At 37.6% G+C, this 576,716-nt stretch overlaps 30 protein-coding genes, 1 long non-coding RNA gene and 3 pseudogenes across 70 annotated transcripts; 2 read left to right on the top strand and 32 right to left on the bottom strand.

Annotated features, from left to right (window-relative positions):
* Nucleotides 1–2,522: 2,522 nt before the first annotated feature.
* Nucleotides 2,523–38,529, bottom strand: LOC119794358 (protocadherin beta-15-like). The gene is made up of 2 exons (XM_038301881.1): nucleotides 36,023–38,529; nucleotides 2,523–2,546 (listed from the first exon to the last, which is right to left on the bottom strand). Exons 1-2 carry the CDS (start codon nucleotides 38,402–38,404, stop codon nucleotides 2,538–2,540), a joined length of 2,391 nt encoding a protein of 796 aa, XP_038157809.1. The 5' UTR covers nucleotides 38,405–38,529; the 3' UTR covers nucleotides 2,523–2,537.
* On the bottom strand, nucleotides 7,971–12,215 carry LOC119794355 (protocadherin gamma-A6). Its single transcript, XM_038301880.1, has one exon. The coding sequence runs from the start codon at nucleotides 11,781–11,783 to the stop codon at nucleotides 9,354–9,356; it is 2,430 nt and encodes an 809-aa protein (XP_038157808.1). The 5' UTR covers nucleotides 11,784–12,215; the 3' UTR covers nucleotides 7,971–9,353.
* LOC119794362 (protocadherin gamma-A12-like) lies at nucleotides 14,353–16,937 on the bottom strand. The gene has a single exon (XM_038301886.1). The coding sequence runs from the start codon at nucleotides 16,810–16,812 to the stop codon at nucleotides 14,425–14,427; it is 2,388 nt and encodes a 795-aa protein (XP_038157814.1). The 5' UTR covers nucleotides 16,813–16,937; the 3' UTR covers nucleotides 14,353–14,424.
* LOC119794360 (protocadherin beta-15-like) lies at nucleotides 21,758–24,942 on the bottom strand. Its single transcript, XM_038301883.1, has 2 exons — nucleotides 24,189–24,942; nucleotides 21,758–23,612 (listed from the first exon to the last, which is right to left on the bottom strand). The coding sequence occupies exons 1-2, from the start codon at nucleotides 24,814–24,816 to the stop codon at nucleotides 21,853–21,855; spliced, it is 2,388 nt and encodes a 795-aa protein (XP_038157811.1). The 5' UTR covers nucleotides 24,817–24,942; the 3' UTR covers nucleotides 21,758–21,852.
* LOC119794361 (protocadherin gamma-A12-like) lies at nucleotides 28,741–31,950 on the bottom strand. Its single transcript, XM_038301885.1, has one exon. The coding sequence runs from the start codon at nucleotides 31,803–31,805 to the stop codon at nucleotides 29,418–29,420; it is 2,388 nt and encodes a 795-aa protein (XP_038157813.1). The 5' UTR covers nucleotides 31,806–31,950; the 3' UTR covers nucleotides 28,741–29,417.
* A 2,855-nt stretch (nucleotides 38,530–41,384) lies between the features above and the next one.
* LOC119794343 lies at nucleotides 41,385–45,330 on the bottom strand (annotated as a pseudogene).
* A 5,350-nt stretch (nucleotides 45,331–50,680) lies between these two features.
* Nucleotides 50,681–53,231, bottom strand: LOC119794359 (protocadherin beta-15-like). The gene is given in 2 exon segments (XM_038301882.1): nucleotides 50,681–53,048; nucleotides 53,050–53,231. Coding segments are annotated over 2 exon segments (2,391 nt in total). The 5' UTR covers nucleotides 53,107–53,231; the 3' UTR covers nucleotides 50,681–50,714.
* A 3,249-nt stretch (nucleotides 53,232–56,480) lies between these two features.
* LOC119794316 (protocadherin gamma-A12-like) lies at nucleotides 56,481–58,906 on the bottom strand. Its single transcript, XM_038301805.1, has one exon. It carries the CDS (start codon nucleotides 58,830–58,832, stop codon nucleotides 56,550–56,552), a length of 2,283 nt encoding a protein of 760 aa, XP_038157733.1. The 5' UTR covers nucleotides 58,833–58,906; the 3' UTR covers nucleotides 56,481–56,549.
* A 7,211-nt stretch (nucleotides 58,907–66,117) lies between these two features.
* LOC119794317 (protocadherin beta-15-like) lies at nucleotides 66,118–68,714 on the bottom strand. The gene has a single exon (XM_038301806.1). It carries the CDS (start codon nucleotides 68,563–68,565, stop codon nucleotides 66,124–66,126), a length of 2,442 nt encoding a protein of 813 aa, XP_038157734.1. The 5' UTR covers nucleotides 68,566–68,714; the 3' UTR covers nucleotides 66,118–66,123.
* A 6,664-nt stretch (nucleotides 68,715–75,378) lies between these two features.
* On the bottom strand, nucleotides 75,379–77,888 carry LOC119794341 (protocadherin gamma-A11-like). Its single transcript, XM_038301863.1, has one exon. The coding sequence runs from the start codon at nucleotides 77,770–77,772 to the stop codon at nucleotides 75,379–75,381; it is 2,394 nt and encodes a 797-aa protein (XP_038157791.1). The 5' UTR covers nucleotides 77,773–77,888.
* Nucleotides 77,889–86,383: 8,495 nt separating this feature from the next.
* LOC119794353 (protocadherin gamma-A9-like) lies at nucleotides 86,384–88,931 on the bottom strand. The gene is given in 1 exon segment (XM_038301879.1): nucleotides 86,384–88,931. A coding segment is annotated over 1 exon segment (2,394 nt). The 5' UTR covers nucleotides 88,789–88,931; the 3' UTR covers nucleotides 86,384–86,394.
* A 16,422-nt stretch (nucleotides 88,932–105,353) lies between these two features.
* On the bottom strand, nucleotides 105,354–107,897 carry LOC119794340 (protocadherin beta-15-like). Its single transcript, XM_038301862.1, has one exon. The coding sequence runs from the start codon at nucleotides 107,790–107,792 to the stop codon at nucleotides 105,354–105,356; it is 2,439 nt and encodes an 812-aa protein (XP_038157790.1). The 5' UTR covers nucleotides 107,793–107,897.
* A 4,457-nt stretch (nucleotides 107,898–112,354) lies between these two features.
* Nucleotides 112,355–114,887, bottom strand: LOC119794339 (protocadherin beta-15-like). Its single transcript, XM_038301861.1, has one exon. It carries the CDS (start codon nucleotides 114,794–114,796, stop codon nucleotides 112,355–112,357), a length of 2,442 nt encoding a protein of 813 aa, XP_038157789.1. The 5' UTR covers nucleotides 114,797–114,887.
* A 964-nt stretch (nucleotides 114,888–115,851) lies between these two features.
* Nucleotides 115,852–117,626, bottom strand: LOC119794338 (annotated as a pseudogene).
* A 1,985-nt stretch (nucleotides 117,627–119,611) lies between these two features.
* Nucleotides 119,612–122,174, bottom strand: LOC119794337 (protocadherin gamma-A12-like). The gene has a single exon (XM_038301860.1). It carries the CDS (start codon nucleotides 122,042–122,044, stop codon nucleotides 119,612–119,614), a length of 2,433 nt encoding a protein of 810 aa, XP_038157788.1. The 5' UTR covers nucleotides 122,045–122,174.
* On the bottom strand, nucleotides 122,142–125,426 carry LOC119794336 (protocadherin gamma-A11-like). Its single transcript, XM_038301859.1, has 2 exons — nucleotides 122,897–125,426; nucleotides 122,142–122,183 (listed from the first exon to the last, which is right to left on the bottom strand). The coding sequence occupies exons 1-2, from the start codon at nucleotides 125,270–125,272 to the stop codon at nucleotides 122,142–122,144; spliced, it is 2,418 nt and encodes an 805-aa protein (XP_038157787.1). The 5' UTR covers nucleotides 125,273–125,426.
* Nucleotides 125,427–127,926: 2,500 nt separating this feature from the next.
* Nucleotides 127,927–130,464, bottom strand: LOC119794335 (protocadherin gamma-A12-like). Its single transcript, XM_038301858.1, has one exon. The coding sequence runs from the start codon at nucleotides 130,354–130,356 to the stop codon at nucleotides 127,927–127,929; it is 2,430 nt and encodes an 809-aa protein (XP_038157786.1). The 5' UTR covers nucleotides 130,357–130,464.
* Nucleotides 130,465–131,594: 1,130 nt separating this feature from the next.
* On the bottom strand, nucleotides 131,595–134,360 carry LOC119794334 (protocadherin gamma-A12-like). The gene is made up of 2 exons (XM_038301856.1): nucleotides 131,800–134,360; nucleotides 131,595–131,646 (listed from the first exon to the last, which is right to left on the bottom strand). The coding sequence occupies exons 1-2, from the start codon at nucleotides 134,187–134,189 to the stop codon at nucleotides 131,595–131,597; spliced, it is 2,442 nt and encodes an 813-aa protein (XP_038157784.1). The 5' UTR covers nucleotides 134,190–134,360.
* A 1,340-nt stretch (nucleotides 134,361–135,700) lies between these two features.
* On the bottom strand, nucleotides 135,701–138,427 carry LOC119794333 (putative protocadherin beta-18). The gene is made up of 2 exons (XM_038301855.1): nucleotides 135,908–138,427; nucleotides 135,701–135,751 (listed from the first exon to the last, which is right to left on the bottom strand). Exons 1-2 carry the CDS (start codon nucleotides 138,290–138,292, stop codon nucleotides 135,701–135,703), a joined length of 2,436 nt encoding a protein of 811 aa, XP_038157783.1. The 5' UTR covers nucleotides 138,293–138,427.
* A 16,768-nt stretch (nucleotides 138,428–155,195) lies between these two features.
* Nucleotides 155,196–365,972, bottom strand: LOC119794321 (protocadherin alpha-C2-like). Of its 32 annotated transcripts, none has more exons than XM_038301824.1 (4): nucleotides 363,465–365,972; nucleotides 170,252–170,316; nucleotides 166,904–166,989; nucleotides 155,196–157,997 (listed from the first exon to the last, which is right to left on the bottom strand). In XM_038301824.1, the coding sequence occupies exons 1-4, from the start codon at nucleotides 365,823–365,825 to the stop codon at nucleotides 157,684–157,686; spliced, it is 2,826 nt and encodes a 941-aa protein (XP_038157752.1). In that variant the 5' UTR covers nucleotides 365,826–365,972; the 3' UTR covers nucleotides 155,196–157,683. The 32 variants fall into 32 exon arrangements, with proteins under 32 accessions (XP_038157752.1, XP_038157759.1, XP_038157755.1 ...); XM_038301831.1 differs by lacking the exon at nucleotides 363,465–365,972 and adding an exon at nucleotides 354,543–357,044; XM_038301827.1 differs by lacking the exon at nucleotides 363,465–365,972 and adding an exon at nucleotides 350,728–353,176.
* On the bottom strand, nucleotides 241,527–244,120 carry LOC119794324 (protocadherin alpha-10-like). The gene has a single exon (XM_038301845.1). It carries the CDS (start codon nucleotides 243,909–243,911, stop codon nucleotides 241,527–241,529), a length of 2,385 nt encoding a protein of 794 aa, XP_038157773.1. The 5' UTR covers nucleotides 243,912–244,120.
* Nucleotides 253,000–255,596, bottom strand: LOC119794323 (protocadherin alpha-3-like). Its single transcript, XM_038301844.1, is given in 2 exon segments — nucleotides 253,000–254,922; nucleotides 254,924–255,596. Coding segments are annotated over 2 exon segments (2,391 nt in total). The 5' UTR covers nucleotides 255,392–255,596.
* On the bottom strand, nucleotides 273,912–283,159 carry LOC119794327 (protocadherin alpha-7-like). The gene is made up of 2 exons (XM_038301847.1): nucleotides 280,779–283,159; nucleotides 273,912–274,045 (listed from the first exon to the last, which is right to left on the bottom strand). Exons 1-2 carry the CDS (start codon nucleotides 283,128–283,130, stop codon nucleotides 274,034–274,036), a joined length of 2,364 nt encoding a protein of 787 aa, XP_038157775.1. The 5' UTR covers nucleotides 283,131–283,159; the 3' UTR covers nucleotides 273,912–274,033.
* LOC119794325 (protocadherin alpha-7-like) lies at nucleotides 287,678–290,309 on the bottom strand. The gene has a single exon (XM_038301846.1). It carries the CDS (start codon nucleotides 290,119–290,121, stop codon nucleotides 287,743–287,745), a length of 2,379 nt encoding a protein of 792 aa, XP_038157774.1. The 5' UTR covers nucleotides 290,122–290,309; the 3' UTR covers nucleotides 287,678–287,742.
* Nucleotides 360,222–361,794, bottom strand: LOC119794328 (protocadherin alpha-13-like). The gene has a single exon (XM_038301848.1). The coding sequence runs from the start codon at nucleotides 361,608–361,610 to the stop codon at nucleotides 360,366–360,368; it is 1,245 nt and encodes a 414-aa protein (XP_038157776.1). The 5' UTR covers nucleotides 361,611–361,794; the 3' UTR covers nucleotides 360,222–360,365.
* Nucleotides 365,973–376,733: 10,761 nt separating the features above from the next.
* On the bottom strand, nucleotides 376,734–408,872 carry LOC119794332 (protocadherin Fat 4-like). Its single transcript, XM_038301854.1, is given in 7 exon segments — nucleotides 376,734–378,265; nucleotides 382,230–384,677; nucleotides 394,217–395,415; nucleotides 395,418–396,603; nucleotides 398,580–399,809; nucleotides 402,289–404,167; nucleotides 408,292–408,872. Coding segments are annotated over 7 exon segments (8,424 nt in total). The 5' UTR covers nucleotides 408,741–408,872; the 3' UTR covers nucleotides 376,734–378,232.
* On the bottom strand, nucleotides 398,574–401,235 carry LOC119794352 (protocadherin alpha-C2-like). Its single transcript, XM_038301878.1, has one exon. It carries the CDS (start codon nucleotides 400,998–401,000, stop codon nucleotides 398,574–398,576), a length of 2,427 nt encoding a protein of 808 aa, XP_038157806.1. The 5' UTR covers nucleotides 401,001–401,235.
* Nucleotides 408,873–414,933: 6,061 nt separating the features above from the next.
* Nucleotides 414,934–417,568, bottom strand: LOC119794351 (protocadherin alpha-C2-like). The gene has a single exon (XM_038301877.1). The coding sequence runs from the start codon at nucleotides 417,406–417,408 to the stop codon at nucleotides 414,949–414,951; it is 2,460 nt and encodes an 819-aa protein (XP_038157805.1). The 5' UTR covers nucleotides 417,409–417,568; the 3' UTR covers nucleotides 414,934–414,948.
* A 1,325-nt stretch (nucleotides 417,569–418,893) lies between these two features.
* LOC119794331 lies at nucleotides 418,894–421,477 on the bottom strand (annotated as a pseudogene).
* A 9,665-nt stretch (nucleotides 421,478–431,142) lies between these two features.
* si:ch73-233f7.1 (uncharacterized protein LOC100537710 homolog) lies at nucleotides 431,143–437,648 on the bottom strand. 5 transcript variants are annotated; one of them, XM_038301874.1, is made up of 5 exons: nucleotides 435,009–437,646; nucleotides 434,805–434,918; nucleotides 432,478–432,557; nucleotides 432,219–432,346; nucleotides 431,143–431,973 (listed from the first exon to the last, which is right to left on the bottom strand). In XM_038301874.1, exons 1-5 carry the CDS (start codon nucleotides 437,325–437,327, stop codon nucleotides 431,657–431,659), a joined length of 2,958 nt encoding a protein of 985 aa, XP_038157802.1. In that variant the 5' UTR covers nucleotides 437,328–437,646; the 3' UTR covers nucleotides 431,143–431,656. The 5 variants fall into 5 exon arrangements, with proteins under 5 accessions (XP_038157802.1, XP_038157803.1, XP_038157799.1 ...); XM_038301875.1 differs by having other exon boundaries at nucleotides 432,499–432,557; nucleotides 435,009–437,644; XM_038301871.1 differs by having other exon boundaries at nucleotides 434,805–437,645.
* Nucleotides 437,649–439,647: 1,999 nt separating this feature from the next.
* Nucleotides 439,648–444,578, top strand: LOC119794354. The gene is made up of 3 exons (XR_005282211.1): nucleotides 439,648–439,740; nucleotides 444,293–444,361; nucleotides 444,507–444,578. It is a non-coding gene; the product is annotated as an uncharacterized LOC119794354 (long non-coding RNA).
* A 72,375-nt stretch (nucleotides 444,579–516,953) lies between these two features.
* On the top strand, nucleotides 516,954–528,574 carry fgf18a (fibroblast growth factor 18a). Of its 3 annotated transcripts, none has more exons than XM_038301869.1 (5): nucleotides 516,954–518,485; nucleotides 521,683–521,722; nucleotides 521,857–522,037; nucleotides 526,717–526,823; nucleotides 527,004–528,574. In XM_038301869.1, exons 1-5 carry the CDS (start codon nucleotides 518,454–518,456, stop codon nucleotides 527,271–527,273), a joined length of 630 nt encoding a protein of 209 aa, XP_038157797.1. In that variant the 5' UTR covers nucleotides 516,954–518,453; the 3' UTR covers nucleotides 527,274–528,574. The 3 variants fall into 3 exon arrangements, with proteins under 3 accessions (XP_038157797.1, XP_038157798.1, XP_038157796.1); XM_038301870.1 differs by having other exon boundaries at nucleotides 516,955–518,485; nucleotides 521,860–522,037; nucleotides 527,001–528,574; XM_038301868.1 differs by having other exon boundaries at nucleotides 516,956–518,485; nucleotides 527,001–528,574.
* A 4,939-nt stretch (nucleotides 528,575–533,513) lies between these two features.
* On the bottom strand, nucleotides 533,514–553,541 carry LOC119794329 (F-box/WD repeat-containing protein 11). 3 transcript variants are annotated; one of them, XM_038301849.1, is made up of 14 exons: nucleotides 553,383–553,529; nucleotides 551,113–551,217; nucleotides 548,155–548,220; nucleotides 546,177–546,393; nucleotides 545,796–545,982; nucleotides 545,519–545,609; nucleotides 543,766–543,903; nucleotides 542,569–542,687; nucleotides 537,728–537,977; nucleotides 537,471–537,589; nucleotides 536,554–536,664; nucleotides 536,394–536,472; nucleotides 535,939–536,103; nucleotides 533,514–534,806 (listed from the first exon to the last, which is right to left on the bottom strand). In XM_038301849.1, exons 1-13 carry the CDS (start codon nucleotides 553,500–553,502, stop codon nucleotides 535,942–535,944), a joined length of 1,764 nt encoding a protein of 587 aa, XP_038157777.1. In that variant the 5' UTR covers nucleotides 553,503–553,529; the 3' UTR covers nucleotides 533,514–534,806; nucleotides 535,939–535,941. The 3 variants fall into 3 exon arrangements, with proteins under 3 accessions (XP_038157777.1, XP_038157779.1, XP_038157780.1); XM_038301851.1 differs by lacking the exon at nucleotides 551,113–551,217 and having other exon boundaries at nucleotides 553,383–553,541; XM_038301852.1 differs by lacking the exons at nucleotides 551,113–551,217; nucleotides 553,383–553,529 and adding an exon at nucleotides 553,045–553,135.
* Nucleotides 553,542–554,174: 633 nt separating this feature from the next.
* Nucleotides 554,175–560,899, bottom strand: LOC119794330 (eukaryotic peptide chain release factor subunit 1). The gene is made up of 11 exons (XM_038301853.1): nucleotides 560,740–560,899; nucleotides 560,261–560,371; nucleotides 558,824–558,999; nucleotides 557,602–557,741; nucleotides 557,375–557,513; nucleotides 557,078–557,268; nucleotides 556,819–556,948; nucleotides 556,562–556,735; nucleotides 556,398–556,462; nucleotides 556,156–556,303; nucleotides 554,175–555,439 (listed from the first exon to the last, which is right to left on the bottom strand). The coding sequence occupies exons 2-11, from the start codon at nucleotides 560,344–560,346 to the stop codon at nucleotides 555,357–555,359; spliced, it is 1,332 nt and encodes a 443-aa protein (XP_038157781.1). The 5' UTR covers nucleotides 560,347–560,371; nucleotides 560,740–560,899; the 3' UTR covers nucleotides 554,175–555,356.
* Nucleotides 560,900–576,716: the final 15,817 nt, after the last annotated feature.

Below are 576,716 nucleotides of genomic sequence, written 5' to 3'. Positions count from 1 at the left end.
CAAACCCAATGACATCCGTTCCTAGTGAACATGACTATGTCAAGAAAATCATATATACAGGTATAAAATAGGTAACTACTCGCATTATACATAGATATTACCACTCTACACATTTTTATTCTAATACCAGCGATATAAGAGGAAATACCACAAGGTAAGTGTGACACATAATGCATGCATCAATATCCATGTGACCAGATAATTTATTTGTAATTTCACTTCATAAATAGTTGAGACCTAGAAAAAAGAAATATGTTGTATAATTACCGGTCTAAAAATAAACAAAAACAACAATATAGGTAAATAAAGGTAAATATGAAAACAAGTAATAAAGGAAAGGTGTATTAAGCAATTAAAACTCTGAAATATTGCTTTATATTAATGAAAGAAAGAATTTAATAAGATACAATTTTAACATATTTAAATAATGGGAAATATTGTTTGTACTTTCTGTGATTTTGATTATGTTTGTAATATTACAGTTTTCTCAATCTGTTTGGTGCAATTCTCAGACCGAAATTAATATTCACTCAACTAGTTGTTCAATCTTATAATTTGGATACAATAATATATATATATATATATATATATATATATATATATATATATATATATATATATATATATATATATACAGCTGCAGCATCTAATTTTTTCTTTTAGCATTTATAATCTTGAACTAAATATATTAAACTATAATATATTTAATATATAATAACAACTTCAGAGTATTTTATCTTTCTGATATGCTTTTCTTTTCTGCTTTGTGTTTTTCCTTTCTGCTGTAAAAAGTAACAAAAATGTAGTTCTATTTAAATGAGCTTTTCCTGTATGCTGTATTTTGTCTTCTTCTCTTCACCACTTGCACCTAAATTCTACCGATGTGGGACAATGAAGGATTTTCTATTCTATTCTATTCTATTCTAATCAATTATATTCTATTATATTCTATTCCATTTTGACTTTTTATAGCACTTTATTTACACAATTCAAAACATATAAACAATTGACGTAAAACAAGTGTCAGTTAAAAATCCCTATTAATGTAAAAACAAATGTCAGCTAAAAATTAGTAAATGAGGAGCTTGACAGAAAAGGATGGAATCCTAACAGGATAAAATCCTCCATGTTCTGTTATTCTATTTTAAAAGAGGGTCTAAATCCTAATTCTTAGAAGCATAGTCTGAAAACTTATTTTTTATTTAATTCACAGTAAATTATCCAAACTAACACAAATTCTTCAGCAACAGCATGACAGGAGTGAACCATTTATACCAGCCCGATTTAAAAATAAAACATAAATAGAGAGATTCAACACTTTCCTCCTAAATGCTTGCCTTGACCAAAAAAAATTTTTAGGAATTAAATATCTTCTGAGAAAGGTAAAAAAAATGTAGTTTTGAGGGACAAAAAAAAAAAGGTTGGGAAAATTTTATCAAACAAATTAATATCATACAAAAATTAGAGAAAGAAATAGAGCCATATAAGAAAATAGTACTAAGATAAATTATATGACTAACCAATGAAATCAATTAAGTTTTGGTATTTCAGTACTTTATTGCATTCAGTTGAGCCTTAGTTATCTGTTACACTTCATACTGGGTTTAATTTCTAAATTTCTTTTAATTTATGTAGGGATTTGTTTGCTCTGTACAAAAAAGAAAATTATATAAGTGCTTAATTAGATCAAAATGTAAAAAATATTGTATTTCATAAAACACGTGTAGGGGGGACTTTTATATATGAACAGAACACTGTTCATATATATAAACACTGTTCCTGTCAGTGATGAGTCCAGTGACCTACATTTGAGTGAAAAATCAACATCCACATTGCACCACACTTACAAATACATCAACCACAGCACGTAAGTTTAAATGCTGCACATTTTGTACTAGCCTGTGGGTGGAGGTACATGTTTAAGTTCTAAATGCCTTAAACAATTTAAAGGCTTTCAATTTAAAACACGATTCGAAAAACAGAATATGTGCCTCACAGTGATGCATAATTCAGGGAAAGACTGCACAGCAGAAAGATGGATAATAGATGTGGTGCAACGATAGGAAAGAAAAAGATTGCACCCAGGATTGGGTTTCTGAAGCAGTGCAATGCAGCACCTAAGCATTTTTAGTGTTACCAGAAAAAAAGTAAACAAAAAAGGAAAGAAATGGACAAAAAAACAAATGGAAGAGACATGTTGTAATGCGATGAGAAGTGTGTGTCTGTGTGTGGTCTTGTTTTTGTGACAGTGTGGGGCTTTAATCTGTTTACACAGTCACGTCATGGGGACCTATGTCTTTATGGGGACTACTATCCTGGTCCCCATATGGTAAAGCTTTTTGTCTTTGAGCCTGAGTTAGGTTGAGGACTAAGACGTGAATTCAGTTCAGGTAAGGGTTAAGGTCAGGTATATGTTGGGGTTAGTGTAAGGGTCCAGATTAGGCCATATAAAATGAATGCATCAAAGAAATTTCCCCATAAGTCACAAAAAACAAGCGTGTGTGTGTGTTTGTGGGGGCATTTAAGAACAAAGAAAGTCATCTTACCTATAAGTATATAGAGAGAAGATATTTCATCCATGATGATGACCATAAAAAGAAAAGAGAAAACACAAGAGATTAGTTTTATACAACCTGCAAAACATATTTTTAATAGGTCCTGAAAAATGAAAAAATGTGTAAAACATCAATGTCATGGATTTGTAAAAGTTCATTAATAAAAAGTCAGGTCCTATACAACACAATAGGAAAATGACAGTTAAATGCTTCTAGGTGGAGGTAATAGGTGAAAGTCATGTGAGACCTGGTGTTGCTAGATAGTAATATGACAGTGCTGAGAAATTGATTGTCCCTGGCATCACATATCCAGATTTATGCAAACCAAAAAAGACTAAAACCAGAAACACATCTGTCAAGGTTTAGAGCACTGCTTTGGACTTAACGAAGCCAAGGAGCTCAGAAACCTTGTAGAAGTTGTCAAAAAGATCCACTTAAGATACAATTCAGCTAATCCTCACAATGAAGCCGGCAAAAGTTGGAATACGTTTTTGTTTTTACAATCTGATGACTCATCTTCTATATTTTAATTCTTTGGGCCTAATCAAATGTTTTGCATTTGGTAATCATGTTTTATCAATAAAGCAACAAGGCTCAAGTGTCAAAAGCAAATTTTACAGGCTATTGATGAACAAAATACATATATAAAATAAACGATTATTATTTTAAGCTTCTATTTGATCAAGGACAGAACTTATAACAATACTGTATATTAAATACAATATGATGCGTTTGTAGTTGTTTTTCAAACATTTTATACATGAATAAACACAATAAAAGAACTCCCTTTAAGGAAGAAATAAGCAAAGAAACACATATTATTCCAAAATGGCTACAAAGAAAGCTACAGGGAAACACAATGTTCTAAAGTTTGCAGATCTTCTTAGAGCTCTTTACTGTATACTAAATAACTTTTAGTAACTCCGTTAACATGACAAGGCAATATGGACTTATTATTCATATTATCTGGGGGATTGTTTGCTTAGAGGTTTGAGCAGTGTGCTTGTCTTTTAAGAAGGTTGCAAGTATGCGGTTCGATCCTCACAGCCTCCACTCTCTGTGTGCCTGAGCAAGACTCTCAACCCCACACACCTCCCTGGGTGGCACACAATGGCAGCCCACTGCTCCCAAAGGGGACTGGTTAAATGCAGAGGTTTCTCCAGTGTGAGACCCAAAAACTTAATTTTTTTAACTATATTATGGTGATATTAATCTTTGGAATCCAGGACATCAGAGCCTGTTAGAGAATAATCATTACCAACCCACTTTGTAGAAATGGTAAAAAACTGATCAAGCTGTTTAGCTGCTGTGCAATTTGTTTAAATGCTTACCTTTGTATGTTTTATACCATTTCTTCCTCTATCTACTTTTGCTACTTTTGCACCAACAAAGATAACTTTGGTTTTGCTATATTTACCTCTATACAAACACAAAATAGTCATAAATCAACAGAAAACTATGGTATGTTGGGCCTCATGTAAGAAGCGTTTGTATAAACAAATTTGTTCTTAAAGGGTTTGTATGAGTGATTTAGGAGAAAATCCCTCAGTCACATTTTTTCCCTCATATTTCTAATCTTCTCTCAGGTAGGACAAATGTTATAAGTGCTCCAGACTTGAGGGAGGAGTCAGCTGTTATACAGATCTAGTTTTCCACTTAATGACTATTTGTTAACTAAAAGCCTCTGTCCATTATTATTGGGTTACATTTTTATATACTACGCACCTTCAAACCAAAATCAATTTTTAATCACTGAAAACAGAACTATCAGGCACTACACTGGCAGCTGGCACGTCAATATCCAAGGGGATTCTGGTTTAAATTTTGGTAATTTTGTTGAAAGAACAAACAGTCAACAAGCTGTGTGTGAGAACAAGCTACTGTTAAAAAAAAACATTTCAAACAAAAATTAGATACAAAGTACAGAATGAAGGATTGGTGATGTGTTGCTTCTTGAAACTTTTTCTAAGGTATGCATTAAGTTCACTTCATATCGCCGCCTCGGCTTTGTTATTTGTGGAAAGTTTGGGTCTGTCTGAATTCACCAAATTAGAATTTTTACCCATTACATTTTGTTTTACAATAATGTAATGTACAGTACAATGAAGGGTTGTCGGACAAGGTCTATTTAGAGATCTAGGTTTAGTAGCTACATGTAAGTGTATGTATTAAAAGGAATTTTTGCCGAACTGTGTGTTGTGTTGGTTGACGGTGAACTGATATGAAGTATTTACATCAAATGTTGCACCTCTTACCTCTACCAGTAGATTTCATCAACTATAATCCTTTTATTAGGCATGTTTTGGACACAAAATTCACATCAAATTTTTTTTTCTATTATTATTATTATTATTGTAACTATTATTATTTGTTTGGTCTTTTAATTCTGCTGCTCAGCTCTCAGCAAGCAAAGCCTAGAGTTCTAAATTGGTAAAGTCTCTCTTTTTGTCTCCATTTCCACTTTTTTGAATGAAAATGGTCTGACAAGCGCTGGAACTCATAGCCTTATATGGGATTATCAGGCAGTAATTATGTAGTTTTGCAATTCCTATAAATGCCTACTCACTTACACACAGGTGGAATGTATTACATTAACAAGGATAATTTATGCATTTATCTGAAGCCAAGCACGTTTGTTTAATCTGATATGGCGCACTGTACAATTCATAGAAATTAAAGGTGGACATGCTAATCTTAACTAGTCTGGTTTTGGGATTCTCATGAGTACGGTATTAAACTATACATCTTTGAAATATCTTCATTTAATATGACATTTAATGCTTGTTTTGATACTTAGACGGATGTATTTTTCGGTTATATTAAAACTGTAAATGCATGTGAATGTTAAACCCTAGAATTTATTAAATACAAAACATGTTATAAATACTTTCATTTAATGATAAAAGGGGAGCGTGAGTAAATATATTGTAAAAAGTGAGAAGAAGAATATGACACATGATTAATAAAGCATATTTTATGTTGTTTTTGTGAATGTAATGACTAGAATAGCTTAAAGAAGCTCTGGCCATGATATTTTGATTCTGGGCTTTTTTTTTGGACTGTCGCATAACTAGTCAATATAGACATTTAGATAACTAAATTAATAGATTACTAAAAGTCTAATAAATCCTCTCTTTGGGAAGTTCTCATCAGCTCAACACCTGTGCTGTGTTATGGTGTCCTATATGGCCTCTGAGCTGAGTCTTGGAGGAGCATCACATGCTGTTTTCCTTTCTGCTACTAGCATCCATTTTGAATGGATATATTTCCAATACAAAACGCCTTTTATAAACCTTTGGTGTGATAAAAAAAAAGAGTGAAAATCTAATAAAAGATGTGTTGTACCATATTTAAAGTCATTTGTTCAATTCAAGTGTGCTTAACTCCTGAAAACTCCATAAATCAATGCATTATGACAAATATAACATGTCAGGTTTTTGAAAACATAATAGCCTTTTTTATGTGCATTTAAATTTTAAAAATACTCCATGATGCGTCAATTCCACCCCTTTAAGTTATTTGTTTTCAGGATTTATAGAAAAGAGATCATTATATATAGTTTTGTTGACATTTGCAACATACTTTTATGGAGAATGTGAGAAAATATACTAATAGTTTTCTTAGAATTCAAAATGTAGAGCAATGAAATATTTACAAACAGATATAACTTGCAGAAAAATTGTTAAGTTAAAAATGTATGAATATGGTGAACCTTAATATTCAGAGAAGATAGTTTCTTACCCAATTAGATTTTTATGTAAAATACATTTTCTGTGGTTATTTATGTTGCAATTTAAAACCAGAAACCTAGGAAAGCTTGCTTGGAAAATGATCAGAGAGTCTTGGTCCTGAATTGCTTCAGCAATGTTTAAGTTATATTCCTTGTCTCAGAAGCTGTAGATTTGTGTTTTATAATTTGACCCACAATATGTTCAATAAATAACATAGGTCAATGAGCTTTTATTTGTATAAAACTAAATGGCAAGGTGTAAAGCACAGTGAAGATCCTACTTTAAAATTCTGTTAGGAAATTTTCTAGAGCAGTGCTACCGTGACCTAGATAGAAGTACAGAGAAATTAAGCACAGCTTGTCCTCCTACCATGGCTGAAATTAGAAGCGTAAATCTTCCTGCAGCAATGCAACAGCAAAAATGCAGATGAATGTAAAAGGTTAGTTGTTTTATGACTAAAGTAAGTAGCTTCACCACATTGAAAAAGCCTGCAAAATGCAGGAATGGCAAAGCAAAGATTCTTAAAAGACAAAAAACTGTTTTTTGTTTGTTTTTTTTTATAAAACTGTAAGCAACAACCTGATAAAGGTTTAGACTCATTTTGATATGATATGTGGATTCCGGCTGATACTGTAAGTGCTGCTATTTGTTGTGGATATAAGCTCAATGCTGGTTACTTTCTCATAGTTTACTGCTGTGTGTTAAATGGAAATGAAAGAAGAAAGAGTAAGGATGAAATTAATGTATATATATCCTGGAGGCAATCATACTCAAAATACAACATTCAATTAATTATTTAATGTATCATTGTTGCAATATTTTAACATTACATCAATATATAATAAAAATTATATATATATATATATATATATATATATATATATATATATATATATATATATACATTCACATAACATTAACTAATACAACTTATTTTTATGTTTGGTGATAAACAAACTGAGGAAAAAAATACAGTAATCTATATCACTTTTTTTTTCTATGTTTTCAGAAAGTAGACCTTTTACTCAAATCATGCTCTGAATATATAACATATGACATTATTTTGTGTCACACAAGAACTCAAATTTTACTCTATGAAAAGAAAACATGTTACATAACTAAACCTATAACTGACAAACATAAAAATGTAATTGAGTTAATGCAAAATTTATGAAATAAATACATACTTAAGTAGTTACTAACAGATAGGTACTGTAATCTCACACATTAATCATGCTCCCTTCAAAAAGCAAAGAAGATAAAACAAATACAAAACATTGCAAAATTATTCATGCATTATCTTGATAGTAGGTAATAAGTGTTTTGCCGAGGTTGACACACAGTAGGCAGTAAAAAGCTGTATCCAACACTAATAGACATAAATTATATATTCACTTATTTATTTGGTTCTTTTTTTATTTTTTAGATAAACTATTTCATTGGTACGCTCTAAAATGGTCTGAAAATACAGAAAAAAGCAAATGTATCTACATCATATGCTGTTATAAAACCTTGGATAGGTATGCACTAAATGTAGAACAACCTTTTCACTGTACTGGTGAATATTTTCAGTCATCCAGGTCATAGTCATTCCAAAAAAAGTAAAACAAAAAAAAAAATACTTCTGGCGTTGGTTTCCAGGTTTGAAGATGTTTAGCTTCCCATCCAGGAAGCTTTTTCAATTCCAAAACATTTTTTTTTAATTGAAAAAGCTTCCTGAATGGGAAGCGAAACATCTTCAAACTTGGAAACTAAGTCCAGCCGACTGGTTTTTAGCTTATTTGGAAAAACCTTCTCAAAACCATTGAAACCACTGATGGTGTTCACTCTACCAGGATTTAAAAAAGCAATGCTACAGTAGGTGTTGCTGATTCTAATGATACAATATAAAGCATATCCAATTCTACTGCAAGTCAAACAAGTCAAAGTTTTACTATGCCTCGAAACATGTTTCTAAAATGTTTTACAATAAATGTGTGAATGATACTCCTCATGTCCATGCAGACATGAACTGTAGAATTAAATATTTTTATATTTGTTAATGAAATAATATCTACCAGAAATAGTGTAATTATGTTTCTTTTTTTTATAATAAGTCCATAGTATAGTTTTTTCTCAATGCCATTGTGTTATTGTATTACCTGTAGTTGACAGTCGTGCATTATTTTGGAAATACACATTAGTTTCTTTTTGCAGATTTTACATCTGCATTTTTTTAATAAACACAAAATACACATTTAACTCAAATATGACATAAATCCACTGTTTTCTTTAAGAATACCAGGACAATCCACCAAGTAATCTTGTTACTAAGAGTCCTATATAGGAATGTGTAAAATATGCCTGCATAATACAAAATGATTAATTTATAAATTAAATTGAACATTTTAAAGCTGTGCAACAGTTAGCGCTTATGAGAATGTTTTATTAGTACATATTCTTGAAAGACCATGCCATACAGAATACCAGCATAAGCAAATTGCAAAATTGCAAAAATATTTTGTCTTTGAGAAATGCAGTCTTTTAAGCATCCTTTTAATTGGAAAAAAATGTGATTAAAAACTGAAATATATAACATCACAGTACATTACATTGCATTATTGACAAACTCTTATCCTTTATGGTTTAAGAAATATATTATTGCAAAATTACCACATTGTTAGGTAATATTATACTTCTGGATGCCAACATTTCAAGTATTTTGCTAACAAATGTCAAAAAATGTTAACTACATCTATATTAGAATAGCAGCATTTCTCAGAGAAAACGTAACCTTTTTACAAGATGAACTCATCATATATTATTTTAAATAAGCAAGCATAGACAGATTTAGAAAATACTCTTAATGTAAATCATATACTTTCCAATAACTCCAGTTAAAATCTACAATGAGTGAACAAGTATCCTTTACTTGCAAGTTTTTATAACAAATTTAAAGTCATGAGTGCAAATCTTATGTATCAATTTAAGCACTCAAATGATTAAATCCACCTCTGCAGAAGTTGATAAAAAAATCTGAGGAAGGATAAATTTGCCCCAAAGTTTTTCCTGACCTACTATTTGATGCTCATTTTATCACATAACACGGGTGTGTTGGTCCTGCTCTAATCTTCAGACTGGGCCTCTCTGTGCTCAGACGCCTCAGCGTATTTTTTTGATAAGCTGCACTTCTCTTTTTAAGTATGTCAGTGTCTGTGTTTGATCCAAAACGAAAATCGCCTCTCCACGACCCTGTGGTCATGAAAGGGTCATATCGATCTTCTCTTAGTAAGGTTCCACACCGGCTAAAATCAGTAAGTGTTGAGGTGCAGTATGTTGTGGGGAAAACAGGTAGACTGCTTGTATTTGAACGGTAAACATAGCTGTGGTCACAGAAATTGAAATAAAACACACCACTGATTAACAAGACAAAAAGGAATGAAACAGTAGATAGAGCAATTATTAAATAAAACATTAAATTATCATTGTTCTCTGACTTATCTGCAAACTCATAAAATTCACTTAACACTGGCATCCCGTCACTCAGTGATATGCTGACTGTTGCAGTGGCAGACAGAGATTCACGACCGTTATCAGTTACCAAAACCACCAGAGTGTGTTTGGGTTCGTCTTCCTCCATGAATGTCCGCAGAGTTCTGATTTCTCCTGTATGCAGGTCTGCCATAAAAAGATTGGACCTTGTTGCTTTGATTATCCTGTAGGACAGCCAGGCATTATGGCCACTATCAGCATCAACAGCCACCACCTTGGTAACCAGATAACCTCCAGGTGCTTCAATTGGAACCACATCTTCAGCAATGAATCCTGATGTTTGAACAGGGTACAGAATAACAGGTCCATTGTCATTCTGATCCTGAATGAAAATGTTTACAGTACAGGTGGAGGAAAATTGAGGATCACCTCCATCTTGTGCCGTAATCTTCAGTTGGAAGTATGCAGACTGTTCATAATCAAATGTATAGGATGTAAAGAGCTCTCCTGTATTTTGGTTAATAGTGAAAAATGATGATAATTCTGAATTTGTATCCTGTGATATGTGATAAAGGATTTTAGCATTAGTTCCATCATCACTGTCCTGTGCTTCAAGTTTTATGACCAATGTGCCCACTGGTAGGTTTTCCAAAATATTGGCATTGTATACGTAGTGCGTAAATGTTGGTGGATTATCATTTACATCACTAACTAAAAGTGTTATGACTTTTACGCTCGAAAGTGAGGGTGAACCTGAATCAGTAGCGGTGACTGTGATGTTGTACTCTGGTTGGAATTCTCTGTCTAGTATTCCGTCAGTTACTAACATGTGATAGTTTTTTACTTCTGAGACTAGCTTAAATGGAACATTGTCTGGGATTGAACATATGACATGCCCGCTGTTGCCAGTATCCATGTCATAAATATTTATCAGGGCAACCATAGTTCCTGGCCTTGCATCCTCTGCGATGTTAGAAGATGCAGATTTTATTTCTATTACAGGTTTGTTATCATTTAAATCAATTATATCAATTACAAGTTTACAGTGTGAAGCCTGACCACCCCCATCTTTTGCTTGGACGCCCAGCTCATGTGAGCTTGCTTCCTCATAGTCTATAACACCTGCCACTCGAACCTCTCCAGTCAGAGGGTTGACTTCAATAACACCTCCCATCTTGTCAGACAGGTGGCTAAAGGAGTAAGTTATCTCTCCGTAGACACCCTCATCAAAGTCGGTGGCATTCAAAGTTGTTATAAGAGTCCCTTTGGCTGCATTCTCTGGAACAGATGCTTTGTAAAGTCTTCGGCTAAAGATAGGAACATTGTCATTAGCATCCAGAACACGGATGTGGATAAAAGCAGTTCCTGATCTGACTGGATATCCCCCATCAATTCCATTGATTTCCAGAAGATGTTCCGTTTCTGTTTCCCGGTCCAATTGCTTTTTAAGAACTAATTCCGGATAACTATTACCATTTATTTGGGAGCTCATTTCCAGAGCAAAGTGATCATTGTGGCTCAGTTTGTATTCCCGGATAGAGTTGGTGCCCAAATCGGGGTCATGTGCACACTCCAAAGGAAAGCGCCTCCCCAGAACTGTGGATTCAACTAAATCTAGTTTTATTTCCCTTGTAGCAAATTCTGGGTTGTTGTCATTTATGTCTGCGATATCTAGGACTAAGCTGCTTGCTTGTAGTGGATCTTCAAGTAAAAGCTGAAATTGGAGAATACAGCTGTTGGCTTGTGCACACAGCTCCTCTCTGTCTATTCGCTGGCTGATCAGAAGATTACCAGAGGCAGTGTCCAGTTCACAGAGCTGGCTGGTTCCTTCTGCAACAACACGGGCTCGACGTGCTTGAAGTTCAGACACCTGAAGACCAAGATCCAACGCAACATTACCAATAACTGAGCCCCTATTCATCTCTTCTGGAAGAACATAACGGAGTTCTCCATATGACACACCAAAAAGTGGAGCGCAGAGCAAAAAATATATCCACCATTTTAGGCTTCTGTGAAGATCCATCATACAGCTTGCTTTTGGAATGGATGCACAGTCAAAATCAGTCAAAATCCTTTAAATGTTACAGCGCTGCAAACACTTCTGCTACCCTACAGCCCTCTTCTTCTCTTGCCGACTTAATCATGCTCTATTAGGGATGCTGCCAGCTTATATTCTGCCCTATCTTTTTCTATTCTGCAACCTCTCTCTGTCTTTCTCTCTCTCCCTCTCTCTCTGACTCACTCTCTGCACTGGCACACTCTCCTCCTCTTTATCATGCACACAGACACAAATGCGCATCCATGCATAGCTCCCCTCCACTCAGTGCTCTAGTTCCACTGACACAGATTGGAAGAGACACAAACATCCATGACTTAGGTATTATAGAGGAGCGCCACCAAGAGACTGAAAAACTTGTTGCAAGTCATTATTCATCTTTTTATATCATGTTCGAAAAAAATCTGTCGTTGATATAGTAGATAATGTAAAATAGCATTTTATGGTTAAATAAATGAAATCAACATATCTGAAGCAGCTCAGGATGGTTAAAAGAAATGTGAACCTAAACACTGAGATGGGCAACATTTGTCACCATGACAAAACGATTACATATGAATCTCGTCATAGAAAATCTCTAGAGCACTGTTCCCTGGACTTACGTTTATAATAAAAAAAAAACACCCATGTTAGATCGTATTAGGTAGTTGCAAGACTGATGATAAAAGTGATCATAAGATTGTACTACCTCCTTCTAAGGTGCAACGGCATTCTTCACCAAAACAATATAACTTTGTTGCTCCTGACCTTCTCTAAGTATGAAAAAGATTATTTAAAGAAAACAGCTTTACAAAAAGTTGACAGGATAATTATTGCAATTGAAAATTCTGTACAGGGCATAAAATGTTCAATGATTTATATGTTAACTTTATAAACAAAGAAAATTGGAAAAAAAAAAAAAACATAAAAAGGTGGAATATCTTCATTTTGTTTTTAATTAAAAGTACCAAAAATAAATACCGTAATTAAAAAGTTTAATTCAAATTTTTTCACAAAAATAAAGAAAATAAACAAGTAATTGCATATTCTTACAAGGAACTTTGAAAATGTAAAGAATTTTACTTTATTAAACTTTTATAGGTGCTTTTGTTACTTTGGTGATTTATTTAAAGACAGACAGCAATTTTGTCACAAGATGAAATCCTATGATGTTATTTTTATTTTATTTAATCAAAGAGCAATAGAATAACAACTGCTTTTTACGTGAGCAGATTTTTTCAATATAATGAAATGAAATATTGAATGAGTTTAGAGATAAAACATCATGGTAAAGTTATATTTTTAATATAAAGTAAATCAGTTGGAAAAGGGAGCAGAATAATATGAGATACTTTTGTTTTATTAATATAACTTAAAGGGGAACGGCAGTTTTTTTTACATTTGGCCCTTGATTTTACGTTATTAAATCATTTTCCACTCACCAATATAGGTTTTGTGTCATTTGGAGCTGTTCTGAATATATTCCGTTAGGTTATATCCAAGTAACGTCTTCCTATGGGCGATCGACTTGAAGGCACAAACTGAACTGTTCATAATTTATAATTTATGGTACGCCAGCATTCATAACATGTAGGCAAATCTCTGTCCCCCAGACAACCCCGGTTATATTTTTTATGTTTATATCTTTTTAAAACGAAGCGGCACGTGTATGACATCATCAGCGTGTGCCGGCTACCGTTCATTCTTCCTCTCTGCTGAACTGCTGCTAGTTTTACTCACATGCCTGGAAGATGTCTATTGCTACTACCACAGATGATCTTGCTCTCGAAATGGAATTGAATGATTCAAATTAGCTAGCCGAATGAATAGAAGGGCTAGAGCATAGCCGCCTTTTGCCCGGGCTTCCTGTTACAACTGCAGTGCGCATGCGCAGATGACGTCATACACGCGCCGCTTTGCTTTTAAGAAATATAAATATAAAAAATATAACCGTGGAAGTCTGGGGGACAGTGATTTGCCTACATGCTATGAATGCTGGCGTACCATAAATTATAAATTATGAACAGTTCAGTTTGTGCCTTCAAGTCATTGCCCATAGGAAGACGTTACTTGGATACAACCTAACGGAATATCTTCAGAAAAGCTCCAAATGACACAAAACTTATATGGGTGAGTAGAACATGATGTAATAACGTAAAATCAAGGGCCCAATGTAAAAAAAACAGCATTCTCCTTTAGTTACCATGAATTATTAGGAATGTAAAATTAGAGCAGAACCTTCTTACTCAAATAATCAGTTCTATAAAATGCAAATGCAGAATGCCAAAGCAAAAAAGCAGTTATGAGTTGTAAAAGATAACATAATAGATGATAGTTTATCTAAAATGAGCTCCCAAAAACTTTCTAATTAACAGGTTCCCAACTGCTAAAATTAAGAACAGACAGACAGACAGACAGACAGACAGACAGACAGACAGACAGACAGACAGACAGACAGACAGACAGACAGACAGACAGACAGACAGACAGACAGACAGACAGACAGACAGACAGACAGATAGATAGATAGATAGATAGATAGATAGATAGATAGATAGATAGATAGAAAAGCCATGACACATGAAAAAACATAATTAGGCAACATGTTTTACACCTGATTTAAGGGATATATTCATACCTCAGGAGAGTCATTGAGGTCACCAAATGTATCAGCAAATGCTGGCAGACTTTTCTCCAAAGTCTGGTCAGCAAGCAGCGTGTTGTCATTGTAGGATTGGACAAACTTAAAGTCACTGGTTCTAGATCCTGTAGTCAGGTAGTTGTCATAATTGAAAGTACTTCGCAAAGTTCCTGTTCCATCAACATCTGAGTAGTTTGGGGGCAGGTAAGCTCCGGGGAGAGAAACTGCTCCATCAAACAAGAGTCTGGGCTTTTGTCTGTGACAAAACTTTACACCAAGAATGATGATGATGAAAGTCAGGAAGAAGGTGGACACAGAAACCAGCGCAATGATCAGATAAGATGTCAGTTTAGAGTTCTTTTCATCATAAGAGATATCTTTCAGTTCTGGCACTTCAGCCAAGTTATCAGAAATAAGTAAATATATGGAACAGGTGGCAGACAGAGAGGGCTGTCCGTTATCTTTCACTGCAACAATCAGGTTCTGTTTCATGCTGTCAGATTCTAAAATGTCCCGCTGTGTCCTGATCTCTCCACTGTGCAGATCAATGCTGAAAAGTCCAGGATCAGTGGCTTTGACTATATGATAGGACAGCCAGGCATTCTGTCCAGAGTCAGCGTCCACTGCTATGACTTTGGAGACCAGAGAGCCTCCATGTGCGGCTTTAGGGACCAGCTCAGTCATGAAAGAGCTGCCCTCCAGGGTGGGGTAGAGAATCTGAGGAGCGTTGTCATTCACATCCGATATGAATACACTGACAGTCACGTTACTGCTGAGTGGAGGAGAACCATTGTCTCTGGCCATCACGTAGGCTTTAAAACTCCTGAACTGTTCATAATCAAATGACCTCACAGCATGGATCACCCCTGTGTCTCCATTAACAGATAGATAAGATGATACAGTAGCACCGTTCACCTCAGCAGGTAACAGAGAATAAACCACTGTACCGTTTTGTCTCCAGTCTGGATCTCGAGCAAAAACGGAGCATAAAGTGGAGCCAGGTTTGTTATTTTCATTAATATATGCACTATAGGACTGTTCCTCAAACACAGGTGGGTTATCATTGATATCAGCTACAGATAACTGTACAGTTTCAGAGGAGGACAGAGGTGGAGAGCCCTCATCAGTAGCAGTAATTGTAATATTGTAATCAGACACTAGTTCACGATCCAGGTTTCCTGTGGTCACCAGAGAATAATAGTTTTTAATCGAAGGAACTAATTTAAAAGGGACGTTTTGTTGGACGGAGCAGCGGACCTGTCGATTATTCTCTGAGTCTCTGTCCTGTACATTAATGATGCCAACCTCTGTACCAGCTGGGGTGTCTTCTGGTATGGGATTGGTCAGTGATTTCAGACTCACTATAGGGGCGTTGTCATTCACATCAGTAATAGAGATAATAACCCTGGCAGAAGATGACAGCCCCAGACCATCCTTTGCTTTAACGCGGATTTCATATGATTTTGTGATCTCATAGTCTACAGCATCAATTAAGCTTATTTTTCCAAATTTACGATCAATTGCAAACTTCTTCCTACCTTCCTCATTAATATGTCCAAAATCATAAGTCACGTCTTCATTCACTCCCTCATCTGCATCAGTTGCGCTCACTGTAACCACTACAGTATCTAAAGGAGAGTTTTCAGGCAGACTGGCTTTATAAACGGCCTGACTGAACACTGGGGCGTTATCATTAGCATCCAGCACAGTTACATGTATGACCACTGTACCTGATCTCTGAGGAGATCCACCATCTAAAGCTGTGAGGAGCAAATTAATTTCCTTCTGTTTTTCCCGATCAAGCTCTTTATCTAAAACAAGCTCCACAGTGTTTCCTTTAGCGGCTAAAATGAAATTTTCATTCTTTTCGAGGCTGTACTGCTGAACTGAATTTTGTCCTACATCCTCATCGTGCGCCTCCTCGATAATAAAGCGAGCTCCCCTGTCTGTTAACTCGTGAATTTCAAGACGGATCATCTTTTCGTTGAACTGCGGGGAGTTATCATTAATATCTTGAACATGGAGGCTGATCCGATGCAGCTCGAGTGGGTTTTCCAAAACTAGCTCTTGTTTCAGGATGCATGAAGCTTTTTCATCACACAGCTCCTCTCGGTCGATTCTTTCGGCCACGATCAGCTCCCCATTCTTCAGGTTTATGTCACAGTAACGTTTATCCGTCTCCTCGGTATCAATGCGGGCTCTTCTTTTGGACAGCGCATCTATTTGCAGCCCGAGATCCTTGGCGATATTTCCAATAATTGATCCGCGTTTCATTTCCTCCTGGAAAGAATAGCTCATATCTCCATGGGCGACGTTGATCCAAAGAATGAATATAATAAATCCCCAAGAGAGAACAAAGGCGAATATAGACTTCATCATTGCTGACGAATTTAAATCCACACGAAGAACGAATCATATAAAGAACAATTTAAGCTCAAAATCCTTCACCACCTTTAGAAATCCGTGACTGTCCTCGACAAGACAGGAGCATAGTTTGAATAGACTAAGCGCAAAGGGACTAAGGAATATACATTCTCAAGCCTGTTATACAGCGCCACCGTGGGGTCCAGTTTAAGAAAAATCTTAGCAAATAACGAGTCTCTTTACAATATGTATGACTTTCGATTAATATTTAAAAATTGAGTTTTCCAGTAATTTAATCATATCAAGTTTTCAACATAATGATCAAAATATAACGTTAGTTTTCAACTATTATGATCCATGATTTTATTTAACAATTTAATTTGGCCTTATAATTTACAGGTTATTTTTTCAAGCAATTGGGGTATTAGTAATTAAATGTAATAAAGATAACATTTTCATGCTGTCAAGAAAGTCCTTCTTCCTTAATCATAAATATTTTCATAATTTCATGCGTTTTTTAATTCACTCTAAACTTTTGAAGATAAGAATGCATACTGTACATAAAACATTTTGGATTTATCTCTTAGTTCACTCCTTACTGTATTTTAAATAAAACTTTACTTTTATTTCATCTACATCATTCTCTATTTAACTATATTGTAGTTGTGTACCCTTACATAGAAAAGGATACCCTTATAATCTTTTTTTTTTTTTTACTATACATGTTACATGGTGTAATTTAAAAAGATGCAAGCTCAGGACACCCATTTTTTAGTAAAACATTTCAAGCACTATCAGGTTAAGATAACTTTCCACAGCTTATTTCTAAACTTTTATCAAATTTAGTCTGGATTCTGGCTGAAATTCACTAGAGCATTCATTGTTTCAATTTTGAAGGGTTTAAGTAACACTATAAGAGTTCAATTTAACACCAATCGGAAGGCATTTGTTTCCACTCTGAATTAATGTTAAATGAACTCTCTACATAGTGTATATCTTACTCCACTTGTTGTTGTAATAATTCTGAAAGAGTCAATGAACTTTGACACTGCATATTTACCACTGTGGAATTAACTGTGTAGTTTTTGGTGAGTGCTCTAGCTTGTCTGACTGAAAATGGAACCACTGCCTGAGTCTGAGTCGATGATGATTTGAACCAGTATACATACATACATCCAGTATGTCTCTATGTCTGCATTCATTGTTTTTCCTTAATAAAAAATTTTTCAGTCCTTCCTGCTAAAAACAGTTTCACAGTATGGAGCTGCCAAACAACAGGCTCTGTTTATGCTTGAATAGAAAATTACAGTAATTTTATAATTTTCTCATTTTAATTTAATCAATCTTAAAATAGTTGTTCACATTGTCATAATAGAGGATGGTGTTCAGAATATTGAGGAAAGGTATTAATTCAAAACAATTTGAAACAAAGGTTAAAAAACCTAAATGTGGAGAAAGTGTAGCATGATTAGTAATTACTGAATGCACTGTATCAACTGTTAAACTTATAACAAATCTTTACCCAAAGAGCCTAAATATAGATTATTTTAAATATTCTAATTTCTGAGAACATCAGAGATTGGGCAATACAATCAAATAAAATATTAAAGAAACCAGGAGGGAACACAGCTTAATAAGAAAATCATAAAGACATTTTTACTTGAAAACACATATGTGGAAACCAGGAGTAGAAACATTTTTATACAAAATTCCCAATTGTAATGAGGACGAAGTCTGGATCTGTCAAGTCGTTCCCAGAGAAAACTATATTGCCACTCCACAAGAAACAAGCAGGTGAAATTATCAACAAAATAAAGGGCTTTTAAGAATAATCAGTCTTCTCATGTTAATAGTGACTAGCATCAGTTTATTAATACATAATTACACAGTAAAAAGTAACCTCAATTTTTTAAGCTAAGAAAATATTTTCTGTTGTGTAAACCCAAAAACCTAAGCACTAATATAGGGAAAATATTTAAAGTCAGTTCAGTAAACCAAGGTAGTTGCAAAGTGAGATGGAAGGATATATACCTTTAACTTCACTCTCCCATGAACATCCAGGGGAAGGACATAGAAACTGAGGAGAGTTTCAGATACCTGGCTGTTCATGTCAACAATTACAGTAACTGGACTGGACTCATAACACAGATGCCCTGTACAAGAAGAGCCAGATCCACCTCCACCTCCTGAGGAGGCTGAGGTACTTTGGAGTGAGCAGGCCCCTGCTTAAAACCTTCTATGACTCTGTAGTGGTATCAGCCCTCCTCTACGCTGTCGTCTGCTGGGGCCCTAGCAGCGCAGATCAGAACAGAAAGAGACATAATAGGCTGATGAGAATGGTCACTTCTGTGCTGGGCTGCGCTCTGGTCTAGATGGTGAAAGTGGCCAATAGGAGGGTTTTGTCCAAGCTTACATCCATCACGGAGAACACCTTTCACCCCCTGCACCAGACTGTAGAGGAGCTGAGCAGCTCCTTTTGAGACAGATTTATACACCCCATGTTTAAAAATGAGTCCTACCACCGGTCATTTTTCCCTGCTGCGATCAAACTTTACAATGCCACTGCACCATAACCTGGATTAATAACACTGCAATAACTTATACTCTTTATCTATTTAACAAACCAGAAACTGCACTGTTCCTGCAACCACGTTCTTGTAAATAAAATAGTGAATATATAAATCACCTTAAATATCTCCTCTATTTTTTGCCATCCACTGTATATATCTTGATCGCCTGTATATATGTCATGCACCTTTTCCTCCTTTGTGCATCCCGTTTGTTTATAAGAGCTGATGTCACAAATGAATTTCTCCATTGTGAGACCAATAAAATTCAATTCCACTCCATTCTAAAAAGCATTATTCTGTCGTTTAGAGGTTTAATATTTGAAGTTTAGTAATGAGCTTTTCTAAATTGCCACTATTTTTACATAAGCTAACAAAATCCATATTTAAAGTTACCATAACAGAGAACTCAAAATTAAGTAAAATTAAAAGCAAAAGAAAAATTATTAAGGTAAAGTTCTAAACTAAAAACTTTGCTAAGGATTGCTGACTAAGATTTTTAGTTCTACCAACTTGTCCTTTTATACAGAATACAATTAATCTTTTTCAGTGACCTCTCTCTTCATAATTCTATTCAGTTAACTCTTACAGTGCCAATAACACATCATCTCCAGGGAGATAACAGAGTCATCTAATCAAACCTTTCTGATATTGGTTAAAAGTGTTGTATCCAATGAAACTCATCTGATTGCATCCAATCATCTAATTTATAGGATCTGCTGCTCCTGGAGGAGCATGTATTAACAGTGGGGATTTGCTTGCATAATTAACAGTAGTATTATAGCCAATCACTTCCTGTGTCTTTCATCCAGATTACTACCATCATATAACATTTAATACTGCTGAGAGGGCTTTTAAATTGTTCCATATCTCTACAATAACCTGTTTTCTTAATAGTATTTTTATACTTTCTATAATTTCTCTATCAAATATTTTTACATTGTAACAAGTTGGATATTACATAAATAACTTGGTCAAAGTATCCAGAATGGCAATATTCAGTCATGCCATCACTTGGTGTAAATTGCTGTCCAGTAAAATTATTAGCAAATAAGGTCCAAAGAGGTCAAAGGTTCAATCATAACACAAATAAATCCTTCTATAGTAAAAGCATCTTTTCAAACTGTAAATTACATATAGTCTCCAGGTCTTGCTAAGAGAGAATAAAAAGAACCACAAATCAAAGTTTGAATTAAACAACAAAGTTTATGTAATGTTATAATAAAGCAAAAAAAAAAATATTAGATTTTATTTTGTTTTCGCTTAAAATTATTTAGAGCTATTTAGCACATGTGGATTTTTAAACTAATATGGAAATGAGTGCCTGAAAAAGTCTCAAACAGACTAAAAGTTTATGAGGTTAAGGATAAGTGAGGAAACAATATTAAAAAACACAATATACAGATGTTTTTTTGGATTTTCAACATATTAACGAAGAATGGCTTGTCAAGGTATTGACTAAAGCAGTAAAAGAAATATAGTAAATTAATATAATGTTGATCAGATAAAGATGTGAGACCAATTGTCATACTGCAGGTCTAATGTCTGTCTTTCTCTCTTCTCTGCAGGGTGTGATGGGCAGGAGCAGCTCATCTCTGTTAATTTTGGAGCCTACTTAAGGAGCTGGGACCAGGAGGTGGGCGTCAGTTCTTTCTCGCTACCAGCATGGTATATGACTGACCAGCTTACTCCTAGATTTCTATTTAAGCCAGATCTAATCCCATGTTTCTGTTTTTTCCCTCCTAGCAACCAACCAAGCCAGTTTGCCGCAGCCCTCCTCCAGGACCCCACCTGCCTGACCACCCTCCTACAAACCATCACCTGAAGGGTAGAGCCTCAGTTTGCTCCTGGACCAGGACACAATCCTTCCAAGCTCAAAACAACCTCAAGCCCCGTGATTTCAGCATCCTCCACCTTCCCACCTCCTCAGATCAGTTGTTCACCATTGCCCAATCTTTTCCCTAGGCTGTACCAGGAAGATCCTGCCAGACTTCATTTTCTGTTCTTTGTTTAATAAAGTTTTCCTTAACTTAACTAACTGTCTCCATGTTCTCTTAATTCAGAGTCATTCTTCTCTCAATATGACACCAATAGGAAGAAAAAAATCATACATAATAGAAACAACAAAATAAATGTATAATACAAATTATGATCCAATTATCAAAATGAAATAGAATAAATACAAAACAATCTATTTAAACCAATCCATCTTTGCAGGATCAGAAGGAGCTGGTGACCGACAACAATAGTAATTGAGTTAGAGTACACACCGAAAAATTTACCAACATATTGCTATACAACAGACAAAAGGGAAAATAACTTTATAAAAATTTATAGCTATAAATGCATTTTATTGCGGAGAATAACTTTCTAATGAGCTTTTTGAAACTGAAAGATAATGGACTACCCATGGAAAGGAAAGCACAATAAGAACACAGAACAGATTTAACGATTGGGGATAGCTGCATTAAAATGTTTAGGAATGTCTTCATACCTCTGAGCATGCATCCTGTTCTCCAAAGGCCTCAACAAAATCACTTAAGCTTTTCCTCAGAGTCTGGTCAGCAGGAAGCGTGTTGTCATTGTAAGATGACACAAACTTAAAGTCACTGGTTCTAGATCCTGTTGTTAGGTAGGTGTCATAATTATAGGAGCTGTGTAAGGTTCCTGTTCCGTCAACATCTGAGTAGTTTGGGGGCAGATAAGCTCCGGGGATGGCAACTGCTCCATCAAACAACAGTCTGGGCTTTCGTCTGTGACAAAACCTCACACCAAGGATGATGATGATGAAGGTCAGAAAGAAGGTGGACACAGAAACCAGTGCAATGATCAGATATGATGTCAGTTTGGAGTTATTTTCATCATAAGAGATATCTTTCAGTTCGGGCACCTCAGCCAAGTTATCAGAAATAAGTAAATACATGGAACAGGTGGCAGACAGAGAGGGCTGTCCGTTATCTTTCACTGCAACAATCAGGTTCTGTTTCATGCTGTCAGATTCTAAAATGTCCCGCTGTGTCCTGATCTCTCCACTGTGCAGATCAATGCTGAAAAGTCCAGGATCAGTGGCTTTGACTATATGATAGGACAGCCAGGCATTCTGTCCAGAATCTGCGTCCACTGCTATGACTTTGGAGACCAGAGAGCCTCCGTGTGCGGCTTTAGGGACCAGCTCTGTCATGAAGGAGCTGCCCTCCAGGGTGGGGTAGAGAATCTGAGGAGAGTTGTCATTCACATCTGATATGAACACACTGACAGTCACATTACTGCTGAGTGGAGGAGAACCATTGTCTCTGGCCATCACGTAGAATTTAAAACTCCTGAACTGTTCATAATCAAATGACCTCACAGCATGGATCACCCCTGTGTCTCCATTAACAGATAGATAAGAGGATACAGAAGCACCGTTCACCTCAGCAGGTAACAGAGAATAAATCACTGTACCGTTTTGTCTCCAGTCTGGGTCTCGAGCAGAAACGGAGCATAAAGTGGAGCCAGGTTTGTTATTTTCATTAATATACGCACTATAGGACTGTTCCACAAACACAGGTGGGTTATCGTTAATATCAGCTACAGATAACTGGAAAGTTTTAGAGGAGGACAGAGGTGGAGAGCCCTCATCAGTAGCAGTGATTGTAATATTATAATCAGTCACTAGTTCACGATCCAGGTTTCCTGTGGTCACCAGAGAATAATAGTTTTTGATTGAAGGAACTAATTTAAAAGGGACGTTTTGCTGGACGGAGCAGTGGACCTGTCGATTATTCTCTGAGTCTCTGTCCTGTACATTAATGATGCCAACCTCTGTACCAGCTGGGGTGTCTTCTGGTATGGGATTGGTCAGTGATTTCAGACTCACTATAGGGGCGTTGTCATTCACATCAGTAATAGAAATAATGACCTGAGCATAAGATGACAGCCCCAGACCATCCTTTGCTTTAACGCGGATTTCATATGATTTTGTGATCTCATAGTCCACAGCATCAATTAAACTTATTTTTCCAAATTTATGATCAATTGCAAACTTCTTCCTCCCTTCCTCATTAATATGTCCAAAATCATAAGTCACGTCTCCATTTACTCCCTCATCTGCATCAGTTGCGCTCACTGTAACCACTACAGTATCTAAAGGAGAGTTTTCAGGCAGACTGGCTTTATAAACGGCCTGACTGAACACTGGGGCGTTATCATTAGCATCCAGCACAGTTACATGTATGACCACTGTACCTGATCTCTGAGGAGATCCACCATCTAATAACCTGACAACAGCCAGATGCATGTCTCACTCCGCCTAGCTCCGCTCACATACATCTGGGAACCCGCCATAGGAATTGCCTTTACTGAAGGCTGGGCCTTATCAAAACTCCTTGCATATGATTGGATAAGCCACTTGTCTGTCATCTTTATTGACGTGCTATTTCAACCACTCACACCGAAGCTAACCCGTGACGCTGTGAGAGGAGGAGCCATTTGGTAGATCAAGCTCTTTCCAAATCCGGTCGGGAGAAGGGCGAAAACATCGTTTCCACCAACAAAAGCCTTCAAAGCCGTTCTCTGATGTTCTTTTAATTAAACAATATCAGATAGATTGGACAACATAGAAGAAATAGCAGCATCAATGCTAACGCTTGCTTCCTCAATGCGAGCCGCCATTGTTGTTGGAATCTCACGGTCGCTTCTCCACTCCAGGACACACCCACCCTGCGTCCTGATTGGACAGACCATAAATTCGGTTGGGGAAATCACTTTCAATGAGCGGGTTCCCAGATGTATGTGAGTGGAGCTGGGCGGAGCGAGACATGCATCTGGCTGTTGTCAGGTTACCATCTAAAGCTGTAAGGAGTAAATTAATTTCCTTCTGTTTTTCCCGATCAAGCTCTTTATCTAAAACAAGCTCCACAGTGTTTCCTTTAGCGGCTAAAATGAAATTTTCATTCTTTTCGAGGCTGTACTGCTGAACTGAATTTTGTCCTACATCCTCATCGCGCGCCTCCTCGATAATAAAGCGAGCTCCCCTGTCTGTTAACTCGTGAATTTCAAGACGGATCATCTTTTCGTTGAACTGCGGGGAGTTATCATTAATATCTTGAACATGGAGGCTGATCCGATGCAGCTCGAGTGGGTTTTCCAAAACTAGCTCTTGTTTTAAGATGCATGAAGCTTTTTCATCACACAGCTCCTCTCGGTCGATTCTTTCGGCCACGATCAGCTCCCCATTCTTCAGGTTTATGTCACAGTAACGTTTATCCGTCTCCTCGGTATCAATGCGGGCTCTTCTTTTGGACAGCGCATCTATTTGCAGCCCGAGATCCTTGGCGATATTTCCAATAACTGATCCGCGTTTCATTTCCTCCTGGAAAGAATAGCTCATATCTCCATGGGCGACGTTGATCCAAAGAATGCATATAATAAATCCCCAAGAGAGAACAAAGGCGAATATAGACTTCATCATTGCTGACGAATTTAAATCCGCATGAAGAACGAATCATATAAAGAACAATTTAAGCTCAAAATCCTTCACCACCTGAAGAAATCCGTGACTGTCCTCGACAAGACAGGAGCATAGTTTGAATAGACTAAGCGCAAAGGGACTAAGGAATATAAATTTCTCAAGCCTGTTATATAGCGCCACCGTGGGGTCCAGTTTAAGAAAAATCTTAGCAAATAATAGAAAAATGTAAATTTTTCATGTATTTCTTCATAATACACATGACTTTCTATTGATTTTAAAATTAAGTTTTCTAGTAATTATCATTTTTTATTTTCCACATAATGATAGAAATATAAAGTTAGTTTTCAACTACTGCGATTCATGTCTTTTAACAATTTAATTTAGTCTTATAACATACAGGTTGTTTTTCAAGCATTCAGGGTAAAATAATTAAACGTGATAAAGATATATATATATTTAATTTATGCTGCCAAGAAACTCCTTCTGCATGAATCCTAAATATGGTCATAATTTCGGAGGTCAGATAACTCACTTTACACTGTTATATAATAGATAATGCATACATAATACAAATTGGATTTATATTTAAGTTGTCACCTAACTCTTTTCTACACAAAAGTTTATTTTTCCTTTTCATCTATATTAACTATGTTGTTGGAGTGTACCCTTAACATGGAAAAGTATAAATAAAAAAAGGCTGTGAATATTTGTGTAATAATATGTTTTATTCACAGTGATGCAAGTTTTTTTTTGCACTATATGTTACATAACGTAAATAGATGCAACCCAGCACATACATCTTTACGATGTTTCCCTAATTATACACATTTCAAGCTCTATCAAGTTGAGAAAACTGTCCACAGCTATTTTCAAAACTTTAATCAAATCAGTCTAGATCGTGGCTTATCTACTCCAGAGCATTCATAAAGTTACTTGCTTGAGATTGTGGCTGTGTGCTCTAGGTTGTCCAATTGAAAATGTAACAACTGATTAAGTATGAGTTGAAGAAGATTTGTACTAGGCTATAATCCAGGATATCTCTATGCATGTCTGCATTCACCTTTTTCCTTTATCCTAAATCATTTTTTCAGTCCTTCCTACTAAAAAACATTCCCACAGTACAGTGCAGTACAGCACTGCCAATCAACAGGCTCTATTCATGCTTGAACAGGAAACTAATGTAATTTCTCAATTTTCTATTCTTTTTGTAACTTTGAATCATTCTCAAAATATAGTCTTTACATTGTCATAATCTAGGATGGTGTTCAGAATTTTGAAGAAAGATATTAATCCCATACCATTTGCAACAAAGCTTAAATAAAATGTGAAGAAATTGCAGCAGGATAAGTAATTACTGAAAGAAACCATGAGGGACACAGCTTAATAAGAAAACAATCAAGAAACTCTACTTGAAAACACATGTGGTAACCAGGAGTAGAAAAGCTCAAATTCTTATACAACATTCCTAATTGTGATGAGGACGAAGTCTGAATCTGTCAAGTCGTTCCCTGAGAAAAATGTATTGACACTCCACATGAAATAAGCAGGTGAAATTATCAAGAAAATAAAGGGTGTTTAAGGGTAATCTGTCTTCAATATTAGTTAACTAACTTTGCACGTTAATAGTGACTAATATCAGTTTATGAATACATAATTACACCGTAAAAAGTAACTTAAATTTTTTAAGCTAAGAAAATATTTTCTGCTGTGTAAACCCAAAACCTAAGTGATAAATATAGTGAAAACAATTAAAGTCAGTTCAGCAAGCCAAGGTAGTTGGAATCTTGAACTTTATCAAGTGAGTTGCAAGGACATATACCTTTAACTTTTTGGTTATTTACAATGGGGAAAGTTAAGCTAAATTTTGCGTGTTGTTTTCAAATGAAGGAAAATATGAACTTTTAGAGTTTTCATTTGAGTTGAATGTCTAATGTTATTTTAATTTTAATTTAAAGAATACAAAGTATGGCTAAAGAGATATTGCCACTCAAAACAGTATTATATGTTTTTAAATTACAATAAACCATTTTATTTAATTCTTATTAAAGTTCATGTATTGTTATGTTACCATTAATTAGGGATCCCTTTAATAAAGGTTTCAGGTTCATAGCTGTTACTAAACAAAAAAGATTTGGTAAAAATGTAGATTACAAAAGCAGACTACACATTTTCACACTAGGGGACAAGAAACTCTAAATAAAACACCATCAAGACCAAGGAGATGGTCATCGACTTCAGGAGAAGATCCCCCACCTCACTCTCCCGTGAACATCCAGGGGCAGGACATAGAAACTGTGGAGAGTTTCAAATACCTGTGTGTTCATGTCAATAATAAACTGGACTGGACTCATAACACAGACGCCCTGTACAAGAAGAACAGATCCACCTCCACCTCCTGAGGAGGCTGAGATCCTTTGGAGTGAGCAAGCCCCTGCTTAAAACCTTCTATGACTCTGTGATGGCATCAGCCCTCCTCTACGCTGTCGTCTGCTGGGGCCCTGGCAGCGCAGAGTGGGACTGAAAGACTGAATAAGCTGATGAGAATGGTCACTTCTGTCCGGGGCTGCGCTCTGATCTATATGGTGAAAGTAGCCGATAGGAGGGTTTTGTCCTAGCTTACATCCACCATGGAGAACACCTTTCACCCCCTGCACCGGACGGTAGAGAAGCTGAGCAGCTCCTTTTGAGACAGACTTATACACCCCATGTCTAAAAATGAGTCCTACCACAGGTCATTTATCCCTGCTGTGATTAGACTTTACAATGCCACTGCACTATAACCTGGATTAATTACACTGCAATAACTTACACTATCAAACAAACCAGAAACTGCACTGTTCCTGCCACCACTTTACTGTACATAAGATATATATAATTCACCTTAAATCTCTCCTCTATTTTTTACCATCCACTGTATATATCTGGATCGCCTGTGTATACGCCATGCACCTTTTTCTCCTTTGTGCACCCGCTGTTTGTTTATACAGTAAGAGCCAAAGGTATGATTCTGTAGTTAGAGGTTTAATATATGAAGTTTATTCATAAGCTTTTCTAAATCACTGGTACTTTCACATAAGCTGAAAAAAAATCCACATTTCAAGTTACAGTAACTCAGAATTAAAAGTTTAGTGCAATTAAATCCATAACTTAAATGATTACGGTATAGTTCTAAACTTTAGAAATTGCTGAGGATTGTTGACTAATATTTCGAGATCTGCCAACTTTCCTTTTTTTTTCTTGTACATAGTGAAAGAACTCTTTTTCACTGACTTCTGTCTTCATAATTCAATTAAGTTAACTCTTATAGCACCAATAACAATCATCTCCAGTCACTTAACAGAGTTGATATAATTAAAAGGGTTCTAACAAAACTCATCTGATTGCATCCAGTCGGTGACTTATAAGATTTGCTCCTCCTGAATGATTATCAATTAACAGTGGGGATTTGCTTGCATAATAAACAGTAGAATTACAGCCAATCAGTTCATGTGTCTTTCATCCAGAATATTACCATCATATAAAATTTAATACTGCTGAGAGGGCTGTTAATCTGTGCCATGTCTCTACAATAACCTGCTTTCTTAATAGTATTTTTGTACTAGCTATGATTTCTCTACCAATTAGTTTTACATTGCAACACATTGTTTTGTGTTAGAAGAAATAACCTGTTCAAAGTATCCAGATGGGCAATATTCAGTGATGACCATCACAAAATATATCCTTCTATAATAACAGCCTCATTTCAAACTGTAACTTACATATATACTCCCCAGATCAAACTAAGAGAGAATAAAAAGAACCACAAATCAAAGCTTGAAATAATATCTGGCACAAATGAAACAACAAAGTTTAAATTATTTTACAATAAGACCAAAAAAACTAAATTTTTTAGATTTTATTTTGTTTTAATTTAAAATTATTTAGAGCTATTCAGCACATGTGGATTTTTAAACTAACATGAAAATGAGTGCCTGAAGAAAAAATGTTTCAACAAACAGACTAAAAGGTTATGAGGTTGAAGATAAGCTAGGAAACAAATCTTAAAAAACACAAGATACAGATGATGTTCGGATTTCCAACATAATAATGAAGAATGGTTTATCAGGATATTGACTGAAGCAATAAAAGAAATATAGTAAATTAATATAATGTGTATACGATGAAGATGTAAGACCAATAAGAAGAAAAAAATATCATACATAAAAGAAACCTCAAAATGGCAAAATCCTCTCCAAAATATATTTAAAAGTCAAATACAAATTATGAATCAATAATCAAACTAAAATAGAATAAATAAATAAAAATCAATTTAAACGAATTCATCTTTGCAGGATCAGAAGGAGCTGGTGACCAACAACAACAGTAATTGAGTTAGAGTACACACTGGACAATTTACCAGCATATTGCTATAAAACAGACAAAAGGGAAAATAACTTTATAAACATTTATAGCTATAAATGCATTTTATTATGAAGAATAACTTTCAAATGAACGTTTGAAACTGAAAGATGATGGAGTACCAATTGAAAGGACAGCACAATAAGAACACAGAACAGATTTGGTGACTGGGGATAGCTGCATTAAAATGTTTAGGAATGTCTTCATACCTCTGAGCATGCATCCTGTTCTCCAAAGGCCTCAACAAAATCACTTAAGCTTTTCCTCAGAGTCTGGTCAGCAGGAAGCGTGCTGTCATTGTAAGATGACACAAACTTAAAGTCACTGGTTCTAGATCCCGTTGTTAGGTAGGTGTCATAATTATAGGAGCTGTGTAAGGTTCCTGTTCCGTCAACATCTGAGTAGTTTGGGGGCAGATAAGCTCCAGGGATGGCAACTGCTCCATCAAACAACAGTCTGGGCTTTCGTCTGTGACAAAACCTCACACCAAGGATGATGATGATGAAGGTCAGAAAGAAGGTGGACACAGAAACCAGTGCAATGATCAGATAAGATGTCATTTTGGAGTTATTTTCATCATAAGAGATATCTTTCAGTTCTGGCACCTCAGCCAAGTTATCAGAAATAAGTAAATACATGGAACAGGTGGCAGACAGAGAGGGCTGTCCGTTATCTTTCACTGCAACAATCAGGTTCTGTTTCATGCTGTCAGATTCTAAAATGTCCCGCTGTGTCCTGATCTCTCCACTGTGCAGATCAATGCTGAAAAGTCCAGGATCAGTGGCTTTGACTATATGATAGGACAGCCAGGCGTTCTGTCCAGAGTCTGCGTCCACTGCTATGACTTTGGAGACCAGAGAGCCTCCATGTGCAGCTTTAGGGACCAGCTCAGTCATGAAGGAGCTGCCCTCCAGGGTGGGGTAGAGAATCTGAGGAGAGTTGTCATTCACATCCGATATGAATACACTGATGGTCACATTACTGCTGAGTGGAGGAGAACCATTGTCTCTGGCCATCACGTAGACTTTAAAACTCCTGAACTGTTCATAATCAAATGACCTCACAGCATGGATCACCCCTGTGTCTCCATTAACAGATAGATAAGATGACACAGAAGCACCGTTCACCTCAGCAGGTAACAGAGAATAAACCACTGTACCGTTTTGTCTCCAGTCTGGGTCTCGAGCAGAAACAGAACATAAAGTGGAGCCAGGTTTGTTATTTTCATTAATATATGCACTATAGGACTGTTCCTCAAACACAGGTGGGTTATCGTTAATATCAGCTACAGATAACTGGAAAGTTTTAGAAGAGGACAGAGGTGGAGAGCCCTCATCAGTAGCAGTAATTGTAATATTGTAATCAGTCACTAGTTCACGATCCAGGTTTCCTGTGGTCACCAGAGAATAATAGTTTTTGATCGAAGGAACTAATTTAAAAGGGACATTTTGTTGGACGGAGCAGTGGACCTGTCGATTATTCTCTGAGTCTCTGTCCTGTACATTAATGATGCCAACCTCTGTACCAGCTGGGGTGTCTTCTGGTATGGGATTGGTCAGTGATTTCAGACTCACTATAGGGGCGTTGTCATTCACATCAGTAATAGAAATAATAACCTTAGCATAAGATGACAGCCCCAGACCATCCTTTGCTTTAATGCGGATTTCATATGATTTTGTGATCTCATAGTCTACAGCATCAATTAAACTTATTTTTCCAAATTTACGATCAATCGCAAACTTCTTCCTCCCTTCCTCATTAATATGTCCAAAATCATAAGTGACTTCTCCATTCACTCCCTCATCTGCATCAGTTGCGCTCACTGTAACCACTACAGTATCTAATGGAGAGTTTTCAGGCAGACTGGCTTTATAAACGGCCTGACTGAACACTGGGGCGTTATCATTAGCATCCAGCACAGTTACATGTATGACCACTGTACCTGATCTCTGAGGAGATCCACCATCTAAAGCTGTGAGGAGTAAATTAATTTCCTTCTGTTTTTCACGATCAAGCTCTTTATCTAAAACAAGCTCCACAGTGTTTCCTTTAGCGGCTAAAATGAAATTTTCATTCTTTTCGAGGCTGTACTGCTGAACTGAATTTTGTCCTACATCCTCATCGTGCGCCTCCTCGATAATAAAGCGAGCTCCCCTGTCTGTCGACTCTCGAATTTCAATAAGGATCATCTTTTCGTTGAACTGCGGGGAGTTATCATTAATATCTTGAACATGGAGGCTGATCCGATGCAGCTCGAGTGGGTTTTCCAAAACTAGCTCTTGTTTTAAGATGCATGAAGCTTTTTCATCACACAGCTCCTCTCGGTCGATTCTTTCGGCCACGATCAGCTCCCCATTCTTCAGGTTTATGTCACAGTAACGTTTATCCGTCTCCTCGGTATCAATGCGGGCTCTTCTTTTGGACAGCGCATCTATTTGCAGCCCGAGATCCTTGGCGATATTTCCAATAACTGATCCGCGTTTCATTTCCTCCTGGAAAGAATAGCTCATATCTCCATGGGCGACGTTGATCCAAAGAATGAATATAATAAATCCCCAAGAGAGAACAAAGGCGAATATAGACTTCATCATTGCTGACGAATTTAAATCCGCACGAAGAACGAATCATATAAAGAACAATTTAAGCTCAAAATCCTTCACCACCTTTAGAAATCCGTGACTGTCCTCGACAAGACAGGAGCATAGTTTGAATAGAATAAGCGCAAAACGACTAAGGAATCTACATTTCTCAAGCCTGTTATATAGCGCCACCGTGGGGTCCAGTTTAAGAAAAATCTCAGCAAATAATAGAAAAATGTAAATTTATGTTATCTTCATCTCTTTATAATACATATGACTTTCTATTCATATAAAAAAAATTGAGCTTTCCAAAAATTTTATCATTTGAAGTTTTGCACATAACGATCAAAATATAAAGTTAGTTTTGCTTTTTTTTAACAACTTAATTTAGCCTAATATACAGTTTTGTTTTTCAAGCAATCGGGGTATTAACAATTAAATTTGATTAAGACATTTATGTTTTCATGCTGTCAAGAAAATCCTTCTCACTTAATCATAAATATAATTAGAATTTTGGATAACTCTTTTTACACTTTTGAAAATAAGAATGCATATATAAAACATATTGGATTCATATTTCAGTTCTCACCTGACTGTATTTCAAATAACACTTTTTTTTTTTCTTTTCATTGCTGGAGTAAACCCTTAACATAGAAAAGGATACACAAGGGTGCAAATATTTGTGTAATAAGTCAAACATGATAAAAACATAATACTTTAATTGTTAAACTCATTTGAAAATAAAATGATCATATGTTTTATTTACAGTTATGCATGTTCTTAATTTTTGTTAGCAACCATAAAAATATATTTTTTTACACTATATGTTGCATATGTAAGTTATACAGATGCAACCTCAGTAAATCCAACTTTTAAATGTTTCCCTAATTAAGCACATTTCAAGCTCTATCAGGTTGAGAAAAGTGTGCCGAGCTATTTTCAAAACTTTAATCAAATTCAGTCCAGATCCTGGTTTATCTACTTCACAGCATTCATGGGTTTTCAGCTACTTGTTTAATATTTTGGCTGTGTGCTCTAGTTTTTCCAATTGAAAATGGAACCACTGCCTGAGTCTGAGTTGATAAAGATTTGTAGCAGGCTTTAATCCAGGATATCTCTAGGCATGTCTGCATTCCCTTTTTTTCGTTGATCCTATATAATTTTTTAGTCCTTCCTGCTAAAAACAATCCCACAGTATAGTGCTGCTAAACAACAGGCTCTATTCATACTTAAATACAAAACTACTGTAATTTCTTTTCTATTTTTGATAAGTTTGACACAATCTTAAAAAAGTGTCTTTCGCATTGTCACAATAGAGGATGTTGTTCAGAAATTAGTAGAAAGAAATTAATTCAATAGCATTTGAAACAAAGCTTAAAAAAGTAAGTGTGAAAAAAAGTGCAGCAGGATAAGTAATGATTGAATGGACTGTATCAACTGTTAAAGCTACAACAACACTTTACCAAATATGACTAAGAAGAAATTATATCAGAATATTCTAAATTCTGTGAAGATCCAATATCAGGCAATACAATCAAATAAAACAAATAAAGTAACCAGGAGGGAACACAACTTAATAAGAAAAACATAATGAAACTTGTACTTGAAAACACATGTGAAAACCAGGAGTAGAAATATTAACCTCTTATATTACATTCCAAACTGTGATGAGGATATGATCTGAATCTGTCAAGCCATTCCCTGAGAAAAATATATCACCGCTCAACATGAAATAAGCGGGTGAAATTTTTAAGAAACCGAAGATTGTTTAAGAATAGCGATAAGTCATAAATATTTGTTAAAAAGCTTTGCAAACTAATAGTGACTAAATTCAGTTTATGTAGACCTCATTACACTGTAAAAAACAACTTTTTTTTTAGCTAAGAATAGTTTTTTTGTTGTTGTGTAAACCCAAAAACCTAAGTGTTAAATATAGGGGAAATTATTTCAGTCAGTTCAGCAAACAAAGGCAGTTATAATATATAACTTTATCAAGTGATTTGCCAGGACATATACCTTTAACTTATTGGTCATTTTAAATTAAAGTTAAGCTAATTTTTGCACTTTTGGTGTGAAATGCAGGTACAAAAAGTTTTACAGTTGGTATTTGAGTTGAAGGCTCACTGTTATTTTAACTTAAACAATAAAAAGTGCCGCTAAATAGATACAATCAAAATAGTATTATATGTTATCAACAATCACAAGAAAGCATTTTTTTTTCCATTCTTAGTAGGCCCATTGTTAAGTTACCAGTCATCAGGGATTGGAACTGCCATCGGGTGACCTATTGAGCACAGCATTTGCTTTTTGGAGCAACCAGGAACAGAGGTTTGTAACTGTTACTGTAACTGAAGCAAAAAGGGATTAGGTGAAAATGTAATTATAAATTTCCAAACTAAGGGACAATAAGCTCTAAATAAAAAGTATGATTCTTTAGTTAGAGGTTTACGATTGGAAGTGTATTCATCAGCTTCTCTAAATCACCACTACCTTCACTTAGGTTGAAACAAATCAACATTTCAAATTACAATAATACAGAATTCAAAGTTGTAATAAATTTAAAGCAAAAGTTAAATGATTAAGGTAAAGTCCTAAACTTATCATTTGTTGAGGATTGTTGACTAATATTTTGAGTCCTGCCAACTCTTTTTTAAAGAGTACAAATAATCATTTTCAGTGACCTTTCTCTTCCTAATTCAATTGAGTTAACTCTTATTGCGCTAATAACACATAATCTCCAGGCACTTAATAGAGCTGATATAATTAAACCTTACTGACAGACTGATTAAAATTGTTCTATCAAACGAAACCTATCTGATTGCAACCATCACTGACTTTATAGGATCTGCTCCTCCTAGAAGACCATGAATTAACAGTGGGGATTTGCTTGCATAATAAACAGTAGTATTATAGCTAATCACTTCATGTGTCTTTCTTCCAGGATATTACCATCATATAACATTTAATACTGCTAAGAGGGCTGTGTATCTGTGCCATGTCTCTACACTAACCTGTTTTCTTAATAGTATTTTTCTACTAGCTATGATTTCTCTCCTAGTATTTTGACATTTTAACTAGTTCTTGTATATCAGAACAAATAACTTGCTGAAAGAATCCAGAACGAAAATATTTTGTCATGATCATCACTGGGAGTACATTCTTTCCCAGTAAAAAAATACTATGAAAACAGGTCCAAAGAACCAATCATAAAACAAAGTATATCCTTCTACAGTAAGAGCATCTTTTCAAAGTGGAAATAACATATATAGTCCCCAGGTCAAACTAAGACAGAATAAAAGAACCTCAAATCAAAGCTTGAAATAATATCGGCACAAGTGGCACAACAAAGTTTATGTAATGTTATAACAAAGCCAAAAAGACGAAATGCTCTAGCTTTTATATTGTTTTTGCTTTAAATTATTAATAGCTATTGAGCACATGTGGATATTTACCCCTATATAAAGATAATGGTGAGAGAACAAAGTAATGTCTAAACACTGACTAAAAGTTATGAAGTTGAGGATAAGCGAGAAAAAAATCGTAGAAGAAAAACAATATACAGATTTTGTTTGAATTTACAACATCATATCGAAGAATTGCTTATCAGGAAATTGACGGATGCAAAAAAAGGAATGTAGTAAATTGATATGTTTACACAATAAAGATGTAAGACGAATAGGAAGAAAAATCATACAGAAAAGGAAACAACAAAAAGGAGAAATCCCAACACACCCATCCTTAAAAGTCAAATGCAAATTATGATTCAATAATCAACATAAAATACAGGTAGAATACATAAATCAATTTACACCAATTCATCTTTGCAGGACCAGAGGGAGCCAGTGACCAACAACAGCAGTGACTGAGTTTGACGAGTACACATCAGAAAAGTTAAATAGTAAATGGTAAATGTCTTGTATTTATATAGCACTTTGTCAAGTCAGTGGACTTAAGCAAAGTATTTTCACCACATTCTGTCATGCACCCATTCATGCACACAATCACACACTTAATGTATTATGAGTATATTTCTATACAAAAAAAATAAAAGAAAAATAACTTTCTAAAGATGTATACCTATAAATGCATTGTATTATGGAGAATAACTTTCTAATATAGCATTTAAAATAGAAATATGGAGTACCCATGGAAGAGAAAGCACCATAAGAACACAGAACTGATTGGGTGAGTGAGAATAGCTGCAAAAATGTTTAGGAATATCTTCATACCTCTGAGCATGCATCCACTTCTCCAAAGGCCTCAACAAAATCACTTAAGCTTTTCCTCAGAGTCTGGTCAGCAGGAAGTGTGTTGTCATTGTAAGATGACACAAACTTAAAGTCACTTGTTCTAGATCCTGTTGTTAGGTAGGTGTCATAATTATAGGAGCTGTGTAAGGTTCCTGCTCCGTCAACATCTGAGTAGTTTGGGGGCAGATAAGCTCCGGGGATGGCAACTGCTCCATCAAACAACAGTCTGGGCTTTCGTCTGCGACAAAATCTCATACCGAGGATGATGATGATGAAGGTCAGAAAGAAGGTAGATACAGAAACCAGCGCAATAATCAGATAAGATGTCAGTTTGGAGTTCTTTTCATCGTAAGAAATATCTTTCAGTTCTGGCACCTCAGCCAAGTTATCAGAAATAAGTAAATACATGGAACAGGTTGCAGACAGAGAGGGCTGTCCGTTATCTTTCACTGCAACAATCAGGTTCTGTTTCATGCTGTCAGATTCTAAAATGTCCCGCTGTGTTCTGATCTCTCCACTGTGCAGATCAATACTGAAAAGTCCAGGATCAGTGGCTTTGACTATATGATAGGACAGCCAGGCATTCTGTCCAGAGTCTGCGTCCACTGCTATGACTTTGGAGACCAGAGAGCCTCCATGTGCAGCTTTAGGGACCAGCTCAGTCATGAAGGAGCTGCCCTCCAGGGTGGGGTAGAGAATCTGAGGAGAGTTATCATTCACATCCGATATGAACACACTGACAGTCACGTTACTGCTGAGTGGAGGAGAACCATTGTCTCTGGCCATCACGTAGACTTTAAAACTCCTGAACTGTTCATAATCAAATGACCTCACAGCATGGATCACCCCTGTGTCTCCATTAACAGATAGATAAGAGGATACAGTAGCACCGTTCACCTCAGCAGGTAACAGAGAATAAATCACTGTACCGTTTTGTCTCCAGTCTGGATCTCGAGCAGAAACAGAACATAAAGTGAAACCAGGTTTGTTATTTTCATTTATATACGCACTATAGGACTGTTCCTCAAACACAGGTGGGTTGTCGTTAATATCAGCTACAAATAACTGAACAGTTTCAGAGGAGGACAGAGGTGGAGAGCCCTCATCAGTGGCAGTGATTGTAATATTGTAATCAGACACTAATTCACGATCCAGGTTTCCTGTGGTCACCAGAGAATAATAGTTTTTGATCGAAAGAACTAATTTAAAAGGGACGTTTTGTTGGACGGAGCAGCGGACCTGTCGATTATTCTCTGAGTCTCTGTCCTGTACATTAATGATGCCAACCTCTGTACCAGCTGGGGTGTCTTCTGGTATGGGATTGGTCAGTGATTTCAGACTCACTATAGGGGCGTTGTCATTCACATCAGTAATAGAAATAATAACCTTAGCATAAGATGACAGCCCTAGACCATCCTTTGCTTTAACTCGGAATTCATATGATTTTGTGATCTCATAGTCGACAGCATCAGTTAAACTTATCTCCCCTGATTTACGATCAATTGCAAATTTCTTCCTCACATCCTCACTAACATGACCAAAATCATAAGTCACGTCTCCATTCACTCCATCATCTGCATCAGTTGCGCTCACTGTAATCACTACAGTATCTAAAGGAGAGTTTTCAGGCAGACTGGCTTTATAAACGGCCTGACTGAACACTGGGGCGTTATCATTAGCATCCAGCACAGTTACATGTATGACCACTGTACCTGATCTCTGAGGAGATCCACCATCTAAAGCTGTAAGGAGCAAATTAATTTCCTTCTGTTTTTCACGATCAAGCTCTTTATCTAAAACAAGCTCCACTGTGTTTCCTTTAGCGGCTAAAATGAAATTTTCATTCTTTTCGAGGCTGTACTGCTGAACTGAATTTTGTCCTACATCCACGTCGCGCGCCTCCTCGATCACAAAGCGAGCTCCCCTACCAGCTGACTCCTGAATTTCAAGAACGAATAATTTTTCGTTGAACTGCGGGGAGTTATCATTAATATCTTGAACATGGAGGCTGATCCGATGCAGCTCCAGTGGGTTTTCCAAAACTATCTCTTGTTTCAAGATGCATGAGGCTTTTTCATCACACAGCTCCTCTCGGTCGATTCTTTCGGCCACGATCAGCTCTCCATTCTTCAGGTTTATGTCACAGTAACGTTTATCCGTCTCCTCGGTATCAATGCGGGCTCTTCTTTTGGACAGCGCATCTATTTGCAGCCCGAGATCCTTGGCGATATTTCCAATAACTGATCCGCGTTTCATTTCCTCCTGGAAAGAATAGCTCATATCTCCATGGGCGACGTTGATCCAAAGAATGAATATAATAAATCCCCAAGAGAGAACAAAGGCGAATATAGACTTCATCATTGCTGACGAATTTAAATCCGCATGAAGAACGAATCATATAAAGAACAATCTAAGCCTTACAAATTCGCAATTCTCCTCGACAACACAGCATTCTAGTTTGAATAGACGAAGAGCATAAGGACTGATGAATCTAACCACAAGCCTGTTATGTAGCGCCACCGTGGGGTCAAGTTAAACAAAAACATAAATAAAAAATCGTAGCAGTTAATAAAAAAAAGGTTGTTCTTAAAGCTCTTCTTTAAATTTCACATCCACTTCTGTTATTATTTAAACTTTCGGTCATCTCAATAAGTTTAACGTCTCAATTTGTTTCACAGAGTAAGAAATAGGTAAAGAAACAACAACTTAAAAATACGTAATATACAAAGAATTATACATAACATTTTTGAACATTTTGATATCTGTATGGATTCTTCGCTTCCAGGATTTTAGAGTGTTCTGAATTAAATGTTTTGCAAGCGTGATCTTTTTATACAGTCATACAAGTTCTCTCCGCATAAAAATTGTCTAATTTTTCAATTGTCTGTTTTTTTAGATCACTTAGTAGATGTTTGAGAGAAATATTATCTGAGTTGGATACTTTATCGTTGTTTTGAATTGATTTAAACCTAAAATATATTTGATCTACATTTCAATTTATTTGCCTGTGTTTCAAATAAAAGTTGAATTTTCTTTTCAGATACATCTACATAATACTGGAGTGTACTATTAAACAACAACAAAAAAATGTCCACATTTATTCTTTTAAACTTTCTGTGTTGGCCTTACCAATGACCAAAATATTCCTATAATTCAAAAACATCAATGCTTTCTAGTTATCAAGTTACCAAAATGTTTTAAAAGAAACTTTGGGACAAAAACAGAGGGACCCATGTTCAATCTAAAGCATTTTTATGTGTGTAACGAGAAGTAATACAATTGGAATTTATGTTACCTCTATTCTAAACATGTTTTAAAAAGTAATCAAATTCTTCAAACAGAACTATTTTTGTATATTTTTAGCTACCATGAATTTAATAGTTAAACCTATTTTTCCACATGATCTCAGTTAAAAAATAAGAAAACATTTAATGTATTTTGAAAGTTTTTATCTCTATTTACCTAGAAATGGCTGCAACATAGTAGTTAGATCATTAACAAAAAAGGGGAAAGCAATAAACAGTGATAAAATATTTCACTAGAGATATTATTGCAGCAAAAGCAAAGTATACTGTAGCATAGGTGGGAAGCACTCAAAGCACTGAACCTGTTGTCACAGCCTTCCTACAAATCTTATTAATAAAATCTATTTTATCAAACTACAAACAATTCCTTAGTTAAATGTGAGAATATTTATTTTATTTGTTGCAATATTAAAAATAGAAGAAAATATAAGGAAATGTACATAAATATTTACAGTCTTTGCCAGTACTTTGTTCAACCCCATTTGGCAGTAATTAGAACCACAAGTATTTTTGAAAATGACTCCATGGTCTTAGAACACCGATCTTTAACAGTGTTCTTATTTTGTTCCATTATTCTTTATTTTTTTAGAATATCTCAAGCTCCATTAGGTTGTCACAGAGATATCTGTTGACGACAATTTTTAAATCTCTACAAAGGTCTACCATTGGATTCAGTCTGTACTCTGGCTTGTTCACCCCAACAGACTAACAAAAAGGTTCTGAAGCTACTCCTCTTGGCTATGTGCTCTGAATTGTTGTTGGACAGATAAATGAACATTCTACCCAAATCTGGGGTAAAAAAAGTGGAACTGGATTTCATCCAGGATGTCTTTGTACATAGCAACATTCATATTTCCCATTATCCTGACTATTCTATCAGTTTCTGCTGCTGAAAGACATCCCCACAGTATGATGCTGTCACCACCATGGTTCACTGGCCTGGTGATGACTAGGACCTGGTTTCCTCCAAAAATGATGTTTTTTATATGTGTCAAAGACTTTACCCTTTATTTAACATATCAGACAATGTTATACCTCGTAGTCTAAGAGTCCTTCAAAAGTTTTTGACAAACTACTGCTGAGCTGTCATCTGCATTTCAACAAGGAGTGGTTTTCATTGATAAATATATTATACCTATACTATGAAAAACAAGTAAAGACAAAAAAATGCTGCCTAATAATAAAAATGAGTTAGTATAAGTTAAATTACTTTGCAGTGATTACTAACTATAATTTAAAATTGCTTACATAGAAGATTCAAAGAACCAAGCATAACACAATACAGATTATCATATAGTGAAAGCATCAATTTAAACCAGAGGTTACATCATTATAGTCCCTCGGTCAAAGAAAGAGAGAAGAAAATAATAAGAAATCATACCTTGGAATGATATATGGCACAGGTGATACAACAAGCTGATGTGATGTTATGAATAAAGTTAAAACATTTCTAGAATTTGAAGTTTATTTGCTTAAAATGATATAAAGATATTTAGAACATGTAAGCCTTTAAACTTCAATAGAACAAAGGATTATCTCAACATGCAACACTGGCTAAAAGATGATGAATGTGAGAATAAGAGAGATGTTCTTTGGAATTAAAACAAAGAAATTATAGAGGGAATTCTGGAAAATGACAAAGGTTAAAAAAGAATTGAAGTTATTAATATAAAGATGAAAAGTTAAAGACATAAGACCAATTGGAAAAAAAGGATCGACGTTTTTTGAAAACTCAGACAAAAACTGTGACTCAATAATCTAAATAAAATACAACAAATAAATAAATATAATCTATTGCATGCACACGTATATCATGCAATATACATGGGTTTTGGTGCCATTCTATACCTTGGGTGATAGGTGGGCTAAAACCCAGGGTCTTTTCCAGCACATTAATAGGTAACTTAATAAGAAACTGGAACGCATTTTTAAAAAGAGACATAAATATCCAAAAAAGCATTCAAACCTAGGAAAAAAGTACCCGAGGAAAACAATATACAGGGAAAACATGAATGCATTTTACTAATATTTTAGAATGTTGTCAGAAAACAGAGCTATAAATCATCAAATTCTAGAATAAAAGAATGAAAATAGCAAACAAATAAATACATAAAAAATGGTGGATAGATCTAGAAAATTATTTTAGAGTGCCTTCATACCTCAGGGCATGTATCCAGATCTCCAAACGCCTCAGCAAAATCAGTTAAGCTTTTCTTTAGTGTCTGGTCAGCAGGGAGGGTGTTATCATTATAAGATGACACAAACTTAAAGTCACTGGTTCTAGATCCTGTTGTCAGGTAAGTGTCATAGTTGTAAGTGCTGCGCAAAGTCCCTGTAGCATCAACATCACAGTAATTTGGAGGCATATAAGCCCCAGGGATGGCCACTGCTCCATCAAACAACAGTCTAGGTTTTCGTCTGTGACAAAACTTCACACCAAGAATGATGATGATGAAGGTCATAAAGAAGGTTGAAACAGAAACCAGCGCAATGATCAGATAAGATGTCAGTTTTGAGTTCTTCTCATCATAAGAAACATCTTTCAGTTCTGGCACTTCAGCCAAGTTATCAGAAATAAGTAAATACATGGAACAGGTGGCAGACAGAGAGGGCTGTCCGTTATCCTTCACTGCAACAATCAGGTTCTGTTTCATGCTGTCAGATTCTAAAATATCGCGCTGTGTCCTGATCTCTCCACTGTGCAGATCAATGCTGAAAAGACCAGGATCAGAGGCTTTGACTATATGATAGGACAGCCAGGCATTCTGTCCAGAGTCAGCATCCACCGCTATGACTTTGGAGACCAGAGAGCCTCCATGTGCAGCTTTAGGGACCAGTTCAGTCATGAAGGAGCTGCCCTCCAGGGTGGGGTACAGAATCTGAGGAGAGTTGTCATTCACATCCGATATGAACACACTGATGGTCACATTACTGCTGAGTGGAGGAGAACCATTGTCTCTGGCCATCACATAGACTTGAAAACTCCGGAACTGTTCATAATCAAATGACCTCACAGCATGGATCACCCCTGTGTCTCCATTAACAGATAGATAAGAGGATACAGTAGCACCGTTCACCTCACCAGGCAACAGAGAATAAATCACTGTACCGTTTTGTCTCCAGTCCGGATCTCGAGCAGAAACAGAACATAAAGTGGAGCCAGGTTTGTTATTTTCATTAATATATGCTCTATAGGACTGTTCCTCAAACACAGGTGGGTTGTCATTAATATCAGCTACAAATAACTGAACAGTTTCAGAGGACGACAGAGGTGGAGAGCCCTCATCAGTAGCAGTAATTGTAATATTATAATCAGTCACTAGTTCACGATCCAGGTTTCCTGTGGTCACCAGAGAATAATAGTTTTTGATCGAAGGAACTAATTTAAAAGGGACGTTTTGTTGGACGGAGCAGCGGACCTGTCGATTATTCTCTGAGTCTCTGTCCTGTACATTAATGATGCCAACCTCTGTACCAGCTGGGGTGTCTTCTGGTATGGGATTGGTCAGTGATTTCAGACTCACTATAGGGGCGTTGTCATTCACATCAGTAATAGAAATAATGACCTCGGCATAAGATGACAGCCCCAGACCATCCTTTGCTTTAACGCGGATTTCATATATTTTTGTCGCCTCATAATCTACAGAATCAGTTACTCGTATTTCTCCTATTTTTCGATCAATTGCAAATTTCTTCTTCACATCCTCAGTAACATGTCCAAAATCATAAGTCACGTCTCCATTCACTCCCTCATCTGCATCAGTTGCGCTCACTGTAACCACTACAGTATCTAAAGGAGAGTTTTCAGGCAGACTGGCTTTATAAACGGCCTGACTGAACACTGGGGCGTTATCATTAGCATCCAGCACAGTTACATGTATGACCACTGTACCTGATCTCTGAGGAGATCCACCATCTAAAGCTGTGAGGAGTAAATTAATTTCCTGTTGTTTTTCGCGATCAAGCTCTTTATCTAAAACAAGCTCCACAGTGTTTCCTTTTGCGGACAGAATGAAATTTTCATTCTGTTCCAGGCTGTACTGCTGAACTGAATTTTGTCCTACATCAGCATCGCGGGGCCCCTAAATTCAAAAAACCCCGGGCCCCCTTGTATGTCGACTCTTGAATTTTTTTAAAAAAAAATTTTAAAGCCCCCCTTAAACTCTGGGCAAAATTATCATTAAATTTCTTAAACCCGGGGAATGCGACCCGTGCAAGCCCAAGGGATTTTCCAAAACGAGTTTTTTGCCTTAGTATACAAGGGGTTTTTTTTCCACAAAGGCCCTCACGGATCAATCCTCTTGCCACAATCAGCCCCCCGGGGGTTTTTTCACGTTTAGGGTCACGGGTAATGTTGACCCACCCCCTTTTCCTTTAAAATCCCGGGCTCTTCTGTGGACACATACCTGTCTGCTTTCCCCAAGTCTTTGGCGATTTTTTTCCAATAACTTTTTTTCCCCCCGCGTTTAAATCTCCCCCGGAAAGGAATAACTCCTTTCTGGGGTGCGCGATGTGTAGCAGAGAAAAAAAAGCAATAAAACCACAAAAAAAAAAAGCATTTTAAAAAACCTTTGCCCAAATTCTTTTGCGAAAAGGATTAAAGTTTCCGGTTAAACCCAAACTTTTTTTCCGGGGGTTACTTAAAATTATAAATTTTTCCCAAAGTCAGCGCTTATTCTCATTTATATAGAACAGCTCCGAGCGCACATGAAAAAGATCAAAAAGGGAAAGGGATGGGTTGGGAAATTTAGGTGTTTAAGCGACTTCTTGATTCAGTTTATCAACATTCCTACCCAAAAAAAAATTTTAAAAATATTTTTTTTTCTACTCACCTGCTTTTTAAAACTTTCCCTCCCCAAAAAATTAAAAACCCCAAAAAAATTAGGGCCCAAAGTAAAAATTTCCCCAGTTATCAAACCTAAATTTAGGAAAGGGAAAATTTCCCATTTTTCCCCTCCTAAAACAAACCAATTTAAAATTTTTTTTTTAAAAAAAATGGGGTTTTTGCTTTTTTTAAGACAACGCCAGATTGGTTCACTTAAAGACATAAAAACAATTTGTTACCTTAAAAATAATTCCCATATACACTGCAAAAACAATCCAGAAATAAGTAAAAAATTGCTTAAATTAAGTATATTTAGCCTTAATTTGAGCAGGTAAATAAGATGATATGCCAATGGAATGAGTATTTTCACCCTTAAAATAAGATAGTTAGATAATATTTACTTGAAATAAGAAGATAAAATTGTTTTTTCTTATTTTAAAAGGAAATTGTCTTGTTCCATTGGCAAAGTGTCTTACTTACCTCCTCAAATCAAGGAAAAACGCACTTATTTTAAGAAAAAATAACTTATTGAGATTTCTATTTTTTGCAGTGTAGAAGTATAATTATGGAGCCCTGGTCATCACAATCAATGTTTCCAAAGAAAAGCGAACTACATCACACCCTTTATTTAAAAGAAGACATAAGACTGAGACTAAGATATTCTAATACAGACAACCAGCATACAGTTGACCTCTGTTATTGATGATTGCTGTTTCTAATTTACTAGAACTTGTTAACAAATAAATACATAATATTCAGAGAGAATGTACTGTCTGATCCCATTCACAACCTTGGTTCAAAATATGAACTGCTACCATCTGACCATCAGTATACAGTAGAGTCCAAGTTAGCAACGCTAATAGATTTCAATATTTATTTATCCTTACTTCCATCAGATTAATAAATAGGCATATAGTACAAAGATGCAGCAGTGCCATATAAATGCTCTGATGTTAAGTGTGTGCATTGATCAGGTGCATGTTTTATTTTTTCCTGGTAGTGTGATGGAATTTAGCAATGGGGTATTTACAGTGTATCTAAGTGTATTCAGCTTTTTTTCCAGGGCATGTAGTAAAAGGCAAATGTTCCATCAGACTGCAAACCTGTATGTCAATAACTGATGTGGGTTTAATCTCCTCCTGGAAAAAATAGCTCATGTCTCCATGCACAACATTGATCCAAACTATGAATTTAATAAATCCCCAAGAGAGGACAATGACGAATATAGAATTCATCATAAATGACAAACTTCAATAAGCATGAAAATCGAATCCTATCAGAACAGTTTAACCAAGCTTATTCAACAGCTTTACAAATGCACAACTGTCCTCGACAAAACAGGAGTATAGTTTGCATAGCTTTTGCGCAAAAGGACTAATGAATCTAAATATCACAAGCCTGTTATGTAGCACAGCTTTTGGGTCAAGTTAAAGAAAAAACATATTAGTTATTTGAAAGAAAATTAAAAGTTGATATTAATGTTTTTCTTTAGTTGACACATCACCATCTATTATTATTTAAATTTTCTGTTATTACAATAACTTTAACACCTAAACTTTGGCTCATGATGTGCAGAATAAATAAACTAATAAATACCTGAAAACACAGAAACTGCAATGAATTATACATTGCTCTCTTGAACATATTGATGTTTGTATGGATTCTTCGCTTCCAGGATTTTGGAGTATTATGACTCCAATATTTTGTAGACTTTACTTTTTTATACTGTCAAAGCAGTTCTTTAAGCATAAATAGTTTCACAATTTCTGATGGTCTTGTTTTTTTGGTAATTCACTTATCTCTTTTGTGGCTAAAATTACATATATTAATAACTCAGTTGGATACTTGTTAATTTATTTGCTTTGATTTACACCAAAAATATATTGGCTCTAAATTTCAGTTTCAGTGCCTGTCTTTCAAACTGAAGTAAAGTTTTCTTTTGGGCTACATCTACATAATACTGAAGTGAGTGTTTAAACTTTTTTTCTTTTACAGTAAAACACATTCCATATTGACCTTACTGATGACTAAAATTATCCTATAGTTCAACAATATTGATGCGTTCTAGTTACAGAGTTAAATAAATGTTTTCAAAGAAACTTTGAGTCAAGGAGCCATCTAAAGCATTGCATGAAAAAAATAATTTGTGCACAGTTTGGTAGATGTCAGTTAAATACAAGAAATAATTTTATGTATTTTGAACAATTTTATTTAGATTTAGAATAAATAACTGTAAATGGCTGCACCATATTACAGGTGCTGGTCATAAAATTAGAATATCATGAAAAAGTAGATTGATTTCAGTAATTCCATTTAAAAAGTGAAACTTGTATATTATATTCATACATTACATACAAACTCATATATTTTAGATGTTTATTTTGTTTAATTTTGATGATTACAAATGACAACAAATGAAAATCTCAAATTCATCATATCAGAAAATTAGAATATTACTGAAGACCAATAAAAACAAAGGATTTATAGAAATGTTGGCCAACTGAAAAGTATGAACATGAAAAGTATGAGCATGTACAGCACTCAGTATTTAGTTGGGCCTCCTTTGGCCTGTATTACTGCAGCAATGCGGCGTGGCATGGAGTCGATCAGTCTGTGGCACTGCTCAGGTGTTATGATAGCCCAGGTTGCTCTAATAGTGGCTTTTAGCTCTTCTGAATTGTTGGGTCTGGTGTATTGCATCTTCTTCTTCACAATACCCCATAGATTTTCTATGGGGTTAAGGTCAGGAGAGTTTGCTGGCCAATTAAGAACAGGGATACCATGGTCCTTCAACCAGGTACTGGTAGCTTTGGCACTGTGTGCAGGTGCCAAGTCCTGTTGGAAAATGAAATCTGCATCTCCAAAAAGTTGGTCAGCTGCAGGAAGCATGAAGTGCTCTAAAACTTCCTGGTATGTGGCTGCGTTGACCCTGGACCTCAGAAAACACAATGGACCAACACCAGCAGATGACATGGCACCCCAAACCATCACTGACTGTGGAAACTTTACACTGGACTTCAAGCAACGTGGATGAAGTGCCTCTCTTCTTTTCCTCCAGACTCTGGGACCTTGATTTCCAAAGGAAATGCAAAATTTACTTTCATCAGAGAACATGACTTTGGACCACTCACCAGCAGTCCAGTCCTGTTTCTCTTTAGCCCAGGCAAGACGCTTTTGACGCTGTCTGTGGTTCAAGAGTGGCTTGACACAAGGAATGCGACAGCAGAAACCCATGTCTTTCATACGTCTGTGTGTGGTGGTTCTTGAAGCACTCACTCCAGCTGCAGTCCACTCTTTGTGAATCTCCCCCACATTTTTGAATGGGTTTTGTTTCACAATCCTCTCCAGGGTGCGGTTATCTCTCTTGCTTGTACACTTTTTTCGACCACATCTTTTCCTTCCCTTCGCCTCTCTATTAATGTGCTTGGACACTGAGCTCTGTGAACAGCCAGCCTCTTTAGCGATGACCTTTTGTGTCTTGCCCTCCTTGTGCAAGGTGTCGATGGTCGTCTTTTGGACAACTGTCAAGTCAGCAGTCTTCCCCATGATTGTGTAGCCTATAGAACTAGACTGAAAGACCATTTAAAGGCTTTTGCAGGTGGTTTGAGTCATTAGCTGATTAGAGTGTGGCACCAGGGGCCATCAATTTTGAACCTTTTCACAATATTCTAATTTTCTGATATGATGAATTTGAGATTTTCATTTGTTGTCATTTGTAATCATCAAAATTAAACAAAATAAACATCTGAAATATATGAGTTTGTATGTAATGTATGAATATAATATACAAGTTTCACTTTTTAAATGGAATTACTGAAATCAATCTACTTTTTCATGATATTCTAATTTTATGACCAGCACCTGTAGTTACCTCATTACAAAAAAAAATGAAAGCAATAAACAGTGATAAAGTATTTCACTAGACATATTATTGAGACAAAATCAGTCCATTTCTTTCACGCTAATCCCAAGCAGGGATCCTATCTCCAGCTGTCTACAGGCGTGAGGCGGAATACACCCTGGACAGGTCGCCAGTCCATCGCAGGGCAACACAGAGACAAACAGGACAAACCACAATTCACGCACCCACTCACACCTAAGGAGAATTTAGAGAAGCCAATTAACTTAACACTCATGTTTTTGGACTACTGGAGGAAACCGGACAGAGAACCCACGCATGCTCAGGGAGAACATGCAAACTCCATGCATGAGCCTTCTTGCTGCAAGGCAGCAGTGCTAGCCACTGGGTCACTGAGCAGCCCGACAAAATCAGTGTATAGCATATTTTGAAAGCATTCGTAGGCACTGAACTCGCTCCATCTTTATTTGTCACTGCCCTCTTACTAAAGAGATTAATAAAATCTCTTTTATCAAACCACAAACATATTTCAATTCAGTTAAATATGAGAAGGTATTTTTTTATTGTTGCAATACTGTCAAAAATAGAAGACAATATAAACAAATTTACATAAATATTTACTGTCTTTGCTAATACTTTCTTTAACCCGCTTAGGCAGTAATTAGAAGCTCAAGTATTTTTTAAAAATGGCTTAAAAATGGCTCCACTATCTTAGAACACCGATCTTTAACAGTGTTTTTACTTTCTTCCAATATTCTTAATTTTTAGAATATTTCCATCTCCATTAGGTTATGACAGGGATACTGTATCTGTAAACAGTCATTTTTTAGATCTCTATAAATATCTACCATTGGATTCAGTCTGTACCCTTCCTTGCTCACTCCAACCGATTAACAGAGAGTTCTGAAGCTACTCCCCTGAGATTTTGGCTGTGTGCTCTGAATAGTTGTTGGGCAGAAAAGTTAACTCTTGAACGAAATCCAAGGTAAAAAATGAACTGGTTTTCATTCAGGAAGTCTATGTGCACAGCAACATTCATATTTGCCACTTTGCTCAGTGGAATCTTATAAGCAGGAGAAGAAATGTATCTGTTTTCTCTCAGAAATGTGTGCCTCAAGGCAACTCTATAACTCAAAGGTCTACAGACAATTTCTTTGATATTAACAGGTGTGCAGTGTTTTTTTTTTAAACATCCATATCCATCCACCTGAATTTATCACAGGTGGACTTCATTAAAGCTGTAGAAATATATAAAGTATGATTGGTGGAAATAGTATGGACCTAAGTTGAATTTTGAGCTAAATGAAAAAGGCAGTAAATGCTGATATTCTTGTTTTCTCATTTTAATTCCTTCTCACTGATCTCAAAAATGTCTTATTTAAATTTGTCATGAGGCAATATGGTTTGTAGAATTTTGAGGAAAGATATTCTATTAATACCATCTTGGAAGAAAAAAGGCTGTATAATAGCTAATTGTGGAAAAGGTGCATAGTTTCTGAATTGACTGTATGAAGAGTTAAAGCGAAAAAAAACTTAAAATAAGATCCAATCAAATATTCTTTATATCAAAATATGCTCTTTTCTGAAAATAGTCAAGAACAGGCATTAAAACTACTTGAAAAAAGTAAATAAAATACAATTGATGACAAATTAAAAGAAATAAATCATGCAGCTTCCACTTAAAAATGCTTGTATGGCTACCAAGAGAGCAAATGAATTTGTTTTTATACATTCAAAATTCTGATCAACAAAGTTGTCTGAAACAGCCAACTGTTTTTTGAGGAAAATATATTATAACTATACTAGGGAAAACAAGTAAAGACAAAAAAAAAATTATGCTGCTTAATAATAACAATGAGTAAGTAATATAAGTAAAATTACTCCGCAGTGAATACTAAAAATAATCTAAAATTGCTTACACAGAAGACCCAGAGAATCAAGCATGACACAATACACATTATTACATAGTAAAAACATCAATTTAAACCAGGAGGTACATCATTATAGTCAGACCCGGCTGCAGAAAGAAATTAAAGGGGGGATATTCCATTTTTTTGGGGGGGGCACTTTTTCAGCAAAGATTTGATTTACTTCAAGCTTAACACTAGCTTTGTGACCATTCATTCAGTGAAAGAAATCTCAAATCTTTATAAAAACATTTATTAAAATTATTTTAAAATCTTTTAAGAATAATTTGCTGAATTAGAAATCAGCATTTGTTTGATTCTTAGTGTTAGAAAAAAATGTGTCCTGACAGGTTTTCTGAACCAAGTTCTAATGTCTCCCCCAGCTGCTGGTAGAAACAAGATTTTTTACAATCATTCAGAAACTGGATACGTGTTACATCTGTATTTTGTTGAAAAACATTTATTGAACATTGTTACAATGTTCAATAAAATTTTAGGAACAATTAGGTCCAGATTAAATAGTCAAAGATCCACAAAATATAAAAAATAAACAATAGTGTAGTGCTGTGGCCATTCAAATAACTCAAAAGTTAACTCCTAGTTTGAATCAGAGTCTTTCAAAGTGAACTATTTAGAAATCTTAGTGCAGTATTGACTGCGGGTTATAAAATCTGACCTCATAAAACACAGTAACTTTCAGCAAGAAAGGGAAATAGATAAATTAAAGAACTGCAAATTAAAGGTTACTGGATAATATTATGCATGTAGAATAGATTCATACCTCTGGAGAATCATCAGAGCATCCAAACAGATCAGCAAACTCAGTTGGACTTTTCTTCAGAGTCTGATCAGCAGGCAGCGTATTCTCGTTGTAAGATGATACAAACTTAAAGTCACTGGTTCTAGATCCTGTTGTCAGGTATGTGTCATAATTGTAAGCGCTGCGTAAAGTTCCCGTGCCATCAACATCAGCGTAATTAGGAGGAAGATAAGCCCCAGGAATGGCAACTGCACCATCAAACAGCAACCTGGGCTTTCGTCTACGACAAAACCTCACACCCATGATGATGATGATGAAGGTCAGAAAGAAGGTTGACACAGAAACCAGCGCGATGATAAGATAAGAGGTCAATTTGGAGTTCTTCTCATCATAAGAAATATCTTTCAGTTCTGGCACCTCAGCCAAGTTATCAGAAATAAGTAAATACATGGAACGGGTGGCAGACAGAGAGGGCTGTCCGTTATCTTTCACTGCAACAATCAGGTTCTGTTTCATGCTGTCAGATTCTAAAATGTCCCGCTGTGTTCTGATCTCTCCACTGTGCAGATCAATACTGAAAAGTCCAGGATCAGTGGCTTTGACTATATGATAGGACAGCCAGGCGTTCTGTCCAGAGTCTGCGTCCACTGCTATGACTTTGGAGACCAGAGAGCCTCCATGTGCAGCTTTAGGGACCAGCTCAGTCATGAAGGAGCTGCCCTCCAGGGTGGGATAGAGAATCTGAGGAGAGTTGTCATTCACATCCGATATGAACACACTGACAGTCACATTACTGCTGAGTGGAGGAGAACCATTGTCTCTGGCCATCACATAGACTTTAAAACTCCTGAACTGTTCATAATCAAATGACCTCACAGCATGGATCACCCCTGTGTCTCCATTAACAGATAGATAAGAGGATACAGAAGCACCGTTCACCTCAGCAGGTAACAGAGAATAAACCACTGTACCGTTTTGTCTCCAGTCTGGATCTCGAGCAGAAACAGAACATAAAGTGGAGCCAGGTTTGTTATTTTCATTAATATACGCACTATAGGACTGTTCCTTGAACACAGGTGGGTTATCATTAATATCAGCTATAAATAACTGAACAGTTTCAGAGGAGGACAGAGGTGGAGAGCCCTCATCAGTAGCAGTGATTGTAATATTGTAATCAGACACTAGTTCACGATCCAGGTTTCCTGTGGTCACCAGAGAATAATAGTTTTTGATTGAAGGAACTAATTTAAAAGGGACGTTTTGTTGGACGGAGCAGTGGACCTGTCCATTATTTTCTGAGTCTCTATCCTGTACATTAATGATGCCAACCTCTGTACCAGCTGGGGTGTCTTCTGGTATGGGATTGGTCAGTGATTTCAGACTCACTATAGGGGCGTTGTCATTCACATCAGTAATAGAAATAATAACCTTGGCATAAGATGACAGCCCCAGACCATCCTTTGCTTTAATGCGGATTTCATATGTGGCTGTCGCCTCATAATCTACAGAATCAGTTACTCGTATTTCTCCTATTTTGCGGTCAATTGTAAACTTCTTCTTCACATCCTCAGTAACATGTCCAAAATCATAAGTCACGTCTCCATTCACTCCATCATCTGCATCAGTTGCGCTCACTGTAACCACTACAGTATCTAAAGGAGAGTTTTCAGGCAGACTGGCTTTATAAACGGCCTGACTGAACACTGGGGCGTTATCATTAGCATCCAGCACAGTTACATGTATGACCACTGTACCTGATCTCTGAGGAGATCCACCATCTAAAGCTGTAAGGAGCAAATTTATTTCCTTCTGTTTTTCGCGATCAAGCTCTTTATCTAAAACAAGCTCCACAGTGTTTCCTTTAGCGGCTAAAATGAAATTTTCATTCTTTTCGAGGCTGTACTGCTGAACTGAATTTTGTCCTACATCCGCGTCGTGCGCCTCCTCGATCACAAAGCGAGCTCCCCTATCAGCTGACTCCCGAATTTCAAGATTAATTAATTCCTCATTGAACTCTGGAGAGTTATCATTAATATCTTGAACATGAAGGCTGATCCGATGCAGTTCTAGAGGATTTTCCAGAACGAGCTCCTGTTTTAAAATGCATGAAGCCTTTTCGCCACAAAGCTCCTCTCGGTCGATCCTCTCTGCTACAACCAGCTCTCCATTCTTCAGATTTATGTTACAGTAACGTTTATCCGTTTTTTCCGTGTCAACGCGAGCTCTTCTAGTGGTCAGCGCTCCTGTCTGCAGCCCGAGATCCTTGGCGATATTTCCAATAACTGATCCTCGTTTCATCTCCTCCGGTAAAGAATAGCTCATGTCTCCATGCGCGACATCCAGCAGGAAAAATGAGAAGCTGCTCCACGACAGAAATGCGAATATTTTCAAATCCATCCTTTAACATTAGTAACCAATATGCGAAGGTTTTCCGTTAATCAACTTAATTTAGGACTGAAAAGATATAAAATAAGGAAGAGCCGCGTATCGGTGTGACTGCGTCTATTTCTAGTACATCTCAAAGGCCCAGTGAATACGAGTGAACAAAGGGACAGAAACGTACACACTCTCAATACTGGTGCATAGCGACATCTTGAGTTCAGAAAAAAAAAATAGATAAATAAAAAATTATAATAATAATAATTAAAAAATAATAATATTGATATTCTGATATTGAAGTACAGCATGTCTTTCTCTTACGAGCGTGAATTCGTTTTAGTTTTCCACCATGTTTGAATTTCATCTTCAATAAGTTACTTAAAAAAAGTAAAGTATTAGACGGTCTTACATCAAATATCTTCTGTTTAAAGTATTTTGTAAGCTAAAACTCTTACATTTGAGGTTATCTTTAACTGAATAAATCTAACCATATTCTTTGTAATTTCTCAGTTCTCACTAATACTGTAGCCTACTTAGTTAATTTCATATTACGATAATTTTTTTTTTATTTAACATACTAATAAGCTCTGCTTTACATTAGAGTTAATAACATATTCTGAGACCTAGAGCTCTGAATACATTCTTGGTCAATGTGATGTGTAGATTTTCTAAGACGTTTTGGTTTGCAATATTATTAATATTATTACTCCCTCAAAAAGACAGTGGACCTTAGATATTTTCTGCAACATATTTCAAAATCCGTTCATTGAGGGTTATTAAATTACTCTTCAATCTTTGCTCCATCTGTAACATTGAAATGGAACAACTTTTAACATGGATTTCTCAACAAAACAAAATACTAATTCTTTGTCATCCCAAAAGAGATTAATTATTAGCTATGCAGATCGACCTCTGCATAGGATGCAATGTCGTTCTCCCAGTGCAATAGGAGACTCGTTTTGAGGAAACTATGGTTGTAGCTCACTGACTGGCTTGCTGTGGTTGTGGAATCGTGTCTGTTTTGTAGAATAAATCATCCACCAACGAGTTATTAATCCGGAAAAGCCGAATCAATAAACCGAGAGCACATTTTCTCAATCCGCGGCAACGGTTTGGAAAACCGTGCGCTCCGTTTAACAATCCGTGCCCTCGGATTTCCACCGACCTCTTTTTTTTTTTTTTTACCCTGACACCCAGGGGGCTCCTTAGTAAACAAATCAAAAATAGGCCAGTGGACAGCCCACAATGCTCTGGTAGATTATTCCCATAATAGGAGCAAGATCTTGGTGTGTGCCAAGTTGGCACTGCCAACTAAAATTGACAAAACAATCTTATACTGATGCATAATATGAAAATTTAAAAAATTAGATTTTGATAACAAAAAAATGTATATACAATTTAATCACAACCCCCATCTTAAGGTACACTAGATATTTTTAAAGTTGACTTTGTGAAAAAGAAAATCACCCTGAAACACCTTCCCTTGATATGAAAACATATGTATAGAACAACAAAATATGTTTCCTTGGATTAAAAAAGCATTACTTTAATAAAGAGGTAGTAAGAGCTATACTACTAATGGTTTAAAATAACAGTACAATGTGTTTCAGTAAAAATACTTAAGCAGATGTGTCTTATTTTCTTATACAGTTATAACTAAAACATCAAATATCATGAAAACATCTGTACATTTTGATAAGTCATTTTATAAAGTCAAATTCATATATCATTTAGGCTCATTACATAAGGTGGGAAATGGTTATGGGCCGTATTTTTTCTCTTCATAATTCTAATTACTAAGGCTTGAATACAGTATTCAATTTTAATATTAGAAAAGAAAAAAAGGAATACTTTAAAAATAAACTTCAGGCTTCTGAAAGGTCTTATCAGTCAAATTTTTGAATCAATTGAACTGTATGATCTGGTTGAACTGTAAAGTGCCTTGAGATGACTTGTGTTGTGAATTGGCGCTATATAAATAAACTGAATTGAATTGAAATTGAATTGAATCTATGTGTTCAATAACTTGTTTACCCTTCTTTTTGCACGAACCATAGCAATAAGGCTGGTGTTGAGGCAAATAAAAAGAGGCCTTCAGATTGTGTGCATTGTTAGCTTATAAAGTTACATCGTCCTTTAGACAAAAATCCATAGATTCTGTATGGGAATCAATTCAAAGTGGACTTGAAGTACAATGACACCAAAGATGTAGTCACTGGACCAGCTTGTGGTACATTTAGTGTGGCCAGTTATCAACTGCTGATAGCAAAGCAACTTAGTATATTTAAAGGTTTGTCAGCAAATAAAGCATTGAATGCTGTTCTTATGGATAGCTGTATTGATAGTATATTTCAGATAACAGAGTAAAACAGGACCAGCAGAAGACAATGCATCTAAAATCATCACTGGCTGAAGAAACTTTATACTGATCATCAAGCAATGTTGATTATGTGCAACCCCAACCTTCCTTTACACTGATAATTTGGTTCTCAGTTAAAACACCAGCTTAACCTTCATCCAAAAACAGAACAATGATCCACTGTGCAGCAGTCCACTATTTATCTCCAGTATCATTAAAATGTGTAAAACCCATTTATGGTCCATAAGGATATATGTGACAAGGTTAATATTTGGTTCTTAAATATGTACCAATTAACATTATACAAAGTCTTTTCATGAGACCTGGTTAGGTGCTTTTAGGCAATTTTAAGGAATTTTTTGTGTGTTGTAGGTGGTGCTCAATCTCCAGCATCAGTCCATTTCTTATGAACCCCATCAAATTATAAACAGATTAAGCTTTACAATCCATGTTAAAAGTATTATTTTTCCTGCCACACGTTTTAGCATTTTTTAGGGACACACACTAAACTTTCTATGAATAATCTTGGATTCAACTTACGGTGAAAAAGTAGTATAATAAGTAACGGCCATTGATACGCTGCCCTCTTTTTGGAGATGGTCAATAACCTTCTTCCCGAAACCTATCAACCCAACAATCTATGATTATGTAGACAATTAACCCAAACTGAAACACCATTTCAGGAAGCCATCAGGAATTTTTGAGTTAATTAGGTTGTGACTCCATGATTTTCTAGTATTTAGAATTCTGAAAAGGTTTATTTTTTTCTGAGGCACTGAATTCTGGGTTTTAATGGTTGATTCATATTACAAGAAAGACATTCTTCAAATACCTAGTAACCCTTGTAATTAATCTTATGTGAATTATGTGTTCTGAAAAAAGTGAGAATTTTTTTTTACATAATTCTAATGTTACTAAGACAAAAAAGAAATGGACTGTTGAACAGAGACAAGTTTAACACTGACAAACTGATTTAAAAAGACGCTACAAAACAAATGCTGAAGAAATCATCAAAGCATAAAACCAAATAAATAAATTCAGCAAGAAAGGGAAATAAATTAAAGGACTGCACCTTAAATTTGATTGGATAATAATATGCATATTGAATAGATTCATACCTCTGGAGAATCATCAGAGCATCCAAACAGTTCAGCAAACTCAGTCGGACTTTTCTTCAGAGTCTGGTCAGCAGGCAGGGTATTCTCGTTGTATGATGATACAAACTTAAAGTCACTGGTTCTAGATCCTGTTGTCAGGTATGTGTCATAATTGTAAGCACTGCGTAAAGTTCCCATGCCATCAACATCAGCGTAATTAGGAGGAAGATAAGCCCCAGGAATGGCAACTGCACCATCAAACAGCAACCTGGGCTTTCGTCTGCGACAAAACCTCACTCCCATGATGATGATGATGAAGGTCAGAAAGAAGGTTGACACAGAAACCAGCGCGATGATAAGATAAGAGGTCAATTTGGAGTTCTTCTCATCATAAGAAATATCTTTCAGTTCTGGCACCTCAGCCAAGTTATCAGAAATAAGTAAATACATGGAACAGGTGGCAGACAGAGAGGGCTGTCCGTTATCTTTCACTGCAATAATCAGGTTCTGTTTCATGCTGTCAGATTCTAAAATGTCCCGCTGTGTCCTGATCTCTCCACTGTGCAGATCAATGCTGAAAAGTCCAGGATCAGTGGCTTTGACTATATGATAGGACAGCCAGGCATTCTGTCCAGAGTCTGCGTCCACTGCTATGACTTTGGAGACCAGAGAGCCTCCATGTGCGGCTTTAGGGACCAGCTCAGTCATGAAGGAGCTGCCCTCCAGGGTGGGGTAGAGAATCTGAGGGGAGTTGTCATTCACATCTGATATGAACACACTGATGGTCACATTACTGCTGAGTGGAGGAGAACCATTGTCTCTGGCCATCACATAGACTTTAAAACTACGGAACTGTTCATAATCAAATGACCTCACAGCATGGATCACCCCTGTGTCTCCATTAACAGATAGATAAGAGGATACAGAAGCACCGTTCACTTCAGCAGGTAACAGAGAATAAATCACTGTACCATTTTGTCTCCAGTCTGGGTCTTGGGCAGAAACTGAGCATAAAGTGGAGCCAGGTTTGTTATTTTCATTAATATATGCGCTATAGGACTGTTCCTTGAACACAGGTGGGTTGTCATTAATATCAGCTACAGATAACTGTAGAGTTTTAGAAGAAGATAGAGGTGGAGAGCCCTCATCAGTACCAGTGATTGTAATATTATAATCAGTCACTAGTTCACGATCCAGGTTTCCTGTGGTCACCAGAGAATAATAGTTTTTAATCGAAGGAATTAATTTAAAAGGGACGTTTTGTTGGATGGAGCAGCGAACCTTTCGATTATTCTCTGAATCTCTGTCCTGTACATTAATGATGCCAACCTCTGTACCAGCTGGGGTGTCTTCTGGTATGGGATTGGTCAGTGATTTCAGACTCACTATAGGGGCGTTGTCATTTACATCAGTAATAGAAATAATGACCTGAGCATAAGATGACAGCCCCAGACCATCCTTTGCTTTAACACGGATTGCATATGATGTTGTCTCCTCATAATCTACAAAATTAGTTACACGTATTTCTCCCATTTTACTGTCAATACTGAATATTTTTAAAACTTCGTCTGAAACATGCCCAAAATCATAAGTCACGTCTCCATTCACTCCATCATCTGCATCAGTTGCGCTCACTGTAACCACTACAGTATCTAAAGGAGAGTTTTCAGGCAGACTGGCTTTATAAACGGCCTGACTGAACACTGGGGCGTTATCATTAGCATCCAGCACAGTTACATGTATGACCACTGTACCTGATCTCTGAGGAGATCCACCATCTAAAGCTGTAAGGAGCAAATTAATTTCCTTCTGTTTTTCACGATCAAGCTCTTTATCTAAAACAAGCTCCACAGTGTTTCCTTTAGCGGCCAGAATGAAATTTTCATTCTTTTCAAGGCTGTACTGCTGAACTGAATTTTGTCCTACATCAGCATCGCGCGCCTCTTCAATCAGAAAACGGGCTCCCTTGTATGTCGACTCTTGAATTTCTAAATGAATTTTAGGTCCCTTAAACGCTGGCGAATTATCATTGATATCTTGAATGTGAAGGCTGATCCGATGCAGCTCCAACGGGTCTTCCAAAACGAGCTCTTGCCTTAGTATACATGAAGGCTTTTTTCCACAAAGGCCCTCACGATCAATCCTCTCTGCCACAATCAGCTCCCCGTTCCTCACGTTTATGTCACAGTAATGTTGATCACTCCCTTCCGTTTCAATGCGAGCTCTTCTGATGGACATCATACCTGTCTGCATTCCAAGATCTTTGGCGATATTTCCAATAACTGATCCGCGTTTCATCTCCTCCGGAAAGGAATAACTCCTTTCTCCGTGCGCGATGTGTAGCAGAGAAAATAAGCAAGTCAACCACAGAAAAAAAAGCATTTTCAAAACCATGGTCAAATTCTTTTGCAAAACGGATTAAGGTTGTGGTTAAAAAATGTTAACCAGATTGAAGAGAATTATAAATCCTTCATGTCAGCGCGTTATTCTCATTTATATAGAACAGCTCCGGGGCGCACACTGAGAATGATCACAAAGGAGGGATGGTGGTTAGAATTTAGGCTGTTATATAGCGACATCTAGAGTTCAGTTGAACAATATTCCTAACCAAAATAAATAAATAAATAATGAGGTGAAAACTAGTTTTACTACTTTAAAAATTCTAATTCAAAATCTGGAAATAGAGTGAAATGACCACTGTGGCAATTTTTTCCATCACTGACACTGCATAAAAAATGCACTCTCTCAAAATGTAAACAGCAAGAAATATGGCAAAAATAATATTTGTCAGTTAAGAACCTTTTTAGTTATTGAGAGCTTCAATTTTACCTTCTAAAACAAACCAATTTCAAAGATTTTTGGTAACAAAATTCAGCTTTGCTATTTTAAGACAACGTCACATTGATTAACTTAAATATGTAAAAACAACTTGTTTCCTTTTAAATAATTCTCATATAGAAGTATAATTATGGAGCTACAGTTATCACAATCAGTGTTTCCAAAGAAAAGCTAACTACATCACACCTTTAATTTAAAAAGTAGTAATAAGACTGAGACTCGATATTCTAATACAGATGACCAGCATACAGTAGAAGGCCTCTGTTATTGATGATTGCTGGTTGTAATTTACTAGCAGTTGTTAAGAAATAAACACATAACATTCAGGGAGAATGTACTATCTGATCCCACTCACAAACTTGGTTCAAAATATGAACTGCTACCATCTGACAAACAGTATACATTAGAGTCCCCATTTGCAACCTTAATAGACTTCAATGTTTATTTGTCCTTTTTTCCATCAGATTAATAAACAGGCATATAGTACAAAGATGCCACAGTGCCATATAAATGCTCTGATGTGAACTGTGTGCAATAATCAGGTGCAATATGTGTTTTTCTTTTCCTTTAGTGTAATAGGATCTAACATACAAGTTGAAGGTCTAGATGAAGGCAATAGTTTTGCCAATTCTGAAAGTTCAACTCAAAGTAATTTAAAATTGGTTCAGATTCTATAGCTACCTCACATGCTACCTCACCTCTAGCCATATTTAGAATGGTGCAAATCATCTTATTTTTAATAGAATCAATCTCATTTATAAAGAATTCCATAAAATAATTACAACTAAGAGCAGATGGGATGGACAGTTCAACAGAGCTATGGCTCTTGACTTTGGCAACTGTATTAAAAAGATTCTTGGATTATTCTTATTCTCCTCTATTAATGAGGAGAAATATACTTCTTTGGCTTTACAAAGGGTAATTTTATACAGCAGTACACTATTTTTCCAGACGAGGTAGGATTCTCGTAGACATGTAGAGTGCCATTTTCTCTCCAGTTTCTGGTCCACAGTTCCACAAGGTCTAAATATCACAAATCCAATTATATAATATGAAAAGAAGATATGATTGAAACTGCAATGTCAATGTTGTGCAGGAGGCCCAAGGTTTCTATTATTCCTAAACGTCCATGGTTAAAACAGCAGTCAATATCAGCACTGCAGGGAGAGAGTTACAATAGTGCTTCAAAGTTTTCATACAGTGTATCAAAGAAAATGATAAATCCACATTAGTAAAAGTAATAAAAAATAAATTATACAAAAATTATAATTTAGTAGAAGAGAATATTGATTTTAGAATTTCTGTTTAAAATAAAAAATCTTAAAAACTAAAAATACCTGACAAATTAAATGACCTTGCTCATGAACACTTTAACAGCAAACCTGTCAACAGGTGCAGACATCTTACTGAACTTTACATAAAACCCCTGATTTTCTCAGAATGTTGCTCAACAAAGCTTTAGTTCAGGAGCTCCATCAGGCCTGCTTATTTCTTTCATTTAGTATACACTTTTCAGAATCAATCTCATGATTTGGATTTTTTATATATTTATGTATCATTTACTTTTTTCGTACCATCTTACTAACAGCTGATTTTTTTCTGTCTCTAAAGGAAGGGTATGCAAACTTTTAGGCACAACTGTATATATATATACACTATATTGCCAAAAGTATTTGCTCACCCATCCAAATTATTGGAATCAGGTGTTCCAATCACTTCCATGGCCACAGGTGTATAAATTCAAGCACCTAGGCATGCAGACTGTTTTTACAAACATTTGTGAAAGAATGGGTCGCTCTCAGGAGCTCAGTGAATTCCAGCGTGGAACTGTGATAGGATGCCACCTGTGCAACAAATCCAGTCGTGAAATTTCCTCGCTCCTAAATATTCCACAGTCAACTGTCAGCTGTATTATAAGAAAATGGAAGTGTTTGGGAACAACAGCAACTCAGCCACGAAGTGGTAGGCCACGTAAACTGACGGAGCGGGGTCAGCGGATGCTGACGCGCATAGTGCGAAGAGGTCGCCAACTTTCTGCAGAGTCAATCACTACAGACCTCCAAACTTCATGTAGCTCAAGAACAGTGCGCAGAGAGCTTCATGGAATGGGTTTCCATGGGCGAGCAGCTGCATCCAAGCCATACATCACCAAGTGCAATGCAAAGCGTCGGATGCGGTGGTGTAAAGCACGCCGCCACTGGACTCTAGAGCAGTGGAGACGCGTTCTCTGGAGTGACGAATCGCGCTTCTCCATCTGGCAATCTGATGGACGGGTCTGGGTTTGGCGGTTGCCAGGAGAACGGTACTTGTCTGACTGCATTGTGCCAAGTGTAAAGTTTGGTGGAGGGGGGATTATGGTGTGGGGTTGTTTTTCAGGAGCTGGGCTTGGCCCCTTAGTTCCAGTGAAAGGAACTCTGAATGCTTCAGCATACCAAGACATTTTGGACAATTCCATGCTCCCAACTTTGTGGGAACAGTTTGGAGCTGGCCCCTTCCTCTTCCAACATGACTGTGCACCAGTGCACAAAGCAAGGTCCATAAAGACATGGATGACAGAGTCTGGTGTGGATGAACTTGACTGGCCTGCACAGAGTCCTGACCTCAACCCGATAGAACACCTTTGGGATGAATTAGAGCGGAGACTGAGAGCCAGGCCTTCTCGTCCAACATCAGTGTGCGACCTCACAAATGCGCTTCTGGAAGAATGGTCAAAAATTCCCATAAACACACTCCTAAACCTTGTGGACAGCCTTCCCAGAAGAGTTGAAGCTGTTCTAGCTGCAAAGGGTGGACCGACGTCATATTGAACCCTATGGATTAGGAACGGGATGTCACTTAAGCTCATATGTGAGTCAAGGCAGGTGAGCAAATACTTTTGGCAATATAGTGTATATAAAGCTACTATTTCACTTGGCAAGAAAATGGGATCGTGGATTAGTCTACGCTCGCTATAGTTCGTGCAGATGAGGGGAAGGCACCAGATTTTTTTTTTCACAAGTCCCCTTTAAAATTTAATGAAACGTTTATAAAGACTAATATTTTAATGTATATTTCATAATAGAAAAGACACGGGAATGCCCCACAGTGTCCTTGTTACCTTCTCTCTGGTGTGCGCAAAAGCTTCCCCTGCGTACTCTGCGCAATGAGACAATGAGACAGGTTTGTAAGCTCTATGAAGGGAAATGCATCTTCAAAAAGTCACTTTGAAAATCTCAGGATGAGCAAAGAGCAATTAAGGTATATGAGAGCTGTTTGCAAATCTCGGACAAAGGGAAATTAATCTGAATTGACTCGTTAGTTCTAAGCATTTACGCTCCACCAAAATAAAAAAGGCAGCCCTGTAAAATACCAACGAGACCGAAGGAGAAAAATTGGTGTTTTAAGCGTGTGATCAGCCCCGCTCCAATAACCCCCAATGTGCTCTTTGTTTGAAGTTTATGTTACGTTTGTTTTTCTTTTTAAGTAACAGTTTGCCAGGTAATTGACGGTGCGCTCACACCGGAGGCCGTGGCAACGCTGACTGCGGTGGATTCACAGTCCTATACCAACCGCGCGGCTAGCGGTAAACTCCAGGCGGTGAGAGCTTTCACTGCTCCTCCCTCACGTCGTGCTACTAGATAGTGCTGAGGTGTTGTAAAACAACAACCCCACAAGGGGAGAGAGGATCAGCTGTCGCAGAATTTGAAAAAATCTAAACTTTTCTATGAAATCGCGACACGACAGCCAATTGAGGACTGTTTGCAGGTGAAGCTGTATTCGCTTAAAATAGAACACAGATAAAATAGTGTTTTAAAAAAAGGTAGAAATGAGAAATGCTCTGAAGAGGTATTTAGGTCGCTTTAAAAAAGCTGTTTTAATTTAGTCCGAGAAGCACTGTTAATCTCCTCGCTAACCTCCAGCAAGGAGCCCGCTCTGTCACTGCACAATGCCAAGCACCTGTGCTATCTAAGGGGGAAGATATAGAGGGAAGTCCCACCAAATCCGACCGAATCAGAGCTGTGTCTGGATAAACCAAAGTGGACTTTTATTTTCTGAGCTTTTATAGCTTATTAAAAAATGGTCTCCCCAAGGCAATTCAAAAGTTTTTATAAGGAATAATTTAGCGTTAATCAATGACGTTAAGTTTTACCTGTGCTCTTATTGTGAAATGGCGACTGACAGCTAGACCTTGGCAGGGAATTACATGGTTGCCAGGGGTAACGAAAGCTCAAAAGTAGAGGTTCTGGGAGGCTGGTGATTTACTAAATATTGAATAATCATTTCAGCCACTAAAAAAGTCAACATTTCCTCTGTTTTAATTCAATACGAGCACAGGAATGGCATGTGAAACTATATGTTATATCCGGAAACGTCTGCAGGGATGGCGACGTCATCGGCCGTAATAAAAAATAATTCTATATTAGAAAACAAATCAGCATGAATTATAGTTTACCTGCAAAAATGAAGTGCGCTGAAACAGTAGGATAGATCATTTTGATTCAATTCGGACCCTAATGGGGGATAATTGACCTCGGGATTACCTTAAAAAATATATCTTTTTAGTATTTCTGAAACAACAGTAGCACACATGATCTTTATTTATTTTCCAAATGACGATATAAAAGCACACAACTGCTTAAGAAGCAATAAACATTCTGTCTATTTTTTCTTATTTTCACGTCAGTGGGGTGTCAGCTTCACACAGCTAAAGCTCCTCCTATTTGATGATGCGCTCCAGGCTGTAAACACAGTCCATCTGAAATGCAAAGTGGGGAACTACCTTCGAGGCTCGAACGTGTTCACTCTTCACCACGCGCTGTGTGAACGCACCATAAGGATTTGTCCCTGAAATGAAACGGGTGCTTGATCATTACAATAACTACAGGAAAAGGAACTGATTTCATTCTAAGACTGAGACAGGGGCAGGGTTTAACTCTTATTTCATGGACGTGTTTTAGTTCTTTAAATGCTTTTTAAGTTGTAGCTTATAAATAAATAAACAAAAAACATTTATTTAGCAAGTAAATATATAATTTATAAAGAAAATTTCTAACTTGTTAATTAAATATTTATTTAGCAAGTTTAATATTTAGTACTAATCTTAATATTTAGTTTGTAAACTAAATATTTCACTTTAAATAAATATTTAGTGGCCTAACTAAATATTTATCTTTAAATTAAATATTTATTTGACAATCTAACAATCTAGTTTTAAATTAAATATTTAGTTCCAATCTTAATGTTCTTGTCCAGTCTTCACTCTTGTTTAATTTTTGATACTGAAATATTTTAATCTACCGGTGTAAACCACATGTGAAAAAGTCCCATTAACATAGAAATTTCTGATAAATACTGAGGTAGCCTTCTCTTAAAGGTATAACTGATGATTTTTTTTGGCAAATTTTTTGAAAGAACCCACCCTCTCCATTAAACAAAAATGCACATGCACAACCCTGTAGCCGTTCCCTGAGAGGGAATGTCTATTAAATGCCTGCGAGAACATGCAAAAGCCCATTTCTCCTTGTGCACGTTCCGTTTACAAGTTGGTGCTTGCATCGCTCACACAAGCTTACTTTCCAAAAGAAGATTTTAAATTTTTCGACCATGTTAGACTCACCACCGGTATGAAAATGGAAACGAGCACATAGGATGGCCTTACATAAACATATCAACAGAATGATTGAGAATTAGGAGGACAACTTATGTTTATGATCCACCTGGAAAAAGAACATTCTTCATTACCTTTAACACAAACATAGAGGTTTGCTGAAATCATTCACTATACACCAACAATTGCATCTACTGTACACACAATCAGCAGATTGCATTTTTCTGTTTCAGTAGGATAACCTACCCTACTAAATGTGGAGGGAAAGCGTGTCTGGGGTTATAAAAATAAAACAAAAGAGCACTTCAGAAATAATATTCACAAAAATTGTTGATAAAGAAATAAATTCACTGAAGCGAAGATCCATCTACGTTTCAGACTATAAGTAGCCAATGTGAATTGCATCACCATAAAAGTACATGTATTTTTAAAAATCTATTCAACAACAACACAATCGTAAAATTAATAATAACATCCCATTTTATCCATTGTGAAATTTACATACTCAATGGGAATACTTAATGAAAAATTGTGTACAGTAGATGAGCTCATGGCAGAGTGAATAAATAGGGAACAGTCAGAGTTGGGACAAACATAAAGAGCTTAAACTGTTCTTGTTGTTATTGTTTGACTTTGATCTGCAACAAGTAATTAATCACAGACTTTTCCAGAAGCCGTAATTTTGAGTGGAACCCTTGGTATTTAACCTAAAATAGTCAAAAAAGTAATTAGTGGTCTCAGTCATTTAAATGTCCACGTTGGAAATGATTTCAACATGAAAAACACTGTCAACAGCAAACCAAATATGCTCCTTATATATTTAAAGTGACAGTATTATTTTGAATAAATTTAGATTAATAATATATAGTTTGCAAAAAAAGCAAAACTAAGTTTTTTTCTATGATGTCAAGACATTTTAAAAAACAGATTTTTGAATTTGTTATGAGTATGTAGAAGGGATTAAAATATTTAAACTCCAAAAACATTTAAGGAAACATGTTCTTTTAATCGGGGATAAAAGTCAATGTCTGAAAACAAGACATAAACACACCATAGTCTTCTTCAGACTTTATCATGCTCTTAACATATCTATAAGGATTTTTAAAAGATGAATAATATTAGATAACAGTAATTAGTTAATACACAATCAAATTGGTATGTGTATTACTCAAAAGTCAACATAAGAGGAGTAGACTTCTTCATAAATGTTCCTACCTCAGGAGAATCATCACATATTCCAAACATATCAGCAAAGTCCGACGGAGTTTTCTTCAGAGTCTGGTCAGCAGGAAGCGTGTTGTCATTGTAGGATGATATAAACTTAAAGTCACTGGTTCTAGATCCTGTTGTCAGGTAGGTGTCATAATTGTAAGCGCTGCGTAAAGTTCCCGTACCGTCAACATCTGCATAATTAGGAGGGAGGTAGGCTCCAGGGATGGCCACTGCTCCATCAAACAACAATCTTGGCTTTCTCCTCCAACAAAACCGCACACCAAGGATGATGATAATGAAGGTCAGAAAGAAGGTGGATACAGAAACCAGCGCAATAATCAGGTAAGAGGTCAGTTTAGAATTTTTCTCATAAGAAATATCTTTCAGTTCTGGCACCTCAGCCAAGTTATCAGAAATAAGTAAATACATGGAACAGGTGGCAGACAGAGAGGGCTGTCCATTATCTTTCACTGCAACAATCAGGTTCTGTTTCATGCTGTCAGATTCTAAAATATCCCGCTGTGTCCTGATCTCTCCACTGTGCAGATCTATACTGAAAAGTCCAGGATCAGTGGCTTTGACTATATGATAGGACAGCCAGGCATTCTGTCCAGAGTCTGCATCCACCGCTATGACTTTGGAGACCAGAGAGCATCCATGTGCAGCTTTAGGGACCAGCTCAGTCATGAAGGAGCTGCCCTCCAGGCTGGGGTACAGAATCTGAGGAGAGTTGTCATTCACATCCGAAATGAACACACTGACAGTCACGTTGCTGCTGAGTGGAGGGGAACCATTGTCTCTGGCCATCACGTAGACTTTAAAACTCCTGAACTGTTCATAATCAAATGACCTCACAGCATGGATCACCCCTGTGTCTCCATTAACAGATAGATAAGATGATACAGAAGCACTGTTCACCTCAGCAGGTAACAGAGAATAAATCACTGTACCGTTTTGTCTCCAGTCTGGATCTTGGGCAGAAATGGAGCATAAAGTGGAGCCAGGTTTGTTATTTTCATTAATATATGCACTATAGGACTGTTCCTCAAATACTGGTGGGTTGTTGTTAATATCAGCTATAGATAACTTTACAGTTTTAGAAGAAGACAGAGGTGGAGAGCCCTCATCAGTAGCAGTGATTGTAATATTGTATTCAGATACTAATTCACGGTCCAGCTGACCTGCCGTCACCAGTGAATAGTAGTTTTTAATCGAGGGAACCAATTTAAAAGGAACATTTTGTTGGACAAAGCAGCGCACCAATCTGTTTCTCTCAGAGTCTCTGTCCTGCACGTTAATGATGCCCACTTCTGTACCAGGTGACACGTTCTCCGGTATGGGATTGGACAAGGATTTTAAATATATCACTGGAGCGTTATCATTTGCATCAGTGATATCAATAATCACTTTAGCTTCTGAGGACAGACCATACCCGTCTTTGGCTTCAATCACGAGTTCATATTTAGATCCTTCTTCATAGTCTATTTCGCCTGCTACAACTATTTCTCCCGTTTTTTCATCAAGTGAAAACAACTTTTCGGATTTTTCAGATATCCGGCCAAATTCATATGTCACCTCACCATTAAGACCTTCATCTGCATCTTTTGCACTCACTGTTATAACTGGAGTATTTAAAGGAGCATTTTCATGTAAGCTGGCTTTGTACACGGCCTCAGTAAAAAAGGGAGCATTATCATTAGCATCGAGCACTGTGACTTTAATGACTACAGTCCCTGATCTCTGTGGAGATCCACCATCCACAGCTGTCAGTAATAAAATCAGCTTGTGTTGCTCTTCCCGGTCTAATTCTTTATCTAAGACTAACTCTCCATATTTACTACCAGCATTGGTTGTCTGCATATTGAACACAAAATTAGCGTTTTGTTGCAGGATGTATCTTTGAACCGCATTCTGGCCTATATCAGCATCATGCGCAGCATTAATGCGATACCTGGACCCTTTGTTAGCTGACTCCCTGATTTCCAGTTTGACGGAATCCTTCTGAAACACCGGGGAATTATCGTTTATATCTTGTATTTGAAGGGACAATCGATGCAGTTCCAGTGGATTTTCTAAAAGCAAGTCAAATTTGAGAATACAATTCGGGTTTTGTCCACAGTGCTCCTCCCTGTCTATTCTTTCGGTTACCACTAAATCTTGGTTTCTCAAATCAACTCTGATATACTCCTTCTGGCTTCCTTCCATTTCAACGCGGGCTTTACGAGCAGAGATTCCCAGTGATTCCAGTCCTAAATCCCTGGCGATATTTCCGATGATAGATCCTTTTTTTAGCTCCTCTTGAACGGAATAGGTCAGGTCTCCCTTTGTGCGTTGTGCCAGAAAAAAGACAAAGAGAACACCGTAAATCTTCTGAAGAAAACCTTCACGCGCCATTACCAGTTACCTTGTTTATTAATATAACAATCCGGGTATCCACAGATGAAACTATTATTTCCGATCACGATTTCAGCATTCCACGTCGTCTCTCCAGCTCTAAAGAACAGAGAACAAACAATCCCCATCTAATGGATCGTGTGCAAAGACCGCTGGTAGCTGAACGCGTTGCTGGTCTATAGCGACACCGTGAGTATCGTTAAAATATAAAGACTCAACAAAAATATAAATATAAATATAATGAAAAATAAAATTGTTTAAAAAATATGAAATTACTTCATTGATGCATTATCATCAAAGTAAAATTATACATTTGTCATAACACCTGAAGTATTTTCAATTTTCAAAAACGGAGCGGTCTGAAAATTTTACGTATCATTATTTATTCAGCTACTTTTTGCCTTCTAATTAGATTATTTAGACCTTTATAATGATATTTTGTTATGTGCATTAGAGTAAAAATATGGAATCACAGAATAAAATAAAACATTATGTCAATAAAAACATTAAAGTATAAGTAAGGCGTCAGTAACTTATTTCAAATATTGAACGAAAAACAATAAACATAGCTCAGAATTGAGAAATAATCTGACCTCCCCAATGTGACCTCAAGATTGTTTTTCTATTTATATCAAGATTCTACACTGACTTACATTCACTTTGCTTATTGCATTTTGCCTCAGCCTCACATTTTCTTTAACCTAACATTACACGTATATTCCTAATAATAAATTAAAGCTTAAGTGAATTTACAGTTTACCTCTATAATGACTCCCACTGGTCCCCACACAAAAGTACTTACACTTTTTTTTGTAGATAAACTTGAAACGCAAGTCATAGGATAAACATCATTGATTAATTATTTTTATCTAATTATACCATCATTATATCAGTAACCTAAAGTGTATTTAATATAAAAAGTCGCATAACAGAAGATCAAATTATATAATCTGAGAAGAAAATTGGAATTAAACTGATACGTCACTTTTTTTTGCAGGATGTAGAAACTTCTCAGTATTTTTAAACATCGTTTGTTAGAGCAGTGGTCAATGTCAGCACCAGGGACAGAGACATCGGCACCAGGGACAGATATATCAGCACCAAGGACAGAGATATCAGCACCAGTGTCAGAAACAACAGCACCAGGGAGAGACTTTAGGACCAGGTACAGAGATATCGGCACTAGGGACAGAGACATCTATAAAAGCTGCTATTTTACATGACAAGTCAAACGAATTGTAGAGACCTTTTAACCATCTTATGGGAAATATGAATATCTTTGCTCTATTATTGATTTATTCATTTATTTAATTAGTTATGTAGATATATTACCTTAAACGAATGTGATCATTAAAAATTGCAGTCAATAAAATCAAAACCTAAGTTGTATACAAAAAAAATACCCTGACTATATAGTTGTGTAACAAATCAAAAAAATTCAGCAATCATATCAATGGTTGCATTTATTTAATTAGGCTCTTGTAATGAATCTAAAAGAAAACCATCCAATCAATCAGGCATTAAATATTGTGGAAATACTCAAGCTATTTGGAGTTTACTTGAAGTATAACACGTGCTAAGTATTAGTATTAGTTTTTCCCTTCTGGGTGGTGCCTGAGGTTGAACCGATATAAAAACTAATTGGTCTGGCTTTTTATCAAACCTGTAATCGGTGTAAAACACAGAATTATTATAATAGAGGTGAAAGCTGTGGTCTTTAATACCTTAACTGCGTTTATTCATCTCTGTACCAGGTGAAACACTCTCTGGGACAGGGTTGGACAAAGATTTTAAACTAATAACTGGGTTGTTGTCATTAATGTCTGTAACCTCAATTATTGAGGACGCATATAAGGCAAGCTTCAGTAAGATATATAAGACACATTATGCCTTTCAGTGAAATAAAGAGTTATTGTGCAAAAATTACATTTTACAGGTCAATAAATAAGTGAAAATATCTTTTTGGCAGGTAATAAAGTAATATTTTGTGTATTTTGTGAATTATTTTGATGTTGAAAGGCATGTGTTCAGTAAGATATATCTAAAACAATGTCTTTGAGTGAAATAACGCAATTTTGTGCACAAATTATACTATACAGGTCAATAAAAAAGCGTGTATCACTTTTTGGCAAGTAAAATACTCTTTTTGTAGATTTTGTGGATTCTTTTAAATTTAAAAGGGGTGAGATTTGCAAAATAAAATATGTCTTAGGGGGATTTTAGGAAGGAATTACATTTTAATATTCATATAATAATTCTTCATTACTCTTTGGCGAGTTAAGTTGTCCTTTTTTTTACCATACACTATCTGTACTTATATTTTTTAAAATCAAAAAATAATATTCCCCATGAAAAACAAAATATTACAAAAACTTTTTCATTTAAATAATTAATTGAGTCACATCCATCACAGCACAGTAATGTCACAGAATAGTTTTAAATCAAATCAAACATAGTGGAGATATGTCGTCTAAAGTTTTCCTTAATTACAAAAGTTTGTTTAGAATTTGCAGATGTTTATTAGGCCAAACATGGGAAATGCAGCCTTTGATGGGGAGAGGAGGAGGAGAAGGGTAAATAAGTTTATTATAAGTTTTGGCAAATCTGATTAAAAGAATTTACAAAGAGCTAAAATAATTTCAAAACTTAAAAACAGTAAGCTATATTACATACTGTATTATGCCCTACAGTGAAATAAAGCAATTTTATGTATAAATTACATTTTATAAGTCAGTAATTAAGCAATAATCAGTTTTTTGCAAGCAAAGTAGTCTTTTTTTGGATGTTTTCATTTTGGGATATAATATATATTACTTATTATGTCTTTGAGTGGAATTAAAGCAATATTGTGCAAGAAATTGCATTTTACAGGTCAATAAATTGGCGAGAATCACTTTTTGGTAGGTAATAAAGTCATATTTTGTGTTTTATTGTAATGTTAGACGGTGTGACTTCAGTGAGATATATCTAAAATTATGTCCTCGAGTGAAATAAAGAAATTTTACACATAAATTACATTGTATGGGTTAATATGTGCATGAATCCCTTTTTTGGCCAGTAAAATACTCTTTTTGTGGATTTTATGGATAATTTTAGATATGGTGGGGGTGCGATAAGCACAATATATTTAATATTATGTGTTCCGGTGATTTTAGGAAGGAATTACATTTTAATATTCATATAACAATTTTTCATTACTCTTTGGAGAGTAAAGGTGTCCTATTTTCTCTAATCAAGGAATTTATTTAGAATGGGAAGTTCAAATCAAGATTAATAAACTTTGATTCTTCCTTGAAATTCTACATGTTCTACTATACACTCTCTGTACCTACATTTTCAAAATCAGTAAATAATATTCCCCATGGAAAACTATGACAAAAACGTTTTAGTTTAAATAATTCAATGAGTTACATCCATCACTGTACAGTGACGTGAAAGAATAGTTTTAAATCGCATCAAACTTATTGCAGATACGTAAGTTTTCTTTTATTGCAAAAGTCCGTTTACATTTTGCAGATGTTTACAACGATTAACATGTGAAACGCAGCCTCTGATGGGGAGAAGACGAGGAGAAAGGTAAATAAGACACACGTCTGCTGTAACATCGGTCATACAAACATTACTGTTTGACTGGAGTTAATAGTGTTTGATTTCAAAATTTAAAACACAGAGCAAGACACTTGATAGAACACAGGCAGTCTTGGCTTACACCCACTTTAAACAAGCCTCGTATTCCTTTGTTCACTGCTCTGCGGGGACTCACCCGAACTTAGCTGATCGCTTTTTGACAGACGATCACGTTTTGGCACAGCTGGTGACGTCATCGATCGTAATTAAAAATAATTCTATCTTAGAAACCAAATCAGCATAAATGATAGTTTACCTGCAAAAAGGAAGCAGGCCTAAAAAGTAGGCTAGATAATTTTGATTCAATTCGTAGCTTAATGGGGAGATGGTTTACCTCTGGATTTCTTCCAAATAGTCTTTTTAATATCTCTGAAACAAAAGTAGCAGACATGATCTTTATTTATTCATTTCCCAAATGAACATTAAGTGCACAAACCTGCACTAAAGAAGCAATAACCATTAAGTCTATTGTTGTGGGTGGGTTTTCCAAGTCAGTGGGGTGTCAGCTTAAAGCAACTGAAGCTCCTCCTATTTGATGATGCAGTCCAGGATGTACACAGTGCATCTAAAACGCAGAGCGGGGTGCTACCTGCGGGGCTCATGGAAATCCCCGTGTTCACTGCGTGCTGTGTGATCGCACCATAAGGCTCTGTCCCTAAAATGACACATTAAGTGCTTGATCATTACAATAAGGAAAAGGAACCGATATAATTCTAAGAGACAAGACAAATCTCTGAGACAACAGAAGGGTTGAACTCTTATTTCATGGAAGTGTTTTAGTTCTTTAAATGCTTTTTAAAGTGTAACATCCTTCAATACCTAAACAGAGGGAGAGGATTTATAAATATAAGTCATGGCAGCCCATGTGTACCTCTGTAAATAATCCTGTGTTTAACATTTAGGTAACGAGACACGTTGTTGCTTTGATGATTTGCCTCCATTTCTGAGTCATGAGCAATTAGACCTATGCTTCCGGCGCCTTAGTGTCGGCTGTTTTCTGAAAAGCCCCGGTGTTACGCCTGTAACAGGTAGAAGATACATTAACCCCCAAAATTAGTCCAAATTAAATATTTTCATAAAAAAAAAAAACAGTCAGATTTGTTTCTACTGCAAGGCCTGACAATGAGTGAAAAGAAAAAGGAAACTAAAAAACCGATTATTTGCGCACATGCGGTACCGCGACTGCACAACTACGGGCACCACTGGACTGGGAATCCAGGGCTGTTGGCCAACCTCATTTGTTACTCATACAGGTTAATCATCTCATTAGCTCAAAAAATCAGTAACTCTTTTTTCGTGATAACGAGATAGCTATCTTTTTATCTAGACAAAACAATTCATGGTTTAACTGTGATAACGAGATAGTTATCTCACTATCTCGAGAAGGCAAAGAAAAAAAAGTCGAGTACGACCGCTTTCGGCTTCCGTAATTCATAAAGAAAATGTCTCACTTGTTAAATATTTATTAGCAAGTTTGATATTTAGAACTAATCTAAATATTTATTTAGGAAGCGAAATATTTAGTTTTTCACTAAACTGGGGAGTGTTGGCCTAGTGGTTAGAGCAGTGTGCTTGTGCTCTGAGAAGGTTGTAAGTACTCGGTTGATCCCCATTGACTGCCACTCTGGGTTCCAGAGCAAAACCCTTAACCCCACACTGCTCCCCAGGTGCCACACAATAGCAGCCCACTGCTCCCAAAGTGGATGGGTTAAAATGCAGTGAATTTCCCCATTACGGGACAATAAAGGGATTTACATTTTTTTACACATTTTACATAAATATTTCTCTTTAAATATTTAGTGTTAAAAAAAATATTCATGTTTAAATTAAGTATTTATTTGACAAACTAAAGATATTTAGTTCCAATTTAAGTGTTCTGGTCCAGTCTTTACTTTTACTCTACCAATTTCAAAGCTTAATATTTAGTTTTTTCAACTAAATATTTACTTGTGAATTTAATACTATTTTACAAATTAAATATTTAACTATAACCAACCAACCTTTGATCACTGTAAGTTCTTGAAAAATTGTACTTCAAAAATGTATCTTATTTGATCAGATTGTAATTTAATCTTTTAGTAGTGAATATGGAATATATAGATGTCAGTCCAGAGCTTTAGAGCAAGATAATTGATTAATTTATTTTTTTTCTTTCTTTGAGCATCTGGTGCTTTAGTGGTCTTGGGGAAGTTCTGCTTGGTTTATGTATTTTAAGGCCATGTTTTGTTTTGTTATGTTTAGGTAAAAACAAAAATTAAACGCTGCAGTTAATGAAATGAAAACCTTAAGTATAAATCAAATAACAATTAATGTATACAGTGCTCAAAAAACTAAAAAGAATATGTAAACAACACAGTATAACTTCAATCAAATCAAACTTCTGTGAAATCAAACTGTCCACTTAGAAAGAAAAACAGACTAACAATCAGTTTAACTTGCTGTTGTGCAAATGAATGGAAAACAGGTGGAAATTAATGGCAATTAGCAAGACACACTCAATAAAGGAATGGTTCTGCAGGTGGGGACCTGAGAGCACTTCTCAGTACCTATCCTTTATGGCTGCTGTTTGGAAAACTTTTGAATGTTGGTGCTGCTTTCACACTCATAGTAGAATGAATCAGATTCTACAATCCACACAAGTGACCCAGCTTGTCTAGGATTACAAATCAGTCCAATCAAAGAGAGACAAACTTGTTTTACAAACTGAAAAATCCAATCCTGAAAAAATACAAAAAACGGTAAAGAAAAAAACTCAATGGATATTAGACACAATGGGAAATCTATGAGATTTAAAACTGAAAAACACACAAAAAAAAATGAAGAGCATTCACTCCTGATTAAAAAGCTCAACACCACATACTGTGTACTGCGATTACTTCCAGCAACAACAGAGAAAATAAACCACAAATATTGTTTTTTTCTAATAGAAGCATATGATTAAAAGTTTCATGTCTCTTTTTTGATTTTATAAAACAAAAATAGATATGCTATTTGGATTGGTTGCAGTTAATTTTTCTATTTTATTATCACAGACAGACATTAACCAATGAACCGATCTAAATTTTAAACCTAGAAGTGTTTGTTATGGAATTCAAAGGGGATGTGTAAAATTTTGCTCAGGATTTGCTACAATTAATAAACAATTAAAGAAGCAGAACTCATAGAGCATAATAATACTTTTATATATTAAACTGTTCCTACCTCGGAAGAACGATCACTATCTCCAAAGACATCCATTAATTCCGTTGGACTTTTCTTCAGAGTCTGGTCAACAGGCATAGTGTTGTCATTATAAGATGATACAAACTTAAAGTCACTTGTTCTAGATCCTGTTGTCAGGTAGGTGTCATAATTGTAGGCGCTGCGTAAAGTTCCTATCCCGTCTACATCTGCGTAATTAGGAGGCATGTAAGATCCTGGAATTGCAACTGCTCCATCAAACAACAGTCTGGGCTTTCTCCTCCGACAAAACCTCACTCCCAGGATAATGATGATGGAGGTCAGAAATAATGTGGATACAGAAACCAGCGCAATGATAAGATAAGAGGTCAGTTTCGAGTTCTTCTCATCATAAAAAATATCTTTCAGTTCTGGAACCTCAGCCAAGTTATCAGAAATAAGTAAATACATGGAACAGGTGGCAGACAGAGAGGGCTGTCCATTATCTTTCACTGCAACAATCAGGTTCTGTTTCATGCTGTCAGATTGTAAAATGTCCCGCTGTGTTCTGATCTCTCCACTGTGCAGATCAATAGTAAAAAGTTCAGGATCAGTAGCTTTGACTATATGATAGGACAACCAGGCATTTTGTCCAGAGTCTGCGTCCACTGCTATGACTTTGGAGACCAGAGATCCTCGTTGTGCAGCTTTTGGGACCAGCTCAGTCATGAAGGAGCTTCCTTCCGGGGCGGGATACAGAATCTGAGGAGAGTTGTCATTCACATCCGATATGGACACACTAACTGTAACATTGCTGCTGAGCGGAGGAGAACCATTGTCTCTGGCCAAAACCTGGACTTTGAAACTTCTGATCTGTTCATAGTCAAATGATCTCACAGCATGGACCACACCCGTATCTCCATTAACAGATAGATAAGAAGAAACTGAGGCACCATTCACCTCTCCAGATAACAGTGAATAAATCACTGTACCGTTTTGTCTCCAGTCTGGATCTTTAGCAGCAACTGTGCATAAGAAAGAGCCAGGTTTGTTATTTTCACTCACAGACGTGCTATAGGACTGTTCCTCAAACACCGGTGGGTTGTCATTGATATCAGCTACAGATAACTGAACAGTTTTAAAGGAGGATAGAGGTGGAGAGCCCTCATCAACTGCAACAATAGTAATGTTGTAATCAGATACAAGTTCACGGTCAAGTTGTCCTGTAGTCACCAGAGAATAATAGTTTTTAATAGAAGGGTCCAATTTAAAGAGGGAATTTTCTTGGATGGAGCAACGGATCTGTCTGTTATTCCCAGAGTCTCTGTCCTGAACGTTAATTATGCCCACCTCTGTACCAGGGGGCACGTTCTCAGGAATGGGTGTGGAGAGTGATTTTATATATATAATAGGCGCATTGTCATTTACATCAGAGATATCGATTATGACCTTGGAATAAGAGGTAAGCCCTAATCCATCTTTTGCTGTCACCCGAAGTTCAAAAATTGGTATGGATTCAAAGTCAATAGCATTTATCAATTTTATTTCACCCGTTTTACTGTCTATTTCAAATATTTCCTTAACTTCTTTGGAAATGTGTCCAAAATCATATGTTACTTCACCATGTAGTCCTTCATCAGCATCATTTGCACTGACCTGTAGAACAACAGAACCTATGGGAGAGTTTTCTGGAATGCTGGTCCTGTAAATTGGCTGGTTGAACACTGGAACGTTGTCATTTGCATCCAACACATTGATGTGAATCGTAACACTACCTGTCCTTTGTGGTGATCCACCATCCACAGCAGTCAAAACAAGATCTATCTCTTTTAATTTTTCACGGTCAAGTTCTCTGCTCAGGACAAGCTCCACAGAATTTGTTCCAACACCAAGAATAAAATTATCATTGTTCTGCAGGTTATAAGTCTGCACTGAATTTTGACCTATGTCTGCATCATGTGCTTCCTCAATAGGAAAACGAGCACCTTTCACTGCAGATTCCCGTATATCAATATGTATCAATTCCTTATTGAATTGCGGTTCATTGTCGTTAATATCCTCAATATGCAATTTCACTCGATGTAATTCTAATGGATTCTCCAACATGATCTCCTGATTCAAAACGCAGGATGCTTTGTCTCCACAAAGGCCTTCTCTGTCGAGCCTGTCGATGATAATCACATCTCCGTTACGAATGTTTATGTCAAGATATTTTTTCTGGCTTCCTTCAGTATCAATACGAGCCTTTCGAGCTGAAAGCTTGCCGACTTCGAGACCTAAGTCTTTGGCGATATTCCCAACCTGTGATCCTCGACGCATCTCCTCTGGAAACGAATAACTCAAATCCGCCTCTGCTGATCGTAAATAAAAAAGCACCATACAAAAAATAATTCCTGGGCCTGCACAGCACGTGATAGCCATATTCGTCTCCTGATCCGTTTTATATACAGGAAAAATATTGAAAAAAGAAAATTAGAGCTTCAGTATCCAAAGCCGCGTTTATTCTTTCTTCCGAGAGCTGCGGCACCCCGTCCTTCATTCTGCTTTATACCGTTGTGAGAATAACAGCAAAAGATGTAGTGCTGGTACAGAGCGACATCCTGAGTCTGTGCAAGAAATTACGGCCTGGTTCCCCGTCAGCCAAAAAACAGAATTTATTTTTAGACTGTGAGTATTTGGTTTCTAATTATAACATAAATAAATAAATAAATAAATAAATAAATAAATAAATAAATAAATAAATAAATAAATAAATAAATAAATAAAACTGAAGGGCTCCCTCGCTAATTGGTTCATTCTGATCAGAGAAACACGTTTAAATACTGCCATCTGGGCTGCCTGATTTTAGTCAAATCCCATTCGATCTCTCTCTTTCTCTCTGGCTGAGAAATTGTCATATATTTGATCTACTCATTTAAACCAAATTCCAAAAAGTGCCACTAAGATGAAAGTATCTGATAAATACTGAGGTAGCCTTCTCTTAACAAAAACACAGAGGTTTCATTAAATCATTCACCAAACACCAACAACTGCATCTACACACAAGAGATCAATTCAGATCGCATTTTGCTCTTGCAGTAGGATAAACTACGCTACTACACGGTGAGGGAAAGAGTGTGCGGGGATGTAGAAAATAAAACAAAAGACCACTACAGACTTAATATTCACAAAAAATTGTTGACAAAGAAAAGTTACACTGATTTCTAAAGATAAGATCCATCTACGTTTCAGAGCACAAGATGCCACACTGAAGCGCATCAGCAGTTTAAAAAATAGTGCTTTGAAAGCGAATATTTCATAAAAGAACATTAGTCACATTAAAAATCTATTCAACAACAGCGTGACCTTAGAATGAATAATAACCTCTGATTTAATTCATTGTAAAATTTAAATACAAATTCAATGAGAATAGTTAAAAATGCATAAATGAGCTAAGGACAAAATCAGTAAATAGGGAACTAGACCAGGAACAAAAATAAAGAGTGTATGTTGTTGTTGTCGCTGTTGTTTTAGACTTTGATCTGCAACAAGTTATTAAGAAGAGACTTTTCCAAAAGCCTAAATTAAGACCATTTTGAGTGGAAGCTTCGTTAATATATTAAAAAAAATCAATTAATGGCTTTATTCATTTAAATGTTTGTGTTGGAAAAAAATTCTACAGGAAAAAAACACAGACAATAGCAAACCAAATATGCTGCTTATATATTTCAAGTGACAGCATGTATTTAGAGATTTAGATTAATGATGCACAAAAAGCAAAACTAAGTTATTTCTACCTTGCAATGATGTTTCTATCATAAAACTGCTATTTGAAATTTCGTCTTACAATGAGTACCCCTCTCAGTCAAAAGTATTAATGGGTGTCCAAAAGTGGAATGTACAATAACCGATTATAAGATAAAGACTATTTTACTTAACCTCTTAATTTAAGCATTTAATTTTTATCATTTTATTATCTCCTTCTCAGATAAAAAACAAAAAAAACATAATTATATTGTCTGAAAGTTAGTAAGGAAACAAAGTGAATACAAAATAAAATCATATTATAAACCTATATATACAAAACTGGAGCTCCGTAGTTAAAGGTTAACATTTAAACTTAATGCATAGGGAATAAATGAGGGAAAAATATAGCTGATACCAGGCTGTTCTCTACATCAAGTCTGGTTCTCTACTTGGTTTTGATATGTGTCAAATCTGAAGGTAAACTCAAACATGTATGAAAAATGTTTTGGTTGATAAAAGCTTGTTAATTTTTCAATGGGTCCACTCAAAGCAAAACAGATCCCAGCTCTAGTTTATTTTACTACCTAAGCAATAAAATATGTTCATCTACCCTTTGCAATGCACTTACCAATAGGGCAATGCATACCCTGGTTGGGAAACACATATGTACAAAGGATTAAAATATCTAAACTCCAAAAACAGTTAAGGACAGGTGTTGTTTTTCTCATTGATAAAAGTCAATTTCTGAAAACCAGACATATCAACATACTCTACATCTTCTTCAAACTTGATCATACTTTTAACGTACAGTATCTATAAGGATTTTAATATATCAAAAGATTAACAATATTAGATAACAGTAATTAGTTAAATACACAATTGTTAAAGATAGGTTCTGTGTCTTTGAAGCTTTCTCTCTTTGGTTCTTTTTCCTGAAAAAAGATCACTCAGGATAAACTGTTTAACTGATAATTATTAAATAACCATGAGACATGACAACAGATTCTAATAGAAATTGTAATCTTACTCAGAACATAGAAGTTACTTAGAGTTACAGAAGCCAGCTGCATACCCCCAGGCTCACTTCACTTTAACTTAAAAAGTTAAAGAGGCATTTTATACATCTCCAGCCTGCCACATCCTCACGTTTTACATCATACAAGTTAGCAGATGAGGAGACATCCATGACTCCAGCCTTATCAAAATAGTACACTTTGTTCTTAGCTGAAGGACACCGCTCTAATTTCATTCCCAAATATTTGCTACATACAGAATGAAGATTATAACTGTATATCCAGACCAACCAGGAGTTGACTTCATGAATGTTCCTACCTCAGGAGAATCATCACAGCCTCCAAAAATATCAGCAAAGTCTGATGGAGTTTTCTTCATAGTCTCGTCAGCAGGCAGCGTGTTGTCATTGTAGGATGATACAAACTTAAAGTCACTGGTTCTGGATCCTGTTGTCAGGTATGTGTCATAATTATAAGCGCTGCGTAAAGTTCCCATACCGTCAACATCTGCGTAACTAGGAGGGAGGTAGGCTCCAGGGATGGCAACTGCTCCATCAAACAACAGTCGAGGCTTTCTCTTGCGACAAAACCTCACACCCAGGATGATCATGATGAAAGTCAGAAAGAAGGTGGACACGGAAACCAGCGCAATAATCAGGTAAGAGGTCAGTTTAGAGTTTTTCTCATAAGAAATATCTTTCAGTTCTGGCACCTCAGCCAAGTTATCAGAAATAAGTAAATACATGGAACAGGTGGCAGACAGAGAGGGCTGCCCGTTATCTTTCACTGCAACAATCAGGTTCTGTTTCATGCTGTCAGATTCCAAGATATCCCGCTGTGTCCTGATCTCTCCACTGTGCAGATCAATGCTAAATACTCCAGGATCAGTGGCTTTGACTATATGATAGGACAGCCAGGCATTCTGTCCAGAGTCGGCATCCACTGCTATGACTTTAGAGACCAGAGAGCCTCCATGTGCAGCTTTAGGGACCAGCTCAGTCATGAAGGAGCTGCCCTCCAGGGAGGGGTAGAGAATCTGAGGAGAGTTGTCATTCAAATCCGATATGAACACACTGACAGTCACGTTACTGCTGAGAGGAGGAGAACCATTGTCTCTGGCCATTACTTGGACTTTAAAACTCCTGAACTGTTCATAATCAAATGACCTTACAGCATGGATCACCCCTGTGTCTCCATTAATTGATAAATAAGATGATACAGAAGCACCTTTCACCTCAGCAGGTAACAGAGAATAAATAACTGTACCGTTTTGTCTCCAGTCGGGGTCTCGGGCCGAAACGGAGCATAAAGTGGAGCCAGGTTTGTTATTTTCATTAATATATGCACTATAGGAAGGTTCCTCAAATACTGGTGGGTTGTCGTTAATATCAGCTACAGATAACTTTACAGTTTTAGAAGAAGACAGAGGTGGAGAGCCCTCATCAGTAGCAGTGATTGTAATATTGTATTCAGATACTAATTCACGATCCAGCTGACCTGCCGTCACCAGTGAATAGTAGTTTTTAATCGAGGGAACCAGTTTAAAAGGAACATTTTTTTGAACAGAGCAGCTCACTAATCTGTTTCTCTCAGAGTCTCTGTCCTGCACGTTAATGATGCCCACTTCTGTACCAGGTGACACGTTCTCCGGTATGGGATTGGACAAGGATTTTAAATATATCACTGGAGCGTTATCATTTGCATCAGTGATATCAATAATCACTTTAGCTTCTGAAGACAGACCATAACCATCTTTGGCTTCAATCACGAGTTCATATTTAGATCCTTCTTCATAGTCTACTTCGCCTGCTACAACTATTTCTCCCGTTTTTTCATCAAGTGAAAACAGCTTTTCGGATTTTTCAGATATTCGGCCAAATTCATATGTCACCTCACCATTAAGACCTTCATCTGCATCTTTTGCACTTACTGTTATAACTGGAGTATTTAAAGGAGCATTTTCATGTAAGCTGGCTTTGTACACGGCCTCAGTAAAAAAGGGAGCATTATCATTAGCATCGAGCACTGTGACTTTAATGACAACAGTCCCTGATCTCTGTGGAGATCCACCATCCACAGCTGTCAGTAATAAATTCAGCTCGTGTTGCTCTTCCCGGTCTAATTCTTTATCTAAGACTAACTCTCCATATTTACTACCAGCATTTGCGCAATGGGGACAGCAAAATTAGGTTTTTGGGCAGGATTAACATTTGAACCGCAATCTGCCCTATATCTTGCATCATCCAGCAAAATATTGACGATTAACAGCCTTTAGCATCAATTTCGCTGATTTCCACGTTTGACGTATTTCAATTTTCCAACTTCTTGAAAGCCAAAATATATGTTTTCACATGTATCCTTCTATAGATATTTGCACTGACGTAGAACAACAGAACCTAGGAGAGTTTTCTGGAATCGGTCCTGTAAATTGCTGTTGAACACGGAACGTTGTCACTTTGCATCCAACCATGATTGAATCGTAACATCTGCTTTGTGGTGATCCACCATCCACGAGCTTCAAAACAGATCTAATCTCTTTAATTTTTCACGGTCAAGTCTCTGCTAGGACAAGCTCCAGAATTTGTTCCAACAATAAAATTATCTTTGTTCGCGGGTTTAGTCTGCACTGAATTTTTAGCCTCTGCTCATTGTCAATAGGAAAGAGCACCTTTCGCGCAGATTCCGTATATCATCTGGCATCATCTCATATGAACTGCGGGATCACCGTTAAATCCTCATTTCATTTCACTGAGTAATTCTAAGGCTCCAAATGATTCCTATCAAACGCAGATGCTTTGTCTCACAAGCCTTCCAGTCGCCGTCGGTGATCAACCCGTTAGAATGTTTATGTCAGATATTTTTTCTGGCTTCCCTCGTATCTCGACCCTTTAAGTGAAAGTTGCGACTTGAGACCTAAGTCTTTGGCGATAGCCCCTGCTGATCCTCGCGCATCTCCTCGGAACCGAATACTTAAATTTGCTGATGTAAAAATAAAAAAACGCCAATACAAAAAAATCCTGCCTGCAACATATACCATATTGTCTCCTGAATTAATGCATTATCGTCAAAGTAAAATTAAACAGTTGTCACTAGACTAAATAATCACGTAATTTTTAAAATACTGCAGACCATTTCATTCACGTCATAACACTTTTCAGTTTTAAAGAACAGAGCAGTCAGAAAATTCTAAGTACCATTTTTTATGCATCTACATTTTCACCTCTAATTTGATAATAATATCCATCCTTCATCATGATATATCTTTATGTTCAGTAGATTAAAAATATGGAATCATTAAATAGAACAAAACATTATGTCAACGAATAAGTGATATTTTTCAGCAAATTAAATAAAAAAATAAACATAGCTCAGAATTAAGAAATAATGTGACCCCGCCCCCACCTGTCCACACAAGGGATTGTATTTCTATTTATGTTAAGATAAATCCAATGCTGCATTGATTTACATTCATTTTGCCTATTGCATTTTGTCTTACATTTATCTTAACTTTACAATTACAAGTATATTCCTAACCCTGAGCTAAATTTAATCATCATATTTTTAATCATCATATTATGACTAACCAAAAGTGTATTTAACATACAGATTCGCATATCAGAAGATCAAACTATAACATCCTAAAATAATATGGTAAATGATCTGGTATAACACTTTTTTACAGTATGTACAAAATTATCTATATTTTTAAACTTCAATGGTTAAAGGAGTGGTCAATATCAGCACCAGGGACAGGGCCATTAGCACCAGGGACAGAGGCATTAGCACCAGGGACAGAGGCATTAGCACCAGGGACAGGGGCATTAGCACCAGGGACAGAGGCATTAGCACCAGGGACAGAGGCATTAGCACCAGGGACAGGGGCATTAGCACCAGGGACAGGGGCATTAGCACCAGGGACAGAGGCATTAGCACCAGGGACAGAGACATTTGCACCAGGGACAGAGGCATTAGCACCAGGGACAGGGGCATTAGCACCAGGGACAGAGGCATTAGCACCAGGGACAGAGGCATATATAAAAATCTGCTAGTTCACTTGACAGACAATCAAATTGTGGAGAACTTTGAGAAAATTTATGAGAAATATGTATATGTTGCATATATATTATTTATTAATTTATTTTTTTTATTTAGTTACATATTTTGCCTTAAAACAAACACAAGCAATAAAAAATGCAGTCAATAAAATTAAAACCCAAACTGTAAATTAAAAACATAAAAATCTAAACGAATAATTGTGTAAAAAATTAAAGAAATTCAGCAATTATATATATATTTTTTTGGATTACGCTCTCATAATGAACACAGAAGAAAACATCCAATAATGGAGGTATTGAATAATGCAGAAAAATTATAGCAATATGGAGTTTACTTGAAGTACAATATGTAGTATTAGTTTTTAACTTAAGGATCTGAGATTAAACCAATATAAAAACTATCTTTTTCAAAGCTCTACTGAGCTTTAAAACAAATAATTGTTATATCAAAAGTGAAAGCTGAAGAGATGCAAGATTTTAACTGCATTTATTTATTTATTTATTTATTTGACTCATCAATTGTTCAAATGATCATACAACAATAACATTACATATATAGTTACCTACAAGCTACCTACCTACAAGCAAAACTGTTTTTAGGCTAAAGTTAAAAAGTAGGTAAGAAATTTCCCTTTAGGAAAGTTTTTGCTTTATTTAAACACATCAACAAATTTGTTCAGACTTTTCTCTAGAGTCTCGTAGGTAGGCAGCATGCTATTATCGATTTATAGGACAAACTTAAAGTCACTGGTTTGTGATTCTGCTGTCAGAGAGGTGTCATAATTGTAAGGGTTGTGTAAAGATCCAGTCTCATCTAAATATGTGTAATTAGGAGGAAGATAAGCACCAGGGTCTGTTTGTAGCTTTTGGCATATTTTTTTAAAATTTATTTAACACTTATTTGATATTTTTTAAAGAAGCTAATGGCAGATAAATCTGATTGGGTGTGATTTATTTATTTGCACATGTTTTAACAATTATGTTCTAGATACACTCCAGTTTACTGACTCATATGTGGGAGGGGGAAAAAGATGTCAAGAAGACTTGCAGTGATTAAAAAAAAACTTGGCTACCTAATTATTACGGGGGTAAAAAATGCAGTAGTAAATTAGCATTAATCTTCAAAATATGTTATGACAGAACATGTAATACTTGTCTTATTGCATTTCTTTTCCATAGGCTAAGCATATTAAAGTAAACTGATTTAATGCAAAAAAGGATCAGTGTCCATGATAAATAATATACAGAACTCCTGAAAGGCAAGAGATAAAAAACATCTGGAAAAGAAAGGTTAGATTTTTTTCCAATTATTTTTTTCTGCCCTGAAAAACAATTAAAAAAGCAAAGTCATTTTTTTTGTTTGTTCTTACAATACTGTGTTATTACTACATAATAAGACAAACAGTCATTGTCAGCTGTCACATTCTTCAACTGTATAGTCAAACAGCCCTGGTTTTCAAGAGTCAATATCCCAAATGTAAAATAAGATTTTTTGGATACAGATAATGTACAAAAACTGTGCATTAATTGGCCATGGCATGTGGTTATCATGAAAACCTTGTAGTTTTATGAGCAATAGAGAATTATTTGCAGGGATGACCCACCATATTCGTAGGACAACATCTTTACTGTTCTTGCTTCATATCAAGACTGTATTTCCCAGATAACCTTAGAGTTGCTGTCAGTCAATGCTTATCATAAGTTAACTTAAGTTAGACATGGGTGTAAGAAATAATTTTGCAACAATCTAAATATGAATCCTTCAATTATTATATTTCTTTATTATAACAGCTAAATGGAACAAAGATGGGGAACTTAAAGAATTTTTAACCTCAAACAAAATCAAACAACGGAATGGGGGAAAAAACTCTGTTTAGTTTTCTAAGTTGTTTTTTTTTTCCCCACTAGCATAACACGAAAAATAAAATAAAAAATGGTTGGATTTCTAAGTATTTTTTCTCCACAAACACAAAATAAAACAAACAAACAAAAAAATAAACTTTTCTTATTCAGATTTTTTTTTCTCTTGCATGTACAGTGTAAAAGTTCTGGACGGAAATGTAACTGAAATCTGGTTAAAAGAAATTATAAGATGCTGAAACATAAAAAAAAAGCTGTGATTAAACAAATTGAATTGAATAATTTCTCAAAAACTACATACAAAGCAAAAAAAAAAGAAGAAGAAAAGTTAATAGAAAATATAAACTTTTTAATGTTTATCCTTAATGTTGTTCTAAGATTAAATTGATTCAAACCTCTAGTGCGGAGTCAAGATCCCCGAAGACATCAGGAAACTCTGCTGGTCTTTTCTCCAGTGTGTTATCAGCAGGCAGCGTGTTGTCATTGTAAGATGATACAAACTTAAAGTCACTGGTTCTTGATCCTGTTGTCAGGTATGTGTCATAATTGTAAGTGCTGTGTAAAGTTCCCGTGCCATCAACATCTGCGTAATTGGGAGGGAAATAGGCTCCAGGGATGGTAACAGCTCCATCAAACAACAATCTGGGCTTTCTTCGGTGACAGAACTTCACACCCAGAATAATGATAATGAAGGTTAGAAAGAAGGTTGAAACAGAAACCAATGCGATGATCAGATAAGATGTCAGTTTAGAGTTCTTATCATCATAAGAAACATCTTTCAGTTCTGGCACCTCCGCCAAGTTGTCAGAAATAAGTAAATACATGGAACAGGTGGCAGACAGAGAGGGCTGTCCGTTATCTTTCACTGCAACAATCAGGTTCTGTTTCATGCTGTCAGATTCTAAAATGTCCCGCTGTGTCCTGATCTCTCCACTGTGCAGATCAATGCTGAAAAGTCCAGGATCAGTGGCTTTGACTATATGATAGGACAGCCAGGCATTCTGTCCAGAATCTGCATCCACTGCTATGACTTTAGAAACCAATGATCCTCCGTGTGCTTTTTTGGGGATCAGCTCGGTCATGAAAGAGCTGCTCTGTAGAGAAGGGTAAAGTATCTGAGGAGAGTTGTCATTTTCATCTGATATGAACACGCTGATGGTGACGTTGCTGCTGAGTGGAGGAGAACCATTGTCTCTGGCCATCACGTAGAATTTAAAACTTCTGAATTGTTCATAATCAAATCATTTCAAAGCACGGATCATCCCCGTATCGCCATTCACAGATAGATATGTTGATACAGAGGCACCGTTCACTTCACCGGGTAACAGAGAATAAATCACTGTACCGTTTTGTCTCCAGTCTGGGTCATGAGCAGTAACGGAGCATAAAGTGGAGCCAGATGCTACATTTTCATTCACATATGCGCTATAGGACTGTTCCTCGAACACAGGTGGGTTGTCGTTGATATCAGCTACAGATAACTGAACGGTTTTGGAAGAGGACAGAGGTGGAGAGCCCTCATCAGTGGCAGTGATTGTAATATTGTAATTAAACACTAACTCGCGGTCCAGTTGTCCAGTTGTCACCAGAGAATAATAATCTTTAATTGAAGGGGAAATTTTAAAAGGAATATTTTGCTGTATTGAGCAGCGGACCTGTCCATTTTTCTCAGAGTCTCTGTCTTGCACATTAATGATGCCTATTTCTGTGCCAGGGAGAACGTTCTCTGGTATAGGGTTATACAAGGACGTCATGTCTATAACTGGGGCGTTATCATTAACGTCAATAATACTGATGATAACTTTAGCTTCTGAAGAAAGACCGTAGCCATCTTTGCCTTCAACAAATACCTCATATTTAGATTTTTCTTCGTAGTCTATGTTTCCTGTAACAGTTATCTCCCCTGTTTTAGAATCAAGAGAAAATAAAGTCTGCGAAATATCAGTTAGTCGGCTAAATTCATACGTAACCTCCCCATTAATTCCATCATCAGCGTCTGCTGCAGTTACCGTAATAACTGGCGTTTTTAAAGGACAGTTTTCGGGCAACTTGGCTGTGTATACAGCCTCTGTAAACACGGGAGCATTATCATTAGCGTCAAGCACAATAACATGTATGACTACAGTTCCTGATTTCTGCGGAGATCCGCCATCTACAGCTTTTAGAATCAGTTTTATTTCGCCCTGCTCCTCTCGGTCTAATTCTTTATCTAAAACCAGCTCTCCATATTTTCTCCCGGGGCTTGTCTGAATATTTAGCACAAAATTGGAGTTTTGTTGCAGAATGTAGTTTTGGACTGCGTTCAGGCCTATGTCGGCATCATGTGCAGCATTAATGCGGTACTTAGCTCCTTTGCCAGTTGACTCCCTGATTTCCAGCTTGATTATATCTTTTGGGAAAATCGGTTCGTTATCATTTATATCCTGAACCTGAAGAAACATCCGGTGCAGTTCCAGAGGGTTTTCAAAAAGCAGTTCAAATTTCAAAGCGCAAGTTGTTTTTTCCCCGCAATGCTCCTCTCTGTCTATTCGTCCAGCAACAAATAAATCTCCGTTTCTAATGTTCATTCCAACATACTGTTTTTCGCTTCCTTCCATTTTAACACGAGCTTTGCGTGTACCTAGTCTCCCTACCTCCAATCCCAGATCTTTGGCGATATTTCCGATAACATATCCAGGTTTTAGCTCCTCGTTGATAGAATATGTCAGATCTCCATGCACGATTTGCAACAGAACAAAGAAAAAAATGCTGCTGTACGGGTGTTGAACACGTCGAGCATTCATCGTATAAATCTTCTCCTCTAAAGCCAAACAATGTAGTTGTAAGAGTAATATGCGGTAATAACTTGTTTTTATCGCACTTGTCCGCGGCTTAGCTTATTCCTTAAAGAACAGAGGTTTATCTCCGCTTTGGGTGGTGTGCAAATGTATTATACCAGGCTTTAAATCCAAAGAAAGTATATAGTGACATCGTGAGTTAGAAGATGTTACAATACTATCAGAAATATGTTATATTACCCCAATCTGATATCACATATTTGCAAAATTATTTAATCAATCTTACCATATCCACTTTTTTTGCAAGGATTTTAATTGCAATTTTATTGGCCATATAGGAAATATTTTTAAATAAAAATAGATAAAATTAATACATCAAAAGACACTACAAATGGCCTTCTTTGCTTGACTTTTTTTTTACTAAAATTGAATAAAGTTGCACTAACATAATTATTTCTCATAAACACCGATGGAGCCTTCTATGAACAAAAATAGAAATGTTGGCTGAAGCAATTCTTCAAAAACCAGCAAGTAGCTACATTTTAACACGATAGTAGATCGCATTTTACTGAGGTAGGATAAGGGTTGAAATAATTTACTTCATCGATAGAAAAACTGCTTCAGATTAAATATTTTCGGGAGTGGATGAGGAAAAAAAGTCATACCGCTTCAGACAAAATGTTCAAAGGAGGTCTAGAAATTAAACATATCTAACGTTCAGGAACAAAAAATAAATGAATTAATTAATACGAAGCACTTCCTACGGACACTTTAGTGGTATTTTACACGCCGTGCAACAACAGCTGTATACTATATATATATATATATATATATATATATATATATATATATATATATATATATATATATATATATTCTAAAAAAGAGATAAGGTGTCCTCCAGGAGTTAGGTGAGCGGCATATATTGTGTCCCCGATAAAAGCCACGGAGAGACATATCTAGTTTTGTGTTGTATTTACTGTGGTTCTACTGACATGTACACACAAAAAGTCCAGTAGGTATGAGGATATAAAGGGTGAATGTTAGGAGAAAAAACGGGCAAAAGGAGATAACGAGCTGTACGCTGAAGTATCAGGAGAAAAAACTGTCAGGCATCTCACAAGCAGGTGTGGTGCATTTAAAAGGGTCAGGACCACTACGGTGCGTTCAAGAACGTCGGACATATGAATGCTCACAAAAACAATATAAATGATTATAACACTGAAGTGGATGTGAATAACATTACATTTTCAAGATTCAAAGATATAGTTAAGGAAAGGTCTTATTTTCTCTGGGGGGAAATCTATGTCTCAAACAAAGCCTATCAACAAATTCGGAGTCCTTTTTAGACTTTATCATTATTTGATTATTTATATAAGGATTTGAAAATGTAGAACTAAAATAACAAATATAAGAAAACTGCAGCAAGGTAAATAGCAGGTTCAGATTTGTGACACGTATTATTCCAAACATACAGAACAGAAGAAGATTTAGCTACTTCGTAAATGTTCCTACCTCTGGAGAATAATCACAGCCTCCAACGATATCAGTAAAGTCTGACGGACTTTTCTTCAGGGTCTGATCAGCAGGCAGAGTGTTGTCATTGTAAGATGATATGAATTTAAAGTCACTGGTTCTGGATCCTGTTGTCAGGTATGTGTCATAATTATAAGCGCTGCGTAAAGTTCCTGTCCCGTCAACATCTGCGTAATTAGGAGGGAGGTAGGCTCCTGGGATGGCCACTGCTCCATCAAACAAAAGTCTGGGCTTTCTCCTGTGACAAAACCTCACTCCAAGGATGATAATGATGAAGGTAAGAAAGAAGGTGGACACGGAAACCAGTGCGGTGATCAAATAAGAGGTCAACTTTGAGTTCTTCTCATCATAAGAAATATCTTTCAGTTCCGGCACCTCAGCTAAATTATCAGAAATAAGTAAATACATGGAACAGGTGGCAGACAGAGAGGGCAGTCCGTTATCTTTCACTGCAACAATCAGGTTCTGTTTCATGCTGTCAGATTCTAAAATGCCCCGCTGTGTCCTGATCTCTCCGCTGTGTACATCAATAACAAAAAGTCCAGGATCAGTGGCTTTGACTATATGATAGGAAAGCCAGGCATTCTGTCCAGAATCTGCGTCCACTGCTATGACTTTGGAGACCAGAGTTCCTTTATTTGCAGCTTTAGGGACCAGCTCAGTCATGAAGGAGCTGCCTTCCGGGGCGGGATACAGAATCTGAGGAGAGTTGTCATTCACATCCGATATGAACACACTGACAGTCACGTTGCTGCTGAGTGGAGGAGAACCATTGTCTCTGGCCATGACATGCACTTTAAAACTCTTTAATTGTTCATAATCAAATGATCTTACAGCATGGATCACACCCGTGTCTCCATTAACAGATAGATAAGATGATACAGGGACACTGTTCACCTCAGCAGGTAACAGAGAATAAATCACTGTACCATTTTGTCTCCAGTCTGGATCTCGAGCAGAAACGGAGCATAAAGTGGAGCCAGGTTTGTTATTTTCATTAATATATGCACTATAGGACTGTTCCTCAAACACAGGTGGGTTGTCATTGATATCCGCTACAGACAGCTGAATGGTTTTAAAGGAGGACAGAGATGGAGAACCCTCATCGATTGCTGTGATTGTAATATTGTAATCAGAAACTAGTTCACGGTCCAGTCCGCCGGTGGTCACCAGAGAATAATAATTCTTAATGGAAGGAACCAACTTAAAAGGAAGGTTTTTTTGAATGGAACAATGAACCTTTCCATTTTTTTCAGAGTCTCTGTCCTGCACATTAATTATGCCTACCTCTGTACCAGGAAGGGCGCTCTCAGATATGGGGTTGGATAGTGATTTTAAGCTTATAGTAGGTTGATTGTCATTGACGTCTATTATATCTATCATTACTGTGCAGTATGAAGTAAGACCTGGTCCATCTTTAGCTCGTATTCGTAATTCAATCGAAGAATCGGTTTCGTGATCAATAGCACCCTTTACTTTTATCTCTCCTGTCTTTTGATCAATGGAAAACAGAGAGACATAGTTATTAGACATATGGTCGAAATTATAAGTTATCTCTCCATTTGGACCTTCATCTGCGTCAGTTGCACTCACCTTTACTACTATAGTATCAGCTGGGGAATTTTCTGGCAGGCTTGCTTTATAAACCGGCTTGCTGAAAACCGGAGTGTTATCATTCGCATCAAGCACTGTAACAACAATAACTGCTGTACCTGATCTCTGGGGAGTGCCCCCATCCAGAGCAGTAAGGACTAGTTTTATTTCGCTCTGTTGTTCTCGGTCTAATTCTTTGACCAAAACCAATTCTCCTTGTTTCCGTCCAGGAACCTCTGTATTTATATTTATGGTGAAATGCTCATTATGTTGCACAATATAGCGCTGTACAGCATTTGTGCCGATGTCCGCATCACGGGCCTCGCTAAGTAAGAATTTGGCTCCTTTATTCGCCGATTCTCTTATCTCAAATGAAATCAAGCCTTCGCTAAATTCAGGGGCGTTGTCGTTGATATCTTGCACCTGAATGCTGATGCGTTGAATCTCTAAAGGGTTCTCCAGAATCAGCTCCTCTTTCAAAACACAGGTCGACTTCTTGTCACAAAGGCTTTCCCGGTCGATCCTTTGAGTGACAATCAAATCTCCATTGCTCAGGTTTATATCAAAATATCGTTTGTCATCCCTGTCCGTGTCTATGCGAGCTTTACGAGACGAAAGAGTGGAAATCCCCAATCCCAGATCGCTGGCAATATTTCCGACCACGGATCCACTTTTCATCTCCTCAGCTATTGTGTAGCTCACATCTCCATTCGCAAAATAGAGCCGGAGAAAGATAAAAACACAAATGTGGATGAAAGAAAGTCCGCTGACTGTATTACTCATGGTTCCAAATGATACCTTCCTTATTTCTCCACTTTGTTCAAAAAAGAATGTTATAAATTCAATTCAAGCGGTTTATCATCAAAATAATGTCGAAGCCGGTCCATTTAACCGACAGAAACGCTGCAGCACCACGACGTTTGGGAAAACGAAAAAAAAGATTAAGAGACGGAGGATTTCCTTTTTTCCATGGTGTACAGTGACACCAAGCGTTCTAAACAGACGTAGAAATGAAGAAAATTTAAAATAATAATTCGTGAGAAATATGTTTATTTTTTTACTCGTTTATGGGAAAATGTTTGAAAATTAAACAATTAGGGACTACTAAATTAAAGAAGAAGATGAAGTGAATAATCTTACTGAGCCCATTAGAGACTTCATCACTAATATAAAAACACACAAAAATAGTAGTTATTACATTAACTTTGAGGCAGCACACATGCATGGGAACAAGCAAAAAACGTCTTAATGCAAAACAGCACTGCAGATATATATATTTTCTCATTTAGACACTAACGCATATTTATCTAAAAGGACATTCATCCCACCTATATCAAAACATGTGTGTATTCAAATAGGCAACTCACCATCTATGAAAAATGATTTTGAAGCACCCAGAAATTTAATGCATGTTGTAAAATAAAAGGATATAAAGTAATTTCCTTCATGGATGAAACAATGTTTGCAATCTGACAATAAAATCTGAAAGGGCCATAAATCCCAAAGTCATTACAAATCTATACCTTATATATCCTAAGAGAATTCCCAAAAAAGATTTCATCACATTAAGTTTTCAGGTACCCTGTAACCTCAGAGTGTAAGTTGTATGTAGGCAATATGATGTCAAACTATCCAAGCATTTTAATCCTTTGTTTGTTTTATATAACAAAACGGTTTTACGATGTACTGACATGCCCAGGATTCTTATTTTTGTGAAATTCACTGAATTGGCTCATGAATTAACAGGAAATTATGCTAAATATCGATGGATGGATGGATGGATGGAAGGATGGATGGATGGATGGATGGATGGATGGATGGATGGATGGATGGATGGATGGATGGATGGATGGATGGATGGATGGATGGATGGATGGATGGATGGATGGATGTTTTAGGTTAGAATTTCAACTGCAAATGGCTTATAAAGTGTGATATCCATCATTAAAAATAAATATAAATACATTATTTATAAATACAATATTTATTAATACATAATCTGAAATCAAAATAATTTCCTATTTTCCAAAACCTGATCCTTTAGTTTAGCACTTTTATAAGTTTACTTCAACTGTTTAATGTCCCTGGCACTTTTTTTTTCTTAATACAGGGGAAAAAAATCAACAGTATAATAGAAAATGTATAAAACACATACTGGTAGTTACATTCAAGAGGTAGCAGAATCACAATTTCAGCAATAAAGAAAGTTCTCAATAAAGTAAAATACAGGAGTATTTTAAATAATTGAGACATAATTTTGAAAAAGGGTGTCACAAAAATCACAAATTTGCAATGTAGGCGACTATCATTCAAAAATTGGTCACGGAGAGGAGAGCAGGGATCTGTTTGACGTGTTGAATCCAAGGAGGAAACATACAGCTTTACTGCAGTTAGGGATGTTTATTGTACCATTTTTCTGTGAAGCATTATACAACAGGTAGACTTGCTGACTTATTTTGCTTTAAACTTGCGGTCAACAGAAATATTGGCACCCTGCCTCAGCCTCTCTCTGAATCAAACAAACAGCCCCAGAGCAGATCCAGGTGATATTCATTAGACAATCATTCAGCTCCAGACACATGCCAACACCCACTTATAGCTCAACCCACACATGCCCATACATACCTTTAACACATGCACTTAGAGACATGACAAAAATGCATCCTTGCCTCTACACTCAATGTATCAAGGCTCTAGAGATATAAATATATATATTTGAATTCCATCATTAAGTTTGCGGATGACACCACAGTCATTGGTCTCATCAGCAACAATGATGAATCTGCTTACAGGGAGGAGATAGAGCACTTGGCCACATGGTGCACCGAAAATAACCAGCTCCTCAACACCACCAATACGAAGAAGCTCATCATAGACTTCAGGAAAGATTCAACAGGCACCCACAACACCAATCACATCAATGGAATAGCTGTTTAACGTGTCTCCAGTTTCAAGTTTCTGGGGACCCACATCTCAACGGGCATGTCCTGGTCAACCAATACCTCCTGCCTGGTCAAGAAGGCTCACCAGCGCCTATTCTTCCTGACAACACTGAGGAGGAATCAGCTCCCATCAACTATCCTGGTGAACTTCTATCACTGTGCAATAGAAAGCATCCTAACCAACTGTGTAACAGTGTGGTATGGAATCTGTTCTGTTGCAGAGCGCAAGGCACTGCAGCGGGTGGGGAAAGCCGCCCAGCACATCACTAGCTACGTTTACATGGACACAACTAATCGGATTGAAGGCCTGATCAGATCAAAAATGTTTCATGTAAACATGTCAGACTGAAGATTCTAATCCGATTCGGTCCGATCGGATCTAAATTTAATTCCGAAAGAGAGAGGTGGTTTTTGCCGATTGCCATTCCGATTGGCGTCCATGTAAACACCCATTCGGATCTTAAGAGTAAAATAATCTTCACTACGCATGTGTGCGACGTCAGCGTGACGTTTTTCCGCCTTGTCAACAACAGGAAACCACCGGTCGCTCTCGCTCTCGCTGTGAACAACATGGCGGGGGGAGTCTAGGAACGCCGACTTATACACTCAAGTTCATTTAAAGCTGCAGGAAGCAGGAATTTGTCCTCCTCCTCTTCCTCTTTTCTCTCTCCACAGCCCACTCGCTCTCCCACGCCGGTTCAATCGCTCAACCTCTACATTTTCTCTCGTACATTTCGCTGCCAAGCGCTTTTTTCCTCCTCTCTCCTTTTTTCTTTCCGCTCGCTCCGAGCGCATCGTTTGTCAGGCCTCCCAAAAACCAGACGCAGACAGAACTGCCAAGTTTGGCAGGAAGTTCTGCGCATGCTTAAAAGATTTCATCTGATCCAACGCTTGGTACATGTATACACACGTCATGATCGGATCATTTCATTTAGTGTCCATGTAAACGGAGATTTTGAATTTCCGATCAACCAAGGTTTGGATCGGATCGGGGAAATTTTGCGCATGTAAACGTAGCTATTGGAACTTCACTACCCACCACTGAGCACATCGAGGGAAAACACTGCCTACATCAAGCCCGCAGCATTCTTAAGTACTCATTCCACCCAGCCCACAGATTGTTTTCTCTTCTACCCTCCAGCAGGCGTTTCAGGTGCCTCCAGACCAGAACCAGCAGGCTAAAGAACAGCTTTTTCCCCAGAGCTGTCTGTGTACTGAACTTTAACCCTCACTGATGGACTCTACTCTCCTTCCTCACACCTACCACCATTTTGCTATTCTGTTTTTTTTACAAGACTGTAAAGTTCACCTGCACTCCTGACTGTTACTATTGTAACAACTCTTTAAATGCATCTTGCACTACTCACTTTGACTGATTATTGATTTGGACTGCCGACTGCTTATATTTGCACTGCCGACTGTTTATTCACAGTACCAATTGTTTACATTTACATCTGCAATAACGTACTTTAACTGTAATACGCAATTACCTTCCACTGCACTTTAATTTAGATAGCTTCTGTCCAAACTCTATTTATTCATCTGTATATTATGCTATTGTACATAACCGTGAAAACCTTTTTTAATAGTAATATCCATCCGTATATTATATTCGGTACATATCCAACTGTAAATTTAGTTCATAACACTAGTGATCTATATATTATATTCATTATTTATAATAGTATTTATCTCTATACTCATTCAGTAGAAAAACCCATGTCCTGTATTTATGGAACCATTATTTATCCTGGCATAAAGAACTAGACTGGTCTAAACACAGTATGACTTCAACCTTTTGAAATAATTTAAGCAAATACTGTATTCCCAATTTTCTCATCCAACTATGTACCAGCACCAAAGATTGCTTAGAATAGATACTAAAAATGATTTAATCTAAGGTCAAGTACGTTTTTATGCATATACTGAGAAAATGCCCAGGGAAATGTAGTGTAGCCTACATAAACCGAAAACAACAGAACAGATGGACTGAAAGATAAACTTGTACAGCAAAACATCTGCCCATGTTTCCATTCCAGTAACAACATGATAATAAAAAAAATCTAGATTATTTTCAATAATATGACAATTTCAAGACTTAATTTTATTTTTTTAAAGAAATTACCTTTCTAAAATTCTTAAAAGTGCCAAAATTGTGGCTTAAGCATCAGCAACCCAAACATGAATGTAAGCAGATTATTTGGATCTACTTCTTCAGAGACTCCCTTTGAAGGTCATTATTATAAGCAATCTTTGTACTGTAGGACCTTTTAACGACTGATCACCAGGCAATAGGTCATTATTGTGAAACTAAAAGTCCCTGTTTCTGTTGTCAGGCATGTGTCATATTTATAATAGGTGCATAAAGTTCTTGTGCCATAAACAGCTATGTAATATAAAGGCAGATAAACAGCAGGAATAGCAATTTCTTCATCAAACAAATCTGTGATTTCTCCTGCTAGAGACCCTCAAACAAGATCATCAATAATGATAAAGATAAGAAAGAAATTGGAAAAATTAACCAGCAAAACTTCTAGGTATAGGATTTTCAGTAGAAGTAAATTTTAGTTCTGGGTCATCAGTCAAGTAATTAGCAAAAAGTTAATACTTTAACCATGTTACAAAGAAATTACTGCATTATTTTACCACAAGAAGATTCACTGTGGTACTGTCAGATTTTCCAAGATGTCTTATGGTTTCTTGATCTGTGCAATGTGCAGATTATGGCCAAAAAGACACAAAAATGTGACAATAACTACACAATAGGAAAGCGAGGCATTATTTCATAATATGGGTCAGATATTGTCCCAAAATGAAGAAATAACCCAGGTACTCAATGAAATATCAAAGCACAAAATGAAGAGGGAATTGCAATGCAAGACTTAATAGGAAGCGTTACGTTTGCATCTTTCATTCAGACTACTATAGCAAATACTTATATTGTAAATATGCTTCACCACTAAATATTATATAATTATTTCACAAATATTTTACAAGGAAATAAGCTTCTTATAACAATTTCTAAATGGCAAACATAACTAAGCTCTAACTGAAATACCAAAAACATTGCACTAATGGAAAATTACATTACAAATGCATGCAAAGGCTGGAAACACCTTTTTCATTAGTCAAAAACACATCTTGGAAATGTGAAAGGTATATATTTTTTAGCATCACAAAAAGAATCCGTTGCAAAATAAACAGATTCTTTTTACGTAATCAGAGTCAATACATTTAACTGATGCTAAAATTTATCTTATCTGTCATGGGATCTTAATACATGGCTATTCCATAGGGAGCAGAATGTTTGCCACCGTGCATCATTGGGGGGAAATTCTGGGGAAAAGAGCCTTGCAAAGGGACCCAGAGTTGAATCCCATGGGAGTAAAACATGAAGAGGCAGGGCACGCTGCTACAAATAAGGCTAAATTGCATGAAAAGACCTTTCTATTGTAATTCTTTAACAACAAAGAGCTTTGTAGCATTAAAAAGAAAGTATAACCTTAAAAGATGTGTGTGAAATAGAAACTAAAAGGGTAAACAACATTTTTGCTTTAAAGGGAGTTTAAAATACTGAAATGTTCCTACCTCAGGAGAGGCATCAGCATCTCCAAATATAGCAGAAAAATCTGTAGAACATTTCTCCAGAGTCTGGTCAGCAGGCAGCGTGTTGTCATTGTAAGAAGATACAAACTTAAAGTCACTGGTTCTGGATCCTGTTGTCAGGTATGTGTCATAATTGTAAGCGCTGCGTAAAGTCCCTGTGCCATCGACATCTGCATAATTTGGAGGAAGATAAGCTCCGGGGATGGCAACTGCTCCATCAAACAACAGTCTGGGCTTTCTTTTGCGACAAAACCTCACACCAAGTATGATGATGATGAAGGTTAGAAAGAAGGTTGACACAGAAACCAGTGCAATGATTAGATAAGATGTCAATTTGGAGTTCTTCTCATCATAAGAGATATCTTTCAGTTCTGGCACCTCAGCCAAGTTATCAGAAATAAGTAAATACATGGAACAGGTGGCAGACAGAGAGGGCTGTCCGTTATCCTTCACTGCAACAATCAGGTTCTGTTTCATGCTGTCAGATTCTAAAATGTCCCGCTGTGTCCTGATCTCTCCACTGTGCAGATCAATGCTGAAAAGTCCAGGATCAGTGGCTTTGACTATATGATAGGACAGCCAGGCATTTTGCCCAGAATCTGCGTCCACTGCTATGACTTTGGAGACCAGAGATCCTCCATGTGCAGCTTTAGGGACCAGCTCAGTCATGAAGGAGCTTCCTTCTGGGGCAGGATACAGAATCTGAGGAGAGTTGTCATTCACATCCGATATGAACACACTGACAGTCACATTGCTGCTAAGTGGAGGAGAACCATTGTCTCTGGCCATGACGTGCACTTTAAAACTTCTGTACTGTTCATAATCAAACGACCTTAAAGCATGAATGGCTCCTGTGTCTCCATTTACAGATAAATAAGATGAAACTGAGACCCCGTTTATCTCTCCAGGTAACAGAGAATAAATCACTGTACCATTTTGTCTCCAATCAGGATCTAGAGCCGAAACGACGCATAAAGTGGATCCAGGTTTGTTATTTTCACTCACATATGCGCTGTAGGACTGTTCCTCAAACTCAGGTGGGTTGTCATTCATATCACTTACAGACAATTGAACAGTTTTAAAGGAAGACAGAGGTGGAGAGCCCTCGTCAGTGGCCGTGATTGTAATGTTATAATTAGAAACTAGTTCACGATCCAGTTGTCCTGTCGTTACCAGAGAATAATAGTTTTTAATGGAAGGAACCAATTTAAAAGGGACCTTCTGTTCAATAGAACACCGGACCTCTCCATTAACACCAGAGTCTCTGTCCTGCACATTAACGATGCCTACCTCAGTACCAAGCGGAATGTTTTCTGTTACTGGGTTCATCAGAGATTTCACATGAATTAAAGGACTGTTGTCATTCACATCTGTGATTTCAATAATTACTTTAGAGTCAGATGAAAGTCCATAACCATCTTCAGCATCAATGCGCATTTCATACTTAGAATAACTCTCATAATCTAGACCTCCAATTACTTTTATTTCCCCTGTCTTGTTGTTTAGAGAAAACGCTCTTTTAGCTCTGTCTGGGATTCGACTAAATTCGTACGTTACCTCCCCATTAACCCCCTCATCTGCATCTGTCGCTCTAACAGTTAATGCGACTGTATTAAGGGGTGAGTTTTCAGATAGACTTGCTTTATAAACGGCCTGATCAAACACGGGCGCATTATCATTAGCGTCCAGAACAGTGACGTGTATATTTGTTGTCCCTGATCTCTGTGGATTCCCACCATCGACAGCAATAAGAGCAAAATTCAAATCGCTATTTTTTTCACGATCTAACTCTTTGTCTAAAACCAACTCAATGTTTTTAGATCCATCTGCATCTTCTCTAACCGATAACACAAAATGTTCATTTCTTTGTAAACTATATTGTTTGACCGTATTCTGCCCGATGTCTGCATCATGCGCTTCGTTGAGACGATATCGCGCTCCCTTATCAGCATTTTCACTTATTTCTAATTTTACTGTATCTTTTGGAAACACCGGGATATTGTCGTTAACATCCTGGATTAGCAGAGAAATGCGGTGAAGCTCCAATGGGCTCTCTAAGACTAATTCATATTTCAACACGCAGGAAGCCTTCTCGCTGCACAGCTCCTCTCTATCAATCCTTTTCTTGATGATGAAATTTCCCGTCTTTAGATCAAGATCACAGTAATCCTGGTTGCTGTCCTCTGTGTCAATCCGAGCTTTCCGAGTGGAGATTTTTATCACTTCCAATCCGAGGTCTTTAGCAATATTTCCAACAATAGAACCGGGCCTCATCTCCTCCTGAATTGAATAGCTCAGGTCTGCAGCAGAGACCCTTATGTAAAAAATAATACTGAAGACAAATTTCAGTAAGAACTGTCCGCTGAAGGCCATCGTTTCAGCCGAAGAGAGAAACAGTCAGAAAATCTCCTTTCAGCGACAAGCTGGATATTTAGAAAATGTTGGCCAGCAGAGCTCCCGCAACAATGGGAGCTTCGGTTCTACAGAACGAATGTGATTTTATACAGGGTGTAGAGCTAAGCTATATCTGCAAGCGAATAGCGACTCCGTGAGTTGATTTTGAAAATTACCAAGAAAACAAAATAAAACCATTCCATAATTAAACTCTGCACTAAAAGAATGAATCAAAAATTTATTATTAAATCACTACTAAGAAAACGTATTTGAAGTTCCCCGTTTTACATGCTAAGCCAAGAAACAAATAATCAGAAACATCCGTTGTTAGGCACACGGACGCGGAATTATCAAGCCCAAAGCGAAATGGTGCTAAATAATAAATAAACAAATAAATAAATAACACGTTAATGATGAATCAATTACAGCCATTACCTTTTACAAAATAAAAACCTCTAATTTAAATTTTCCATTAGGTAAAAACAAATGTATAATTATTCCTCATATAGAACCTTTACAAGATTTAAAGTTAACAGAAAAAAGAAGAAAAAACATCTCTGAAGTCGTAAATGAAAAAAATATTTTTATTCAAACTGCTTTCTGTCCCCTTAAAGACAGTAGATCAACTGATGTGAAAGGTGAAATAGACAGCATTGTTACAGTGTCTGATAAAGATTACGATTTCCTCAGTAAGATGATTGTACGCTAATAGAAAAAAAATTTTGTACTCATGGGTCATAAAGCACAGAGTTAAATAAAACTAATGGTTGATAATTCTTCTACTATGACCATTAAAAAAAAGTTATGGTAAAAGATTACATATTAGAAGTGTTGGTTTAATGAAATGCTGTCCAGTTTCATAGAAAATATATTCTTTAAACAGTTTATTTGCATTATCATTTATCTACATAGATATTCTTTAAGAACATCTAATTTTAAACAAATCTGAGATAAACAGGAACAAAATGAATAATAGTAAAAGGGCCTAAATTGGAGTCGTTGTCTGACCGGCTGATGGACTTTACTTCAGAGTCTGATCAGCAGGCAGTGTATTGTCATTGTAAGATGATATAAACTTAAAATCATCACTGTGTAGTGGCAATTGTTTATCAAACCAAACATCCAATAAAGTTACAATAAGCCACTATAGGCACTGGGGTCATGTTTTCTTGACGCAGGCAAAAGAAGTTGAAGTCCAAACTTGTAGATGTTCAGTTAATTTATGTTTCTATATTTTGCAAAATTACAGAGTTCAAACTTTCCTTGCTCTATCACCTCTCTTGCACTGGTTAAAAACCCATAGGCCCCTAACCCAAATGCCTGCTAGTCCTTACCAGGCTCCTACAATTATAGAAAGTGGACAGCCCACATTTCTTCCTGTTTTACATAAAAATAAATAAAGAAAAAATAATAAAACCAAAAAAATAAATACACAAAATGCAACAATTAACCTATAATTAAAGTCTGTAAATAATACAAAAATATATAAGTTTAGGAATTAAAACAATTCAAATGGATAAAGAAATAAAGAATAAATAGCTCCAACACACTGGTTCTAGATCCTGTTATCATGTAGGTGTCAAAATTAAAAACGCTCTGTATAGTTCCTGCGGCATCATCATCTGCATATTTAGGAGGGAAATAAACTCCAGGGATGGCATCTGCTCCATCTAAGTGGAGGAGAACCATTGTCTCTGGCCATAACATTAACTTTAAAACTCCTGAACTTTTCATAGTCATATGATCTTACGGCGTAGATCACCCCTTCGTCTCCATTAAGAGATAGGTAGGAGGAAGCAAAGACACAATTTACTACACCAGTTAACAGGCAATAAACAACTGTACCATTTTGTCTCCAGTCTGGGTCTTAAGCAGAAACTGAACATAAAGGTAAGCCGGATTTGGTATTTTCAGTAATATATGTGCTATAGGACTGTTCCTCAAAAACTGGTGGGTTTTTGAGGAGACAATGATTGTGATATTGTAATTAAAACTAGTTCACTGTCCAGCTGCCCTATGGATCACCAGATAATAAAAGTTTTTAAGAGACGGCACTAACTTAAAAGGAACATTGTGCTCGTCGGAGCATCTCACTTTTAGGTTATCCTCCGTGTCTCTGTCTTGTACGTTAATAATACCCACCACCTTTCAGGAGAGTTCAGCATCAGAGCTAAGGCCATATCTATATTTAGCATCCATATGTATTTCATACACAAACTCTTCCTCAAAATCAAGAGGGCCAATAACGTATATTTCTCCTGTTTGTGATTTAGCGCAAAAATCTGTTTACCAGTTTCCAGATATACTTTATGACTTCAGATAAGTAACCACTCCGTTTAAACCCTCATCTTTATCAGTTGTGGCCAGTGGTGTCAAAAGTACACACATTGGTTACTGAAGTACAAGTATAGATACTGCAGTTTGAAAACACTCTGGTAAAAGTTGAAGTATCAACTTGACCTTTTTACAAAAGTGAAAAAATATGTGCTCGAAAATCCACTTAAAGTATAAAAGTATAACATAACCTTTAAAATAAACAGCCAGATGTCACTGTATGAATTGAAAGCTCAAATTTTCGACTATTTCAAAAAATTCTTTGAGATAGGGCCAAGGATGAGGGAGGTCTTGTTAGTCTCCGTCTCCATCTCCCGATACGCTCTCACCTTTGTCTGTTCTTTCAGACATTTCAACATCTTTTTCTGAATCCGACATTGTAGCATGGCATAGACAATTCACGTTTGCAGTTTGAAGAACACCTGCTTGCTTCTGATGATTTCCTTTAACAAACCATTGTGTGTTTGCATTATATGACTCATCCACTGACACTAGTTTTCACTAGATGTGGATGGCGCCAATGATCTGCATTGGATGCTGCACATGACATGAAATAAATATTTATAAACATTAAACTAGGGGTAAAAAAATCAACCAGTAAAGGTCAGGCGACATTTTTAATGATCTGTTACTTTAAACAGAATTTAACGCTGAAATAAAATGAGGTGTTTATGCATTCATGTTATACAATTAATTTTTAAACAAAAAGATATATATATATAAAAATGTATATATAAAAATTTTCAATTTTAAAATCTAAAGTGCTTTTTGAAGTACAGAAAATCAATCGTTCAGTTCGGTATATAGAAAATGTCCTGATTCACATATTTTTCAAAACACCTGAACTCAATGTTTGTTTTTTTTTGTTTTTTTATGGCTTAATGGGAGCGGTTGACTTTAGGCTGCCCTGCAAGACTTTAAACCTGGGTTTGAATGGCGACAAAGCAATTCTCAAGCACATATCAAGGTGCTCATTCGTGAGCCTGAATCCATACTAATTTTTGATTCTGTTCATGGTGGAAAATCTTGCTTCACAGCAGCAGGTTGAGCCAAATATACTCAAAATGTGCGGGCTCTGCTCCGGTCAAGCCAGGTCAAGATCCACAATTGCAATCGCACCAAACAGGAAAAAGAACGGCGAGAAGATCCGGTTTGTCAAATTAAAATATAGTCACAACAGATTGGTAACTACAAATTAGAGCATAATTCTTATATATGATTAGAAGTCAGAAGTAGGAGGAAAAATAAGTAATGAAGTGAAGTATAGATACCTAAAAAGTGTACTTAAGTACAGTAACAAAGTATTTGCACTTCGTTACTTGACACCTCTTGTTGTGGCTACTTTCTACTGTATCTACAGGAGTGTTTTCAGGATCCACAGCTTAATATATTGTTGCTCTACACTGGAAGCCATCTGTTTTCATCTTTTTATAGGAAATACTTATATCGCAACAGAATATGCTTCACCACTAAAGAAGTTATAATTATTGTGCAAATATTTTACATGGAAATAGGCTTCATAAAACAGTTATTAACTGGAAAAGTAAAATATAATCCAACTTAAATTACCAAAATCATTGCAGTAAGGGGAAAATACATTACAAATGCACACAAAGGCTGGAGAGTTTTTTTCATTGGGCTAAAAACAAAACTTGGAAATGTGAAAAGTATATATTTTTTAGCATCACAAAAAGATCCCATACTTATGATTCCAATTAACTTTACCTATTTCATGTAGCACTTTTTTGAATCAAAAGTTTTAAGGCATGTTGGAAAATCAATGGATTCAATTTACGTAATCACAGAGTCAATAAATTTAACTGATGCAAAAGGTTATCTTCCTCTGTTATGGGATCTTGATACTTGGCAATCTGTTTCTACAACTTTTAACCTATTCCAAATTGAGCAGATTGTTTGCCAATATACATCAATGGGGGGAAATTCTGGGGAAAAGAGTCTGGCTAAGGGACCAAGGATTGAATCCTGCTGGAGTAAAACATGAAGATGCAGCCTTCTTATGAGCAGGATCACGCTGCTAAAACCATTAGGCTACATCCCACCATATGACATTTCCATTATACTTCTTTAACAACACAGAGCTTTGTGGGTTTAAAGAATTTATAACTTGTAAAATGTGTGTGAAATAGGAACTAAATAGTTAAACGATCAACATTTTTGCTTTAAAAGGAGTTTAAAACACTGAAATGTTCCTACCTCGGGAGAGGCATCAGCGTCTCCAAATATAGCAGAAAAATCTGTTGAACATTTCTTCAGTGTCTGGTCAGCAGGCAGCGTGTTGTCATTGTAAGAAGATACAAACTTAAAGTCACTGGTTCTGGATCCTGTTGTCAGGTATGTGTCATAATTGTAAGCGCTGCGTAAAGTCCCTGTGCCATCGACATCTGCATAATTTGGAGGAAGATAAGCTCCGGGGATGGCAACTGCTCCATCAAACAACAGTCGGGGCTTTCTTCTGCGACAAAACCTCACACCAAGTATGATGATGATGAAGGTTAGAAAGAAGGTGGACACAGAAACCAGCGCAATGATCAGATATGAAGTCAGTTTGGAGTTCTTCTCATCATAAGAAATATCTTTCAGTTCTGGCACCTCAGCCAAGTTATCAGAAATAAGTAAATACATGGAACAGGTGGCAGACAGAGAGGGCTGTCCGTTATCTTTCACTGCAACAATCAGGTTCTGTTTCATGCTGTCAGATTCTAAAATGTCCCGCTGTGTCCTGATCTCTCCACTGTGCAGATCAATGCTGAAAAGTCCAGGATCAGTGGCTTTGACTATATGATAGGACAGCCAGGCGTTTTGTCCAGAATCTGCATCCACTGCTATGACTTTGGAGACCAGAGATCCTCCATGTGCAGCTTTAGGGACCAGCTCAGTCATGAAGGAGCTTCCTTCCGGGGCGGGATACAGAATCTGAGGAGAGTTGTCATTCACATCCGATATGAACACACTGACAGTCACATTACTGCTGAGTGGAGGAGAACCATTGTCTCTGGCCATGATGTGCACTTTAAAACTTCTGTACTGTTCATAATCAAACGACCTTAAAGCATGAATGGCTCCCGTGTCTCCATTTACAGATAAATAAGATGAAACTGAGACCCCGTTTATCTCTCCAGGTAACAGAGAATAAATCACTGTACCATTTTGTCTCCAATCAGGATCTAGAGCCGAAACGACACATAAAGTGGATCCAGGTTTGTTATTTTCACTCACATATGCGCTGTAGGACTGTTCCTCAAACTCAGGTGGGTTGTCATTCATATCACTTACGGACAACTGAACAGTTTTAAAGGAAGACAGAGGTGGAGAGCCCTCGTCAGTGGCCGTGATTGTAATGTTATAATTAGAAACTAATTCACGATCCAGTTGTCCTGTCGTGACCAGAGAATAATAGTTTTTAATGGAAGGAACCAATTTAAAAGGGACCTTCTGTTCAATAGAACACCGGACCTCTCCATTAACACCAGAGTCTCTGTCCTGCACATTAACGATGCCTACCTCAGTACCAAGCGGAATGTTTTCTGTTACTGGGTTCATCAGAGATTTCACATGAATTAAAGGACTGTTGTCGTTCACATCTGTGATTTCAATAATTACTTTAGAGTCAGATGAAAGTCCATAACCATCTTTAGCATCAATGCGCATTTCATACTTAGAATAACTCTCATAATCTAGACCTCCAATTACTTTTATTTCTCCTGTCTTGTTGTTTAGAGAAAACATTCTTTTAGCTCTGTCTGGGATTCGACTAAATTCGTACGTTACCTCCCCATTAACCCCCTCATCTGCATCTGTCGCTCTAACAGTTAATGCGACTGTATTAAGGGGTGAGTTTTCATATAGACTTGCTTTATAAACGGCCTGATCAAACACGGGCGCATTATCATTAGCGTCCAGAACAGTGACGTGTATATTTGTTGTCCCTGATCTCTGTGGATTCCCACCATCGACAGCAATAAGAGCAAAATTCAAATCGCTATTTTTTTCACGATCTAACTCTTTGTCTAAAACCAGCTCAATGTTTTTAGATCCATCTGCATCTTCTCTAACCGATAACACAAAATGTTCATTTCTTTGTAAACTATATTGTTTGACCGTATTCTGCCCGATGTCTGCATCATGCGCTTCGTTGAGACGATATCGCGCTCCCTTAACAGCAGATTCTCTTATTTCTAAATTTACTGTTTCTTTTAGAAACACCGGGATATTGTCGTTAACATCCTGGATTAGCAGATAAATGCGGTGAAGCTCCAATGGGCTCTCTAAGACTAATTCATATTTCAACACGCAGGAAGCCTTCTCGCTGCACAGCTCCTCTCTATCAATCCTTTTCTTGATGATGAAATTTCCCGTCTTTAGATCAAGATCACAGTAATCCTGGTTGCTGTCCTCTGTGTCAATCCGAGCTTTCCGAGTGGAGATTTTTATCACTTCCAATCCGAGGTCTTTAGCAATATTTCCAACAATAGAACCGGGCCTCATCTCCTCCTGAATGGAATAGCTCAGGTCTGCAACAGAGACCCTTATGTAAAAAATAATACTGAAGACAAATTTCAGTAAGAACTGTCCGCTGAAGGCCATCGTTTCAGCCGAAGAGAGAAACAGTCAGAAAATCTCCTTTCAGCGACAAGCTGGATATTTAGAAAATGTTGGCCAGCAGAGCTCCCGCAACAATGGGAGCTTCGGTTCTACAGAACGAATGTGATTTTATACAGGGTGGAGAGCTAAGCTATATCTGCAAGCGAATAGCGACTCCGTGAGTTGATTTTGAAAATTACCAAGAAAACAAAACAATTCTAAAATCAAACTCTTCATTAAAAGAATGAATAAAAAGTCTATTATTAAATCACTACAGATAAAATGTATTAAATATTCCCTATTATACATACTACGCCAAAAAAAAAAAAAAATCAGTATCATAAACTGTGGTTAAGCATAGGCATGAGTAATTATCAAGCTGAAAGCCACATAATTATTAGCGCAATCCTTCCAATAAAGATGCCTGTAGCGCTCGACTCAGAAGTATCCATGTTCGACGCCTTCCAGCGCTGTCAAATGTTTTTAAAGTGATTATATAATCCAATACGCCTTTCTCCTCTTGTTCAAGAAGCTTCACTGTCCAGAAACAGATTTTCTTACAGCAGTATGACGTGACAGACGGATCATATCGTTTCATTTCTTTCTTTTTTGCCACTCGAAAAAAAATAACAATCAGCAGCAGTCAAAAACTCTATGCCTCTGTGCCTGAACCCAAGAGCTCCCCGGCCAATATAGCCAACTCCAATATATTCCAGGTGCTGCAATCACCCGTTTAACCCTCCTGTTATGTTACGGGTCAAATTGACCCGTTTTAAAGTTTGAAGATCTAGGAAAAATAGTTAAAAGTATTTTTTCAGTATGAAACTTCTTCTGCTTGCCTAAAATAGTGTAATCAACTTATAATATGAAAATGGTTCATCTCACATATTTGCAACCACCCCCTGCATGTTTATATCACATAGATACTGTTCGGGTCAATTTGACCCAGCAGTCAAACTGGAGGTAAAAGGGTGTCAGAAATGTCAGACTATTTCTTTCTTTGCAACTGTGAGACATGTTTCCCCCCAATCTCACACACACACACACACACACACACACACACACGTTGTGTCACAATATCCTTGTGGGGACCTTCCATTGACTGCCATTCATTTCCCACTAATTTATATGGCCTAACCATGACCCTTGCCCTAACCCTAACCATTACCGACACATACCTATCCCTAAACCTAACCTAAACTCAATTCACACCTTAGTCCTAAACCTAACCCCCACCCTAAGAAGAGAAACTTTCCTTATGGGGACCGGTTGTTGGTCCCCACAAGTACCTATGAGTCCCCAAAATGTAGCATATTCCTAGGAAATTGTCCCCACCAGGTATTAAAGACATGGCCACGCGCACACACACACACACACACACACAGGTGCAGGTGTTAATATTTTTGACAAGAACCATTTGAGTTCTTGCGGGAGCCCCATAGAGGAATCAGGGCACAAGAGTCGTGCTCGACATGGCACAGGGTCTCAGGGGACAGAACATAATCGGTGACAAATTTTTTACAAACTACAACTTGGGTCAGGAGCTTCTAAAGAGAAAGCTCACAATGGTCGGAACTGTCCGAAAGAAGAGGGCTGAACTCCCTGCTGAGCTGCTGGTAATCAAGGACCGGGCCCCTCAATCTCCCATGTTTGGGAGATTGTTTGCCTTCACAGACCCCACTGCCCTAGTGTCTTACTGCCCCAAAAAGGCAAAAAATGTTGTGCTCATGAGCACTCTGCACAAAAATGCTAAAATCAGCAAAAGAGAGGAACAGAATCCAAGCGTGATCCTTGATTACAATGCCACCAAAGGGGGGTAGACAACTTAGACAAAGTGACAGGGTCCTACAGCACCAAACGGATGATTGCGCGCTGGCCATTGGTCATCTTTTATAACTTTATCATTGTATCAGCCGACAATGCATTGATAATCTGGATGGCGATATTTCCTGACTGGAATGTGTCAAAGCAAGAGGCGCATCTTTCTCGAGGAGCTGGGGAAGGCGCTTGTGACACCGCACATCCAACGGAGGCAGCACCTGCCAAGGATCCCCGCCGGTGCAGCCACGGTGAGGGAGATCCAGGAGAGGACTGCATTAAGTACACCAATGCATGAGGTAAGTAAGTAAGTGTGTGTGTGGGTGTATAAGTGTATGAGAGTGAGTTGTGTGTGTCTTGGAATCAGTAAAAAGACACCATAGTAAAGTAATCATGGTTCTCTTGTTTATAGGTTGATGCTGAGGGGAAAAGACAGAGGAGGTGGTGCCAGGTCTGCAGGCCATCGGACGATGTCAAGACAAGCATGACCTGGGCAAAATGTGCAAAATTCATTTGCACAAAGCACAGTGTGATGACATGTCACTTGTGTGCTGTGCAGATGTACAGACAGACAGACACACACGTACTTACACCTTGTTTATATTGCAAATGCTTGTTTCTTGTATTGTTGTATTGAGATTTTGTTCGTTTCTGGTTCACAAATAGTGCATGTATGTAAAACAAAATTCAAATGTTAAGTTTCAATGTTGTGTAAAACTATTGTGTTTTATATGTTGGTCTTTCAAAAGTAATAAAGTGGTGAAACATTAAAAAAAAGTTTTAACATGCAGTTTTTTTTTTGAAAAACGAGTGAATTATCATAATAATTGTTAGAGGTAAGGAACACCATTGCACTAAATATTGATAGAATAGTTAGTAATGGAGTTAGTAATGAAATGTTAACAATGCTTGTTAGGATTTTTTTGGTTTCAGACATCTTTTGGATAATTAAACATGCACCGGGTCAAACTGACCCGGGAACAGCATTGCTGTTCCTAACAAATGAACATAACAGGAGGGTTAACATGACGAGGGCGAGGAGAGACACTGCGTCAATTATGTACAGCAACAAAAAATACAACTAATCAATTCATCATTTCATAGTTAACTCAATTCATACTGCAAACCAAAATATTTTACGTTCATATATGTTATAAATCAGACAAAAAATAGGGAACTAGAAAGGATAAAACATTCAAACATAAATCAAGCATTTGGCTCCAACAATACTAATAATAATAATAAATAAATTGGATAAAAAATAAAACCCTTAATAAATCAATCCTAGCCTTTACCGCAGATAAAAAAAATAATCAATTACATTTCAATTTCGCCATTGGGTAAAAACAAATTGAAAATTACTCCTTACATAAAACATTCAAAATAGTTAAAAGTTGAATTAATTTTATAAATGATCACTTAAACACAAATTGACTTTGAAGGGCTGAACATCATGTCACAGTTGTTGTTCGTTATTTTCCTTGAGGAAAAGGACTAAGTGTGTAAACAGACGTGTTTCATTAAATTAACCCATAATTAGCAACAGCAAGCATTTCCTTTGCAATAATAGTTCAAAATATCTTTTAAATTAGAGTTCTTGAGATTCACTTCAGCAAAGCACTACAAACATTCATCGTGTCTGTAAATATGAATAGCAATGATGAATGAAAAACAGAAAATAAAACATAAAACAAAATCTAATCCCCCTCTGAATTACGGTAATATTCTGTATTAATCTAATTTTTTTTGCTTTAAAATAAAATTAATCAAAGGCAACCAAACGTAATTCTTAAATTTAGATATTTTTTTTTTAAGTATGCAGTGCACATCATGGAATAATATAAGGTGCCAAAATACCAGAGGTCCATTGAATCCTGAGCAGTAACATTTTAACAAACTAAATTACTACTAAGTAGGTAAAAGTAGAATTGTTTTGTGAACTCATTCAGTCTGACATAGACCATAAAAAGAGAAACACTAGAAAGAATCTGCTTTTATCTGTTTATAGCAACTATTTATTTTGTAAAAATAAACATAAAAATGCTTCACCACCAAAGATAATATCATTATTTCATAAATATTCAATATGTAAATAGGCATCAAAATACAGTTTCTAACTGGTAAACTGAACTAAGATCTAACTAATGTACCAAAATCATTGCAGTAAGGGGAAAATACATTACAAATGCACACAAAGGCTGGAGAGTTTTTTTCATTGGGCTAAAAACAAAACTTGGAAATGTGAAAAGTATATATTTTTTAGCATCACAAAAAGATCCCATACTTATGATTCCAATTAACTTTACCTATTTCATGTAGCACTTTTTTGAATCAAAAGTTTTAAGGCATGTTGGAAAATCAATGGATTCAATTTACGTAATCACAGAGTCAATAAATTTAACTGATGCAAAAAGTTATCTTCCTCTGTTATGGGATCTTGATACTTGGCAATCTGTTTCTACAACTTTTAACCTATTCCAAATTGAGCAGATTGTTTGCCAATATACATCAATGGGGGGAAATTCTGGGGAAAAGAGTCTGGCTAAGGGACCCAGGGTTGAATCCTGCTGGAGTAAAACATGAAGATGCAGCCTTCTTATGAGCAGGATCACGCTGCTACAACCATTAGGCTACATCCCACCATATGACATTTCCATTATACTTCTTTAACAACACAGAGCTTTGTGGGTTTAAAGAATTTATAACTTGTAAAATGTGTGTGAAATAGGAACTAAATAGTTAAACGATCAACATTTTTGCTTTAAAAGGAGTTTAAAACACTGAAATGTTCCTACCTCGGGAGAGGCATCAGCGTCTCCAAATATAGCAGAAAAATCTGTTGAACATTTCTTCAGAGTCTGGTCAGCAGGCAGCGTGTTGTCATTGTAAGAAGATACAAACTTAAAGTCACTGGTTCTGGATCCTGTTGTCAGGTATGTGTCATAATTGTAAGCGCTGCGTAAAGTCCCTGTGCCATCGACATCTGCATAATTTGGAGGAAGATAAGCTCCGGGGATGGCAACTGCTCCATCAAACAACAGTCTGGGCTTTCTTCTGCGACAAAACCTCACACCAAGTATGATGATGATGAAGGTTAGAAAGAAGGTGGACACAGAAACCAGTGCAATGATCAGATATGAAGTCAGTTTGGAGTTCTTCTCATCATAAGAAATATCTTTCAGTTCTGGCACCTCAGCCAAGTTATCAGAAATAAGTAAATACATGGAACAGGTGGCAGACAGAGAGGGCTGTCCGTTATCTTTCACTGCAACAATCAGGTTCTGTTTCATGCTGTCAGATTCTAAAATGTCCCGCTGTGTCCTGATCTCTCCACTGTGCAGATCAATGCTGAAAAGTCCAGGATCAGTAGCTTTGACTATATGATAGGACAGCCAGGCGTTCTGTCCAGAGTCTGCGTCCACTGCTATAACTTTGGAGACCAGAGAGCCTCCATGTGCAGCTTTAGGGACCAGCTCAGTCATGAAGGAGCTTCCTTCCGGGGCGGGATACAGAATCTGAGGAGAGTTGTCATTCACATCCGATATGAACACACTGGCAGTCACATTACTGCTGAGTGGAGGAGAACCATTGTCTCTGGCCATGATGTGCACTTTAAAACTTCTGTACTGTTCATAATCAAACGACCTTAAAGTGTGAACGGCACCCGTGTCTCCATTTACAGATAAATAAGATGAAACTGAGACCCCGTTTATCTCTCCAGGTAAAAGAGAATAAATCACTGTACCATTTTGTCTCCAATCAGGATCAAGAGCCGAAACGACACATAAAGTGGATCCAGGTTTGTTATTTTCACTCACATATGCGCTGTAGGACTGTTCCTCAAACTCAGGTGGGTTGTCATTCATATCACTTACGGACAACTGAACAGTTTTAAAGGAAGACAGAGGTGGAGAGCCCTCGTCAGTGGCCGTGATTGTAATGTTATAATTAGAAACTAGTTCACGATCCAGTTGTCCTGTCGTGACCAGAGAATAATAGTTTTTAATGGAAGGAACCAATTTAAAAGGGACCTTCTTTTCAATGGAACACCGGACCTCTCCATTAACACCAGAGTCTCTGTCCTGCACATTAACGATGCCTACCTCAGTACCAAGCGGAATGTTTTCTGTTACTGGGTTCATCAGAGATTTCACATGAATTAAAGGACTGTTGTCATTCACATCTGTGATTTCAATAATTACTTTAGAGTCAGATGAAAGTCCATAACCATCTTCAGCATCAATGCGCATTTCATACTTAGAATAACTCTCATAATCTAGACCTCCAATTACTTTTATTTCTCCTGTCTTGTTGTTTAGAGAAAACATTCTTTTAGCTCTGTCTGGGATTCGACTAAATTCGTACGTTACCTCCCCATTAACCCCCTCATCTGCATCTGTCGCTCTAACAGTTACTGCGACTGTATTAAGGGGTGAGTTTTCAGATAGACTTGCTTTATAAACGGCCTGATCAAACACGGGCGCATTATCATTAGCGTCCAGAACAGTGACGTGTATATTTGTTGTCCCTGATCTCTGTGGATTCCCACCATCGACAGCAATAAGAGCAAAATTCAAATCGCTATTTTTTTCACGATCTAACTCTTTGTCTAAAACCAGCTCAATGTTTTTAGATCCATCTGCATCTTCTGTAACCGATAACACAAAATGTTCATTTCTTTGTAAACTATATTGTTTGACCGTATTCTGACCGATGTCTGCATCATGCGCTTCGTTGAGACGATATCGCGCTCCCTTAACAGCAGATTCACTTATTTCTAATTTTACTGTATCTTTTGGAAACACTGGGATATTGTCGTTAACATCCTGGATTAGCAGAGAAATGCGGTGAAGCTCCAACGGGCTCTCTAAGACTAATTCGTATTTCAACACGCAGGAAGCCTTCTCGCTGCACAGCTCCTCTCTGTCAATCCTTTTCTTGATGATGAAATTTCCCGTCTTTAGATCAAGATCACAGTAATCCTGGTTGCTGTCCTCTGTGTCAATCCGAGCTTTCCGAGTGGAGATTTTTATCACTTCCAATCCAAGGTCTTTAGCAATATTTCCAACAATAGAACCGGGCCTCATCTCCTCCTGAATGGAATAGCTCAGGTCTGCAGCAGAGACCCTTATGTAAAAAATAATACTGAAGACAAATTTCAGTAAGAACTGTCCGCTGAAGGCCATCATTTCAGCCGAACTGAGAAACAGTCAGAAAATCTCCTTTCAGCGAACAAGCTGGATATTTAGAAAATGTTGGCCAGCAGAGCTCCCGCAACAATGGGAGCAGTTTTTTTCAAAACAACGGTTTTGCAGCACGAATGTAATTTTATACAGGGTGGAGAGCTAAGCTATATCTGCAAGCGAATAGCGACTCCGTGAGTTGATTTTGAAAATTACCAAGTAAACAAAACGAAATCATTCCACATTTAAACTCTGCACTAAAAGAATGAATCAAAAATGTATTATTAAATCTGTACTAAGAAAACGTATTTGAAATTCCCAGTTTTACATGCTAAGCCAAGAAACAAATAATCAGAAACATCCGTTGTTATGCACACCGACGCGGAATCATGAAGCCCAAAGCGAAATGGTGCTAAATAAATAAATAAACAAACAAATAAATAAATAACACATTAATGATTAATTAAGTAGGCTACTACCCTTACCTTTTACAAAATAAAAACCTCTAATTCACATTTTCCATTAGGTAAAAACAAATGTAGAATTATTCCTCATATAGAACCTTTAAAAGATTTAAAGGTAACAGAAAAAAAGAAAGAAAAAAAAAACAACATGTCTGAAGATGTAAAAAAAACAAAAAAAAAAAACAATTATTTTTATTCAAACTGCTTTCTTTTCCACACACGGACAGTAGATCAACTGATGTGAAAGTTGAAATAGACAGCATTGTTACAGTGTCTGATAAAGATTATGATTTCCTCAGTAAGATGATTGTGTGCTAATTGACAAAATTTAGGACTCTTGGGTCATAAAGCAAATAGTTAAATAAAACTAATTGGAATTAGCTAATTCTTTTATTATGACCTTTTAAAAAAAAGTAATAGTAAAAGATTAAATATTAGAACGGTTGGTTTAATGAAATGCTGTCCAGTTTCATAGAAAAAATATTCTCCAAACAGTTTATTTGCATAATCAAGTATCTACATAGATCTACTTTAGGAATATCTAATTTTAGACAAATCTGAGATAAACAGGAAAAAAATGAAATACAGTTAAAGGGCCTACATTAGGGTCATTGTCTGACCAGCTGATGGACTTTACTTCAGAGTCTGACCAGCAAGCAGTGTATTGTCATTGTAAGATGATATAAACTTAAAATAACTGGTTCCAGATCCTTTTATCATGTAGGTGTCAAAATTAAAAATGCTGTATACAGTTCCTGCGGCATCATCATCTGCATAATTAAAGGGGAAATAAGCTCCAGGGATGGCACCTGCTCCATCAAACAACACTCTGGGTTTTCTCCTGCAACAACACCTCACACCAAGGATGATGATGATGAAGGTAAGAAAAAAAGTGGACAAAGAATTCAGCGCAGTGATCAAATAAGATGTCATTTTTGAGTTCTTCTCATCATAAGAAATATCTTTCAGTTCCGGCACCTCTACTAAATTATCAGAAATAAGTAAATACATGGAACAGGTGGCAGACAGAGAGGGCTGTCCGTTATCTTTCACTGCAATAATCAGGTTCTGTTTCATGCTGTCAGATTCTAAAATGTCCCGCTGTGTTCTGATCTCTCCACTGTGTAGATCAATACTGAAAAGTCCAGGATCAGTGGCTTTGACTATATGATAGGACAGCCAGGCGTTCTGTCCAGTGTCTACATCCACTGCTATGACTTTGGACACCAGAAAGCCTCCATGTGCAGCTTTAGGGACCAGCTCAGTCATAAGGGAGCTTCCCTCCATGTCAGGATATGGAACTTGGAGGAGGTTGTCATTCACATCTGATATGAACACATTGACAGTCCAGTTGCTGCTAAGTGTTGGAGAACCATTGTCTCCGGCCATAACATTAACTTTAAAACTCCCGAACTTTTCATAGTCACATGATCTTATGGTGTGGATCACCCCTTCGTCTCTATTAAGAGATAGGTAGGAGGAAGCAAAGACACCATTTACTATACTAGATAACAAGCAATAAACAACTGTACCATTTTGTCTCCAGTTTGGGTCTCAAGCAGAAACTGAACATAAAGGTAAGCCGGATTTGATATTTTCAGTTATCTATGTGCTATAGGACTGTTCCTCAAAAACTGGTGGGTTTTTGAGGAGACAATGATTGAGATATTGTAATTAAAACTAGTTAACTTTCCAGCTGTCCTATGGATCACCAGCTAATAATAGTTTTTAATAGACAGCACTAACTTAAAAGGAAAATTTTGCTCGTCGGAGCATCTCACTTTTAGGTTATCCTCCGTGTCTCTGTCTTGTACGTTAATAATACCCACCACCTTTCAGGAGAGTTCAGCATCAGAGCTAAGGCCATATCTATATTTAGCATCCATATGTATTTCATAAACAAACTCTTCCTCAAAATCAAGAGGGCCAATAACGTATATTTCTCCTGTTTGTGATTTAGCGCAAAAATCTGTTTACCAGTTTCCAGATATACTGTATGACTTCAGATAAGTAACCACTCCGTTTAAACCCTCATCTTTATCAGTTGTTGCCAGTGGTGTCAAAAGCACACACATTGGTTACTGAAGTACAAGTATAGATACCGCAGTTTGAAAACACTCTGGTAAAAGTTGAAGTATCAACTTGACCTTTTTACAAAAGTGAAAAAATATGTGCTCGAAAATCTACTTAAAGTATAAAAGTATAACATAACCTTTAAAATAAACAGCTAGATGTCACTGTATGAATTGAAAGCTCAAATTTTTGACTATTTCAAAAAATTCTTTGAGATAGGGCCAAGGATGAGGGAGGTCTTGTTAGTCTCCGTCTCCATCTCCCGACACGCTCTCACCTTTGTCCGTTCTTTCAGACATTTCAACATCTTTTTCTGAATCCGACATTGTAGCATGGCATAGACAATTCACGTTTGCAGTTTGAAGAACACCTGCTTGCTTCTGATGATTTCCTTTAACAAACCATTGTGTGTTTGCGTTATATGACTCATCCATTGACACTAGTTTTCACTAGATGTGGATGGCGCCAATGATCTGCATTGGATGCTGCACATGACGTGAAATAAATATTTATAAACATTAAACCAGGGGTAACCAATTAAAAATCACCTGGGTCCAAATAAAGAAAATCATCAACCAGTAAAGGTCAGGTAACATTTTTAATGATCTGTTACTTTAAACAGAATTTAACGCTGAAATAAAATGAGGTGTTTATGCATTCATGTTATACAATTAATTTTTAAAGAAAAAGATATATATATATATATATATATAAATGTATATATAAAATTTTTCCATTTTAAAATCTAAAGTGTTTTTTGAAGTACAGAAAAACAATAATTCAGTTCGGTATATAGAAAATGTCCTGATTCACATATTTTTCAAAACACCTGAACTGACCGTTTGTTTTTGTTTTTCTTTTTTATGGCTTAATGGGAGCGGTTGACTTTAGGCTGCCCTGCAAGAATTTAAACCTGGGTTTGAATGGCGACAAAGCAATTCTCAAGCACATATCAAGGTGCTCATTCGTGAGCCTGAATCCATACTAATTTTTGATTCTGTTCATGGTGGAAAATCTTGCTTCACAGCAGTAGGTTGAGCCAAATATACTCAAAATGTGCGGGCTCTGCTCCAGTCAAGCCCGGTCAAGATCCACAATTGCAATCGCACCAAACAGGAAAAAGAACGGCGTGAAGATCCGGTTTGTCAAATTAAAATATAATCACAACAGATTGGTAACTTCAAATTAGAGCATAATTATATTTATGATTAAAAGTCAGAAGTAGGAGGAACAATAAGTAATGAAGTGAAGTATAGATACCTAAAAAGTGTACTTAAGTACAGTAACAAAGTATTTGCACTTTGTTACTTGACACCTCTGGTTGTGGCTACTTTCTACTGTATCTACAGGAGTGTTTTCAGGATCCACGGCTTCATATACTACTTAACTAAAAATTGGTGGATTATCATTTGCATCTAAGAAAATCACATGCTGCAGTTCCCGTTCTTCTTGGATTGCCCCCCCTAATGCAGAGAGCAATAATTTCAGCTTTTGTTGCTCTACACTGGAAGTCATCTGTTTTCATCTTTTTATAGGACATACTTATATTGCAACAGAATATTCTTCACCACTAAAGAAGTTAATAGAAATAATTATTGTGCAAATATTTTACATGGAAATATGCTTCATAAAACAGTTATTAACTGGAAAACTAAAATACAATCTAACTTAAATTACCAAAATCAATGCAGCAAGGAGAAAATAAATTACAAATGCACACAAAGGCTGGAAACAGCCTTTTCATTAGGCTAAAAACAAAACTTGGAAATGTGAGGGATATCGATATTTTTAGCATGACAAAAGGATCTCAGACTTATGATTCCAATTAAGTTAAATTAATTTCATTCAGCTCTTTTTTAAATCAAAATTTTTAAGGTACATTGAAAAATCAACGGATTCAACTTACGTAATCACAGTATGATGCAGTATGATCACATAAATGTAACTGATGCAAAAGGTTATCTTCAACTGTCATAGGATCTTAATACATGGCAATGTGTTTCGACAACTTTTAAGCTATTCCATAGGGAGCAGAGTGTTTGCCATCATGCATCATTGGGAGAAAATTCTGGGGAAGATAGCCTGGCAAACGGACCAAGGATTGAATCCTGCGAGAGTAAAACATGAAGAGGCAGCCTTCTAATAAGAAGGGCACACTGCTACAACCATTAAGCTACATTGTAGACATGTCCATTATACATCTTTAAAACCAACAAGCTTCATGCCTTTAAAGAATTTCTAACTTGAACAATGTGTGTGAAATGGAAGCTAGATAGTTTAATGACTAACATTTTTGTGTTAAAAGGCGTTTAAAATACTGAATTGTTCCTACCTCTGGAGAGGAATCAGCATCTCCAAATATAGCAGAAAAATCTGTTGAACATTTCTTCAGGGTCTGGTCAGCAGGCAGAGTGTTGTCATTGTAAGAAGATACAAATTTAAAGTCACTGGTTCTGGATCCTGTTGTCAGGTATGTGTCATAATTGTAAGCGCTGCGTAAAGTCCCTGTGCCATCGATATCTGCATAATTTGGAGGAAGATAAGCTCCGGGGATGGCAACTGCTCCATCAAACAACAGTCTGGGCTTTCTTCTGCGACAAAACCTCACACCAAGTATGATGATGATGAAGGTTAGAAAGAAGGTGGACACAGAAACCAGCGCAATGATCAGATATGAAGTCAATTTGGAGTTCTTCTCATCATAGGATATGTCCTTTAGTTCTGGCACCTCAGCCAAGTTATCAGAAATAAGTAAATACATGGAACAGGTGGCAGACAGAGAGGGCTGTCCGTTATCTTTCACTGCAACAATCAGGTTCTGTTTCATGCTGTCAGATTCTAAAATGTCCCGCTGTGTCCTGATCTCTCCACTGTGCAGATCAATGCTGAAAAGTCCAGGATCAGTAGCTTTGACTATATGATAGGACAGCCAGGCGTTCTGTCCAGAGTCTGCGTCCACTGCTATAACTTTGGAGACCAGAGAGCCTCCATGTGCAGCTTTAGGGACCAGCTCAGTCATGAAGGAGCTGCCCTCCAGGGTGGGGTAGAGAATCTGAGGAGAGTTGTCATTCACATCCGATATGAACACACTGACAGTCACGTTGCTGCTGAGTGGAGGAGAACCATTGTCTCTGGCCATGACGTGCACTTTAAAACTTCTGAACTGTTCATAATCAAACGACCTTAAAGCATTGATCGCTCCCGTGTCGCCATTAATAGAGAGATACGATGACAGAGAAGCACCGTTTACCTCACCAGGTAACAGAGAATAAATCACTGTACCGTTTTGTCTCCAGTCTTTGTCTCGAGCAGAAACGGAGCATAAAGTGGAGCCAGGTTTGTTATTTTCACTCACATATGCGCTATAGGACTGTTCCTCAAACACAGGTGGGTTATCGTTAATATCAGCTACAGATAACTGAAGCGTTTTAGAGGAGGACAGAGGAGGTGAGCCCTCATCAGTGGCTGTGATTGTAATGTTGTAATACGACACTTGTTCACGGTCCAGTTGTCCTGTTGTTATCAAAGAATAGTAGTTTTTAATTGACGAAACCAATTTAAACGGGATATTTTCCTGGATTGAGCAGCGGACCTGTCCGTTTTTCTCAGAGTCTCTGTCCTGCACATTAATTATACCCACTTCTGTATCAGTGGCTACGTTTTCAGGTATAGGGTTGGAGAGTGATTTCAAGAAAATCTGCGGCACATTGTCATTTTTATCCTCAATATTAATTAACACTTTGGTATATGCAATTAAACCTAATCCATCTTTGGCTCCAACGCTCATTTCAAAAGAAGTAGTGTCTTCAAAGTCAATCTCACCAGCTATCGTAATTTTTCCTGTTTTTGCATCAATAGAAAATAAACTGGCATCTTCCCCTGATATATGCCCAAATAGATATGTTACTTCTCCATTCACTCCTTCATCTGCATCAGTAGCACTGACAGTAATCACTAATGTTTCTGGTGGTGAGTTTTCAGGCACACTTGTTTTATACACAGCCTGCGTAAACACTGGGGTGTTATCGTTAGCATCCAGCACTGTAACATGGATGACTACGCTACCCGATTTCTGCGGAGATCCGCCATCTAAAGCTGTTAGAAGTAAATTAATTTCCTTTTGTTTTTCCCGATCAAGTTTATTTTCAAGTACCAAAGCAACCACTTTATTCTCAACGGCAAGAATAAAATGTTCGTTAGTTTGCAGGATATATCTTTGGATATCATTTTGACCTATATCTGCGTCGTGCGCAACTCCGATAGAGAAGCGACTACCTTTTTCAGATGACTCACGTATTTCCATTTTCATTAGATTTTCTCTGAATTTTGGCGAGTTATCGTTTACATCTTGCACATGAAGACTGACTCGATGAAGCTCCAAAGGATTTTCAAACACCAGGTCTATTTTCACGACACACGATGCTTTCTTACCACAAAGGCCTTCCCTGTCTATTCTCTCCGATATGAATAAATCACCGGTGTTTATATTAATGTCACAGTAGCGCTTACGAGTCCCTTCAATATCCACACGAGCCCTTCGAGAAGATAATGTCCTAAGATCAACTCCAAGATCCTTGGCGACATTTCCAATAACAGATCCTCGTTCCATCTCCTCCAGAAAAGAATAGCTCAGATCTCCAAGCACGAGATGCATTGTTACAAAGATGGAAAAAAAACAGACGATTGAAAAATGCGCTGAAAATCCTTTGTCTCCCATTTTCCTTGTAAATGATCCTCAAATTAAGAGATAGAAAATACCACGGTGTAAATATAACGCGCGTGTTAATTAAAGATACGCATATGCAGCACCTTGTTCAAGTGCCGAGCAGCTTTCGTGACAAGGCTTTAGCCGTTTTCTGTGTATAAAAGGGTGAAGATGCAAGGCTCATTATTTCTTTGGTGAACCAACAGCGACACCGTGAGTTGTTTTTATACAAGTTAGAACCTTGAATTCTTATTTCTACTCCTTAAAACTAATGTAGATACGAATAATATGTTTGTAGTAAATATTTTAAATACATTTTAAACGGAATAGTTGAAAAAACGGCAACTTAGGGACTTTAGAGATGAAAGGATGTAAAGGGATCAGAAGAATATGACCGTGCTGTGTCTTTTTCTCATACATTTTATTATCATTCAGTTCTTTTCTATTATGATTTATTATCAACATTCTAACTCATTTGGTTTTTACATGGTTTTTAAGATTTTTTAAGAAATAAAATATAATAATATAAATCATCATAACTTCATTAACAATTTAAACAACTAAAAACTATGATTTTTTTGTGCAAAACTGAAAGCACTGAGCGTCATTTCAGTACCTCGGACAGTTACTTTGAGTATAGATTCTACTGGGGAGATAAAGCAAGTTTCTCAAGAATTTCTTGAGAAATTCTGAAAGACAATATGTCAACAAATGAGTTAATCAGCTTCTAAAAATCAACACATCTTGAAAAGGGGTCTGAAATAGCCAAAATTCAAAATTGGGGAATTTAAGACACAAAACACTCTTTTAGTAAAATAAACAAAAAATATGTATCAAATTCCAAAATAAGCATAAATCCCCTACCTCTCCAGGTGTCTCCAGTGCTTCAAAAGGATCTGCAAACTCAGCAGGAGCTTTATTTAGAGTCTGGTCAGCAGGTAGCGTGTTGTCATTGCAAGATGATATGAACTTAAAGTCACTTGTTCTTGAGCCTGATGTCAGGTAGGTGTCATAATTGTAGGCGCTGCGTAAAGTTCCAGTACCATCAACATCTGCGTAATTAGGAGGTAGATACCCTCCAGGGATGGTGACTGCCCCGTCAAAATACAGTCTGGGCTTTCTTCTCCGACAAAACCTCAAACCCAGAATAATGATGATGAAGGTCAGAAAGAAGGTGGACACAGACACCAGCGCCACAATCAGATAAAATGTCAGTTTGGAGTTCTTCTCATAAGAAAGATCTTTCAGTTCGGGCACTTCAGCCAAGTTATCAGAAATAAGTAAATACATGGAACAGGTGGCAGACAGAGAGGGCTGTCCGTTATCTTTCACTGCAACAATCAGGTTCTGTTTCATGCTGTCAGATTCTAAAATGTCCCGCTGTGTCCTGATCTCTCCACTGTGCAGATCAATGCTGAAAAGTCCAGGATCAGAGGCTTTGACTATATGATAGGAAAGCCAGGCATTCTGTCCAGAATCTGCGTCCACTGCTATGACTTTGGAGACCAGAGAGCCTCCATGTGCAGCTTTAGGGACCAGCTCAGTCATGAAGGAGCTGCCTTCCAGGGTGGGGTAGAGAATCTGAGGGGAGTTGTCATTCACATCCGATATGAACACACTGATGGTCACGTTGCTGCTGAGTGGAGGAGAACCATTGTCTCTCGCCATCACTTGGAATTTAAAACTTCTGAACTGTTCATAATCAAATGACCTCACAGCATGGATCACCCCTGTGTCTCCATTAACAGATAGATAAGATGATACAGAAGCACCGTTTACCTCAGCAGGTAACAGAGAAAAAATCACTGTACCGTTTTGTCTCCAATCTGGGTCTCGAGCAGAAACAGAGCATAAAGTGGAGCCAGGTTTGTTATTTTCACTCATATGTGCGCTGTAGGACTGTTCCTCAAACACAGGTGGGTTATCATTGATATCAGCTACAGATAACTGAACTATTTTAGATGAGGAGAGAGGTGGAGAGCCCTCATCAGTAGCAGTGATTGTAATATTGTAATTTGACACTATTTCACGATCCAGTTCCCATGTAGTCACCAAAGAATAATAGTTTTTTATAGACGGAACCAATTTAAAAGGCACGTTTTCTTGGATGTTGCAGCGAACCTGTCCATTTTTATCAGAGTCTCTGTCCTGCACATTAATGATTCCAATCTCTGCTCCTGGTGACACATTTTCAGGTATGGGATTGGATAATGACTTTACATAGATATATGGCGGGTTATCATTCAAATCATTTACTTCTATTAACACTTTAGCGTAAGAGGTTAACCCTAATCCATCTTTTGCTTGTACCTTCATTTCAAAAGAGCTAATTTCTTCAAAGTCAATCACACCAGTTACTTTCACCTGCCCAGTTTTCAAATCGACAGAAAATAAACTTATATCTTGATCAGATAGATGACCAAAATGATAGGTAACGTCTCCATTCACTCCTTCATCTGCATCAGAAGCACTGACAGTAATCACTATTGTTTCTGGTGGTGAGTTTTCAGGCACATTTGCCTTATATACAGCCTGAGTGAACACTGGGGCGTTATCATTAGCATCTAGCACTGTGACATGGATGACTACAGTGCCTGATTTATGGGGAGATCCGCCATCTAAAGCTGTTAAAAGTAAATTTATTTCCCTTTGTTTCTCTCGGTCAAGTTTATTTTCTAGTACTAATTCGACTTTGTTACTATCCACAGCAAGAATGAAATTATCGTTTTTTTCTAACATGTATCTTTGCACTGCATTTTGACCTATATCTGGGTCGTGGGCCTCCTCTATGGAGAAGCGATTCCCCTTTTCAGAAGACTCGCTTATTTCCATTTCAATCTTATTTACTCTAAATTTAGGAATATTGTCGTTCACATCTTGTACGTGAAGACTTACACGATGAAGCTCCAAAGGGTTTTCTAGGACGAGGTCTACTTTTAAGATACACGATGGTTTCTTTCCACAAATGCTTTCTCTGTCAATTCTGTCTGATATTATTAAATCCCCGGTGTTCATATTAACGTCGCAATAGCGCTTCCGATTACCTTCAGAATCAACACGGGCCTTTCGAAGTGAAAATTTATTTAAGTCTTGTCCAAGGTCTTTAGCAAAATTTCCTATTATAGATCCTCGTTTCAACTCCTCTGGAATGGAATAGCTTAGATCTCCGATGACAAAAGGTGTCAGAATAGAGACAAAGAAGAGGACAGAAAAAATTACTGAAACTCCTTTCTCTTCCATTTTAGACAAAAAGAAAAAAGGGAATATTAGTCCATCAATTGCGGTGTGTTATGGGCACAGGAGGAGTGTAGATTTGTCCAGTGATGCACAGTTACTAAGCAATTGTTATTTTCACGATCACGGGTAGGGAAATAACCAGCTCCCGTGACCAAAATGGAGCTGTGACTTCAGCCGTAATTGGACTACGCAAGTGTTTTTTTAAGCCTCATCAGTCAACAGCGTCCCCTTGAGGTTTTTGTATGCAATTGACTACTCTATTGCTCTTTATAATAAAAATGTGTATATTTTAAATATATATATATCCTGTCAAAATATTAACAGCTCATTTAAAACATAAAACACAGCTGTATCTATGTACACATGAAGAGAAAATAGGTTTTGGATAGTGAAAATATATTTCTATTAGGTTTCACTATAACTTTCTAAAAGGATAAAAAAAACTTGCTGGCTCTGATAACTAATTTTTCATTCATGTATACGTGTAATGACAAAACATTTACTTTTATACTTTTCCAACTAAACCAAAAAAGTGTCCTAATGATGTTTTTGGGGATTTTTTTGTTTTAAACAGTATAGCTTTAGTGTGTAGTTTAAGGTAGCATTTCTGCATTCAAACATTTGTACCACTGCCAGTAACCTTCATACTTTCTAATGACAACCATACCCTCTTCTTTCCCACCTCCCTCCATGTGAACGTGCCATTCCCTAAGCAGACATGAAGTCAAAGGTATGCTCAATGGTGCAAATATTCCCTCCTCTCTTCCACCCTGCCAAATTTATTTACTACTTTTTACTCAGCATAATGCTGTAAAAAAAGGCAGAGAAAAGAAAAATAAAGAAAGGTACAGCAGGCAGCCCAAGGAAGCAGCACTCTGCTCTCCTGAATCATCCAGCAGCAGCTCCAGATGAGGAGGAGAAATATGCTGAAGAGAGGTCAGGGCCGATACCAGAATCATCCATCCATCCATCCATCTATCTATCTATCTATCTATCTATCTATCTATCTATCTATCTATCTATCTATCTATCTATCTCAATTATAATTATAGTCATTATTACTGTAGTTATGATAGTTATATGTACATTAATTATTACTATATTATTACAATAATTACTTTTTTGTAGAAAAATGTGTTATGTGTCAATGCCTTTACAGCATAGTCCAAAAGTGTCTTAAGTAGATGCTAAGTTTGAGACTGTGGAGGCATACTTTTGGAGTGCTGGGTACTATACTCATGTATATACTATGACTGAGGAGCTCGACAGGAGGTTCAAAGAGGACAAACTTGGATGTTCCATGACAAAGTCACTCAGTCCTTTCACTAATTAACAGTGTATTCCAACTGGATAAATAACCCAAACACAGAAGCAAATGAAGCTGCGTGCATCCTCTGTGACTTCTATGAAGAGGATGAGGACCAGCTGAAAACCGAACTACAAGTCTTCCACTCCAGCTATCCTTCAAAAGTCCTCAGAAAAATCTTCGCCATACTGAGGAAAATTAGGGACTGGTTCATATTTCCAACCTTTGTGAAGAGGATACAAATCCATAAAACACTGCGAGGTACAATTGTTTCTGTGGAGAGATCTTTTTCAAGCAGAAAGTTATTAAAAACAGAGTAAGAAGCCTGCATGGAGAAAAACAGGTTTCTGACCGCCTACGGCTTGCAACTGAGAGAGAAATTCAGATCAAACATAACAAGGTCATTATATTCAAAGACATGGCACCAAAGAGATTACTTCTCTAAAGCAGGAAAAAGAAAATGATAACACAAGATTCTGAGCAAACGACTATCTAAATCAAGTATGTGGTCAATTTCATTTCAAGTTTTTTTATATATATTTTTTTTTACATTTGAGATGGTTGATTATTTTATAGACACAAATGTTTAATAATACTGTGTTCTGTTGTTACCAATTTTATCATAAAGCCAACCCGTAGAGTGTTAAACATTATTAAAAACATGAATCTGACAGAATATGAGTATTAATTTGAAATGGGTATACATACATGATGTTGAAACTGTGCAGGACTCACACTACCAGGACAATTAGCAATGATATGTGCCAAACAAATTGCCCTTTTTTCTACTCGAGCACCTGAACCCCAAAATGTCTGTGCACGCCACTGCTTATTTGCAAATGCTTAATGGTATTAAAGAGTATTACAAGTGTAAAGGTTAGCTTCAACACCTTCTAAGACACATTTACTGATTAAAAATTAAAACCGTAACCCAACAACCTGTGGTATTTTTTTAGAACCAAGAACAAGCGTTTAGAAAAATCATATGACTAAAAATCATGTTAAACACAAACTTTGTTATATTCTTTAGTTAACCAATATAATTTACAATTTAAAAGATAACTTTATAAAAATGAAAAAAAAACTGAGATGCTCTACTTTTGAGATACATATGAAAGCATAACATTTGTCTTTAAAATAACACATAAAAGTATTTTTTAATTGGCCATGGAACTAAAATGCTATAGGTTATCATGTAAGTTGTCAAGATCAACTTGCAACCATTCCAACCAATGTTTGCCGTGAATGGATCTACTCAAACTACGTGACATGACATACATTAAAACAAATTATAAAATTAAATATTATATTTATCAAATAAGTAAGCAAAGAAAATAAAAAATGTTGTTACTTATATCAAAATACGGTAATTTACACGTGCATTGTGCTCTCTTACCTCTTGAAGTGTTTCTAGTCCATTAAAAACATCAGCAAACTCTGTTGAGCCTTTGTTTAGAGTCTGGTCAGCAGGCAGCGTGTTGTCATTGTAAGATGATACAAACTTGAAGTCACTCGTTCTAGATCCTGTTGTCAGGTAGGTATCATAATTGTAAGCGCTGCGTAAAGTTCCCGTACCATCAACATCTGAGTAGTTTGGTGGAAGATAACCTCCAGGAATGGCAACTGCACCATCAAACAACAGTCTGGGCTTTCCTCTGCGACAAAACCTCACACCCAGGATGACAATAATGAAGGTCAGAAAGAAGGTGGACACAGAAACCAGCGCAATGACCAGATATGAAGTCAGTTTGGAGTTCTTTTCATCATAGGACATATCCTTTAGTTCTGGCACTTCAGCCAAGTTATCGGAAATAAGTAAATACATGGAACAGGTTGCAGACAGAGAGGGCTGTCCGTTATCTTTCACTGCAACAATCAGGTTCTGTTTTATGCTGTCAGATTCTAAAATGTCCCGCTGTGTCCTGATCTCTCCACTGTGTAGATCAATACTGAAAAGTCCAGGATCAGTGGCTTTGACTATATGATAGGACAGCCAGGCATTCTGTCCAGAGTCTGCGTCCACCGCTATGACTTTGGAGACCAGAGAGCCGCCATGTGCAGCTTTAGGGACCAGCTCAGTCATGAAGGAGCTGCCCTCCAGGGTGGGGTAGAGAATCTGAGGAGAGTTGTCATTCACATCCGATATGAACACACTGACTGTCACGTTGCTGCTAAGTGGAGGAGAACCATTGTCTCTGGCCATGACGTAGACTTTAAAACTCCTGAACTGTTCATAATCAAATGACCTCACAGCGTGGATCACCCCTGTTTCTCCATTAACAGATAGATAGGAGGACACTGAGGCACCGTTCACTTCAGCAGGTAAGAGAGAATAAATTACTGTACCATTTTGTCTCCAGTCTGGATCTCGAGCAGAAACGGAGCATAAAGTGGAGCCAGGTTTGTTATTTTCAGCAATATATGCGCTGTAAGACTGTTTCTGAAATACAGGTGGGTTGTCATTAATATCAGCTACAGATAACTGAAGAGTTTTAGAGGAGGATAGAGGTGGAGAGCCATCATCAATGGCAGTGATTGTAATATTGTAGTCAGTAAATAATTCGCGGTCCAGTTGCGCTGTGGTCACAAGAATGTAATAGTTTTTAATAGAGGGAACCAACTTAAATGGAACATTTTGCTGGATGGAACAGCGGACTTGTCCATTTTTCTCAGAATCTCTGTCCTGCACATTAATGATCCCCACTTCTGTACCAGGGGATATGTTTTCAGGTACAGGGTTGGACAGAGATTTCAGGTAAATTTCTGGTGCATTATCATTTACATCCTTAACATCCAATAACACTTTAGCATAAGAGTTTAGTCCTAATCCATCTTTAGCTTTCACTTTGATTTCAAAATTATTTCTTTCTTCATAGTCAAGCTCCCCCAAAAGTTTTATTTCTCCCGTTTTGGGATCAATTGAAAAGAAATTTATATCCTCCTCAGACACGTGCCCAAATTGATAAGTGACGTCTCCATTTACTCCTTCATCTGCATCAGTTGCACTGACGGTAATTACAATTGTGTCCGGTGGTGAGTTTTCAGGTACATTTGCTTTATAAATGGCCTGAGTAAACAAAGGAGCGTTATCATTAGCATCCAGCACTGTGACATGGATAATTACAGTACCTGATTTCTGGGGAGATCCGCCATCTAAAGCTGTTAGGAGTAAATTATTTTCATTTTGTTTTTCTCTATCAAGTTTTTTATCTAATTTCATTTCAACCTTATTGCCATCTACAGCAAGAAGGAAATTATCATTCTTTTGCAGTATGTAACGCTGCACCGCATTTTGACCTATATCTGCGTCATGGGCCTCCTCGATTGAAAAACTGTAGCCTATATCTGCGGACTCTCGTATTTCCATTTCAATTAATTTTTCATTGAATTGCGGTGAATTGTCGTTCACATCTTGTATCTGAAGGCTAATTCGGTGAAGCTCTAAAGGATTCTCTAACACTAAATCGGCTTTCAAAGCACACACGGGTTTTTTGCCACAAAGGATTTCTCTGTCTATTCTTTCCGACGTAATCAAGTCCCCGGTATTCATATTAATATCACAGTAACGCTTCCGAGTTCCTGCAAAATCAACACGGGCTTGTCGTGAGGCTAAGGTCCTCAGATCAACACCCAGATCCTTGGCCACATTTCCCACAACAGATCCTCGCTTCATCTCTTCTGGGATCGAGTAGCTCAGATCTCCACGTACCTGATGCCGCATTTCAATGAACAAAGCAAGGCACATGATCAGGGCAAGTCCTGCGAATCCCTTGTTTCTCATCTTGATTTAAAAAGGTCTTCAGGGTTGTGAAAAATTCCAGGGGAAGTGTTCAAAACATATTAAAAAACAGAGCTATAAAACTGTCAAATCCGCGGAAAGCAGCTACGGTATTATAGCGTCCTTCATAAAATGAGAACTCTATCTACACCTATTTAGCGTTCAGCTGTGAGTGGAGTGGTCAAAAACAAATTTCTGACAGTCTAGAGCGACATCTGCAGTCGCCTTTATTCTCCCACCACGTTCCTTCTTATAACCAAATGTATTCAGAAAAGAAACAAAAACAATTGCATTTCTTTTTAATATTCAAAATAATCATAAAAAAAACAGTTATATGAACTGTAGAGATAAAACGAATTTATTTTCAAACTTTTGCTATTTTTAATTAAGGCTCATTTCACTGTTTTGATTATCCATTAAAAAATGACAGTATATTTGTAATTTAATAATAGAAACTGATCCTTAACACAAAATGTTGCATTTTCTTTGTTAATTAAATTATTTTAATCAGATAAGGAGTATTTGACAAGTCAAATTAGACAATATCCTTTTCCTAGGGAAAAAGTTACAATAATGATAAATAAAAAATAACACAATACGAAGCTAGAGGGCGACAATCGAAGGCCCTTCATTCTTCTTTCTGATTTCTGCACATTAAGATAAGCAGCAGAGCTTTAATTTAGTGTTTTGATAGCTTAATGACACAAACCTTTAATTGGTCATGCATGTCAATGGTCATGAACGTTAGGTCCTAAAACTAAAGCTAACAAAACGTGTTTCATTTACTTTAGCTCATTTATGATTTGATCTGTTTAAGTGACAAGCTAACTTTCAATATATAATGTGTCGCTTTTCCAGTATGTATCAGGTCAAGTTCCAGGTCTGTCACAGGGCAATATTCATTTTATATAACATTTTGTATTCACGGCCCTTGTCGGAAGGAAATCCTTTTCTTCTAATGTTTTGCTGACAAATCTGTCGATGCAAAATAAGTTCAACTTTAGTATTTTTTTTCTTGATACAAAAGTGCTTCAAGAGAGTAATTGCTATATAATGCTTATGATGCTTTTGTAGACATTTATCCTTGGAAACGAAAAAAAAAATCACTAAAGGTTTTTGACATAGATATTATGGTTTCACACATTCTTTAAATAAAGAATAACAGCAAAACAAATAGGAATTTGATTGCACTTCAAATAGTGGAAGAGAAGCAGATACAATTTTTTAACAGGGACAACAAATTACAAGACGGAAATCTGTGGAGAAGGATCAGTTTGAGTAACCTTCAAGGCCCTATGAAGATGGTGGGAGACAAAAACAACAACAAAAAAAAAGAAACTGAGCTTATGGAAAGAACATTTTGTAAAACCAATCTAAAATAGCAGCTAAAGCGAAACAGTTGATGGCACTACTCTCATCCCGTGAAAAAAAAAAAAAAAAAACTGCCTTACCTTATTGGATGTCTCCAAGGTTAATAGGTTATCCTCAAAGTCAGATGGGCTTTTCTTTAGAGTCTGGTCAGCAGGCAACGTGTTATCATTGTAGGATGATACAAACTTAAAGTCACTCGTTCTAGATCCTGTTGTCAGGTAGGCATCATAATTGTAAGCGCTGCGTAAAGTTCCAGTGCCATCAACATCTGAGTAGTTTGGGGGAAGATAAGGGCCAGGAATGGCAACTGCTCCATCAAACAACAGTCTGGGCTTTCTTCTGCGACAAAACCTCACACCAAGGATGATGATGATGAAGGTCAGAAAGAAGGTGGACACAGAAACCAGCGCAATGACCAGATAAGAAGTCAGTTTTGAGTTCTTCTCATCATAAGAAATATCTTTCAGTTCTGGCACCTCAGCCAAGTTATCAGAAATAAGTAAATACATGGAACAGGTGGCAGACAGAGAGGGCTGTCCGTTATCTTTCACTGCAACAATCAGGTTCTGTTTCATGTTGTCCGATTCTAAAATGTCCCGCTGTGTCCTGATCTCTCCACTGTGCAGATCAATGGTGAAAAGTCCAGGATCAGTGGCTTTGACTATATGATAGGACAGCCAAGCATTCTGTCCGGAGTCAGCATCCACTGCTATGACTTTGGACACTAGAGAGCCTCCATGTGCAGCTTTTGGAACCAGCTCAGTCATGAAGGAACTGCCCTCCACGGTGGGGTAGAGAATCTGAGGAGAGTTGTCATTCACATCCGATATAAACACACTGACTGTCACGTTGCTGCTGAGTGGAGGAGAACCATTGTCTCTGGCCATGACGTAAACTTTAAAACTCCTGAACTGTTCATAATCAAATGACCTCACAGCATGGATTACCCCTGTGTCTCCATTAACAGATAGATAAGAGGACACTGAGGCACCGTTCACCTCAGCAGGCAACAGAGAATAAATCACTGTACCGTTTTGTCTCCAGTCTGGGTCATAAGCAGAAACGGAGCATAAAGTGGAGCCAGGTTTGTTATTTTCAGCAATATATGCGCTGTAGGACTGTTCCTGAAATACAGGTGGGTTGTCATTAATATCAGCTACAGATAACTGAACAGTTTTAGAGGAGGATAGAGGTGGAGAGCCATCATCAATGGCAGTGATTGTAATATTGTAGTCAGTTGATAATTCGCGGTCCAGTTGCGCTGTGGTCACTAGAATGTAATAGTTTTTAATAGAGGGAACCAACTTAAATGGAACATTTTGCTGGATGGAACAGCGAACCTGTCCATTTTTCTCAGAATCTCTGTCCTGAACATTAATGATCCCCACTTCTGTACCAGGGGATATGTTTTCAGGTATAGGGTTGGACAGAGATTTCAGGTAAATTTCTGGTGCATTATCATTTACATCCTTAACATCCAATAACACTTTAGCATAAGAGTTTAGTCCTAATCCATCTTTAGCTTTCACTTTGATTTCAAAATTATTTCTTTCTTCATAGTCAATTTCCCCCAATAGTTTTATTTCTCCCGTTTTGGGATCAATTGAAAATAAATTCATATCCTCCTCAGACACGTGCCCAAATTGATAAGTGACGTCTCCATTAACTCCTTCATCTGCATCAGTTGCACTGACGGTAATTACAATTGTGTCCGGTGGTGAGTTTTCAGGCACATTTGCTTTATAAATGGCCTGAGTAAACAAAGGAGCGTTATCATTAGCATCCAGCACTGTGACATGGATAATTACAGTACCTGATTTCTGTGGAGATCCGCCATCTAAAGCTGTTAGGAGTAAATTATTTTCATTTTGTTTTTCTCTATCAAGTTTTTTATCTAATTTCAGTTCAACCTTGTTGCCATCTACAGCAAGAAGGAAATTGTCATTCTTTTGCAGTATGTAGCGCTGCACTGCATTTTGACCTATATCTGCGTCATGGGCCTCCTCGATTGAAAAACTGTAGCCTATTTCTGCGGACTCTCCTATTTCCATTTCAATTAATTTTTCATTGAATTGCGGTGAATTGTCGTTCACATCTTGTATCTGAAGGCTAATTCGGTGAAGCTCTAAAGGATTCTCTAACACCAAATCGGCTTTCAAAGCACACACGGGTTTTTTGCCACAAAGGATTTCTCTGTCTATTCTTTCCGACGTAATCAAGTCCCCGGTATTCATATTAATATCACAGTAACGCTTCCGAGTTCCTGCAAAATCAACACGGGCTTGTCGTGAGGCTAAGGTCCTCAGATCAACACCCAGATCCTTGGCCACATTTCCCACAACAGATCCTCGCTTCATCTCTTCTGGGATCGAGTAGCTCAGATCTCCACGTACCTGATGCCGCATTTCAATGAATAAAGCAAAGCACATGATCAGGGCAAGTCCTGCGAATCCTTTTTCTCTCATCTTGATTTGAATAGGTCTTCAGGGTTTGTGAAACAGTAAAAAGGAAGCGTTCAAAACATATTCAAAAAACAGAGCTATAAAACTGTCAAATCCGCGGAAAGCAGCTACGGTATTATAGCGTCCTTCATAAAATGAGAACTCTATCTACACCTATTCAGCGTTCAGCTGTGTGTGGAGTGGTCAAAAATAAATTTCTGACAGTCTAGAGCGACATCTGCAGTCGCTTTTTTTCTCACACCACGTTTCTTCTTATAACCAAATGTATTCAAAATAGAAACAAAAACAGAATTGCATTCCTTTTTAAGATTTAAAATAAATAAAAAATTAAAACAGTTATATGAACTACAGAGATAAAACGAATGTGTCTTCAAACTTAAGCTATTTTTAATTAAGGCCCCTTTCCCTGTTTTGATTATCCATTCAAAACTGACAGGAGATTTGTATTCTAATAATAGAAACTGATACTTACACACAAAATGTCGCGATTTCTTGTTAGTTCAATATATGATTTTAATCAGATAAGAAGTATTTGACAAGTCAAAGTAGACGTTGGCCTATTTTTACGAAAAAGGTTACAATAATGAAAAAAATAAATAAGAACACAATAACAAGCTAGAGGATGAAAAGGGGAGGTGCTTCATTCATCGTTCCGATTTCTGCACATTAACAAATGCAGCAAAGCCTTAGTTTCGTGCTTTGATAGTTTAATGACACAAACCGTTGATTAACCATATATGTCAATAAATAGAATATTAGGTCCTAAAACTAAAGCTAACAAAACGTGTTTCATTTACTTTAGCTCATTCATGATCTCATCTGTTTATGTGACAAGCTACAACTTTCAAGGTATTTTGTGTCGCTTTTAGAGAATGTGTTTCATCCAAATGTTGCTTAACTCTTAACAACTAACCAGAGTAAAATCTGTTGCTAAAATTAAAAATGAAAATAGTTAAAGATATTATTGTTTAAGAATGTTTTCATCTTCAAGGATTAAAAATGTAAGATAATTTTTTTATTAATAATTCTGAAGCAATAAGGAATAAATAAATAAAATATCAGTACCTTTTCCACCAATTCATCCATCCATCCATCCATCCATCCATCCATCCATCCATCCATCCATCCATCCATCGGTACACCCTGAACAGGTCGCCAGTCTGTCGCAGGGCAATATTACTTAATTTTATAAAACATTTCGTATTCACGGCCCTTCACGGAATGAAATCCTATTCTTGTAGTGTTTTGCTGACAACTCTGTTGATGCAAAACAAGTTTAACTTCAGTATTTTCTTCTTGTTACAAAAGTACTTCAAGAGAGTAATTGCTATATAATACTTATGACGCGTTTGCTAACATTTATCCTTGGAAAAAAAATACTAAAGGTTTTTGACATAAATATTATGGTTTCACACATTCTTTACATAAAGAATAACAGCAAAACAGAGAGGAATTTGATTGCACTTCAAATAGTGGAAGAGAAGCAGAAACAATTGTTTAACAGGGAGAACAAATTACAAGACGGAAATCTGTGGAGAAGGGTCGGTTTGAGTAACCTTAAAGACCTATAAAGATGGTGGGAGACAAAAACAAAAAAAAAAGAAATAATTTTTGATAGAACATTTTGTAAAACCAATCTAAAATAACAACTAAAGCGAAACAGTTAACGGTACTATTCTCATTCCGTGAAAAAAAAAAAAAAAAAAAAAAAAACGTCTTACCTTATTGGATGTCTCCAGGGTTAATAGGTTATCCTCAAAGTCTGATGGGCTTTTCTTTAGAGTCTGGTCAGCAGGCAACGTGTTATCATTGTAGGATGATACAAACTTGAAGTCACTCGTTCTCGATCCTGTTGTCAGGTAGGCGTCATAATTGTAAGCGCTGCGTAAAGTTCCCGTGCCATCAACATCTGAGTAGTTTGGGGGAAGATAAGGGCCAGGGATGGTAACTGCTCCATCAAACAACAATCTAGGCTTTCTCCTGTGGCAAAACCTCACACCCAGGATGATAATAATGAAGGTCAGAAAGAAGGTGGACACAGAAACCAGCGCGATGATTAGATATGAGGTCAGTTTGGAGTTCTTATCATCAGAAGAAATATCTTTTAATTCTGGCACCTCAGCCAAGTTATCGGAAATAAGTAAATACATGGAACAGGTGGCAGACAGAGAGGGCTGTCCGTTATCTTTCACTGCAACAATCAGGTTCTGTTTCATGCTGTCAGATTCTAAAATGTCCCGCTGTGTCCTGATCTCTCCACTGTGCAGATCAATGCTGAAAAGTCCAGGATCAGTGGCTTTGACTATATGATAGGACAGCCAAGCATTCTGTCCAGAATCTGCGTCCACTGCTATGACTTTGGAGACCAGAGAGCCTCCATGTGCGGCTTTAGGGACCAGCTCAGTCATGAAGGAGCTGCCCTCCAGGGTGGGGTAGAGAATCTGAGGAGAGTTGTCATTCAGATCCGATATAAACACACTGACGGTCACGTTGCTGCTGAGTGGAGGAGAACCATTGTCTCTCGCCATTACGTAGACTTTAAAACTCCTGAACTGTTCATAATCAAATGACCTCACAGCATGGATCACCCCCGTGTCTCCATTTACAGATAGATAAGATGACACTGAGGCACCGTTCACCTCAGCAGGTAAAAGAGAATAAATCACTGTACCGTTTTGTCTCCAGTCTGGATCTCGAGCAGAAACGGAGCATAAAGTGGAGCCAGGTTTGTTATTTTCATTAATATTTGCGCTATAGGCCTGTTTCTTAAACACAGGTGGGTTATCGTTAATATCAGCTACAGATAACTGAACAGTTTTAGTAGAAGAAAGAGGCGGAGATCCCTCGTCAGCGGCAGTGATTGTAATATTGTAATCAGACACTAATTCACGGTCCAGATGTGCTATGGTCACAAGAGAGTAATAGTTTTTAATTGAAGGAACCAATTTAAAAACTACATTTTCCTGAATGCTGCAGCGAACCTGCCCGTTGTTATCAGAGTCTCTGTCCTGCACGTTAATAACTCCAACCTCTGTACCAGGTAACGCATTCTCAGGCACGGGATTGGACAGAGACTGAACAAAAATAGCCGGTTCATTATCATTTACATCAATAATATCTAATAATACTTTCGCATAAGAGGTAAGCCCTAGTCCATCTTTGGCTACAACGCTTATTTCAAATGAACTCTTTTCTTCAAAGTCAATCACACCCCTTACTTTAATTTCCCCGACATTTGGATCAATATAAAATAAATCTAAATCGTCTGTAGACATATGACCAAAGTCATAACTCACGTATCCATTTACTCCTTCATCTGCATCAGCGGCGCTTACACTGATCACTATTGTTTCTGGTGGTGCGTTTTCAAGCACAGTTGCTTTATAAACATCCTGACAAAACACTGGGGCGTTATCATTAGCATCGAGCACTGTCACATGGATGACCACAGTACCTGATTTCTGCGAAGATCCGCCATCTGATGCTGTTAAAAGTAAATTGATTTCCTCTTGTTTCTCCCGATCAAGCTTATTTTCAAGTAGTAATTGAACCCTTTTCTTATCAGCTGCAAGTATAAAGTTATCATTGTTTTCAAGGGTGTACTTTTGAATATCATTTTGACCTATATCCGCATCATGGGCCTCCTCGATAGAGAAATGGTTACCTCTCTCTGCAGACTCACTTATTTCCAATTCGATGACATTCTTTTTGAATTTTGGAGAATTATCATTCACATCTTGTACGTGAAGATTTAAACGATGTAGCTCCAAGGGATTTTCTAAGACCAGACCTATTTTCACGGCACATGAGGGTTTTTTGCCACAAAGGCTTTCTCTGTCTATTCTCTCGGATGTAATTAAATCCCCGGTTTTCATATCAATGTCACAATAACGCTTTCGATTCCCTTCTGCATCCACACGGGCCTTTCGAACAGACAGTGTCATTAGATCAATTCCCAGGTCCTTGGCGACATTTCCAATGATAAATCCGGGTTTATTCTCTTCTGGAAAAGAATAGCTCAAATCTCCGTGAACGAGAGGTGTTGTCACTATAAAAGGAACAAAGAAGAGGAACATAACATACATCGGAAATCCTTTGTTTCCCATGATCGGAAAATGTCTTTATCCCGAATATGTTTAGTAAATGCACAAAAATATTACAAAAACGGATCAAATTATGGCCTTAGCTAAGACGACGAAATGTACGGAGTGGGAGTAATTTCCTAAACAATTACATCTTTGTAGAGCTATGGCAGTAGGTGGAGATGTGTGCTCTGCTTTTTACGTGAACCCACAGCGGCACCGTGAGTCAGCTTTGATTGTCTGCAGAGAATATTTTCCCATCCACAATATCTAAATTCAACCTGTAATTTTAACCGAAACTTAAATACATCAAATAAAAATATAAAACAGTTTAAGAACATGTAGACGTTGCTGTTGTATTTCTGTTGAATTGAGTTCTGCTCTCAAGCTTCAGGCGGTGGTTTCAAGACCATGGAGAGAGACAGGGACGTTCAAATATTGAGACTTAACTTTTTGCGAAATTTCGTATGGTTTAAATTAAACTTAAGATAAAAAAAATAACTGTCGAGGCAAATGATATGCTTAATAATAATTTATTAATACGCAGATTAATACTCTTTTGGCTTTTAATGTGCTATTTTTATAGACAGATACAGACATATATGAAGTGCACGCCATCTGGGGCATCTTTTACAGAACAGAACATATTGAAATGCAGAGAGAATATGGATTCTCTGAACTGCATGTATATGGACCAAGTAAAACTCATTTATACATCCCAAAAACAACTGTAATGACGCGCACATGGCATGTTACACCACTGCACCCTGAACTTACATGCGTGTAAACCATCACTGTACGTGTCATTATAAGCGCATCATCAAATAACATATTTTACCGCAGAAAAAACAAAAACAACTTAATGGCTGTATTAGAGTACCGGTGGCTGTTTGTAAACTAACCTTATATAATATTAACTGCAATATTTTTAGTCACTTCTCTTGCAGGCTACTAATGGGAGAAAATAAAAATCCACACTCGGTGATCCTCGCATCGCCTTTATATATTAATGAATATTAGATTTCGAAACTGAAGATTTAGCTAGAAATTTAAGCATTTAATAAAAATAAAAAAAAGATATAACTTTTTTAGGTCCAAATGTATCATTTATTTCCCAAAGAAAATATTTAGTTCACATAGAATATTTTACAAAGGTAAATATTTAGCCTCAAACTCAATGCCTAACTTGGACCCAAGTCTTTAATTTGGTAACAAAATATTAAGTTGGTTAATTAAAAATCATTTAGTTTGCTGACTAAAAAAAATAAAAATTCAAATATATTTGGCAACAAACTATTAGCAGTGTCTTGTAATCGTTTAAAAATGCCTGGTGGTTGCGGTCTTAGATGTTCTGGCATTGATTCTTTTGATTTCTTTTCCCTTACCACTGCGCTGATATGTTGGACATTATTCATTTCAATTCTCTGTTTCTTTCAGTCTTGCATAAACAAAGAAAAAGGCTGGGGTCCGTTTCATGAAGCAGGTGTAACAAATCCAGATTTAAATCCGCAGCTCTAAATTGATCTATAGCCAAAAGTCGGGAACTCTGAGTGTTCGGTTTCAAAACGGCTGCTATCAATTAGTTCAATCAAATTTAAGTAGGTCCACTCAGACTTACGCGCGTGCGCAACAAGTATGAAAAGCCATAATCAGTGGAGAACCGATTCGACAACTCACCAAACAGGCAACAGGGAATGCCTATTTCACCCCACTGGAACTAGATTTTTAAAGGCAGAAATGCAAAATAAATAAAGAAAAATGATAATATAAAACTATGTAGCCTATTTAAAAGATGGAGAAACAGTGCTACAACTACAAAGGTGAGGGAGATGGCGAAGGAGAAGATAGTTAATCCAGTTAATGCGTAAATTTAAATGAAGTGGGCTATGGCAGGCCGTTTTTACATTTACTAAAAGCACTCCTCTCTAATGTTCAATTTGTAGATCACTAAAATAAGATTCGTCCTTATCAAAATCACACTCCTAGACCTGTGATAATGTATTTTCTAAATTACATTTTTGTAGTATAAAATGAATTTTAGACAGTAAAAAAAAAAAAAAATTCAAATTCAAATGCTGACCTGTAATCCAGTAATATAAGGAATATGGAGATCTGAAATTAATTAATAGACATCCACAATGTTAATTTTAGATGTGGAGAATTTCATTATGGTTGAAATGGTAATTTAGACAAAGAAATACGTTTTTTTTTTTTTTTTTTTTCCAGATATCAGGAATACATATTAAAACTGGTACATATCAAAACGACTTGCCATAACTGTTGTTGAGGTGAAAACATTACGGGATTATTTCTTAAATAGTAGTAAATTTGTTCAAGCCCCTCATCACCACAATACATAATGGGTACACAAGACAAGCCCAAACAGACAAACTCCCCCTATACAAAGTATTTACACACGTAAACAAATGAATTATGTTATCACTGTATTATATAAAAAAAAAAAAAAAACCTGTACACTCAGTACCCACAACCCTATATGTTCTCATATTCACCATGCTTTATCAGAATTATACAATATATTCATTAATTATAACTATATTGGACATTGTCTATATATTAATATATAATACATTATGCGTTTTTACTTGAAACTAAACATTCTTGTCTATATACATTAGATATCAGAATACATTACACATACACTAGCCATAACTATTACACAATGTCCTAATACTACTATATGTCAAATTCTCTATATACACTACAAGATATCAGAAGAATGAATTATATGGTGATTGTCAAACTAAAAATTCTCAATATACAACAGATGTCAGAAAAATGCATTTGCAAAGTCAATGACTGAGGAAAACTTTGATTCAGACAAAATCAGCAACAAAAGGGTCTTAGAACTGATGGTCCGCTGGCAATGACAAACTAGTTGAAAGCCTGGAGGTCCATGACAAATCAACATGCAGCAAGGACTCTTGCAGGGACTGTAATCAGTCAAAATTCACCCATTTTTTTTATTTATTTTTTTTATTTTTATCATCACTAATTCTAATTTATTGTTCAGATCATACAACAAAATTTTAATAACTAGATATTTATCACAAAAATAAGAAAAATGCCCATCCCTAGCCATGCCTCAATCCACACACAGACTCTTTTGGCTGCTTGTGTGGTATTGATTCAAACTTGGGAGTATCTGGTTCTGAAGATTGTGGGGATCCACTCGATCCTCTCCTGCTGCTCCCAGCTAGAGCCGCCTTGTCCACTGGGTTCATCACGTTAGCAGGGTCTTCCCAGAGGGGCAGGAGTCTAGATCCGGGTCAGCCAGCTGGACAGCCTGCATTTCCACCTACAACAGAACTTAAAGACAGCAGAGGGAACCAAAATCTGCCTATATGGAGATTAAAGGAATAGTACACCCAAAACATGATTAGCCTTCATTTTCTACTCACCCCCATGCTGAACAACACTCTGGAGTACTTTTTTGATATCTCAAATGCATCTGGAGATCTGGGAGGCTTCTTGCTGTCTGCTGACATTCAAATAATGGAGGTCTACGGTGCCCGAGACAGAAAGGTCCATAAAAGTCCACAAAAAACGTGTCAATATTCCTCCATACTGCTCGTCCAATGTATTCCAAGTGCCCTGAGTGGGTAGCATCCAGAATTTACTCGAAACGAAGTCATTTAGAATGTTTTTAGAGCATAAACAGTAGTGTATAGGATTTCCTGAAAGCGCGCGCCAGCGCGTTCACGACGCTACGGAAGCCGGCAGACCAAACGAGATGAAAGTGCGCATTCAGCGTCTGCTCTGCCGATAATGCAAGCGTAGAAGAAGAAATGTGCTGTTTACCTGTGCAAAGAAAGAAACAACGAAAGAAAAATGTCTGAGGACTTCAGTGTTGAGGAAGAGCATGAGTTCTTTGCCGAGCTGAATGCGCACTTTCATCTGGTTTGGTCTGCCACGGTTTCCGTAGACTCGTGAACGCGCTTTTAGGAAATACTATACACTACTGTTTATGCTCTAAAAACATTCTAAATGACTTCGTTTCGAGTAAATTCTGGATGCTACCCACTCAGGACACTTGGAATACATTGGACGAGCAGTATGGAGGAATATTGACACGTTTTTGTGGACTTTTATGGACCTCTGTCTCGGGCACCATAGACCTCCATTATTTGAATGTCAGCAGACAGCAAGAAGCCTCCCAGATCTCCAGATGCATTTGAGATATCAAAAAAGTACTCCAGAGTGTTGTTCAGCATGGGGGTGAGTAGAAAATGAAGGCTAATCATGTTTTGGGTGTACTATTCCTTTAAGACATGGGGCCACAAGCACTACAACCAGCATTGTCACACCAGTTACCCTCGTTCCCAGACATTAATGGATATTGTTGCAGGGAGTCTGTTGTCAGACTTTGGAATAGTGAAGTCATTGTTATATTAAATCTGAACATCAAATCTTTACCAATAAGAGATTTAAAGGACACAAAGGAGACACCAAAAAGAATGTTTCAGCTGCACTTCCTGTGGAGTGGAACACTAAAGAAGCAGAATACATTCCCCTAAAATTTCACCTGAATCAGTAACTAAAAAAAGAGAAATTCATCATCCATAGAGGAAAAATATATGCACACGTTTGCTCTGTTTGAAAACCTAGGACGCGTCCTTAGAAGGCCAGATTCAAAGGACGATTACGTCATAGCGCAGCGCCGAGTTCTGGTCGGATAAAGTATTTTTTGTTGTTGAATATTAGAGATTTTGCAGATATATTTTTATACATACATGGTTTAGATTTACTTATATTTTTCTACCCCTTTTATAGAATATAATAGAAAATCCCTTTATTGTCCCACAATGGACAAATTTACAGCAGCAGAAAGATTATTGAAAATGGTCATACAAATGTGGACCTTAGAAAAATGTATAACAGAATAACATAATAGGGAAGAGTAAAAAAAAAAAAACAATATAATCTGTAAAGTGTTTTAACAATATAAAACTGAAGAATTAATAAGTAATATCCAGCTATAGAAATTTTTTACAGTAATGGATATTTGAAAATAGCAGCAACATCAGAGATGTGCAAAATGACAGCAGCATGTTATTTAACTGACTAAGGTTTCTATCATTACATTTGATTTTATATGTTCCTGATAAAGGTTGGAACCTTTATTCCACTCTGGAGTCTTGTTAGGATGCAGCCCAGGTTTTCGAACAGAGCCATTTTGTCTTTCTAACGGCAGGGATATGTGCATGTCAGTAGTTGCGTGATAGAGTGGCATTTTTTCCTCTGTAAGCAAGCTAATTGGTCAATAGAAGCAGATACCATGTCAGCTTTTAAAGATGAGCATGGATTAAAGCTGAAGTCTGTAAGTTTTTAAAAATCATTTTTTGGCATATTGGCTAAAACTGTCCCTATGTCCAGAAAGCAGTACATGTGATATGTAACCTGTGAAAAAACTGCTTCAATTGGTCCCGCATACTGCCTGTATTTCAATCTGGAAAGAATAATTCGGGACGAGTCAAAACAACCAATCACAGCCAGAGGAGCGTCTGCCCCCCCCCCCCAAACCGTTTAACCTGCCGCTGCCGCCCGGCTGCTGCAGTCAGGAGGACGCGCGTGGAAGTCATGGCGGAGTGACAGCCACCAGCAAAAGAGAAACTGCCCTTACTGCCCCTGCCGACAACTGCTTACACGGCAAACATCGGTATAACCAGCATCTTATATCTAGCTGCTTGGAGGTGAGTGTTATCGCTCTTACCGGTTCACACTCCATGCCGCGTACGCTGCTTGGACGCTTGGTAGCCGCGCAGATGCTGTGAGAGGGGTGGAGCTTGGAGGTGGGGCATGAGTGAAGCAGAGAGGGTGGGGGAGTGACGTGAAACCTGTTTTTCTTCAAATTTTCAGTCGAAGTCTGCTCTCTTCTCAATGTTACAGACTGCAGCTTTAAGGAAAAAAAATACAGAGCCTAAACTTTTTTGACACAGGCAAGAAATATATATATATATATATATATATATATATATATACACACACACACACATACACACACACATATACATAAATGCCGAGATCTAGCCATGTTTCCAGCCCACTTACAGACTCTGTGGCCACTCAATCCTCTCCTACTGCTCCAGGCTGGAGCCGCCTTGTCCACTGGTTTCATCTCGTTAGCTGGACCTGTGTTGGTCTGCAGAGTCTTCTCTAAGGTGGGTAGGAGACCAGCGCTGTCTGTTAGAGCACTAGGGCTGCAATTAATGATTATTTTGAAAATTGATTAATCTTTCGACTATTTTTTTCGTTCATCGATTAATAATTGGACAACCAAAGGTTCCTTAAAGATAAACCTAAATTAAAACAGGTGAAAAATGTTTCCACATTAGTGTTGGGATCCAGAGGCTTGCCCACCAGAGGGCGCCGAGGATCCCTTCCTGACTGTTTGTTCATCCGTTGGGATCTGGGGTGGTGCTGTCTACCTTCCTCCACCAGAGGGCGTACTGGATCTCCTGAACCTGGAGCTGCCTTCACCAGCTGACTCTCATCTGCTCATCAGGGGACCAGTACTTAAGTGGGCTGTGGACAACACCCCAGATCCCAAGGGATGAACAAACCGTCAGGAAGGGATCCTCGGCGCCCACTGGTGGGCAAGCCTCTGAATCCCAACAGACCCTGTGATCCCAGATCCCAACGGATGAACAAACCATCAGGAAGGGATCCCCGGCGCCCTCTGGTGGGCAAGACCCTGGATCCCAACAATTAGAACTTCTGGATTGAACATATTTACAGACAAAAAGTTTATTTTAAATGCAAAATGTTAACATTCTCTGGAATTATGCCACCGCGGCCTTATTAGAAAGAACTGTTCACTTTAATTGTCTCAAAAATTATTCCTTTATTCCTAGAGATTCCAGTGCTACCTGTCTCCCTCAAAAGCACAAGCTCTAGCTTTAAAAAACTCAACCTAAACAAACATATTGAGAAAAGTAGCTAAATGCTACCTTTTTAGCATGTGAAAGACATGAGTAAAGGCTTTTGCAAAAGCTAGCCAAAAGCTAAACATGATATACATGCATAACGGTCAGGTTTTTCATGGGTGTTTGATTCAATGTTGGTGCCAACTTAAGAGATGTCACTATATTTATCAACAGTCCAGACCACTCCTTTTTTTTTTTTTTTTTTTTTAAACGTGTCCTGTTCACCCACTAGTACTGAGAACTGATGATGAGATGCTAGATAATAGCCAAGTTCAACTTCTTTGACTACTATATACAGCAAAAAAAGTCAGACTAAGTTGTAAAATATGTAGGGAGCTTTAAATCATGTTTTTTTTTTTTTATTAACAATATTGATATTCTACTCTTTTATACTTAATCAGAGGAAACCCAGCAGCGCTTTTCTTCCTGACCATAGAGTAAATGACAGGAAATGTTATGTTTCTTTAGATGATTGAGAGGCTAGAAGCCTTTTCACTGTACAGTCATTTCAAATTAAATATATATTAAAATGAAAATAACTTTGATGGTTACTTTACAGTTGCCCCAAACTGATCTGTGAAGGAGCCACTGTGGCTGCAGATTTTTACTCTGGTCAGAGGATATCTGTAACAGCTGTGTAAAGACAGTAAAATTGATTGAATGCACAACTACGTGGTTGGAGCAAAAGCCTGCAGCCACTTCACCCTCTCACAGATTATTTTAAGGCCAATGCATAAAAGGGTCCCGGCCCTTTATGGTTGAAAGGGGGCATGAATATGTGAATGCTTAATTTGATTCTGTACAGTCCTGTCCAACATGTATAAATTCTGACTCGAACGCACAGCACTCATCTCCAACAATACCTTCATCTCAATCCAACGGCCACCAAAAGGAAGGAACCTGGATCCAGAAAAACTCCATCCTTAAGGTCTGGTGTCCTGCAACTTTTAAATTTCTGAATCATGCAAAAAGTTCTTAGAGTTCTATTAGTGATCAAATTATTTAATTCTATTGCATTGAAACAGAGACAAATATACATTGAGGAAAATAAGTATTTGAACTCCCTGCTATTTTGCAAGTTCTTCTACTTAGAAATCATGGAGGGGTCTGATATGGTCATCGTAGGTGCATGTCCACTGTGAGAGACATAATCTAAAAAAAAAAAAAAAAAAATGAATTTAAACATTTTTAGTAGAGGGAAAAAATGCATAACATAAAATTGTTTTTCATTTTCTCCTTTGTTATAGTGAGTTGCACCACCATTTCAGTCCAGATGAAACTTCAGATATTTTCAATTAATGCTTTCAAACCCAATGGTAAATCCCAAATTAGCCCATTGTAGGCATGATATGATGCTTGAGTGCATTGGAGCCAAAACAAACAGCTTGATCGCTCAATGAGCCCAACAAAATAAAAGCAAGTGCATTAGTTCTGAGTCATACTCACAATTCCTTCAGAGTTGGAGATGGGTTGGGGAATGTAGATGTAGAAACTCCTTTAAAACTGCACGCAGGTAGGCAGATGACTCCAACACGAACACCAAGGTCCTTCACAGCAGCAACATCACAGATGGACACCCAAACTGCTGAATGGGAAACTTCTGTTGCTCCAGCAGGCCTAAAGACTAACTCCTGGTGCAATGTACATATTAAAAAGCTCTCAGTCCCTTTACCTTCTTTGGTAAAAAAATATAATTACAATTGTCTATTACAGATTTTTTATAGGCCTCAAATATTAACATTTATATCAACCTGCAACAACACGAGTGGCTACATTATGAAGGTAATATTGAGTCAAAACTAGTTGTGCATTGTAAGTGTGAATTCAAAGTTGCAGAGAGAGTTACATTAGAAGTTTTGTAATTGCAGAATTAAAAAAAATAATTCACAACTACAATTTTTTTTTTTTTTTACACCTGTTCAAATTTTAAGTACAAGTAAACAAACCATGTTCTACAAGTTGCACATGAAAAACCTCTTACAATCTGTTTTGATCCAAAATGGTCCACAACTATTGTTGCCAAAATATATGTGCATTATAACTTTGGTGTCTTGTAATTGTAGATTTCTTTTTTGTCATCTGTCATAATAAAAAAAAAAAAAATACACCTCTTCAAATTCTTAAGTGCAAATATACAAGTTGTGTTCTGTGACTGGCACATCAAAAATGTCTTCTATTCAGTTTTGCTCTGGTTGATATAAAACTAATTGTGCAAAACAAATTCAAACACGTGTATTAAAACCTTCACGTTTTTTTTTTTAACATTCCTTTTTCCTTAACACAAATACAAACCAATGAATTCAACTGCACAGCTGCTTTGAGTCAAGCATTACAGCAGTACAAGTTACACCTTCATTTTCACTTTTGACCCAAATGTCACACTGGTATAATTGATGCCTGACTTGTGAGTAGTACCATCGGTCGTACAGCAGAGGGCGCGGCCTGTTTGGTCAGTCTGTACCAACCAGAAATACATACATAGCCTGCCATGTTGCCTTCCAAGGATTTAGCCGAAGTAGTCCTTCGAATGATGAAGCCACTGTGTTGAAAAGGTTCAGGCTCAGGATTTCTTTTTTTTTTTTTTGCTTTAATCCCTGTTAATGTAAATTGTAGTGGAGTAAATGTAGAAAGTATCCATGAAGTAAAGTACAGATACATAAAAAAAAAAAGTACAGTAACACAGTACTTGTACTTCATTACATCCCAGCACTCCTTGGTGCTTTATAGGGCTGAAACAATAATAGGATTAATTGATTATTGAAATAATAGTCATGTAATTTATCATTTTTCAAAGTAGTTTTACTTGATATGCTATGCTTGCTTTTTATGTTAACAACTTTCTCCATTAAAAACAAATTAATTTACATTACGTATGAAAGGCTTTGTTTCACATGTTTGCCCTCAAACATCTGTAAATTCTAAACAGACTTCAGCAATAAAACAAAGCTTTGGAAATCTATGAGTGATGACAAATTATTATATCAATATTAAAATGTAATTCTTCCTAAAATCATTCTTAAGGCGTTATAATATATCTTGCTGATCCCATCTTCTCCAACAATAAAATAACCAACAAGTTCCTCAATATAAGCCAATTTTAATATCCAAAAAGTGATTCCTGTCGTTGGTACAGGCATTCAGCGCAAACAACTGATTCCTACTTTTCATTTATAAAAAAAAAAAAAAGTAGAGCATGGTAGTGCTAATCTTTTATGCAAATGATACTGCTTCGTTGATTTTATTTTTTTTTCCATGTCACTGGCAGAGCGACTGTTTTTACATGTTTAGGGCTTGCAGGCATGCCCATAGCCGATCCTCAAGGGCTGCTGTCCTGCAGGTTTTAGATTAGAGTTCACGATCAGCGGACCTTGGTCTGGATCCAGATCCACCTGCTGGCTAGTCTGAACCCAACCTGACTTAAAACATTTATAAATTACCACATGTTGTCTGACGACAGTGTCTAAACTTCACTTGCGCCACTTCTCCTGTTGCCCCGAAATCCCACATCCTGTCGCCGCTCCGCCACGCAGCGCTCCAGACCTCCTGCGCAAAGCAAAGCCTCCAGCCTGCACTGTTCCTCCCGTATTGCTTTGCTCCGACTCATCCTTGGAGCTCGCGGAGAGCATGCGCAATATTATCATTAAATTCGTAGGAGCAAAACATGCAGAAATTAAGGCTTCATTTAATATGACCTATTAAAAAAAATCCCCATCAGCATCCAGCATATGTGCAGTTTCTGATTAAGATGAGAAATCTGCTTCCTGGTATGTTGAAGTACCAATAGTTTGGATACAATCTTTTAAATAAACGGTGTTTTTTGAAATATATAAGAATTATGCTCTAATTTGTAGTTACCAATCTGTTGCTACTATATTTTAATTTGACAAATCGGATCTTCTCGCCGTTCTTTTTCCTGTTTGGGGCAATAGTGGATCTCGACCTGGCCGGAGCAGAGCAGAGCCTGCACATTTTGAGTATGTTTGGCTCAACCTGCTGCTGTGAAGCAGGATTCCCCACCATGAACATAATCAAAAATAAATATGGATCCAGGTTCATGAATGAACACCTTGATGTGTGCTTGAGAATGGCTTTGTTGCCATTCAAACCCAGGTTTAAAGCCTTGCAGGGCAGCCTAAAGCCCACTGCCCTGATTAAGCAAGAAAAGAAAAGAAAAACGGTCAGTTTTGGTGTTTTATGAAATATATGAATTAGGAAATTGTCTATATACCAAACTAAAGAGTGTTGTTTTCTACTTAAACATTTAGATTTTAAAATGGAAAAATTTTATATTTTTTTTCTATATTTAAAAATTTAATGTATAACATGAATGCATAAACATCTAATTTTATTTCAGTGTTAAATTCTGTTTAAAGTAACATAATTAAAAATGTCTTTGGACCTTTACTGGTTGATGATTTTCTTTATTCAGACCCGTAGATTTTTAATTGGCTGCCCCCCCCCCCCGTTTTGTTTTTTTCCTGCTTCAGCACAGCTGATTCTGATAATTGCACTTCAGCAAAAGCATGTTAATCAGCAATCAATGAAAGCCAGCTGTGCATTAGCAGACTGGCCTGCTGACTGTTTACTTTTGCGACAGCGCTGCGGTACTAGCGCCCCTAGTGGCCAAAAGTTACACTGTGTGCCTTTAAAATTTTAACAGGTGTTAAAAATAAAGAAAATTGTACTTGTGATTTTTCCCCCCATACTTATAATGTAACTGCCTCTCTAACTTGAAATTCACACTTACAATGCCAAAATAGTTTTGACAAAATATTACCTTTTTACTACATAATTGAAACAACTGTTACGTCATGCAAGCATGCTAACCGCTAGTTGCACTTAGCATGTTTTTTCTTCCAAACTGTATTGAACTAAAACTGCATAAAATATACAAACAAATACATTTACCTGTCATATGCTACTCAAAGTCCGCTACAGTCGGCAACTCTGCTTTAACCGTTGTATTGGATAGGTTTATTTTTTTTCCACGTCAGCTCAGATATGAAGTCTAGCTTGTATTGCTCTCTGATCTCTACGGCTCACACAGCGCACTATAAATCCCGCCCATTTCAATCTGATTGGCCAAAATAAAACGCTTCATCCAATATGAAAGAGACCTGGACATAATTGACACTTAACAAAAACCAAAGTAGGTTGTGAATCTGCCACTTTTTTATTTATTTATTTTTTTAACTTTTATTTTCATAAATCCAAAAACACTTTCAGAAAAGCAGAAACGTACAATTGAACATATGCCATCAATAACAGTTTTCTTTCAGAAAAAGAAACATAAAACATAAAAGAATGAGAAAGAAAATTAAAATTTAATAAAAATAAAAAAAAACAGGGGTTTAGCTAAAGTATATCAAGTCTGAAAACTTTAAGGCCTTGTTGTTCTCCAGTAACTTAATCGAGGCATGAAAACTTTTAATATCGTTTTGGAATGCTTGAAAATTTGGAGAAACTTTAAAGAATCTGCACTTGTGGATAAAGAATTTTCCCATAATGAAAATAATATTACATAAAAATTCCACATTTTTATCATGAAAAGTAATGCCAAATATAACTCCTTTATATTCAAAATTAGGAATCATATTTTTATTTGATGTGAATCTGCCACTTTGCGTCAATGAAACATCTTATGTAAACAAGCTTATGTAACTTTCAGGGGAGGTAGTAAAATAACAACGACCTATATTATTCTTCTAATACTAGGGCCTTATCCCAAACCGGCTCCTAAACACTAGCCCTTAGCACTAACCCTCCTTTTGCGCGTTCCCACTGAGGGTCCATTAAGTGACATCCCAAACCACATAGTGGGTAGGACGAGTGGATAGTTCAACCCCTAAATAGCGGGTGTCACAGTGGCCTGGTGGCGGAGGAAATAGGTTCCGCCAAATGTAAATTCGCAAGTTAGTATATTTAAAAAAACGTAAAGAATTCCAAAATGGAAAGTCCTCTCTGAAATAGTTTTGTTTTACCTGTATACATTAGTTTTAAGAAAGGGGAAAATGTTTAATGTTATGTTACCTGCAACACAGAGCTACTGTACAGCCACGCACATGGGGCGTCACTGTGTTGCCCAGCAACGAATCGTTTATACCCCCCTCCCCACCTTCAATCAAGGTGCATTCCACAGCTGCGAGTGTGACTTTATTAGGAGAGGCACTTGATAGTGAAGTGTTAGTGGTTAGGGGTGGTTTGGGACTGGCCCTTGGTATTCTGCACATGTATGAACCCGGAAATGATTTCAAATGACCACAGTTATTTATCTTTTTAAAGAACCATTTTATAATATTCATATTTCTTATTTATCCTTCTTTTTAGACTTTCATTCAATTTTTTTTGTAATCAATTGTACTTTTTTTGTTTACATAAATGGTACTGTGACCTTTTAATGGTTATATGTTTTGAACTATATTGCACAGTTCGAACTGGGCTACATATGCAACACAACACCTACATGTACCCCTGCCCGCTCTCACTCTAGCCTCTCATGCTGGTTATAGCCTACAATTGGCAAATGCTCTGAGAGATGGGTCAACAAGGTCAGGCACTAGCTAATGAAATATGAACACTGTCATGAGATAAATGTTCATTTAAAAGTAATGTAAATTATAAAATTAAAATAATTTGAGAGTTGTGCTGTAAACGGTAATGCATGTAGCTTACCCTCTCCATTCAGCCTGGAAAAGAAGAGGAAAACCTTCAACTCAAAATATATAATATGACTTGCCAGGGCATATTTCAGTACAGTATTTGAAAAATACTGTTGAATAAAATCCCTGCATTTATTTTTACTGTGGTGCTGTGATATTATAGACTGGTTTGTGATATAACTGGGGTTTTTATTGCAGACTTTTACTGTGAAATAAAAATTAAATGACCTAAAATCCACAGAGACTGTAGTTTTTATTGGTATTCTATTGGATATTGCAGGAGAACTTAATTACAACTACTTACTGACAAATTGTACTGTTAATTATTGCAGAAAGTTAGTAATATCTAACATTGTGTTTATTTATTTTTTTTAGAAACAATGCATTTTTGTCATTTTTCTATCAGAATCTAGGTCCAATATTCCATTTGAAAGTTAATTTACAAAAACATAGTTTTGAAAATATTCCTAAAGACTTTTGGAACAGGCCAATTGCATTTAAAATAAACCTGTGAGGTTTTAGCCAGGAGATGGCGCCTTTATTCCTCACTCTTTTCAGTTGCTTCTGTGGATACAGCAAGTGCTATGAACCACAGGAAACAGATGAGGCAGGGTTTAAAAGCCTAGTGTTCTCAAGCCCCAATTTATGTTCGACTTTTCCTCTTTAGACTCAGATGAAAATTAGAAAATTTAAGAAAATTAAAGAAAATACTATCCTAAAGCGACAGTGAAAAAGAGGGCTTGTCAGCCATAAGCTCAGTTCCCCAATTTCTTAGTTTGAGAGAACATAAACAAGATGAGATCAAATTAATTTTGATCTTGGTTTGTTAAAATGTGCTGCAACCGAAATGCAGCAGCTGCAAATGTGATGTTTTTTTTTGCATGATTTCTTTGGTTATTTATTTTTATTTTTATTTCTTAGATATCTTTCACCATACTGATTGCACAACAGTCCTGCTCTTACTGATGAGTTATCAATAGTTTTAAGCAATATGTAAACTGGGAAGACCATCATCTTGTGGGTATATGCATACAGTTTAACTCACTGAACCAAATAACTGCTTAAATACAAATGTTAATAACAATGATTCAAATAAGCCATATAATTTAATGCAATAAAAAAACTAATAAACACAAGTTATAAAGATTAATAACAACCTTAATGACAACCCAAGTATAAGAGCTAAATTTGCACCAGTATCTCAACTATAGTTTAATAAGCATTATTTATTATAGCCTAAATACCTGTCTCAGTTTTCATAGCACTGAGTCAAATATTTGTTTTTGCGACAAGCTAATATGATTGTACACATTATTCTCACTATCTTCATTCAAGTCAGTAGATTTTGCTTCTGTCCTGCATGATGAATGTTTTGCTGACTCACTGCGGCTGGCAACATCACCAGCAAAGTCAACCCCTGAAACAAAATATCCACAGTGCTTTAACAGTGTGAAATGGCAGCAAGAACAAACTGAATATATTTAGCAAATTTTGACACCATTTAATTTGGTGTTATCTAAAATTAGGCTACCTGAATAACTGTCTCTAAGTTATGCCATTGTTTGTAGAAAATGCTGAATACCTTTTTTTTCTTTTTACCATTTTGATTGCTTTGAAACAACCTTTGTGTTTAAATTTGCCTATATAAAAACCCTTAGATAAAACGGTCCGGTGCTCTGTCGTTGAGTCTATCACTGTTTTTGCACATATTTATTAACCATAGGTTTGATGCTATGGGGATGCTATGGGGACCTGGGGATACTGGAGGCAATTTCCTAAATGTTTGTTTCTTCACTTATTTATATAATTTAAGCACACACACACACACACACACACACACACACACACACACACACACACACACACACACACACACACACACACACACACACACACACACACACACAAAATAAATCAGACACACCAGCACCCAATTTGTACATGCTTATGAGAGTAGGTAACTTGAGGCACTCTGAAAGTGTGGGTGTTATTTATTTAAGTGTTTTACTTACCCCCTTTAAATGCAAAACATCAAGCTACTGTGGAAATGTAAATCAAGAGATTAGCAGCCAACTCAATCAGGGAAGTGGTTTCTCTGCCATATTACAGAGCCACACCCTTAACCCCACCAGGACCCCCGCTAATCAATTCAACAAATCCATGTTTGTTACATATGGCTGTTTCTATAGAAACCATTCCCCGAATAGCTGTAACCATGGGAACATTTTTCCTTTCTCCTAAGAGAGTAAAAGGAAAATGCATCCTTTTTATACAGTTTTTTTTTTTTTCCATGAACTCTTGAACCTCCTTTATCATGCTCTTCCATCTCTGAAAGAAAGACGCAAGGCAAAACTGAAGTGTAGACTTGTTTGACTTAAAATATTTTTAGATCGGTAGCAGTATTAGTTGTCGGATGAAGCTTCAATCAGGACAAAATAGGATTTAGTGTGATTTTTTTCCCCCATTTTTGTATAAAGAACATAAATTAGCAGGCGTCAGAGTTTCACTTCACCAACAAAAATCTATGAAGCTGTAGACAACTCATTAAAAAATATTGCTCATTAATCTTTCATTTCTCCGACAATCATGAGTCATGTCTATGTAATTTGATTTGTTTATTCCTACAAACCTACTGGGAGCCCATAAATCTATTTAGCCACTGCATTACATTATTGCACGTCTAGAAGCTTTGTTTCCTTATGTGACTGTTTGGACCATCAGCGAAAAAAGCTTTCATAAAGAGACAGAGGTGTGCCAATTAGTATGCATCACTTCAGGGAGGGATCCTTTCTGACTTCTTGTTGGTCCACATAAGTGTGATATGTTTGATAGGAGATTAGCCTCTAAAAGGTTTGTCAGCCTTGCATCATTTAACTGAACAAAATAGTCATAAAAGAATCCTTTCCTAAAGTAGTTGCAATTTTAAAATGGTTTTTAATACAATAAGCAATCTAAAATCAGTGCTAGAGTAATATTTTTTATAAACTGCACTTAGGGAATACAAATAACTATAACACAAATAGACTCAAGACAATAAACCCAAATATAAGCTTCAGAAAGAAAATTTTATTTGTGATTTTTAAAACAAACACATTATCACGGTATCCATTTAGGTAAAATAAAAAGTCTGAAAAATAAATGAATTTCACTACTTTTCACTGTTACAGTTGATGAGAAGGTGTACAAAATAAGGTTTCACAACATTTCTCTGCCAATCCGTTCAGGACAGCACATTTCCACCAGTTCACCACCACCATACACTGGGAAAGAATGACAGCATGGACACTCACTAAACACAAGAATATACTAACATATACTCTCTTTTTTTTGTTTTTTTAATGATTTTTACAACTTTTTTTCCGTTTTTTTATTATAAGGCTAGTGAAAAGGAAGGGATAGCTCTTCATAGGATGATACATATTTTAGTTACAATAATACAGAGTTAAATCGTCATGTCAAAGCTTGAGACAGAGTGATTTTTCTTTTGCTTTTTATTTGTTTTTTTTTTCCTGCTTTACCTGTCTTTAAATGCAAAACAACTGCCTGAAAAAGAGAGAAAATAAACTTGCAATTGAAAGGTATCACACTATATAATTTACAAATACCTAAAGAGGGTTAGTGGATGCCTGTTAACATCTGTGGAGAGTGAACATTGTGGTACATAGATGCTTGGCAGCGACAGCAGTACATACAGATATTTCCTGTGTGAATAATGAGGGAAAATTATAATAATACAAAAGAATAAAATCAGAGCAATCTATCTATATATATATATATTTCTCTATATAGTGTTTGTTTCCTTAGAGCAGTACATGCAGCAGCCACTTAATAGAGTGACGTCATACTGAGCCGCAAACCTTTTGGGACGTGGCAACAAGTTACAGGCAACGGGAGGCTAACCAACTGAAGCAGGTTGTGAGGCACATGTGTGCCCCTTTTTTAGAAACCATCTGCAGGAAGGTTGGTGGGATAAAGCTCAGGGAATACATCCCCATGCGCCCTTTATTTCTCAAGTTTTAGCAACTACTGTTCAGACAATCTATGAAAAGTCTACGCTACATTTAAAGCGTACATAGAAGCTAGTATGTGACTTAATGTTCCTAAACAATCAAGTTGGTGAACCTTTTTTCTGTATCCCATATTCTACAGTCCCTGTAATCAGCCCTATCCCACCATGCCTCCTTTCTTGATTATCTACAAACAGGAAATGAACCACATACTGTAATATACACCAGTTAAAAGCACTGAACCATTTTGCACTTGAGAAGCATCTGACAAAGGTTCAGGGTACAGAGCCCTGTTTGTTTCTCCTTGGGCCTCGTCCACATTACTCCATGCTGTCCTCAGCACACCACAATGTTCAGAGCAGGCCATCAGAGAAGGGGGTCGAGCGGGCGTCTGAGGATAAACGTGAGGTGGGCATGTAAAGCATGAAGCAGTTAAAGCTATGAACAAATATAACAGGAATTATTGAATCTCTTCAAAAAAAAAAGACATTTCACACATTTTACATGAGTAGCAGGATGGGTAACAACCAAAAAAAAAAAAAAAAAAAGGAGTGATTTCAGTAAAATTTGGTTTTGTGGCAGCTTGGAACAGACACAAGCAGGTGATCATCTGTAAACTCAAGGTGTAAGGTAAGGATTGGTTGCTACCAAACATTCAAAGCAGAAAGCATTCAGCTGTTGCTGCAAAAAGGAGGAGAAGAAAAGGTGATATCAAAGCTTCTCCTGTAAGGGATCTCCAGTCCCTTATATAAAGCCACCTCAGCTGCACTCAACCCTCGGTGATGCTCAGGAGATTATGAAGCATCTCCCAGTTTTCTTTCTTCCTGTGTTCTCGGACTCCTCAGTTGGAGTTCTTGCAGAAAATAAAGCTCTTTGTGTCTTTGTGAAGCAATTCTATAGAGCAATTGCAAATGGTTCTGCTTCCATCCTGAGAGAGTTGATGTACATCTGCACTCCGGGAAGTTACAGCGCAGGGCAAAGAACTTGCAGTGTCCAGTTTTAAGCCAGTCTATTCTCTCACAATTTCCCCCCCTCTCTCTTTTCCTAGGCCTCAGGTGTTTCCTGTGTCCATTGTCTCATGGGTAATAATTTGCGGTTTGCATGTTTGAATGCGTTAGTGTGTGCATGTGGTTTCATTGCGATTTCAGGGAGCACTGTTGGTAATTACCAGTGAATTTGCAGCAGTGTCAGTTTAGCCTTTAGTTTCAGTGACTCTTGTTTGTGCTATTTACAGGTAGAGTGTGTCCAGCTCCAGACTGCATGCATCTGTGTCAATGTTGTTCACATTTCCTCTTTTTTTTTTCCTTGGCTGGCACAGCTTCATGTTGTTCTTGTTCAATGTACTGGTCTCTTCGATCAGAGAATTCTTTACACATTGGTGTTTGGGAGCGGATAAGACAGAGGTGCCAACACGCCCAGTGGGTTAAAGGAGAATAGTAAAACAAGAGAACACAAGGAAAAGAGTAGTACTTTCTTTTCCCAAAAGGATAATTAAACAGACTCAGGGTGCATAGGCACATTGGGGCATGGAGAAAAAACAAAAAAAACAAAAAAAACAATTGGTTTCTTTTGTTATATCATTAATTGTATAAAGGCAAGATAGATAGTTTACATAAGCATGTAACTGGAGGTAAACTACATCTTGGTAAGGCCAGAACCATAAGAGAAAAAGCTTTGAAACTTTACCAGCAGTAATGGATAATAGAACAATATATTCTCGTTTTACCCAGTGAACTTTGGTTGGTACCTCTGTTTTAACAACACCTTTTTCTTCTTCGCCATTTATGTGTTTCTGCTCAGCTTTACTCATCACCATCATCCTTCCCTTTATCCTTCTTGTCTTTTTTTTCCTTTTCCTTCTTCTTCTTCTTCTTCTTCTTGGCCTCCTCTTTCTTTCCAAAGGTGATGAAGTCACTCTTGTCGTCCTCTCCTCCCTGGTTCTGTCTGATAGATATTATGGCTGGGGAGCCAGGAATGATGAATGCTTCTGGAGGAACTTCACCAGGCTTCAGGTGCTGGGGAGGAGCTCCGGGGCCACCCGGGCCGTACCGAAAGTGCCAGCTGTTGCTGTCCACGCCTGCACCCATAGGTGGGGAAACCTCTCCCCCTTCACCATCTAAAAGACACAGAAAGATTAAGAATGAATTTCAAATTTCTTGTGAATTTAAAGTATCAATGTACGTAATTATTTTACTATTAAATTAGATGTTGGCTTATAAGTCCCTCTGCTTATGTCTTTTAGAAATTAAGAACCATCTCTTGCTACCATAAATAAGTAATAAGCCTCATACCACTGCATTTTTTATTTTTTATTTATACTGAAAACTACATGGATCTCACTGCCTTGCTACATATGCTTGTAAGAGACAATCTTACTGGGTCATCTTTCAGTCAGCTGCTACAAATTAAATCATAGTTACAGCATTAAGAGGCATGACAAATTCATAAAATCAAAGTCAGCCCAATCTAATTCAATGATTATCTCAGAACCTTATCATCATTATTAACAAACAACTCACGCTTTTGAAGGAGAGGGGGAGATAAAATTAATGGGTGATTTCTTGAAAGCGAAAAACTGCTATTATAATCATATTATTTGTTTTTCTAAGACAGGCTGATAATACGACCAGCACAAGTTTAAATTAGTTCAGATTTGCATAGATGCACTTCCTGCAGTCATGGCAGAAAATGTGTCACTTTGAAACATGGTCCATTAATTTCCGAACGGGTTGAGCTCAGGGCCAGCATGCAAAACACATGACTAAAACTCAATAATATCTTATTTCAGTAAGCAAAGGGTTAAGAAAGGACATGGAGCCATTTTGCTAATCTACAAAGCAATGACCTACTTGCCACAGCTTCCTCACATATCCCCTTTGCTTCTCTGATTCCTTTCCTGAGCTGTTACCAAAGGAGATTAACGGAACTCTGCTACATCCAACCCAAACAAATCATGTCTGGTAAAAGAGGACTGACCTCCTGTTCTACTCAGTGCAGAAAAACAAGTTAGATTTTTTTTGTTGACCAGATCATTACCCACAGAGCTTAACATTTCAAGTTAGAATTTTGCTGCAAAAGTGCAGAAAATACTAAAAAGATGTCATTTTTTTCCAAACTTGACATTTATAGGTTAGTGTATTGGTTGTAGTGTTTAAAAAGCTAGAGTTCAAGGTATATATTTTTTAATGTTTCTGTAAATCAGACTAAAACATATTTTGTAATAGCTTTTTTTCTTAGTCTATTCGGAGTCCTCTATTAAAATGGCAACTAAATCCCATAGAAACAGTTTTCTGTTCAAGCAGTGCATCTATTTCACACACCACACACTGTTATCTCTCCAAAATTTCTCATGGTTTTATCAAATGAGAAAATGTCGACATGAGTTGCAGTCACCACATCAAAATGAATATGAAAAAGTCACACTTTTGTCTCAGGAAAAGTCCTTATTTGACTCCTGTACTTGAAATCTGAGAGGGATTCTCAAATTATGGATGGATGAAGCCCAAAAGTGGTAATTAAGAGCATCAAATAGTGAACTAGTGGTGAGGCGTTGCTATAAAGCATCCATTTTGTTGGTTCTAAAATAATACCTGTCTAACTCAAAGTGAGAACTTGATGAGACAGCGGTGCCTATGTGCAAACTCGCACTAATAAACTAAATTACACCCTAGAGAGTGATGAGTCATGCTGAAAGCAGACAAATGGAACAAAGTAAGGCAGGCCAGAAAAACACATTGTTGTTTTATTCTTTTAGGAATTAAAAGTAATTTCGAACATTGAAATCTTAGGATATCTATATTAAAATCTTCAGAGAGTAAAATGCTCAGTTGTAGATTGCTAGGGGTTTAATTATTTACAATTATAATTAAAATATATTTTTGTAAAAGTAAAAAAAAAAATTCCACTGGACTTGGTTTCCAAGATTTGAAGACGTTTCGCCACCTCTCCAGTATGGAGGACCAACTCTGTCATATTTAAAAATAAATACAGAAATAAATAAATGCTCAATAAATGTATAAGCATACAATTAATTGCCAACAAAAATACAATAAACAAATAAATGTAAGTAGAAATTAAATTATAAAGTGAGATATAAATGTATATAACTCTTAATTAGCTTCTTTATTTATTTGCCTTTGTAATATTTACCTTATTTATTTTTCTGTCCTTTATAATCTTCAACTTTATTTTTTAATTACTTATATTTTTAAGTATTTATTTATGTGCATGTTATAATATTTTTGTCTGTTTTATTCTTCCTTTGTATTTTTTTACCTTAGTTATTTCTTCGCCGCTGTTTATTTCTCTCTGCCCTTTTTACATTTCTCTCTGCCCTTTTTACATTTCTCTATGCATTTCTGGGGGTGTGTCCTAGAGAGTCAACTTCTGCTCATTGGTTGGCTTGGCGGCCCATCTTCTTAACTCACAGAGCTCAGAGTACTAAGTTAAATGTTCTCTTTTCTGTTGCTGTTGTTCAATAAAAGTACGTTTTAAGATCAATTGAGGCGAGAACCTTATACTTTTAAGCATTACCATATGGCCCATTCACAGATTTAATGCATAATTTAAAAGAAAATGTGACGAACTTGAGAGGACCGTGACAACCAGCGGAGCTCCGAAGCTGACGGCAGCCAGGTCTATAGCCAGGCTATGATGGCGATTTTTTGTTGTATTTGGCAAAGTTTGGCAAAGTCCCTACTTAAGTTCTAATGACTTCAGACTCGACATCAGACTCTCCTCCTGTAGATTCGACCGATGTAGTAAAATGCTAACCAACACGCTTCACACACGGCTATGCCGAGAGAGGGCCGCTGCAGATGGGCTGTGGTTAGACCTGGCTGCCGTCAGCTTCGGAGCTTTGCTGGTTGCCGCGGTCCTCTCAAGTTCGTCACATTTTCTTTTAAATTACGCATTAAATCTGTGAATGGGCCATATGGTGATGCTTAAAAGTATAAGGTTCTCGCCTCAAATGATCTTAAAACGTACTTTTATTGAACAACAGCAAAAGAAAAGAGAACATTTAACTTAGTACTCTGAGCTCTGTGAGTTAAGAAGATGGGCCGCCAAGCCAACCAATGAGCAGAAGTTGACTCTCTAGGACACACCCCCAGAAATGCATAGAGAAATGTAAAAAGGGCAGAGAGAAATGTAAAAAGGGCAGAGAGAAATAAACAGCGGCGAAGAAATAACTAAGGTAAAAAAAATACAAAGGAAGAATAAAACAGACAAAAATATTATAACATGCACATAAATAAATACTTAAAAATATAAGTAATTAAAAAATAAAGTTGAAGATTATAAAGGACAGAAAAATAAATAAGGTAAATATTACAAAGGCAAATAAATAAAGAAGCTAATTAAGAGTTATATACATTTATGTCTCACTTTTTTGTTGGCAATTAATTGTATGCTTATACATTTATTGAGCATTTATTTATTTATGTATTTATTTTTAAATATGGCAGAGTTGGTCCTTCATACTCCAGAAGGCTTTCTCAATTCAATTAAAATATAGTTTTATATTTCATTCCATTCATTAAAATAAAAAATATATATATATTCTTAGTTATTTTAGCTTTTTCTGATTTCTAACTGTTTTTATCAGGATGTCTGTCTCTCCTTATGGTACTCTGTCCCCTTAACCAGCAATTCTCCAAGGAACCCCCCCCCCCCCCCCCAACTCTTATTTCCCCTGACCTTTCATCTAATGTGGCGTGAAAAACACTGTAAGCAGACACCCATCCCTCTAACTAATTGATGTGACTCTTAATTATGGACCATAAGTGATAGTTGCAAAACTGATGTGATCAAGTTTTAAAATGCTTTTCCATAATAATTGCTATAATTGCCAAGCACATCAGAGACACTTATATGTTTTTCATAGATATTGCTCTCTATGCATTTGATGTCTGGACATTTGAACACTGCTGCCTAAAGGGTGTCATGGCAACCTATCTTATTACAGCTCGTGATGTTTTTGCTTGTTCTCTCTGTTGAATTTCATTCCTGAAATCATCAGTCCAGCTTCCTCTTGTGTCAATGTCCCTTTATTCTCTTTATGCCTCCAGTGGGTTTTCACAGCCACTCAAATCACCCAAGCTCCATTTTGCCACATCTACTTTATTCATCCGCTTGTCTTGCCCTACCATCAGCCAGTTGGACAGTTGCAAAGAGAAGTGCTGCGCAGCGTTACATAACTTGCTGAGAAGAAGGAGGGGGAGGAGGAGGAAGACAGGCCAGGAAGAGCATGGATGCAGATAAAAATCTTTACGTAGAAGTAAAGGGGGAAGATGGAAAATAAAAGATCCCTGAGATGTGATTCATCACAATTCAACCGTGCAGAGGGGCCACACCTGTTTATAGAGGATATATTGTAGCCTTCTCTGCACAAGAACAAAGAAATGATATTGCTATCATCTCAACAATCAAATGCGCTATTCATATTGTGGCGGCTAGAATCTCAAAAATCAGGACACCTTCAGTCGATCATCTGATTGCCCCAGGACGGGAGAAGAAGCATTTATTTAAAAGATCAAATTGACATGCTGTCCACTTATCGAGCGCTGAACATTCCAACAGAACACATCTGGCTTTTTCTCAACTCTCATTCAAATCTGGGTGTTTATATAGTTTCAACTTTGCACTGTGTGGATGCACGTGCACGACTGGACGCTCTGAAGAACTTCCTGGAAGTTCTTGGCCTGTGACCCGATTGCGTGCGAGTGGGCCTTAAAGACCCTGTTTTTGCCAAGACTTGTACGTGACTTCCAGCCTGCTTGCTCTTTGTTATCAAGTGAGCTTAAGGTCACAATAACATAAGGCAACACAATTTGCTTCTATAATATTTGTGTTATTGTTGCATCTTTATTTATGACAGAGCACAACTGAGTGTCTCCATGATTTCAAATGTATTCTAAAATCTATTGAAAAGAAACAAAGCCATGACTAATGGCAAAAATCTTGATGATGATGCCCGGTGTTAAATGTGTTTGCCTGTGTGTACAATTATTTCTATAAATCAATATGCTTTTTATCAGTTTTATCAAATTTTTCTGTATCCCCAGGTAACCAATAAAATAGATGGTTAATGCAAACTTTAAAGGTATAGACTGGTTCAAAAATCTCTCTTTGCAAGTTTATTAGCACCTGTGCATCTAAAGGACAACTCAGCATTGTTTGCATGTCAAAAAAGAACAGTGTGAAGAGAATGGTTTATTTTTTCCTGATATAAAGAGAGAAGGTACTGGCAATAGATTAAAAGGCAATGAAATCCGAGGATGGAACAAAGCTAACAGCGATACGAAAATAACAAGGCCAAAAATAGGAAGCAGGTGGGCTGAAGGGATTCAAAAATAGAGGAATATTCAGGTTGCTTTTATTCTTCCCTACCTTAACTTTTTGAATGAGCCAAAAAGGCTTCTATGTTATCAGTAGTATGTCTGAAAGAATATTGCAGTCTTAAAATGTCCACAGTTCTGTTTTACTTGCTCCTCCTTTAAATTCACATAAAATGTGTAATTAATTCAAGAATGAAAAGTATTTCCAAAAACAGTTACTCCGAAAAAACCATGACGGAAGTCCTGATAATTATGCTTTAGTGTAGTTTTTGTATGTTTTTTGTCTTTTATTTGTCCAGGTTGTTTTTTGCCACTTGGAAATTTGCCTACTGCAGTTGATGACTGTTAACCCAGTTGAAAACTGTCTTTCTCTGCACCAGCAGTCATGGTCAATGTGTCACTATGAGTGTGAGATGCTCTAGGATGATATCGAAAACAGTAAACCTGCATCCATATCTGCAATACACCACCGCCCTTATGAAAGTAGGTCACTCTTCTGCTTCTCTCTACTCTTTTCTCTGGTTTGATTAAAAACTTTCCTCTTGAATTCCTATTTTTTAAAGACCAGCAGAGCTTTTTTAACTCTAGTCTTCCGTTCCCATGAACACATTTACATGGATTATACCTTCAATATTCTTGTCCTTCACAAAGTGCTCTTTTATTATTCATCTGATTTTCCACCTTTTTTTTTTGTCCTGCACCATATGTTTGCACCCCATCCTATATACACCCACCGCAGTTTCCTTCCACTCCTGCCAATATCAGGGCTGTGAATGGTTGCTATGGAAACAACATCTTCCTGTGAAGCAGCAGGACATTGGTAGGAGTCATGGTGACAGTGCTTATGTTGATGGAGAATAATGCTAGAAGCTTGCTCACTCCCTCTCACCACTGTCTGGTCTAACCAGACTCCCCTAGCAACAGCAGCCTAATTCATCCTCCCCTCTGTTTTGCAGACTTTGTCTCAGTCAATCAGTGTGATTTAGTCACTGTCACTCCTTCTTAAACAGTCCATTACTTATACCATATTACTCAAATTTTTCTTTACCTTACATCTTTAGCATTGCAAATCATTCCTTTAACTCGCTCCTCCTCGTCTATCCTTATTTCACTTTAGTATATCTGTTTTCTTATTTTTCATACAGTTAAGTGCAATAATTGACATACCAGCTTGTTTTAACAGCAGATTAGTGAATTAGAGGGGCAGGCAGGATGATGACACAGTGTGATTGATGAATAGATAGGAAGAAAAACAACAAGCATAGTCCTGGTTCCCCTAACGTGGCTCTGTTAATCTGGGCGTGGGCTGTGCACCATCTGCCCCAGCAGGAGCTGCACACAAAGGAGGCAGACCAAACACTTGGGCTCACTTGGTTTAATAGGCCGTCAAACAAGGGGGCATACATATTTAAAAAATGAGGCTTTGAGTACAGTTTCAAAATCAGAGGGGAGAAAACAAGGGCGTTGTCAGCTGCCTCAGGCTCACAGTGGAGACAGCATCCTATCATTAATGAAACCATCCTTAAACAATGCCATCAAAGAAGTAACATTAAGGACAGAGACCACCTGACAGACAAAAAAGATTCAGTTATAAATAGCACCGCCTGGGACTCATACAAATCTGTCTGGTCAAAATAAATCAGTATCTCCATTTTTCCCTCTCGCAGACATGATGAAGCACAACCAGTTTGAATGTCAAAAGATAACTTGTTCTCTTTATCATCATGAATGCAGATCTATAACTTTTTTCATATTTCTATCCCTGTGAAGCCTGAAACCTTCCCTTTCACATCATAGTAATTATTTTGTTTTATTTATAATATAACATTTACCTATTCTTAACCAGACCAACATGGAGAAAAAGAGCGGACATGCAGCCCTCAGGTTAAAATGGGGTTAGTGTGTGTGTGTCTCAAACTGTGACAGCCAGATGAGACCACCTTAAGCCCTGATCTCATAGCCACTGATCTGCCCAAAGGACGTCACTGCTGTCTGTTGTGTCCTCTCCCTCTTCCTTGCTTGTCTGTTTTCGCTCTCCATTTTATCCCTCATGTTTGGAAGTGCCTGCAAGCTGTAAGTCCTCAGCCAAGGCATGAAATCGATGGTGTAGCGGAGGAGGTTGTACGTAAGTGTGGATGGGAAGGGACAATCATTAGCGTAGGCGGTTCGTCTGCATTCATAGTTTACTGCCTGCTCTAAAAAAAAAAATGGACATCTTGGGGCCCAGCTTAAACCATTCCCTGATCACAGCCCATTGTTGACACCCTGCTCCAGTATAATTGTACAAGTGGCTGCCTTTTATTAATTCCTACATGATTTTTTATTTAGGTCGTAACACTAAAGCCACTTTCCATAACCAATAGCAAAGCAATGATCTAAGATTTCTACAAGGTATATGTAGCAGTGTAAATATAAAGGAGGCTGTTTTTGCATCATGGATATTAATAAGAAGCATTGTAGGTGTCAAAATATTAATACTGACAAATGGATGAAAAATAAACATTAATTGTCTTAATGGTGTGTGGGCTTCCAAAGTATTCTCAGAACAGCTTTGGAAAGTCTGAGTATTGAGGTTACATGTCCATTGAACTCTACTTGAAAAATGGAAGTCGATTTTTATTTTTATTTTGGGCACTTTATTCTATTAACCTTAACAGAAGAGAGACTAACAAAGGCAGGCACAATGAACTAAAGAAAATATTTGTTCATATATGTTTTAATTCACTGTTGAATAGAATAAATTGATCCACGCCACACCTTATTTATACCTAAAATGAGTAGATAAACCACACTAAGCATTCATCTGTCTCAAGCTGGTAGAATTAAAGTAAAGTCATTATGTTGCAGTTTCAAATGGTTTTCTAAAGGTATTTTCTAATATTTTTTTATCTTTAGCAAAGCCATTTTCAGTTAAACCATGGTGTACTGTTCATTTTTAACCCTTTTTCTGAATGTGAATGAAAAAATAGGATACAGAGTAGATGTTTATCAAAATTTCTAAACTGATACCAAACATTCTGATCAAGTTTGAATATTGGATGGAAAACTTATTTCCTGGACAACATTTAAAACTATCTGAACTAATTTCATATAAACTATAACCTAACTTTAAAAACAACATAACTTAATAAGTAATATGATTTCTTGTGTGTGAGTGGGCAGAGCTCAAAGAACAGAAAGGAACAACATTAAATGGAGATCACAATCATATCCGATCTCCATGTTTGTTCTTTGTGGCTCCCTGATTTATGTCTCCTTAAACATTTTGCTGATAATCCAATCAACTGCTCTCTTTCTCTCACTTCCCTTCTCATTTACTGTTTTCTCTCTGCTCTCTTCCTGTCACAGAGAGCAGAGACATCCATCTATACCAGGACAGCAAGTTTCCTTTCCTCTTGCTGGGAGAGTGGGACATGGTAGGACTAAATCAAGGCAATCTCATATATGATATAGTTATTTCATTATTGAATTTTGATGCCTTTTTAATCTTCAGTTATTAGTTAATAATTCTCTGAAACAATGAGATAATGTTTTTTTTTGCCTTATCAAACAAAGCAATAAAAGTATTGTTTTTCAAAATGAAAGACCTGGCTTGTTCTCATTCTCTTCTGTTCTTGGTATTAAGACACAAACCATTTTTTAATTGCTTTAGCTATAAGTTGAGAATAGCTTTACGATTTCTTACCAGCAGCACTCGACGCAGTGGGCCAGTTCTGAACCAGCACTCCTTGGGCTCCCTGCATGACTGAAGACTCTTCCATGTGCACAGAACTAAAAACAGAAAGACACATTGACTAGTTAAAAACAAGGTTATTTTTATACATACAATATGCTTTATGTGTATCTAAATTACACAGCATCTGTAAATGTGATTTTTCTACTCAGCTATTGCGAGTTTCGACTAAATTTTGTAATACAGTAAAATGTACAGATAATATACTTTCCGAAGTCCTCATACTGTACGTCTTTAACTCATAGGTGTTTGTGGTTATTTATAATTCATTTATTCAGTGGGGTTTGTTGACACTCTTCAAAGAATAAAAAAATCTATGTTGACGTCAAAATGTAAAACAAAGTCTCATTGATTGAAGTAGTCAGATTGAAGTTTGCCTTCAATTCTATATAGTAATTATGATTTGTGTAAAAACATTTTGGCAACACTGCTGTTTGTTAGAGCTCTTCATCTTGCAAGGATGTAAATATCTGCCTAAGCCTCAAATACTTTGCAGCCTCCATTTATTTCACTATTGCCTTGTATTTAACACTGTTTTAACCCTTCCTTGAATTCTAATCTGTTTTCCTGCCTGTGCTTAAGTAAAGGGCTCACTGCTGCTTCACGGTGATGTATGGTGTTCATTTCTTTTCCTCCACACAGAACATTCTACACATTTTCTGAGTTCCTAAAATGATTATTTGCAAACTGTTTCTTCTGATTTTCTTTTAATAATAGCTTTCCTTCTGCTGCTCTTCTATAAAGTCTAGGTTTTGGACAAATACAACTACGGTAAACGTTTTCAAGTCAACATGTTATCCTCTTAGAGTTATTATGGACATCCATAAAGCTTAACTCCTTACTTGTCAATTTGGGTGGACAATCATTCCTTAATATTTTTGCAGTTGTGGCATATGCTTTCCATTTTTATCTACTGGATTGATTATCAACCAGCAACATGTTCAAAGCTTGGGGCATTGTCTTCTCCATACCCTCAACCTTTACCTGTCTGGTGAGTTATTTGGCTCCAATGTTGCTCGTTCAGCATTGTTCTTTAACAACAAATATCTGATTCTGTCACAGAGCAGCTGTATTTATATTACATTTCAATAACATATAGGTGGCCTCTATACACTAGGTAACTTCTGTCGGATTCTGGTAACCGGCATTTTATTTTGGAATCTAAGTAAAAGTAGTTGAAAACTGCACTCCAAACATTTAAGAGTGTCGCATTAAAAACATATTAAAATCGTGGATTGTTTTCTATACTCTTAAGAAATAGGTAATACCCTGTATTGGTTAATCGCATGTTGTTGCAACACAACCAAATATTAAGAAACTGCTGGAAAGTGGATAACTTTTCATTATTTTCCTACATTCTCTAATCAAAGTTGCAGTTGCAGTTTTTAAAGGGAATCCATCTAATCAGAATTTCTTGTGTGATTAAAAATAACCTAAAATCATTCTAAATATCAAATCATAAGGTACATGTTAGGATAATTATCACTGATGATATGTGAGTCTATTACACCCTAATATTACCTGCCTGTTGCATGTCAGAACTAATGTTTTCCCAAGTAGTTTATCTAATTAGGAAAGTTCCTCTGTCCGGCTTTATACAGTTATCATCTTCAAGATTTGGGAATGGAATGAGAGTGGTGTCCTTGATCTAATAACAAAGTGTAACATTTTGATAAGGATGGAGCAATGGATGTCTCCTCATCTGCAAACATGTATGATGTGATAATGTGGCAGATTGGAGTTGTATAAAATGCTTCTCTAACTGTGAATCGTGGTCACTTCATGAGATGTGAGCCCAGTTGGTAAGCGCTACCTTCAAAGCAATTTCTCTAATCCGAGTAAGATTGCAAATTCTATCAAAATCTGTTGTCCTGTCTGATGGTTATTTAATACATATACATTATGAGGTGTTATTTAAAGACTATGTCCTAATTGATCTTTTTGCAGAATAAGAACCGGAGAGAGAAACCTCAAGGTGTAAACACAGAGCTTTCACATGTTAAACCATGCATCCATCCATCTTCCGTCATACTAATCCCTCCTGGGATCGCGAGGGGTGCTGGTGCCTATCTCTAGCTGTTTACAGGCAAGAGGCTGGGTACGACCTGGACAGGTTCCCAGTCCATCGAAGGGCCAAACATTAAACCTTTGATTAAAAAGGATGCATGGGTCCTGGGTTAAAATCTCAGTTGCATCAGGAAGGGCATCCGCCGTAAAGGCATTCCCAGGTTTTTGAGTGAGTCTTATTGACTCACTTTGCCAGCTAATGAATAAGGGAGGGGCGAAAGGAGACAAACATTTGGTTAAAAAAAAGTAAATAAATAAATCCTTCTCATGCTTTGTTAAAATGTGTGCATAAAATGTTCAACAAAAATTTTGTTTGTCATCAGATCAATTGGTATCTACGTGTATGTTTTAAATATATGTGACAACAACAAAATATATTTAATGCAGGTTTACCTAAGTTCATTAAATCTCTTCTGCTAGAATTTAAACAGTCATGCCAACAGATACAATAATAACATAAACAAAAATATGTGTATATAGATGGCATATGTTTTAGGTGTATTTAACTATCCTATAAGCTTTTAGGATGTGCACTACTTGCAGACATTCAAATTTCTGACCAGGTGGGTGTGTATGCCTGTGTGTAATGATTGATTCAGCTATCATGAACTCTTTGATATCAATATAGTTTGAATCTTATGTGAAATAAGACTCCAAAAAGAATCTGTCTTTTAGAAACAGAACAACTGGTGTGGTTATGCAACATGTCTTTATGTCACTTTTCACCGGATGATCTTTCCTTCATACATCACTGACCATCTCTCCATTTTGTCTCCCCCCTGTCAGTAATCCATCTGTCTATGGTAACATGAAGTCGCCTATTTTCAATGGAATTTTTCTGCCTTGAACTTCCTAAATGATGTATTTAATTTAAGGTTTAAGTATTAAGAACACTATTAAGAACACACACACACACACACACACACACATATATATATATATATATATATATATATATATATATATATATATATATATATATATATATATATATATATATATATATATATATATATATATATATAAATAATTACAGGATATAGTAAGGTAATTTTTTAAGAATATTTAATTGTATGTAGTATTTTTATTGTTGTCTGTTAAGGGCTCTGGATCAATTAACATTTTATGCCACTTATGAAATTTAGCTACATTAACACAGTTTAATATTTAAGAATATAATTCAGCGTGACTGTGAAATATTTAGAGCAAAGAAACAGAGAATGTGAAGCTCACCTCTGCATTACACCGCCTGCTCTCAGTGAGGCTGAGTATCTCCAATCCGAATTAGGTGCCTTTGGCTGGAAAAGAAAATGAGAGGAATTTAGTCTTAAGTACAGGGAAAAGCCAATACCATCGCATTAATAAGTCATGGTGAGAACCGCTGATGAATGTGTGCCACACACACACACAATCAAGGGACGACAGCTTTCTCCAGCCTTTGAAAAGAAATGAGTAATGAGCAGAATATTGTAATCTCCAACTCCCTTCTTCCATCCCTGAATTGGAGGGGAAAAATGACTTTCAAAGAGTTTACTTCAGCACTTCTACCAGGTGCTTACTCACATAAAAATAAAATAAGACACACAGCATGCATCATTTTACAGTGGCACAGCCAAAACACAGCATTATGACAAAAGTCTCCTGAACATGATTTGGAAACAGGCAAACATAAATATACAAATGTAGACCTTTCATGCTATAAAGAAATGCAAAAAAAATCCAACTTTAATAATAATTATAACTTAAATAATAGTAATGTTTAATATCTAGACCTCCCTTTCTTTTCTTTACTTCTTATGCTTCCTCACCCACTCTATTGTGCTATTCACATCCTCCTTTCACATTCGCTTTAATCAAAACCTTAAATTTTACTCTCACAAAATCTGCCAGAGATTATAGGAAATCTCACAATGGAAACTATACAGAACTGTGTCTATCTTTTGCTTCCTGCCCATCGTCCTTCTGTCATATCTGTTCAGTGAAGGTCACATGCAGAAGGAGGATGAGGGGGTGGAGGGACAGATATCAAATTAACTTCCTTGCTATCAGACCAGCAAGGTTCTACAAAGGACAACTTAAGAAATAATAATTCCTCTCTGTCTTTGGTTTAAAAATGGCTAACATAAAACGAATCCTTTACATTTGTTAACTTGAAAAAATATATAAATAAATAATTTTGATGAAAGATTATAATTAAAGGAAAGCAATATCATTATAACCATTTCATAAAGAAGAGGTTGTGTTTTCTCCATTCTTAACCTTCAAAGAGATAAACTGACACCTTATTTCCTTTGTTTAGCCATGCAGTTCATGAGAGCCATTCGCAATCTCATTTCCCTTCACATATGACAGATGTTCACTAGATGCTACAGCTGCATCGGCCCCCATGAGTCTGCAGTGGGCATTAATCACAATTGAAATTCAATATTTACTTTAATGAAAAAGGTCTACTTTTTTTGTACCTCCTGGAGACATTTAAAGGACAGTAATGTCGACAGAGAGGACAATGCAGAATTTGTAGACACCAGAAAATGAAGGACAAATGCGATTATAGTGTGATTTAAAAACCATCAGTGTAAGATAAAGGGCTGAGATATTAGTTTGAACAATATTATGCACTCAAATAAAACCTCTTATGTTTTATTCCAACCACATTAAGCAATGATAAACAACAAAATAGGACCAGATTGTTCACAAAATGGGACTAAACAGCTTTGTTCTCTCTGTTGCAGCACAGAAGTGGCCAAAGGGAGACTAGTCTGTTTGGCCGTATGGTGTTTATGGAGGTAAACGCAATCACAGGAAAGTATACAAACATTAAAATTCAAGCATCTGGAACATAAACATGGCTGCAGTTAACTATACACCCAGGGGGGGAAGTGGGCTATTAACACTTCACACAGGAAATACAGACCAAAGTAAATAGAAAAACAAAAAGATGCTTAGGAAATAATTTAATAAATACATACTGTTTTGTCGTGGAAATGGAGGAAATTAAGTGTAGACAGAAAAAAAGAAAACCCCATGGGCTTTTGAGCAGTAGTTTCCTTCCGCTAAGTTCTATTAACTGAGTAATTAAAAACTCAAGGTTTTGCCATCCTTTTTCTTTCAATATCTCCTATTCTCTTCTCTTCCTGAGAGAAAGTTCCTTCCATGGATACAGAGCTCACACCTCCGCCATCAACACTCTGTCCAATCACCTTTTATCCCCCGCCTCATCAGCTTCTAAGCAGCCAATCCTCACACAGAGCAAACAAAACACTGCTGCTGTTTAATTACACAGCAAGTGAAAACATGACTGGCATTTAATGAGAAACAGGTCAAGTGATAGCGGCACAATAATCTTAAGTCTTTCCTTATTGCTTCAAAATTAATTTTCTTCTCAGCTATCTCTTCTGACACTGCATAGACAGCCTTTTGTGTAAAGGAGGCATTAGTATGTTTTACAAAAACTAAAAGATATAAACTGGACATTTTGGATCTGACTGTGTGATGTACATTCTAAAATATGCAGTCAAATCTTTACTGTGAAAGAAACAAAACCTAAAATATTTTCAAGTTCTCTATTAATTCTTACACTATTTTACTGTAAAAGTAAAATGTTTAACAGTATATTTGATTTTGTGGGACATGTGGTACTGATAGCAGCCAAATCTGCTCTAATTCCTGGACACTACATAGAGATAATATTCTAGACCCGCTTAAACTACTTTGATATTGTGATACACTTCTCGCATCATAAATATAACAAAGGTAAACAAAGCACTCTCTGACAGATCTCCTACTACTGAAATAAGTAAAACTGTGCTTACATTACAATTGCTGCAGAGGTTTAGTTGTTCATACATATTTCACTTTATCTTGACTGTAATGGCATCCAAAGTTAATTAATTATGTCCTTGGATTTATAAAACACCAAGGGATATCACAGTCCAATATTGATATTGGAAATTCGTCCGATATTAGCCAAAAAATGAAAATTAAAATATTTCATACTGATTGAGACATTTCACCTCTATCCACTTCTGTTTAAAGTTGAAGTAACTGATTGTTTAATGGCTCAGTTGTTTTCACGCCTATTGTTGTTGACTATTGTATTGTTCTCCTTTTTAGTAACATTACTTGTTCAAGCGTTTTCTAACATCCCAGACAACAAATTGAGTAATTGAAGTATGCATGATTTCAGTTTATATTATATTAGGTCAATATTCAAAGCTGCATTATTGGTATCATAACAATAATTAAAAAGATAAATTAGGACATTCCTAAAAACAAATGCTAGTGTCTGTGGGGAAAAACACAAAGTGTAATATCCCACAGGGAAATGGAGCTATACACTAGCAAAGCATAGTGTATAGCTTACCACTAAAATAGTAAATCAACTCTGAAGCTGCTTGATATACCTGGCAATAAATATATGCAAATTAATTACTATCCTACACTATTGAATAACTGCAATAGAGTAATAGACCTTTGGCCTTAATTGTTTTTTTTACATATTATGAGCTAATTTGAGAAAACCCAAAAGATAAAACAATGTAACTGCTCAACTACAACTTAAACCACAGTAAGAATAAATAAATCTATGGCTATAATAACTCCAGAGTAAATGCAAAGTGAAATGCATGCTTAGCCACATCTGAAATACCACAAAGATTATACCAGACAACACACCTGGATAGCAGTTGCATCTGGCATACTGAGTCGCCGCACAAATATCTGGCTCTGCCCGCTGTGGCTGGTGACATAGCCTGAGCCCCAGGTGCCACTGTGAGGCCTTCCCGTGTTGTAGAACATGAAAGTGTCACTCCCTGATGTAGCAGTCAAGCATGTCTTATAACAGTATGTTTTGGTCAAAGACCCATTTCCTCTCACTTCAATATAATGAGGCTCCACTTTGAGGTCACGGCGCAGGGCCACGTTGATATTTTGCTGCCCTCCTCCAACCCCTCCACTTCCACCACCTCCACCTGCAGCCCTTGCTCCACCACCACCACCTGCTGAAGTTCCACCCTCTGGTACGTTCTTCTGGGAAACACAACATGGGGAACAGGAACCACTCTGGCTACAGTAGGCATGACATCGAACAATTGCAAGAACAAAGACAGTGACCAGGAATACAAAAGTTGTGGCACACAGGGCTATGATGAGGTAGAGAGTGACGGGGGAAAACATTAGTGGGCTGTCAGGCCTGACGATCTGCTTTGGGTCAGGGGTAAACTTTGAAGGAAGGTCCATCACTTGCACGTGGATAGTAATGGTTGAAGAGAGTGGTGGTGTGCCATGATCACGAACCAGGATAGTTAGAACAAAGGTAGTAGAGTTGTCTTCAATGACACGCCTGGTGGTGCGGATTTCACCAGTGTACTCATGCACCTTGAATAGGTCAAGGTCTTTGTTGGTCTGTTCCAGGGCATAAAACAGCCAAGCATTCTGTCCTGCATCACCATCCCATGCCATCACCTTGCTAACCAAATGGCCAGCTTCAGCATTTTTCATTAGTGTCTCATTGGTAGGTGGATAGACAATCCTGGGAACGTGATCGTTCTGATCCATAATGTAAACATACACTGTGACCACACGGCTGAGGGGTGGAACACCATTGTCCTGGGCTTTAATCTGAAAATGAAACTCTCGAAGCTTTTCAAAGTCAAATGAACGCAGGGCATAGGCCTCACCTGTGTTTGGTTTGATGCTGACATAGCTGGCTACAGGTATCCCATGGTTGTTATCATTGAGGACAGTATAAGTTATACGTGCATTTTCTGCATCATCGGCATCCGTGGCCTTAACAACGCAAAGTGATGCACCAGGAGCATTGTTCTCTGTAATATAGACAGTATATGAAGCCTGCTCAAAACGAGGTGGGTTATCATTAACATCTGCAACATCTACCCTGAAGCTCATTTGAGATGATAAGGGTGGTGTGCCTTCATCCACAGCACTGACTGTAACATTGTATGATGAGATGGTTTCCCGGTCTAGGAAAGCAGATGTAACTATGGTATAGTGGTTTCTAAAAGACTTAATCTTAAAAGGTAAGTGGGGCATGATTTCTAGCGACACCTGTTTGTTTTGTCCAGAATCTCGATCATTCACACTAATCAATGCCACCACCGTGTCAGCTCGTGCATCCTCCCGCACAGGACTAGAAAGGGAAGACAATACAATCTCTGGAATGTTGTCGTTGATATCCAATACTTCTACAACTACTTTACAGTGTGCTGCCACCGGGGCTGGGCCTTTGTCCATTGCTTGTATGTACATTTCATAGGAGTTAGTTTCTTCGTAGTCTAAATTATTTTTCACTCTAATCTCCCCAGTGTTTGTGTCCATAGAAAACACCTGTCTAACTCTTTCAGGTGTGTAACTACTAAAAGAGTAGAAAACTTCTCCATTTGAGCCCTCATCTGGGTCTGTTGCATTCAACCTAATCACAAGTGCCCCATGTGGAGAGTTTTCAGGCACTTTAACTTTATACGTCGAATTGTTAAACTTAGGCATATTGTCATTGGCATCAAGAATACGGACATTGATTTTGGCTGTACCAGTCCGAGGTGGGGTGCCTCCATCTATTGCCGTCAGAATAAGCTGATGAGAGGGCATCTGCTCCCGGTCAAAGGGCTTTTTGAGAATTAGCTCAATTTGCTTGTTATTGGAGGAGGGTTTAATGGAGTCCAAAGTGAGGTGGTCGTTTGGAACGAGTCTGTACTGTTTTACAGAGTTGGACCCCTCATCTGCATCCTGAGCTCCTTCGATTTTAAACCTTGTCCCGGTGAGAGCAACTTCTGATACTTCAAGCTGGTACTCATCTCTGGGGAACTGTGGTTCGTTATCATTCACGTCCAAAATCTCCACCTCTACATTGTGCACTTCCGGTGGATTCTCCAGTACCACCTCCAGGTTACGTGAACAGGTTCCACGGAACTCACAAACTGTTTCCCGGTCAATGCGGTCACTCACCACCAGCTTTCCGGTTTTGTGGTTAATTGTAAAATATCTCCTTCCACTGTCCGATGTGATTTTGATGCGTCGAGTGGAAAGTTTTTTCAGATCTAGACCCAAATCATGGACAATGTCACCAACCGGTGCCCCGTTCTCCAGCTCCTCCGGAATGGAGTAATGAAATTGTGCATTTATAAGGCCACTGAAGACGAACATCAACACACAAAAATAGCCAAATGTATTGTCCATTACTCTGGAACAGCATCGTACTAAGCCGGCCATCGCAGGCGGGCAGAATATGCAGACGGTTGGGAAAAATCTTTCTGCCTTTTCAGGTTGCTGCGGGTCCCCACCCGCTTCATCAAAAACAGGATCCGCGCATAACTCCGACCGTGCGGGGTAAACACCGCGTCTTCTCTGATACATGCATGAAGCAAAGATTTCCGACCGCGTCCATGTTTCCCTTGCAGGTCTGATTGCTGTATCTCTCCTACAAGGTTGTCTCTTTTTTTTTCTTAGCTACCGCTCTTCTCCCTCCCTCTCTATTTCTCCCTGCCTGGATGTGGTGATGCTGTCGGTGGGCAAAGAGGGAGGGAGAGCCACTCGCTCAAACATTGCTGGCAGCATCTCAGCACCTTCGATAAAACAGGAAAAAACAAACTAAATGCTTGCATTTATTGAGTTTTCAATCTAACTCAATCTATTTAACAATCTAACCGCAAAACAGAGTCGCGGACGACATCCTCGCAGCTTCATATTTAAAAGGAAAAATAAAAACTGTATCCTCTCTTTTTCTGTCAGCGCCACCGCCCTTTTTTTGCGCTGAGGAAATCTGATTTATGTGCCACCACCACCACCAGACTCCCTTGCTGAGCCTATAAACAATAACTCTGGAACAAGGGAGACCGGGCAACAAATTGAAGAGGTCTTTTAAATATGCAGGAAAAAAGAGAGTCTAAGCGTGAAATCTCACCTTAGAGATAGTGGCATGAGTCTGAGTCTATTTCATTTCTTATCTGGTCTGATTTCTGTTGACAACAATAGGGTCATACTTTCTTGAGCAACCAAAAAATGTGTAATGAATCTTCAATTGATCTACAGGGAGGCAAACATATTTTTTTTCTATAACATGCAAGTATTCTTTCTACTCCTCTCTATTCATGTATTATACAAAAATATATATTTTTTTGCTCATTAACTTCTGGTGAAAACGTTTCTCACCAAGCCACTTACAGATGTGACCCCAGTTAAAAATCTAGCAGAAAATATCAAATATGCATGTCACATGTTTACAAAGTTTGCAAACATGCACTACTGTAGAGCAGTGTTTCTCAACCGGGGGTACGTGTAGCCCTAGTGGTTCATACTAAAATATTTCATTTCTTAGGTAGTAAAATAAAATAGGAATCTGTTTAGCTTTTTGAGGACCCACATCAAAAAAAAAAAAAAAAGCTTTTATTAACCAAAAAGTTTTCTTATATGTCTCAGTTCACCTTCACCTCTGGAAATAGAACAGCCTGGGATCAGCTGTTTTTCACACTGAGCTATAGGAGCTCATCAAAGCAGCTCAGGTGTCTTGATGGAAACAAAGTAAAACTAATTAAGTCAGACTGACTATAATTTTTGTTCGCATTTTCTTCCCAATTCATCATCTTTGAATATGACTATAAGGGAGTTGCTATTTTTTATAAATGTAGGTTTATAATAGGATCTTATTTTGTATTTATTTAAATTCCTTACTAATTTCCTGGCAACATACTTATTTTGTTTTTTATTTGATATGAAAAGCATAAAACTTTGAAAAGCAAATGCAGAAATTAAAAGTTTAAGTAAAAATTGTATTTTTTTTTTCAGTTATTTTATGTTCAACTTTTGGACAATAATCAATACGTTTGACTGAGGGGGGTACTCATGGTAAGAGAAAAATGCCCCAAGGGGTACAGAAGTTAAAAAAGGTTGTGAAACACTGTTGTAGAACACAAAAGCTGTGCAACAACTATATTCCCCTCAATCAGTATTAAATAGAAAGATAAAAAAACAGGTAACTTAAAATCATGCCCAAGCTGTCAAGTACTATTGGGGTCATCTAAGGTAACTTTTGAGTTAATTTTGGTCGCTTTGTTGTAATTGTCTATATTTAAGGTAAATCAAAATCATTTAACTGCAATTCAGTGGTAATAAGCACCAACAGCAGAAGAGATGAGATGCTTAAGCACACGGATGTTCCTCATCAGGAACATAAGAGATTACATAGATTGGTTGGAATCTTTAAGATCTCCAAGCAGAAAGTGAAGAAGACAGCTTTATAGGTACTTTTTGTAAACTTGTCTAACACCAGCCTTAGAATCTTTATGTTCTTAGGACAAACACATGTATGTAGGACATATTTACACTTTACATAAAGTATCCATGCAGTTTCAATTGGAATATTTTCTATATAATTAAAATAGCATGATAAAATAGTATTAAAACATTTCTACAATTTTTTTTTCTGTCAAGACAGTGGAATTTTGAAAATTTTGTATTTTTGTAAGTACTTCTTTAAAAATTAGAAAAATGAAAATAAAAACAGAGAAATATCCAAATCCCTGAGACCATTTTGCCACAGCTAGTGTTGATTGTAGATAAGTAACTGAAACTCATATTAAACATTGTTTTCTTTAAATGTAGGCTATAGATGGCATTACAGGTCAAATTACTACATTTATATGTTACTAACTTAAGTCACAGGTGTTTCATTTACGATTCCCCCAAAAAGTATAGCACAACACTTTTCGCTGCAGTGTATTGCATGTTTAAATTCATTTACAGTATGAAATTAAAGAAGTCAAATCTACTTTAATATGAAAGGGTAAGGGGTTAAAGAAGGTAAAAATAAGCTGTTCTGCTCTCTCAGTAGTACCACAACTCTCATTTGAAGGTTTGGAATGAAGTGTCCTTGTGAAACTCTGAGTTTTTTTTTTTTTGGTTCAACAGCCACTGGGCCAAGACGATCGTCAAACCACCCACAATATTCCTTTTCTGTGGTGTTTTGCCACTCTCACCCACACTATATTTGCCCACAGTGATAACAGCGCTTGGCATCCAGAAAACACAGAGAAGACAGTGACTCACTTAGATGCGACTAACATAGTTATCTGTTATAGTCTTATATGCAGTAAAGGCTAGATGGAAAATTTGGCAATTTTTAAATGTATTGTAAATATTTTAAACAGATGTTCAATTTCATACACTTTAACACCTTTATAAAATGCAAGAGTACATTCGGTGTTACATGTATGTAGTATACTACTCATTATATCTATAATTTCATAATAAAATGATACACTGTTCACTTTTAAAGAAAATATATACACAATAAAAGCTTAGTAATGATTACATGACAGGGTTCTCAGAATGTAAATTTAACTGATTAACCTGAGTGAAAGGGATTTTTTCCCCCTCTTTGAGACCCTCGTGTGATCTTTGACAGATCACATATAAATATAGATTCCTGGTCATAACATCTGTCATATTTTCCTGGTGTGATGCATCAACTTGTGCATTTTGCTGCAATAAAAACAAAATAAAGACCTGTGACATCTATCCGGCCAACAGTAAATAAACAGCTTCTATTATAACTGACCTTTTCCTGTCTCTTTTTTATAACATCCTGTGCTTCTCTAATTCATGTATATAGCAGACTTTTGAACAGCTCCCTAATGCCTATGCCACAAGCATCCATCTGTTCCATCATTAATTGCATGCCTCTCGGCTGTAGACTAATTCTTTTTTTTTCACTCAAGGGTGCAGCAGATAATGTCATCAAAAATATTCCGTATCCAGACAGATGCCTGTCTCACTTCAGCTGATGCTAATCTCTAAAATAAGATAATTAGTTAATTGTTTCTAATATTTCATTTAAAAATTTTCCCTTTCGTTAATTCCTAAACCTCCAGAGGACAGTTGCCTGCTGTATATGTATCACTGTATAAATATGTGCTTGGTTCTGTGTGCAGTTTGGGTAAATATTGTGTAAACCACTTAAAGTGGTCAGTATGACTACATAAACTGTATAAATTGAGTCTATTCACAGTGGCGGCTGGTGAAAAATATTTTTGGTGGGGCTGATATAGCCTAGTGTATGTCTCCAACTAATCCGGAATAAGAATTCAAATAAACAATTGGACAATACATACAATTTAACAGTAATGATTTAATTTACTATATAATAACAGTAACAGTGATGATTTGGGTCACTGTGACGGGGTTCTTTGGCCTCCAAGAATCCAGGCTCAGTCGGGTTACCGGTGTTGGTGATTTATTGTGCTCAAAAACTCAAAACAGGGTGCAAAAGAAACTAAACATATACAAGATACTCTGGGCCTCAGCCTCCCTCCAGTTACCAGCAATGTAACAAAGAAACAGAAAACAAAAATTGCCGCTTTTCTTCCCACAGCCCTCATTAAATAGTTTAAGCCCCTACCCTCAGGCTCTCTTATTTCCGATTTCTTCTCATTAATCAGTTTTGTCCATATATTACCTTCACAAACAATTGATGTACAAAAAAAAATAATTTTTACAACTTAATTCTTTTACACAGATTCATTGACTTATTCAATTACACCAAACTGGGTTTGAACCCAGCAAAGACGCAGCCAGACTGAAGATGACAAGTCCCTGTAGCATAAACACGTACACACCCACACCCCCCACACACCCACACACACGGCTAACCCCACTGAAATATTAAGTGTGCACCCTCAATACGCCAGCAGGTAACCAGGAACAGCTTGTGTGTTTTAAGTTCATGGAGCTACTGGGCTCTGCGCGAGTGTATTGGTCCTCACAAACACAGTATAACAGGAATGTGTGTGTGGCGCGCAAAGTTAGAGAGGTTGTTTTAAGCGACGAGGTGGATTCGTCACAGTCACAATAACCATGACATGAAATGTTCATATCCTACAACAGGGATGTTCTTCTGGCAAACGGGTAGATAAATAAGGATCTCGCCGAATTTGGTGGAAGCTGCATCTCGTTCGTTACATTCGCCATCTTCCCTCTAATTGTCTGCACCTGCGCTTGGGTTCAGAAGCCTGTTAAAGCGCAGTATTTTCAGAGCCCCAAGACCATAAAGTTCCGAGAAGCTGATTGGCCATTAAATTCACCTAGCAATAGTACATGATTGACAGATTCTCTGCAAATGTGGGTCAGTCTGATCACAGCCCCCAGAACAGAGACGGTAGAAGTCTGTCTGTGGAAATCCACAAATTAATGACAGTAGATAGGGAAATGTAGTTTATATAATTTGTTTTGCTTATAGGTACACAGTCTAGAGAGTAAAACTGACATTTATGAGTTAATTTCTAAAAATATATTTTACGTTTCTCTCTTCTTATCAGGGAGAGAGGTGCCCCAGCGCCCCCTATGGGCCGGCCGCCACTGTCTATTCATCATTTGCTATTGCTTTTGTCACTTTCCCAAATATGCGCTAGATTTTGCTGCATGCTCAGCTGAGTCTGTTGCTGCTCTAGCAGAGGGATGGCTCAGGGGGAAATGTTTTAATGTTATAACTTATGTAAATATTTGCAGATAGATAAATATATAGAAAGTAAGTTTGAAAAAAAAGAGATGGCTATACATAAGACATGTATTTCAGATACAAAGGGGGGATCTTCTTCCATTTTCACTGTATCTGCCCAAGGATGAAAACCCCTAATATCATCAATTATGCAGTATGCCCAATAGATTAATAATGTTCTGTCCAACCTCATTAATACTGTAAGCAGCCACTCTAAAAGCCATTTATATTAGATCTCCTTGGAGCCTTTTCTGTGGAATTCCCCATTTTATTGAGTCAGAGTACAAAAGAAAATCTACAAAGTAACAAGTGATGAGTGGGCTATCATGAAGCTCGACTCCTTACGTCATTCCCTCAGTCACCACATACAAACAGAAGCAGCCATGCAAACATAAAGGGCATTTGCGCCTGTGGGTCTGTGTGCACTCACACTGGCAGTGTAGAATGCTTTCTAAGGACAGGATCATTTTGTCTGAATAAATGTCGAAAGCTAGTTTGCAGTTGTCCTCCGTGATTTTAAATGCCAGAAAACTGCCTTCTACAGCCAAGAGCTTTGATAAGCAAATTGGAACAGGGAAGTGAAGCATGCATTGCCTTTTAGTAAACAGTTATGAGAAAAGGGTAGAGAGATGTGGATTTCTTTTTTCCCCTCATCAAAGACTTGAGACGTGCCTCCAAGCCTTCAATTTGATCATGCTGCTGTCAAAGCCTGATATACAGAGACATATGACAACACTTGTACCGTAAACTTCAGATACCAAAATGGTAACAGGTATACAGATGAGGAAAAATAGCAGTGATTCATTTAAAAGATCTACCTTATTATTTGAATGCAAAAGGTGGTTCCTCCAAAGGTTTTGCAATAATAAATAATAAGTAAAATAATAAATGAGTTAACTTTATTAATTTCACACTGGAGAAATTCACTCTCTGCATTTAACCCATCCCCTTGGGGAGCAGTGGGCTGCTACTGTGCGGCACCCAGGGAGCAGTGTGAGGTTAAGGGTCTTGCTCAGGGAGCCAGAGTACAGGTTGTGGGGATCAAATCGGGTACTTGGAGCCTTCTCAAAGAGCAAGAGCACTGCTCTAACCACTAGGCCAACACCCCCTCTTTTTTCTTTTTCTAATAAATAATAAATATAATGTCCAGCTTAAATAGTTTTGACTAATGTGATCATGCCAAATAAGAAATAAATGAGTAGAATGGAAAATTGATAAATCATACCTTTGGCAATTTTGGGATCTTTAAATCAGTAGCACCAAAAACACATTACAGGAAATCTGAATGCAGCTGTGTAGCAGGAGGTATAAGTCAGAAAGAAAAAAGGTCAATGAGAACAGCTTTAAAAAGTTAATCTCTCTGTCAAAGCAGAGGCACCCTGAGCAAGAGGTGGGAGAGACAGAGAAATTGTTCCCTCTGTTGGAATAAATTGGAAGTGCAAGAATTGGACATGTGACATTTCCCTCTTATGCTCATCCAACCGGGCTTTTTTCATTAAGCCAAAGTACTAAAGCATTATCTCATCTATGACAGTGTGTGTTTAGGAGGGGGGGCTCTAAAGACGTCATTCCATGCTGGTAGTCAAGTTCTTTATCTATTCTAGGGCAGGGACTGTACTGACAAAGCTGGATTAAAAAGACAGGACACGCTGAAGAGGTGAAAATAAGGCCATACAATCCAATAAAAGAAGAAAAGCTATGTCAAGCTCTGCATTTATGAGACACCTTGTATGAATATGGTTTATTTGAGCAATATTTATTTTCATATATCAGTTTAAAATTATGCACAACTAAATATTAAAAAATTAAAATATAACACTTTAAAGGTATTTTTACCCTCCAAAACTCTGCTTGTTTTATCATACCAAGACAGTCGTGATCTTGTTGCTTTAGAAGAATTGACCCATTTGAAGTTTAACAATAACCCAAAGTCCCTTTCACTCTGGTAAATAAAGCAAGCATACAGTAAAGATGTTCAATAGGAATGTTTGTCCTAATCCCACATGCACCTTTCTTTTAGAAATAAAGGTCATCAGAGAACAAAAAGCTGCAGAAATCCGCACCCTGCGGGAGCAAACACTGGCTAAACAGCTTCTTGCATGTCCTGATCCTGCCATGAATCAAACAAATCCTCACAGCAGTACTAAAGAAAGCTATCACAAAATGCAGGCAGGCTTTGGATACTTTCCTCAGAGGAAGCCTTGGCTTTGTGTCTCTGCTGTATTGGTGAGGATGGATCCCGCGGTGTTGAGCATGACAAAGCTAATTTAATGATGGCAAAAAATATTCCAGTGCCAGAAAGCATGGATGGAGGATTGAAAGTATGGAAATTATGATAAGTGCCTCTTTTTATGTATGACCAAATGTAAGAATGTGCTTTAGGTTGTGCTCCTAATATGTTTTTCAGCATAACATCCTTGCAGCAGAGTTTTTTTTTTTTTCTCACTATCTTAAGTCCTTGGCTAAAGTCTGTGCTACTCTATTTGTGTCTTCTCATAATTTTTTAATCAGCAATCAGAACAAGCAAAGTTTTAATCTCTCTTTACCTTGTTTGTTTAATGTATTTATTTTCATCTTCAGTTAAAACTCAATCCGTTACAGGATGCTGCATACCATTAGAAAGCTTTTCTCTCTTTGTCTCTCTCTCCCTCTCCCCTAATTCATTTCTGCATCCTGTTCTATCCATGTGGTTTCCTTCCAGCTTGCATACATATGATACATGCTGGGATAGAAGTGAGAGTGGGGGAGGGTACCACTGCAGCTCCCTGGAAACGGACTGGCTCATCATTTCATTTCAGCCAAGAGACAGTCTCCATGGCAACCTAACCTCCCTTTCACACAAAGGACACACCCTTGTCAATAATGAAAAACAGGAAGTGAAACATTAGGTCACGTCAGAAGAGCAACACAGCAAAGCCAGTTCATGGAGATGCTGCACCCCCCCCACTCAAACACACATGTTTATACATAGGATGAGGACATATGTATATCATGCATTTAGCCCAGCTGTTGAGCCGATCCCTGTAAATAACTTGCAGTTAAAAGCCTCTGCTGCAGGAGACCAATCCATATGCTGCAAAGCTTTTAGCTGAGAGCTCCAGCAACCATAATGTACTAAGGAATCAATTATGTAGTTCCTCTCACAGCACAAAGGGAGACAAAGCTGGAAGATTTGATCATATGGACAACCAGCAGCCTATAGACTGCTTTATGCTGAAATGCAGATATATCAGCACTCAATATAATGAGGCTTTCTCTAATGTAAAAACAGGATTTTCAGAAGCACCTAGAATTGATGCCTGTATATAAAAAAAAAGAGCCTCCTCTCCTGCTGCCCTTTAAAACGCCGGTTTAGCTTTGATTGACATTGGGATGTGTCCAGCCCCGCCCAGCTGCAGAGTCAAACAGGAGGGAGAGCTGGGCCGAACTGAGCTGATACCTCGATCGGAACAGAAGCTCTCTCCTGCCGCTACTGCAAAGGGTAGCGGAAAATTACCTCCCCTCCCCCACTTTCTACCTCAAACACTGAGAGCATGCCGCAGCATACAGCTCACCAGCTGAATCAGACAGAGAAGCAGTTCCAGACATTGCTGTGGAGCTTGCGTATAAACAAGATTGTGCACCAACTGTATCAGACTAAAAAGCTGCACAGCAAATACAAGTTCAGTCAGATGGCGACTAGCGTGTTGTCGTGCTTAAATCTCTCGCTGACCCACTTAAATGATGCTGAGAGCCTCAGAGTCATAGATCGCAATAGTCACGGTGTGTGTGAGAGGAAACAGCAACGATTCAATATTCCCCCCAACAAATAAACTATATGACAGAGGTTTGACAGATTACGACACGCTTTTTGCCCTGAACCACTCCCTGAAATGAGGTCATATCATCGAAACAGTGTGCCACTGAGCCTCAATGGCAGAGACATGTAGAAAAAAATATTGCACGAAGAGCCTCAGTACCAAAACCCACTTGGTTTGACGCGGAGGTTTGTTTTGTGAATACATTAAGGCTAGTAATGAAAACATATCAAATCAGGTTTACAGCGCTCCACAGCTGATAGGTTGCATGTCTACAGAAATAGAGTTAATTTCCTGTTAGCTCCTTCAGCTGCTCCCCTTCTCCAAGAGGGACTGTGAAAGTGGGGGAGGGGAGAAAGTCAGCGGCATGGAGGATATGCGAGAGAAAAGGAGCGCCTGTGAATTGGATGAATCAGTCCTTACTAACAAACAGTGCTTTAAGATTTTCAGGTATATATTGTTAAAGAACAATAGATACAAAAAAGTAACCTATTAAAACGAGACTGGTGGGCAAAAATACACATAAAAATGCAGTCTTAAAAATCTATATAAGTGCATCATATGATTAAAAAGGTAAACAGCTACAGATATATAGTGCTGTGGTAAGTAGCAGCCACAGGATATGAAGACTGATACTCTGTTTAGATGTGAGTTTAAAGTAAAAATTAAACAAAAAATGCAACAGCAACCGGATGAGAAAATCTACAAGAGAACAAAAATGAAACAGCTCTAACAAACAGTAACTGCAAACCTAAACCTGCAAAAATGTGCTTGGCACTATTTGAGACAGAGTGGAAAATAACATTTCTCACCTAGTTCAACTTATTTACTCTCTTTATATAAAGTCATAGGCACCTTCAGTTTATGCTAAATTGATTTATATCTCACATAGTAATAATATATCTTAAATAAAGCTTAAGTTCTTATTACTTAAAAAGGAAAATGCAAAAGTATTATTTTTGGAATATCTTGTATGCTTAGTTACAGAAAAAATACACACCTTACAGAAATGGTGCTGTCACATTTTTTTTCAGTAATGCATTAAAGCAAAATCTTCAAATATCTTAATATATTGCAATTTTATTTTCAGGAAATCACTCCCCTTTTTTTCAAAACCAGACTCTCTATTGTAACATTAGATGGTTGTGCATTAGACCTTGTGAGATAAGACATAAGGGAGGAAGAAGTTGGAATCAAGTCCAGAAACTTCCAATTGCAAGGTGACAAATTTATATTTATTAGCAAGACCAAAAGATAGTAGTTTATATATATTTATATATATATCCAGAAGAGCGCAGTCCTAGGAACAGCTAAGATACTGCGCAAAACCCTCAAACTCCCAGGCCTCTGGTAGAGGACCCGAGCTTGAGGATGACACATACCACCCCACGAGGTGTGAGAAAACAGTTTATATATATATATATATATATATATATATATATATATATATATATATATATATATATATATATATATATATATATATATATATATATATATTCTTTTTGCTTCCCTTTTTGCAACAGTGGGTGTCAAGAGGTTAATAGCACTACTTTAGCATTTAATTGATGAACAGAAACCACCAATATTATTTAAATATGAAATGAAAGAAGCACAGGTATAACCGAGAGGATGAATACAGAGATAAGTTAAGTAAGAAGCCCAGCTAAAACAACCGCAATCCTTTACTCTGTAACCCCAGCTCTGCACCATTTACATCAGTAGCTGTTCAGATTCAATATGCATCTAAATACCAGATAAAATAGCGCATAAAGCATGAAAATAAAGTACATCACACTCACCAGAGATGCTGATATTTTATAAACAAAATCCACTGTTTTGTCTTTGTGCAGGAAGTCTTAGTATCTCCATTTAGTAACAGCCATTAAGGCCAGAAAACTTTTAGATCTAAAGTGCAGATCGTCCATTGCTTGGATGTAAATGTTTTGCTCTAACTGACCAATCAGAGGACAGAAAATGGTCACGTAAGGGTGGGCCCTGTAGTTGGCCCATGTGGGCAAATCTGAAATCTGATTGGTAGAAGAAAACGTTCCTCATGAATATTAAGTTCAGAGCAACTAGCAGAGCTGATTCTGAAGGCTCTTTGCAGATTTGATTAACATTGCAACACACAGAGGCTGATATCTGATTGGACTAAAAATGTAGCAACAACATTAAAGTTATGAAAGCATGTCAGCCAAGAGAAACGTTACAAAATTAAGAGAATGGATTATTTGGAATGGATTAATACAATTGAAGGGAATAAAGTTAAAGTTTAGGTTGTGAATGTAGGTTAGTGTTTCTGATTGATCTTAGGCATGCAGTGAAGGCCTCAAAGGCCCTCAGAGCCCACCACTGCCTAAACCTAACCTAAATTCAATTCATACCTTAGTTCCGAACCTAACCTCCTGCCCAAGAATAGAACACTTCTGAATGGGGACCAGCTGTTCATCCCCACAAGTCCCTCAATGTCCCCAAAATGTAGCATATTCCTGGGAAATTGTCTCCATCAGGTGACAAATACATGCCCACACTAACATACACACATATACTCACATACACACACATATATAAGCATACTTATATATGTAAATATAAAATGTTAGAATTTCAGGCAGGGCACCGCGTAAACAGGTAAGTATTATAGATCCAAAATCAACTGTTGCAAAGAACAAAACCTTGATTGTTATTATTATATAACATTAAAGCTGAATGATATATCTGTGTAATATATATTTCATTGCTTAAATTATTGTATTTCAAGTCAAAGCCATCCAAGTATGAGAAATGTGAGAAACAATCCCAGTAAATCCCAGACATTGTAGGTAGCAAATATTCAGCAATACTTGGGGCTGCCACCTATGACAGAAGTGAGTAAAGAGGTTATGATGCATTCATAATAACGTCTACAGTTTTTTGCAGATTCTTTAAGGTTTCTTACAGGATTTCATGTATTTAGCTTAGTGTCCCTGTCCTTTCTGCCAGTGTCCCAACACCATGACATATCTTACTCGGATGTCAGAAATAACAGATGATATGTCATAACATCAAGATCAACATTTCATGCGCTAAGAAAATATCTCCTTCAGTTAAAAAAAATATTGGTTTGCAGTTACTATCTTTTGGTCTTGCTAATAAATATTAAACTTTTACAACAAGACTATTTTTACTTTATAATCTTTAGACAATGACTATTAGGTGTTAAGCTCCTAATTCTCAAATTGGGCTGTTAGCAAGCAGTTCAGATTGGTGAGTTAAATGATAATCATTAGATGGTTATCAGAGAAGTTAAGATCAGGAAGGAACTAAATCATTAATAATATCTTTTGGATTTTTTCCTTAATTGTCAAACTGCTTTTTATAGCAAGCAGAAACTAGAAGATACTTTTCCTCTTTGACCGTGAGGGACTAGGAGATGGATGGATGGATGAATGGACGGACAAATGAATGGATGGACACATGTCAATAATACGAGCTTTTGAATCGAGTCATGAGTTATCTTTGTATCTGAAAACAGCAGTTTCTGTCTAACATATTAAGCTTATTATTGTTGTAGCTAGAGTATATTCAATAGCTGTACATGTAGACATACTTTGCTGTGAAACGTTTCTGTTTGTGTTACACTTGTGCTCTATTAAGAAATTTGATTGGCTTATTTCCTTGATTATTATATTTTTGTAAACAGGAATTTCGTGAGCAGGCACATCAACTACAGATCTGTGCTATAATTTGTTAAAGAACTCAGCAATACATTACTATTCTAAGAAGTCTAGATCTGGCTAATTTCAGCACTAAGGACAGCGCCAGAAAGGAACACAGTCAGTGATGGGGCTGACTGAAATAGTACAGTGAATATTCTTTAACAGAAGGGACTGATTGTAACATGAGTCTTACCTTTTCTGTGTTTGGTAAAGTCTGTGTTCTTGTAAAAGTGTCTCCTCCATTAATACTTATCAGTTCAGCATCTACAGGTGGAAACGGTGCGGGAAAAACCACTACATCACTCTTCAGCGTGTCTGAGCTGAAACACACGTCATACTGCTGAGAAGCTTTAGAGTAAGACCAGCTCCCGTCAGGGTGGGTGGTGATCATGGGGGCGCCATACTTGCTGAAAGTTCCATCTGTCCTGTGGCATCTGACAGCTATTAAACTGATCAGACTCAGCAGAAAAATCACAGACACTGACACTATGGCGATCAACAGGTACAAGTTCAACTCCGAGAAGCTGTCGTCCTTAATAGGCACATGTCTGAACTGAGTCTGGATGTCAGCCGTGTTTTCAACCACCACTACCTCAATAGACACAGTAACTGACAGGGAAGGTTCTCCATTATCAGAAACCAGAACCAGCAAATTATGAGTTTTCAGGTCATTGTCGCTCATTCTCCTCTTAGTCCTGATTTCCCCCGTACTGGTTCCAATTCTGAAAAGGTTGCTTCCTTTGGGTTCTGACAGGTGATAAGAAAGCAGCGCATTGTATCCAGAGTCTGCGTCCACAGCCCTGATCTTTGCTACAAAGTATCCTGCTTCAGCAGAATATGGAATTGTCTCACTGTTAACAGATCCATGTTCAGAATAAGGAGCTAGAATGCTTGGATTGTTATCGTTTTCATCGAGAATTAATACATTAACTGTCGCAGTGCTGCTAAGAGGAGGAACACCGCAGTCTGTGGCTTGAACTTTAAATTGAAAGCTTTTTACCTCCTCATAGTTGAAAGACTGCAGACTGATTATATCTCCAGTGTCTGCTTTAACGCTAATCATTGACCCTATATCGCTGTTCATTTGATTATTGCTGTTACCAATTACAGAAAACACTACCTTTGCATTCTCATCTAAATCAGGGTCATTTACAGTTAAGGTATACACTACATTATCTATTGGTCCGTTCTCTTTGACAAAAATATGTATAACTGGTTCCTTAAAAAGTGGTGCGTTGTCATTGACATCTGATACATGGACCGTAATAACGCTAGTACTGGAGAGAGGTGGAAGCCCTTCGTCTGTGGCAGTTATTGTTATATTATATTCAGAGGCTTTTTCTCTGTCAAGCATACCATCCACCACTAAGGAGTAATGATTTTTATAAGTGTTCTTGATTTTAAAAGGAGTAGAATTAACTATTTTAACCTGAATTACTCCATTTTTATCCGCGTCTGGATCCTTCACTGTTAAAAGTCCAACCATTGTGTCAAATGGTGCATCTTCCCTCACCAGGTTCACTAATGATGTAACTGATATTTCTGGTGGATTGTCATTTATGTCAGAAATTTCAATTAGTACTTTACAATGAGAGGCTCTTGAATTCGATCCTTTGTCTTTTGCTTGGACTCTAAGTTCAACAGCATTGTTCCTCTCGTGATCCAACTCGTCTTTAATAGTTATATCTCCTGTTATTTCGTTAATATGGAACTTACTGACATCGTTTTCATCATCTTGGTTTATTATAGAATATTGTATTTCTCCATTTAATCCTTCGTCTAAATCTCGAGCATGAACAGATATCACAGTTGTGCCTGGTGGTGTGTTTTCTGGCACTCTGACTTTGTACAGAGGTTTGTCAAATGCTGGAATATTATCATTAACATCTTCCACATTAATAGTTATGAGTAATGTCCCTGATTTAGCAGGTTTACCCCCATCTATAGCTGTCAGAGTTAACTTTATAACTGGCTTTGTTTCTCGATCTAGAGGTTTCTGCAAAACTATTTCAGGGGTCGAGTTTGGATCGCCTGCATTTTGTACGTCCAGCGTGAAAAAATCATTGTGGCTGAGTTTATAAGCCTTAATTGCGTTACCACCAACGTCTGCGTCAAAAGCCTTCGGAAGAGCATTTTTTTCTCCGGAAAAAGCAGACTCAGACACGTTCAAAACAATCTCGGGTATCCTAAAATACGGTGTGTTGTCATTTATATCCACGATTTTAATCTCAAAGCGATAGAGATTGAGCGGAGCGTTCACAATGGCTTCCATTTCCAGGGAGCATTTGACTTTACGACCACACAGCTCCTCTCGATCTATCCTCCCCTTCACAAGTAGTGCTCCAGTCTTAATGTTCACTTCAAAATAGCTCTTATGAGGTCCCGAAATTTGAAAATGTCTTTTTTCTAATTCTTGTACATCTAACTGCAGATCCTTTGCCAGATTTCCAACAGTTGTTCCAGGACTCGACTCCTCCGTGACGGAATATACAATCTGTCCCGCTGCGAACATCAGTATATGCAATACAAAAAATATATAAATCCAAACCAGAGCAGTCCTTTCCCGACGCATTATGTCCATGCCCGACAAAAAACAACAAATCAACTAAAAATATAATTCCAGGGCTTTTATATCTTGGTCACTGTATATAATTAGAGCCCTTCCGTGGCGCAGACGTTCTTTACTGCTACGCAAACAAAGAGTCTCCTGCCCTTTTTTAAGGGAGGAGCGTTGCATGAGAATAAAAAATTGTAAAATCTCTCAAAGTTGGTGGTGACATCTTGTGGCGATTAGAAATATAATATATTTCAAATTATTATGATTTTAAATTATTAATTCATCTTGATTAAAAAAAAATACACTGATTTTCTAAATCTTTAAATTGACACTTTCCTCTGAGATATAGAAAGGGAGAAAAAACGCCGTTTAGAAAATGTTAGTGGTTATATGCTGGATGAAAAAAACAGGTATCAAGAATAAAGAACGGGATACGGAACAGCATTCATTTTGAAACAACATTTTGAAAAAAAAATAATTTCTTCCTTAAGGCTCAAAGGAGTAATATTATGAATAACAAATTAAAAATATTTATTTTTTATCAAGGGGATAATCGGGTAGTTGTTTGAACAATATTCTCTGAATAGACCGTTGTAATATGGGGAATACGTAATTAAATTACAGTTCTGTATTTCTTACCTTTTCTTTGTTTGGTAAAGTCTGTGTTCTAGTAAAAGTATCTCCTCCATTAATACTGATCAGTTCAGCGTCTACAGGTGGAAACGGAGCGGGGAAAACCACTACATCACTCTTCAGTGTGTCTGAGCTGAAACACACGTCATATTGCTGAGTAGCTTTAGAGTAAGACCAGCTCCCGTCAGGGTGGGTGGTGATCATGGGGGCGCTGTATCTTCCAAAACTGTTGTCTGTTCTATGGCATCTGACAGCTATTAGACTGATGAGACTGAGCAGAAATATGACAGACACTGACACGATGGCGATCAGCAGATACAAGTTCAAATCAGAGAAGTTGTCGTTCTTCAAGGGCACATGTCTGAACTGAGTCTGGACATCAGCGGTATTTTCAACCACGACCACCTCCATAGAAACAGTAGCTGACAGTGAAGGTTCTCCATTATCAGCAACCTGTACTACCAAGGGGTGGGTTTTAAGGTCATTGTCACTCATTTTCCTTTTAGTTCTTATTTCCCCGGTGCTGGTTCCGATCCTGAACAGGTTGTTTTCTTTAGGCTCAGACAGGTGATACGAAAGCAGCGCATTGTATCCAGAATCTGCGTCCACAGCCCTGATCTTTGCTACAAAGTACCCTGCTTCAGCAGTATAAGGGATGGTCTCACTGTTAACGGAGCCATGCTCAGAATACGGAGCTAGAATCGTCGGATTATTATCATTTTCATCGACGATTAATACATTAGCAGTCACGTTGCTACTTAGCGGAGGAACCCCAGAGTCATTTGCTCGAACTTTAAACTGAAATGTTTTTATCTCTTCATAGTTAAAAGTTTGGAGACAGATTAGATCCCCTGTTTGATCATTTATGTTTAGAACTGAGGTTATAGGAATATTTTTTGAAAAGTTACCAGATAATGAATAGATTACTTTTGCATTATCTGCTTCGTCGGGGTCATGTGCTGTTATAACTGCAATAGTAGCTCCAACAGCAGTATTCTCTTTTATATAAACATTTATCACGGACTCAGAGAAAAGGGGGGCATTATCATTAACATCGGAAATTTGAACGTGAATAACAGTACTACTAGAGAGAGGTGGGTTTCCCTCATCCACAGCTGAAATGGTTGCGTTATAGTAAGAAACACTTTCTCTGTCAAGCGGCCCATCTACTATTAATGAATAATAATTTTTATAGTTTAGCTTAAGCTTCAAGGGAACCAAACCAACGACTTTAGCACTGGTGAGACCATTTTTTCCACTATCTCTGTCAGTCACAGTCACCAGGGCAACAACTGTTCCCTTGTCCGCATCTTCTTTAACTGGACTCATAACGGATGTTACTACAATCTCTGGTATGTTGTCATTTACATCAATCACTTCAACTAAAATTTTACCGTGCGCACTCCGTGAAGGTGTTCCTTTATCTCTTGCTTGTATGCGGATATCATAGGCTGAATTAATTTCATAGTCTATCTTTCCAATCACAATTATTTCCCCCGTTTCTGGGTTTATTGAGAAAAAAGCACCTGGATTGAAATTTCCTCGCTGAATAAATGAATATTCTATTTCACCGTTTAGTCCCTCGTCTGAATCGGCAGCACTAACAGTGAGAACGGGAGATTGAGACGGGGTATTTTCAAGGACCTTAGCCTTATACAAAGACTGACTAAATATCGGATTGTTGTCATTTACATCCAATACATTTACAGTGATGGTTAATGTCCCTGACTTGGCAGGTTTGCCCCCATCAAAAGCTGTTAAAATCAAGCGAATAGCTGCTTTCTTCTCCCTGTCTAAAGATTTTTGCAGGACTAACTCAGCAGACTCACTTTGCTGCCCTCCACTTTGTACATCAAGTGAGAAACATTCATTTGGACTAAGCTTATAGCCTTTTACCGCGTTACTCCCCTTGTCTGCGTCGTTTGCCATGGGTAATAAATATCTTTCCCCGGTAAAAGAAGATTCTGAGACGTTCAAAGTAATTTCCTTTTCACGAAATGATGGCGCATTATCGTTTATATCAGTAATTTGAATCTCTATGCGATAAAGATGCACCGGATTGCTCAACATGGCTTCTATATTAAGGGCACATTTCGCTGTGTTTGGACAAAGCTCCTCGCGATCAATCCTGTTACAAACATACAGCGTACCAGTTTTCAAATCCACGTCGAAATACGATTTAGAAGTCCCAGAAATAATTTGTAAATTCCTTTTTTCCAACTCGTTCAGACTGACTTGTAAATCCTTTGCAAGGTTTCCTACCACTGTTCCTTTGTCAACCTCCTCGTAAACGGAGAACGAGAGCTGCGCTGTAGAGATTCCAGAGAAATAAAGCAGAGCCCAGATATGTATCCATATTGTGTTTCTTTGTCCTTCACGTCCCATTGTTACCAAGACAAAAAAATAATTTTAATTTTGTAACACGTTTGCTTTTTAGAGAACATCACACTATATCCAAACTGTGCTTTATCAAACGTGTTTGACAAAGCCCAAGTCATCCATTGCTACATTTGGGGAGGAGGTGGGGAGGAGGAGTCTGGAAAAAAAGAAAGAAAAAAAAAAGAAAAAAAAAACTGAGGTCATTCATAAATGTGTGGTCTCCAGCGACACCAGCTGATGCTTTTGAAATATCTAAAAAAACATATTTCAATTTTCTTTCAATTATAAATTCAGAGATGTTTACAAAATATTAGAATAGAAACGAAAAATGTTCTATATATACATTAAGTGCACGAAGGGCTACAGAAGAGCTGTGCATTTTAAAGCACAGATTTTAAAGGCAGTTTAAAACAAAGCTGTTTTTACACCGATAACTATGACAAACATTCAGCACCAAGGACAGAGCACACTGCAAAACGTTGTTAGCCAGATCTTGCTTGATTTTACACTTTCTACTATTGATAAATCGTTTCAGAAAGGGAAAGAAATAATTAACAACCAGTGGGGTGTTTTATTTGCACAAGTAAAAGGACTAAGATTAACTAATCAGTTGTCCTAAATGTATTATTTGCTGTGACAGAGAATAAAAGTCTTAGACCAATGCTCTTTCTGCATATCTTACCTTTTCTTTGTTTGGTAGCGTCTGAGTTTTGGTAAATGTGTCTTCTCCATTAATGCTGATCAGTTCAGCATCTACAGGTGGAAATTGTGGGGGGAAAACCACTACATCACTCTTCATTGTGTCTGAGCTGAAACACACGTCATACTGCTGGGTAGCTTTAGAGTAAGACCAGCTCCCGTCAGGGTGGGTGGTGATCATGGGGGCGCTGTACCTGCTGAAATCGTTGCCAGTCCTGTGGCATCTGACAGCTATTAAACTGATTAGACTCAGCAGAAAGATCCCAGACACTGACACGATGGCGATCAGCAGATACAAGTTCAAATCCGAGAAATTGTCGTTCTTTAAGGGCACATGTCTGAACTGAGTCTGTTCATCAGCTGTGCTTTCCACCACCGCCACTTCAATAGACACAGTAGCTGACAGAGAAGGTTCTCCATTATCTGAAACCAGAACCACCAAGGGGTGGGTTTTCAAGTCATTGTCACTCATTCTTCTCTTAGTCCTGATTTCACCGGTACTTGTTCCGATCCTGAACAGGTTATTTCCTTTGGGCTCAGACAGGTGATATGAAAGCAGCGCATTGTATCCAGAATCTGCGTCCACAGCCCTAATCTTTGCTACAAAGTATCCTGCTTCAGCAGAATATGGGATGGTTTCACTGTTAACAGATCCGTGCTCAGAATAGGGGGCTAAAACAGCTGGATTATTGTCATTCTCATCAAGAATGCATAAATTAACGGTTACGTTGCTGCTAAGTGGCGGCACGCCAGAGTCCGTGGCCTTAACTCTAAACTGAAATATTTTTAATTCTTCATGATTAAAAGACTGTAGACTGACTATTTCTCCAGTATCCGAGTTGATGTTTATAAACGAAGTTGCAGGAATTGTTTTTGAATCACCTTCTAATGAATAAGTCACTCTGGCATTTTCATTCATGTCAGGATCTACTGCACTTATAATAAAAATACGTTCTCTCACTGGATTATTTTCCTTCACATAAATATTAATTGCAGAATCGAGGAAACGAGGAGCGTTGTCATTGACATCAGAAACTTGTATATTAATAACGCTGTTGCTGGAAAGAGATGGGACACCGTCATCATAAGCTATAATTGTGACGTTGTATGAGTCATGTATTTCTCGATCAAGTGGCCCATCTACAACTAAAGAGTAATAACTCTTATAATTAGACTTTAGTTTAAAAGGTGTTGAACCAACAAGTTTACAGCTGGTTTGACCATTCTTGCCACTGTCTTTGTCGGTCACTTTAACTAAAGCAACAACGCTTCCTGCTTCAGCATTTTCTTTAATTGGGCTCATCAGTGATGTTACAATAATTTCAGGGGTATTATCATTTACATCAATCACCTCAACCAACAGCTTTGTATTTGACCTCATAGATGTGGGACCTCTGTCGGCTGCTTGTATGTGTATTTCATATGCTGACTGTGTTTCATAATCTAAATTTCTTTTAAGGCTGATTGCACCCGTTTCTGAATTGATCAAAAAAGTTTCAGTGGGATTGAAGGTGGCACGTTTTACAAAAGAGTAAATTATCTTTGCATTTTCACCTTCGTCTAGATCTGTGGCATCAAGCTGAATAACTTCCGTTCCGACTGGAGCATTTTCACTTAAGCGAGCTTTATACAGAGGTTTGCCGAAAGATGGCGAGTTGTCATTGGCATCTAAAACATTAACAATAATCTGTACAGTTCCGGATTTAGGAGGTCTACCTCCATCTATAGCAGTAAGTATTAATTTGATAACCGCTTCCTTTTCTCGGTCTAACGCTTTTAGTAGCACTAATTCAGCAGATGCACCGTGTTCTCCACCTCTCTGTACATCCAGGGCGAATTGTTCGTTTACACTGAGCTTGTAAATCTTCACAGAATTGCTGCCTGAATCTGCATCGACTGCCAAAGGCAACAAGAAGCGCTCGTCTACTGGTGAGGATTCAGAAATGTTGAGAACAAACGATTCCTCCTCAAACGCAGGCGCATTATCATTTATATCACTAATTAACACCTCTATGCGCCTATGTATCACAGGATCACTCAGTATTGCCTCGACGTTTAATGTGCATTTAACAATGTTCATACAAAGCTCCTCACGATCTATTCTCTCATTAACATAAATATCTCCTGTTTTAAGATTTGCCTCAAAGTATTTCTTACTGTGTCCCGACACAATATTTAGACTCCTGGTTTGCAGGTCTCGAACGTTGACATTTAAATCCTTTGCGAGGTTTCCCAGTACAGTTCCTTTGTCCGCCTCCTCATTGACAGAGTAGGATATCTGGGCTTCAGACCAGTCGGATGCAAAAAACACGAGCAGCAAAAATAGAATCCCATTATTCTTTCTCATGTCCATCGCTGACTAAAGAGAATGGGAAAGGATCCTAAATATTTCTACATGGACGCCACTCGATCGTTACTCTTGTATAGCTAATGATTCCACTCCCCCTCTTCCAGCCATCGTTTCTGCTTCTATGACAAAGCACGCAGTGCGCTGTGACGCAAGAAAAGAAAGAGGGATATTGCTCTCAAAAACACGGTCATCAACGACCCCGCGTGTTGAAACCATAAACTGTATGAAATGTACCAAAGTGAGGGTAGCAAATACAACGGGACACATTTCACGGTTAACACATGAAAGGCTATATATTAAATCACGTCAAAATAATATTATACCAAAAAAATATATATGGAAAGAAAACCCCTTGCACATTAAATTAACATCAACAATAACAAAAACATATTTAATGAAAAAAGAATGTCAACAAGCCATCACAGTTAATAAAAAAACAGTTTAACAACTTTAGTTTTTTTTTTTCGATCCGAAGCCAGACAGCATGGCGCCAGAGAGCATGAAACCAGATAGGAGGAATCAGTACCATGAAAAGCATTTCAAAAGGGTCAAGACTGATTTTAAATTATGTAAAAATAAACTTTTTTTTATCGCAAATTATATGCGATTTGTTTTCTGTGACATGTAATAACTCACCGTTTCCTTATTGGGTAAAGTCTGAGTTCTTGTAAAAGTGTCTCCTCCATTAATGCTGATCAGTTCAGCATCTGCAGGTGGAAATTGTGCGGGGAAAACCACTACATCACTCTTCAGTGTGTCTGAGCTGAAACACACGTCATACTGCTGGGTAGCTTTAGAGTAAGACCAGCTACCGTCAGGGTGCGTGGTGATCATGGGGGCGCTGTACCTGCTAAAATCGTTGTCAGTTCTGTGGCATCTGACAGCTATTAAACTGATGAGAATCAGCAGAAAGATCACAGACACTGACACGATGGCGATCAGCAGGTACAAGTTTAAATCAGAGAAGTTGTCCTCTTTTAAATTCACATCTCTGAAGTGAGTCTGGACGTCAGCTGCGCTTTCAACAACCACCACCTCCATAGACACAGTAGCTGAGAGAGAAGGTTCTCCATGATCTGAAACCAACACAACCAACGGATGGGTTTTCAGGTCATTGTCGCTCAATCTCCTCTTAGTCCTTATTTCCCCGGTGCTGGTTCCAATCCGGAACAGGTTGTTTCCTTTGGGCTCAGTCAGGTGGTATGACAGCAGCGCATTGTATCCAGAGTCTGCGTCCACAGCCCTGATCTTTGCTACAAAGTACCCTGCTTCAGCAGTATAAGGGATGGTCTCACTGTTAACAGAACCATGCTCAGAATAAGGTGCTAATATGGTTGGACTGTTGTCATTTTCATCGAGGATTAAAACATTTACAGTCACGTTGCTGCTGAGCGGAGGAACACCAGAGTCCGTGGCCTGAACTTTAAACTGGAACGTTTTTAACTCCTCGTAGTCAAATGTTTGCAGACCAGTTATATCTCCAGTGTCTGAATTTATGCTTAATAAAGAAGAAATTGGAATATTTTTCGAAAAGGTTTTCAAAAGTTTGTAATTAACCAGTGCATTATCACCTAGATCCAGATCAACGGCATTTATTGTACAAATTTTTGAATCGACGGGGCTGTTTTCTTTCACATAAACATGAAACACAGGTTCAGTAAAACGAGGTGCGTTATCGTTGATGTCGGCGACGTGAACGGTAATTACTTTGATACTCGAAAGAGATGGAATTCCCTCATCTGAAGCTGAAATGGTTATGTTATAGGTAGAAATTGTCTCTCTGTCTAGTGGTCCATCAACTATTAAAGAGTAGTCATTTTTGTAGTTGGACTTCAGTTTAAAAGGAAATGATCCAATTATGCTGCACTTAGTTACACCATTATTCCCTCCATCTTTATCACTCACTGTAATAAAAGCAACTATCGTACCAAGCTCTGCGTTTTCTTTTACTGGTGTCATTAAGGATGTAACTGATATTTCAGGAGCATTGTCATTAACATCGATCACCTCTATTAGTAGTTTAGCATAAGCACTTCGGGGTGAGGGTCCGTGATCTTTCGCTTGAACTCTGATTTCATAAGCACGTGTTTCTTCAAAATCTAAACTTCCTTTCACTGTTATTTCTCCCGTTTCTGAGTTAAGTTCAAAAAGATTTGATGGATCCGTATTTCCTGTTTTTATGAAGAAATAATGAATCCAGCTGTTTATCCCTTCGTCCAAATCTGTCGCACTTAAGTTGACAACAAATGTTCCAGGAGTAACATTTTCTCTTATTTGGACTTTGTAAAGAGATTTACTAAACACGGGAGTGTTGTCATTTACATCGATAATATTAACAGTCAACTGCAATGTTCCTGACTTTGGTGGCTTACCTCCATCTACAGCAGTCAAAACAAGTTTGATTACTGGTTGTTTTTCTCTATCTAAAGCTTTTTGCAGAACCAACTCAGCTAAAACGCCGTGTTCTCCACCACTTTGTATATCTAGTGAGAAATGCTCATTCTGACTCAGCTTGTAGTATTTTAAAGCGTTGCTTCCTATATCTGCATCCACCGCTACAGGGAGAGGGAATCTCTCTCCTGGTAATAATGACTCCGAAATATTTAATGCATGCGTTTGCTCAATAAAGGAAGGTGCGTTATCATTAACATCAAGAATGTTTATCTCAATGCGATGTACATTCATTGGGTTGTTTAAAGCTGCTTGTATGTTAATGGAGCATTTTATCACATGTGGACAAACCTCCTCTCTGTCAATTCCCTCTGCAACAAAGAGGTTCCCGGTCTGCAAATTTACACCAAAATACGCTTTGCTCAAACCAGAAATAATACGAAGATCCCTTTCTTTCAGATCCTTCACGTTGAGATTTAAATCCTTAGCAATATTACCGACAACAGTCCCTTTGTTCGCTCCCTCGGAAACTGAATAAGATAACTGCGATGCGGACCGCTCACAAAGACAAAGCAGTCCAAGAAAATTAATCCAAAGATGTCCGTGTTTTCTTCGCCAAAACATCCTTATAGTGGCAACAGACCAGAGCCCAATATACCATTTATCCTCGATAAAAATCCTAATTTTCAGAGCGTCATTGATCCTTTTCTTGTCTCCACAGCCGAGTGGCAGGAAACTACAACAGCATATCACGGGGTACTTTTTTCCCAACGTGAACGAGGAGTATGGACGTATAAAGTATTTCATACTAATGGTCTCGGGTGACATCATGTGGCAGAATACATATAAACACACACAAATAATGTAATGTAGTATGAACGTTTTAAATGGGAGAGACGTTGACTTATGGTGCTCATATATTTTAGTAAAAAACATATATAATATTCACGGATGAGTTCAAAATATGTACATTTAGATGTTAAGGCTACTTTAAAAGCACAAAGCGAGATTTCTATATCAAAAAACAAAAAACAAAAAACAAAAAAAACAAGTCCAGTGGATTTTTTTTTAAACGTTTACAGAATGACAATGACCTGGATGACAGAGAATCTTCATCAGCGTTAAAAATAATCTTTGAAAAAATATTATGCTTGTTTTAAATCTATTTAATTTTACAGAGTACTAAGATAAGTTTCATCTAATACTATATACCACTTTAAATTGTAGAAACAAAAAAAATGCAAGGACAGTTCAGGGCCCATACGGTGTTTTAGTACCACGGATAGCTCCGAATTAGCTAAACCCGTTTGTTATGAATAATAAGTTTGTAAAAAAATAAATAAATAAAAATAAAGTAAAAAATATCCCCTGTTTTGCAATTATTGGAAAATGTGTGTGATTCCCCAATAGTGCAAAAATAAATAATGAAGTATGCATTACTACTTAATGAAAACGTAGAACATCCGACGGAAGACCAAGTTTTTTTGTAAGACATTCCGATTATCTATCGCAGCTTTAAAAGTTTGTGTATCTGCTATGTTAGGGGTTTGTCCGGTAAATTATTGCTGGTAAGGGAACTTTAAACTACGTGGACGTTCACATGACCATTTCATTATGAGGAAGATGTATCCGATAGTTTATCCCACTCCCATAAAAAGTTTGAGTAAGGTCATTTTTGTTAGTGTGAAGAAAACAAAAACAGGTACTTTAATGAAATATTGAGTTGTTTTTAAATGCTTGTTAGCTTGATCCTAACAAAAATAAATGATATTGATCGTATTTTGAAAGTTTTAAAAAACCCAGGTAAATATGAAGCAACTAATTTCAGTTATACTAGAATGTCTTTTGTGACACATCTCTTAGCAGTTGTAGACAGAAGCTTCAAAAGAAAGATGACATAAAAAATCAAGTTTATAATGTCTGAAATGTCTGGCAGGGAAGACAGGAGATGATAAATTAACAGCCGAGCCTTTTGAAAAGTCAGAATATTTTTGCTCTTTAATACTATAAAAATGGCCAGATGTAAACAATAGAATTAAAAACATCTCTAGGGGTGCACCAAACCTGACTATAGGTTCTGACTCTTGACGTCAGTATTTTTTTGGGCCATGGGTACGGCCCTGATTTAATGTTAAATTTTGTATTGTAAAATTGTTTTGATGTCAAATATATTTTTTGGTAATGTATGATGCAGTAATTGGATGTTAGTTTCATGCTTTGGTTGGACTTTTTTTTTGAACAACCATCAACCATTCTGTAGAATATTTATCATGGCAGTAGAAATTTTGAACAATCTTTAACATCAAATAGATGTAACGGTGCCTGCTGGGATTGCTGGCACTCATAAAAGTGTGCTCCGCTTGTGAATATAGGAAAAATTAAAAATCCAAACTTAACGTGTCTATATTTCAATTCAAAAGTAAAATAAAATATAAAACCATAGTCACATCGATAGCCTACCTTGTTTGTGTTTGGTAGCGTCTGAGTCCTGGTAAAAGGTTCTTCACCATTAATACTGATCAGTTCAGCGTCTACATGTGGAAATGGTGCTGGGAAAACCATAACATCACTCTTCAGTGTGTCTGAGCTGAAACACACGTCATACTGCTGGGTAGCTTTAGAGTAAGACCAGCTACCATCAGGGTGAGTGGTGATCATGGGGGCACCATACTTGCTGAAAGTTCCATCTGTCCTGTGGCATCTGACAGCTATTAAAGTAATGAGACTCAGTAGAAAAATCACGGACACCGAAACGATGGCGATCAGCAGGTACAAGTTCAAATCAGTGAATTTTTCTTCCTTTATGGGCACATGTCTAAACTGAGTCTGTACATTAGCTGTGCTTTCAATCACAACCACCTCTATAGACACAGTAGCTGACAGAGAAGGCTCTCCGTTATCAGAAACCAACACAACCAATGGATGAGTCTTCAGGTCATTGTCGCTCATTCTCCTCTTAGTCCTGATTTCCCCGGTACTGGTTCCAATGCGGAATAGATTGTTTCCTTTGGGCTCTGACAGGTGATAATTAAGCAGAGCATTGTATCCAGAGTCTGAGTCCACAGCCCTGATCTTTGTTACAAAGTATCCTGCTTCAGAAGAATAAGGAATGGTCTCACTGTTAACAGAGCCATGCTCAGAATATGGAGATAAAATAGTTGGAGCATTGTCATTTTCATCGAGAATCAAAACTTTGACAGTCACGTTGTTGCTGAGCGGGGGAACACCAGAGTCTGTGGCCTGAACTTTAAACTGAAATTTCTTTAACTCCTCATAATTAAAAGGTTGCAAATTTACTATATCACCAGTCTCTGAGTTAATGTTTAAAATAGATGTTACTGGAATGTTTTTATATGAAGTATCTAAAAGTTTGTAGCTAACCTTTGCATTTTCTTCTAGATCTGGATCAAAGGCATGTATTGTGTAGATTTTTGAATTTAGTGGTCTGTTCTCTTTGACATTAATGTAAATTACTGGCTCTGTAAAACGGGGTGTGTTGTCATTCACATCTGCTACGAGTACAGTAATAATTTTGGTATCAGACAGCGGCGGACTTCCCTCATCTGTAGCTGTTACAGTAACATTATGAGCAGAGGTGATTTCTCTGTCCAATCGTCCATTAACTACTAATGAATAGTCATTTTTGTAGTTGGAGTTCAGTTTAAAGGGGCCAGATCCAACTATCTTGCAGTTTGTTACACCATTATTCCCTGCATCTTTATCACTCACTGTAATGAAAGCAACTATCGTCCCGAATTCTGCATCTTCTTTCACAGGTGCCATCAAAGATGAGACAGATATTTCTGGAGCATTATCATTAACATCGATTAATTCTATAAGTAATTTAGCATATGCACTTCGAGGTGAGGCTCCCTGATCTTTTGCTTGGACTCTAATTTCATAAGCACGTGTTTCTTCATAATCCAGATTGGCTTTCAAAGTTACTTCTCCTGTTTCTGAGTGTAACTCAAACATATTTGATGGGTCAACATTTCCTCTTTTAATAAATGAGTACAAAATCTTAGCGTTTATTCCTTCATCCATATCTGTCGCATTTAATTTTATTATAGGTGTTCCTAGAGGGATGTTTTCCTTTACACTTACTTTGTAGAGCGATCGGCTAAAATTTGGTATATTGTCATTTACATCTAAAACATGAACAATTATTTGTAGTGACCCTGATTTGGGAGGCTTGCCTCCATCAATTGCTGTTAACAGAAGTGTTATAACTGAATGTGTCTCCCTATCTAAAGTTTTTTGCAAGACTAACTCAGCCGACAGACCATGTTCTCCACCGCTTTGAACATCTAGAGAGAAATGTTCATTTTGATTCAGCTTGTAGCTTTTCACAGCATTATTCCCTATGTCCGCGTCCACAGCTACAGGGAGAGGATATCGTTCTCCTGTTAGTGATGATTCGGAAATATTAATGAAATGCTTTTTTTCAACAAATGCGGGAGCATTGTCATTTATGTCTAGGATTTCAATCTCTATGCGATGCGCAGTCATTGGGTTTATCAAAACCACTTGTGCGTGAAGCAAACATTTTACCATATGCGGACAAAGCTCCTCCCTGTCTATTCTCTCGTTGACAAAAAGGTTTCCAGTCCTCAGATTAACATCAAAATATGTCTTACTGTTACTCGAAATAACACGTAATTCCCTACTCTCAAGATCCTGAACATTTAGGTTTAAATCCTTCGGGAGGTTCCCCACAACGGTACCTTTATTCACCTCCTCCGATACGGAATAGGACAGTTGTGAGGAAGAGCAGCCACTCAGACAAAGAAACGCCGTAAAGATAATCCAGAGGTATTCGTTTTCTCCTCGCTGATACATCATTGGAACACAAAGGATTTGCCCAAAGGAAGAAAAAAATCATTTATCCAGAGTTGACATAGTTTCATCCAGAAGAATTGTGTTAACGACAGCCCAGTAACAACGTTCCGACCAGCCCTACCACTGGCTTGTTAGGCGATTCTTATCGTTTTTTTTTTTTTTAAAGAGGAGGACTTTCAAATATATGAGCACTCTCGCATGCACGGTCTCTAGCGACATCAAGTGTTGAACAATAATTTAGAAAATGTATTGTCTTTAACTAAAACCCAAACAACATGCTTATTATCGAGGGAAAAAAATACGACGGAGATGAACGGCCAGGCTACAATTTTTTTTTATATATATACCATAATAAAGTCATAACATTATGAGCAAAAAGTCATAATATCACAAGAATAAAATGGTAACATTACGAGATTTAAGTATAACATTTACGAGAATAAAGTTTTAAATTTACCAGGATGAAGTCATCCTACCACAACCCGTTTAGAAGCTTCGAGCTCCGACCAGGATATGACTGCCAATCAGCACCACCAAACAGCAACCTGAGTCCACTTTGACAAACTTCTGGTGTGATAAAAGATTTCCCTATTTGCCAAACCGATGCCAAAATATAAATTCACATGATGCTCGACGTTCCTCATTTTAGGGAATAAAGTTCTTCTTGTAAGGGTTGTCATAAAACACAACTTAATTCTCTTAATATTACGGCTTTATTCTCATAATCTTATAACTTTATTCTTGTTGCAACTTTATTCACGTAATTTTAGGATTTTATTATTATAATATTACGACTTTATTCTCGAATTAGAAAATATATATATATATATCTTGACTGGCCCTAACACGCCATCGTAGCAAATATTCTGTCTCAAAATTATAAAAATGTGAACAGTGCTTTACCTTTTTATTTCTCTTTTGAAATTATTGACATAGGCTACTGAATTCATAAACCTCTCGTTTCTAACTCACAGCAGTAGACATGTTTGATTAAATATACAAATGTATTAAACTAAACAAAAAGGAATTAAAGAATAGTTAGATAAATTGGTAAAGAGTACAGTAACTACTCATCAAACTGCCTTGGATGAGGATTATGAGTATAAGAATAAACAAATAATAAAGTCCTAAAAAAAAAAAAACTTGGCAAAAGTTAAAGGTTTAGAAAATATGTTTGGAGCAGAATTACAGATTATACTTAATTTCCTAAAAAAAATAGCAAGTTTGCATGTCTTACCTTGTCTTTGTTTGGAAAAGTCTGAGTTCTAGTAAAAGTGTCTCCTCCGTTTATACTGATCAGTTCGGCATCTATAGGTGGAAATTGTGCGGGGAAAACCATCACATCACTCTTCAGTGTGTCTGAGCTGAAACACACGTCATACTGCTGAGTAGCTTTAGAGTAAGACCAGCTCCCGTCAGGGTGGGTGGTGATCATGGGGGCGCTATACCGGCTGAAATCGTTGCCAGTCCTGTGGCATCTGACAGCTATTAAACTGATGAGACACAGTAGAAAGATCACAGACACTGACACGATGGCGATCAGCAGGTACAAGTTCAAATCAGAAAAGCTCTCCTCCTTTATAGGCACGTGTCTGAACTGAGTCTGGTCATCAGCTGTGCTTTCAACAACCACCACCTCAATAGACACAGTAGCTGACAGTGAAGGTTCTCCATTATCAGCAACCTGTACTACCAAGTGATGGGTTTTCAGGTCATTGTCACTCATTCTTCTTTTAGTCCTGATTTCCCCGGTGCTGGTTCCGATCCTGAACAGGTTGCTTCCATTGGGCTCAGAAAGCTGATACGAAAGCAGCGCATTGTATCCAGAGTCTGCGTCCACAGCCCTTATCTTTGCTACAAAGTATCCTGCTTCAGCAGAATATGGAATAGTCTCACTGTTAACAGAGCCGTGCTCAGAATAAGGAGCTAAAATGGTTGGATTATTGTCATTCTCATCGAGAATCAAAACATTAACAGTCACGTTGCTGCTCATCGGAGGGACCCCGGAGTCAGTAGCCTGAACTTTAAACTTAAATGTTTTTACCTCCTCGTAGTTAAAAGATTGCAAAGCAATAAGTTCGCCGGTTTCTTTGTTTATATTAATAATAGCAGATAGTGGTATCCTAGAGAGATTATTATCAATTATGGAATAGGTAATTTTTGCGTTTTCATGTGCGTCTGCATCATGTGCTATTGCCTTTGTGATTATTTGTCCAACTTTACTGTTTTCTTTGACGAACACATTAATATCACCTCCTGGGAATTTAGGTGGATTGTCATTAACGTCAGAAATATTCACGTTAACTACAGCATTACTAGTGAGAGCAGGGCTACCTTCATCAACGGCGGTAATAATCAAATTATGCACGGATAATGTCTCTCTGTCAAGAGGACCATCTACTATTAATGAATAATAGTTTTTGTAATTTGATGTTAGTTTAAATGGGACTGAAGGCTTGATTTTACAGCTTGTGACGCCATTTGGTCCCCCGTCTTTATCAGTCACAGTAACTAATGCAACAACTGTTCCAATCCCTGCATTTTCCTGAACAGAACTCATCATCGACGTTAGCGATATTTCCGGAGCATTATCATTAACATCAACAACCTCTACCAACACTTTAGAATAACCACTCCTGGGAGATGCGCCTTGATCTTTTGCGCAAACTCTTAATTCATATGCATTACTCTCCTCATAATCCAAATTAGCATTTACTAAAATTTCACCAGTTTCTGGTAAAACAATAAATTTATCAGAGGCATCTGTACTTCCTCCTCTCATTAAAAAATATTTGATTTCAGAATTTAAACCTTCATCTAAATCGGTTGCATCTAGTTTTAGTATTGTTGTCCCTATGGCCACATTTTCGTTTATACTTGCTTTATAAAGGGACTTGCTAAACAAAGGCGTGTTATCATTAACATCGATGACATTTATGAGAATTTGCATGCTGCCAGACTTGGAAGGTTTGCCTCCGTCCACAGCTATCAGGTTTAGTTTAATCGTTGGTTGTTTCTCTCTGTCTAATGTTTTTTGCAGGACTAACTCAGAAAACACACTGTCACGACTACTGCTCACATCGATGGAAAAATATTCATTTTGACTGATTTTAAAGGTTTTTATTGAATTAATGCCCGTGTCTGCGTCGCGAGCTCCCGGCAGAGGATACCTCTCACCCGTGGAGGATGATTCAGATATATTAAACACATGGATTTTCTCTGGGAATGTTGGTGCGTTATCATTAACGTCCAAAATATTTACTTCAATACGATAAATATTCATAGGATTATTAAGAAGTCCCTGTATATTCAAGGTGCATTTGGGTGTATTGGGACAGAGATCTTCGCGGTCGATCCTATCATTTACAAATAAAACTCCTGTTTTTAAATCAATTTCAAAATATTTCTTACTGAATCCAGATACTATTTGAAATCCTCGTTCCTCCAGCTGTTGTGTGGTGATCTGTAAATCCTTAGCGATATTCCCAACCACCGTCCCTTTGTCCACCTCCTCTAAGACCGAGTAGGCGATCTGAGCAGAGGACCAGTGCAATAAACAAAGAACAATGGAGAACCACATCCAAACGGCTTCTTTATAATGTTTCTTTTTCATGTTGTTATAAAAAAGACGAATAAAAAGGGGAAAAAAAACTATCTCCTTTATGAAGCGGTAAAAAGGATATAGGACACGTCCAACAGTCTGGATCCTTATAAGAATATTTCTTTCTGACGAAGGTGGCTAACCAGAACCAGCACTATGTACCGAGTGGTCACATTTTAGCAATGAAAAGGAGGAGCTGTAGACGACTAAGCTAAGATAAATGTATCCGTGGTCTCGAGTGACATCTGGTGCTCGACATACAGAGGGCGCACATTTAGGAAAAAAAAAGAATACATATATATATATATATATATATATATATATATATATATATATATATATATATATATATATACACACATACATATAATATTTTAACTGAACATCACAGGTCATTTGATATAGAAACAAACATGACAAGAAGCTATAAATCTTTCTCTTTTTTTTAAAGAAAATAACACATGTAATACTTGCATCTAGCAGCAAGTCAGATACCAAGGTCATAAAATCTGTAGCAAAATATGGGTTTCAAAGTGTAGAGTTCGAAATTTATGTTTATTGTGAAGCGTTGTACTCAGTGCAGCAAAAAGCTATAGGAAACCATGCATTTAAGGGTGCAGAAGTCCACCTTAAACCATGATGAACCGCATGTAATTTTAATAATACTTCCGTTTTTAGAGCATGTCAAACCCTTAAAGCAGGGGGAGCCAATTAAAAATCAGCTGTGTCCGAATAAAGAAAATCATTAACTAGTAAAGGTCCGGAGACATTTTTAATGATCTGTTACTTTATACAGAATTTAACATTCAAATAAAATGAGTTGTTTATGCATTCATGTTAGAGATAGAATTTTTAGATAAAAATATTTTATAACATTTTAAAATCTAAAGTGTTTTTTTGAAATAGAGAACAACATTTCTTCAGTTTTGGTATATAGACAATTTCCTGATTCACATATTTTTTAAAAACACCTGAACTGATTTTTTTTTTTTTTCTTTTTCTGGCTTATTGAGAGCAGTGGGCTTTAGGCTGCCATGGAAGACTTTAAACCTGGGTTTGAATGGAGACAAAGCCATTCTCAAGCACATATCAAGGTGCTCATCAAGAAGCCTGGATCGATATTTATTTTTTAATATGTTCGTGGTGTGGAATCCTGCTTCACAGCAGCAGGTTGAGCCAAACATAATCAAAATGTTCAGGCTCCCCTCCGGTCCGGCCAAGTCAAGATCCGCTATTGCAATCACACCAAACAGGAAAAAGAACGGCGAGAAGATCCGGTTTGTCAAATTAAAATATAGTGCCAACCGATTGTTAATAACTACAAATAGGAGCATAATTCTTATGTATTTGAAAAAAACAAACACTGTTTATTTAAAAGGTTGGATGCAAACTATGGGTACTTCAACATACCAGGAAGCAGATTTCTCATCTCCATCAGAAACCGCACATACGCTGATGGGGATTTTTTAATATATTATACTAAATTAAGCGTTCATTTTTTGCATGTTTTGCTCCTGCTAATTTAATGATAATATCGCGCATGCTCTCGTCGAGCTTGGAGTATAAGTCTGAGCGCAGCAAAACGGGAAGAACAGCGGAGGCTGGAGGCTTTGCTTTGCGCAGGTGGTCTGGAGCGCTGCGGAGGATGTGGGATTTCGGGGTAACAGGAGAAACAGCGCAAGGGAAATTAGACTCTGCCGTCTGACGAAATGCGGTAATTTATAAATGTTTTAGATCAGTTTGGGTCCGGATTAGCCAGCAGGTGAGTCCGGATCCGGACCGCGGTCCGCTAGCTTTGCCGTAAAGTAACCAAAAAAGGCGAGAAAAATGAAAGATTTTTACACAAAACTCTTCCTACTATACCATCAATGCTACTATTGATACTTATGTTAGTAATAACGAAAATAATAAAGAGTAAATCAATAAGGCAGTACATTAATTTTATTCTTTTAAATTAGTTTAACATTTTAGCACTATTGTTGGCACATTTTACAGAAGTTTTTGATCTATCTATTATAAATCAAAATATAACTTTACTTAGACCAAGCCCTAGAGGGCTGCTGTCCTGCACATTTGATAGGTTTACCTGCTTCAATACAGCTGCTTTCCAATTGATAGCTAGGTTTTGCTCAACTGCAATCATCAGAATTATCTATGCGTAAACCGGAAAACCTCTAAAACCAATAGTCATTTTTGTACAGAAATCACACAATACATGACTGGAATCCAAACACAACTCCACTATTTTCAAGATGAAAATAACTTTGTATGAGGAAAACTCACCTTTTCTTTGTTTGGTAGAGTCTGAGTTTTGGTAAAGGTGTCTTCTCCATTTATACTTATCAGTTCCGCATCTGCAGGTGGAAATTGTGCGGGAAAAACCACTACATCACTCTTCAGTGTGTCTGAGCTGAAACACACGTCATACTGCTGAGTAGCTTTAGAGTAAGACCAGCTCCCGTCAGGGTGGGTGGTGATCATGGGGGCGCTATATCTGCTAAAATCGTTGTCAGTCCTGTGGCATCTGATGACTATTAAACTGATCAGACTTAGTAGAAATATCACGGACACCGAAACGATGGCGATCAGCAGGTAGAAGTTCAAATCAGAAAAGTTGTCCTCTTTTATAGGCACATGTCTGAACTGAGTCTGTACATCACTCGTGCTTTCAACAACTACCACCTCTAGAGACACAGTAGCTGACAGAGAAGGTTCTCCATTATCAGAAACTAGAACCACCAAGGGGTGTGTTTTCAGGTCATTATCGCTCATTCTCCTCTTAGTCCTGATTTCTCCACTGCTGGTTCCGATCCTGAACAGGTTGTTTCCTTTGGGCTCAGTCAGGTGATAATTAAGCAGCGCATTGTAGCCAGAGTCAGCGTCCACAGCCCTGATCTTTGCTACAAAGTATCCTGCTTCAGCAGAATAGGGAATTGTTTCGCTGTTAATGGAGCCATGCTCAGAATACGGTGGAAGGATTGTCGGACTGTTATCATTTTCATCTAGGATTAAAACATTGACAGTCACGTTGCTGCTGAGTGGAGGAACACCAGAATCTGTGGCCTGAACTTTGAATTGAACGGTTTTTAACTCCTCGTAGTTAAAAGGCTGCAGATTGATAATGTCTCCTGTGTCTGAGTTAACAGTTACCATTGAACTAATTTGTGTATTTTTCTGAGAATTAATCAAGCTATATGTAGATTTTGCATTGTTATCTGAATCTGAATCAAACGTGGTTAGCTTATGAATCGTTGTTCCAGTTGGAATATTTTCTTTTACATATATATTAATCACCGAATCCACGAATCGAGGAGGGTTGTCATTCACATCAGAAACTTGGAGGGAAATAATAGCTGTGCTCGAAAGTGCAGGCGATCCCTCATCTGTGGCTTGGATTAATATATCATATTTAGAAATGTTTTCTCTGTCAAGGGGCCCATCAACAAACAACGAGTAGTAATTTTTGTAATTAGATTCTAATCGAAATGGAACAGAGCCTGATATTTTACAGTCTATCTGTCCGTTTTTGCCTCCATCTTTGTCAGTTACAGTAACTGTCGCAACAGCTGTTCCTTTTTCAGCGTCTTCCTTTATTGGGCTCATCAGAGATGACACCGTGATCTCTGGAATATTATCATTGACATCAACGACTTCCACTAAAACTTTACTATGTGCACTTCGAGGAGGGCTGCCTTTGTCTCGAGCTTGAACACGAAGTTCAAAGGCCTGATTTTCTTCATAGTCAATTCTCCCTATGACTGTAAGTTCGCCGCTATTGTTATTAAGGGAAAACATTTTTTCCGGATCCAAACGTGACATCTCTGTTAAAGAGTAAACTATATGACCATTAACACCTTCGTCTAAATCAGTGGCACTGATAGTTAATACACTTGTACCAATGTGCGCATTCTCAGTCACTTGTATTTTGTACAGAGACTTTGTAAATACGGGTGAATTGTCATTAGCGTCCAGAACAAGTAAATGTATCTGCAATCTTCCTGTTCTGGGGGGTTTTCCTCCGTCGATTGCAGTTAAAATTAGATCAATAGCAGGTTCCTTTTCTCGATCTAATACTTCCTGTAATACTAATTCAGCAGAAACACTCTGGTCACCAGTGCGCTGTAAATCTAATGTGAAATATTTATTTGAGTTTAATTTATACGTTTTCACAGAATTAGTTCCCACATCTGCATCACGAGCTACTGGGAGTGGATGCCTCTCGCCAACAAAGGAAGCTTCGGACATTTCAATTGTGATCTCTTCTTCAATAAAAACAGGAGTATTATCATTAATATCATTAACTATGATTTCAACTCGATGAAGGCTTCGAGGGTTGCTCAGTATTGCCTCGATGGTTAAAGAACACGTCGCAAGATTAGGACAAAGTTCCTCGCGGTCAATCCTTTCGTTAACGAAAAGTACTCCAGATTCAGGATTTATGCCAAAATACCGTTTTGTATACCCAGATGCCATTTCCAGATCCATGGATTTTATCTGCTGCACACTAAGGTTTAGATCCGTCGCAAGGCTGCCAACCACCGAGCCTTTGTTCAGCTCCTCGGATATTGTATATGATATCTGAGCCACGGCCCAATCACAGAGACAAAAAAGGATGAAAAGAATTGTCCCGATGTTTTCCCATTGTGTCCAAGGAGCCATTGCCTTTCAGAACAAAATGAACGCTTTCTGGTTTAAAAACATAAACAAATTAATGTTCTTGTATCCATTCTTGTAAACGATCTTCGTTCATTGCGGACCATGCTCATCTGCCAGGAATTCTCACAAAGCAAATCCACGCGATGACGTTTCACATTTACGTCTCCTCTAAAGGAGGATTTTTATGAATACAAAGTAACTCTTTGCCCTGGTCTCTTGCGACATCTTGTGAGCATTTAATGATACAACAAACAACAAATGTTTTCTTATTTCAGGAAAGTTCTACGACAATTATTGATTAGAAAGATAAAAGATAAGGTGCATCATGTCGGATCAACAGGTCATTAAAGATCAAATAAGGTTGTCTATAATTTAAAATTAAAAATTTCAAACAAAGGACTAAGATTTTGCTCTCCGAGTCCACAGTATCCGTACATAAAAAAGCAATTGAACACAAATACAAAGAATAGGAAAAAAAATGCAAAAACGTCAGGACCATGGACAGCGCACTAAAACTATTCCAATACCATTCTGCTCCTCAATTACTTTGATTCAATATCTCCCCTCAAATGTTAACACTTTATTTGAAGGGGTGTGCATAAGACTAACAATACACTGTCATAAACATTACACAACACCCGTTATGAACATAAATTAATCTTTATGAATGTTTAGGACTGTTGTCACTAATTATCATTCGGTAAGTTATGACACTATAAAAGCAAAGTTGACATTGTTTAAAATCTCTTTGTTATGACAACTTGACATTAACCAAAAAACTCATATCTATTTATAAGCCTTTAAAATGTTATTTCTATGTATCTGTTAGAATTTTTTAATGGGCACCAGCACACATTAAAGTTGAGGGGAACACATGTCAGAGTGGCCAAAATGGCAACAACAAAGGCAAATTCATTTTAGTATAATTATAAGACAATCAGAGATAAGAAGTGTAGTTAAAAAAAAATAAATAAAGAAAATGCTACAAAAATAATGAAATTAAGCTAAAAAGAGAAGGTGGTATTACATGATTCAATAAATAAGAGAATGAGAACAGGACAAAGAAACAGGAGGGAGAATAAATCAATAACATGAAAAAGGTTTGCCACACAGGACTTAATGATAGATTAATTTTATAAAATAAACAGGATACAGAAGGACCTCAACATTGTGTAGATTTTTTTTTTAATTAGAATGTGGGGGATATGAAAAAGAAAGAAAACAGATGATAGAAGACTTAGCAAAGATTCAAGAAAAAAAATATGTAATAAATATATTACTGAAAGATCCAGTAAATCCTTTACGATATGCCATTGTATTTGGTTTTAAATATTTTAAGAAGGAACATTATGTGACAAAAATACACATCTTCTAGGGCTGGACGATATGGCTCAAAGCTAAAATTGATTAATTCATTTTTTTATTCTCACATTTCTTGATAAAAAATAAGAATGCCATGAATTGCTTTCAAAAACTGACTTTAGTGCAATTAAATCCAACCTGTGAAACATCTTGGAAAAACGCACTAAATGAAAGCAGTGGTATTACACATCATGCTTTTAGATAGCAATGCATAGAGCCGTATATTGTATGGCCTTTACTAAAAAAATGACAAATTCTACACCCTGTAATTCCCAGTTTTGGCCATTGGAAAAAAATCAGAAGCAGCAGATGCTGGAGTTGGAAAAATATAAATTTTGCTACTCAACGCGCCACATTCAACCAATCAGAGAAGGTGATCTGCTGGCAGGGAGGTGAACAATGCTGCTGATGCAGAGCGCCATGATCACTCGAGGGAAAGTTTTTATAAACACCTAAATTAACTTAAAATGTCAAAACCTACCGGCAAAATATGTTTTTTTTTTTTTTTATTCTGGTGCTTGCAGTTTGAGCCACATACATGAAAAATGCTAATATATACTTCCAGCTGCAACAAACAGAAGTGGAAAACCCCCAAGAGGCAACTGGTTCTGAGGCAGCTGCTTGGGATTCCAAGTGACAGCACACCGCACAGCAAAAATAATATTTTAAGGCAGGATCATATTTTGGTGATATGACATCATAGACAATATCTTGAGGTGAACTTTCTCGAATAAAAAATAAATTAAAACTACTTTTATAACCCCGGATCACACCAAATATAGCAAAGTCGTTTTCTGCCACTGAATACAGGAGCAGCAGAAGCAGCATCTGTACACCCTTTACTATGTGCTTCAGGAGCATATTAGATACGTCTGAACTTAATGTGCACAAGCATAAAAAAGGAAGCAGCAAGTGCTTTTTTGCCACTCAAATCGCAGTGTGAATGTTGCATTACACTTTCTGTTTGTTTGAATTAAGCTATAAAAGATAATATTGTAAGTAAAAATGATACCACATCTCCTTTGAAATTCAAACCTCTAGTCAAGCACACATATTTTCTATAATAAGAAAAAAAGTATTGTTGTAACAAAGACAAAAACTAGGGTACATTCCACATCAAAATGCAGGACATAGCATTTCAGAGCGTTTACATTTCATAATTTTCAGCGGGAGGATACTCCCAGCCCCCCTTACACTGCACAAAGCTGCACAAAGAGTTTTTTTTAGATGGAATTTTAATAAAAGTTTAATTAACTTAAAAATCTAATGTGTTTATCCCTACATATTTCCAGGGTCACCAACAGGGGCAGTGGAGTTTACCAAACTGAAACAACAGATGGATAGACAGAATATTAACCAGTTTGAAGAGAAGAGGAGAAAACCTGACTAAACATTGATAATGGAGAGGACCAATGTTTTTATTCTTTTGTTCTAAGAGACAAATGAGAATGACTTAGGTTGACTTTACAGTAAATGCTCCCCTTTAGCTCTTTAAACTGTCTAAAACTGATGATAGACAGCAGCTTTTAAAGCAATGGTGCTGGGTAATATTGCCGTCAGTGGTGGTGAGTAAAGATTACTGCTGGGGCAGGGTGATGTGGCCTAAAAGCAATTTTGCGAAGAATAAAACATTTCCCAATTAATCTATTTTTAGTTTTATTTATTTTAAACCATATGTATAAATATCATCAGTTCTTTATGTAAAAAAACAAACAAAAAACATTATTTTAGAATTTTATGTCAGGCAAGCTGTTGCTACCAAGAAAAACTGTAACAAAGACGCACGTTTCTCTAAAGATGTTTACCTCACAATCATATCCACAATTGAACCATGCCCATTTAATCAAACATGGATTTCACACAGTATCTGTCGATGCATTGACATAGGGATAAAATGCATTCAAAAATTCACATTCAGGACCTTGGACAGTGACAGCTTAGCAGCAATTGTCAAGCAGCTAAAGCCCAGACAATATGTTAAATGCGTTACAGATACAAATCTGCAAAAGCTGTATGATCCTTACTAATATAATTGTTATGCATACATCACTATTAGCAAACACAACAACTATTTTGAAAACTTAAGATGTTCTCACCTTTTCCTGGTTGGGTAAAGTCTGTGTTCTGGTAAAAGTGTCTCCTCCATTAATACTGATCAGTTCAGCATCTACAGGTGGGAACGGTGTTGGAAAAACCACTACATCACTCTTCAGTGTGTCTGAGCTGAAACACACGTCATACTGCTGAGTAGCTTTAGAGTAAGACCAGCTCCCATCAGGGTGGGTGGTGATCATGGGGGCGCTGTACCTGCTAAAATCATTGTCTTTGCTGTGGCATCTGACAGCTATTAAACTAATCAGACTCAGCAGAAAAATCACAGACACTGATACAATGGCAATCAGCAGGTACAAGTTCAAATCAGAGAAGTCTTCTTGCTTTATAGGCACATGTTTGGAATGAGTCTGTTCTTCAGCTGTGCTTTCAACCACCACCACCTCAATAGACACGGTAGCTGAGAGAGAAGGTTCTCCATGATCAGAAACCTGTACTATTAAAGAATGAGTTTTGAGGTCATTGTCGCTCATTCTTCTTTTAGTCCTGATTTCCCCGGTGCTGGTTCCGATCTTGAACAGGTTATTCCCTTTAGGTTCAGAGAGATAATAAGAAAGCAGCGCATTGTATCCAGAGTCTGCATCTACAGCCCTAATCTTTGCTACAAAGTATCCGGCTTCAGCAGAGTAGGGAATTGTCTCACTGTTAATGGAGCCATGCTCAGAATACGGTGCAAGAATTGTTGGACTACTATCATTTTCATCCAGGATAAAAACGTTTACTGTGACGTTGCTGGTCAGCAGAGGAACACCAGAGTCTGAAGCCTGAACCTGAAACTGAAACGTTTTTAATTCTTCATAATTAAAAGATTGCAAACCAATAATTTCTCCTGTTTCTGAGTTTATGTTAATCATCGTAGATAAAGGTAAGAATTTATCGTTACTGCTTATTGCATAGTTAACTATGCTATTTTCTCTAGCATCGACATCAGTTGCAGATGCCACTTTTAAAACCGCCCCAGCTGGACTGTTTTCTTTCACATAAATAACAATTACAGTCTCAGAAAACAATGGTGCATTGTCATTTACATCAGAGACTTGAATCGAAAGAACCCTGGTGTTGGAGAGAGGAGGGCTCCCTCCATCTGTAGCTTTAATGGTAATGTTGTACTGGGACACCGATTCCCTATCTAAAGTACTGCTTATAACCAAAGTATAATAATTTTTATAATTTGTCTCTAATTTAAAGGGAACAGTGTTTGAAATTTCACATTTTACGTCACCGTTTTGGTCACTGTCTTTATCCAGAACTGAAACAAGTGCAACTGCAGTGCCAATTTCAGCATCCTCTCTTACACTGCTGAGTAGTGATGTGACAGTGATGTCAGGTGCATTGTCATTTACATCCACCACCTCCACCAGAACTTTACACTGAGCTGTTAGGGGAGGCTGGCCTTTGTCTGTAGCCTGTACACGAATCTCAAAAGCAGAGTTTAATTCAAAGTCTATTCTGTCTTTAACTGTAATTGTTCCTGTTTCTGTGTCAATTTCAAATACTTCTAACACACGATCCTGATCTTTTGCATTAAGTAAATATGCAATATCTTTGTTTAATCCCTGATCTGCATCAGTCGCAGTCACAGTTACAATTGTTGTTCCAACAGGTACGTTTTCAGCAATTCTTGCTTTATATAATGTTTTCGTAAAAGTCGGAATATTATCATTAGTGTCCAAAACATGAATTATGATTTCTGATGTGCCTGTCTTCACTGGAGTCCCTCCGTCTATTGCAGTTAGAACAAGTTTAAGTAAAGGCTGCTTTTCATGGTCTAAAGCTTTCTGCAGGACTAACTCAGCTGACACACTTTCACCTTTATGTACTGTTAAAGAAAAGTATTCGTTGGGTTTAAGTTTATATGTGCTAATTCCGTTTTTACCCACATCGGCATCATATGCAGAGAGCACGGGGAATGTTGCTCCTGGCAATATGTTCTCTGCAATGTCAACAGTTTGTGAATTTGCACTGAAAGCGGGTGGGTTATCATTTATGTCAAGAATATTAACTTCCATTCGATAAAGTCTGAGTGGATTATTGATGACGGCCTCGACATTTACAGTACATCTTGTAGCCTTCGCACACAGCTCTTCTCTGTCGATTCTACGAGTGACGTAAAGAAATCCCGTCTTTAAATTCACATCAAAATACGTTTCCTTTGATCCCGTTACTATTTGAAACATGCGTGACTCCAAATGCTGCACATTGAGGTTAAGATCCTTTGCTAGATTCCCGACGGTAGTTCCTGGGTTTACCTCTTCCTGCACAGAGTAAGAAAGCTGACCAGGCAATGCTCCACAGTTATGCTCCACGGAAATAATCAGCAGATACATTCCAAAAGAGATCAATCTTTCCAGCTGGTGCATCATTCCATCAAACGATATCCAAGCATACATCCATGTGAAGGGTTACAAACCCCTTGATTTATAAATAGGAACAAATATATCTTTACTCCCTCGAATGTAAAATTACGCTCACATCCACTGCGTCTCAGTCTAACAAAGCCCCAACAAAAATTGACGGTCCTTACATGGGAGGCGCCTTCACACGTAAACGACCTTGTTTCGGAGTTGCGGTCTTGACTGTCCCCTAGAGGACATATGAAGGTATCACATCACTTCTTAGTTAATCCTAGTTAAAAATTATTGTTTAAAATATGATTCCCTTTAGTTTGCTAATCAATATTTAAAAAGATAAATAGTGATTCCTTTTATATAAACACAGACTATTTTAGTCTATAACCACATATCACCTCACATATCATGTTGTAGCATGATATCAATGCTTGGGCATTTATTGTGCAAATAATAATAATAATAATATGTAGCATTAACCCAGGAAATGAAGCAGCAATATTAGATACATTTAAAGACTTTATATATGGTTGTACTTATGTTTACAACCAGATTTACATTAATCTGAGCAAAAACAATTTTCTCCTCTAATATTATTTTGTACTAATATTTTTTTCAGGAAAACTTATCTTGACAAAATGTTAGTACACAACAGAGATGGGAAGTAACGAAGTACAAATACTTTGTTACTGTACTCAAGTAGATTTTTCTGATATTTTTACTTTACTTTACTACTTATTTTTATGGCGACTTTTTACTTCTACTCCTTACATTTTTACACAAATATCTGTACTTTCTACTCCTTACATTTTAAAAAATTGGCTCGTTACTTTAGTTTTGAATCATTTCAATGGAGTTACCGTTATTATTTTTCACGTCATCAATACCAAATTCAATCTAATTGGATGGGAATTTGACGCACCACTACAAGATGAATCGACAGATTCGGCGGTATTCATTCGCGGCAAATCATTGCAGCTTGGTGGCGGTGGCATTAGCATAGTAGTATGGACGACGAGATGATTGAAAATGAACACAACGGAGATCTAGTCCTATTGGCAGACATCCATTTAAAATGTAGGCAACGGCATGAAAAAAGTGGTTTCTACTTTTACTTTTATACTTTAAGTAAATTTACAAGCCTGTACTTTGTTACTAATACTTGAGTAAAGAAGTTTATTCAGTACTTCCACTTTTACCAGAGTATTTTTTAACACAAGTATCTGTACTTTTACTCAAGTACGGAAAGTGAGTACTTTTGCCATCTCTGGTACACAACTAAAATGTGTTGGTCAAACAACTTATGTAATACCAAATGAAATTTCATATTAGATAAATAGCATATATTTCAACATTAACCAAAATCATTAACCACTTTAGTATCACACTAATGAGGCTGTATGGAGTTGAATATTTTTCAAACAGATAAAAGGAATTCTTATATCATAAACACAATTCCTGTAATAACTGCAATCGCTAATATAATCAGGTTAAACATTGATAAAAATAAATTAATAGATAAATAAATACACAATTTAAATTTACAAAAGGATAGATAGCATGTTATGAAAAAGTTAAAACGTGAATGTATACCATGTCTGTAAAGGGAAGTTTAATTCTTACCTTTTCCTTATTGGGTAAAGTCTGAGTTCTAGTAAAAGTGTCTCCTCCATTAATACTTATCAGTTCAGCGTCTACAGGTGGAAACGGAGCGGGGAAAACCACTACATCACTCTTCAGTGTGTCTGAGCTGAAACACACGTCATACTGCTGAGTAGCTTTAGAGTAAGACCAGCTCCCGTCAGGGTGGGTGGTGATCATGGGGGCGCTGTACCTGCTGAAATCGTTGTCAGTCCTGTGGCATCTTACAGCTATTAAACCGATAAGGCTCAACAGAAATATCACGGATACTGACACAATGGCAATCAGCAGATATAAGTTCAAAACAGAAAAATTGTCCTCCTTCAAAGGCACATGTCTTAACTGAGTCTGGTCATTGGCTGCTCCTTCAACCACCACAACCTCAATAGACACAGTAGCTGATAAAGAAGGTTCTCCATGATCAGAAACCACCACCACCAATGGGTGTGTTTTAAGGTCATTGTCACTCATTCTCCTTTTAGTCCTGATTTCCCCACTGCTGGTTCCGATCCTGAACAGGTTGTTTCCTTTGGGCTCAGATAGGTGATATGAAAGCAAAGCATTGTATCCAGAATCTGCGTCCACAGCTCTGATCTTTGCTACAAAGTATCCTGATTCAGCAGAATATGGAATAGTCTCACTGTTAACAGAGCCATGCTCGGAATAGGGAGCTAAAATAGTTGGATTGTTGTCATTTTCATCAATAATTAAAACATTAACAGTCACGTTGCTGCTCAGAGGAGGAACACCAGAGTCTGTGGCCTGAACTTTGAACTGAAAGGTTTTTAACTCCTCATAGTTAAAAGACTGTAGACTAGTTAAATCTCCTGTTTCTGAGTTTATTTTTACCATTGATCTTAGAGGCAGAGGATTACTGTTATTAAGCAAAAGCGAGTAGCTAACCTGACCATTTTGGTCAGTGTCTGCATCAACTGTTGACACTGTCCTAATAACTGTTCCTATTGGGCTGTTTTCTTTCATAAATATGTTTATTATGTCTTCTGTGAAATGAGGTTTGTTATCATTAACATCAGAGACATGCACAGCAATAATGCTAGTGCTGGAAAGAGGTGGGGTACCCTCATCTCTAGCAGTGATGCTAATATTATAGTGAGGTATTTTTTCTCTGTCCAGTGGTCTATCAACAACTAAAGAGTAATAATTCTTGTAATTTGTTTCTAATTTGAAAGGAATATTGTTGGGGATTTCACAGTTCACTAAACTATTTTTTCCTCCGTCTTTATCAGATAATGAAACAAGAGCAATTGCTGTGCCCCTGGAGGCATCCTCCTTCACTGTATCTAAGAGTGGCGTTACTGTAATTTCAGGTGCATTGTCATTCAAGTCTAAAACCTCAATAAGCAGTTTAGCATTTGAAGTGAGAGGAGAGTTTGCTCTATCACTGGCTTGCACTTGAATCTCAAAAGCATTATTCTGCTCAAAATCTATGTTGCCTATATTTGTTATGGTGCCATTTTTTTCGTTGATGGTAAATAGGTTTGTTTGTTTTCCTCGATCTATTTCAATCAAAGAATATGTAATTTGGCCATTTGGTCCTTCATCTAAGTCCTTCGCATTCAGAGTAATTATTGATGTTCCTATCTTAACGTTCTCATACACACTTGCTTTATATAATTTTTGACTGAAAACCGGAGGATTATCATTAACATCTAACACATTTACTGTAATTGTCATGCTTCCTGATTTAGCAGGTGTTCCTCCGTCAACTGCAGTCAACGTAAGGTGAATTACAGACTGTTTTTCTCTGTCTAATACTTTCTGTAGTACTAGCTCGACCAGAGCGCCCTGCCCCCTATTTGCGTTCAAAGAAAAATACTCATTTTGACTAAGCTTGTAGGTGCTAATAGAATTTTTTCCTACGTCTGCATCGTGAGCCTGTTTAAGCAGAAATTTAGCTCCTGCTGCTGTGCTTTCAGTAATATTTATCATCTGCGAGTTGCTGGGAAATAATGGCGAGTTATCATTTATGTCCAATATAACAACTTCAATACGATAAAGTTTTAAAGGGTTATTTATGGCTGCTTCTATGCTGAGTAGACATGTTTGCTGTCCACCACAAAGCTCTTCTCTGTCTATCCTTTCATTTACATACAGGGAACCCGTCTTTAAATTTACCTCGAAATATTTTTTTTTAGATCCAGCAACGATTTGAAACATGCGAGTCTGCAGGTCCTGGACATTAATGTTCAGATCTCTCGCTGTATTTCCCAAAACCGTTCCAATTTTCGACTCCTCGGCGATGGTGTATGTGAGCTGTCCAAACACAGCGTCCAGATAATAGTCCAAAAGCGCAAGGAAAACACAAATCCATATCGAGCTCGGTCTCTCAAAAAGAAGCATAATTCCAGAGGTATGACGAGGCGCACAAACAAGCAGGATGTTTTGCCGTATGGTACGGAGATAACGGATGAGAATCGGGAAGCATTTATTTCAAAATAAATGTCAGCATGTTCTCCGCTACAGAGGACGGCCTTTCTTTGTCTCCAGACCTCTCTTTGTAACAGAGTAAAAAGGAATCATCGACTGATCTGGGAGGAGTCCCGAATAACCATACTGAAATGCTGCGGTCTGTAGTGTCCTCTTGTGTGGATTCGAGGGAAACGCGCTCCTCTGATCGTTTAAATATTCAACGCTTAAATATTAATGCAATACACATATTTAAAGGCTTATAAGGGAATGTACAGTCATTTACAAGCGAAATTGACATAATAAGTTGTATATTTAACATAAGTATTCAACTTGATAATAAAAATAAAAAAGGTAATGTGAATTTATCTATTGATGCATCATTTTATGTCATTGTTTTCCGCTGTGTTTGTTCTCAAAGTGTTGACGATCTTGTCTAGAAAATATTGCAACATAAATGATTAAATTTTATGATATTACAAAGAGTAAGAGACATGTTAAGAAGATTATGTCAGAACTGACTTTGGCTCAAAAAACTTTTGGCATTTAATATCACACAATGGCCAGACTTAGTTTACGTCCATTCTAGAGAAACCGTGTTTTATCTCTAAATGGTTTATTCTAACTTTCTTAATAACCTTGAAGACTTGTCAACAGCTTGCGTGTGAAAAACGATTCAAAAGGATTCGTTGCCGCTACACAGAAAAATAGATAAGCATAGAGAAACAGTAAGACGCGGATAACAAACAATGTAACTACGTTCTTACCTTTTCCTTATTTGGTAAAGTCCGAGTTCTCGTAAAGGTATCTCCTCCGTTAATACTGATCAGTTCAGCATCTACAGGTGGGAACGGTGTTGGAAAAACCACTACATCACTCTTCAGGGTGTCTGAGCTGAAGCACACGTCATACTGCTGAGAAGCTTTAGAGTAAGACCAGCTCCCGTCAGGGTGCGTGGTGATCATAGGGGCGCTGTACTTGCTGAAAGTGCTGTCTGTCCTGTGGCATCTGACAGCTATTAAACTGATCAGACTCAGCAAAAATATCAAAGAGACCGAAACAATGGCGACCAGAAGGTATAAGTTCAAGTCAGAGAAGTTATCATCCTTTATAGGTACATGTCTGAACTGAGTCTGGTCATCAGCTGTGTTTTCAACAACAACCACCTCAATAGACACGGTAGCTGACAGAGAAGGTTCTCCATTATCTGAAACCAGAACAACCAATGGGTGGGTTTTCAGGTCATTGTCGCTCATCCTCCGTTTTGTCCTTATTTCCCCGGTGCTGGTTCCAATTCTGAACAGGTTGTTTCCTTTGGGCTCTGTCAGGTGATATGAAAGCAGCGCATTGTAGCCAGAATCCGCGTCCACAGCTCTGATCTTTGCTACGAAGTATCCTGCTTCGGCTGAATAAGGGATGGCCTCGCTGTTAACGGATCCATGCTCAGAATAGGGAGCTAAAATAGTTGGATTATTGTCATTTTCATCCAAAATTAAAACATTAACAGAAACATTGCTGCTTAGCGGAGGGACACCAGAGTCCGTGGCCTGAACTTTAAACTTAAACGTTTTTAACTCCTCATAGTTAAAAGGCTGTAAAATGATTATATCTCCCGTATCCGGGTTTATATTTATCATTGATCTTAGAGGCAGCGGGTCCCTGTTGTCATATACAAGCGAGTAGCTAACCTGACCATTTTGATCACTGTCTGCATCAACTGCTGACACAGTTTTAATAACTGTTCCTGATGGACTGTTTTCATTAATAAAGATGTTTATGGTGCCTTCTGTGAAATAAGGGTTGTTATCATTTACATCAGAGACATGTACAAGAAAAGCGCTCGTGCTGGACAGAGGGGGGCTTCCTTCGTCTGTAGCGCTAATACTGATATTATAATAAGGCACCGCCTCTCTGTCCAGAGGACCACCCACCACTAATGAATAATAATTTTTATAATTTGTTTCCAATTTGAAAGGAACGTTGTTGGAAATTTTACAGTGGACCATACCATTTTTACTGCTGTCTTTGTCAAATACTGAAACAAGAGCAATCGCGGTACCAATGGATACGTCCTCTTTTACTGTATCTAACAGTGGGGTCAGTGTAATTTCAGGAGCATTGTCATTTACATCTAGTACTTCTATTAGTAATTTCCCATGCGATGTCATAGGAAATACTGCTCTGTCACTAGCTTGAATTCTAATCTCAAAAGCATTATTCTCTTCAAAATCAATATTCTTTATGTTCTTTACTGTTCCAGTTTTTTCATCAATTGCAAAGAGCTCATTTGATTTCACCCTCCCGACAGCACTTAACGAGTATAACACTTCTCCATTCAGGCCTGCATCTAAATCAGTAGCTGTTAGTGTTATTATTGAAGTGCCTATTGTAACGTTTTCATACACACTGGCTTTATAAAGACTTTTCTGAAATTCAGGGGCATTATCATTAATATCCAAAACATTAATTGTCAAAGCCATTGTTCCAGATTTAGCAGGTGTCCCTCCATCTATCGCAGTTAGGGTGAGCAGAATTAAATTTTTCTTTTCTCTGTCCAAAACTTTCTGAAGCACCAGTTCGGGTGTTAAATTTTCTCCTTTGTGTGTTTCCAAAGAAAAATGTTCGTTTTGACTAAGCCTGTACGAGTGTATGCTGTTTTTGCCAACGTCTGAATCGTGAGCTGGATGAAGAGGGAATTTAGTGCCCGCTGCTGTGTTCTCAGTGATGTTTAACTCCTGCGTCTGGCTGAGAAATAACGGTGAATTATCATTGACATCCAATATTGTTATGTCTATTCGATACAGTTTCAGTGGATTATTCATAAGGGCTTCAACAACGATTACACATTTTGCTTCTTTGCCGCAGAGTTCTTCTCGATCAATTCTCTCGTTAACATACAGCAGCCCCGTCTTCAGATTTACCTCGAAATATTTTCTCCTTGATCCAGAAACAATCTGGAACATACGGGTTTCCATTTCATGTACATTAAGGTTAAGATCCTTTGCAATATTTCCGACAGATGTCCCAAGGTTTACCTCCTCCGACACGGAATAAGAAAGCTGTCCTAAAACCGCATGAAAAAAGCAATTCAGCAGTACAAAGAAGAGGCTCATCCACAAAGAGCTCGATCTGATGTTAAAATTCATTTTTTTCAATTTAGAGAAAACGTACATCAAAACCTTTAAAGATAATAAAAGAAAAAAAAATCTTCTCCGGATGATTCTTCCCTGCGTCCTTATCCTTCACACCGTTTCTCTCTTTGTTCAAAACCATAAAATGTTATCATTCCCTGAAACTGGGAGGATACACGAGAACCCAGGGTGGACATTTTGATGTCACGGTCTATTATGTCCCCTTGTGGACAAGCGCAAAAACTACGTCCACAATTAACATGAGTTTCATCACACAGTGTTAGTTATTATTTAGCACGGCTTAAAGGGAAAAAAAAATAGATTTCAACTGCAAGTCTAAAACGCGCAACTGGCAAAAGAATACTTTTTTTTTCTTATATGAATGGATAAATTATTTTATGTAAGTGTCATGCACACACGTGGCCAACTCACATTGATATAAAACTGAACAAATACAAAAAGGAAGATAATTTGACACCATTTCAAATATACCAGTTTTTTTTACAAAGTAACAGGGTACAAAGTTTTTAGTCTAATTTTCCATGCTTGCTTAACATAGCAAGGTAGACAAAAAATGCATTCTCAAACAACCAGCCCAAGCTTTCACGTTCAGCTAAGAGAAATAGATCAGGATTACTGTATAATACAGTGGACAAAGAAATAAAATAAAGTTTGTCCTCCACTGAATGCAAGTCAACAACCTTGCATAATTGATAACAATAAACTCTCCTTAAAACCATGCAAAAATCATTTAGCATTCATAATCAATTGCAAATAAAGTTAAATGAAAGTTGCTGTCAATACTAAATGTTCAGTTTTTCTTTTTGTTTAACTAAAACCTTAAACTTCAGTTTATTTTAAGCCCTCCCCAAAAAGTACTGTAATTAAAAATAATATATTCTGCAAGATATATTAAATACTCCAAGAATAACCTGACATTCTGCATCAATCAAATATAAAGCACTTAAAGTGATTAATTTCATTTCCAGCAACTAAAAAGATCTTGAAAATATCTAACATTTTTGAATAGAGCTGAATCTAAAATCAATGCGATGAAATAATAATTCAACTTGGAAATAATGTCTTGAAATACATGCAATCGGTACTCTGGCAAATTACAGTTAAACATCATTAGCACCGTAGCAGAGAAATTTCTACATATCCAGCAAATAAATACAGATACCAAATTAAGTGTAATGTATCTCAGCAGAAAAATTGGATTAATCACAAACTTAGATTCAATTCTGAAAAAATAAAATATAGAGTAAAATGATATACAACACCCTGGGAACGCAGCAATATTGAACTGTGCAATTATGAGGAAGGAAATCTCTTCTTACCTTTTCTTGGCTGGGTAAAGTCTGAGTTCTGGTAAAAGTATCCCCTCCATTAATGCTGATCAGTTCAGCATCTACAGGTGGAAATTGTGCGGGAAAAACCACTACATCACTCTTCAGTGTGTCTGAGCTGAAACACACGTCGTACTGCTGGGTAGCTTTAGAGTAGGACCAGCTCCCATCAGGATGGGTGGTGATCATGGGGGCGCCGTACCTACTAAAATCGTGGTTCGTTCTATGGCATCTGACAGCTATTAGACTAATGAGACTAAGCAAAAAGATCACAGACACCGACACGATGGCGATCAGCAGATACAAGTTCAAGTCAGAGAAGCTGTCCTCCTTTAAATGGACATGTCTGAACTGAGTGCTGTACATCAGCTGTGCTTTCAACAACCACCACCTCAATAGACACAGTAGCTGACAGTGAGGGTTCTCCATGATCTGAAACCAGAACCACTAATGGGTGGGTTTTCAGGTCATTGTCACTCATTCTTCTTTTAGTCCTGATTTCACCGGTGCTGGTCCCGATCCTGAACAGGTTATTTCCTTTGGGCTCAGACAGGTGATAAGAAAGCAATGCATTGTACCCAGAATCCGCATCCACAGCCCTGATCTTTGCAACAAAGTATCCTGTTTCAGCTGAATAAGGGATAGTCTCACTATTAATGGATCCGTGCTCAGAATATGGGGCTAAAATAGTTGGATTATTATCATTTTCATCTAGAATTAAAACTTTAACAGTCATGTTGCTGCTGAGTGGAGGAACACCTGAGTCTGTGGCCTGAACTCTAAACTGAAAAGTCTTTAACTCCTCATAGTTAAAAGACTGCAGACTAATTATATCTCCTGTTTCTGAGTTAATATTTATCATGGATCTAAGAGGCAATTGGTTACTGTTATCATATAAAAGAGAATAGCTTACCAGACCATTTTGATCATTGTCAGCATCAATTGCAGAAACAGTCTTAATAACTGTTCCTGTTTGACTGTTTTCTTTTATAAAGATGTTGATACTGTCTTCTGTGAAATGAGGTTTGTTATCATTAACATCAGAAACATGTACATGAATCATCGTGGTGCTGGAGAGAGGTGGGTTGCCGTCATCTCCAGCAGATATTATAATATTGTACTGTGATGCTCTTTCTCTGTCTAGAGGTCCATCCACAACTAAAGAATAGTAATTCTTATAAGTTGACTCCAACCTGAAAGGGACATCATTAGAAATTTCACAGTTAACTTTTCCATTTTTACTGCTATCTTTGTCAAAGACAGAAACAAGAGCAATTGCAAGGCCAATGGATGCATCCTCTTTCACTGTGTTCAGCAGAGATGTTATTGTTATTTCAGGGGCATTGTCATTTAAATCTAAAACTTCAATAAGCAATTTAGCATGTGAGTTTAATGGCGATAAACCTTTATCTTTTGCCTGCACTCGAATCTCAAAAGCATTATTTTCTTCAAAGTCTATATTCTCTTTAACTCTTACACACCCTGTATTTTTATCTATATCAAAGAGTTCGGTTTCTTTCCCACTTGCTTCACTAAATGAATATATAACCTGTCCATTTTGCCCTTCATCTAAATCGGTAGCATTTAATCGTATTATTGACGTCCCTATTTTAACATTCTCATACACTTTTGCTTTATATAGAGTTTGATTGAATGCTGGAGGATTGTCATTATTGTCCAAAACATTTATTATAATTGTCATACTACCAGATTTAGCAGGTGTTCCTCCATCTAGAGCAGTTAGTATCAACTGAATAAAAGACTCCTTTTCTCTGTCTATCATTTTCTGAAGCACTAGCTCTGGGGTCAGTTTATCTCCCTTTTGCGTATCTAGAGAAAAGTATTCATTCTGACCAAGTCTGTAGGCACTAACTGAATTTTTCCCAACGTCGGCATCGTGAGCTGGGCGCAATGGAAATTTAGTGCCAGCTGCTGTACTTTCGCTAATGTTGATAAGCCGAGAATTGCTGATAAATCTGGGGGAATTATCATTTATATCTGTAATTGCAACTTCAATGCGGTACAATTTCAAAGGATTGTTAATAACAGCTTCTACAGTTACTGAGCATTTTTCTTCATTGCTGCATAGTTCCTCTCGATCTATTCTCTCATTCACGTAAAGGGCGCCTGTCTTTAGGTTTACCTCAAAATATTTTTTCTTCGTTCCTTTAACGATCTGAAACATACGTGCTTCCAATTCCTGGACATTTAGCTTGAGATCTTTGGCAATATTCCCGAAAACAGTCCCTTGTTTAGCCTCCTCCAAAACGGAGTATGAAAGCAGACCCAAAGCTGCTTGCCAGCAACAACCCAGCAGCACAAAGAAAAGGTATATCCACATAGAGCTTGTACTCCCCGTGAAATTCATATTTCCTCAAATCAAAGAGAAAAATATAATTTATCAGACCACAAAAAATAAAAATTTAAATTAAAAAATAAAAACAGCAAACTATTTAGCAATAAACCGAGATATCAAGTCAGAAGCTTCACTCAGTCGCCCGCTTGTTCTTTCTCAACCCACTTTTCTCTTTGTTTTAAACGTCAGAGAAACCTCCCCACCTCCATCTGACGGGGAGGAGCGCTGACGAATCGAACTGGAAATTCAGATGCAAAGGTCCACAATGTCCTCATGTGGACATAAGTGGGAACTACACCAAACTCCCCATAATACAACACACCAGTCATGTTTTGTTCAAAATTTGTCGGCAAATACAGGTAAAAATGCTTAATTTGGATTTATGCAAACTGTAAAACAATATTTTTGTCATCTTCTTTCCAAATGATGGACCCGTGTTATGCTTTCCGGTTGAAAAAAAATAGACATTACAAATAAACAAAAGAAAAGAAACATAAAACAGATAACACTGTTGAAGGAACACACTTTGGAACTATATTTATCCAAAACAATACATAATTTTCTATTTTACTGAAAATTTCGGAATTTAGTACATATGTAAATGTAACCTTTTAACCGTGGCAGTAACCCAATATAATATCGTAAAAACTATTTGGATCAGTTCAACCGTTATATATTGAGAATTCCTACACTTACATACAATTTCGAATCAGTTAGAATGGGAGTAATAAACTTGCAGGTGTGTTCAGTGTGTATAAGACATACCATGAAGAAGCTAAATTATTTGATTAGCTTTATAAATATTTTTACATAATAAACCATTAGAGCAATTCGAGAGAAGTTATGTATTTAAGAATCAGTACCACGGACAGTGACACATGATGAGATTCTGTCCTTTGTGAATACTACTACTACTACTGATAATAATAATAATAATAATAATAATAATAATAATAATAATAATAATAATAATAATAATAATAACAATTATTATTAGTATTAGTATTACTATAATAAACTGTATAGTTGAGATAAGTGCCATTTAATTGAACTTGATAAGTCGGTTATTAGTTCAGATTAATTTACTACGTTTTCGACATGTATTAGGTACTTTTATTCATTCATGAACTACTTTGCTTCATATGACAGCCATGCATAAAACAAAATAAAACACTGTTCTTACCTTTTCTTTTGTTGGTAAAGTCTGAGTTCTGGTAAACGTGTCTCCTCCATCAATGCTAATCAGTTCCGCATCTACAGGTGGAAATTGTGCGGGAAAAACCACTACATCGCTCTTCAGTGTGTCTGAGCTGAAACACACGTCATACTGCTGTGTAGCTTTAGAGTAAGACCAGCTCCCGTCAGCGTGGGTGGTGATCATGGGGGCGCTGTACCTGCTAAAATCTTGATTTGTTCTATGGCATCTGACAGCTATTAAACTGATGAGACTCAGTAGAAAGATCAAAGACACTGACCCAATTGCGATCAGCAGATACAAGTTCAAATCAGAGAAGTTGTCATCTTTTAAATGCACATGTCTGAACTGAGTCTGGTCACCAGCTATGCTTTCAACAACCACCACCTCTATAGACACTGTAGCCGATAGTGAAGGTTCTCCATGGTCAGAAACTAGAATCAACAGTGGGTGGGTTTTCAGGTCATTGTCGCTCATTCTTCTTTTAGTCCTGATCTCCCCGGTACTGGTTCCGATCCTGAACAGGTTGTTTCCTTTCTGCTCAGACATGTGATAAGAAAGCAACGCATTGTATCCAGAGTCTGCGTCCACAGCTCTGATCTTTGCTACAAAGTATCCTGATTCAGCAGAATAAGGGATGGTCTCACTGTTAACTGATCCGTGCTCTGTATAAGGTGCTAAAATAGTTGGATTATTATCATTTTCATCCAGAATCAAAATGTTAACAGTCACGTTGCTGCTGAGTGGAGGAACACCCGAGTCTGTGGCCTGAACTTTAAACTGAAACGTTTTTAATTCCTCGTAGTTAAAGGACTTAAGGTTGATTATATCTCCGGTCTCTGAGTTTATGTTAACTATTGAACTAACTGAGAGCAAGTGATTATTATCATATAAAAGCGAGTAGCTAACCCGGCCATTTTGATCAATGTCTGCATCAACTGCTGTCACCGTTTTAATAATTGTTCCAGGTGGAGTGTTTTCTTTTATAAATATGTTAATAGTTTCTTCTGTGAAACGAGGTTTGTTGTCATTTACATCAAAAACGTGCACAACAATGATACTGGTGCTGGAAAGAGGTGGACTGCCCTCATCTATGACAGTTATACTAATGTTATAGTAAGGGGCTGTTTCTCTGTCCAGAGGTCCATTAATTACTAAAGAATAGTAATTTTTATAGTTTGACTCTAATTTAAAAGGGACATTATCTGAAATTTTGCAATTAACTATTCCATTTTTACTGCTGTCTTTATCAAATACTGAAACAAGAGCTACAGCGGTGCCAATGGGGGCATCCTCTTTTACTACATTTAACAAGGTCGTAATTACGATTTCAGGTGCATTATCATTCACGTCTAGTACTTCAATAAGCAATTTTGCATTTGAAGTCATAGGTGAGGAAGCACCGTCGCTGGCCTGAACTTGAATTTCAAATGCAGGGTTCTCTTCATAGTCTATATTCTTTTTAGCTGTAACTGTTCCGGTGTTTGCATCGATTTCAAACAGCTCGGTCTGTTTTCCACGTCCTACTTCACTGAATGAATAGGTTACCTGCCCATTTTTTCCTTCGTCTAAATCCGTAGCATTTAAAGTTATAATAGCTGTACCCAGCTTTGCGTTCTCATAGATCCTGGCTTTGTACAGCGTTTGACTGAAAACGGGAGCGTTATCATTAATATCCAACACATTAACAATTACAACCATAGAGCCTGATTTAGCAGGTGTTCCCCCGTCCAATGCCGTCAAAATGAGCCGAATTACAGATTGTTTTTCTCTATCTAAGGCTTTCTGAAGCACCAGTTCTGGTGTTACCGCCCCCCCTTTTTGTGTTACAAGAGAGAAATATTCATTTTGACTAAGCCCATAGCTGTGCACGGTGTTTTTGCCAATGTCTGCATCGTGAGCTGGGTGCAGCAGAAATTTAGTCCCCTTTGCCGTTTGTTCGTTAATGTTAATCATTTGTGGATTAATAAGAAAAACAGGTACGTTATCATTTACGTCTAAAATTTGAATTTCAATGCGGTACAGTTTAAGGGGATTATTGATAACGGCTTCTATACTTATTGAGCATTTAGGATCATTATTACAGAGTTCTTCTCGATCTATTCTCCCATTCACATACAGAGCACCAGTCTTAAGATTTACCTCAAAATATCTTTTCTTCGCACCAGTAACGATCTGGAACATACGCGTTTCCAGATCTTTGATATTAAGGTTGAGATCTTTGGCAATATTTCCAACCACAGTCCCTTCGTTAACTTCTTCTGAAACGGAATACGAAAGCTGTCCTAAAGCCGTATTCCACCAACAATCCAGCAGCACAAAGACGAGGTATATCCGCGCAGAGCTGGCTCTCACCGGAGAATGCATATTCCCAAAAATGCCTTGATTCCTTTTGTCCACAAATTACAGTCTGACTAAAGCGACCCTGTTAGAGAATGAATTGAAAAAAAAAAATCAAAAAGCATCTCCCCAAAAAACGAATAACAGTTGCGTCCTTCATTTACAAGTCCATCTTCTCTTTGTTTCACATATATGTCGGAGACACGTCATGCATATCTAATTGTAGGAGGAGCTCCGACAAATAAAAAGGGCCAGTGAAGATATCACGGTCTACAAGGTCCCCATGTGGACAAATGCAAAGACTACAATCAGAAGAAAATTTAGGGACGTGCAACCTAATAATCTTTAAGACAACTTTAATTTTTACTAACTTTTTTACTCCAACATATATTATTCATATATTATATTTTATATATATATTCTGCATAAATCCACAAAACACGTTTCGTGTTCATTTCTTGAAAAAGGCTCTTTATCTCCAGAGATTACTAAACACATCTTTATCGTCTCTATTTCTTTTTTTTTATTTCTATTTCTGAACCATTACCCTATCTAGGAGACTTCCAACCATCATTATCCATTAAATTATTATAACTGAAGGTTAAAAAAAAAAGTTTAATATGGAATCAAAGCAGAAACATAGACAATATTTATTTACCACTTTAGAAACTGTTGTCACTTTAACGATCACATTTGATTGTAAATTCTACATCTCAGTAATATTTCAGCCTTTTTAAAATTGAAGAAACTTATTTATATTTAAAGTTGAAATATGTTGAACTCTTTATAGACATATTTTTATTTTAAAAGAAATGCAGATGTGTAGAGCCAATTTCTGCAATCAAAAAAAGTTTAGATCTTGGGGAGTGATAGATGAAAAAAACAGATTGAGCACCACGGCTAGTAATCCGACAAAAGGTCTTGTGACTCCTACCCTATAATCTCCTATATTCTCCTTTTGTGCTTCTGTCTTTTTGCGCAATATGCTCTCATGTAATCGGGATAAATTTCACTATCAAAACCCACATATTAAGATATACAAGACCCTCCTTTTGGGGTTTTCCCTAATACATATGTGGAAAAAGTCTGCATTTATGGACACAGTGATATTTTTTAAATATTTAACTCAAAAACAATCATATAAAAAAGAGAAAAATAGAAACAACATATTCATTTGATAGGACTGCAACGTATTACCTTCTCTTTCATGATAATACAAGCTGCTAAGTGTCTATTTCCTTTGTCACTAAGAACAGCAGTTATAGACAGTATAATTAGTTTTACTTTTTACCGAAGACAAGGAACATTCACTGGAGAAATCACCTATACATCTTCCCAGTTAAAAGCACTTTCCTCAAAAAGAGCTTTTTTAAGTTGAAGTCTGGGCTGACAGAATGATATTACAAGTAAGAGTGAGGAGAGAATCTTTAGAGCAATAATTACAGAGGGTGGATCTTAAGTAAAATATTCAGTTTTCTCTGCCATATTTGTTTGACTTTTCTGGTGTTTATGTTTTACTGGTGAGGTTTTGAAAGGCACTAATAAGACACTGTGTTAACATAGAGGTAAAAAAATGTGACCATTGTGTGGAGACCTCAGTCATTAACATGGCTACCAAGGATTCGATTCCCATTTAGTTGGCCTTTGCCACATGTCTTTACCCTATTGCACAACAAAATATCCTACCTGTCTTCTATCAAGTAAAAGTAACCACTACTGAGAAAAAATAGACACTGGATTCTAGAGGATCCAGTAATAGACAAGTAAATGGGCTCTATGCACAAGTTCACTACCTCAACTTAAGGTAGCTCTTTTGTTTCCTGTCTTTCATTACTTGCCAAACTGATAAATGCAGCTCTGCCTGACCATGATTACTGAGGCCAGGCACGTCAGTTCATCCAGTGGAAAAGGAAAGGAAACAAAATCCTGCCTTAAGTTCAGGCAGTGGTGGAATGGTGCATAGAGCCCATTATCTCAGTTGAGGAAATTCTACTTTTAAATAGACATCTCAGAACAGGACTCTCAATGCGGAATACTTAAACATAGACCCTTTTCATTTCCCCCAATTAAGACTATACAAGCTTTGATGCGATAAAGAAATCTAAATGATATAATCAAAAATGATTGTAGGAAATTCTGTTTAACTCTCTCACATCCATCCATACTGTACCTTCTATTACGTAAGTTGTTCATAAAAGGCATCTTAAAGGAATAGTACACCCAAAACATGATTAGCCTTCATTTTCTACTCACCCCCATGCTGAACAAAACTCTGGAGTACTTTTTTGATATCTCAAATGCATCTGGAGATCTGGGAGGCTTCTTGCTGTCTGCTGACATTCAAATAATGGAGGTCTATGGCGCCCGAGACAGAAAGGTCCATAAAAGTCCATAAAAACGTGTCAATATTCCTCCATACTGCTCGTCCAATGTAATCCAAGTGTCCTGAGTGGGTAGCATCCAGAATTTACTCGAAACGAAGTCATTTAGAACGTTTTAGAGCCTAAACAGTAGTGTATAGGATTTCCTAATAGCGCCCCCATGCGCGCTCACGATTCTACGGAAGCCGGCAGACCAAACCGGAAGGAAGTGCGCATTCAGCGTCTGCTCTGCCGATAATGCAAGCGTAGAAGAAGAAATGTGCTGTTTACCTGTGCAAAGAAAGAAACAACGAAAGAAAAATGTCTGAGGACTTCAGTGTTGAGGAAGAGCATGAGTTCTTTGCCGAGCTGAATGCGCTGGTTTGGTCTGCCGGCTTCCGTAGCGTCGTGAGCGCGCATGGGGGCGCTATTAGGAAATCCTATACACTACTGTTTATGCTCTAAAAACATTCTAAATGACTTCGTTTCGAGTAAATTATGGACGCTACCCACTCAGGACCCTTGGAATACATTGGACGAGCAGTATGGAGGAATATTGACACGTTTTTATGGACTTTTATGGACCTTTCTGTCTCGGGCGCCATAGACCTCCATTATTTGAATGTCAGCAGACAGCAAGAAGCCTCCCAGATCTCCAGATGCATTTGAGATATCAAAAAAGTACTCCAGAGTTTTGTTCAGCATGGGGGTGAGTAGAAAATGAAGGCTAATCATGTTTTGGGTGTACTATTCCTTTAAAGGGGTGCGAATACCAAAAACTAGAAAGATCAAGGAAATGAAAAATATCACAAAATGCAAAATCTAACCAACAAAAACACATTTAAAGTAGACAATAAAGATAAGATCATTAATTACAAAATGGCTGAGAAGTAAACCTTTCCTTCTCTGTGGGTAAAGTCCGAGTTGTTGTAAAACTGTCCCCTCCATCAACACTGATCAGTTAATCATCTACAGGTGGAAATTGAGAGGAAAACCACTACATCAGCCCTCAGGATGTCTGAGCTGAAACACAGGTCATACTGCTGGGTAGCCTTGAAGTAGGTCTAGCTTCCACCAGGGTGGATGGTGATCATAGAGGCACTGTACCTGCTAAAATCATGATTTGTTTCCTTTGGGCTCAGACAAGTGATAAGAAAGCAGCGCATTGTATCCATAGTCTGCATTCACAGCTCCTTTGCCGCTAAGTATCCTGTTTCAGCAGTATAAGAGATGGTCACACTGTTAACAAATCTTTTATGTGTAACTAGAGAAAAATATTTTTTTGATGAAGCCTGTACATATTAACAGTATTCTTTTCAAAGTCTGAGTCTTCAGCAGGATTCATTGGAAATTTAGGCCGTGTTGCTGTGTTTTCACTGATGTTCATATATAGTAACGTGCTTGGAAAAGATGGAGAATCATTGTTTACATCCAAGATGGTAATTTAAAAGTGGTAGTTTAAGTGGATTAATAATAAATGCTTCTACATTAAATGAACTTTTGGCTTCATCGCCAAAGAGTTCCTCTATATCAATTCTCTCCTAGAGGTACAGAGCACCAGTATTTAGGTTTATCTCAACTACCTAATATTTGATCCAGTAAATATCTGAAACATGCAGGCTTCCAGCTCCTGGATGTTAAGATTGAGATCCTCTGCAGTTTTTCCAAAAAAGGTTCCACGGTCCACCTACTCCGTAATGGAATAAGCAAGATGTCCAAAACTTGTCTCGACCTAACATTCCATCAGTACGAAAATAACATATATCAACACAGATCTCAATTCTTCTATTCTATGCATATTCGAATGTGACTATACAATGCTACAATCAATTTAGAAATGAATGTATCTTTACTGATTTTTCTAAAACATTGTTCAAATGTTCCCCAATCATAATGATATTCTTACCATGACACAAAGACTTCAGGAAAAGTTCATCTAAACACTCCTTTTCAGTAATGTTTCACTCCTTAGATCATAGCCATTTTCAGCACCACGGACAGCGAGAAATCATTAAGAGACAAGCTGGTATCTCTAAATAAAGCCGTAATAATAAACACAGAAACAAGCGTGTTTGCTCAAACTAAGAGTAAACAAAGTAATAGATCAATCAATCAGTCTGTGAATTAATCGATCAATTGAGGAATAAAACATCTGTCTCCAATACCTTAGTTGCAATACCAGGAAAGTTTCCTATTAACTCTATATAATCACTTACTGGTTTACATATAAAAAAGGAAAACAAATCTATAGATTTTGGTTAAGTTGACAGGATATTTCCAACACTCCACAAGCCCCAAAACAACAACAAGAACTTTCTTTCTTAAAAAACGTGTTGCACAGTGAACATGTTAAAACATCCTGACACATAAAAGGGATTGGGTTATGATCAGCCCTCGGTAAATCCCCGCTTCAAAGCAATAATGAGCAGAGATTTTAATACAATACAATTTCAAAGTTCAAAATCATATTATATTGTGAACTATGAAGTACATTTTTATTAATTAAAATGTAGATATTTAAAATGGCAGTTTCTGAAAAGTTAGAAATGTCTACATGTTGGTATTAAAATAACATACTTTGCAACATTTTCAAAGAACAAACGCATTTTTTATAAGACTTAACAAAATCATTAAATATCCGGATAAAATATGTTAACTCAGAAGGTGCTTACCTTGTCATTGTTTGGTAAAGTCTGAGTTCTGGTAAAAGTGTCTCCTCCATTAACACTAATAAGTTCAGCATCTATAGCTGGAAACGGAGCAGGGAATACCACTACATCACTCTTCAGTGTGTCTGAGCTGAAACACACATCATATTGCTGCGTAGCTTTAGAGTAAGACCAGCTCCCGTCAGGGTGGGTGGTGATCATGGGGGTGTGATACTTGCTGAAAGTTCTGTCTGTCCTGTAGCATCTGGCTGCTATTAAACTGATCAGACTCAGTAGAAAGATCACGGAAACAGAAATGATGGATATCAGCAGATATAAATTTAAATCAGATAGGTCATCTTCTTTTGTAGGCAAATGCCTAAACTGTGTCTGAACACCAGGTATGCTTTCAACAACCATAACCTCAACAGACACAGTAGCTGACAGAGAAGGTTCTCCATTATCAGAAACCACCACCACCAACGGGTGAGTTTTCAGGTCATTGTCACTCATTTTCCTTTTAGATCTTATTTCCCCCGTGCTGGTTCCGATCCTGAACAAGTTGTTTCCTTTGGGCTCAGACAGGTGATATGAAAGCAATGCATTGTATCCAGAATCCGCATCCACAGCCCTGATCTTTGCTACAAAGTATCCTGCTTCAGCAGAATAAGGGATGGTCTCACTGTTAACAGATCCATGCTCAGAATAGGGTGCTAATATACTTGGGCTATTATCATTTTCATCCAGTATTAAAACATTTACTGTAACATTGCTGCTGAGTGGAGGAATGCCAGAGTCTGTGGCCTGAACTTTAAAATGAAACGTTTTCAACTCCTCATAGTTAAAAGACTGAAGAGTTATTAAATCACCTGTTTCTGAATTAATGTTAAGAAGTTTAGAAATACCTAGTGAGTCACTTTTAGTTTGTAAAAATGAATAGGTAACCCGACCATTACTATCAATATCGGCATCAAATGCGGAAACAGTTTTAATAACTGCCCCCACCGGGCTGTTCTCTTTTACATAAACATTAATTTGGGGATCAGAGAAACGTGGTGGGTTATCATTAACATCAGATACTTTAATATTAACAGTGTTGGTGCTGGAGAGAGAGGGAGTCCCTTCATCAGTTGCTAGGATAGTTATGTTATATTCAGCAACTGACTCTCTATCTAGTGTCCCACTAACTACTAAAGAGTAATAATTTTTATAATTTGTTTCCAGCTTAAAAGGGACTTCATTTGGAATAACAGCTTTTACCTCTCCATTTTTCCCACCATCTTTGTCCTGCACAGACACAAGAGCAATAGCTGTACCAGGTTGTGCATCCTCCTTCACTGTGTTTAGCAATGATGTTACTGTGATCTCAGGAGCATTATCGTTTAGGTCTAGTACCTCTACCAGCACTTTACAGTGAGCAGACATTGGAGGTTGACCTTTGTCACTTGCCTGTGCATGAATTTCAAAGGCAGGGTTTACCTCATAGTCAACATTACCTTTGATAAGAATAGCACCTGTTTTAGAGTCAATCTGAAATAGATCTAAAACTTGATCTTGACCTTTAGTTCTTAAAGAATATTGTATTTCAGCGTTTATCCCATCATCTGCATCTACTGCATTCAAAACTATAACTGTACTACCCACTGGTATGTTCTCAGATATTCTTGCTTTGTACAGGGAACTACTAAAAACCGGAGAGTTGTCATTATTATCTAAAACTGTGATAACAATCTGTGCTGTCCCTGACTTTGGTGGATTTCCCCCATCCAGAGCAGTCACAGTAAGTTTGATGGTCGGGTGTTTTTCTCGATCCAGAGCCTTCTGAAGCACAAGCTCAGCTGAAACACTGTCTTCAGTCTTGTGGATCTCTAAAGAGAAATAATCGTTTCGACTGAGTTTGTATGTGCTGACACTGTTCTTTGCGACATCCAGATCTAAAGCGCCTACAAATCCAAATTTACTTCCTGGCACGGTACTTTCTGCTATATTTAGAGACTGCAGTTTTTCGGAAAAATACGGTGCATTATCATTTATATCAATGATATTTATTACCAATCTATACAGCTTCAGTGGATTATTTAGAACGGCCTCTACATTAACAGCGCATTGTGCTGCCTTAGCGCAAAGCTCCTCTCGGTCGATTCTTTCACTGACATAGAGGCTGCCCGTTTTCAGATTTACGTCGAAGTATTTTCTTTTAGATCCGCTGACAATCTGAAACATCCTCGTCTCTAGGTCTTGCAGGTTAAGATTTAAATCCTTTGCGAGATTTCCCACAGACGTACCGGGATTTACCTCCTCTGATATAGAATACGAGAGCTGTCCACATCCCGGTTTCCAGAAACATTCCAAAATAACAAAGAGCAAATAGATCTTTAAAGGTCCGTGTATTTTTCCAGTCGGCATATTGTTATCCAGTTCTTTGGGAGCGCGCCTGGACGGTAATGTCCATTTAATGTAGTTGATAATTCATGTTGATGGTGCAGTATCAGAAAAAGAGTAACTGCGTTCTATAAAGAAATAAGCAAAAGGATTCTGCGTCTCTTTGTGTCAAAGCACGAGAAACATCGTCCCATTAATTTGGGAGGGGCCATAATGCGAGCTGCAAAAAACATGTGACGGTCTATGATGTCCCCATGTGGATGTATAAAATAACTACATTTATAACCGAAGATGAATGAATGAATTAAAAGATAAAAAATATAATAGATATTTATGTAATTATTTAAATACGTAAATAGATAAATAAAAAAAATAAAAAAATAACAGCAAAAGAGCTCAAATGCAGTAACTTGAAAACGTATCAGCTCCATTCTTTATCATGTACAAAGATGTGAAATGTATGATTCTATTGCACAATCTTTACCAAAAGAAACACTGCTTTGATGCTTATTTAAGCACAATACACCAACACCACTATCTAAACGAATTTTGGTTCCTTCTCAACTTATACACCTTTATGTTTCAAAACAACACCCAAAAGCATACATTAAAAAGTATATACAATATCTATTTTATATAAAAGAGCTATTTTGTTGTCTCGTGTGACAAAAGAAACTTGTCATTTTCTACATTGCATGATTAATCCATTTTGGTTAAAAATAAATACATTTGCAACACATCAAATATAATTATCTTACCTTTTCCTTGTTTGGTAAAGTCTGAGTTCTGGTAAAAGTATCTCCTCCATTTATACTGATTAGTTCAGCATCTACAGATGGAAACGGAGCGGGGAAAACCACTACATCACTCTTCAGTGTGTCTGAGCTGAAACACATGTCATATTGCTGGGTAGCTTTAGAGTAAGACCAGCTCCCGTCAGGGTGGGTGGTGATCATGGGGGCGCCATACTTGCTGAAAGTACTGTCGGTCCTGTGGCATCTGACAGCTATTAGACTGATGAGACTCAATAGAAAGACAACGGACACTGACACGATGGCTATCAGCAGATACATGTTTAAATCAGAGAAGTTGTCATCCTTTAAGGGCACATGTCTGAACTGAGTCTGTACATCAGCTGTGCCTTCAACAACCACCACCTCAATAGACACAGTAGCTGACAGAGAGGGTTCTCCATGATCAGAAACCAGAACAACCAATGGGTGGGTTTTCAGGTCATTGTCACTCATTCTTCTTTTAGTCCTGATTTCTCCGGTGCTGGTTCCAATTCTGAACAGGTTGTTTCCTTTGGGTTCAGACAGGTGATAAGAAAGCAATGCATTGTATCCAGAATCTGCGTCCACGGCTCTGATCTTTGCAACAAAATATCCTGTTTCAGCTGAATAAGGGATAGTCTCACTATTAATGGATCCGTGCTCAGAATATGGGGCTAAAATAGTTGGATTATTATCATTTTCATCCAGAATTAAAACCTTAACAGTCACGTTGCTGCTGAGTGAAGGAACACCTGAGTCTGTGGCCTGAATTTTAAACTGAAAAGTCTTTAACTCCTCATAGTTATAAGACTGCTGATTAATTATATCTCCTGTTTCTGAGTTAATATTTATCATGGATCTGAGAGGCAGAGGATTACTGTTATCATATAAAAGAGAATAGCTTACCAGACCATTTTGATCAGTGTCGGCATCAAATGCTGTCACTGTTTTAATAACTAATCCTGTTTGACTGTTTTCTTTTATAAAAATGTTGATACTATCTTCTGTAAAATGAGGTTTGTTATCATTAACATCAGAGACATGTACAGGAATCGTGGTGGTGCTGGAGAGAGGTGGGTTGCCCTCATCTCTAGCCGATATCATAATATTATAGTGTGATGCTATTTCTCTGTCTAGAGGTCCATCCACAACTAAAGAATAGTAATTCTTATAATTTGACTCCAACTTGAAAGGGACATCGTTGGAAATTTTGCAGTTAACGATTCCGTTTTTACTGCTATCTTTATCGAAGACAGAAACAAGAGCAATCGCGAGGCCAATGGATGCATCCTCTTTCACTGTGTTCAACAGAGATGTTACTCTAATTTCAGGGGCATTGTCATTTACATCTAAAACTTCAATAAGCAATTTAGCATGTGAGTTTAATGGCGATGAACCTTTATCTCTTGCCTGCACCCGAATCTCAAAAGCAGCATTTTCTTCATAGTCTATATTCTCTTTAACTGTTACACACCCTGTATTTTGATCGATATCAAAAAGATCGGTTTCTTTTCCACTTACTTCATTGAATGAATACGTAACCTGTCCATTTTGCCCTTCATCTAAATCTGTAGCATTTAATTTCATTATTACAGTACCTATTTTTATATTCTCATACACCTTAGCTTTGTATAGAGCTTGACTGAATGTCGGTGGATTGTCATTATTGTCCAAAACATTTATCATTATGGTCATACTACCAGATTTAGCAGGTGTTCCTCCATCCATAGCAGTTAGTATCAACTGAATAAAAGTGTCTTTTTCTCTGTCTAACATTTTCTGAAGCACTAGTTCGGGGCTCTTTTTCTCTCCTTTTTGCGTTACTAGAGAAAAGTATTCGTTCTGACCAAGTCTGTAGGCACTAACTGAATTTTTTCCAACGTCTGCATCGTGAGCTGGGTGCAATGGGAATTTAGTGCCAGCTGCTGTACTTTCGCTAATATTGATAATCTGAGACCTGCTGATAAATGTGGGGGAATTATCATTTATATCTAAAATTGCAATTTCTACACGGTTCAATTTCAAAGGACTGTTGATAACTGCTTCTAAGGCTATTGAGCATTTTTCTTCATTACCGCACAGTTCCTCTCGATCTATTCTCTCATTCACGTAAAGGGCGCCTGTCTTTAGGTTTACCTCAAAATATTTTTTCTTCGACGCTGCAACGATCTGGAACATACGTGTTTCCAATTCCTGGACATTTAGCTTGAGATCTTTGGCAATATTCCCGAAAACAGTCCCTTTATTTACCTCTTCCGAAATTGAGTAAGCAAGCTGTCCCAAAGCTCCTTGCCAGCAGCAATCAAGTAGCACAAAGACGAGGTATATCCACACAGAGCTTGCATTCCCGGGAAAATGCATATTCCCATTAATATAAGAACAAATGGAAAGAAAAAAAATACTATTATTCACGCAATTGGATTATAGAATACAAGACGCCATTTTATGATGTACCGCCAACAACAAACAACGAAAAAACAAATCCAGAAGCTTCACACAAACGGGATCTTGTCGTGCCGTTTCAACCCTCTTTTCTCTTTGTTTCAAACGTCAGAGAAGCCTCAACATTACCATCATACTCGGGGAGGAGCTCGGACGATTTAAAAAGACAATTTACATGTAACGGTCTACTATGTCCCCATGCGGACAAATGCAGGAACTGCGCCACAACCCCCTAAATTCTGACCAATACGATGAGTTTTTTTTATCTTTATATCCCAGAAAATGGTGATTAAAAATGTTTTTATTGTGATCTAATTTGCAGCGTAGAGATCTCAGTTAACCTTTGATTTAGAAAAAAAACATAAAAAAAAGAACACAACATAGAACAAATACAAAAACTTTCAGGTTTTAATCAGATATACCATGTTTAGAAATATTCTGAAATATAAAATGATTGCAACTATAACATGGAAAATTTATATTTAGTCTTCACCACCACGGACAGTAACCCAAACAAGCGATAAATAGACTGATGTGGGCAACATTTAAAAATAAAAAATCAGCGGAGTGCAGTTTAAATCAAGTCAGTAAAATTTCATTGATAAGTTAGATGTTAAATTATATTCATGGACATGAATAGGACATTTTACTAAACACACCAGAATGAGCCATACAATTTGCAGTAACAAACATAAAAACCGGTTCTTACCTTTTCTTTAGTGGGCAAAGTCTGAGTTGTGGTAAAAGTGTCTCCTCCATTTATACTGATTAATTCCGCATCTACAGGTGGGAACGGTGAGGGGAAAACCACTACATCGCTCTTCAGTGTGTCTGAGCTGAAACACACGTCATACTGCTGAGTAGCTTTAGAGTAAGACCAGCTACCGTCAGGGTGGGTGGTGATCATGGGGGCGCTATACTTGCCAAACGTATTGTCTTTTCTGTTGCATCTGACAGCTATTAAGATTATAAGAGTGAATAGAAATATCACAGACACAGACACGATGGCAAGGAGCAGGTACAAGTTCAAATGAGATAAGTTATCATCCTTTATAGGCACGTGTCTGTACTGAGTCGGACTGTCTGCGGTGCTTTCAACCACCACCACCTCAATAGACACAGTAGCTGACAGTGAAGGTTCTCCATTATCAGAAACCAGAACCACCAAGGGGTGGGTTTTAAGGTCGTTGTCACTCATTCTCCTCTTTGTCCTGATTTCACCGCTGCTGGTTCCGATTCTGAACAAGTTGCCTCCTTTGGGCTCAGAGAGATGATAAGAAAGCAGCGCATTGTATCCAGAGTCCGCGTCCACAGCCCTGATCTTTGTTACAAAGTATCCTGCTTCAGCAGAATATGGGATGGTCTCACTGTTAACAGATCCGTGCTCAGAATAAGGAGCTAAAATAGTTGGATTATTATCATTTTCATCCAAGATTAAAACATTAATAGTAACGTTGCCAGTAAGCGGAGGGACACCGGAGTCAGTGGCTTTAATTTTAAACTGAAACATTTTTAATTCCTCATAGTTAAATGATTGCAGGGCAAATATATTTCCTGTTTCTGAGTTTATGTTAAGCATTGATCTGAGAGGCAGCGGGTTACTGATATCATGTAAAATTGAGTAGCTAACCTGACCATTTTGATCACTGTCTGCATCAACTGCTGACACAGTTTTAATAACCATCCCTGTTGGATTATTCTCTTTTATGAAAATGTTTACAGTGTCTTCTATAAAGCGAGGTGTGTTATCATTAACATCAGAGACGTGTAAGAGAATGACACTTCTGCTGGAGAGGGGTGGACTACCTTCGTCTGTAGCTATGATGCTAATATTATATTGAGGCGTCTTTTCTCTGTCTAAATGTGCGCCCACAACTAAAGAGTAGTAGTTGTTGTAATTTGACTCTAACTTGAAAGGGACGTTATTGGAAATTTCGCAATTAACCTTTGCATTTTTACCCGCGTCTTTGTCAGAGATAGAAACCAGAGCAATCGCGGTGCCAATGGATGCATCCTCCTTCACTGTGTTTAACAAAGATGTTACTGTAATTTCAGGCGCATTGTCATTCACGTCTAATACTTCAATAAGTAATTTAGCATGCGAGGTGAGGGGCGAGGCTGCCTTATCACTGGCCTGAACTCGAATCTCAAAAGCTGTATTCTCTTCAAAATCTATATTCCTCTTAATTTTTATAGTTCCAGTTTTCTCATCTATTTCAAACAAATCGGTTTGTTTTTCCCGACCCATTTTACTAAATGAATAAACCACCTCTCCATTTTGCCCTGCATCCAAATCAGTGGCATTCACCGTTACTATCGACGTACCTATTTTTGCATTTTCATGCACTTTGGCTTTGTACAGAGTCTTACTGAATATTGGTGCGTTGTCATTAACATCTAAAACATGTATTAATATTGTCATACTGCCTGACTTAGCTGGTGTCCCCCCATCAACCGCAGTTAGTAGCAGCTGAAGCTCAGACTGTTGTTCTCTGTCTAAAGCTTTCTGCAGCACGAGTTCGGGAGCAACGATTTCTCCTTTATTTGTAACCAGAGAAAAATAATTATTTTGACTAAGCTTGTACATATTGACGGTGTTTTTACCGAAGTCCAAATCTTCAGCAGCATTGATTGGGAATTTAGCCCCTGCTGCTGTGTTTTCTCCGACATTTAGAGATAATAATTTGTTGGGAAAGGATGGGTAATTATCGTTTACATCCAGGATTGCAATTTCAAAACGGTACAATTTAAGTGGATTATTAATAACAGCTTCTACATTAAGCGAACATTGTGCTTCAGTACCACAGAGGTCCTCTCGATCTATTCTCTCATTTACGTACAGAGCACCAGTCTTCAGGTTTACCGCAAAATATTTTTTCTTTGATCCAGTAACGATCTGAAACATGCGGGCTTCCAGCTCCTGGACGTTAAGATTGAGATCTTTGGCAATGTTTCCAACAAAGGTTCCACGATTCACCTCTTCTGAGACGGAATAAGAAGGATTTCCAAACGCAGTATCGTAGTAATCCACCAGAACAGCGATGACATATATCCACACAGAACAAAATCTTCCCTGCCAACGCATATTTAAATTTATAAAAGTGACAAAAATCTATTTCGTAAAAACATATGTTAATTATAACCTAAATACATTTCTGAAAGAAATGAGCCAAACGTAATGATTTGAGGTATGTTTCATCTAGAAAAAAACAGATCTCCACGCCGTCATCTTCACCGTATAAATCCCTTTGTCTTTGTGGGTTTTTAAACGTGTAGCCTACTAAGGAAGGGCGGGCTTCACATATCATATATCCAGCTAAAATGTGATGGTCTACATTGTCCCCATGTGGACATATGCAGGCAGTGCATGCACAAGGGATAATTTGATAATTACAACCATGTTTGTCTTCCAACAGAAATAAATCCCTATGTTTCGATCAGACGATGATATTGATCACTAGCTGGTCCATGTTTCTCGCCAAATTAACTTCTGTGATTACAATTTTCTAAGCAACACTTCACTTTTAGAGAATCAAATATCAAATATTGTGGAATTCTTAAATCCTCCAAACTGAAGACATATCTCTGTATACATTCCAGACCAGGGGCGTTGCTAGGCACAAAGCTTTACTGGGGCACTGGCCCCCTACCGCATATGCCCATCCTTCCATACACAAATACAGACAAGCACACTGCCCCACCCTGATATATTCCTACCAAAAATACTAGTTGAGATATTAATGAGTGTAAGAGTATATTTGTTTTAACAAATATACTCTTTGTTAAAACAATGTTATAGCTGCAATGTTGAACATTTTCAACATTGCAGCTATAAAAAATAAGACATCACCAACTTTAAAAATCAAAAATTTCCTTATACACATTCTGAAGTAATCATTAATTTCTAGGTTTCAGAGTTTTATTTCAGGGGAAAGTTTAACTCAACATGAACTAAGTTTTTATTTTATTTTATAAGCATTAAAGTGTACCTCCTATTTATCATTTTTGCAAAGCGGTCAATCACTAGACTGTGACTCAGCTTAGAAAGTTCTTCCTTTTCAACTGATAAAATAGCAAGATGATGGAGCCTGTCTTGTCCCATTGTGCACCTCAGCCAAGTGTGGAGCTTTCTCAACACACTGAATGACCTTTCACAACTCCAGCTGTAGACTGGGATTGTGAGGGAGATCTGGATGACCTGCGTTAGTGTGGGGAACATGGTGTTATCAAGCAAGTTGAAAACACACTGCATATCCTTGATGACAAGGCTGTCTTTTTCAACCATAAAAAGCTTTCAAACCATTTTGAATTAAATGAAAGTTTTTTTTACTCCAAATTTGTCCTGGGGATAGTGGGACAACTTCACTTGTTTAGGACCATCATGCTTTCCCCCTAATTCACTAATGTCCCCTTCTTGTTTGTGGAAGCTGGTTGTTGCTCCCTCATCACCTTCATGGTCCTGTCTCTCCTGTCTCTCACCTGTCTCTTGCCTGTCAGTCTCGCCTCCTCCTCCCTTTCCTACTCCAGCACCTTCATTCTCATTCTCTACAGCAAACATTAAAAAACGTAAATTTATAATTATGTAAATATCTATCATATTGCTTATAACATTCCTAATGTAACTAGTCAGCTTAAATCACTGATTCATCACGGGACCTTACCTCCCTCTCTCTCATCTTGTTTTACTGCTTCCCTGTCTCTGCTTCATGTGAGGAATTTCCTGATATTCATCTACAAACCAATGCAGTAATTTTCAGTTAGTAGCCTATAAATCATGTGGTTTCACTGGGAAAATAATAAAATTGACAGGTAAGAAACGTTACCAGAACAACGTTTCTTACCTGTCAATTTAAAAGAAAAATGCGTCGCGGCCGCACAGTGTCCCATCCAACTCAGTTGAGAGCAGCGCGTTAGTTTACCTGCAGTTCATGCAGTGACATGCGCTGACGTGGGGGCGCTAATACATCCTCAATTTGGAGTTAACAACACACTTGCTACGCATTTGAGTAGAAATATACTTCTTCTCCTGTTGGAATTATCTAAATTGATGCATTAAAGAAATGTATCACTATTGCAAATATTCATGAGATTTATACTGGGGCACAGCTCATTTATACTGGGGCACGTGCCCCAGTAAATGGGGTCTGGCGACGCCGATGTTCCAGACCTATGTTTCAGTGGTTACTATGAATCTTATTTTTATTTATCTATCTTTAATGTTCATTTTGGAAGGCTTGACTGTTTTTCATATTGACAATTGTGGATATATTAACAGAACACAATGTTGACCAAAATTAACTTTTATAAATTCCAAGATTTTTAATACACACTATTTCGCTCTTAAGAGCACCTCTGCCCCAACCTCTTTCAGAACCATGGACAGCACCATAAAAAGTCAAAGTAGCACTACTGCAGCCAGAGTTCAGAACTTCTTGTATTAAATAAAAATAACACGCTTGCTGGAAGTAAGAATGAATGACACTTCTGGCTCCCAAATCTCATTACACCTTGAAGGTTTAATAACAATTGTATATAGTTACTTAATGCTTTAGAAAATATATTGAAAGATATAAAATAAAAAAATAAATACGGGCATCGTGTAGCCATCAGTAAATCCATGCTTGTTATACAATTACATTATACATCTGAAACTTGTTTACGCAGTGTATCATATACTTCTATGCATAAGTAGGCATTTGGCCTTTTTCCAGTGCTTTAGAAATGTTAATACACACAATGGGACTATTTAAAGAAACAAATTGAAAAATGTAGTCAATCTACAAACCTAGTCAAGAATATTTGCATCGGGCTGCTGACAAGTATCACATACATTCAAATTTGGAGAATATTATACATCAAACTTCAAATATAGGTTTCAAAAAGCATTGAAGATACAAAAAAAAAATAGCTTACCTTTTCTTTATTTGGTAAAGTCTGAGTTCTGTTAAAAGTATCCCCTCCATTAATACTGATCAGTTCAGCATCTACAGGTGGAAACGGTGAGGGAAAAACCACTACATCACTCTTCATTGTGTCTGAGCTGAAACACACGTCATACTGCTGGGTAGCTTTAGAGTAAGACCAGCTCCCATCAGGGTGGGTGGTGATCATGGGGGCGCTGTACCTGCTAAAATCGCTGTCAGTCCTGTGGCATCTGACAGCTATTAGGATGATTAGACTCAGCAAAAAGATCACAGAGACTGACACAATGGCGATCAGCAGATATACGTTCAAATCAGAGAAGCTGTCCACCTTTACAGGCACCTGTCTGAACTGATTTTGGATGTCAGCTGTGCTTTCAACCACCATCACCTCAATAGACACAGTAGCTGACAGGGAAGGTTCTCCATTATCAGTAACCAGAACCAACATGGGGTGGGTTTTCAGGTCATTGTCGCTCATTCTCCTCTTAGTCCTGATTTCTCCAGTACTGGTTCCGATCCTGAACAAGTTGTTTCCTTTTGTCTCAGACATATGATATGAAAGCAATGCATTGTATCCAGAATCTGCGTCCACAGCCCTGATCTTTGCTACAAAATATCCTGCTTCAGCAGAGTATGGGATGGTCTCTCGGTAAACAGAGCCAAGCTCAGAATAGGGATCTAGAATGGTTGGATTATTGTCATTTTCATCCAAGATTATAACCTTTACTGTAACATTGCTGCTGAGTGGAGGAACACCGGAGTCTGTCGCCTGAACTTTAAATTGAAACGTTTTCAACTCCTCATGGTTAAAAGACTGCAGAGTTATTATATCACCCGTTTCTGAATTAATGTTAACAAGCTTAGAGGAACTCAGTGAGTCACTGTTAGTTTGTAAAAAGGAATAGGACACCCGGCCATTATTATCACTATCAGCATCAAATGCTGAAACCGTTTTAATAATTGCCCCTACCGGGCTATTCTCTTTTACATAAACATTAATTTGGGGCTCAGAGAAACGGGGTGGGTTGTCATTAACATCAGATACTTTAATATTTACAGTGTTGGCGCTGGAGAGAGAGGGAGTCCCTTCATCAGTTGCTAGGATAGTTATATTATATTCAGCAACCGTCTCTCTATTTAGTGTCCCACTAACTACTAATGAGTAATAATTTTTATAATTTGTTTCCAGCTTAAATGGGACTTCATCTGGAATAACAGCTTTTACCTCTCCATTTTTCCCACCATCTTTGTCCTGCACAGATACAAGAGCAATAGCTGTACCAGGTTGTGCATCCTCCTTCACTGTGTTTAGCAATGATGTTACTGTGATCTCAGGAGCATTATCGTTTAGGTCTAGTACCTCTACCAGCACTTTACAGTGAGCAGACATTGGTGTATGACCTTTGTCACTTGCCTGTGTATGAATTTCAAAGGCAGGGTTTACCTCATAGTCAATATTACCTTTGATTAGAACAGCACCTGTTTTAGAGTCAATCTGAAATAGATCTAAAACTTGATCTTGACCTTTAGTTCTTAAAGAATATTGTATTTCAGCGTTTATCCCTTCATCTGCATCTACTGCACTTAAAACTATAACTGTACTACCCACTGATATGTTTTCAGATATTCTCGCTTTGTACAGAGAACTACTAAAAACCGGGGAGTTGTCATTGATATCCAAAACTGTGATAATAATCTGTGCTGTCCCTGACTTTGGTGGATTTCCCCCATCCAGAGCAGTCACAGTAAGTTTGATGGTCGGCTGCTTTTCTCGGTCCAGAGCCTTCTGAAGCACAAGCTCAGCTGACACGCTGTCTTCAGTCTTGTGGATCTCTAAAGAGAAATAATCGTTTCGACTGAGTTTGTATGTGCTGACACTGTTCTTTGCGACATCCAGATCTGAAGCGCCTACAAATCCAAATTTCCCCCCTGGGACGGTACTTTCTGCTATATTTAGAGACTGCAGTTTTTCAGAAAAATACGGTGCATTATCATTTATATCAATAATATTTATTACCAACCGATACAGCTTCAGTGGATTATTTAGAACGGCCTCTACATTAATAGCGCATTGTGCTGCCTTAGCGCAAAGCTCCTCTCGGTCGATTCTTTCACTGACATAGAGACTGCCCGTTTTCAGATTTACGTCGAAGTATTTTCTTTTAGATCCGCTGACAATCTGAAACATCCTCGTCTCTAGGTCTTGCAGGTTAAGATTTAAATCCTTTGCGAGATTTCCCACAGACGTACCGGGATTTACCTCCTCTGATATAGAATATGAGAGCTGTCCACATCCCGGTTTCCAGAAACATTCCAAAATAACAAAGAGCAAATAGATCCTTAAAGGTCCGTGTATTTTTCCAGTCATTGTTATCCAGTTCGTTGGAAGCGCGTCCTGGACGGTAATGTCCGCTTAATGTAATGATTCTTTAATGTTATTCACGGGGTATCATAAACGATCACTGATTTAAAAATAAATGGGCAAAAGGATATTCGTCCTCTTCTGTTCTGCGTCTCTTTGTTACAAATCACTGAGGAAACGGCATCCTATGAATTTGGGAGGGTCCATAAGCAGGCTACATATGCCATGCGACGGTCTATGATGTCCCCAAGTGGTTGTTTAAATCACTACATTCAAGACTGATGATCTTATTCATCAGCATCCGTTTTGTATTTTTGGTCAAGTTTCTTTAAAACTAAAATAAATGACTTATAGGATATATTTTGAACACATAAATTAAAAATAAACATTAAAAATAATTCCAACTAAAATTCATAGAATACTGCCCCACGTCATTTTCCTTTATAAAGACCGTTAAGGTTTAACATTAGCATGCCCCTTCCCACAAAAAATTGTTTGTATATTTCTTCAGCACCATGGATAACGACACATAAATCTCAAACACACCCTCTAGACATATGAACGTTTTTTTAAGCCCATGCAACAATATGTTTAAAAAAGGATACCCACATGAATACATTATGCCGTGCAAAAATAAATTAATAAATAAAGTAAAAGTTTTCTATATTCCCACACTTCATTAACATTTTCAAAATTTAAAGTTGCAGTACATATAATGGAATTATCTTACCTGTTCTTTGTTTGGTAAAGTCTGAGTTTTGTCAAAAGTGTCTCCTCCATTAAAACTGATCAGTTCAGCATCTACAGGTGAAAACGGTGTTGGGAAAACCACTACATCACTCTTCATTGTGTCTGAGCTGAAACACACGTCATATTGCTGAGTAGCTGTAGAGTAGGACCAGCTCCCGTCAGGGTGGGTGGTGATCATGGGGGTGTCATACTTGCTGAAATTGCCTTCTGTCCTGTGGCATCTGACAACTACTAAACTAATAAAGCTCAGCAGAAATATTACGGAGACTGAAACAATAGCAATAAGCAGGTACAAGTTCAAATCAGAAAGGTGGTTCTCCTTGATAGGGACATGTTTAAATTGAGTCTCAACATCAGAAGTGCTTTCAACCACCATCACCTCAATAGACACAGTAGCTGACAGTGAAGGTTCTCCATTATCAGAAACCAGAACCACCAAAGGATGAGTTTTCAGGTCATTGTCACTCATTCTCCTCTTAGTCCTGATTTCTCCAGTGCTGGTTCCGATCCTGAAGAGGTTGTATCCTTTGGGTTCTGATAGGTGATAAGAAAGCAGCGCATTGTATCCAGAGTCTGCGTCCACAGCCCTGATCTTTGCTACAAAGTGTCCTGCTTCGGCAGAATATGGAATAGTCTCACTGTTAACAGAGCCATGCTCAGAATAGGGAGGTAAAATTGATGGATTATTATCATTTTCATCCAGAATTAAAACATTAACAGTCACATTGCTGCTGAGCGGAGGAACACCAGAGTCTGTAGCCTGAAGTTTAAACTGAAAGGTTTTCAACTCCTCGTAGTTGAAAGACTTTAGGCTTATTATTTCTCCTGTCTTTGAATTAACACTTATTAGTGTAGATAATGGGATCATATTACTAGTACTTTGTAAAAATGAATAGCTCACCCTGCTGTTCTGCTCACTGTCAGCATCAGATGCAGTCACTTTTTTAAGCATGTCTCCAACTGCCCTGTTTTCCTTCACATGTACAGTTATCACATCCTCTGCAAAAAGCGGTGCATTATCATTTACATCAGAAACAGTTATAGAAACTGTCTGTGTATTTGAAAGCTTCGGGATTCCATTGTCAGAAGCAGCTATGGTAATGTTGTAGTCAGAAATTTTCTCCCTGTCTAGTGGCCCATCAACTATCAAGGAATAATAATTTTTATAGTTGGTTTCTAGTTTGAATGGGACATAATTCCTAATTTGAATCTTAACATCACCATTATTTCCGCTATCTTTATCTTGGACTGACACAAGTGCGACAACGGTGCCAATTGCGGCATCCTCCTTTACAGTTTGATGTAATAAGGTGAGAGTGATTTCAGGAGCGTTATCATTTAGATCCAAAACTTCCACCAACACCTTACTGTGAGTCGACATTGGTGGCTGTCCTTTATCACTTGCTTCTACGCGTATTTCAAATGCTTTTCTCTCCTCAAAATCTATATTGCCTTTTACCTTGATGATTCCTGTCTGTGGTTCAATTAAAAACATATCGAATATGTGATCCTGGTCTTTGCTCCTCAATGAATAAACAATCTCACTGTTTAGACCCTCGTCTACATCGGTGGCACTCACAGCAAGCACTGTGGTTCCTACTAGTGCATTTTCTGTAATATTTGCTTTATAAAGCGATTTGCTGAAGATAGGAATGTTATCGTTAATATCTAGCACATTAACAGTAATCTGTGAGGTGCCTGATTTAGGAGGACTCCCACCGTCTAACACAGTCAGTGTCATGGTGATCACAGGCTGCCTTTCTCTGTCTAATGCCTTCTGCAACACCAACTCTGCAGACACACTGTCACCTAATTTGTGCACAGCCAAAGAAAAATGCTCATTCAGACTTAATTTGTAAGAACTGACCCCATTTTTCCCTATATCTGCATCAGGTCGCTTCAGATAAAGCAAATTTCACTCCTGGTAAAGTACTCTCAGCAATATACAGATTCTGCTGTGTGGTGGTGAAGGATGGGGCATTGTCATTTACATCTAAAATTTCAAAGTCAATATGGTACAATTTCAATGGATTATTTATCACAGCTTCTACATTAATTGAGCATCTTGGCTCCTCTAAACAAAGCTCTTCCCTATCTATTCTTTCATTGACAAAGACAACACCCGTCTTAAGGTTAACCTCAAATAATTTTTTCTTCGATCTTGAAACAATCTGAAACATACGAGATTCCAGATCCTGTGTGTTGAGGTTTAGATCCTTGGCAATATTTCCAATCGGTGTTCCTGGGATTACCTCCTCTGAAACGGAATAAGAGAGCTGTCCAGCCACCATTTGTAGGCAAGAGTGGAGTAAAAAAAGGCAAAAATACATCTCCAAAAGCCTCAATCCACAAGAGAAAGACATTTCTGTCCAATATAGATGAAGAATGTTAACACACTCAATGTCAATGTGTAAAATTCCAGATGCAGTATGAGAGTAAGTGCACTGAATGGTTGTAAAATTTAGCGTCCTTTTATACCACCCTCAGTGCCTGTAAGACTGACAGAATGTTCAGCTGAATACAGGAGGTGCTTAGATGCTTCAAAAATGCACTGCTCTCTTTGATAGAGCATCAGTGACACTTAGTGGAGAACTGGTGACACAGGCAGAAAAAAAAGGTTTACTCTTCATGAAACATGTGCTTTTTGCATGACCCAACTGAAAGATGTGTCAGTCTCACAAAGTGTGGCTCACATCACTTCTTTATAAGACACTTTAATCTCATATCACCCTTAAAAAAAAAAAAATTATTTACCTAAAACTGTAAAAAAAAAAGTCTGTAAAATATACAGCAAAACATGCACTGTCAAATAGCGACAGTAAAGACCGTGAAACCAAAAGCGGTCTTTTAATTTATGAAATACATTAAATAATGGTTAATCAAGTGACTGGAAAAAACACAGAATATTACTCTAAAAATAAATAAAACTCACGTTGATTCACTGTGAAAATCAATAAATATGCATATATAAAAAAATATATTGTAAAGATAAAAATATCCAAAACATTAAATTTTAAGACATTATTTAGATAAAACTACAGGTTACTGAGTACTGCACATTAAAATGTACATTAAATACTGGTTGATTGTGAAGCAAGCATGAACTTTAATTTCTACAGAAGCTATCCATCCATCCATCAATTATCTGACACACTTTTCCCGAGTGGGGTCGCAAGGGGTGCTGGTGCCTATCTCCAGCTGTCAATGGGCGAGAGGCGGGGTATGACAATATAGTAAAGTAAACAAATTGCACCCTTTGTTTTCAATGATTCTTAATTTCCTGTTTCATTTTTTAAAGAAGTATGAAAAAAATAGCATATCATTGAATAAAGAAGAGGTAAATTCAAAGTTAAATCAGTTCTTAAAACTGTAAATGTAGATAACTATATGCAAAAGCTGCATTTAAAATGTTTATGACATTGTTTTGTCTACTTGCCTTTTATTTGTGCTATAGACTTTTTGATGCATTGCAAGCTCATATTAGCAGTACATAATGACCTATCTACTAGAAAGCATCCAAGAATATTTTTTAATCTGTTTTTGCATGATGATGGTCAAAGATAATGTAAAACTATGCAAAATGTTTTTTTTATTCATTTATATAAATCTTTGCTTTAATTGATATAGTCAGATAAAAATCATTAGAAAAACAAAAAGAACAAAAAGAAACAAAGAAAATCACATTACAAATCTTTTATTGTGACCATTCAAATTGCAAAGCGCTCAAAGAAAACATATTTTCACTCCTCTATTCTAAGCTGTTATCCATTCAACAACCTCACTGAGCATTTTCGCCAATAGGAGATACAAATAAGAGATACAAATAAGAGACAGCCGGCATAATTTCTTCACCACACTAACAGAAGACGCAGCTTCAACCTGTTCTGACATCTTTTCCGTTTTCTTAGGTTTTCCCGTCCTAGACTGCCTAAAATGAATGTGAGGAGAGTACATTAAATATCTTATTGAACTCAACCCTACCAACAGTGAAATAATCCACAAAATATGAATATGTCACTTGCAAAAAAGTTGTTATTGCTTATTTTATGACCTCTACAATTTCTTTTTTGCATTGTTTTTTCAACTTTAAGGTATAATATGTCTTTTACAGACCATACCCCCTCAAATGCTGAATTAACAAAAAAAATCATAAAATATGAATACTTCACCTGCCAAAAAGGGATTTATGCTTATTTTTTTTACCTGTACAATGTATTTCCTGCCTGAAATTGCTTAATTCCATATCTTACTGAATTCACCCCTTCCAACACAGAAATAATCCATAAAATCCACAAAACATGATTATTTCACTTGCTAAAACTTGAGTATTGCTTGTTCATTTACATGGTAAATGTAATTTTTGCTCAAGTTATGTTTACTTCTTTCTATTACTGCTGTTGTTGGATTATTTTTCGTCAATGACTATTTTCTGTCAGCCTTTTTATCGCCTATCTAATTTCACTCCATAGCACTAGTTTTGCTGTGCGCTCACCGCTGGCAATTTGTCTCCCTTATCCTCTCCTGTCAGAAGCTTGTTACTGTTGATACTGAATTTGAGCGTGACATAAAAAGGGCAGCGGCGGGTGAGTCTGGATCGAGGATGGATGCATCTGCTAGAACACCAAAATTATCCAAAGCATGGGAATACTTTCGAGCAAGTGGTGATAGAGTGTTTTGTACACTCTGTAATGCTGCGTTCACAGGGCATCAGAAAAGCAAAGATGCAGAAACCTGGATGCTGGATCACACTGCGGTCAAGCTGCTTTGATGCTTCGACGCTCTGGATTCTCTGCGCTCTCGTTTTTATCTGCTCTGTTCTGTAGCTTCAAGCTAGAAAGCGTTGCAAATAGCCATAGTTTAAATTACTAAATTGGTGGAAGAAAAATGGATTTTAAACAGCCGATTCATGAGTCCAACTTTTTATGTAAGAGAATAAGAATCCTGGTCAGCAAGCAAATTACAGTTATAATCATTAAACTGATAATAATTAGTTTTATCCTTGATTTGAACGACCTATTAATTCACTATAACTTCCACATCTTGTTATTTAATATGGTCATAATTTTCTGGTAATCTTGCACAACACCTACAGTATGTCATATGTTACATTGTTTTCTAATAGTGCAGACAATATGATTTGTGCTGACCGCTTTCCCAGTTATTTAAAATGGTCTTACTGATTTTCATTGATAATAATGTAAAATGTAAAATTTTCACCAGACAACTTATCTTCAACATATATTGTACCGTACTGTATATTTTGTGGTAAAATACTGGTAGCTTTAGTAAGCAGGAATTTACAATGAGAATTAACTGGAGGAAATAAAATGTTTTGCAATTTTACCTTGTTTTTTTATTGACATAGCCTTTAAAAATGTTTACCGCATTTTAGCTGTTTTAAAAAATTTTTTACGATAATGTTTATCACACATTGTAAAATAAACAAGAAATCACTGTAAAAAGAACTATAATACTTCTGTTGGTTTACAGCAGATAAATGTAAAAAGGGCTATAGAAAGGTTGTTGTTTTTTTCATAGGACATTACAGTTCAAGGGTTTATGGTATTTATTTTTTCTACAATTATTTACTTTGAAAAAACATTTTTCAACAGTAAAATTGAAGGTTACCATAACACTGGACCTTTTTGTCTTGTAGATATTTCCCTTTTTTATAACGGTACAGTCCTGGCAACCACAGCTGCTGGTATTTTACCGTAATTTTGACATTTTTTTGGTGTACAATTTAACTGGGAGAGCTCCACTTATTGTACTTATTGCTGACATTATTTAGCAGTTCCCAGTCTATCAAAAGTACTGTTTTGTCAATACATCTCAGCACTTATGTCCTATTAATTAACATTTTGGATTTTAATTCACCTGCTTACTACCGGTACTATTGTTAATATAAAGTTTTGCTTGAAAATATCTATTATTTTCAATCAGGATTTATGCTTTGAGGAGATTGTGTCTATTTTCCATTCTGCGTTGGTCATGTTTCCTGAGAGTATTAAATTTTAAATTCAAATATGAATATAAATATAAATATTATTTTAACCTCAGCTCTTGCAGAAACTTGATTCTGGATCTTTTTGGAGACAGCAATTATCTTTTACTAGGTCTAGTTGTTCTTGTCAGCTAACCCCACAATTTGTTAGGATTATTGTGAGGATATTTCACTGTTTTTCCTGCTTCTCCACAGAGACAGCAGTGATGCGCTTATGCAGATTTCCCACTATGTAATCCTGGGATTAGGTGCTCGATTCAGGAACTCGTGTCCCATTTCCATTCAGAAGGAAACATTATTTTGATTTGAAAATATTAATCATCTAATAATCCAAATCATTTACTCAACCCCAGAGGGGCTTATGTACTTCATTTCCTATTTTTTAATGTGAAAATCTAAAACACCCAAAACAACTTATACAGTGAATATTTATGTAAATGTCAAAAAAGTAAAATATAGACTACCTGGACTATTGTACCTTATATCATACCTCCCTAAACTTTAGCAATCATATGTTTTAGGTCACAGTCATGCAACACAAGCCTCTGATGATTTTTCCATGAATTGCTTATATCATAAAATATCTATTCAAGACAAACAAATCTGAAAATATATATACAAAAAATTAATTCATTCACTTCTTTTCATTCAACACTGCATACGTGATATGCTTCATATGATTTAGATCAGCAAGGCCTGCAGCAAGCTCTATTTAGGCTGGGTTTGTGTCGGAGAGCATATAGGCCATATAAAGGGCACCCTGATTGCCATCAGGCAGATAATTTCCTCTTCAGTGCCACAGCTTGTCTGAGAAAGATCGACTAAAAAGATATAATCAACAATATATAATTTCCTTTAGATCTAGATAAATATATGCATTGATGTGGTGGGTAGGCAGAGGCACATATTTCTTTTTTAGCTGAAGACATTTCTTTTACAGATCTTTATAGTTTTTTTAAATAATTTTGTATTGCTTTTTTTCTTTTTTTGAGGTTTTTGCAGGACCAGTGGCTCATTATTTCAGGAAACGAGGTACAAGAGACGGGGAGAGACATGCTTATTTAGTTTTTAAGATCTAATGTTACTTTATGTATGCAGTGATAAACATATCTCCTTAAGGTATGAAAATGCATCATAATAAATAATCAATTGGGAATAAATTATGTTTTATAAAAACACAAAATATGTTCTTTATAATTATATACTTTAAAGCAATGTGCCAGTGTTTCTAATGTGCCTTACTCTTATTATAAGAAGCATCATGAGTAAAACGGGGCAGTGAGTGTTACGATAGGGGAGGGGTAGCAAGCATGAAGGCAGTCAGCATGTTCACTGCATTATTGATCAGCTTCCACCTATATTTAGCAACCAAATGTATAATATCACCTCAGTTTGATGATTCTTTAATATTCCTACATAAAGCTGTCATCTGTTTCCCAGTTGGGAGTCAGTGTTGGATCTACAGGCCTGTACTGTACCATTCACATGAATATCAGTAGGTGTGGGGGGAAGGGTGCCATCTGAAAGTGCTCTGAGGCCAGGCCTCCCTATTTTCTGCTCCCTCTCTCCTTGAGCACTGCTCTCTCATCTCCATAGCAACTCCATCATGGATTTTTTTTTTTTTTTTTTACGTTTGCTAGGTTTGTTTTGCCAAACACGCTCACACACCCACACTGACATATAAAGCTGTTCTTCAAGCTTTTACAGAATAGGGATACAAAAGCAAAAAAAAATAAAAAATACAATCCTTATTTACTTTCACCTCTGCTTACTTGAAAAAAATATATATAGTTTGAATGAATAAATATTATCCTTGTAACACTTTTGAAAAGGAAATATACTCGTACACCAGAACTCTACTTTTATGTTCTGAACTGGTTCCTCATGCATTGGTAATGTAACAGTTGGAGCTTATTCAATGTGACAGCACTTTTGTAAAAATAGATGTTACCTGTCCACCACATTCAGAAGCTGAGATAGCCTAGTCTTTGCATCCTACTATGGCTGACCCCTTCATCTCTGAAACCCTCCTTGCATTAAAGGTCCATAAATCAAGTGTGGAGATAGAAGGTCTGTTTTAATGTGAACTACAGGTGCTGGTCATAAAATTAGAATATCATGAAAAAGTAGATTGATTTCAGTAATTCCATTTAAAAAGTGAAACTTGTATATTATATTCATACATTACATACAAACTCATATATTTCAGATGTTTATTTTGTTTAATTTTGATGATTACAAATGACAACAAATGAAAATCTCAAATTCATCATATCAGAAAATTAGAATATTGTGAAAAGGTTCAAAATTGATGGCCCCTGGTGCCACACTCTAATCAGCTAATTAACTCAAACCACCTGCAAAAGCCTTTAAATGGTCTTTCAGTCTAGTTCTATAGGCTACACAATCATGGGGAAGACTGCTGACTTGACAGTTGTCCAAAAGACGACCATCGACACCTTGCACAAGGAGGGCAAGACACAAAAGGTCATCGCTAAAGAGGCTGGCTGTTCACAGAGCTCAGTGTCCAAGCACATTAATAGAGAGGCGAAGGGAAGGAAAAGATGTGGTCGAAAAAAGTGTACAAGCAAGAGAGATAACCGCACCCTGGAGAGGATTGTGAAACAAAACCCATTCAAAAATGTGGGGGAGATTCACAAAGAGTGGACTGCAGCTGGAGTGAGTGCTTCAAGAACCACCACACACAGACGTATGAAAGACATGGGTTTCTGCTGTCGCATTCCTTGTGTCAAGCCACTCTTGAACCACAGACAGCGTCAGAAGCGTCTAAAGAGAAACAGGACTGGACTGCTGGTGAGTGGTCCAAAGTCATGTTCTCTGATGAAAGTAAATTTTGCATTTCCTTTGGAAATCAAGGTCCCAGAGTCTGGAGGAAAAGAAGAGAGGCACTTCATCCACGTTGCTTGAAGTCCAGTGTAAAGTTTCCACAGTCAGTGATGGTTTGGGGTGCCATGTCATCTGCTGGTGTTGGTCCATTGTGTTTTCTGAGGTCCAGGGTCAACGCAGCCACATACCAGGAAGTTTTAGAGCACTTCATGCTTCCTGCAGCTGACCAACTTTTTGGAGATGCAGATTTCATTTTCCAACAGGACTTGGCACCTGCACACAGTGCCAAAGCTACCAGTACCTGGTTGAAGGACCATGGTATCCCTGTTCTTAATTGGCCAGCAAACTCTCCTGACCTTAACCCCATAGAAAATCTATGGGGTATTGTGAAGAAGAAGATGCAATACACCAGACCCAACAATTCAGAAGAGCTAAAAGCCACTATTAGAGCAACCTGGGCTATCATAACACCTGAGCAGTGCCACAGACTGATCGACTCCATGCCACGCCGCATTGCTGCAGTAATACAGGCCAAAGGAGGCCCAACAAAATACTGAGTGCTGTACATGCTCATACTTTTCATGTTCATACTTTTCAGTTGGCCAACATTTCTATAAATCCTTTGTTTTTATTGGTCTTCAGTAATATTCTAATTTTCTGATATGATGAATTTGAGATTTTCATTTTTTGTCATTTGTAATCATCAAAATTAAACAAAATGAACATCTGAAATATATGAGTTTGTATGTAATGTATGAATATAATATACAAGTTTCACTTTTTAAATGGAATTACTGAAATCAATCTACTTTTTCATGATATTCTAATTTTATGACCAGCACCTGTAGATCTCATTGTGACACAAGGGGGCGTCCTTATCCTTATTTAATTATACTCATTTACTCCCTACCATCTGTTTACATTGTGCACAACATTTATTTTTTTCAGATTTTCTTTTTTCTCTATCTAATCTGTTTGCTGATCCCAAAGAAAGTAACACATTTATGCCTTGCATGGCACTTGATTTTGTTAAGCTTGAACAAAATATATGACAAACAATGCTATCAAAACTATTTCCTCCCTTACACTTTCCACCTTTATTGTGACACCTAAATATTTCAGATTGCTGAAAAAATGTTTGTACCACACAGGATAGAATAAAAACTTACATCTAATTCCAAGAGAGGAATTTATCATAAGAAAAAAAAAAAAACTTAAGAAATAGCTTGGTAGCCCTTTCCACACAGATTGATGTCAATTATTTGCTTTTACATCACTTTTGCATTTTTAGATACAAATGTGCTTTTTGAGATGTTTCAATTTCTGTTTTTTTTTCTTTTTTTTCTTGTTTCTGTGAGCCTGGAAACAATGAAGCATGGGTTTGGCAGGGCTCTACAAAAAATACTTCATGGAAATTCACTACGATTTAGACGGTAACTGAGCTAAAGCTGTTTATTGCTATAATAAAAGAGATTGCAAAAGAAATGAGTTTTTGGATGTTGCTGTGGTGTGGAGGTAGAATGCATGACCCATATATCGGTTGTCACAGAATCCAGTCCTGGCCGGGTGGCCTTTGCCGAATGTCTGTTCCCCCTCTTGTAATCCACTTTCAAAATACAACAAAATAAAGAACACCAGAGCCTAAAAATTATCTTTCAAAAAGAAAAAAAACTGCAAACTAGAAGCCATGACTGAAAGAAAAATAAATAGGAAAAAGGAAAACAACAATGAGATCAATGCACATGATGCTTTATTTACAGAACATAGACAATGTTAAAATGTATGAAAAATGATGGATGAGATTTTATGCTTATCCTCTTTCGCCTTTAATATTATTCCTAAAGGATAGGAAGGCAAATATGGAATATCAATCAGCCATACTGCTTAATCCTATTACCACTTCATCATTTATTTCCAAATCTGTGCTTGTCTCCTCTCAATTCTGGAGTATGTAGGGCATGGGCGTGTCTGTGGAAACATGAGCAGGAGCAAGATGAAAAATCAGGACACAGCAATATGGAGCATGCCCAAAATCCACTCACACACATAAACACAAACTTAGGGTACAGTTGAGCACATTGTTCACTCATTCAGAAGGTAATTGAACTTTGCCTACAAAAATCATTTAATTAGTTACTCTACTGTAAATCAACAGACACGCTACAGCAAAAGTATTATTATTTCTTGCTTATATAATGAGTTGCCCCTTATAAATCAGCCTTTTTATAAAAAAAAAGACCCAGAAACCCGAAGCTTTAAATGCTCAGAACTGTTCTATCTAAAAGGCAATGATACTATCCATTGTTTCATTTTGTGTTAGCAATCAGAGGTGCAATATTTACTAAGTTTTGAGATTATTTTAAAAATTGGTTGTTATATGGCCATATTGTCATTAACCATTCATTTGGAACCAATAAAGCTTTCTTTTTTTTTTACAGCAGCTTGTAAGACAAGAGATAATAGCAGATGACAAACATAAAACCCCTCTAAAATCACAGGATGAGGAAAATTCAGGATGGTATCCACACCAATGAATATTCCTGCAGTAAAGACTATTCAAACAAGCATGAAAAACTACAGTTTAGATATCAGCAAATATTACAAAGAAAATTGTAACCAGCGTCAAATGCAGAGTCTATCTGACACATCTGTGTGCTTCGGTAATTGATCCAGTATCCTCCCCCCTGTATTCATGGTGACGCATAGGCAGTCTCTTTCAAAGCCCCTCCTTCTACTCTCCCCTGCCACACCTCACCTTATGGTACTGAGCAGTAAAACCTACATTTGTTTATCAAAGATTTGCATCTCACGAATCAATAACAACTTAACATTTCTGCTTCATCCGAAAAAAAGTATTTTAAACAGCATCAGCATTTAACTATTTATCATTACCAAAACCTCCCAGCGTTCTTCATCCCTCCTTTTCAGTTTTCTTCTAATATCTTACCCTTAGGCCAACGAGCAATTCTTGCCGGGATTAGGAGAAAATGTGACTTTCAAATCTAAGATCTGACAACTAGAATGTGCACCATTCAAGGGGGGTGTTTCTTATGTTTGAATTATACAGAGAGAAAATGGGACAGAAATTGATATGCATGAACCAACAGTCACACTAGTAATCAATAACAGTGTTTTTCACTGCATTATAACACTGTGGCAAAATGCTAAATAATTAAATGTATGTACTTTAAAGCACAAGTAACAAGAAACGTATATATTTTTGCCACAAGGGGGGGCCTTTTCACCCTCTCCTTTGTTCTCCATAAGCTTTTCTACAAGCGCACACATCTTAAAGAGGCAGGGACAGACATAAAACCCTAGATCAGATTAGCCCTCTTACACACTTCACAAATTGCATCAACATTATAGCTGCACCAGTAGCTTCAGAGTGAGATTCACAGTTTCTCTGGCTCCGGAAATTTAACTGTCAGGAATCCTGGACAGCAAACAGAGATATGGATGCACTGTCTCTATTATTACATGCTTATTCTTACCAAGCCGGTACATATTAAAACAAAGAGGCAGAGACATCCATTTCTCATCTTATCTACAGATCATGCAAAATATATGGGGTTCTTATTGCATATACAGTAGTCTAAAGAATCAATAAAGAAACAGCCTCTTTAACACATTTATTTCTTTTTCTATCTATTGATACATCTTTTCAAATTTCAGTGCTGATAGGCTAATGTGCAGGTTATTTCTTGCCTCCTTATTAGTGATGCAATAGAAAATGCATAGGGCAGCACTAGATGTGAAAGGCATTGCAGATGCAGGTCTGCTGCACTGGGCCATGGCCCATTTCTAAAAAAAAAAAAAAAAGAATGAATAATAGAATAATGTGCTGGCCTGCAGAGATTCTCATGTTAGAAACTGACAGAATAATTTTTTGAGGCTGCTCCACTTTCTACAGAGAACGACGATGACTATTTATAAAATAATCTTTTGGCAACCAACCGTTTATGCTTCGGTTGAAACTTCTGAAAATAGTAAATGCTTTTCACTCTCATTATCCTCAAATATGAACATGTACATTAAACAAAAAATAAAAAATAAAAATACATAAGACAGATGCAGAAAGAAAACATAAATTACTATACAAGACTAATTTCAGCAATAACTTTTAGGAGCGCTGAGGAGTGTTAGGATTTTTTTAGCCAGGTAGAAAAAATAAAGTGTTTTTTGCTACTCGTCTATATCTCTGTACTGGAATTTATAAAGAGAATAAATATGTAACTTGTTTTTCAGGTGGATAGGGTTAACTCCCTGACTCTGTGCCTCCCTCCTCTCCTTCACATGTTCCTATCCATTGTCGTCTTCCTCTCTCTTTGACTCTGAAATCTTCTGATCTTCATCCCTTGTGCTAACATAATGTTATTCATCGTCACTCATTTCTTCATTTGTCCAACCTCCAGTGGTGTGATTCACCTTTGAACTTCATGGTCTATTTTTCATTCTTCCTTCTTCAAATAAGTCTTTTCTTACTTTTCACACCCCTAATCTTTTTGCAAAGAAACTACAAGTGTATCCACTTTTATACTGCCTTTATATTGTGATCTGCAATGTGCAAGCATTAAGATCTGAAAATATAAGCCCACTGATTAAAGCAAGACGTCCATAGCATTATGAAGCCAGATACGATTCCCACAAATCACTCATATAGTGATTCCCAGAATCACCAATATATATATATATATATATATATATATATATATATATATATATATATATATATATATATATATATATATATATATATATATATATATATATATATATATATATATATATATAAAAAACATATAGTAATATATTTACCCTATATATTAGAAACATATCATTATTTAAAACTAGGATGTAACTCATACACCTTTTAAGTCTAAGTCAGAGCTTAACCAGCAGTTGCCAACTGAACATATTAAGCAAAATGTAACCACAGTCATGGTTCATTAGGATGATTCCACTTATATGCTTTAGAAAAATAATATGACTGAATTATGACTTCTCACAGTGCAAGCAGAATACAAATAATACTTAAACAGATACTTTATATTTAGATCGATAAAGAAACCAAGTTTACACGAGTAAAGGTGCTTTTTTCCAAATAACACATTTGGAAAAAATTGTATGTTTATATCATATAGCATTTATTGCTACTTAGATGATCTTATTTTTACCGTGTAACATTACTATATGGCTGTTCTATCAGATAAAACACTACAACAATTTGTCTCACACCATCATACTAGAAAGACAAGGAAAAAAGAGTCAGATAAGTTAAATTCTTGCTGTAAATAAGGGCTTCATGAAAAATGACTGACAATATATGAAAAACAACTGTATAAACTCCTTTTTACTTTGCTACATTTTTCAAAAACATATGTTTATATTTTTAGTGCATCAAGAGATCTGTATTATCTGGTGATAAGCCTTGATTCAAACAATAAAGGTGGAAATGTAAACTGCAATCATGCACCATCACTAGAAAAATGTATTTGATTCTTATGCCATAGATGAGAAAAATTATAGATACACTGAACGAACTGCAAAAAGTGAAACAATTAAACATTTTGCTCTCCATCTGCAAGCTAAAACACAGAATACACAATGCCCTTAAAGCATGCATGATTACCCTTTTTTGTAACCATAAGCATGTACTTAAAAAGCACTATTATTTAAAATGTTCATAGCTACATCTGACAGAGGTGGATATAATTCAGGGTTTAACAGCATATTCAAGACCTGACAACTAACACATTAGAATGGAGTGTTTCACAAATCTGTCTTCCTATCTGGTCAGAGGAATCAATTCAGACAGTGTTACTTTTATATGAAAAACTTCAAGACTAAAATAATAGAGAGTTTATCTAATTACCCCTTACTTTTATTACTTGTATCACACATAAAAGAGACAACTTCATGTTTAATATTATGGGCAAAATATACTTTCAAAAGTTAACTTTAATTTATACAGTAGGCCCAGTTCTAACCCTGTAAAACTAGAATTTACAGGTAAAACCCAGTAAATTAGAATATTTTGAAAAACTTGATTTATTTCAGTAATTGCATTCAAAAGGTGTAACTTGTACATTATATTTATTCATTGCACACAGACTGATGTTCATTTAATTTAATTTTGATGATTTGAAGTGGCAACAAATGAAAATCCAAAATTCTGTGTGTCACAAAATTAGAATCTTGCTTAAGGCTAATACAAAAAAGGGATTTTTTTAGAAATGTTGGCCAACTGAAAAGTATGAAAATGAAAAATATGAGCATGTACAATACTCAATACTTGGTTAGAGCTTCTTTTGCCTCAATTACTGCATTAATGCGGCGTGGCATGGAGTCGATGAGTTTCTGGCACTGCTCAGGTGTTATGAGAGCCCAGGTTGCTCTGATAGTGGCCTTCAACTCTTCTGCGTTTTTGGGTCTGGCATTCTGCATCTTCCTTTTCACAATACCCCACAGATTTTCTATGGGGCTAAGGTCAGGGGAGTTGGCTGGCCAATTTAGTACAGAAATACCATGGTCCGTAAACCAGGCATGGGTAGATTTTGCGCTGTGTGCAGGCGCCAAGTCCTGTTGGAACCTGAAATCTCCATCTCCATAGAGCAGGTCAGCAGCAGGAAGCATGAAGTGCTCTAAAACTTGCTGGTAGACGGCTGCATTGACCCTGGATCTCAGGAAACAGAGTGGACCGACACCAGCAGATGACATGGCACCCCAAACCATCACTTTACACTAGACTTCAGGCAATGTGAATCCTGTGCCTCTCCTGTCTTCCTCCAGACTCTGGGACCTTGATTTCCAAAGGAAATGCAAAATTTGCTTTCGTCAGAAAACATGACTTTGGACCACTCAGCAGCAGTCCAACCCTTTTTTTCCTTAGCCCAGGTGAGACGCTTTTCGCGCTGTTTCTTGGTCAACAGTGGCTTGACATGACGTATGCGGCAGTTGAAACCCATGTCTTTCAAGCATCTCTTGGTGGTGGATCTTGAAGCACTGACTCCAGCAGCTGTCCACTCCTTGTTAATCTCTCCCACATTTTTGAATGGGTTTTTTTTTTCACAATCTTGACTAGGGTGCGGTGATCCCTATGGCTTGTACACTTTTTCTGACCACAGTTTTTCCTTCCCTTTGCCTCTCTATTAATGTGTTTGGACACAGAGCTCTGAGAACAGCCAGCCTCTTCAGCAATAACCTTTTGTGTCTTTCCCTCCTTGTGCAATGTGTCAATGGTCGCCTTTTGGACAGCTGTCAAATCTGAAGTCTTCCCCATGTTTGTGTAGGCTTCAGAACTGGACTGAGAGACCATTTAAAGCCCTTTGCAGGTGTTTTGAGTTAATCAGCTGATTAGTTTGTGGCACCAGGTGTCTTCAAAATTTAACCCTTACACAATATTCTAATTTTGTGACACACAGAGTTTTGGATTTTCATTTGTTGCCACTTCAAATCATCAAAATTAAATGAAATAAACATTTGAATGCATCAGTCTGTGTGCAATTAATAAATATAATGTACAGGTTACACCTTTTGAATGCAATTACTGAAATAGATCAAGTTTTTCAAAATATTCTAATTTACTGGCTTTTACCTGTGTATAATTTGAACACACTTTTTCATTAACCACCTTCTTTTCAAAGTTAGAGCACACAAGATGAGTGCAATGTGATACAGGGAGAATGGCTGTCATTCTGGTTACAAAGACTAAAGCCTTGTGGTTAAATAATAGCAATGATACATTCGTAAAAATAACATTAAAAATGAGAAAATGGCCTGAAGGGACTTAAAAAAAGTTAATTCTGTCCATATTTCCCATACACTTGTAGTTTCAAAAAGCAACAGCAGGAGGCACAAGTAAAAAAAAACAGCCAAAGGACGTCAGCATGTGTAGGAGGGGGGAGGGAAGGCAAAAGGCAGAGATAAGGGTTCTTTCTGTAAAGATGAGAAAAAGGAAAAATGGATATAATGATAAGAAACGAAGGAACTTTGCAGCATACAGGAGGAAACAACAATAGATGAAGCAGAGAATCATCTGTGGGAGAGAAATAAGGGGTAGTGATAAGGAGAACAAAAACAGGCAAAAGGAGAAACATGGGGGGAGGAGAAAGCAGGATGCAAGTCAGGCTGACAGCATCAACACTCTTCTTCCACACCCATCTCTTGCTTTTCTTCATACACATAACCTACAAGATAAGATGGCGGGAAACACTGAAGAGAAATTGATGCTTACATCAAGTGAAAATCTGCGCACAAAAGAACTATGTGATATAATATAAGGTCTGATATCCACAACGTGTCACAATAGCAGCACTAGCCCACATTTCTGATTCATTTTTAGGACAGACAGCTCAGCTAAAAATAAGCACCACAGAACAACTTTACAAAAGACAAAGCTGCATGTGGGATGGGATGACTCATGGACCGCAAAGAGCACCTCAGATGTTCACATTTCAGAAAGATGACCAGAGCACCACAGATGAAGCTCTGTTCTTTTCAGTGTCAAAGGAGGACAGTTAATGCTGCTGATTTGTTCATTAATTAAATAATCTGAACATTATATCCTGTGTCATTTAGATCAACTGATTATTCTCTCTTCAAGAATAATCTTAGACAAAAAGCCATCATATATATTTGTTTATATATGTAAATATGAGTGTAGGGTGACATATCTAATTATTCATACAACTTCCGGTTGGGATTTGTTTTTAACCATAACAGAAGAAAAAAAAAAGACTGACACACTAACTGTTTAAGTAATTTTATCTTTGTTCTTATTTGCCCAGTATATTTAAATTTTTAAATAAAAAACATTATGAATTAAGTGTATAATGTTTGCATACTATGGACATTTTTATAAGTTTTTAACTTTATTTATAGTAAAAACGTATTTTGTAGTGCACCGTTATTACAATATCATCAATAATAACGATGGCAGCCATGAATTCTGTTTCTCAATCAGAAAGATGTATGCTAAAAATATTAGAGATTCAGAGAGCTCACCAGATGCTAAAAAGACACCTAACAGTTAACAGAGAAGAGTATGAATGAGGAAGAGGTGGATACAAATCGAGAAGATACAATAATACTGCAAAGAGAGAAAAAAAAGCAAACATCAACATGAATAGAACAAAACATACATTGACCAGTAAATTAAAAAAATGCAATTATGCAATAAAATAACGGAAAGATTTGATCAACCTACAGAGGGGTGTTTGGTTATGATAAAACTTGTAAAGTGCAGACAAAAATAAAATACACAGATACAAAGCACAAAATGTTGGTAGGGGAAAGTCTGCCTTTACAAACATAAAAAATGACAAAACAAAACAATTAACAATTTCGTTACTTTTCCTTTTATTGCTGCAGCTAAAAAACAACAATAAAAAAACACACACTCAGGGTTACAGAGTTATTCTTTCTTTTCTTATTGTTTCATATTCCTCAACAGATAAATGTGAAAGAAAACAGATGAAAACTGTATCAAACTTTCTGCCAAAGAAAACAGCCAAAATTGCCCCTAATTTATGCCAGCCAGTCTTTTATCCAGTACCATGGCCCTCTATTTGTTTGTCCTATAGGCCCAGCCTGTTCATTCCCATTTGATTTATCTTACACTTCTTGATGGGATGTCTAACAGAAAACATTATGATTACCTCAGATTTGACTTAATGTGATGTTTTCACCCGATTTTTTTTTAAACTTTCTTTTATACTTCCTATTTCCTTTTAACGTTCCCTGTAATGTCTTCCTTCCTTCACTGTTTGCTAGTATTCTAACTTCAAGTTGTTTAATCTTCTCTGATATAGTTTTTAGGAAACTTTTCTTGCTGGAGGATCAAAATAACAACTGACAGGAGCAGCGGTGCCTCATTTAAAGGTCAGGGTTGTTATCTGCTTCGAGATTAAGTCACATAAGTACAAAAAGCTTCAAAGAAACAAACCCATGTGTTACTGATCTGCCTCAGAAGTTATGTCCCTTTTTTGTGTAACTGAACCGTCCATCAATGAAACATATTTCCACATTGAGAAATTCTAGTGCAATATCTTCTGATCCAAAATGGAACTAATTCATACATACATACATATATATATATACACACATATATATATACACATATATATATATATATATATATATATACACATATATACATATATATATATACATATATATATATATATATATATATATATATATATATATATATATATATATATATATATATATATATATATATATATATATAATTTCCGTGATGTTATTTTGTACATTTAACTAAATATTATAAATGAAGCACCTTAGGAACCAAGACAAAAGTATTCAAATAGTATAAAATAGTTTTTGTTCCTAAATAAATCATTTATTACACTCCTCAGTAAATAATGTTTAAAGCATGACAGAGATATTATGTCTTAGCTGCCTTCACATACTGGCACACATAATGCTAACGCTATGCTACTCAGCTTTATCTTCTGCATACACAAGCAAAGGAAGGTCAACCAGAGAGAGTGAAGAAGAATTATAAAGAGGACTGCACTTGCTAAACACAAGGCTTAGCAATTACCCAAGATGCATAGTGGGAGCAGCATATGAGGCAAACAGCCACAGGGGGATAAGGAACCCTGCAGCTTAGACTGGTTCTCTCTAACAGTAACAGCTGATCCCATCCATTTCTGGTCAGAAAAAAAAAAAAAATACAAGATCCAGTACTAATCAGACAGCATTCGTAGCTGTTTACCCCATTTACCTCCACAGGGAACCTTATGCATAGTGCTGCAAGAGGCCAATCCTCTTATCAGAGCTGCATCCAATGTCTGCCTCCATGACTTTGGATTTCCCACACTCTCTCTGCCATTTGTTTAATCAGTCACCAATACCATACTCCATAAGTCTAGATTTTAGAATCCAAATTTAGATTTAGATTTTTAACAACAATCAATCAGGGACCCTATACATTTGGTCGTAATGGATGTAGCTTTTACTGTATATAGCATTGCATTGACCCATTAGTTGGTTCATTCCCGCAGGCAGGTCATGATGACCCTTGCACAGCAGCAGATGTTGTGGCTGTGTGGGCTGTGATGCCAAACAACAGCTCTGCAGATCCACATCTGTCCTAATCTCTGTTGATTCAGAAAAAAAAAAACCTATAGATGTCTCTATTTGACCTTAGAAAAGCTATAAAGCACTAGTTATTACACCAGAGAAATAGATTTAAAGACATTAAACAAGTTTAGTTTATTTTTTTAATACTCTTGCTTTGACTATCACAACTGTTTCAACAGAGCAAGATAAAAACATTATAAGGGTTCCAAACTAAATATCTGCTTACCCAGCAATGATTTCAAATTACCTTTTAAAATAGCATTTGCTGATGCTTTTTACAAGTACATGGTGATTAGTAACAGATCTTGAATCACTGACAGAAGAAGAATGGGCTTCAGTCCACCAGATCAAGTCAGTATAGAGAGGACAAACAGAAAATGTACATCTACACAAATTTCATTGTTGAGAAAAAAACAAACCTGGCTTATCCAAACAAACCCCGGCATGGTTAAAAGGTGTCATTTACTTGGAATGACTTGAACTCTTAGCAACTCTTATTAAGCTATGCTGAGAAAACTCTCAGTGAATATGTACACAGGAACCCGCTAAAACAAAATCTAACATCTGAACCAAATACACATTACAAATTTGAGTCTATTCATATCAAAATCACAGATGGCTCTAAACTGCCTGACATGTTCTATGACAAATGACAGGAGGAAAACATGCCGGGCCAAGAAATCTAACACTATAGCTGTAATTGCTCCCCACAATGAAATAATGGCCCACTCTCTGTTTACAGGATAAATTCTACAAGAAAGAAGAAAAAATAGTGAACATGAAATAGGCAAAGACTGTGGTTTTCAAACGGTTTGAAATACTGTAGGTGTAACATTTGGAAATTTAAATATTACTTGCACAGGGCTATTCAGAGTTAGACTATAGTTCAGAATATAGAATTTTGTTTCATGTCTATCTTTTATTTTCCCAATACATCAAATGAGTAACAGAAGGAGAAAGTATTTGTTCTTCATCAGCAGCACTGCAGTGGTGTTTCTGCTGACATCCAGAACAAAATGCTTCCTGATCCACCAATAACAGTTCACTGGTATGTCTGTAGAGGGAGAATACTGATATAAGTAGGAACATTAATTTACATAGAAATATAGTTAAAAGCCAAGCAAAAAAACAAAAAATATGCAAACACACTTGGGGCACTAAGTGCAACATTGTATGAACCTATAATCCAAAGGTGAGGTTTGGGTCAAGTTCAGTTAGTTGTAGGCATAACTGTTGCAAATCACAACTCTCTAGTTCAGTCATAATGCTATCTATTATGGTTAGTAAGGCATGATAATCAACAAGCAACTAATAAAGAATGCACTGGTCGTAAAACTGCATATATTCCTTCTTTGTTTATAAATGTTTACTTTGTTGGCTGAACCTGTTTTTTGACAAATAAAACCAAAACAAAATCATAAAAGGTAAATAAAGCCTGTCCATCCATCCATCCATCCATTCCATCCATCCATCCATTCCATCCATCCATCCATCCATCCATCCATCCATCCATCCATCCATCCATCCATCCATCCATCCATCCATCCATCCATCCATCCATACATCCATCCATCCATACATCCATACATCCATCCATACCTTTTTTAACATGTGTAACAATGTTATTAAAGTACATGTTTACTTTTGTTTATATGAAAAATAATTGTTTAAACTTTATCATCATTTAAAATCTGACAGGAAATGTGTTTTTGTAGTTGTGTACAATGCTTAGGTTCCCTAACATATCTGTTGCCATGGTTACTGTCCTCTATGATTTATTAAACATATTTGGAAGAGATACATTTTGTGTGTTTATAGTGTAATTAAAGTAAGTGATTAAAGTAAGTTTTCAAAAATAATACAATCCCAGGACATCTAGAGTGGTGCAGAACAAAAGTATAGATTTAACTGATTAACAAAGGCATATAAATACTTGTTTTATGAATTTGGATGAGTCCAAAAAATATACATTTACTTCTGAATATAATGTCAAAGTCAACATAAAAAGATTTCACCCCAATAGGAAAATTAAGTTAAGGTCACTTCGAGATGGAGCCCAGGCATTCCAACATCCTAGCAGCTTCTCTAAAAAGAAGTAAAGCAGGAATGATCATCATTCAAGCTTTTGAGTGTCGGTGGCAATTTAATGAATCAAGTGGGTTCAAAGGTCACGCGCTTTTGTCGCCTTTCTTCTGAACTCATAAGTATAATATTTGGTATGTTTTACATTAGCATTGTCATTTGTTATACATTTCTATAAGAATCATAATAAATTACCAGTTTGACTTTGTAAGGATATCTCTGTAAAAGAGAAAATAATGGAATTATTTTTCTTTTGTGGAAAAATAAGTTCTCCACCTCCATATCATATAGTTGATTAAAACTAAAACGACTACAAGAGAGTTAAATATGACTAAAACTACATATTACTTCAGTCCAAAGGCCATCAGTGAAGAATCAAATCAAAATGTGTGGTCAAATCTAGCACAACACAAAACTCTGTGCATCTGTGTACGCCATTGCATAAAAAGATTTGCCAGAAGTTTGAATCTGTGAACCACTTTAAAAACAAAGCTCACACTAAATCCAGGTTACCTTTATCCCTTTCTCTGAACTGCCCAAAAAATCTCTTTAAAACAAAATGCCCAGGAGCACAAGGATGATGGAATGAAAAAAAACATCTTAGGTCTAAATATTAAGGATTTATCTTTTAACTGATTCAGAGGAAGCTGCAACTTCAGCTCTAAAATCTATTTAATTATTTTCCTGTTCTTCAACAGATATCCCAACCAAAAGCTGGATGTTAAATAAAAAACATGTTTCCTAAACAAATTGCACAATGGTATTGTTTATAAAGATTGTGAAAAATATCAAAAATGTATTAATTTAAAAAATCAACAGCTATTTTTCTTATGTAAATTTAATAACAGTGTGTCATTCTATTAATTTTTAACACACCATATTATCAAAGATTTTCACTTTGCTTTAGCTTTTTTTCCTTTTGTATGCAGCCACATTTCCTCTGTGAAAGTGCCTTTGGCTAAAGAGGATTAGACATTTGCGAGTATCTTCAATGAGCTGTAACTCATAACAAATATCTGTCAACAAGCGTAGTTCTCTTGTGTGTAACAAGTAGACATGGCTGTTTTTGCTTCAACAGCAATATGTGCATGTGTGTAAATTTGATTACCACCATTGCTCCTGACCTTAATATGAGTGGCAGCATCGTCAAAAAAGCACTGCAGTAAAGAAGAGAGAAGCTGCCCTACTGACACACAACAGAACAGCAAAATCTGCATCCACAGTTGCAACCCTGCAGGCATGAGGCACAATGCTAAAAATATGGCAGACTGATAAAACACCACCAAATGCTGAAAGATGGCCAAAAGTCAACAAGGAAGAGGATGAATGACAAAACAATGAGCATGTATATACAGTAAGAGAAAAGTTAGCTGACAGAGAGGGGACAGAGAGAGAAGAGAGGTGAATACAAATCTAAGTGACACAGCAAAGCTCCAAAGACAAGAGAGAGGATACACAAATCTGTGTATGAAAGGAACAAAACAGATATTAAACTGTCATAATACAACAATATTACTCTAAGTCCCATGTAACTTAAATGATAGTGTGCAGTTTGCTGGAAACTATTTAGTACAGTGGCAAATACAAAGAATTCAAAAAGGAAGCAGGTTTGTTTTAAAGACAGTTGTTCTTATAAATGTGAACAAGAACAATTGCAACAGGTTTTTGTTCTCCAATCAGAAACATGCTATCTTGATGACGCTGGTACTGCCATGATCAGTTAGACAGAGTATATTCTACATTTGTTGTTTTTTTTTTTCATGTTTTTTGAGGTGGAAACAATTTTTTTTCATCTGGCTTATTTTTCTCCAACTGTCCTGACCTTTTCTATTCATTAATTGCAACCTAGATTTATTCATTGTTTAGTTGCCTTCAAAGTTATGTGTTTAGCTTGATCTAAAATCTGTGTGCTCTTAGAAATTCTTCTTTTTTTCCATTTAAAAACTGCCTTTTGGACTTTTGGACTATCACAATAAGTTGTGTTTATTCAGGATGTTTAAAAATAGTATTAAAAAAAATAAAATGTCATTATTTTATTTCTAATTTCTCAGGTTTTGAACGTGCACTTTTCAAAGAGCCCAAGGTTGCAGTTAAGCTGTTAAGTTTTATAAACAATACAAGTTCTCGGAAAAACACACTCATTGGGACAAAAACCTAAATCTGGTTTTTCCAAAATGAATAGATTCATGAAATTGCAGCGTGTCAGGAACAGGGATGTTTAAACAGTTGATTTTTTTAAGAATATTGTAAAAAAATCTGTCAAATGAAAATAGGCTTTAATGGTATGGGCAACAAACAGACATAATCAATGTTTTATATGCAAATAATTGCTCGGTGTCGGCCAAATGAATCAAGTATACTAGTAGGGAGAAAAGAAATAAATGTTGGAACCATCACCAGTCTTCCCACTTATTAAGAATGACTGATTACATAGATTATCAGCTCTAGTATTTTTTTTTTCTGAATAGCCCCATATAACAATAGCAATAAACAAGTTTTTTTTTCCTTATATCTGCAGAAATCACAACTATCACTTTAAAATTGGTAAGAAAAATTTGCCAACTCAAACTTTAAGGCGTCATACATGCTCCGCTTTGTTTTTAAAAGATAAAAATATAAAAAATATAACCGCAGATGTCTGCGGGACAGTGATTCGCCTACATGTTATGAATGCTGGCATACCATAAATGATAAATTATGAACAGTTTAGTCTGTGCCTTTAGGTTGTTTGGCCATAGGAAGACGTTACTTGGATATAACCTAACGGAATATCTGCAGAACAGCTCCAAATGACACAAAACTCATATGGGTGAGTAGAACATGATGTAATAACTTAAAATCAAGGGCCCAATGTAAAAAAAAACAAAAAAAAAACGGCGTTCCCCTTTAAGTTCCCAAATGAACTACAACACACATTTTCTTAATCTGCAGTCTCACTATTTATTTTTCAGCTGTTTGGTAGTTGTATTTTTTTTTTTTTTTTAGCTCTCACATTTTAAATTAATCGAATGGAGAGAGTAAAACTCTTTCTAAATAAATACCAAATATTCTCTTGACAAGCGATTTTTTCAATTAATTTTGTAATTTGAATATAGCAGGTGTCGTTTAAGTACAAAAAATTGTAATAACAGATTTCACTTTTGTGTTTACTAAAAGAATAGGTTAGGAAGTATTAACTTGGTGTCACTGCTGCACTGAACAAGGTGGGGAAAAAAACATGTGAGGTAAAAAGGTCAAGTTTGTGTTGATATTTAGAGTTTTACATCAAACATCTCAATGTAAATGCAAATTCAAGGCTGTAATATCAAGGCAATAAAAGAGTCATAATGGCTGCATCGTTTATTGGTGAAATTATGATTAGGACCTCTTTTTTAAAGCTGAAGCTTTTTTTTACTGATTTACCAGATTTTTCACATCTTCTCCCATGTTCTCACTAATAGTTTCCCTTCACAATTAAGATAAAAAACCTGTTAATGAAGAAGCATCGCACTGCTAAAAAATGTACAGCCTGAGCACAAAGCATAAACGCAGAAATACACTGATCTGCTGAGCCAGCCAGGCACAGAGACAAAGAGCCAGGAGGCACACTCCCATCCAAAAAGGGAATGCAAAATGAAAATACATTCAAGAGCACACTGTATAATATTCTTAAACATAATGCACAGTCAAAAACCAATCTGTCAGTTTTGATCAGAGGGCATTTTAAACCTTAATTAGCCATTCATCGTGAGTAGAAATAAAGCCACACCGTGCCTTTTATTTCCCTACACTTATTCAACCAACCTACCACAATAGCAGCTAAGAACTGGCTTTTGGAAGCAATCACCTCACAGTTTAAATTCACAGGCAGTCTGATAATCCTAATGCATAAGATTTAAGATATGCGTTTTAATTCATTCGCATATTTTTCCGCCATCTGTTGTTAAGGCAAAGCTTAGAGTAGAAACTAAGTACTTGAATACACATCAAGCCTCATACAGTTTTTCATTTCAAACACATACAGAGGTTTTAATGCACACAGAGGTGCATTAAAAATGTATAAACCCAATGATAGGACACTGCTGCTGTTAAGAAGACAGTGAAAAGGGGCAGAAGAGGTGGTGAGAATTTCTTCAAGCTCTCTGCTTCATGAGCTACGGTTCACACTGAACCTGAACTCATCTTTCATTTTTCTCCATGTAAACAGCATAGAGCCATTTTCCAGCCATTTTTCATGTGTTTGTAAAAAAAATTACAGACCATTAAGACCTCACAAAATATGCACATTTGTGTAATATTCAAAGAAGCAAAGGGTGACCTATATTTGAAAAAGATAATTATCTCTACACAATCCAATTACTTATTAGACACTCTAACCATTCCTGCATTTGTTATAGCTTTATATTCTGCAAATTTTGTACCTGTTTTGCCATGATCATTTAGTGAAAGCAATCTGTTTTTCTATATAATTATTAAATACTGTCTTGTCAATAAATAAATAAATAAATGGCATTACTTCCCCTCCCCCTACTCGGCTGCTCTCCCTTCATCTCCCTCCCTCATTCATCCTCTTCTGCTGCTGTTGCTAAGACTGAGGAGTGCAGGCTAGTCTGTGGAAACCAGTAGAGTCTGAGAGGTGGATCTCCCAGTGTGTTGCTATGGGCAACCACTATGTTCATGAAAAAACCAACATAAAAGTCTGCCATGCAGATATACACACGTGACCTAGTTTTAGTTTTGTAAAAGGGATCATAGATTTTGAAGCGTATGTTTGGCATCCTCATAAATGCATATATGTGTCTATTCTTTTACACCTTTTGATTGGAATTTCAAAGAACTCCAAACCTAAAAAATAAAATAAGGTAGTAGAATGTATAGCTTCCGATTCAGGAATACAATATCATAACATCTATCTGAGAGCGAAGAAACCCTACCCCACCTTAATCACTGCACATTGTGATTCACTGCACACGTGCCTCAGGCTGACTCCGACCTCCTCTGTGTCTCAGCCATTCATTGCCCACTGAATCTCTGCAACTGCATCAGAAATCACAGAGTTCCTGTACTTGTCTTCAGCAGTAAGTGCTGTTTAAACCAAGCTGAATGGAAAAAGCATAACAAAATATATAACATTTCTATAAAAATATACAATAGTCTTCATTCGAATGTAAATGTCAAATCTAATTCATTCCTGCTAAAAGAAAAAAAATCCTCTCAGAAGCTCTATGATTCTTTTCAGATGTGGAGGTTAAAGCAATTGAAATTGATACGGCTTGAATATGTAATGCTATCAGCTATATTACATTTGTAGGCTGTCTACATAAATGCTGTGTTCTGTCCCTTGTATTAAAGAAAGCTCATTAAATGCAATAGCAAAAGATAACCTTTCATATTTTACATATTAGAAAAACAAAATCTGTCCGTGACTGAGTAAAACTATAGAACTATAGGCAATTAGTAATGAAACAACACACATCAAAGCCTTATGGTGTCTTTACAGCAGAAAAACACTTGTTTACTTTAAAAAATGAGACTAAACCAAACATCTGCACGTACACAACAACACATGGGTCATCAGGTTTATCAGTTTGTGGTCATTCTGTTACACTAGTCATGGTATAATTGACCATTTTTATATGATTAATCTCTATCATTAGTTTAAGCTTATGTCATATGCAAACTTATTTCAGAAATTATTATATTTTTTTATTAAAATCCATATTTACCTCTCCACATGTCCCTCTCCTGTCAGGAAGCACAAGTGTATTTGCATGACTTCCGGGTGCTATATTAGATCCAATGCTCATCCTGGGTCCGACCAACATGTATCGTTTGTCTCCAGATCTGTACTGGATGCTGTGACACAGGGTCCCATCATAATTAGTCTCTGGGAGATATTTAGAAGTATAGTCTGTGGATTTGGAGCACTGCATTGCAATAAGAACGATAATACTGATGACAAATAAAATTGAAACTGCGCCCAAAGTGATCATCAGGTAAAAAGTCACATCATTATCTTCATCATCCTTTGCTGTACTTTTGACATCAGAAGCAGCAAAAGCCTCTTTTGGCTCCACAAGTTTGATCATCACAGTAGCTGTTGCTGAGAGAGACACATTGCCGTTGTCTTTAACCAGTATGACCAGTTTATGTTCAGCTTCGTCTGTTTCTGTGAAGGAGCGAAGTGTTCGGATCTGTCCTGTGTAGCGATCCAAACCAAACAGACTGTGGTCAGTAACTTCCTGCAGTGAAAACAGCAGCCAGCCGTTATAACCTATATCAGCATCATAGGCTCTGACTTTAGTCACCAAGTGTCCTGCATTCACATTGCGGGAAATCTCCTCCACACCTTCAGCAGAACCATTGGAGCTGACTGGATACAGGATGACAGGAGGGTTGTCGTTCAGATCCAAAATGAACACGTTCACTGTAACATTGCTGCTCAATGATGGAGTCCCAGAATCAGATGCGATAACATGAAACTGAAACGTTTTCAGGGTTTCGAAGTCAAAGCTTTTCAGTGCCACAATGTCTCCAGTTTCAGAGTTTATACTGAGAAATGATATCATCTTGTTGTGTTCACCGCCCCTTCTTTGTATAGTGTATGATATGAGGGCATTGTCCCCCTCATCATAATCAACAGCAGTCACTGAAAATAGTAACGCTCCAGCAGCATTATTTTCACTAACATAAAAAGTATATGGGCTTGTTGAAAACTCTGGACTATTGTCATTCACATCAGATATTGTTACACTTATTGTCTTTTGAGCTGTCAGAGGTGGTTCACCAGCATCTCTTGCAAATATTGTTACTTCATATTTTGACTTAAGTTCTCTATCAAGCAGAGATTTTGTAACAATTGAAAACATGTTTTCTTGCAGGGAGGGTTTTAGTGTAAAAGGTACATCATCGGTTATAGAACATATAATCTTCCCATTTATACCTGAATCCTCATCACTAACACTTATCAGAGCTACTGTCCTTCCAGGTTTGGAGTCTTCAGGTATTGCACTTGATAAGGATGTCACTTCTATTTCAGGTGCATTATCATTCTGATCTACAACAACTATTATAACACTTTTTTCAGTGGACAGAGGGACTGATCCTTTATCAGATGCAATGACATCAATTTCATATCTATCCTTTGCTTCATAATCAATGAGTCCTTTGACAATAATAGCTCCTGTAACTGAATCAATTTCAAATAGTTCACGTAATTCCTCATTTACATTATTTCCAAAAGAATAAACTACTTCTCCATTTAGACCCTCATCTTTATCAGTGGCATTTACCTGTATTACTGTTGTTCCAGCAGGTGAACTTTCATTAAGCTCCGCAGTATATGATTCCCTAGCAAATACTGGCATGTTGTCGTTTACATCTAAGACATTTATAACTATTCCCATAGTTCCTGATCGGGCAGGTTTTCCTCCATCAACAGCTGTCAGCAACAATCTATGGCTTCTTATAGCTTCTCTGTCCAGCGGTTTATGGAGATACAAAACAGGAATTTTACCATCCTGTCCCCTATCTTTAACCTCTAAACGAAAATGATCGTTTTGACTGAGCCTGTACTGTTGAACAGAGAACAAACCGCTATCTGGGTCCCGCGCGCCTTGTAGCGGGAACCGAGCCCCGGACAAAGCCGATTCCCATATTTCTAAATGTGTTTCGTTATCGGGGAAGGTGGGAGAATGGTCATTCACGTCTAATACCTCGATGGTGACATAATGTACCTCTAAAGGGTCCTCCAGCACAGTCTTTATGTTCATAATACAGGTGGCGACCCGGTTGCACACCTCCTCTCGGTCTATTTTTTGCCTGACCAGAAGGACTCCGTTATTGTTGAGCTGGAAAAGCGAATCACTCGATCCAGAGACAATGCGAAAATCTCTGGCCTTTAAAACACTTGGATCCATCCCCAGATCTTTAGCAATATTTCCAACAACAGCACCCGTTGTTATTTCTTCTGGTAACGAGTATCTCAGCTGCCCCGAAGAAAAATCAAAAGTGAAACCCAAACAAAAAATAAAAATGAGCCGATGCTCAAACCACGCATTGCATCCTCTTTGTGCCATGACGAATTTTAAAATAATTAAATAAAAAAAATATATTAAAAAAAATCTAATCAAGAACTAGAAAAATTCAACCCATCAAACACGAATGTATTATAAAAGAATAAGATATATATATATAAAAAAAAAAAAAAAAAAAAACGGAGTCTACGAACTGATGAAGAATGGCGGATTTGTGGCCCTAAAGAAAAATCTTCACCTACCGCAAAAGATCCAAAGTACTGACTGAGGTTCTACGCTGCTACAATTTTACAAGCAGCGCCCCCATGCGAGCTTCTGTTACAATACAAATATAATATGTAGCCTATCCTTGTTTACATTTTAGTCACAAAACATTCTAACCTCTTAAAAGTTGTGAAAAACAAAAAAAAGAAAGAAAAAACAATATTTAAAAAATACTAATAAATCCCCAAACTACTTAAAATCATAAAAAAAAATAAAGGCTGTGTTATAGATTCATATTAATAACTAAATTTAATAACACTTTCAAATGTCCAGCCCTTTTTCTGCTTCTTTAGATATTGTACATCTGTTGCGTATGATGGTATAACTCATATGTATAGTTGCTTCAACTAAAATATACAGTCTGAAGACAGATTTTAATTAGACACTAAAACACAGTGTCCCATTAAAGCAAATGCTTAACATGATTTAGAAGCACTGTCTTATGGAGTTGGAACACAACTTTACAATTAACATAACCCTGCTGCAACTACACCACAAAGCTAGCTTTTGTCATATAAACAGCACATAAAGATAAGTCTTACTGCAAATTCAGCACCAGGGACAGTGATAAGCCAAATACTTTTCAAAGAGTCACACTGTCACAATTATTAGACATAGAAAAATAAGAAATTAATAACTATTGACCAGCCACGCCACTAACTATAAATTGTGAGAAAATGTGATGAACCATGACATTTAAATATTAAATCTTAGCCTCTTACACACTTCTTCAAATAGGACACACTTATGAGATAATAAACAACCAGAAAGTCAGACAGAGAAACTACAAAACTGAAAAAAAAGTTCTAAAAAGTTATTGTAACATAATTCAAAACAGACTGACTAAGTTGGCATGGAATGTAGTGGTACTAAACTGTGGCATTCTTGCCTTATGTCGGTTACAAGGGCAGTGGCTTAGCTGGTTTATATAAAAGGAACACTTAACACTCCAAACTTGACATACTGCTACTTTTTCAAGCCATAGTGGTTTTATCAAAATCCATCCAAATATAGTCTTACCTCTTCAGACATTCCTCTCCTGTCAGGTAGGACCAGTGTGTTTGCATGACTTCCAGGTACTATAGTGGATCCTATGCTCATCCTGGGTCCGACCAACATGTATCGTTTGTCTCCTGATCTGTACTGAATGCTGTGACACAGTGTCCCATCATAGTTAGTCTCTTGAAGATATTTAGAAGTAGAGTCTGTAGATTTGGTAAAATGCATTGTAATAAGAACAATTATAGTGATGATAAATAACACTGAAACTCCACCCAGGGTGATCATCAGATAAAATGTCACATCATTATCTTCATTGTCCTTTGCTGTGCTTTTCACATCAAAAGAGGCAAAAGCTTCTTTTGGCTCCACAAGTTTCACAATCACAGTAGCTGTTGCTGAGAGGGAAAGGTTGCCATTGTCTTTGACCAGTGTGACCAGTTTATGTTCAGCTTCATCTGTCTCTGTGAATGAGCGAAGTTGTTCGGATCTGTCCTGTGTAGCGTCCAAAACCAAACAGACTTGGTCAGTAACTTCTTGCAGTGAAAAACAGCCGCCAACCGTTATAACCATATCAGCATCATAGGCCTCTGAACTTTAGTCACCAAGTGTCCTGCGTTCACATTGCGGGGAATCTCCTCTACACCTTCAGCAGAACCGTTGGAGCTGACTGGATACAGGATGACAGGAGGGTTGTCATTCTGATCCAGAATGAAAACATTTACTGTAACATTGCTGCTCAGTGATGGAGTCCCAGAATCAGATGCAATAACATGAAACTGGAACGTTTTCAGGGTTTCAAAGTCAAAGCTTTTCAGTGCCACAACGTCTCCAGTTTCAGAGTTTATACTGAGAAATGATATCATCTTGTTGTGTTCACCGCCCCTTCTTTGTATAGTGTATGATATGAGGGCATTGTCCCCCTCATCATAATCAACAGCAGTCACTGAAAATAATAGGGCTCCAGCAGCATTATTTTCACTAACATAAAAAGTATATGGGCTTGTTGAAAACTCTGGACTATTGTCATTCACATCAGATATTGTTACACTTATTGTCTTTTGAGCTGTCAGAGGTGGTTCACCAGCATCTCTTGCAAATATTGTTACTTCATATTTTGACTTAAGTTCTCTATCAAGCAGAGATTTTGTAACAATTGAAAACATGTTTTCTTGCAGGGAGGGTTTTAGTGTAAAAGGTACATCATCGGTTATAGAACATATAATCTTCCCATTTATAACCTGAATCCTCATCACTAACACTTATCAGAGCTACTGTCCTTCCAGGTTTGGAGTCTTCAGGTATTGCACTTGATAAGGATGTCACTTCTATTTCAGGTGCATTATCATTCTGATCTACAACAACTATTATAACACTTTTTTCAGTGGACAGGGGGACTGATCCTTTATCAGATGCAGTGACATCAATTAAGCTCCGCAGTATATGATTCCCTAGCAAATACTGGCATGTTGTCGTTTACATCTAAAACATTTATAACTATTCCCATCGTTCCTGATCGGGCAGGTTTTCCTCCATCAACCGCCGTGAGCAGCAATCTATGGCTTCTTGTAGCTTCTCTGTCCAGCGGTTTATGGAGATACAAAACAGGGATTTTACCATCATGTCCCCTGTCTTTAACTTCTAAACGAAAATGATCGTTTTGACTCAGCCTGTACTGTTGAACAGAGAACAAACCGCTATCTGGATCCAGTGCGCCTTGCAGCTGGAACCGAGCCCCGGACAAAGCCGATTCCCATATTTCTAAATGTGTTTCGTTATCGGGGAAGGTGGGAGAATGGTCATTCACGTCTAATACCTCGATGGTGACATAATGTACCTCTAAAGGGTCCTCCAGCACAGTCTTTATGTTCATAATACAGGTGGCGACCCGGTTGCACACCTCCTCTCGATCTATTTTTTGGCTGACGAGAAGGACTCCGTTATTGTTAAGCTGGAAAAGCGAATCACTCGATCCAGAGACAATGCGAAAATCTCTGGCCTTTAAAACACTTGGATCCATCCCCAGATCTTTAGCAATATTTCCAACAACAGCACCCGTTGTTATTTCTTCTGGTAACGAGTATCTCAGCTGCCCCGAAGAAAAATCAAAAGTGAAACCCAAACAAAAAATAAAGATGAGCCGATGCTCAAACCACGCATTGCATCCTCTTTGTGCCATGGCGAATTTTAAAATAATTAAATAAAAAATATATTTAAAAAAATCTAATCAAGAACTAGAAAAATTCAACCCATCAAACACGAATGTATTATAAAAGAATAAGATATATATATATAAAAAAAAAAAAAAAAAAACGGAGTCTACGAACTGATGAAGAATGGCGGATTTGTGGCCCTAAAGAAAAATCTTCACCTACCGCAAAAGATCCAAAGTACTGACTGAGGTTCTACGCTGCTACAATTTTACAAGCAGCGCCCCCATGCGAGCTTCTGTTACAATACAAATATAATATGTAGCCTATCCTTGTTTACATTTTAGTCACAAAACATTCTAACCTCTTAAAAGTTGTGAAAAACAAAAAAAAGAAAGAAAAAACAATATTTAAAAAATACTAATAAATCCCCAAACTACTTAAAATCATTAAAAAAAATAAAGGCTGTGTTATAGATTCATATTAATAACTAAATTTAATAACACTTTCAAATGTCCAGCCCTTTTTCTGCTTCTTTAGATATTGTACATCTGTTGCGTATGACGTTATAACTCATATGTATAGTTGCTTCAACTAAAATATACAGTCTGAAGACAGATTTTAATTAGACACTAAAACACAGTGTCCCATTAAAGCAAATGCTTAACATGATTTAGAAGCACTGTCTTATGGAGTTGGAACACAACTTTACAATTAACATAACCCTGCTGCAACTACACCACAAAGCTAGCTTTTGTCATATAAACAGCACATAAAGATAAGTCTTACTGCAAATTCAGCACCAGGGACAGTGATAAGCCAAATACTTTTCAAAGAGTCACACTGTCACAATTATTAGACATAGAAAAATAAGAAATTAATAACTATTGACCAGCCACGCCACTAACTATAAATTGTGAGAAAATGTGATGAACCATGACATTTAAATATTAAATCTTAGCCTCTTACACACTTCTTCAAATAGGACACACTTATGAGATAATAAACAACCAGAAAGTCAGACAGATAAACTACAAAACTGAAAAAAAAAGTTCTAAAAAGTTATTGTAACATAATTCAAAACAGACTGACTAAGTTGGCATGGAATGTAGTGGTAATAAACTGTGGCATTCTTGCCTTATGTCGGTTACAAGGGCAGTGGCTTAGCTGGTTTATATAAAAGGAACACTTAACACTCCAAACTTGACATACTGCTACTTTTTCAAGCCATAGTGGTTTTATCAAAATCCATCCAAATATAGTCTTACCTCTTCAGACATTCCTCTCCTGTCAGGTAGGACCAGTGTGTTTGCATGACTTCCAGGTACTATAGTGGATCCTATGCTCATCCTGGGTCCAACCAACATGTATCGTTTGTCTCCTGATCTGTACTGAATGCTGTGACACAGTGTCCCATCATAGTTAGTCTCTTGAAGATATTTAGAAGTAGAGTCTGTAGATTTGGTAAAATGCATTGTAATAAGAACAATTATAGTGATGATAAATAACACTGAAACTCCACCCAGGGTGATCATCAGATAAAATGTCACATCATTATCTTCATTGTCCTTTGCTGTGCTTTTCACATCAAAAGAGGCAAAAGCCTCTTTTGGCTCCACAAGTTTCACAATCACTGTAGCTGTTGCTGAGAGGGAAACGTTGCCATTGTCTTTGACCAGTGTGACCAGTTTATGTTCAGCTTCATCTGTTTCTGTGAATGAGCGAAGTGTTCGGATCTGTCCTGTGTAGCGGTCCAAACCAAACAGACTGTGGTCAGTAACTTCTTGCAGTGAAAACAGCAGCCAACCGTTATAACCTATATCAGCATCATAGGCTCTGACTTTAGTCACCAAGTGTCCTGCGTTCACATTTCGGGGAATCTCCTCTACACCTTCAGCAGAACCGTTGGAGCTGACTGGATACAGGATGACAGGAGGGTTGTCATTCTGATCCAGAATGAAAACATTTACTGTAACATTGCTGCTCAGTGATGGAGTCCCAGAATCAGATGCAATAACATGAAACTGGAACGTTTTCAAGGTTTCGAAGTCAAAGCTTTTCAATGCCACAATGTCTCCAGTTTCAGAGTTTATACTGAGAAATGATATCATCTTGTTGTGTTCACCGCCCCTTCTTTGTATAGTATATGATATGAGGGCATTGTCCCCCTCATCATAATCAACAGCAGTCACTGAAAATAACAGGGCTCCAGCAGCATTATTTTCACTAACATAAAAAGTATATGGGCTTGTTGAAAACTCTGGACTGTTGTCATTCACATCAGATATTGTTACACTTATTGTCTTTTGAGCTGTCAGAGGTGGTTCACCAGCATCTCTTGCAAATATTGTTACTTCATATTTTGACTTAAGTTCTCTATCAAGCAGAGATTTTGTAACAATTGAAAACATGTTTTCTTGTAGGGAATGTGTTAATGTAAAAGGTACATCATCGGTCATCGAACATATGACCTTCCCATTGATACCTGAATCCTCATCACTAACACTTATCAGAGCTACTGTCCTTCCAGGTTTGGAGTCTTCAGGTATTGCACTTGATAAGGATGTCACTTCTATTTCAGGTGCATTATCATTCTGGTCTAAAACAGCTATTATGACACTTTTTTCAGTGGACAGGGGGACTGATCCTTTATCAGATGCAGTGACATCAATTTCATATCTATCCTTTGCTTCATAATCAATGAGTCCTTTGACAATAATAGCTCCTGTAACTGAATCAATTTCAAATAGTTCACGTAATTCATCATTTACATTATTTCCAAAAGAATAAACTACTTCTCCATTTAGACCCTCATCTTTATCAGTGGCATTTACCTGTATTACTGTTGTTCCAGCAGGTGAACTTTCATTAAGCTCCGCAGTATATGATTCCCTAGCAAATACTGGCATGTTGTCGTTTACATCTAAAACATTTATAACTATTCCCATCGTTCCTGATCGGGCAGGTTTTCCTCCATCAACAGCTGTCAGCAACAATCTATGGCTTCTTATAGCTTCTCTGTCCAGCGGTTTATGGATAAACAAAACAGGAATTTTACCATCCTGTCCCCTATCTTTAACCTCTAAACGAAAATGATCATTTTGACTAAGCCTGTACTGTTGAACAGAGAACAAACCACTATCTGGATCGCGTGCACCTTGCAGCTGGAACCGAGCCCCGGATAAGGTCGATTCTGATATATCTAAATGTGTTTCATTAACGGGGAATGTGGGAGAATGGTCGTTGACGTCTAATACCTCGATTGTGACATAATGTACCTCTAAGGGATCCTCCAACACAGTCTTTATGTTGATAATACAGGTGGCGATCCGGTTGCACACCTCCTCTCGGTCTATTTTTTGGTTGACGAGAAGGACTCCGTTATTGTTAAGCTGGAAAAGCGAATCACTCGATCCAGAGACAATGCGAAAATCTCTGGCCTTTAAAACACTTGGCTCCATCCCCAGATCTTTAGCAATATTTCCAACAACAGCACCCGTTGTTATTTCTTCTGGTAACGAGTATCTGAGCTGCCCCGAAGAAAAATCAAAAGTGAAACCCAAACAAAAAATAAAAATTAGCCGATGCTCAAACCACGCATTGCATCCTCTTTGTGCCATGGCGAATTTGAAAAAAAAAAAAAAAAAAAGAATTAAAAACAAATCAAAACAAAAAGGATACAAAATCTACCTCTTAAACACGAGTTTATACCAAAAACAGTAAGATGCATTTTTAGAAAAAAATATGAATCAATGAACTGATTTACCATGTCGGATCTCTGGCCATCGCCCTAAAGCACAGGCTTACCCTTCCGCAAAAGCTCCAAAATATTAAATTGGAGTTCCACCCGGGTAAAATTGCACAAGCAGCGCCCCCATGCGAGCTGCTGTTGCAGTACCAATATATTATTTTTCTTTGTTTAAGTTTTTAGTCTCTAAATAGTCTAAACTCTTAAAACATATGCAAAATGAAAAAGAGAATGGCAACTCCTCAAAGTGTTTAAAATGTATCAAAACATTCTAGGCTCAGTTATGAATTCATTTTTTTTTACTATATAATAATAAAATATTTACACTATTTTTTACAAGTTGTTTTGATATTCTAGTTATTTTAGTTTGTTGTGTATGATCCTAGAAATCATATTTAGCTTTGCTTCAGCTAAAATATACAGCTTATAGACAAAGTCTTTATAAGATGCTATGGGATAGTGCACAATGAAAGTCAATCACTTGAGGCAAAGAAGCACTGTTTTGTGAAACTGGATCACTATTTTGTAGTTAACATGATGCCATTTTACCTGCATCACAGACTTTAAATTCAGGATCCATGGACAGCAATAAGCTTAAGGGTTTTCAGAGACTCACCATTTCACAATTAACTGATCTAAATATTACCAAAACATATATAGCTGTTGAAAGGACACTACAAAGTATAAAAATGTGAGATGATTTATTTTACCATTAAGTTTAAACATTAATTATTACCTTCCTTGAAAGGTTTTAAGGCAGAAGGTCCTTTTGAGATGATAACAAAACCTAAATATACCCCAAAAAAAATAAAAACTAAAGAAAATGTAATGCAACATAATCCAAAACTGTTGAAAAAATAGACATGGAGTTGAATGGTAATAAATTGTAGCATTCTAATATGGTGTGGGGAATCAAAAATTACAATGGCTTCTGCTCGTCTTGTGTACAGGCAGATTTACTACTCCAAACATATTACTTTTTTAAGGTCATAGTGGTCTCATCAAACAGTTTAAACATAATCTTACCTCTTCAGATGTTCTTCTCCTGTCAGGAAGCACAAGTGTATTTGCATGACTTCCTGGTACTATAGTAGATCCTATACTCATCCTGGGTCCAACCAACATGTATCGTTTGTCTCCTGATCTGTACTGGATGCTGTGACACAGTGTCCCATCATAATTAGTCTCTTGGAGATATTTAGAAGTATAGTCTGTGGATTTGGAGCACTGCATTATAATCAGAACGATGATACTGATGACAAATAAAACTGAAACTCCACCCAGTGTGATCATCAGGTAAAAAATCACATTATTATCTTCATCTTCCTTTGCTGCACTTTTGACATCAAAAGAAGCAAAAGCCTCTTTGGGTTCCACAAGTTTAACAATCACTGTAGCTGTTGCTGAGAGAGAAACATTGCCATTGTCTTTTACCAGTATGACCAGTTTATGTTCCGCTTCATCTGTCTCTGTGAATGAGCGAAGTGTTCGGATCTGTCCTGTGTAGCGGTCCAAACCAAAGAGGCTGTGGTCAGTAACTTCCTGCAGTGAAAACAGCAACCAGCCGTTATATCCTATATCAGCATCATAGGCTCTGACTTTAGTCACCAAGTGTCCTGCGTTCACATTGCGGGGAATCTCCTCCACACCTTCAGCAGAACCGTTGGAGCTGACTGGATACAGAATGACAGGAGGGTTGTCGTTCTGATCCAGAATGAACACATTCACTGTGACATTGCTGCTCAGTTGTGGAGTCCCAGAATCAACAGCAATAACTTGAAACTGGAAAGCTTTCAGGGTTTCAAAGTCAAAACTTTTCAGTGCCACAATGTCTCCAGTTTCAGAGTTTATACTGAGAAAAGAAATTAACTTATCTCCATGTCCATCCCTGACAATATGATATGAAATAAAAGAATTGCTGTTCTCATCCCTGTCAAATGCTTTGATGGAAAACACTTTGGCCCCTGGTTCATTGTGCTCATTGATATAGAAAGTATATGGGGTCAATAAAAACTCTGGACTGTTGTCATTTACATCTGATACCACAATGTTCACTCTTTTTATCGATGATAAAGAAGGATGACCTGCATCTTTAACAATTATTGTCAAATCATAATATGAAGTGTTTTCTCTGTCCAAACTTGATTTAGTTACAAGTGAAAACATATTATCTTGCAAAGATGGTAATAACGAAAACGGAGCACCCTCACCAATTGAGCAGGTTACTTTTCCATTAGCACCAGAGTCTAAGTCATTGACACTAATAAGAGCTACTGTGGTTCCAACACGAGAATCTTCAGGAACTGAACTGGAAAATGAAGTTATCTCAATCTCAGGTGAATTATCGTTTACGTCAATTATTTTAATTATGACGTTTTTTTCCGCTGTTAGTGGAGCGGGACCTTTATCAGATGCTTGAATTTCAATTTCATATTTATCTTTTTTCTCATAATCTATAAGTCCTTTAACAATTATCTCTCCCGTAGATTTGTTGATTTCAAAAATATCAAAAATATTACTACTTACACTGTTACCAAATGAAAAAACTACCTCTCCATTCTGACCGTCATCCAGATCAGTCGCATTTATCTTTATGACTGTGGTCCCGAATGGAGCATTTTCAGTAAGAGTAACCGAGTAAACATTCATTGCGAAAATTGGCGGGTTATCATTTATGTCCAGAACATTTATATAAATTTTCATATCCCCGGATTTTGATGGCTTTCCCCCATCCAGTGCCGTCAGCAGTAAGGTGTGGCTTCCTGCTGCTTCTCTATCCAGGGATTTTTGTAAAATAAGTATTGGTATTTTCCCATCATCTTCTTTATCTCTCACTTCCAAACGAAAATGATCATTTTGGCTAAGTTTATATTGTTGAATCGAAAACTGACCGCTGTCCAGATCCCGTGCAGGTTTCAGCTGAAATTTTGCTCCGGGGAGCGCAGACTCTGAGATCTCTAGGATTTTTTCTGCTTCGGAGAAAATAGGCGAGTGGTCATTTATGTCTAAAATCTCAACCCCAATGTTGTGAATCTCAAGAGGGTTTTCCAACACAGTCTTTACATTTATTAAACACACGATGCTTTGTGCGCAAACCTCCTCTCTATCAATCTTTCGCTTCACGTAAAGACCACCATCGTTTTCGTTAAAGTGGAAACGGGGATCCGCACCTCCAGACACAACACGATACTTTCTGTTCTTCAGGTTGCCTTTATCTAATCCCAAATCTTTTACTAAATTCCCAACCAAAGTCCCTTCGTTAACCTCCTCGGGGATAGAATATCTTAGCTGTGCCGATGTTAGACTCAATAAAAGTACAATAACCATACATCTCGTCATATGTCTTCTTCCCATTTGGAGCTCCCGTTTTCTTTGTTCCATTGTTAATCCAAAATGCATCCGTAATCACTGAAATTCGCAGAGTCGGTTTGCAGTGATCAGTAAAATAATATCCACATAATAAACACTTAATAAGATCCACTTGGAGCCTGAAAATTAATCCAACAAACAGCAGCAGTGACCTCAGGAACAACCGCAGTAGCATCCGTATGGTGACGACTTGGAGAGGCTGAATCAAAATTCTCCGAAGCAAAAGCGAGCATGATATTTTCTATTCTATTATACTGACACCATGCGACATAAGATGATAACACGGGCTTTTAGAATCTCCTTATAGGTTCAAATGTCAACATTGTTTATAAAATGACACTTTCCTTTCAACGAGTGTGAGAAAAAGGATAAAAACATAGATATATATGTCTATATATCTGTATACATATATATATATATATATATATATATATATATATATATATATATATATATATATATATATATATATATATATATATATATATATATATATATATATATATATATATATATATATATATATATATATATATATATATATATATATATATATATATATATATATATATATATATCCTTTCTGTTTAGCTGGAATTATTAAACATAATATATAAGCTAACCTAAAACTAAGAATATGTGGGTCTTTTACAAAACATGGAAGTACGAAAAAATACAGCTTTTAGGTATTAGGAAAAAGCAAGTAATAATTGTTTCCAAGATACTGCAGTCATTTCGTCAAAAACTGATGAAAAAATATAAAAACAGCTCCAGAGTTATTGTTTTTATAAATCAAACTTGTTTAAGTATAGTAGATTAAAATACAATATATATATATATATATATATATATATATATATATATATATATATATTTGCTTCCCAATGATGTTTATTTTAGGCTATGTAACAACTTTGCTTGAATAGTTTCCTGAATGTTTTTTAGCAACTCAAGTAATATTTTCAAATTAAAGTTTGCCCATACACACAAAAAACCGCGCACCAGAGACAATTTAAGTCAGATCAACATAAAAATCATAAGAGCATGTCTAAAACTATGTGGTGCCAAAGTAAAAAATGCATTGAAAAATGGCTGTAAGAAATTATATAACCGAAAATACCTAAGTGCATTGCTTACCCCTTCAGATGTTCTCCTGTCAGGTAGCACAAGTGTATTTGCATGACTTCCTGGTACTATAGTAGATCCTATACTCATCCTGGGTCCAACCAACATGTATCGTTTGTCTCCTGATCTGTACTGGATGCTGTGACACAGTGTCCCATCATAATTAGTCTCTTGGAGATATTTTGAAGTATAGTCAGTAGACTTGGAGAATTGCATTGCAATCAACACTATTATACTGATGATAAACAAAACTGAAACTCCACCCAGTGTGATCATCAGGTATAATGTCATATCATTATCTTCATCATCTCTTGTTGCACTTTTGACATCAGAAGCTGCAAAGGCTTCTTTTGGCTCCACAAGTTTAATAGTCACTGTAGCTGTTGCTGAGAGAGAAACGTTGCCGTTGTCTTTGACCAGTACGACCAATTTATGTTCAGCTTCATCTGTCTCTGTGAATGAGCGAAGTGTTCGGATCTGTCCTGTGTAGCGGTCCAAACCAAAGAGGCTGTGGTCAGTAACTTCCTGCAGTGAAAACAGCAACCAGCCGTTATATCCTATATCAGCATCATAGGCTCTGACTTTAGTCACCAAGTGTCCTGCGTTCACATTGCGGGGAATCTCCTCCACACCTTCAGCAGAACCGTTGGAGCTGACTGGATACAGGATGACAGGAGGGTTGTCGTTCTGATCCAGAATGAATACGTTCACTGTAACGTTGCTGCTCAGAGATGGTGTCCCAGAATCAGTGGCAACAACTTGGAACTGGAAAGTTTTTAAAGTTTCAAAGTCTAAGCTTTTTAGGGCCACTATATCTCCACTCTCTGAATTTACATTGATAAATGAAACTATAGCATTCTGCCCTGATGTTTTTAAGATCTGGTAGGAAACTATTGAATTACTGGTTTCATCATGGTCAAACGCGTTTACAGAAAACAAAGAAGTTCCTGGAATATTACCTTCAGTTACATAAAATGTGTATGGGCTTTGTGAAAACTTAGGGTGGTTGTCATTTACATCCGACACCACAACATTAATTGTTTTTTCACTGAAGCGTGGTGGTTCACCTGCATCCGTTGCTCTTACTGTTATTAAATAATTAGATTGCCGCTCTCTATCCAGATGGGTTTTGGTAACCAATGCATACATTCTGTCTTGTAAAGATTGTGATAAAATAAAAGGAATGTCATCATTTAATGTGCAGGTGACCTTTCCATTAAGACCTGAGTCTAAATCATTGACACTAATCAGAGCCACTGTGCTTCCTAATGGGGAATCTTCAGGGATCAATTGTGAAAATGAAGTAATCTCAATCTCGGGTTCATTATCATTAACGTCGATTATTTTGATGTTAATACTTTTTTGCGCTGATAGAGGAGGGGTACCTTTATCTGAGGCCTCAACTTCAAGTTGATACCTATCTCTTGCCTCGTAATCTAATAAACCTTTTACAATTATCTCACCTGTTGCATGGTTAATTTCAAAAAGTTTAAAGAATTTACGATTTACACTGTTGCTAAAAGTATAAATCACTTCCCCATTTCTTCCGCTATCTAAATCAGTCGCATTTACCTTTAGTACGGTTGTGCCAAGTGGACAATTTTCCTCAAGCATTACTGAATAAGCCTCTTTCGAAAAGACAGGTGCATTGTCATTTGCATCCAAAACGTTTACAATGATATCAACTTCGCTAGATTTAGGAGGTTTCCCTCCATCAAGTGCAGTCAATACTAAAGTGTGCCTTGCTGATATTTCTCTATCTAATGACTTTTGAACGATCAAAACAGGTATTTTGCCATCATCTCCTGTGTCTTTAATTTCTAAGTGAAAGTGTTCGTTGGGGCTAAGTTTATAACGTTGAATAGAGAAAATTCCTCCATCTGGATCGCGGGCAGGCTGCAATGGAATACGCACTCCGGGTAGCGCTGACTCAGAAATGTCCACAGCAGTCTCATTCTCAGGGAAAGCGGGAGAATTGTCATTTATATCCAGCACCTCAACACTAACATAGTGAACCTCCAATGGATTTTCCAGGACAGTTTTTAGATTTATTTCACATCTACTGCTATGTTTACAAACCTCCTCTCGGTCTATTTTTTTTCTCACATAAAGGTTGCCATCGTTTGGATCCAGTTGAAAGAGAGCATCCGTCGTGCTGGTAACAATGCGATACTTTCTGCTTTTCAGTATGGATTTATCTAATCCAAGTTCTTCCGCTACGTTTGCAATCACAGTCCCTTCTTTAATGTCTTCAGAAATTGAATACCTCAATTGCGCCGTGGTTACGCCCAACAAAAGCAAAGCAGCCATAAATCCGATCCAAGGCTGCCTCGTCCATGCTGCGTGCAATCCTCTTTGTTCCATCATTAAAAATGTAATATCCATCGGTTCTATATTGAACAATCTTAAAAACACAAATCAATACATTATAAATCCAATAACATCTCCGCTCCTCCACATAACATTTGCAATATCCGGGGAGAAATCCAAGTGTTATATCCAACAAAAATGATAAGGAATTAAAAGAGGTGGAACTACAAAACAGTGACGACGATGAAGCCGTTTTTAAAAAAGCACACTGACACCGCGCGATGGTGGGGGAATACTGCAATAATTGCGCGTTGATATCTCATTTGAATATTATATGTTTTGTTTTGTTTATTTGTTCGGCAGAAATAATTTTATCTAAGTTATTTATTGCGGATATATTGGGAAAAATCTCTTTGATGTTTCGGGATGTAGCCTATATATTTTATCTCTATTAAAAAGTGCCCAAAACGAGGATTTTTTCAAGTTTGATACGTGTAGTAGAAATGAGAAGTCTGTCAACTTCGTGGAAGGCTTAAAACTGTAATCTTGCCATTAAACATACAAGACTCTCAAAAATAAATAATGTTCCACAGGTATTTATATTTGTAAGTTTATATATACGTTGTATCTTTTTATGTATGTTAATTAAATTGGGCCAACTGGAAAAATGAGCCACCGAAGGATTAAGAGTTATAACTCTCTAAATGTATCAGCCAATGGCCGCAATTTATTTCAGATTTTTGCCTGAGCTGTACTTGAAACTGTTTTTTGATTGGTCAGTTACAGCTGTAGTGGGTGGGACAATGCGTGGCATTCAGCTTGGTGAGAAGAATTGAGAGTTAAGAACTCTGGCAGACACATATTTCATTAAAATGATAAGGTTGATAAATCAGTAAAAAACTGATATATATTTAAAAAAAAGGTTAATTGCTTAGGTAATATATATGTAATATATTTTTGCAATATATGAAATATATAATACACATATATATGTATATATATATATATATATATATATATATATATATATATATATATATATATATATATATATATATATATATATATATATATATATATATATATATATATATATATATATATATATATATATACACACATATATATTGTACAGTCTATGCCCAGCTTAAGTCATACTGTCAAGAGGTCAAAGCCTCTGTCCACGAGTAATGAACCTCTTTGGCACCTTGTCACCAAGGCAAAGCCATTGAAGAAACTTAAAGGATAACATGCCCTGCAGAGCATGGAAAGTAGTCTAAGGAGACCAAAAAAAACAAAAACAAAGGGCTACCAAGGAGTGGATGACCTGTAGTAACTAAAGAGCCTGGTTGCACCAGACCTGTGGAGAGGAAAATGGCATCCATGATGAAGATGGATTCTTCTGTAAAGACTGCCTCTAAAAGCTTGCTCTTAGATGACCAAGAACAGCCCGTTACAAAACAAGCATCAGCAGTTTCAAAGTTTTCACTGTCATTTTATTCTAGTGTTAAAGTAATGAGATCTATTTTTTTTATTATTATTATTATTATTATTATTGCAAGTTTTTTAATGACTGCTTCATGAATTATTATGTCAGCTTTTGAATGTAATATCATATTGTTTATTACTTTATGTTTGTGCCTTGGAAGTTAGCATGAAATGGTGTTAAAAGGAGTTTAAGTTAAAATACATTTAATTGTTTATCAAAAATTATTGTGTTTTACTTTGCTTTTTGAATAGCTCATCTTAGCTTAACGGGTGGCCCACTTTCCCTGAATACTCAATATTTCTAGATTGTTGGAGAGCTGATATTTCAAAAGCTATAGAACCTGAACAATTACATTTAGTTGCAAAAATTTGAAACAAAGGTATTAGAAACAGTCAATATAAACTGCAGAAACAGACTTCAATGTCATACCATATTTTTTTCTTAGATTTGGAAGTGATTTACCAAAAGTGGCCCAATTTACCTGAAATCACCCTCGTCAAAGAAGCAACCAATTAAGTGAATAATGAAAGAAACAGAGTAAGGAAGAGGTATATAAAAAAATTGTGAATAAAAAACAAAAACCTGTCTTTTAGAATAAATGGACAACTTTTAGAGCTTGAAAATCCATCTGCAGGTTACTGCCAAAGATTCAAGATATAAATAAATGTTTAGAGCTCCCTTAACTCTTCAGGTGTTCTCCTGTCAGGTAGTACTAAGATATTGCAGGGCTTCACTCACTACAGATGCTATACTCATTCTGGTTCCAACCAACATGTACCGTTTGTCTCCTGATCTCTACTGGATGCTGGTGTTCCATCATAAATCGTTTTGATATTAAGAAGTATAGTCTGATGATTTAGCCTACTGCATTGCTATCAAAATGACAAATATGATAAACAAAGCTGAAAGTCCACCTAGCATGATCATCAGGTATAAAATTAATTTGTTATCCTCATCACTGTTTGCTGGACATTTAAGATCTGATTCTGCAAATGCTTCCTCAGGCTCCATAAGTCTGACAATCACATTAGGTGTTACTGAGAGGGAAACATAGCCATTGCATTTGAACAGTATGGTCAGTTTATGCTTAGCCTCATCTGTGTCTGTAAGAGCGAAGTGTTTGGAAATGTCCTGTGTAGCATTCCAAATCAAAGTGACTGTGGTCAGTGATAAAAATGGAGCACCCTCACCAACTGAGCAGATTGCTTTTCCATTAAGACTACAGTCATTGACACTCATAACACGAGAATCTTCATGAGCTAAACTGGAAAATAAAGTTATTTCAATTTCAGGTGCATTATGCTTTATGTCAATTATTTTAATTATAAAATTTTTTTCCGTTGTTAGTGTAGCAAGACTATTGGATGCTGGAATTTCGATTTCATTGTTGTCTTTTTGCTCATAATCTCCAAGCACTTTAACAATTATCCGTCCCGTAGATTTGTGGATTTCAAAAATATTAAAATATTGCTACCCAAACTGTTATGACTGTGGCAGTCCTTTCATAAAGCAGATTTAACAAACTCAGACTCAAATCTGCAACTCTAAATTGATCAAGCCTAAGGTTGGGGAGCCTGAGTTTTCAGTTTCACAACAGTTTCTATGAATTAGTTCAATCAACTTTAAGTAGGTCTCTTAGGTCTATCTTTTTTCAGAAATCCTGGCTCCAATTCAAAAGATTCAAGTAAATTAATACATCCAATATTACAAGCCTCCTAGATTACATGACCAAATTGAAGAACTAATGAATGTAATTATTTTAAATGAAAAGTACAAGATTCCCTCACCATCTGTTTGCAGACCCACATTTTATATCCAAGACCATAACTCCTGGATCATTTAAGTTATTTCAAAAATCCAAATGTACCACAAAGCAGAGAAAAATACTTGAAACCCTACAGTTCAGCTACTGTACTGCGTAAGTTTTCAGCAGCGCTTTGACCATCCAATCACAGACACGATTCAGTGACGCATGAAGTGAAATTCTCAGGAGGGACAGCGGTGACAGCCATTTCCACAAGAAGGCTTCAGTTTGTGTTGTGTTTTATGCTTTTTCCTAGTGTTCAACTAGTATCGGTGTAATACAGCACTGCATAGTTTTTTTTTACAGTAAAATGTGCAGGTCACATGTCCCCAGTGCCGTTCCCCCAAATTACATCTAATGATAAATGGTCATTATTAGCAGATATCCGTCCTGCAGAATGGCTTCAGATTGTGCCAGTAGGCTCAGTAGGTTGTTATCACCAAATTAATCTTAAACCTAAGGTAGTAGATATTAGTATTGAGTGCACCAAAGCTTTTCTGTTTAGCTGGAATTATTAAGAATAATATATACTATCCCAAAACTAAGAATATGTTGGTGTTTTACCTAGAATAAATGTATGGAAAAAATAATATTTAGATATCAGTAAAAAAAAAAAACTAGTTATAAATGTTTCTGAGATATATTGATTTCATCAAAGACTGAGAAAAAACATATAAACAGTTCCAAAGTTATTCTTTTTTAATTATAGTAGATTAAAATAAAATATGTATTTTTTGCTTCCCAATGATATTTATTTTAAGGGCTTTTTACCACCTTACCTTGAATACTTTCCATTGAAATGTTTGTTAGCAACTCAAGTGATATTTTCAATTAGAGTTTGCCCAAGGACACAAAAAACACTGTACCACAGACATCTTAAGTCAGAAAACTTGTAACAGCATGTCCAAAACTGTGTGATGCCAAAGTAAAAAATGAAGTGAACGATAGCTGTAAGAACTTATTTCAGCCAAAAACCTAAGAGCATTGCTTACCCCTTCAGATGTTCTCCTGTCAGGTAGAACCAACGTGTTTGTATGGCTTCCAGGTACTATAGTAGATCCTATACTCATCCTGGGTCCAACCAACATGTACCGTTTGTCTCCTGATCTGTACTGGATGCTGTGACATAGTGTTCCATCATAATTAGTCTCCTGAAGATATTTAGAAGTATAGTCCGTGGATTTTGAGCACTGCATTGCAATCAGCACTGCAATACTAATGATAAAGAGAACCGAAACTCCGCCCAAAGTGATCATCAAGTAAAAAGACACACTGTTATCTTCATCGTCTCTTGTTGTACTTTTGACATCAGAAGCTGCAAAAGCCTCCTTAGGCTCCACAAGTTTAACAATCATAGTAGCTGTTGCTGAGAGAGAAATGTTACCATTGTCTTTGACCAGTATGACCAGTTTATGCTCAGCTTCATCTGTCTCTGTGAATGAGCGAAGTGTTCGGATCTGTCCTGTGTAGCGGTCCAAACCAAAGAGGCTGTGGTCAGTAGCTTCCTGGAGTGAAAACAGCAACCAGCCGTTATATCCTATATCAGCATCATAGGCTCTTATTTTGGTCACCAAGTGTCCTGCGTTCACATTGCGGGGAATCTCCTCCACACCTTCAGCAGAACCGTTGGAGCTGATTGGATACAGGATGACTGGAGCGTTGTCGTTCTGATCCAGAATGAACACATTTACTGTAACATTGCTGCTCAGTGATGGAGTCCCAGAATCAGCGGCAATAACTTGAAACTGGAACGTTTTTAGAGTTTCAAAGTCAAAACTTTTTAGTGCTACAATGTCTCCAGTTTCAGAATTTATATTAAGAAAAGAAATTAGTTTCCGGTCACCATTTCCATTCCTGATATGGTAAGAAATATGAGCGTTTTCGTTATCGTCGCGATCAAAAGCTTTAACAGAAAACATGAAGGATCCCGGATTGTTTCCTTCAGAGATATAGAAATTATACGGGCTCAGCAAAAACTCAGGACTATTGTCATTTACATCAGAGACAATAACATTTATAACTTTTTCAGCTGAAAGTGATGGTTCACCCTCATCTTTTGCTCTCACAGTAATGACATAATGCTCATGTTTCTCCTTATCGAGAGGGGCATTGGTCACTAGTGAGAATATTTTATCCTGTATTGAGGGTGTCAAAGCAAATGGGACGCCATCACTTATCGAACATGATACTTTTCCATTTAAACCTGAATCCAAATCATTCACACTGATAAGAGCAACTGTGGTTCCAGGACGGCAATCTTCAGGAATAAACCTGGAAAATGAGGTAACCTCAATCTCAGGAGCATTATCGTTTACATCAACTATTTTAATATTCACACTCTTCTGGGTTGAAAGAGGCGCATAACCTCTATCCGATGCCTGTATTTCTATTTCATACTTATCCTTTCCCTCAAAGTCAATATCGCCTTTCACAAATATCTCACCTGTTGACGGATTTATCTCAAAAAGCTTTAATAATCTTTCATTAACAACACTGCTAAAGCTGTAAACCACCTCCCCATTAATCCCCTCGTCTAAATCAGTTGCATTAACTTGGACAATCATAGTACCTACTGGAGCATTTTCTTTAAGCATGACTATATAGTCTGACTGAACGAAGACAGGAGCATTATCATTTATGTCCAAAACATTTACTGTAATTTGCATGTTTCCTGATTTTGGTGGTTTTCCTCCATCTACTGCTCTTAACACCAAAGAGTGACTTCTCGCTGTCTCCCGGTCCAAAGGTTTTTGCACAATTAAAATCGGTATTTTCCCATCTTCACCCTTGTCTTTAACTTCCAATCGAAAGTGATCGCTTGTACTGACTTTATACTGCTGAATAGAGAAAGAACCGACGTCTGCATCTCCTGCCGACGGGAGCGGAATGCGAACGCCGGGTAACACAGACTCAGATATCTCGATCGTGTATCCTTTATCTTGAAAACTCGGAGAATGGTCATTTATATCCACCACTTCAACTTCTACATAGTGAATCTCTAGTGGATCTTCCAGTACGGTTTTGAGATTTATTAAACAAGGGAGGCTCTGCGCACACAGTTCTTCCCTGTCAATGTTTCTGCTAACATAAAGGACTCCGTCATTCTGATTAACATGGAAAAGGGGATCCGGGATACTGGACGCGATCCGATATTTTCTTTCTTTCAATTGGCTCTTATCTAACCCCAGGTCTTTTGCTATATTTCCCACAACAGTCCCTTCGCTGACTTCTTCTTGAATTGCATATCGCAGGTTCGCAGAGGCAACACGCAACAAAAGCACAACGAGAATATATCCGACAATAGATCCTCTTCCCCTTTTTCTCTCGGGTCCTCTTTGTTCCATGGTTAAACGGTAAAAAAAAATGTAAACATCTAATACCAACAAAACATTTAATAAAAAAATAGATTATCCAATGAGGAAGGGTATCTTGAAATTAATGATCAACCGTTCCCAGCCGTTACCAGTAAACAGGTCCTCGCAGAAGAAATAATCCCAAAGCAACGGAAAGCTGAGCGTCTATGGTGTCGTGTCAGTGACGTGAGAGCCATTATTTAAAATAATTTTTCATCTTTAACAGTGACGCCACGTGGTCAAAATCTTAACAGAGAAAAAAAAATATTTTGTATTTGATTTAAAAATACATTAATTTTTCAGAGTGGAAATATTTTGAAACTAAAATAAATAAAAAAAGATAGGGACTTTGAAAACAGTAGACGGACACATATAGATATTGAGCACAATTCCAAAGTGTTTATACGATTTATAATATAGCCTACTTGTTAAATCATAGATTAAAATAAAAGGCAAAAAATATGTGTTGTAAAAACAGCTTACCTCTTCAGAAGGTCTCCTCTTGTCAGGTAGTACGAGTGTGTTTGCGTGGCTTCCAGGGACTATAGTAGATCCTATACTCATCCTGGGTCCAACTAACATATACCGTTTGTCTCCTGATCTGTACTGAATGCTGTGACATAGTGTTCCATCGTAATTAGTCTCTTGGAGATATTTAGAAGTATATTCCGTGGATTTTGAGCACTGCATTGCAATCAGAACTGCGATACTAATGATAAAGAGAACTGAAACTCCGCCCAAAGTGATCATCAGGTAAAAAGACACATCGTTATTTTCTTCACCATTTGCTACACTTTTTAAGTCAGAAGCTGCAAAAGCCTCTTTAGGCTCTACTAGTTTAACAATCAGTGTAGCTGTTGCTGAGAGAGAAACGTTTCCATTGTCTTTGACCAGTATGACCAGTTTATGTTCAGCTTCATCTGTCTCTGTGAATGAGCGAAGTGTTCGGATCTGTCCTGTGTAGCGGTCCAAACCAAAGAGGCTGTGGTCAGTAACTTCCTGCAGCGAAAACAGCAACCAGCCGTTATATCCTATATCAGCATCATAGGCTCTGACTTTAGTCACCAAGTGTCCTGCGTTCACATTGCGGGGAATCTCCTCCACACCTTCAGCAGAACCGTTGGAGCTGATTGGATGGAGGATGACAGGAGCGTTGTCGTTTCGGTCAAGAATAAACACGTTCACTGTGACATTGCTGCTCAATGATGGAGTGCCTGAATCAGTTGCAACAACTTGGAATTGGAAAGTTTTTAAAGTTTCAAAGTCGAAACTTTTTAGTGCTACAATTTCCCCAGTTTCAGAGTTTATATTTAAAAACACATTAAACTTATTGAGCTCTCGTTCATCCCTGAAAATATGATAAGAAACACGCCCGTTCTCATCTTCGTCACGATCCATAGCTTTAACAGAAAAGATCAAAGAGCCTGCCTCGTTACCCTCAGTTATATAGATTGTATAAGGGCTGATTAAAAACTCAGGATTGTTGTCATTCACATCCCGCACTACAACGCTTACTGTCTTTACCGATGATAATTGAGGCTGCCCTGAGTCTTTTGCAGTTATTATAAGATCATATAGTGATTGTTTCTCTCTGTCCAAAGGAGAGCTGGTGACCACGGAAAACGTTTTGTCCTTTAAAGCGGGTGACAAAATAAAAGGAACATTATCATTTAAAGTGCAGATTACCTTTCCATTATCACCAGAGTCTAAATCATTCACACTAACAAGAGCTACCGTTGTTCCTGGTCTGGAATTTTCAGGAATAGACCTTGAAAATGAAGTAACTTCAATTTCAGGCGCATTATCGTTCGTATCAACTATCTTAACAGTCACGCTTTTTTCGGTTGTTAGAGGAGCTAAACCTTTGTCAGATGCCTGTATTTCTATTTCATATTCGTCTTCATCTTCAAAGTCTATCACACCCTTTACAGTTATATCACCTGTTAGTGAATTAATATCAAACTTATTCAGTATATTTGGGCTTACACTGTTACTAAACGAAAATATCACTTCTCCGTTTAATCCTTGGTCTAAATCAGTTGCGTTCACCCTTATGACAGTTGTTCCAATCGGAGCATTTTCATTTAGTGTCACAGTATAATCTTTCTCTAAGAAAACAGGTGCGTTGTCGTTTACGTCAAGAACATGTATCAGTATGTTCATATTCCCAGCTTTCGGAGGTTTACCTTCATCTAGAGCTGTTAGTACCAAAGCGTGGCTCAATGCAGTTTCTCTGTCTAAAGGTTTTTGAACAACCAGTACAGGTATTTTATTGTCATTTCTTTTGTCCTTAATTTCCAATCGAAAATGATCGTTTGGACTAAGTTTATACTGCTGTACAGAGAGTGGGCCACTGTCTGGATCCTGCGCGGGTTTAAGCTGAAATCGTGCTCCCTGCAACGCGGACTCTGAAATCTCCATTATAATGTCTTTGTCCGGGAATACCGGCGAATGATCATTTATATCCAGAATTTCAACCTCCACATAATGAACCTCTAGGGGATTTTCTAGCACAGTTTTTACATTAATCACACAACGACTACTATGGGGACACAGCTCTTCTCTGTCAATTTTCCGGCTCACGTAAAGGATCCCATCGTTCTCATTCAGGTTAAAGAGAGGATTCACATCACTTGATACAATCCGATACTTCCTGTTTTCCAGCGTGCTTTTGTCTATCCCTAAATCCTTTGCTACGTTTCCAACCACTGTTCCCTCCATTACCTCCTCGGATATTGAATACCGCAGTTGCGCTGATTCCACACTCCACAAAAGCACGACAAGCAAGAGTCCAACAAAATATCGCTGCTCCTCCCGCTGTTTCCTCCGTCTTTGTTCCATTATAAATTGTGAAATGACCAGTCATGTATTACAAACGCGAAATCTTTGGCTTGGAAAGCTTCCACCTTTGCAACTGTAGATATGTCCTCTTTTTCCATTTACAAATGCGTTTCCATAAATGTTTTCACCGAATATTTAAGAACAAAAAAGATAAAAGGGCACACTGACGAGAATATGATCTGTATGGAAGGATCCACGACGAAATAATATGGACACCACCATGTGCGTATTTCCAGTATCATACTGACACCTTGTGAGCAAATGCACGGATGCACAAAACCCAATAAGAGATTATAAGCAAGTTATATGTAAATAAAACTAAATAAATATGCCTCAGTAGCCAATGGAAACTGGAACAGTCAAAATCGCTGTTTAAACCACTTAAATTCAACGGACAGGATGTAGAGAAAGTTGACTAATTCAAATACTTATGAATAATTGTGGACAATTCTTTCACATTTATTTAACTTGTTGAGTATTTTTACAAGAAAGTACAACAAAGGCTCTTCCTGCTGAGCCAGCTAAGGGTTTTTAAAGTCAGTGACCACATCCTATCGAGGGTTTATTGAGAGTGTACCGATGTTTAACATTGTTTCGTGGTTTGGTCATTTAACTGCCAAAAACAACGCTAAACTTAGTAGACTATTTAAACAGTGCATAGATTGCAGGCCAACAACAAATCAATTTATCTCAGCATTACAGTAAAGCAGTGTATCAGGTCTGGCATAAGATCACAGATCATGGAGGCCATCCACTCTCACTTTGAGCTCCTTCCATCACGGCAGAGGTACAGACTTCCTTTTGCCAAGAAAAATGTATACAGACATTATTTTGTGCCCATTGCCATTAAGGAGCCGAACAAGTTATACCCCAAATGTCACTTGGTTAACTGTGCTTCATTTTCTTTGATGAAGTGAATCTGTTGCTGCTGCTGTGTCTGCAATCTTTGATAATTATATATTAAGTAATTTAATTACATTGTTGTGTGTGAGCAAGCCAAAAGCCAAATTCTGCCATTGCCGTGTATTTTAGACAATGAAGTTGTTCTATTCTATTCTATTGTATTCTATAACAAACTTTGATGTCACACACCCAACATTAAATTTTGAAAAAATGAAACCAATTGTATTGGTTTCAGAAACATTTGAAAGCTCATATTATGTAGATATTACGCAAAATGGTATGTAAACATGTGGTGCATATCCAAGATGTTGTTAAATAAATAAATAATAAAGAAAGAAAGAAAGAAAATAAGAAAGAAAGAAAGAAAGAAGGAAAGAAAGAAAGAAAGAAAGAAAGAAAGAAAGAAAGAAAGAAAGAAAGAAAGAAAGAAAGAAAGAAAGAAAGAAAGAAAGAAAGAAAGAAAGAAAGAAAGAAAGAAGGAAAGAAAGAATCTTTCAGCACCATGGAGAGTGATAACAGAGCTCTTTAACAAGATTTCAGCACTATTTAAAATAAATTGTAAAGAACAATCTTCTGAGTTCAAAAGCAAGCATTTTGCTTCAGTGGGCAATTAAATTAGCTTATCAATATTATAAAAAAAAATGTCAGATGGTTTAGAGGGGAATTAATAAAGAAGTTCTGGGTTGTGTCCACAGTAAATTAAGGAATGTTGTGCTTACCTCTTCAGATACGTTCCTCTTATCAGGTAGCACAAGTGTATTTGCATGACTGCCAGGTACAATAGTAGATCCTATACTCATCCTGGGTCCAACCAACATGTATCGTTTGTCTCCTGATCTGTACTGGATGCTGTGACATAGTGTTCCATCATAGTTAGTCTCTTGAAGATATTTATTAGTATAGTCTGTTGACTTGGAGCACTGCATTGCAATCAACACAATGATACTGATGATAAACAGAACTGAAACTCCACCCAAAGTTATCATCAGGTAAAAGGTCACATTATCATCCTCATCCTCCTTTGCTGCACTTTTGATATCAAAAACGGCAAAGGCCTCCTTAGGCTCCACAAGTTTGACAATCACTGTAGCTGTTGCTGAGAGCGAAATGTTGCCATTGTCTTTGACCAGTATGACCAGTTTATGCTCAGCCTCATCTGTCTCTGTGAATGAGCGAAGTGTTCGGATCTGTCCTGTGTAGCGGTCCAAAGCAAAGAGGCTGTGATCAGTAACTTCCTGCAGTGAAAACAGCAACCAGCCGTTATATCCTATATCAGCATCATAGGCTCTGACTTTAGTCACCAAGTGTCCTGCGTTCACATTGCGGGGAATCTCCTCCACACCTTCAGCAGAACCGTTGGAGCTGATTGGATACAGGATGACAGGAGGGTTGTCGTTCTGATCCAGAATGAACACGTTTACCGTGACATTGCCGCTCAACGATGGAGTCCCAGAATCAGCGGCAACAACATGGAACTGGAAAGTTTTCAGGATTTCAAAGTCAAAGGCTTTTAGTGCTACAATCTCTCCAGTTTCAGAGTTTATATTGAGAAAGGAGCTTATTTTGTTATTCTCACTTCCATCTCTAGCTATTTGGTATGAAATGATTGAGTTTTCATTGTCATCACGATCAAAAGCTTTAACTGAAAATACTGATGTCCCAGGTTTATTTGCTTCCATAAGATAAAAATTATAGGGACTAAGAACAAACTCTGGGCTGTTATCATTCACATCTGAGAGAAAAATACTAATTGTTATTTCAGATGATAGGGAAGGCTGTCCTGTATCTTTTGCAAATATTGTCAGATCATAATGTGACTGCTTTTCTCTGTCCAGAGGGGATTTGGTAATCAATGAGTAGATGGTGTCTTGAATAGTCGGTGATAAAGAGAATGGAATGTCTTCACTCATCGAACACATCACTTTCCCATTAAGACCAGAGTCCCTATCATTTACACTAATAAGGGCCACTGTAGTTCCAGGTCGGGAATCTTCAGGAATTGAGCTGGAAAATGAAGTGACTTCAATCTCAGGAGCATTATCATTAAGGTCAATGATTTTTATATTGACACTTTTTTCAGATGTAAGAGGAGCAATCCCTCTGTCTGAAGCTTCAATTTCTAATTCATATTTATCTCTCTCTTCATAATCTATTAAACCTTTAACAGTTATTTCGCCCGTCTTGGGGTTAATATCAAAAAGGTTTAAAATATGCTGATTCATACTCTTGCCTAGCGAATAAAAGACCTCTCCATTTGATCCATCATCCAAATCAGTTGCATTCACCTGTATCACCTTCGTGCCAGGAAGGGCATTTTCCCTTAACGTAACAGAATAAGCATCACTAGAGAAAGATGGAACATTATCGTTTACATCTAAAATATTTATTTGAATATTCATGCTGCCTGTTTTTGGAGGTTTACCTCCATCCACGGCTGTGAGTACCAGGGAATGTCTTTTCGCAGTTTCTCTGTCTAAAGATTTTTGCACAACCAAAATTGGAATTTTCCCGTCTTCTCCTTTGTCCTTAACTTCCAATCGAAAATGCTCATTCTGTTCAAGTTTATATTGTTGCACGGAAAAATGATCGCTATCTGGGTCCCTTGCGGCTTTAAGTTGAAACCGTGCTCCAGAAAACACAGATTCAGATATTTCCAACGATATTTCTTTCTCCTGGAAGGTGGGGGAGTGGTCATTTATATCCTGCACTTCTACCCTGACGTAGTGCACTTCTAGCGGGTTTTCCAACACCGTTTTCACGTTCAATAAACACGTACTACTTTGCGCGCACACATTCTCTCTGTCAATCTTTCTGCTCACATATAGGATTCCATCGTTTTGATTCACTTGAAAAGGCGGGTCAACATCACTCGAAACGATCCGATATTTTCTTTCCTTTAGTGTGTTTTTATCCAACCCCAGATCCTTTGCAATATTCCCCACCGCAGTACCTTCCTTTACTTCCTCGGAGATTGAATATCTTAATTGTGCTGAGCTTAAGCTCCACAAAAGCACTGCACAGAAGCATCCGAAAAAGTGTCCATACAGCCCTCCTGGCGAACGATTTCTTTGTCCCATGGTCAAGATGTCAGTAATCCACACAATGAACCAATCGTGACAACAGAATTCAACATATAAAATCCGGATCACCAGTCAAATCTGGGACACGATGCGTTGCGCAAATCCGATCGTTTCATCCAGTCATATCCAAAGAGAAGGAAACAACAGTCGAACGGAAGAAAAAATATGAATAGGTGGAACCACAAGCGAATGCAGAACGGCTTGTCTGTTTCACTTTTTACATCGCACTGACACCATGCGTTGTTTTTTTCTCACTGCAGACGTGGTGTGTTTTAAATTTATATTTCAACAGTAGTCAGCTCCACAAGCACATTTTCACATGATCACATAAATAAAAATCTGCCACACGGAAATGTATTTCAAAACGGGTAAATAGTGGTTCAATTTAAACAATTCATTGAGCTAAAATAGGTCCTTGTGTATACAGAGAAATTATACAGGATACTACAAACTGTACTAGACTAGATTACTACGGACTGAAGCAAATGGTTATGTACCAGGGAAATTGTTTTAGTGATTCATTGTCTTTTCATCCAGCCTTAAATGATATTGTGGTGCACATAGCTAAAATATGGAATACACATTAAACAATGGCATAATTTTTGAAAAATCTGAAGTTTGTTATGCTTTGGTTTTAGAGAATAAAAAAATAATGGTATGGCAACAGATCCAATATCTGTGTCATTCTCGTTGCGCTCCTTGTCAAGTAAAGGACTCTTGAAAAACCATCAATTTTAACTGAAAAATTCTTTATCCAAGAAATGTGACATACGAAAAAAAGTGTCTTTACTTTCTTCCCCCCGAAAAACAAGCCACGGTATACACGGTGAAAAATATGATAACTCTGTGCTGCGCAATAGTGCTGCAGACTGTATACATTTACAGAAAGACCTCAAACAGGAAATGAGCCTTTCAACATAAAAGTAAACTTCACAATAAAGTACACCTGTACTGATGTTAACCTTACAACAAATGATATATATATATATATATATATATATATATATATATATATATATATATATATATATATATATATATATATATATATATATATATATATATATATATATATATATATATATATATATATATATATATATATATATATATATATATATATATATATATATCACTAAATGTATTTAAGACTTAAAAAATATAAGCAGAGGATCATTTAACTATCAAGTCAGATGGAAGGCCTTTGGTTTTGACATTCTATTATAATTGTTTTATTCTACAGAATAAAACAATTGTAAAGAAACTTAAGTCATTAGTCTGTTTAAGTGTGAAGTGTGCATGAAAAAATAAGACCAGAATTATCAGGGTAGACAGAAAAAGAATACACTGCTTGAGAAAAAAAACTGCGGTTTATATGTTTGTTTTACAACCATCACATGCAATTAATCCACCTTTTAGTTTAGACTTCAGAGGATAGCTATTCAACACATTTTTTCTGTCAAATTTCAAACACACAAGAGATGCTTTCAAGAAAGTGAGACATGCACTGCAGTGGTTCTGATTCCAGTAAATATGTATCATTTATAGCTTCTATCTAAATCTGTTTTTTTGTTATTTTTAAAACAGGCACTATAATAATGATTAGGAATCCTTAAAATACGTGTTCTGGAGAATTTTAATGGATATAACAACATAGGAAAAGACAGTTTGTTGTAGCAATATTAGTGCTACAGTTAACAAATTTCAAGTTTTATATTTGCATTTGGCAAGAGAAGCAACTTTTTTTAGATGTCCAGTAAGGAGACAGGGAATGATTATGAAATAAAGAGAGTTACAACGCAAATTAGTTCCACTTTCAATATCTTTCAATATCTAGCAATCCCTCCCCTTTGGACCCACGATGGAACTCAAGGAAGGATGCGAAATCTATTTAGAAAAAAAGCAAGATGTATGAGCATTTTTTTTTTTTTTGTTTGTTTCGTATTTACGACATACCAACCAAACTTTAATAATAACTGCAGTTCAAAATAGAGTGTCTCAAACAAATTTCAAAGAAGCAATGGCTGAAAGGTAGGCTGTTAAATCTTGAAATTAGTTATATAAAAGTTTGAGAACTGTATTTTGGAAGATCAGGGAAATAGATGTGTTAAAAAAGTGTTATAACTGTGCAAGGATTCTCCTACATCTCTCTTTCTTAAAACGACATGAGTCTATTCTTTTAGTCAACTTTTTTGTTGCTTTTAAAACAAGAGGCTGTATTTCTGATAATACCTTAGATCAAATAAGGTAAAGTTAATCATTCAGTTAAAAAAATCTAGAACTCCAACATGATCATCCAGTATACTTATAGGCAAAATGTTAACCATGAATGATAAAAAATTCTGATAATTCTTACCTCCATATATGTCTTCTTCCTTTCAGGTAGCACTAATGTATTTGCGTGGCTTCCAGGTACTACAGTAGATCCAATACTCATTCTAGGTCCAACTAGCATGTAACGTTTATCTCCTGATCTGTACTGGATGCTGTGACATAGTGTTCCATCATAATTAGTTTCTTGGAGACATTTAGAAGCATAGTCTGTGGATTTAGAGCACTGCATTGCAATCAGCACAACAATACTGATGATGAACAGAACAGAAACTGCGCCTAATGTGATCATTAGGTAAAAAGTCACGTTGTTATCCTCATCATCTTGTGTTGCACTTTTGACATCAGAAGCTGCAAAGGCTTCTTTTGGCTCCACAAGTTTAATAATCACAGTAGCTGTTGCTGAGAGGGAAACGTTGCCATTATCTTTCACCAGTATGACCAGTTTATGCTCAGCCTCATCTCTTTCTGTGAATGAACGAAGTGTTCGGATCTGTCCTGTGTAACGATCCAAACCAAAGAGGCTGTGGTCAGTAACTTCCTGCAGTGAAAACAGCAACCAGCCGTTATATCCTATATCAGCATCATAGGCTCTGACTTTAGTCACCAAGTGTCCTGCGTTCACATTGCGGGGAATCTCCTCCACACCTTCAGCAGAACCGTTGGAGCTGATTGGATATAGGATGACAGGAGGGTTGTCATTCTGATCCAGAATGAACACGTTCACTGTGACATTCCTGCTCAGCGATGGAGTCCCAGAATCAGTGGCAATAACGTGAAACTGGAAAGTTTTCAGGTCTTCAAAATCAAAACTTTTCAGTGCAACTATGTCTCCAGTTTCAGCATTTATGTTAAGAAACGAAGTAATTTTATTATTACTGCCTTTAGTATTTAAAATATGGTAAGAAATAAGAGCATTATCACCATCGTCGCGGTCATACGCTTTGACTGAAAAAACAGAGCCTCCTGGACTGTTGTTCTCTGGAATGTAAACTCTGTAAGGGCTTGATATAAACTCTGGCAAATTGTCATTTACATCAGACACAACAAATTGCATAGTCTTTTCAGTTAGAAATGGTGGGTCACCTGTGTCTTTCGCAATGATTGTGACATCATAGTGCGAAATTGTTTCTCTATCAAGATGGGACTTGGTCTCAATGGCGTACATATTTTCTTGTAAGGATTGAGTCAAAGAAAATGGGACGTCTTCTTTAATTGTACAAATAACTTTGCCATTTATTCCAGAGTCCAAATCATTTACGCTAATTAAAGCTACTGTAGTTCCTATCTTAGAATCTTCTCTTATTAAACTAGTAAATGATGTCACTTCTATCTCAGGTGGGTTGTCATTGACATCAGTGACTCTTATCATTACGGTTTTATCACTTGTAAGGGGAACCTGTCCCTTATCAGAAGCTTGGATGTCAATTTCATAAATATTGCTTTTCTCAAAATCTATCTGACCTATTACTTTAATTTCACCCGTGTTTTCATTTATACTGAAAAGCTCCATTAATTTTGAATCAACTTCATTACCAAATGAATATGAAATTTCACTGTTAGCACCCTGGTCCAAATCCGTTGCATTCACTTGAATTATTATTGTTCCAATTGAAATATTTTCATCTATTGTAGTGGAGTAAACCTCTTTGGTAAACACTGGAGAGTTGTCATTAATATCAACCACCTCCACAATAATTTCTACATCTCCAGACTTTGCTGGCTTGCCTCCATCCACCGCCGTTAGACGCAGCCTGTGTCTTCTAACCGTTTCTCTATCCAGCTGCTTCAACAGAACTAAGAATGGCACCTTACGATCCTCGCCGCGGTCTTTGACTTCTATCCTAAAATATTCGTTATGACTGAGCTTGTATTGCTGAACTGTAAATTGACCCACATCAGGGTCGCGTGCTGCTTGCAACTGAAACCTTCCCCCTGGTAGAACCGACTCTGAAATCTCAAGCCTTTTCTCTTTCTCTGGAAAAACGGGCGCATGATCGTTCACATCGAGGATTTCCACAGAAACGTAGTGAATCTCAAGTGGGTTGTCTAGCACGGTTTTAAGGTTGATTAAACATGGGCTGATCCGTTCGCAGACCTCCTCTCTGTCAATTTTCCCTTTCAGATAAAGGATGCCATCCTCTGTATTTACCTCAAACGGGGGTTCGACTGATCCTGTCACAATGCGATATCCTCTGTCTTTCAGCACAGTCTTATCCAGTCCCAAATCCTTTGCAATATTTCCAACAAATGTTCCACCTTGAACCTCTTCGGATATGGAATATTTAAGCTGTGCAAAAACTCCGATCCAAAATTCGTTTAAAGCAAATAAAAGAGCAAACCAATGTCGCACCCTCCGTGTTTTTCCGCCTCTTTGTTCCATGACGAAAAAGATGAAAGTGTGATTAAAAACCCGTATAAAGAAATCCACCTTATAATCCTGGAAGCTATAAAAAATAAAGCTTATAAAAAAAACAAATAAGAGAATTATAGATATAGCGAAGATGAGACTATTTTATTGTGGGTCATTATCATGTGCACGGATTTATCTTCGGATAAGCGCGAGGGTTGCGTTTCACCATGATACGTAGTACAATCTCTGCGGATACCTTGAGCATCACTGACACCAAGCGTCCAAGTATATATATTTTTCTAAAAATCTGTGGAATTTTTCTTAAAAAAATAAATAAACATGAAATAAAAAAATCTCACAAAATGACGTTTAAAAAAAAAAGAATAGCGGATTTGAATGCTGCGTTGATATCTAACCTTTGCAGCATGATGAGAATAGCCGAGTTAAAAAAAATGAAAAAATAAAAATAGCATTACTATGCTATCCATAAATGGATATGCTATGCATAACTGGATAGCAGCCTAACCCACCATTGAATACGTAACAAAAGTTCAATATACAGATAAACCCACTTTTCTTTTTAACTGAATAAAATATATGTTCAGCTGGGAAAATATAAAATGTTATTATTAGATCTTACCTCCTCAGATATTTGTCTTCTGTCTGGTAACATTAGTGTATTTGCATGACTTCCAGGTACTATAGTAGATCCAATGCTCATCCGGGGTCCAACTAACATGTATCGTTTGTCTCCAGATCTGTACTGGATGCTGTGACATAGTGTTCCATCATAATTAGTCTCTTGGAGATATTTGGAAGTATAGTCTTTGGATTTAGAGCACTGCATTGCAATCAGCACGATGATGCTGATGATAAAAAGAACAGAAACTGCTCCCAAAGTGATCATGAGATAAAATATCACATTATTCTCCTCATCATCCGCTGTTGAACTTCTAACATCAGAAACTTCAAAAGCCTCTTTGGCCTCTACTAATTTAATAATCACAGTAGCTGTTGCTGAGAGAGAAACGTTTCCATTGTCTTTGACCAGTATGACCAGTTTATGCTCAGCTTCATCTGTCTCTGTAAATGAGCGAAGTGTTCGGATCTGTCCTGTGTAGCGGTCCAAAGCAAAGAGGCTGTGATCAGTAACTTCCTGCAGTGAAAACAGCAACCAGCCGTTATATCCTATATCAGCATCATACGCTCTGACTTTAGTCACCAAGTGTCCTGCGTTCACATTGCGGGGAATCTCCTCCACACCTTCAGCAGATCCGTTGGAGCTGATTGGATGGAGGATGACAGGAGGATTGTCGTTCTGATCCAGAACAAACACGTTCACTGTAACGTTGCTGCTTAGTGGGGGTGTCCCAGAATCAGTGGCAATAACTTGAAAATGAAACATTTTTAGTGTTTCGAAATCAAAACTTTTCAGAGCCACTATATCTCCAGTTTCAGAATTAATATTTACAAATGATGCGAGTATATTTGTTAATTCTCTTTCTCGTGAAATTTGATATGAAATAATTGCATTCATATCAACATCCTTGTCAGTGGCTTTTACAGAAACAATCTTCCCACCAGGAGTATTATTTTCATAAACATAAAAGATGTATGGTCTTTGAGAGAATTCTGGTAAATTATCATTAACATCAGAAATATCCACTCTTATATTTTTTTCTGATTGTAAGCTAGGCTGCCCTGAATCTTTTGCAACTATTTTTATGTTATACTGAGATTTGTGTTCTCTATCGAGAATAGTTTTAGTTACTAGAGAATACATGTTACTTTGTGAAGAAGGTGTTAATTGAAACGGAAGGTCTTGGTTTATGTAACATATAACCTGTCCGTTCAGACCAGAATCAGCATCTTTCACACTAATCAATGCCACTGTTGTCCCTGGCTTTGAATCCTCTGGGAGTGCATTAGAAAATGATGTCACTTCTATCTCAGGTTCATTGTCATTTATATCTACAATGTTGATTACAACACTTTTTTCTGTGTTCAGAATAGCCGGGCCTTTGTCAGATGCTTGAACATCAATTTCATATCGGCTACATTCTTCAAAATCTATGGGCCCTGCAACAACAATAACACCAGTCAAAGGATTTAAATGAAAATGTTCACGTATCCCTGCATCCACATCATTTCCAAATGTATATTCCAGCTCCCCATTTGAACCCTCATCTAAATCTGTTGCATTAACTTGGATCACGGTCGTACCAACAGGAGAGTTTTCTTTAAGAGAAACAATATACAATTCCTCACTAAAAACGGGTGGATTATCATTGACATCAGAAACATTAACAATTATTGTCATGTTACCTAGTCTTGGGGGTTTACCTCCATCCAATGCTGTCAGCAGTAAAACATGGCTTTTAACTGACTCCCTGTCGAGTGGCTTTTCAAGAATTAAACTGGGTGTCTTACGGTCTTCCCCTCGATCTTTTACATCTAAACGAAAATGTGAATTTTGGCTTAATCTGTATTGTTGAACAGACAACAAACCACTGTCAGCATCCCGTGCAGCTTGCAATTGGAATTTTGCTCCCGGCAAAGCAGATTCAGAAACCTCCAAGGTGATTCCTTTCTGAGGAAATATTGGTGAATGATCATTTACATCCAGAATCTCCACAGCGACATGATGTATCTCCAACGGGTTCTGAAGCACCGTTTTTATGTCAATTACGCAAACCTTCTTTCGATCACAGATTTCCTCTCGGTCAATTTTGCTTCTCACATACAAGACACCATCATCCTGTTTCACCATAAAGGGAGGCTCAGTCGACCCGTAAACAATACGGATCCCCCTCTCTTTCAGCATTGTCTTATCGAGGCCTAAATCTTTCGCAATATTCCCAACAATTGTTCCATCTGAAACTTCCTCGAAGACGGAATAACGGAACTGTGCTGTAACGCCGATCCAAATCTGCATTGAAAGCATAAGGATTAATGTCCATATTTTCCGCGCTCTCCGTCTTTCAGGTTGTCTTTGTTCCATCACTGGAGAGCGAATGATTTAATAGAAACAGTGTATCCCCTTGAAAGAGCTCTTCATGTGTGCTAAAATAAGAATTCCTCCAAAACGTTCGCTGTTATGCGGAATTAAATGTTTCTGACCTCCTAGATGCGAAAATCTTCTGCAATCACAATAACGACTCGGTTGTAAGTAGAGGATGCGTTTAGGGGGAATCTTTTCAGTGCGCATATGATCATAGCTTTTTATTATACTGACACCGCGTGTCTCGGGAAAAGCATTGCACTTTAAACGTTGACAAATATATTGTGAATGGGAAAACACGTTTAAGAGAAAGGAAGACAAAATATCATGACATTCATTGTCGCGGTAATTTTTGACGAGCGCACCTTCTCCAAAGGTTTTTTAGATAGGATTATAACTTTGTGTAAATCCTACATTTTCAACGAATAATGGTGTTATATTTTGGAGAAGTGGAACACACACTGCAAAACTTGTTATATCAGGGATAACGGCTAAGATGAAGCTGCGCATTTTCAGATGATCAGCTTATTAAAAATAATGAGTAGAACAGCATCAGATTTTGAGAGAAAATAACTGCAAATAGTTACATAAATAAATGGACACAAATGGAATATGTAAGAAAAAATTATCATAACAATTTTTCACAATGGATTATTAGTTGTTTTTTTTTTTGTTCCTCTTACAGTCTTCAAAGAGGTGAATGTATTGATTGGTAAATGGAAGGGATGTAATTTTAAAAAATGCAGATACATACTTTTAGCAAATATCCACTGCCTAATCAATATCTGTTTGCTCACAGGAACACAAAAAAGGGCATTATCTCTAAGAATGCAGAACCATTTCAGTAATACAATATTACTGTTTCAGAAATATGAGTAGCTACTTGATACATTTATTTTCTGGTATGATAAGTAGGGTAACCCCAGAGCATACAAACCATGTTTGCTTTTCAAACATCTGTCCAATACACACATCATTCGCACATAAACTACGACAGATTTAATATCAGATGGATTAATTTACACAAATCTTTGAATTGGTGTTGTGTGCGTATATGTTTGTGTATTTAGTTTTTAGACTCGCAGCTAGGACGTTTGAAAAAAGAAAGAGACATAACAGACTTCTTTAAAATTCAAAGTGTACTTTACATTCAAAGAACTGTATAACACCCCTCACAAAACACCTTCGCTGGCTCCATAAAAAACCATATACACATCAAGAATATCCTTAGCAAAATAAAGCTCTCAATAGCCTTGTAAAGTATATCCGTTTCATTAAAAGTATGGATAATAAAATATATTATTATCATATATTATTATTGTCAGATAAAAAGGGAAACAATATAATCTATAAATGTGATTTTATAAACCAGGGCTCAAAATATGTAAAAAAAACGATGTGCTTCAAATCTATGTTTGTATATTTGAAGCACACAGTTGTTCATGTCATTCATCCATATATGTTGTCAGGAGAGGAATAGCAGAGATGCAAGAGAAAGTGGAGGAAACAAACCCAGAAAAGCTATATCAAAATATTTGCCTCCCCCCTACTTCTGAAATCAACATTACATCCATGGTTCATAGGTTAATCTTTACCCTCCTTCAGGTTCAACTCTAAAGCAATACTAGGCTGCTGCATATAAATCAGTGTGATATACAATTACTTTATTCACAAATTGTTTCAAATCGACTAATAAACCGTAAATACGTGAACAGCAACACGTAGACAGGGGCTTACCTCCTCAAATGCTCTTCTCCTGTCAGGTAACACAAGTGTATTTGCGTGGCTCCCAGGTACTATAGTAGATCCAATACTCATTCTGGGTCCCACTAACATGTACCGTTTGTCTCCAGATCTATATTGGATGCTGTGACACAGTGTCCCATCATAATTAGTCTCTTGAGGATATTTCAAAGTGTCTGTGGATTTGGAGCACTGCATTGCAATCAGCACAATGATACTGATGATAAACAGAACAGAAACTGCACCCAAAGTGATCATCAGGTAAAATGTTGAATGATTCTCATCATCTTCCCTTGCTGCAGTTTTAACATCAGAAGCTGCAAATGCTTCTTTTGGCTCCACAAGTTTAACAAACACAGTAGCTGTTGCTGAGAGGGAAACGTTGCCATTGTCTTTGACTAATATGACCAGTTTATGTTCAGCTTCATCTGTCTCTGTGAATGAGCGAAGTGTTCGGATCTGTCCTGTGTAGCGGTCCAAACCAAAGAGGCTGTGGTCAGTAACTTCCTGCAGTGAAAACAGCAACCAGCCGTTATATCCTATATCAGCATCATACGCTCTGACTTTAGTCACCAAGTGTCCTGCGTTCACATTGCGGGGAATCTCCTCCACACCTTCAGCAGAACCGTTGGAGCTGAGTGGATACAGAATGACAGGAGCATTGTCGTTCTGATCCAGAACGAACACTTTTACTGTGACGTTGCTGCTCAAAGATGGAGTCCCAGAATCAGTGGCAAGAACTTGGAACTGAAACGTTTTTAAGATTTCAAAATCGAAACTTTTAAGTGCCAGAATTTCTCCAGTTTCAGAGTTAACATTCAGAAAAGATGTAACTATGTTTGAATTTTCTTTATCCCTTAATATAGAATATGAAATAACTGCATTACTCCCTTCATCATTATCACCTGCCGACACTGAAAAAATATTTTCTCCTGGGATGTTATTTTCTCTTAGATAGAAAATATAGGGATTTCGATGGAATTCCGGGATGTTGTCATTTATGTCATTCACTAGGATCGGTATATTCTTTTCTGATGATAAAGATATTTCCCCTGCATCTTTTGCAATGACTAATACATCGTATTGAAATTCTTTTTCTCTGTCCAAAATTGATTTAGTTACAAGAGAATATACATTGTTTTCCAAAGGTGCTAGTATAAATGGGAGGTCTTTGTTTATGTAACACATAACTTTGCCGTTTAGACCTGAATCAGCATCTTTTAAACTAATCAACGCCACTGTTGTCCCTGGTTTCGAATCTTCTGGAAGTGCATGATAAAATGATGTCACTTCAATCTCTGGTTCATTATCATTCATATCGACCAAATTAATGACAACAGTTTTATCTGTTTTTAATGTCGCTGCGCCTTTGTCAGATGCCTGGATATCAATTTCATATCGGCTACATTCTTCGAAATCTAGCGTTCCAGTCACAACAATAACACCAGTCACTGAATTTAAACCAAAACGTGCATGCACCCGTGTATCTACGTGACTGCCAAATGAATATATTACCTCCCCATTTGAACCCTCATCTAAATCTGTTGCATTAATTTGGATCACAGTCGTCCCAACAGGAGAATTTTCTTTTAGCGAAATAGTATATATTTCCTGACTGAAAACTGGTGGATTATCATTAACATCGGAAACTTTAACAACTATTGTCATGTTACCAGATTTTGGAGGCTTGCCTCCATCTAATGCTGTCAGAAGCAATATATGGGTTTGAACCGATTCCCTGTCAAGTGGTTTTTCAAGAACCAGTATGGGTGTTTTACGATCCTCCCCTCGATCTTTCACCTCTAAACGAAAATGTTCGTTGTTACTTAACTTATACTGCTGAACGGATAACAAACCACTGTCCGCATCACGTGCATCCTGGAGCTGGAATTTTGCCCCTGGCAACGCAGATTCAGAAATTTCCAACACGCTTTCATTATGAGGGAAGACTGGTGCGTGATCATTAACATCCACAATCTCCACACTGATGTGATGAATTTCTAGCGGGTTTTGAAGCACCGCTTTTAAATTAAGCACGCAAGCCTTGCTTCTATCGCACATTTCTTCTCGGTCAATTTTACGGTCCACATACAAGACACCTTCATTTTGGTTTACCATAAAAGGCGGCTTCGTCGATCCGTAAACAATACGTATATTCCTCTCTCTCATCGTATTCTTATCAATGCCCAAATCCTTTGCGATATAGCCCACAATTGTTCCTTCTTGAACTTCCTCGAAAACAGAATAACGAAATTGTGCCGAGGAACAGCTCCAAAATTGCACTACAATCATCGTGAATGTAATCCATTGTATCCAGCCTCTCAATGTCTGAGGTCGCCTTTGTTTCATGTTGAAAAGATGGGAAAATTAAACAAAAAATAAAATCAGCTTTGCAAGAAGCTCTTCTATGCTGACAGAGTTCCACACAGGGTTAAAACAACAGCAAACGCTTTTATCTCCTAACATGGGTACGATTTTTAATGAAAACAGGATCGTACTCAAAGCGAAGGGTTTTTTTTCCTTGGGAGAGGGAGGGGATTTATAGAAAATCACGGAAAAAAAAATATTACTTATCATTATACTGACCCCAAGTGATTTTTTCAGGAAACTGCACCTGCTTATGAATATTGGTAAATGTATCTAAAAGTTAGATTTGTCTCCAAACTATATGCATCAACGAGTAAGACAACTATGGTTCCTCATTGGATTCCAATATTATAGAACATCTTTGCAAAAAGAACACATTATATGTGCTAAAACTTTTCAAGTTATATGAAAATGTCTTCAATTTGAAGACATTTTCATATAACTTGAATTCTCATCTGAGCTGAATAATAAGTACTCTCACCGATGAATGTATTTACATAACAGGTAAATTATTTTCAGAGCAGGATAAGGAAAGAAAAGTCTATGACAAATACTTCATAAACAACCATTCATCCATTCCTCCATTTTCTTCACCCTATTTGGGGCGGATCACGGAGGCAGCAGCAAAGATGCCCAGACTTCCTGATCCTTCATAAACAACAATACTTAACTGGTAAAACAAACAACAACCAAAACCTTCTGCCTGAAGATGCATGTATTACACATACAATCTAGAAATAAATAAAAAAAGTTAATGGATCCTTAATTTTAGTAGGTAAATAAGCTGATTTGTCAATGGAGTGAGTATTTATGTATTCTTAAAATATGATAATTAGATAATATGCACTTGAAGTAAGTCAATGCCATTGTTTGTTCTAATTTTAAATGTAAATTGTCTTATTCCATTGGCAAAGGCTCTTACTCACCTCCTCAATTCAAGAAAAAAATTGACTTATTTTGATTTCAATTTTTTCCAATGTGAAAATGTATTTCAAACATCCTAAAAACATGATAGATAAAAAGAAAAATACTATTGAAAATCTTAGAAGTATGTGACCATAACCACAAAAACAGCTCATTAACTCTCCAACCATAAAATACTCATGTTAACAGAAAAATATAGCAAACTAACATGTATTAATGTCATGTATGAAACTATATGTGTTATCGACCTATAATTAAACTAGTAATAACTGTTCATCTTACCCCTTCAGATGTTCTCCTGTCAGGTAACACTAGTGTATTTGCGTGGCTCCCTGGTGCAATAGTCGATCCAATACTCATCCTAGGTCCAACCAACATGTACCGCTTGTCTCCAGATCTGTACTGAATGCTGTGACACAGTGTCCCATCATAATTAGTCTCTTGGAGATATTTAGAAGTATAATCTGTGGATTTGGAGCACTGCATTGCAATCAGCACAATGATACTGATGATAAACAGAACAGAAACTGCACCCAAAGTTATCATCAGGTAAAATGTTGAATGATCCTCATCATCTTCCCTTGCTGCAGTTTTAACATCAGAAGCTGCAAATGCTTCTTTTGGCTCCACAAGTTTAACGAACACAGTAGCTGTTGCAGAGAGAGAAATGTTTCCATTGTCTTTGACCAGTATGACCAGTTTATGCTCAGCCTCATCTGTCTCTGTGAATGAGCGAAGTGTTCGGATCTGTCCTGTGTAGCGGTCCAAACCAAAGAGGCTGTGGTCAGTAACTTCCTGCAGTGAAAACAGCAACCAGCCGTTATATCCTATATCAGCATCATAGGCTCTGACTTTAGTCACCAAGTGTCCTGCGTTCACATTGCGAGGAATCTCCTCCACACCTTCAGCAGAACCGTTGGAGCTGATTGGATGCAGGATGACTGGAGCATTGTCATTCTGATCCAGAATGAACACTTTCACTGTGACATTGCTGCTCAATGATGGGATTCCAGAATCAGTGGCAACAACTTGGAACTGGAAGGTTTTCAGGGTTTCAAAGTCAAAACTTTTAAGCGCCATTATATCTCCATTTTCAGAGTTGATGTTGACAAATAATATCATGGAGCGTTCATTACCTGCGGTCCTCATAAGGCTATATGTAATTAATGCATTTTCTCCTTCATCACGGTCAGAAGCTTGCACTGAGCACAACAAGCTTCCTGTTGGGTTATTTTCTGGGACATAAAAAGTATAAACATTCTCTAAAAACTCAGGGCTGTTATCATTGCTGTCAGATAGTTGTAGGCTTATTTTCTTTTGAGACATCAATGGTGGTACACCTGCATCCTTAGCTATTATTGTAAGATCATAAACATTTTTTTCTTCTCTGTCCAGCTGAGACTTGGTGACTACTGCAAATATATTGTCCTGGATTGATGGAGTTAGCTTAAATACTGTTTCATCAGCAATGTAGCTCATTACTTTTCCATTAATGCCAGAATCTAAATCAGTTATGCTTATGAGTGCCACTGTTGTTCCTGGTCTGGAGTCCTCTGAAACTGTTCTTGATAAAGAGGCCACTTCAATTTCAGGAGGATTGTCATTAATGTCTGCAATTTTGATGATGACATTTTTATATGTTTTGAATGGAACATTTCCTTTATCAGAGGCTTGTATGTCAATGTCATAGCTATCCTTTTCTTCAAAGTCGACCTGTCCTTTAACTATGATCTCGCCAGTAGCAGAGTTAAGACTAAATAGCTCTTTGACTTTATCTTTGACATCACTGCCAAAGGAATAAAATACCTCTCCATTTGAGCCAGTATCCAAATCTGTTGCATTAACTTGGATGACTGTCGTACCCACTGGAGCGTTTTCTTGTAGAATTGCTGAATATGTATTATTAATGAAGACTGGCATGTTGTCATTGACATCGATTACATCAATGTGTATTTCAACTGTACCTGTCTTTGGTGGAGTCCCACCATCTATAGCCTTTAGCAGCAGTTTCTGGCTACTTTTAGTCTCCCTGTCTAACTGCCTTTGTAGCTGCAAAATTGGTGTCTTGCCATCTTTACCACGATCTTTAATTTCAAGTCGGAAATGCTCATTCTGACTAACTGTATACTGTTGAACAGAATTTGTACCACTATCTGGATCATATGCCTTTTGTAACTGATATTTTGCTCCTGGCAATGCAGATTCTGAGATCTCCAGTCGCTCGGTTTTCTCAGGAAATGCAGGAGAGTGGTCATTTAAATCAGTTATCTCTACTGTAATATAGCTTATTTCAAGCGGATTTTCCAGAACTGTTTTGAGATTGATTAAACATGCATTTTCATCTTTACATACCTCTTCTCTGTCAATTTGCTGCCTAGAGTAAAGGGCACCGTCGTTCTCATTTATATTAAAAAGAGGTTTAGACAAGCCAGACATAATACGAAATCCCCTCCTTTTCATCACAGACACGTCTATTCCTAAATCCTTTGCTACGTTTCCAACAAAGCTTCCCTCCTTGACCTCTTCTGAAATCGTATATCTCAGTTGCGCTGAGGCAGAGATGACACATGAAAGCCAAACCCAAACAGTAAGCAGTGCACGTCGTTGTCGCCATGAATCCCATCCTCTTTGTTTCATGTCGTGAAGGGTAAATAGAAATCCAAATGTACCCATGATTTTCCACGTCCCCGGGATTTTTTGTTTGTTTGTTTTTAAAGAAAAAAATATGAATGAGCGTCACAAATCCATTATTTCACGAAAAACGGTAAATTCCTCATTCAATTCTCCGGTCCTTTAAATGTTCAATTCCGAATGAAGGGGGTGTTCTTTATATCCAACGGGAGAAACTGAGACGGTATTGAGCATAATATTGTTATAATATCGCCATCTAGTGAAGAATGCGTGCATTTCCCGTAAAATAAAAAGTTTCTGGGTGTGATTTCATTTGCGACTATTGCGTTGATAAAAATAAGCAGCAAGAGAAAGACACTTTTTTTCATGGCGATAAATCTAAGCCTAACTGTAGAAACTAAATGTAGAATATTGATTACAATGTTTTAACTTATAATAACTTCAAAGAAACCAACAACAATCTTAAACATATTCAGACAGAAACTGTTATGAAGCCGGGTTGTTTAGATATTTTTCCACGCGCACGAACGCAACATAGGCGTTCCAATCCCATTGAACGTACCACACCTGCGATTGAGAGGCATGAAACTTTTTTTCTCCTGATTCTTCAGCATACAGCTCGTTATTTCCCTTTTCTCGTTTTTAGCTCCTAGCGTTCACCCTTTATTTCTTAATAACTACTTGACTTGTGCGTACATGTCAGTAGAAGCACAGTAAATCCACCACAAAACCAGATATCTGCCTCCGGGTCTTTTAACAGGGAAACACACCATAGACATTGCCGCTCTAAAACCAACTAACTCCTGGAAAATATCTTATCTTCTTTTTACATATACTTAAAGAAATATGGCTTTTAATAATAGGTAAGCACGTTCTTCATATTCTTACCTCTTCGGTTGTTCTCCTGTCAGGTAACATTAGGGTGTTTGCATGACTTCCTGGTACAATAGTTGATCCAGTGCTCATCCTGGGTCCAACTAACATGTATCGTTTTTCTCCAGATCTGTACTGGATGCTGTGACAAAGTGTTCCATCATAATTCGAGTCTTGCAGAAATTTAGAAGTGTAATCCGTGGATTTGGAACATTGCATTGCTATAAGTATAATAATACTGATTATAAATAGGATGGAAACTGCTCCCAAAGTTATCATCAGGTAAAAGGTCACATTGTTATCCTCATCTTCGTTTGCTGAACTTTTTACATCAAAAACTGCGAAAGCCTCTTTGGGTTCCACAAGTTTGATAATGACAGTAGCTGTTGCTGAGAGAGAAACGTTGCCATTGTCTTTGACCAATATAACCAGTTTATGTTCAGCTTCATCTGTCTCTGTGAATGAGCGAAGTGTTCGGATCTGTCCTGTGTAGCGGTCCAAACCAAAGAGGCTGTGGTCAGTAACTTCGTGCAGTGAAAACAGCAACCAGCCGTTATATCCTATATCAGCATCATAGGCTCTGACTTTAGTCACCAAGTGTCCTGCGTTCACATTGCGGGGAATCTCCTCCACACCTTCAGCAGAACCGTTGGAGCTGATTGGATACAGGATGACAGGAGGGTTGTCGTTCTGATCCAGAATGAACACGTTCACTGTAACATTGCTGCTCAGTGATGGAGTCCCAGAATCTGTGGCAACAACTTGGAACTGGAACGTTTTTAAAGTTTCAAAATCGAAACATTTTAGTGCTGATATTTGTCCATTTTCTGTATTAATATTCAAGAATGATGTAACATCATTTTTACCGCCTTCTCTTAATATATAATAAGAAATAGCTGCATTGTTATCTACGTCCATGTCCGTCGCACTGACAGAAAATATTGATGTTCCAGCAGCATTATTTTCTGATAGGTAAAATTGCAGCGGGCTTTTCTCAAATCGAGGACTGTTGTCATTCACATCAGAAATTTGAATACTAAGTGTTTGCGTTGTAGATAAAGGCGGATTACCGCAATCTTTTGCCTGTATTAAAATTTCATAATGTGACACCATCTCTCGATCTAAATGCTCCTTTGTAACAAGCGAATAAATGTTTTCTTTATAGGATGGCTTTAATTCAAAAGGTGCATCATTTAGTATGTGCATTATAGTTTTTCCATTAATTCCTGAGTCTTTATCTGTTACACTGATGAGAGAAATGGCTGTTCCTGGTTTTGAATCCTCTGATATAGTATTTGATAAAGATGTAATATCTATTATTGGCGAGTTATCGTTTATATCTTTAATCTTTACAACCACTCTACACCTTCCTGTTAAAGGAGGTGCTCCTTTGTCTGATGCTTCAATGTCAATTTTGTAGATGTCAGATTCTTCAAAATCCAGTCCGGATTTCAATTTAATTTGACCTGTTGAGCTGTCTAATTCGAATATACTATATATTTTAGGTTCCAATATGTTTGCAATGTTGTATTCAATTTCTCCATTTGTTCCCTCATCTGGATCTGTTGCATTAACTCTTGTAACAATAGTTCCAACTGGGACGTTTTCATACATCTCTATCTGGTAAACCTCCTTGTTAAAGGATGGACGGTTATCGTTAATGTCAAGTACAGTGACTGAAACATTAAGCGTCCCTGATCGCGGAGGTTTACCTCCATCTATTGCTGTAACAAACAATCCAAGTTTATTCGTTTTTTCCCTGTCTAGTTGCCTCTTTAGAACTAAAAATGGACGTTTGTCTTCATCATTTTGGCTTAGATCGATATCAAAATAATCATTTGAGGATAGCACGTAGGTTCGGATTGAATTCACTCCTGCATCCGGGTCACGAGCCGCTTGCAGCTGGAATCGTGCTCCCAAAGAAGTATGTTCAGCTATTTGAAAATGTTGCTCTGTTTTTGTAAAATTTGGGGAGTGATCATTTACATCTGAGATTTCAACAACAACATGGTGCATCTCCAACGGGTTTTCGACAATAATTTTAAGCTCCACCAAGCACGCGCCACTACCGTGACAAAGCTCCTCTCTGTCAATTTTTTTACGAACCTGTAAGGCCCCGTTATCCCTGTTAACAAAGAAAAACGTATCCTCAGATCCAGAAGCAATTCGCAGCCTTCGGTCAGTTAAATGTGATTTTTCCAGACCAAGATCCTTGGCAATATTTCCAACCACAGTTGCTTCTTTTACCTCCTCTGGAACAGAATACCGTAGTTCCGCCGCAACCTGATTTGTGAACATCAGCAGATGTAAAATAAAAAAACGCCAACTGTAGGCACTCGATTTTGTCCAAGTTTCCATCTTCATTCGATCCAGCAAGCCTTCACTTGTACTATTCTAAATACTTAATTCATCATGAATGAATCCCGAATGGACTCCCAAATCTCCCGTTCATTCCTTAAATGTGCCTTACGCGTTGGAAGAGCAAACAAAGGGCTTGCTCTGAAGGGGGACTGTCTCTTTAAGTGTAGATATGTTACGACACCGTGTGGACAACATATATTTATCCTACTGTTTTTATTATATAAAAATAAAAGCATATATATATATATATATATATATATATATATATATATATATATATATATATATATATATATATATATACTATATATATATATATTATATATATATATATATATATATATATATATCAACAACATATGTTTAGTATCGGTCATATGTACTGAAGATTCTGTTATGATGTTTTTATTCTGTCCCATTAATAACTCATAATTTTGATGCAAACTGTACTTCTTTAAATTACTCATTTCAGATAAATTATTGGAAGTTAACTTTTTGTAAGTCCATCAACTTCATTGCTTTCTTTTCATTAAAAAATATTACATATGAAAACATACTTAACTACATAATCATTCCTCAACACCGAAAATGGGGTCCATAAATAGTCAGTTAATTAAACTCTATATCATTTGTATTTAGTCGCATAATTTAATTTAGAACCATGGACAGCTCTCTAGTGTCTGCTCATTGCACCAAAGGATGTTCAGTTTGGATCTAATTAATGCTCAAGTCAAACTAAATCAAAATATTTTTTTTTGTGTAAGAACTGTAAAACATCCAGCTAAAATATACATTGTCTGATAGTTCCCTAACAAAAGGTGAATGAATGTCCAGATTAGAGTTTAAATGATACTGCAATTTTAAATTTTAAATGATACTGCAATTTTATTTTGCATAAACAATTCCTTTAATCACACTGTTTGGGGGATTAAAGGAATTGTTTATGCAAAATAAAAAAGTAGAGTGGCCTGAAAATACTTAGAACACAACAAAAATAACAGTATGATGATTAGGATTCGAGCCAGACTTTTCATAGAAAGTGGCAGCTTCTCTATGTATTTAATTCTTTACGAAAGCCTTCAGAAACATACTCAAATGTTTTTTCAGTCCTTAATTGTACACATCTTATTCTTTGAGCTACCAGACTCAAAATAAGACATTTTAAATATAAAAGAAAACAAAAAAAAAACAAGTTTTAAAACAAAAAATCCATGTCTGAGACGGTGTGCTTTATTTATAATAGCAGTTAATATATATGCCGAGAATAAGTGGAAGGACACGTGTGAGGAAGCAGTGAAAATAACAATAAACTGATTTTCAAAAGCCTGACTTACCTCTTCAGCAGTTCTTCTCCTATCAGGAAGCACAAGTGTATTTGCATGGCTTCCAGATACTATAGTAGATCCAACACTCATCCTGGGTCCAACTAACATGTAACGTTTGTCTCCAGATCTGTACTGGATGCTGTGACATAGTGTTCCATCATAATTAGTCTCCTGGAGATATTTCGAAGTATAGTCTGTGGATTTGGAGCACTGCATAGCTATCAGTACAACTATACTGATGATAAACAGAACAGAAACTGCACCTAAAGTTATCATCAGGTAAAAGGTCACATTGTTATTTTCTTCATCTGTTGCTGTACTTTTAACATCAGAAGCTGCAAATGCCTCTTTGGGTTCCACAAGTTTGATAATTACAGTAGCTGTTGCTGAGAGAGAAACGTTGCCATTGTCTTTGACTAATATGACCAGTTTATGTTCAGCTTCATCTGTCTCTGTGAATGAGCGAAGTGTTCGGATCTGTCCTGTGTAGCGGTCCAAACCAAAGAGGCTGTGGTCAGTAACTTCCTGCAGTGAAAACAGCAACCAGCCGTTATATCCTATATCAGCATCATAGGCTCTGACTTTAGTCACCAAGTGTCCTGCGTTCACATTGCGGGGAATCTCCTCCACACCTTCAGCAGAACCGTTGGAGCTGATTGGATACAGGATGACAGGAGGGTTGTCGTTCTGATCCAGAATGAACACGTTCACTGTAACATTGCTGCTCAATGATGGAGTCCCAGAATCAGTGGCAACAACTTGGAACTGGAAAGTTTTTAAAGTTTCAAAATCAAAACTCTTTAGTGCTGATATTTGTCCATTTTCTGTATTGATATTTAAGAACGACGTTGCATCATTTTTACCACCGTCTCTTAATATATAATAAGAAATAGCTGCATTGTTATCTATGTCCATATCCGTCGCACTGACAGAAAATATTGATGTTCCAGCAGCATTATTTTCTGATAGGTAAAATTGCAGCGGGCTTTTCTCAAATCGAGGACTGTTGTCATTCACATCAGAAATTTGAATACTAAGTGTTTGCGTTGTAGATAAAGGTGGATTACCGTAATCTTTTGCTTGTATAAGTATATCATAATGAGACACTGCCTCTCGATCTAAATGCTCCTTTGTAACAAGCGAATATATGTTTTCTTTATAGGATGGCTTTAATTCAAAAGGTGCATCATTTAGTATGTGCATTATAGTTTTTCCATTAATTCCTGAGTCTTTATCTGTTACACTGATGAGAGAAATTGCTGTTCCTGGTTTTGAATCCTCTGATATAGTATTTGATAAAGATGTAATATCAATCTTTGGCGAGTTATCGTTTACATCCATTATCTTTACATCAACTCTACACCTTCCTGTTAAAGGAGGTGCTCCTTTGTCTGATGCTTCAATGTCAATTTTGTAGATTTCAGATTCTTCAAAATCCAGTCCGGATTTCAATTTAATTTGACCTGTTGAGCTGTCTAATTCGAATATACTATATATTTTAGGTTCCAATGTGTTGACAATGTTGTATTCAATTTCTCCATTTGTTCCCTCATCTGGATCTGTTGCATTAACTCTTGTAACAATAGTTCCAACTGGAACGTTTTCATACATCTCTATCTGGTAAACCTCATTGTTAAAGGATGGACGGTTATCGTTAATATCAAGTACAGTGACTGAAACATTAAGTGTCCCTGATCGCGGAGGTTTACCTCCATCTATTGCTGTAACAAACAAGCCTAGTTTATTCGTTTTTTCCCTGTCTAATTGCTTCTTTAGGACTAGAAATGGAATTTTGTCTTCATCACGTTGCCTTATATCGATATCAAAATAATCATTTGAGGATAGCACGTAGGTTCGGATTGAATTCACTCCTGCATCCGGGTCACGAGCCGCTTGCAGCTGGAATCGTGCTCCTAAAGAAGTATGTTCAGCTATTTGAAAATGTTGCTCTGTTTTTGTAAAATTTGGGGAGTGATCATTTACATCTGAGATTTCAACAACAACATGGTGCATCTCCAACGGGTTTTCGACAATAATTTTAAGCTCCACCAAGCACGCGCCACTACCGTGACAAAGCTCCTCTCTGTCAATTTTTTTACGAACCTGTAAGGCCCCGTTATCCCTGTTAACAAAGAAAAACGTATCCTCAGATCCGGAAGCAATTCGCAGCCTTCGGTCAGTTAAATGTGATTTTTCCAGACCAAGATCCTTGGCAATATTTCCAACCAGAGTTGCTTCTTTTACCTCCTCTGGAACAGAATACCGTAGTTCCGCCGCAGCCTGATTTGTGAACATCAGCAGATGTAAAAGAAAAACACGCCAACTGTAGGCACTCGATCTTGTCCAGTTTTTCATCATCTTTCGATCCAGCAAGCCTTCACCTTCACTATTACAGATACTTGATCTATCTTGAATAAATCCTGAATGGATTCCCAAATCTCCCGTTCATTCTTTAAAGGCGCCTTACGCGATAAAAGAGCAAACAAAGGGCTTGCTCTGAAGGGGGACTGTCTCTTTAAGTATTGATAGGTTACGACACCGTGTGGACAAAATGCATTTCTCCTATTGTATATATATTCTATATTCTGTCCTTTTAGTAAATCACAATGTTAATGCACACCATAGTTATATAAATTACTCAGGAAACATAAATTATTGCGAGTGAACTTTTGTAAAGCCATGAACTTCACTCCATCCTTTTGGATAAAAAAAACATACAAAGGCATACTTAATTAAATAATCATTCACTGAACAGCTAAAATGAGCATCATAAAATAGTCTGCTGCTTCAAATCTATATGCTCTGTATGTAGTCGCAATTTGAATTTAGAACCATGGACAGCTCTCCACTGTCTGCTCATATCATAAAAGTATGTTCTGGATGGATATAATGCTTGCTCAAATCAAATTAAATCAAATTAATAGTTTTTGTGTAAGAGCTGTAAGACATCCAGCTAAAATATAATTTTTATTTTATAGTTCTCAAATAAAAGATGAATTAATGCCCAGATTTGAGTTAAAATGACACTGAAATCGAAGTTATGACACTATTTGGGGGAATAAAGGAATTTGTTTTATCAAAATGAGAAATAGAGTGTCCTGAAAGTACTTTAAACACAACAAAAACAACAGAATTATGATTAGGATTCGAAGTAAACTTTTCTTAGTAAATGGCAGTGTCTATATATATTTCAGTCTTTAAGAAAGCCTTAAGAAACATACTCAAATGTTGTGTCATCATCCATGGTACAAATCTTATTCTTGAGCTACAATATCCAAAATAAGACATGTGCAATAAAAAAAAATAAAAATAAAATAAAATAAAAAAAACCACAATCCTTGTCTGAGGCGTGTGCTGTATTTATAGTAACCGTTAATATATATGCTGGGACTCAGTGGTAGGACACGTGAGAGTGGAAGTAGTGAAAATTGTAATAAACTAGTTTTCAAAAGCCTGACTTACCTCTTCAGTAGTTCTTCTCCTATCAGGAAGCACAAGTGTATTTGCATGGCTTCCAGATACTATAGTAGATCCAACGCTCATTCTGGGTCCAACTAACATGTAACGTTTGTCTCCAGATCTGTACTGGATGCTGTGACATAGTGTTCCATCATAATTAGTCTCCTGGAGATATTTCGAAGTATAGTCTGTGGATTTGGAGCACTGCATTGCAATCAGTACAACTATACTAAAGATAAACAGAACAGAAACTGCTCCCAAAGTTATCATCAGGTAAAAGCTCACATTGTTATCCTCATCTTCATTTGCTGAACTTTTTACGTCGAAAACTGCGAAAGCTTCTTTGGGTTCCACAAGTTTGATAATGACAGTAGCTGTTGCTGAGAGAGAAACGTTGCCATTGTCTTTCACTAATATGACCAGTTTATGTTCAGCCTCATCTGTCTCTGTGAATGAGCGAAGTGTTCGGATCTGTCCTGTGTAGCGGTCCAAACCAAAGAGACTGTGGTCAGTAACTTCCTGCAGTGAAAACAGCAACCAGCCGTTATATCCTATATCAGCATCATAGGCTCTGACTTTAGTCACCAAGTGTCCTGCGTTCACATTGCGGGGAATCTCCTCCACACCTTCAGCAGAACCGTTGGAGCTGATTGGATACAGGATGACAGGAGGGTTGTCGTTCTGATCCAGAATGAACACGTTCACTGTAACGTTGCTGCTCAATGATGGAGTCCCAGAATCAGTGGCAACAACTTGGAACTGGAAAGTTTTTAAAGCTTCAAAATCAAAACTCTTCAGTGCTGATATTTGTCCATTTTCTGTATTGATATTTAAGAACGACGTTGCATCATTTTTACCACCGTCTCTTAATATATAATAAGAAATAGCTGCATTGTTATCTATGTCCATATCCGTCGCACTGACAGAAAATATTGATGTTCCAGCAGCATTATTTTCTGATAGGTAAAATTGCAGCGGGCTTTTCTCAAATCGAGGACTGTTGTCATTCACATCAGAAATTTGAATACTAAGTGTTTGCGTTGTAGATAAAGGTGGATTACCGCAATCTTTTGCCTGTATTAATATTTCATAATGAGACACCGTCTCTCGATCTAAACGCTCCTTTGTAACAAGTGAATATATGTTTTCTTTATAGGATGGCTTTAATTCAAAAGGTGCATCATTTAGTATGTGCATTATAGTTTTTCCATTAATTCCTGAGTCTTTATCTGTTACACTGATGAGAGAAATTGCTGTTCCTGGTTTTGAATCCTCTGATATAGTATTTGATAAAGAAGTAATATCTATTTTTGGTGAATTATCGTTTATATCCTTTATCTTTACAACCACTCTACACCTTCCTGTTAAAGGAGGTGCTCCTTTGTCTGATGCTTCAATGTCAATTTTATATATTTCAGATTCTTCAAAATCCAGTCCTAATTTTAATATTATTTCACCTGAAAATTGGTTCAGTTCAAATATTTCATATATTTTCGGCTCTAGTGCCCTAGCAATGTTGTATTCAATCTGTCCATTTGTTCCTTCATCTGGATCTGTTGCATTAACTCTTGTAACAATAGTTCCAACTTGGACGTTTTCATACATCTCTATCTGGTAAACCTCCTTGTTAAAGGACGGACGGTTATCGTTACTATCAAGTACAGTGACTGAAACATTAAGTGCCCCTGATCGCGGAGGTTTACCTCCATCTATTCCAGTAACAATCAATTCAAGTGTATTCTTTTTTTCCCTGTCTAGTGGCTTCCTTAGAACTAAAAATGGGACCTTTTCTTCATCATTTTGGCTCAGATCGATATCAAAATAATCATTTGATGATAGCAGGTATGTGCTGATGGAATTCACTCCTGCATCGGGGTCACGGGCCGCTTGCAGCCGAAATCGTGTCCCGATAGCGGTATGCTCAGCTATATGAAAATGTTGCTCTTTCTCTAGGAAACTGGGGGAGTGGTCATTTACATCTGTAATTTCAACAACAACATGATGCATTTCTAAGGGGTTTTCGGCAATAATCTTCAGCTCCATCAGGCATGCGCCACCACCGTGACAAAGCTCCTCTCTGTCAACCTTCCTACGAACCTGTAAAATCCCATTATCCTTGTTAAGACTGAAAAGGGAATCCTCAGAACCCGAAGCAATATGCAGTTGTCTATCGGTTAGATATGCCTTTTCCAGACCAAGATCCTTAGCAATATTTCCAACGACGGTTTTTTCTTTCACCTCCTCCGGAACAGAGTACCTTAGTTCAGCCACTGTCGGCTTTCTCATTGTCATTAAAAAGATGAAAATAAAAGCCCCGCGTATGTAGGTACCTGAACAGCTCCAGTCTGCCATCGTTTGTCAGCCTCGTATTCCAAATTATTCAATTACATCCCCCAAAAATATCAGTTAGTGAAATTAGTATCTCAATTTCCCATTCGTCCATCAGATGCCTTTCCGTTGTGCGGGAGCAAACAAAGGTTGGCTTCCTCTTTGTCCGATCACTCTGTTTCCTAATAACTCCGTATTGGGAAACGGAGTTATACTGCAATGATGCCACAACGACACCAAGTGGACATTACATAATAGTGCATTATATTCAGGACTCTATAATGATATAGCAGCATGGGAGGGGTTGGCTACGAATGCAGTTGGCCGCATAGTCACAGGTGTCCTTTTACGAGTACTTCTAGAATTGAAAGAAGGAGCAAACCAAATACATATTTCATACAATTAAAATGGTGCAAAAGTTCATTACAGTCTGTATATTTAAAATGTAAAACATATCTGTGAAGATACTCAGTCATCCAGGTCATGGTCAAGCTTCAAAAAGTTCAGTCTAGGCAACCGGACCTGAAATCTATAAAATGTAAACCCTAATTTAAAAACGGTAAAAGAACTTCCACTATAGATCGCGCTGACAATGCCAAATTGAGCTTCCAGTGAATTTTCTGGCAAAATTACAGCCATGAAATGCAAACATTCTTTCATTAAGTCGATTGAATTTAAATTAAATTATTCATTACGGACAGCTAATTTCCCTCCTTAAACAACCACATTTACACCAAAACACTGTGTAATAATTTTAAAATGTGATATTTAAAAATCTAAGAAAAACTGAAATATTTCTGGGGACTGCTTGGAAATGCACATGAAAACAATGATCGTCCCGTTACAAGTTGTGAAATTATTTTGTGATAACTCTTTACAGTAGTTTATAGAAATTAATTGTATTTAATAGATTCAACAAAGTAAGGAAGGATCTAGAACTTACCAAACATATGAAAAGAAAATGCAATTTAGGCATAATTTATAAGGCGAAGCTCTACAACACAATGTTGTGTAAATATTCTTGGCCCAAAATTCGTCATGGGTACTGTTACACATAATCCTTTCTAAGTCAGTCTCTTGTCAATATATAGAAGAAAATGAATTTGTCATTTGGAGCACTGCATTACAATCCTTATAATGGCTATAAACACACAACATTCAAAGTGACATCATTAACCCGATCCTTTACATAATTTTAAAAAACAGACGCTGCAAAAGACTATTTGAGCTACACACGTTTGACTGTAGTTTTTTTCAAGCGGGAAATGTTACTATTGCTTTTGATAAGTATGCCCAAATTATATTAAGATACATGTCTCTGTCTGAATGAACCCTAGTGTGCCTCAATCTGTTCCAAGTGAAAAAGCTTACTTCAGCACCAAGGACAGTGACTGGCCTATTTCAACAATCTTCTGAGAGCTGCAAAACCATTTCTGCTCAATTAAAATGATTACAACCTACATAGTTACCTAAAACATTTTGCTAAGAATTTGGCAGGTTGCCAGAAAACATGATAATAATTGAAAACTATTTGTGGAATTATAATAAAAACATTTTAAGTGTTTAGCAGATTTGACCAACCGATATTAATGAAAATAAAAAATATAAGGTGCTATAACAGTGTGTTGAAAAACCAACCACTATGAAATGACAATGAAAAAATAATTGATAAATACTTCAATGGGAAATAAGCTTTGTTAAAAAGTGACTATGCGTCCTTTCAGCTGGTTTCTGATGCATGGGTCACGACAGCAATTCATTGTGGCTTGCCCACAGACTTGGTAAAGTTGTTTATGCCTGAGGTAACCCGGATTTTACCTGGGCGTTGTGCTGAACTATGTTTAAGATTATTTATTTTCACAAATCTTCTGCTCAGTTTGAAACTTAAGCAATATTTCCAAAATATAAGTGACACTTAGATGTAAGAGACGCAGAACAGTGTCTAGATATTTAAGTTAAAAAAACACATTTACTGTAGTAGGTCTGACTGCGTCCAAATTCAAATAAAAAGTACCGATCCGAAAATGGTATATAGGACAGGTAAATAAGGGGTAGCTGTAAAGACTGAAAAAGTATATGAGTGCTGGCTTACCGCTTCAGATGTTCTCCTGTCAGGTAGCACTAGTGTATTTGCATGACTTCCAGGTACAATAGTTGATCCAATGCTCATTCTGGGTCCAACTAACATGTACCGTTTGTCTCCAGATCTGTACTGGATGCTGTGACACAGTGTCCCATCATAATTCGTCTCTTGGAGATATTTGGAAGCATAGTCTCTAGATTTTGAGCACTGCATTGCAATCAAAACGATCATACTGATGATAAAAAGAAATGAAACTACCCCCAAAGTTATCATCAGGTAAAATGTAACATTATCATCCTCAACATCCTTTGTAGCACTTTTAGCATCAGAAGCGGCAAAAGCCTCTTTGGGTTCCACAAGTTTGAGAATCACAGTAGCTGTTGCTGAGAGAGAAACATTGCCATTGTCTTTCACCAGAATTATCAATTTATGTTCAGCCTCATCTGTCTCTGTGAATGAGCGAAGTGTTCGGATCTGTCCTGTGTAGCGATCCAAACCAAAGAGGCTGTGGTCAGTAACTTCCTGGAGTGAAAACAGCAACCAGCCGTTATATCCTATATCAGCATCATAGGCTCTAACTTTTGTCACCAAGTGTCCTGCATTCACATTGCGGGGAATCTCCTCCACACCTTCAGTAGAACCGTTGGAGCTGACTGGATAAAGGATGACAGGAGGGTTGTCATTTTGATCTAGAATAAACACGTTGATTGTGACATTACTGCTCAGTGATGGAGTCCCTGAATCTGTAGCAACGACTTGGAATTTAAATGTTTTTAGAGTTTCAAAATCGAAAGATTTAAGTGCCAATATTTCACCATTATCAGTGTTTATGCTAAGGAATGACATGATACCATTTTGATTACCATCCCTTGCAATATGATAAGAAATAGCAGCATTTTCCTTTAGGTCATCATCAGCAGCTGTAACGCTGAATATTGACTTTCCAAGTACGTTGTTTTCTAAAAGGTAAATATTTATTGGGTTTTGGGAGAATTTAGGTTTGTTGTCATTTACATCTGTTACTTCAATGTTAAGTGTTTTTATTGTTGATAATAAAGAATCACCACAGTCAGTTGCTTTAATCACAATTTCATAATGGGAAATTATTTCTCGATCCAAATACCCACTTGTTACAACGGAATATGTTTTCGCCTTGTAAGAAGGCTTTAGCTCAAAGGGAACATCTGAAATAATACTTGAAATTATTTTCCCATTAAGGCCTGAATCTTTGTCTTTCACACTAATAAGAGAAATCACTGTCCCAGGCTTTGATTCTTCAGACACAGTGTTTGAAAGTGAGGTAACATCAATTTCAGGTGGATTATCATTAACATCTTTTACTTTTACAATGACTCTACACTCACCTGTTAAGGGGGGCATTCCTTTATCTGAAGCTTCAATATCCAGTTTGTAAACTTGGTTTTCCTCATAATCAACAGGACCTTTAACTCGGATCTCTCCAGTTAGTTTGTCTAGTTCAAAAATATCATAGACTATTTTCTTTAGTGTTTTTCCAAGATTGTATTCAATTTGACCATTTGTTCCTTCATCTGGATCAGTTGCATTTATTCTAAAAACTGACATGCCAATTGGTATATTTTCTTGAACTTCAATTTCATAGGTTTCCATACTAAATTTTGGACGATTGTCGTTACTATCTAAGACAATGATAGAAACATTTAAAGTCCCTGATTTAGGGGGTTTTCCTCCATCAACAGCTTTTAAATGCAGTAAATGATTACTTTTTTGTTCTCTGTCTAGAGACTTTTTTAGCACCAGAAAAGGTATTTTGTCATCATCACTTTGTTGGATGTCTATTTCAAAATGCTCATTTGAGGTCAATGTGTACGTCTGTATTGAATTTAATCCAGCATCGGGATCACGGGCAGCGTGCAGCTGAAATCGTTTTCCTGGTAGTGTTTGTTCGCCTATCTTAAGCCTCTGTTCCTTTTCAGGAAAGACCGGGGAATGATCGTTAACATCTTTAATTTCAACTACCACGTAATGTATTTCCAAGGGGTTTTCTACAATAATCTTTAACTCCATTAGACATGCGCTGCTTCCTCGACAAAGCTCCTCGCGGTCCATTTTCCGAGCAACATAAAGGTCCCCGTTGTCCTGGTTGACATCAAAAAATGCGTTCTCATTTTCATTCACCACACGGAACCGACGATCCGTCAGAAAACTGATGTCCAGGCCGAGATCCCTGGCAAGATTGCCAACAACAGTACCATCCTTCACCTCTTCTGAAACAGCGTACCTTGTTTCTGCCAATGTCTGGTGTCTAACAAGAAGCAGGGAGCCCAAATATAAAGCAAACCAGATGTAACTCCTCATTTGACTCTGCGTTCCGGTTCCCATTTTCCAATAGCAAAAATGTTCCGAATAACCGCATCAATTTATGCTTTTTTTATATCAAACCTGGTTGGATCGAGTGGCAAGCCCAAATCTAACACAATCTCTGTTCCTTTCGGTTGAAACAAAGACCTCTGAAGCGAGGGAGAGACTCTGCTTTATTTAGTCTGTATAATACTGACATCTAGAGGGTAATAAGAAGTGGCAAAACAGTTGGCTAGATACAATTTTTTAATAAGAATGGGAGACTGCAAACTGATGACGTGAAGCTCTAAATATCCGTAAGGAAAATAGAAAACTATACTAACCCGTAAAAGAATGTTAAATTGTCTTCAGAAAACAACGTTCAATTTACATGTTTTCTATTAGTTCGAACAGATATATTTTTCTATTGTGATGAAATCCAATTCGTATTTTTTTACACTGTTTTTCAATTGTATTTGGTGTTCGGAAAATTGAACGGATTTATTTTAACATTTTTTGATGGTTTTGTTATCTTCTATTCATTAACAAATCTATGTTAGAAAACACAGGAGTTTAATAGACAGCACAATTGAAATTCCGCGACTGTTCTGACAAAATAATTGTGAACGACATATATATATATATATATATATATATATATATATATATATATATATATATATATATATATATATATATATATATATATATATATATATATATATATATTAAAATTTTTCAATCTGTAAAATGATGGATTGGATTTATCCAGTTTAGTTTATTGTGCGCTGCATGAAGGGTTTTCACAACGTTCAATTTCACTTTTTCTATCTTCATTGGGATCCGTCGTATTTAGTTAATATAATCGAGTTCCAAAAGGATTTTTTTTTTCGTCTTTGATTTTATATATCTCTTGACCAACTTTTGGACTGTTACATCGAGAACAACAATAGAAACATTTAACTCCCTTGATCGTTTGGTCTTGACATCGAATTGAGAACAGAATTGGACCCTGTATCGGGATTACGAGCAGAATGCAGCTGAAATCTACATCCTAGTAATGTTTGCTCAAATATTCAAAATCCTTGGTATTTTTCAGGCAAGCTAGGCGAGTGGTCATCAGTGATTTCTACAATCACATAATGGCTTTCTAAAGTTTTTTTTTGTTTTTTTAACCAAGTGTTTCAGGTCAAATAGGCATACATTACTCCCCGCACTGCAGCTGATTAAAATTGACAGCTGATTAACAGGCGTTTGCTGAACTTGAATAATCGGAATCAGCTCTGATGAAGCAGAGAAACCTCTAAAACGTGCTGGACAACGGCCCTGGGACAGACTTTGGACATGCTTGACGTACACAAAAAATACAGCAAGACCTCGTTGTGTGATTTGTACAGGCTGAACAAAAGCCGTGGCGAGGAGGAAGCACGGACGTAATTAGGGGGAGAATATCCCCTGCACTTTTTTTTTCAAAAGTCCGTGTTGGTCCCCTGCAATTTTTTTTCTGTCAGAAAACAATGTTGCGCTACGAAACACAGACAATCACCGAGCACTTGGACCGAGCCGAGAACCGCAGCTCCAGATGAAGCACACTTCCCTGAGTTTAGACCGCCCACAATCTCCTGATTGGCCAAACGTCTTTTGATTGGCTGTCGCCACTGTCACTCCTGGGAAGCTCACTTTACAAACATCTGATGCGCAACTGAATCGGCTCTGTGAAAGATGTAGAAAAACATGGGTATTCAAAAGTTGATAGGTTCTTAGGGAGTCTACTATTGTAAATTAGACATTTTCTCCTCTTGGGTCATGTCATCTTGAAGGGTTGTAATACCAGGTGTATTAATTTACACAAATCTTTGAATTGGTGCCATGTGCGTGTGTGTTTGATTATCAGACTCGCACGGGAAAAAAAGAGAGACATAACAGACTTCTTGAAAAGTCAAAGTGTAAATCAAATTCAAAGAATTGTGTAACACCACTCCTAAAACACCTTCATTAGCTCTATAGAGCAGCATATCAATTTCAATATCCTCCAGTGCATTTTAAAGCTGTCAATAACCTTGTATATTAGTTTTATTAAAAGTGCTGGTAAATCAAATGTATTGTTGTTATATATTATTATCATCCAAAAATAAAAAATAAAATACAATCTGTGAATGTGATTTTATATCTCCAAGCTCATAATATGTGTAAAACTATGTGTTTTTAGTCTACATAGATTGCCGCACCCCACATTGTCCAGTTGTTCATGTCATGCATGCATATATTTTGTCAGGAGAGGGAAAGCAGAGATTAAAGAGAACGTAGAGGAAAAAAAACACATAAAACCAATAGAAAACATGCTGAACTTATATATAATAGTTATATAAAAATATACTTGCATCCACCCACTTCTATTCAATTCAATTCAGTTTATTTATATAGCGCCAATTCACAACACATCATCTCAGGGCACTTTACTGAGACAATTCAACCAGGTACATTCAACTTGATTCACAGTTTTCTAACTACGGAAAACCAGTGGATAGCATGGACTCATTGACTAGAAGGAAATTCCTCAAACCAAACATACTTGCAGCGACAGTGGAGTCGAAAAAACTCAATTTTAACAAGAAAACACCACCAGCAGAACCAGCAATACCAACAATAGTGTATTTGTCCTGATGAGGTAAAACATGGAGAGTGGTGGCATATCAGACTAATAAGAAATTCTAAAAGATGCCCTATAAAGAAACAACTAATATTTCAGTACCATGGAGAGTGAAAAGAGCCGAGGAAATGTGTTGCAAATAGAAATATATATGGGTTGGTTAAACAATGAAATGGCTTAAATATCTTACCTCTTCAGATGTTATCCTCCTGTCAGGTAGCATTAGTGTATTAGCATGACTTCCAGGTGCTACAGTAGATCCTATACTCATCCTGGGTCCAACTAACATGTATCGTTTGTCTCCAGATCTGTACTGAATGCTGTGACATAGTGTTCCATCATAGTTAGTTTCTTGGAGATATTTCGAAGTATAGTCTGTGGGTTTGGAGCATTGCATTGCGATCACCACAACAATACTTATGATAAACAAAATGGACACTGAGCCCAAAGTGATCATCAGGTAAAAGATCACATTGTTATCCTCTTCATTTGTTGCTGCACTTTTGACATTAGAAGTGGCAAAAGCTTCTTTGGGCTCCACAAGTTTGACAATTATAGTAGCTGTTGCTGAGAGAGAAATGTTGCCATTGTCTTTGACCAGTATGACCAGTTTATGTTCAGCCTCATCTGTCTCTGTGAATGAGCGAAGTGTTCGGATCTGTCCTGTGTAGCGGTCCAAACCAAAGAGGCTGTGGTCAGTAATTTCCTGCAGTGAAAACAGCAACCAGCCATTATATCCTATATCAGCATCATAGGCTCTGACTTTAGTCACCAAGTGTCCTGCGTTCACATTGCGGGGAATCTCCTCCACACCTTCAGCAGAACCATTGGAGCTGACTGGATACAGGATGACTGGAGGGTTGTCGTTCTGATCCAGAATGAACACGTTTACTGAGACGTTGCTGCTCAATGACGGAGTCCCAGAATCAGTGGCAACGACTTGGAACTGGAAAGTTTTCATGCTTTCGAAATCGAAACCTTTAAGGGCAGATATTTGTCCGTTTTCAGAGTTAATGTTTAAAAAGCTTGTTACATCATTCTGTCTTACTAAAGTATACGTTAGAGCTGCGTTTTCATTAACATCAATATCTGTTGCACTTACTGAAAATATCGGGGCACCAGCAACGTTATTTTCTGTCACGTAATATTGCAATATATTTTTTGAGAAGACAGGACTGTTATCATTCACATCTGTGATTTGAATTCTGAGACTTTTAACAGTAGATAAGGGAGGTTCACCGCAGTCTGTTGCTTTTATAGTAATAAAATATTCATCTTCTTTTTCTCGGTCCAGGTGAGCTTTGGTGACAACTGAGTAAATATTCTCCTTGTATGAATGCTTTAGCTCAAATGGTACTTGGTCAGTTATCTGTACTATGACCTTTCCGTTAACATTTGCATCTTTATCAGTCACACTAATGAGTGAAATCACTGTGCCAGGCTTTGAATCTTCAGACACACTGTTTGAAAGAGATGTAACCTCTATTTCTGGGGCGTTGTCATTCACATCTTTTATCTTTATAATAACTCTGCACCTTCCTGTCAGTGGAGGCTGTCCTTTGTCAGAAGCTTGAACATCTAATTTATAAGTTTTATAATCTTCAAAATCTAGGGCACTTTTCAGGGTTATTTCTCCACTAACGCTTTCTAAATGAAATACATCATATACCTCGTGCGTGAGTGTTTTGCTAAGACTGTACTCTATCTCCCCATTGGTCCCTTCATCTGGGTCTGATGCATTTAATCTAATGAGAGTTGCGCCGATCGACGTATCTTCTTGGATTTCGATTTGAAAAATGTCTTTCTTAAATGATGGACGATTGTCATTAATATCCAGAACAATAATAGAAACATTAAGGGTCGCTGATTTTGGAGGTTTCCCTCCATCTGCTGCTGTCATAATGAATACATGACTGTTTTTTTGTTCTCTGTCTAGCGACTTTTTTAATACTAAAAACGGCACTTTCTCCTCATCACTCTGAATTACCTCAATATCAAAATGATCATTTGAAGTTAACGTGTATGTGCTAATGGAGTTTATTCCAGCATCCGGATCACGGGCCGCATGTAACTGAAATCGGGTTCCAGGAGATGAATGTTCTGCTATTTCAAACGTTTGTTCTTTTTCAGAAAACATGGGGTAGTGATCGTTTACATCTGTTATATCAACAACAACGTGATGCATCTCCAGCGGGTTTTCAACGAGTATTTTCAGCTCCATTTGGCAGACGCCACCGCCGTGACAAAGCTTCTCTCTGTCAATTTTTCTACGAACCTGTAGTGCACCGTTATCCGAATTAACTTCGAAAAAAGCCTCCTTGGGTCCGGGTACAACTCGAAACCGGCGATCAACCAATGACGCTCTATCCAAACCGAGATCTTTTGCAATATTTCCAACAATAGTTCCTTCTTTTACTTCCTCCGGAATAGAGTACCTCAGTTCAGCCTTAACCTGTTTTAAGATCATCAGCAGTACGCCAAAATAAAGCGCTAACCGTCCAGGGTCAACTTGTCTAAACAGTCTCTCCATTGTTTTGCAGTCAAATCCACCTTTAAAAAAAAAAATTTAATCTCCAAATCCGCCCAGAACGTGATCTCGCCCGTCTCTCGCTCTTACATTGACTACATCTTATACTATAGGCCACTAAACAAAGGATTTCAACGGGGAGGAACCACGTCTGTAACGGGGTTTGCTATGTTGCAGTGACACCAAGAGGAAAATGTTTTTTCCTTAACCGTTCAATTATACAGCAATGCAAATTAAAAAGTGTAAGGCTGCATAATTTTCATGTGACTTTGTTGTATAGTTCATAGAAAAAGAGTGTTTTATTCTTTTTTTGTCTTTGCTTTTAAATAATGCATTTTTTCAAACTAATTCAAAATCTACCCTTTGTCTTAAAGCTTTATGTATGACTATTTATAAAGAAACATATTTCAACAAGCTAGAGTGAGAGACAAAATAAAAGCTTTTTCTTCCAATAGCAATAGATTTTATTCGATGTAATAGCAGCTAATTCAAGCTAGAGAGCCTCACAGAGAAAAAGTTGCTATCAGAAAATATAAAAATTATTTATATAGGTAACACAATAATTTTCTCAAAAATATTTCTATCTAATGAAAACCAGCTGATTGTGAGGACTTATTGACTATCTGCAATCCCTCACCCTGAGGATGCATGTGGCGACAGTGGAGAGGAAAACTCAATTTTAACAGGAAGAAACCTCAAGCAGAACAAGGCTCAATGTGAGCAGCATTCTGCTGAAGCTGACTGGGGTTCAAGGAGACAGAAGCAGATAAAGACTTAAATGAAATTAATTCTTTAGCGCTCTGGCCCTGGCAGAAGACTGCGATGCTGTGAATCAAGATACGCTTGAATGGGTAACCTAGAAAAGAATTAGAGCAGTCTTCCCCCAGGGCTTGGATACTGGTGGAATAGGCCAGAGGATGAGTGGGACTGATAATGAGGGAGGAGAGGGGTCAAAGTTTGCTTGCGTGTGGGAGACAGAAGCTGGGCCAGGAGCTAAATGAGGCGGACCTTGTAAGACGATTGGCTTTAGAAAAGGTGCGCCCCTCGTGTTCAATGGCTCAAGCCAAACGAGGGACATCGCAGGTGGTTCAGGTGAAGCTGATAAGAATCTTCCAGACTGAATCTACGCTTAAGCTTCATATTTGTCAATCAGTTGTGACTAGAATTTTAGCAAATGGAACATTTACGTAAACACGCGGTAAAACATCCACAAATAAACATCAATGAGTTATGACTTTACTAGAAATGCTTGGTAAGCTTTAAGATAAATCAATGTGTCCCATCCCTTTATAAAGACGTATTGAAGATTTCTGTTATTATCTTGGAACACTGGGCTAGATTAGACTGTACAATTTCAAGAGATTAAGACTCTTACCTCTCCAAATTCTTTTCTTTTGTTGGGTAGCAAAGTCAAAACCTTTCAGAGCAGAAACCCATCTGGTATCTGAATTTGTTTATGAATGACATTATATCCTTTCTATTCAGCTCATCAGCCATACAGTAAGAGATAGCCGCATTCTCATTCTGCTGTATGTCATTTGCACTAACAGAAAATATTGACATTCTAGTAACGTTATTTTCAGACAGATAAGGCTGTAATGATGTTTGAATGATAAAACTTTGAGAACTGGATAAGTTTCAGTCACCACAATATGTTTTTTTTTTTTTTTTTTTTTTTTCAGTACGTAAATGCGCACTTCCTCTCAATCTAATACTCCACTAATGAAAATTGAATATGGATTTTCCTTGAACAATTTTTTTAATCCAAATGGTCCACTAGATGTTATGCTCATATTAATTTTACCATTTAGTCCAGAATCTTTATCTGTCACACTTATAAGTGAAATTACAGTGCCGCATTTAAAATCTTCAGAGACTGTTATTGATTGTGATGTCATTTCTATTCCTGAGGAGTAATCAATGACACCTTTAAGTTTTTACAATATGCCTACTTGCACCAATTAGTGGAGGTGTTGCTTTATTGGAAGCCTCAATTGCCAAATTAAAAACATTGTTTTATTTTCAGAACTCCTTTCACTTTAATTTCCCCAATGAATCTGTTCAACTCAAACATATTGACATTTTTTCAAGACTATAATCAATTTCCCCGTTGGTTCCTTCATCAGGATCCGTTGCATTCATTACAAACATTATGGTTCTAAGCAGAAGATTTTCATCAAATGAAATTTGGTAAGTGTGAAATTTAGGACAGTTGTCATTGACATCAAGAAATATAGCTGGAACATTTAATGTTCAAGATCTTGAAGGTTTACTTCCATCTAATGCAGTAAGCACTAGATAATGTGTATGTGTTTGTTCTCTATATTATGGCCTTTTTAATACTAAAAACTGTATTTTGTCTTCGGCACTTTGATCATGTTTAGTTACAACATAGGTGCGAATTGAGTTAATTCCTGCACTGGGATCATGAGCAGCATGTAACTGGAAGTCTCTCCCCGGCGGCGTATACTCTGCTATTTCAATTTACTGCTCCCTTTCAGAGAAACTAGGCAAGTGATTGTTTACATATTTTATCTCTATGGTTACATAATGCATTTCTAGTGGATTTTCAACAAGAATTTTAAGCTCGATCAGACATACACCTCTTCCTTAGCAGAGCTCCTCCCTGTTAATTACCCGTGGACATAGAAAATTCCATTGTCTTGATTCATCTAAAAAAAAGCATCTTACTTCCAGATACAAGACATGAAATCTCCGATCAGTCAATGATGATATATCAAGCCCCAGATCCTTTACAACATTTCCAGCAACAGTTCCAACTTTAGCCTCCTCTTGAACACTGTACCAATTCAGAGCAAAAGCTTGTTCCCCAATAAGAAGCTGAAAAACCAAATAAAAGGTGACCCAAAAATATTCCCTTTTTGAGATGCTCTGTTAGACATCATTTGAAAACTGCAAACTGTGTTTATATGAGTGCATTTGAATATAATGTTTTCGAAATAAGGTCGTCCACCGTTCAGCTACTAATCTGACTTAGTTTGTATGCAACAACCAGTAGAAAGCAAGCACTTCCAAAGGGGAGTCATATCAATATGTCTAGCTTTTTTAACAGTGTAATGATAACACCATTGGGCACCTGTTGTCAAAAACTAGCATAGATTCAAGCCAAAAGAGCGATAAATACTGTTATCTCATGTATTTTGCATACATGTGTTATTGCCACCATTAAATAGCAATTCATCAACATTTATTTCGCCAGATATACACTATATTGCCAAAAGTATTTGCTCACCCATCCAAATTATTGGAATCAGGTGTTCCAATCACTTCCATGGCCACAGGTGTATAAATTCAAGCACCTAGGCATGCAGACTGTTTTTACAAACATTTGTGAAAGAATGGGTCGCTCTCAGGAGCTCAGTGAATTCCAGCGTGGAACTGTGATAGGATGCCACCTGTGCAACAAATCCAGTCGTGAAATTTCCTCGCTCCTAAATATTCCACAGTCAACTGTCAGCTGTATTATAAGAAAATGGAAGTGTTTGGGAACGACAGCAACTCAGCCACGAAGTGGTAGGCCACGTAAACTGACGGAGCGGGGTCAGCGGATGCTGAAGCGCATAGTGCGAAGAGGTCGCCAACTTTCTGCAGAGTCAATCACTACAGACCTCCAAACTTCATGTGGCCTTCAGATTAGCTCAAGAACAGTGCGCAGAGAGCTTCATGGAATGGGTTTCCATGGTCGAGCAGCTGCATCCAAGCCATACATCACCAAGTGCAATGCAAAGCGTCGGATGCGGTGGTGTAAAGCACGCCGCCACTGGACTCTAGAGCAGTGGAGACGCGTTCTCTGGAGTGACGAATCGCGCTTCTCCATCTGGCAATCTGATGGACGGGTCTGGGTTTGGCGGTTGCCAGGAGAACGGTACTTGTCTGACTGCATTGTGCCAAGTGTAAAGTTTGGTGGAGGGGGGATTATGGTGTGGGGTTGTTTTTCAGGAGCTGGGCTTGGCCCCTTAGTTCCAGTGAAAGGAACTCTGAATGCTTCAGCATACCAAGACATTTTGGACAATTCCATGCTCCCAACTTTGTGGGAACAGTTTGGAGCTGGCCCCTTCCTCTTCCAACATGACTGTGCACCAGTGCACAAAGCAAGGTCCATAAAGACATGGATGACAGAGTCTGGTGTGGATGAACTTGACTGGCCTGCACAGAGTCCTGACCTCAACCCGATAGAACACCTTTGGGATGAATTAGAGCGGAGACTGAGAGCCAGGCCTTCTCGTCCAACATCAGTGTGCGACCTCACAAATGCGCTTCTGGAAGAATGGTCAAAAATTCCCATAAACACACTCCTAAACCTTGTGGACAGCCTTCCCAGAAGAGTTGAAGCTGTTCTAGCTGCAAAGGGTGGACCGACGTCATATTGAACCCTATGGATTAGGAACGGGATGTCACTTAAGCTCATATGTGAGTCAAGGCAGGTGAGCAAATACTTTTGGCAATATAGTGTATGCTGAACATTTTTATTTAACCACACCTAATTGTTTTTAGTTTCCATTGTTCTAGATTCAAGGACAGCAATACCCAAGGAATTAATTCTACCATCTTAAAATGCCAGACTATGTTAATAAAATCAAAGCAAAGTGTTCAGTGTAGCCTTTAACCTAAGCGCTTGTGTATCTAAGTTATTTTTCATCTATCTATCTATCTATCTATCTATCTATCTATCTATCTGTCTGTCTGTCTGTCTGTCTGTCTGTCTGTCTGTCTGTCTGTCTGTCTGTCTGTCTGTCTGTCTGTCTGTCTGTCTGTATAGCTATGCCTGTCTGTCTGTCTTTCTGTCTTGAAATCTCCCACTCTGATTTATCTAATATAAAACATACTCTTTTAAATTAAGTTTCTCTGCTGTTTTTCCCTAAGGAAGGGAAAGGAAACGATTAGGACATTTCTATAAAATACTCTTACCTCTTCAGATGTTCTCCTCCTGTCAGGTAGCACAAGTGTGTTGGCATGACTTCCAGGTACTATGGTAGATCCAATGCTCATTCTGGGTCCAACTAACATATAACGTTTATCTCCTGATCTGTACTGGATACTGTGGCATAGTGTCCCATCATAATTTGTCTCTTGGAGATATTTTGAAGAATAGTCAGTGGATTTGGAGCATTGCATTACAATAAGCACAATGATACTTATGATAAACAGAACAGAAACTGCACCCAAAGTGATCATCAGGTAAAAAATCAAATGGTTATCCTCATCGTCCTTTGGTTTAAATTTGAAATCTGAAGCTGCAAAAGCTTCTTTTGGCTCCACAAGCTTGATATTGAGAGTAGCTGTTGCTGAGAGAGAAACATTGCCATTGTCTTTGACCATTATGACCAGTTTATGCTCAGCCTCATCTGTCTCTGTGAATGAGCGAAGTGTTCGGATCTGTCCTGTGTAGCGGTCCAAACCAAAGAGACTGTGGTCAGTAACTTCCTGCAGTGAAAACAGCAACCATCCGTTATATCCTATATCAGCATCATAGGCTCTGACTTTAGTCACCAAGTGTCCTGCGTTCACATTACGGGGAATCTCCTCCACACCTTCAGCAGAACCGTTGGAGCTGACTGGATACAGGATAACTGGAGCATTGTCATTCTGATCTAGAATGAACACGTAAACTGTGACATTGCTGCTCAGTGGCGGGGTTCCAGAATCAGTGGCAACAACTTGGAACTGGAAAGTTTTTAGACTTTCAAAGTCAAAACTTTTAAGGGCAGAGATTTCCCCCGTATCAGTATTTACATGTAGGAAAGACAAAACGTCTTTTTTACTTCCTTCTTTCACAATGCGATACGAAATAGCTGCGTTTTTGTTCTCATCTTTGTCTGTTGCACTTACAGAAAAAATAGACATACCAGCGACATTATTTTCTGAAAGGTAAAAAAAGAATGGATTTTGAAAAAAATCAGGACTGTTGTCATTTACATCGCAAATACGGATGTTTATTACTTTTGAATTTGATAATGGAGGGACACCGCAGTCCGTCGCACTTATAACAATTTGATATTCAGACTTCTCTTCCCGATCTAACACGCTTTTAGTCACAACTGAATAAACATTTTCCTTATAAGATGTCTTTAATTCAAAAGGCACGTCTGATGTTATCCTCAATATTATTTTTCCATTTAGACCAGAATCTTTATCTGTTACACTAAGAAGTGATATAACTGTACCAGGCTTAGAGTCTTCAGGCACAGTGTCTGACACAGACGTGATTTCAATTTCAGGGGGATTGTCATTTATATCCTTTATTTTGATATTCACTCTACACACACCCTTTAAAGGAGGCGTTCCTTTATCTGTTGCCTCAATATCCAATTTATAAACATTATTCTCTTCATAGTTGAGTACTCTTTTTACCTTTATCTCTCCAGTTGTTTTATCAAGTTCAAAAATCTCATAGGCATTTTTCTTAAGCGTTTTTCCAAAGGTATATTCAATTTCGCTATTTATACCTTCGTCTGGATCCGTCGCATTTAGCTTATATATGAGAGTTCCAAAAGGAATATTTTCCTGCACTTCGATTTCATATATCTCTTGACTAAATTTTGGAGGGTTATCATTACTATCTAGAACAATAATAGAAATATTTAACTCGCCTGATCTTGGAGGTTTACCACCATCAAACGCTGTTATACTAAGGGAATGACTAACTCCTTTTTCTCTGTCCAGGGCCTTTTTTAGCACCAAAATTGGTATTTTATCATCATCTCCTTGACGAATATCTAATTCAAAGTGATCGTTTGGTGTTAACATATAATTCCGAACAGAATTGGATCCTGCATCTGGATCACGAGCAGAATGAAGCTGAAATCTACTTCCTGTAGATGTTTGCTCAAATATTTCAAATTCCTGCTCTTTTTCTGGAAAGCTAGGCGAGTGGTCATTTACATCAGCGATTTCCACAATCACATAATGCATTTCTAAAGGGTTTTCGACCAAGACTTTTAAGTCTATTATGCATGCACCACTCCCCTGACACAGCTCCTCTCTGTCGATTTTCTGACGGACAAAAAGATCACCAGTGTCCCGATTTACCTCAAATAGTGCCTGATTTGATCCAGAGACGACACGAAAACGTCGATCAGATAACAATGCCACTTCAAGGCCAAGATCCTTCGCAACATTTCCAACGGTTGTTCCTTCTCTAACCTCCTCGGGAACCCCATAACGAATCTGAGCAAACGCTGGCTTTCCGATAGAAAACAATAAACATATCCGAAGCAAAAGCACACCACGCTTCCATCCACGGCCATATGTGTGGCTCAACATCTTCATATCATATGTTATATAAAGTAGAGCAAAATTAAATTCCAAAAATATGAACTTGTATCGCTCCTCGACATCTTATGCACACAAAAAAGATCACCAAGAACCCGATGAGGGTTTTTTGCAGTCTGAACAAAAGCTGTTGAGGGGAGGAACAACTCGTGTTTCATAATGTTGCAGTGACACCTTCAGCTCATACAAAACCTTAATTTCAATTCACAAACCGTAATAAAATAATGTCAGGGCAAATTATAAGGTTCACATTTATTCCTTTGCATCTTAATAAGATTAGAAAAATTAGGAAATTGCGCATCAAATGACTCCGTAAAACAAAAGTTCTATAGTAGGCCTACACTAACAAAATTACAAAATTCATTTTATTTCATTTTATTATTTACTGTTTTGTCTAAGATAAACAGCACGGATCCACCCGCCCCGGATTTGATCACAAATTATTAGCGGTTATCACTCCCACAGAATGGCTTCAGACTCCGCCTCCTCTACGTTCTAGTAGGCTTCTTATGGCTGAAAATATGTAGTTTATGGTTGATGATATCCGCTTCCACCACTTCTAAAACCTTAAGTTTCGCTTTCTGTTTACCTTCTTGATGCGTTTTATCTATTAGCACTTCGAGTGAATTCCACAGATTTTAATCACACGGAATTCATGTGGTGTTTAAAAACAAGTCAGCTAAAAGGATATGTGATTATTTTTTGAGAGGGGTTGTTCGATATGAGCGACATGTCAATCAGCTTTTTTTTATAGACGAAAAACTACACAAATAATGTTCAAATTACACATAAATAGATTTATAAATTCTGTGGTTAAAAAAAGGAATTAGCCACTTTAGGGTTAGGATTAATTCAATGATAACATCCTACCGAGTCCGAACGATCAAACAATAGATTAATTTTAACTGCACTTGTAGATGATTTGTTTGCCACCAATGTAAATCCTTTTCATCTATTGACCAGGCTACCATGCTGAAAATTAACTCAAGAAAGCAGAACTTGAAAAGGTTGTGCTGTATCAGAACAGTTCTTTTTATATTCTTTAATTATTTTGTCATTATATAATCAAGTAATGTGCCATTTATTTGGATGGTAAAATAGATTTCAATGGTGGCCTGTCAGGCCTTTAAGTTATACCAATAATAGGTTAACATAACCTCATGTGCCTCTAGGGGTTCTTTTGAAGGTTGTGTTAAAATTATCTGTCCAAATCTACCTGTGTTTGAGAACAGTGATATATTTCGTTTGATAAAATAAAAAATGGTGGGTGCTGGTAAACAGACTAAGGAAATTTAAACAATGCTTAAAAAAATTACCTATTAATTGTCTTAGTAACATGGAGAATAACTCTGTTATTGAATTACTTCTCTGGCATGCAGGGGGAAAAGGTGCAGTACAGTATTATATAATATGAAGATTAATTTAACTATTAAATGTTTCAAATGTCTTACCTCTTCAGATCTTCTGTTCCTATCGGGTAGCATGAGTGTATTAGCATGACTTCCAGGTACTATGGTAGATCCAATACTCATCCTGGGTCCAACTAACATGTATCGTTTGTCTCCAGATCTGTACTGGATGCTGTGACATAGTGTTCCATCATAATTAGTCTCCTGGAGATATTTCGAAGTATAGTCTGTGGATTTGGAGCACTGCATTGCAATCAGCACAACAATACTGATGATGAACAGAACAGAAACTGCTCCTAAAGTGATCATCAGGTAAAAAATCACATTGTTATCCTCTTCACTGCTTGTTGCACTTTTAACATCAGATGCAGCGTATGCCTCTTTTGGCTCGACCAGTTTAACAAACACAGTAGCTGTTGCTGAGAGGGAAACGTTTCCATTGTCTTTGACCATTATGACCAGTTTATGTTCAGCCTCATCTGTTTCTGTGAATGAGCGAAGTGTTCGGATCTGTCCTGTGTAGCGGTCCAAACCAAAGAGGCTGTGGTCAGTAACTTCCTGCAGTGAAAACAGCAACCAGCCGTTATATCCTATATCAGCATCATAGGCTCTGACTTTAGTTACCAGGTGTCCTGCGTTCACATTGCGGGGAATCTCCTCCACACCTTCAGCAGAACCATTGGAGCTGACTGGATAGAGGATGACTGGAGGGTTGTCGTTCTGATCCAGAATGAACACATTCACTGTGACATTGCTGCTCAATGATGGAGTCCCTGAATCGGTGGCAACAACTTGGAATTGGAAGGTTTTTACACTTTCAAAATCAAAACTCCTAAGGGCAGATATTTGTCCATTTTCCGAGTTAATGCTTAAAAACGCAGATGTTTTTGACACTTTGCCTTCCTCTCTGACCAAATTATATTTTATAGCTGCATTTTCGTCCAAGTCTTTATCGGAAGCAAAAACAGAAAATATGGAGTTTCCAGGAGCATTGTTTTCATATATATAAATCTCAACTGGATTATATGCAAATTCTGGTGCATTATCATTTATATCTGAAACATCAATACTTATAGTTTTAGAGGTAGCTAGAGGAGGCTGACCACAGTCTGTAGCTGTTATGGTTATATCATAATGAGAAACAGCCTCTCGATCCAGATGTTGTTTTAAAACTAAAGAGTACATATTCTCTTGAAATGATGGTTTTAACTCAAATGGTATGTTATCTGACAGACTACACATTACTTTTCCATTTAAACCCGAGTCCTTGTCTGTAACACTGATTAAAGAAACCAAAGTACCAGGTTTGGAGCTCTCTGAAACCTGCTTAGAATGAGATGTCACCTCTATTTCAGGTCTATTGTCATTTTCATCATAGACTTTTATAATCACCCTACAATCACTACTCATTGGTGGATGTCCTTTGTCAGATGCCTGGACATCTAATTTAAATACACCCACTTCTTCAAAATCAATTGTTCCTTCTACTCTAATTTCACCAGTGACTTTATCTAGGCTAAACGTTTCATATATTTTGGGCTCAAGTTCACCACCAAACGTATATTCAATTTCTCCATTCACACCTTCATCTAGATCAGTTGCATTGACTGTAATAACACTGGTGCCTACCTTTGTATTTTCTGAAATTGTCACTGAGTACACTTCCTGACTGAATGTGGGGTGGTTATCGTTTGAATCAAGGACTATTATTGTAATATTTAGAGTTCCTGATCTTGGAGGATTTCCACCATCTAGTGCCGTCAGAATCAGGTTATGCTCGGCATTTTTTTCTCGATCAAGGGATTTTTGCAGAACTAAAAACGGTATCTTATCCTCTCCTCTTTCTCGAATTTGTAAACTAAAATGATCATTATGGGTTAGTTTGTAAACACGCACCGTATTTTGAGCGACATCTGGATCATGGGCAGTCGGTAACTGGAAACGTCTGCCTGGCGGAGTTGACTCTGGAATTTCAAGTATCTTTTGTTTCTCCTGAAAGGTCGGTGAATTATCATTTACGTCAGTGATTTCGACTCCAACGTAGTGCATTTCCATCGGCTTGTCTGCCACCATTTTCAGGGTTATCATACACGGGAAAATCCTCTCACAGAGAACCTCTCTATCCAGTCTTTCCTGCACATACAGAGCGCCACTGTTGGGATTTACTTTGAACTGAACAACATCCGATCCTGAAACAATACGGAACTGCCTCTCCACTAACGTAGAAATGTCCAAACCAAGGTCCTTTACAATATTTCCAACAACGGATCCTACATTCGTTTCTTCTGGAATTGAATATTTCATCTGCGCCGAAATCCGCTGCACGCAGAGCATCACAGAAAAACTGAGAGCCGTCCAGAAATACCTCCTTGCTCCGCTTTGTCCTTTTACCCCCATTGTTTCGTTCCCGACTAACAATATCAATAATAAAAACAAAAAACACTCACAGTTCGTAACATAGACATATGTTCTTAGTTGTGACGTATTCCCCTGAAAAATGTTAGTGTCGGTTTAGATGAGATGAAGAAGTGTATCTTTATCCAAAGACAACGTAATTTCTCAGTCACCCGATAGGGAGTATTTTGCTATGGGCAGGGCCAACGCACTAACCCAACAATCAAGCTCGGTATGATGCTGACACCTTGTGGAGTGATAACCAAACAGTTCATCACGGGAATATACTGAATAAACCGTTCCGTCGCTTTAACTAAGCATAATAAGCGATAGATAGATAGATAGATAGATAGATAGATAGATAGATAGATAGATAGATAGATAGATAGATAGATAGATAGATAGATAGATAGATAGATAGATAGATAGATAGATAGATAGATAGATAGATAGATAGATAGATAGATAGATAGATAGATAGATAGATAGATAGATAGATAGATAGATAGATAGATAGATAGATAGATAGATAGATAGATAGATAGATAGATAGATAGATAGATAGATAGATAGATAGATAGATAGATAGATAGATAGATAGATAGATAGATAGATAGATAGATAGATAGATAGATAGATAGATAGATAGATAGATAGATAGATAGATAGATAGATAGATAGATAGATAGATAGATAGATAGATAGATAGATAGATAGATAGATAGATAGATAGATAGATAGATAGATAGATAGATAGATAGATAGATAGATAGATAGATAGATAGATAGATAGATAGATAGATAGATAGATAGATAGATAGATAGATAGATAGATAGATAGATAGATAGATAGATAGATAGATAGATAGATAGATAGATAGATAGATAGATAGATAGATAGATAGATAGATAGATAGATAGATAGATAGATAGATAGATAGATAGATAGATAGATAGATAGATAGATACTGTAGATAGATACTGTAGATAGATAGATAGATAGATAGATAGATAGATAGATAGATAGATAGATAGATAGATAGATAGATAGATAGATAGATAGATAGATAGATAGATAGATAGATAGATAGATAGATAGATAGATAGATAGATAGATAGATAGATAGATAGATAGATAGATAGATAGATAGATAGATAGATAGATAGATAGATAGATAGATAGATAGATAGATAGATAGATAGATAGATAGATAGATGGATAGATAGATGGATGGATGGATGGATGGATGGATGGATGGATGGATGGATGGATGGATGGATGGATGGATGGATGGATGGATGGATAGATAGATAGATAGATAGATAGATAGATAGATAGATAGATAGATAGATAGATAGATAGATAGATAGATAGATAGATAGATAGATAGATAGATAGATAGATAGATAGATAGATAGATAGATAGATAGATAGATAGATAGATAGATAGATACTGTAGATAGATAGATAGATAGATAGATAGATATATAGATAGATAGATAGATAGATAGATAGATAGATAGATAGATAGATAGATAGATAGATAGATAGATAGATAGATAGATAGATAGATAGATAGATAGATAGATAGATAGATAGATAGATAGATAGATAGATAGATAGATAGATAGATAGATAGATAGATAGATAGATAGATAGATAGATAGATAGATAGATAGATAGATAGATAGATAGATAGATAGATAGATAGATAGATAGATAGATAGATAGATAGATAGATAGATAGATAGATAGATAGATAGATAGATAGATAGATAGATAGATAGATAGATAGATAGATAGATAGATAGATAGATAGATAGATAGATAGATAGATAGATAGATAGATAGATAGATAGATAGATAGATAGATAGATAGATAGATAGATAGATAGATAGATAGATAGATAGATAGATAGATAGATAGATAGATAGATAGATAGATAGATAGATAGATAGGTTTTATTATCAGAAATTCAGACTGATACATATTTTTGGGTTATTGTTCATCACTTTATCTGTATTTGTGACCCTGTTGGTTAATCGTTTTAAATTGAATGTATAAAAACTAGGTAATTCAAATTATTGTCATCTATTAATTGAATAAAAATTGCAATTGAACAGAAAGAAGGTATGCATAAATGTTGGAAAAAAAACATACAGTGTCTCATACATCATACGTTAATGAGCAATCTACAATTCAGATGCAGAAAAATTGACCTTAGATGTTCAAAGTTTGGTGGATTACTCCACAAAATAGCAAAAAAATATGTACATCTCGGTACCACAAAAAAAGAATAAATAAACAATGAGACTGTTGCAACATCTTGTTGACAAAAAACTTAAAAGATAAATCCTTACCTCTATAGACGTTTTCCTCCTGTCAGGTAGGACCAATGTATTTGCATGACTTCCAGGTACTATAGTAGATCCTATACTCATCCTGGGTCCAACTAACATGTATCGTTTGTCTCCAGATCTGTACTGGATGCTGTGACACAGTGTCCCATCGTAATTCGTTTCTTGAAGATATTTAGAAGAATAGTCGGTGGTTTTGGAGCACTGCATTGCAATAAGAATGATGATACTGATGATAAAGAGAACTGACACTGAGCCCAAGGTGATAATCAGGTAAAAAATCATATTGTTATCCTCCTCATTCTCTGTTGCTCTTTTATCATCAGAAGCTGAAAAAGCTTCTTTTGGTTCAACAAGTTTGACAATCACAGTGGCTGTTGCTGAGAGAGAAATGTTGCCATTGTCTTTAACCAGTATGACCAATTTATGCTCAGCCTCATCTGTCTCTGTGAATGAGCGAAGTGTTCGTATCTGTCCTGTGTAGCGGTCCAAACCAAATAGGCTGTGGTCAGTAACTTCCTGCAGTGAAAACAGCAACCAGCCGTTATATCCTATATCAGCATCATAGGCTCTGACTTTAGTCACCAAGTGTCCTGCGTTCACATTGCGGGGAATCTCCTCCACACCTTCAGCAGAACCGTTAGAGCTGACTGGATACAGGATAACTGGTGTATTGTCGTTCTGATCCAGAATGAACACGTTTACTGTGACGTTGCTGCTCAGTGAAGGAGTCCCAGAATCAGTTGCAATAACTTTGAACTGGAAAGTTTTCAGACTTTCAAAATCGAAACTTTTTAGCGCAAATATTTCTCCGTTTTCCGAATGGATGTTAAGAAAAGGCACCATATCACCACTAACCCCGTCGCCTTTCCCAATGTTGTATGTTATTACCGCATTTTCGTTTACGTCCTTATCAGAGGCTCTTATCGAAAATATTGACGCCCCTGGAGCGTTGTTTTCAACTAGATATATTTCAAATGGATTCTGACTGAACACTGGCTTGTTGTCATTTATATCTGACACCTGAATTTCTAATGTCTTCACCGCTGAACGTCTGGGTTCTCCACAGTCTGTGGCAGTTAACGTGATGGTATAATGAGATTCCAGCTTCTCTATCTAAAGTCTCCTTTGTTACTAAGGAGTACACATTTCTCTTCAATAGATGACGTCAAATAGAATGGAACATTTTCCGATACTTTACAAATTACTTTTCCATTCACACCCGAGTCTCTGTCTATCACACTGATGAGCGAAATGACAGTGCCGGGCTTTGAATCCTCAGGTATTTCACTCGACAGTGATGTTATTTCTATTTCGGGTTTATTGTCATTTAAATCATTTAATTTGATTATAACTCGGCTCTCACCTGTCCATGGTGGTTGGCCTCTATCTGAAGCCTGTAGATCTAACTTATATATCTCCGTCTCCTCGTAGTCCACTTTCCCTTTCACTCGAATTTCACCAGTTAAACTATCTAGCTCAAAAATATCATACACTTTTTTCTTTTGCGTTTTTCCAAATGTGTACTCAATTTCACCGTTTGTACCATCGTCTGAATCTGTTGCGTTTACTTTAATTACAATAGTTCCGAGTGGAGCATTTTCATTTAAAGACACAGTATAGGTGTCTTTGCTGAACACAGGGCGGTTATCATTTACATCCAATACAGTTATAGTTAAATTAAGAATTCCAGATCGGGGTGGTGTTCCCCCATCTAGAGCAGTTAATGTTAAATTATGCTCTACTTTGCGTTCTCTATCTAACGGCTTTTTAAGCACCAAAAATGGTATTTTGTCCTCCTCACTTTGCTTGACTTCAATATCGAAATATTCATTTTGATTCAACCTATACAATCGAACAGATTGTATGCCAAAATCCGGATCCCTGGCTGCATGAATCTGGAACCGAGTGTCGGGAGGAGTATTCTCTGCTATTTCCAGCCGCTGCTCAGTTTCGGGGAAAGAAGGCGAATGGTCGTTAACATCAGTTACTTCTACGCTGACATAATGTATTTCAAGTGGGCTTTCTATAGCAATTTTAAGGTTTATTAAACAAACCTTTTTTCCGTCACAGAGTTCTTCCCGATCCAGATTTTGCGCGACGTGCAACACTCCATTGTTCTGATTTAATTCAAACAGAGAGGGATTCTGACCAGATACAATGCGGAGTCGTCTGCTTTTCAAAGTGCTGATGTCAAATCCTAAATCCTTGCCAACATTTCCAACAGAGGATCCTACATTAACATGTTCAGGCACAGAGTATTTAAGCTGAGCCAAAATCATATCCACAGAGCAGAGCAACAAAATCCCAGGAATCCACCAACAGATCAGACGGCGTCTTTGTCTCACTCCTGTCATTGTGAAACGAGCATTTGACGGGTTTCTTAGTAGATAAACGTGATCGGGTTTTCTTCAGTTCGATCCAGTTAAATAAATGTCTTAAATTTCATCTTAAAATATTTTATGCGTAAAATCGACCTTTCTTGGTTGTGTCAAATCTGCTGCGATGCATATTCCTTCAGACACCACTTCTAGCTGATGAATCGACAAAAGCTAGGCAGAGCCTTTTAAAATGAGGCACAGTACATTTATCAAGGCCATACTGACACCAAGTGGTAACGGGGATTGGATACAACACAATTACAGGATTTATATTTCCTTCACTTTAATAAAGACATGTGAAAGGCCATAGTGATGATTATCTTATAACTGTTTTGGGGGACAAAAAAGAGTGTTCACCCAACACTAAATACTATCAACAATAATAGTCGTTTAAAACTGGATTGTTGTAAATTAACTAAGCTCTATATCACATATATAATAACATTCATGAAATTACTGAAAAACTTTGAAAAATAAACATCATTATTAGATAAGTTTAGCAGAGCCTATTGCCTTCCTTCCTTCCTTCCTTCCTTCCTTCCTTCCTTCCTTCCTTCCTTCCTTCTATTATTTATTTACTTTGTATTTATTATTTTTTTTTTTATGTATTTATTTATTTATTCTTTCATTCACTGGGTAACTCATATTTGCACTGTACCGGTTTCATTTGCTCAGACTACAAACATTAAAATGGCCAATTAGTTTTGTTTTGTTCTTTTCACTTGTGAAATAAAATGACATTTGTTTCAATGTGGCCGGATTAAATCCAGCCTATCCAGTTGAACCAATAAACAACAATAACAATCGGGATCAGCGGTACCACGAACCTGGTTATCTATTTCCTACCTCGACGAAGCTTCGGCTGATCGTTAGCATGTGAACGTGTACGTATAAATGAGCGGGTTTAAGGTAGCAAACTATCACAGTCATTAGCACAGGCGGGAAAACGTGGTATTTCTTCTCTGTGGTAAAAAAGCAAAACAAAAAAACTAATCTTACGTAAATACGAAGAATAAAAAGTATTCCCAATTTCATCTGGTAAGCTGGACTTTTTAATTGAGTAATGTATGGGCTTTAATAAAGCTAGAAGCTGATGCCACAGTTTTACCATATTAATACAAGAAATTATTAGTCTCAGTGAAATTATGCTGATGTTAGAGCTGTATCACAACTCAGCTGGCCGGATCTGCTCAGCTTTTGAACTGGTGAAAATCCCTGATGTCTTTTCTACTTCAATGAAACTTCGTAGAGTTTCTGTTTCAGCCTCAAATTGACTCTTTGCAATACATGATAAATGTTACATTTCCCAGAAACATTAGAGGCTTTTTCTTATTGTTTTGTTTTTTACCTGGGGGTTTAACATTTAACCCTCATCGGCGCAGCTTTAGTGTAACATTTCCCCTTGTATATATATTTTATATATATATATATATATATATATATATATATATATATATATATATATATATATATATATATATATATATATATATATATATATATATATATATATATATATATATATATATATATATATATATATATATATATATATATATATATATATATATAAGTGTGTGTGTGTGTGTGTGTGTGTGTGTGTGTGTGTGTGTGTGTGTGTGTGTGTTTCTCTAATGTAACAGAAACACAAGGGGTCATTTCACCTTTGTGCAATTCTAGCACCATGGACAGCGTAAACCTAAACCGCTAAACGCTTAAATTATAACAAACCTAAATATCACAGCATATCTTCAAAATCTCTACAGTTCTGAATCTTAATGATATATTTTTTTAGAATAAAAACAAAAAATAAAATAAAAATGGTCTTACCTTTTCACATGTTCCTGTCCTGTTAGGTAGCACAAGCGTGTTGGCATGACTTCCAGGTGCTACAGTTGATCCAATACTCATCCTGGGTCCAACTAACATGTATCGTTTGTCTCCTGATCTGTACTGGATGCTGTGACATAGTGTTCCATCGTAATTAGTCTCTTGAAGATATTTAGAAGTATAGTCAGTGGATTTGGAGCACTGCATTGCAATCAACACAACGATACTGATGATAAAGAGAACAGAAACTGCACCTAAAGTGATCATCAGGTAAAAAGTAACATTATTATCCTCATTATCTTGTGTTGCACTTTTAACATCAGAAGCTGCGAAAGCCTCTTTGGGTTCCACAAGTTTGATAATGACTGTAGCTGTTGCTGAGAGGGAAACGTTTCCATTGTCTTTGACCAGTATGACCAGTTTATGCTCAGCTTCATCTGTTTCTGTGAATGAGCGAAGTGTTCGGATCTGTCCTGTGTAGCGGTCCAAACCAAAGAGGCTGTGGTCAGTAACTTCCTGCAGTGAAAACAGCAACCAGCCGTTATATCCTATATCAGCATCATAGGCTCTGACTTTAGTTACTAGGTGTCCTGCGTTCACATTGCGGGGAATCTCCTCCACACCTTCAGCAGAACCGTTAGAGCTGACTGGATACAGGATGACAGGAGGGTTGTCGTTCTGATCCAGAATGAACACGTTCACTGTGACGTTGCTGCTCAGTGGCGGAGTCCCAGAATCAGTGGCAATAACCTGGAACCGGAACATTTTCAGACTTTCAAAGTCAAAACTTTTTAAGGCTGATACTGTTCCATCGGCTTCGTTTATATTCAAAAAGGAGGTTAAAGATGAACCCGTACTCTTACGGTCAAGAAAATATGACACTGCCGCATTTTCACCTTCATCAGCGTCAGTGGCTGTTACTGAAAAAACCGGAAGCCCAGCTTTGTTATTTTCATGCACATAGAAACTGTAAGGACTTTCAGTAAATAAGGGCCTGTTGTCATTCACATCTAGGACATCTACCTGTATCAGTTTTATAGATGACAGAGAAGGGCTTCCTAAATCTTTTGCCGTTATTTTGATATTATACATATGAGTATTTTCCTTATCCAAATAATCCTTAGTAATCAAAGAGTATGACTGTCCATCAGGTGATGGCTTTAGATCAAACGGTATATCATCTGATAAGCTACAGACCACTTGTCCGTTCACGCCTGAGTCAAGATCAGTCACACCCATCAAAGCAACCACTGTTCCCGGTGCTGCATCTTCTCGAATACGACTGGAAAGGGACGTTATTTCTATTTCCGGGGGGTTGTCGTTTACGTCTTCCACTTTAACCACAACGATGCATTGTGTGGCGAGAGAAACAGAACCTTTGTCTGCTGCCAGAACTTTAAGCTCGTATATTTGCCGGTCCTCGTAATTCAGTTGCCCTTTCACCGTTAATTTCCCGGTTTCGCTGTTTAAATCAAACAGATCAGACGTGGGGCCTGGATGTTTACTCCTTAAAGAGTATTCAATCATACCATTTAAACCCTCATCAGAGTCAGATGCGTTTATTGCTAACAGGAACGTTCCGACGGGAGCGTTTTCCGTTATTGTTACGATGTATTTTTGTTGATCACATACGGGCGAGTTATCATTTATATCAGATAGTTTAATTGTGATATTCATGGTACCTGATTTTGGTGGTTTACCTCCATCTGTCGCCGTTAATAACATCCAATGCTGAGGAGTTTGTTCTCTATCCAAAGGGCGTTGAAGTACTAAAAAAGGAACCTTTCCTTCCTCCCCAAAGTCCTCTGTATCCAGTTGAAAATATTGATTATGATTCATCTTATAGGAATGTATGGAGTTTATACCAACATCCAAGTCGTGCGCTCCTTCGACCTGAAAACGAGTACCGATCACCGCGGATTCTAAAACCTCCATTGTGTAGTTTTCCTCCGGAAATTTCGGCGAATTATCATTAACATCGAGAATCTCAATTATTATCTGGTGCATTTCGAGAGGATTTTCTACAACAACTTTAAGGTTGGTAATACATGGGACAGTTTTTGCGCATAACTCTTCTCTGTCTATTCTCTGGTTTATTGATAAGACACCATCTCTCGAATTTACCTTAAATAGATCCTGCTTTGTTCCTGATATGACGCGCAGATTTCTTTCTGTCAGTTTTCCTAAATCTAACGCAAGATCTTTAGCTACATTTCCAACTGCGGTCCCAGATCTCAGTTCTTCTTGAATAGAATATCGGATTTGTGCAGAGATTCCTTCAAATTTCGTAACGATGAGAAAAAACAGACAAAAGGAGAACAATACATCCATCCATCGCCTTTTCATTTCCATTAATTCCATTGTTTCTGAAAATGTGTCTTTCAGTGAATTTTCCACCTTCCTTCAACAAAATTCCCTCCTGATTTTTTGGTTTCTTCTTGAAAGAGAAAAAAGCGTACGTGAACAACGAATCTCGCGGAGGGCGCTTTTTTCCCCGTCCATTTAAACCGTCTGTTCGGATCTTACTAAACACACACGGGAAAAAAAATGCATTCACATATTTACTATTGCAAGCCAATAAAGTGTATCAGCACCACCTACTGACAATGAAGCACCACAGCCCAAACAGTTATTCTTGTGGTTGTTGAAACAAACCCTATTTCAAATGTTACAGTTGTTTTAATGTTTGTTTATTCTTTTTTTCTTCAAGTTCTCAAGTTCATGATCTTAGAAAATACCCCAGTTCATCTGAAGCAATTAAGATGCAGATAATTTCCTTGAGTCAGTCATGGAAGAGTTTTCCTAAGATTACAGCTACTGCTTTGTCAATTAAGATATGATGGTGTAGCTACTGTATTAAGAGTTAAATGGTTTAAATGTTTTTTTTTTTATCAGTTTCAGACATATTGCTTGTTAATTCCTTCATTGACTCATCTTGATCACCATGAAAACTAAAACACATATCAAAACGTACAATAGGCCTACTGTATTAAAATAAAATTACAACTCTGGCTTTATAAATGTGTACATGTGCAGCAAAAAAAAAAAAACACATCTTGGTGTTTTCCCCAGATGAATTGGATATGTGGCATACAACCTAATTGTGTTCAAATCAGGTATCAAATGTGATCAGGTAGGATAATTATTTTCAGCCATTCATGTCACATAACCAATGTTATTTGAATCCAAAAATTATATTATAAAAAAAAACAAGCTTGCTAATAATTGTCACAATTAAAATGCATTCTCAGAAGTCTTACAATTAATGGGAAAAAATAAAGCTTTGTGGTCTTTTAAACTTGTAACAAACTGTATGTCGTTATCTATTAAGATGAGGAGGACAATTGCAACAGAGACAAGAAGCATTTTTTTTATCAGAAACAAGTGAGGGTGCTGATATTTGTTACTGCACATGAAATGTCAAACTTTCCAGAGAAGAAGCAAGCACATTTTAGTGCTTAGCCATGATTTATTAAACAAAAACTATAATCCGAAAAAATAAAAATAATCATATTTTTTTTTTGCTTTAACCTTTTTTTCTTATTACTGATTTAGTAATTAGGATAAAGCCTACATTGCATAGTAATCTGTATACCTTCAGTTCATTTTTTAGCATGTTTTGATATCACTCTTTTTAGGTGTAGGACATTCAGTTTCTCAATTTGGCTGACAGCTGTTGCAACAACAATAACATATCCAGGGATACAACTCCACTTACATGCACCTCACAACTATAGCTGTATATAATCCCCAAATCTTTCATCTGCTATCATTTGTCATTGCTTATCTATATCTATATTTATTCATTTATTTATTTATATAAAACTAATACACTAACTTTCCTATATTATCTGTATATAGTTTTCATATTTATTTATTTTAGCTTTTTACAGTTACTCTCTGTTTATATGCTGGTGAAGATTCTCAGTCATCCAGGCCAGAGTCATTCCAAAAATGTAAAAAAATAAAAAAAAACAATCCACTGGACTTTGTTTCCAACTTTGAAGACATTTCGCTTCCTATCTGACATTTTGAATTGAAGAAGCTTCTTGGATGGGAAGCGAAATATCTTCAAATTTGGAAAAAAAAGTCAAGTGGATTTTTTTTTCTTTTTTACTTTTTTGGACTCTCTGCTTATATATATAAAATTTATAGTCAATACATACAAAGCCTCTGTGCACGCGTAAATCAATATTTATATTCTGTATAGCACTTAATAATAATTAAACTTTATTGATCTCACATTGGAGAAATTTACCTCTGCATTTAACTCATCCCCTTGGGGAACAGTGGGCTGCCATCATGGGGCACATTTATTCAGGTAAGGGTATAAACAATATTTTCTAAGCCTCTGAGGACCAAAATGAATTAATGGGACTAAATGCCACTTTAGGGCCAGCCATTTTTAACCATTTTTAACCTTCATTTAGAGGTAAGTTGTGAAATAAATTCAGGTTAGGATTAGGGTTAGTAACATACTGGTAATAGTTAGGGTTAGGATAAATGTCAGGGTTAGGCATAATTGCAACAAATAAAATGAATGTAAGTCAAAATAAAATTTTAATATGGATAGAAATAAAAACTTGTATGTATATGTGTGGATGTGTGTCTGTGTGTGTGTGTGCACTCGTATAAATGTATGTTGAGAGCTGATAATGATACAGTGACAAAACCATATAAAATATACATTTATGCGAATAAAAACATCAATGAAACCATTATATTGTAAAATGAAACTATTCAGTTTTCAGATACCCAAGTAGATAATGTGGTGCTGTTTGTAGCATATAATATACACTCACCGGCCACTTTATTAGGTACACCTGTCCAACTGCTCGTTAACACTTAATTTCTAAGCATCCAATCACATGGCGGCAACTCAGTGCGTTTAGGCATGTAGACATGGTCAAGACAATCTCCTGCAGTTCAAACTGAGCATCAGTATGGGGAAGAAAGGTGATTTGAGTGACTTTGAACGTGGCATGATTGTTGGTGCCAGAAGGCCTGGTCTGAGTATTTCAGAAACTGCTGATCTACTGGGATTTTCACGCACAACCATCTCTAGGGTTTACAGAGAATGGTCCGAAAAAGAAAAAACATCCAGTGAGCGGCAGTTCTGTGGGCGGAAATGCCTTGTTGATGCCAGAGGTCAGAGGAGAATGGCCAGACTGGTTCGAGCTGATAGAAGGGCAACAGTTACTCAAATAACCACCCGTTACAACCAAGGTGGGCAGAAGAGCATCTCTGAACGCACAGTACGTCGAACTTTGAGGCAGATGGGCTACAGCAGCAGAAGACCACACCGTGTGCCACTCCTTTCAGCTAAGAACAGGAAACTGAGGCTACAATTTGCACAAGCTCATGGAAATTGGACAATAGAAGATTGGAAAAACGTTGCCTGGTCTGATGAGTCTCGATTTCTGCTGCGACATTCGGATGGTAGGGTCAGAATTTGGCGTCTACAACATGAAAGCATGGATCCATCCTGCCTTGTATCAACGGTTCAGGCTGGTGGTGGTGGTGTCATGGTGTGGGGAATATTTTCTTGGCACTCTTTGGGCCCCTTGGTACCAATTGAGCATCGTTGCAACGCCACAGCCTACCTGAGTATTGTTGCTGACCATGTCCATCCCTTTATGACCACAATGTACCCAACTTCTGATGGCTACTTTCAGCAGGATAATGCGCCATGTCATAAAGCTGGAATCATCTCAGACTGGTTTCTTGAACATGACAATGAGTTCACTGTACTCAAATGGCCTCCACAGTCACCAGATCTCAATCCAATAGAGCATCTTTGGGATGTGGTGGAACAGGAGATTCATGGATGTGCAGCCGACAAATCTGCGGTAACTGTGTGATGCCATCATGTCAATATGGACCAAACTCCCTGAGGAATGCTTCCAGCACCTTGTTGAATCTATGCCACCAAGAATTGAGGCAGTTCTGAAGGCAAAAGGGGGTCCAACCCGTTACTAGCATGGGGTACCTAATAAAGTGGCTGGTGAGTGTAGTCTAGAGTTGTATTTTTAAATGGCCTTGGAATCCCAGTTTTCCTAAATGTAAATTTCACATTATGAAGGCGTGTACTGACAATTAACATAACTATGATTAATTGGTGCACATACAATTACAGTCTTTTTTATTATTTATATTATTATATTGAAAGCCTAGAGTATTTTAGACCAGTTTAAATATTTGACATCTGCATATAAGCCCCACTCATCCAGAAAGAAAATATATAATTATCATCTGATTAAGCTTATAAATAACTCTGTAATATTATTATACCATATTTGCAATAATGTAGTGATGCAATATTTAATATTAAACATTTCATTAACAGTGAAACTGTTGCATTTGTAAGGTGTTGCTACCATCCCAAAACAGTAGCCTGTACCAACTATTCCCAGATCCGGGTCAACTGTATTTTCCATTTACAAGCAAACTGTAAAAAATGTGCCTTCTTTACTCAGTTTTAAATGATTTAAGAGGTGATCTCAGTTTAATGTTTAAAATCAGGTTTCTCTAATCCAAACCGGATAGAGTCAAATGCAAAGAACTGTCTCCCCTACATGTTAACTGATATGTGTTTATTATGTGGTTAGCTCAGTGCACTCCCACTATCTGTACTGATTTTGTCGAAGTGAGCATTGACATCTTGTGGTTTTAAACGGCAACAGCAGCTATAATGATAACTGCCCTGTCCTTTTTCTTTCCTTTTTTTTTTTATTTGTATTTTTTTTTTTCCCCTGGGAGCCTGTACAACATGGTAGAGACCATACAAAATAGAAAATAAGTAAATCCCAATTTCTATCCTTGCAGCGGTTTGGAATCAAGGTCACCTATATTGCATCATGTTCACACCCCTCCCATCGGCTTCTGCTACGCATTGATCTTGAATGTGGACCACTAGTGTCTGTGCGCATACATAAGCTCTGCGGCATGGTGCAGCACGTCCTTCCATTTCTCTCATCATTGATGATCACTCTTGCGGCAGCAATGATACCACCCCGTGTCTTAACACTTTTTATACATATCTTTAGGAAAAACACTGAAGTTATTTTGCAAAGCCTTTTCATCCGATGTCAAAGACTAGTACACGGTACGCCACAAAGGAGGGTGGGGCAGACGTTGGAATAATTGCTGCTGCTGAGCTGAGCGTTACCATGACAACGCAGCTCCTCCTGGCTGTCGCTGACCGTCGTGCTGAACAGAAGCTGGCGCAGAGGAAGAGAAAGGGAGGGGGAGGGTGTTGGACTGGGGTTTAAATACAAGCATTTATACGATCGTCATAAAGTTAAATATGTGATATGTTATGTAGGCTTGATGAAACACTTACAATACAGTACAAGCAGGATGTTTGTTTTTAATTTTTACTAATTTTCCTATTCCTCTCTTCGGTGTACTACAAAATGTTGCTCCGGAAGTGAAATAATAAAAGCATTTACAGATTTGTGGCGGAACTGTGTCAGCCCACTAGTGCCGGCTGGTGGTTGCTCCATTGCTTTGTTACATATTGCTGCAATGCTGTGTCATGCATTTGTCTGTTTTTTAGTCTGTGAAGCAAACCATCTATAGCAAACACTTTTAATTTAAGTATGATAATTCATGAAAAGCACATTTCAAAGTACAGATGACAAGCAACTTTATCTGATTTTAGAGTAATATTCTTTTGTGAGCCATTTGTGTCCCACTAAATGAGTCGATTTTATTGTGACGTCGATTTTATGTGACTTCAGCTATTACCTCATCTCTCCAGGGAATGAGGTCATGTGAGAGCAAACAATGAAAATTCTTGCTTGTGGCTTCAAAGTCAGAACAAAAATACTGCTACAAACGTGCCTTAAATTACTCATACTAAATAAAAGTATCTTCATTATGAGAGTTTCAGCTAAGAAAATATGTATACTTTTGACTTTTAACAACACTTAATTTACACAATTCAAAACATAAACAATTATTGAAATGAAACAAGTGTCAGTTAAAATCACAATTTATTTAAGTATCAGCTAAACATTATTAAATGAAGAGCTTGTTAAATTGCAGTTGTCCTTAGTCTGACAGAGTACATAAAATGTTGTTAGAATCCACAGCTGAAGAAAATCCTCCATGTTCTGTGTGGCCCTGTGGAAGAAAAAAAAATCCAGCCTTATTCTGGCTTTTTTGGGGTTGTTTTGTCTACATGTGAAAGTCTATGATGTATTTCCTGTCCTTTCATCATGACAAAGCCAATCTTTGAAGAAAACATTAGAAAACTAGAAAATTCAGTCAAGGTACAAAATTATTATGACCATCCAATTTAATAGATAATTGAGTGGATATGGAGATAAAACACAAATCCCATTTACAATAAATGTTAACATGAGAGCCTGATTCAGTTTTCTTTCATTCAAAACAAAACAGAAGAGAAGTTTCAAAAACTTTATTAAACCTTTACAGTTTTTACCAGAGTTTTACCAATACCCAAACTTTACGTGATTCATTACAAGAGAAATACAATTAAAGGTCAATCAGAATGAACATTAATAATATTTCTTAAATACCTGAATATATATATATATATATATATATATATATATATATATATATATATATATATATATATATATATATATATATATATATATATATATATATTCCTAGTTTTCTACAAGTGAAGACTCTTCCCTGTCACAGATGAGTTGCTTGAAGTTGTTTTTAAGAGATCTGGGTCAGTTATATTCAGAACATCTCTGTATCCTGCAAATGGAAGATAAACATTAAAAATTGTTACTTAGAAAGATAAAAGAAATGTTAATATTAATAAAGATGATCCATAACAATTATTTACAGTAGCACAACTATTACGTTTTACATTTTCTACAGGACCTTTAAGAAAACATGGGTTGTGTTATGTTTTAATTTATCCCATGAACTTTGTGTTTTTGTAAACACCACCTCACTGGTCAAAAAGGCACAAAAGCACATGTACTTCCTGAGGAGGATGAGGAGAGCCCACCTGCCCTGACCCATCCTCACGACCTTATGCAGAAGCACAATAGAGAGCATTCTGACCAGCTGTCTTATTGTGTAGTGTTGGGACAGAAGCGACGTAGACTGGAAGAAGGTAAGGAGAGTGGTGAGAACTGCAGAGAAGATCATCTTGGCTCCTCTTCCCTCCATAACAGACATTTCATCTCGGTGCTGCATGTCCCAAGCCTGTACAATTATAAATGACCCCTCACACCCCCACCGTGGACTGTTCTCCCTCCTGCCCTCTAGGAGCATTGGTTGCAGGTCCAGCAGATTCCAGAACAGCTTCTTCCCCACTGCCATTAGACTGCTGAATGTTAAATAAAACCAAAAAAAAAAATTATGAATGTTGGAAAAACTGTAAATCATATCTTAGTATTATGTCTACATTTGATCACCATGTTTACATTACATACATTTACATTTTATCACTGCTGCACTTTATGAAATGGAAATGTCTTGAGAGCTGTACTAAACAAAATCTTGTTTTGTATACACCCTGTGCGTACAAAGTAACAATAATGTGTGTCTAAGTCTAGAATGTACTTCTCTGCAGCACCACATTCCTCATGTCTGTGCTCTGACACTGATTTTGACATGCTGTGTTTGTGTTCTAATGCTTCCTTGCAGGCTGCAGTTCATGGACCTGACATGATCCCTGGCTGGGATAACATGCAAAATTTGGCAGAGTACCTGGTGTCACTCAGTCAGGCTCTCTACCTAGAGCAGCAGCAGGTCACAGAGGTCATCCCCCTGTGGTCTGCCATTCCTGATGTGGAGCAGAGAAGGATCCACCACAAGCCCAGGCACTAAACCAAGCTGGTCCAGTGACAGCGTGAAGAGGTGCCTGATTGGTCATCCAGGGGGTCCTGCCCATTGGCCCAGCTGCTTTGTGGAGGCCATGTACATCAAGCTGTGCTCGCTGCACAGGTCTCTAAAAAAGAAGACTGGAGTCCGGCTTCCTCGTGGACAAAATTGCTGAGTGATTACCACCACATCAGAGACCTGGTGCTGAATCGCCACTCCCTAATGGAGGCTTCTTGTCTGCAGCTTCTCCTGAACCAGAGGACCCCTACCCAGTGGTATGAAGAACAGTTTTGATAAAGCATCTGGAACAAATATGTTGCAGTTAATAATAATGATGACAACTTTCTGATTGCAGGTTTATTCGAAGGGAGAGTAGCTCCGAGATAAGTGTCTTCACCCTGGGCATTGCTGTGTTCCTGCTCCTGAGGAATGGCTTATCCAAGCTCTTTCCACCTCAGGGCTCCAGCAAGAGTTGGTCCTCCCTCCAAATAGAGCTGAACAAGCTCCTAATCTGCACCCAGGCAGCTGACCAGCCATCACCCCAGTAGGTTCTTCTCCACCTCTCCCAGCTCCTGTGCCACCACTGCAGTTAATTCTGGGGAACCCTGGATTAACAATGACTGGTCACCCATCAGCTGCTCCTGCCCTGGTTTTACCTGCAAAAACAGTGACCGTGCACACACAGCCTCTGTGTCCCGCTCCACCCAGAGGAACAGGTGGCGCAGGGCAGAGGAGACAGGTAGCATTTAATAAGTGTACTACATGTTAATAGTGCACTTATTTTAGATAGATCTTGTGTTCTTTACTCTTTCTTTGTGAATAAATGCTGTTGTTATGTTCTGATTTGTTTGCTCTGCTTTTAATAGCCTTGATTTGAAGTGTTTAAAGTTAACTTCACTGATACCAGGGTCTCTGTAAAGCACAACAGCTGATGTTTGAACTAAAGGCTCCTGCTGAAGCTCAGATGGATGTCAGGGTAGGTGATGCTCTTCAGATTAACTTTGACCTCTCCTGGATTTTATGAATCCAATCTTTGCTGCAAGTTCAACATCAAAAGCAGAGTGCAGTTACACTGTTGTTACATTAATGAAAGCTAATAGGTGTATATACAGTTAACATAATTGTTATTATACAGATTTATTAAGGTTTATTGAAACCTTCTGTATACCTGTATTAGAATAAATGATTAAATTCAATCTTATTTAAAAGTTAAAATGGGCACAAACCATTAACTATCATATATAATTATTTTGATATTTGTTATTTATGCCAGTATCTCTTTATATTTGTAGGTTTTTTTGTATATGTAGATAGCACTTGTAATATTAGGGCTTTAAGTGCCATATATCTCCACTAATAAAAAATGATCTATATCAAACCAACAGGTAACATGATAAGCTACAAAACAAATCAAATGATCTAAAAGTTCTAGATACACTTTTCACTGTAATAGTTGATAAAATACAATATGTAAAAACCTATAAACTATACTGGACACATCATGTGCTGTTGGACAATTTAGAACCACTTTAAAATACTGTGGCCATAACGAAACATCTATACATACAACCAATTTAAAAGGAGCTACCTGCATTGAGTTTTCGAAATCAAGCCATGATTAAAAAATTTAAAAAATCAAAAGCAAGCAAAAGCAGGTTTTCAACAGCAAACACATTCAAACACATTCAGAAATGTGCTTAATACTTCCGGACAGAAAACAACTACTTCCTCATCTGCTTGCCTTCCAATCATATATATATATATATATATATATATATATATATATATATATATATATATATATATATATATATATATATATATATATATATATATATATATATAAGAGGCTGAACTGAGAATAACATTGCAACCTGGGAGTTTCTTTGCATTTCAATTAACTAAAGGTGTACAAATATATATATATATATATATATATATATATATATATATATATATATATATATATATATATATATATATATATATATATATATATATATATATATATATATATATATATATATATATATATAATTAGTTATTTTTATTTTTTGGTTCTTTTTCTTTTTGTAATGTTTAATGTCCTACCAGATAGACCAACAAAAAAATAAACATCAATCTTGTCCACACACCCATGGAATAGTTTATATATTTATAAAGGACCTCTGGAATCCTTTTAACCATGGTGAATCTCTTCGGTTAATATAGACTTGAAAAAAATAAACTTTTAGTCAAAACAACAACATTAATCACTCATTGAACACTCACATCAAACCAGACTCAACCAAAATTTCTTTTATTTTAAAATATTATATTCTTTTTGGATAATGTCATATTCATAGGCGTCTATGAACCTTAACACACTTTTTTTTCAAGGTGGAAATGAATCTTGAACAGTTTAACTGATGTAAAAGGCATGAATACTGTGATTTGGTTTTGTGCCTTACAATATTTCTATTTTAAAATATTCAACATGTTACCCACCCCTCCTGGCAATTTTCTCATTAATTATATTTGGCTTTAATTGTATTCCTTCATTTAACAAACATCATCTATATAAGTCTTCAGTTTTTCAAGTTATTTACCTCATTGTATTTATTATCTATATTGGTAATAATAAGAAAATGATTTTCTGAGGATCTTTTCATGAAAGACAAGGATATGTTAACATGTAAACCATACAGTATACTTGAGTAGCACACCATGCTCTGCACAGAACTGACACAGCTGCTGGAGGAAAATCAACTCATGTCCAAATCCAAACAGATTCCTAGATGCAAGTTCAATGAATATCTGTTGATTTGAAGAGTTTCTAATGCTCCATTGAGGAACAGCTTTTCTCCAGGATGTTGAAGTTCCAATACAACTCCAAATAGTCACCTCTATTTTTGTTTAATCTGTCATATTATTGGCTATACCTGCTTATACTATGTTCGAATCTACATAAAAATGAAATCTAATTATTGTATGAAGCTTATCAAAAAGTCATCAATTACACACACAAAAGAAATACTTTACCAGCCACTTCTTGTAGAAATTTCTTCAGTGCAATAGGCCTAGTTGCTAATTAATTTTGCAAAGGGTTTCTTTGTATAGAAAGATTTTTCCCCACTGTTGCACTGCATATACAAGAGTTAAACTAATGAATATGTTGCAATAACATACTGTTATCTAAATGACAAAAATTAAGAGCAGCACTCATTTAGACAAAGAGGTTTTGTGGATTGCTTAAAATAATGACATTTATTTTGAGTACCTCTAAAAAAGAAGATAGGGAGTGAATTGATGTCATCTAGATTACTCTTTCAACACAGACTAACCTGAAGTCTTAAAAAGAGTAGTTTGTTTTAAAACTATCCACTCAAAGCGAAATTTACTTCAGAACAAAAAAAAAAAACAATGCTAATCATCAAGTTATACATTTTGATCAAAAATTAAAGAGACTTTAGTGTTTTTATGTTTTATTTTGTAATTCACAGACCACAGTATATAACTAACACACGTTCTACATATTTCACTGTGAAAGTAACACTGGAATTACAATATGTTTGATTGAAAACATTGAACTTTCTAACTACAAAACCAAGCTGTACTAAAGAGTTTGACAAGATGGTTGTTGTATTCTTGCAGAGACAGGCTGACTTAAATCTGTTGGCACATAATTCGGTTCACATTAAAGAGGCTTAAAAGCCCTATATTGATGATACAAATGTATATTAATAAACAGGCATATGTTTCAGCTTACGTCTGCTGCATGTAAGTGAATTGTTTCCTCTGTAAAGTGACACGTACAATTCAGTAAAATACATAAAACTTCCATTGGATAAAAAAACAAACCAAAACAGGTATAGTATGCTGTTTGCATTTTGTAAATTAACAATCAAGGTTTGTCATGTTGCACCACTGAAAATACTGAAATTATGCAAATTTTACAGAATGGATTACAAAATCAACTAAAAAAAACAAATTCATTACCATTTCTAGCATTATATACAGTTAATACAAGAACAAATCAGGTTGTTCTTTCACGTTCACTCACTCAATGAGACCTCAAGACACCTTTAATAATGTTCAAGTAGCCAAAACCTTCAGATATGTTAAGATTGAAATTTGAAGTCATGGGAAAGGGTATATGTGTGTGTTTCTCTTGTAAGGAAGCAAAGGTTTATTGAAACTGCAAATTTACTCTTTTATAAATAGAAAGAACCGAAGGACATTATGGCTGAAGTCCTCAGTCCTGTTCATTTGTGCTTATGATGGACGTGACATTTTCATACATTTAAGCTGGACTAACTCATAAAACATTAGTACCAAACATAACTTAAAAAGAGGCTAACGCTAATTTATTAAATATTATTCCTTTGTATTAATATTTGTTTTTCTTTCAATTTTGGGACATTTAGTTATTTGTGCAGCACTTCATTTTTCAGGTTGTTTATATAATACACTTTGTATGGCGCAGAAATGGGCACAATGGATAAAACTTACAGTAAGTACCCAACATGTGCTTCCTTCTAAAAAATGCAAAAAGTCTATGAAAGGCATTTCAGCGTTCCTATGTCCACTCTTGGAATAATTTTTGTGTCTTCTGTACATACTTAGAAATAGATACCATGTTACAGTCTGCTTATTTGTCAGTACCTGCTCTAAAAATGTTTTGAATGGCTGTTTTTTTTTTTTTAACACAGTTGAAGCCATGCATTATATTCATGCATATAGGTATGGACATCAGATCTGCGTATGTGCTCAAACAAAGAGGGAGTGCATGGGTATGTTCTCTGGTAAATTTCATTTGAGTTGCATGATGACTGCACACGATAAGGAACAGGAGCAAGACAGAGGATGGCATTTACGTGGGTACGGATATCAAAAAGCAGTTCCTCTTTTCTTCAGTGATGTGTTTGCTGTTGTTATGGATCCTGTCCACAGCTGAAGGACTCGGGTTACTTAGAGCTGCTGCTGCTTGCAGTAGAGGCCTGTCAATGAGACGACAGAATTAGACAATTTTGGAAAACGACCTACAGCAATGAGAGCCTTGTGGTTCACCAAACTGAGATATGTCATGCAGCTGACTTCTTTAGTTGAGACAGGGGCCGCAGGCAAAGGGTACAGTGGGTGAAAGGAAACTAGGTCGATACTTGAACATGTATTTAGGATATGAGAGAACTGTTATTGAACATCATGCACCAAAATAACATTAAGGAGAGTGGTTGCTAGGTAACTGAGTTCCTGATTTCTGTTAGCACATTTCCTGGACAAAAAAAAAAATAAATAGGTCACATCTAAGACAGGAGACAATGTCAGTCATGCTCTGAAGTGTCATCCTGTAAAGAGGAAAGAAAAGGTAATCCCCATTCCTCTTACAAATTAGTGAAAAACAGGTTACACTCCTAAAATATCAATGATTTATCAGAAAGTGGTATGAACAGATTGATATTCACATGCACAGAATCAAAATGGTGATTAAATTAAGGATACAGATATTGACTAAAAAAAAATTATAGCATTAAAACTCAGATTGCATCTGACGAATGTGTCAGAATCAGATATGATTTTCATTTTTAGATAAAGACTAGAGTGCAAAACTCCTGCTGTTTCCAGATGTCTCTATGCTTTGCCTTTTAGAAGCCAACTTTTCTTGCATCTTTTAAATTGTCTTAATCAAAATTTTCTGGACTTTCTCATGGTTTTTAGTTTTACAATTCTGTTTGGCCAGTGGTGGAGTTTCCCCTCATTTTATGTTCAGTTACTTTTGCATCTGAACATTTTCAGAGGCTTTTATTTACCTCATTGTTAAGCTCACTAATACAAACATAGAAAATAATTAGGAATACAAGACTCCATACAACAAATATCACAAAAAAGCTAATTTCAGTTAGATGGGGGTTTTTTCCCGTCTCTTTCAGGCATGTTTTCACAAAGTAGTGACATTTTCATTCTTTTAAAGCCAATTTGCTCCCGTTTCTTGAAATGAATCTATGAAAACTACAAACATAACAGAGTTAAAAGATATATAGTAACTTCGTCCCAACATGACAATTCCAAACATTTTCTTTTTTTTTAAGACATGAATTTTAGGCAAAGATTTCCCAGGTGTAGATTTTTTTTTTCTTGTTGAAATTACATATCATGTCACCCCTTTTGCTCTAAATATGAACCTTCTTTATTTTCAACATACCAGTGAGTAATACTTTAGACAGCAAATATATATAAAGTCCCAAGATGAAAAACTACAAAGATGCAGATATAACTACTAAGATGAGTTGAAAACATTAAAAGAAAGTTTGACTTCATTCCTTGTCTAGTACAGTCCTTACAAATAAAAGCAATTAAAGCGACAAAAATAGTTTCAAAACAATTAATTTGAATCACCATATTTGTTTAACTGTCTGAACAAAAGTCAGTTATTATATTTGAATGTGGTTCACGGCAATAACTTCTTATTTGAAGTTGAAAAACTTCAAATAAGAAGTTGAAAAAGGGGTTTTAATTGGGTAATTTAAGTTTCTGGCTTTTTAGTATTCAATTATGAAATAAAATTAGTAACAAAAATTAGTAACAATCAACAAACCATGCATCTTAGAAGCTAAAGAAACCTGACACACTGTAAACACATTCTTGTTCAAAGCAATCCAACATCAAAACACAAAGCCTAATAAAGAAAAAATATACCCACTGAAAAAAAGAGAAACAAGAAACAGTTAAAATGCCACAAATACGGCAACTTATCCATGTTCTGGAGCGGGAATTCTGCATACCTCCATCTGCTGAGCGGACCTTCCTCATTTAGGGTACTTTAGAATGAGGAGAAAGAAAACAAGGATTTAAAGATTAGGTCTTTGGCATCAAAAATACATATATTTTCAGGCAATTATTTTCTAAACAAAGAATGGGATCAAAACGAGAAAAAGGACCAAAGAGATTTGTGAGTCCTGCAGAAAACATTTTGGAAATAAACAGATAAACTTATTACAGTAGATCAAAATATCAGCGGCTTGGGGAAAAAAAAAAAAAAAAAGGTTTGCCGGAAATACATCGATACATACCTCAGATGATAGATAGATAGATAGATAGATAGATAGATAGATAGATAGATAGATAGATAGATAGATAGATAGATAGATAGATAGATAGATAGATAGATAGATAGATAGATAGATAGATAGATAGATAGATAGATAGATAGATAGATAGATAGATAGATAGATAGATAGATAGATAGATAGATAGATAGATAGATAGATAGATAGATAGATAGATAGATAGATAGATAGATAGATAGATAGATAGATAGATAGATAGATAGATAGATAGATAGATAGATAGATAGATAGATAGATAGATAGATAGATAGATAGATAGATAGATAGATAGATAGATAGATAGATAGATAGATAGATAGATAGATAGATAGATAGATAGATAGATAGATAGATAGATAGATAGATAGATAGATAGATAGATAGATAGATAGATAGATAGATAGATAGATAGATAGATAGATAGATAGATAGATAGATAGATAGATAGATAGATAGATAGATAGATAGATAGATAGATAGATAGATAGATAGATAGATAGATAGATAGATAGATAGATAGATAGATAGATAGATAGATAGATAGATAGATAGATAGATAGATAGATAGATAGATAGATAGATAGATAGATAGATAGATAGATAGATAGATAGATAGATAGATAGATAGATAGATAGATAGATAGATAGATAGATAGATAGATAGATAGATAGATAGATAGATAGATAGATAGATAGATAGATAGATAGATAGATAGATAGATAGATAAAATATCCCAGGTTAATATTAGAATGTCAATTCTTAATACCAGTCTTAAAGCTGGCTGTTGTTATTTCTTTTAATCTTGTGATACATAAAGTGAAGACATGTTTTCGTAAATAGGCAATAAAAAAGCTGTTTTAAGTTAGTGTTGTTTCTAGTTAAAAAGTTTACAAATGTTAAACTTTTTCTTTGAGAACTAATCTGTGGGATTTCAAGTTGGAAAAAAAACACATTGTGAAATAAGGTGGAATATTTCCATATTATGATGCAGGAATTATTCAAAAATCGTGAATAAGAGTAGAGTAATCGAACATTTAGACTGTGTGGCTGACGAAGCCCAGGTATCAGCCTGGGCATCCATTTTCTTTACAGGTTTTAACTAAAGCATTATAAAAAGAACTCTGATTTGGAGATGATGTTATTAATTTTAGCAGCGATACTCCAGCTGGAGTAATCCAAATAAATATTCAGGTTTGTTTACTTTTGTAGTAGCAGTTTTATTGTCTTATATCAGAATCAGAAATCAGAATCAGAATATATCCTTAAACATGGCCCTACACTTACTTAGCAACCAAACTTAAAGGTCAGTTTTGAGTCTTAGTAACACCATGGTCTCCAAGGCTGCATGAGGGGGTTTGGAAAAAACAGAGAACGTCTGTGTAAACACCTCTTGAGGGAATTCCAGTAAGATGTCGACACAATATTCCTGTGCATGTGCAGTTACGTAATGTGATGCGAAACTATAAAAGGCCGCCCAGAATGGATTAAATGTGGGGGAATTAACTGAGACGAGACGATGCATTGCTGAATGTTTGAAGTTTTAAGACAGCTGTATGAATTCTGTTTTGTAAATAAATGTTCCCCCCTCCAGGTGACAGAATGATGTCAATCTTCAGCCTTCTTTCTGTCATAAGAGAATTCTACCAATGAGCTTCCACACTTTAAGAGCACAATGTTAAAAACCAAAACATATCTGTTTAATTGTTTGCTGTGTTCTATAAGAAGAAAATGTATGAATTGGTTTGGGAATATTAAGCAACTAAACCTGACCTGGTAAAAGTAAGATTAAGTTTCTGTGTTTGCACAGGAGGATATTATTTAAATTACAGATATACTGAAACCGATAATCCGTTGTACCTGCAGAGTAGAAGCTGCTGAGCCACTAGTCTCTGACAGTCCTGTCCCTCTCGGTAGGCTGGACACGATGTACCTGGAGCCCTTTGGCACAGGCTGTCTAACCACCAGCTTTCCTTTCCTGGTCTCTGCCAGAAACAGACTGTACCAGTAGGCATCATTGGATACCAGAGTGGAGTCTGCAATGGTGGAGTTCCTCTCACTGATCACACTGTTCCTGCTGGGAGGAGCAGCTTTGCTGGGCTTTGGTTTCTGACACTTCAGCACAATGGTGACCAGTATGGTGATAAGCAGGAGAAATGAAACAGAGCCCAGACCGATGACCAGATACAGGTTTATATCTGAAAAGATGTCATATTCCAGAGGCATCTCAGTCATGTCAGAGTAGGCCTTAACATCAGTCTCCACTGTCAGCAGCTTGATGGTGACTGTAGCAGAGAGAGCAGGCTCCCCGTTGTCCTTGGCAACAACAACCAGTCTGTGATGGCGGGAGTCTTTGTAACTGAACATCCTCATGGTCCGGATCTCTCCATTGTATTGATCCAGACTGAACAAGGAAGCATCAGTCACCTGGAGAAACTGGTAGGTAATCCGAGAGTTGTGCACAGAGTCTGTGTCTAAGGCGATCACTTTAGCCACCAGAGAGCCTTTATCAGTGGATCTGGGGATCTTCTCTTCTACTACTGAGCCATGAGCCCGCCAAGGAGAAACTATAGTTGGAGCATTGTCATTTTGGTCCACAATAATGATGTGAACAGTCACGTTACTGCTGAGAGGAGGAGAACCAGAGTCTCTGGCCTCGATGTGGAAAAGAAACTCTTTTTCAATCTCATAATCAAAAGTTTTCAGAGCATAAAGATTCCCATTCTCTGGATTGATGGAGAACAGCATGGACATGGAGGTGTTGGCGATCTCCTTCTCTATGATAAAATAAACTAGATACTGGTTTTCATGAAGATCAGGATCAAATGCAGTTAGCGAGCTGAGCAAGGCCCCAGGTGCATTATTCTCCATGACACGTATAGTATAAAATGACTGGGGAAACTGTGGAACATTGTCATTAACATCCAGCAGCTCCAAAGTCATAGTTTCATTGTCAAATAAAGGAGGAGAGCCTCTGTCTTTGACAGTAAAAGTGATGTCATATTCTGGGACCTTCTCTCGGTCTAATGGCTCTGATAACACTAACTCATAATAGTTATCAGAGGACTTCCTCAGTTTGAAAGGCATATTCTCTGGAATATGAAGATCAACCACTCCATTATCACCAGAGTCTTTATCACTGACACTAACAACAGCTATCACTGTGTCTGTGTCCACATTTTCTTTAACTGGACTCTGAAATGATTTAATAGAAATTTCAGGGTGGTTGTCATTCATATCAGTCACCTGGATGGTCACTCTGCTCTGTCCAGATAAGGAGTTAGGCCCCTTGTCACTGGCTATGACCTCCATCTCATAAAGTTGATCATCTTCATAATTTATCATTTCTTTTACTCTGATTTCACCATTTTCTGGATTCAGGTTAAACATCATCTGTGTTCTCTCTGATGTGTATAAGCTGTATGAATAAACAATATCAGAATTGGAGCCTTCATCTAAATCTGTAGCATTCAGCTTGATTACCAAGCTGCCAATGGGAGAATTCTCCATCACATCTACAACGTACTTGTCTTTGTCAAATGAAGGGGCGTTGTCGTTCACATCTAGCACGCGAACAATGATGCTGGCTGTACCCGTGCGGGTGGGAACTCCACCGTCCACAGCAGTCAGAATCAGATTATGAACAGCCTGCTGTTCTCTGTCCAGAGCCTTTTTCAGAACCAAGTCTGCAAATTTCGTCCCGTCCCTGCCGGTCTGAATTTCAATAGCAAAATGATCACTTGCGCTCAGGTGGTAATTCTGCACAGAATTCGTTCCGACATCCGGGTCTGCAGCGTTATTCAGAGAAAATCTCTCTCCCACAGGGCTGGACTCCGATATGTCCAAATGCATTGTTCCTCTTCTAAAATGAGGAGCGTTATCATTTATGTCCAATATTTCTACCTCAATGTTAAACATGCGCACCGGGTTCTCAATTGTCGCGTCTAATTTAAGCATACAGTGTGAAGAGGTTTTCGATGGGCACAGAAGCTCTCTGTTAATTCTTTCCAAAATAAAAAGCTCACCGGTGTCTGTGTTGATGTCGATATATTTTTTGTTTGCTACATCAACGCGCATTCTCCTCGTCTTCAGAGTTTTCACTTCTAGTCCCAGGTCAGACGCCAAATTCGCAACGATGGATCCCTCCTCCATTTCCTCGGGTACAGAATAATGAGTGACTGACATTACGTTATTAAACGTGGCAAAAACACTAAGAGTCAGCAACACATACCCCGTCCTGCAAAAAAGGCTGACAGGTTGTGCCATCCTGAACATTCCACTATTGAGAAAACCCTGTTTTTCCCCAGGTTAAAGCAATAATGCAGCTTGAGCGGTTAAAAGGCGTTTCTCCCCCTTTAATGACGTGCTGAATGTGCCCAACATCCCATCCTCAAATAACCTATCGCGATACCAATCACCTCATTATAAAATGCGTTTTTGTTTGTTTATTATTGTTTGAGTAATCAAAGGCTGGGATAATTCTTGCGTTGTTTATTAGAAAATTGATATCCATCTATTTACTTGTAACTTAAAAAATGTAATAAGGTAGGTTAAACATTTATTTAACATTTTTACTTTAATAAAATATATCATTCTTTTTAATAAACAAATATTGTAGTTAAATCTGTGTTAAGAAAGATACAAATGAGCCCTACTTACAGATGCTGTAAGTGTTAAACAGAAGTATCAACTGCAAAAGTTATGGAATGGCTCATCACTTAAACAGCTAAAAACTTCAGCATCATGTAACCTAACAGCAAAAGTGAAAAATGTTATATGTTTTTATTGAAAAATTATTAATTTAAAAACATATCTGGACATGGATGGTGGTTTGTTTAACTTTTTTTTAGTTTGTCAGAATCAGAATCAAGTTTATTGCCAAGTAGGTTTGCACTTACAAGGAATGCAGACAAAAAACAAAACAAAACAAGATAGCAAAATAACATAGAATATATATAAATATATATATATATATATATATATATATACACAGAAGCTATATACAAACAGTAGACTGTGCATTAATAACGCAGAAATCCTGAATGGGGGAGAGAAACATTGTTCAGTGTCACGGGCGGGTCTTGGCCTTGTTGATAAGGCCGATAGCTGTAATACATCTGGCAATACAGCTTATTCATGTTGTCCCACACCTTATTGATGCGCTATAAAGGGCATAAAATTAGATTTGCCTGATTTTGCTATGGGAGTATTGCCTCTCTGTAAATTTTATGTTTTTTTCATATAAAGTTGTGAAAATTTTGATAAATTTAGCAACTACACTTGTAAACATATTATAAATGTATAACTTTTGCAGGGATTTTCTCCACTGTTTATAAAGTTCACTTTGAGAGAAACTTTCAATGTCATCAGTCTTTTTATGTTGAAAAAGATAAGCTTGACTATGTTGTCAGAATAAAAACAGCATTTTGTTTTCAGATGAAAAGCTGATGTGTTTATGATGGAAATAGTGCCAAATTAATTTCACATACTTCAACAGAAATTATGTTTAGAAATTTGTAGTAAAATCTGTGACATTTTTTTCAGGGTCTTTTTTTAACATTTGTTTCGATTTTTCCATTCCTAATGAAACACATTGTGTTATCATTTGCACTCTAATTTGAAACAGAAAAGTCCTCACACTAATCTGGGGCTCTTAATCACTATGCTGAAACTTTCTTTCAGTGCAGTTGAAATCTTTACTTTATCATGCTTTGCCACTTATTGCCATGTAAAGCCTAGAAGGAAGTTTTCTTTAGCATCATAAAATACAGTATTTTAACCTGTCTTCATTAACATGGTGCCTAGATGTGGGTAGTAGTTTTATTTGATAAAATAGTAAAAGGCCTGTTCTTGTGTGATGTGTTATAAGTATAATAATACTAAACAGCATCACACCACATTCACTCATTCACAAACCTACACATCAACATCTTGAATGAGTTACATTTTGGCAATGGTGGACAAGTACTCAAAAGTAGTACTTGGGTAAAAGTACTGATACTCAGAGTCAAATTTTACTCAACTACAAGTAAAAGTTACTCAGTCAAACATTTACTCAAGTTAAATGCAAGTATTCACTTTTGGAAAAAAAAAAGTATTTAAATATACAAATACAATTTTCTAATATTAGTACATTTCTATGTAATTGTAGTAGCAGTTTTATTGTCTTATATCATATCTGAATCAGAAATCAGAATCAGAATATATCCTACAACATGGCCCTATACTTACTTAGCAACAAAACAGTACATCTTGAAGTTCAAGTATGAGTCTTAGCAATAAATAAAGTCTCTAATGCTGTAGAATATAAATATCTTGCTGGCTTGCCAAATATGGAAGCAGTTGTACTGCATTATGTAGTCCTGTTTCTGACCTTATGCCCACTTAGCAACACAGAGATTGCAACATGTAAACATGGAGTCTACAAGCTGGGAGTCACGTACGAATCTTGGCAAAAACAGGGTTCTTACTGGCTCACTCGCACGCAATCAGGTCACAGGCCAAGAACTTCCAGGAAGTTCTTCAGAGCGTCCAGTCGTGCACGTGCATCCACACAGTGCGATGTGGAGCCTATAAAAGGCCGCCCACAATGGATTGAAGGCGGGGGAATTAACTGAGACGAGACGATGCATTGCTGAATGTATGAAGTTTTAAGACAGCTGTATGAATTCGGTTTTGTAAATAAATGTTCCCCCCTTTGGGTGACAGAATGATGTCAATCGTCAGCCTTCTTTCTGTCATAAGAGAATTCCACCAATGAGCTTCCACATAATTTTCAGAACAATTAAAAAAAAACTTGTTTCTTTCAGAAACCACCTGAGTTATTGATGTGTAGAACCACCTGCTACAAATTCTACACCACCTGTTCAGAACTTCAGTATAAAAATGCCACAAAAAATAAGGACAGCTATGTTGAATACTATTTCTCATTTAAAAACAAAGCAAAAAAAAAAGAAAAAAAAACAGCAGTGTCTTGAATCTCCTGAAACTTTTACTGTAGAATAGAGGTGTAACTGTAACTCTGCTCTGAGAACTCATCCTACTAAGTAACTCAGCCACTTGGAAACAACTAACACCTTAAAATACAAATGTAAATGTATAAACTACAGGACAAATCCCTACCTCCTAAGCCAATCCTAAGCCACTCACTGTATTACTGTATTTCAACCTGGCCCTATTTACTAATTAAAGTTTACTTGAGTAACTTTTTGGAAAAAAAGAAAACTTTTAGGATAGTTCAACCCCTCTCTACTTTTGCTTTTAAAGTATCACTATGTTTTTAATTGAGTATAATTTCTGGCTCCTCTTCCAGCCAAGGATAACTACACTAATGGAGAACCCTTTTTAACCAAAACTGCCCCAGACACAGCCATGTACAGTTAATCTTAGGTGAGACTCTTACTGCTACATAAGCTTTGTAATTACAATGTTATGCTTATATAATCTCTGAACCAATATATACTTAAGTGATCTTAAGTGTTTCTTCTGCCTGGACTTCTTGTTTTTTAATCATGTTATTCATGTGTATCCACCACGTTGTTATTGTCTTTAAATACCAGAATTTTTACAGAACTTTATAATTTTGTCTATCTGATAAGATATATCTAAATATTGAGTCAAATGTTATCAATTACCCGGTATTTAAAGTGGCGTTTTAACAAATTAATTTTGATCATAGCTGAGTAATTTCTTAGATTACTAATTTTTACATTTAGTTGAGCAAAAATTTGTTGCAGCAATGCTACTTTTACCTGGGTGCAATTGTTGCATACTCAACCCATCCCTGCTGCTACTTGCAGCAAAATATGTGACCTGCTTTTGAGTAAATAAAAGTTTAGAAATTCTGATATGTCAGAACAGAGATCCATCCTTCTACTTTTTATTGCAATCATCATTATAGTTTTTTCTCGTTTTGTTGATGTTCAATCTTAAGGGGTTAAAGTATCTATGTATCACCATGCAGAGAAAACAAAAGCATCTGATTGATATTACTTGAACAACTCACTGAAGCACTGAATGTAAATCTAAGTCAATGAAAAAACTGCCATTTTTAATGCAATCTAATGTATGGCATTAAGATGTAGATGACATTATAATATCTAATCTAAGAATCATGATTAAATAAATGATTATTTAAAAGACCACTTTTAAGCAACCAATCCAATAAACAAATCAAACTATTACCCACATTGTCTTAAAATTAATCAATTATTTTGATCAGAATTTTAGGACAACTTCTGTAAATACATGCAAAAAAAAAATGTTTTCTCTGTCACCTCAACTTTAATTTGTTCAGACTAGAGCCTGATTTTAAAAGATTCCAAAGAAGTAATCACAATTGTAATAAATATATAATAAAGTGCAATGGTGGACAAAGTACTCAACAGTAGTACTTGAGTGAAAGTATAGATACTTATAGACAAATCTTCCTCAACTACAGGTAAAACTTATTCGGTCAAACATCTACTCAATTTAAAGTATTCAAGTAGTCACTTTTATAAATAAAGTATTTAAAAGTACAAATTACCTTATCTAATACCAGTAGACTACATTTCTCTGTAATTTTAAAAGTAATTTAAAAGATCCTTGTAACCTTTAGGAACCACCTGATGTATTGATGCGTAGAATCATCTGCTACAAATTCTACACCACCTGTAAAGAACTTCCGCATATAAAATACCACAAAAATAAGGACAGCCATTATGATTACTATTTCCTATTTAAAAACAAAACCAAAAGAAAACATAAGTGTCTCTATTCCCCTCACACTTTCACTGTGGAATATAGGTGCAAGGCTGAATCTATTACCACAAAGAAACCTCAACTCTGCTTTTAGACCTCATCCTACTGAGCAACTCGGTCACATGGCAACAACTCATGCCTTAAAACGTATAAACTACAAATAATATCTGCCCTGGGCCTCGCACATTTGTGGAACATCATGCAAATCTAAAAAAAAAAATGGTGTTCAAATCCAGTCCTAAAGGCTGCTGTCTTGCAGGTTCAAATTGCACTTCAAAGTAATGAGTAACTAGCAGCTTCCTAGAAATGCAGTGGAATAGAAAGCACAGTATTTGATTTTGCAAGGTAGTGGAGTAAAAGTCATAGGTTCCCCCCAGCTGTTAGCTGTGGCCAAAATGCATTTTGGCCACAGCTAATCTCAGGCAAACTGGCAGGTCTGCCATACAATCAATGCCACTGGGCCCTCTAACCACCAGCAACAGGCAGGGCAGGTAGAGTGTCTTGCCCAAAGACACAATGACTGAGACAGACAGAACTGGAGGTTGAACTGACAACTATTACGGGACATATCTCTACCTCCTACGCCACTCTTAATGTTTATCTACCTGGCCCTATTTACTAATTTATGATTAATTAATTTTTTGGAGAAAAAAAAAGAAAGAAAACTAAACACATTTAGGAATAACCACTCTGTACTTTTGCTTTTAAAGTATCACTACACCCTTAATTGAGAATAATTTCTGCCTACTCTTCTAACCAAGCTTAACTTCACTAATAGAGAACAAACACTTTTTAACCAAAACTGCCCCAGACACAGCCACGTACAGTTAATCCTCGGTGAGACTCTTACTGCTACATAAGCTTTGTAATTACAATGTTATGCTTATATAATCTCTTAAGCCAATATATATGTAAGTGTTCTTAGGAAAAAGGTTTCTTTTGCCTGGACTTGTTTTGTAATGATGTTATTAATTAATAATACAGCCATTATACGTTTTACAAAAGAAATCAATCCGAATACTACATAAAGTGGGATACTGGGAACACACAAACCAGTTATTTATCAAATCAAATATACTGAAATTCTGGGACCTGGTAATATTTAGAACTTCTCAATTCATGTTTAAGGTTCAAAATCAAAAACTTCCACACAATATACAAGAAATGTTTGGTGACAGAGAAGGGGGTTATGATCTAAGAGGTGAAGGATACTTTAAAAAACAACACTTTAAAACAACCAGAAAGAGTTTTTGTTTATCTGTGTGTGGAGTAAATGTCTGGAATGGATTGAATGACGAGTTTAAAAAAATTCAAAATGCAAACCAATTTAATTAACTGATTAAAACCGAGCTCATTTCAAAATACACTATATGACTGTTTAATAGTCTATAATGTAATTGATGACATAAATAGAACTTAAAATAATTGTACATGGCTAAACATCATGTGGAATGGAAACAAGTGTTTTTTTGTTTTTTTGATGTTTTGACATTTAATTGAGGATAAATTGACAAGTAGGAAAGGGGCAGGACATTATAAGATGTATCTTCTACCTGCTCCTTTTCGAACAGAAAATATAAAATTTACATGTCACATGGGCAAAATAATTTGTTTTATATTTTCATTCTTAAGTTTGTTTCATTCAAATTTTTTTTTTCTTTCTTGATTGTTTTTACTGTCTGTTCGAAATAAATAAAATAAATAAATAAAATAAATAAAATAATATTCACTGCCTTGTTATACAGTATTCAAGTAAATGTATGTTGCTACTTTCTACCACTGGTAGTGTAATAAAAATAATAAAGCTAGTGAAAATGATCACATATTAGCATCTCAAAGGTAAAAAAGCAAAAGTAAACTGCTTTAAACACTGTTTACTTCTAGCTACATTATTTGTGACACACACACCTTTTTTCCAACCAGTACTTTTCTATTTCTGTTATTTCTGACAGTCCAAATATGTTCACAAGCTCAAAGACTTTCTCTCCATTATTTTGTCATTCCAACTATGTGTGTCCTTATTGTGACAATGACTCCACATATTTTTGCATGACATTTGAACATGACATTTAAACGTGCAATATTTGGTTGGATGAACTCAGTTCTGTTTGAGGGTTGAGAAATAGCTTTGTGGGGGTAAGTATTTAAACTTGGATACCCTCCTGTTATCAATTTGTGTGTCAGTATATGTTCTGAATATTCATGAAGTAGTGGAGACTCAGGCGGTGTGGGCAGGGGGATTTGTATTCTATTTTGTGTTTACAAATATGCATTTCAGGCTGACCAAGAAAGCTAAATATATCAATAACATCATAAATTACAGTAGGTAGCTTTCAATTGTAGTTAAAGTGCAAATGAGGATGTTAAATTGTGTCACAGTTACACCAGTAGTTATGAGTAACCCTTTAAAATCTATAACATGGCTGCCCATGCCTTTTCAGCTTTTTAGCTTCTTATAAATGATAAAGTAGCCATAAATGGTAAATGGCCTGTACTTGTATAGCTCTTTTTCAAGAAGAGTTGACCAAAGCACATTACACTACATTCAGTCATTCACCCATTCACAAACACACTGATGGTGGTGAGCTACATTGTAGCCATAGCTGCCCTGGGACTTACTAATAGAAGCAAGGCTGCCATACACTGATGCCACCATGGCCCCAGACCACCATGAGAAGACAATGCCAGTGAAGTGTCTTGCCCAAGGACATAACGACACAGAAAGCCGGAGCTGGGGATATAACCATCAACCCTTCGATTTCAGGGCAAACTCCTACATCCGACATCACAGCCAGAAAACTACCTTCCTCTTAATTGTTTCTCTCTCTACAGCAGGTTATAAAAAGAGACTACAATTTGGTGGCCGTGGCACAACATGAACAGCAAAAAACTCCTGACAAGATCAGACATAGAAGACTGAACTAAACCTAAGCTTATTGTGAAAGATAATGACATAAACAAGAAATAAAATATAATAGAAACAAAACATTTTGTCCTTTCATATGAAAATTCAGTAGAAAAAAAAAACGTCCTGAACTCCAAACAGGGAATCAAACCCTGGTGCATTGCATGACAGGCTCCTAGACTATATTAGCTAAATCCAGTGTAACGCTTATCTTACTGTGTTTTTAAAAAACAATCTGCTACTTTTACATTACTGCATGATATACTATATGAATCCATATTCAATCACTTGTTTTTTTCCAGTACCTACTCTTATACTGTGTTTTCATTGGATCAGCCAGGAGTGCAGCTGTCTTAAACACACTTCTAGATGATAATTATATTTTGAACAGTGGGATCTACCAAAACTGCTTGTGATCAACCAGGCAACTGTAATCCTCATAATGGGAATGCCAGATGTACAACAAGAAATACCTCACTTTGCTCATCAAAGGTGCAAAACCTCTAAAGATGTAAAAACTGAGTCTCTCCCAGTTAGAATGCAGAGAGTTAGAGTCAGCGTGAAAGCTAAATACCACATGCATGCAATGTGTAAATAAACATATTGACAGTTCGCATCAGTTTCAAAGAAAACACAGACCCAACAACAAAACTGAAACTTGACTTTCATCTGTGGTAAATGCACTAAAATGTTCTGTCTGCTGTTTAACTTATTTTAGACATGCAGTTTGATTTTGACCTGGTTAAAACATCAGCTTTGCATGCATCAAAAGTATTTTTATAAATAAAAGCTTTTTTAAACACCAGGGTCTTAATATTTAGGTTATAGAAGAAAAAACAAAACATGATCAGTACATTTTAGTGAATGTTGTATTGTTTGAATATCAGGGATAGTGATAAATTAAGAGGATTTTTAAAAAGATATTAAGTTCATAAAATTAAACAGAATATAGAGTTGGGGATAAAACTATGGTCTACTTGAATGGACAATTCAGTATTTATCTGTTTTAATTATATTTGATTTGAAGTAATATTTATTAATTAAGAACATATTTTAAATGTAAAACCAAACCTAAATAGAAAATACATACTTTAAACGGTTAACATTGCTTTATGTCTAATCCGTGTATTTTTATTTTAAGCATCTGATTTTTTGTTATTTTCTTCTGTTTTGCTTAAAGGGATAGTTCGGTATTTTTGACATGAATCTGTATGGCATCCTCATCACCAGCGGCATGCAATCACACTGACTTACCCCTGGCAGCGTCCTGTGAGCAGAGTTATCGTCCACTTTTGGTCAAGCCGAAAGTAGTCCTGCAGGTTTTTAGGTACAGCGAAATAAAACTTTTCTCTTCCCAAAACATTATGTGTTCAAAAGAGCGATATTTTTGCATCCCAAAAACATTGTAGTTGAAAAAGTCACACGTCGTTATCAATTGGTCCTATTTTCTCTCTGTTCGTATCAGTGCGCGCCGTCATTCAGACAGCGAGCCCAACAACAGCCATGTCTCCTTCCGCGGCGGAGGGAGACATGGCTGTTGTTGGGCTCGCTGTCTGAATGACGGCGCGCACTGATACGAACAGAGAGAAAATAGGACCAATTGATAACGACGTGTGACTTTTTCAACTACAATGTTTTTGGGATGCGAAAATATCGCTCTTTTGAACACATAATGTTTTGGGAAGAGAAAAGTTTTATTTCGCTGTACCTTAAAACCTGCAGGACTACTTTCGGCTTGACCAAAAGTGGACGATAACTCTGCTCACAGGACGCTGCCAGGGGTAAGTCAGTGTGATTGCATGCCGCTGGTGATGAGGATGCCATACAGATTCATGTCAAAAATACCGAACTATCCCTTTAAGAGTTTGATGTTGTTTGACAGTGTCATCATAAAATTTCCTACTTTTATTTTTGAAATTCTAAGAAAAATTGGAGAGCAGACCATTGATGTGAGAGCTTCATAATACCATCCTAATTGATCTACAAAATCCTTAAAACGATTACTCTTCGCATTTAATATATTACTGTATAAAAAACTGTAACAAGGAACTTTTTTCCTCATATGCAATTTAATTATTTAAAATACAAGGGTCTTCCATTAGGTTATAATTGGCTGTATGCATCATCTATCAAAGAGTATGAAAATGTAAGCTTTACTAAAATGGACAGTATTTTAATCTATTTCTAGATATTGTCATACCTGCAGAGTAGAAGCTGCTGAGCCACTAGTCTCTGACAGTCCTGTCCCTCTCGGTAGGCTGGACACGATGTACCTGGAACCCTTTGGCACAGGCTGTCTAACCACCAGCTTTCCTTTCCTGGTCTCTGCCAGAAACAGACTGTACCAGTAGGCATCATTGGATACCAGAGTGGAGTCTGCAATGGTGGAGTTCCTCTCACTGATCACACTGTTCCTGCTGGGAGGAGCAGCTTTGCTGGGCTTGGGTTTCTGACACTTCAGCACGATGGTGACCAGTATGGTGATGAGCAGGAGAAATGAAACCGAGCCCAGACCGATGACCAGATACAGGTTTATATCTGAAAAGATGTCATATTCCAGAGGCATCTCAGTCATGTCAGAGTAGGCCTTAACATCAGTCTCCACTGTCAGCAGCTTGATGGTGACTGTAGCAGAGAGAGCAGGCTCCCCGTTGTCCTTGGCAATAACAACCAGTCTGTGATGGCGGGAGTCTTTGTAACTGAACATCCTCATGGTCCGGATCTCTCCGTTGTATTGATCCAGACTGAACAAGGAAGCATCAGTCACCTGGAGAAACTGGTAGGTAATCCGAGAGTTGTGCACAGAGTCTGTGTCTAAGGCGATCACTTTAGCCACCAGAGAGCCTTTATCAGTGGATCTGGGGATCTTCTCCTCTACTACTGAGCCATGAGCCCGCCAAGGAGAAACTATAGTTGGAGCGTTGTCATTTTGGTCCACAATAATGATGTGAACAGTCACGTTACTGCTGAGAGGAGGAGAACCAGAGTCTCTGGCCTCGATGTGGAAAAGAAACTCTTTTTCAATTTCATAATCAAAAGTTTTCAGAGCATAAAGATTCCCATTCTCTGGATTGATGGAGAACAGCATGGACATAGAGGTGTTGGCGATCTCCTTCTCTATGATAAAATAAACTAGATACTGGTTTTCATGGAGGTCAGGATCAAATGCAGTGAGCGAGCTGAGCAAGGCCCCAGGTGCATTATTCTCCATGACACGTATAGTATAAAATGACTGGGGAAACTGTGGAACATTGTCATTAACATCCAGCAGCTCCAAAGTCATAGTTTCATTGTCAAATAAAGGAGGAGAGCCTCTGTCTTTGACAGTGAAAGTGATGTCATATTCTGGGACCTTCTCTCGGTCTAATGGCTCTGACAAAACTAACTCATAATACTGTAGTTATCAGAGGACTTCCTCAGTTTGAAAGGCATATTCTCTGGAATATGAAGATCAACCACTCCATTATCACCAGAGTCTTTATCACTGACACTAACAACAGCTATCACTGTGTCTGTGTCCACATTTTCTTTAATTGGACTCTGAAATGATTTAATAGAAATTTCAGGGTGGTTGTCATTCATATCAGTCACCTGAATGGTCACTCTGCTCTGTCCAGATAAGGAGTTAGGCCCCTTGTCACTGGCTATGACCTCCATCTCATAAAGTTGATCATCTTCATAATTTATCATTTCCTTTACTCTGATTTCACCATTTTCTGGATTCAGGTTAAACATCATCTGTGTTCTTTCTGATGTATATAAGCTGTATGAATAAACAATATCAGAATTGGAGCCTTCATCTAAATCTGTAGCATTCAGCTTGATTACCAAGCTGCCAATGGGAGAATTCTCCATCACATCTACAACGTACTTGTCTTTGTCAAATGAAGGGGCGTTGTCGTTCACATCTAGCACGCGAACAATGATGCTGGCTGTACCCGTGCGGGTGGGAACTCCACCGTCCACAGCAGTCAGAATCAGATTATGAACAGCCTGCTGTTCTCTGTCCAGAGCTTTTTTCAGAACCAAGTCTGCAAATTTCGTCCCGTCCCTGCCGGTCTGAATTTCAATAGCAAAATGATCACTTGCGCTCAGGTGGTAATTCTGCACAGAATTCGTCCCGACATCCGGGTCTGCAGCGTTATTCAGGGAAAATCTCTCTCCCACAGGGCTGGACTCTGATATGTCCAAATGCATTGTTCCTCGTCTAAAATGAGGAGCGTTATCATTTATGTCCAATATTTCTACCTCAATGTTAAACATGCGCACCGGGTTCTCAATTGTAGCGTCTAATCTAATGAAGCAGGAGGTGGCTGTCTTGAGAGGACAAAGAAATTCCCTGTTTATTTTTTCCAAGATAAAAAGCTCCCCAGTATCTCTGTTAATCTCGAGGTACTTCTTGTTGCCCACAACATCCACGCGCATTTTTCTTTTACTCAGACTCCGTACATCTAATCCTAAATCAGTCGCTAAATTTGCAACAACGGATCCTTCATCCATTTCCTCCGGTACGGAATAATGAGTTACAGTGGTTGCGATGTCAATAATAGAAGAAAGACAGAGGAATAGTCCAACTGCAACATACCTCTTCATGGCAAATTTAACACGTTGATGAGCCATTGAATTAATCCTTTTCCAAAACCTTTAAATGAGATGTTAGGCGACGTAAATGAGCGCAATCTCGCTTCACAACCGGACAGCAGAACAACGACTCCTTTCCATTGTAGAAATCTGACAGGAACTAATGTTCCACCTTCCAATAAGCTAAGATAAAAATGGTGACCTCACTAGGGAGCTATGTTCGTGGAGAACAGCGATATTACCGGTTTATTCTGCAATATGATTTCCTGTAGTTGAGATAGAAAGAAAAAAAATTCAATAAGGGATTCATGAATTTTGTTAAACACGTTTAAACCTGGTTTTAGAAATACTATCTTTACATTAATTATCATTTCGGTATTTAGAACAATTGTTGTAAGTTTTTATTTCAATAGCCTGGCTTGTTATTCTTTTACTTTTCCAAAGAAACACTCGTTACTTTTTAAGAATGTCACCTTTATTTCACCCTTTGGTCAATTGCTTATTTTATTAGATTTTTTTTTTTTTTTTGATTTTTGTTGCTTTTTTATTCTTTCTTATCTACATTTTGAAAGATTTAATATATAATTTATCTGATAAAATTTGATAGGTCAAATATATTATTAAGATGTATTTGTACCAAGTTAATAAATGACATGAGTTATCCGAAAAATGCCATAGACACATTTTATAATTTTTTTAAAATGTTTGTTTCTACAAATTTGTAGATTCTATATATAACCTATCATACCTATGTAAATCATTCATACCCACATTATATATATATATATATATATATATAATATATATATATATATATATATATATATTATATTATATATGGATTGAATACGATAACATTTATTATATTTAAATATATATCATCTAGGACCTAATCACGCTAGCGATGTCTGTGTTTTACAAAAAAATAATCAAAAAACATTTCAAAACTGGATAAAATTTTGATGTCATTTCGAATTCATAATAGCTTTCTTCAAGCATCTTTAGTTGGTCCTTTTATCGTTTTTCTTACCTGGCAAGAAGAACATTGTCGTTCAAATTACAACTATTATTCATGGAAACAATAAATTATAATTAAATCATCATTTAATTTTGTCATACTGCTGAAGCTGCAAGCCATAGTTCTGACAGCAGCCTCTCGATAAAACTGTAAACGATGTACATGGACTTGCACAGCTGTCTAACCCCACTTTCCTTTGCTAGCTCTCTGCCAGAAACAGACTGTACCATAGCCATTGATACCAGATGGAGTCTACAATGGTGATTCTCTCATGCACACTTCCTGCGAGGACAGCTTTGCTAGCTTTGTTTCGACACTTCAGCACAAGGTGACCAGTAGTGATGAGCATGAAAATGAAACCGAGCAACCGATTACCAGTATACAGGTTATGTTCTGAAAAGATGTTCATATTCTCAGAGCATCTCAGTCATGTCAAGTAGGCCTTAACATCAGGTCTCCGACCGTCAGCAGCTGATGGACTGTATGCAGAGAGAGCAGGTCCGTTTCCTTGGCAAAACAACCAGTTGTATGGCGGGATCTTTGTAACTGAACATCTCATGGTACCGAATCTCTCCATTGTATTGATCATACTGATCAAGGAGCATCATCACCTGAAATGGTAGGTATATATATTTACATATGTGATATTTATATTATGTGAACTTTTAGAGAGAACCTCAGCGAAACATCTTTTTTTGTAAAATGTTCCATCTTAGGACCTAATCACGCTAGCGAATGTCTGTGTTTTACAAAATAAAAATAATCACAAAAACAGCAAAACTGGATAAAATTTGTGATTGTCATTTCGAATTCATAATAGAGCTTTCTTTCAAAGCATCTTTAGTTGGGTGCCTTTTATTTTCTTTTGCTTCCTGGCAAGAAGATACATTGTCTGTTAAATTACAACTATTATTCATGGAAACAATTAATTTATATTTTATATTATCATTTATTTTTGTCATACCTGGAGAGTAGAAGCTGCAGAGCCACTAGTCTCTGACAGTCCTGTTCCTCTCGGAAGGCTGGATACGATGTACCTGGAGCCCTTTGGCACAGGCTGTCTAACCACCAGCTTTCCTTTCCTGGTCTCTGCCAGAAACAGACTGTACCAGTAGGCATCATTGGATACCAGAGTGGAGTCTGCAATGGTGGAGTTCCTCTCACTGATCACACTGTTCCTGCTGGGAGGAGCAGCTTTGCTGGGCTTGGGTTTCTGACACTTCAGCACAATGGTGACCAGTATGGTGATAAGCAGGAGAAATGAAACTGAGCCCAGACCGATGACCAGATACAGGTTTATGTCTGAAAAGATGTCATATTCCAGAGGCATCTCAGTCATGTCAGAGTAGGCCTTAACATCAGTCTCCACTGTCAGCAGCTTGATGGTGACTGTAGCAGAGAGAGCAGGCTCCCCGTTGTCCTTGGCAACAACAACCAGTCTGTGATGGCGGGAGTCTTTGTAACTGAACATCCTCATGGTCCGGATCTCTCCATTGTATTGATCCAGACTGAACAAGGAAGCATCAGTCACCTGGAGAAACTGGTAGGTAATCCGAGAGTTGTGCACAGAGTCTGTGTCTAAGGCGATGACTTTAGCCACCAGAGAGCCTTTATCAGTGGATCTGGGGATCTTCTCCTCTACTACTGAGCCATGAGCCCGCCAAGGAGAAACTATAGTTGGAGCGTTGTCATTTTGGTCCACAATAATGATGTGAACAGTCACGTTACTGCTGAGAGGAGGAGAACCAGAGTCTCTTGCCTCGATGTGGAAAAGAAACTCTTTTTCAATTTCATAATCAAAAGTTTTCAGAGCGTAAAGATTCCCATTCTCTGGATTGATGGAGAACAGCATGGACATGGAGGTGTTGGCAATCTCCTTCTCTATGATAAAATAAACTAGATACTGGTTTTCATGGAGGTCAGGATCAAATGCAGTGAGTGAGCTGAGCAAGGCCCCAGGTGCATTATTCTCCATGACACGTATAGTATAAAATGACTGGGGGAACTGTGGAACATTGTCATTAACATCCAGCAGCTCCAAAGTCATTGTTTCATTGTCAACTAAAGGAGGAGAGCCTCTGTCTTTGACAGTGAAAGTGATGTCATATTCTGGGACCTTCTCTCGGTCTAATGGCTCTGACACCACTAACTCATAATAGTTATCAGAGGACTCCTTTAATTTAAAAGGCATGTGCTTTGGAATATAAAGATCAACCACTCCATTATCACCAGAGTCTTTATCACTAACACTAACTACAGCTATCACTGTATCTAATTCTATGTTTTCACTAACTGGACTTTGAAATGATTTAATAGATATTTCAGGGTGGTTGTCATTCATGTCTTCAACTATAATCTTTATGGTGCATTGTCCTGACAAACTGTTGGCTCCTTTATCTGTTGCAATGACTTCCATGTCATAAATCCTAAAATCCTCATAGTTCAACATTCCTTTCACAGTAATTTCACCTGTTTTTGGATTTAAATCAAATGTTTCCTGTGTCTTCTCTGATGTGTAAAGACTGTATAAGTATGTTATATCTGAATTTGAGCCTTTATCCTTATCCGTAGCATTTAAATGAATAACAAGGCTTCCAATGGGGGAATTTTCCATTATTTTGACGTTGTAAGCAGATTCCTCAAATGTAGGGGCATTGTCATTTGTGTCTAAGACATGAACGACAATATTGACTGTACCAGATCGAGCCGGTGTCCCTCCATCCACAGCTGTGAGTACCAAATTATGGAGTCCCTGATTTTCCCGGTCTAATGTCTTTTTTAGAATCAAGTCAGCAAATTTTGATCCATCTCTTCCCGTCTGAATTTCAATGTTAAAATATTCACTTTCACTTAAAAAATATGTTTTCACCGAATTTGCTCCAACATCAGGGTCAACTGCATTGCTGAGAGAAAACCTTTCTCCCTTTGCTGTCGCTTCAGATATATCCAAATGAATGGCGTCTCTTCGAAATTGCGGGGCGTTGTCATTCATGTCTAACACTTCTACTTCAATGTTAAATATCCGTAGTGGGTTTTCCAGCGTTACTTCGAGTTTTAGGTAACAGGACGAAGACGATTTGGTGTTGCAGATGTGCTCTCTGTCGATCCTCTCAACAATATACAGTTCACCGGTCTCTTTGTTCACTCCTAAATATTCCTTGTTCGCTATTATGTCAAGCCGCATCTTTCTCTTTGTTAGTGTTGAAACGTCAAGACCAAGATCATTAGCGAGGTTAGCGACCACTGATCCCGGTTTCATCTCTTCAGGTATGGAGTAATGGTTGACTGAGGCTGATATTTTGCGGACCGACAGAGAAAGAATAAGGAGCAGCACGTACCTCCGCGTGGAACTCTTTGTTAAGGCCTGACTCATTTCAAGATCCATATTGATAACAAACGAAACGGTGAAAAAAAAGACGTTGTCAGCAATGCTAAATTTGCTCCGCCGTCATAAACCCGTAGCTTTTTACGATATTTTATATGCAGCCAAAATGTTGAAAGATTTCATCGTCCTCCCTGGATGACGGTTCAGCCCCTCTGAGCTGTCCGGTCTTTGCAGGAACACGCTCCGATAAAAGTACCTCCTAAATCACGTCATTAAGCTGAATTTTAAGATAGAACACAGCGCCACCATTTTATTATCGTATGTCTTAAACAAAAGTAAAAAAAATGCAGAAAATTAATAATTCTCGTTATTTAAAAAAAAAACATTTATTAAACATGGGAATTTTTATTTCTAAAAAAAAATTATGTGAGAATTTACTTTTCTTTTTAAGATTGTCCCTCAGCTTCATATGCAGATTTGTGAAATTGTAATGCTGCGTTTGGATTGAATATATCACATCCATCTATTGATGTCCTTGTCCCTTTAATTCGCACCTATGTTCCAGATCAGCATCAAAAGTTGTATTTCCAGTCATGTGTCAAGTCGCCTGCTAAATCCTGGATAAATGGTTATCCTATTGTGTTAATCCTGCACGGATAGAAAGAATTTCATGTAAAAATATTAACAATCTTTTTCCGAAGTAATAATAAAAGTTTGGAATTGATTTAATTTATTCTTAGTTAAAGGCTTAAACGTATCCATGTTTGAGCTTTTTTGCAGTAGCCTAATTTGTAGTAGGATGGAAGCATTTATCTTATTCTTAACTTATATATATATATATATATATACGGTATATATATATATATATATATATATATATATATATATATATATATACAGAGACAGAGAGATTAGAGTATTTGTATGTTTAAAAATTCTATGCATCATTATAAAGAACATGAGATTTAAAAAATCATATTATTTAGTACATCACAAATAGAATTAATTTGTTTTCATATGAAGGCTCTTTTCAAGTGGCTCTGACGTGATAATATATACGTTTTTTGTTGTATCCTGAAGAAGGACAGTATAAAATGCAATGCAACAGATTATTACAATAATTAAATTTTGAGTTCAAAAGATTCCCACCTGCAGAGTAGAAGCTGCTGAACCACTAGTCTCTGACAGTCCTGTCCCTCTCGGTAGGCTGGACACGATGTACCTGGAACCCTTTGGCACAGGCTGTCTAACCACCAGCTTTCCTTTCCTTGTCTCTGCCAGAAACAGACTGTACCAGTAGGCATCATTGGATACCAGAGTGGAGTCTGCAATGGTGGAGTTCCTCTCACTGATCACACTGTTCCTGCTGGGAGGAGCAGCTTTGCTGGGCTTGGGTTTCTGACACTTCAGCACGATGGTGACCAGTATGGTGATGAGCAGGAGAAATGAAACCTGAGCCCAGACCGATGACCAGATACAGGTTTATATCTGAAAAGATGTCATATTCCAGAGGCATCTCAGTCATGTCAGAGTAGGCCTTAACATCAGTCTCCACTGTCAGCAGCTTGATGGTGACTGTAGCAGAGAGAGCAGGCTCCCCGTTGTCCTTGGCAACAACAACCAGTCTGTGATGGCGGGAGTCTTTGTAACTGAACATCCTCATGGTCCGGATCTCTCCATTGTATTGTTCCAGACTGAACAAGGAAGCATCAGTCACCTGGAGAAACTGGTAGGTAATCCGAGAGTTGTGCACAGAGTCTGTGTCTAAGGCGATCACTTTAGCCACCAGAGAGCCTTTATCAGTGGATCTGGGGATCTTCTCCTCTACTACTGAGCCATGAGCCCGCCAAGGAGAAACTATAGTTGGAGCGTTGTCATTTTGGTCCACAATAATGATGTGAACAGTCACGTTACTGCTGAGAGGAGGAGAACCAGAGTCTCTGGCCTCGATGTGGAAAAGAAACTCTTTTTCAATTTCATAATCAAAAGTTTTCAGAGCGTAAAGATTCCCATTCTCTGGATTGATGGAGAACAGCATGGACATGGAGGTGTTGGCGATCTCCTTTTCAATTATAAAATAAACTAGATACTGGTTTTCATGGAGGTCAGGATCAAATGCAGTGAGTGAGCTTAGCAAAGCCCCAGGTGCATTATTCTCCATGACACGTATAGTATAAAATGACTGGGGAAACTGTGGAACATTGTCATTAACATCCAGCAGCTCCAAAGTCATAGTTTCATTGTCAACTAAAGGAGGAGAGCCTCTGTCTTTGACAGTGAAAGTGATGTCATATTCTGGGACCTTCTCTCGGTCCAATGACTCTGACACCACTAACTCATAATAGTTATCAGAGGACTCCTTTAATTTAAAAGGCATGTTCTTTGGAATATAAAGATCAACCACTCCATTATCACCAGAGTCTTTATCACTAACACTAACTACAGCTATCACTGTGTCTAATTCTATGTTTTCACTGACTGGACTTTGAAATGATTTAATAGATATTTCAGGGTGGTTGTCATTCATGTCTTCAACTATAATCTTTATGGTGCATTGTCCAGACAAACTGTTAGCTCCATTATCTGTTGCTATAACTTCCATGTCGTAAATCTTAAAATCCTCGTAATTCAAAATTCCTTTTACTGTTATTTCTCCAGTGGTTGGGTTCAGACTGAATGTTTCTTGTGCTTTTTCTGATGTATATAAACTGTATGAGTATGTTATATAAGAATTTGATCCTTCATCTAGATCTGTTGCATTAAGACGAATAACAGGGCTTCCAATTGGGGAATTTTCCTGGATGTTAACTGTCAAACTAGTCCTGTCAAATGTTGGAGCATTGTCATTAGTGTCTAAAACCCGAACAATAACACTGGCAGTTCCAGACCGAGCAGGTGTTCCTCCATCCACAGCTGTAAGGATTAAGTTGTGAAATGACTGCTTCTCACGATCTAAGGTTTTTTTCAATATCAAATCTGCAACTTTAGACCCATCTCTCCCTGTCTGGACCTGGATGCTGAAATATTCGCTTTCACTCAGATGATATGTTTTTAATGCATTAGTACCAACATCACGATCAACCGCATTACTGAGAGAAAATCTCTCCCCCTTTGGTGTCGCTTCTGATATATCTAAATGTATCACCTCCCTTCGAAATTGTGGGGCGTTGTCATTCATGTCCAAAATTTCCACTTCGATGTTAAAAATCCGCACTGGATTGTCCAATGTAACTTCCAATCTAAGGTAACAAGATGACTTTGTTGTACAAATTTGCTCTCTGTCGATCTTTTCCAGAACATACATCTCGCCAGTCTCCTTGTTTACATCCAAATATTTCTTGTTAGCGATTATATCAACTCGCATCTTTCTCTTTGTAAGCGTCGCAATGTCCAGGCCAAGATCGGCAGCGAGATTAGCCACAACGGATCCTTCTTTCATCTCTTCGGATATTGAATAATGAGTCGCTGAAGCTGATACTTTGGAAGCCGAGGCAAGAAGAAGAAAGAGAACCACGTACCTCTGCAGCGATCTCTTTGTTATAACGGCAGCCATCGCTCCTGTGTGTTGAAGACCCCTCAGATTATAAAACAAAAACACGCGTCTCCGGTGTTTATGAAGGTTTCCGTCAGAGAACTGAATTGGGATCTTTTCCAGATAATATTCATTCATGAAAAATGTTAAATTTCTCCGTTATATTTTTTGAATCGCGTTTCAGCACCACGCAGCTCTGTAGCTTCTGAACAGTGATGTCAGATAACGAAGGACCACCCCCACTGACGTTTAGAGGTTTGCTTCTAAGCACAAAATAGCGGCACCATCAATATAGGTAAAAACGTTGTTGCACAATTGGGCTCAACAAAATATGACAAAACGTTGTTCTTAAATTGTGTATAAAATGTCTCTCCTAGACTATAAACGTAGTTTTTTTAATGTTCTTTGTTGCATCTACTTGCAAAATTACGAAATTTTAATTTAAAGGTTGATTGTGTTAAAACGAATGTGTCTTGTATTTTTCTTAGATAAGCGACAAATTGCTATTATATTACTAAATGTTGCCTGTATGGTAATAAAAAAGAATAAACAGGTGTACATCTGCAGGTAAAAATATAAACCTAGTAACCAAATATCAAAACCGATAACATTACTCTCATAATGCACTATTTATTTTATGAAAAAATATTCGGATTTTGTTTATACATTAGCTACATTTTTGAAGTTCATTTTAAATGATTAAATGTCTAGCATAAACTCATCAGTTTTAAAAGCGGTGGTAAGGATGGATTAGCAAAGCGATTTCTGATACAAAAACGTAACTAGACAAATAGATTGTGACAAAACAAACAAACAAAAGAGAAAAGAAACATCAACAGGGTATTTGAATACAGAAATAAAAAATAAATAAATAAAGTATTCCCTAATAATTAAAATGTTGACTGAGTTTATTGATTCGTGTTAGATATAGGCCTACGTCATGCCTGGATTCAGTTTTATATATATATATATTTATATATATATAGGCTACCTAACAATGATCCTCCTGATAATCTTTTTTTTTTTTCTTTTTTTTATCTCCCCCTTTTATCCACCTCTTCCGAGCCTATTTGCCTCTCCCTTTAACCCGTGCGCCGCGCTTATAAGATTCCTCCAGACGCTGTCTGGCTTTCAGGTCATCAGTTTCCTTATGCAAGTACAGTAAAACTCTAGCGCTCTTTCCTCCTCTTATCTTTCCCGTATCGGATTGTTACCTCCACTCTTTTTCCTAAACAGACTTCTACTGCTTTCCTAATAACTTTCCTAATAAAAACATCTTCCAAGTAGCTATAGCTACATCTAAACCCCCGTGAATGCCCATTACATGCTTTACAATACAGCTGTTGTGGAAATAAAGGATTTGAGTTATCATTTATGTGAAGCTTCCGTCGTAACAGCACACAGTCTGTAAAGTAGCACTGTATGAATCCTCCACTGCCTTTACATTTTTTCTCCACAAGATCGGGCTCTTTCCCTATGCTCCCAGTCGCTCACCCACTCTGACGTCACTCCATACCTACTTCTTATAATATTATTTTATTTCTGCATGAAAGCATAAATATATATTTTTTTATATAAAAAGTGTATAACTCTAGATGTAAATAAAAGCTTGAACCGATAAAAATAAATGTAAACCACTTGTCTAATAGGTTTACATAGAGAGCATGTGTGACTAAATAAATAAAAAACATAGATATGTAAATATATGTACTATACATATGTAAGCATATATTGTTTCCTACCTGCAGAGTAGAAGCTGCAGAGCCACTAGTCTCTGACAGTCCTGTCCCTCTCGGTAGGCTGGACACGATGTACCTGGAGCCCTTTGGCACAGGCTGTCTAACCACCAGCTTTCCTTTCCTTGTCTCTGCCAGAAACAGACTGTACCAGTAGGCATCATTGGATACCAGAGTGGAGTCTGCAATGGTGGAGTTCCTCTCACTGATCACACTGTTCCTGCTAGGAGGAGCAGCTTTGCTGGGCTTGGGTTTCTGACACTTCAGCACAATGGTGACCAGTATGGTGATGAGCAGAAGAAATGAAACTGAGCCCAGACCGATGACCAGATACAGGTTTATATCTGAAAAGATGTCATATTCCAGAGGCATCTCAGTCATGTCAGAGTAGGCCTTAACATCAGTCTCCACTGTCAGCAGCTTGATGGTGACTGTAGCAGAGAGAGCAGGCTCCCCGTTGTCCTTGGCAACAACAACCAGTCTGTGATGGCGGGAGTCTTTGTAACTGAACATCCTCATGGTCCGGATCTCTCCATTGTATTGATCCAGACTGAACAAGGAAGCATCAGTCACCTGGAGAAACTGGTAGGTAATCCGAGAGTTGTGCACAGAGTCTGTGTCTAAGGCGATCACTTTAGCTACCAGAGAGCCTTTATCAGTGGATCTTGGTATCTTCTCCTCTACTACTGAGCCATGAGCCCGCCAAGGAGAAACTATAGTTGGAGCGTTGTCATTTTGGTCCACAATAATGATGTGAACAGTCACGTTACTGCTGAGAGGAGGAGAACCAGAGTCTCTGGCCTCGATGTGGAAAAGAAACTCTTTTTCAATCTCATAATCAAAAGTTTTCAGAGCGTAAAGATTCCCATTCTCTGGATTGATTGAGAACAGCATGGACATGGAGGTGTTGGCGACCTCCTTCTCTATGATAAAATAAACTAGATACTGGTTTTCATGGAGGTCAGGATCAAATGCAGTGAGCGAGCTGAGCAAGGCCCCAGGTGCATTATTCTCCATGACACGTATAGTATAAAATGACTGGGGAAACTGTGGAACATTGTCATTAACATCCAGCAGCTCCAAAGTCATAGTTTCATTGTCAACTAAAGGAGGAGAGCCTCTGTCTTTGACAGTAAAAGTGATGTCATATTCTGGGACCTTCTCTCGGTCTAATGGCTCTGACAAAACTAACTCATAATAGTTATCAGAGGACTCCTTTAATTTAAAAGGCATGTTCTTTGGAATATAAAGATCAACCACTCCATTATCACCAGAGTCTTTATCACTGACACTAACTACAGCTATCACTGTATCTAATTCTATGTTTTCACTGACTGGACTCTGAAATGATTTAATAGATATTTCAGGGTGGTTGTCATTCATGTCTTCAACTATAATCTTTATGGTGCATTGTCCTGACAAACTGTTAGCTCCATTATCTGTTGCTATAACTTCCATGTCATAAATCCTAAAATCCTCGTAATTCAAAATTCCTTTTACTGTTATTTCTCCAGTGGTTGGGTTCAGACTGAATGTTTCTTGTGCTTTTTCTGATGTATATAAACTGTATGAGTATGTTATATAAGAATTTGATCCTTCATCTAGATCTGTTGCATTAAGACGAATAACAGGGCTTCCAATTGGAGAATTTTCCTGGATATTAACTGTCAGACTAGTCCTGTCAAATGTGGGAGCATTGTCATTAGTGTCTAAAACCCGAACAATAACACTGGCAGTACCAGACCGAGCAGGTGTTCCTCCATCCACAGCTGTAAGGGTTAAGTTGTGAAATGACTGCTTCTCACGATCTAAGGTTTTTTTCAATATCAAATCTGCAACTTTAGACCCATCTCTCCCTGTCTGGACCTGGATGCTGAAATATTCGCTTTCACTCAGATGATATGTTTTTAATGCATTAGTACCAACATCACGATCAACCGCATTACTGAGAGAAAATCTCTCCCCCTTTGGTGTCGCTTCTGATATATCTAAATGTATCACCTCCCTTCGAAATTGTGGGGCGTTGTCATTCATGTCCAAAATTTCCACTTCGATGTTAAAAATCCGCACTGGATTGTCCAATGTAACTTCCAATCTGAGGTAACAAGAGGCTGATGACTTTGTTGGGCAAATTTGCTCTCTGTCGATCTTTTCCAGAACATACATCTCGCCAGTCTCCTTGTTTACATCCAAATATTTCTTGTTAGCGATTATATCAACTCGCATCTTTCTCTTTGTAAGCGTCGCAATGTCCAGGCCAAGATCGGCAGCGAGATTAGCCACAACGGATCCTTCTTTCATCTCTTCGGATATTGAATAATGAGTCGCTGAAGCTGATACTTTGCAAGCCGAGGCAAGAAGAAGAAAGAGAACCACGTACCTCTGCAGCGATCTCTTTGTTATAACGGCAGCCATCGCTCCTGTGTGTTGAAGACCCCTCAGATTATAAAACAAAAACACGCGTTTCCGGTGTTTATGAAGGTTTCCCTCAGAGCACTGAATTGGGATCTTTTCCAGATAATATTCATTCATGAAAAATGTTAAATTTCTCCGTTATAGTTTTTTTAATCGCGTTTCAGCACCACGCAGCTCTGTAGCTTCTGAACAGTGATGTCAGATAACGAAGGACCACCCCCACTGACGTTTAGAGGTTTGCTTCTAAGCACAAAATAGCGGCACCATCAATATAGGTAAAAACGTTGCAAAATTGGAGTCAACAAAATATAACAAAACGTTGTTCTTAAATTGTGTATAGAATGTCTCTCCTAGACTATAAATATAGCTTTTTAATGTTCTCTGTGGCATCTACTTGCAAAATGACGAAATTTTAATTTAAAAGTTGATTATGTTAAAACGAATGTGTCTTGTATTTTTCTTACATAAGCAACAAATTGCTATTATATTACTAAATGTTGCTTAAATGTTGCCTGTATGGTTATAAAAAAAGAATAAACAGGTCTACATCAGCAGGTAAAAACGTAGTAACCAAATATCAAAACCGATAACATTATCTCTCATAATGCAGTATTTATTTTTTGAAAAATTATTTGGATGTTGTTTATACATTAGCTACATTTTTGAAGTTCATTTAGAATTATTAATTGTGTAACATAAACTCATTAGTTTTAAAAGCGGTGGTAACGATGGATTAGCAAAGCGATTTGTTATACAAAAACGTAACTAGACAAATAGATCAACATATTCTCATTATTGTGACAAAACAAATAAACAAAAAAACAACAGAAACATCAACAGGCTATTTGATTACAGAAAAAAATCAAATATTCCCTAATAATTAAAATGTTGACTAAGTTCATTGATTCGTGTTAGATACACGTCATGCCTGGATTCGGTTTTCTTTATACCTAACAAAGATCCTCCTGATGTTCTTCTCAGTTTTTTTTTTTTTTTTGTGTGTTTTTTTATCTCCTCCTTCTATCCACCTCTTCCGAGCATATTTACCTCTCCCTTTAACCCGTGCGCCGCGCTTATAAAATTCCTCCAGACGCTGTCTCGCTGTCAGGTCATCAGTTTCCTTATGCAAGTAGTAAAACTCTAGCGCTCTTTCCTCCTCTTATCTTTCCCGTATCGGATTGTTACCTCCATACTTTTTCCTCCACAGACTTCTACTGCTTTCCTAATAACTTTCCTAATAAAAACATCTTCCAAGTAGCTATAGCTACATCTAAACCCCTTTGAATGCCCATTACATGCTTTACAATACAGCTGTTGCTCAAATAAAGGATTTGAGTTATCATTTATGTGAAGCCTCCGTCGTAACAGCACACAGTCTGTAAAGTAGCACTGTATGAATCCTCCACTGCCTTTACATTTTTTCTCCACAAGATCGGGCTCTTCCCCTATGCTCCCAGTCGCTCACCCACTCTGCCGTCACTCCATACCTACTTCTTATAATATTATTTTATTTCTGCATAAAAGCATTAATATTTTTTATATAAAAAGTGTATAACTCTAGATGTGAATAAAAGCTTAAACCGATGAAGATAAATTTAAACTGTTTGTCTAATAGGTTTACATAGAGAGCATGTGTGACTAAATAAATAAAAAATATAGATATGTAAATATATGTACTATACATATGTAAGCATATATTCTTTCCTACCTGCAGAGTAGAAGCTGCTGAGCCACTAGTCTCTGACAGTCCTGTCCCTCTCGGTAGGCTGGACACGATGTACCTGGAGCCCTTTGGCACAGGCTGTCTAACCACCAGCTTTCCTTTCCTTGTCTCTGCCAGAAACAGACTGTACCAGTAGGCATCATTGGATACCAGAGTGGAGTCTGCAATGGTGGAGTTCCTCTCACTGATCACACTGTTCCTGCTGGGAGGAGCAGCTTTGTTGGGCTTGGGTTTCTGGCACTTCAGCACAATGGTGACCAATATGGTGATGAGCAGAAGAAATGAAACTGAGCCCAGACCGATGACCAGATACAGGTTTATGTCTGAAAAGATGTCATATTCCAGAGGCATCTCAGTCATGTCGGAGTAGGCCTTAACATCAGTCTCCACTGTCAGCAGCTTGATGGTGACTGTAGCAGAGAGAGCAGGCTCCCCGTTGTCCTTGGCAACAACAATCAGTCTGTGATGGCGGGAGTCTTTGTAACTGAACATTCTCATGGTCCGGATCTCTCCGTTGTATTGATCCAGACTAAACAAGGAAGCATCAGTCACCTGGAGAAACTGGTAGGTAATCCGAGAGTTGTGCACAGAGTCTGTGTCTAAGGCGATCACTTTAGCCACCAGAGAGCCTTTATCAGTAGATCTCGGTATCTTCTCCTCTACTACTGAGCCATGAGCCCGCCAAGGAGAAACTATAGTTGGAGCGTTGTCATTTTGGTCCACAATAATGATGTGAACAGTCACGTTACTGCTGAGAGGAGGAGAACCAGAGTCTCTGGCCTCGATGTGGAAAATAAACTCTTTTTCAATTTCATAATCAAAAGTTTTCAGAGCGTAAAGATTCCCATTCTCTGGATTGATGGAGAACAGCATGGACATGGAGGTGTTGGCAATCTCCTTCTCTATGATAAAATAAACTAGATACTGATTTTCATGGAGGTCAGGATCAAATGCAGTGAGCGAGCTGAGCAAGGCCCCAGGTGCATTATTCTCCATGACACGAATAGTAAAAAATGACTGGGGGAACTGTGGAACATTGTCATTAACATCTAGCAGCTCCAAAGTCATTGTTTCATTGTCAGATAAAGGAGGAGAGCCTCTGTCTTTGACAGTGAAAGTGATGTCATATTCTGGGACCTTCTCTCGGTCTAATGGCTCTGACACCACTAACTCATAATAGTTATCAGAGGACTCCTTTAATTTAAAAGGCATGTGCTTTGGAATATAAAGATCAACCTCTCCATTATCACCAGAGTCTTTATCACTGATGCTAACTACAGCTATCACTGTATCTAATTCTATGTTTTCACTAACCGGACTCTGAAATGATTTAATAGATATTTCAGGGTGGTTGTCATTCATGTCTTCAACTATAATCTTTATGGTGCATTGTCCTGACAAACTGTTGGCTCCATTATCTGTTGCAATAACTTCCATGTCATAAATCTTAAAATCCTCATAGTTTAACATTCCCTTCACAGTAATTTCACCTGTAGTCGGATTGAGATTAAAAGTTTCTTGTGTTTTCTCTGATGTATATAAACTATATAAGTATGCAATTTCAGAATTTGAACCTTCGTCATTATCAGTTGCATTGAGGTGAATAACGAGGCTTCCAATAGGAGAATTTTCCATTATTTGTACGGTGTATGCCGCTTTATCAAATGTAGGTGCATTGTCATTTGTGTCCAAAACATGAACAACAATACTAACGGTACCAGAACGAGCAGGTGTTCCTCCATCTATAGCTGTTAATATGAGGTTGTGAAGAGCCTGCTTCTCTCGATCTAATTTCTTTTTCAGAATTAATTCTGCAAACTTTGATCCATCTCTTCCCGTTTGTATTTCAATATTAAAATATTCACTTTCACTCAAATGATACGTTTTTAATGAATTTTTTCCAACATCTGGATCAACCGCATTACTGAGAGAAAATCGCTCTCCTGTGGGCGTGGCTTCAGATATATCTAAATGAATCGCGTCTCTTCGAAAGTGTGGGGCGTTGTCATTCACGTCTAACACTTCTAATTCTATGTTTAATATTCGCAACGGGTTTTCCAGCGTTATTTCAAGTTTCAAATAGCAAGATGATTTTGTATAGCAAATGTGCTCCCTGTCGATCTTCTCCACAATGTACAATTCGCCAGTCTCTTTGTTCACATCCAGATATTTCTTGTTAGCAATGATGTCCAGGCGCATCTTCCTGTTTATCAATGATTCAACCTCAAGACCAAGATCGGTAGCGATGTTAGCAACAACTGATCCCTCTTTCATTTCTTCTTGTATGGAGTAATGGGTCCCTGATGAGGTCAATATATTGCAAAAAAGGAGACAAAGAATAAAGGGCAGCACGTACCTCTGCAGAGATCCCTTTGTTAAATCAGGACCCATTGTGGTGTTTAAAAAAAACAGCTCTTAAAATACCCAGACGCCGTAGTATGGTGATGCCTTATTTTCACAAATGCAATGTTCCAAAAGCCTTAGAGATAAATCAAATGGAATACAACTGAATAGATTCCATCCCGACATTCGGATTGCTATTTCAGCACCACGCTGCTGTCCCCTCTGAGTGTAAAAGGCTCGATGACAGTGACCTCCTATAATGACGTTCTGGGTCTGGTTCTGCATAAAGAACAGCGCCATCTTTCTGGCCTGATGATGCACGGATCGTAGGTTTAGATTTTAAAAAATAGGTAAAACATCTGCAGTGTTTTATTAATATTTATTGGAATTGACTGAAACGGCTATATTGCAGTATCCCATAATTAATGCAATAACTATTTCCATTAATTTGTGGTTGGGTGATTTTTTTATTTTGTGTGTATGGTTGGCCTTTAACTTATTATTTTTCACGGTATACAGATATAAATGAGACAGAAAAATGAGAGGTGAGACATGCGGCAAAAGGTAAACAGAGCGGGAGCGGAACCTGTAATCACGCCCGCCGACAGGGTGGACAACCGGGCAAGTTGTCCCGGGACCAATGGGAGGCGAGATATTGGTGTAAACCAGCCCCCTACATATTTTACCACAAATATAATTATTTCTTAAAAGATGTATGCAAGGAATTTTGAGTTTTATTCCGAAGCATCATAAAATATTTTCCGATTATTACTTTCCTGCGATGATCCACTGCACTATAGGGAAGTTTTCCCACCAGCCAGTTTGACGCAGTTTCCTATGCCTGTCAAGCTTCTATACATAAGACTGGCTGCGTTGCAGATGGAGACAGGAAAATACAGAACCTGTGTTTTCCCCTCATTACACGGCCAAGCAGCAACTCTATCACTTTAATATGAAGGGTACAGCGGCTCTCACCCGAAGAAGCCTCCTCAAGCGCAGGAACAGCTTAAGATCGAACAGAACTTTAGATCGTCCTAACCTGCAAAAGCCTAGCATAGCCTGTAAATGCTCTGATGGAGCAGAAAACTCAGCAGTTTCTGTCAAGGGTTTCTTCCCTATCTTTGCTAGATGAAGTCATAATTAAGACCGGGCCAATGGGTATTGTTAAGAGGTTGAGATGTTTTGAATTTGACTGATGTGACTATGGCGCGTCCGCGGCTGCAGCAATGCTACGGTGGAAGTGAATAAATTGACAATCCGGCTGTACAGCCTTTACTGCTTCAGAAAGATTTTTACCAGAAGATTTTGTCGTCAAAGTTAACCGTATCACACAAGTAGAAAACACACAGGTCAAAACCTATAAATAGGATCAAATGCGACTGGAGCATGTATGGAAAGCCAAATGTGCCATATATTCCATAAATTAAAAACAGGAAAGATCTCTATTTGTAAATGTAAAAATGTAAATGTTACTTGAGATGCATTAATTAAATAAATACATTTACATTATTTTTCTTAATGAGTAAATAATTACATATTTTAACTTATTTCATTAACTATTAAATATGTTTCTCTTGCTTCTGCTGCTTTTCAAACAAATTAGAAAATCCCTAATGAATATTATATATATATATATATATATATATTCAAGTAAAAATTACAAATGTTTTTATTTCAAACCGAGGAATTACACTGGCCCGGTGGCGCCAGTGTGCGGCAGCCCCGCTTCTGTCAGTGAGCCACAGGGCAGCTGTAGCTACAATGTAGCTTGCCACCATCAGTGTGTGAGTGTGTGTGTGAATGGGTGAATGAATGTAGTGTAAAGCGCTTTGGTCAAGTTACCTGACTTGAAAAAGGCACTATATATACGTACATGCCATTTACCGTTTAACACCATTTTCTTACTAGGTATTTATTGCGGGTCAAATGCGGTTTCAAAATATTCAAAAGCACTTTAAAATGTAAAATTCTAATGATGCATGTTTATTGGTCAGTTTTCAAACCTTCAAATTTTGATCAAAAATAATTAAAGAATAACATAAATTTATTTACAAGGTTAAGTTTTTTTCTGCATATAAAGTAAAGGTACCTTACTTAAAATGAATAACTGAAGATTACAAATAAATTACTTTAAGAGTTTAAAGATAGTTCTTGAGGTGTATTGCAAAAGTTTGAGTTGTGTAGATGTGACATAAACAAAAAAGAGGGTACCATTATTTCACTGCTTGTAATAAAAAAGAGAGAGTGTGGAATTACTAACTATTCTCCTACCTGCAGAGTAGAAGCTGCTGAACCACTAGTCTCTGACAGTCCTGTCCCTCTCGGAAGGCTGGACACGATGTACCTGGAGCCCTTTGGCACAGGCTGTCTAACCACCAGCTTTCCTTTCCTGGTCTCTGCCAGAAACAGACTGTACCAGTAGGCATCATTGGATACCAGAGTGGAGTCTGCAATGGTGGAGTTCCTCTCACTGATCACACTGTTCCTGCTGGGAGGAGCAGCTTTGCTTGGCTTGGGTTTCTGACACTTCAGCACGATGGTGACCAGTATGGTGATGAGCAGAAGAAATGAAACTGAGCCCAGACCGATGACCAGATACAGGTTTATATCTGAAAAGATGTCATATTCCAGAGGCATCTCAGTCATGTCAGAGTAGGCCTTAACATCAGTCTCTACTGTCAGCAGCTTGATGGTGACTGTAGCAGAGAGAGCAGGCTCCCCGTTGTCCTTGGCAATAACAACCAGTCTGTGATGGCGGGAGTCTTTGTAACTGAACATCCTCATGGTCCGGATCTCTCCATTGTATTGATCCAGACTGAACAAGGAAGCATCAGTCACCTGGAGAAACTGGTAGGTAATCCGAGAGTTGTGCACAGAGTCTGTGTCTAAGGCGATCACTTTAGCCACCAGAGAGCCTTTATCAGTGGATCTGGGGATCTTCTCCTCTACTACTGAGCCATGAGCCCGCCAAGGAGAAACTATAGTTGGAGCGTTGTCATTTTGGTCCACAATAATGATGTGAACAGTCACGTTACTGCTGAGAGGAGGAGAACCAGAGTCTCTGGCCTCGATGTGGAAAAGAAACTCTTTTTCAATCTCATAATCAAAAGTTTTCAGAGCGTAAAGATTCCCATTCTCTGGATTGATGGAGAACAGCATGGACATGGAGGTGTTGGCAATCTCCTTCTCTATTATAAAATAAACTAGATACTGGTTTTCATGGAGGTCAGGATCAAATGCAATGAGCGAGCTGAGCAAGGCCCCCGGTGCATTATTCTCCATGACACGTATAGTATAAAATGACTGGGGAAACTGTGGAACATTGTCATTAACATCCAACAGCTCCAAAGTCATAGTTTCATTGTCAAATAAAGGAGGAGAGCCTCTGTCTTTGACAGTGAAAGTGATGTCATATTCTGGGACCTTCTCTCGGTCTAATGGCTCTGACACCACTAACTCATAATAGTTATCAGAGGACTCCTTTAATTTAAAAGGCATGTTCTTTGGAATATAAAGATCAACCACTCCATTATCACCAGAGTCTTTATCACTGACACTAACTACAGCTATCACTGTATCTAATTCTATGTTTTCACTGACTGGACTCTGAAATGATTTAATAGATATTTCAGGGTGGTTGTCATTCATGTCTTCAACTATAATCTTTATGGTGCATTGTCCTGACAAACTGTTGGCTCCTTTATCTGTTGCTATGACTTCCATGTCATAAATCCTAAAATCCTCATAGTTCAACATTCCCTTCACAGTAATTTCACCTGTTTTTGGATTTAGATTAAAAGTTTCTTGTGTCTTCTCCGACGTATATAAACTATATGCGTACGTTAAATCAGAATTTGATCCCTCGTCTAAATCTGTTGCACTGAGATGAATAACAAGGCCCCCAATAGGGGAGTTTTCCATCAATTTAACATTATAAATCGATTTATCAAACGCAGGTGCATTGTCGTTGGTGTCTAAAACACGAACAATAACACTGGCAGTACCCGATCTAGAAGGTGTTCCTCCATCTACAGCTGTTAGTATCAAATTATGAACGGCTTGCTGCTCTCGATCTAAGGTTTTTTTCAATATCAAATCAGCAAATTTTGAACCGTCTCGCCCAGTCTGGACCTCAATATTAAAGTATTCATTTTCACTCAGATGATATGTTTTCACCGAATTAATTCCAACATCAGAATCAACCGCGTTGCTGAGAGAGAATCTTTCCCCTTTGGGAGCGGCTTCAGATATATCTAGATATATTACGTCTCTTCGAAATTGCGGGGCGTTGTCATTCATGTCCAGGATTTCAACTTCGATGTTAAAAATCCGCACTGGATTATCCAGTATGACCTCAAGCTTGAGGTAACAGGAGGATTTGGTGCAAAGTCCTGCGTGCTCCCTGTCAATTTTCTCCACGATATACAGCTCCCCGGTTTCTTTGTTCACATCTAAGTACTTTTTGTTTGCGATGATGTCGACTCTCATCTTCCTCTGTTTTAGTGTTTTCACATCCAGGCTGAGGTCGGTTGCAAGGTTGGCAATAACCGACCCTGCTTTCATTTCTTCTGGTATAGAATAATGGCTGACCGAAGTCGCTGAATGACGGATGAAAAAACAAAGAAAAAAGAAGAGCACGTACCTCTTGTGTGCTTCCATTGTTATAAGGGGGGCTTTTGCGCGCAGATTCAGCGTTAAATGCATCGCCGCTGATATCATGATGTAAAAAAGAGAGAATTAAATTTCTGGCCAAATCCAACTGTCTTTGATTATAATCCGTTGATTTTAGATTGTTTTTGTTGTATGGTTGGGTGGCATCACGCCGCTCTCTTTCCCCTCCCTGCGCGTCATTCCACTGAAAGAGGTTCAATCTCATATCCTATGTGACGTGGAGTATTTTGTAGTGAACAGCGCAGCTAACAATCTTAACTGAAACTTCAGGCACTGGTTCGTATTTTAAACTATACATGCACATGAATACATCGTGATTTCCTTGTAAACATTTCAAAAAATGTCTCAGGAAGGACTCCCAAAAATCTGATCGTACTAGAACTCGCACTGGCCATCAATTTGACAGGTGGCATTTTTCCCTATAGAATGCAAGAGTAGTGATGATGTCATCGACTGAAATAGTTCTAGTATGCCTTATAAACTCCCTGTGGACAAGTAAACCTTAAAATATATATAATATATATATATTTAAAGGCTGTATTGTTCTATTATTATTTGTAGTCTAAATTTGTATAAATAAATCAGTAAAATAAATAAGACTGTTATACTACAGAGGTTCAAAGTTTGAAATAAAACATTTATTTACAGAAATAGATTGATTCCCCCCGCATATGTCCCGCACACCACCTTTTCACATTTATGACAAACATCATATGAGCGTTTTTTAATGTTTGCTTTTTTTGTTGTTTTGTTTTTTGTGCAGCGCTAATGCGCCTGCCACTGTTTTCTTTGCCTCACCAAAGCTGCTCTTCTGCGGGGTTTGTATCCTGCGGCTCTCTGGCGCGTGGTTTGCACGCAGCTGTTTTACCAGTTAGAATGTAAAATCTATGTGTGACATGGTGACGTTCAAACAGCTCCTAAACAAAACCAATGCGTTTATAGCTGCTATCTCCATGGGTGTACCGGCTGAGGTGTTGAAAAAAAGTTTCCATATGGTCTGATGGGTCACTGACACGTCTGCGTTTTGCCTGGGATGGTTGATCATCATCAGCCTCGCTGTTAGAATCTAAGCCGTTTCCTCTCAATCAGTCATCTCCACCTCCGCCCACATCACTTTCATCAATATTTTTGAAGCATTCTAAATTCTGTTTCACTGTTAGTTTTCTTCTAAAACCCATTTTTCCGTATTAGCCAAAAAGGTCAAGAGTGTTCTGGGTGGAATGTTTGTTGCTAGGCAGCGATACAGCACGTCAATCAAAAGCGGGAAGAATTTACAATGCAAGTAATAGAGCCGTCAAATGACGGCTGTGGGTGATGGAGGTAAAATTATCCATGATATTTTTTTAGGTTTTTAATTTATTTTTTAAAAACAGCATGAAAATGAAGGAAATATATCAACAGAAAAGGTCAGTTAACATGACCAACATAAGATTAATATAAAAAATTATTTCACTTCAAAATCTCAGAACGGTCAAAATGACTGCCTTGTGTGTTCTACTAAATGCCATGACAAAAAACACTGAAAACTTAAGATTATAAATATGTCACACACGTACTCACCTGCAGAGTAGAAGCTGCTGAACCACTAGTCTCTGACAGTCCTGTCCCTCTCGGTAGGCTGGACACGATGTACCTGGAACCCTTTGGCACAGGCTGTCTAACCACCAGCTTTCCTTTCCTGGTCTCTGCCAGAAACAGACTGTACCAGTAGGCATCATTGGATACCAGAGTGGAGTCTGCAATGGTGGAGTTCCTCTCACTGATCACACTGTTTCTGCTAGGAGGAGCAGCTTTGTTAGGCTTTGGTTTCTGACACTTCAGCACAATGGTGACCAGTATGGTGATGAGCAGGAGAAATGAAACCGAGCCCAAACCTATGACCAGATACAGGTTTATGTCTGAAAAGATGTCATATTCCAGAGGCATCTCAGTCATGTCAGAGTAGGCCTTAACATCAGTCTCCACTGTCAGCAGCTTGATGGTGACTGTAGCAGAGAGAGCAGGCTCCCCGTTGTCCTTGGCAACAACAATCAGTCTGTGATGGCGGGAGTCTTTGTAACTGAACATCTCATGGTCCGGATCTCTCCGTTGTATTGATCCAGACTGAACAAGGAAGCATCAGTCACCTGGAGAAACTGGTAGGTAATCCGAGAGTTGTGCACAGAGTCTGTGTCTAAGGCGATCACTTTAGCCACCAGAGAGCCTTTATCAGTGGATCTGGGGATCTTCTCCTCTACTACTGAGCCATGAGCCCGCCAAGGAGAAACTATAGTTGGAGCGTTGTCATTTTGGTCTACAATAATGATGTGAACAGTCACGTTACTGCTGAGAGGAGGAGAACCAGAGTCTCTGGCCTCGATGTGGAAAAGAAACTCTTTTTCAATCTCATAATCAAAAGTTTTCAGAGCGTAAAGATTCCCATTCTCTGGATTGATGGAGAACAGCATGGACATGGAGGTGTTGGCGATCTCCTTCTCTATGATAAAATAAACTAGATACTGGTTTTCATGGAGGTCAGGATCAAATGCAGTGAGCGAGCTGAGCAAGGCCCCAGGTGCATTATTCTCCATGACACGTATAGTAAAAAATGACCTGGGAAACCTCGGCGCATTATCATTAACATCCAGCAGGTGAACCGTTATTGTTTCATTGTCATATAAAGGAGGTCTCCCTGCATCCTTCGCAATCAGTTTAATATCATATTCAGGTACCTTTTCGCGATCTAATGGCTCAGACACAATGAGATTATAATGTGTTGGTCTGTCTGTTGATTTGTTAAGAAAAAACGGCATTGCTTCAAATATGGATAAGTTTATTTTTCCGTTATCTCCTGTATCTCGGTCGCTCACACTTACCAGAGCAATAACTGTCCCTACAGGTATATTTTCAGGCACTGTGTTTTTAACAGACTGAACAGTAATTTCTGGATAATTATCATTCATATCTGTCACATGCACTACTATTTTACACTTCCCCAGCAGCTGGGGTGTCCCTTTATCCCTTGCTTCAATGTGCATCTCATAGAATTTCATATCTTCATAATCTATAGTGCCTTTAACAGTTATCTCTCCTGTGTTAGGATTCAGCGCAAAGACGTCTTGCGTTTTTTCCGACGTGTAAAGAGTGAATGCGTACACAATCTCTGAATTAGGCCCCTCATCAAGATCAGTAGCGTTGAGATTAACCACCCGGGTTCCTGTCGGGGTATTTTCTGTCATATTTATTGTATAAATCTGTTTGTCAAATCGAGGAGGGTTATCGTTTGTGTCTTGTACTCTTACTATGATGTTGGCGGTGCCAGCGCGCACAGGGACACCTCCATCAACAGCTGTCAGGATTAATTTATGCACGGCCTTCTCCTCTCTGTCTAAAGATTTCGTTAATACCAAATCCACATACTGAGTTCCGTCAGTACCTGTCTGAATTTCTATAGTAAAATGTTCACTCGTACTAAGTCTGTATGTTTTAATCGTATTTATTCCGACGTCTGGGTCTACCGCATTGGGCAATGAGAATCTCTCCCCCGGCGTGGCGGATTCTGAAACGTCTAGCTCTACTCTGTCTCTTCGAAAATGTGGAGCGTTATCATTTATATCTGTTATTCCGAGCTCAATATTGAAGATGCGTAAAGGGCTCTCTATAATGAAATCGAGCTTTAAAAAACAAGATGATGGCTTCGCCGGACAAAGATCCTCCCTGTCTATTTTCTCCACGATGTAAAGCTCGCCACTCTTTTTGTTAAAGTCTAGATATTTTTTGGTTGTAAAGATATCCAGTTTTACCTCTCGTTGTGCCAAACCTCCGAGATCAAGTCCCAAATCCGCAGCTAGATTCGCCACAACAGAGCCTCTCTCCATCTCCTCGGCTATGGAGTACCGAGTCACAGACAAAGCGCCAGGCCACAGAGCGGCCAAGACAAAGACAGAGACCCAAAATCTCATTCTTCTTGGGAGAGGGAAAAAAAATAATCTATTGTTTATTTGCGTATTTTCAAATCCTGGTATAGAAACCTGCCCATAACCACGAGGGTTTGGAGATGTTCTTAAATCATAAAAGCATCCACAAAGCTGCGTAGTCTTAACACCCTGTGAAAAAGGTGTGTCGTGATTTCAGAAAGCACCCCCCCCCCCCTTACTTTAATGTTCAACAGTGACACCATGTGCCCAACACTCGTCAAAGTGTATAGATGGTTTTACAAAAAAAAAAAAAAAATCTCGGAAAACCTCCCTGAGATTTGGTGGGTCTGTCATTTTGTCTATAATTGGCCACCACATAAACAAAACAGGTAGCAGGTATAGTTTATGGTAAGATTATTCTACCCATTGTGGGCAAACTGAGAGAAAGAAATATGTTTATGAAGACAGCTATGGAATCAACAGCAGTGTACAAGCAAGTGAACTGTGCTTTAAGTTATCTTACATATCTCAGTCATTAATTCAACCAAACAATGATTTTTCTGCAAAGGATGAAACAAATTGGAATGAAGCCGCTTTAAGTGTTGTTCCTATTGTGTTTTGCAACATTTTGTCATGAACCAAGGACAGATGGACCCAGTATTCAAGGCGAGACAGTCAGTAGGAAAGTTCAAACGTTTATTAAATAAAACTAAACTAAAGTGGAGCTGTGGCTCGCGGTCACTGCAGGCTGGGGGGGCACCGCCCAATCACAGGCACTCTAGGGGAGAAAACACAGGTAAGTGACCACGATCAACTGATATTTCATTATGTGGGTTGGTCACCTATCTGGTTAACAGTCCAGACCAAGAGTGGCCCCAGTGCTGCAGACCCAGAGGTTATGGTGGAAGCTGATCCTGGTGAGGGATCCAGAACAGACAGGAACAGAGAGAAACAGGCAGGATCCAGATCAGGCAGGAACAGAGACAGGTGGCAGGATCCAGACTTCCATGCATCCACAGGCTTCCATGAGGGTTCAGAGTCTTACTGGGACCAGAAGCATGACCAGGTGGTCACGCACAGGAGCAGACAGGATCAGGTGCAGGCAGGCAGGCACAGTGGAAGAGGGTAGCCGAGACAGGACGAATGTCTCCTGCACTTTTTCAAATGTCCATTTTGGTCCTCTGCATGGACGTAATTTTGATTACAGAATTGTGTTTGTAGGTGTGTGTGTGTGTGTGTGGGTGTGTGGGAGGGGGTCAAGTATTTTGTTATTATAACTTCTATATAAGTTCCGTTTTTCCATTAGATCTTCTGTGTTTGTTTCCTCTACACTTGCATCTCTGCTATCCCTCTCCAAACAAAATATATGGATGCATGGCATGATCAATTGGACAATTTGGGTTCCAACAATCCATCTGGAGTAAAAACTCAAAGTTTTACAATTATTATGGATAATTGGATTTATAAAATCACATTCATAGACTGTATTTTTTTCCCTTGGTTTTCCGATTGGTCCTAGTGCTCGATGATTGTCTGTGTTCTGTCTGTGTCTGCATCGTGACATTGTTCACAAACATCTGATGCGCCACTGAATCTGGTCTGTCACTGGATGGTCAAACACGCTGCAGTCAGTTATATTCAAACATACTTGCGCGATTTTTTTTTTTTTTTTGCTTGTTTGTTTCTACACACTTTGAACGCATTAGCATCCTATAATAGTTTATAAAACTAGGCTACCAGGAAACAACTCGTAAGTTCACAGGTAACAGTCACCAGATGAAAGCAACTGTTGGGATCCAGAGGCTTGCCTACCAGAGGGCGCCAAGGATCCCTTCCTGATTGTTTGTTTTTCTGTTTGGTTCTGGAGTGCTGTCTACCTTCCTCCACTAGAGGGGGTACTGGATCTCCTGAACCTGGAGCTGTCTTCACCAGCTGATTCTCATCTGCTCATCAGGGGACCAGTATTTAAGTGGACTGTGGACAACACTCCGACGCCAGAGTGTTTGTTAATCACGGAAGAAACCTGACTGAACCCTGGGACTCTGGAGGAGTCTCCCTTGTTGAAATCTGCCTACCGCATCTCAGGAGCTCATCATCAGAAACCTGCCTTCCTGCTCTTGGTAGCCAACCAGGAGATCTACAGCCTGAATCTGCCTGCCTGTTCTCTAGGTGAGAACTTAGAGCAACTTAAGGACTAAGCCTCAGCTAGTCAGAAGCCTAGCCCTGCTGCTGCCTAGCCCTCTGCTAATCCCTCTGCCCCTGGACTCCTCTGGCTTCCTCTCTCACCCTGAACCACATCAGAGATCCCTGTGAATCCAGCCCCGGACCTGTACCAGTATCAGTACTATCACCTGAATTGTGTTTCTTTAAAATAAACTGTTGAACTTTTAACCCTGTATCCCTGTTGTTCTGCGCTTGGGTTTAGCTCCATTAACCCAACATGACAGCAACATTGTTTCTTTCTAAGTTGGGACTTTTACATCTTCTTTTCTGAAGGTTTTATGCATCCATGAGATTGTAATTTTTTTTCTCCTTTATTGTCTGGTTAATTGAAGAAATATAGTGAGTTTTCTGTTCTAATTTGTCTGGTATGTTACTTAAATAAACTATCAAATTTATTTATTTTTTTTACACTGATTATTTTCATCATATCTATCATTAAAATTGTGTTAATGTTGCTTAATTGCTTAAAATTTGGTTGCATTCTTCATGTCACGTAAGCTGTGCTGATGATGCATTTAAAGACCATTGGAAAGCTTACATTTCCCGTTATTTCCCCTTGTATCTAATGGGGTGTAAAGTGCTGTTGGAATTCACTCTATATGGTGAGAATTTATGGAAATAGCCCTGTTTTCCCTTTGTTTAACTCTTAAGTTTATAGACTGTGTTATTTTTTCAATAATTCTTTTAACATATTGGTTTTCTTTGCATCCAGGAAACATTACTTGTCCATTTCTATTCTAAGTAGGTTGTATATGTTCTGATTTTCTCCAGTTAGTTATCTGTATTTCATAGAAACAATGAAAAATTTAGGATTAAATCAGTTGCCTAAACAGTCCTTCAGAGGTCACAAGTTTGGTTTTTGACCCAACACTCAACACATCAACACATCACTTTGACCAAAATATTGGTTGAGTAGGCTAGGCTTTAACCACGAATCCTTTGGATGAAGAGCAAAGTCATGCATCCAAGGCTACTGTTGCCACTAATATCTCCTGAATTTTAGTACTATATAATACCAATGACACACCCAAGGTTGACGCCAAGATTTCTATGTTGTACATCTACACATCATTGTAACTGTTTTCTTGGTCCATAACTATTGCACACTAAACATGAATACACCCAAACAGTCAGATTAGCAAACCACGAGTTACCATTTATATTGGTTGTTTGGTTAACCAATGGAAATGGTTGATCCAAACCAATTGATTAATCAGTTTCTGACAAATATATTGGTTAATCTAAACTAAATTAGTTAGATTGGTTGTTTTTCCAAGTATTCTATTTATGGTTAAGTGTCACGCTTGTTTTTGTGGATTTAGCTGAAAACATCCCATCTTGCTTGAAAAACCGACTGGAGATTAAATTTCATTTTATATCGCTTTACTTCTGATCTGCGGCAACCCTCACATACACATAGTGCTACATTTTTCTGGAAAGAACACTGACTTTTTCGCTGGTCAGAAATAAAAAAAATACCAAAGTGCTGTGTAACTAAACAATGGTCATAGAAGGAGCCCACCTAACTTATTGTTTAGCTTAAATCTTGTGTCAGTTTATAAGTAGGTTTTTGCCATTTTAAGCTTTCCTCATAATAATTTATAAACATCAACCAGACCATGTTTTATCTGCATTATTCCACAGCCCTTAGGGTTACCTGCTCTTGTTTGTTCAAAGAATGGAATCCAAATAATTACTTAACTGACCAGTAATAATTCAACACATTTTGAACTGGTTGCCATCACTTCCCCAATGGAAATTAACAACAGACATTAAAAGGCATTGGTATATTGGACAGGGATATTGAAGTCTTTTTCAGCAAAAGAAAAGCCTCATAATCCATAAAGAACTTTCAGTTTTTTCTATCCAGCATTGTGTGTATGATAAGATTAACTTCAACCTGTTGAAAACAATTTAAGGAAAATAGATAGAAATGTATTATAATACTATTTTAAAAACCACATGTTTACAGAGGTATCTCTTTGTAAAACAAACAGGCACGTATAACACATTTCAGTTAAAAGACAATTTAAAGCACTTTACCTGAATAAACAAAAGAAAAAGAAAAACACCCACAGTGTCATAAGGATATGGAGTGTAAAGAAAAGTTGGACTAAAACGTTAAGCTTCCTGTTCAACAGAACAGTTAAAAGAAAATCCTGATAAATAGAGTTGTTGAGAGATGTATTCGAATGTTGGAAAAAGTATCACCTTCACTTTAACAGTACAGAGTTTTTGAAGTCCCATCTTAGATAAATTATTTCTCTGTGTCCTATGTGTTGCAGTCTGAGCTGACTTTTTCACAAAACATTTCATTAGCATCTAATATGGCAATAAAGATCATTGTTTTTAATTTTTTTTATTTTTCCAAGTCTCTTCTGTTTTACCCTGAATTAAAATGTATTGCATTATGTTCACAAAGAATTGACAAATTAGCCTATGTTTATAAAGTTTACATGATTTATTTATAAATGCTTTAAAACAATTGCTTTTTACATTTTGTCATCTTCAGACTATTCATCTGGGGAGATAATATCAATATCTGACCCTCCATCTGAACCTTATGATTTATATGATTATTTCATTTCTTACATGCATATAGCACAGTAAAATAAGAAATTGTGATTTATATATTTTATATGGTCTTAAACTAAGTACTAACCTTGTTATCATTATTTTTATATTAAATATAAATATTAAGATATTATATTAATACTCAACCAGTCTTTTTAACATATTTATTTATTTTATTTTTTTTATTTGTTTTTTTTAGATATTTCAACTGGGACATTTTTTTTTTCTTCACATGAGCATAGGTATAGTTATGACAACTCTTATGTTTTATGACATTTCTCTCTCGCAAATGTTTTAAAATCACTGATTTTATTCTGCAATTGGGAAAAGGTCATGTACAAAAATAAAGGGTTTCAATTCATGTCTTTCTTTAATTTTTTATGGTGGGTGCACAAAAATATACTCTTCTTTAATTCTTTATGATATCAGTAATGAAGCACATTGACAAAAGGTTCAAGAGAATAAGATGTACATTAAAGTTCAATACATTAAGTACTTATTTTAACTCTAACACCAAAAATTGCCCAAAAAAGTCAACATCAAACTGAGATGTAGATAACTAAAGGAAGCTGTTAGGAATGTTAGAGTTGATTACAGTAGTAAAAAGATTTTATGAAAACATAAAAGTAAAAATGCCACTCTGCCCTGTATTGACATTACTTAGAAAGAGAAGAAGAGTAAAGCCTCCTCTGTAATTGTTAAAGAGACAAAGATGTAAAAAAGAATGAGCAGATCTAACTGGTCCTTTAATGTTACTAAGAAGTTTATTAATGCTTTCTTGGTTTTCAACCAGCAACTAAGTTGGATGCATATTTGATAAATTACGGATTTTAGGAAAAAATACATTCACGTTGAACAGTTTATGATGGAGTTTCTGCAATAAGTGGACAGATATCTCTAATGTTTGCAATAATTAAAGCAAATTCATTACATAAAGCCTTTGTGGATTCACAAATTATCTTGAAGGTTCTCATAAAGCTGCATAGATTGTGAAAATATGTGGTTGACACCACTACAAAGAGTAACTGTTGAGAATTTTAAAAATCGATTAATCTCAGAAAGTCTGTCTGGATCTGTCATTAGGTCTACAATTGGCTTTGCAAGGATTGGATAAGGTAAGAATATTCTACCCATTGTGGACAAAACAATTAGAGAGAAATAATAGATTTATCAACAGTGGAGTGAAAGCTTTAAAAAGATCTAAAAGTTGAACTTTTCTTTCAGTGAAATGTATCAGTCATGAATTCAAGCAAACAAGTATTTGTTTCTCAAAGGAAGGCAACAAATTGGAATAGAGTCACTTTCAAGTGTTCTCGGAGTTAAAGTGTTTCTTAGGATTTTTTCCCCTTTTTTTAAAAAAAAAAGCCTCTGCAAGATGAAGTCCCTGGCAGTAAGTGCAGAGGCATTCTATGGGATTTAAAACTCTTAAACCAATCAAGGCCCATTTCAGTACTTTCAGGTACAAATATTTATTAGAAAACCCAAAAATGTTGAGCTTAAATACCACCACGAATAAAGTTTTTAATGTTGAGGTCTTTCTAATACAAATATTTATTCTTCTATTAAGGTATTGTTGTTACTTCTTAGTCACAGTTCTGTAAGATCCATTCAATTGGAAAATATCTGTAAGAGGAAGAGTCAAAGAGATAAGATTAATAAGATGAAACTATAGGATTTAAGTTACTTAAGTAATCTATAATGCCAAATAATAACACCATTATAATTAAATTAATTGTATTTAAGTACTCAAATAATCATATCTAATCATAACTTTCCTACCAATATTGGTCTCTCTTCAAAAAAAAAAAAAGTTGTAATTGTCTCTAACCTTCCAACAGTATATTTTTCCATTGAAATGATCCTTACTCAATGATGCCATCTTCTGGCCGAAAGTGGTTCAGAATAAATATTTTTCCATGCTCGTATTTGATATATTTAACATTAAATCTTATGGGCACTTTTTATGAGTGATTGACCAATGCGGTCTTTTAATTTATTTTATTGTTTTTTTGTTTGTTTTTATCAATTTACACTGTCTAAGATACATGTAAATAGTTATTTTATATTTACCAAACTACTCTCTCGCCCAGCCCTTATATTTTCTGGCTGGATGGGATGGTTCTTCATCTCGAGCTCTAGTCCTCCACCAGAAGTCTGGGAGCTTGAGGGTTTTTTTGCAGTATCTTGGCTTTTCCTTGGACTGTGCTATTCTGGACAGAGATGTCTGATGTTTCTCCAGACATCTGTTGCAGCCACTTCTCAATTATGGGGGTTAGTGTTCCAAGTGCTCTGAAGCTGATACCACCCTCCCAGTCTTTAGTATTTTCTCATGTTGTTATTATTTCTGATTTTTCCATTGTTTGGGGTGGCCAGATCCGTTCCTACAGCTGTTCTCCACAGCTTATCAATAATCACAATTAAATTATTTTAGAAGCATACAATTTCAGGTTTTTTTTAAGATTGTTATTATTAATGAAGGGGTGAGTCCAACCTAAAATTACCTGCTTGTTGTATATCAGAATTAATGTTCTCCCAACTAGTTTATCCAATTGGGATCGTTCCTCTGTCAGGATAAAAGGTAATTCTACATGATGCAAAGAATTTGGAATAGAATGGGAGTTGTCTCCTTAATCTGAAAGCAAAGTGTAATATTTTGATAAGGATGGAGCCATGGATATCTCCTCATCTGCAAACATGTATGATGTAATGATGTGGAATACTGGATTTGTATAAAATGCATTCTGGGTCACTTCATGAGATGTGAGCCCAGTTAGTAAGCGCTGCTTTCTGTAGACCTAAGCACCGTTTTTTGAACTGTATAAGGGTACAATTTCTGTCAAAATCTGTTGTTATGTCTCATGGTTAAATAATACAAATACATAATCAAGTGTTATTTAAATAAATTATTCTGAGTGATCTCTTCTCAGGAAAAGAACCTGAGAGAGAAAGCTTCAAGGTGTAAACACACAGCCTACCTAAACATGTTTCATAAAGCAATTACATGTTTATAATTCGAATGCTTTATGCAGCAGTAATTGAGTCGTGTCTAACTTAACCCGAGTATCTGAATTGATTTTTAATATTAAAACCACCAAAAATATTGCATTGTGGGATAAAACAATTTTACATTGAGTTTACCAAGCTGGAATATGAGCTTTGCCAGTTACCTAACCAGTATAGTGACTCTTTATTGTTTGCTTCATAATGATTTGTGTGTGATTTGATGTCTTTTAGACAAATCTTCTTATCCATATTTAAGTTTTGTTTCATTTGTCTTTTTTTTTTACTTTTTTATGTTTAGGGGAAAGACTTAAATGGGAAATAGTTAAGGGAAGTTATATATTGTATATTCTTATGAGGGGTTCCTGATACATTATATGTAAAGCACACCATTCAATGTGAAAGGCTTCATATGCCCTCTGGTGGAGTCATGCCATCATTGCATGTGAGCAAGGCATGACATATGGTGAAGGTTCAGCACCCTGTAGATGGACAGTTCCCTCCTAAATAACTAGGGTTGTTCAGGAGTGTGAGGTTTTCCAATGTTTGAACAGGATATACATTGTGAATTAAGAATTATATCTAAAACGACTCTTAACCATTTATAGGGCACGTTACCATTTTTGATCGCTTGCATACCCCTTACAAATTTAGCCCCCTCAGTGAGGTCTAGAAGCACAAGATGTATATCTAGCCATTCAGTAAAGATACTGCTACATGGCTGTACATCTTATTTTGGCATCTGACCAATTAGATGAGCCCTTGAATGATACATTACCTACTGTAAATTAACTTGGTTAAAAAGTTAAGTCAAGAAAAAAAAAGGTATAAGCTAACTGAAAAGATAAAAAAGTAAACTTAATAGGCCTAGTTAATTCTATTTAGGTTTATAAACTAAAAAAATGTAAGTGCCAGTATCTGCATTAATGCATCTAAGGTTGTGTTGTAACAAGAAAATGTGTTTCTTTCACTCTCAGAGGGTTTTTCATGAATTTCTTATAGAAACAGTTTTGTTATTTTTCTTAATATTTCGAAAAAGTGTGTGTTTCCTTTTATTACATTTTTACCATAAAAATATCCATATTTTTGAATGTTACAAAGGTAATAAGGTCTTGTCCTGAACAGTATTGGCTTGGAATCTTGATTTTCAGTGAATCTTCATTTCACTGAGTGCCGTATAAAGGGTTAAATTATCTAGTATTAGTGTTATTAGTATTAATATTAAGTTATTTTTTACTCCTTAGACCAAAAGCAAACCAACTAACATGTAAACAGTCATTGTATCAATTGGGAGCAGGCATTGGTCCCCACAAGGAGCACTTGGTCCCCACAGCGTGCTATTTTTCAGAAAATGGAAATGTATGAGAATAAAAATGTCATAAAAATGTATGAAATACACACACACCCACATACACTCACTTGAAAATAAATAGACCTGACCTAAATATGGCTTCCCCTTTAGTCATCCCAGTGGATCACCTTACAGCAGAAAAGGTTAGCAGGCTCCCCCCATGCTCTCTGCGGACACCAGTTTCCTTATTAACAAAATTATTTTAAATCCGAGCCACAGGCCGACCTAGTTTCACCGCTCATTTCTGCCCACTTGCCCAGTCTAATCTGTTGCTGGAAAGAGCTAATTCCCTGAGAAGGAAGATGCAAAAGGGCAGAAAGAGAAAAAGAAGCCACAGGCCTCTGTAGCTTCTTTATTCAGGTGTGGCATTTGGAGTTGATCCTTGTGCTTCCCCTGACACTTGTATTCATGTTTGTGGTCTTAATTAAAGTGATATTTCGAGGGAGAAGGTTCTGTTTGTTCAGTTAATGAACCACACTATTCTCAGTGGGCAAATGGAAATGCAAGTGCTCCAATTAGCATATGTTAGCATTTTAGTATGTTTATTCCTCACTATGGAAAACAGCTTACAAAGGGGAAAAGCTTTCCAGCCTTGTAAGAGTGGCTGCAAAACTTTTTCACCCCAAAATAATTGACTTAGGCTAATTAAATTCAATGCGATGAACCTGCATCTAAATGTTTTTTTCTGTGTAAGTTTTTGTTTGGATTTCACTTTTACTTAAGATAGAAAAGACCATGTGAAAAAAATACTTTAATTTCATAAATGTGTACAGTACATATGTAGGGGGAAATAGCCCCTTGTTACAGTAGCCTGCATCATAGTGCAGCTTGTATAATACATTTACATAATATTTGTCATATTTACACAAGCTTTGCTAGCAAATAAACATAAAAAAAAAAAAACAAACAAAAAAGAAGATGTGCAAAATCATGGTGCACGTTTTTCATTTTGAATGGAATTGAGCTGCACTTTGATTGTCTAAATTATAATCATGATCAAAAATGACTATATTGACGATAATATAATAGCAGGTAGACACATTGTTATAATAGCAGGTAGACACATTGACATTGTTTCAGTGATAAGTTGGATAAAGAACTATCAGATTTCCCAAAAGAACACTGTCCATTAAATATTCGATATTCTTCTGGGGTTTTCTGATCATCTCCCTTTTTAAATCATTTATAAATATCAATATAATGTTCTGCTGAATGTGTTGTTTCCGTGCCAATTGGGTCAGCCAATGGAGATTCAGTCATTATACAGATCATTATTTATCACTGCAGCTTCTCCTTGCGGAGACATCTGAAGACGTCTTTTCTTGCCAAAAGTGGAGAAAGAATTGTGAACGTCCAGTTCACTTCGCTGTACTGTGGGCCGCAGGGTGCAAAAGCCTGATGGAGTTCCGGGGATGTAGACATTGTGGTGGTAGTCGGGTGGTGGGTGTGGATGTGGATGTGGGTGTGGATGTGAGGGAATTGATGGCTGCTGCTGTTGTGGAGGAGGCGTGCAGTGAGGAGTCCAGGGGCGAGATGGGACCCCACTAGGTGATGGGGACATTTTGAAGTCTGGAGAAAGATCAAATTAGGGGGGGAAAAAGATATTTATTGTGCATAACTAACCTTAGTATGTCAGCTCTATTTAATTGCTTAGCAGATTAAACAGAACCTTATTTATCCTGAACATAAAGTTAGTATTATTAGTAGAAAAGCAAGAAAATATGTTATACTTGCATGACAGCACAGACAAGTGCTGCATTGTCAAGTAGATTAAATTAAATCCATTAAGATCCAACACATCTGGTCTATCTTACCTTTCGAGCCTTTCATTTGAGTCCCCCATGTCCAGTACTGTCCAGGTGCCATTGAGGTGACATAGTTCTCTGGGTCAGCATGCATGGCCTTACGCATGAGGGTTCCATCCATGTTGATTGAGTTGTAACTATAAAAAAGGGGCATTATTAAACAATATTTAAACTTTATTTTTATGCTATATTTTTCATTTTTTTAAGTTCTATATACATTGTTCAGTAGAATAGACAAGGAAAATGTAACACTGGTTTAACATCCCACCTACTTAAGTTACCATGGTACCTTTTAATGGAGGAGTTTTGAGTCTTTGTGAGAGTCCAATCTGTATTTGGTTGCTTTAGCTGCAATGACAAAAAAGAAGAAGAAAAAAAAGCTTCATTAAAATTTGATTGATTAAATTTCTGCAAAGGAATTATGTTTTCTGCTCGCTTTGCCCTTATAAATCATATAGGTCAGTTGGAAATGACTGAAGCAGTATGTTGTCTTTGTTTTGAAATTGAGGCTGAGATCAGATGGAGTGTGACTGCCCCCTTGTGGATCTTTTTCAAAGCACAGATTTTCCTGAGGCACATTCAGAAACAACTAGGTTTTACTTTTATCCTCAGTGGAGAGCAGAAGGCTAAAGGAAAGTCACTGAATGAAGTTTTTTTTCGGATTTTGAGCTTATAGTGTGCATTCCACGCTTGATTAGTTCAACTAAAGTTGTTAACAAGAGAAGTGCGACCTAAGCATATTATTAAAATCGGCATTCAAAATAGTCTCATCGCCAACCGCGCATGAAACCAATTAGAACCCCACGGGGATGAAACGAAACATGATTTAAATCTTCAAAGGAAAGCGTAGCCTACCAACGGAAAAAAAAATAGGAAAATTACACACGTCATTGTTTTGTGGATTTTATGCATCGTTTTTCATTAATATTTCCCTTATGCTCCTCGAGCAAGGTTTTTAATTAAAAGTCTATCAGAGAGCCTTGAAAAGTTTGCGGCCCACGCAGCTTCAAATGCATATCTCTGTAGTCGCACAAAGAGCCCACATTCACTCACCTGTCCTGTCTGCTTTACACGCCTGGATGTGTATTTAATCTTCCTTTTCACCTCCAATCCATCAACTCAAGTACGCCTGTGCATTCGTTTTATGCAACGCTCAAGTGGTTTCTTTGTGATTTGTCTTTTTTTGTCATCAACGACCTTACGGAGGACTAGTCTGAAAGCACGATGAGGGACTTTGGGTGAATTAGTGGTACCAATTAACAAGAGGAAGGTCACTTTCTCGAGGAGCTTCATGGCTGCAGGCGTAACAATCAGTGTGACCTCAAAATCCCTCTTGTGGCCAGAGGTGTTTGTGCTTGTGACATTTTTCCCTCTGCCTGGTGGAGCTTAGAGAAGGGACTCTGACTCTCTGTGCCTCTAGGATTTTCTTTTCTCAAGAAGTCGGGGTGACAAAAATCAGCATTAGGCACACATTTACGCTCTGCTGCTTCGTCAGTAAGGATTATTATTTTTTTTAATGGTGTGTACAATTCTTTCACCGGAAATGCCCTTTCTCTTTATCTCCTTAACTCCCTTTTCTTCGATTACACCCTCCCCTCTCTCTCCCCCCACCCTTGATCGGTGCATCTCTCCCTCCCTCTCTCCTTCTCTCTCTCTTTTTCTCCCCATATTCAAAGGACAGCACCGGGCCGATCTACAGGCAGTCCACGTCTCTTTCCAGCCATGTCCTTGTACCCCCCCTCCCCATATCCTTCCTTCTCCTTACCCCCCCCCCCCCCCACCCCACCCCCCCACCCCACCCCACACAACACACAACACACAACCCTTCTGTCCTCTTCTGTCTTTACGAAACCGGCCATTTGCCATTTCTCATCAATAATTGACACCCCCACCCTCATGCGAATTCGGCACGTTGTTGGTAGTGCAGCGCCGTTTTTGCGTTTGTCCTTGAGGCATAGCTGGTGGGGTTATATGTCCCAGGGCGTCAGCCTAAAAGCGACAAAGCACCCCAGAAATCTATAAATAAACTTCATAAAAAATTAGATAATTACTTTAACCTTGAATTTGTGTTGAAACTTGGATTCTGAAAGAATGTTTGCTCACTGCCTCTTTCCCTGACAACTACAGAGACACTATTAATCACATATTACTAAACAGAATTGTTATTAAGACTCAAAGGGGACTCGCTTATCCTCTAATATACAGTAACTGACATCTGCCCTCATTTTAAGCCAAAGTCCGTGAGCAGCATCTTCCTCGCAAGATAAAGCTTTAAATGTTCATTAACGTGTCAATTAAAATGTAATTTCCTCTTATTTCATCCTCCTACATACAATGCTTCCACTGAGATCAAAATGAAGATAAAACAGCCTGTTGTCATTCTAAAAAGTTCCTAAGACTGGGTGTAAAAACAAAAAACACTGAAATGTATTTCTTTCCAGGTTTGACTTTAAACTTATGTTGCATGCGTAATTTGACCTTCAAGGATGGAATGTCAAAGGCGCGTTTTCAGGGAAAAAAGTGAAGTTAATAAAAAAAAAACATAAGCTAACTCCTTGTCTTTTTTTCCCCTTTTTTGCCTTTTTTCCCTTTTACCTCGCTTGGAGTTGTTGCTCCGTTGTTCACAGATGCGCTTCGGCTGTGCGCGTTCCACGAGTTGTCCGCGCTCTTCGCCTCGTTGTTCCTCGGCGTGCTGCTCGGGCTGCACGGCTTCAGAAACATAAAGTCACTTTTGGCTGATTCGGGGGTCAAACAGGCTTTATAACAGTATGACTGAGAAAAACTGCTATTTCCATTCACCTCCATGCAGTTCGTGGGTACTTTGGCAGCGGATGAAATCTGCAAGTTAAGGTTGGATTTTTTAAACATCTCCGGAGGCGGCTCTGCTTGAAATCCCCCACAGCAGCAGCAGGCGAAAGGGGGCAGGTTGTAACCGCTGTGGGTCTCCCTGTCCTTATAGCACTTGATGGCGGCCAGCACTATGATAGCCACCAGGAATATCAAGGATATTGTGCTGAGTGAGACGATTAGATACAAGGCGAGGTTTGATGGTGGTTTGGGGCTCAGTGTGAGGTCTCCAAAATCTGACAGCGACTCAGGCACGCTCTCTACAACTGTGAGGACAATAGAGGCTGTGGCGGAGAGCGGAGGCTGCCCGTTGTCCTTGATTAATATTACCAGCCTCTGCCTTGTTGCATCTTTTTCAACTAAGCGGCGAATAGTCCTGATTTCACCCGTGTACAGAGCCACGCTTAATAAACCCGGGTCTGTCGCCTGCAACACCTGGTATGACAGCCTGGAGTTCTGACCTGCGTCTGCGTCTACCGCCGTTATTTTGGTAACGAGATACCCCGCGTCCACAGAGCGTGGTATCACTTCGGTGGCCACGGTTCCGTTTTTGGGCAGTGGGGAGATAACGAGCGGTGCATTATCATTCTGGTCCAAAACAAACACATTGACTGTGACATTACTGGCGAGAGGGGGGAAACCAGCATCTTGAGCCTGCACCAGAATCTGAAAGTTTCTGAGTTGCTCATAATCAAATGAGCGGAGTGCGTAGATGTTGCCATTGTCAGAGTTGATGGAGACATAAGTGGACACTGGCATGCCCTGAATTTGACCCTCCAGAATAGAAAAAGACAGATAGGCGTTCTGGTTAGAATCAGGGTCGAACGCAGATACAGAGCAAATGGAAGCGCCTGGGGCATTATTCTCGGTCACATAAACTGTGTATGAAGGTTGAGAGAACCTCGGGGGGTTGTCATTAATGTCAGACACTTGCACCAGGATTGTTTTCCTGGTAGAGAGTGAAGGAGAGCCCAAGTCTCTAGCTGTGAGAGTGATGTTAAACTCAGACACAGTCTCCCTGTCCAGAGGCTCGCTGGTGACAAGAGTGTAATAGTTTTTAAAAGATGAATGGAGCTGAAAGGGCACATTATTTGGAATCTGGCAGTCCACATTCCCGTTCTCTCCCGAGTCTCGATCCATGACGCTGATCACTGCTATTACTGTGCCTGGCGGTGCGTCCTCCTGGACAGGTGTGGACACTGACGTGAGGATAACTTCGGGTGCGTTGTCATTCACATCCAGGATGTCCACCAGCACTTTACTGTGCACTGCTACTGCGGACGGTCCTCTATCTTTTGCTTGAACGTACAGTTCATAAACACTGGCTTTCTCATAGTCCACGACGCCCTTGACACGTATCTCACCCATGTAGGGGTCCACGCTGAATAACTCGCGCACCTTTAAAGGTGCATGCCCGCTAAACGCATATGTAACTTCCCCATTTGAGCCGTCATCCAAGTCTGTGGCGTTTAACTTCAGCACCAGCGTTCCCCTGGGTGCATTTTCCACCAAGCTCGCCCTGTAAACTGAGCGGTCAAACACAGGCACGTTATCGTTGGCATCTAACACAGTGATGGTTATCAGCGCTGTCCCAGTGCGTTCCGGTGAACCTCCATCAAAAGAAGTAAGAACCATCTCGTGCCTTTTTTGCTGCTCCCTGTCAAGCGGGGTGTCCAGCACCAGCTCAGCAAACTTGCTGCCATCATTGCGCGTCTGGATGTTGAGCACAAAGTGCTGGTTTGAGCTCAGCTGGTAGGAGCGCAGTGAGTTTGTACCCACGTCCTGGTCCTGTGCACTCTCTAAAGGAAAGCGAGAGCCAGGTGCAGCAGACTCTGTGATGTCGAGATTAAACTCAGTCCATGGAAAGCTGGGGGAGTTGTCATTCACATCTAAAATCTCCACTTCAACTCTGTACAGTTCTAATGGATTTTCAATGACAACTTGCAGATGTAGAAAACAGCTCGGGCGTCTTTCACAGAGCTCCTCTCTGTCCATCTTTTCGTTAACAAATAGGATTCCATTCTCCAAATTCACTTCTAAATACTGCTTCTTTGCGCCAGAGACGATGCGGAACCTCCGGGCTGAAAGCTTAGCCACATCTAGACCCAGGTCTTCTGCGATGTTGCCAACAAAAGCTCCGTGGTCCAGCTCCTCTGGGATGGAGTACCGAATCTGCGCAAGAACAAGGTCCACCACACAAGCACATAGAAGTAGACATATGACCAGACCAGTCACTGGAATCCAGCTGCCTCTGCACAGTCTATGTTCCATTTCCGCGGCGTGCGTAAAAATAACCTCACCCAGACATGCTTTGTCTCATAAAGCCTGTCACCTTTACAGCTGAGAAGGTTGAAATATAATGAAATAAACATAAAGAGTTTTTTTTTCTGGATGCTAAAAAGATCATATAATCAAAAAAAAGTTTTAACATATATCTGTTTAAAAAACTTTATGGGAAACTGCAGATGGAAAAACAGCGAGCGAGAGGAGAAGGAAGGTTGCTCTGTGTGCTGTGCACCACGCGCAACGCTGGTGTGTGAAAGAGGGAGGCTCGCGCTTTGATTTTCCAGTGTATTAGACACTCGGAGGAGCTGGTGGAAAGGCGTGTGTGTGGATGTGTGTATGTTAGAGAGAGACAGAGAGAGAGAGAAATGCTGTGTATGTGTGTGTGTGACAAAGAGGAGAGGAGAGAGAGGTGGTGGGGGGGATGTAGGCCCTCACTGCTCCGTATTGGAGGACGCTGACGATAAGTGCGACTCTAATTACTGTAGACGTTTAACCCTTTCACATCCTCCTCCCTGACCCAATAAAGAGAGGAGAGGGAGTATGTTTGACACCAGACGTCAAGGCCAGATTTGGATTAGGAAAGGAATAGTGGTTGCTTTCTAGTCTGCATTTACCGGATAAGGATTTGTAATGATATCCAAGAAGTCTTACAACATAACAGCAGGAATCAACGTTGTTAAGCAGTGACAGAGTTGGAGCTTTGGAACACAGAAAACTTATATAGTTTATTGTTGTGGTTACCAAATGTTTTATCTCCCTTTGCTTTGGCTCAAAGGGCCCAGTAGCCACTAGCAGCAGGCACCTGGGACTCCATAATGCTTTTTGATTCGAGGCCTTTGAAGATGAATGCTCACACTGCAAAACAGTCCTATTCATTAATCATCACACGCGAAACAGGCTTTTACAAAAAGAATCTTTGATAGGTCAGGATATTCATTTTTAATCAACATTCAAATGAGTGTGTTTGAGCTTAAAAAAGGATTACACTGACAGCTCTGAGTGGACAGTACAGACATACAAATGGGCATTACACGATTTTAATTCACTTAAGTAGACCAGAACATGTATAAACACAATAAACATAAAAGCTATGATATGAAGACATAATCACCCTTCTCTCTAATGAGGTACAGTTCAGATAATAAACATTGTGTATTCCAAAGGTAAGCTGTTCACAGCCAGGGGAGAGGAAATCAAATCTTCACATGGAAGCTGATATAACAGATTATAAATAACGCCAGTGGAAGAAAGCAACAGTCATACAGTTTTTATTAGAAATATGGAACTCTCTAAAGCGAGGCAACCTTTTCCTCTGATCTAATCTCCCTCCTGTTAATCCCAGAATGTAAGAAACAGCTGAACGACTGGGAAAGAGAGTGAAAACCAGAGTGAAGAAGGAATCAAATGGCGCCTTTGTGAGTCCAAGTTCGTCTCCAGACAGACATGAGTGGCATCCTAATGCAAAACTGTGGTGTGAAATGTGAGTCTCTTACTGGGGCTTAAGGCACAGCCTTGACCCCAAAGCAGCATTTTGTATAATAAGTGAATGGGTATAGAATTGATATATGCAAATGCACAAGAACAGGAAATGGATATTTCGTGTCTCCTATAAGGATGTGATGAAAAGCGTCTGTTTAACTTCGAGCTGATGCTTAATCCTCATTGGAGACGTGAGCCTCGTGGGATATTTTCACGGTCATCAAAGTAGATAGAGATCAATTATTAAACTTTATTTGTCAAAGCGAAAAGGCAAATTACCAAACTGTTACTAATAAACTTTCTGTGTTTGACTAATTATCACCACTGCATAGGTTTCAAGATGAAGACTTGCTAAATAAAATCCTTATTATGCGCTGAATAAAATAATGTGTCTCGCTTCCTTTAACAGGCACAGACACGCAACGCTTCCCACAAATCAAAAACAAAACCCCAAAAAACCCTAAAGTCCCTAGGTTTAAATAAGCAGCAAACACAATCTGCTTGGAGACTTAACCTCAAACAGATGGTTAAGCTTCTCCAGAAATGATTACATTTCTGAAAAAAGAGGGAAAAAATCACCACCACAACCAGTTCCATTGCTTTCCCCTTCTTTTTAATTAACGGAGTGAAGGATTAGTGTACAGCTATCCGGGATCAAGCGTTCTCCGACGGAAGAATACAAATGTTTTGTGATAAATAATCCCAAAGCGCTCCGTCAGGCGCTCCCTCGGTGCCTGTGTTATTAACATGCATTACACGGAGCATTAAGCCGGTCTCATCCGCCCCTATCACCCGGTTCACCTCATTGTCCGACAGGAAGAGAGCCATTACTTTCTCAGCGCCGATGCGCAACAGCCACCTGACCGTGACCCTCTTCAGGTCACCGGATAAAGAAGTGCCTAATGTTGGATCAGCTAAGGTAAAATGTGGTAGCTGGATTCTTCTTTTACATTTTCTAAATTAAGTTTTTATTTTTTACAAAAATACTTTCAACTTTTCACTGGTGGTATCTGTTGCTTTGGTTCATGGTGCGTTAAAGTTGGAAGAATCAAACCGATTCGCCATAAATATCCGTGATCCCATGGCGCTATCTACTGGGGGAACCGTGGAAGTGGAGATGTGTAAAATTATTTGTGGCGACTTGAAGTATTTGGGGGAAAAAATCATGAGAAGTTAGATTTTGCATGTCTTCTTATACACATATATCAGTTATATGGATGTTGTTAACTGATCCTTATCCTGAATGTCGATCATTAATCTGACATGCATAAATAAAAGCAGAAAAAGGGTTATGATTAATCATTAGTAGTATTTATTGATCACACATGGTTCCAGAGCTGATCAAAAGGATTATCATCTTAACGTGATGAAGGGGTTCCAGAAACACTATGATTAATGGAGAGCTGTCCAGGGTTTTGGGCCCTGTTGCTGTAGACTCTCCCTGTGAATTGACTTTCACTAAGACCTGGTGCAGCACAACATTTAGAGCAATTGCAGAGCATAATCAGACAAACCCTACATAAACCAGAGAGGTGAGATGCCCAGAGGCAGGTGAAGGCCTTTTGACAGGACATTGGCTGAGTCAGCCTTGGCTCAGAAAAGTAGGAAACCCCCCAGCTATGGAGAGCCATCCTCTGTAGAGGTCCATTAGGATCGTAAAGAAAATGCAGCTCTAACGTAAATTAATTGCTTCAATTGGTAACAAGAAATTGGAACAAGGTAACTCTACTTAAGTTCTTAACTTTATAAGTTGAAAACTGAAATAAATAAATTTGGACAAAGTTACTCTGTATATACAAAGTTTTTATATATATATATATATATATATATATATATATATATATATATATATATATATATATATATATATATATATATATATATATATAAGTTTGTATATATATTTTTTTCTTTTTTAACAGGTGATGGTTTTCATTTTTATACACAATCCTATGGCGCCATCTACTGGACGTTAATCGGCACATCAGCGTAAGCCCTTGCCTGGAGTTGTTCATTTTATTAACATATTTTTGGATAAGGTTGAGCTATGTCAGTTCTCTTATCTGAAACGCCAGTAAGTGATACTAGCACAATCATCAGCAATATGAGTATTTCAAAAGTTTAGTTTGTTTTTGTTTTTTGGTACATTTTAAATATGAGGAGAAGAAACAATGATATTCTTAGAGTTTTATTAACCTTTCACACATGAGGTAGAACGCATAAGTTATAAGTCATGTATCATAAGTTCCTTTATAAAGGCAGTGGTACATGGTTTAGTAACTAGAAATCTGCATTCATGCATAAAAAACTTAGCCATAAAAATAATACGGTAAATAATATATAGCATACATTATCTGATCTCTTTGTTCTAATTTTACAGTTTATTTTAATGCCGAACAATATTTTCCAGAATCAAAGAAAGTCTTTATTTTTTCCTGTTGTTGAGCTGTGTCATGCCAAAAGGACTGGATAAATGGCAAGTACCAAAACAGATGCTTCAGAATTATTACAGAAGCAGCTGTAATTATCATCAATATTCTTTTTAAAGCATTTCTGGATTAAAAAGGTAGGATAAAGATCATGGATCAACTTAAATAGGATTATTTTAATGTTGTTATTTAGGATATTAAAAATCGATTAGGAAGCAGCCAAACCTCTTTCCAGTTGGAGTAGTCCATTAATTTCCCCTTATGGAACAGGTAGGATACTGCTTTAAGAAATAAGGCTCTTATTGATTTATTGTGGTCATGTGTGGTAATGTTAGTTTGCTTTGCCCTGTGGGTTTGTGAAAGTGACATCAGCCACACAATGCATCTTGGGACTATATGACACAGAATCTACAAAAGGTGGCATTTCAGCTGGATTGGTGAGTTTTTGTTTTGGTCAGTAATCTAAAAAAAAGCCAACAGATATTGTGTAGTCAACTGCCACATTCAGCCTCATAATCGAAGGGGAAATCGGATATTACTAACAGAGCGTTTTTCAGGTTGCAGAACTGACAAAGAGGCGCTTCGGATGGCATGGATGGTGGACTTACATGGCATTCCACAACATTTCCTCGGCAATGTTTTTGTGTTAACGCGATTTCCACTATGCTAAGTTTATAAAGAAAAAGGTTTAAATCCTATTTTGTTTGGTTTAAATCCTATTTTGCACATATTAAATATTAAAGCCACATAAGTCTAAGCATCTACTTTCTATCAGGGAAACCTGCCTATGAATTTATGGAGTGTGATCCTGACTGGGTGCTTTGTTTACATCTTGACATAAAGAAGTTAAAGCAATAACTCCTGAGCGATTTGCATGCAGAAGGAAGAGGCACAGAGCTACCAGAGGAGCGATCTCATGGGAAGGAAAGAATTTAATGAAACAGAACGCAGTGTGGAAGCAGAGGTGGATAAATATTAAAAAGAAGAACAGAAAGAGTCTGGATTGTGCTGTCATAGACGTGCAGAAGTTGAGCATCTGCTGGAGGAGAACAGACTAACAGAACTAATACACCTTACTACGGGGTAACATACCACTGAGCATGGTGCAGCCATTAAGGATGTCTTGGTTATAGTGGAGAAAATTGTGACAGTGTGCTGTACTCTTACCAATATGTTCCCCAGTATTGTTTTGAACATGTGATACCCACTTTCTCTGTGGACCACTTAATGAATTTATTCTATGTGTAAAGCATTGAATGTAATTTGCCATAAATGAATAACTAATGTAGAACTGAAGCATTCTTTTGTCTATTTATTATTCTTCAGGTATCACACAGAAATCCGGTAGAAATAAGAATGTTGGACAAATGGTAGCACACATATGAAAACTCTAATCTTGTCAGTTGTATAATAGTGCAAACCCAGGTGAACAAAAAAACAAGAAAGTCAGTAGCAGCACTTTTGTACAATACACTGTTGACCAGAAGTAAAAAAATAAATAAATAAATAAATTCTTCAAACAGGCAATTGAACATAGTCAAAAAGCAAAATAACACAAGAGTTATAACTCTGCTCAAAGATGTATGTTGTTAATGAGTTAAAATGTGGCACTAACTTCAAAGGAGAAAAAAAAACAGGCTGTGCAAAAATAGTTTGTAAAAAGCTACCAAAAAGTGATAATACATTAAAATGTAATAGTGAAAAATGCACTAGTAGTGGACATATGATGTCTGTTTGGGGGCTGCAATGAGCCTATACAGCCACTAAAGGGTATTTAACACATTCTCAAATACTGTAGGTAAACATGCTGATATAACTATATAAGGTAATTATATCTGTACACAGAATATGGCAATAATTATATACTCAGTTAACATGAAAAACATAGTTAAGCTAAGAGGTATTTATAGCATAATATTGAAATATATCTGCAAAGTAGAAATAGGATGGCTGAGGCAACCCAACTTTTGATGTGTTGTTTTTGGATCCGTTGAGTCCCGGATCCAAAAACAAGTAACACACACACACACACATATATATATATATATATATATATATATATATATATATATATATATATATATATATATATATATATATATATATATATATATATATATATATATATATATATATATATGAAATACACATAACATGCATAGTATTTAAATACCCCCCACCCCCCGTTTTTTTTTCATAATCAGTGGTACACTTTGGTACCTTTCAAGATCTTACGAGCATATATAATCTGAATTGTTTCGACAGCAACTCCCTCCCTACCAAAAAATTTAAAAACAAGACAGGGATTGCTTTGAGCTCTGTTGTCTACCGGCCTAAACAAAGCATGTCCAGTTTGCCTTCAGGTTCCACAAAAAAAAACAAAAAAAACTTTTGCAAGGTTCGTTAATATATTTCAAAGTTTTCCTGTGTTACAACGTTACCCAATGTGCTAAAGATCACGGCGGGGTACGCATGTCCTCCGCACTTTACTATCTGTCCCCCTGTGTTTCCCCCACCTTTTTTTTTTTTTTTTTTTTACAGCCGTTACAACAGTTCAACCCGTTATTAGTATGCAGTAGCTTATTTTCCCGTGCTGTCTTTGAACGCACCATGATACTCACGCTAGGAACGGCGTGATGCCTCAGAATGATTAGTAACCAACAAGCAAGAAGCAAGAAACGTTGCAGTTTTTCTCCAAACAAACCGTTTAAGCCGTTTGCAAAATTTACTATTAGTTAAATGATGATAAGGTAAACATGCTAATACAGTTTATACTAGTTACCAGCAGTAATTCTAAAAGTTTATACATCTGTGAAATTATTTGCTGGTTAGTTTATAAACCCAAATCCTCTTTCATTTCTGGGCTTTATGCTCACCATTGCTCTCCACATATTTAAAATAAGTCTTTTCGTCACAATAAGGAGAGCGAATTAAGTTTGGTAAGGAATTTTTTTTTTTTTTTTTTGTGCTGCTGCTGCTTACCTTCCTAATTTTATCTCAAAATGTTGCTTTCACATTTTTTTATGTTGATTGCCATAATAGAAAGAGCAAGGTCAGTGAGGAGATGGACTAGAGACCAGCAGCAGAGTCCAGCATGCAGGATCTGCACAGGTAAATAAAGAATAAAAGTAGCTGATAAAAAATATATCTATGAGTTAAAAGTTATTTTGAGGTTAATTGCCACTGCAAATTTTACTCTTTCTAATGCCATTTCAAAATGTTGCTCTCCACATTTCGTTTATCTTTATTGCCATAGCAAAAAAAGCTGAATCAGGGAGGAGGTGGATCAGAGGCCAGCAGCAGGCAGAATGATGCAGGGTCTTATCAGGTAAGAAGAATATGTTTTGCAGGGAAAAAACAGGCAGGGATTATGGACTGATAAATAGCTCTGTAAAATGTGTCCCCCCTCACTTCTGAGATGATGGTTATGGCTTCAGTTGTTCCCTCTCAATTATGTAGCATACTTTGAGATCTCAGTTCTCATAGGGTATAGAACTGGCATACATTTAAGAAACTTTACATATGTATGCCCATAGCAGATCCCTAAGGTTTGTGTGCTTATTGCCTCCTGGTTGTGCCATGCAGGAGGCTGGAATCTGATGCTGACAACGCCTCTTTAGCAGCATGACTATAGCATGCTCCCCCTTTTACTTTTAGGTCAGTGTTCCATAGACTCAATTCATATTTCTGACAAGGAAATGTCATGCCACAGCGGAAAGGAGCCAGTGTCTGTTACAGCATGGAGGAAAATGGTTCTGTTTGAAACAGAGATCAAAATCTACTGATTGTGGAGTCGGTGTAACGAGAGGTCAGAAACATCTTCAAACAGGTATTCTAAAAAAAATACTGGCTGCCTAGATAATTTTTGCCCATACTACACTGTTTTTCACATGTATTCTTCATGATTCTCTTCTGTCCAGCTGTAGAAGCAGAAGCAGAATTCATTGTATTATCTTCCAGGCCATGGTCAGACCTGAGATTCTGGGACTTCAGATTAGATGTTTTAAGAAAGACCCAGGATTTAAAGAAAATGGAGTTTAGAAGTTTATGTCTGTTAAAAGAAAAAAAAAAAAGGTATAATATTTGATGTTCTTATTAAAATAGAATCAGGTATCTTTCTGTCTCTTCCCTTCAATCACTGCCCATTCTTACTAATGAGTCCACGATTTAACATTTATTATCAGTTCTGGTGAGTACAGGGCCAGCAGCCTTCCTACTTCATTATCAGGGAAAAAACATTTGATAAGTTTAGAGCAGCCTTGAGTGTGCACACAGGAACAGGTGGAAGCAGAGTGGCTTAAGTCAAGCTGAAATTACAAGTAAAAACTGCTAACTATAAATGGGCTAATTATAAGTTACAGTTAACCACTAATTCACCCAACAGTACATAAAGTGGAGGTTTAGACCAGCCTCACAATACTACATTCCATGTCGATGCCATCCTCTTTTGCAATATGAGCTATGACGGTGCATTTACCCACAAGATTTCAACCACCGGAATATTTTGGCTTTGCGTATTAAGCCCTGAATATACTGAATCTGGTTTTGTGTCCGATCTGACAGAAACTAGTGTCGTACGAGGTCGTGTTGTTCAGCGGTCATTTAAAGATACAGTAAATGATCACACCCAACACCAATTTCTGCACGGGGGCTTGTGTAGCTCTGACTTAGATAGACCCTCAGGTCTATTTTAGTTATTAGATGTTTTGCTATTATATTTTTAACGTAGGCCTACAGTATAAAAACTCTCAGTCTATTACTGTGTAAGAGATGCTGCACAGACTAATGAAGTGGAGTTTTGCCTTGTAGTACATTTTGTCCATGTATTGGGCCCTGAATCCTTTAATTTCATTCTTATTCCATTGCAGACTGCATATGTTGTAAAAGCTTTGTACAGAAGACAAAAAGTCATTATCTCACGAAACAGTTTGTTATTTTAAACATGACTAAATTTATTTCTTTGGATTCTAACGAGTTTTGTGGTTGTGGAGAGGAATCAGCTAGCTACGGTTACAACACTTTTTTCTTTTTCTCAAATACTCCAAGACAATTGGAGTATTAATATATTAAACTTACATCTCTGTTAATTGCCCATTCCATTACATATGATTAGATGAAACCGATTTTTCACAATATTCATAAAAAAAGGCAACATTTTAACTAAATTGTTATACCGTAAAATGAATTTCCATGGTTCTGAATAAGTGTAAATTATTACATTCTGGATTAAATATGTTTTTAATCAATTTTAATTTATTTATTTTATTTCCTTCATAAAGTCCTTATCTATCTAGTTTCATCTTATAAATAAAAAGTGATAAATAAAAGCTTTACTTTTAATGAATGAAAGCTTGTTTTTCTGTATTTGAATGATCCTGAAGCCAACATCTGTTGGAAATTACTGCTCATTATGTACACTTTCTGAAAGCATTTGAACAGCAGCTAAGCATTTAGAAATAATGTTTGTTCAAATTGTTCTGGAGAATCTGCTTTTTAGTGTAAATGCTCTTATACTCTACTAATGCGTAGATCAAATTTTAGATATGAAACAATGATTAAAGAGTTTATCATCTGGTAACCCTTTTTTAAGTTCGAGCCAAGTAACACAACTCACATGAGAGGATAACTTAAATAATCTTCACTCTCTAATCTTCATTTTAAATAATAGCTAAGTAGTGTAGTGTATAGTTTTTATGCTTTTAGTCTGGCACATTTTCCAACAGATTCTACAAGGAATAGAAAAAATGTGTAATGCTAACAAACATCCACTAGGTGGAACTAGATACATATTATTATACATATTGTTGAACAAAACATAATCAGAGCGACAGCCAATATTTCTTTTTCACAATTCTAAAATATATAATAATGTTGAAAACAAAAGACAAACAAAGCTGATCTGTAACAACAGTTATTACTATGAAACCTGATCATATATGTTGAAACCAGCGTTGATCTAAATTATTCCTATAATAAACAGCAGAAATCCCCCAAAATTATCCTTAAACCTTGGAGACAATTTAATCATTTTTACTCAAGTTTACTTGTTTTCTATTGGTCTGTAACTTTCAAATTCACATGACAAGATAATTAGTTTTCCAGAGATCCGACAGTATGGGGAAGTTGCCTGTTTTGAAATCCAATTCATGTATCTTTGGGAAATGAGAAAAAAACACTCAATAACATATTAAATTGAAATTGTTAATAAATCGAAATTGTAATGGAAATGTGATCTAGTTGATTCACTTAATGAGGATGGACAAACACTTTATATTTTGTTTAAGTTAAAAAAAAATATTGTTCAAGTGTCATAGTATTTTTACTGTCTTGTATTCAGGTCTTTATCATTGAACCTAAATGGATATTGTTTTTGTCTTACAAGGTAACCTGATCACTTTGAAGAGAAAATGTAATGAAATTACAGCAAAGAGCTTAGGAGGGCATTTTTTAAGGGTCAAAGTCGTCTTTGATCTTTTTTGTTGTTGACAGCAGTTTTTATTTCTCTTTTTTGTTTACTTTAACATTATCATTTTTTGTCATTTCAGTGTACCATGCATCTGTTTACCCACTCATTGTGCAAGCCTTAATATGAAATGGAGATGTGATGACAGGCCGGCGAGGGGATTAAAATGACTTCTACGCTTTCAGACATGTTTATGCTGAAAAAAAATTGGCGAGGGAGAGCAAAAGGCAAACAACATGACAAAAAGATATTTTTAACCCCCTCCCCCTGTTGTCTATCTTTCATCAAAATACAAACATAGCAAGACTTACATATAATACAGTATTCAGCAAATGCATCTGTATATACCTTAACATTTTATAGCATTTTGTCACTTTACAATCGCAAACATAGGCATATTTAGCTCGTTGAATTAAAACACCCCAGAAATCTGAGTTTTCTTTTATACTGTATGGCCTTTTTAACATATATAGAAAAAATTTTTTTCTAGTGTAATAACAATGTTGTACTTAGTTCAAAAAGTAATATTTTAACCCACCAAATGGTGTGATCCATCATCTTGTGGGTAGGCAGGACCACGTGCTGTACAGTATACCCACCATAGTAGTGTAGAATAGAATAGAATAGAATAGAATAAAACTTTATTGTTCTCACAGTGGAGAAATTCACTTGTGACATCGGCACTTACAAACAAACAGGAAGTGCACAAAGATGGAAAAGGTACATGACATATATACAGTGCATCCAGATATATACAGTGGATAGTAAAAAAAATAAAGGAGAGATTTAAGGTGACTTATATAAATATATATCTTATGTACAGTAAAGTGGTGGCAGGAAAAGTGCTGTTTCTGGTTTGTTAAATAGATAAATAGTGTAAGTTATTGCAGTATTATTACACCAGATTATAGTGCAATGGCATTGTAAAATCTGATGTGTGAGTGTCTGGCTTTAACCAGGATATGTTGCACAATACTTAACTTATACTGCATACCAACACATTATCATTAATACCAATCACTGCACTTAAACTTAGGTTACTCGTTATTTGTTTAATTAGGAGTTATCTAACCTTACAGGCAATCTCCCTTCTAAGCTGCGTGCTTGTGCACTTTTTGAGTATTCTCAGCGCAGAAGGAAATCTGTGCAGTGGATAGATTAAAATCCAACATAAACAATAAATCAGTTAGACCAATAACCATTTTTTCTCTATTATTTTGACTCCGTGTATCATTAGTTTTTAAACTTATAACCTGCAAAGAAAGCACTGTGAATCCAACAGGAAGAAGAATGTGGTGGTTCAAATTATTTATCAGTCTAAGCTTCCTGAACAATGAAACTCACCGGCTTCTAAAAGCCCTGCTATCCAGCATGCACACAGCTGAAGATACGCCTGTTCGCCACACAGCGCAATCCTTTTTAAAAAAACGTTTTATTTATTTATTTTTGGTAAATTCAAGTACATGATGAAGCGAAAACATAAACAGATAAACAGGTGTCAATCAGGACATTCTCATATGTGGTTGCTGCAGCACTTAAATGTGAGGAGCTAAATGATATCTCACAGCTTGTAGATATTTGTGCCACATTTCAAGTATCCAGTGTTGACTGTAAAAGAAAATGTTATTTAATGTACCATCAAAACAGCATCCAGAAAGCATCTCAAAGTGGCATAGTTGGACAAACATTGGAGAAGTGAAGGGCAGACGATAAAAAGAGATAAAAACATAAGTCATGTTTTTTCATATTCTAGTGACATTAATGATGTTTTTTTTATTCATAGATATTAATTATGATATATTTTTACTATTATAGAGTTTATATTAGTTGAAACACAAAATAGTGTATGATTAAAACATTTTCAATAATTGTGTAAAATGTGGATGTGTAATATTGAAAAAAGTTATGTCTAAAAGGAGTAATATCTCTCACCCTGGCCAAAGCAGGACTTTTACCCATAACATATGACACATCTCATGAACAAGCCTTTTTTTTTTTTTTCATTTTAAATGGGCCAAATGACTTAAATAAACAGTAAACTAATGGAAATTGCTGCTATAATCTCTTTTTCTTTTAATAAACCATGTAATAAGTTATAATAAATTTGTTATAAATCGGTTTATAACAAGTTTAATATTGGTGTGAGGCCTCAGCATGCTCATCTAATGTTGATCAAAGTGGTCCTCAGTGTACCCAGGGGGTTCTTGTGTTTCTCAGACACATGAAAAAGTGGAGGGAACATCGCTTACAGATGTCCAGTACCACTGTGGGGGAAGTATTTTGCAAAATATCCTACATGCAGGGCTTTTATAGGTACATATGGGGACATTCAACTGGTCCCCATATGGTAAAGCTCTGTTCTTCAAGTTGAAGGTAGGTTAAGGACTAATGTGTGAATTCAGTTTAGTTTAGGAAAAGGGTCTGGGTTATGCAATATAAAATGAGTGCAAGTCAATAAGATCTCCCCATATATCATGAAAACAAAGAGGTCTGTGTGTGTGTACAGTTATGCTCGAATGTTTACATACCCTCGCATTAAAGATTTTTAAAAATCTGCTGGTGAAGCAAGTTAACAAAAGTAATCATAAATAAAACCTATATGATAATCATGACAATGATTTTGAATTGTGGTTTAATAGAAATGTAAATAAAAAACAAAGAAAAAAAAACGAGTAAACAAGCATGATGTGTCTCCTAAACTAAAATATTGAGCAACACTTGAGGGAATCACAGCAATCAGGTGTTTTCTGAAAATTTCATTCAGGTTTCTATACCTGTTGATGGTTTGTTGGTTAAATTTTCATGAGCAAGGTGCTCTAATATGTCTGGGACTGTTTTGTTTGTTTGTTTTCTATTATTTTATGAAAACCACAATTCAAAATTGAATACTTCAACAGTGAAACAGTTAATCAGATTAATCGGTTACTGAAATAATCATCAGATAATTAAGTAATTAATTAATCATTTACTGGAGTATAGAGACTCTAAAACATGCCTTTAGCTACAAGAGAAACCCACTAATTATACCAGAACTGTCAAAAATACACATAATCATTTTGCATTTAAAAAAAGAAAAACATTTTCATCTGTCAAAATGCTCTTCCCAGAACAACTCTAATGGAAAAGTGTTAGTTTCACCTGGATTGATTTCGTAAGAATTCTTCTTTAAGGAACTTTGGCTATCTGATTATTAATAAATGAATCAAAAAATATTGACAGATTAATTCATGCGTCCTGCAACCCTTCACTTTCCTGAATTACAATTTTTTTTTTTTTATGTATCATTTTTTTCTTTCCAGAAGTGTCGATACATTAACATATCAGTGGACTTATGTCTAAACAAGTTTCCTAATTATCTATTTTACTACCTCCTTAATTTTACTATACAAGGAAGAGAAGAAGAGAGAGCAGCCCACCAGCCACCAAGCAAAATAATCTCAAAATCTGACTTTTTGTTTTGGAGATAACTACATGGCCCAAGCAGGACAGTTCTAGTTCCGACTCACTGAGTTTATCACACAAAAAATAGCCTTTCATGAAACTGGTTCAAAACCCTTTAAATGGTTCCCTCCATCCATCCATCCATCCATCCATCCATCCATCCATCCATCCATCCATCCATCCATTTTCTGTCACACTTATCCCAGCTGGGGTTGCTGGCGCCTATCTCCAGCTGTCAATGGGCGAGAGGCGGCTTACACTCTGAACAGGTTGAGCACAGAACACAGGTGGACAGTATGTGAAGAGCAACTTTAAAGCCTTCCCACAAATAATTGTATAGATTTTTCACTAGACTGAGTATTTTTAACAGATTAATATGCTTTGATATAATCATGCCATTATAACACTGGCTGTATGTGTTTGCTAGCTTCCTTTTGGAGGGTAAACATCAACCCTAGTCTAGTGCCTATCATAGATTAGATAAATCTTTTTAAAAGTTAAATTTCCATGGCAGCTATTTATATACAACTCAGAGAGAGATGATACACTCATTTTTAGTGTGAAAACAATGACCACGATTATTGAAAAACCAGTCATTTAAAAAAGAAAAATTAAAGTAGTTGAACATTTTACATTGTGTTTTTGAACAGCAAATTCAGAACAGACAATAAGCATAAAACTCCCCCTACAGGTGAGGGTGTTATAAAATCTAAAAGCAGCTGGAAGGAATGACCTCCTGTATTACCACCATTTTGTGTTTGTCTATTACCAAAATATCTTAACATAAAGAAGCTTGTTGTTGACACATACGAAAAAGTGTAAAAATACATTGGAATAACTTTAGAAGTTACTCCAGCTTCTTAGGTACAGTATGTATACCAGCATGGCTTAATGTCTGCATGCTAATGCTTTGATATATCTGTACATGGTAAATCTGTGTGCCTTTATGAGATATATTGCAGTATTTCAGCCAATGAGTATGTCAGTGCCTGGAAATATAGGGTGAGAGATGGGCCAGGGGATGAGGTGAACCTGGGGCAAAGGGAAATGAGCGGACACAACAAAATACAGAGCCATGATGAAAAGGGGGTGACTTCCACCTGTAATTAGCTTCACCTTATCACTCTGCAGTTTCCATAATAACCTGCCAAACTTTGTCCAGTGTGTCACTACAAAAATCTATCAAAGAAGATACATACAAAAAAGAAGAGATGTGGGAGTGAGAGGTGAGCGTCGAGGTCACACAAGACAAAGAGATATGAGCAAGAAATCATGAGGGAGGAAGGCAGGTGAGAGGAGATAAGAGAGAGGAGACAAAGAAAGGCATCAGAAAAAATGTGGATGACATCCCGTAGCACAGAGAGCAGTGAGGTGATAGGAAAAAAGAAGAGTTGGGATAGGGGGAAGAAGAGGGAGGGAAATAAGAGGGAGAAATAAGTTTTTGGTCCACATGCTCCTCAGCTGTGTAAACTGAAGGTCTCTGCTGCGTCTCAGATTCCCCAGAAGAAGGGGGATATTTATAGGAGGCTGGCAGAGTCAGTGAATCGGCCCTCGCTCCGTCACACCCACTAATATTATCATTATTACCTTATATTCACAAAAAGGGAAAAATGTCAGCAATATGAGACGTCTACAGAGACTGCGTCTGCATGGACTATGTCCCGCTTGTCTCAGCGTGTGTCTCCTCACGTTCCTGAGAACCTGCCTGTTGATGGGACATTGCTTTGCGGACGAAAGAAGGAGAGCTTTAAATTAGAGAAAACAGAAGTAGTGGGAAAAGTTGGCATGTATCAACCAGTGATATACTAAAGACCCGTTGGAGCTGTCAAAGATTAAAAGAAGGAGGGGAAAAAAGAGACAAAAAAAGAAAGGAGCGAGATGGAGCAGGGCTAGACAGAAACAGACATGAGCACATATTCCACTTCCAGATTATAAGATTCCCGCAAGTGGCAAACGTGTTCAGACTACACAGACACATTGGCATTTAGGTCCAAAGCCACATGGTAGCAGATGCAAACCCAGGCACACATGCAGAAACACAAACAGTATGGTAGACATAACAGTAGTGCACGCACATGCACGCATGCTGGGAAGAGAGGAAATTCCAGAGGGAACAGGTGGGAGTGACGATAGAAATCTATCAGGATGACTTTGATCTTGTCTTTTCCTCTATCACTGAAATATTAAATGAATCAGGACTGCCTCTAATCAATATTAAGGTGAGTTTCTATGCCAAAATGCAACACCAGCACCGAACCAAAGTAGTTTCATGTAAAAAAGTCTTGTGTGTTTTTTTTTAAATACTGTCAGTGACCATTACAGTAAGTATATTGGTGTAATTAATTTGATTAGCAAATCAGATGTCAGCAATTCAGTACTATTAGTTTTCCAGGTATAGTAAATAGAATAAGTGGAATTTTAAACATTGGCAAAAGGTGAAGAAATTGATTTAGATTTCTTCAGTGTTAAGTATTGTTGCTAGTGCCAGAGAAGCTGGTCTGTGTATCTAAGAGGCTGTTGATCTACTGGGACTTTCATTCACAATGGCCAGAAAAAAATTAGAATGCTGCATGAATTTACTTTGTTGATGTCTGAGGTCAGAGAGTGGTAGGTGGACAATTTAAATAATAGAAGGAAACAGTCGCTAATTCCAAAACTTCTTAAAAAAAATGCTATGCATTATAAGATCTCTGAATTAGAGCTGAAACAATCAATCAAATTAATCAATTATTAAAATACATTTTAATCCAACTTTACTACTGATCCAACATTGGAGAAAATTATCTCTGCATTTAACCCATCCCCTTGGGGAGCAGTGGGGAGACTGTGGGGATTGAACCGGGTACTTGCAAGCTTCTCAGAGCACAAGCCATTGCTGTACCCCACTAGGCACACAATAATTTTGGGGAATGGCCTAGTGGTTAGGGCATAGAGCTTGGAATCCTGAGATTCAGAGTTTGAGACCCACTCCCACAGACTGCCACTCTGGGTCCCTGGGCAAGGACCCTTAACCCCACACTGCTCCCCGGGTGCCGCTCAATGGCAGCCCACTGCTCCCCAAGGGAATTGGTTAAATGCAGAGAGTTCATTTCTTTGCTCTGTACTTGTGACAGTGAAATTACAATAAAAGGCTGGAAAAAATAAAGAAATAAATAATCATCAACTAATTTAGTAATCAATTAATCATTACTGTAACTGGAGTTTAGAGACTCTAAAACATGCACCTTGTGCAGCAATTATACCAAAATTGTAAAAAATAATTATGTAAACATTTTGCATTTAAGATAAAAACATTTTTGTCTGTCAGTATGCCCTATCAAGAACTCAAGTGGAAAACGTTTTAGTTTCACCAGGTTTAATTTTGCCAAAAAGTCTTATTTAAGGAACCTTTTGCCATCCGATTATTAATCGATTAATCAGAAAAATTATCAACAGATTAATTGATTTGAAAAATATTTGTTAGTTGCAGCCCTACTGAATGACTAATACCTTTAACATTTAGACAGAAGACCTATGGCAGCAGGTGATAACATCATAGCTTACAGGCATGTTAGCTAAAAACTGGGATTTGAGGCTACGGTATACAGTGGATGCCAAAAACTACACAATAACACAACAGAAAAAAGCAGTTCATGCTAGTTGCTCCAAGATTTGCTGCCACCTTAAGGTGCTAGGGTCAATATTTACCATACCACACCATAAGAGCATGGGTACACTCTGCTTATATAAACAGCACATTTTGCTTCCTTTAGTACCAACAGGGCCAAGTTTAATCACCATGCCGTTTTCCCTGACCAACTTCACTGAGCATCCATATTACAAAGGTTCTTTTTTTGGAGAATAAACAATGTTACAAATGTTCTACAACCCAACCTTCATGGTGACCAGAGGTACATTCAGTTAAATACTTTGAGGATGAAGCAGAATGCACAAATCTTTGCTTATAAGGCATATAAAATGCATATAAATTGCTTTATTATAATTATGCAGGGAGTTTTACAGTTTATATGGACACTGCAATGTAAATAGAGCAGAAAAACAGAAGAAGAAAAAGGAAAATAGAAAAAAAAGAGAAAAGATGAAAGAAAGAAGAGATAGAAAGATGATAATGACAAAACATTTTCAGTCTGCTTCATCATCTGTAACGAGATGAAAAAAGAACAGCACAACCAAAAGACAGGGTACGAGACATACAATAAAGCAACACCTTGAAACTATCGCTAAAGTAATATTATTAGGCCTGACATGTACTCTGTGTTACCTGAAGATATGACTGTGGGGTTTCTGTATGGAAGTGAATCTCTGAGAATGCACAAATCTTATCATGAATGCACAGTAAATCTTCTCCAATGGAGTGTTGCTAGCATGTCAAAATGGACCAATATTTCTAAAAAAAAAAAAAAAAATGTTCCCTGCTTTACCTTGTTGGAAAAATGCAATTAGTTCTTGGTAGAAAATAGGCTCAAATCTGATAATGGCAAGGTGTACCTAATAAAATGACCAGTGGGTGAGTTTTTTCGGTAACAAACATAACCTAAAGATGGCAGCACTGAGATCAGCAGAAGGGAGTTGAACCAGGTCATGCCTGAAATCTAACAAATGACATGAGGAGAGGGTTTGATCATTCACCGATGTGAAGCAGCAGTGTTGATGCTCTTGCACTGAATCTGCTAAGGTGGATAATTTTCTCCTGATTGTCAGCAAGATGATCTGAGATTTTAGGCAAGCAAGAAAAACACGAGGAAGGGAAAAACGGAAAAGGAATGGGAAACAGAGATGTGATGGATGGAGCAAAGCCAGAGTCTACTGACAGGAGAAGTCAGTGGTCAAAAGACCTTGTTTTTGGATATTTAAGCTAGTATGCATGTTATCAGGGGGATCTGACCTTTGGGGAAAGTTAAACAATATCACCAAGTATATGCACCATCAGATTAAAGTGCTTAGACCATCCGTTACGTCAGCCAAATCTGTGTATTTGTGTGCACATGTGGGCGAGTGCCAGGATGAGATGAAAACGGAGAGCCCCTGCCTTAGGGGACACAGCAACAGCTGACTGACAGGCTGCAGTAACATGATCATGCCTGCACAAATCTTTCTCAAAGTGCATTTTCATAGTCCGCTTTTTATCTTTCATCCCTTCTTTCTCTGGGTGTCGTTAGTTTTTTAGCCCCCTTGCTTCTCGCAGCTTCATCCTTTTCTACACACCTTTATACTCCTGCAAAAATACTTTGAGGTGGGCTTGTATTATTGCACTCTGGTATTTAGCAACATAAAACTCATGAATGGAGGAAAAGATTTGCACATAAACACATCGGTCAGCTCGTAAACTGTCCTGCATGGGCAAAACATGAGCAACAAAACATGCAAGGAGAGAAAGAGAGAGAGAGAAATGACGAAAACTGTTTGCAGAAATTATTCATTTCCCTTCCATTTTATATGTTCCCTGTGCTAACTTTATACCCCTCCCACTCCCCTGTCTCCCTCGTTCTCTCTCTCTTATTTCCCTTTGCACATTCCACTCCATTTTGCATATCTTCTGCCCCCCAACACACAGTGAACCTCACTACTTTTAAAACAGCTCGCCTTCCCCCATTTCTCATTCTCTCCCCATTTTCTCTTTCTTCCTCTCTACCTCATTCCCACCCTCCCCTCACTACCTGACATTGTGTCTCAATGCCCAATGAGTCACACCTCTGCTAAAATCATCAGAAATAGAAGGAGGAGGAAGCAAAAGAAAGAAATTGTGAGGGAGGGAGGAAAAAGTATGTTAGAGTGAAAAATATAGAAAATAAAAAATGGGCGGAGAGAATGTTAGGGAGGCCAAAAAGAGAGTCTCCAAGGAGAGAAAGGAGCATAGAGTGCATTTAACTTTTTGACTCCGGTAGTCACTCCAAGCATATCGGTAACAGTTAATCTGTTTACAAACAACTGTCTCTTTTGAGACACTCACATGCATGTAGGTAAAGCCACTTGCAAACAAAGCTGCTCAGTGACACTGTGTTTAAGCCCATCTGCATCTTTTACAGACACATATACAAACTTTTAGCAATCACACAAAGTGCAAAAACAGTTAAACAAGCGACTGTAGCCCTGCCTTTGAACATCGGTGTCCCCCCCACCCTTTCTACCAGTTACCCCTGGATACCACACAAACACTCCCTGTTGGGCAACACTGGGGAGTCAGGAGAGGACGCACATGGGTCGCACACCTCCCCAAAGCCCCAGGAGTTTCAAAGCAATTGCCTTAGTTGATCTGTGCAAGTGGGATTGTCACAGTTTGTGCAACATATGCTTTATCCATAAGCGGCTGTACAAAAGTAATGCATATTTTCCAAAGTGATGCATTAAATATTTGGTAGAAAGGAGGCATCGGAGATGTAAACAGTTTAAGATACAATGATTTAAAGAAGTTGAGAAGGTAGATCAGCTCACAATTTGAGCAAAACTGTCCTCGCAGGGTTGCTGATAAGAAAAAAAAAAGTTTTGTTTACTTCAGTAAGTCGTTTGTTCTGTGATTTACTAAAAGTCCCTTATCCCTGAACTGTGAACTTGGCTTGCCTGTCACAGAGGGGGCGCTGGCTTTAACAAGGCTTATGTTTTATGAAACCTGAGGGATCCCAGCAAGCTGTGTGGATGCTGCAGCGTGCCACGTGCCTGTCATCGTTCAGAACTGCTGTTTTTAAACACATCACCGCTTCATTCTCTCTGGTGGTAATTCAGAAGGTTTCCACCAGAAATGATTTGGCTTCTATCTGTAAGATCCTCCGGTTGTCTTATCAACACATATCCAGATAGAAGGAGGTCAGCTTGGTTTCAGGTTTCTCTTTATGTTTGGCTTTCAGGGATTCTTTTAGATTTTAGGGAAAGGAAAAGACTTTAGCTGGAAGCTATTTAGTACATCTACAAATGGTACAGTCAATTCTGCTTTGATGGGGTCAATCCCAACTGAAGCTACAGGCTTAGGAAGTGCAACAGGCTTTTGCCCAAATCCGTGGTGTTTTTAAAGCCATACCAGTCAGCCGCAGAGCTCCGTTCGCCCTTTGTGCAGAACACACCAGACAAAACCTTGGAAGGCATCCACTGCAGAGCACATTCCGGGGGTATTTTTTTTTCTTCTTTTTACAAGTGTGGGATGGGGTCTAACAACAATTACGGTAAAATGTGACTAATATGTCACAGACGCACTGGTGTATGTGTGCGTGTGTGTTTTCTTCTGACCTGCTCTTTCTCTTTTCCATCCACTCCTTTCCTCTTCAAAATTCTTCCCTCTCACTTCAAACCCCTGTAATTACAAACAAAAGCACTGACTCCTCTCCAGCTGAAACAATGATAATGATGGAGAGTCGAACATGTGTGTGTGTGTGTGTGTGTGTGTGTGTGTGTGTGTGTGTGTGTGTGTGTGTGTGTGTGTGTGTGTGTGTGTGTGTGTGTGTGTGTGTGTGTCTTCATCAAAGCGGGGCCTGACGTTGATGGGTGTAGAGAAATGCATGGAGGATAGTAAGGTTTAACACAATCTGGGCACGCAGCCCCCATCACAGAGAGTATGGTGTGTGTGCATATATTGACTCTCTTCTTGATAGCAACGGTCCAACACACAGCTGCTCTCTGAGCCTGGCATTTAAATGAGGCAAGCAGACAGTTGGACTAAATGGGACGCAGACTGAGGCGAAGGAATCGGAAAGGTTTAAAGACTCAAGAAGCAGGTTTCTCTTAAACTTGAGCTCTAAAGGTTTCAAATAAAAAATCTTTGTAGCTTTTAAAACAGAAAAGTCAAATTTTCTCGTAATAAAAATCCAACATGCTTTAAGCTCAGTAGAGCATTTGTGTTACAGTTTATCCGGGCTGCATATATGGATGGTTGTGAGGTAGAGTGTGTACTGCCTGGTTGTGTTTGGAGTAGACCCAAGCCAGAGGAGCTCAAAGCGCTGAATGTCATCATCAGAGCTGTCGGAGAGCCAAGCAGTAATCACACCCAGATCACCTAAACGCTCACGCCAACTTACAACACCAGTCACTCCATAGTGGTGTGTATGTGTGTGTGTAAATTCTGGTGGAGTAAAAGAAAGAAGAAGAAAAAAGACAAGATGTACATGTCCATGCAGCAAGAATGCATTCTACTTTAGTGTGAAGAAAGCATGTGCATGGACAAACTATGTGGTCATAGAGCAGGCATGGGGAGGGAGGAACAGCTAGAGATGTGTGGAGAGGAGGGTGTACTTTTTCTCTCCTCTTTCTTCCTCCCTCACTCCATGTCAGTCTCATATCCCACCCCTCTATTTTCCATTTTTACATGCATCTCCAGATGTGAAGGGAGTGAAATATTAAATTACCAAAATGGGCTTGTTTCTGCACTTTGGCTACATCAAAAACAACCAAGCCTGTGCTCCTTCCTGATCTTAAACAAACACTTAAACACATTTGCACTTTCTAAAACGTGAAAGTGTGTTTGATGATTTAATATAGGAAAAAAAGAACAACAAGTGAATATTTTTTCCTTGGTTACTGCTGACTTTGCTTGGTGATTCCCACATCATTCTGTTATTGCCTAATTTTTATTTAACAGTTCATCTGGCAGCAGACATTGTCCATTCCCAGAAGATCCCATTAATTACTGGGTGTTTTGCAAAAGTTGTAGCTTATCCTGCCACTTGGTGGCGGTATCAGGAATGTGTACAACATTTGTTGACCACAGATGACCATGTATCTTTTTTGTGTGGGTGTGTGTTTTTAATTGCTCCCTGAGAAAACACCAAAGTTGTGTTTAAATAACAGGTTTATGGGGTGTAACTCGGTGTATTGAAAATTAACTTTCAAGTCGTAAACTAAATATAATTGTCGATTCTGTTTAGTGTTTCACGCTTCTTTGTTTGCAAAATGCACTTATGTGTGCTAACTTTTCGGAAATATGTTTCTAGACGCTAGAAATAAAACCAAGTAGGATCACTGCTAAGGTTTTTCAGTGCTAAATTGCATGGAGCTGATGTGTTTAAATAAACTAGATTAATCACAAAAATAAGCCACGATGCTGATTTGCTCAAAATTTTCATGTTGTTCCTAAAGGAAAGCAAACTACACTGTGTGCTTTGCCACAAACATCATTGTGTTTTTTTTCTTGAACATTATATGATGCATCAGAAAGAATCTAATAAATGATTACTAATAGTTTTTATCTTTTGAAAATAAATATAATGACCAATGCATTTAGCCGCTTTTTGCACACATTTTAAAGTCTTACCTTTCACAACAACAATGACAATTTTGTATTGATATGCCTCAACCACCTTCTCTATATAATCTATCTTGGACTGAAACTAAGTCAGACTGTATGAGGGGAATCTTTGAACAGCAAGTCATGTTTGATGTCTTGCCACTTTTCAAAATTATTCTTCTTTTGGTCTCATCTAACCTGAGCACCTTCTTCCATACCTTGTGGCACACTGCAAAAAAAAGGAATTGCTTTCCTTAACATTGGCCTTCTTCTTTCAATTTTCAAAAAAAGGCAGATATATCAGGTGCATATAGGGGGATTTGGTATATGAATATAGCAGGTGAATTGGGGCTGAATACGCACACACCATCTTTTTACTTCTAAAAAGATATTGGAATTCACAAATACGTTTCCTTCCATGTCACAAGCATTTACTACCTTGTGTGGGTCTATAAGATAAAATCCCGTTTATTACTGCAGTAATGTTTGTTTTTATAAATTGACAATTGAGGGGAAATTTAAGGTTGGGAATATGGCTTAAAGACTTCAAATCATGTATAGAAATTCTATTCAGAGAAAACCTTTTGATAAAGTAAAACAATTAGTTTAAACTGAAATCACTAAACCTAATCGCACGAAAGAAAAATAAATCGTTACATTTCTTTTGGAAATATGCATTGGACTATGCTTCTGCAGACAGTAAAAAAAGCACACAAGAAATCCCTTAGTTTTTATAAAATAATAAAAACTAAGAATGACCTTACATTGCTATATTTACCATAAGGTATTCTTATGGGAAAAAAACCCCGTTTATCTTTCAGAAATAACAAAAATAGCACATGTTTTCTCAAAATTAAAATCTGCATGAGAAAAGTGATATTCTCTTTTTAGGCAAACAAGAGCATTAAGGTGCAATTATGTGAGGAATTATTTAGTATTTATTTTGGACTTCAGAACTATTATATAGTTAGAAAAGTGATGATTTTTAAATTGTATTTCTTGAACTAACTTCCCTAAATAAAAAGAGGTATAAAGATTGTTCTGATACAAACTGATGTTTCCAAGCCTTTATTTCTGTTAGTTGGTGTTCCATTTACTCGGATTTAACATAAAAATTTTGCATCAGACCAAATAAAATTTTGACACCGAAATGTTGGCTGTATTAAAAGTATGTAACATGTTTAATATCCACTCAAAGGTTTTTCTCATGTTCAAAAGATACAAGTCTGACGCAGCTTCATCTGGAGGTATATTCTGATATATTGAATATGACTTTAGTTTATTGTTGCGTGCACTTTTATAGCACTTTCAGTGGAGACATATGGGGGATGTCTCTCCATGGTGCATTTAAGTGCCACTTGTAAACCAGATTACACATTAAATTTGCTACAAAAAAATGCACTATATCTCATGTTTATCAGCAAACTTCATGGTTGTCTAACTCAGTAGCTCCTAAAACACATCTGTTTTAAATCCAAGTCTTTCTTTTAAAAAGTCTTGAGCTGAGGCTCAACTTGGATGACAGAAGTTTTAACTGCTTGCCTATTAAGACCTTATTTGTAAGAACACTCATTTGAAATTTCCAGACAGATGCAGTATATACCAAATTAGTTGAACAGGGACTAAAATAATACTTTCACTATAGCATTTTGGATTCCACTGGACAAATTACAGTAAGATTGAACAAATTCAAAATCAAAGAACACTGCTGGAAAAATAAATTTACGGTTTAAAAACACATTAGATAAAAAAAAAAAAAAACACTGTATAACATGGATTGTTTCTGGAAATAAAAAAAAGATCAAAGTTGATCAAATGTCATTGCATTAACTCAAAATGGTAGTAGTTTGTATTTTCACCACATGCATGCTGACATTGGGTATTCTCCTCATGACAGTTAATGTCCTAGAGTATCTCCTTCCAGATCCTGACCAAGACTTCTCTAAGCTGCCGGTCGGACTAAAGGCCAATTTATGATTCTGAAGCATAGCCTCTGCAACCGTCAAATCTGTCTCTGTGCACCACCATGCCCCCCGCGCACCTCAAAAATATCCTGACTACGCGCCTTGGAAGGTCTCAAACCCACGCAGCCCTCAAATGGAAGTGCACAGAAAAAAAGCAGCTGTGATTGGTCCTTGGTATGCCTTTCCGACTGTCTGTCTGGTCGTCATTCTCAATTTGGTGCCGGGGCATGCCATTTTTTAAAACTGAGGAACAACTACAACAAACAAGTACAAAGTAAGGTTAATCAAGGAAGGTTTGGAAGTACAAGCCGTAAAAGTTCTTGCGAGTTCTTGAATAGGCTCCTCCTTGCGCTTTGGCGGGAAACTGCTGTCTGTCCCTAGAAATTCCAGACCGACGGTGCAGAAGCATACCAACAAAATGTTGATGTGCGCGGTTGCAAAAGTATAATCTGCGCCTAAGTTGCTTTCTGGTGGGTGAGATGGACTTTAGCATGAAGTCCAAAATAGTTTTTATTGCATTCAGTCAGGGTAGTAGGGAGGACAGTCAATTGCCAATTATTTATTTATCCAAGAGTTGCCTCAATACTCCATACTTACAAAACAATGTTGGACATTACCATACACCACAAGAAAGCAAGGACTTTCTGCACCTGGAGAGGGTTAAACAATGGGATTTAATCTCAATGTCATGGTTTTATCAAGAGCTCGGACTCTGGCGTCCAGGTAGTGGCAGTCAGCAGCTGAAGAGCGCTCCATTAATGAAGTAACTCACAGCAGGTGTGTAGGGAGGCAGACCAGAACCAGGTGCCTCCTGGTAGAGGAAGGGAGACAAACACAGAAAAAACACAAACACGGACAAGAATCCTGACACTCAATACCCAGTTTGGATATCAATCTTTGTATTTTCCTAGACCAACACTGACTAACAACCAAAAAGATCATGTTGTAGCAATGTTGCCTGGAACTTGCTCTAATCTTAAAAAAATGAACAGCACCAGTACCGGGCCTAACAATTCTGGTCTCTTCTGTCAAGTTGCACTGTGCTGGGGAGTGAGCAAAGGGATTACTTGAGGACATTAAGCCCTTAGGCCAGTGCCATGAAGTCAATACCTTATGGCTTAATTAGACATTCACACCTTTCCCACCTTAGAGGTCTCTCCTTGCATCATGGACTTAGACGAGTCCTGGTGATGGATTAAGAATCTCAGATGACTCTGCCTAGCTCACCTAGAGTATCCGCCTACTACTGGAAAACTTCTCCATACTCTTAAGATTGTGCTTGGAGATAAAAAATACATTTTGGTAGTGTCATGTATTGATGTGCTACAGTATCAGGATGCATTTGGATTGCATGTGTAATTTCGGTAGGGTCTTGGTATGGCCTAATACTAACAGCAATGAAACTGACCCTGGTGACATTTTTTTAGCATTATTTATCATATTCCAAACCTTGAGTCACAACAATAAGTATGGATGTTTTCCTGTTCCTTTTCTAAGGATGATACATTTCATATTAGAAATAAACAGCTTAAACAACATGTCAGTTATTTTCTTCAGATATCTGACACTTAGTGGTAATCCATTAAGTCAACCAATCTTCTGTTTTGAGAGTAGAAAACAGTTTTGGAGCAGCCAACAATGTTTCTCTATTAGACACCATCAGACAACATTTTCAGATACAATTTCACATCCTATTTTATTTTTATGACTGTTGGCATTGTATATTCTCACAAAACTAGATAAAGACATGAGAGTATGTGGTTGATAAAATGTAAATTAATGCTTATTATTTCTATTTTAAATTCTTCAACAAATCCTTTTTACTATTGACATTCTCCCACACACATTAATCAGATGGTCAACTGAGATGGTTTCCAAAAGTTTTGATATAATTTCCTAGGGATGCATTGAGAGAAGGCTGAAGGTTCATATTACAGTCATAAAAAGCAAAGGTTTGTTACCTTAAGGAATCTAAAATATTAAACAAATTTAAAGCTCTTGTACATTTTTTTCCTTTTGGTTGCTAAACAATTTGTAACAGTTTTGATGCATTTAGCATGAATCAATATACAATATAAATAGTCTTTGGGGAAAAAAAAAAGATTCAGAAAGTCAGTCCTGAAAATTTTAACATGTAGTATATATCAATTCTACCACCATTTATTTATTTATTTATTTATTTATTTATTTATTTATTTATTTTTTATTGATTCGTGTATTGCCTAACTATCAATGTTAATCCATCAATTGAATTTATGACTTCTTCTACAAAAACCAAAATCACCAAACAATCCACTGGACTTTGTTTCCAAGTTTGAAGGTGTTTTGCTTCCCATCCAGGAAGCTTTTTCAATTCAAAAAGTGGATATTTTTTTTACTTTTTTGGAATGATTATGACCTGGATGACTGGGAATTTTCACCAACAAAATCACCACTTCAATTTTTTTTTAATCTTTAGTTTAGCAGCCATCTTTGGTATGGTATCTGACGTAAATGTAAAGAAAAACCCTTCATAACAAAAAGTGAAAAATAGATCTTAATTGGCAACAATAGTTTAGCAAAAATAGATATTTATCTTGCCTTGCAACAGACTGGTGATCTGTTCAAGCTGTACCCTGCCTTTCACCTATAGACCCTGATAGATGAACGGTAGAAGAAGGATGGATGGATTGTTATCTCTGTATTTAAACATGCTTCAAAAAATGCATGAATATTCATTATGTCATAAATGTCTTTGTTTACCTGTTCTGGCCCTTTTGTTTTACATTAGATTGAAATGAAACCAAACAAATAATTTACCTGTGAAAATTCACTATTAGCTACTTGGTTTTCCTTGGGCTGATCGGGAGCTGGTTCTGCTCCCCACAAGTTTTATTTTCTTTGTCTAAGTTTTCCTTGTGTGTCATCTAAGACATATAAACAACAACAAATTGAAATAAACCACACTTTTATGTAAACAATAATCCTTTGTCTACTATCTACTTTTTCTTTTCTGCATCTCACTGATGCTGTCAGCAAAAAAGATGGTAGTACTTTTAACAGTAATCTGGGTCTCAGCAAGAGAACTGAGACTGCTAGAGAGTGCTTAGTTAAGTTGTTAACGACCCACAAGCTACATGGGTTTGAGGGCCAGCAGATTTGTCCTTGCTTTTGTCTGATGTCTTGGTTCAGCCGGCTCCTTTATGTCAGAACCTAAAGCATATTTTAGGGCAGTGTGTACAGAACTGTGAAACAGTGAGATAAAGAACAACTCCTATGAAAATTTGTGTGATACTTCATAAAAGTATTCTACCCCTCCAAATTAATCTAAAAATGATCCCTCTGCCATTGCGTTGCCGCTGTGTTACTTTTGCGAGTGTGATATAAGCTAAAGAGGATGGCACCCTATGAGTTCAGCCGTTGAGCTTCTCACAAAAAATAAGAATATTTTGTCCTTGTTCTTGTCACCTTGAGAACAAGTACAAATTATCCAATTCTTGCGGCGTATGCAACGAGCTCTGCATACCTTGCCATTGCATAAGGCACCCATAAGAACATTTAAAGATAAGCTGAGTGTAGGTATCTGTTATTTAGATTTATATACTATCTCAGAAGGTGGGGAGGTTCATCCTGTAACTGGTATGTTGCTAGTTTGAGCCCCTGGTTCACCTGTCTTACTCCTTATGTCCTTGGACAGCCAGGGCCCAACAAGGGCAGCTGTGGCTACAATGTAGCTCCCCATCATCTGTGTGTGCGTGTGTTTGAATCAGTAAATGACTGAATGTAGTATAAAGTTCTTTGATCTAATCCAATCCAATCCACTTTATTTATATAGCACATTTAACTACAAAAATGTTTCCAATGTGCTGCATATAAAAAAAAAACAGTCAAATACACAAAAAGCAGTAAGATTTTAAATGGAATAAACAAATAAAAAGGACAAAGAGGACCACACAATTATAGAGTGTTAAAAGCCAAAGAGTAAAAGTGGATCTTAAGACAAAACTTCAAAAATTTGACTGTGGAGTTTTTTGTATATAGAGGGGCAAAGTATTGCAAAGTCTTGGACCAAATACAGAAAAGGTTCTGTCCTCTCTGGTTTTAAGTCTTTTCTTAGTCCTTATTAGCTGAAGATGGCCCTCAGACCTCAGAACACGTCTCAGAGAGTAAATATGAAGGAGGTTGGTAATGTATTGAGGAGCCATCCCATTAAAAGCTCTAAACACAAACAACAAAAATCTTAAAATTTATTCTAAAATGAACAGGGAGCCAGTACAGAGATGCAAGAATTGGTGTAATGTGTTAAAATTGGTCCCTGTTAAAAGACGAGCCGCCATGATTTGGACCAACTGCAGATCAGAAAGAGAGATTGTCGGCAATGCCTGAAATAAAAGAGTTTTAAACCTGTTCAAAGGGGTTTTACCTTAGATAAAAGAGAGATGATAAAACCACGATTTTAAAATGCTGTTTATTTGTTTTTCTCCAATTTAGAATCGCAGTCTATGGTGACAACAAGGCCGGTTAATTTGGAACCTACAAAATCCTTAAAAGGTGCAAGTCAGAGATGGCACTGCCAAACAACATCACCACTATCCAGCTCTCATTTTATTTGAGAAAATTTGATGTCACCCAGACAGTCGAGTAGGGGTGTCAAGGGACAGTGGCTTTGAGTTGTCAGACTTGATAAAACTCGGGCTATTCACTTTTTAACTTCGGACAATATCCTATAGTGGTAATGTGCAGGTTGCGAAAAGAATAGAGGTGGATAGTGTACTGAAAAATATTACTCAGGTACGAGTAGCACTGCTATAAATAATTTTACTCAAGTAAAAATAAAAAGCAGTTATCCAAGAAATTACTCAGTTGAGAGTTAAAAGTACTTGATGAATGGCTATTCAAGTACAAGTAACTGTTGGCTCATAATGTCTAAAATTATGCAGTCAGACAGAGAATTATATGCGTATTCTGGTATTTCAAAGTATAAAAAAAACAACCACTGGTAATTAACATGATAACAAAATAAATTTGGGAAGAAGAAATTCTTCTCCAAATATTTTTTTTTTTGAAAACTTATAAACCGATCTCTACAATAGTTTATCCCTGTATGACAAGATAGGATAAGGAACTTCAAATTCAAATATCTCTGGTTTCTTGATGTTTACTTTATCTCTGAGTAGCTCAAGGTACTTATTCTGTGTATAGTAACCAAAATAACTCAAAAGTAACAATACTCTCACAAGAAAATCACTGAAGATAAGTAAAAAAGTAGGGTAAAATACAATTCAAAAAGTAAACTTATTTATAAAAATTACTCAAGTAAATATAACTGGGTAAATGTAACTAGTTCCTAATGACCTCTTGAAAAGAACTGAAATAATTTAAATTACAAAAAATCTATGAAATGAAAACAAGTAGAGTAGAGAATGTATTAAGATCCACTTAAAAGATCAACATATTTTATCATTTATTGAAAAACATTTAAATCTCTGTTGAGTTCAGGTTTAAACTGATTAAGTTTAATAAGCATTTTACATGTTTAAAGGTTAACAGTTGCATTTTATTCCAACAGAGCATACAAACTGAATCTAAAATGCATCAATGCAAACAATTTATAAGAAGGAACCATCTTTAATGCTTTGTTTAGTTTAATGAACTAGCTACTTAATTTCTTTCCCCAAAATAAAACTTTAGAACGTTGATATTGGTTGTCAAACATTACCCACACATGTAGCTCAATCGCGATAATGCCTTTTTACCAATGATGGGAATTAAACCGACAGGTGCCTCCTTTTATCCATCTTGCTCATTAAATATTTGGAAATAAAACAAGTAATGAAATCACCAGCATTGCATTAAAAAACAATATTAAGCTTATTAAGCGTTGATGTTATACTTTTTACACCAGAAGCTATTATATGGGGACAGTTTACAGTTATTTTGTAGTAAGACAGACTTCAATAACAAGATTTGTTATAGCCATAGAACCCTAATGTTATTTCTAAGGGTTATTGTTATTATTAGTAGTAGATATGAAAAGGGTATTTTGGTATCACCTAGATTAATGATTATTTATAGAAGATGTCTGAACAAGAAACCTTGGTCCACTTACTGATCAAAAAGCAAGCCATAGCCTTTTAAGCCTTTTATCTACATTATATTGGTTACCAATATTAAAACATCCCTAAAATTCTCAGTCTGCATACATTGCTCTGAAGGCCTAACCCCTCACTCACCTCCTTTATTGACCATGAGAAATCAAGGGGATCCACACGTCCTACTGATTGAGTGTAGAAAACCTGATAGGGGTTTAGGATCACAGCGGAGTTAACACACTGTCAAATACTAAGCAATGAGTTCCTCAACAGCAGGACAGAGAGCCCTGTGCAAAGCATGTGCCGGGGCGTTTGTATGCTTTTGCATGGCATATGTAAAGGGTGAGCGTGGAATGAGTGCGTATGTTGTGTGTGTGTGAAAGTGGAGGGTGTGCATACATCTTTGTCTGAGTGTGCGAGAGGGCTACCCTGCTCAGGGCATTGACTGAATTGTTTCCACATGTGTTTTAACACAAAGTTCTGGGCGGGTTTGGAGGACGAGGGAGGAGAGGAGGCCGCTGTAGTTGGTATTGAGGGGGGGGGGGACTATGGGGGGGGATTCAGGTTTCATAGCACCATGCAGCACATCTGGGCTGCAAGAACAGAATTAGAGTTCCCACGACTAAGAAGACATAGTCTAAACAAAATTACATACATGTACATGCACCTTGATGAACCGCTAGTGATGCACAAGGATCAGGGATTTTGTTAAAGGCATCACATGCACACATTTTGCCATAAAATCCACTGAAACACACAAAAAAATACATGCACACACACAAACACATGGCTGCCTCACACATTGCAAGAGTCATACAACTCATTTAAGCTTTGTAAGCACAGTTTACTGTATCATGCTCTGCTGCTTTTTAACCCTGCTGCACACTGTCATGCTGCTGCCTCATAAACACACTAAATACACACCACTTCTTCCCTGGCACAGCTGTCTTGAATGTAGCGGGCACACGGCTGTTTCACTGGCACAGCATGTGGAAGGAAAATCTGAATGTGTTCCTAGTAATCAGCCTCCCTTTCCACACAACGGCAGAAAGATACAGTGGTGCGAGAAGGAGCAACAGACTGTGCGACCTGTGCAGCAGGTGTTGGAAGGCGAGGAGGCCGGAGACAATGTGAGTGTCAGAGTGAAAGTGGGAGAAGAAAGACTGACTGACAGAGCGAGATAAAAGCAGGTTAGAGGTGAATGGATAGGGAGAGAGGGTGGGGGAGTGGGAAAAAAGTCAGGAGTGAGATGGGATAAATGGGGGCATGCCAGCTCCATAAATGTTTAATTGCCAGCAGGTTTATTCATGTTAAGCAAAAGAGGGAACATAGAAAAAAAGAGAGAAGTTAAACAGTACAAAACCTGTCTAGCTCCCCAAAATCTAATTTACACAACAAACAGAGAGGAGAGAAGGTTAAAGAAGAGGAGAAAGGGGAAGAAAGAGAAAAGGAAAGACGGGAAAATGCTAATTGGCTACAGTTGGGCTCATCTGGCTTGAGATGAAAGAATAGGAAAGGACAAAAAAAATTAGGGTGCAGGAAGAAGAGGAGTGACGGAGGCGATGGATGGATGGGTGGATGGATGGATGGATGGATGGATGGATGGATGGATGGATGGATGGATGGATGGATGGATGGATGGATGGATGGATGGATGGATGGATGGATGGATGGATGGATGGATGGATGGATGGTTTGGATTAATTTAAACTCTTTCAGTGAGACTCCATAGTTCTTGAGTTACTTTGGTAACTTGCCAAATAATCTTTGTAAATGTACTAATTATTAAATAACAAATACAAATAAAATCCAAGTTCTAAAGGGAATGATGTAACATAGATTTGAGTTAACATAGATGACATTCGAGGACAGTGTCCTCACAAAAGCATTTATACGCATTACACAGATTTTACAGTTCGTAACATCACAACACACAAACTTCAATGTAGTTTATTGGGAATTCATTTGAATTATCAAACAATCCATAAGTTCTGTGAATATTTTATAATGTATATTTGCATCTACCCAGCTTGAATCCCTGTACAAATGTAAAGACAGAACAAAAATTGTCTGTACTTCTTCACAAAATTATCATTTTCAATCTTGCGACAGTTTCTCAATTTAATTTAGGACTGATCATTGGCTGGTTTGTTTTAACAGACAGCATGTTTCAATTTTAAATTCTTGAATATTTTTCTCCGAAAAAGGCTAAATCGATTTCCAAATTTTATCGTTAGTTGTAGCCCAAATGAAAATCAACTGTTTTTTAATAACTTAAAGCTACAGTGTGTAATTTTCAGCGACATCTAACGTCCAGACTGCAGACCGCAGCAACATGAACATCTCCCCCCCACCGCTTCTCCCCCCCAACAATACGGCGAGCATTACAGGACAAAATGTCTTCCACGACGTCCGCATCACCTACCTTCTCAAGTGATGAGGTTTGTTTACATAGATAATTTTACAGATAGTATTCCATTAGTCTGTGTAGGGTATAGATTTCATGTAGACTTAAGATAATAAATATACCCGTTATTTTTTCTACATCGTTGTGACGTTTTGGTGAGCTGCTTTGCATGGTGATATAAACAGACGAAGTAATTGTAGTCATTAGTTTAACAGCGAGATTGTGTTCACTGGAAGAATATATATTCCCCGTTTACAGAGTCCAAGTCTTGTTTGTGGCACGGGGGTTACAAGGCGAGGAAGAGGGAGAGGAAGAGGGCAGAGAGGCCGGGGTGGGCATGCAGCCAGGGCCAGGCGAGGGAGAGGTGCCAGCGGGGTGACTAGAGCAGTGGAGGAAAGGCTTGAAGATCTCCAAAGGAGCCGGAGAGAAGTAACCGAGGTATATATCCGTAGCTCGCTAATATGCAGCTTCATATATATGTGTCTCTCACACTCACACACGCCAATATCAGCTGTGGTAATTTTATGAAGCTGTGGCCTTATCTAGGTAATGCTACCAGACATCTTGACAATAGTTTGGTTGAAACGGGATGTGGGGGTGGGGTATTACGTGTATAAAAAGACAATTGTGTGTGTAGGATTAATTACCTGTCCAACAGAAAACTGGCAACTTGAGCGTCACTTTGAAAACCTTTTTCCTCCATCAGTGACTTCCATCGTGTAAATGCCGTGCCAATGTTGATCCGTGTTTTTTGCCGTTTCTTGTCACACTTGCGTTTATTCTCGTCGTGTTTCCGCTTCTTAGATGACGGGGGTTTGGTGTCCGCCGCTTTTCGTTGTGATACAGAGTAGGCATGATCCTCCATTCGTCTGATGTTTGGCCACACAGTGCCAAACAGTTTGCAAAGTCACTCACGCGTGCCGCCTTGTTCACCTTTCTTGTTACTGAAGCGCAGTATACCTGCTTCTTCTTCTTCTTTGGTTTCAGGCAGACTAAACGCTTCTCAGGCATAATACTGCCATCTATTGTTCAGTACCGTCTCAGTTCATCTCTCTCAACTTGCCATAGTTACTTTCGAGCGTAATGGGCGATCTCGCAATCGCTAGTTTGTTGCCTCTGCGCTTGCCGTAGCGCAAAGATGTCTGCCTCCATGGCTGTGAGACCCGCTCCTATGTAATTATAAATAACGAATTCTAAGGCAACGCAAATATTATGGTTAAAAGGCTGAGCTCATAGGTGATGATAAATAACATAGTTATGTATAATATATTACATTTCTGACTTTATATCCCTGTAATTATTACACACTGTAGCTTTAAGCCCATGAAACATGTCTTATGACAGGATAATACCTCAGCAAAAGCAGCGTCTCTCTCCATTCAAACTTAAAACTGGTGGAGAAATAGCAATTCTGGGAATTTAGGATGCTTTAATTTGATATCAGAGCATAATTCTGAAAGATATTACAATTTTGCTGTTAAAAATCTGCCCTGCGAGGGACTGGCAACATGTCCAGGGGTAACCCTGCCTTTCAACCATAGGCTGCTGGAGACCAGCCCTTTGAGACATTGACAGATAAGCTTCAGAAAATAAATAGGATGGTTATTTAACATTTCAAAAAGGATTTGATGAGCATTGCTCTTTCTCTTCATTTACTTACTCAGGTTGATGTATTTTAGCTGTGTATAGGAATCCAGAATTTGTAAAACACTGGAATGTTTCGCACATGTTTGGAAACTTACCTTATTTTTTATCTACAACATCCCATTGTAACTCTGGCTCAGGGTTCTGCTGAAAGACAAGCCTTCATCACATTGTCTCCCTCTCCTTTTCTCCTCTGCAAGTGTTTTACAGTGTTGAACAGGTTTTCTTCCTGAATTAAGCGTAATCCATCATTGCTATCCACTCGGGCCAGCTGAAGAAAAGCAACCTTACAGCCTAGTACTACAACACTCAGGCGATGGTCTGCTCAAAAGGATGTGTCATTTTTTTCTTAGATGTTTTAGCTCTATTAAATTCTGAACTGGATTTTGTATGGGTCTATCACATGTACCACAATATACTCCATCTCAACCAGGTTCCCAGCCCTAGTCCACCATCCTGCATGCTTTATTATGAAACCATTGTTTGAGACAAAATTATGAATTTTTATCAATGTATTATTAATCTTTCTATTGTTTGCACCACCGTCAGCTATGGTTTAATGATAGAATACAATTTTAACTGTTAAACCAGTTTAAAATGTTACCATTACCTACATCTCTTTATGTCAACTTTACTTTTTTCTTACAAAGTCAAACATCAATTTGTCCCATAAAAAAACAAAAAAACATTTACTCAATTTACTCAATATAAAATAGCTGTTAAAACTGTCTTTCAAATGATTTAATTTCCTGGACTGCTTGAATGGGTGTCCACATTTTCTACCCGACACTGACTGGACTGCAAGAACATAATGGACAAATTAAAAAAAACAGAAGGCCGAATTTCATCATTCCAGTTGTGTTTAAGCAGAAGCAGACTTTTCCCAGTCTTTGCAAGCATCATTCTCTAATGAGTCAGATTAAAATTTCCAAGCAGTGCAGAGGTTGTGGGATTGTCTGTTACTGGTGCAGAAATACTGGAAATGTTCAAAAGAGTCTTTCCTGGATTACAGAACCCCCTAGTTCAGTTTTTGGGAGGTAAAAAAGAACAATTGGGCTCTTGAAAACCTTAGGTTGTTTAAATGAATATTCATATTCCTTTACCAGCTCATCCCAATTTATTTCACTCTGTCTCTGTTTTGCATTTTCCTCATTTCCTGATTCCTCACATTTTGCATTGTGTACTCCTTTTGTTTTCACCAAGTAAGCATATTCAGTTTTTTTCATCTTCATCATTACAAGTCATATGTCAGAAACATTATGCAATGTCACAAAGACATAACAGGTGAGCTAAGAAAAAAAGTCTGCATGTTAATTTGGGTCACTCATCCCAAAGTTGTTTGGCCTAACCCAAGGTTGGGGCAATCTTAAAACTCTGTCTCCATGTGTTTTGCCCTCTGTAACACAGATGTCTTCAGGCTAATACAGCATCTGTGCTTTGTTATGCATATTACTGTTATGCAAGCATCTAGGGCAAAGAACAACAACACTTGCTAAATTTGTTATTTATTGACATTAAAAGAGCATGCAGTTGTGGCCATAAACTCTGTTTAAAAACCCTGAATTTTGATTAATTGCAAAAACAAAGCAAAGGTAAATAAAGGGAGGCCAATGGTGTAGAATTTGCCTTTGTGTGTAGGAGACTAGTTTTGAACTGGGACAAAAACCAGGCAGGAAAAAGCAGGTCAGGGGGTTGTTCTTCTGATGGGGATCTGCTAAGAAGTCTACTCTGTGTGTTTTTATATTTAGACTGATTTAGTCAGTGTCCGATTTACAAACATTTCACCCCACCGCCGCGCTATTTCGTTTTTCATTTAGTTGCACCCCAAGGCCATGTCCCAGATCAGAGACAGCCACACAGCACACTGCTGCCGTCTGCTCCACAGCAAGGCACTTCCCTCCTTTTTGTCTGGTCACAGGAGATGAAGACCTGCCTTTGACCCCCAAAGTTTGAAATACTCACCACATTCTTGCATGTCTCTATATGCATGCTCGCACACAAGCAACTGCTGCAAGTAGACATTATTTGCTTTGTGCACACAAACCCACATAAGAAGATGCAGACAGAGCACACACACCCAACTACATGCGAAACAAGTCCGTCTAATTCCACTAATACAGGTAAAGCCTGCGGGGGCAGACAGGTATAATACAGCAGCCATCAAAAACACAGAACAGAGACATTAAACACACTTCAGTGCACAGTTATGTATTTAGTGAGATTTACCTCTAACACACAAACAGATTTTGCTGCAAAAGCACCACACACACAGACATAGCTGATAATTTGCCTCTTCTTTATTGCGAATAAAAACACAGATTATCCACACACAAAAAAACTGCTGCCTATAACAAAGCAGAAGTACATGAGGAATATGCAATACAAGATGCAAGCATCTACGTACAAACCGACTGGTGGTTTTTAAGGCCGGCTCACAAGAACTCTTTAGTCTTTGAGCTGTCTGCCCCACTTAGAGTGAGCGGTGCTTGTGAAGAGGACCTGACAGAAAGAGAAAACACACACATCCACACGCTCTGTGATGAGTACACTGCCGCACCAGAAGACCTGACTAAGCTGAATTTACCCCTGCTCCCCTTTCCTATTTTCCATCTGCCTCAGCATAGGAGAACCTGCCGAGGGAAAAATAATGCCCACCATATATGTGCCACTCTTCACTTTCCCAACTCTTGCTACGACACTTGAATATATAAACAGAGATCCAAGGATCCAAACTTCTATTCTGTGCGGTTAATCCTCCAAGTTTTCCTTTGCTTTTAAACACCCAAAAACATGACATCTTGAATTTCCTTAACCAAGTTATGTAAACTGTTTTCACTAAACAAGTTTAATTAAATGCAGAGTATTATATATTAACTTCTAACATAATAATTAAAGAAAAGACAAACAAATTAAGATCAGTAAATCACACTTACGTTTGTATGTTATTGCTGTGAAGTTGAATTTAACAGATGCAGCTGTTAATTTGGCCATTTTAGTTCAGTTTAATTAATGTGTTATTGATTAATCAACATAATATGCCAAGGTTAAATAATTACATTATTTAGTGTTTATTTTTGTGTTACTTTATACAAAGTACTCAAATTAAACCAATTAATAATAAAACACACTTTCATCTCACTCATTTTGCCACAGAGGGTATAAAAACATGCTACTAAGCATTTAAGGAACACCCTTATCAGACAATATTAATTCAACTAAATATTTATTACATTTAAAGTAATAGGACTATGTTAAATTAATTTAGTTATCTTAAATTTGATTAAAATCCATTGTTCAAATGCAAGCCAGAAGGTTCTGGGTTCGATTTCTGCATGGAGTCTGCATGTTCTCCCTGTGCATGCATGGGTTCTCTCTTGGTACTCCAGCTTCCTCATCCAGCCCTAAAACATTAACATTCCTTTTAGGTTAATTGGCTTCTCTAAATTGTCCTTACGTGTTAGTGTGTGTGTGCATGGTTGTGTGTCTTTGTGTGTCTCTGCGTTGCCTTGCAACAGACTGGCGACCTGTCCCGGGTATACCCCGACTCTACCCATAGACTGCCGGACATAGGAAGCTTCCCTACCTCGACCCTGACAAGGACTAAGTGAGAGAAAATGGAATGGAATTTTAAATACAACGAAACCTGACTTTATTTTGTGCAAAGCATAATGTAAGAATTCATTTGACCATAAAAGAGTTATATAAAATAAGCAAAGTCCCAATTTGATTTCTTGTAAGGAAAGCAACGGTGGATAATACTAATAAGCATATATACCTATTCAAGCATTAAGTGACAGCATATGGTAAAACCATAAAGGGAAATTATAATAAAAATCCTTTATCTTTCGCTGTTTCAACATTTCATCTTCTCATTTAAATACAATTTGATATGCTTATGTTCAATATGAAAATATTATTTTTAGTAGCATTCTGACTATAAAACAGTTACATAAAGCAAGCATCATTATTATTTTATTTCTTAGTGTAGTTTTCTTTAAATTCACTCTTACTATGCAGTCTTTAAATTTTCTTTCCAAATCTCCCAACCAAAAGCTTATCTCAAAACTTGTCTCTCCATCCCTTTAATCATTTATATGGAGCATTGTGGTTGACCAATATCCAGGGAGAGAGACAAGTGCAGAAGCTCTGGCCAAACTTGCCTGCTTCTCTGCCCAAATTATATGGGACAGTACAAATTACACTGTGGCCAACCAAGGCATTTCCTGGGTTAGAACTGGTGACGCGTGCTCCCCCTTCTTTTTAGTGTGGTTTGAGGGGGTGTCATTAGACGCTTGTTTTACTGCAACCCCAAGAACGTGCCCACTGGCCGCATCCACGCCACGAGAAGCACATCTGCAACGTTCCAATAATGTTGCAGCGGCTGATGGATGACAAATGGGAGAACTGCTGAGGTAACACTCCCGTTAGTAGTAAATTCCTGCTGGCCAAGGGGAAGAGAGAGAAAGTGAACATTTCAAGCATAATGAGAAACTTAACACCGGTTGTTGTGGTTTCTGGAAACAAAATATTCAATTATTATACTTTCTGGATATTTGATAAGGTATATGAAGATAATTCTTTGAGGATATTATGTTTAAAAGTAATTAGCATTTTTGATTTGGGTTTAATATTGAATGCAATAAAACACCAAGGGTGCCTGGAATTGAGGCAAGTATGTATTGTACACTTTAAAAAGTGTTGAAAAAATCACCCCTAAAACAATGTCTACTTTTAATTAGTCAATTGAAAAATATTTTGTTGATCCTTTGGGGAAATTAAATGTTGATGCAACTCTAATAGAGATTTTATTTTCAGTTGTCATAGATGTTAATAGCCCTAGGCAGGAAGGATCTCCTGTAGCAGCAGTACGTCAGATCTGGAGAAGCCTTTGACTGAGGACAACAGTATAATGAAGAGCATGCTCAGGGTTGTACATAATGTTTTCATTTTATGAAGAATTCTTCTTTGTAAAATAATCTTCAGAGATTTTAGAGAAATTCCTAGACCAGAGGTGCCCTTCTTCAATGGCTTGTTAAGGTTCTTTAAGTCATTTATTTGCTACTACTCCCTGAACAGGTGATGGCAAAAGAGACGTACTCTACAAAACTACAAGACTTAGAATATATTTCTATAATAATAACATCTTGTTGTAAACACTCAAGTACCTGAGATTTCTCAATAAGTATGGTCTCCTGTACTGTCTTTCTGTCTGCTTTGTCTAAATGACAGTGGGTTTGTTGAAGCAGGTGTATGATGATATCTTCAACTCCAGCTACACTGCAATAAGCAACCTGCAGTGGGTCCTAATGGCTGCTTATTTTGCTTGCTCAAGTGGAGAGACAGAAGCCTCAAGGACCTTATTGATGTGGGATGTCAGGGCAACAGGTATATTGTCATTGAGGACTGTCAGCTGAGTTTTCTTTGGTAGCTGTTTCACCTACTGAGGAGCTTTACACAGGTAAATAGGCAAGGTCAATTGTTTTCTTTTACAGTGTTCACTGTTGTTTTTCAGATCAGTGCAATTCTTCCACGATTAATCCACTAAGATTTCATATGTGGTTGGCCACTTCCAATGAAAGGCATTGGTCCAAAGCCAAGTAAAACATATTTCTCTCTTTAGCCACTCTTTCAGCCTTTCATCTCTGAACTAAAACAGAACTTTGGATTAACTGATTCAGAAAGTGAGATAACAAAAATTAATTAAAACAAGGATCCATTCTCCTTGTAACTTTTTACTTTTCTAAGGCCTATCATCTTGCTCCCCTTAGAAAGTATCATGGTCCAGGACAGAAGGACCCAGTACTCAAGGTGAGATTGACAGTGGAATAATTCAAAGCGTTTTTTCATTTCAGAAGCAGGCTGTGGCTGTAGCTGCAGCTAGGGCGGGGCGCCACCCATCACTGGAAACTCTGATTGTAGAAAAACACAAATTAGTGACCATGATAATCTGATGGAGATTATCCATATGAGAGCGAGGTAGAATCCAGCCGGTAGGCTGTCAAGGAGATGCGGCTGGCACCGCCCAGAGAGTCTCAGATGCTGCAGCCCCGGAGAACAAGCAGGGGACCTGACCAGATCAAGAAAACAGATCAGAACAGGAAATTTAACCTCTTACACCCTAAGGGGATATAAATAAATTTCTGCCTGACAAAAACACACAAAAGTAAATCATTTATAGCCTCACAGCTATTAGATTTAAGAAGAAACTTTTGGTACGTCTATAAAGGTAAAATGTCATAGAATGGTTTTCTGGTGTCAGCGCCACTGTAGCTTTGACCCTGCCTGAAATATTAGGGACAAAATACAAAATATTTTGCATTTTTTGAACCTCGCCAAAATTTTCTTTGAAATAAACATTGCAAAACACTACCAAAATATTATTTATAGCACAAAAAAGTAGTACAGACTTTTAAATCTAAATGTTGTGTAAAAATATACCAAATTTGGACTCAATCAGATGAATCATATTTAATTTAGAATGGTATTAGTGAGAAATTTCTTAGGCGGAGAGGTCATTTTGGCACATTTATCCATAAATGTAACCAAACTGTGCCAAATGTGTTTTTTACATCAATACTGGGGGTTTGTTAAAATTACGAGGTCACGTAGCAGCTGGACCCAACGGTGGGTCCGTAGGGTTCTAGGGGATAAGAGGTCCAGGAGTCCGGAGCCTGGTCAGGGATACTAATCAGAACAGGAACAGTCTGTTTCAGGGTTCCAGGAGAACACAGATAGCTGAGGCAGAACATTCAGGAAGTAACAGGCAAGCTTAGTGGTTGAGAAGAAGAACAGGAGAAGAAGAAATCATGAACACTACTCAAGCCTGAAAAAACGCTCTCTCTCCTGAGCCAAGACAAGAACAGGGCACGCTCAGTGGATAAGAGGCAGATCAGGATCAGAAATCAGAAACACTACGGAACGCTAAAAAACTGCTCTCCACTGGCCTCAGAGAACAAGCACGAATGCTAGAACAAGAGCGTTACCATTAAAATCAATAATCTTGCCATGATGGCTGACAGAGCCATATAAATAGAAGCAGCAGCAGGTGAATTAGATGAGCAGTAATGAACAAGCGGGCAGAGTTAAACAGGTGAATGGAGTGAGCAATTAGGCCAAGATGATGAATGAACTACACCAGCTAACAGAATCATCATCTGTGTATGTGTCTCCTCCCTCAGGCAGCTGCTGCAGCAGTGTTAGCAGCACAGTCTGGTCTCTAATCCCTCATCATCCTCCTGCTTCTCAAGGAGCTCCTGGACAATCATTCATCGCCCAATGTTTCAGTATAGTTGGTTACCAAGCTATCTCTGTATTCCTGTTCCTTGCTCCATGTCCCTAGAATGATTTCTCTCTGTTGAAATTCTGCTCTGCAACTTACCTGTTCTCCTTGTGCTCCTTAACACTAGAACTCCCAAGGCTATCATTTTGATGGTTCGGAGATTTTAAAGGGAAATAACTTTATTTACATTAATCATATGTTGGTCATTTTAACTGACTTTTCCTGTTTCTATATTTCCTTTATTTTTACATAGTTTTTTTAATTAAATAAAAACATGAAAAATAAATATATATTAAACCTATTTTAAGGTTTACATATCCACAATGGGTTTATACCAAACACTAGAACCATCATCACTACTCATGTGTTCCATTTGGGATAAATGTCACCAGCCAGTGGGAGTTCTGGTATTATCAGAATTCTGGGAGTTATTATTATTAATGACTCACCTTATGGTCTGAACAATCCCAACCAAACCAGCCGTGGCTGGTCCCCGGAAGGTCCTTTCATCCATGGTTGCTTTCTGTCACTTCTTCAGCTCAGTTCATTTTCTCTTTGCCTGCTCTAGAATGCTCTGAAGGAACCACAAACCCACACCTGTAACTAAATTCAACCTGCATTAAACAAACCAGAAAAAAACTGGAAACCAGCTTCGCAGACAGCTCACCAGGTTCCAGCCCCGTCCATTCTCCAAACTCAAATCCACCGAAGTAAGTGTGTTGGCTCAAATTTCTCTGACAATTTTTAGCTACAAATTAATGGAGAGATCCTCCTTAGAGAATTGCTGCCAAATTCCTCTAAGTCCCAGACTTCCTTATTGTATACTTTTAAATAAAATAATGTATTTTAAGCTACTTAACGCCATTTAACACCAAAAAATATGACAAATAATTATGTCTAAACAATACACCCCGCATCTCTTGATAAGTCAACTGTAATAAATGAATATTAAACAAGAGAAAATCTTTCAGCTTATAACCTATTGGCATCAATAAAAAAGCTGAATTATGTATCGTTCTGTATCTGCTTGATATTGTCGCATTTATTACACACTGTGGCTTACATAGTAGTTATTATGTGCTTAATGGCGAGGCACAAGAGCATTCTTCTCTGTCGCTTGTAATTGGGAAACACTATGAGAAAAGTAGGAACAAGTCAGAACAGCACAACCCGAGAAAAAAGGACAAAAACAATCAAATTCTGACAAAATTGTAATTTTGGATTTATTGTAAATTGGTTGCAAGTTGAAGATTTAAAATAACCACTCAGTGTTCTAAGTGACAGATTTGGAGATTTTTAAACTGTAAATTTTGTTTTTAAACCAGCAGCTGATTTATATAGCTGTTTTGTTTGGCTCAAAGGAGGCTTTCCAAATGCATCAGCCAATAAGCTTTGTGCTTTTAAGTAAGCTCTTGGCTACTTAATGCACATTGGATGAAAGGCAGTTTCATCTGAACAGCTGTGCTGATGTGAGGCTAAAACCCTTGATGTGTGCTATGTTGTGCAGTGTTTTATTTTTTGCAGTTACAGGTTGCTTGCTCGCAAAAAGTCCATGACATGAAACCTGAGAGACTACAAACTAGGAGCTGTAGGTAGAAGTCTTAATTCACAGTGCTGTAGTTGGACCAGTATGCAATAGTACACAGGCCAATCACTTTTAAAGTTTACCTCTCAGTGTAGTGGGGTTGTTTTTCCATTCAATTCAGTTTATTTATATAGCACCAATTCACAGCACATGTCATCTCAAGGCACTTTACAATTCACCAGATCATACAGTCAAATTGAATCAAAGTTTTCTATTTAACAAAAACCAGTTGATTGCATCAATTCGAAGGCAATCCCTCACATTAAGCATGCTTATAGCAACAGTGAAGAGGAAAAACTCCCTTTTAACAGGTAGAAACTTCAAGCAGAACCAGGCTCAGTATGAGCAGCCATCTGTTGAGGCCAACTGGGGTTCAAGAAGACAGAAGCAGACATACAGAAACAAGCAAAGATACAAAAGGTAACTTTTAAAGGTGGCTCCGTCCAGAAAAGACAAAGTCAGGCAGACAAGCTCTGAGCCAGCTCCCATGTCAAAGGATGAAGAGAGCACATCCAGCCTGTCACAGTCAAAGAAACAAGACTACACTAAAAAACAAGAAGATCTCCAACATCTATAAACAGGTGTTGGTGGTAGCAGCACAGCTGATATTTCTCTCCAGGATGGTGTCACACCCAAACAGGAACAGACAGGGCGAAGCTACTACAGTATGAGAAAAAGCAGAGAGAGCATAAAAGAGAGAGTGAACTAACAGATTCTGCAGAGTGGGAGAATAGAGATAGAATGAAGCAGAATGATGAAATAGGGGTCCCTATGTCCTCCAGAAGTCTAAACCTATAGCAGCATAACTATAAAGATAGCTTAGGATAACCTCAGCCACTCTATAAGATTTATCAAAAAGGAAGGTTTTAAGCCTACCCTTAAAAGTAGACAGGGTGTCTGCCTCACTATGTGATAGTAGAGAACTACAATAGTCCAGCCTTGAAGTAACAAATGTATGGACTAGTTTCTCAGCATCATTCCTGGACAGGATGTTTCTAATTTTTGCAATCTTCCGCAGATGATAGCAGGATATTCTATAAACCTCTTTGATATGGGCTTTAAATGACAGGTCCTGATCAAAAATAACACCAAGATGTTTTACTTTATTATCTGAAATCAGTTTAATCCCATCCAAATGAAGTGACTGACTAATCAGCTTTTTTTCAAAGACTCTGGTCTAAAGACTATTCTATTTTATCTGAATTCAGGAGCAGAACATTCTCCAGGCTGTGTCAGATATTGGGACTTCCATCGATTTCTCTGCTTCACTTGACCAGCTCTTCCACAATTTACAGCTTGAAATCTATCTTGATAAAAACCTGAGCTGAGTTGAATAATAACAGTAATAAGTAAACAGAGGTCGGACTCAGAAAACTAGCATTAGCACATTTAAAGGGAAGTTAATGTTGCACTTGTGACAAATTCTCAGATAAAATGTAAGATCAGAGGCAGTGCTAGCCATTTAGGGGCCAAGAGTACAAATATTGTGTGGTCCCCCCACATTGAAATTAACAATAATAAAGTATTTGCTGGTTCATTTCTCAGTATTTACAAAAATAACTTCTTCTCTTTTTTCTTTTAATCGTACACAGCAGAACTACACTCACCGGCCACTTTATTAGGTACACCTGTCCAACTGCTCGTTAACACTTAATTTCTAAGCAGCCAATCACATGGCGGCAACTCAGTGCATTTAGTCATGTAGACATGGTCAAGACAATCTCCTGCAGTTCAAAGCGAGCATCAGTATGGGGAAGAAAGGTGATTTGAGTGACTTTGAACGTGGCATGATTGTTGGTGCCAGAAGCGCTGGTCTGAGTATTTCAGAAACTGCTGATCTACTGGGATTTTCACGCACAACCATCTCTAGGGTTTACAGAGAATGGTCCGAAAAAGAAAAAACATCCAGTGAGCGGCAGTTCTGTGGGCAGAAATGCCTAGTTGATGCCAGAGGTCAGAGGAGAATGGCCAGACTGGTTGGAGCTGATAGAAGGGCAACAGTGACTCAAATAACCACCAGTTACAACCAAGGTGGGCAGAAGAGCATCTCTGAACGCACAGTACGTGGAACTTTAAGGCAGATGGGCTACAGCAGCAGAAGACCACGCCGGGTGCCACTCCTTTCAGCTAAGAACAGGAAACTGAGGCTACAATTTGCACAAGCTCATGGAAATTGGACAATAGAAGATTGGAAAAACGTTGCCTGGTCTGATGAGTCTCGATTTCTGCTGCGACATTCGGATGGTAGGGTCAGAATTTGGCGTCTACAACATGAAAGCATGGATCCATCCTGCCTTGTATCAACGGTTCAGGCTGGTGGTGGTGGTGTCATGGTGTGGGGAATATTTTCTTGGCACTCTTTGGGCCCCTTGGTACCAATTGAGCATTGTTGCAACGCCACAGCCTACCTGAGTATTGTTGCTGACCATGTCCATCCCTTTATGACCACAATGTACCCAACTTCTGATGGCTACTTTCAGCAGGATAATGCGCCATGTCATAAAGCTGGAATCATCTCAGACTGGTTTCTTGAACATGACAATGAGTTCACTGTACTCAAATGGCCTCCACAGTCACCAGATCTCAATCTAATAGAGCATCTTTGGGATGTGGTGGAACGGGAGATTCGCATCATGGATGTGCAGCCGACAAATCTGCGGCAACTGTGTGATGCCATCATGTCAATATGGACCAAACTCCCTGAGAAATGCTTCCAGCACCTTGTTGAATCTATGCCACCAAGAATTGAGGCAGTTCTGAAGGCAAAAGGGGGTCCAACCCGTTACTAGCATGGGGTACCTAATAAAGTGGCCGGTGAGTGTATATCTAGGGGTTCATCATTATTGGGCTGTGACACACGTGCAATTACACACACTGTCATGTATTTTATGGGGGGTTTTATGATGGAGGGCTTCAGCTGTTCTCTCTCTACCTTTGTGTAATCTTTGTGGGGTTTTATAAGATTTTTTTGGTAGTCTGTAGTTCCTGTTTTGACTTGCATCATCCATGTGCTTTTCTATCACAACGTGACGTGGAAGGCTAAAGACTTTCTAGATTCGGAACAGCAGTCCAAAGTTCTCTTTCTACCCATAATACTGTTCTTACTGTTGACCCTACAAAAGGGAAAGGAGTAAGAGCTAGAAACAAGAGATAGGAGCAACAATTTTCCCAATTCTGAATGAGCCTAAAAGTCAACTTCTGTTCCACTCACTGTGTTCTTCTTGCTGTTTTCTAGCTCCAGACATAACATCTCATGGACCAGAGATGTCCAAATGGGTCACAATGGGATGTTATACTTCATAATAAGTCTCGAAACACATTTCTGTTACTTTAAACTTCTAACTACACATACATTTTTAGGCTTTTTAACCAAAATGAAGAAAAATATAATATTAATTATATGATTGCTGACGCTTTAAATGTTTTTATTCAATATACAGCTGGTAAGATAGGTATTGAAAATGCCACCATTTTTCTCGGGAAATATATTTCTATGGGGTGCTACTTACACTGAATTTTCACCAGATGTCGGAAACAATCCATGATCCACACATACAAAGAAATAAAAAAATAGATGAAATTATTGAACGCACTTACGGAAACGTATGTAATACTTTACAAAAGCCTTCTTTGGCAAGGGCAGCTTCAAGACACCTCTTGTATGAAGAAATTAGTCGCATTCTTTGCCAAGGTGTGATTTTGACCCATTCTTCCACACAAACAGTCTTCACATCTTGAAGGTTTCGTGGACTTCTTCTATGTACTCTTTAGTTCTTGCCGTAGCTTTTCTATTAGATTCAAGTTAGAAGAGTATATTTATGTATATATGTATTGCTACTTTTACCCACTTATTTAAACATTTGTTTATCGTAGAGAGCACTTTACAGTATTTAATGTAATGATAATTGGTCAGTTATAAAAAGGGTTTAATATTTCCATGTTTTACTTATGATTATTTAATTTTGCCTTTGACCTGTCCAGTCACTGAAATTATTTTATATTCCCCTATGGGTTTATAAACTTAGTCTTATCTCTATGTTAATTGTATATTGTATGATATTTAAATAAGGCTGGCTGTTTTACTCTACTTTTTAGGTGGTGATCAGCCAAGCAACTCTATTCTTCTGCAATCTTCTCTGCTTATGGGCCTTTTAGACAGGATGCGGTATGCTTTGCACTTGCCCCCTGAGTCCAGCCCAATTGCACTGTGTTGCACTGCGCTGGCTGGTGGTTGGGTGTTTGTTTTTTGTGAGCATTTAAGTGCTATGCCATGCTAGGTAACAGAAAAATAGCAGCAATGAAGCACAGGCTGTATGTTAATGAAACCTTAGGCCCACATAGCAAATTAAGGAGTTCAGGTTTGTAAATGAGCTCCCTATTCCAAAAAGACTGCAGTCAAAAACTTAGGTAATAGACTATGTGGGGATCAGACACACACTTCATTTTGCTTCTTGATCGTTCTTGCTAGTGGGTGAATGGCCCTGCTTCTATTGTCTGTGCATAGATTTGTCACAGCACGCCGCAGTCAAAGTTGAACTACGTTGAACTTTTAACTCACAAAGTTCAGCTCTACACTGTGCTTGTGCTTCACTCGGCACAGCATTAAGCCACGGTTATGCGGCAAAAACTACTGAAAATAATAGGTTTTAGAAGGCAGCAGTGCATGTGCCATACCCTGTCTGAAAGGCCCCGTAGGCTCGCTACAGGTTCTCATTACTCCCCACATTTGTTCCCTTTAGGAGCTTTCTTTAAGGGGCATTCCGATCGCCTAGCTTCAATACGCCATAAAATTGGAGGATTGTCTATTTGCTTGCCAGTGCCTGTTGCTGGATCGACCTCTGGTGAGTTTTTGAATGAAAAAAGCTTTGTCTCTGCTGTGTTCAATCATCCTACATCTCTAAATATTTAACGCTATTGGATTTAAAAGGAAAGTTTAGATTTTTCAACTCCAACGACATTTCATTTTGCTCTCACATCTGCTGCTCCAGCTCAGAGTTTGGCTTTGCTATGTCCAGGCATCCACCGCAGTTAGCACCATTCTCTTTCACTATGATAACTAAATTAGCATCATTCCCATCACTGGAAATGTGCATATGTTTTGCCCACATTGAACATGTGTTTGTATTTGTGTTTCTTTAGAATTGTGCATCCAGCTACCCTTTGGATGAATGCCCATTAACCACCTACTGTTTAACACCTGTGATGACAGAGATGGTGTGAGTCTGAGAGTGATGCTCTATGGAGTCTGATAAGTTGATAAACTGTGATCATCCTAGTTCAGGAAACATTGATAATCCCTGAAATTAGGTGTGCTTCTACCTTTCCCATATCTCATCCATCACACACCATTAATCAGGGTGGTTTGATTGATTTAAAATGTTTACAGCAGGTTAGCTGAATTCCTCCCACTTTGATACATTTATTTATTGATAGGTGGTGGGACTAACCTTCTTGATTTCCATAGAGTGGAACGTGATCATGAGGAAACTTTTAAACATGTGCAGACTTGGTTTAAAAAAGGGGGGTGTGGTGGCCTAGTGGTTAGGGCATTGTGCTTGGATCCCAAAAGTTCTGAGTTCAAGCCCCACTCCTGCAGACTGCCACTCTGGCTCTCTGAGCAATGGCCTTTAACCCCACACTGCTCCCCGGGCGTCACACAGTGGCCTCCCACAATGCAGAGGTAAATTTCTCCAATTTGAGATCAATAAAGTTCAATTATCATTTATTTATATTTAAGGTGGCTTTTTTATTACTATTTGTGACAAACCTGTCAGTGTTAGCATATTATAATATTGCAGTTTCAGATCTGATAAAGTCGATCTATGATTAAAGTTTCATATGAAGAGAAATTAAAGTCTGAGAGAAATTATTACGCAATCTGGCTCCACTTTCCCTCAGTCACCATCTGTATGCCACTTTCCCCTCTCCGAAATATGTGTATCCGTACAGATGGGTCATAGTTGACGTGAGCAACCACAGGTTCCCAAGCCAAGTTTGTTTTTGATGAATCACAACCTTTGTGTGCAAAGTTCCCTATGAAAGTTTCAGGCCCTGTTTTGTGCACAAGCAAGCTTGATAAATGAGATTCCTGATGTTTAAAAAAATATATATATATATATATATATATATATATATATATATATATATATATATATATATATATATATATATATATATATATATATATATATATATATATATATATATATATATATATATATATATATATATATTTAAATCATGGAGACAACATCCTATATTCTGGCAAGGAGAAGGACCACTTGCAAGTAGTTCAAAAGGAAGTGTCCATGATGGCATGAGGATCCATTGGTGAAAACAGAATAAGTACAAAAACAGCTCAGTAAGCTGCACATCTGTGAACACTGAACAATATAGACAGAATTTGTTGGAACATATGTCACCATCTTTTCCATTTGAGGCCATGCTTATTTCATCAACAGAATGCCAAACCACATTCTGCACAAATTACCATGGCAAGAATGTATAGTGGAAGAGATCACATGCTAGGTATCAGAGTCACAGCTATTGTAGCTGCAGATGCTTTTACTTGGTATTCTAGTGTATTTGTCATATAAATAAAAAATCAACAGTTTTGAGATAATTTTGAATTGATGAGACACCCTTTTGGTAACACACCAAAATAACTCAATACATTTAATAAGCATTTTGTGTGAAAGACAAATGCAAAGTAGCGCCTTATCAAGACAAAAGTAAAATTATACATTTTTAGTTTGTCTTGCTAACTAAACTCTGTTTTGCTAGTCACATCTGTTACTTCACTTAGCCTTTTTCACCTGACAAGGTAAAGTAGGCTGACATATCTCAAAAACTAAACATGCTGTGCTGTAGTGGAGTTCAACAACAGGTAAGAAACAAATCATTGACCTTTATTCATTTAGAACCAGTTAAAATAGGTCTCTAATTTGTTGGACTTACAACCACAATGAGACTTAATTCACAAATGGAGAAAAAAATGTAACAATTGTAAACCTTCTCTGGAGCAGGAAAGTTTTCTCATCCGGGGTGGGTGCAGGTTAGGGTTGGGGTGGGGTGGGGTTTAAGGGGGGTGGGGCTTAAGAATCCAGAACAACATCCAGGTCACAACAGGCCTCACCTGCTTTGGTTAAAGTCAGTATTTATGATTCAGTCGCGAACAAAAAAAACAACAAAAAATCAAAATCACAATTGGCCTCCATGGGTGATTTCTATTAAATAAACCCTTTCAGACCAAACAAAAACCTAAAGACATTGTATGACCTTATGATGTTTATAAAAAATATTTTATAGATTGATAAGGCAAATGTTGAACTTTTCGGAAGGGGAAAGTCCTGTTACAACTGGAATGAAACTAACCTAATATCGTAGGAAAGGGAAGACATACCAGCAGTCCACATTGTGTCATCTCATGTTGCTTTCCTTGCTTCAGAATTTGAAAGACTTTCCCTTCTTGACAAAACGATGAATTCCACAAGAAAATCACAAATAGGAACAAAGCTAGTGCATTGATGTAGTCAGGTGGAGTCCCATTTGTAGAAAGCAGCAATCCATGTTTTGGAAGTAGCAGAATAATGAAAGATAAATACCGAAATATCTAACAGTATCAATGTGAACATACCATTGTATGAAACATATTATTGGTTGCAAGATGAGTTTATCGAAAGATGGAAAGAGCTAAATGTGGATAAATCCTAACAGAAAACGTATTGGAGGATCCATCTTGATAGAACAGTGCTGATGCGACCATGTGTAAATTTATATGACACAGCCACACATTTCAGGCAATTTTTGTTGTAACTGAACCTAACATCTTCCACTATGCTGGCCCACAACATCTGCAAAAAGGTATAGTAAAGGTTTTGGTCATAGGCTGAGGAATTGCAAATAATTTTTGCATCTCATTGTACCTGTATTTGTTATAGCCATAAACAAAAACCCTTGTTTAGCATAAAAAAACAAAAACAAAGGGAAAGAGAGGAACAAAATGAACATCTGGGGTAAAAAGTACAAAAAAGAAGGAAAGGGTATGAGACTGATGCACAGTCTCATGCACAGGGGTTGTTGGCGAGAGGTAGAGTGATGTAATGGATGACACAAGAGAAGGATTAGCTAAATGACAGAGATGAAGGGATGCTCTTTTGTGCCATCCATCCATCCACAGTCTCACAACGTCCATCATTCACCAGGAGCATCACAGCCCAGTGTGTGGCTGATGCGGAGTGCCAGCTGTGTGCAAGTGCATGAGTGTGCAATCAATTTGTTTGCATAAATTTCAAAGCATGTTTATGCACATGTGTGCATTGTAGGTATTAATATTCCTTCTGTCAGTCTGTCAGCATTAATATGCACCATGTGTCTTTGTGTAAAAGTCCTCATGTATGTATAAAGTGTGTTTTCTGTGTCTACTCCTGGGTGCCCATCTGGTGCTGCTATGCTGTGCCGCTCAGGCAGCTCTCTAATAGCTCCAATAAGCCTGTGGTTTGCTGCTTTGTACACACATATGTACACAGTTATGTACACACTGGCACCTAACTGCATTTACACTCATGCTTCACACAAGTCTTTATACACATACTGATCGAGATGTTGTTCGTCTTCCAAGAGAAAGAGGCAGAAAAATTACAATTTATTTACTTTGAGCTTCGGGGCTGCAGCACCCCAGCCTACCAGGCTGGTGCTCAGAAAGGGGTGTGAAGTAGTGGGCTGTTTTGTCCAGCGCAGTGTTTCAGTTGTGCTACAGTCTTACTAAGGCCTCAAGCAGAGAATCAAACGAATGCAGAGAAGAGATGGAATTCACTCTATGCTCCCCAAAAACACATAATTCAAGTGCTTAATACATGTTATTTATCAGGTGATTTTCATCCTTGTTTGGCTTTGTCTGATAAGACAACTTTGGGCTCACTTTAAGAATTTCAAGTATTTTCAGGCATATTTATGTTTTTCTAGGTCTGCTGGAGCAATCATGCTGACCTGCACAGCCTGTTCCTGGCCCAGCTGTCGGGGCTTCATTCAGTAGTGGAGTGTCATTCCAGCTTGCGGGACCGCAGCAGGTCCAGATCCAACAAACCGAGAACTTATTTACATTTTGGGGGAAAAATACGCCTTTTCAAATGTGCCTAACAAGTGCTTTCTAGCCAGAGAAATATTCCTACACATGTAAACAGGACAAATTGTCAACTTTACTTTGACGTGATTCCTCTGGATGTGGTGGATTACACTCTGATTCAAAGCTGGGTTGTTCCAGTTGATCCAACAAAACAGGTCTCTCTTCAACGAGATGTTTATTTGAACCCTACTGGGAAAAGCCAGGTGTTGCCAGTGTACACAGGGACTAATGTGGTTTAGGGAGTTTGCCTCAACGTGCAGACTACAGGTGCTTGTAGGAGTGCACAGCGGCACACAGAAGATAAGGTGATGAGATGGGAGGCGAGCATGTGTCCTGAAATGCAACATGCTGCGGGTCAACGCGAGGATACAATTGGCTAGATTGAGCGACGGCCTGACAGACGGGGCCAAGGTTGCCACAGTTACCTGCTTTCTTCTACTACTGCCTCTGCTGCTCTTTTTCATCTGTCTCATTCCCTCCCCTGTCTTCTGTTAATCTGTTCCAGAGCATTGTGATCGCATGGAAAAAAACATAGCAAGTGCACATATTTCCCCCTTAGCCAAGAGCGAAAAAAACATACAACGGGGGAAGAGGGGTGAGGCATGGGGGTCTGGGTGTGTGATGGGAGTGAGAAAGAGAGGAAAAAAAAAAGCGAAATAAACTGTTTATTCAAAGGCAGCGCTGAGCCCTTTTGTTGTGGTGGGGACCTGTCTTTTATTAGCAGCCTGAAAAGCCTTCAAAGGCTGGAAAGACAGAGGACATGCCAACAGACGAGTATATACAAGACAGAGGAGAGGGAGGAGGGCTGAGGCTGGGGGGCAGAGAAAGGGGGACGGTGAAAGGGACGCAGTGAAAAGGTTTAGAGAAAGGCAAAACGAATGGGGTCTGGGGACATGAATGGACAGAAACGCCTTGTAGAGGAGTTGATGGAGGGCTGAGAACTTAAATTTTGTGCCACTGGCAGTGAGGAGTATAGACCTGAGCAGAAAAAAAGGGGGCTCCAAGGCAACTCCAGATGGAGCAGAATGTGGTGATTCTGTTCAGGCCTCCACTCGTATGACAGAAGGTTGTGTGAATTTTACAGGACTTTGTTCCCGAAAAAATATAGTTTTCATCAAATCTTAATATTCTAAATAAAAATCAGAGAAAGGACTTTTAGCTGTTAACGTGTGAAATGATTTTGTGGATCTTATGATTGTCTTCATAAACTTACATGCATAAGGGACAAGATAATGTGTTTGGGAATAGCTTGAAGAGGCAAAGGATACATTCCCACATTGCGTAACTTTATTTCTCTTATCTTTCTCTTAGAGCAAACTGTTAATCCTGCACTCCTGCCTCTTTCTCTCTACTTCTTTCTTTTCATCTCTCACTATAACATAGTCAAGTCAGCAGGGATGCAACCTTTCTGCGATTTGGCTCATACAAACCACACTGACGCGTGTTGTGCACTTATATGCAGACCGACTTGAGGAATGGAGCTTGTGTGTATAGGAGCATGCAGAATCCAATCTGTTTTCAAGCTTGTGCAGTGTGACTGCTCTTGAAGCTGAATCAAAGTGTTCTGCTTTCAATAAAAGTCACAATCAGCAAAGTGGCAGCAAGTAATGACATCACTGCAGCTGGGTCCCCAGCTGGAGCACAGAGAGGATTTTGGCAAGTGTATGTGAGTGTATGTGAATATAGGCATATGTGTGTTAACAGCATTTACACAGTTTGCTTTGTAAATGCATATTTTATGATATCTGTAAACTCGACAGCAGAGCAAAAATGCTGCAGGTTTAGGGTAATTTAAAGCCTTACCTTACAGGGTTATGGAATATATACGCGTGGGTTCATATTAGTGTTTAGGTATCTGGTAGCTGAGAGTTTAAGTGAGATTTCCAACCTCAGTCATCCTCATGTTTTTCACTGCACATTCTGTGCCTAGTTTCTATTGGAGCAGACAGTGCTGCGGTGAGAAAAACAACAGGAATTTCATCTGTCATTGATTAAGCCCATTAATGGTGGTGTCTGATGTCTTTTACACTCATTCCATGCACACCGACATGCAGCTGCACTCACAAATACAGACAGTTACACATACACCCGCCCTGACTCCCCCTGCACTGCATTGCTACCAAGACTACCATACAGTAAATGACAAAACATGGAATATCATCAAGATCCACACCATTAACAGGAGTGTGTGTGTGTGTATGTGTGTGTTTGTGTTGGGTGTGAATGGATTTTCACACGCTAAGTCATGCAAGCCGGAAAATACTGATCATAAACTTCTAACCAAAAATAAAAAATTAACAACCCCACGAAGGGCACAGAAACCCATATATTTAAAAACACAAACACAAGCACGGTTTGATAAAAAAAAACAAAAAAAAACACAACCTTTAACATGACCTCATAGAAGGGGATGTGTAGATAGGTATATATTATGCACTATGCTGAAGCCAATATTTTAACATACATATATATACCAAAGTAATGCAAAAGCCAAGCGGGTGCTGTGCACACTGTGCAACCAGACCCTCAAAACATATATAAATGTCTTATGTTGGCACTGTGACATTTACCACTACACTGAAAAAACATCTTGCATAATGTGAAAGTTATTAGTTTAAAAAAACAAAGCTGTAGTGCTGTTTCATTGCTCAGCTGAGATGGTGAATAACTTTATCAACAATTTGAGCACCTTAACTGTTTTTAGTCAATAAGAACAGAGACAAGAAAAAACATGTAAAACTAAAAGCTGAATACAGCTAAAGAGCTTTGAGGTTTTGTGAACTAAAAACTACATACAGCTTGATTTTCAGAAGGTCTTAAAACAGGTGCTAATCTATTAATTAAGAACCAAAGGTGGGCACAGATTAAGTGCAGCTGGACGGCAAACAAAAATGCTTGAACTTCAGCACTGTTTCATGCAAGCTGGAAAATACTGATCATAAACTTCTAACCATAATGAAAAGTTAACAACCCCACAAAGAGCACAAGAGCCCAAATATTCAAAAACACAAACACCTGCACAGTTTGAAAAAAAAATGTGTTTATGTTATTATGTTATTTAATTTTCTCTAACTGTTCAGACAAGGATATTAGGTTGTCAGGGCTCCAGTCTCTGTGTTTGTTTTTTTTGTGTTTATCTCCCTTCCTCCAACAGGAGGCGCCTGGTTCTGGTCCGCCTCCTCACACACCTGCTGATGGTTACCTCGTTAACGGAGTGCTCTTAAGCTGCTGATTGCCACTACCTCGACGCCAGAGTGTTTGCCAGTTTTGGGTACTCTAGCCAAGGTGAGTTTTTGCTGAGTAAGAGTTTAAACTTTGTTTTTTGTCTTTGCCTCTCGGCAGGAAGTCATCCTGCAAACTGGATCTTTCGGACCTTCACTCCCTGGAGGGATCAACTGAGCCTCAAACTGAGCTGGGGATTCAAACTGGAGGTTTGGATCCAGTTTCCCAGAGAGGATGTTGAGTTTACACACTGAGCAAGGGATTCATCTCCATTACCATCCGTTCAAGTAACGCAGGAAATCTGAGTCAGTTTCTCCGTTCGCCTACAACCGACCATGTTCTGGGTAAACCCTGTTCTGCCCTCCACTGAATCAGACTAACATTGGAATTCAGCACACAGATTAGAGTCAAAGATTATACAACTTCTCTGGAAACGTGAGTCAACAACCAGATCCTCTCCTCCAAATCCACGAATGAAATTTCCCACTGAGCCTGAACTAATCGCTATGTCTTCCCCCTCACCTTGCAGTTCCGGCTGAGCAGAGTTCAGAGCAACACTGCACCGTGCATTCTCTCAATATAACCTGTTAAACCTTTTCCCCTGGTCTCTCTGAATCGGTTTCTCTGCATGTGGGTCCGAGCTTTAGATAAAACCATGACAAAGGTATCCATGCAGTATTTGTAAACCAGATTGCCATTTATATTCAATGTGCTTTTATAATACTAATATGGAGCAGTTAGCATGGTGTTCTTCTATCACACAGTACCACTCTGTTTACTAATCAACACTTATAGTGTTGCAATTCTAGCCACAACCATAACCCATTTTCATAAACTGCACAAGCACTTCATTATTACTGTTAAATTTTTCGTTATTTTTTTATTCTTAATTAATACACAATTAAATCAGATTAATCCAAAAATTTGAGTTGAATGTACTCAATTAACAATATGTTACATTAACTCTAAACATTTTAGTTAGCAGAAATTTTACATAATGATTTTTATCTGCTCAGTCTACTTCATTGTTTTCAACATTCGGTTTATCTCCATCTGTTTATGTGATTGTTCCCCACTTTAATCTTTGTTTTGTTTTCATTTCCATGGCTGCAATACAAATTCAAAACCAAATGTAGTTACAATTTAATAGCTACAATTTTAGAGGAATGTTTGTTGTTTTAAGTGTTTTCGTGTGAAGAAATTAAGATGAGACGTTTTTTACATGAAACAGATTGCTCTGGAAAACCCTCAGATTCCACAAGGCAAATATATGGAGATATTTTTGCTGAAAACGTATTTCTGCATTGTAACTGTGAACTTATTCTATACAAGATATAATACTGTAGATAGTGTGCAGTCTTTTAAACACTAAAAAACATGTAAACCTCTTCAGATTCTTGAGTACATCAAAAATCTCCTACATTCAGGATTTTGCCTCAATAGATACAAAACAAAAGGTGGAAAATGCATCCGCATACTGTACCTGTGTATGGAAAAAGTTGTAAATTTTGAATGTAAAGTTTTTGTTACTAACAGACCAAATTGGTGTTTTAAATATTTCAGTACAGGTCATAATTTTTTTTTTATAAACCCCCAATAAATTGGGTAAATAAACAAGGAATGTAAATGCAAATACTGTTTCAGTAGTCACACTTTTCTTATTTGAGGTGCTCCTATTTAGCCCTATTTGTCACCCCGATTTGTGAACTAAAACTATTTGTGTCCTTAAAGGTATAAATGAGGAGGTTCCTTTTCCAAGTGGATCATCAAAATAAGTGGTCCTCCTAATTGTCAATCAATCTGGTAATATGTTCACGAAACTCCATCCTACGTGCTCGTCCCCATTTTCACCTATTCCTATGCAGAGATATACCTGGCTGCTGAGAATGACCTCCCCTCTCGCACCCTGATTAGAAAATGGATTGAAATATGAACGAAACTTTTAAACATATTAATGTTTTCATATTTCTTAGCTGCCTTAGAGTTTTTTTTTAGGCATGTTTTTTTCTTTAATATTTTTGTATTATATATCTATGTATCTACCTATATAGATATATTAGCATTTTTACCTCCTCCAAGGAGGTCACGTTTTTGAGTGGAGAGTTGTGTGATTACAGGATTAGTTGAAAAGTTATTGACGGATTTTAATTTTTTTTTATCAGATGTGTCCCTTGTGCTAAAGAACAATCTGTTAAATTTTGGTGATGCTCCAGATTATAATCTCGATACAAGAAAGTTTTAAAGTATTCTTTAACATTCTGAAGTAGAAATATTTGTTAGCACAAGCAGTTCCCCACTAAACCAGAGGGTGTCAGCATTGACTATTGACAACCTCAGCATCGGACTCAAAAATTTCTACTGATGACAAAAACACAAGAAAAGGGAACATTGCTGGTTTGTTAGCAGGATCAATTTATGGACATTATTTACCACTGGTGTGCCTCATGCCGTGGAACAATTCATTTCAATGTGTTAATGATCCAGATCATGTGCGAGTTTTAGCTATAAGTGTCACAATTTGGGACAAAATTTGCTACTTGGCAGAGGTCTGTTATTTTATGCATTATATTATCAACCAGTCTTTAGAATGGAAGTACATGTATTACTCATTCCTGCAAATACTGCAATTTAACATGACACTACCCACCATGCAGTAACAGTAAACGGTCCTAAATAAATCTAACAGCAACCTCAACTATAGTGTTGCAGCACTAGCTGCACCCACTGTCAACTAATCAGCCTATAGGTGTCTTGTCTTGTTTCCTACTACTCTGTGTTTAATTAATACACAAATAATTCAGACTAATCTATATGAATGAATTAAATGTACTTGAAAACAAGAATATGTTACACTACCTCAAGGGTTTTTACCAAATAATGTATTTTAAGTACAAGGTTTAATTAATTAAATTTAACATTCAGGTTCAAAGTGATAACCTTTACTGCTCCCAATAGGCATGTTCTTTTTTGGAATTTATCCCAAGGCGCAGTAAATGAGCTGCTGTTCCACTGAAGAACTGCAGCTATTTACAAGCTTGTTCAAAAGAAACCCTGCCATTAAGAATAACAACAACACTTCTGCTATACAAAAACCTGTGTTAGAAGTACGGTACAAGTTTAGGGAGTTGGTTTGGTAAAAAAACGAACATTCCATCTTTCAAACTGCTCTAAAAAAGCAGCATCTTCACATCACTGTTCCTTCAAAACCACCTGGGCCAGCCTGAGCTAGTGAAAAAAACAGCCATTACAACAGTTGTCCATCACAAGTCTGAGTAAAGATCAATACAATTTATTTTGCATATCAGTGATATCCTGAAAATTAAAAACAAGACATATCTCTACATGTATGTTTCTGTGGAAACAGGGGAATACGGCATGGGTCACAAACACAGTGCCAAGGCACCAGGGTGCCCACCACCCCACTCCCCCTTCCTTTTCAACCATACTTGCATTTATGGAGATTTTAAATGGCAATTTCTAAAAGAAACATTAAATAATAATCTTATTATTTAGATGATTACTAACTCCTCCAGTTCATAGGTATTGGTAGTCCTTCATATGACTCAGTACCGTTGAAGTACTGTCAGCTTCAAAAACCTTGATGACACCCATAATCTGGCAGAGACGCTTGTGCACTTTGGGATTGGCTGTCAAAGAAAGATGGAGTTCTAACCAATATGACTGCAGGTAGAAATTCTGATAATTATTATGAAGATGAAAAGTTATAAAAAAAATATGATTATTATTAATCAGTATATATAAATATGGTGCATCTTTACAGATTAATGTTATATATAGGCATCTCAAGGAACTACAAAAAAAGATTAAATATGATAAAAACATTGAAAAGCAGAAGCAAGGTGGAAGTTTGATTAGCAAGAATACCTTGAAATCCAGACTTTTTATCAACTAGGCCTTTGCTCAAGCACAATTATTGTGTTGTTGTTTTGTTATCATTGTGGACAGTCAGGTTCAGCTGATGACAGTTTTGCTTTCCTTATAACCTAATCATGCAATTCAGTCCATCTGGCTTCTGTCATTGTTTACTCATGTCCCCCACCAAATATATTACTGTCAGTTAGCTTTCCCCTTTCATAGGTAAATGCTGGTTCCACATCTTACTTTGCCAATACATGCCAGCTAAGTTACTCATATTCTGAATGTAAGCCGAGTTCTTTTTAAAATTCCTCCACAGTTACTGTTATTGTTTTTAATGATCTTTGCTACATGTTTGGTGTTGTTCTCTTTCAGCAGAATAAATTAGGAGGTAATTTTGCTCTTTCGTGATTGTGTTACTATATGATGGATACACGTCTGCCTGTATTTGTCAACATTAAGGATAACATGGATCTTGACCAAAGCTACAAGTCAATTTTCAGAAATTCTGCAGACTGGCAAGTAACTTCCACTGTAACTTCCACAAATACTGTGTATTTGTCTTTGAGAGACGTTGCTGATGGAGTATAACTGCCTCGTGTTTTCTGATTGTTGAGCTCAATCTCCGTGCATGGAGCAATGATATGAACATTTCTTCCGCAACCTTACTTTGGTAGCAGAGTTTGGCTGTTCCACACCAAGTTTTAAGCCTCCTACACAGCTGCTTCTGATTCAGTTTTTGACTGTGTTTCAACCTAATTGTGACACTGGCAAGTTTATATTGACATAAATATTCGAAATAAGGGGTTGTTTAGAATATAAATTATGTAATAGAAATGTGCCAATCTGAAGTTTGTAATCAAATATGGCTCAATAGGAATTACACCGTATTTCGAACAGTAGAGATTATTTATGCCGATCCTCTATCCGAAACATATAAACACTGGTTTTGATCACGTCATTTACATTGGAGCAAAGTGGGTTGTCTGAGCATTTGAAGAATGGAACATGAAGCAGCAGTGCTACACTTGGCAGCAGTGCTGAACCTCGAGGGATGTACATTTCCACCGTCGCTCTCATCCTGGAATGCATAAACCATAACCGCATTTGTTGATGAGTCTGCAGCTTTATATACAGTAAAATAACACCTTAGCTGCTCTAAAAACCTGGCATAGGTCCATTATTGATGCTCAGAAAGCTCAGAACCAGGACACTATTATATTTGTTTTGTTTTAAGCCGCGCAGGCAGAACTACGACTTCTTCTGTTACTGTTTTAGTGAAATTGACAACTATTCACAGGCCAGTAACATGTGTGATGACTGGATTCTTAGCTCATGTGCCCATATAAGAATTTTGTGAATGTAAAAATAGCTGTTGATGCTCAGGTTTGTTATGATTGGTTGACCATGCACTTGACTTTTATCCTATCCTATCATTTAGTGACTATTTGCACATTTAACTATTATGAATCATTTCAAATATCTTAATTTTACCAATTTCCAGCACGGCAGAATTTGGAGAATTGCTCTGCTTAAGGTGGCTGCATGCTGAAGTAGTTCTGCTAGCTTGATTCAGAAGTTTTTTACAGGAACTTTGCATCTGCTTGTAGATCAGAGAATCTTTTCCAATTTTTTTTCCCCTCTAATTTTGAATGCCGTGAAACTGGAAGGATTTTTGCCAGTATTTTTTTTTACCTTTTTTGGACTTTTGCTATGAGGCTTACAATAGCATTAATGAAAAGGGTGTTTTTTTTGTTTGTGATTTTTTATTTTTACACCCTGGCAAAATTAATAGACACATCTAAAGCTGAAATATTGTAAGACTTCAACTACTTGGTCAAGCATTTTTTTTTTTACATTTTTCCTGACTACCTAAATTACTTGCTTTACAACCTTGTATCAACTGAAGCTATGCTGTGATTGCATCTACATTACCTGTTCCTTGAAACCGCCATCCCATACTTGCTGGTTGGCTACTTTTCAGGAAATCCCACCTCTTGAGGCTGCACTCTTCTTCTTGAAACTTCAGGCTAACCGTTATTCACCTGCTCCCTCTGCTCCATATACTGCTCAGCCTAGCTATCAGGACCAGATCATTGTTTGTTCCTGTTTGATGTCTTCAGGTTCTGTTTTGTTAGTTTTGTTTATTTCAAGGTTCATGTTCCCATTCCAGTGATGAGATTATTTACAAGTCAGGTCTTCAGGCTAGTTTATTCACTAGTCATCTGTGAGAGTGTTTTAGCGTTTACTAAGTGGTTTCTGATTTTCTGATTCTGTTCCTTCTCAACCACTGAGCCTGTCTGCCCCCATCTGATCTGTTCATCTAAACCATTTTTGGACTCCTGCTGGATTCTGCCCATCTGCATCTGTGTGTTTCTTTCTGAGCTTGTTGCTCGAGGCATGGAACTCTGAACCTGCCTCCACGCTCACGTGGATTCCTGGAACCCTGGATCTGTCTTTTTCAGTGCAGATCAGAACCCCTGAAAGGGCTGCGGATGTGATGATCCTTGCAGTGGGGCTAATTCTGCCTCCAATTAACTCTCTTGTTCAGTCTTCACAATCTCTGCAATTATCTCTACTGGTTTCACCTGTTGCCACCTGCATATAAGCTCTATCCTGATCAGTCTCCAGTGCCAGATAGTTTCGAGCCAGCCCGGTAAGAAACTTCCAGCTTTTTACTGTATGTAGCAAACCACCTGTTTGGTTATTAAAAATATTAAAATATTCCAAATAAATGCATTGAAAAATAGCTCAACTATATGGTAAAGGAATATTTTAATATTTTTAATAACCAAACAGGTGGTTTGCTACACTGTACATTGAGTCTGTCTGCCTCTCCGCCTGCCTACCGACCTGTCTTTGTCCCCTGAATCTGAGCCTGCCTGATCCCTCTCTGGATTTCTCTGCCTCTCTGAGTCCTGATACTGGATCCCGGATTGACCACCTGTGCTTCCGAACCCTTTTCTGCCTGTCTATCTGCTGGATTGCACCCTCCTGTACCTCTGCTGCTTTATTGGACCCTGTTACCGAACCTGGACTGTCTCTGCACTAAAGCCCCTGGAAAGCATGCACAGTAGACCGCTCAACGGTCTGCCCCCGCACACAAGTGGACGTCGCTGTCACGAAGCCTTCTGCCTGTCTCTGGCTTACACTCAGTGCTCTGGCTCCTCTCGTTACCAGGTTAGTCCTTCATCAACTCCTCAGTTTTAACCTGCCACTGCAGCCTCTAACCTGTCCCTCTGCCTCTATGACGTTCCAGCCCTGAAATGGATCAGGGAACTGACCTGCAGCGTCAGGGACTCTCTCTGCGTGGCTCTTCGCTGCTGCTCGTTTGGCAGTCTATTGGCTGGATCCTGAACTGTTAAACGAGGTAAACGACTCACACGGATAATCATCTTCCGTCACACTTACCTGTGTTTCCCCCACATACAGAGTGCCAGTGATGGGTTGCATCCTGCCCCCCTGCAGCCGCTGCAATCTGCAGATCCACAGCTCCGCATTTCAGTTTATGTCTTTTTTTTTAATAAACATTTTGAACTTTCCAACTGCCTGTCTCACCTTGAATACTAGTTCCATCTGTCCCTGTTCATGACAAAGTCATTGAATCGCATGGGGCTGGTCAGACAACACATGATTCTCTGTAACTTTGCTTGCATAGCTTGCACTAAAATAACCTCTATCTAAGGGGAGTTTCATAAAACTAGCTTGGTTTGTAGGCAAGACCTAGTAGGCTAAGTCTGGCTTATTTTGTTGCCTTTCAATCAGTCAATGTTTATTTCTATGGCACATTTGAAAACCACAGGGATAACAAAGTACTGTCAAGAAAACAAGTTAAGAATACATAAATAAGATTGTAATGGACATAATAACCAGTTTCGCAGCTGGAGTACTGCCATACAAAACTAGATGTCAGTGTAAAAAGTAAAATGTGTTTTTGAAAGGGCAGTAAAATCCTGAACACACCGGTCACGTACGACTTTTTAATCACGATAGGATTTTTTAAATGTCTCACTGTCTGTGTATAGAGGGGCTCAGACTAGGCAGGTTGGGTAGATCTGCGCAGATTTTCTTCACTTCTGTCTCTGTACTATAAACAGACTGAAATAATATTCCACTTTAAACTCAGACAAATCATAAAAAACTATATAAAAAATAAAGTTTTAAAAAACTGGCGCATTCTATAAAGCAAAACCCTATTTGAGTCTGTTCAGCATCTCAAACCAGAAAACATAGAGAATGTTCATATGCCAAAATTATAAACATAATGAGATCTACGGCTAAAGAAAAGAAAAACACAGCAATAAATGCTGTGGGCCAGTTTATATGCTGTCAGAGGAAGTGAGATGTGATACTCAGAGATCTGTGAAGTCTATTCTAGTTTTTCTAAATTTTTTTCCTAAAGAGGTGAGACAGATACACCGCGTTTACCTGTTCTGTCTGCCCCTCGTTATTTTGTTTTTGTGAGGCTCAACGAGGATCACTATTTTACTGTATCTGTTTTTTCTCCTCCTGAATTTTTTTTTTTTTTTTTTTTTTTTTGAGGAGAATTATGAACTGAGTTTTCTGTTCCTTGTTTCTGCGAGGCTCAAAGAGGATGACTCCTTCCGTTTTCTCTCTTGCTGAATTCCTATCATGGGTAAAGTATTCTTTTTTTATATTTCATTCATTGTTTTTGCAAGAGTGACTCAAATACTGACTCTTTCCCCATGTGATTAACAGATTTTATTTTGTAATTTCCCCCAAAGCAGATGGGTTTTACTTCATGTTAGACCCATGAAATTGCCACAGAATTGCTGTGTAGTCCAACTAAAATGGACTTGGGGTCTATCTCAGTCGGAGCTATGCACACGCCCTTGCATAAAAACGTGTCAGGTGTGATCATCCCCATTAACTTCCCATGAGCATTAAACGAGTTTCTGTCGGATAAGATGCAAAATTGAATTTGGTCTTTTCTGTCCTTAAAGCAGCTTGGATAGATAGGGTGAGGCGAGGTTGTTCAGACATTTAAAATTAAATAAAAGCAGCTTAAAATAAATGCTATGATAAACAGGAAGCCAGGGAAGGGATGACAGGATGGGGGGAATATGCTCATGCATGCAGGTGTGAGTTATCAAGCAAACAGCAGAGTTCTGCACAAGTTTCAAGAGATGCTTCATTAATGCCTTAGAGTCCATTACAATAGTCCAGATGAACAGTGTTAAAATCTGCACTAATTTTTCCAGGTCAGGTCTTGCCATAATTGGCTTCACTTTGGCTATTTGATGAAGCTGATAAAAAAACTTTTCTGAACTTCACTGCTGATCTGTTTCTCACATTTAAAATTGGTTTCAAACTTTACCCCCAGATCTGTGACACAGTCCCTGAGATAAGCTGAAAGTAAATCAAGATCAATGTTTGGAAGAGGAAAGCAAATCTCTGAGCTTTATTTTGACTTCATAAATCTGATTTGGTTTGTATGGCAAGTGACGTACATTTAGAACACTGAAAAAAATAAATGCAACTGCTTTTTACATTTACTTAATCATATTTAGTTACTTTAACACAATTGTTTTATGTCCAATAGTGTTAACAACAATTGTGTTAAAGTAACTAAATATGATTAAGTAAATGCCAAAAATTGTTGCATTATTTTTTCAGTGTAGGCTAAATCCAGCTACCTCAATTTGGTATGGACAATTAAGTCACAGCAAAGGTCCACAGACAGTCACCATAATAAACAGCGTTAGACACCTTACTTAAGAAAGTAATTAGATATAGTTACTAGTTACTTCTCAAAAAAGTAACTGAGTTAGTAACTCAGTTGCTGCTAAGTGAAAGTAACTAGTCATTAGCCAAAGTAATCACTTTTCATGTTTGAATATGTTGAATGATTTTGAAGACTTTCTTGTTATCGGACTTTTAAATACAACTAGAAGTTTAATTATGTAAAAAAAGGTATTTGTTATTAATTTGCACTTCTTTGTTGTGTGGTTTCACAAGTGAGTTGCAACGTAATTATGTTAATGTGATCAGGTTGTTTCAAAATTGTATATTTTTGCGCGTAAACTATGCTAATAAAAATGTTGTAGCCCTGAGAAAGTAAAGAGCATGTGTTGATTAAAAGCAACCAGCTGTCTTTACCTTCATATGTTTTAGGTTTTATAATGAAGAGATCACTACACTTGTTTTTTTACAGACTTTTTTTTAGCTCTTTTCTTGAAGGCTGGAGTTCCAATTTGACCCGTGTCATTTATGTGAGTATCTGCTGTGTAATGATGTCCCTAAGACTGAAGATTGTCACAGCAGTCCAGAGCTCCTTTCCTACCCTGGCCTGAAAAATGAAGACAAGTTATAACAGGGTTACTCACTTATGGTCCTCGTGGGGCAGAGTCAAGAACATTTATGCCTCTGATTTAACCCATCTGAGTCAAATAATCATGTTATTAGCAGGACTCTGGAAAACTTAACTTCATGAAGTAATTCAGCAATTTAATTTAGGTGTGGTCCAAGCAGGTTACACATTTGTGGAGTACACCAGGGATTCAGTTTGCAAAACAAGTTTAAGAAACAGATTTAAATCCTCAACTGTAAATTGATCTAGCCTAAGTGCATCAAGGCGTAAAAGAGTTGTCAGTTTCATAAAAGCTGCTGTGAGTTAGTTTAATCAACTCAGTAGTAGTAGTAGAAGGACCACTCACATGCCTAACAAGTATGAAAAGCCATTATCAGTGGAGCAGAGATTCAATGGGTCACTATGACAATAGGCAACAGGAAGTGCCTATTTCAAACCAGTGGAACTAAAGATTTTAATACAGAATTGAAAAAAACTAAATACAGCTGCAAATGAGAGGACGATGGCGAAGGAAAAGATTGTTGCTCGAGTTAATGCGTTGGTTTATATGAACAGGCTATGGCAAGCTGTTTAAAGATTTCTTAAAAGGACTCTCCTCTCTGTTCCATTTGTAGATAACTAAAATGGGATTCTAGTTGACTCATTAATGCAGTTAATTTAGATGAGATTCTAAAAAAGTCAGTTAAACAATTAAATAGATTTGCTGTTGGATGCTAACTAAATAACTGAGACCATCAGTGAGATGATTGGCTGTTTGTATTTCTATTCTAGTTGTTAGTCACACCAGGTCAGATACAGTTGTCATTATGTAGGTATATTGATACATGAGATTAAGTTGATCAATAACCTGAAAGCACTTTAATGTTGTTCTGTACAAGTTCAAGAACCATTCTAAAGCATTTTCTGAGTCGCTCACCTTTATTTTAGGCGGTTCCTTTTAACAGGAGGAAATCTCCAGCAGAACCAGGCTCAGAGTGAGCAGCCATCTGCCGAGGCCCGCTGGGGTGCAAGGAGACAGAAGCAGAGATACAAAAGGCAACTGTAAACGGTGTCCCCATCCAGGAAACACACAGCCAGGCAGACAAGCTCCGAGCCAGCTCCCATGTTGTAACAGGGGAGGGTGGCACAGAGCAGGACCCCGTTTATTCAAGGATCAAAATGACCATTTAATCTTTTCTGACACTTATTTGCATGAACATTACAGAATTTCGAGAAAAGGGGTTGATTTACTTGAAAACATTAATCTCAGCTTTCCCACAGAAATCAGGCCCTGAAGTGTTTTCCAGACACTTTTCAGAGGCCTGCAGATTTTTGCCAGTAGTGTAAAATCACACATAAGCAGTCCTTCTAGTCTTTAGCCCCATTTACACTACCCTCAGAAAACCGATCCGTGCCAAGCTTGGATCAGTTAAAGGCACACTATGCAACATTTTTCAGTTAATTAATGTGGTCCATAACGTTTTGGATGATTAAATTAGTCATTTCAGGTTGAACAAAGGTATTCTCGGCCGCCCTGGTGGTCTGTGGGGGAAATACTGCACTTGCAATTGCAGGAGCACCGACCCGCACCCACAGGCTCAGAAGTCTCACGAGAGTCAGTCTTGCTTTACGGCGAGAACTGCTACACGCCCCCAGTTAAAAGCGTTCTCGTTGCTAGCACAGTGGCGATCTTTGTGCAGTTATGCTACGTTCACATCGGACGCAGCAAAATCGCGTCTGCTGCTTCATTTTTGCTGCTTGTACCAGTTAGTTCTGACGCGTGGCTGAAGCAGCTTTGCTGCTCTGGCTGCGCGGTGCAAAAGTGTGTCTGACGCGCGTTGGGCGGAGCTTCACTATCCTTTCTCTGCCTTGCAGCTATATTTGCTGTGATCAGTGGGAATAAAGTAGTTTTAATATGTGTTTAAGTGAGAAAATACACCTGAAAACGTAATCAGTGCCGTCAGTTCATTCAGATTATTATCCTGCCTTCAATATTTTTTCTGTCGGAGCCGCTCAGACCCCCACATACCAGCGGTGCGCCTAGGAATCCCTTCATCAGCAGCCTCTGGCCAGGTCGCCTCCTCGCTGTTCACCGCGGCAGCTGGTAGGTTTTTTTCATCTAAATAATCCAAACTGCATATTCTGCCAGCAGATTTCTGCATTTTAAGTTAATTTAGGCGTCAATAAACTGTTTAAGAGGAGTGATCATCAGCGCTGTGTCTCTCTCCCTGCGTCAGATGATTAAACGCGCCCGACGCGCTGCTTCAGCTGCTCAGACGCGCTGCGCCTGCTGCTCAAAACGCGCCGCGGGACCTTTTTCTGCGCGTCAACCATTGACTTTGCATGTAAACTCGCTGTAGCGCCAGCTGCGTCCAGTGTGAACGCAGCATTAGTCATTCGTTGCATTCGCCTGTCTGCTAAGCTCAAAACAACTGCGCCTGGCTTGACGGAGAAACCAGGAGAACAGCTTTGCATATTTACGACAGTGCACTTTTACTTTCGCCCTCTGGGGGGAGCCTCGCTGGAAAATCAACACCGGTTGCATAGTGTACCTTTAACAGTGCCAAGTTCGGTTCCTTACGACCATTTACACACCATGCTAGAATGGTTCCTCCCCTCCTAGTGATGATCTACCGTACTACTGCTCTCTAGATGTAAACAAGCAAATCAACCCATAACATTTAGGAAGTTTGTGGAGAGTCGGGCGAAGGAGGCCGGCTTTGGTGAATTTACTTGACAGAGTCAGTTTTTGGGAGATAGATGCGACAAACGATAGTCTAATCAGGGCTTACAGAGGCACTAAACAACAACAAGAGTTGAGGTTCATCACATTGCTTAGCAGGATCCTCATCGGAAGTTTTGTGGCACGGTAGGGAAGTTTGTATTTTTATGAATGTCTGCATTTTCATGATTGCGGAGGCTAACTGTAAGGAGATAAAGCGGTCATGTGCTCTTTGTTATCTAAGAACAGAGCCAGAACTGAACCACGCTGAGCCCTACTGATGAACTAGTACCATGTTAGTATGGTTTGAAAGTGTCTGGTGAGGTCCGGTTCAGTTTTGCATGCCATTTACACTCAACAGTTATCTTGGTGCTCCGACCATTCATGGCACGCTTTCAAAAGGGTAGTGTAAATGGGTCTTTTGTTACATTGCTTTGTTTTTGTTTCTTTTTTATTGACGTAATTCAATTAATATAAATATATAGTTATTTGAATTCTGGCCCATATTTTGAGTGCCTTAATCTTCTTTCCTTTAAAAAACTGAAATAAAAATATTTGGACCGATGGAAGTGTATTTATAAGTAAGGAAACAGCTTCAGTTATGAAAGTTATACCCCTTTCCCTTTGGCCAAAAAACCTGTTTAAACTCGGGAACAATTTGCTTTTAGTGGCAGTGGGAACAGCTCACTAACCCATGTCTACCTGGGTCAAACGACTTGGTAAGTGACCTGCAATAAAATCGCCTCGGCGATTAAAGCACACTTACTACACCCTGGCTTCCTTACATGTTGCTCTCCATTGTTCACTTTCCTGATTTTTGGTACATTGATAACATTATCAACGTGAACTCAGCATCACGGTGTCATCAGACATGCAGTAGGGGGTCTGGGGGGTTTGGACAGAGGCCACGCAGCAGGCTGGGGCTTAGACCCAGCTTTTTTTGCCTATGGGAAGGGAGCCAAATACTGAGTGTTAGCCGGTCGAGAAACCCAGGATTAACCCGCTAATTTTAGTGGAAAGAGGCTTTAGAAAACATTTAATAGACTTGAAATCGCCATGTCTATTATGTACGAAGGTACATAAAGACAGTTAACCTTCACTGGAATGAATTACTGCAACAGTGTCTTCACAGGTCTGCCTAAAAAGTCGATCAGACAGCCAGTTGTGGATGATCTGGAATGCTGCTGCCCAGGTCCTCACTAAAACTAGGAAAGTGGAGCACATTATTCTAATTCTAAAGTTATTACACTGCCTACCAGCATCTCAGAGAATAGACTTTTTTTTTTTTTTTTACCAAAATACAGCCCAGGTCTCTCAGGTCTTCTTGCTTAAATCTACTCTGCATAACCAGAACCATTACCAAACAAGCAGAAGGGTTTTTTAGTTCCTATGTTCCACCAATCTGTAATGAACTCCCAGAAAACTGTAAAAGCACTGAAAACGTGTTTTGCTTTAAATCGAGATTAAAAATTTGTTTTGTTTTAGGGCCTTAAGGGCTGGTTATACTCCCGGAGCAGTGTGTCGCAGTGAGCATGTCACAGGTATGACGCTGACATTTTTGATTTATACTCAATGTTGAAGCGCGGTCTGCGGTATGTTTATTCCAGGCCACAACGCAGAAGGGGAAAATCACGAACTTTCTGTGGGTCTAGATACAGCCGAGGCAGTAAGGAAATGGGGTAAGTTTGTCCGACAACGGAGGGACATGAGGGCGAAAAAGAGCGGGGATCCAGCTGGCAAAAGGGTCCAAGCGTTCTCGCGCACCTCGCTCTTCTAGCTATTCTTACTTCCCGAGTCATTTTCCCCAATCGCGGTCATACAAACAAAACAAGGGGGTAAGGTACCAAAGAGGAGATAGGCATAGTGTAGAGTGGATGTAGATTTGACCAATCAAAGGCCTCCTGTCTGCGGTCACCTACAATTTGGGAGAGATGCAGCAGAGTGTCTGCCGAGGGGGCGGGGATGTCTGTGTTCCCTGCGACACCTACGCAGATGACTTAGTTTTGAGGTATAAATCAGCCTTTAGACTGTGCTATCTAAACATAATTAGGTAAGTTTCCTTTCTTTTTTTTCCAGTAATCATTTTAGGTATTTAATATAATTGGTATTTCAGCCATTCATCTTTATTCACATTATTTATTCATGATGCCTCTATGCCACTCCAATAAATTTTTCTTTTTCTTATCATGTACAGCATTTCAAATTGTCTTGCTACTTATTGACGTCCCCCATTAGAACCACCCGATGTAGGAGTAGGGAGCAGCCACACAGAACCACATGAGGCAGTGGCTGAGACTGGTTTGGCACAGGGCTGCTAGTCTCCTTCACATAACCTCCCTTTCTTACCCCTATTTCCACTGTCTCTGGTAAAGAATGTTCAGAGAAATTCTCCTCATAAGACCGCTCCATCAAAAGACAAGCATTACTAAGATTGCTCTCGTCGCCATGGTTGTGTATCTGTGGAGCGACGTTGTACTTTTAGGGATGCAGAGTTTTGACTTGATTTAAGAGACATAGCTTTTAAAATACATTTTTCACAAATTATTTGAACAAAATTCCAACATTCAGTTGAAATAGAGAGGTGCACTAATTATCAAAACAACTAATCATATGGTAAGCCTTTTACAAGGGTTTTGATCGTCCCACCAATAAAATAAAATAGATCTATATGAAAGCATACAGCAAACCAGGAGACTCAGCCAACAGCAGGGACCCGGGGGAACTGAGCAGTGATGAGGGATGGCAACCAGAAACCCAGAGAGTCATATGGGTGTGCACAGCAACCTTTAGATACACAGCCATACAGATACACAAACCAAAATGGGTTCAAGCACACACAAAGGCCTCACAAGTACATTAGAGAGAACACCTGAAAAACTTCTTAGTTTCGGTCCACACTAAGTTATTGGTCCTGCTCATAATCGTTAGTCTCTTCCTATCTATATGTCTCCCCTAATCTTTCTCTTTGGATTTCATTCTACATCTACACTCATTTTTTTCCTCCTTCACATTCTATATCTCAATCACAAGAGACACTGCCACAGCCTGCTGCTATCCAGAGGTCCACCACTCTGACCAATTTACTAGTCTCCCTCCAGAATCCTGTCATGTGCCATAATTTAGCTCTCTCCAGGATGAGTTACTTCCCATTTTACTGTCACATCCAATTTTTCATTATCATTCAACTCACTCAGCTCATTTGTCAGGGAACATTTCTCTGGCTAAGTGAGCAGAGGTGTCATTGGAGTCTTAGTTTAGTCTTCCTTGTTTCATGACCGCAAACACATCAAACTTAAGTTTAAGTGACAGAGAAGGGAAGGCAGGTGGGATTACACAGGTTGAACTGAGAAAAAGTAAGAGATGCCAAAAGAGTTAATGTTAGTGTGGGGAAAGAGGGAATAAGAAAAAACTAAGAATGAGCAAAAAAAAAAAAAATAACAAAAAGCAAAGTGGAGGAGAAAAGAAGAGACCAAACTCCTCTGCGCTTCTTTTTTTTTCCTTCTACAGGACAAAAGGTTACAGAATGATGGGGTAGGTGTCAGGTGATATGTGACAAGTCCAAATTAAAGATGACATAATGGTAGGGGCCGGGATGGGGTCCAAACTGGGACTTGACTTAGAGCGAGGGTGGGGGCAGGCCATGGCAACGAAGCCGAGATGGGCCACACTAGGCTGGGCTGGGCTGCGACTGGGCAGCAGGGGGCTACCCTGCAGGCTCCTCCATATGGAACACGTTAGCTTAGCGTTTGCTAATGAAATGCAGGCTGACGTCAGGCAGGCACCCACCCATTGTTTTGCTACTTAAGTTGTTATAATATTTATCTCATAATAGAGGATTTAGCCAAAACAGACACAAAGTTGTTTAAATGTACAGAAAAATTGGTCCAGGTACTTAAGTTTGGGCCTGGTAATTCCCTGGATGGAGGATACAACAATCTATATAAAACATGTGGACATTTTAGTTTGAAAAAGCAATGCTGCACTACTGCAACACCATTCAAAGTATGTATGCTGTTGCTTGCTTGTTTAAGTCATTCTTATTTATACCCCCATTAAATGTGTTATTGATTTGCAGACACTTATGCATAATTACCACTTTTTGCACTGAGGAATCTACTAAAGCATAAGTAATTTAACCCGAAAGAAAGGGAGGTGAAGCAGAACAAGATACTAGAAAAGGGAAATTGGGGAAGAAGAAAAAGCAGGTGAACAAATCTTGACAGAAGAAAGACCAGGAAAAAGATAAATGGAGAAAAGGAAAAAGCTATGGAAAAAACTAAGCCGTGCTCCTCTATTTTTCACCCTTCTTTTTCTCCCCTTTTCACTCTGACATGTCAATTCTGTGGTGCTTTATTGGCATGAGTAATGATGGGAGGTGTTGCCAGGGTAATTACATAGCACATTAAAGGGTTTCATAAACATTACAGTTCCTCTTCTGCTCAGTGGCAAGGCTAAAGGGGCAGGAAGAGGGAAAAAAGTGAATGGGAGAACCGGACACAGTGAGAGGGCGCAGAAGCAACACCAAGTGGAGCAGAAAGGAAGATGGAAGAGGAAAGGCCACTCTGTAGGGAGGAGGAGGTGAAAAGGCAAGAGTGTGGAAGAGATGAACAGAGGGGATGACAGTAGTGAAAGTTACCATGCGCATGGATTCCATTGCAGAGCGCCTGAACATGAAACAGGAAGAAAAAAAAAAAAAAACATACCGGACTATCGTCCAACACAAACCACAGCTGCATTTCACATCAGAGTGCATGGAAAGTGACAGGATAACTCTCTCACATACACACATGCAGACACAAAACACGACTTGGTATACACTTCTTTCCACAATCTTTGCATATACCCAGGCAGTAACCATTCACATCAGAGCCACAGATCCCACACTCTCAGCTGTGCACAGTCTGTCACCGAGGGTCATGACATGCACTCTCAGCTAAACACACACAACCACAAGGACCATAATTAAACAAACATCCATCGACTTCCTGAACATTGCATATTTATGTACAACCTCATTGGTCAAAAGCAATTAACTTATACACACTCTTAAATGGCTCCCACCACTCATTGGTAAGCTGCATGCAGCGCCACGCCTGCTTCTAATCTTCATCACACAGGTTTTGCTGTATTTACATCACATTGTTGTTGCATCTGTCTTCAGTTTTGTGCAGCTAAATGTCAAATGTATTACTCAGACTGTCCTTGTTGTTATGAAATTCATGTCTGCGTCTGCTTTAACTCTTCTGGGATGTTGTTGAATAGTTGGCTCTGGTCACGAGGTCCTGTCATGAGTTCTTAAAGAGAATAATTTATGAACCAGGTGCACAAAGACGGTGCCTTCCAAGGTTGATGTCTTTATGATTTTAGCATACCACATCATCGATGCAAAATGTCCAAGCCTCCAACAAACAAGTCCTGCCAGATGGCCCAGAGGCAAGGATGAGACAGGGTTGCTGCTGGATCACATGTATTGTTGAATGTTTTCTAAGATTCAGTTTATATAAAAGAAGCAGATGTTTGGGATATTAAGCATTTTGATAGACCTCACCTTCGACAATGACAATAAACTGTTCAAATCACAAAGTGAATAACAGTTTTAAATGATGCCACTAAGCAGGCAGGTGTAGATTGAGGGGATCAACTTCGTAGGCACTGTCTGCCTCATATGACCAAAGCTTGACACGACTGAGATAGTCTGAATAATTACCCAGACTTGTTTTCAAAGCTGCATCAAATCCTCCTACTTTAAAGTGTCAAAGTAAAGTTATTCCAGTTCTTTAGTTGGGCTATGTATGGAGACAACAGCTGCAACAGATTCCAGGATGAAGCAGAGCAAACGTTCATATTTGCTGGATTAATCTCGCAAAGGGAGAAAGGAGGGAGCGGGCTGTGCACCACCAACATCGCTGCTAATAAAAACAATATTTTGCTTTTCTATTCATCTCAGCCGAGGCTCACTGTTGCTCTCTACTAATTAATTCCTGGTCTCACTTAACTGCAGCTGTCGATTCTCTCATCTTGCAGACGCGAACAAGTGGCAAACAGGTTCTTATTTCAAAGCCAAGCACACTGTACACATTCCTTAACTTTGCATGGGCCCCTCTGTCATCAAAGGGCCTTTATTAAGTGTCTCATTCATTTACACATTGGGGAACAGTTTAAACTTGGCCCATGATTAACTGAGTGGGGATATCTATTCCAGATACCAATGTTAGGCTGACATCTTAACATCTGATGAGAAGTTTAGGGTCTATGTCTGCAGGTATTAATCAAAGCCACAAGGCTCACCCTCTCCACAAATCTTGCACATGCACAGGCCAACCCACCCATTCAAGCATATACAGCTCTTGCCTTATACACAAACCTAATTGGAGGCAATCCACTGCACTTGACACATCTGAAAACTTAAAATCCCAACAGTGTGTCACCAGAATGATGGATTGCATTCAGACTGTTTAAAGTTTTTAGAATTTTAAACACAGAGTTAACAGCAGGGGGGGGTGACATTGCCTGTTGGCCAGCTTGTGTTTGGAAAAAAAATCCAAGCCAAGCTGTTTCTATCCTTGACATATTTCCCACACCTCCATGCATACATGCACAACTGCGTTAATGAGTCAACAACTGGTCTGAAGCTCAGAACACTCCATGGTCTGCATTATAGGTTGCACCCCAGTCACCCAGAACACAGAGTCATGCATGGTGACCTTCAGGTCAAGCCATTATGCCCTCATTTAATGAGAGGGCTGTTTGGGGATTTGTTCGGCTGTGATAGAGAAAGAGAGCGCACACGCAGTGCAACCTGGGTCTTTGTCTGGGTGCTGACGGTATTGACAACCACTGATCGATGTTAATTGCTAAACAGAATGGCAATATTGACTGGGGTTCCAGGATGAGGAAGGCTGCAGGCTGAGTCAAAGAAAAAGAAATACACACAAAGAGGCAGAGAGAGACCAGCCTAGATCTAAAGGAGATGCAAAGTACTGCAGACCCACACAGGTTTCATTCATTTAAATGAGTCTGTTAAGTAATAAAAGGGCAATCACGTCTATCAATGCCAAATCTGATCAACGCAGCAGAGGTCATAACGCTAAACAATATGCTGTATCCTGTCCCTTTGCTTGAGTTTACAGGAGAGAGAGTTTATAAATCAATTTTGTGACAAAGTCGGGCTTTGTAAAAGGAAGGTTCTTGTAGGGGAGAGGGGACATGGGTGCATGCAAGGACATCATGCGTACAACTTCCTATGTGTGGATGCTTTCCCTATTGCTGAGGATCAATAGGTAAGATCTGCAGAGGCAAAGACATGAAAAATCAATACACTTGTGCTGCACATGTGTGTGGGGGGTGGGGGCTGGGGGGGGGGTGAAAAAATAAAACATAGTTGAGATTTGCAAGACAAAAGATTGGAGAGAAAATAAATAGGAGAAAGATGTGTTGGAAAGGATTGAGGATAAATAATAACACACAGTTTGGTAGTTTTAAATAGTCTCGATGTAAATATGGCTTGAACAATGAGAGTATCTAGAACCAATTTAAAACAGCTGAAAGATTTCTAGTTTGTATCTACGTAGTCTTAATTATTTCATACTGAACTTTTTTAATCACTTTGGGTATGTTTGGAAGCCAATTTTATAACGCAAAAGTTTAAGTAGTAGTCTATGATCTCTGCAGCTTGCTATGAAAAAATGTTAAATGGCTTCAGTAACAACATATACCACTATCAGGTCACCCTGATTTGATAAGGAGTCTGAAAAGTACACTGACCAAAATGGGATCAGAACAATATCCAGCTGTCACTTTTTTGAGCATTCCTGTTCACAGAACCTCTAAATAAACCATCACTTGACAGCAACATAATGTATTTAAGCTTCCAAATTAGTTAGGATAACATGGGCTTCAAATATTGTATTTGAATTTGGATGAACTGCTCTTATGTGACGTTGATGTGGCATGGTCATTTTGCCAGACTGGCTGATCTGAGTATTTCAAAAACTGTTCAATGGTGATTTTTCCACATTCAATCATTTCTTGGGTTCATGTATAGTGATCTGAAAGCAGAAAAATATCCAATAAGCAGCAGTTGTTTGGTCCAATGATTTCTCCTGCAGCAATCGTGTAGATTTAGCATAAAGAACATTGAGCTCATATAACCATCCTGCTTTGTAAGAGCAGTTTTGGTGGGGGGGTAATGATTTAATGGCACTTTCCCTGGACCTTCTTGACACCCTTAGTACCAATTATAATTGTATTAACAATATATCCTAATATCCTACCTCCATGCAGATGCTGACTATATCACTTTGGGACAATTAACATTTTACACAGAAAAATCCAACAGGTCACAAGGATTAAACTATTTATATTGGTTTTCTTAAATATCTTGAGTATAACTGATCCAGTGATCTCGACGTTCATCAGAACGGGGTCCTTTGGAATGTGTTTGAACAGAAGCTTTATGCAAAAGCACCTCAATAATCTGCATTAAACTTGATTCCTTCAAGCCAATAATGACCAAATCCAGGAGGAATGATTGGACCCTTCTGAAAATATGACACAAAACAATTGAGACAGGTTTGATGAGAGGTTGGGGTTTAATATTCTAATAAAATTAGTCTTTATTGTTACAATAAATCCTTGCAGGTTTTCTAGTATTTGCTAAATGGTTTGTTCGTAGCTTTTACGTGGAAGCAGAAAAGGGCAAAATGGTCATGTTGAGATATTAATTGAATGTTCAAGGTAACCTGAGCTACTGCAAGTATCACTCTTTGTAAATGAACCTTCTTTTTTCCATGCTTTTTTATCTTTTTCCTTTTAATCTTAATATTAGTTTAATATGATTCAAACATTCCTTATCATCAAACACTGTCTGTCAGAGATATAAATCTAAGGAAAACGTATCTCAGAATCTACCTACTCCTATACCTTGTTAAAAACCTCATTCAACTGAATAGTCTCCAGTATATATTAATCAAACCAATACCATAAGCCCCTGTGATGAACTCTTCCATCTTAAGAATACCAGACAGGCCCATACCACATCACCAGAATGTGGTTCAAAAATCTCTCCACAACATTTACACCCATGTCCCTTTACAGAATTGTGGTGATCAGAGAGAGAAAACGGCACCCGGACACAGGTGCAAAATTAGAGAGAGGCAGTAATGTGAAAGAAGGCCTGCGGCTTGTCTATGGTGCATGACTGGAAAGGCTTTCAACCACAGCACCCCTATCCAGCCCTGTTTCACTTTGTCCAGTTCAAGGAGTCTTTTCATTTTCTCCCTGTGTGTGTGCGCGCGCGCGTGCTGTGTTTGTGCGATCCGAAAGTACATTGTTGAAATCCCTTTACTTGGTGCCAAGATAACTGTCCCTCATACAGGGGGCCAACATCCACCCACCTCTATCGGCCACTAACACACACCAATGCAAACACACAGGGAAATAATAGAGTGCGTGTGTGTGTGAATGAAAGGTATGGCAGGAGTGCTGTGTTGGCTTGGCTGACCGTCTGCGGTTGTGCGGCGGTGAGAGGGAGTTTTGGGAGCGCAGAGCGGGCGTTGCTGCCGAAATCCCTGAGAAATGTTCGTTTTGGATCCGTGTCTGTGCTTACATACCGCCCTCCCGACTGTCTTTCATTCTCCTTTTCATTTTATCCTCTTAAGGTTTAACTTAAAAGTTATGAAACGGGGAGTCAAAATACATCACTTGAAGGGTGTGTGTGTGAGAGAGGGAGAGAGAGAAAGGGGGCGCACTGCCTCTACACTTTCCATTTTCAGCACTGATATCGGGGCCAAACTAAGGGTGTAAGGGCGAGGTTATCTTTAGAAGATATAGCCGAGAACTCAGCTCTTCTTTATCATTGCAAATGTCCACCTGACTAGAACACCTTGAAGTTTTTTTGTTTTTGTTTTTTATGAAACATTTTCGTGCTTTCTCTTTTGGCTGAAATGACTCCAGAACCCATTTAAACTGAAACAATTTGATTTTTCTTGGATTTTTTTTTTTCCCATTTTCTCTGGGATGTGAATTACTCTCAGAGCCATGACATCATCCTCATTGTTTCCAGTGCATTTTACTTGTTTGAGAAATTACCTTACACACACGTCCATACACACACACACACACACCAGAGCAAGAAGAACCTTAAAGTTTGTTTGCATTATGGAAAGGGGAAATTGTCTTCATTTGCAGATGTTTTTCGTGCTGAGCCGAACACTTGTTAAAACTTACATTTTTGCATTGGGAGTTTGGTCAGCATCGCTAAGCGACAACTAATCCCATTTTGATCCAATAAGTGTGTGTGTATGTGAGAGAGAGAGAGAAGGAGAGATAGAGAGGGAGAAGGAGAGGCGGGAGGGAGGGAGGGAGGATTGATCAGCGTCTGTTAAAATCTTGTTCTGGTTTTACTTGGAGTGAGGTCTGTGCCTGCCGACGCGCCTCTCCTGTGCAGCCCCCCTTCAAGAAGAGCTATTTTTTTAGAGAAAGAGAGAGAGAAAGAAAAGTAATTTTTTTGAAAGAAAGAAAGAAGGATCTGCATAATACAAGTGAAGTGGATAAAAGCGCACGGCTGGGTTCTTTTTGCGTTCTCTCTTGCGTTTTGCTCCTCTGGTGTCTGAATGAAACAGGGAGGCGAAGACATGGGAGAGTAGCGGAGTGGAGGTTCTGCTCTGTTCTGGGGGGTCGTTCTGTCAGCGTGACTGAGTAAACACCTTTTGCTTTTAAACTTTTTTAATCTTCACAAACCGCTGAGTTTCACTCCATCGCTCCTTTTTTTTTTTTTTTTTTTGCAGCGCAGGGTTCCCTTTTTTCTCCCCTCTCGGACCGCTGCAGAGACTTTTGTGTTTCTCCCCCACATTTTTAGAGAAACAGCCCTAAACTTTTCTGCGTTTTAGAAAAATAAATAAGAAGATCGGATTGCATTTTCCCCCTTCAAACATTTTGGAGGTGATGTCATAGTGCTGTGTTTTGGCAGGTATTGTGTTGAGAGGGCGCAGAGGGGGACTGCTGCAGCCAGGCGGTAACCAGCGGCTGAGTAGAGCCGGGGGAGTTGTCCGGAAAATCAGGTGCAAAGTGCGGCATGTCATTTCCCCGCCGTGTCGCGGGTGGCTGACTCTGCCACCCAGTCACAGCTGCTCTCATCCCTTCCAGCCACCTCCTTCCTTTGCCTTTTATTACACCCTCAATCTGGACTAACCGCACACTACCTGAGCTGGACCGATTGGGGACCTTATCACCATCTGTCTGGGACAACGTCAGCGGGTGTCACCTGAGCTACAGACGCGCTGCGGTAAGGCGCAGACATGACAGAGATCGTATTGAATTACCCTGCGCCCGCAGAGCCCCGTTATCCAGGTCGCCGTTTACTCCAGCAGCCAACCCAGGAAACCCACCTCCAAGAGCTCCAGACCCCGCGCAGCTTGGATTGAACCAGCTTATTACTCCTGTCTGATTGTCAGCAAGTGCCGTTTTTCTTTTTCTGCTGCGCCGAAAACTTTTACGCACTGGATTACGCATCTGTCCGTGGGGTCGACAAGGTCTAACAGTGCAGGCAATTTGTGACACGTGAACGTGCTTTCACCTGTTCCTCTCTGTGTCGGGAGCGCGCAGCTGCCCCATTTGCTGCCCCCGCCCATCTGCCTTTCCACCGGGCTGGACAGCTGTTAAAGGTTGCCCGGCGGTCATCACTCACCCCGTCTCGTCTGTGCCATTCACACCGGGAGGACCGGAGCACGCGCCGCCGATGCCAACAAGAGTGACCGCTGACACTTTGACTTTGGGAAGCATCCATCAGGTTTACAGCGTAAAGGGGGAATCTCCGGACTGTCGGACTGGCTCAGACCGAGCGAGGAGACCGTCTCTGGGACAAGTTCCATAGTGGAGGGGGGAAGCAATGTGGTCCCTTCTTTCCACGTTGACCGTCTTGTAAGTCACTTTCATCTCATTTCTGCTCAGGCCCTGTTCCTCAGATTAAATGTCATAAAAGGGTGAGAACAACAGATAAGGATAATGGAGATGAGGGTTGCAATGTGTATGGTTTACATCACTCTTCATAGAAGATCTAGGAGTGCAAGGTTGTTTTGATTGGCTGACAGTTCAGGGCCATTGGGTCAGAGTCAGGGCCATGTTACTCATACAACCTGCCATATACATCTCCATCATTCTCTGCTCTAACTTTAGGGATGGCCAGAAGGGCTCAACATGGATAATTTTCTACAGTCAAAAGAAAAAAAAGTTTTTTTTTTCTCTAATGGGAATATTTTAGAAAGTTAAGTCCAAAAACAGCAGCTTTAATTTTTTTAGGATAGGAAACTGATTGTGCCAAGAGCAAATATTGAAGGATGCAGAATCAGGGATGGGGGCACATATGAGGTGTGCCTGGTCAAAATCCAGTGATTTATTTTTTTTTCCTTTGTGTTGGCTGTCCTTCTCCCAGATGGCAGTCGTCTGTAGATACTTCTCATTCCTCACACAACCTGAACAGGGTGTGTGCTACTGCTAGTGTCTCCTTGCTTTCCTATCACCTAACTAGCTACATCTGTCTTCCTTTCTTGCCTGTACCACATTTTTTTATTCCACTGATACCTTCTCAGATAACAAAGAATGAATTAATAACTGATGAATGACAGCAAGTGAAAAGGAGCAAGGCACTCCAATTTATCTTATTATTCATTTTGACCTAACTTCTTAGTTTTACTGCCAACATTTTCATCCTGCATATGCTGTTTATCCTCTTGATCACTGGCTTTTAGTTAAAGTCTAAACACCTAAGTCAATATCCAGGTTTTTTTTTTCAAACCTTTGCTGAGTTATGGGCCCAAATTTCTGCCTACATCCCAAAAGTCAAAGCAAGTTTTTTTTTTTAAGTTTTTTTTTTAAAAAGGGGTCTGGCTGCAGCAGATTTTAAAACTTTTGAACTTTGCTGAAGACCACTGCTTCAACTTTGGCGTACCACGTAAACCACTGCTACACACGGCTTAAACCGCTGCTCTCTACTGAGTCCCACAGGTCGACCGCTCTTCTCCACGCTGGTGCCCAGTCCACAGTGCTGAGGCCTACTTGCCTAACCGCAGCCTCCATATGGTTGATCTGCTGGGACGTAGGTTTATGATGTCAGATGGCTGCTTGTTTTGGCAACTGGCCCGGGCACATCGGGCTTTCCCTCTCTCTCCCCTACCCTTTTCTATCCTTATTCCTCTTGAATTTTTTACTCCACACTCTTATTTTCTCCTTTTTCTCATCCCTCCCCCCACTGCCGGCTGATCCCCTCTCCTTCTTTCCTCTCTCCTTCTTCTCTCTGTAGCTGGCATAATATGGAGTGTCTGTGGTTTTTGTGGGAGCGGGGGAATCCAGCGCAGAGGCACTTTTCCTACACCATCCTCGGCAGTGGTGCAGCCGTGGTGTTTTAACAGCTGAGAGTCCTCACAATGCACAGGGGCTCTGGTTTTTTCGGCTGCGCAGGCAAAAAGTGAGGGCCAGTGCTCTGCTGCATTTCCCAGGATGTCTGCATCTATTAGAATGACCAGAAGTGAGCCGACAACAAGTCAAACCTGTGAGCTTTAAGAGAGATTAAAAGGAAACAAGATGGCTGTGATGGCACAAGACAGTAACATGTTATACAACAAGTTAGACACATGTGAAACACCTCCTCTTTTCATTATTTTTCTACTTCTCATCTCCCTCAGCACTTTGCGGTTTCACCTCTGTTGAGAATTTGCAGAGTTTTCTCCTTGCTTGGAGATGTGTATAGATGTGTAACCCCAATGTTTTTCTGACCCATCTCTTCTGCCACACATCCATACAGCTGCTTTTTCCTTCAGATTTCCTCTCTGGACTCCCATCAGCCTTCATTTCTTCTCTATTTACTCTAACATAAGCTTCCCCAACCCCTCTCCCAGCCCGGGCTGCTGTGTACATCTTGGTCTACCTTTTCTCTTCTCTCTGCTATCTGCTTCTCTCAGCATGTCTTTGCTTAGGCCCAGCTGTCAGCTGTCTGCTCCTCCTGTATACACACTTTCACCCTGCTCACATCTGTGTGCCTACCCATGACAGTGTGGAGGAGTCACCCTTGCTAACCCTAAACATAAAGAAAGATTGGAGGCAGGGGGGGGAATGATAGGAAAAAGGTATGGAGAGAAGAGACGAGGAGGGAGAGATAAGCTTGGCAAGATACAGGCAGGCCTGCAAGCCAGAGAAAAAGAGAGAGAAGAAGCATGCAGAAAGATAGCATGAGATGAGGTGGGGAAAGACAAAATTCATAAAATTGCTTTTCAGCCCACACACTTGGTTCTGAACTCTATCAAGTGTTCAGCCCCTAATTCAGAGCCGCTCAAGGACTGCCAAAGATGATTTTGCAACGCCATTACTCCCTTTAAAAAGCTGTAAATAACCTGTGATACATTCAAGGTCAAGGTCTACATGTTAATTTAGCGATGCAAAAAAAAAAAGTGAGAAGAATTTTAAATATAACTGTAACCAGCTGTTTCCCCTGGAATGTAAAAATAACTATTAGGACAACTAATGCGTTTAATGGAGAGAGAAAAAACAACCTTTTTGTGCTATGCCACCATAAATCATATTTCCACATATTGGTAGTTCTTGTTCGCACCTATTTTAAGCATCTCCTAACGTAACCACAATCCAGTGTTCTCAAAAGCAACATCACAGCTGAATGAACACCTGTAGTCCAGCGCAGCTGTCTACATACACAGGGCGGCCAAATGAGCCAGCCCGCTTCTTTAGATGTCTGAACCAAAAACGTGTTCTACTCGTCTCGGCATGTTTGCCATTTCGGCCCATCCACTTGGGTCATTTGCAGGCCAGATTTTTGGAAGTGCAAAAGTCACAGACGGGTCAGAAAGTTGGTTCGGACAGTAGGCTGGTAGCATTACTGTAAACACTGGCCTGGGTGTTGTCTGTCTTACGATTCCTGGACATCTGCTGGTCCGTATGTCAAGACGTTGTGCCAGCCTCATGCCCAGGAGTGTGAGTAATCATTCAAGAAGGAAATGAGATGTCAAACAGAGGGAAAAGAGGAAAAGAAAGAAATGGAAATGATGGTGTCATTCTCTACTCTTTCAGAATTTTTGATCTGTTAACTCATCTGTGTCTGCTCTTTCCAGATGTGTCCAGATGTTGCTGGTGATGTGCAATCCCTTGCAGGTGAGAAGCGGCATGCATCATAAAGGAGCGAATGTGTAGTGTGAAAGACATTTGGTATATTGATTTTATGCACATTCTTTTAAACATCTTCACGATTCTCTGCCAAACTGTGGATGTGCTTGTGGGTGTTCCAGCAGGTACTTGGCGTGGATGGAGTCAACTTCAGCGTGCATGTGGAGAACCAGACGCAGGTGCGAGACACCATGAGTCGGAGACACCACAGAGTCTACCAGCTCTACAGCCGCACCAGTGGAAAGCACGTCCAGGTGCTGGGACGCAGAATCAGTGCCAAGGGAGAAGATGGAGACAAATATGGTAAGACACACAGAGAAAAGTGCACTAAAGCTAAAATACCAAATGTGGTCAAACCTCACTCCCATATTTACAGAATACCTTGCAAAAGGATTTATAGCTCTTAAGGTTTTTCACATGCAGTTATGGATCAACCCAAAATTTAAATATATTATCTGGATTTTATGACAGAGCAACACAGTGTAGCAAAAAATGTTCCCCTATAAATCTTCTTTCAGAGAATTAAACTGAAGAGAAAGCATCAGGAATACCAAGAAACACTGCAGGCAGATCAGATATATCGCTGTTGATAGTTTAGGAGCAGAGATTAATTATTAAACAATGTGTAGAATTAAACACATCTCACAGAGCATTGTTAAATACACAATTTTGTTTTATATTAAATACAGGGTAAGCTTGGATTAAGAAAAAAACAACAAAAAACTTTTGGAGGCTGTAGAAGCTTTGAGTTTGGAGTAGAGGTATCATTTTTTCACAAGAAAATAAGCCTAAACAAAAATGCAAAGCTGCAGCTGAATGGTTTAGATCAAAGCATGTTCAGGTTTTAGAATAGCACACAGAGAATAGTGACTAGGAAACTGCTGTTTGCAGAAATTACACATAAAGTCTCACTGAGTTTGAGGTATTGGGCAAAGAATAACGGGGGAAAGGGTTTAGCCTCTAGATGTGAAAAGCTGGTTGGAGATTTTAAAAAATACAACTCCAGGCACCAGATTCAAATGCAGCCTCACTGTTATATTTGCAAATATTTGGAATATTGTGTTTAATCTTCCCTCTTTTTTGCAACATCACACCACTTTATGCTAACCTGCCACATAAAATCCCATAAAAATGAATTGCAATTAATGTTTGTGATGCAAAAAGTTCAAGGGCTGTGAATGGTTCGGTCACTGTAAGAAGAACAAAGATTTAAAAGTTGACCAAATGCATGCATCAGTGGAGATGCACATAAAGGCACACATCCAGCCCCTCCACAGCTTTGACAAAGGGGCAGTGAAGCTTGTCTTGGGAGTACAAAGACCACATTGACTGGCTGCAGACTCAGTGATTCAAAAGAGAGAAGACATAGAGAGAAAAGGTGTCACCAAAGAAAAAAATTGCAAGTTAAAGAAAGAAGCCTGGCAGATAGAGCATCGGAACTGAGTGTTAGAAACTCTCTCTTTCATCGATCCGACCATTGATTTTTCATCCTTCCTGTTGTCTGCTCTGGATTTTAAACAGCAGGCTCCCTTTCCCTGCCTCCATCTATAGTCTTCATTCATCCCCCAACATCATCTCCCCTCCTGCTAGATGTGTAATGATGGCTAAACCGCTCTTAAATAACAAAATCAGTCTTGCCATAAAGCTTCGTTTTCTGTATCTTTTCTTTTATTCTAGACAGATTACATATCCCTTTAGTCACAGTACCATAGCACATGTGCAGAAATGCACCATTTTCTTTTATCCGAGATATCCTAAATTTACTGAAAACTGACAAAAAATTTGCCAAATAATTACTTTGGTGGAGCAAAATAAAGCTGAAGCAAGTGCATGACAGTATAAAGATGAAGAGTAAGAGCAGAAGGGAGATGAGAAGACAGTTGGGGGAAGAGAGATGAGGGGGGCAAGAGGGAGGGAGGTATTGATTTCTGCTGACCCCTTTGTTGACTAAGGTCATGTAGGAACCGTTTTAGGATTTATTTTTAAACAGGCACAAACACTCTCTAAAGGTGTGTAGTTAGTGAAGCGGTGGCCTGCTGCCTAGAAGCTTAAATACACACCGTGCACCTGCACACACGCCTCTCGCACGAAAACACACAAGGGGCACAGGAGCACATGCACACGCCTTAAAACAACAGGATCACAGGCACTCAGACTGAGTGTTCTCAGCTCCCCTTGGTTGCCTTTTTTCCTCAACTGTTATCTTTTTATTCTTCTCAAGGCTCATGTGCGGTCATCGTGCTCACATCCATGTGTGTGATCAACTTTCTCTTGCAGCCATCTGTATCACCAGACATTTACATCTGCCTATGATTTAGCACAGGTATCAGGAGCTATAAATCACTCGACTGCAACTCAGTAAAAATCTCTCTGTATTTTAATGTTAGCTGCAGAAGTATTCATACCCTTTACAAACAATTTTCATGCAGCACATAAAGAATACCACCTCAAGCAGCAAATATTATTTAATTGCAGAGATGGGAAGTAACAAAGTACAAATACTTCGTTACTGTACTCAAGTAGATTTTTCTGATATTTTTACTTTACTTTACTACTTATTTTTATGGCGACTTTTTACTTCTACTCCTTACATTTTTACACAAATATCTGTACTTTCTACTCCTTACATTTAAAAAAATTGGCTCGTTACTTTAGTTTTGAATCATTTCAATGGAGTTACCGTTATTATTTTTCACGTCATCAATACCAAATTCAATCTAATTGGATGAGAATCTACGTTGCATTTGACGCACCACTACAAGATGAATCGACAGATTCGGCGGTATTCATTCGTGGCAAATCATTGCATTTTGGTGGCGGTGGCGTTAGCATAGTAGTATGGACGACGAGATGATTGAAAATGAACACAACGGAGATCTAGTCCTATTGGCAGACTCCATTTAAAATGTAGGCAACGGCATGAAAAAAGTGGTTTCTACTTGTACTTTTATACTTTAAGTAAATTTACAAGCCTGTACTTTGTTACTTTTACTTGAGTAAAGAAGTTTAATCAGTACTTCTTTTACCAGAGTATTCTTTTACCAGAGTATTTTTTAACACAAGTATCTGTACTTTTACTCAAGTACGGTAAGTGAGTACTTTTGCCATCTCTGTTTAATTGGTAGGAAAATGAATAAAGTATTTAAGAACTTTTGGGAATGAAAAGCAAAAAAGTGTGACATAGGTATGTCTCCCCCTTTACCCAGATACATCTCAATAAAATTGGTGCAATCGATTGCCCTCAGAAGTAACCTAATTGTAATATTGAAGGAATTTGTACAATTTAAAATCATGATAATAATGTAAGCATTAATCAGAAAAGAACTAATGAGGCCACTGTGGAGGATCTGCGGAGATCGCTGGCTTAGTTTAGCAAATCTGTTGATCAGACAACAATGCAAGCTGCTTTTTTACGTCAAAGTGGTAACAAGGAAGACATCATTGGAAGAACATGAGAAACCCCAATTATTTATTTTTCATGGTTTATATGTGACAAATTAATTAATTGAATTGAACTTAATGGAATTTGTCTTTCTCACCTTAAAGCTGCAGTGTGTACATTTTGACCTAAGTATTCGATTGATTTGAGATAAATTTAATTATCTTTGAGGTCAATATACATCACTTTGTGCGCACCAATGCCCGATACGTGCGATCCATCTCAAAAATTCACCTATGTAACTTAAAATTGTTGGGTCTAAATTCGCATGAAGCCATCTAAGCTACAAGTAGATTCCCCGGTGTAGCATTTAATCTAGAGGAGTGAATGTGTCCTTGTCTTTACCAGTTACTCAATGATTTCTCATTATGTAAGTCAAATTGGTCTGCTATCAAATATCAAAACAAGAAGGGGAGTGTTAGATTTAGTGCAATTTTGCTTTCAGGTATCTGGCAGTAGCCAGATTGATATTTGTAGAACTGAGTTGAGATTATCAAAAAGGAGGGACAGTTAGTACAACGCTTTGAGCTGATTGGGTGACATGTCAGCTACTACCTGCCTTCCATAATACGCTTTCAGGTAAGCGTAGCAGCCAATCGTGATATTTTCACAACTAGCGGAGTAAGCTGATAAATCAAACTTTTTCTTAATCCTGTTGGAAGAAAAGCATAGACCTCTTTCCCATCTACAAATACACAAAGTGCTTCTCTTCTTTAAATGACAAATTATCATCATTTTATCTAAAACTGAGTCAGTTGCAGTATCGACAGGTGAGTCCTCCAGCGTAGCCATTTCTGTAATGCCCCGGCAAGGTCCCTTTTACTGTCGTCATTCCTACATGTCCCACCCCAAATAACATTGCGTGCATGTGATTGGTCCGACTCACTGGTTGTTATGAGACGGATGTATTAGCGGGAGTCTTTCAAGATGGATTTGTTGTGAGACTGAAAACTCATATCTCACAACAATCCAGCGCAAGGTTAGCTTTCCCCTGAAAGCTTGTGAATTCCAGATAAACCTGGAATTTACAAGTCTGGCGCCCCTAGTGGCTAAAAGTTACACAGTGCTGCTTTAAGAGACTATTAAATAAGATCCTCTGGCCAGATTAGTCCAGAATCAAGTTTGTGTGGAAAAGATTATGCTTGTTAAAAAAATAAATAAATAAAATGTTAGGTCATCCTTAACCCATCATCCCAACAACACACAATTGTGGAGGCAGCATCTTGCAGTGGGATGCCCTTTTTTTGAAGGCTTCCTTTTGAAAAAAAAAAAACTTTTTTATGTAAGAGACTTTAGACTAGAAGGTCAGGACCAGCATGACAGTGACCATACATACAGTCATGGCTGTAGAAATGGTTTAGAATGGCCTTGTCAAAAGGTTAGACCAAAATAAAAAGGAAATCTGGGGCAGAAACTACAACTGATGTTTACAGAAGTTTTTTTCAATATAGCCTAACTACTTACTAAAGAATTTTAAGCTGTATTTTTATATTATACTTGCATCTCTAATGTCTGTCTGTTTCTTTGTCTGTCCCTTAATAAGCCCAGCTCGTAGTGGAGGCAGACACCTTTGGCAGCCAGGTGAGAATCCGGGGAATAGAGACCAACTTCTACCTGTGCATGAATCGCCGTGGGAAGCTGGTGGGAAAGGTGAGATGTTTCCTTATTGGGATGCATTCATAGAACAATATATCAAACTTTCTGACACGCCAACCTTTATGCCTTTCTGTGTATATATATATATATATATATATATATATATATATATATATATATATATATAAATGTGTGTGTTTTTTCTGCTCTCTCTCTCTCTCTCTTTCTCAGAAGGCCAGTAACCGAAGCGCTGATTGCGTCTTTGTGGAAATGGTTCTGGAAAACCACTACACAGCTTTAATGTCGGCGCGCTACACGGGCTGGTATGTTGGCTTTACTAAAAAGGGGCGTCCTCGTAGGGGACCCCACACCCTCCCCAACCAGCAAGATGTACATTTTATGAAACGCTTCCCACCGGGGGAACAGCCTGACCTCACCACACCCTTCCGCTTTACGACCATCAGCAGGCGGGTCAAAAGGGTTCGCGCCACTGGGACGCGCTAGTAGTGGCTAACACTAGCACCCACGGTGTTGAAGAGCAAAACCCTCACCCTGAGCCTCCAAATGGCTAACCTAGTCATCTCATCTGTTGCACTCGACTGATCATCTATCCCTTTGTTGGGACAAATATTGACCAGAAACCCAATGAATCATTAATGGGGTTCAGCATTAAGAATCCTAATTCAGCACTCCAAACCCCTGGTTAGTCACCGTTTCAAAAACATTTATTTCCCCCATTGGACCAACTGCACTGTATCTCCAGTGATGCTGGAAACTCAGAAAGAGCAACAGAGATCCTTAAGGTCAGTCAGAGTCCAAGACATGAAAAATGCCTTGATTCTACAGCCACAGAAACCACAAGGCCTTCCTGTCTGCTGCTCTGGATCAGGTGGACTGATGTCAAAAGTGGGCTTATAACTGGACCATACAAAGATAGCTTGGCTGGGAAAGGACTGAACAAGACGAGTGCTTAGCCTATTGACAAAGGGAAAGGACGTTCAAGAGGACACAGAGGAATCTGCTCGGATCCAGAGGACATATAATAGACATTTGACATGTGACGCACTTATCCGTCTCACTACTAAAGTTGTGGGAACAAAATGCAGGACAGAAACTAAAAGAATGAATGGGGAAATATTAAGAGTGAATGACGCTGAATATATGCATGTTCTTGAGAGGATGACAAGGAAATGTGTATTGCATTGAGTGCTTGGAGATGAAAATCACAAGACGTTCTGGAAATGGACTGTACCGTCTCTGCATGAACCAGAACTCAATGCAGGGACTAAAGCTTTAAGAACTGGAATGTACTTAATAACCAAGCTGCACCAAATCACAGCAAACCAAACCAACTGCAACCAAAGACAACTGGAGACCTTCTTTATTATTCCTCCCTTTTCTTTGCCTCCCCCACGAGGGCACTACATCCACAGCTTTAAGGTGCAGAAGATGATGAGTGCTTGGCTAAGCCCAAGGGGAGGGTGACTTCTCTAATAGCATTGCTATAGAAACGACCCAGGGGATGATGCTCCTGTGAGATACCGTGGATACAGAGCGCTGCTACCAGGATATTCAGTGGAACAATCCAGAATCTCATGCATACACACCAGGGAAGAAGACTTAAAGGGAACAATTTATTGAAAGTATAAATATATATATATATTATATATTACAGAAAGACAGAAACGTAAATAAGCAATCTTACTATGATGGTTACTATAATTATTACGATAAAATTATTTCATTTATTTATTTCAGCTCTGTGTGCAGCAGTCTTTCTTGACTAAGTAAACTTTTCAGAAACACTTTGTCTCCCAGCCTCATTTGAACTGTTTCATCACTTTCTCTTTTAATGCCGGCAATTAAAGAGATAATAGATTGTTGTCAAGTAGCAAACCTCTTTTCTCCAAGAAATCTGCCAACTATTGTTTAGATATCTATACACATATATATATTTTAGGGTGCATATATATGCACCTTAATGTGTAGTTACATGTCCTTCCAGTTTTTTTTGTAAATGAAACCAGCCTGACCTTTGGCTGACTGACTGCTTATCTTATGATTGAGACTAGGCCCATTCAAGGTTGGCTTACTTACTCATCCATTCCAAAACCAGTCTAATGTGTTTGGAATAATTATCCTTTTTAAATACTCCACTGTGCCCATGTTTCAACCAGCTAAACCTGATTTCTAACAAAACAAAACAAATATAACCAAACAGAAATTCCTATCATAAAACTGAAAGAGCTAAAAAAAAAAAATGGTGTCACTCTGCAGGTCATTATCAAATACGACCACAATTAACAGCTGCTCAAAAAGACAAGTGAACTGCCATCTTGAAAAACAAATTACGAGAAATTTTTTGCTCCTTGGTCATAATGAGGAGTCGTTTTTCAAACCGAAAAACAGTGTTTCCACTTCCAGGCATGGTGGTATTAGTATCATGCAAAGACTGCCCTTCCCTGTCACAAATATGGCTGAATGAGAAATTATGACTATCAAGAGGGTTAAAACTTAGGAAAGAGGTTGGAAACAGGAACCCCTAGCTACATTTTCATAGCCATCTTCCCCTCACCTTTCGTGTTCTTGTGGATAGGAGGAACATTTCTGGTAGACAGCAAGAAATGCACTTAGATGATGCACGTCTACACACGTAGAAGTCTAATTTATCCATTTTCCTTTACGCTTTTCCCCGCTGGGGTCGCTGGTGCCTATCTCCAGCTGTCAATGGGCGAGAGGCAAAGTACACGCTGGACACGCCAGTCTATCGCAGAGCAACACAGATGGAGACAACCATACATGCGCACACTCACATTTAAAGAGAATTTAGAGAAGCCTAGAAGCCGTGTTTTGTTTTGTTTTTTGGACTGAGTACCCAGACAGAACCCATGCATGCACAGGGGGAACATGCAAACTCCATGTAGAAAGATCCCGGGCTAAGAATCAAACCTGGAATGTTCTTGCTGCAATGCAGCAGTGATACCCACTGCCCTACCATGCAGCCCACAGTTAATTCAATTCAGTCAAAATTATTTATACCCCGACACATCGTACAAACCAAACAATATGAAGGTTTGTACGTACACAGAGTAGATGTGAAAGAAATTATGTATTTTTGTTTAACTCCATAAACTGGGCTGTGCCTATACATCCTGTATCCCAAAAGATTGTGGGATTCCTTCTAGCTCCTTAGTGATTGGAAGGACATTCGAAGGATCCTACTTACAGGCTTCTTTTCCAGCCTGTCTTTACTGCAAGGACTATTCAGACAGCACTTACAATAACAAAACTGATGCACTTTCGCTTTAGCTAAAGAGTTCTTACCAATTTGCTGTATTTAGATTGAGTCTTGGAGCAATTCCGCGTTTCAGCATAACAATAATTCCAAATAAGCATCAAGGATTGTCTTTGTGAATGGATTACACATGCTCACAGCAAGCTTCTGAAATTGCCTTTAACACTATTAAAAATGCATTAAATATGTTAAAATCTTAGTCTCTGCCATGTCCTATAAAAGGTTGGTCAAATATTCAGCCTGAATGTCACGACCAGAATTTTGCATTAACGTGGGTCAATGTGTATATTTGAGCTCATGTGATAGAGAAAATCAACTTGACATATAAACCATTTTAAGTTGTATTTTCTATTCACAAATATACAGTTTAAGTACTTCATTTCAAGCCCAACATTAATTGGGGAATCTATAGTAATGGAGCATAAAAATATCTGAATATAACTCCACACTAGCTGTGTCCGAATGTCCGCCCTCACCTCTAAATCACTAAATAGAATGGGGACTATATAGTGAACTTTATAGTGAACTCAGTTAACTGAACATTCAAAGAGATGACTACTTTTTGTTTGGTCAGCTAACTCCGCCTCCCTGCATGGTGCACGCTCCATCTTTATCTATCGCCACTGTCACAAGAAATTCCATGATTTTGGGATATATCTGCTTGTCCAATGACCCTGGATAGTCACTACTTTTCATGGTGCATTATGGGAAATTTGGAGTCCACTACCACTAGACCGGTGTTTTTCAACCCTGGTCCTCAAGGCACACTGCCCTGCATGTTTTAGATGTTTCCCAGCTTTCACACACCTGTTATCAATTGATAGCAGATTATCAGGCTTTGCTGAACTGCAATCATCTGAATCAGGTGTGCTGAAGCTCAGAAACATCCAAAGCATGCAGAGCAGTGTGCCTAGAGGACCAGGGTTGAAAAATACTGTTCTGGACCTTTGGATACTCATTTAAAATGACTATATAGTGATTAGGGTGAACGTTTGGATAGAGCCCTTACCTAAAGTGCTCATAACCAAGATCCTGATCTCTTTATTCTCCTTCCTTTAATTAGAAATCTGTGGTAGAGGTGACAATTCTAATGACAATGCAATATTTGCAGAAATTTCAGAAGATACTCTGATCATTACATTTAGGTTGCAGCTTATGAGAAATACTTTGCCGCCAACTAATACATTTGTAAAGTGCCATAAGTTTTAAACCAAAAAAACCCTAAATCTTTGCTATTCCAACTAACAGGGGTGCTTTAATTAAATCTGACAGGAGGCTACTGTAGGACCAAAAAGCTGCTTTGAAGTTGAAATAAAGTTAAAGCAATAGAAAGTTAGAGTAATAGATGTTTTCTGCCAATGAACTCATTAACTAAGACTTTAAACTGTTTTGAGAGTATAAAGTTAACACACACCAAGCTCACAAAGAAACCAGTTTCCAGAAACACACCTTGGATTAATTTATCATAAAATGATCAAAAACAAGAGCACTGAGGGCCTTTACAAAGTTTTCTAGCTGTTTTTTTGCACTTCTCGTCTCTCCTGCTGTTATCCTCCATCACTTCCCTTCCTTCCCAATCCTAGCAGGAGGTCACTGAAGAGATGTCACTGCCAAATGACCCAATCGCTTAAGCAGACACATACAGCTGACTCAGGGGGAAAAAAAGGTTGCACCAGAGGATTCCTATTGCAAGGCAACAGGAATCTGCACTGAAGGGGGTGGGGGGTATAAGGAGACAGTGAGGTGGAAGAGAAAATGGGTGTGGGATAAAGAAGAGCGAGGAAGGGAGTGGGGGGGGGCTGGTGTAAGTAGTTAGTTTCTGGAACGTTGCTTCAGTTCCACTCGGGAATGATGGAAATATTCTGGGTAGCCAAACCCAGAGTGGAAGGTGTATGGTAATCATGTCGGGGAAGGAATGCCAAATATGTGCGTGAGAACGGAGCTGTGACCCGAGAGCTGCAGGAATTATGGGCCAAAATCCCACAGACCCAGAGGAAGCACACACACCCATATCCAACACATACACACATCATATATTAACGGTGCTCCCAGTGCAAACCTATTCCACATCATGGTCAAAATGTGAAACATTTAGCTATACTGACACAAAACACAAAGCAGTAAGAAACTATCCCCCCCCCCCCCCCCAAAAAAAAAAAAAAATCTGGAGAAGATAGGTGAATGAATGGCCAAATATATTGAAAAAACCCCCACTACATTCAGACTGCTGTAAAAATGTACCACATTTCAAATAGCTTTCTCTGACAGCGTTTACAAGATGTGGTATGTGATCCTCTGTAACAGGTTGTTTAGACTCCCAACTTGGCCACCCAACTGTCAGAGCCAAAAGGCTAGAAAACAGAATGTGCTGCAGTTGGGAAAATGGGTCTATACTCCCATCTGGTGGTGACAGTCAGAAAATACTCTGATTAGGATTCTTTTTATTTGAAATATCTTTGTCAAAAGCCACCAGATTTTAATATAATAGTTTTTTTGGGCTAACCCACAACTCTTACCTGACCAAAAATCTGATTTATGCTTGATTTAAACTGAACAGTTGCAACCCTGGTTCCATCTAACCTAAATGCAACTGCTACCAATAGGGCCTAGGAAGTAATCACAAATGCTCAGTATTGTTTAGGCTTTTCAATAATAAACTTCTATCCATTAATCATCAGCCATGTCTATGTTAACATCACTCTATCCAGAGATGGTGCTTAGCTTAATCTGATAGATCCCAAAGCAGAAATATACATTTGCACCAGTAGTTTCCAGATTTGTCAATTGCCTGTCCAATCAGTAAACCAATCCTGACCAGACACCCAAACCTCCTCGACTACCTCACTCTTGGATCTTTTTAAAAACAAAGCTAATTTCAATGGTTCCTTTCCTCCTGTGAGATCCTATCCTCTCAATCACAGGCACAACAGTATACATAGTGCCCATATTACTGTAGATGAGGCCCAATTAGTTTATTGGTTCAAATCTCACCATCATATTTGGACTTTACTTCAAAACACTGATTCCTCCACATGAGGGTCAACAGCTTGGAGGTAGGAGCCCTTTTTTTCTGGTCAAGGACCGGTCACAGATTAAGGGGAGCTTAATCTCATCCTGGCCGTTTCACTTACCCTACCAAACTGAGCTGTAACGTACATTGGAGGTTATAGTTTTAAAGAGAATTCTATGCGATATCAAAGTGCGGCATAACCTTGGATTTAAAGTTGTTTAAATACAGCTTATTTAAATCAGAACTGATCATTTAACATTCTTCTGAGAAAATGTTTTTACCCTTTAAGACCATCACAGAAATTCATTAAAACAAAACAAAAAAACGTTTAACCAAAGTTTGATGATTAAAGCTCAACTTTCGTATCATGTCAGACGGAAAGGATAAAAAGAATCCATTCAAACACTCTCGCACACAGATGAGAACAGACAGACACTCATTCAGGGTTACAGTTGGCTCAACACTCCACCACTGTCAAGTACTTTATTCACAATAAGGTCATTTTCTTCTTTAAAAAATCATTTTAATATACAACACAATTTTTGACAAGACAACTCAGTTTACAGCTAAATTTTGAGCTCTTGAATTCCAGCTTCTCTCATTACCAAAAGCAAGCACTTAGGATGATGGGAGAGAGAAAGATGGTGTGAGAAGGACAGATAAACACAGGGGGGGGGGGGGGGGGTAAATAGAAAGAATGAGGTGTAAGGCCGGGAAAATGTGGCAGGAGGAGAAAGGACTACACTTAGTATGATTTTTCTTTGTACTAACAACCAAAATATTCAAATAAAATTAGAAAATAACAGTCATAAAAAAGAAAAAAAAACAAACAGTAACAAAGTAAGAATTAAAGAGGAAAGAAAGCAGAGGTGTACCGGGATGCTGTATCCAAGGCAACCTAACATGCATGTCTGACGCCTCTGCTCTGTTCTGCCGTTTTCACAAGTCCACATACACAAACGCACACGATCCGAGTGTGTGCCCCCTTATTTCAAGCAAATTTTCACCTTGTGGGAGGGGCTGTGAAAGGGAGGCTGAATGGTGGGATAGGGAGAGAATGGGGTGCAGAGAGAGAGTCCAGGAGGAGTATAATGTTGTGAGAGGTACAGGGAAGCCTTCGACCAGACTTTTCTCCCTCCCTCAGTCCCTTGATCTCTCATCCTTCCCTTCTTCCTTAAGAGCCGAGTAAAGAGTCTCTGTCTCCCGTATCACAGCTTCAGTCATCTTCTGTCCAACTGTGCCACTGTGCCGGTGTAATGTATATAAATATATATCTATAAGCAACTCCCTATCCGTGAAACCGGTTTTTGGCAGGGGTCATAATCTGAGGAGCAGAAGCGGCTTTAAGTTTGCTTCAAGGGAACCAAAAAATAAAAAATAAAAGAGCTTGTAGGTTTTTGCCAGGTCTATGTTAATACTGTCATTAGTGTACTTTACAGAACATAAATTAGTAGCAGAAGATGAATGTCTTGGAAGAGTTGCGTTGGTTTTGCAGTAGGGAATCCACATCAGTGTTGGCCTGTATGTATTTTGCTCAACTGGCAGGCAATGGGCACAAGCTTTAAGAGTCTGTCAGAACGGGCAGGAGGGGGCTGAGTGGGAGATGGACAGAAAGATGACCAGGAGGAAGGAAAAAAAATAAAAAAAGATGCGCTCCTTTTCGTGACAGACGCACCAATCAGCCATTCAGCCCTGGATTTCCTCCTATTAAGGGTGAGTTGCATGGCGCCACCTGGAGGAGGGAGCACAAATGACAGGGTGCTTCTGAATACAGTGCATATTAAGAAATTAGGTGATTTTTTTGTAATTTCAGTAACTTAATTCTACATATCTCAATATCATTTGGATGATTATGGCTTTAATTAATGAAAATCCAAAATATTATTTTAACCAAAAGATTAGAAATGTCTGCTTTTCAAAATAAATGTGAAATAAAAATAAATCTTGAAAAAAAAAAAAAAAAAGGACAAAGTAACTTTTTACCAGTTGTTTGTTTCAATAAAAGAATAAGGGGGATTGATACAAACCACTGTAAGGCACGACACTCCATACAAGATAGTCACAGAATAAAAGGTGATGTGTGGTCGACAGTAAGAAAAATAGTTTCTAACAAGAGAAGGTAAAAATAAAGCTGCTTAATAACAGCAGGATCAAGTTACTTCTCTCCCAATAAGGAGACTCTGGAGAAACAACACCTCATGTCTTCCCTCACTTCCAGTTTGCTTTTTGAAAACCAACAGTGTGTCAAAGACCAGAGTGGCATCAGAGGTGGCTCGTTAATGCAGTAACCTCTTTAAATTTGCTTTAGGTTTGTTGGTCAGAACTAGTAAGTTGTTCAGACATCTCTGGTTCAGGACTGGCCTAACGGAATGCACCAGTCGTAGCCCATGTTCTGGATGCAGGTGTGAAGGTAGCTTAACTGATTCCATACATATTCCTCAATTGGCAAATCTCCTTTCCATTTGCATACCTTTTAAAATCAGTTTTCCCCTTCCTCCCAACTTTTTGTAAATAGGCTTAGATAGAGCACTCTGAACAGCGCAATGCTTTATTAGCAACCTTTTGTCATTTATCCTCCTTGTTGAAGGTACCTATAGTTATCTGCAGTCTTCCCACCAAATCTGGATTTGATTCTGATTCAATGCAATTTTTATTTTAAATCTGCATTTCCAATAATTAAAGGTCATAATCATCAAAATTAAAATAAATAAAAAAAGGTTTTGCATCTTTTTGAGTGTAATAAAATTACTGAATACTCATGCAATTTCTTTTTCACTGAAATCCAGGTTTTTGATGCCATTTTAATATACTGATGTAATCAGTTACATTATCAGGAAAGTTTAACAATGATACTTTCAGCATACCTGCTATCTAGAAATGTACGTGTAAGTGCGGGAAGGAGATCGTCCCTCTGACTGGCCATTAGGAGACACGTTCAGAAAATCCCAGATCAGAATGGTGTCGTCGTGAGAACTGCTGATGATCTGAAACTCGTCGAACTGCAGGCGGAAAACACGTCCGGAGTGCTCCTGCAAAGACGAGGCAAAAGAGCACCACTAAAGAAGGAGATAACAGTAAGGACATGTCTGCATCTTCATCTCTAGAAGACCAGAGCTTTAGATATTATTGCATTTGTTTATAAGTTATGTAGTATAATGAGCTCAGGCAGAAAATAATCTTAAGTAAATCCTAAAATGAGGATATAATCAGAAAATGGCTATTAGTTAATTGAAATGGTGGCATTTGTACTTTGATTCCATTCAGGTTATCGTTCAAAAACTTCACCAAAAAATAAAGATGAAAGAATGATGCAACTGACCACTAGAGTGCGCAGACATAATGTGCTAGCAGGGGCTCGTGGGTCAAGTGCTGCCTGCAGGTCCCACACTTTAATTTTGCTGTAGAAAGAAGCAATGGGAGAGATGTCAGTAAACAACCTCGGTCTCAGCTCAGGAGGGTTTGGATTAATAAAACCTCACCCATCGTAGGCTCCGCTGACAATCCTTTTGTTGTCAAAACGAATGCAGCGCACCAATTCCTCATGACCTTCCAGCACTCGCAAACACGCCCCGCATTCTATGTCCCATAACCTGTGGGAAGAAAAGCCAAAGATTCATTAACATTGCCTCCCTTGTAATACAATGCAAACACTATATAAAAACTAAGTTTCTGATGGTAACGATGTTGAGGCAATCTGATACAAACTTTCAGATTAACACAATAAATTAGTGAGAGAATAAATTATAATATCATTGAACTACTGCAACCATCATTCAGGAAATGAGAAGACTTTTAAAGGAGGGATTCTCTTTTTCAAATATAAGATGATCTAGTTGCCTTTTCATTGCTTTTCGTCTTTAAAACTTCACATTTCAAGACCAAAATTTCCTTCAGGCCAGATAAATCAGACTGTTTTTGATGTCTGACGCTCCACTGTTTGCTTTAAGAAAAGCTTTAAATCACATTTTAGTTTAAAAACCAGGTCTAACTTGGTCAAAACGTTTCCAACAATGGCCATATTACTTTTCTTTTTTCTCCAAGTAAACCACGACTAAAATAAACTATCCAAAGATCAACATTGCAAATGAAAGATAAAGGATCAACAGCGTTCACATAGAAACCAACTACTTTGATAATTTATATAATGTTTTGGTAAATCAAATCTCCCGTATAGATGGTCCAATAATGTGACCATCTATTCGGTCAGATAAACACATTTTAAATACAGAGCATGCAATAATACCAGAGTCATAACTCTTTAAGTATGTTGATGTTTTGGTAATACTGCAAACCAGCGTTAAGCAAAAGTCTGACCCCTCTCCTCCAGGGAACTTTAGAAGCCCTGCAGAAAAAAACAGGTTGTTTTCAAACATCACAGTTTGGATGTCAGACGTACCGGATTGTGTTGTCAGATGAGCCGCTGACAACCAGACGATCTCTATACTGTAAACAGGCAATGCCCCGCTTATGACCATTAAGAGTGCGCACAAACTCACAGGTGCTGGTGCTCCACACCTAGAATTACACAAAGAGCAATTAGCAACATTGATGAACAGTGGGGGAAAAACATGGAAGCACTGGAATAGATTAAATATCTAATAAATTTAGAAATGTAAAACAAAGAAAAGCTAAGAGCTTCTTTCCACAGCCCACCTTGATGGTGCGGTCCCCTGAGGCGGACACAATATATTTGTCATCGAAGTCGACAACGTTGACAGCAGCACGATGCCCCACCAGGACGCGCCGCAGGCTGATGTCAGTCGGTGAGGCCATGTCCCACACTGCAATCGAACGGTCCTTGGAGCAGGTGACCATGAGACCATTCGCAAACCGCAAGTGAAGAACGGCCTCGTTGTGGTGGATCAGTGTGTTCAGTACCTCACCCGTCGTAACTTCCCAAACCCTACAGAGGGGGAAGAAGAGACATAAGGTGGTAAATGTGAGAAGATATAGAAATGTGGGATAGATTTTAATATAGCTATTTTTCACTTTTTTCCTTCCAAGAAATAGAAAAGTGTTTTTATTCCTCTGAATGGCCATTAGGGGCATCTGGAGCCCAAACCTTTTTCACATATTTTTAGGTCTGCTTTTTTCTCCTTCAAATTTTTTACTAATCGTTTTCAAAACCAGATAATAAGTAGATTTTTCCTAAAATAGACGCTTTGCATTTAATGCAGATTTGATGCAGATTTTTTTTTTGCAGTGAACCTGCAGATGAAACTTCACCCATCTTTCTTCATGCCAGACTGCTGTTCCAAATTTGTAAAGTTCTTTTACACGGAACATTAAACAAAAAACAAAATTGATAATGACACAGAAAGAAGCATTGTCAGCCACAGCTCTTCTAGACTACACTCTGATATATCTGCTTTTTAACAAAAGCAAAAGAAGTTAAGTAAACATTCAGTAAAAGACCAGAAAGGTTATTGAAAACTTTTGTTTTTGTCTTTTGTTAAGCAAGTATCTCCTTTTAGCAGTTGTGTCAGAATTTAAAGCACAAGCAGTATGACTGTTATATTCCTTAAGGCAAGCTTAAAGTGAACATTTTTTTTAAAACAATGCTTAAACTACTTGTACTTCTCATTTATCTAAATAAGAGATCTAAAATGAAAATTAAATCAGTTCTCATGGAACAGTACAAAAAGGGGAAAGAGAACAGAGTGAAAAGATGTAAGAATGACCAAAAGAGAAAAAAGTGAGAAATGGTAATAAAAGATGCAGGCTTTAGTAGGAAAGGAAAACAAGACAAGAGGAAAAATGGTGGCAAAACAGATGAGAGGAAAAAAACAAGAAGATATGAAACAGAAAAACTAAAGTGAAGATGTGTGCAAAGGATAAATGTTTATTGGTTCTACAAAACAGAAAGGTTAGACTCCGAAGAACTGCAAAGAGTTTGCATGTGTGCACACACAGCTGCTTGTTACTAAAAAGCACCTCTGAGGTCTGAGAATCAAATGCAAAACACATTGGAAAAGCTGACAACTAAACCTCCAAACAAAGTGCCCGTCAAGCTGTTGCTAAGGAAGTGAGGTCATATTTTCCTTGGATACTATCCAGCAAAGACGGCTGAAGTGTGAATTAATACTGAGCTTCTGTGTGCAGTAGCCAAGCATGTGACAACATATAAACCCAAACCAAGCCGTTAAATACTGCACTGAAACGTATGCAAAAATCTTTAGTAACACCTGCGAACCATATGAATGACTTCTTAATATTCATATTCTTTTATTCATATTCTAAAAAAAAACTGGAGTTATTGCCAGGCTGTGGATGAACAACCAAGGATAAATTATTTATTCCCCATACATCTTTTTTTAAGGGCCAAATATCACAATAAATTTCTGCATTCTTTGTTCTGAAATACATCCATTTTCTATCCGACTAAACAACAAGACATGAAGTAATAATGTTCATGCAAATAATCGTGCATCATACCTCTGCAAACAAAACAAAATGTCCCGTTTGTGATTTTCCGATTTCCCATTTGCCCTTTAGAAGTCGTCACGCTGCCACCACAAACACTCCTGTTATTTATCATCAGCTTATATTTGACACACTATGCACTTCAAGCTAGTTTAATCATTTCAATAAGAATGGATGAAATCAAGAGTAGAATCCAAAAATGGATAGAAAAAATAAAGATGGAGAACATTTATTTTCTGAAAAAAGAAATGGGTCTAACCCGAGACAATTAGCAAATCTCAAGAAGCAGTCTAGTCTTATTCTAATGTATATAATTATTAGCTGAATGGTACCAAAGGCTTTAAGTAGATAGAGATCGGGTGAAGAAGAATATTAGCAAAAATAATTCACACATTACTGAGCAATAACATTATGGCTGCCGAACACGGAGTTTTACTTTAATAACGATTATAGTGGCTGTACGTTCCTAACCAGTCTCTACAAATACCGTACCAAAAAACGCCTGACCCAATCAGCCACTGGTGCTTCCAGCTGTCAGTCTGATGTGATTGTTAACCAGGGTTTATACAGGGATGAGTAACTCTAATTCAATGCTCTTAAAAAACAATGTTAATGCCATCAAGAAGTACCCACGACTCTGTAGCCATGCTTCCAGCCACTTTTTTTTTTATTTGCATTTTTTCCATTCTCTACCTTTTCTCTGTCTGGAGCTTCTTTTCCGAACATACGGCTTTACGATCAACCGGAAGCAGTTCCCCTCAAACATGCAGAACCAGTTATATCTGATGTATCTGACAAAATAGTTTTTATACATGTATTTTTTTTTTAATAAAGCATTTTAAATGCCACGATAATAACCTTTAATGAATTTAATTGCCCATTAAGGCCTTAATTAAAAAATTATAATTTCATGACTTTTAATGACCCACCAAAACCCTGTTAACTTACAGCCATGTGGGAGAGTCCCGACAACATGACTGGTCACTGCTGTAGTTTATGAACCAGGAGTTAAAAAAATTAAAATAAAATAAGGTACATTTGTTTGTCATTAGTAAGAACAGCCTAAATAAACATTTCTATAGCCAATTGATCAACTAGTAACACTGTTGCCTCCTCATTTTAATTTATTATAAAAACCTGACAAAGTTTAAGCAGCTTAACAAAATTATTGATGATTTATTCAACTCAATACGTTTCCAGTAGTATTACCGTATTTTCTGGACTACAAGCCTCTAAATTTTTCCTAAGCTTTGAACCATTCTGCTTATCAAAAGGTGTGGCTTTTCTGTGGTTTTTGCTAACCCGCCATAGGAGGAAGTCAAAGTTGGAAATTAAGGAATAGGGGGCTAAATTTAATGTAACACAAGAACATGCTAGCAGCAGGCACCACGGAGAACAAATGTCCCAAATTTTACCATTTATTTGCCTCATTAAAGCTGCAGAACCAATGGAGTGACTGGGCTCAACTTCTGCAGAGCTGAAATAATGAGCTGACGAAGCCCCATCTTTCAGTAAAAGCTCTTACTGCTGCGAACCAACAAGCTAACGGGAGCTAGCATTCTTCTTCATCTCTACTCTGGAGGCTATATGTAGAGCTCCCCCTACAGGATTTGTGGGAGACAGTTCAGTAGATATCAGCTGTTTATAGTCTGGTACGGCTTATGTATACACGTTTCAGTTTTTTTTTTTTTTATTAGTGAACCTATAGTGAGGTGCACTCTATAGTCCTGAAAATACTGTAAATTATATATTTTTTAATTAACTGTTTATAGAATATATTTATTGAACGCCTCTCCACAGAACTGAGGGAAAAAAATGCAGTCTTGCTGTAAGAGGAATGATGCCATGTGAGGAAGTAACTGTGCAGCAAAATGCTTGGGTCAGAAAGAGAGGTTTACCCTCAATGGAAACATCAGGATGAGGATGAATCCAAAAAATTGTGTTTTAACTAAAAGCAGCTTTAATAACTTTGAATAATTGGTGGTCATATGATATAATATTATGGTAGAGCAGCATATAGGAAAAGAGCTTTCAATAAAGTTACTACAGTAGCCCAAGAGGGAAGAAAAAACCCTTTACAGGGCAGAGCCAGCTTATTGTGTTTGAGTTGAATTACACAACCAAACTCCTTTTGTTTCTAACATACTTGAGGTCATCATAAGCTTTTATACAATTTTCTAGAACCCAAAAAGTTAAACGGAGTCAAAACATAAAAAATATTAAAAAAAAAAAAGTCCACGAAGAAATCAATCCATAGCTCTTTGCAAATATTAAACAGTATAAGAACAAGCAGGGGGCAGAAACGTAATCTCTCTGATGGGCATAAGCTGGTGTTTTGGTATAAAAGCATTATAGGTTTAAACAATGTTATAGAGGAAGAAACCACAAAAACTTTCCTCTATACAAATCCAGTGGTTTAAAGTCTTTTCAGTAAGATGCCAGAGAAAAGTTCTGGATTGAATTTTCTCCGGTTGCGTGGGGCAGAGTTGCTGCGTTTACCACATCCCTCATTTGTTGTTTTATGCTTACTGCAAGTTACCCTTACAAATTTTTCCTCTAAAAAGGACAAACTCAGGTGTTTTAAAGGTCATTCAAACTGCGTGAGCGTCAACATTAATTTCTATTATGGCAACTTCTCTGTGAAAGTTAAGTTTGGAAGCCAAGAACAGAGCTTTTGAAAAGCAGCATGATTTGGAGACTGGAGCTGATAGCCCAGCTGCATGTCAGCTAATAGTAGCCCATTACATTTAAAACAACTCAAAAGGAACAGATCAACAGATTGGGATAATATTCTGTGCAGTAAGCACTTTTATTCCTTTAATGACTCATTTAAAATGGTAACCGTGGAAAATAAAAAAACTCACTTATCTTTTCTCATTTACCATATGTAAATTATGAAACTAAATAAATATGGAAATATAAACACAAATTAAATTTGAAGCATTTGTGTGATATTTTATCGAACTCACGCTGCTTCACACTCCCTAATCAGAATTATTTTAAGCATTTCTTTGCACCTTATCCAAAAATAAATGAAAGGATTTCCCTGCTGCAGTTTAAGGACGTCATACCTGACAGTTGAGTCAGAAGACCCAGTGACGATGACCCTCTCATCATACTGGAGACACAATACTGAGCCTGTGTGACCGGTCAGTACCTTCAGACATTCCAGTGTTTGTTTATCCCAGATCTACAAAGCAAGAGGAAGAAAAGGGAGAAGATGAGTGTGGGAAAGGGATTATCTGGCAGTGAAGGGTGCTGCAAAACAGAAAGAACACGTGATTTTCCAATGGGTGCAGATTTGGGTCATGCCAAGAATGGTCTATTCTTATAGCAATGTCCGTGCGCTGTTCACGCCCCATTTCTCTACTGGACTCTCCATGCAAATTAGAGCCATCTAGCTCTTTAATGGCCATGTGTCAGCCTCCATTAAATTTAAGATTTACTTCTTGCCTTCCATCCTCTACCCCTTTTTTTTATCTTCTATTACTGGCTTGGGATAGACTAATAAGCGAAACTAAAACAAGACTAGCGTTGAGTCGTTACATCCAATAATTCACTCATGTCATGTCCAATCACTGCAGCTTCAGTTGGACAGCACAAATGATAAGATACCACACATTAGGATCATTGTTAATTACTGTAAGGTGTCAGAATGAACCAGTCAGGCAGACAAAAACATGAAAATAATGTGTTCAATGACTCAGGTTAAGGAAACAAGATAGGAAACCTAGAATGCCTGTTAAAATACACAGCATAAATCTATATTGTAGTGCTCAGCTTTAGCTGCTAATGCACTTAAGTTCCCCATTTTAAAATAATAAAAATTCAACTTTATTGATCTCGAATTGGAGAAATTTAGCTCTGTATTTAACCCATTCCCTCGGGGAACAGTGGGCTGTTATTGTGCTGCGCCTGGGGAGCAATCGGGTTTAAGGGTCTTTCTCAGGAACCCAGAGTGGAGGCTGTGGGATTCGAACCAGCTTCTATTCCGTTATATTCCATCTCTGACCAGTAGGTCTCATAATAGAAAACTTGTGACGTTATTATACGTCTTAGCTTCATGAATGTTTCTGAAAGTATTTAACATCATGTTATCCTTTTAAAACCAGGCCTTGTGCCCAGGCTTCCCTTAATACTGAACATTTCATAGTTAACACTGTTCAGATACAACTACTGTTTAAAGAGTAGAAAAACAATCTTTAGATGAGTGGGGGAAAAAAGGCAGACCCTTATATTTGTTATTATTCCAGCATAAGCCGACATACCTTGATGGAGTTGTCCCTAAGGCCACTGATGATCTTCTCATCATCATACTGGAGACAATAAACACCTTTACTGTTTTCTGAGCGACACTGAATCCTTTGCAAGTTGTGTCTCCCACATCGCCAATTAGCCTCAATAGTCTGCAAGGAGAAGGAAAACACACACAAAAAAAACACCTATTCATCAAGGAAAAAAAAAGGGCAGCTTTGTTTTGTTTAGCCATCCTAGTTACACAGTTCATTTGATTTACGCATCAATAATGCATTATGGTTATAAACTGCAGTGGACCTGCAGATGAAATCATTTAACTTCTCTTTAGGATCAATAAAGTTCTTTTGATTTAACTTTTCTTTATCCACAGATGTAAGCTGTAATTCATGTAGAATGTGTGGTTTACCATTGCTGTGAGTGACATGCAAGCTCTACCAAAAAAGTTCACACATCATATATCAGAAAATGTTTGAGTCTCACTGGACTAGATTTATTTCTTGAGAACAAAGTAGATTATAGCGGAACAGGGTAGTAAAAAGCTCTGCAGAGAACCTTTACTTTTCAGCTGAGCAGTGACTACAGTTCAGAAGACAGAAGTCTCACCACTGAGAGAATGGAAATTTAAAAAAAGTTTATCCAATTACAACAAATCCAAATGCAGGGGATTGTTTAAAGGAATAGTACACCCAAAACATGATTAGCCTTCATTTTCTACTCACCCCCATGCTGAACAACACTCTGGAGTACTTTTTTGATATCTCAAATGCATCTGGAGATCTGGGAGGCGTCTTGCTGTCTGCTGACATTCAAATAATGGAGGTCTATGGTGACCGAGACAGAAAGGTCCATAAAAGTCCACAAAAAACGTCAATATTCCTCCATACTGCTCGTCCAATGTATTCCAAGTGTCCTGAGTGGGTAGCATCCAGAATTTACTCGAAACGAAGTCATTTAGAATGTTTTTAGAGCATAAACAGTAGTGTATAGGATTTCCTGAAAGTGCACACATGCGCGCTCACGACGCTACGGAAGCCGGCAGACCAAACCAGCGCATTCAGCTCGGCAAAGAACTCATGCTCTTCCTCAACACTGAAGTCCTCAGATATTTTTCTTTCGTTGTTTCTTTCTTTGCACAGGTAAACAGAACATTTCTTCTTCTACGCTTGCATTATTGGAAGAGCAGACGCTGAATGCGCACTTTCATCTGGTTTGATCTGCCGGCTTCCGTAGCGTCGTGAGCGCGCGTGTGCGCGCTTTCAGGAAATCCTATACACTACTGTTTATGCTCTAAAAACATTCTAAATGACTTCGTTTCGAGTAAATTCTGGATGCTACCCACTCAGGACACTTGGAATACATTGGACGAGCAGTATGGAGGAATATTGACACGTTTTTTGTGGACTTTTATGAACCTTTCTGTCTCGGGCACCGTAGACCTCCATTATTTGAATGTCAGCAGACAGCAAGAAGCCTCCCAGATCTCCAGATGCATTTGAGATATCAAAAAAGTACTCCAGAGTGTTGTTCAGCATGGGGGTGAGTAGAAAATGAAGGCTAATCATGTTTTGGGTGTACTATTCCTTTAATAAATTGTTTAATAACTCCAAAAATTCCAACAGCCTTTAATGAACGCAGCTACATTACAATGAAGGAATTAAAAAGTATACTTTATTTTCCTCTCGACATCATATTATTGTCACTTGACATGGTGAATACAGTGAACTAATAGAGAATATTTTATTATAATATTAAATAGTGTCTTACCTCTATGTCTTGAATGATCTTTGGATAAAGGGAGTGATAGTAGGAATTAGGTGGGATTTCTGATGTGCGGTTCTTGAACAAATATTTCTCCCTGGACGAAGAAAAACATGCATCATCATAAAAAACATAATGAGAGTTTGTTTAGAGGGATTCATTGTGACTAAAATATATAAACATAAATTATTCCATAATCACATTTGTTCCCCTCATAAAATCCAGCAACCTCTCTTAGCTGCAACTAAACTCTCCTGTGTTTCAGTGATAGTCTCATGCTCACCACTGATGTCTTTCAGACAGCCCTTTCCAAAGCGGGTCGGTTCGGACCATTCGTTCGATGAGCTTCTTCCACAGCATACCCTCAGAGATCACCCTCTGCCACTCTTTACACACCAGCTCCGCCGCGCAAAGCGAGCGTGCATCCAGAAAAGATAGGATGTTCTCTGCAATGTGATCCAAGCCCTGGGCTGAAGAGACAGAAACATGGAGGTGAAACAAACAGCAGCAACACTGATACAATTATGTCAACTTGACTTTAGTTTGCTAAGGTCTACTTTCCCATTTTCCTGTAATTCCCCATTACAAAGGGATCAAATAGGTTTACCAAAACAGATACTACTACTAAAAGGTGTAACGGTGTTGCATTAATGTGCATTTGTACCTGGCAACGCAGTGATGAAATCTCTCTGCAACATGGGTTTGAGGTAGGAGTTGATGTGGCCGTGCTGGTAGTGGCACATACGGGATATCAGCCGCTCGACAAACTCCACTTGGTCAGCCTCCGACCACTGGTCAAACAAGGCGATGCAGTGTTCTTTCTCCTTCTCGTAGTTCCCTTCTGATGGACGTTTGCGAGACCCCATTACAGGACCATTATGCTGAATAATAGAAAAATTAGATTAGTGAAACGTTCCCTGCATCCTCTGCTTCGCCTAACAGTTCAATAAGATGATGAATGTAAAGAGAAAAGGCTGGTGAATGGAAATATTTGCCTTTTCTTTTTTTATATTGGATATCAGCGTCAACATTTTGTTTTTTAAACACACATCCATAAATAATCAAAAGGCTCCTAATGATAAGTTCACACAGGAGGCGGTTAAAGCAGTGATTTCCACAAGTTCAACGCTCAGCATTTCAGATGGACAGTTTTTACACCCTTGACCATTAAAACACAAAAAAAATAGGTTAAATGATTATTGCTGCTTTAGTGCAGGTTTGTGCGTTTTTAAATGGTCATTTGTAAAAATGACAAAAAAAAAATAAAATTTTTAAAGGAAAAAAGATTACGTGTGCTGCTGTTATTTCAGAGATATTAAACATTTTTAGGTCCCCCATTGAGCTCTGAATTGAATCAAAATCATCTAGCCTACGTTTTTAGTGCTACTTCATTTGCGCAGGTAAAAATTTTGTTTGTGCTGATTTGGTTTTTAAGATAGAATTATTTCTAATTACGACTGCTGACGTCGCCATCCCAGCAGACATCAGTGCTGCCCTCGTTTCCTGATATAACATTACTGCATAACATCACATGTCATTCCTGTGCTGGTAATGAATATAACACTGGGAATTATTACCGTATTTATGATGAATAATTCTTTAATATTTAGTAAATCGTCAACAACCCAGACCCTTGGCTTTGGACCTGCCGTTACCCTGGCAATACTATGTCATTTCCTGTCAAGCTCTCACTGTCTGTCGGCATTTAACAATAAAAGCACAATTGGAACTTAACCTTACGGACTAATGTTAAATTATTCCTTATAATAAACTTTTGAATCGCCTTAGGGAGACCATCATGTTTTGGAAAAGCCCCGAAAGCTCTGAGAAAAAATGTCCACTTTGGTTCATCCATTGGTGAATCCACTGCACTCTGTGTTGCCACCGTCTCTGGTGTAAACGCACGACTGTAACCAGACTCACATTTCACTGTAGCTGTTGGAGCAAAAAGATTTCTGAAAACTTCAGTAACTTTTTTTTAAAGTAATTAAAAGGCATTTCTAAATGTTTTTAATTTCAAAATCTAGTGAGGAATTTTAAGAGAAACCAATCTAAGCGGGGCGTTTACATTTTTGGACCTTTATTAGGTTGTTTCATGCAGCCAATTTTTAACTCCCACTGGTCCCACAGAACGTTCTAGATAAAAACCCATTGACAGCATAGTTGAAACAGGCAAGATGTGTCCAGTGGGAGACTGGGGGTGCAGGGTCATCAGGTCCCAGAGAGAAAAGGTTTAGGGTAACATAACGGAAACCAAGTTAAATCTTATATTGGTCAGCTTCTATGAAAATCTTTAAAGCCCTGTTTAATATAAGATTTTGAATAGAAAAAAGTAAAAAATCAACAGATAATTCAAATAAAAAAATTATTAGTTACAGCCTCTAACGCACTTGACTATACACCCACTCCAAGGCCTTTTAATAATAAATATTTGGATGTATTAAGCTAATAATACTTGTTAAAAGTCTAGCATGTACTTAGAGATGGTTTCATACAGGAGGTATTTGACAGCAATGCAAGTTTCGTTTACAAGCGACTCCCATAGCACCACATTCTTTTCTATGAGCATCACTAATTAAAACTGGTTAAAGTTGTTTCAGGTAGTAAAAAATTTTCATATGACATTTTTCCAATAGACACACCTTCAGCAATGTCTTCTTTGGCGACAATTCGTCCACTAAGGTCTGTGACTCCATCCCTGATGTGGTCTGTAGCACAAAAGAAAATAAAACAGAAAACACAAAGAAGGCAAAGGTTAGTGAAGCCCTTCATTATAGTCTCTAAAACAAACTTTAGGAGCCATGTAAGGCAGCTGCCTGGACAGAGCTTGGACGAAGAAATGTCACAAACACAGCCAAGGACACACAGATCACCGTCGCTATATCTCTGATGCGTGGACGCACACGCAGCCGCGCATGCACACACATATGGAGTGGAATAAACAGAGCAGTTAAAGTAAAGGGAATCTGTTTTCTTGTCTTTGACCTGAGCTAAGTAGTCTGGACAGGAAATTAAAGCGCAAAACCTTGGATATGTCACTGGCACTAGCTCAGGCATGGCAGCAGAGAAAAGACAGAAACACAAAGAAAGATCCGGAGTTCAAGCAAGGACTCATCCTCAAATGTTTTATTACTGCTGCATCATTTTAACAATTAATTATTTTATATGTATTTATTGTTAAAATCATTTGTATGTCTTTAAATCTTAATGCTTTTTAACATTACCGTGAGTTGTTTTTATTTTTTTATTTTATCTCAGACTTAACTGGTTGCTACGTTACAGTAGCAATGTTATAAAAGTGCTTTCATCATAATATGTTTAAAAAAAGGAGGCAAAGTCCGGCCGCATTCTGAGCAAGGATTGGCGATAGGCACCTCAAATTTTTATCGGTGATTTGTGGCATTTATTGCAATGATGTTAAAGTGACAATAAAAAGAGTTTATTGCAGCCTTTCTGGCTCTCTGTGTACTGTCAGAGTCGAAACAAAAAACAAAACAGCTCTAAATAAAAACTGGTTATTCTTCAACATTTATATTTAACAATGCAATTGTAATCAAGCAAGATATAATTACAGTCTGTGCCTTTCAGGTTTTAACAGCGTCCATTATTCTTGACTTTAGGTTATCCTTTTAAACAACCGAACCTGCATTTGTCATAATAACTTGTTCAACAAACACCAAGATGAACGTGTTGGCTCTTTGAAATCAGAAAACTAAACAGAAAAGTGAAGCTACTCCTAAACTACACGGTACAGTTGGATGGTTACATCAATATTTGGATAAATTGGACACACAGATGTTTCATCTTGAAATAAAGTTCTTTGTTTATAAGTTTATATTGAGCCACAGTCAGATCTTATAATACTTTTGACAGTTAAATAAACCGTAAACAAAAAACATAAATTATCACACAAGTGCTTTAATGGCAATGCAGAAGTCGTTTTAAATATTCTGTTTTTTTTTTTCAAAGCTGCAACAGTTAAACAATGTGTCTTTCCAGAAGAAAATCTATTAAAAATAATAATCTATTACCACAAATTGGACAACTTTGAGTGTCTAAACAGGAGCAGAAAATGAAATAGCCAATCAATTTTTGATCACAAAAAACATAAGCACTGGGAACTGATAATGACACAAAGGATGTTGTATTTCTGAAATGTTGATGCTTTTGTTTATTCAGGCTGCAAAACTAAAGCAGACAGCTGAACAAAGTAGTACAAATGTTTAAAGCATTTAAGCTCTTGATAATCTCAGAACTAAGGTTTTGTTTTTAAACTGGTAAAAATATTCTTTCACAATATTAGAACCCCAATTTTTTGCAGTAACATCTTTCACACTGTAACATCTCTAACTAGTGCTGCAGCAAACGATTATTTTGCAAACTGATTAATAATCGGATAGCCAAAGTTTCCTTGAAGAATGCTTTTTAAAAAATCAAACCAGGTAAAACAGATAAACTTTTCCCACTTGAGGAGTTCTGAATAGAACATATTGACAGAAGAAAACTATATCTTAAATGCCATTTTCTTTTTTTTACAATTTTGGTGTAATTGCTGCTCAAAGCTGGTTTCTATGTCAGCTAAAGAGCAGTTAATGATTAACCAATTACTAAATACGTTGACAATTATTTCAATCGAAAAATTTATTGTTTCAGCCCTACCTCTAACCCTATTATAAATAATGAGTGCTCACATCAGATTAAAATGATTGATGCAGCTTTTAAAGAGAAGCCAAAACAGGCTTAATTGAGTATCTGCAAATTTCCTATGGAGCACCAATACAACCCGATTTTAGTTGTTTGTTTTATAAAATCTATAAAAGCTGAATTGGTTTTCCATTGTTTTGAATATCTAGAGCCTCACCACATTAGCGCACTAAGTCAGGGCTGTTCAAAACTTCATCTGTCCATTGATAGTGTTTCTGCAAAACACTGGAGGTTTGAGCAAAACAATGAGAACAAAATTGTAGTTTATACGAATACAACCAGGCAAACTGAGAAGTATTGCTACCAAGACAAACAGAAGACATAGCTGGAATGGCCTTGCTGGTGTTTATGATCATGCAGAGAATAAGAAGATAAGGATGAAAAAATAAAAAACTGACCATGTTATGGTAGGCAGGCAAGCAAGCATGTAACCACTCTGAGCTTTAAGGACCCCCCCACCACCAACTCCATCCTCACACCTCCAGGCAGGAAAGGGATCATTACTCCTCATTGCAAAGTTATTCTCTGGTAGCCACGGCACACTTCCTACAGTGACGCTAAAAATTTTAGAAATTCAATTTTTGTAAGAAAATGTAAATTAGTAAGTATCCAAATCTAAAACAAGCAACTTTGGTTCCTGGCAAAATAAAGTTATAAGTCGAAACAATTTAAAGAAGAACCAGAGAAGAACTCAAAAGCTGAGCAAGGGGAAAGGACAAGAAAAAGGTGAGGAAGTAATGTGGACAGTGAATGGATGCTTTCCATCTGCTCTACAGTGGCATGAGCAGTCGTGTGAAGTGGTGAAATAAAAAAAAAAATATGAAAGGATGAAGAGATGACTAGGGAGGAAGGGAGAAAGGGGGGTAAAAGCAGAATTAAGAGGAGAGAGGCAGAACCTGGTTGTGAGCCCGGGTGGAGGGGATGCTCTGCAGGCACCTGAGTGCACACAAACTCTCAGCCACCGAGGAGCAGCCCAGCCAGAGAGAGCGAGGCACAGAGCACTGTGTGAAAGAGAGAGAGGAAGGGAGGAAGGGAAGAGGAGAACGAAGTGGACAGGGTGAGGGAGGAGTAGAAAGGAGAGCAGGAAACCAGAGATGGGTCATAAAGAAAAAAAAAAAAGATAAAAAGAGGAGGAAAGATGATGAGGGGAGTTAGTTGGTGAAGAGCAAATCATTTGAGTGAACGGAGAAGTCAATGGATGCACAGATGGGGTGAATTGTTGAGGAACAGGGCCAGTGAAAGAATTTTAGTTCAAGAATTCAAAAGTAATGGGTAAATAAACAGGGTTTGGATAGAAATTAAGAGAGGACGAGTGTTTAACCAACAAAGGTGAAGAGAGAAGAGGGGGAAGAGGTGGGGTGGGGGGGATAGTGAGGGGAAAAACCAGTATTAGAGCTACACACACATTTGGCACAGTGAGCGTAGGAACACACATTCACACGCAAGATACAGACTGATAAACACACACACACACACACACACCAAAGCATTAATAGACATGAATAAGGTGGAGATAGGTGGGAGGGGGGTGAACGGGTTTAATTGCCAAATAATTTTGTTTGTATGTTGATATGGAGCCCCACCCACTGTTCTGCCAACCCCACTCTCAAGAGTGGTTAGTGGATAACACTGGAACAAAATATATAGAAAATGAAAACAATCACAAAGACAAAAACTAGGCAAGGTCCAAAAATTTATAGTAGGTCTTTAAATCTGACTGTTGAACCTAAAATGTTTCTTGGATATCAATTTAAAAAAAAAAAATAAGGAAGTGAAAAACCAAAGTCTATTGACTACACCTGCTGTGAAATAATTATTTTCCTCATTTATTATATTCAAACTTTGTTCCCTTCAGTCTGTTTTAAATTTTTGCAAATTATCCTTTGTCACTGGGCTCCTGAGACAACACCTTGAATTGTAGTGAGCACAGAAACTATTCTGATTTAATCACCCTATTAGGGAAACTCAAACTATCAACCAGGTGCAAAACATGAAGATTTATCTGCTTTAGTATAGAGAAACATTAAAGAATTAGCCTTCTAATGTAAGTTGAGCAATCTATTATTACTTAAAGAAAACATCGCTATTACACCGTTTATCATGGGTTTGAAATGTTCTCAAGAGGAACCAAAACCTGTGAAGTACTTCAAATATGTCTATTCTATCCGGACCAATATATATAAATCATTTTGACGATAAGGTGAAATGGATATAAATACGGGATTTATTGTTTAAACTATAATATTTCTCTGGGAATTTTCACCTTTGCTAACATTTGGAATGCTAACATAAGGTTAGCCTACTAGCTTACAGACACAGCTACTAGCTTACAGAAAAATAGCCTTAACGGTTGTCAAAAGGTTATAGTTTTAAGAATACAATTAAAGACATTTAGACGAAAAGTATCCATATTCGACGCTGATATACAAATCGTGTTTTTGGTACAGACATTTCTCTGAGTAACGCAGGATAAATTTACCCTGCTAGCTCTGAAGCTAAGTGCTAATGCTCGCGGATGGTGGCATCTCTGTGTGAATGAAAAGGCAGTACTTCCTTCTACGCACTTCAAAAAATATAAACACACCAACAGCATTGGTGGACCATATGTGCCAGTTGTATTTGTGTAATTTTTATATTTGAATGTTCGCCCAAAACTGCTAAAAAAGTATGACGTCTGACCATAAACAACATAGTATAAAAGGCGCAAATTGACGTGGTTCATCGTCTGCTAGCCTGCGTTAGCCGAAGGAAGCTAGATAAGTATCAGACAGGGCCCAGTTAAAGTGGCGCAGCGTCACCGCAGTGAACACTACACCAAGGACTCTCACCCGTCTTCCGCCGATGACCGGACAAAAACTGTATACTTATAATCCTTATTTGTGCCCTATTCTAAAAAAATCACAACATAGTTTATTTGTTAAAATAAACGTCTGAAGCTCTTGTTGGCTCATCGATGTATTAAACATTGGTAGCGAAATGTACCGACATGTTCAGGCCCTCCCTCTCTGATTTCTGTTCCCCCTCCTTTCTCCTCCACCTCTCCCGACGAGCCGCTTCGCTTCGGTTCACTCCTGCGGTCAAATCAAGCCTAAGGGTCTTCGCCAAGCATAAGCCCGACAGCGATCTTCTCGCTTGGGTGGTGTGGTAACGCTGAAATCAATCTTACCATCAGTTCCACCGTTTTGTCTTCCATCTCCGGCTCCATGTTGATGATCCCCCCCCGAAACTCGCTGTGAAAATGGAAACCCAGCCCTGCGTCGGCGGCCCGCAAATTCAGAGACGTCATTCCCTTCGCGCAATCACACAGCTTTGGGAGGGCAGTGTCAAAAGGGTGGGTGGGAGAAAGGGACCGCCCATGTTATGAGCGAGGATGCTGATTCGGGGGCTTTTGACTGAGGAGGTGTGGCCTAACTGCTAAGCTCATTATTGATTGGCTTACTGTGCTACTAAACCTTTCCCCGGTGACTCCCCCAAACAAAAAGGCAAATGGATGTGGATGCTGTTGCTATCCTGAAGAGAGATACACCAAGGCAAAATCAATCATCCGCATAGCGTTGCATTGAATGGATGCAGGATGTTGGTCATTGAAAAAGCCGTATGTGAATACAGGCACTATGCTTTTGGTCAAAATTGACTTGATATTCAGTGCATATATAAGCTCAAATAATGACATTGTTTTTCATTCAGATTTCTATAAAACAAAATTGACATGAGCTTTAATATCAAAACATGAAATAAAGGTACTCAAATTCTCAGTACACCAGGCTTGTAAAGCTTTATTCATTGTTCTTTACCTAACTTAATCTTTAAATGGTGTTCTTGTGTATAGGATGTAGTCACTTATAACCATAATTGTGCTACACTTTTTTAATGGACATGCTGGCTCAGTTTTTTTAAAAACTTGTTTTAGGCATTTTACTTGAGGAAATACAACTTTCACAAGGATAATGAAAATACCATATCAATAACCAGTTTAATCAAGCCATATAAAAGGTCAATATATTCAAATTGATCATAACATCTGCTTATTATCTATTCATAACTTATTAGCCAGTTTATTATTTACTCAAGATTATTTTCCACAGTTCCAATTCAACGTTCCCTACAACAGAATTACATCCATAGATTCCTTTTTCTTTTTTAAAAGGTTCATAATGTAAAGAACCCAATTAAGGACACTTGTGACATAATTTTGCACCTAAATGGATCATACCAACTGGATCTTAAAAAGAAAAACAAAGTATTTAGGATTTTGCAACTTACTTTCAGGCAAGGTTAAATAAATCCAGCCTGTTTGGAGCCACTAATCACATTTCCAGATTGATAACAGGAGTATTTTAGATTTCCCTTACAAAACTCCTGTATACCTCATTCAATTTAGACCACAATAGATAAAAACAAAATGGGGAGAAGTGGTGTACCGTTTTCTAAATGAATTATCTCACAGCACAGGATCAAGACCAGAGCACAAGGAGGTCAAAATGGTTTTCAGCAGTTCAAATTTAATACTTTGTCCCCCTTTCTCTACAGAAACCCAGGTAAAAAAAATCCCCCACTCTCATAAAATACAACAGCAGCAGTTACCAGTAAAAAAATGAAATGCAAAAAAAAGAGGAGAGAAAGCAAACAGGAGAGGGAAAGAGAGTAGAGAGATGAAGAGGCAAGAAAGGAAAATATATATTTTCTATATCTGAGGAACCAGTCCAAAGTCCATCATCAGACCGAGTAAGGGGGCAAGAAGAACTCTGGGAACTTGCTGTTGTGTTCGTTCAAAATGGAGGGGAGAAGGGGCAAAAAAAAAAAGAAAAAAAAAAAAAAGAATCAAAGTGAGTCGAGCCCAATCCAACTAGGGGAAGGAACCAGCACTCTAAGGCAGGGATTTTTTTTCATGAAGGGCTTTCTCCCTCTCTGGATGAAGGAAACTCTCGCTCCTCTTGAGCCTCTGTGAAGCTTTTTGTCGTGTACAGATGTATTTTGCAAGTTTGTGTATGCAACAGTTAAATCGGAAGGTGTGTCAGTCATATATATGGTCAACACGGTTGCCCCTCTCAATTGCTGCAAGAGAGGTGGCATTTTTCTTTCCTTAATTCTTCATTCATTCCTTTCTTTTTTTATTCTCCCAATATCAGTCTGAGACTACCTAGTAGTCATCCAAATCAAAGAACTCGTCGTCCTCTCCTTGATACTCCATGCCCTGGAAATCCACCCTGTACCGCAGGATACCTGTGTGACACAAAAAGATTTAACATCAGACAACTTGTTACTTTTGGCAGAATAGCTGCAACATTAAAGATTTTACTAACTCAACCAATGAGTATTTAAAGTCATCTTTCATTAAAGACCCCATCACCCGTAGCATATCTGGTTGATAAATTTTTGCATTATTTGTATTCACATATCCAGTTATGGTAAAAGACCTGTACTTATATAGTACTTTTTAAAGTCAGGAGACTTGACCAAAGCAATTTACACTACATTCAGTCATTCACCCATTCACACACTGATGGTGGCAAGCTACATTGTAGCCACAACTGCCCTGGGGCTCACTGACAGAAGAAAGGCGCTGTACACTGGCGCCATCTTGCCCTCTGACCACCATCAGCAGGAAATGCAGGTGAAGCGTCTTGCCCAAGGACACGACACTGAAAGTTAGAACCGTGGCTTGATCCGACAACCCTCCAACGCCACTTTTGCCCCAGTTATATCACCAAGTTTTAAATGTTAAAATATTAAATCTGGAGTACACAAAGTAATTAAGATTTAAAGAAAAAGTAAGCCATTTCCATGCAGTCAGAACATTGTTTTTTGGGAGGGTCACTAAAATGTCAGGATCATAGAATTACTCAAATTTGGGACATTTTAGAGCTGCAAGGGCTCAATCTTTCAAGTAAAGATCATTTTAAACAGGTGTGTTCTACTATAAACCTCCTTATACTGACCCCCAATGCCTCCAAAGCCCTTGACAAACTGTGACCCTTCCTGACTCTTGTCCGTTACGATTTCCAGCGTTGCTCCAAACTTCTTGTAGTTGTTTGCGAACCACTCCAGCAGTGGCATGCTCTCGATCAGCTCGTGTTCCTGCCCCGTCTAAGGAATTAAATAAATACATAAGGGAATAATGAGTTTGGAAACGCTGCATCATGTGTCATAGTTCTTATTTAATTAAATATGCAGTGCTCACCTCCTTGTCTGTGAAGTGTGACTTGTCCTTCTCTTGTTCAGGCGTCAGGTACAGAACCTTCTCATCTAATTAATTAAAGCGCAAAGGTCAGAATTTATTAGCAAAATAATCCCATGGATTGATCGGGGTTAAAGTGACACTTAAAATGGTAATAAGATGTGTACCATTCTCTGCGCCGTTGCTTTCGGCCCCATGTACGCGTAGAACATAACGCATGGTGTCCAAGTTCTCATACACTATCAGGATCTCCACTGCTCCCATTTCCAGGGCTTTCAGCGTGTCCTCCACCCCAAAACAGTACTTCCCCGTATCCTGACTGATCTCATCAAAGTACCGCCCTGTAGAAAGAAAAAAAAAACATAAAAATCTAAGTAGAAAAACACTTTCAAGCATACATGAGGATACAAAGCAATAAATGTACCTATGAGCTTCTTCTCCTGGATGAACTTAACATTTGAAAGGACTTCTGCCGATAGCTCGATAGCTTGGTTGAAACCGTTTTCTCCTCCATAAGAAATGTCAACCAGCTTCAAAACCTTAGCCTGTAACCTCTGTAATAAAATACATAAAACTTAAATATCAAAATTATTGTCTTGATTTATTTGAAGACTGAATATTGGAACTACAAAATACTGTGGCTTTAAACTTTTTAACATTTGAGAAGGAAAATGCAAACTTACAGGGTCAAACATGTCAGACTGACTTAGTTCAGTCTTAAAATCAGCAGAACCAGCCAGTACCATTCCTGCCACATTAACTTTGTCGTTGGACACAAAGAGCTGGACAGCGGTTTCAGCCACTTTCCTCACGTAGTTATGTCTCTTTTCCATTCTTAAACGAGCAAAACGCAGAGCTGACTGTCCTCCTCTGCCTGTAAGAGGGAGATAAATTATATTAAACCAACACAGCCTAGTTATCTAATAATCCTCCCTGCTGTTCAGAAAAAAAAAAAACGTGTTATCATCATTGTATAGTACCGTGCTTCTTGGGTAGGTCCACAGTGAACTTGTGCAGCACCTCTCGGGTGTTGCCCTGCAGCGTGCCAAACAGAGCCCCGCTGCCGTCGATCACAATAAAGCCAAACTTACTGTCGTCAGAGAGCAGGGCTGTCAGTGCCTGTGAAACGAGGGAAAGGCACCACTTACACACTGAAAATTATCTACAAGAACAATAAATAAATAAAAGGATGTCATATTAAGCTCACCTCGGTGTGGAATTTGTTATCGCAGAGGTACAAAGAGGTGTTGATTGGTTTAAAAGGCTCAAAGTCGATATTGACTTTTTTCTCCTTGCCTTCATCTGTCACAATTGTGCCACAATATACAACTAAACCATTTGGTGGCACTGAAAGAAAGCAGACACACAGGTTAGACAAGTGTAAGACTTCAAAACCAATGCACAAGAGTCTATTTGGGGGGTAAATCAACAGCATTTTGAGGAAAGAGGTAACTTAAATGAAGTGTTTTTAGTTTAGAAAATGACTATGGTTTTGTCAGGGGGTTGGGTTTCTACAATGTCTGAAAATATTACAGTTCCTATAAAATTTCATGTTAAGTGTGGTTTAGGGATTGTTAAGTTTGTGTGTTGTTAAACACTGAAGAAGATAAGAATTATTTATTGCATAATAGTTATGAAAAAATCCAATGTTTGCATATCTCAAACATTGAGGGTGATTAAGATTGTTTGTCCAGGTATTAAAACTCCTACAAGGAGTCCATTAAACCAATCTTTCATCTTAACATTTTTAAATTTGATTAAATGCCACAATAGAGTACCATTTAGTAAAGTTGTACTATTGAGTGTCAATGCAGTAGTAAAGTTCTCTTTTTGATAGTAGTGGAGGTTTATTTTAATAGCAGTACTTATTTTGTAAGATGCTTAATGCAACTTACAGATTTACAAAACAGAAGATTATAGAGAGAATATTTCATAACTTTTTAATCGTCACTAACCACATTTACAAGAACTCACATAGAGGAACACATTGCCAAGGCAATAACACTGGTAACTGTTGAGATTATAGCAGGTGTGATGTGTGCCTATTTTTCCTCATTTCATCCCTGCTTCTAAAATCTGATTTTTATTATATTGGGCTGTCTTTTTTGTCTGGTGTGAGCATCTGTTGCCTCAAACCTATCTGGCTAATATTACATTAACATGTCAAATGTAAGTCGAAAACTACAAATACTTTAGGGAACAATTACCAAGCTACAAACAGTCCTTTGCCTTAAGAATGTTGCACATGCTGATATTAGCAAGACAATATATTCTGGCAGTATATTGTAAAATCCTTTTGAATGCAACAAAAGATTCAGATTCAACTTTACATTGCTTCTCCTTTCTGGTTAGTAGGTTTTTATAAAGGTCCGGCAAGCTTATACGCACCCCTGGAAAAAAATAAAGGGTGATTTGGTTGTAACACATACCTTTGTTGTAGAGTTTTAGTCTTTGCTGTACAGAGGTGATGGCCCCGAGTACTGAGAGTCTGTTAACTCGACTTTTGATGTTGGAAGCAGTTCCAAACTCATCAGCCAACATCTTGGCTACTCTGGAAATCTGGTCCTTTGGAGGAATGATCAGTGAGATCATGCTGGTGCCATTGCTATGTAAGATATGAGGATCAAAAGTTAGTGCAACCAAAACAAACAAAAAAACCCACAACATATATACAACTTTAATTACAAGTAATAGTTAATGAAGACTTTTACAAGCGAAGATGCTCAATACACCTAACAACTCTTGGTCTGACATGTTAACATTTGTAAGTAAGAAGAAGTTTTCAATGCAAAAGTTCTGACCTTTCTATTACAGCCTTACAACTCAAAATGTATCTTGATTAATTACAAAGTAATAACACTACTTGCAAAATTTAAAAATCAAAACTTGTGATAAGTCCACAAAGGTGATCTTTAACCCATAACCAGCCAAATCACTGCCCTTGAAAGCAAGGACTACTCCTGTGTATATTTTCATGACCTATTAGGAAGACAAAGCACACTTGTACACACTAGCACCTCATGGACACACACACAAACACAGAGGCAGGTAGCAAGGGCAGCATGAATGTAGGGCAAATAGTCATCTGCTTGTAACACAGCAGGCCTCAGAGCACAGAACAACAGATTCTGCGCAACACTATATGACAAGCTGTCATAGAAAAGCAATATGTCCCAGCTGAGGACGCACCATTCAGATGTGAAGCCTATGCATATAGCATGCTTATATAATCCCTGAGCAGATTTCATACAGAGCCATAGTAAGCGGCTCAACCATTAAAGTTACACCTTTAATGGTCGCTGGCCATGAGGTGACCAACCAAAAGGACCCTTTAGGGATTTAAAAAATCTGTCATGTGAGCTATATCAAAATCAAACATGATCGAGCTGTTATATACATATTTGGGAGCACTTGGAATCAAAATAACCATAGTGTGATATGCATCCTTATTTCCCATTAAACTGCGCTTTGATTTAAAGGCACCCATAGCGGCCTCTTTCCAGAGATGACGTCTGTTAGCGCCTGTGCTAGCATTAACGCTAGCATTGGTGCTCCTAACTCACTACAATTTAAGGAGGCCGACAGAAAAAGCTTCTCGATAGCAGCCTGTCAAAATACATAAATAGCAAACCCATCACGTGGTATCAAAAATTTCTTAACCCTCTGACAACCCATAGTTAGCGCTTAGCAACCGGCTAACAGAATAGCAGCTAATGCTGCTATGCTAACCACTCCCAAAATCGGCCTCACTTGTTCGATGTCCAGCTGTTGCGGCAGCACACATTCACACTTCTGCTCCTAGCCATAAACTGGATCCAAAACACCAGCGCCATAACAATAACACCGAGCCCGATAAATAGACTTACCCGCGGGCGGCTTCCAAACTTTTGATCAGCTTTTTGATTTTCCATATCTCCACGTTTCTATCCGCCGCGCTGGGGTCGTCCGCCATCTTTCTGCTGTAATAGCTTCAGCACCTGGAGAGACGTTGAAATAAAAGAAAAACACACAGTAAGCTTCCCGGGAAGCAGACTGGAAAGGTGTGCATGTCTGCTGTAATAAACTAGCCCGGGTGCCACTTTAAACTGCTAGGGCGATCACCGTTACAGCACATGCCCGCGACTTGCAGCTGAACTGACCGTGAGGGAAGGGCTCCGCTTGGTCTGCCGCTAGCACAGAGCGCGGAAAATGTCAGGCCTGCTGATAACCAGGCCCTAGAGTCCACCCTGTTCTTATCTAATACGACCTACTTTCTTTGCGTTCCCTTGGAAACCATACGGAGATCATTTGGTCGCTTTTAATATGTTAAGTCTACGAATAAAAAAAAAAACTGCCGGTATATTACCTGCCTCGGACAACGCCGCTCCGCTCCGCTCTCTTTCTACTGCGTTACGTCGAGTCGGTGGTGCGAGGAATGACGTTGCGTTCCTAACCGGTTTCTCTGCGCGTGGTGCTTTCGGCAGGAGCTCACATGTGGGAGGTGGTTAGAATCATGGCGTTCACTTCCTAGAAACCACATAGAAACCAATGAGATCTCTTAGATGGTGTCTCAATCAAACCCAAACTGAAACGTGATAGGACACAATTTAAGGACTTTCCCCCAAAATGGCGATGACCTGCAACTAACGCTCATGGGAGTTGTAGTATTAGAATAGGGATGCAATTTTTGAAATAAATAAAACGACTGAAAGACAGTGGACATCTGTGAAGCACTTATTTAGACATTAACGAAAGTATATAAACTCCAACGTCTTGGTCTCATGGCGACAGAAACATGACTGCCATGGAAATCTATACAAATATACATAAAATAAAATTTAATGCCATTCTAAGATCAACAAAATATTTGATTTTGGTATAATTCATTAATCATTATTTAAGATACTGGTCTAATAGGAAACAAGTAAGCTTGTTTTCCTCTTTTATTCACAGTCTTCACTTGACAAAGCTTCTTTATGTCAGACTCAGAACAGTATTTTGTGATTGTTTTAAATCCCAGCTATGTATCTTATGATACCTAAGGGTATATTCAACTGGCAGACTCTTACCTGCCTATCAATCACCTTCTTGTGTGCTTCTGCTCCAGCACAGCTCAAACCAATCATTGTTCAAGACTTTCAATCTAAGCGTATTAAACCAAGTACACTCTCCTTTTTAATTTTTTTCTTCTTTATACGATGGCAGTTTTTTTGTTTGTGTCACAGTATTTCAGATCTTCAAAGACAAGTTTTCACCAAACAAGGAGGACATGAGAAAACACAAATTCAGTTTTCAAACAATGAACTAATTTGTTAACAGCATAAAGATACCCAGAAGTACTGTGGGAAAAAGAACTTGCCCCTAATTTTCTGTGCTTCCTATCAGAACAGTTGAAATTCAAATGTTGTTGAGGAATTTTTGTCCACATTTTTGAAATACTGTGTTGTAGGTTTCTCAAACACTAATGCATATTCTAAATCATGGCATCTCAATCAGGTTTGAATTTCAACTTTATCCAGGTAATTCCAAAACCTACATTTTCCCCCCTGAGGTATGTGTATGTATGCATTATTGTCTTGTTGCTTAACTGGCCAGACATCTCAATTTGAAAATTTCTAGTAGAAAGTAGAATAAGTAGAACAAGTGTAAAAAAAAAACCTGTTAACCAGCTCAAGAAAATCACAATAACATCACTGCCACATTTCTCTGAAATGCTGTGTAAGTTTGAAATGATAAAAAAAAAAAGAAATATTCCATTGATTTCTTTTCATTCCAAACAATATTTTATTTTCTTTGGAGTTCATGACATTCTCAATAAAAAATATTTGAGCCATTCTGCTCTATTTCATCAGCAATGTCTAATTCTTAGTGTTAAATTATAAAAAGTAAAGTGAGTGAGGCCTGCTGTGTTGTACTGGGTCTTTTGTGCTCCTCCGAATGATTTTGAATTTCAGTCTTGGAAAGACTCAAAAGGAAGTTACTTACAAATAGCTTAGTGAAGCTTTCTAGATTGACATACTGTATGTCCAATACTTTTTGTTTTTCACCGACATGTTAATGTCTTTTGACTGAGGCATAATGCTGCTTTTTTAAGTCCTTTAGTCTGGGTTTTTAGGCAGTTCTCAATAATGACATAAAGATTTCTTTTTTTTCTTATATAAATATAAAATACTGCATGTTGCTACAAACCAGAACCACGTTTTAAAGGTTTAGCTACTCATAAATTCTACCACACCACCGTCCCCAGGGTACATTCATTAGCACAGTTTAATGTATTCCCTTTCCCAAGTTAAAACTTTTTCTAATTAGCAGCAAAACTGTCTGTTTGTATCATGTATCATATTGCACTTGATGAAATATGTTCAAAATAATTATCTGACCGTCCCGTAAAGCACATAAACTCCAGCAAGATAATTCCCATGACCTGTTCCCCCCTGAAGGAAAATTACAGTTTGTCTTATGTCAAATCAGCAATTCTGGTTGATTCTGATGTTGTGGTTGATGATGCAGATGTAGATCACCAGCTCCATAATAAGTAGTTTAACCCTATATTGTATGGTAGGATCACTGTTGTGTTGTAAGTTGTGGTAATAAAGTGCTGAGTCAGTTATTGTCTTACAAAAAAACAAAAACTTCTTAAACATTAACATAAGACAGAAGATAAAAAAAGGGAAACATATACAGCTTACATCCATCAATTTCACAAAAAACTGATGGTAGAATAGAATAGAATAGAATAGAATAGAATAGAATAGAATTTCCCACTGCAGGAAAATTTGGGTGTGACAGTGGCATAGCAAATAGACAGAAGAAAGCTTACAGGCTAAATACTGATGAGAAAAAAAAAGACTCTGCCCTTTTTAATAACATGGCATACTCAGATAAGAAATAATAAGCAATAATAGACAATGATAATAAGTAAAAACAATAATCAAGTCAAATGAACATGATTGTTGAAACACACTTTCAGGGTGGGAAAAAAAGTCATATCTGTGCAGATAAAAGGAATGTTGTATAACAACACATGTTGAGCAAATTGGAAACAAATAATGATATCCATCAGGAAAAACATTATTAGTGAGATAAAGAAAGTGTACAATTAACAGCATGCTTGAATGCACATATTGGGCTGATTGGGAGCATAGTCTAACAGGATATGCTGTAGTTTCTTCATAATCTAGCTTTACTTTTACAAGTAGAGATATTTGCATTTAAAAGTTGAAAAAAGAACAAAGTGGCAACTTGTCATAGACAATTAATATCCTGTATTTGTTTTAATTTCAGGAATGTAAATTGACAAACTGAGCAGAAATTAAATTAAATTCAACTCATTTATATCGCACAAAATTCCCAACCCTTTTTATCTCAAGGCAATTCACAGAGAAAGTTCAACAAGAATATAAATTCAGATTGGTCCAAAGATTTTGATTTAAAGAAAACCAGCTGATTGCATCGACTCATTGACTCAACACTAATCCCTCACACCAAGCATGTATGTAACGACAGTGGAGAGGAAAACTTCCTTTTAATAGGAAGAAACCTCCAGTGAAACCAGGCTCAGCGTGAGCGGCCATCTGCCAAGGCCGACTGGGGTTCAAGGAGACAGAAGCAGGCATGTAGAAAGAAGAAGAGATACAAAACCAGCTCCACAGGAGCCATGAAAAACACAGCCAGGCAGACGAGCTCAGAGCCAGCTGCATGAAAGAGAGCACATACAGTAAGAGAAACAGGACTACACTGAAAACAATCCAACATCTATACACAAAGGTGTATGGCAGCAGCACAGCTGGTATTTCTCTCCGGGATGATGTCACAGCTATACAGGGACCAATCAGATGAAGCCCCTATGATGACAGGGGTAAAAAGCCTCTTTCCCATTTTCAGTGGGAAAGAGGCTAACAATTGGCATTTGGCTTTGTTCACATTAGTATAAAAAGCTGGGTCTAATCCCTGGCTGGCAAGCTGCATGGCCTCTGTCCAGGAGCTGCTTGTCTGGTGACAAAATCACACTGGGTTAGCATAGACTATGTACCACATGCGACACAAATCAGCAGAATAAACAATGGAGGACAACATGTAAGAAAGCCAGGGTGTAGTCAGTGTGCTGTATTGTTTTTCTCTTTTATTTGTCCGAATCCCTCTTATGAGTGCTTCCCCAGGTTTATTGAATGTAAAAAGACTTGTTTTGCCTTGTTAGATCAGACGCGACTGGCGCAGTGTGTTGACATCCGTATGTCTTTTTCAATCATGTAAATTAGCAGGTCAACATGGGTCTGCTGTTCCCACAGTTTGCCGATCAGAGCTGAGGCAATTTTAACAGGTGGCGCTTGCCGAGTCTTTGACCCAGGTAGACATGGTTCAAAGAGCTCTGCCACTAAAAGCCGATTGTTCCCTGGTTTAAACAAGTTTTTGAGCCAGTGGGAGAGGGGTATAGGATACAATCATATCTCTGATATAAAAGGGGACCTTGGCCATTAAGGCTTTATATGTGATATATAGTCTCATATTCAGTTGGATGGTTTGCTGAATAAACACAAAGCAGCATTAATCTGAGTCATCTGTTTAGCTAGCTTTCCCTTATCATGATCAGGAAGCCTGTAATGACTGAAAATTTAGGCCCTAACTGATTTAGACCACTAGATGACAGCATTGGTCAATAGGAAAAATAAGTGGCCTATTTAGAGTGTCTGTATCCATGGCTGAAAAATATGCATTCCCAGAGTTTCTGTCTCTCTGAGACAATTAATTAAATATTAAAAATCAGGAATCCTCTTGTCTGAGTGTCTAAGTGTAACACACTGCTCATTATGCATTATTAAGTTGCCATGTGTTGTATATTATTTAGTGTCTTTGTTGCATTGCAACAGTTTCTATCATAACAAACAATTGTTTGAACAAGAGGCAATAGCCGCAGTGGCTCAAGAGATTTTTCTAAGCATTGAGCTGATGGTGCTTTGAAGCATCCTTTCCTACATCTTTTAATGAATGCAGATGCAAACAAAAACAGATTATTATGTTATCCTAAAGCCGACAATAAGATGGATAATTAATATGTGGTGTTCTGCTATGAGATTAATAGATATAAAAACACTTTTATAATGTAGTATATAAACAATTACAATCAATTCACTGTATTTTTTTTCTCGGGATTTGAGAAAACAAAATAAAGTGAATTAATTGTGAATTCACCAAAATTTGGTAAATAAATTATAAATGTAAAATAACCTACCTAATTTATTGGTTAGTGTCCCAAATGATTTTTACTTTTTTTTAAATGCTTTTTCTTGTATTCTGCTGTTTTTTCATTGTGTATATGAAATAGTAGGGGAAAAACTCATTTTGCCCCCCAAACAAATCTAAATCAGGGAAACTTAAAAGAGAATTAATTAACAGTCAAATAAATGGGATATAAAATCACAAATATGAACAATTAAGGAAATATATTTATCATGAAAACCTTTTTGCAATTCTGCACATGATAATTGTTTGCCCTTCATGAGATTTTCAAGTTAAATAAAAGTTTACAATGTCCCCAGTGAATATAATGATAGAGATAAAAACAGAAATACTGAAAATACTGGACGGCACATGACATATTAAATAATAAAAATGACAATAAATAAATATGAATCAATTTCAAGTAATTTACTTACCTTTACAGAAAATTAATTTGTGTTGGGCAGGCGAACCATGTGATATTTTGACACTTTAAATGGTTAGGGGAAAAAAAATCTAAATTCTAAAAGAATTATAGTGAGTGCATCTAGGGATGTGGTATATTTTTTTTTATCATGTATTTAAAACATACAATTATTGTTTGTGTTTTCATGAGGCAAATAACACATTACATCTTCAAGAATAGTAATCTTTAATTAAAAATATATCATTTTTTTCCCTCTGGCACCACCACTGGGCAATAGACACAAAGAAGATGCCTGCATGTTGCTAAACCGGGGTAAAGAGGAGGGGTGGAGGGAGGTGCACCACAGTTTGTAACTACAACTACTTTTTAGGGAAAATGTGATAAAGCAATTTGTGCAACTTGCCTTCTCTATAAAGCTCTGAAATAGTGCCCATTCATCAGCATCTGTTGACCATCAGAGCTGAAATGTTCTGTCGGGTGGAAATGGATGGTGCTTGCTATGTTGCGAATGGGGCCTGCCCCAAGCCATGTGGCTATTCCTTCTTTTACCTCGATGACACACAGAAGCATAGGTATGAGCAGAGGCAATTAACGTAAAGAGGATTCTTTGAATTGTGCTTGAAAACTCTTATACACATTCATATTTTGTTGACTGAGTTTAGAATTTTGCAACACATTGTGGCTGTACATTGGAGCAGCTCTGCCAGTTTGATTCCATATTCTTCTTAAAATAGCTTTAGTTTGTCTATTTGTGGAACAAAATGTTTTCATGTTTTATATTCTTTCTTTTTTCTTTTTTACATCTGCTGTTGGATGCTGCACATTTAAACCCCAGAGAAATTCATTTACATCTCAAAAGCTGATATAATGCTTCAGCTAATTCTACAAGTCCCAGCTGATCTGCAAAGCTTACCAGAGGATGCAGAGTAGAAACTAGGAGAAAAGAGAGGAGAATAAAACAATTTAAAAGAATTCTAAGCCCTTGCAAGGACCTTGAAAGAATAATGCAAATCCAGTTACTCAAATGTTTCTCTGCCAGGCCTTCTGACCTTATGGACAAAAAGAGATTTATAGAAGGCTGCAAATGGAAATATTGCCGAACTACACACACAACAGCCAAATGCATTTGTGGCAATAACTGGTGATTTCAATTACACCTCACTCTATGCTACACTGCCAACTTTCCAACAGTTTGTCAGCTGCTGTAGTTGCTCCAAGGAGGACGCAACTCACCTGAGCACCATGTTGGAAGCATTGAATTAATGTCTTGGCGCTATATCCTGACTTGAGAGGCTGTAAGAGCACTTCACTATCATTTCCACTATGCAAAGAACTGAGCTAAAGCTGAGGAGCAGCAGCTGTCTCCCAAAGAGAATTGTAGAAGCCCCCTTCCCCCCGTTTTGATCTGCAATGAAAGATGAGTAGGGAATCACACAACTGCGTACTAGGAGAAAGCAACAAATAAAAAACGCTGTTGTCATATTCTTTACTACCGTATTTTCACGACCATAAGGCGCACCGTACTAAAAGTCGCAGTCTCAGTTATGTGTGCCATTTCTGTATTTAACACACACATAAGGCGCACCGGACTATAGGGCGCGTTTTTTATATACAGGTACATGTCCTCTACTACCTTTAAATAGCTCTACTGCGTATTTAAAAATACAGCGTGAGCAAAACTGAGTATGACTGTGCTTTATTCATGTATTTATTACAAAGTATTAATCAAACCTGGGAGTTGGCTGTGAGACAGACACATCGCAGATGACAGAGCTGTGATCACTCCTAAATTAACTTAAAATCCTGAAACCTGCCGACGGAATATGATGTTTATGTGCGTCTTATAGTCGTGAAAATACGGTACTTTTAACTGCTCTGCCTCCCATTGTACCTTTATAAATTCTAGGAACTTCTAGTAAACCTGCAGGTAGAGAGAAAAGTGCTTTCATAGGAACATGATGAACCACCAGATCTCTAATATGAGATGCAACATGGATATTTAGGGCTTTATAAGAAGGATCATTTTAAATCATATTCTTGATTTAACAAAACCCTAATGAACATATCTAAAACAGGAAAAATATGACCCCTGTTTTCAAATTACATCAGAATTATTGCTGTAGTGTCTTGGACCAAGAGAAACCCCTTGTGGTCCACCTGAGCAATCAAACAAAAAACTATCAGGACACTGCAAGGTTTGCTTATCACAGTGGAGTTCTTATTCTATGTTTTCTCCAGTGCATTTAACAGGAATCAGCTTGATTTGCTTTTTCAGAAACTCCAGAAGACTCAAGTGAAGGCACTTACAATAACCTGGATCAGAGACTACCAGGGAAACAGACAACAGTTTCTGAGTCTGAAGGGTCAAATGCTTAATCAGGTTGTCAGTATCACAGGAAAACCATGGAGGGAATTTCCTGTCATCATGTCTTTTCTTCTGTACACCTCCAACATTCAGTACAATAATCCTGTCATTTGCATCTGATGACATGGGCAAGAAGCTGTTTTACCTAAATCTTACTCAAGTAGGAGCAGTATTACTTTTCAAGAAAGATATGCAAGGTGCAATAAAACTGCTCCTTAAAGTTTTTGTTTTCGGCTTCTGTTATTAAAGTAGTTGGGCGTTCTTTACTCTGTTCTGTGAGCAAGTAAGGAAGGAGAGTTTGTATTCTACAGCTTAAAATAAGTCTGCCATAATAATCATAAGAGTCTAAATTCCATGTGTGTATCATAACAGCTAACTCATTAAAGAAGAAGTGAACCCTGTGTGAATCTGTGGTTGCTATTTGCTTGAGAGTGAAAGTTCCTGCAGAGTGACCCAGAACAGATGCTGCCAGGTTCAGTGAGGACTTATTTCCATTCTGTGGCCATCTGCTTAAGCCGAGTTGAAGGAAGAAAGGAATAGGTGTAGGTGGGAGGAGGGATTCGCAGTGGTATTCAAGGACACAGTCTTGTCCCTCATCATTAGAAGTTTATGTGCCACAGACACCCAAAGGAAATTAAGGGATTCATCAGGTGTTTGAAGAAAAAGAACGGGGGACACTAAAACTTTCTGAAAAAACCTGCTTCTATAACCTCAATTCATTTTCTTCAATAAGAAGCATCAACTTGTTTGTATGTACAGTGCTGTAAATAACATATAGACCAAGGCCAATTCTGCAAATGGATAAAGCCTTTCATATTCTCTGCTGACTTGCTAATCTGTGACTCAGCCTGCGTTTGTGTATCAGACTTTTTATCCTTAGTCTTGACAACAAAAAAACAAGGATCAGAGTTATATGCACTACAGTAGCATGCTGATGACTTAAACCAATCTCTTAGGTTGTTTTGTATGAATGTGAGGATGTGCAAATTTTGTTGTTGGCCTGACATCCTCATTGCCTTTGTCATTTTCTTTAACTTGGGAGACAGGAGCCAAGGATTGTAGAAGGGATGAATTTTTGTGTTAGTATTTGCAAATCTTAGAGTTGGCATTCTTGTCACATCACTGGCTCCCTTACTGCTTCCCACAGAGGGAGAAGGAGATTTAAGGATCTGCGCTGTAATATTAAGTGGATTAATCAGGAATTGAGAGCCGAGGTTGTCATAAATATAAATGAGTTCTTTTAAGGCATAGGGTGAAGCATGCATCAAGCTCGCACAGTGTAGGCTATTAGAAGTTTATTGGAGCAGTGGATTAAGACCAATAACCTCAATTTAGAGGCCAGGACACGATGTCAGTCTTAATGATGCATTGGAAAGGGGTTAAACCCAAAGGTAATATGGACCAGCTGGCACGTATACACTACTGGCTGACCCGGGGCATAAAACAATTGTCTTTCATGCCTCAGGGAGCAGAGAGTTTAATGTGTTTTGCAGTTTAATTTTAACTTCAAAAGTCTTAATATCTTTTTTTAAAAAAATATATATATATATTTTAGGATAAGCTGAACCACTCAAGCAAACAATGTTGTCCCAATCTTTGTCAAGAATGTGAGATTATAAAAATCACATCACATAATGAAGCAATCACAGCACTTGTCTCAAAGCATTCCATAACAAGACACACAGAGGACATTAACATTCTGCTTGCAAGGCTTATAGGACTATAGATTACACAAGTCAAATAAGACTGAAGCTTTAAAAACAGTTCTGTTAATTTGTGCATGTCATGGACTGGATGGGTTTTACAAGCCGATGGTCTATATTTTTTTATTTAATGATAAAAAAAAATCAAGACATTAAAACAATTGCAGCTTTTTGCATTAATTTCCAGGAGCAATGCTAGAACAGCAGTTTAACATTTAGTCCTATGCATAAAAGGGGGTTTGCAAAACTAATGTGCTGAAGTTCAAAGGAACATGAGTATTATAGGGCATGGCGGCCTAGTGGTAAGGGCATTGCGCATGGAATCCACTCCCATAGAATGCGACTCTGGGTCCCTGAGCAAAGACCCTTAACCCCTCACCACTCACACAGGCACATGGCAGCCCACTGCTCCCCAAGTGGATGGGTTAAATGCAGAGAGTTAATTTCATTGCTCTGTACTTGTGACAGTGTAATGACAATAAATGCTGGAAAATAATAAAAAAATAAATTGTTATTGAAATGATCTAAAAAAACTCTTCACAGGAAATATTACGGCAGACTGTACCTGCTATGAAGACTAAGATCTTTCAGAGTAAGGGGTAAACTCCACGGGGCCTTTTTGATTGTGCACTGGCATCAGCCTCTACGGGATAATTTGTCAGAGCAAATGTTTAACAACTGAAGCGTAGTGGTTAGATTATCTCATGAGGAAAGCAGGGGGTACCTTAAATAGAAGGTTTCTCGAAAAACAACACCCCTCTTGGGCAATTTCTCCCAGCCCGCACATGAAGCTGTTGTCACTGGCTCTTCTAGTGACAAATTGTTGCATCCTATACAATTCATTTTAGCAACTGAAAGACTTCATCTTTGGTCCTGCTATTCTTTAGTCTGTTGTTTTTTTTATGCAGAAATTCATATGCATTCAGATTTTGAAGATATACATTTTTTAAACATTAATTAGCTATATTTTAAATGAACAGAACCCCTTTGTGTACAGGCCCTTATTCAAGTTTCATTTGTTTTTAGATTTCATTATAATTTTTTTCTGAATGCCTCCAATTACCTTTCATTTGCTGCTGATACAACTAAATATCCCCATTGTCAAACAAAAAAAGATACCGTATATCTATTCTATAATATTTATCAGTAAAACATTGTCCAGAGCATCCTAGTCCTTGCTTCTCCTCAATGCTTCCAGCTGGCATCTAGATAGATGATGGCTAGGCTTTCCCCTCCAGATATCGCAGAAGAAAACATGATTTGTAAGACCCGGTCACTTTATTTCATTCTTCACATATGGTATGGTGACCATTTATTTTCTTTTTCACAAGAGACAAAGGTCAGCACAATCTTTCTGAATCTTCTGCAGCCATACAACTTGTGTGGTCTAACATCTTTAGAACATAAGCAGGAACTACACACATTTTCACCTTAAATAACTAGATGCAAACCTGCACAACATAGCTTGCTGGTTAGTTCAAATCATAGTTAAACCTTTGAAAACCTTCAATAAACCTGCATGAGTGGGTGTTTCCTGTATCTTAACCTTCCCAAGGTTCAGACAACTGGATACAATATACATTTATCATGATGTGCTGTTTTATAGATGGTCAAACTTAAATGTCACAATCTAACTGAATTTTTCCAGTGCTTAAAGTTTAAGCCAAGAATGATCATTTGTCATTTATATAGGCCACCGTGTCTCTACTTCAACACAACAGAATCAAACTGCTGAATCATCTCCTGTAATGATCTGGTTATTCGATTTAGGTGTGTTGGAGCTCAGGCACACTGAAAGAGTGCATGACATGGTACCTTGAGGGCTGGATATATATATATATATATATATATATATATATATATATATATATATATATATATATATATATATATATATATATATATATATATATATATATATATATATATATATATATATACATATATATATATATATATATATATATATATATATATATATATATGTATATATATATCCAGCCCTTAAGGTACCATGTCATGCACTTTTTCGGTGTGTCTGAGCTCCCTTCAACCCTCTTTCAAGTCATCTATACTCTTTATCCAAGATCTGAATATTTTGGTTTTCAAAGATGTTTCCTTTGGTTCAAGTATACAGTATACAATTGGATCTTGCCTAGAACTGCTGGTTCCCTTGTGCTGCACCATGCATTTATTTAGTTATTGTTTGATTTCTCCAATAAAGGAGTCCAAGCAGTCCTCACTGTACTGGGCCACATAAACCAGGCCAGTCACCTTGGCTTTTTGTGTTCTATTATTGGAATGAGCAATATTTTGTCTGGTAGTGTTGTTCATAATTTTATGGGAGAAATTCATTCTGGGTTTCTAAGCTTCTGACACATATGGAAATAAAACGTCTTTGTGTCTCTTTATTTTCTCATCTGATAGTTGCATGTGGCTTTAGTTCTCTCGGAACTAAAAATATTAGGGCTCCAACTCAAGATTGCTCTAGTGCTGCAATAATTGACAAAGATTATTGAGATATGTTTTAATTTTTTTAGAACAACTGAGCAAAAATCCAGTTGCCTCAGGTGTACTCCTCTTTTGAGATGGCCAATTGTAATGAAACGTCTGATTTTTTTACCTTTATTTTCAAGCTGCTCTTCATACCTTTGGCCACCAGGTGCCACTAAGAGAACTGTGTTAAAAAATGAAAATTTTTCAAATTACACCTGGGTGCTTCAGAAAGCTTCATGTGTCTATCACTGAGAAAAATACAAGCATTTTTTATGGAGGGACACAGAGAGTAAGCTTCTTGGATCTAACACTAAAACCAATTTAACACAGCAGTATAGGTAAATAACTGACAAGCTTCTTTCTCTTTTTACAGCGTCCTCATGATCTCTGATGACCTGCAGCTACAGCTTGTTAACCTACCCTGCAGGAGGAAGAACAAGATAGTCACATACCTGCACACAATGCCAACTGATACAGTATGACATGCATGCTATGTGTTTAGAGTACTTATGTCACTCTTTTCTCTTTACAAACCCATATATATGTACTGTATGTAAAAATAACACTGCTAAAACACTGTAGCAATAAATATCAAGCTGCTGAAATAGCAATCGTTAAAAAATATGATTAAAATCACCCTAAAAACACTCTCAGATTATTATTCTGTGATTTTGTTGTGCTCTTTCATGATAAAAAAAGGAATCTTGGGACATAAACTGAGGGTTGCTGCTGTGGCTGACAATACAGGTAGCAGTGAAAAATCGGATGTTTCCACAGATATATCTCAGTCACTATCAGAGAGATAAAGCAGAGTCAAAAGAAGAAGGTCAGCTGTCCTTCAGATAGTGAAGCACGTATTTAGGGTGCAACTTTATATGTGTTGGACCTGCTTACAGAGTTGACAGTACCATACAGCAGTAAAAATAAAAAACACAAAGGTGACTCAGTGCAGGGGAGAGAGGTAGCAGCATTCACAAAGGATCATGTTTGGATTTAAAGACACTACCTGATGAGTAATGTATCTTAACCTTAGTTGATTTCAGTATGCTTTATGCATTTATATTTCAGTCTCATAATGTATTTCTATTTATTGAATTCAATAAAAAACACATGGTAGTGTTCAAATAAATAGATAAAAGTGTGATGAAGTACAGTTTTTATCTTTATGATAACATTTTTTCTTCCTCAATTATATAAATATCTATGTGTTCAAAACATGATAGCATGGTTCAGTTAAATAATGAATGATATCTGAATCTTAAACAGACTATGAGCAGAACTGTTTTCTGGTGAAGTTTCTATTATTTTCTAGGGACGAAACGAACATGATTGGCCTTTTGAACTGATCTATTATTTTAATCATATTTATTTTTGATTTTTCAGTAATAATAAGCATAGATATCTAAGGTCACTTTTGCGACAAGGACCTATTCTTACCTGGTAAGTATAATCCATCAGAAAGCAACCTTTTATTTTGCAAACTTTTCATATGATATGCACTAAGATGCATGAAAATAGCATCTCCCTTCAAGGGGGCAAAATGTTAGGCCGTCTGACATGACTAGCTCAGCATAGTCAGATGTTTCTACTTTAAGGCAGTTAGCCAGGTTATTTAGGGCAAATTGCTTAGATCACAACAGGCAGTGCTCATTCAGACCAGTCCAGGCCTAATTTTAGTATATCAACACTGTTTTTGCATGCCTGCCATCTCCCTGAAATATTTCTGAATTAGCTTGGTACAGTAATTAACCCTGACCTCCCTCTTTGCATCACATCTGGTCAACTTTAGCCTTCAGATTTTGACAAAAAAATACATCTGTATTAGGTCACATTGTCTTTTGTCATGTCTTTAATTACAGTGGAGTGTAAAATAATTCCCAAGTTTGCTATATTGATATTTTTTCCCATTGTTTTGGTTCAGTGGAAAGGTGTCAAAGACACTATAAGAACTCTATTGTTAAAAGAGCAGTAAAACAACACAGGTGTTGATCATTTTCCCTCAATCTAGACATTCACGATGATATATATTTTTTAATTAAAGTTACAAATATTTATTTCCAGGACAGCCCTCATGTGCCACAGCAACTCAACAAAGGTATTATAATGTCATTACAACACATCACCAGATACACACATTTTTGTATCTGTTTCTAAATATGATTTGATATGATACAAAAACTAGTCTTTAACAGAGGTATTTCTTTGTTCTACTGAAACTTTTTTTGCTTGGTTTGCTTAAAGCCTAAGCTAATGTTTGGATGTTTTTTCTATGTGTGAATATGAAAAGTTCTCCCTATTCATAAATGTAGAACTTTGATTTGTAAGGATGCAGCGAGGGGAGCAATTGATTTATATGTTTTCTCTATGCAAAGGTGCATTAAGGACTGAACTGTCAGCAATCTAAAGGGGACATTTGGAGCAATTCCTATGGCGAAAACTCAGCAGAAGCATAACAGTGATTGGTGCATTGGACACATGTATAAAGTGAAGCAGAACAAAACAAAATGTCACTGGATTCCAAAGATATATTATTTAGTTTAAATTCATTTTGTATAAGAAAATTCAGCAACTGGATGTGGTTGTGATGTATGATGTTATTCTACGATGACGAAGGGAAGAGGAGACAAAGTTTTTTTCAGTAAAAAATTAACCAGTGGTTGACCTGTCCCCCTGTCATGGTACAAAGGCTCCTGATACTCGGTCCCAAATAGAAGCACATCAGGATACGAACATCCAACCAAAGCTCCTGCAGCAGATGGATGTAGTGGTTGAACTGAAAGGAGAAGTGGTAGAGCCAGGGATACCAGTGCCGTTGGTTGGTTTTCCATACCTCATACAGCACTGTGATTAAAATTGAGGTCTGCAAAGGTCACTTGAACAGACAACAGGAACTGACAAGTGGATGGAAACTCCTATTTCATAATGTGTTGGAGTTTTAGCACTTTTTCCACATGGATTGTTTTTTGAAAGAGAGAGGTTAAACGTTCCCATAGCGAATAGTTCCCATAGTGTTACTGTTGCTTTCTGTGCAGATTTCTTTCATGTAATCTAGTTTTGCAGTTTTACAAATTTAACGCTCTGATTAACAATTACTTTTTTTTTCAGTTACTTTGCTTGTTAAATTTTATTTGCATTTGTAATTGTCATCAATTCTTGTTTCTTTCATTATTTTTGAACGTTCCTAAAAATGTCAGTGTTTTTAATGTCTTCATTATTATGTTTAGTTAATTAATACACTGCTTTGTTTTCTTTTATATTTAGTATTTATGTTTTTTTTCTTTAATTTGTATTGAAATTACCTATTAACAGGCGTTTGATATTAATTAATTTCTGTTTCATAGCTTTTCAAATAACATGGCGTTAAAACATAGTTTTTATTTATTCCTCAACTTCCGTCTGAGTTTCAGAAGGAAGCGCATGATAGAAAGCAAGGCTTAGTTAATGCTTCCCCAGAAAATCAAGCTTTTACACAACCATATCAGTTGATTCAGTAATCCATGCCATCACTCAAGCAGAGCGGCTTTAAATCAGTCTAAAATCATTTTATTGAAGCCACTACCATGACAACCTGACTGATAGACTGATATAGGATGAAAGACTGGAGAATGAAATAAAACAGAAGAGAAAGATGGTTGGAAATTGATTTTCTTGGAGCTGCATTAATCAAATTGACAACAAAAAGGGCATTATCTGTTCAATAGATTTAATATGGTGAAAAGAATGAAGACAAATGCGTGCCTATTGAAGCAGAGTTTCTATCAAGAATGAGCATGGGGGGATCACAAGTCTGTGCTATGAGGATAAATGAATGTATCTTATTGTTCAATGTTTTGCTAATAATACCATTAAATCATATATACACCTATCAGTGAATATATATTTTTTTACTCTGCTATTTTGACTACAGATAATTTTCTTTTAAATAATCTGCATAATCTGTAACATAAAGAAAAATCTGAAAAAAAAATAATCCCTAACAGTCTCTTGATTCTATGTGGCTTACAGTAAGAAAACAGAAACAAATAATTGGCAAACATTTACATGCTACCTAGGAATATTCTTATTCTACTCTATTAATGAGGAAAATAAGAATAATCCTAGATACCGGTATGTTTTAAATACAGTTGCCAAATTCA

The sequence above is a fragment of the Cyprinodon tularosa genome, unplaced genomic scaffold, assembly GCF_016077235.1.
Source record: "Cyprinodon tularosa strain WSP-4 unplaced genomic scaffold, ASM1607723v1 ctg476, whole genome shotgun sequence".
In the NCBI taxonomy this organism is placed as follows: Eukaryota; Metazoa; Chordata; class Actinopteri; order Cyprinodontiformes; family Cyprinodontidae; genus Cyprinodon; species Cyprinodon tularosa.
Note: the sequence above shows the minus strand (reverse complement) of the source record. Positions and strands in the feature narration are given on the sequence as shown.

Bases quoted from the DNA above. Each gene is read 5' to 3' on its own strand.
- LOC119794317 (XM_038301806.1), bottom strand. From the start codon at position 68,565: ATGGCGCGTGAAGGTTTTCTTCAGAAGATTTACGGTGTTCTCTTTGTC.
- LOC119794335 (XM_038301858.1), bottom strand. From the start codon at position 130,356: ATGAGAAACAAGGGATTCGCAGGACTTGCCCTGATCATGTGCCTTGCT.
- LOC119794361 (XM_038301885.1), bottom strand. From the start codon at position 31,805: ATGATGAAGTCTATATTCGCCTTTGTTCTCTCTTGGGGATTTATTATA.
- LOC119794358 (XM_038301881.1), bottom strand. From the start codon at position 38,404: ATGATGAAGTCTATATTCGCCTTTGTTCTCTCTTGGGGATTTATTATA.
- LOC119794324 (XM_038301845.1), bottom strand. From the start codon at position 243,911: ATGCATTTTCCCGGGAATGCAAGCTCTGTGTGGATATACCTCGTCTTT.
- LOC119794341 (XM_038301863.1), bottom strand. From the start codon at position 77,772: ATGGCTATCACGTGCTGTGCAGGCCCAGGAATTATTTTTTGTATGGTG.
- LOC119794360 (XM_038301883.1), bottom strand. From the start codon at position 24,816: ATGATGAAGTCTATATTCGCCTTTGTTCTCTCTTGGGGATTTATTATA. The intron at 23,613-24,188 runs GTAACCTGACAA...GGTTATTAGATG, and splicing joins ACTCCTTACAGCTTTAGATG to GTGGATCTCCTCAGAGATCA.
- LOC119794333 (XM_038301855.1), bottom strand. From the start codon at position 138,292: ATGGGAAACAAAGGATTTCCGATGTATGTTATGTTCCTCTTCTTTGTT. The intron at 135,752-135,907 runs GTAAGACGTTTT...CCATCTTTATAG, and splicing joins CCCTGGAGACATCCAATAAG to GTCTTTAAGGTTACTCAAAC.
- LOC119794334 (XM_038301856.1), bottom strand. From the start codon at position 134,189: ATGAGAGAAAAAGGATTCGCAGGACTTGCCCTGATCATGTGCTTTGCT. The intron at 131,647-131,799 runs GCAGTTTTTTTT...CCATCTTCATAG, and splicing joins GAGACATCCAATAAGGTAAG to GGCCTTGAAGGTTACTCAAA.
- LOC119794330 (XM_038301853.1), bottom strand. From the start codon at position 560,346: ATGGCGGACGACCCCAGCGCGGCGGATAGAAACGTGGAGATATGGAAA. The intron at 557,742-558,823 runs GTATGTGTTACA...GCTTTCTTTCAG, and splicing joins ACTAAAACTCTACAACAAAG to TGCCACCAAATGGTTTAGTT. The intron at 557,514-557,601 runs GTGAGCTTAATA...CTCGTTTCACAG, and splicing joins ATAACAAATTCCACACCGAG to GCACTGACAGCCCTGCTCTC.
- LOC119794321 (XM_038301809.1), bottom strand. From the start codon at position 176,389: ATGTATCAGAGAAGACGCGGTGTTTACCCCGCACGGTCGGAGTTATGC. The intron at 166,990-170,251 runs GTGAGCTTCACA...TTCTGTTTTTAG, and splicing joins GCAGGCGGTGTAATGCAGAG to TTCTGTGCACATGGAAGAGT. The intron at 157,998-166,903 runs GTAAGAAATCGT...TGTGTCTTTTAG, and splicing joins CACTGCGTCGAGTGCTGCTG to ATGGTGAAGGGGGAGAGGTT.
- fgf18a (XM_038301868.1), top strand. From the start codon at position 518,454: ATGTGGTCCCTTCTTTCCACGTTGACCGTCTT. The intron at 518,486-521,682 runs GTAAGTCACTTT...TGCTCTTTCCAG, and splicing joins CTTTCCACGTTGACCGTCTT to ATGTGTCCAGATGTTGCTGG. The intron at 522,038-526,716 runs GTAAGACACACA...TCCCTTAATAAG, and splicing joins AGAAGATGGAGACAAATATG to CCCAGCTCGTAGTGGAGGCA.
- LOC119794339 (XM_038301861.1), bottom strand. From the start codon at position 114,796: ATGATGGCCTTCAGCGGACAGTTCTTACTGAAATTTGTCTTCAGTATT.
- LOC119794327 (XM_038301847.1), bottom strand. From the start codon at position 283,130: ATGGCACAAAGAGGATGCAATGCGTGGTTTGAGCATCGGCTCATTTTT.
- LOC119794316 (XM_038301805.1), bottom strand. From the start codon at position 58,832: ATGAAACGCGGATCAGTTATTGGAAATATCGCCAAAGATCTTGGAATG.
- LOC119794352 (XM_038301878.1), bottom strand. From the start codon at position 401,000: ATGGATCTTGAAATGAGTCAGGCCTTAACAAAGAGTTCCACGCGGAGG.
- LOC119794336 (XM_038301859.1), bottom strand. From the start codon at position 125,272: ATGGAAGAGAAAGGAGTTTCAGTAATTTTTTCTGTCCTCTTCTTTGTC. The intron at 122,184-122,896 runs GTAGGGGATTTA...TTTTATACACAG, and splicing joins CACTGGAGACACCTGGAGAG to AAAACGGCTAAAGCCTTGTC.
- LOC119794328 (XM_038301848.1), bottom strand. From the start codon at position 361,610: ATGACAGGAGTGAGACAAAGACGCCGTCTGATCTGTTGGTGGATTCCT.
- LOC119794337 (XM_038301860.1), bottom strand. From the start codon at position 122,044: ATGGGAGACAAAGGATTTTCAGCGCATTTTTCAATCGTCTGTTTTTTT.
- LOC119794329 (XM_038301849.1), bottom strand. From the start codon at position 553,502: ATGACGTCTCTGAATTTGCGGGCCGCCGACGCAGGGCTGGGTTTCCAT. The intron at 545,983-546,176 runs GTACAAATGCAC...CTGTCTCTTCAG, and splicing joins TTTCATCACTGCGTTGCCAG to CCCAGGGCTTGGATCACATT. The intron at 536,665-537,470 runs GTACGTCTGACA...TTCTTCCCACAG, and splicing joins TCATCTGACAACACAATCCG to GTTATGGGACATAGAATGCG.
- LOC119794355 (XM_038301880.1), bottom strand. From the start codon at position 11,783: ATGATGGATCTTCACAGAAGCCTAAAATGGTGGATATATTTTTTGCTC.
- LOC119794325 (XM_038301846.1), bottom strand. From the start codon at position 290,121: ATGGCACAAAGAGGATGCAATGCGTGGTTTGAGCATCGGCTAATTTTT.
- si:ch73-233f7.1 (XM_038301871.1), bottom strand. From the start codon at position 437,327: ATGGAACATAGACTGTGCAGAGGCAGCTGGATTCCAGTGACTGGTCTG. The intron at 432,558-434,804 runs GTAAAAGGGAAA...TTGTCATTGCAG, and splicing joins GAGCAACAACTCCAAGCGAG to CTAAAGCAACCAAATACAGA. The intron at 432,347-432,477 runs GTGGGATGTTAA...CCTTTTTTATAG, and splicing joins TACCATGGTAACTTAAGTAG to TTACAACTCAATCAACATGG.
- LOC119794362 (XM_038301886.1), bottom strand. From the start codon at position 16,812: ATGATGAAGTCTATATTCGCCTTTGTTCTCTCTTGGGGATTTATTATA.
- LOC119794351 (XM_038301877.1), bottom strand. From the start codon at position 417,408: ATGATATCAGCGGCGATGCATTTAACGCTGAATCTGCGCGCAAAAGCC.
- LOC119794340 (XM_038301862.1), bottom strand. From the start codon at position 107,792: ATGGCCTTCAGCGGACAGTTCTTACTGAAATTTGTCTTCAGTATTATT.